The 576,716-nt window shown below is 36.4% G+C and overlaps 17 protein-coding genes and 3 pseudogenes across 25 annotated transcripts; 10 read left to right on the top strand and 10 right to left on the bottom strand.

Annotated features, from left to right (window-relative positions):
• Positions 1-16,417: 16,417 nt before the first annotated feature.
• LOC128215916 (uncharacterized) lies at positions 16,418-19,489 on the bottom strand. The gene is made up of 3 exons (XM_052922521.1): positions 19,105-19,489; positions 16,692-18,859; positions 16,418-16,423 (listed from the first exon to the last, which is right to left on the bottom strand). The coding sequence occupies exons 1-3, from the start codon at positions 19,487-19,489 to the stop codon at positions 16,418-16,420; spliced, it is 2,559 nt and encodes an 852-aa protein (XP_052778481.1).
• An 860-nt stretch (positions 19,490-20,349) lies between these two features.
• On the top strand, positions 20,350-28,350 carry LOC128216612 (uncharacterized). Of its 2 annotated transcripts, XM_052923236.1 has the most exons (4): positions 20,350-20,371; positions 25,669-25,852; positions 26,048-26,403; positions 26,957-28,350. In XM_052923236.1, exons 2-4 carry the CDS (start codon positions 25,687-25,689, stop codon positions 27,584-27,586), a joined length of 1,152 nt encoding a protein of 383 aa, XP_052779196.1. In that variant the 5' UTR covers positions 20,350-20,371; positions 25,669-25,686; the 3' UTR covers positions 27,587-28,350. The 2 variants fall into 2 exon arrangements, with proteins under 2 accessions (XP_052779196.1, XP_052779195.1); XM_052923235.1 differs by lacking the exon at positions 20,350-20,371 and having other exon boundaries at positions 25,281-25,852.
• Positions 28,351-34,926: 6,576 nt separating this feature from the next.
• On the bottom strand, positions 34,927-49,504 carry LOC128216603 (hemicentin-2-like). 2 transcript variants are annotated; one of them, XM_052923223.1, is made up of 10 exons: positions 49,407-49,504; positions 48,827-49,174; positions 41,531-41,833; positions 41,124-41,399; positions 40,700-40,990; positions 40,212-40,592; positions 39,874-39,993; positions 39,623-39,672; positions 39,420-39,450; positions 34,927-35,438 (listed from the first exon to the last, which is right to left on the bottom strand). In XM_052923223.1, exons 1-10 carry the CDS (start codon positions 49,447-49,449, stop codon positions 35,422-35,424), a joined length of 1,860 nt encoding a protein of 619 aa, XP_052779183.1. In that variant the 5' UTR covers positions 49,450-49,504; the 3' UTR covers positions 34,927-35,421. The 2 variants fall into 2 exon arrangements, with proteins under 2 accessions (XP_052779183.1, XP_052779182.1); XM_052923222.1 differs by having other exon boundaries at positions 39,849-39,993.
• Positions 49,505-67,008: 17,504 nt separating this feature from the next.
• On the top strand, positions 67,009-71,657 carry LOC128215917 (receptor-type guanylate cyclase gcy-21-like). Its single transcript, XM_052922522.1, has 6 exons — positions 67,009-67,106; positions 68,277-69,477; positions 69,859-69,999; positions 70,514-70,612; positions 71,030-71,121; positions 71,394-71,657. The coding sequence occupies exons 2-6, from the start codon at positions 68,289-68,291 to the stop codon at positions 71,655-71,657; spliced, it is 1,785 nt and encodes a 594-aa protein (XP_052778482.1). The 5' UTR covers positions 67,009-67,106; positions 68,277-68,288.
• A 42,330-nt stretch (positions 71,658-113,987) lies between these two features.
• On the bottom strand, positions 113,988-129,556 carry LOC128216609 (tubulin beta-4B chain-like). 2 transcript variants are annotated; one of them, XM_052923231.1, is made up of 4 exons: positions 129,397-129,556; positions 128,038-128,146; positions 115,141-115,496; positions 113,988-114,943 (listed from the first exon to the last, which is right to left on the bottom strand). In XM_052923231.1, exons 1-4 carry the CDS (start codon positions 129,451-129,453, stop codon positions 114,122-114,124), a joined length of 1,344 nt encoding a protein of 447 aa, XP_052779191.1. In that variant the 5' UTR covers positions 129,454-129,556; the 3' UTR covers positions 113,988-114,121. The 2 variants fall into 2 exon arrangements, with proteins under 2 accessions (XP_052779191.1, XP_052779190.1); XM_052923230.1 differs by lacking the exons at positions 113,988-114,943; positions 115,141-115,496 and adding exons at positions 122,882-123,837; positions 124,035-124,390.
• Positions 129,557-195,676: 66,120 nt separating this feature from the next.
• LOC128215918 (uncharacterized) lies at positions 195,677-196,302 on the bottom strand. Its single transcript, XM_052922523.1, has one exon. It carries the CDS (start codon positions 196,300-196,302, stop codon positions 195,775-195,777), a length of 528 nt encoding a protein of 175 aa, XP_052778483.1. The 3' UTR covers positions 195,677-195,774.
• A 1,571-nt stretch (positions 196,303-197,873) lies between these two features.
• LOC128215919 (uncharacterized) lies at positions 197,874-198,737 on the top strand. The gene has a single exon (XM_052922524.1). The coding sequence runs from the start codon at positions 197,874-197,876 to the stop codon at positions 198,735-198,737; it is 864 nt and encodes a 287-aa protein (XP_052778484.1).
• A 10,164-nt stretch (positions 198,738-208,901) lies between these two features.
• Positions 208,902-227,330, top strand: LOC128215921 (reelin-like; annotated as a pseudogene).
• A 121-nt stretch (positions 227,331-227,451) lies between these two features.
• Positions 227,452-237,319, bottom strand: LOC128216608 (reelin-like). Its single transcript, XM_052923228.1, has 14 exons — positions 237,213-237,319; positions 236,207-236,427; positions 235,604-235,719; positions 235,296-235,460; positions 234,634-234,787; positions 233,475-233,733; positions 232,316-232,457; positions 231,751-231,858; positions 230,978-231,152; positions 230,173-230,311; positions 229,585-229,756; positions 229,185-229,375; positions 227,950-228,495; positions 227,452-227,636 (listed from the first exon to the last, which is right to left on the bottom strand). The coding sequence occupies exons 1-10, from the start codon at positions 237,231-237,233 to the stop codon at positions 230,242-230,244; spliced, it is 1,431 nt and encodes a 476-aa protein (XP_052779188.1). The 5' UTR covers positions 237,234-237,319; the 3' UTR covers positions 227,452-227,636; positions 227,950-228,495; positions 229,185-229,375; positions 229,585-229,756; positions 230,173-230,241.
• LOC128215922 (reelin-like) lies at positions 237,260-309,147 on the bottom strand (annotated as a pseudogene).
• On the bottom strand, positions 271,271-297,360 carry LOC128216616 (reelin-like). The gene is made up of 30 exons (XM_052923242.1): positions 297,226-297,360; positions 296,209-296,478; positions 295,453-295,593; positions 294,935-295,112; positions 294,198-294,397; positions 293,618-293,694; positions 291,515-291,674; positions 290,390-290,510; positions 289,354-289,574; positions 288,744-288,859; positions 288,436-288,600; positions 287,780-287,933; positions 286,638-286,896; positions 285,481-285,622; positions 284,976-285,083; positions 284,194-284,368; positions 283,386-283,526; positions 282,798-282,969; positions 282,398-282,588; positions 281,415-281,960; positions 280,898-281,102; positions 278,027-278,202; positions 277,461-277,747; positions 277,034-277,248; positions 276,284-276,525; positions 275,132-275,286; positions 274,510-274,723; positions 274,229-274,343; positions 273,740-273,918; positions 271,271-273,264 (listed from the first exon to the last, which is right to left on the bottom strand). Exons 2-30 carry the CDS (start codon positions 296,409-296,411, stop codon positions 273,195-273,197), a joined length of 5,328 nt encoding a protein of 1,775 aa, XP_052779202.1. The 5' UTR covers positions 296,412-296,478; positions 297,226-297,360; the 3' UTR covers positions 271,271-273,194.
• Positions 304,185-308,538, top strand: LOC128216605 (E3 ubiquitin-protein ligase TRIM33-like). Its single transcript, XM_052923225.1, has 2 exons — positions 304,185-304,681; positions 305,939-308,538. Exons 1-2 carry the CDS (start codon positions 304,350-304,352, stop codon positions 307,290-307,292), a joined length of 1,686 nt encoding a protein of 561 aa, XP_052779185.1. The 5' UTR covers positions 304,185-304,349; the 3' UTR covers positions 307,293-308,538.
• A 15,102-nt stretch (positions 309,148-324,249) lies between the features above and the next one.
• On the bottom strand, positions 324,250-389,180 carry LOC128216598 (reelin-like). 2 transcript variants are annotated; one of them, XM_052923213.1, is made up of 61 exons: positions 388,934-389,180; positions 388,367-388,571; positions 386,509-386,737; positions 385,894-385,964; positions 385,267-385,372; positions 384,831-384,927; positions 384,208-384,259; positions 383,235-383,331; positions 382,592-382,746; positions 382,033-382,349; positions 380,334-380,498; positions 378,980-379,128; positions 378,279-378,433; positions 377,846-377,961; positions 375,524-375,744; positions 374,999-375,127; positions 374,162-374,268; positions 373,525-373,588; positions 372,634-372,867; positions 367,164-367,325; positions 366,555-366,794; positions 365,367-365,666; positions 363,277-363,414; positions 362,912-363,098; positions 362,147-362,352; positions 361,795-361,954; positions 353,767-353,937; positions 352,104-352,318; positions 351,151-351,299; positions 350,619-350,826; positions 349,764-350,008; positions 349,307-349,495; positions 348,288-348,558; positions 347,532-347,672; positions 347,014-347,191; positions 346,277-346,476; positions 344,950-345,026; positions 344,075-344,234; positions 343,049-343,169; positions 342,043-342,263; positions 341,431-341,546; positions 341,123-341,287; positions 340,458-340,611; positions 339,298-339,556; positions 338,191-338,332; positions 337,687-337,794; positions 336,905-337,079; positions 336,098-336,238; positions 335,510-335,681; positions 335,111-335,301; positions 334,127-334,672; positions 333,617-333,821; positions 330,791-330,966; positions 330,214-330,500; positions 329,787-330,001; positions 329,026-329,267; positions 328,102-328,256; positions 327,492-327,705; positions 327,211-327,325; positions 326,718-326,896; positions 324,250-326,249 (listed from the first exon to the last, which is right to left on the bottom strand). In XM_052923213.1, the coding sequence occupies exons 1-61, from the start codon at positions 388,940-388,942 to the stop codon at positions 326,180-326,182; spliced, it is 10,644 nt and encodes a 3,547-aa protein (XP_052779173.1). In that variant the 5' UTR covers positions 388,943-389,180; the 3' UTR covers positions 324,250-326,179. The 2 variants fall into 2 exon arrangements, with proteins under 2 accessions (XP_052779173.1, XP_052779172.1); XM_052923212.1 differs by having other exon boundaries at positions 382,033-382,373.
• On the top strand, positions 356,008-361,281 carry LOC128216604 (E3 ubiquitin-protein ligase TRIM33-like). The gene is made up of 2 exons (XM_052923224.1): positions 356,008-356,474; positions 358,682-361,281. Exons 1-2 carry the CDS (start codon positions 356,143-356,145, stop codon positions 360,033-360,035), a joined length of 1,686 nt encoding a protein of 561 aa, XP_052779184.1. The 5' UTR covers positions 356,008-356,142; the 3' UTR covers positions 360,036-361,281.
• Positions 389,181-390,680: 1,500 nt separating the features above from the next.
• Positions 390,681-452,111, bottom strand: LOC128216610 (origin recognition complex subunit 5-like). The gene is made up of 16 exons (XM_052923232.1): positions 451,972-452,111; positions 447,919-448,048; positions 445,584-445,644; positions 444,768-444,825; positions 415,907-416,194; positions 410,812-410,904; positions 409,668-409,868; positions 409,404-409,478; positions 405,991-406,102; positions 405,242-405,372; positions 402,814-402,862; positions 399,772-399,921; positions 398,119-398,288; positions 396,503-396,613; positions 395,754-395,866; positions 390,681-391,442 (listed from the first exon to the last, which is right to left on the bottom strand). The coding sequence occupies exons 5-16, from the start codon at positions 415,964-415,966 to the stop codon at positions 391,397-391,399; spliced, it is 1,311 nt and encodes a 436-aa protein (XP_052779192.1). The 5' UTR covers positions 415,967-416,194; positions 444,768-444,825; positions 445,584-445,644; positions 447,919-448,048; positions 451,972-452,111; the 3' UTR covers positions 390,681-391,396.
• Positions 421,263-453,475, top strand: LOC128216614 (LHFPL tetraspan subfamily member 3 protein-like). 2 transcript variants are annotated; one of them, XM_052923239.1, is made up of 3 exons: positions 421,263-421,885; positions 448,240-448,479; positions 451,992-453,475. In XM_052923239.1, the coding sequence occupies exons 1-3, from the start codon at positions 421,474-421,476 to the stop codon at positions 452,153-452,155; spliced, it is 816 nt and encodes a 271-aa protein (XP_052779199.1). In that variant the 5' UTR covers positions 421,263-421,473; the 3' UTR covers positions 452,156-453,475. The 2 variants fall into 2 exon arrangements, with proteins under 2 accessions (XP_052779199.1, XP_052779200.1); XM_052923240.1 differs by lacking the exon at positions 421,263-421,885 and adding an exon at positions 443,479-444,037.
• Positions 453,476-459,591: 6,116 nt separating this feature from the next.
• LOC128217493 (LHFPL tetraspan subfamily member 3 protein-like) lies at positions 459,592-474,999 on the top strand. 2 transcript variants are annotated; one of them, XM_052924652.1, is made up of 4 exons: positions 459,592-460,151; positions 460,650-460,886; positions 461,502-461,531; positions 473,293-474,999. In XM_052924652.1, the coding sequence occupies exons 1-4, from the start codon at positions 459,752-459,754 to the stop codon at positions 473,787-473,789; spliced, it is 1,164 nt and encodes a 387-aa protein (XP_052780612.1). In that variant the 5' UTR covers positions 459,592-459,751; the 3' UTR covers positions 473,790-474,999. The 2 variants fall into 2 exon arrangements, with proteins under 2 accessions (XP_052780612.1, XP_052780613.1); XM_052924653.1 differs by lacking the exon at positions 461,502-461,531 and having other exon boundaries at positions 459,593-460,151.
• A 26,497-nt stretch (positions 475,000-501,496) lies between these two features.
• On the bottom strand, positions 501,497-530,989 carry LOC128217738 (uncharacterized). 3 transcript variants are annotated; one of them, XM_052925089.1, is made up of 7 exons: positions 530,415-530,430; positions 512,504-512,573; positions 508,722-510,233; positions 508,263-508,396; positions 507,623-507,796; positions 506,270-506,455; positions 501,497-503,877 (listed from the first exon to the last, which is right to left on the bottom strand). In XM_052925089.1, exons 1-7 carry the CDS (start codon positions 530,428-530,430, stop codon positions 503,786-503,788), a joined length of 2,184 nt encoding a protein of 727 aa, XP_052781049.1. In that variant the 3' UTR covers positions 501,497-503,785. The 3 variants fall into 3 exon arrangements, with proteins under 3 accessions (XP_052781049.1, XP_052781051.1, XP_052781050.1); XM_052925091.1 differs by lacking the exon at positions 512,504-512,573 and having other exon boundaries at positions 530,415-530,989; XM_052925090.1 differs by lacking the exons at positions 512,504-512,573; positions 530,415-530,430 and adding an exon at positions 530,484-530,987.
• A 6,250-nt stretch (positions 530,990-537,239) lies between these two features.
• On the top strand, positions 537,240-538,159 carry LOC128215923 (uncharacterized; annotated as a pseudogene).
• A 21,944-nt stretch (positions 538,160-560,103) lies between these two features.
• Positions 560,104-561,039, top strand: LOC128217946 (uncharacterized). The gene has a single exon (XM_052925417.1). The coding sequence runs from the start codon at positions 560,104-560,106 to the stop codon at positions 560,842-560,844; it is 741 nt and encodes a 246-aa protein (XP_052781377.1). The 3' UTR covers positions 560,845-561,039.
• The last annotated feature ends 15,677 nt before the right edge of the window (positions 561,040-576,716 follow it).

Here is a 576,716-nt window from a genome sequence, read left to right on the forward strand (position 1 = left end):
TATACTGAAAGATCATATTCAGGAGGTATGCAGTGAAAAGAACCCTAAACTTTTTTCATCTTTGTTAATTTATTTATTGCCCTTCATGTTCATTTCTGTAACTGTTCCACTTCTGTTTGTCTCCCGTTAGCTGACACATGCAAATCTACAAAACTGATTGAGGACACTTGTTTCTCTGGAATTTATCATGTTTTTCCATGCTTTGGTCTAGTGTTGTACAGACTTGGATGATAAGGGACCCACAGGAATGCTTGTGATTGGTCTGTTCTTACTTGGCAGCGGATATGGCAGTCTGTTACTGCTGTAGGTATTTTAAAAGTGTACAGTCTGTCTGTAAGTGATCCCTCTGTCTGATTTTCTGTGTCAGGGGTGTAACTTTGTCATTCAGGGAGATATTTATGCCCCTCTTCGAAGATTGATTTTGGGGGTCATTTGGTGAAAGGTCACGGTCACAGTGACTTTTAATGGTAAAATAATTTTAAAGCTTGTCCGAGTGATGACTCGACAATGCTTAGACCTATGGTCATCAAATTTGACATGGAGGCTGGGCCTGACCAGTAGATGACCCCTATTGATTTAAGGAGTCATCAGGTTAAAGGTCAAGGTCACATTGTTTCAAAAATGTTGTCTCAACAATGCCTGCACCCATGGCCTTCAAACTTGGGTTGGGCCTGACCTGTAAATGAAGATTGTAGGGGTCATTGGGTCAAAGGTCAATGTCACAGTGACCTTGAGAGCAAAAAGCTTGTCTGTGTGATAACTTGACAATGCCTGCACCCATGACCCTCAAACTTAATAGTTAGGTTAGGCAGACCCCTATGGATTTTGAGGTCAATGGTCATGGTCATAACTTATATTTATATTTACTTTTTCCCTGCTACTCAGAGGATACATTTTTATCTGCAAATATCATCTGAACATGATTAAAAAACTACTATCCTCACACTTTGAATGGTCATTATCTAAAAACTGCCACAAAGGCATCCAATGTCAATGACAAATCAGCTGTCATAGAACATAAAATCACAAACAAGAAATATGGAAGAACAGCGCAAAACTCTACAAGCAGCACAGTGAATACATACTATATATAAAAAACTAGGTATGTTTATCAAGGATTGTCAGGTACCTCCTTGGAGTGGTCAGTACCTCAAAGGACAAGGTCACAGTCATGCTTACAGGTTAATCGTTACAGAATCGTTCTCCCTGTCCAGGCTGTATCTTTGTGGTGCAGAGGTGAGTTTAGAGTCAGTCAGTCATTCATTTCGTCATACTTTGTTTCCGCTCAATAACTTGAGAAGGCTTAGACCTAGGAGCTTATTACTTGGTATTCAGGTTAGCATGATCAGTAGATGGCCCCCATTGATTATGAGATCAGTAGGTTAAAGGTCAAGGTCACATTGACCTTGAGGTGAAAAAAATGGTTAACGCAAAATTACTGAAAATATTTAGGTCCAGGATTTTCATACCTGGTGTGCAAGTAGGTCATGACCAGTATAGGACCCCTATTGATTTTAGGATCAGTTGGTCAAAGGTCAAGGTTGTGGTGACCTTCAGGTAAAAAAACAACATAATTATGTTGGTGGTGCTTTAAAGCCGCAAAATGGTTACTGCTAATAACTAAAGAATGCTAGCACCAAGAGACTTCATACTTAATTTGCCAAATGGTCATGACTAGTAGATGACCCCTATTCATTTTGGGATCAGAAGGTCAGAGGTCAAGGTCGCAGTGACCTTGAGGGGAAAAAACATTTTTGAATAATAACTAAAGAACACTTTTACCCAGCAACTCCATACTTGTTATGCCAGTTGGTCATGAATAGTTGATGACCCCTAATGATTTTGGGATAAGTCAAAGGTCAGGGTCGCTGAATAGTTCACAGTGACCGTGAGCTAAAAAAAATGGTTTCCGCTCAATAACTAAAGAAATGCTTGCACCAAGGACCTTGATACTTGGTATGCCAGTTGGTCATGACCAGTAGTTAACCTGTATAATGGTTTCCGCTGAATATATAAAGAACGCTAAATGCGCCAAGGAATTTCATACTTGGTTTGTTTTGTTGGACTTGATTAGTTGATGACCCCTATTGATTTTGAGGTCAGTAGGTCAAGGTCACAGTAACCTTCAGGTGAAAAAACAATTTGTTGGTCACCAGTCTGTACTTGCACTTCTTTCTGCTCAATAACGTAAGAATGCTCGGACCCAGGAACTTCATACTTGGACCCAGCAACTTCATACTTGGACCAAGGAACTTAATACTTGGTATGCAGGCTAGTCATGGAAGTGGCCCCTATTTTGTTCGTCTCCAGTCCAAAAGCACAAATTTTATGTCCATCATTAACTATTTCTCACCTACGACCACACAATGGGAAAGACAAGCTCTTTTTCTAAAAAGCAATCTCTAGTTTAAAGCTGAACTCTCACAAATTGCTAGTTTTTACCTTTTTTTATTTGTTTGGTCTCAGAATCAGCTGATTTTGGCATCAGTGCCTTCAATTCAGTCATATGAGATAACTCACAATAGAACAGATCTCAATTTTTCTTAAAGTGTTAGTAACGCTTTTTAAGCCACAAGACATCAGTTTTCAAACGTAAATATGAAAGCTGCAATGTGCTCTTTTGCCACAGTCTTACATCACTGATTTCCAGAAATGTATGCAAAAATTGGCTCATACCAAGACAAAAAATAAAAAAAGTTATCAATCTGTAAGAGTGCAGCTGCTTCAAAATTTCTTTGCACATGTGTTGATTGCATAAATATGACATGTCACATGCAAGACCCATGTTCCTACCTTGCCAAAGGTCAAGGTAACATTTTCAGGTTTTTCATTATTGAATGCTTCATATATGCATATACAGTACATATAGTTGGTCTTGACCAGGCTGTCATTATGTCATATATTGACACATGGCAATCATAAGGGTTATATTTTGCATGAACGACCCATGGCCCTTCTTCAAGGATCAAGGTCAAACAAAGAGTTTAATTATTCTTAAATGCTGCATTATAATATGCATATAAATATATTATCTGTGAATGCGCTGTAAATTTTTCATACATTTCAGGATTATAATATTAATTGGCAAATATGGTTGGTACATAAAAGTGAAGTGTCATAAGAAAGACGACCTGTCACCTCAAAGTTTCAGGTTATACTTATTATGGAATGATTGTATAGGCACATAGAGTTTAGTTGGTGTTTTCCGGGCTGTAACTTTGATTTGCATGGAGACATTTTAATATTACTTAATTAGGTACATATGATGTGTCTTGTGCAAGACTCTTGTCCCTACCTCTAATGCATTATCATTTTCTCACCTTTTGCAGGCAAAAAGCTACCACTGTACTGACTTTGATGGCATGGGGCGGATGGTGTGGTAAACAGATCTCTGGGAAGACTGTAGCATGCAGGTATGCACCCTGTTTTCTGTATAGTATTACAGTAATAGATAGTAACATTATGGATCATGTACATGTAACAGGGGAGCTATTGTGATTGGTTGTACAGTCATGCCTTGTCAACATTTAGTTAGGGAATAGTCTCTAGCTGATCCACATGCTTCTCTATCTTCTTGAAACTTGTCACTATTGAAACTAGGTCAAATTTGATAATGGGTTATGTCTGGTAAAAAATTAGGTAACTACATGTAAGTAAACTGTTTGAATAAGCTTGTTTAGACTGTAGAAGAGAGCAGGTAGAAATATCTGGGACCTATATACCAATTGTGCACGGCGTCCTGTCCCGTCATGTCATGTCACAACATATTGTGATGCATTTAGCTCCAAAAGTATTGCATACACAAACTGTGAAGCATTTTACTGTTTTTAACAAGAGTTCTGGCCCTTCATTTAGTTATAAATTATCTGAAATTTCTTGTGTTGCATGTTTCTACTGAAGTATTGCACCTACAATTATGAAACTTCTCAGAAATGTTGGGCGTCATATGTAATTGTGCATCTGCAATTGAAGTGACTTTTAACATTGTCTTAAAAGGGTATAAAGGCCCTTCACTTAGTAAGAAATGATCTGAAAAAATATTGTGATTGATGTAGCTACAGAAGTATTGCACATACACTCATGAAACTTCAGGAATGTTGTTCAGGATGGGAAATTGTGCACCTGGAAATTGTGTGACTTAACTTGGTCTGACAAAAGTCTTGGGATGTTCATACATGTGTAGCTCCATAAGTATTATACATTCATTAAACTTCATAAGAATGTTGATCAGCATGGCAAATTTTGCAACCACAATTTCTGTAAAATTTCACTTGTTAGCTCGACTATTCGAAAAATATGGAGAGCTATACTACTCACCCAAGCGCCAGGGTTGGCGTTGGCATTGGTGACACACCTTGGTTAAGGTTTTGCGTGCAAGCACACATAGGATAATATCTCAGCAACTACTTGAGGTATTGCATTGAGACTTGCAATGGTACTCAACCATCCAACCTACTTAATTAACCAAGTTAGATAACTCTAGTTTGCATTTAATGCAAATAAAAGGCCTTTATTATTCGACTTAGAAATTCCGGCTAAGGGCAAGTGAGCTTTTATTGTGAACGCTTTCCGGTAGTTTTCTTTTTCTTTTTCTTTGGGTTAAAATATTTCCTAACGAGTGAAAGTTAAACTAATTTTGATTGGTTATTGGAGTTTAGAAAGCCAATCAAACGAATTGTAACATATAGCGTTCGTCGGACTTGGCAAGATGGCGGACGGAGATAAACAGGCCGAAACTGAACAATAGCTCAGATGAAATTAACAATGATGAAAACAACAATGATGCTAATAACAATGAGTCAGAGAAGAAAAGTAAATTAGTTGGTGGTGACTCTCCAATACCATGTTATACATGCCAAGGCAGGCAAACTGATGATAATAGTACTGAAGAAATAGTGATGGATGATGATGTATTACAGCAGTGACTGTGACTTTTATGAAGAAGAATCAACAGTGTGAAGAAAACTATTTGAAAAAAGAATTCAGTATGAAGACAGCCTAATATTAGCAAAAAAGGCATAATAATGAATTCCTCATGGTTTTAAACAGTGGGGCTATGGTGTAACTGTTGTTGGATGATGCTCGTTTGAAAATAAAATGTAGCAGTTAAAATCTTTGTGTTTATTAATAAATATCATTGCCTTTAAAACAGATCGACTAAAATGGTATACATAATTTTATAAAAATTATCAAAGTTCGGGCAACCCAATTTCACAGGGGGCAAGTAGATGTTCAAATTGACTTGCCCCCGGGGCAAGTGAAAGTCAAATCGTTAGGAAAACTCCTGTATTGCATTGAAACTTTAAACACAGGCTCCCAACCATTTAACCTTCTTCTTTAATCAAGTAAGATAACTATATCCTTCATATTATATAATTTTTGCCCGTTTATTATGTGACTTAGAAATTCTGGTTAAGGTCTTGCATGTTAGCACACATAGAATAATATCTCAGCAACTACTTGATGTATTGCACTGAGACTTTATGCAATGGGATTCAACCACCCAACGTAATTGAATAACCAAGATAGATAACTGTATTTTGCAAATAATGGCCCTTTATTATTAGACTTAAAAATGTTGGTTAAAATTTTCCATGTTACCACATTTATGTTAATATCTCAGCACATCATGTATTGCATTGAAATCTAATCTAACAGTGATCCTTGCATGTTTCGCCAAAACGTTTCAATCCTTAAACTGAAAAGCGGCGGAATAGTCGAGCGCGCTGTCTCTGTGACAGCTCGTTTTTATGCCCCCGAAGGTGGGCATATTAAAATCCGTCCGGCCGGCCGGCTCTGTAACTTTCCCTTGTATGGACAGATTTTAAAATAACTTGCCACATGTGTTCCACATACCAAGACGACGTGTGGCGTGCAAGACTCGTGTCCCTACCTCAAAGGTCAAGGTCACACTTAGTGTTTATTCACAATGGAGTGCTGCATATAAGGACATAGAGTATAGGTTGTCGTGTCCGGGCTGTAACTTTCTCTTGTATGGACAGATTTTAAAATAAATTGCCACATGTGTTCCACATACCAAGACGACGTGTCGCGTGCAAGACCCGTGTCCCTGCCTCAAAGGTCAAGGTCACACATAGTGTTTATTCACAATGGAATGCTGCATATAAGGACATAGAGTTTAGGTTGTCATGTCCGAGCTGTAACTTTCCCTTGTATGGACAGATTTTAAAATAACTTGCCACATGTGTTCCACATACCAAGCCCACTTGTCGCCTGCAAGACCGTGTCCCTACCTCAAAGGTCAAGGTCACACTTAGTGTTTATTCACAATGGAGTGCTGCATATAAGGACATAGAGTATAGGTTGTCGTGTCCGGGCTGTAACTTTCCCTTGTATGGACAGATTTTAAAATAACTTGCCATATGTGTTCCACATACCAAGACGACGTGTCGCGTGCAAGACCCGTGTCCCTACCACAAAGGTCAAGGTTACACTTAGTGTTTATTCACAATGGAGTGCTGCATATAAGGACATAGAGTATAGGTTGTCGTGTCCGGGCTGTAACTTTCCCTTGTATGGACAGATTTAAAAATAACTTGCCAAATGTGTTCCACATACCAAGACGACGTGTCCCGTGCAAAACCCGTGTCCCTACCTCAAAGGTCAAGGTCACACTTAGTGTTTATTCACAATGGAGTGCTGCATATAAGGACATAGAGTATAGGTTGTCGTGTCCGGGCTGTAACTTTCTCTTGTATGGACAGATTTTAAAATAACTTGCCACATGTGTTCCACATACCAAGACCATGTGTCGCGTGCAAGACCCGTGTCCCTACCTCAAAGGTCAGGGTCACACTTAGTGTTTATTTACAATGGAGTGCTACATATAAGGACATAGAGTATAGGTTGTCGTGTCCGGGCTGTAACTTTCCCTTGTATGGACAGATTTTAAAATAACTTGCCACATGTGTTCCACATACCAAGACGACGTGTCGCCTGCAAGACCCGTGTCCCTACCTCAAAGGTCAAGGTCACACTTAGTGGTTATTCACAATGGAGTGCTGCATATAAGGACATAGAGTATAGGTTGTCGTGTCCGGGCTGTAACTTTCCCTTGTATGGACAGATTTTAAAATAACTTGCCACATGTGTTCCACATACCAAGACGAAGTGTCGCGTGCAAGACCCGTGTCCCTACCACAAAGGTCAAGGTCACACTTAGTGTTTATTCACAATGGAATGCTGCATATAAGGACATAGAGTATAGGTTGTCGTGTCCGGGCTGTAACTTTCCCTTGTATGAACAGATTTAAAAATAACTTGCCACATGTGTTCCACATACCAAGACGACTTGTCGCGTGCAAGACCCGTGTCCCTACCTCAAAGGTCAAGGTCACACTTAGTGTTTATTCACAATGGAGTGCTGCATATAAGGACATAGAGTATAGGTTGTCGTGTCTGGGCTGTAACTTTCCCTAGTATTGACAGATTTTAAAATAACTTGCCAAATGTGTTCCACATACCAAGACGACGTGTCGCGTGCAAAACCCGTGTCCCTACCTCAAAGGTCAAGGTCACACTTAGTGTTTATTCACAATGGAGTGCTGCATATAAGGACATAGAGTATAGGTTGTCGTGTCCGGGCTGTAACTTTCTCTTGTATGGACAGATTTTAAAATAACTTGCCACATGTGTTCCACATACCAAGACGATGTGTCGCGTGCAAGACCCGTGTCCCTACCTCAAAGGTCAAGGTCACACTTAGTGTTTATTCACAATGGAGTGCTGCATACAAGGACATAGAGTATAGGTTGTCGTGTCCCGGCTGTAACTTTCTCTTGTATGGACAGATTTTAAAATAACTTGCTACATGTGTTCCACATACGAAGACGACGTGTCGTGTGCAAGATCCATGTCCCTACCTCTAAGGTGAAAGATACACTAAGTGTTTATTCACAAGGGAATTCTGAATATAAGGACATAACAGTGTAGGTTGTCAAGTATGGGTAGTATTTTTTTATGTTCAGAGGCAATTTAAAATAACTTGCCATATGTATTTGACACGTAAAGGCAAGATCAACTTTTCATGTACTGACCTTGTTCGTAGGTCAATGTCACATTCGGGGGCATTCGTCACATACTGTGACAGCTCTTGTTTAAAATAGTTATGGCCCTTTTCCTGTAAATAATGGTCTAAAAAGTCCAACTTGAACCATTCCTGTGACCATTTGGCTTTTTGGGGTATTCATCAGTTCTGTGATAGCGCTAGTGTTCTCATTCTTCAAGAAACTAAGAATGTGTATCTTTATGAGATTTAGGTCCACCTTGAATTAAACAGCTAGATAGTTAAGTCAAATGTTCCACAAACCTTTTTACACTTAAGAACTTTGAAGGAACAATGTCTATCCTTTTTTCATTGTGTGTATTACAATGAAATCTACATGTAGGCCAATGATGATTATTGGTCTTGTCCATTCAAAAGTTCTTTCTTTAACTTGGTCATAATGTTTATTTTTGTGAAAGCTAGGTCATGTGTGATTTTGTCAAAAAGTAGTTCATCAAGTGACATCCACTCATGCTTGTTTCTTTCTCTGAGTGTACATGGTATTTTCCATTTTGCATGCATTTGACCAACTCTTGCATACTTAAATGACGAGGGGTCCATTAAGGTAGCAGGAATTAATCATGCAGGTAGGCACCTTGTTTGCATACAGATATAACAGCAACAGAGAGTTGAACAATACAAGGTGTTCATGTAGAGGTTACATGGGAGCAATGTAATCAGTTGATAATTATTGTCTAATCGTGTCTGCTCTACATGTCACAGTTAATTTAAACACTGATATCCACATTTTAATTATTTCCAATCCTCAATCCTCTTGAAAGTTTGTGTCGTTGTTGAAGCTGTGTCAAGTCTGCTAACAGGTAATGTTTGGCCAATTAGCATACATGCCATATTTCTGAGAGGCTTCCCAGGGGATTTTGGTCTGAATTTCAGGGGATTTTGATATTACACCAGGGGATTTTTACGCAGCAAAATTTAGCGCAATATCTACATTTATGATGTAAAAATAAATACAGAAACAGTCACTCTTGTTACAATAATTGTTGGACTTAGTCATCATGGTCCTTAATTCTAGGGTAATGAATCTCCTGGTGGGGGTCTAGGGGATGGGTCGGAAATACGGGAGATTTTTCCACCTGCCGGGGGAAATGGCTTGTATGCAATTAGTAGAATGTAATTCTCTAGTTAAATTGTTCAGAAAAGCTTGTTAACACTCCAGTAGAGGCTATACTCTCTACTTTCTACCTCAGTCCTCATGAAATTTGTGTTTTATGAGATTTTATGTATGTTTTGCTTTTTATGAGTTTTATGAGTATTTTACTTCAGTTTTAGGTTATATGTCAAGTTGATAATTAAACTCCCCTTTACAAACTGAAATTGGGGCTATTTATAAATCACTCATGTTGTCATGTCTGTCGATCCATCTGTCCATTTTCGTCCACTCCGTATCTTTCTCAATTATGGTCTGATTTTAAAATCATTTTGCAGAAGTGACCACCATATCATGGGGATGTGTCGGGCATAAGACCTTTGTCCCTACATTCAAGGTCAGGGTCACAGCTACCTATTGAACTTAGTATGTTTTGCTGTATAAGCATTACTGGTAATAGTTTGTTTCCTGCCCATATCTTTCTCATTCATGGTCAGATTTTTAAATGATTTGGCAAAAGTGACCAGTATTGCATGAGGATGTATCTAACATAAGACCTGTGTTCCTACCTTCGGGACTAAGTGACAGCAACCTTCTGAACTTAGCATGTTTTGCTTTGTAAGCCTTTTTCATAATAGTTTGTGTCCGGTTCACTTTGTGCTATATAAGCCTTTCTCATAATAGATTGTATCTGCTCCATGTCTTTGCCATATTTTGTCCGATTTTAGCATTAATTGACAGAAGTGACCACCATAGATCACACCATTCTCTAACCTTAATGTGGTCTGTTTGTCCATCCTGTCACACCAACCTTCAGGACTTATTATGTTATGCTATATAAGTCTTTCTGATTCAGAAAGATGATAGTTTGGGTCACATAAATTATCCTTAGGTGACACTCTCTTGAATTCCTTCAGCCAATGTTGATTTGTAAAAAAACCCATGGTAAATGGAAAATTGCAAAAATCTACTCTTCAGAAACTAATAATTTGGCCCGATCTCAAAATAATTACACAGATATGTTTCTATAGGTGATCCTCTTGTCAAATTCCTTTGCCCCATGGTGTCATTCATAGAAAAACATGGTTGCCAGGGGAGGCTGGTTACCATTATTTTTCTATAATTATGTAAAACTTTGAAAATCTTCTCTTCAAAAACCATTTACCTGACTTCAAAATAATTTCACTGAAATGTTTCTTTGGTGATGATATATCAAATTCCTTTATCCCACTGTGATTCACAAAAACATATGACTGCATGGGGCTGGGTTAGTTTTCACTATATAATGTATATATCTATTTGGAAGCATTTCAGAAACCATTGTTTTGCAATCATTGAATATATCAACTTTAAGCTTCATTAACTTAATATTTACACCGCCATTCCTTAAATGAACTCAGCCTTTCGGCAATTGCATTTATCAATCGATGAACGCAACATCTTCGGATATGTTTGGATCGCAGTTCATCGCATAACAATATACATGGAAAATATTGATATTGTTATTGTTTGTATTGTATCAGCAGGTCCCGTACAATATAAATCAACATTTTAGAAAGTGTTAATTTTTTAAATTTTAAATGTATTGTTGCCATAAGTGTTTACATATTTTACGTTTAAAGGTGATTTCAAGTGGTTGATCTTTTCCCGTGTTATTGTGACGTCATTTGAAAAAAATGCTTCCGGTTACAGTTGGGTCGTTCTATTTACATAATGGGTAAAATAGGGTTACTGAAAGATTTTTAGCTCCACTGGCCGAAGGCCATGGAGCTTATGTCGTCACAGATTGTCCGTCGTGAGTGCGTGCGTGCGTGCGTGCGTAAACTTTTACTTTAAACGACATCTCCTCTGAAACTGATAAGCGGATTTTGACAAAACTTCACAGGAATGTTCCTTTGGTGGTCCTTTACCAAAATTGCTCAAATGGTTCCGGTCCATTGCACAATATGGCCGCCAGAGCTAAAAATAGCAAAATCTTTAAACGACATCTCCTCTGAAACGGTTCGGCAGATTTTGATGAAACTTGACAGTAATGTTCATTGGGTGGTCCTTTATTAAAATTGCTCAAATGGTTCTGGTCCATTGCACAATATGGCCGCCACAGCTAAAAATAGCAAAATCTTTAAACGACATCTCCTCTGAAACGGATAGGCAGATTTTGATGAAACTTGACAGAATTGTTCCTTGGGTGGTCCTTAACCAAAATTGCTCAAATGGTTCCGGTCCGCTGCACAACATGGCTGCCAGGGCAAAAAAATAGAAAAACTTTTAAAGAACATCTTCTCAGAAACCGATGATCAGATTTTGATGAAACTTAACAGAAATGTTCCTTGGATGGTCCTTTATCAAATTTGCTTCAATGGTTTCGGTCCACTGCACAAGATGGCCCCCAGAGGGAAAAATAGAAAAACCTTTAAACGACTTCTCCTCAGAAACCGATGATCGTATTGCAATGAAACTTGACAGAAATGTTACTTGGGTAGTCCTTAACCAAAATAGCCCAAACAGTTCTGGTCTGCTGCACAACATGGGCACCAGAGCTAAGAATAGAAAAAAACGTTAAACTACATCTTCTCAGAAACCGATTATCAGATTTTGATGAAACTTTACATAAATGTTCATCGGGATGCCCTTTAACCAAAATTGCCCAAATGGTTCCGGTCCGCTGCACAACATGGCTGCGAGAGTTAAAAATAGAAAAACCTTTAAGGACTTCTCGTCCGCAGTCTTCACGAAAAACATTTTAACCTACTAGCCAGTTGGACTAGCATAATGGCATATTTTACTAGTCCGAATGACAATCTAGTAGTCCGACTATTTTGCCACATTATAAAACTGTATGCTTGAGGTAAATACCTATTTCAATTAAGCAGCTTGCAGTTTGAGTAAACATTTCTTTATTATGATGCTCATGCAGTGATAGGGAGTGACATCCTTCTGTTGGGAATAGTGCTCCTTGTTTTTCAGAACCTATGGGTACTATGTAAAAACAAAAGGCATCTTGCTTGAATAGACTGTAATAATATCAACATGGTTAGAAAAGAAATGCCATGCTTTAATAGCTTTGATTACATTTTACTACTGAATTACCTCCCTTTAATAGAAAAAAAAATAATGTCTTAATTTTTCACCTATAGCATCTTTAAATAATTTTTAAACAATAATAATTTATGAGTAAACATATAAGCATAAAGTTCTCACAAAAAGATCAATTTAAAAACCTTACATTTATACATAGGAAAGTATATATAGACTGAACATTAATTTTCGTTTAAGTGACATTCTGAAAGTTTATGAAACAGCTATTTTTAGTAACTTAAATGGCCGAAAAGTGTAAGTGAAACACCAAGTCGATTCTATCTCGTCAGTTCTTGTTCAGGTTAGATATTTGCTTCATAATCTATTCAGATTAAATGTTAACCGATGATCAGATTTTGATGAAACTTGACAGAAATGTTCCTTGGGTGGTCATTAACCAAAATTTGTTAAATGGTTCCAGTCCACTGCACACCATGGCTGCCAGAGCTAAAAAATAAAAAAAACTTTATACGACTTGTCGTCGAAACCGATGACCTTTTTTCGATAAAACTTGACAGAAATGTTTGTTTGGTGCTCCTTTACTCAAATTGCCCAAATCATTTCGGTCCACTACACAACATGGCAGCCAGAGCTATTAAAGTAAAAAATTTTTTTAAATAACTTCTCCTCAAAAATTGATGATTGTATTTCTATGAAACTTGACGAAAATGTTTGTTAGGTGGTCTTTGCTTGAACCTTTTGGCCAGTGGAGCACAGGCACTGATGTGCCTCTTGTTTTAAAATGAAATGAAGTATTTTTTTAACAATTATTGAATGAAAGAATGAACTATTGGTGTAAATATAAGTGATGAATTGCGAGGTTGATGTCATTATTGGGGATATGAACGCAATTGGGCTGGTCAAAGTACGCGTGGAGTCCTTTGAACTCCACACACTTTGACCAGCCCAATTGCGATCATACCCCGATAATGACATCAACCCCACAATACATTCCTTAATTAACAGTAATAATGTGCTATTTCGTGACAAGTTATATAACTCCAACTAAGATATTGTTAGAGTTATGGCCGTTTGTAACATTTTAAACAATAGATATTTTTCATGTTTTAATAAGCCCGTTTAAAAAACTGGACAAATTATAGTTTTACCTGTGGCGTACGGGAGGGAGCAGTCCAATAAATTGTCTGATTAATAACTTTAAAACCTTTTATCCAATCAGTTAAGCAATATAGAGCCATCTTTGCCCTCTTGTAATGAGATTTAGGATATTTTTTTATGTCATTAGGTGGAACAGTAGTTCACCAGATGGCAACTTTTCTTGTTTGTTTCTTACTCTGAATGTACATGCTATTTTCCCATTTATTTCAGGCATTGGTGAAGTGTTGTACAGACTTTGATGATGAGGGACCCACAGAGGCAGAAGTTGATCTCTGGGATGACTGTTGCACGCAGGTAGACAGCTTGTTTACTGCAAAATCTTACAGTAAAAGATGGTTACACAATACATATAGATCCTGTTAATGTAATAGGGGAGCTATTGTGATTGGTGGTTGTTTAGTCATGACAATCAGTTTGTGAAAAGTTGAGAATAACCTATGCAACTGAGGCCACACAAAACCTGCTCCAAATGACTGTCTTCAGGAAATCTAGGTCAAATATGGGGTTCCATGGCATAGGGAGTAAACTCTATCAATTAGATCAACTATAGAAGAATCTTGTGATCTTATATGAAGTTATAATTTCAAAGTTGCATCAGAAATGATTGTCTGAATGAAATCTAGGTTGAGATTGAATATACATTTTGTTAGGTGAAATAGAAGTACACTAGCTAAAATCATTGTAATATCTTATAAGTACAATAGGAACTCCAGAGTTCCATATGTAAGGTGAGCGATACAGGTCCCTATGGGCTCTCTTGTTTATAATTATACCCCCCAAAACAAAGTTTGGGGGGGTATGCTGGAATCGGTTTGTCCGTCTGTCCGTCTGTCTGTCTGTCCGTCTGTCCGTCCGTTTTTTTTTGTCCAGGATTCATCTTTGTCGTTATTGAACAAATCTTTTTCAAACTTTCAGATATTAATGGCCATGATGTAAACTTGCGCCTCTGTGAAATTGGTACGGGTCACATGACCCTGACCAGAGTTATCTCCCCTTGATGTGTTAAAGTAGGCAAAATAAGCCCTGTCCGGGATTCATCTTTGTTATTATTCAACAAATCTTTATCAAACTTTCAGAAATTAATGGCCATGTTGTAAACTTTCGCCTCTGTGAATTTGGTACAGGTCACATGACCCTGACTGGAGTTATCTCCCCTTGATGTGTTAAAGTAGGCAAAATAAGCCCTGTCCGGGATTCATCTTTGTTATTATTCAACAAATCTTTATCAAACTTTCAGAAATTAATGGCCATGTTGTAAACTTTCGCCTCTGTGAATTTGGTACAGGTCACATGACCCTGACTGGAGTTATCTCCCCTTGTAGGCAAAATTAGCTTTGTCCGGCCTAACTCCAGGGCAAACAACCTTAAGACATGGAGGGGTGGGGGGTATTCGTTAGCCTATGGCTTACAGTTCTAGTTAAAAATTGTCCAGAGCACGTATGGCCATTGATTGGCTTAGCAACTTACTAACTTCTATACCCTTCATTCAATTGACTTAATACTTCCCACATTTATTGACAAACATCTTACAATTTAAGGTTACATTATTAAACACCATTTCATTCTAAATACAAATTATGTCTCCTGATTGTCTAAGGAACTTAGGTTAAAGTTATTGGGCACATTGTGTCGGTTTAAAGTTAAAGGGCAAGTTGGGATTTCCACCAAGTACTACTAAAACCTTCATTCATTGGACTTAATACTTCATGCAGATGGTAATACTGTTGCGTGCCCGATCGACAGTGTTCTTGTTAGTCGCTTTCTAAATGTAGGACCGTTTGCTCTGTGCCGTTTTAACTGGTTTTAAAAGAAAACCCGAAACCAAAAAACACTTTACTGTTTATTGCTGCAATCGGTTAAATATAATACCAGTTGAAAGTGTTAAACAACAGCAAATCAAACGACACCCAGAAGCTTAGCAGTTCCAAAAGAAATCGTACTTATTTCGCTTGTCTTCCACAAAAATGAAGCACAATGGTTAGAGATTAACCGAATGATGAGTCACCACCGACATGTACTGTGTTTTCAACGAAGATGAAAGTTTAAGTTTCTTTTCTAATAAAACTACAAAAATCAGTGCTGTATAAGGCAAAAAAAACAACTGGAAATGATTCTTAGCCTTACAGTGTTTAGTAAACCATATATAAAAGTTTGTATTAAACTGTTAAGTGAAAATTTAGATGTTTTTCACTAGAAAAATGTCCGAAAATTTACCATGGACTTTACTGTCAGGAAGATGGAGCTGGAATGAATCTAAAAAGAATCTTCGACCCGCCAACGGACGCTGAGGTCGATCAAACCAAGTTCGGTCTACCAAAGGTCGACCAAAATTCTTAACAAATGATCTTGGAACTCTGTGACCTCGGTCGACCCAAATGACCTTTCTAAGAAAACCAAGATGGCGGCTAGAGTAAATGTAAACAACAAAATAGTTGGAATTTAGCCTAATGGTTTACTGGTATAAAACAATTAAATGTACCAACTTACATTAAATGTTAATGTTAATCAAAATATGAAAATGGTGGTGATCATTTGACAATAATCAATAATTTATAGATGAACTATGACTGAACTCAGAACAGGAGTTCAGGTAAAATAACAACTGCTATGTTTCTTCACAGAATTCTAGCATGCATATAAGTAACAATTAAAAGGAATGGTTAAATGAATACCGGAGTGTCCAGCAAATGAATTTTGCGGCTACAAGACTAGGAAAATGGTGAGGGTTATAAGTTAAATTTTACAGTCTGCTTGTCATTAATAAACCAGATTTGTATCAATTGCTAAATTGCCCACACCAGTTAAAAACACACAAATTAACGAAAAAATCACAACGGATATGGTAAGTATCTATTTTGATGTTTAAAAGTCACAATAATACACTAGAAAAGCTGGGGCGCATCAATACCCCCTCGACAGAGAGGCTTAGCTCCTGCTGCCGTTAAACTTTATAATCACAACTTAGATAAACTTTGAAGAACACAAAAACTTAATAACTGTAGCATACACATTCAATGAGATCAGGTAATAACGTCCAATGTCCATCAACCCTAGTCACACAACCCAAGTACATTGGGTTAAAATGTTAATTCACTGTTAGAACATCAATTAATAAAAGTCCTCTGTTTTGTTTATATATGAATATAACACGTTTTATATTCTTAAAATGTTTTAAACTGTCTTAGCAAAAACGACACTTAAAAAAAATTGTTTCGAGTCCATAAAATTTGTTTGGTTTAGCGTAATCGGTATTCCTGTGCCGGATATGTGGTCCCTGGCCATACCCGCGCAGGTTTCTTTTAGACTAAATAGCCATACCAGTGCCTGGTGGTCAGTCCTCACCACAAAACGCCTACCGAGCAAGTACTGGCGAAAATATTGGATGAAGAAAACCACTGCCAGAAGCTCTTGCTCCGTAATACAGTAATTACGCTCCGCTTTATTTGTGGCGCGACTAGCATACGCAATTACTCGCTCCCTTCCTGACTGTATTTGGGACAACACTGCACCTAGTCCAACACCGGATGCGTCAGTGTCTAGGTAAAAGCTTCCTGCCTCATTCAGAGGGTACCCCATAATATCTGGGCCAATCAGGGCTTGTTTCAGGGCGATAAATGCATCCTCGCAAGCTACTGTCCATTGGAACGGACGGTCCTTCTTCGTTAGGTCGATCAGAGGCCTCGCTAACTTGGCAAAATCTTTCACGAACCTACGGTAGTAAGACCCTGTTGCCACAAACTGCTTCACCTGCTTCTGGTTCTCAGGTCGCGGCCACCCTATGATTTTGGCTATGTTAGAGGGGTCGGGCTTTACCCCTTTTGCACTCACAATGTGGCCCAGGAAGCGAACTTCCGTCTGAAGGAGGTTGCACTTTTCGGGTTTTAACTTTAGGCCGGCCTCCCTGATACGAGAGAGAACCTCTTCTAACCTGCCTAAATGTTGTTCGAGATCACTCCCAAACACGACAATATCGTCAATATAGACGAGACACGTTTCCCATTGGAGCCCCTGGAGGACAAGTTCGATAGTTCTCTGAAACGTACTAGCTGCGTTGTTAAGTCCGAATGGCATTCGGACCATCTCATACTGTCCGAATTTACAGGCGAAGGCGCTCTTTGGGACATCTTCCTTCTTTAGCGGTATCTGAAAATAACCCGAAGTGAGGTCAAGACTACTGAAATACTGTGAGTCTGCCACCGCATCAAGGCAATCTTGTATGCGCGGCAACGGAAACCCATCTGGTTTCACCAGCGCATTAACCCGCCTATAATCCACACATGGCCTAACTGACCCATTTTTCTTGCGTACTAGAACAATTGGACTGGCCCAAGGGGAGGTGCTTTTCTTAATAACCCCCTTATTAAGAAGGTCTTCAATCGCTTGCTTTTCTTCCTCTGCGTAGGCGAGGGGCACCCGTCTGGGTCGCTGCTTTATGGGCACCGCGTCTCCTGTATTAATAGAGTGCTCTGCTAAATGGGTTAGGCCAATGTCCCAATCATCTTTAGAAAATGTATCACCAAATTTGGCCAAAATACTAGCAACAGCCTCCGTTTCTGCAATGCTTTTGCCCTCTGTTGATCTGTTTAGCAGCGAAATTAAGTGGGAGGGGACCTGATTAGATGCTTTAGTGCTATAAGCCCGTGCCTTGGTTTCTTCAACAGTTGAAGCAGTGTTCACTCGGCGTGCAGCAACATAATTTTCAATCTCTTGTTGATGTTCCACCTGAGAAAGTACTGTAACTATTCTCTCAATTTTCTCTGCCACGCCTATCTCAGCATCCTGTTTTAATGTCACTTCCGCCGGAAATGGATTAAGGATGCGGATCTTACATGTAGGAGCATGGTTAAGGTTAACCAACGTTGATGCCATTTGCAGAGGATACCTTTCTTTAAATGCCTCTGTAGGCTCAACTACGTAATCGGCCGCCATGTCTTTATCGTCAGCTTCGTACCTCTCGATATAAACATTGACCACCGCCTCTGCTTGGCCAGGTAAAGTCATATCTTCTGCTACCACAACCCGCCTTGTTTTGTCCTCCTTTCCAATCTGAAACACAGGAATGCTTACACCGTCTAGTACTATCTTGTTACAACTTAATAAGATATCTGCAGGCTGACCGTTACGTCCCTTAAGGATGTCATACCCCAGCAGCGCATCGTCCTCGATGTCTGCAACCATAACGTCCTCCACCAGCTGCATAGGACCTAAACGAAGATTAAGCTTTGCCTGTCCAGCCTCTCTAATTGGCGCTCCTCCAGCACCAACCAGCCTGGCCGTCTTGTCCAGCAACGGGCGGGTCTCCACCTCCAACTGCTCGAACACCCTGGTGGACACTATTGTCCGTGACGCCCCAGTATCTGCCGTAAATGTAACAGAATGTCCATTTACAGAGCCCTTCACATACACTCCCTCCGCAAGGGCTTTGGAACTCTGTCTGCGCACCCACCCATTACTGATACAGGGCTTCCCCTCTGCACTACAAAACACTGGTGTATGGCCGGCAAAACTACTTATTGGGACCTTCCTTTGGCCGCAAGGGCTGGTCCCTGCCCGTTTAAAGGGACATCGCCATCTGCGCTTGATTCCTTCCGTTGACCGTTTAAATGGCTTCGGTTTCGCTGGTTGATGTTATCCGGACATTCACGTGCGTAGTGGCCCTTTTGGTGACACCGGAAGCACTCCACTTCCCGTTTCCTCCCTTTGTTGTCAACAGTCGGCTTTGTCCGCTTACCTTCCAGATCATCTAAACGTCTCAATATCTGGTTGAGAACTTCTTCACTGGCACTAACTTGCTTGTTCGGCCTTTCAACGGCAGTATCGCCCCCTTTAAAACTACTTCCGGTATGCTGCTCTCTTGTGGGTGGCCACTCATCACACGTGGGGTAGCGGTCAGTCGTACGCCGCATCGGTCGCCTTGGTCGTCGGTCATCCTGACTGCCCCTTGTTTGCAGAAAGGTGGCAACATGATAAACAGCATCATCAACAGTGGTGGGCTCCTTATGAAATTCTACCTCAAAGCGCGCATCGTCGTCTAGCAGGCCGTCAAGGAACCGGCGCACCAAATCCTCTTCCCTAGTTTTACGGTCTCGGTGGGGGTGAGCTCGGTCATAGAGCATCTTGAGGTCTGCCGCATATGCCACGCCTTCGGTCTTTTATCAGAGCTTGATTGAGATTTTAGTTTCACAATACGGCCGTCTGACGGAGCACAGTCAAAACATTATTTTGGAAACCGGTTTGTCGAAGTGTTTGACAGTGACTTGGAGGGAATGTGCTGAATTTTGACCTCTACAAAATTTAGTGCCATTTTACCTTAAATAACCTAAAATATATATTTTTTTCTTCAGATTCATCAAAGGGGTCACTCATACCAACTATCTAGCATAAATAACTATGAATTACGGCACTTTTACAAAGTCATCTCGATTTGTCTAAATAGAGTAAAGTGAAACCACTCCAATTTCATCGAAATGTGACAGCTAAGAAAAACATGCCTACTAAAGCACTCAAACGAAAAGTTGCAACAAAAACATGCAGCCAACATGCAGATAAACCTTCAATCTTTCAATTGCAACCACTATTCTCACCTGAACATTCATCTAGCAGGCGCGTAGGAAGGAAATTGATATTGGGGCCGCGGAAGGGGTGGGGTGTCCCCTACCATCGAGATTTTTTTCAATTTTCAAGAAAAGTTATCTTTAATTTAAGTCTTCCATTTTAAGCAAAAAGTTGCCTTTCGACCTAGCATATATGACGTTATTAATCACGTGGTATACACACACTGTAAATAGTAGTCGATTGAAATTTAGATTAGATTATTGTTTCTTGTCTTGCCGACTCTAAATAAGTTTGATCATATCTGTTGATGATTAACATTCCTCGTTTTTATCTATCGTATAAAACCTAGATACGTTAAAGTAGAGCACTGTCGTGAGCTAGGACATTCCATTCGAACACGAATGCTCTGCATGGATGGATTATGCTGATGCATGCATGTTGAGGTTTAATGTGCGTTGAATACTTTGATCAGATTAACCATTCACTACGTTTTGATTTGATTCGGGATTGTTTGGATAAGAGTGAGGTTGTACACACAGTGTTGATAAACAAATATGTAGTTATGCCCCCCTTCGAAGGAGAGGGGTATATTGCTTTGCACAGGCATGTCGGTCGGTCCGTCGGTAGACCAAAGCTTGTCCGAGTGATAACTCAACAATTCCTGGACGTATGGTCATCAAACTTCACATGAAGGTTGGGCCTGACCAGTAGATGACCCCCTATTGATTTTGGGGGTCATCAGGTCAAAGGTCAAGGTCACAGTGACCTTTAATGGTAAAATAATTTTAAAGCTTGTCCGAGTGATAACTCAACAATGCCTGCAACCATGGCCCTCAAACTTGACATGGAGGTTGGGCCTGACCAGTAGATGACCTCTATTGTTTTTGGGGGTCATCAGGCCAAAGGTCAAGGTCACAGTGACCTTGAATGGTAAAAGGTTGTCCGAGTGATAACGTGACAATGCCTGCACCCATGGCCCTCAAACTTGACTTGGAGGTTGGGCCTGACCAGTAGCTGACCCCTATTGTTTTTTGGGCTCAATGGGTCAAAAGTCAAGGTCACAGTGACCTTGAATGGTAAAAGGTTGTTCGAGTGATAACTCAACAATGCCTGCACCCATGGCCCTCAAACTTGACTTGGAGGTTGGGCCTGACCAGTAGATGACCCCTATTGTTTTTTGGGGGTCATTGGGCCAAAGGTCAAGGTCACAGTGACCTTGAATGGTAAAAGGTTGTCCGATTGATAACTCAACAATGTCTGCACCCATGGCCCTCAAACTTGACTTGGAGAATTGGCCTGACCAGGAGATGACCCCTATGGTTTTTGGGGGTTATCTGGCCAAAGGTCAAGGTCACAGTGACCTTGAATGGTAAAAGGTTGTCCGATTGATTACTCAACAATGCCTGCACCCATGGCCCTCAAACTTGACTTGGAGAATTGGCCTGACCAGGAGATGACCCCTTTGGTTTTTGGGGGTCATCTGGCCAAAGGTCAAGGTCACAGTGACCTGGAATGGTAAAAGGTTGTCCGAGTGATAACTCGACAATGCCTGCACCCATGGCCCTCAAACTTGACTTGGAGGTTGGGCCTGGCCAGAAGATGGTCCCTATTGATTTAAGGGGTCATTGGGCCAAAGGTCAAGGTCACAGTGACCTGGAATGGTAAAAGGTTATCCGAGTGATAACTTGACAATGGCCCTCAAACTTGATTTGGAGGTTGAGCCTGGCCAGAAGATTGTCCCTATTAATTTTAGGGGTCATTGGGCCAAAGGTCAAGGTCACAGTGACCTTGAATGATAAAAGGTTGTCCAAGTGATAACTCAACAATGCCTGCACCCATGGCCCTCAAACTTGACATGGAGGTTGGGCCTGACCAGTAGATGACCCCTATTGATTTTAGGGGTCAAAGGTCAAGGTCACAGTGACCTTGAAAGCAAACTCGACAATTCTTGGACCTATTGTCATCAAACTTGACATGAAGGTTGGGCCTGCCAAGTAGATGACCCCTATCGACTTTGGGGGTCATCAGGCCAAGGTCAATGTCACAGTAACCTTTAATGCAAAAAAGTTAACAAATCTTCCCCCAATGATATCTCGACAATGCCTGAACCTATGATCATTAAACTTGACATGGATGTTAAACCTGACCAGTAGATCACCCTTATTGATTTTAGGATTCATAGAGCCAAAGGTCAAGGTCACAGTGATCTTGAATGGTAAAAGGTTGTACGAGTGATAACTCAACAATGCCTGAACCCATGGCCTTCAAACTTGACTTGGAGTTGCATCTGACTTGTAGATGACCCCTTATGATTTAAGGGGTCATCGGGTCAAAGGTCAAGGTCACAGTGACCTGGAACGAAAAAAACTTGTCTTTTGATAACATGACAATGCCTGCACCCATGGCCCTCAAACTTGACTTTAGGTTTCTGGTGACCAGCTAATGACTCTGGATTTTGAGTTCATAGAGTCAAAGGTCAAGACGGTCATAACACACTTTATCCTCACACTTTAATGGTCATAATCTTAAAACAGCAACAAATCGGCTGTCATTTCGGTCCATGCATATTTCATTCAATTGTCCATATAATCTGACAACATGGCGCTCAGGGGGGGGGGGGGGGGGCATAATGTTTGACAAACATCTCTTGTTTAATATTATACTGATCGTTCCAAGGCGGTACCTAAAATTCATTGATAAAAAAAACCTAGTTTAAAATATAATGTATGTAGTGTGTTGTTTGTGGAGTTTTGTGTTGTTGTTCCATGTTTCTGCTTTGTGATTGTGCATTTTTGTGTTCTGTGTCATTGGCGTTGACCCTGTGCCATCGAACGGGGGTTATATTTAAACTTTCGACTACTGGACTTGTTTCTGTTTCTGTAGTTTTCCATATAAATATTGATTTGTTTGTTTATAATGATGAATTGACACCACGCCGATGACGATAAGGCTACGCCTACAGTGTCACCTGACCCTTTAGTAAGGGCCCTCCGACATGAACACAGAAGCAGACGATAATTATACAGACTTTATACTTTAAAATCAAATAAAAAATGCATGGAAAATGGTAAAACATAGCAATAAAAGCTGTATAACAGTAAATTAGTTAATTATTATAATTAATTAAATTCATTGCTTGATTCAGATAGAAATAATTTAATGTCTTAACTTTAAAATAATTAATTTCTAAAAAAACGGAATTTTGTTTCAGTGAAAAGGAAGTCTCTATTGTTAACCTCAAATTTAGGGAAACAAAACCTGTATTAATTTCCTTTACGAAAGTCAACAAAAAATGACTTGTTTAAATAAAATGGATTTTGTTGTTTATCTTTCTTTCTCCATTAAACATCACCTTTTACACAAGTTTAGTGAATTATTATTATTGATAGAACTATCGTTATCGTTCTCTCAATGAATTAATATCCGTATTAAATGAAATGCGAAACTGTTCTTACAAGGAACATACATGTAGGAATTAGAAGTGATCCTAGACATTATAAATGCACAGGGTTATACATTGATTTGCGTTATTTACGAAGATGATTTTGTTTTATCTATACGTATATACGTTTTGTGACCTTTAGCTATATGATATTTGATCTTTTATCTAAATTTAATAAAAAAAAAAACGAAAAAGATACGTATATTAGCATATGTATGGTCACATTAAAAATGCATAATTTGCATAATTTGAGCAGCAATAAGGAAAATGTCAGTATTATAAATTTCCTTGTCTTTACTATCTCTCAGTTAAAAACAACCTATTTTGTGTTTAAAAGATAGAAAACAGAGTTATTACAGTTTTGTTGGTAAGTGCAGATTGTCGGAGGTCATGGCGGATAACAACGAGCAACTGATAAGCTCCGCCTAATCTGGACGCTGATTGGTCAGACGGGTATCGTCCGGCTAGTTTAACTGACAGGCCGCGTCATGTTGATTGTTATCTCATTAGTGGCACCTAATTATGGTTATTTCTATTTAATATAAACATAATTTTAAAAATGCACATTACATAAACGAATCATTGCTTTGTTGTTGTATTTTCTCAATTTTCTTTATTTACTTTTTATTTAAGTATATTATTTTCCTCCAATTGTAAATAACAATGTTTTAAACGTGAAAATATCTCAAAAACGCCCTTTGATGAAATGTTATCATTTTATTATTTCCCAACATAAGTCAATATTTGCAGTTCAATTTAGGGTTCTGTTTACACATACATATTTCGGCCTGTTTAAAATTACATATACAATATTACTGTATGTGATTGAGCTCAGTGGTCAATGCCTAAGTATCGAAATTTGTAAAAGTAACAACATGAGAACGCTGGTCCTCAAGCGTTGCTCTTAGAACGTTTCAGTTATATTTGTATATGCTCGGACCAGTCTGATTTCAAACTGACGAGAATGACAAGGACCAAACATTTCAGTCGGACCGATGTAGACAAAGTCATTTGAAGCCAACAAATCCCGGACCACGCGCACAACCGTAACTGGGCAAAAACATATTTTTCCCGGTTTCCCATCCTTTCCTATGTTTTGCCCCGACCCTTAAACCCTTTTCTTGCCTTTTTATGCCCCCACAAAGTGCCGGCATATAGGGTTGCCCTTGTCCGTACGTACGTCTGTCCGTACGTACGTACGTACGTACGTCCCGAAGATTGTTTCCGATCTAATTCTTGAAAACCGTTTGTCCAATCCTCACCAAACTTTAAACACATGTTTGTGACCATAATATCACTAAGTTCGATAGTCATGGAAATCGCTTTAGTCATTTAGGAGTTACGGCCCTTTTTTGCCAAAAATACTTCAAAAATATATGTTTCCAATCTAATTCTTGAAAAGTATGTGTCCAATCCTCACCAAACTTTACATACATGATTGTGACCATAATATCTTGATCAAGTTCGATAGCCATGGAAATCGCTTTTGTCATTTAGGAGTTACGGCCCTTTATTTGCAAAAAAAACTTGAAAAATACGTCCCGAAGATTGTTTCCGATCTAATTCTTGAAAACTGTTTGTCCAATCCTCACCAAACTTTAAACACATGTTTGTGACCATAATATCTTGATCAAGTTCGATAGTCATGGAAATCGCTTTAGTCAATTAGGAGTTACGGCCCTTTTTGCCAAAAATACTTCAAAAATCATTATGGCTTATTTTCTGTGACAAAAAAACGAAGTGGGGGCATCCGTGTCCTATGGACACATTTCTAGTTATATATTTTTTTGTAATCTGTTTATTTTGTTCATGTAAATGTATTTGGCTTTTAACAATACCAGTGATGCTTATACTGAGTGTTTATATGTTCTCAAACGTACAATTTGTATTTTTGATATAACATAAAACAATCAAGAAACCATTTGCCTAAAAAAGGAGAAATAAAAAAAGGTTTTCTGACCTACTTACCCATTTTTTAGGGACCTGAAACCGGACTATCATTAAACGTATATTTCGTAGTCAGACAGTAACTGTGAAAACAATACACTTAAGTGTGTAACCATACATATACGGTATAATTAGTCATATTTGTAAAGTTGCTACTTTGGATTTGGCAAAACCCATAAGTAGATACGGGTAATAATAAGTGTGGTTCATTATAATTTCACTCAGCCTAACATATATATTAAACTAACTTCAGCATATAAAGTGATATGATCTATCAATGTAAGATTAATTGATGATGACCTGGATAAATATGATACGGACATAATGGGTTAAATTGCAATCCCTTTTCAGGAATAAATTCAAGCTGTGATGGCTTCTGGTGGGAATAAAAGCGACGCAGACTCACGAACGAGAGATGAAATTGCTGCCGTGAAGAACAAGTACAACGATATAGTGAAAGTTATTTCCAACGTTGATGATGTGATTTCCATTAAAACCGCCGAAGTTGATGTCTGTTGCAAATTTCATCTAACGGGTAGGTGCATTTTTTATATTTATTTTAATATTTTACTGTAAAAGTGTCTATACCAATGACTTGAGAAAGTTCGTTACTTTGTTATCATGTTGCGATTTCGAGTCCGCGCTGATTCTGCCCAGCCGCTTGAAGTATTTAGAAGTAAGTCTATATTTTTATTTTGTTATTGTTATAAAATTAAATCAAACGTTACAGCTTCCTATCCTGATGTTGTTCCAATCATCACCACAGAGTCTTCGTATCTTACCTCTGAAAAAACTCTGGAATTGACATCGTGTTTGAGGAACAAGGCGTCTACACTCTCAGGACATAGACGTTTGTATATTTTAATAGAGGAATGTAAACAGTGGATGGACGATGAACTTTGTGAACATTTTGCTCACGATAGCAAACATCAAGATTCCAGTCACAAGGAGAAGAGAAAGAAAGCTAAAAAGAAATCAAAGTCTAAACAAGAAGAAACGGATATGAAGGCAAATATTCAAAATGAAGTTGACGTGAAACGCGAATGCGCCGAGATTCGACCGGTTGAAACTATTAAAAGTGAAGCGGTAAAGTATTTTAGCTCTTAAAATCACCATACAATTTATATGCTTATTCAATATTTTGCAAAGCTATTTTCTATGCGATGAGCAAAAAGTCTGATTTTAATGAATTGCCTTTGACGCCACGACTTTGATGTTTACATATAACGTCAACAAAACACTACATTTTACTGGTTATGTGTTGAATATATACTACGTACTCAGTTCATGCATAAAACCAAATAAGGACTAAGTAAAAATAGAATTACAACAATATGACATCCGAACAATTTGGGGTTTTATCAACTGTCGGTATATTTACATTTAACTAGATATATAGATTTGGTACGTATGTCAGTATAGTTGTAACAACACCACATAACATAGAATTTATTGTAAAGTAAAGCCCCAGCTCATTATAAAGTTATTCAAACAAAGTAATTCTAACAACATTCGCCATTTTTGTAGGTAGAAATACTAATTCTTACTAGATTTCATTATAAAATGGCTTCGATAATTTGTTGTAATATTATTACATTCAAGTCTTGGTCATAAAATACCTTGTCTTATCATGTTTTAGGATGGATCTACAAAATGGACTAAAGGCTTCAACTATTTTATCACCATGCGTATACAGGATGCAGCATTGTTGGATGAGTTGGAAACGACAAAGGATTGGATAGAAACACGCTATCCTCAGTATCAGGGTTATTTGATGCCGAGGAATAGATTACATCTTACTTTTGAAGTACTTCGGTTGGAGTCTGAGTCGGATGAAATAAAATGTGCGCAGGCTTTTGAATGTGTGAAAGACAAGTTAACTCTGCTAATGAGAAATTCTGGTGACCTTTTGTTTGAAGGGCTAACTCATTTTCCTAATTTCAATAAGGTCATTTTTGCGGAGGTTATGTATCCGTCCAGTTTGAATCAGCTTATAAAAGCCATTCGCGACGTCCTTTGGGAGGCGGGAATTAAGATTGAGTCTAAGCGTTTTGTTGCTCATCTTTCATTGTATAGAGTAAGTAAAACGGAGTATCATTCTAAAGATTGGCCAAGAGCTCCTCTTCAATTGTGCAAATACGACGGTGTTATTTTTGGATCACAAAAAGTAGATAACCTTCATGTTTGTGAGATGGGAAGCTGTGCGACAGATGACGAGAACGTCAGTGGTATTCCGTTTTATAGAAGTATATGGAAATTGGAAATATGACAACGTGAGGTGTTTTTCCATTGCAACTACGAAGCAACCGCACATGCAAAAGGAACACTAGTACCTGCAGCGTTATGAAACAAATCTTGACTAAATGCGAATTTGTTAACTCCAATCAATGCATATATGATAAATGATTATTACATGTTTATAGATTGCAAGTTTTTGCAAATATTAATATAGTACGTCATTATTGATGGATTTCAACTTATGACGTAACCGTGCTTTAATGAAAATTGATTTGAAAATTCTACAGAACAAGGGACGTTTTTGTCAAACATTATCCACTCTAAGTGTCGCTTTGACATAAACATGTTGGATAAATAAGCACAAGTGAATAAATGTTTTGTTAATTTAGAAAACAATGCACTGATTATAAATGGTTGCACAAATTGTATGTGAAATTAAAAATGTTCGCATGAGACTGTTGACCTTCAGCTATGTTTTCGTACGACTGTTGTCCGAGATCTTGAACTACGAAACTTGTGACACTAAAAACTAATTGACCATCTTCTGGTCAAATATAACATATCAAGATTTATTGCACTTAGTTAAACTGTTTTCGAGTTATTGTGTGAACATGCCTTGGTCTGCAGACTGACCGACCAAACGACCGTCATTTGCCAACCTATATGCCCCTTTTTTAAAAGGGTGCATATACACTTATTGATAAATCGCACTTTAATAGCTCACGTCTGACAAGACAACAATTCATTTCAGAAATGAATGCATAAATAAAGATATAAGATATATACCAACGGAAATAATTTATAATGCTTTTTATGTATTATTAAAATTATATTGTTTACCCAATTGGTTGGTTTTGCAGAACGTAAGAACAGTCATATCTCACCATTTCCGATATCTCCGGATGTTATACATATATTCGAAAGTTTCATAACGCAAACGTTTTTCTGAAAAAGTTCTGTGCACTGAGAAAAAGTAACATTTCTAATGCTGACTGTATAAATGATAATCTGTGAACTTTTATAACCTCCCCTTTTAATGTAAATTTACACTGTCTAAAAAGTCCCATGCACATGTATGAGGAAGCGATAGTAGCAAGAAAATATAATGTATAGGTAGACACGACAATGAATTAGTAAAAAGTGGAGAGAAAATTGATCAGAAATTCCAACCGATTTGCATTTTTGTTCTTATAGAAATGTATTATGGAAAACTAGATAATGCCTTGTAAACACGTTTATAGAAAATTGAAAACGTTAATTTTTAAAATATCTATAATTTAACTTCTGTTTTACAAGAGATGTCTGTTTGATAGTAGAACATATTATTTGTATAAAACAGGTTCTATTTCGAGCATCTTTGCTCCTTTGACATCGTTTGACAACAGAATGAAGAATTTGCTTTTTAAATTTGAATCTCAAACTCTGAACCTTAGCTTAAAATATTTAAATGTTAAGGTGCACATCATTTTTTCAATAAATCAATCATTCTTCAATACAAATTATTGTAAATTAGGTCAATAATTATGCGTACACAAGCGGACGTAAATCCGTGTGGTGATGACTGGTATTCGCGCTCTCAACTTGTCTTACTCAACCTCTCAAGGGAAACGTCGTTGTTTTATGCGCCTAGCAATACTTATGTGTATGTGTACGCAGAAATTTGGGTTGGTTACGTCGTCCGTTGGGAATTCTGGGCGATTTCTTACACTATATGTTGGCATTTTAGAACTGATAAAAGCATTTACTTCTAAACGATAAAAAATAACATATCGATGTAACAGTTTGTTTTTCCTTTGACCAACTGATACGTACATAAACTTCGAAAATCAAATAACATAAAATGTATATAAACGTAAAGTTTAAGTCATTGTGTTACAAAACTGCTTCCTAGAATGATGTTTTAATATCCTTTTTACCACCCAATGTAAATCATGCTCCTCCACAATGTACCAATTATGATACAATTAGGTCCTTGCATTGCCTTAGCAATTCAAACGAGATTTTATAATCAAAATTACGACTTTCCAGTTATCTCCTCCGGAAACCCGACTCCTGCATTCATTGGATTAAAATGTTCATGTTCACAGCCATCCCATTGAAAAACAACGCGACGTTTCTTGCAACAGCCCCATAATGGACTGTTTGTAGTGTTAGCGATTAACAACAATAAGCTAGTTTTTGCTTAAGTCATCTAATATAAGATACCGATCCCCGCGATCTCTATATGTGTAAATAGCCGTCGTGAAAAAATTAGTCGACCTATGTTATCGATAGTAGCAGTCTTTGGATGTTTCGTAAGTCAGTGGTTAGTCATATCTCCACGATTTCCCTTAAAAATTAAAGCCACCTTCACCCAACAGTGAATCTGTAAAGAGAAGAGAATACACTTGGAAAAAAGGTTGTTATATTCCAACACAATAATTAATCAGAAACGATTACGTATATCAACGCCGGGCTACTTGGTACTTTATTATCAGGATGCATTTTAAGGCAATGTCAATTCGGACAACGGCTAATAGCGTTTTGATAGTTTTGACAGAAGTTGACATTAGAGTAGCAGGCTTCAACATTTTAGGGTAAGTTTTAAGATTAAGTGTTAAAGACAAATAAACGCAGAAACAAAAGAACCGTTGAATTGAGGTATAATTTACATCCCTACCTAACCTGCGTATTTTGCGCGTATAGACGCTACACGCCTGGTGTTCAGGTACTTAATAACTAAATGCTAGGTACATGATGTGGTCCTGGATTCCCCCTCTATATTTAGGATTGAGAATGCTACCTTAGTTTGATATTTTGTTTAAGTCTCAGTGGTGCACATACTTGATGGTTGCTTTTAATTTAGACCAATAACTGCACAGAGAGAGAGAGAAATTTCATAAATATCTCAGAGATTCAGTACTTTTTGATGGACCAGAACTTGGCTGTCTTCCGTCCTGATGAAATATGGATACCTTGAAATACAGACAATGCTAAACTTTAAAGTGAGTGAATCCTCTTAGAAGAAACGAGACATACCTTTTTATTGTTAAAATCAATTGGGGTTGAACTGAATTATAAAGAAATGTATGATGTCATATATTTGAAATGCTAGAAATGACATTTTTTACGAAGTGTTTTCTTTTTTGCATTGAAATGTATAGGGAAATTTAATTAATTGGTAGTGTATAACCTTCATGCGACTTTGTGAGGCTCCTTCGAGATGTTTAGCATCAACACTTAATACGGAAACTGATCTAGCCAACCTGAAAAACAACGAACCCCTGATATCAAATGCCAAGCATAAAAGTATACTGTATAAAGCATGTTGTTTGTACTTGTTTTCTGTAGGCGGAATTATAGTAAAAGGAAATTGATATAATTCGGCAAGATCGTTGAGCATTTAAAATGTGTTTTTGTTTCGATAGAGAAGCCCAAAACCTACCCGTCCGCGGACGCTAAACAAAGAAACGATTTGTTGTCGCCTTTTATTAACCCTAAATTGAAAAAAAAGGATTGTAAACGACAATATGTTTTTATAACTAAAAGATAAGAAATGTAAATACCATTTTCGCAAAAATTTGGAAAAACACTTCTAATTTATATCTGCCGAACTTCCCGGTATGACCTTAGACAACGATAACACGTGCACAGACGGCTTTTATGCAAGCCGCGGATTTTAACACTACCGACTTTTACCTTTTATGGTAATACTCTTGCAACAACGTAATCAACCGAGTTGAAATCAATAGTTGAACGGCTTGTTATCAATGTTTTAGTTCTATAGAAAGATAAACACTAGGGAAGGACACGTACAAGGAAGAGACAGTTATTTCTTAGCTACGTGATCTCTATCAAATCCGCCGATGCTGATATATGTTGCAAGTTTCAGGTAACCGGTACGTTAGAACATTGACTTATAAATTAAATAAATGCTCTGTAAAATTAGTATACCAAAGACGTAGTTTGATACATATATCCTGCGATGTTACTGTTTCGAAGTATTTTTGAAATTACTCTGGGTTCATTGTTATAATGTTTGTGTTGTTACTTTTTTAAATGTTATTAAATACGTTTTTCAGCCTCCTATCTATTGTGTGTCCCAACAATCGCGGTAAGATCTTCTTCGTTTATCTGAGGAAACATTCAAATTGACATCGTTTTTGTTGAACAAGGCATCAAATCTCTCAGATCATCAAAGTTTGGATTTCATTATAGGCAAATACAATAAGTGGATACAAGGAAATTGTATTCAAGTTAGCAAAGAAAAAGGTATATATCAGCAGGTGAGGAAAACGAAAGCTCAACGGAAACATAAAAATACTAAAAGTATACAAGTTTAAAACGAATATAAACACTCGAAAAAGCCATGGCAATGGGACACCGCTTCAGCCATTTTACTGCCATTCGTATAACGAATGAGGACTTGTTAAATGAGTTGGAAAAGTCACAGGATTGGATAGAAACACGCTTTCCTCAGTATATGGAACATCGGACGGCAAGGAATAAAATGCATTTAACTCTTCAAGTATTTCGGTTAGAGTCTAATTCGGATGAATTATATTGTGCACAGGCTTATGAATGTGTTAGAGACCGGTTAACTGCGCTCATGCATAATTCTGGCGACCTTCGGTTTGAAGGGCTAGCTCATTTTCCGGATTCCAATAAAGTCATATTTGCGGATGTTAAGTATCAGCCAAGTCTAAATGAGCTGGTAAAAGCTGTCCAAAGAGTTCTTGAAGATGCTGGAATTAGGATAGACTCCAAACGCTTCGTTGCTCATGTTTCGTTGTTTAATGTAAGCATGAGGGCGTTCCAAAGGAGTGATTGGCCGAGAAATCTCCTTCAACTGGACAACTTTGAAGGTCATTTCTTCGGATCACAAAACGTAGATAACCTCCACGTTTGTCAGATGGGAAGCACCGCGAATGATGGCTTTTATAGAAGAATCTGGCAATTGGAAATATGAAACTTCAGCCTTTGTGACCTTAATGCCCATTGTAAGCGCAGAAACAAAATATTACACTAGTAAGTGTAGTATTATGAAACAAACTAGTAAAATGGACATTCGAAAGAACCAAAATAAAACAAAAACGTAAAGGTTTGATTTGTAATTAGATTATTCCCTAAAAAGACTAAAAAACATAATCTACTGGACTTACTTTAAGGGCCTTCCAATGTGCAAAGGGGGTTTGGAAGACCCAAAATAAAAACGCTTCAAAAGTTCATGTTTATTTAGTTTTGAGGAAAAATATTTTTGAGAGTAAATCATACATCCTTTGTGACATGTTTGGGGGTAATAAGAAGTTGACTAAATTCTAAGAAAGAAAATTTTATCAAATTTTGGACCAAAAAGCATCTGCATTTTTTTCGGAAATGTCTGTCCACAATATAACTGTATTTTGGTGTCACTATGCCCCAGGCTACCTAATTAACAATGTCCTGTATGTTTTTGATGACGTATTTTTACATAAGAAAGATGTCCAATAAATGAATGAAAAATAGTGGATTAAATAAATTTCCTTGTTACAAATATGCAAATATCTTTCTTAAAATAGCTGCAATCACCACACAGTCTCAAGGCATTGTTCAATGAAAAGAACTGATCATTTTGAAACAAAAACATTTCCATTTTGTACAAAGACATTTCCGGAAAAATGCAAATGCTTTTTTATTAGAAATTTGATAAAATCTTTATTCGTAAATTTTGCTCAACTCCTAAATACAGCTAAACATGTTGCAACGGATATGTGTATCACGCTTGCTTAATATTGAACCTAAAAACTTAATTAAAAAACAACTTTTTTTGTAAACATTTTTTGGTTCTTCAAACGACGTTTGCACTGTGGAATACCTTTTTTACGCTCGCTGTTTGTTTGTGTTCTCCAATATGTTATCAATCATCGTTTTTGTTTTAGCTTTTTCAGTAACCATTGAATAAATATATTTCTTTTTGTTTCGGAATAAGCATTACCTGTTCTTAACACAATTTTAAATAAGAAATGAAATCTATTGGAACAAGCCCAGTAGTCAAAATGTAAAGCAAAAAACCCTGTTTAGAGGCAAAAAACATTGAACGAGAGACACACAACTCAGAGAGACCACATATACATCGAAATAGGGGTACCTGGCGTGTTTGAAAGATTGTATTTTCGATTTCGGACCCATCGTCTGTTTAATTTTACAGATTTACCCCCATTACAATCGATAACGGCTGACTGCTGATTTACTAAAATAAACGTTAAGCCAGTTTGAAAAATACTGTGGTTCTTTTACACTAAATATTAGTTGGAATACTACATTAAACGAACGCAAATATCAGCAGCTATTAGTTTCAAACAATATTTGGTTTTAAAAACCTTAACAATTTCTGTTTTGAAGATTTTTTAATGTAAAACTTTTATATTTTTAATGTAAAACTTTTATACATTATATATAAAAATATCATACCTAGGCATGTCACTCATTTTGACATAAACGTACGAATGTATGATTTTGTACTAGCTTTTTAGAGGATTAGTCAATGCCGATCGTTCAGAGCATTGTTTAAGTAAACATGATATAATAAGTCATTTGAAATGATTTTCGACCTTGTGTTTGCTGTGCCATTTAGACTATTTATATGCTTGTATAATGCCTTAATGAGAAACATTTTTTTATAGGAAAATCATATGATTGTACCATGCCACGATGTGAAATTTGTATAGAAAATCATATGCTTGTATAATGCCTTGATGGGAAATAAATTTGTATAGAAAAACCTATGCTTGTATAATGCCTTGATGGGAAATAAATTTGTATAGAAAATCATATGCTTGTACAATGCCTTGATGGGAAATAAATTTGTATAGAAAAATCATATGCTTGTACAATGCCTTGATGGGAAATAAATTTGTATAGAAAAACCTATGCTTGTACAATGCCTTGATGGGAAATAAATTTGTATAGAAAAATCATATGCTTGTACAATGCCTTGATGGGAAATAAATTTGTATAGAAAAATCATATGCTTGTATAATGCCTTGATGAGAAATAAATTTGTATAGAAAAATCATATGCTTGTATAATGCCTTGATGGGAAATAAATTTGTATAGAAAAATCATATGCTTGTATAATGCCTTGATGGGAAATAAATTTGTATAGAAAAATCATATGCTTGTATAATGCCTTGATGAGAAATAAATTTGTATAGAAAAATCATATGCTTGTATAATGCATTGATGAGAAATAAATTTGTATAGAAAAATCATATGCTTGTATAATGCCTTGATGAGAAATAAATTTGCATAGAAAAATCATATGCTTCTACAAGACCTTGATGGGAACAAACTTATTTCGAAAAATCGGATACTTGTAGAATGCCTTGATGGGGAAAAAAATATTTCGAAAAATCAGATACTTGTACAATGTATTGATGAGAAATAAGCGTGAACTACTGACGAGACCCAATTGAATTATAACTTATACATGATATTTTTTTCAAATGTAAATTAGTATTGCCGTAACTTGAGGCAATATCTTATCGGAATTCAACGCTAATACATATGTTAAGAAATTGTAAAATTGCTTTAAAGTGTGTTTTTTCTATGTCAATACACTTGATAACGGGCCAAGTGGGTATGCAATCTCTTTTAGCAATGGGTTTGTAAATAATGTATTCGGTTCAATAGTGCGTTTAAAAGTTGTATTCAGTATTAGATATCAACTCGCCTAGCATTCTTTTACATAATGGAATGTAACATGCAATCGATGACTCAATCATTAATATTAAAATGTGTTTTCATAAGCCACATTGTCATTTTCAAGTTGGTGTACGGTGAGGTCGGTATAGTCGTGTTCACTTGTTGCAAGCTTTATTTCTTCATACGCCACATGTTCGAATTGCCTCAGGCTCCGAGATGATCTGAAATTTAAATGATATAAACCAAAAGTCAATCGTGATGAACCAAATACTATTTCGTCCATCGGTTTACCGTTTCAATGTAATAAAACCCACATTTCTTGATATTAATTCCGATTGCGTTTTTTTTTCTTGTGAATTTCGTATGTATTGTCAGTGTGGCTTTGTTCTTTTATTGTATCCCGTTAGTGTTGTCAATGTAGCCATGACCTTTCATTAGATTTCGTATGTGTTGTCAGTATAGCCATGACCATTTATTGTTTCCCGTATGTGTTGTCACTGTGGCTATGACCTTTTATTGTATCTCGTATGTGTTGTCACTGTGGCTATGACCTTTTATTGTATCTCGTATGTGTTGTCACTGTGGCTATGACCTTTTATTGTATCTCGTATGTGTTGTCACTGTGGCTATGACCTTTTATTGTATCTCGTATGTGTTGTCACTGTGGCTATGACCTTTTATTGTATCTCATATGTGTTGTTACTGTGGCTATGACCTTTTATTGTATCTCATATGTGTTGTTACTGTGGCTATGAACTTTTATTGTATCTCATATGTGTTGTTACTGTGGCTATGACCTTTTATTGTATCTCATATGTGTTGTTACTGTGGCTATGAACTTTTATTGTATCTCATATGTGTTGTTACTGTGGCTATGAACTTTTATTGTATCTCGTATGTGTTGTCACTGTGGCCATGACCTTTTATTGTATCTCGTATGTGTTGTCACTGTGGCTATGACCTTTTATTGTATCTCATATGTGTTGTTACTGTTGCTATGACCTTTTATTGTATCTCATATGTGTTGTTACTGTGGCTATGACCTTTTATTGTATCTCATATGTGTTGTTACTGTGGCTATGACCTTTTATTGTATCTCATATGTGTTGTTACTGTGGCTATGAACTTTTATTGTATCTCATATGTGTTGTTACTGTGGCTATGAACTTTTATTGTATCTCGTATGTGTTGTCACTGTGGCCATGACCTTTTATTGTATCTCGTATGTGTTGTCACTGTGGCTATGAACTTTTATTGTATCTCATATGTGTTGTTACTGTGGCTATGACCTTTTATTGTATCTCATATGTGTTGTTACTGTGGCTATGACCTTTTATTGTATCTCATATGTGTTGTTACTGTGGCTATGACCTTTTATTGTATCTCATATGTGTTGTCACTGTAGCCATGACCTTTTATTGTATCTCGTATGTGTTGTCACTGTGGCTATGAAATTTTATTGTATCTCATATGTGTTGTTACTGTGGCTATGACCTTTTATTGTATCTCATATGTGTTGTTACTGTGGCTATGACCTTTTATTGTATCTCATATGTGTTGTTACTGTGGCTATGACCTTTTATTGTATCTCGTATGTGTTGTCACTGTGGCTATGACCTTTTATTGTATCTCGTATGTGTTGTCACTGTGGCTATGACCTTTTATTGTATCTCGTATGTGTTGTCACTGTGGCCATGACCTTTTATTGTAGCCAGTATGTGTTGTCACTGTGGCTATGACCTTTTATTGTATCTGGTATTTGTTGTCACTGTGGCTATGACCTTTTATTGTATCTCGTATGTGTTGTCACTGTGGCTATGACCTTTTATTGTATCTCGTATGTGTTGTCACTGTGGCTATGACCTTTTATTGTATCTCGTATGTGTTGTCATGGTGGCTATGACCTTTTATTGTATTACGTATGTGTTGTCACTGTGGCTATGACCTTTTATTATTTCCCGTATGTGTTGTCAGTATGTCCATGGCCTTTTATTGTATCTCGTATGTGATGTTAGTATAATTATGATCTTTTATTTTATCTCGTATGTGTTGTCACTGTGCCTAAGACCTTTTATTGTAGCCACTGTGTGTTGTCACTGTGGCTATAACATTTAATTGTATCTGGTATGTGTTGTCACTGTGGCTATAACCTTTAATTGTAGCCAGTATGTGTTGTTACTGAAGCTATGAACGTTTATTGTATCTGGTATTTGTTGTCACTGTGGCTATGACCTTTTATTGTAGCCAGTATGTGTTGTCACTGTGGCTATGACCTTTTATTGTATCTCATATGTGTTGTCACTGTGGCTATGACCTTTTATTGTATCTCGTATGTGTTGTCACTGTGGCTATGACCTTTTATTGTATCTCGTATGTGTTGTCACTGAGGTCATGACCTTTTATTGTAGCCAGTATGTGTTGTCACTGTGGCTATGACCTTTTATTGTATCTCGTTTGTGTTGTGACTGTGACTATGACCTTTCATTGTATCTCGTATTTTTTTGACTGAGGCTATGACCTTTTATTGTATCTCGTTTGTGTTGTCAGTATGGCCATGACCTCTTAATTTAGCCGGTATGTGTTGTCACTGTGGCTATGACCTTTTATTGTATCTGGTATTTGTTGTCACTGTGGCTATGACCTTTTATTGTATCTCGTATGTGTTGTCACCGTGGCTATGACCTTTTATTGTATCTCGTTTGTGTTGTCACTATGGCCATGACCTTGAATTGTATCTCATATGTGTTGTTACTGTGGCTATGACCTTTTATTGTATCCCGTATGTGTTGTCACTCTGGCTATTACCTTTTATTGTAGCTCGAATGTGTTGTCAGTATAATCATGACCTTTTATTGTATCTCGTATGTGTTTTCACTGTGGCCATGAACTTTTATTGTATCTCGTATGTGTTGTCACTGTGGCTATGATCTTTTATTGTATCTCGTATGTGTTGTCACTGTTCCCATGACCTTTGATTGTATCTCGTATGTGTTGTCACTGTGACTAGGACCTTTTATTGTATCTCGTTTGTATTTTGACTGTGACTATGACCTTTTATTGTATCTTGTATGTTTTTTTTACTGAGGCTATGATCTTTTATTGTATCTTGTTTGTGCTGTCACACTGGCAATTGTCCTTTTATTGTTTCCCGTATGTGTTGTCAGTATGTCCATGATCTTTTATTGTATCTCGTATGTATTGTCACTTTGGCTTTGACCTTTTATTGTATCTCGTTTGTGTTTTCAGTATGTCCATGACCTTTTATTGTATCTCATATGTGTTGTCAATGTGACTATGACCTTTTATTGTATCTCGTATGTGTTCTCACTGTGACTATGACCTTTTATTGTATCTCGTATGTTTTTTTACTGAGGCTATGATATTTTATTGTATCTTGTTTGTGTTGTCACTCTGGCCTTGACCTTTTATTGTTTCCCGTATGTGTTGTCAGTATGGCCATGAGCTTTTATTTTATCTCGTATGTGTTGTCAGTATGGCTATAAACTTTTATTGTATCTCATATGTGTTGTCACTGTGGTCATGACCTTTTATTGTATCTCATATGTGTTATCACTGTGGCCATGGCCTTTTTTGTATCCCGTATGTGTTGTCAGTATGTCTATGACCTTTTATTGCATCTCGTATTTGTTGTCAGTATGGCCATGATCTTTTATTTTATCCCGTATGTGTTTTCACTATGGCTATGACCTTTTATTGTATCTCGTATGTATTGTCAGTATGGCTATGGGCTTTTATTGTATCTCGTACGGTTGCCAGTATGGCTATGACCTTTTATTGTATCTCGTATGTGTTGCCACTATGGCTTTGGGCTTTTATTTCATCTCGAATGTTTTGTCAGTATGGCTATGGCCTTTTATTTTATCATCATGCAATCGCACCATTGCCAGCATCCGCTGTACACATTCAATTCACCACAACACAATCCGTTGGTGGTTGATAATAGACATATCGTGTTTTTTTACATTCGCAGGGAAATTGTGAGAGGCAAAAATGCTAAGATGCGAAAAGTAGCGGGGCGAAAACACGAAATAACATAAATCAGCCACTTTACAAGCCATTTGATGAGCGCAGACATACAGAAGAACCAGGGATACCAGCAAAACACGATCGAAACAAGTCTTGGGCTGATAGGCTTGGCCCTGTATTTGCAGTTCTATTATCATAAAACAACATATCCATACCTCTCAACATCAATGCTTCTTGGGCTTTGGTCTGAAACAAAATATGTTACAAAATGTGTATGGAATCGTTCTGAATAGCAAGATCACTGTTTAACAGCGTACGCTTAAGACGAATGTTTATCTTGTAATCACATCAAATCATAAGAGTGATTATAATTGTTAATAAGTGTATTAATAATTGTTTAAAGTGTAAAAGGAAATACCTTGAAGTTCAGTTGTGACAATATCCGGAGAAGCGGTTCCGTTATCTGATCTGAAATTTTAAACGAACGAGAAAAGTTTATTTTTAACTCATAATATGTAATGATTATTTATAAGTTTATAACGTGCAAAATTTACAAATCATTTTTTTTCTTCTTCAGATTTAAAGATGCTAACATTCCTTTGCGCTTTTATTTAAGCTATAAAATAAATGAAAATTTAATTTACCCATCTTTTGGCTTTATATTTACACCTTTTTGACAAATGTTGATCCTCTTCCTTAAAATGTATACTATAATAAAACCAACGAGCAAAACAAGCACAGTCCCGACAACACTTCCAACAATAACACCAATTCCACCCGTCTGCTCGCCTGTAAATTCAATAAATCAAATAAATTAGAAACAACACATATAAACATATAAAGTATTAGCAAGTGGTTTGAGTTTTGAAAAAAGCCCTTGGTGAACACACATGCATTGTAACGTTATTAAGCATTGAAGGCAATGTTTTCATATTTCTCTACACCGATTCAATTTCGAACAAACAATTGTTTAAAATAAACTCAAACTGAACTGATCGGAAGGTCACCTTTTATCTGTTTTTCTACTCCAGAGTCCATGTATTCTATACTCCATCCAATGTTTATAGTCCCATAATTATTTCGTATTAGTATTTCATGAAGTCCAAAATCATTATCCGTTTCTATGGCAACTGATATGACACACAATGATCCATTCACTGCGATTTTTCTTCCGAAGACTGGCAAATTAATAATCTCTGGATAATGCACACGGATGTTGCCTTTGACAGATTTCTTCTCGTTGTCCTGTCCCTTTGTTACCTCGATAGAAATCGGACCGTCATTTGAATAAACGTGCAAGTTGACCATCGCAAAGCCACTGGCCAAATCCGTGATGGTAGTCAGTCCGCTTTCAGCCGCAGACACAGGGAACGTTACTACAGGTTTATCTACAATAAACGTTGATATGATTTCAACCTATCAAATGGTTACAAAGATTTTACTGCAATTATTAAAGCACGACCTAAATGAATCCATTGGTTCTAGGTTACGTTACCTCTAACGACGAAGTATGTCGAACTTTCAACAATTGTCTTTGTATCTCCATAAAGCGATATACCATTGGACGCCGAACAAGAATAAACCCCAGAATACTCATAGCTCAGCTGATTCAAAACAAGATTGTATCCTGCATCTTTCCATACGTTGACCACACCATGGCCGGGCCACTGTTGATTCCATCCCATATACCTGTATTTGTTCGGAACACCATTGGCTTTACATGTTAAATTTGAAGTTAAAGAGTCACTTGAGGTATTAAAAGCTTCAACGACAACTTCTGGTGGATCTAAAACAAATAAATAACAGTATATGTAGTGAATTTAGCTACCACATGTGTTGTAAATGTGTAACGTAAAACAGAGCAAGTAGCGTTTATTTAATGAGTAGCTTCAATACACGTTAGAAGAACAAATACATACACTGAACATCCAACGTTATGACAGCCTCGTCCGCCCCTATTCCGTTATCTGCAATACATCGGTAAATACCGGCATGGTCTCTGTTTAAAGATCGTATGATGTAAAAACTGGTATTTCTCCCTAATGATACCTCGTCTTCAAAAAGCAGTGCATCACTTCCACGTTTGTACCAACGAAGTGTTGATCGCGGATTGCTCTCAAACAAACACTCGAGCGTTACGTTTGGACTACCTTCTATCTGCGTTCGGTTTGTCGTAGGCGATATCACAGGCTGAACTGAAATCAACGTAATGAGTATGAATAAAACAATACCCATCTAAACAAATAGCACAAAAGATAATTGTATCAAGATATTATGCAACAACTCCCGTTAATCTCTAAAAAAACGTACGATTTGAAATACTTACAAAAAACATTTAAAACAAACGTGTTTTTTTCAGATGCTTTTCCACCCTCTTCCTTTGCAACACAGGATGTATTGCTGTTGTGGTCACTTCTTGAAACGTTTATAATTGTGATACTTTTATTAAGTGAGTCGAATGTATATCGGCCGTCGATTGAAATGGGTTGTCCACGTTGGAACCATTGATATCCTAGATGTAAGCTATGGTTGCTTGGAAAAGTAGTTGATCTACTAGAACTGGACAACGTCAGATTCTTCCCAACCTGTGGGTGTTTCTGGTAAGATATTAAAGGTAAAGTTGGAATCCCTGAAATATAGGAATGTTATGGCATACAGGAAAAATCTCTTCAATATTTGATAAACAGAATATCACGAAATTAACAAGAGCGCAAACTGTCACAAAATACGCTCATCCTAATTTTAAAGTTTGGTGATAAGTGTTTGTAAATTAAGCCATCTCTAGAGAACGGACGCTGTTAGCAAAAACGGTTTCTGCCAATTAATGGGTCATAACTCTGGAGTGACTGAGACGACGTAGCTTGTTATCGAACCTGACCAAGATATTCTATACATACATCTCATTCTGTCCAAATTTAGTGATGATTGAACAAAGCTTTCTTAAGTATCGGATAAGAATAAATGAGTGACTGGGGCGCGGGGCTGGTTATCAAAATTGTCCGGGATATTCTACACATACACATTCTGATCCCAAAATTGCTTGCTGATAATTCAACAAAGGATACCTAAGGTAATGATCGGACAAGAACGATTTTTGGTATTTTTTAATATTTTAAGGGCGAGAACTCATGAGTGATTAGATAAATGGCTGGTTATCAGACTTTTCTGAGATATTATGCCCATAAACATTCTGACCAAATTTGGTGATATTAGACAAAGGCTTCTAAAGTCATTGAACGTACAATACCGAGTTTAGCTATTTTCTTAAATAATAATTCGATAACTTTAATACACACTGACCAATTTTGGTGATGATTGGGCAAACTCTTCAAAAGAGGATGAGCGTTCAAAACACTGGACGTTGCCCGCCCGCCCGTGGGTACGTCGCAGATTAATCTATAACACGTCCAGTTTTTTTAAACGGGCGTATAAAAAAACAGAAGCGCAAACTGTCACATAATACGTGCGTCCTGATTTTAGGACACCAAGTTTGGTGATTACCGATTGTACGTTAAGCCAAATGAAGAGATAGGACAATGTAAATACAGTTTTAGCCAATTCAAGAGTCATAACTCTGGCTTAACTGAGTTGATATGGCTGATTATCGTACTTGTCCGAGATACTATGCCAATACACATTCTGACAAAATCTGATGGGCAAAGGCTTCTAAAGTAATTGAGCGTACAAGACCAACTTAGTTTATTTTATTAAAGAGCAATTTCTCTTGAGTAACTGAAGCGATATGGCTGGTTATCGAAGCTGTCCGAAATATAATGCCTATACACATTTTGTTTAAATGTGGTGATGGTTTGACAAAGGTTTCAACAATTATTGATCGGCCAAGACCGTTGGAGGTAATTTCTATTATTAAAGGACGATAACTCTCGAGTGATTACAGTGATAATGTTGCTTATCGAATTTGTACGGGATATTGTGCACACATTTATTGTTACACATTTTGACCAAGTTTAGTGGTAATTGGACAAAGGCTTCTAAAGTTTTTGAGCGGACAATATCAATTATATGTAATTTCTATAATTAAGGGGCGACATCTCTCGAGTGAAGCGATATGGCTGGTTATCGAACTTATACATTCTGATCCAATTTGGTGATGATAAGATAAAGGCTTCTAAAGTTATTCAGCAAACAACATACTGGACGCCGCTCGCCCGTCCGAACGCCGCAGGTAAAAGTATTATTCGTCACGTATTTTAAAAACGGTCATACAAAAACAATAACGGAACATAACGAGTTGGTGTCAAATTATCTGTATCTGTTCGAGTATACAGCACTTTACTAAACTAAACTCCACTTGTACGCATAAGGCTGTTTAGTTGACGTGTAACTATAACCGTATGCACTGGTACACAAGACAAGTGTTAAGTCAACGCGTAAATATTATGGTCGGCACCAAGCCACTTAATCATAATTATAACGCGATTTAAGTCGAAAGGTAAATATAATCGTTGGCATCCAGCGACTCGTACATTAACGCGGGTGAAGTCAACGAGTTAATATTGTTGTCGGCGCCCAACCTCTGGTACACATCACGCGGGTTAACTCGACGTGTAAATATTGTTGTTGGCGCCCAACCTCTGGTACATATAACTCGGCTTAAGTCGACGTGTATACACTGATGTCGGTGCAAAACCTCTGGTACATATAACGCGGCTTAAGTCGACGTATAAACACTGCTGTCGGCGCTAAACCTCTGGTACATATAACGCGGATTAAGTCGACGTGTAAACACTGTTGTCTGTGCCCAACACCTGGTTCATATAACGAGGGTTTAGACGAAGTGTAAATATTGTTGTCGGCGCTCAACCACTAGTACATATAATGAGTGTTTAGTCGACGTGTAATTATTGTTGTCGTCGCCCAACATCTGGGACATACAATTAGGGCTTAGTCGACGTGTAAATATTGTTGTCGGCGCCCAACCACTGGTTCACATAACGCGGGTTAAGTCGACATGTAAAATTTGTTACCGGCACCCAATCTCTGGTACAGATAACGAGGGTTTAGTGGACGTGTAAATATTGTTGTCGTGGCAATCCTCTGGTACATGTAACGCGGGTTTAGTGGACGTGTAAACATTGTTGTCGGTGCCCAAACTCTGGTTTAGATTACTTTGGTTACGTCGATATGTAAAATTTGTTACCGGTACCCAACCTTTGGTTCACATAACGAGGGTTAAGTCGACGAGTTAACATTGTTGTCGGTGCCCAACCTCTGGTACACATTATGCGGAATAAGTCGACGTGTAAACATTGTTGTCGGCGCCCAACTTCTGGTACACATAACGCGGCTAAAGTCGACGAGTAAACATTGTTGTCGTCGCTCAGCCTCTGGTACATATAACGAGGGTTAAGTTGACGAGTAAACATTGTTGTCGTCGCCAAACCTCTGGTACACATAACGCGGAATAAGTCGACGTGTAAACATTGTTCTCGGCGCCCAACTTCTGGTACACATAACGCGGCTAAAGTCGACGTGTAAACCTTGTTGTTGTCGCTCAGCCTCTGGTACCTATACAGAGGTTTAAGTTGACGTGTAAACATTGTTGTCGTCGCCCAACCTCTGGTACACATATCGCGGCTTAAGTCGACGTGTAAACATTGTTGTCGGCGCCCAATCTCTGGTACATAAAACGCGGATTTCGTGAAAGTGAAAGCGGCTTAAGTCGACGTGTAAACATTGTTGTCGGCGCCAAAGCTCTGGTACACATAACGAGGGTTAAGTTGACGTGTAAGAATTGTTGTCGGCACCCTACCTCTTGTACATATAACGCGGGTTAAGTCGACGTGTTAACATTGTTGTCGTCGCTCAGACTCTGTTACACATAACGCGGCTTAAGCCGTCGCGTAAATATTGTTGTCGGCGCCCAACCTCTGGTACTTATAACGCGGCTTAATTCGACTTGTAAACATTGCTGTCGGCGCCCAACCTCTGGTAGATATAACGCGGCTTCAGTCGACGTGTAAACATTGTTGTCGGCGTCCAACCTCTGGTACTTATTACGCGGCTTAAGTCGACGCGTAAACATTGTTGTCGGCGCCCAACCTCTGGTAGATATAACGCGGCTTCAGTCTACGTGTAAACATTGTTGTTGGCACCAAACCTCTGGTACACATAACACGGCTTAAGTCGACGTGTTAACATTGTTGTCGGCACCCAACCTCTGGTAGACATAAAGCGGCTTAAGTCGACGTGTAAACATTGTTGTCGGCGCCCAATATCTGGAACACATACAGCGGCTCCAGTCGACGTGTAAACATTGTTGTCGGCGCCCAACCTCTGGTTCATATAACGTAAGTAAAGTGAACATGTAAATATTGTTGTCGGCGCCCAAACTCTGGTACAAATAACGAGAGTTTAGTCCACGTGTAAACATTGTTGTCGGCGCCCAACCTCTGGTACATATAACGCGAGTTAAGTCGACGTGTAAACACAGTTGTCGGCACCCAACCACAGGTACACGTGTCGGTGCCCAACCTCTGGTACAAATAACGAGGGTTTAGTCTATGTGTAATAATTGTTGTCGGCACCAAAGCTCTGGTACACATTACGAGGGTTTAGTCCACGTGTAAACATTGCTGTCAGTGCCCAACCTCTGGTACACATAACGCGGGTTAAGTCGACGTGTAAACATTGTTGTCTGCACTCAACATCTGGTACACATAACGCGGGTTTAGTCGACCTATAGATATTGTTGACGGCGCCCAACCTCTGGTACATATAACGCGGGTTATGTTGACGTGTTAAAATTGCTGTCGGCACCTAACTCCTGGTACACCTAATGAGGGTTTATTCGACGAGTAAATATTGCTGTCGGCACCCAACCTCTGGTACACAAAACGAGGGTGTAGTCGACAGGTTAAAATTGTTGTCGGCGCCAAACCTCTGGTACAAATAAAGCGGGTTCAGTCGACGTGTAAATATTGCTGTCGGCACCCAACCTCTGGTACATATAACGCGGCTAAAGTCGACGTGTAAGCGATGCTGTCGGCGCCCAACCTCTGAATAACATTATGCGGCTTAAATCGACGTGTAAACATTGTTGTCGGCACCTAACCTCTGGTACACATTACACGGCCCAAACTTTGGTACATATAACGCGGCTTAAATGGACGTGTTTACATTGTTGTCGGCGCCTAACCTCTGGTACATATCACGTGGCTTATATCGACGTGTTAACATTGTTGTCGGCGCCTAACCTCTTGTACATATAACGTGGGTTAAATCGACGTGTTAACATTATTGTCGGCGCCCAACCTCTGGTACATATAACGTGGCTTATATCGACGTGTTAACATTGTTATCGGCGCCCAACCTCTGGTACATATAACGCGGCTTATATCGACGTTTAAACACTGTTGTCGTCGCCCAACCTCTGGTACATATAACGCGGCTTAAGTCGATGTTTAAACACTGTTGTCGGCGCCCAACCTCTGGTACATATAACGCGGCTTAAGTCGACGTGTTAACATTGTTGTCGGCGCCTAAACTCTGGTACATATAACGTGGCTTAAATCGACGTGTTTACATTGTTGTCGGCGCCCAAACTCTGGTACATATAACCTGGCTTATATCGACGTGTTAACATTGTTGTCGTCACCAACCTTTGGTACATATTACGGGGGTTTAGTCTATGTGTCAACATTTTTGTCGTCGCTCAGCCTTTTTTACACATAACACGGCTTAAGTCTACGCGTAAACATTGCTGTCAGCTCCCAGCCTCTGGAACATATATCGAGAGTTTAGTCTACGCGTAAACATTGCTGTCGGCGCCCAACCTCTGGTACATAGAACGCGGCTTACGTCTACGCGTAAACATTGCTGTCAGCGCCAAACCTCTGGTACTCATTAGGCGGCTTAAATCGACGTGTTAACATTGTTGTCGGCGCCTTACCTCTGGTACACATTACACGGCTTGAATCGACGTGTTTACATTGTTGTCGGCGCCCAACCTCTGGTACACATTACGCGGCTTAAATCGACGTGTAGACAGTGTTTTCGGCGCCCAACCTATGATACATATATCGCGGTTTAAATCGACGTGTAAATATTGTTGTCGGCGACTAACCCCTGGTACATATAACGCGGCTTAAATCGGCGTGTTAACATTATTGTCGGCGCTCAACCTCTGGTACATATAACGCGGCTTAAATCGACGTGTTAATATTGTTGTCGGCGCCCAACCTCTGGTACATATAACGAGGGTTTAGTCTATGTGTCAACATTGATGCTGTCGCTCAGCCTTTGTTACGCTTAGGTCTACGCGTAAATGTTTTTGTCGGCGCCCAACCTCTGGTACATATAACGCAGCTTAAGTCTACGCGTAAACGTTTTTGTCGGCGCCCAACCTCTGGTGCATATAACGCGGCTTAAGTCTACGCGTAAACGTTGTTGTCGTCGCCCAACCTCTGGTGCATATAACGCAGCTTAAGTCTACGCGTAAACGTTGTTGTCGTCGCCCAACCTCTGGTACATATAACGCAGCTTAAGTCTACGCGTAAACGTTGTTGTCGGCGCCCAACCTCTGGTACATATAACGCAGCTTAAGTCTACGCGTAAACGTTGTTGTCGGCGCCCAACCTCTGGTGCATATAACGCGGCTTAAGTCTACGCGTAAACGTTGTTGTCGGCGCCCAACCTCTGGTGCATATAACGCGGCTTAAGTCTACGCGTTAATATTGTTGTCGGCGCCCAACCTCTGGTACATATAACGCGGCTTAAGTGTACGCGTAAACATTGTTGTCGGCGCCCAACCTCTGGTATATATAACGCGGCTTAAGTCTACGCGTAAACGTTGTTGTCGGCGCCCAACCTCTGGTACACATAACGCGGCTTAAGTCTACGCGTTAACATTGTTGTCGGCGCCCAACCTCTGGTACACATAACGCGGCTTAAGTCTACGCGTAAACGTTGTTGTCGTCGCCCAATCTCTGGTACACATACCGCGGCTTAAGTCTACGCGTAAACATTGTTGTCGTCGCCCAACCTTTGGTACATGTAACGCTGCTTAAGTCTACGCGTTAACATTGTTGTCGTCGCCCAACCTCTGGTGCACATAATGCGGCTTAAGTCTACGCGTTAACATTGTTGTCGTCGCCCAACCTCTGGTGCACATAATGCGGCTTAAGTCTACGCGTTAACATTGTTGTCGGCGCCCAACCTCTGGTACATATAACGCGGCTTAAGTCTACGCGTAAACATTGCTGTCGGCGCCCAACATCTGTACACATTACGCGGGTTAAGTTGACGTGTAAACATTGTTGTCGGTACCCAACCTCTGGTACTTATAACGAGGGTTTAGTTTATGTGCAAATATTGTTGTCGGCGCCCAAACTCAGGTACACATAACGCCGATTTTCGACGCGTTTACTATTCTCGTCTGCACTCATGGTACACATAAAGCAGTTTTAGTCGACAAGTGATTATCATCGTCGACACCCACAGCTCACTGTTAATATCCCATAAGCAGTGACAATAAAGATTCGAATGAAATCGATTCTCTGAAGGTTACCATTGGTGAGAAAATGTTTGATATTAAAACTAAAATGAAACAACGATATCAATAAGTGATAGTAAATTATTATGACTCACTTAATCAACTTACCTAAAATATACAGTGTTATACATTGAACTGTTTCTATGCCAATGTATTGTTTTATCAGTCTATACGTTCCTCCTTCGGACTGACGTGTGTTAATAAGTTGGATGCTTAAAATGCCATTGTCCAAATCTGCATCTTCTGCTAAAGTGCAATTGTGAAGATATGGAGAACCTGCATATACTCGTCCATACTCATAGTTCACCGTAAGTAGATTTCCAAACCATGTCGTTATTTGAAAAGCGACGAAGTCAAAGGACTCGTAGTTAGTAGCCGTGAACGTTAAAATAGGCAATCCCCCTACATCTGTAAAAACTCGAGAATTACTTGGACATGTCCACGCCTTCAGCGAACCTAATAATAAAATGCATTGTGCATGTATTTATATAAACTTTAATCGAAAACGAAACACCACCTTAATGTTAATACATGTACTTAAGTCTCTTTTCAATTGCAGACGATATAATGAATGCCTAGCTTGATTCACTCAACTCATTACAAATCGTTGAAATATTTTGTTTTAGATAACAGACGAATTGTTAGCGAATACAAACAATGAAATTGTCGAATATGTTTTAAGACTGACCTGTTAAACACAGAATAATAATTGCAATCCATGTGCTGTTCATCTTATTCTCCTCTATTTTATATGTTTAATTAACTTCCTGTCAGAATTTATATACGGCTATTCAGAAAACTAGGTCATGTTGAAATTCAATAGCTTTAGTCGATACTTCATAATTATGTATTTTGTCACGATCGTGATATGTATAACTGATGCTTATACCTCAGTCAAATTTGCTCTACGGCCAGGATACGGCCGCCGTAGGCCCCGAAATCGAGAGAAACGTGCGGCGGCCGCAGAGGATCTGCGTGGACTGCAGGGTTACCGTAGGACGTATCTCTATCTTTTACAGTCCTGCAGGGTTCGCCGAAGGGTTATAATGCGGGTTTATAACATTTTTTTTTTCGTTCGCCGTAGCAATAGACATACCGTAGACATGCCGTACAGAGGTTCCACTGCGATCATACGTCGGACGTACGGTGACCTTGCTTTTGCCGTGCGGCTGGCCTAGGGTCTTATAAATAGCAATTGACTAAAAAAAAAATGAATTCAAAGTAACAAAATTAAAAAAATATATATATTTATAGATAAAAAAGTAAAGTATATTTACCACTTACCCTGAGCCCTCAATTATTTCAGAGATTTCTGAGAGTTTACCACTTGCCATTAATGGGAAACCAAAATTGATTTGTACGCACGGGCGTACTGAATCATGCATAGGGTCGCCCCTGCCTGTTTTATTTCAGTATGTCCATAATATTTCCCTGTCATACCAACACCTTTATATTATATATGGAAATATCACATTCAGCAAGGTAAACCTCCACTTTGTTTCGTATGACAAAATGTATAAAGTGTTAGCATAATTTATGATTTTGAAAACGAACTTTCGGGTAGTAAGTTTCCTAATAAAATTGCCAGGCTGCTGTGTGAGTGCGATTAAATATTAGTATTTGATTTCGAGTTACAATGTTAGATGTTTAATATTAAAGATGCACTCTTATTCCAAAATAAGCAGTACCACAATTAATGCAATTGTTTTAATTTACGGAAAAGGATGAATGCACGAACGAACGGTGCAATTTTTTTCTTTTTTTTTTCTTAGGAGACGATTGTTGATCACTGTACATATTTTAGAACCCATCAGTCATTTAATATTTGTGCTATTAAAAACATGGTTTCAATATCGTTATAAGTAATTAATATGTTCCACAAATGCATTATTTGGTAAGTAGTTAAAGGTTCATCGCTCAAGATTTTTGTTTGTTATGCATGTGTATGTGCTGATTTTAAATACGACAATCATTTTAAGATATTAAATTAAAAAGAGAACGTTGTATTTCATGGGAATTATAAACCCGAAAGTTAAAAATACATTTGATTATCTCCAAATTAATAAGAACTATTAAAAGAGCTGGTCGTTTGTTAGCTTAAGCAATACATGCTTTCGAAGATAACCATGGACACCTCAAACGTCATACTTAATTTAGACAAGTGCACCTAATCGTTGTATATGAAAATGGACCCAAATTTCGACAGGGACACCATCTCGTGGTGTCCGAATATGGAAACTTAATCGTGACAGTGAACCTTGTTGGTATCTCTAAACAGACACTATATCTAGACAGGGCATATCGTGCTATTTGAAATTGGGCACCAATAAATGACATCATCTTCTCTCAGTCTCTCAAAATGAACACCAAAAAAAAAACCAACAACAAAAAACGTCGCAGTTTTATGTGTTATCTCAGAATTGACACCATCAATAGAAAGGAGCGCCTTTTCGTTGTATTTCGAAACAAACACCAAGATTAGACTGCGGCGCCTTCTCGTGGTATCCCAAAATGAACACCAATGCTAGACAGGATCGCCTTCTCGTGGTTTCTCAAAATAAACAACACTTTAAGACAGGGGTGTCTTCTCGTGGTATATCAAAATAGACATCAAGACTTGACAGGGGGTATCTCAAAATGGACATCAAGACTTGACAGGGGCACCTTCTGGTGGTTTCTCAAAATGGACATCAAGACTTGACAGGGGCACCTTCTCTTGGTATCTCAAAATGGACATCAAGACTTGACAGGGGCACCTTCTGGTGGTTTCTCAAAATGGACATCAAGACTTGACAGGGGCGCCTTCTCTTGGTATCTCAAAATGGACATCAAGACTTGACAGGGGCACCTTCTGGTGGTATCTCAAAATGGACATCAAGACTTGACAGGGGCACCTTCTGGTGGTTTCTCAAAATGGACATCAAGACTTGACAGGGGCACCTTCTGGTGGTATCTCAAAATGGATATCAAGACTTGACAGGGGCACCTTCTTGTGGTTTCTCAAAATGGACATCAAGACTTGACAGGGGCACCTTCTCTTGGTATCTCAAAATGGACATCAAGACTTGACAGGGGCACCTTCTCTTGGTATCTCAAAATGGATATCAAGACTTGACAGGGGCACCTTCTGGTGGTATCTCAAAATGGACATCAAGACTTGACAGGGGCACCTTCTGGTGGTATCTCAAAATGGACATCAAGACTTGACAGGGGCACCTTCTCTTGGTATCTCAAAATGGACATCAAGACTTGACAGGGGCACCTTCTCTTGGTATCTCAAAATGGACATCAAGACTTGACAGGGGCACCTTCTCTTGGTATCTCAAAATGGACATCAAGACTTGACAGGGGCACCTTCTGGTGGTATCTCAAAATGGACATCAAGACTTGACAGGGGCACCTTCTGGTGGTTTCTCAAAATGGACATCAAGACTTGACAGGGGCACCTTCTGGTGGTATCTCAAAATGGACATCAAGACTTGACAGGGGCACCTTCTCTTGGTATCTCAAAATGGACATCAAGACTTGACAGGGGCACCTTCTGGCAGTATCTCAAAATGGACATCAAGACTTGACAGGGGCTCCTTCTGGTGGTATCTCAAAATGGACATCAAGACTTGACAGGGGCGCCTTCTCTTGGTATCTCAAAATGGACATCAAGACTTGACAGGGGCACCTTCTCTTGGTATCTCAAAATGGACATCAAGACTTGACAGGGGCGCCTTCTCTTGGTATCTCAAAATGGACATCAAGACTTGACAGGGGCACCTTCTGGTGGTATCTCAAAATGGACATCAAGACTTGACAGGGGCACCTTCTGGTAGTATCTCAAAATGGACATCAAGACTTGACAGGGGCACCTTCTGGTAGTATCTCAAAATGGATATCAAAACTTGACAGGGGCACCTTCTGGTAGTATCTCAAAATGGACATCAAGACTTGACAGGGGCACCTTCTGGTAGTATCTCAAAATGGACATCAAGACTTGACAGGGGCACCTTCTGGTAGTATCTCAAAATGGACATCAAGACTTGACAGGGGCACCTTCTGGTAGTATCTCAAAATGGATATCAAGACTTGACAGGGGCACCTTCTCTTGGTATCTCAAAATGGACATCAAGACTTGACAGGGGCACCTTCTGGTGGTATCTCAAAATGGACATCAAGACTTGACAGGGGCACCTTCTGGTGGTATCTCAAAATGGACATCAAGACTTGACAGGGGCACCTTCTGGTAGTATCTCAAAATGGATATCAAGACTTGACAGGGGCACCTCCTGGTGGTATCTCAAAATGGACATCAAGACTTGACAGGGGCACCTTCTCTTGGTATCTCAAAATGGACATCAAGACTTGACAGGGGCACCTTCTGGTGGTATCTCAAAATGGATATCAAGACTTGACAGGGGCACCTTCTGGTAGTATCTCAAAATGGACATCAAGACTTGACAGGGGCACCTTCTGGTGGTATCTCAAAATGGACATCAAGACTTGACAGGGGCACCTCCTGGTGGTATCTCAAAATGGACATCAAGACTTGATAGGGGCACCTTCTCTTGGTATCTCAAAATGGACATCAAGACTTGACAGGGGCACCTTCTGGTGGTATCTCAAAATGGATATCAAGACTTGACAGGGGCACCTTCTCTTGGTATCTCAAAATGGACATCAAGACTTGACAGGGGCACCTTCTTGTGGTTTCTCAAAATGGACATCAAGACTTGACAGGGGCACCTTCTAGTGGTTTCTCAAAATGGACATCAAGACTTGACAGGGGCGCCTTCTCTTGGTATCTCAAAATGGACATCAAGACTTGACAGGGGCACCTTCTGGTGGTATCTCAAAATGGACATCAAGACTTGACAGGGGCACCTTCTCTTGGTATCTCAAAATGGACATCAAGACTTGACAGGGGCACCTTCTAGTGGTTTCTCAAGATGGACATCAAGACTTGACAGGGGCGCCTTCTCTTGGTATCTCAAAATGGACATCAAGACTTGACAGGGGCACCTTCTTGTGGTTTCTCAAAATGGACATCAAGACTTGACAGGGGCACCTTCTAGTGTTTTCTCAAAATGGACATCAAGACTTGACAGGGGCGCCTTTTCTTGGTATCTCAAAATGGATATCAAGACTTGACAGGGGCGCCTTCTCTTGGTATCTCAAAATGGACATCAAGACTTGACAGGGGCACCTTCTGGTGGTATCTCAAAATGGACATCAAGACTTGACAGGGGCACCTTCTGGTGGTATCTCAAAATGGACATCAAGACTTGACAGGGGCACCTTCTCTTGGTATCTCAAAATGGACATCAAGACTTGACAGGGGCACCTTCTGGTAGTATCTCAAAATGGATATCAAGACTTGACAGGGGCACCTTCTTGTGGTTTCTCAAAATGGACATCAAGACTTGACAGGGGCACCTTCTAGTGGTTTCTCAAAATGGACATCAAGACTTGACAGGGGCGCCTTCTCTTGGTATCTCAAAATGGATATCAAGACTTGACAGGGGCGCCTTCTCTTGGTATCTCAAAATGGACATCAAGACTTGACAGGGGCACCTTCTGGTGGTATCTCAAAATGGACATCAAGACTTGACAGGAGCACCTTCTCTTGGTATCTCAAAATGGACATCAAGACTTGACAGGGGCACCTTCTGGTAGTATCTCAAAATGGACATCAAGACTTGACAGGGGCACCTTCTGGTAGTATCTCAAAATGGACATCAAGACTTGACAGGGGCACCTTCTGGTAGTATCTCAAAATGGACATCAAGACTTGACAGGGGCGCCTTCTCTTGGTATCTCAAAATGGACATCAAGACTTGACAGGGGCACCTTCTGGTGGTATCTCAAAATGGACATCAAGACTTGACAGGGGCACCTTCTGGTAGTATCTCAAAATGGACATCAAGACTTGACAGGGGCACCTTCTGGTAGTATCTCAAAATGGACATCAAGACTTGATAGGGGCACCTTCTGGTGGTATCTCAAAATGGACATCAAGACTTGACAGGGGCACCTTCTGGTGGTATCTCAAAATGGACATCAAGACTTGACAGGGGCACCTTCTTGTGGTTTCTCAAAATGGACATCAAGACTTGACAGGGGCACCTTCTGGTGGTTTCTCAAAATGGACATCAAGACTTGACAGGGGCACCTTCTCTTGGTATCTCAAAATGGACATCAAGACTTGACAGGGGCACCTTCTCTTGGTATCTCAAAATGGACATCAAGACTTGACAGGGGCACCTTCTGGTGGTATCTCAAAATGGATATCAAGACTTGACAGGGGCACCTTCTGGTAGTATCTCAAAATGGACATCAAGACTTGACAGGGGCACCTTCTGGTAGTATCTCAAAATGGACATCAAGACTTGACAGGGGCACCTTCTGGTGGTATCTCAAAATGGATATCAAGACTTGACAGGGGCACCTTCTGGTGGTATCTCAAAATGGACATCAAGACTTGACAGGGGCACCTTCTGGTGGTATCTCAAAATGGATATCAAGACTTGACAGGGGCACCTTATCTTGGTATCTCAAAATGGACATCAATACTTGACAGGGGCACCTTCTGGTGGTTTCTCAAAATGGACATCAAGACTTGACAGGGGCACCTTCTTGTGGTTTCTCAAAATGGACATCAAGACTTGACAGGGGCACCTTCTGGTGGTTTCTCAAAATGGACATCGAGACTTGATAGTGGCACCTTCTCTTGGTATCTCAAAATGGACATCAAGACTTGACAGGGGCACCTTCTGGTGGTATCTCAAAATGGACATCAAGACTTGACAGGGGCACCTTCTGGTGGTATCTCAAAATGGACATCAAGACTTGACAGGGGCACCTTCTTGTGGTTTCTCAAAATGGACATCAAGACTTGACAGGGGCACCTTCTGGCAGTATCTCAAAATGGACATCAAGACTTGACAGGGGCTCCTTCTGGTGGTATCTCAAAATGGACATCAAGACTTGATAGGGGCACCTTCTCTTGGTATCTCAAAATGGACATCAAGACTTGACAGGGGCACCTTCTCTTGGTATCTCAAAATGGATATCAAGACTTGACAGGGGCACCTTCTCTTGGTATCTCAAAATGGACATCAAGACTTGACAGGGGCACCTTCTGGTGGTATCTCAAAATGGACATCAAGACTTGACAGGGGCACCTTCTGGTAGTATCTCAAAATGGATATCAAGACTTGACAGGGGCACCTTCTTTTGGTATCTCAAAATGGACATCAAGACATGACAGGGGCACCTTCTTGTGGTTTCTCAAAATGGACATCAAGACTTGACAGGGGCACCTTCTGGTAGTATCTCAAAATGGACATCAAGACTTGACAGGGGCACCTTCTCTTGGTATCTCAAAATGGACATCAAGACTTAACAGGGGCACCTTCTGGTGGTTTCTCAAAATGGATATCAAGACTTGACAGGGGCACCTTCTCTTGGTATCTCAAAATGGACATCAAGACTTAACAGGGGCACCTTCTGGTGGTTTCTCAAAATGGACATCAAGACTTAACAGGGGCACCTTCTGGTGGTCTCTCAAAATGGACATCAAGACTTGACAGGGGCACCTTCTCTTGGTATCTCAAAATGGACATCAAGACTTGACAGGGGCACCTTCTTGTGGTTTCTCAAAATGGACATCAAGACTTAACAGGGGCACCTTCTGGTAGTATCTCAAAATGGACATCAAGACTTGACAGGGGCACCTTCTCTTGGTATCTCAAAATGGACATCAAGACTTAAAAGGGGCACCTTCTGGTGGTTTCTCAAAATTGTACATCAAGACTTGACAGGGGCACCTTCTGGTGGTTTCTCAAAATGGACATCAAGACTTGACGGGGGCGCCTTCTGGTGGTTTCTCAAAATGGACATCAAGACTTGACAGGGGCACCTTCTCTTGGTATCTCAAAATGGACATCAAGACTTGACAGGGGCACCTTCTCTTGGTATCTCAAAATGGACATCAAGACTTGACAGGGGCACCTTCTGGTGGTTTCTCAAAATGGACATCAAGACTTGACAGGGGCACCTTCTCTTGGTATCTCAAAATGGACATCAAGACTTGACAGGGGCACCTTCTCTTGGTATCTCAAAATGGACATCAAGACTTGACAGGGGCACCTTCTCTTGGTATCTAAAATGGATATCAAGACTTGACAGGGGCACCTTCTCTTGGTATCTCAAAATGGACATCAAGACTTGACAGGGGCACCTTCTCTTGGTATCTCAAAATGGACATCAAGACTTGACAGGGGCACCTTCTGGTGGTATCTCAAAATGGATATCAAGACTTGACAGGGGCACCTTCTGGTGGTATCTCAAAATGGACATCAAGACTTGACAGGGGCACCTTCTGGTAGTATCTCAAAATGGATATCAAGACTTGACAGGGGCACCTTCTGGTAGTATCTCAAAATGGACATCAAGACTTGACAGGGGCACCTTCTGGTAGTATCTCAATATGGACATCAAGACTTGACAGGGGCACCTTCTCTTGGTATCTCAAAATGGACATCAAGACTTGACAGGGGCACCTTCTGGTGGTTTCTCAAAATGGATATCAAGACTTGACAGGGGCACCTTCTTGTGGTTTCTCAAAATGGACATCAAGACTTGACAGGGGCACCTTCTGGTGGTATCTCAAAATGGACATCAAGACTTGACAGGGGCACCTTCTGGTAGTATCTCAAAATGGATATCAAGACTTGACAGGGGCACCTTCTGGTGGTATCTCAAAATGGACATCAAGACTTGACAGGGGCACCTTCTGGTGGTTTCTCAAAATGGACATCAAGACTTGACAGGGGCACCTTCTCTTGGTATCTCAAAATGGACATCAAGACTTGACAGGGGCGCCTTCTCTTGGTATCTCAAAATGGACATCAAGACTTAACAGGGGCACCTTCTGGTGGTATCTCAAAATGGATATCAAGACTTGACAGGGGCACCTTCTGGTGGTATCTCAAAATGGATATCAAGACTTGACAGGGGCACCTTCTCTTGGTATCTCAAAATGGACATCAAGACTTAACAGGGGCACCTTCTTGTGGTATCTCAAAATGGACATCAAGACTTGACAGGGGCACCGCCTGGTGGTTTCTCAAAATGGACATCAAGACTTGATAGGGGCACCTTCTCTTGGTATCTCAAAATGGACATCAAGACTTGACAGGGGCACCTTCTGGTAGAATCTCAAAATGGATATCAAGACTTGACAGGGGCACCTTCTGGTGGTATCTCAAAATGGACATCAAGACTTGACAGGGGCACCTTCTCTTGGTATCTCAAAATGGACATCAAGACTTGACAGGGGCACCTTCTGGTGGTATCTCAAAATGGACATCAAGACTTGACAGGGGCACCTTCTGGTGGTTTCTCAAAATGGACATCAAGACTTGACAGGGGCACCTCCTGGTGATATCTCAAAATGGATATCAAGACTTGACAGGGGCACCTTCTGGTGGTATCTCAAAATGGACATCAAGACTTGACAGGGGCACCTTCTGGTAGTATCTCAAAATGGACATCAAGACTTGACAGGGGCACCTTCTGGTAGTATCTCAAAATGGACATCAAGACTTGACAGGGGCACCTTCTGGTGGTATCTCAAAATGGACATCAAGACTTGACAGGGGCACCTTCTCTTGGTATCTCAAAATGGACATCAAGACTTGACAGGGGTACCTTCTGGTAGTATCTCAAAATGGATATCAAGACTTGACAGGGGCACCTTCTGGTGGTTTCTCAAAATGGACATCAAGACTTGACAGGGGCACCTTCTGGTGGTTTCTCAAAATGGACATCAAGACTTGACAGGGGCACCTTCTCTTGGTATCTCAAAATGGACATCGAGACTTGATAGTGGCACCTTCTCTTGGTATCTCAAAATGGACATCAAGACTTGACAGGGGCACCTTCTGGTGGTATCTCAAAATGGACATCAAGACTTGACAGGGGCACCTTCTGGTGGTATCTCAAAATGGACATCAAGACTTGACAGGGGCACCTTCTAGTGGTTTCTCAAAATGGACATCAAGACTTGACAGGGGCGCCTTCTCTTGGTATCTCAAAATGGACATCAAGACTTGACAGGGGCACCTTCTCTTGGTATCTCAAAATGGACATCAAGACTTGACAGGGGCACCTTCTGGTGGTATCTCAAAATGGACATCAAGACTTGACAGGGGCACCTTCTGGTGGTTTCTCAAAATGGACATCAAGACTTGACTGGGGCACCTCCTGGTGATATCTCAAAATGGATATCAAGACTTGACAGGGGCACCTTCTGGTGGTATCTCAAAATGGACATCAAGACTTGACAGGGGCACCTTCTGGTAGTATCTCAAAATGGACATCAAGACTTGACAGGGGCACCTTCTGGTAGTATCTCAAAATGGACATCAAGACTTGACAGGGGCACCTTCTGGTGGTTTCTCAAAATGGACATCAAGACTTGACAGGGGCACCTTCTGGTGGTATCTCAAAATGGACATCAAGACTTGACAGGGGCACCTTCTGGTAGTATCTCAAAATGGACATCAAGACTTGACAGGGGCACCTTCTGGTGGTTTCTCAAAATGGACATCAAGACTTGACAGGGGCACCTTCTGGTGGTATCTCAAAATGGACATCAAGACTTGACAGGGGCACCTTCTGGTAGTATCTCAAAATGGACATCAAGACTTGACAGGGGCACCTTCTGGTAGTATCTCAAAATGGACATCAAGACTTGACAGGGGCACCTTCTGGTGGTATCTCAAAATGGACATCAAGACTTGACAGGGGCACCTTCTGGTGGTATCTCAAAATGGACATCAAGACTTGACAGGGGCACCTTCTGGTAGTATCTCAAAATGGACATCAAGACTTGACAGGGGCACCTTCTGGTGGTATCTCAAAATGGACATCAAGACTTGACAGGGGCACCTTCTGGTAGTATCTCAAAATGGACATCAAGACTTGACAGGGGCACCTTCTGGTGGTATCTCAAAATGGACATCAAGACTTGATAGGGGCACCTTCTGGTGGTATCTCAAAATGGACATCAAGATTTGACAGGGGCACCTTCTGGTAGTACCTCAAAATGGATATCAAGACTTGACAGGGGCACCTTCTGGTAGTATCTCAAAATGGATATCAAGACTTGACAGGGGCACCTTCTGGTGGTATCTCAAAATGGACATCAAGACTTGACAGGGGCACCTTCTGGTGGTTTCTCAAAATGGACATCAAGACTTGACAGGGGCACCTTCTGGTAGTATCTCAAAATGGACATCAAGACTTGACAGGGGCACCTTCTGGTGGTTTCTCAAAATGGACATCAAGACTTGACAGGGGCACCTTCTGGTGGTATCTCAAAATGGACATCAAGACTTGACAGGGGCACCTTCTGGTAGAATCTCAAAATGGATATCAAGACTTGACAGGGGCACCTTCTGGTGGTATCTCAAAATGGACATCAAGACTTGACAGGGGCACCTTCTCTTGGTATCTCAAAATGGACATCAAGACTTGACAGGGGCACCTTCTGGTGGTATCTCAAAATGGACATCAAGACTTGACAGGGGCACCTTCTGGTGGTTTCTCAAAATGGACATCAAGACTTGATAGGGGCACCTTCTGGTGGTATCTCAAAATGGACATCAAGACTTGACAGGGGCACCTTCTGGTGGTATCTCAAAATGGATATCAAGACTTGACAGGGGCACCTTCTGGTGGTATCTCAAAATGGACATCAAGACTTGACAGGGGCACCTTCTGGTAGTATCTCAAAATGGACATCAAGACTTGACAGGGGCACCTTCTGGTAGTATCTCAAAATGGACATCAAGACTTGACAGGGGCACCTTCTGGTGGTTTCTCAAAATGGACATCAAGACTTGACAGGGGCACCTTCTGGTGGTATCTCAAAATGGACATCAAGACTTGACAGGGGCACCTTCTGGTAGTATCTCAAAATGGACATCAAGACTTGACAGGGGCACCTTCTGGTGGTTTCTCAAAATGGACATCAAGACTTGACAGGGGCACCTTCTGGTGGTATCTCAAAATGGACATCATGACTTGACAGGGGCACCTTCTGGTAGTATCTCAAAATGGACATCAAGACTTGACAGGGGCACCTTCTGGTAGTATCTCAAAATGGACATCAAGACTTGACAGGGGCACCTTCTGGTGGTATCTCAAAATGGACATCAAGACTTGACAGGGGCACCTTCTGGTGGTATCTCAAAATGGACATCAAGACTTGACAGGGGCACCTTCTGGTAGTATCTCAAAATGGACATCAAGACTTGACAGGGGCACCTTCTGGTGGTATCTCAAAATGGACATCAAGACTTGACAGGGGCACCTTCTGGTAGTATCTCAAAATGGACATCAAGACTTGACAGGGGCACCTTCTGGTGGTATCTCAAAATGGACATCAAGACTTGATAGGGGCACCTTCTGGTGGTATCTCAAAATGGACATCAAGATTTGACAGGGGCACCTTCTGGTAGTACCTCAAAATGGATATCAAGACTTGACAGGGGCACCTTCTGGTAGTATCTCAAAATGGATATCAAGACTTGACAGGGGCACCTTCTGGTGGTATCTCAAAATGGACATCAAGACTTGACAGGGGCACCTTCTGGTGGTTTCTCAAAATGGACATCAAGACTTGACAGGGGCACCTTCTCTTGGTATCTCAAAATGGATATCAAGACTTGACAGGGGCGCCTTCTCTTGGTATCTCAAAATGGACATCAAGACTTAACAGGGGCACCTTCTGGTGGTATCTCAAAATGGATATCAAGACTTGACAGGGGCACCTTCTGGTGTTATCTCAAAATGGATATCAAGACTTGACAGGGGCACCTTCTCTTGGTATCTCAAAATGGACATCAAGACTTAACAGGGGCACCTTCTTGTGGTATCTCAAAATGGATATCAAGACTTGACAGGGGCACCTTCTGGTGGTTTCTCAAAATGGACATCAAGACTTGATAGGGGCACCTTCTCTTGGTATCTCAAAATGGACATCAAGACTTGACAGGGGCACCTTCTGGTAGTATCTCAAAATGGATATCAAGACTTGACAGGGGCACCTTCTGGTGGTATCTCAAAATGGACATCAAGACTTGACAGGGGCACCTTCTCTTGGTATCTCAAAATGGACATCAAGACTTGACAGGGGCACCTTCTGGTGGTATCTCAAAATGGACATCAAGACTTGACAGGGGCACCTTCTGGTAGTATCTCAAAATGGACATCAAGACTTGACAGGGGCACCATCTGGTGGTATCTCAAAATGGACATCAAGACTTGACAGGGGCACCTTCTGGTGGTATCTCAAAATGGACATCAAGACTTGACAGGGGCACCTTCTGGTGGTATCTCAAAATGGACATCAAGACTTGACAGGGGCACCTTCTGGTAGTATCTCAAAATGGACATCAAGACTTGACAGGGGCACCTTCTGGTGGTATCTCAAAATGGACATCAAGACTTGACAGGGGCACCTTCTGGTAGTATCTCAAAATGGACATCAAGACTTGACAGGGGCACCTTCTGGTGGTATCTCAAAATGGACATCAAGACTTGATAGGGGCACCTTCTGGTGGTATCTCAAAATGGAAATCAAGATTTGACAGGGGCACCTTCTGGTAGTACCTCAAAATGGATATCAAGACTTGACAGGGGCACCTTCTGGTGGTATCTCAAAATGGACATCAAGACTTGACAGGGGCACCTTCTGGTGGTATCTCAAAATGGATATCAAGACTTGACAGGGGCACCTTCTTGTGGTATCTCAAAATGGACATCAAGACTTGACAGGGGCACCTTCTCTTGGTATCTCAAAATGGACATCAAGACTTGACAGGGGCACCTTCTGGTGGTATCTCAAAATGGACATCAAGACTTGACAGGGGCACCTTCTGGTGGTATCTCAAAATGGACATCAAGACTTGACAGGGGCACCTTCTGGTGGTATCTCAAAATGGACATCAAGACTTGATAGGGGCACCTTCTCTTGGTATCTCAAAATGGACATCAAGACTTGACAGGGGCACCTTCTGGTGGTATCTCAAAATGGATATCAAGACTTGACAGGGGCACCTTCTGGTGGTTTCTCAAAATGGACATCAAGACTTGACAGGGGCACCTTCTCTTGGTATCTCAAAATGGACATCAATACTTAACAGGGGCGCCATCTCGATGTATCTCAAAAACAACACCAAAACTAGACATGGGCGCCTTTTCGTTGTATTTCAAAATGGACACCAATACTATTGACACCAAAACTAGACAGGGGCGCCTTCTTGATGCTACACTAAATGAACACCAAGACTTAACAGGGGCTCCTTCTCGTAGTACCTCAAGATGAACACCAAGTAGAGACAGTGGCATTTCTGGTTGTAACTGTTCTGGTGTTATATTCTCCTGAGTTTTCATCTATATTGAATAAATTTATTGCAGGAATAGCCCTTTGCCCAGTGGAGACATGAATGAAAAGGTGAGTAGGAAAGGATATATGTATTTCTGTAATAACTGAATATACACACTTTAGCTCATTATAAACAACGGCAGTTCAATCACACAATTGACATGACATAATAACTATTTTTGATTACAAGTTACAAAGGAATAGCAATCTATAAAATCGTGAACACAGATACTTATTGAAACTACTATATCAATTATCCCCTGTCATGAATACATAAATAGCCATCTTTTAAAAACACAATAAAATACCATCAACGACAGCAGGAACAACAGTACCAGCAGCATTAAAAAATCACAATCATTACCACACTTTATCACCATCATTGTATGTTGTATTCGAGCGGATGGTTTCATGCGCATGCGCGGATTCATTTCCTGTGCATGCGCAGAAATTAAGCAATACCTTCTTCAGTTGTATGCTGTTTGTTACTTTCTTTTGATTTAACTATCCTATTCATGTTCTCTTCGTATTTCTATCATATCGTAACCTTAATCCTGATGTTTATTCCTGTTTCGTCTTTATCTGGTCCTAAATTAAAACTTATTTGTATTGCTATTATACTATTATACGGTTGGGGGGTGGGGGTCATATTTGATTTTAAATTAATATTATCATATGTGTCCCTAGTGGTGCTTTAGTTAAACGGGTTAAATACAACTATTTGTAATGTGTTGATTTGATGTGTGTGTTTCGCGTGTTGAAGAAAAAATCGCGCGTACAAATCCATTTCCCAAATAAATCATTTTCATTCCGAATCACGTGATCTGTGTGATGATTGGATCCCTGTCAATTACATAATACATACTGTATCTAAAAACGACAAATTTGCTCTGATCCAGAGTGGCAAAATTAATCGCCTTTTCAATAGACGTGACGATGTTTATAGAACCATCTTAAATAATCACAAACTGTTTTGTTAAAGGTTCTATTCATATGCCTTTAAAACAGTATATATATATATATATATATATATATATATATATATATATATATATATATATATATATATATATATATATATATATATATATATATATATAATGCACAATCTCTTCACGCATTTGAAAAAGATTTATTTCTCCAAATAATCTTATGATAAACGTAAAAGTACATTTATTAAGTACATAGTATTCTTCATTTTAAAATGCGATGCTTTTTACTCTTATATATTGCCACTTCCACCAAAAGACAGCAAATTGCGTTATTGTTTCTCATATGTCATAGTATGCATAAATCATGCGGAAAGCGGAAATTTCCATGATACGCATAATACGTTGGCGTTAAATACCATCTAACTGCAGACCAATCAGTTAGCAAGTCGTTGACATCATAACACACTACTTAGTACTAATTTATCTAGTTTTGGTAAATGTCTGATAAGTATACCTGTTTTATAACAATTTATAACTTGGAGAAAATTACCCACAATTAGATCTACGACAAAAAGCAATACATAATAAACATTCGGGAGTTTTATTATTCGTGAACACTGAATGGTGAAATAAAGCTGTGGCCACGTGGATAAACATATATACCAATGCTTCAAACCGTTTATTAGTACATCAACTATTCAGTGACTACAAATATTAGGTGTAACAGTGCCAGATATGAAAAGCTCCGAAGACTCTAAATTGTAAGTACACATTTACATCAATTAACAAATGATTATTGGATCGATTTCAAAATGTTTAAAACACATAACTAGTTTTAAAAAAAATACTTCAACTATCAAGCCCCAATTTCTGAAATTTCTTTAGCTTAACGGGCTTAAGTAGCTTATTTCAATTAGCCAAATTCATTCTGAAATTTGATTTCGATAAATAAAAAATGGTGTTTGTCGAAAAACATTAAGACACCTTAAAAAAAAAGTTTATATCACGCGAATAAAAAAATAAAAAAAGCCTTTCATGTCAAAAGGAACTTGGGGGGGGGGGGAGATTCTCTATTTCCTCCAATATGAAAAAACCCAGTTATAATCAGAACATAATACAAAAAAACCCATATAAAACAAAACCTTACATGTACTTAAATATCGGTCCTAAGAAAGGGCCGAGTAGTCACGATTTGTTTATGTCAGGAAGGAGTAGTCACAATTTGTTTATGTCAGGGCCGAGTAGTCACGATTTGTTCATGTCAGGGCCGAGTAGTCACGATTTGTTTATGTCAGGGCCGAGTAGTCACAATTTGTTTATGTCAGGGCCGAGAAGTCACGATTTGTTTATGTCAGGGCCGAGTAGTCACGATTTGTTTATGTCAGGAAGGAGTAGTCACAATTTGTTTTTGTCAGGGCCGAGTAGTCACGATTTGTTTATGTCAGGGCCGAGTAGTCACGATTTGTTTATGTCAGGGCCGAGTAGTCACGATTTGTTTATGTCAGGGCCGAGTAGTCACGATTTGTTTATGTCAGGGCCGAGTAGTCACGATTTGTTTATGTCAGGGCCGAGTAGTCACAATTTGTTTATGTCAGGGCCGAGTAGTCACGATTTGTTTATGTCAGGAAGGAGTAGTCACGATTTGTTTATGTCAGGGCCGAGTAGTCACAATTTGTTTATGTCAGGGCCGAGCAGTCACGATTTGTTTATGTCAGGGCCGAGTAGTCACGATTTGTTTATGTCAGGGCCGAGTAGTCACAATTTGTTTATGTCAGGGCCGAGTAGTCACGATTTGTTTATGTCAGGAAGGAGTAGTCACGATTTGTTTATGTCAGGGCCGAGTAGTCACGATTTGTTTATGTCAGGGCCGAGAAGTCACGATTTGTTTATGTCAGGGCCGAGTAGTCACGATTTGTTTATGTCAGGGTCGAGTAGTCACGATTTGTTTATTGTTTATGTCAGGGTCAAGTAGTCACGATTTGTTTATGTCAGGGCCGTGTCGTCACGATTTGTTATGTCAGGTCCGAATAGTTACGATTGATTCCATGTGAAGGCCAAAACGTGGAGATTAGTTTTATGTTAGAGTCTAGTACCTAAAATAGTTCTGTGTAAGGGCCGAATAGATTCTTTTGGTTCTATGTGAGAACCGAGTAGTAATGATTGGGTTGTGTTCGGGCCAAGTGTTTACAATTGTTTAATGAAGGGCCGAGTAGTTACGATTGGTTCTAAGTGAGAACCGAGTAATAACGATTTGTTCTTTATGATGCACTAGTAGTTTTGACCTGTGTTCTGTGACATTCATAACACTGGTAGTCTCCGTTATCATTCGCCTTTAGTAAATAAAATGTTTATTCTTAATAATTTATTTAAATATAAATTATTTGCAAAAATAAGTATATCTTTCTTATAGAGATAAGAAAAGGGGAAGTTCCGTGTCGTACATCAGTGCCTTGTTCCCTTTTAATGAGGTTATCACCAATGTTGGATGCGGTAAGTTTTCACGCTTTCTTACATTTTATCTTTTAAGTGGCCGTATTAGTTTAACTTAATACGATTCATTTTAAGAATTTTGCTTTTATTTCCAGCTTTTCTTTCTTCTCTTTTTTCAAAATACTTTGATCTCATTTTCCTGGTTAGTTTTGTCATTTTTCATTGCTAAAATGTAGAAATGATCTTTTTTAATTAAACATGTTTACTCCTGATTTGAACAAACTCTATCGGAGATATACTAACGGTTTTGGCGTGTTTTATTGAAAAAAAGTTGTAAGTTTAAACTTTCCCAATCAATATTCCTGTAAGAATCTTTCTCTCCGACCAGGACATTAATTTATTTTATGTTTTTTTTTTTATTGAAGGTCGATATTTCCGAGTGAACTATCTAAGTCGTTCAGGGAAATGGTTGCATTTTGCAAAGCTCTTGGCAGTGGTATTTATTCCACTTTTCAGCGGATGGGCTTTCACTCTGTACTCGATCACAGACAATGTCATTGAAAAGGATTACACTGTTGATGTGGGTATTATTTTTGCTCGTGACTTCTTTTTTAAACACCTGTATTTCGCTGAATGTCTGTTAAGGTTTGATTATTGTATCACATAACAAGCAAATAGTTAAGGTTAGATATCTACCATAAGGATGTGAAAATGTGTTTGAGTTTATATCTATGTTTAATTCAAATTGATTGACCATCGTATTATTCTTGCATGGATTACAGTTATGAATAAGACCATAATAACACTCGTATTTGATATGTTTAAGGGAAGTAATACGACAAAGAACTACAATGGTAATATAGCAATAGTATTAATATGTTCCTTAAACAACGTCATGTCAGTATAGAAAAGCTCTCTAAAAATTTGTAGCTTCAAAATGAAACTTTACCAGTAGCAGTATTGTATTAATGATGAATAGGTTACTTAAATGTTTGGCAACAGTTTCAATTGTGCTGCGCTTAATCTAAAGAGAATTTCAAGTTGTTGTGTGTAACAAATGATTTCATATTATAACCTTAGGATCCGTTATGCTGGAATATCGCAGCTGTCCCTCTCTAATTTGCTTGGAATCGAATCATTGACCATGGTATATTTCCTAATTCCGGCTTGTTTCTCATTTAGTCGTATAATTATATACATAAACGGGTCGAAATTTATTACGTTTTTAAAACCAAATTTTACTGAGTAAAGTTAATTAAGTCATTACTTTCACAACAATAATTAAATGCCCATAATAAAGAATTATAATTTGTAAAGTACATCACAAAACATTAATGCAAAGAAAATTATAGGGTTAGGGTAAGGTTAAGGGTTGGTCAAAACATTAAAATAATAAGCCTTGCTTAAAGTCATAAGGTAAGGGTCCGAACGGCCGACATGGCTATGATGATTACAATTAAATACTACCGGAAATAGACTGGGAATTATAACAAAATAAAATGTAAATACGGAACGATTCCTAATGGCTTCTACATGACACCCACAAAAAAGCTGTGAATACCAATGGCACAATGTAAACTAAACGAACATACCCAGTAGTCAAAAAATCAATTTCATATAAACCCCATGTAGAGTACAAGTTCAGGGATCAAACGTCGAACATTCATAGGATGGTTTGAAATAAATTCTACTGGACTCAATTTCTCTTTAGCTTATAATTATAACGACAGGGCGTCTTTTATCATTGTAGGCGCAGGGAACGATGCTTAGGGCCTTATATCTAGGACGGCTTATCTTTCACATACAGAAAGAGAGGGATATGTCAACTCTGTACATAAGCAAAATAGGTCCGGGAACCAAATCCTTCCTTATTGAGGAATACGATAAAACTGACAATGCATTTGCGGAGATGTGGGATTGGCCGTTGGAATTTGCGACTAACCCGAGCAAAAACTTCAGGACGAAAAAGAAGCTGCTGAATTACATCAATGCTCACCGTACGGCTCTAGACCCTGCAAACTCCAGTGTTTTTAATGAGATACAATTTTACATGGATATAATTGATTTTCTGATGGAATGGATGGTGGACAACATCAAAGACAGTGGTTTTGGGAATACCTGGAAGACGCTGGTGGTGTTTCAGAAGATCACAAGATGTACGTTAGATTCCGGAGCAGAACGAGCTTATGGAGCCATGTTCTATGCGCATGGCAATTTTCCGAATGATTCTTTCTACGAGTTTTACTCTCGCCGACTTTCGAGGTTTATCTACAACTACAGAAGTGCAACATATTATTCAGATTTGGTTGACCCTCTTCTTGACGAGCGAACTGATCAAAAAGTCTACACAGAGTCTATTAGAAACTTGAGGTATGAAGTGAAAAGAAGTAATTCCAATGCAGATTATACGTCTCTAGAAAAGGCCCAAGCATATTTTGATAATGCTACGTTCAGGATTGACTATCTCTATGCGCTGCAAGAAAAGATTGCTAATAGAGTTGTGCGTCGAATTAACACAACAATTACGAAATATACAACGGATATAGCCATCTACAGCGTTGTTGCGGCTGTAATTGTTGCAGTTTGCCCTGTCATAGTATTTTTTCTCGAAAGTTTGACAAGCAATATGCAGTCGTTCTCTAAAACCTTAGTCAAAGCCTCAACGAACCTCAACGAAGAGAAAAGCAGGACAGATTCGCTCATATACCAAATGTTGCCGAAATCAGTTGCAGATCGGCTTAAACGAAATTCAAAGGTGGATTCCGAATTTTTCAAATCGGCGACTGTCATGTTCACCAGCATTGTTAGTTTCACCCAACTCAGTATAGAATACACGCCGATGGATTTGGTAGAACTCCTGAATGTCTTGTATACGACAATGGACAGCAGATTGGAAAAACACGATGTTTATAAAGTGGAGACCATCAATGATACATACATGGTTGTTTCAGGTATATTTTGGAGAACAACACTTGCGTATTCAATGCTTTCATTAATAAACTATATTAAGTCCAAAAGCACGTTTAATGATATGTTGAGAACGAAAGATTGATGAAATACAGTGTTAAATTATAAGTACAAAGCGCTCAAGCAATGTTATGAGGAATCTGGTATCTTTGATATTTCTTTATGGTTCTTGAAAATGAAAGTAAAGGCTTAAATCATGAATGGATTTAATGTGTTTGATATTGGTATGTTCCAGTTAGTTTAATACTAATTATCCTTTGAAACTTTTATAAATTAGTATAACCGCCGTACTAGTGGTCTAAAGGTGGTAAAGAAATGTTTTCGATACAATGCGTGTTCGGAACCAATGCCCTATTTGTTTTAAGGTGTTCCCCTTCCAAATGGCGCCAGACACGCGACGGAGATAGCTTATCTCGCCCTCGACATTGTCAGCATGCTGAAACAGCAGGCGATTCCCGTGCCGCGTATCAAAGCACCCATCCAGCTCCTTGTAGGAGTAAGCTCAGGTGTGTTATATTAATCATTTAACCAAAGATATCCGTTTGAAATGATAACTAGGTTTTATGTTTGAATTTTTAACAATTGATGTTTTAATTTTGCTTATATACGTGAACATGTTTGATCATTATGAAAATAACTCACTAACTGGTATAGTTTTTGAACGTACTGTTTGCTAATTAAGTATGTAAAGGGAATGACTTGAATATGCAAACTATATTGAGAAATTACACTATATTAACAATACATGTACGTGCTATTTCATATTTCAACTGAAATCGTACAAAAATCTATAGCTGAAATATTACAAAAATATGCAACTTGTTTGTCATAATTATTGATTGTGTATTAAAGTACAATATAACCGCTATATAAAAAAAACCATCAGGTATTTACCCACTTACGCCTCTTTTGTTCTACACATGGTAGGAACCGTCATGCGGTGAATATAGCATCCCGTATGCGCCCCTGCAGACTTTGTAACATAGTAACGCAATTACGCCTCTTGTGTTTTATTTATAGGTTCCGTGTCTGCCGGAGTGGTAGGAACCGTCATGCTACGTTACTGTCTATTTGGCGATACGGTGAATATTGCATCCCGAATGCGGTCATGTGGACTGCGTAAGTGTAACATTACTCCTTCGCTAAATACTGTAAAAGAACCTACAGACAATGACACGTACAGTATCCATAAATGTACAATGATCTTATCTTGTGACGTAAAACGTTTATCACAAGTTGCCAGTTATAAGATATTAAGTTTTGATGCTTCGACAAAGATGTTATTGAAGTTATATAATTACGGAATTTAAGCATAAGAAAAGCTTTCGGAATTAAGTTGTAAATCTTTAGAATATTCATAATAATAAGTTCTAAAACTGATTAATTGCAAAACCGGTGATTAAAGTAATTAAAAAAGTGCAATAATCAAGAAACTAATTTAAGATCATCAACAGTTATTGTTGTCAAATGATGCATTTATTTCATTCCAATGAAATCCGTGATTAGAATACGTCTGTATATATCATTTTTTTTCAGCGAACATGATACATATCAGCGATTCAACATACATAAACCTCAAGAAAACTGGGAACTTTACCATAAAGAGTCGAGGCTGCATAACTGTCAAAGTATGTAATAACAATGACCAATTATGTTATAATACTGTTTTATTTTTAAATTGTGATTCTTCTTAAGAACGATCAAAACTGTAATGTTTTTTTTTGTATGTAGTATTTGTTTATCCATTTGTTGATAAATAAAGTGCACCCCACAATGGAGTAATTATTCATATTAATTTAGTCCTTTGAATTCATAGAATATTCCTTAAGCCAATGCTGCGGTCGTTGACAACATGACGTGACCATTTTTTCATGCAATTCTGCTTTTGATCGTATTTAAGGGTAAAGGGGATATGAATACATATTGGCTCGTTGACGCGCAACAACCCAGAACTGGAGACTCAGCTAGTGATGTATGGCAGCTTCCAGGAGAGGCCGACAGAATGTCACTTGCCAGTCCACCAGATGTGGCTAATGAAACCAGAAGCGAAAATCCAAGGAGGTACGGAAAGAAAGCACATAGGAAATTTTCATCGGTCCGGATGGGGAGCGGGCCCAGGGAGGGCGGCTCTTGGGAGATACGTGAAGAATGGGCATCCAAATGATAGGTCAAGGGGAATATTTCTACGTAGAATTTGATGTTCTGTTGAAGGAACTATCAAACTCTGGTATCAGTTCATCATAATGATGTTAACACAAATATTGCTGTTGTTGTTGTTGTTGTTGTTGTTGTTGCTCTTTGTTGATATTTTTCGTTTTAAAAAAATCTGTTTTATATAAAAAAAGGTTTATATTGGAGACGAAAGGTTGGTTGAAATGAAAATATCTTAAGATTTCTACTAGTAGCTATTTTATACATGCTTGTTCAATGCGTACTAATAAGTGACTTAATATAAAGAGACACCCAAAGCAAATTACTTTTGATCTCTATATTAACTTTTTTAACTTAAGAGATCATGTCTAAACAAATTAAGCAAATTATATACTTAAATATTATAATAATCATTTAACTTAATTATACATCGATGTTTATTCGTTTGAAAATAAAATAAATCGACGGTTTCGTCACGATCGCCTACTTTTGGAGTTGTTTTCTTTTCCTTCTTATAAATCAATCAGTACTACATCCTGATGCATACGATATGAACAAAGAAGAAAGCGATAAACCGCCAATCATCGTCTTAATGCGTATCAAAAGTTTCGAGTCGATGCTAAAATTGTCTTGAAAATATATAAACAAAGAACGAACCGTCGTAATTTGGATCATGTTTTTCTTAATCTGCACTATTCATACTCATAACGATTTGACAAATATCACTTACACTTTTACATGTGTCCTCAATTATATTTGCATGACCACCATTTCAATGTCAGAGCAGTCAATGATAGTTTTGGTTTAATTTGGACAATTTAAGGCCATACCTCAGAGGTTACGTTGGCTGTTTATTTAAACTATCCCAGAATTTATTATCGTAAACATTGAAACCAGGTTTGGTGAAATGGGTAAAATGTAATTCAACGGCGGACAATGTTAATGTGGTCCCCTAAAGGGCTGTAATTAATTATATACTACAGTCTGTTTATCGGTCGTGTACCATTATCATATTACACAAAGTTATGAACAGGTTTATATGAAATAAGATATACGCCGAGATAAGTGTTTTGGAGATTTATGTTTGTTTAAGTTAGCTTGCTTTGTGTTAACAATTTAATACGATACAAGGAGATTACTCAGAACGGAACTACGTGAGCAATGATTGACATCGCTTGTCGCATAAAGATGCGAGTCCGTCCATCCACCTTGTGTGCAATTTCGTAATACGATATTTAAAAAAAAACGTGAGCATGTGTCAACCCTGTTAAGGAAATGCTTATTGGTCATCATTGGATATAAGAAACGTGCAAGCGTGGCAGATAATTTGATCGTACATTTTAGAATAAAAATAACAAGAACCGAGCTGACACCCGTTATCATGCCATGCAAACGAGGAGTAAGTTCCATGGATAAAGGGTGGGGGAAGTGGCTTCATAAATGGCTTTCAAACGGTTGACACAGCGACCACGGCCTATAGACGAACTTGAACAAGGTTTCGTTTAAACAAACATTCTGAACAGGTTCGTAAAACTTGGGTATACAATCATAAGCGTGACCAAGCAGTATCGAAGTGCCATACAGTCAGTGTTGCTAATGTTTATCAAATAAACTTACCTTTAAAGTTGAATTAATTAAAAATTAAATTAGTATTTAACTTAAAGCTATAAATTTCTACATCTTACATTGGAAGTGATTTAATTACATACTCAATGCTTGTCACCGTTAATATGCGCCAGGTGTAGGCTGCATTTTTTCAGAGCTCCTGAATATTAGTAGGTTTGAGTGATTTATACCTGGACTTATATTCTGAAAGTTGGACATAATGGATATTATCTTATTGTGATTGCAGTGGTGTAAAATTCAACTGGATTTTGTAAATGATTTTAGAGTAATTTGGATTTTAAACAAACATTTTGAGACATATTTTGAAAAGTATTTCATGACCTGCAGCAATTATGTGTTTTACTGAGCGAAAATCATCACGGTTGGTGTATACAAGAGCAGAGCTGTACAGTATTGGACAATTATCAGGTGCACAAAGGAGGCTTAATCCTATGACTTACAAATCATTGAAGCAAATTGGCTTAGCACAATACAGAGGGACTAGAGGTGGTAGTTATCAGATTAGGCGACCATGGGACACTAACAACGGTGTAAATAGCAACAATTTAAAGTTACTGCCCCAACAAATTACAAGTATTGTTGGGTCTAATATTGGGACTAAGTCAATTAAAATATGTGAGCACTATGGGGGAAACATAATACGTATTCAGCCCGACAACTGCACACAAACAGCAGGGAAGAAAAACATAAGAATTTGCTCCGTAAATACTCGATCAGTTAAAAATAAAACATTATCAATATGTGATTTTATCCTTACAAAGGACTTTGACATTTGTGCCATAACCGAAACGTGGCTCGGTAGCTCTGTAGATAAGTCATGCACCAGTGAACTAGTACCAGAGGGTTACAAAATGAAGCATGTCCCTCGTAGAGGTAGGCGAGGCGGAGGGGTAGCCATCATTCACAAAGCTTCCATACACATCAACATTATTGCATCAAGCAAAGACCATGATTTTTCTCAGTTTGAGTTCATGGATTGCAATGTGGTTATAGGCAAACATTCAAAACGGCTTGCTGTTATTTACAGACCACCCCCATCAAGAGAAAATGGCCTGAACGCAAACACGTTTTTAGAGCAAGAAAGGCCCCTTTTCTTATCGAAACATGCTACAGAAGGCAACTCTTCAGTAATTGTAGGAGACCTCAACTTTCATCTCGACCAACCTACAAATAGTGACACCAAAAAGTTTAATAGCAATTTAGATGCTTTTGGCATGCATCAACATGTTACAGAACCAACCCATGTTGCTGGACATACACTGGATGTAGTGATAACCAGAGATAATAACAATGCCATTTCAAATGTTGAAGTCATAGATCCTGGTCTGTCAGATTCCAACGGAAGGATCTCACGTGACCACTTCGCAGTTACATTTCATGTGGAAGCTTCCAAGCCACCCCCAATTCGTAAAGCTGTGTCTTACCGAAAGTTGCGTTCGATTGACATTAATTCATTTAGAGACGATATTAGGAAAACAGATCTTTTAACGCTCGAGGAATATCTTCAAATATTGATGACTTCATTGAAGAATACTCAAATGAACTGACGTTAATTTTGGACAAGCACGCTCCATTGACAACCAAAACTATCACGTTAAGACCTTCATGTCCATGGTATTCTGAGCAGCTTCATGATGCAAAACATCAGAAACGCAAATTAGAACGAAAATGGCGTGAGAGTAAACTTTCAATTGATCATGACATTTATAGATCACAATGCGCTGTGGTAAATAGGATGCTGAAACAAGCCCGTGTTGACTTTTACACAAGCAAAATTGAATCTTATGGGAGTGACCAGAAAAGTCTGCATAGAATAACTAAAACTCTTCTTGGAAACACAAATGAGGTAATTTTACCATTGCATTCGTCTCCAAAACAGCTCGCTCAGAATTTCAGCGACTTCTTTATTGGGAAGATCGAAAATATCAGAGACAATATTACCTCACAAAAGCAGTCTTCATCTGGTGTTGGTGATATAGAAGCTGATTATATAGGAGTTGAATATGATAAGTTTACACCAACATCGGGGGATGAAGTGAAATCGATAATCCGTAAGTCAGCCAGTAAATCATGTGAATTGGATCCTATCCCAACATGGTTACTTAAAGAATGTCTTGATGAGCTTACACCTGTGATGACCAAAGTCATAAATGCATCCCTACAATCTGGATATGTGCCACGATCATTCAAACACTCACGAATAAGACCACTTCTAAAAAAGCCAAGTCTGGACGCAAATGTTCTTAAAAATTACAGGCCAGTGTCTAATTTGCCTTTTATATCAAAAATCTTGGAGAAAGTGGTAGATGTCCGAATTGAAAATCATCTAAAAAACAATGAACTTCATAAAGTCAACCAGTCAGCCTATCGGAAATTCCACTCAACCGAAACCGCACTGTTGAAAGTTCAAAATGACATTCTTCAATCACTGGACAGAAATAATGTAACTATTCTAGTAATGTTAGATCTGTCGGCTGCTTTCGATACAATTGACCACGAGACGCTTCTTACTCGCTTAGAACATCACTTCGGTATCACAGGGACACCACTTACATGGATGAGGTCCTACACCAGTGATCGCTATCAAGCAGTAGCCATTAATGGTGAACTCTCGGACCCAGTGCTGATGAAGTACAGCGTACCCCAAGGGTCTGTTCTTGGCCCCAAAAACTATACAATGTACACAAAGCCTGTTGGAGCTATTTGTAGAAACCATGACTTGGACAACCATTTCTATGCGGATGATTCGCAATTATACTTATCGTTCAAACCATTAAACACAATTTCAATTGAAGAATCTGTCAATCGCATTGAACACTGTCTGAATGACATAGTGAAATGGATGAACAACAACATGTTAAAGCTAAATGCGGACAAAACAGAATTAATCATATTCTCATCTGAGCACAACTCAAAAACAGTTTCAAATGTCTCCGTCACCGTCGATGGCTCTGTAATCAAACAATCACCAAGTGTTAGGAATCTGGGCGCTTATCTTGACTCAAACATGAAGCTGGATCAACACGTCAATAGTGTTTGTAGAAATTCTTACGCACAATTGCGACACATTGGCCATATAAGACCTTATCTAACACAGAACGCAACCAAATCTCTGGTAAACTCTCTTGTTACATCTCGCATAGACTACTGCAATGCTCTCCTGTACGGTGTTCCAAAGCAGATATTAAACAAACTACAAACTGTTCAAAATACGGCAGCTAGAATTGTTACGAGGACAGCAAGGTACGACCATATAACCCCCGTGCTACAGGAACTACATTGGCTCCCTGTGCAATGCAGAGTAGAGTACAAAATTCTAACATACACATTTAAAGCGCTCCATGACCAATCGCCTGCGTACATTGTGGACATGTTAGAAATATGCAGAGCATCCAGAAATCTGAGGTCGAAAAATAAGTCACTGACGTTAGTTGTGCCTAAATGTCGGACGGCGCGTTATGGTGACAGAAGTTTCCAGTCAGCATCAGCTAAGTTATGGAATGCCCTACCATCTGACATCAGAGACTGTAACACCTTGCAAAGTTTTAAGAAGGCTCTGAAAACCCACTATTTTAAACAGTATTATGGACGATAAGTGTTTTATTATTTTATTTCCGAGTGCATGGATCTATCCGGGATTTAACAGCTTGTTGTTACTTTATCTTTAAATTTTATTGGTTTTCACTAACTCTGAAATTATTATTCTATTATTTTATAGTTATTTCAAACATTTTATATTATATTAATTTTGTACATATGTACTATGCATAAACACTTTGTTTTAATTGACTAGCGTTAATATTGTTATAAGCATTTTAGTTTGTCTATTGTTTTATATTACATTGTAAAGCACTTTTGAACATACTTTATGTATGAAAAGAGTGCTATAGAAATATGGTATATAATAATAATAATAATAATAATAATAATAATAATAATAATAATAATAATAATAATAATAATGCTTTCCGTTTAGAACATGTTGTCATTTGAAGGGGTAAAAATATCATAACCTGACTCCAAATTTGCATTTGCCAAAAGTGCAGTTCAGATAGACTTTACTCCACCCGGTCATTACGAGCATAAAGTGAACTTTAATATCTTAAACGCTGACTTATAGCTTCCTTCGCTATGCTTGTGTTGTAAATACATTTGTTTCCCTCCCCGCTGGTGCGACAACATATACATTTTATTGCATTTATTCAGCATTAGTTTTCTGTACTCCCCTAATGTCAGACATTTTGTTATTCCGCGCAACTTACACTGTTTTAAGGTCAAATGCAGTCATGTATAAGTTGATTCATCCATTTGAATTGTTTATGTTTACATTCCAAAACTGTTCAGAGCCTTTCTTTGCATTGGTAGCGTACTTTTTCAAGATGGCTGCCATTAAAACGTTCTTAATTGTGGCGGTCAAATGACTGCCAATCATTTTGTTGGAACAGCCTTAATTTTGGTTAGGATCGCCAACGTTTTGCGTGGCGTTGTCATCATCTTTCATGGCAGTTGCGTTCCGCAAACCGACGGTTGCTGTGCTAGTATAAAAGCGACACGATTTTTGTGGGCAGGCAGTCAGAGTCAAGTATTTGTTCATGGCAAAACCACGTATGTTTGATAAAATAATATAAAAAGCCGATTTCAAACGGAAATAATAACGATAGTAACATTATAGTTCTGCTTGACATAACAAATTCTCGTTAATCATATAACTTGTATTATAAATAAAACATGTGCGTATGCTTTTACAAACGTTAATTTTTATTAAAGTGATAAACATATATGTATTGAAGATAACTAGAGAGAAAACAATAATGAGCAAGTAAGCATTCGGAGCTCCTCGGCCATTTTTATCAAAAACAAGCTCGGATGTATATGGAAGGTTTGTATACTCAGAAATCGGTATGTATAAGTCCGCTGCAAGTCGATCGCATAGTCATTTAATTAAGCAGTTAAACTTAATGATTTAACTTTTGGGAATCTCAATTATGTTTGCATTATTACACTTCACTGGCAATCATTGTCAACTTTGATCAATAAATACAAGCTAAAACACTACATTTAATTAATGATATAATTCTTAACTTTACGAACTACGTCTACTGATATGCATACATCCGAGGTTTCCGATAAAAATAGCCAAGGAGTTTCGAAGGACCAAGTAGGGTGACTAGTGTGTATTATATCGCTTAGAATGCCAATGCCAGACCAATATTAAAATCGCGTTATATTGTATGAAATAGCATCGCGAAATTCATGAACAAAAAACAAAAATAATATATTATATATAATATTACACTGTATTTATGAAAAGAGCGCACCAGCGAAGGCTAGTTATTTAAGTGATATTTAATACATAAATTATTATTGTTTAAATGGATATTATGACTGTATTAATAATTATACTCAGTTCGAGTGTTATTTCGCATAATTAAATAAAACTGTAAGACTTACAAGCTGTTTTCATTACTGAATACAGACTATATATTTGTCTAGTTACAATCACAGTTGAGTCGCTTACCTGAGAGTCAAACTGAACTTGTTAGCAGATCTCATACGCAGTGTAAACTGAGCATATTGTTACAGCTGGTATCCACATATGTATTTGTGATAAATACATTGTACTAGTGCGAATCTAGGGTAACCGCCTACAATATTGACTATCTACTACGGATTTCATGTGCTTAACATATGCAATTTTGACGAGGTAAGACATGTGAAGTATATTTTATTGGGTAGGTTTCAGACATTAGCAAATTAGGTCTAGTTAGGCAAATCAAAGGATTGCATATAACCAATTGATAAGACGGTTTCATAATCTATTTAGAGAAAACTAGATAAGTGCCGTGGAGGGAGAATTTCCGTCGACTTGCCAATCGTTTTTCCATTCACGGCACAATCCAGTTACTTTGTTTATCAAAAACGCGAAAAATGAACAAGTACCTTTAAAAAAGGGGAACAACTGTTTTATTCGAAAGAAAAAAGCTTTTAAAAGTACATACACGTGGAAGAGACACCAGACAATTATATTTCATATAACGATTATTCTGCAGGTCTCTGGTTCAAGATCACGAGTGTGTGTGTGTGTTATCACATGCTCGATGGATTAAACTGATGTTGATATGGTGTCGTTCATCTCAGAAATGGAATGAAATGTAGTTGGATGCTGCATCTTTTTCAGCATTTGCCGGCGGGGTATTTGTACATCTAAGTTTTTTTCTGGCCGATTTTCTTTACCAGTGCCATTATCATGCATAGTGATGGATCTTTTTGGACGAGTGATTGTTGAGGTCGATTGTTTTCTGACTATTGCATTGTTTGAGCTTTTCCTTTGACATTTCAGAACAGAAAAATTCCGTTCTCGCGGTCACATGCCCAAATGACTGTAGATAAACATCACGTGGTAAACTAACCGAATAAAGCAAAGTTTACACGACACCTTGTCATTGGATCAATTTGAATTCAAGAATAAAAAACCTATAACATGTTCATGTTTGTAATAGTAATGGTTTGCTTCTCTTTCAATTGAGTACTAGCTCTAGTCCCTTGTGGTCATATATCGAGCTTAGAAACGGATCTAAACACCACTGAATTAACAGTAAAGTTTATTATATATCCAAACAGATCTAATCAGGACTTCATACACTGAAAGTACAAGTATTTCATCAACTAGAACTACCTTATATATACACATCCACTTTAAAAACAAACAAAACATGAATAAATAAACAACTGCAGAAAGCAGCAGCGTCACAGTGTACTTTAATCTAAAACATTAAAATTCTTGTACATCGTACAGTTACTACAAAGAAGATGCTTTACATTTGTTTTCATGGCACTTTCTAAGCACGTTGTGTGTTAACCCTTTGCCACATTTTGTACAAGTACATGGCTTTTCCCCTGTGTGCTGCCGTTCGTGGGCAGTCAAATTCCATCTTAAAGTGAAAGTTTTAGCACAGAACGAACACACATAAGGTTGAAATTCCGTATGGATATTTTCATGTTGTTTTTTCGACTGTTTAAGCATGTAAAATACCTTTGAGCAAACAGAACATGAGTATCTAGGTCCAATGCCATGCTCAGCACTGAAATGTCTTTTCATCGTGGTCTTAGATGCAAAAGTTGCACCACATTTATCACAAACTAAAGGATTATGGGACAAATCATGGCGTCTAAGCGCAGATGGTGTGGTAAAAGATTTTCCACACGTATTACATGGATAGTTTCTTCCCGAACAGATATGTATATGTTCTTGTATTGTGCCTTGCACTGCGTTGAGGCTTTTTCGACATTTTTATGTTTTCTTGAAAACTGATTGCACGGAATCTGAACAGGTCCAAGTGTTGAAATCTGAATCCTCATCTTCTGATTGCTCCATCTTTACCACTTGCATTTCTTCCGTTTGTTTTACCTGTTCCATTCGTTTAATTTGCAATGGCTTTGCCCTCTTCTTATATTCACATTTGCGATATTTGCATTGACCTTTTCTAACTTTTCGAAAGTTTGCTGCAGGATTTCTACATTTATATAAAGTTTTCAAATTTTCATACTTTTTAACTGAGTGACATTTACGTCTCGACAATACAGCTCCGGCATACATCCCAAAATAAGGATACTGTTTTGAAGAGTTACATACTGTATTATTAACAGTCTCCAGTGTATTGTCGCTATCTAAATTTGTTTGTGCATCATTGTCAGCAGGAGGGTCTGTAATGTCTACTCGTTTTCTTAGTCTATCTTTAGCTGTAGTGAGATACATTTTAGTTTATTTTTCACAACTTCCGTTAGGGATTGGTCGCTTTACCTTTTTGCCAGAATGATCAAGTTGTTTAGTTTCATTGATCACATCGTCTTCTGAAATTTTGCCCTTAAACCTAATAATAATATTTTGTTCATGTGTGTTTGTTTGCTCTTCTACTGTATAAACAGAGTTCTCTTTTGAAAGGGTTTCTTTTGAAGTCATGTGTTTTACTTTCTCCTTTTCACGTTCCTTTTCGTAACCATCGATATGCACTGGTTTTCTTTCTCTTTGACTTCTTCTTACAATTGTTAAAGGAGCTTTCTTATTCATTTTAGACAGCACTCTTTTCTTTGAAGAATTGGAACATTTCAATTGACCATTTTTCACAAAGTCATTTGCAAGTAAAAAGCTTCTGAAAACAGTCTCATCTGCCTGAAGATAGTGATTAAAAGGTTTACATGTATGTTGCGTGTTTTTTTAATTTACCATGTTCTTCAGCGAAACCATTTACAATTATGCTATAATCAGTTATTGCTTGACCCGCTACCTCATTTTCATTTTTAATGGTAATTGTTTGATAACCAGGAATACTTAATATGTTTACTTTTCTTATCATTTCGTTTTGAGCCACATGTTGCTTAGCTTGGCATGTACTTGACGGATAAAGATATTCATATACAGGCATAGAAACCATGCATGTGTCTACTTCATTATCTATCAAGGTGTTGTTGACATGTTCGTTTCCCGTTGACTCCAACTGAACGCCATTATGAGCACCATGAAAATGCAAAATATCATTTGCAAACAACTTAACTTCATTGTCAGCGTTGCTAACATCCAGCTCAAAATTTGTCTTAAAAGTTTGAATTCCAGTCTGTTGCACACTATCATTTGTAAAGACTTTAATTTCATCATAAGCATTCCATATAGCACCCTGATCAGAACTTGTCATAAACGTGTCACATTCTGTCTGTTTAATCCGTTCTAGTTTCGTAAGTGATCCTGGTAGTGGTATGTTAAAAAAACTTGATTCAGACGAAGTCCCTGTATCAAAACAGCCTGCTGAACCTGATTGTTCAGTAATGTCTGTCTGTACCTCAACATTCTTCAGCTTGGTTCCATCAGTCTGTGTGCTTGTTGACCTCGAAGTTGGTTTAAGGAATCCCTTCTTGTCAACAGGGTTGTATATACATTCTTGTAATTTTGAATGACTCAGAAGATGATGAAAAAGAACACTCACATCAGCTGGTGAAAAAACAACAAATAACAATAAATGTAATAATATCTTTCATTTCATGACATGATAGCATGAAGAAAACAATACAGAAAAGGGTCCACCTAAAACAGTCTTAGGTTTTAACATAAACTGTTAAGTACTCTGAATATCTAAAAAAGAATTTACATCACATGTTGTATATCATCTAACAGAAACACTGTGAGTGAATCTCAAAGAAAACTGTTGCCTTTGGTTCATGTATTTCATAATTACTTGAAAAGCCCTTTCAGTAGGCGAACAGTTCTTGGAATCGAGTTGTATAAGAGGGATTTGATTCTAGCTTGACAGCAGAAGATTCTAAAATTAAGTACAATATAGGTAATCTTATCCTGAAGCAACATTAAAATTTCATATGGAGTCGAATATTCGAACCAGATTTAAAAGTTTTGAATCAATCATGTCAATTAAAATGACTTGGTTACACAGAGCATACAAATATAGACAGTAGATGTTCCTTAAATTAAGTACCAAACAGGGTGATCCAGGATTTGAGGTTAGAGGGGACGTAACCAAGGGGAGTAACCTTTTGACTTGCGCCCCTCCCTCAGAACCATTATTAATTGAGTCTAAAGAGTTGAAAGGCGGATTTTGGGATACTACCCTTAGAAATAGTTTACATTTTCTTTTCCAAATGATTCATTTTTGGGATATTTGTTTACCCTTTTTTCTCCAATTTAAATAAAAAGTAAACGTTGGCAATTTTTGGAGGGTGCACATCGGGTCCCCCCCGCTCCCCCTGGATCCGCTAGTCCAAAATATGATAATCTTTACTACTTGAGTCCACCTTTCACTTTTTTGAGAGCATGCTGATAGTCACATGATTGTGATTAAGAATCCCAAGGGAAGTTAAATAGCTCTGACGAAATGAGGCAACTAACTATTAAAGTTGTCCAAACACTGTTTGCCTATTGGTTCACTAGAGTTCAATGTGACATACCTTGAAAACTACATTCCCCACAATTCGAACCTTGGAAATGACGATTCAATGTACGTTCGTAGTCGCTTGGTCGCTGTTTTTCCATCCTTTGAATATAAAATCAGGAGCTATATCAATTGCGTTCTCTTTCTTAAGCAGTATGGCATTGATACACTAGGGTGAGACCTAAAGACCATTGCTTCAAATAATGACAACATTAGGAAAAGGGGAAAACACTCGTCCAAAACTTGACAAACGCTTAAAACGGCATTTCAAGAAACGGTGTCTCTATTGATAACATTTTAGAATGTAAGATCGGCTGTAAAACTATGAATATTTATCAAAAAGACATATCTTTCAACTTTTCTTTAAGTATGTTGTAAATAAACCGTTTTGTTGTCCATGAAAAGTTTTAAAAATTTTGTAAACATAACGTAACATAACATAACATACCATAACATAACATAAGGTTTATTTTCGATATAAGGTTAAGGCAAATACAGCTTATTATCGCATACAAAATTTTATTACAAACATGCATAAAAATGGAATGTATAACAATAATTCGATCATAGCATACAAAATTGTAAACCGCAATTATCGCGGGAGTGCGTAAATACATATGTAGCTATACAATATATATCACACAGGAATGTTTATTAAAGAATTTCGTATCTAAGAGGTTTACAAATTTAAACATACTTGGTCATCCCCAATAAAATTTTGATATATAATGTTCCTGTAAAACCCTATTTGAAGGGCAAATTAACACAAAGTGAAACTCGTCTTCTTTGCTATTATTTCCACCAGATTTACTTCTTGGAATGCTCGAGTACCGTCCTTGTTCCGGAAATAGTCTGTGTGATGACAATCTTAGTTTACATATTTCCTGTCTATGTTTGATATTATCAATTGATGTCAAGTAGCTAGACATGTCAAAGTAAGTCTTTAAGGCATTAAACAGTGACAGTGCAGACGATGCCGGAACGCCCTCACGTCATTGTGTAATGTCAAGATCCTTCAACTTAGTTTGAATTGTTCAATGAAATTTTCGCCAAACGTCTCAAATATAAAACAAAACTTAATTCACTTCCTTTTTTATTGATGCGAGCAGGTCAGACGCAGTCGTTATTTTCCTTTGCCAAGTGAAAGCACCGTGCTTTAAAATCTCTACATATATTCATACGCATACATGTCGTAAGTTTAAACAACAAGAAACACAGTACAAATCATGGGCTTACGCAATGATCACATTTCTGCAATAATCAGAAAAAGAATTTGATTACGCACATCGATCGATATCGCGTTTACGTAAATGCAACATGTTTTCACATACCTCCAAAATAATCCCGCATACATTTAATACTTAATGACTCATTGACTATGACTATGCTTTGTGTACAGTTAATAAAGTACTAACCTTTTTCTTAAATGTTTTTTTTTTCAATTAAAAATGTACCATACTAAGCCGAATTATAGGGAGTAATATTCTTCCGAACTGCTTTTAACGGAAATGTTGCTTCGTCACAAGGGCGAAAATAATAGATTGTATGTTCAGACTACTTAACAATAAAAGCCTTATTCGAAAAAAGATTGTTTGAAATACCAATTGTCTACAGTTGTAAAGCGCATGAATTGTACTGATTAGGCGGCATAATATCGTACAAGATGTACCCGACACAGGTAAAACATAGGTGGGCATATGTAGTGTGAGATGTAACTTACACAGGGAACACACAGGTGGGCAGCTACATCTCACACCACTATATATGCCCACCTGGGTGGTCCCTATGTCGGCTACATCTCAAACTATATATGCCCACCTGGGTGTTCCATATGTCGGGTAAATCTCACACTATATATTTTGTACAATGAATGTTCTCAAGACAGCCAAACACGTGCGTATGTAAAAGAAATGATAATGCAATCTGGTTTTCGCGTCGCGAACGCGTGCTGGAAGGGGTATAGTTCGTTAGATCCTACTTATAAATGTTTTCAGTTATTTCTTCACTTAGCTCGTACAATTTTATCTTGTAAGTTTCATTATAAAAACGCCCTCAGCATTTTCCCATTGCAGTTAAAAAATAAAGTCACACGACTTAGTTTGGAAGTTTACATGTTATTCCGATTTTAATAAAAGCTTACAAAAATGAATGAGATCATTTCCATAATAAATTGATCTTTAAACAAGTGTGCAGACAACACATCTCTTATTATTTAAAAATAAATCCGCAATATTCTAATCATTAAAACGAAATTAATTAAAGAAAACAAAAATACAATAACAAGAAAATGAATTCCACATTAAAAGTTTGTAAACACTCATGCAGACATACCACATATTCTCGTATTTGAAAAATCAAGTTCTTGGCAAGAACAGTCGCATGGATCTGTTGGTTTCCAAGTTGTTCTGTTCAAGAGCCAAACACAAGAAATTGAGAACAAGAAAGTAATCTTCAAGTGGATTATCAGTTACAGTCATTAAGTGAGTTAGATGTTATAGATAGCATATGAAACACATTCAGTCCGCATTTACAAATTCACAACAAGAACGAGAGTCAAATGTACAAACTTTTTTCAGTTCGTCTGCACAAATTTTCTCATAATTTCCTTTAAGCGTTGGCATTATAATTCTGTTTTTCAGTGGCGATCCGCGAACTATTGGTAACACACTTTAGTGTAAATCCAGGGGTCACAGATTCGATTCCCCGCCGCAACACTAAACAAATCTTAATCGTCTTCCCGGAGTGACGTTAAATGGGTGTCCCGTGTGACAGTGCTATACACTGGTGCATGTTAAAGAACCAGGGTAACACTAACCAGGGTTACATTCTGTCTGTGCACTATGCTCCAAAAACATCAAATGACTTGCAATCTTATCGGAGCCCTCGCCGAAGGTGCCACGGCTCGAGTGCGAGTATAAATAAGCAAACAAACCATCACCTCTGTTTTACACTGTCTCTTTTTGTCTGGCATCCATCTCTGTAGTGTCCGATTCATGTCGTCGACATGTGAGAATGTATAGTAACTCTCGTCGGAAGCTTTTACCGCTGGCTACATACATGATGAAATTAAAAGTTGGACTACAATACAACGCAGAAAACGGCATGTTTGATATTACAAATAGGATACATAACAGTACAAGAACAATGGTGATGGAACGCATAGCACCGTTTTTGCTGGTCTCGCCTTTTGAAGACACACGTAGCATCTTGCGCTTCTTCATTTTTCGACATAGTAGAAAAACGATCATTCCATTCCCAACAGCAAGAAAAGGAAATGGCATAACACACGCAATGAAAAGATGGATCCATGGCCAGTATTCTTGATACACCTTTTATGATAGTTCTAAGGATTTAAACAAAAGTTTAATTATAGTAGCACATTTTCTGTCTGTGTTTCAATATCTTTTAACTTTGGTTCATTAAGCTGTGTTCTTGTTGATTTTGAAGTTGGACTAAGGCCACACCAAATTGATAACTTGTTCATCGGATTTTTCCAAAAAATAATGGGGCGAGCGAGCGAAATAATAATAAAAATATTTGTTTTGCATAAGCAAAAAAGAGGAGCGAGCGAAGAGCGAACAAATATGTATAGTGATTAAACTCAGTTTTGCTCATATTTTATTCACTTATTAACTAAACAATGATATTGTAAACAGTACAAGGATAAAATCCAGTGAAAGAATGATAACACTAAAAGATAATTCTATACAAATATTAGTTTTGAGATCCAACAAATGCTATTTGAGATCAAGCAAATGTATTTCTTTAAACTATTTCATAAATGAGAGAACTCAAAACTACAGTTTTCCAGTTTTCTAAACCTTTTTGAAAAGTTTTCTTCAAAATACCCTATGCATGGCTAAGTTAAAGCCTGGAAACAAGCGCCAATGGTCACGCCAATGGCATTTGGCATTGGAAAACTTGGTTAAAAATAATTCTCTATAAAATACATCATATATCATGCCATGGAAATGACTAAACAAGGTGACTTGAAAAATAACTCACAAAATGAATATAGGCATTTGCAGTCAAATATAAACTACAGCTATCACTCTTGCTTTGACTACACAATTGGCCTTGGTAGCCATTTAAGTTCTGGAATAGAATTTACAAAAAAACTACACCGTATTGTAAACCATTTCAGCTGAAAATATGTCACAGAAAATTCCAGCCAGCGCCAGTTTGATTTTAGGCTTTCTCAGAATTTAATGCCTATCTTTTTTTAAATTTGCTGATTTTCCTTATTTTTTTTAAATATCTTGTCCAAATTTAGACAAGTAACAGAAAACATAAACATATATACAAAAGACACTTTTACTTCTTTTGTACTGCAAATACTGATTGTGTCAATTTTCATATATATAGCAAAAAAATATTTCAAAAAAATACAAGAATATGCAATATTTTTTCATAGACAAAAACCAATCAGCATAAATATTTAACACTTGAATGTTTTTCATATATAGTTTAAATATACACATGAACATCTAAAAAATCTACAAACATTTATTCGCAACACAAAGTGTGATTAATACCTTTTTCAAATCGCAAAGTCTGACACCAATTTTTTATCCTTTTTCACTAATATTTACAAAATATACACAATCAGGCTTGTTTGATGTTTTTGTGTGAATGGTAAAACTCATGGGATTCCATGGAACACATATGAATGTCAGTCAGGTTAATGTTTAGCGTCATCCTACTGTCCACGAACGTTGACTCATCGGCGACCAAGACCTCCACCACAAGCATGCCCTTGTTGCCTCATCGGGACAGGAATTTCATGATCCGCTGCATCGGAGGAATCTGAAATTTTAATAAGCAATATTATACATAAATGTTCATTGTAGTATAATGTAGTACGCATTACTGAAACAGTTTCATGATAACACAAGAAAGGTGTTGCTCGTTTCTTGGCCAAACTTTATTTTTCTATTACTGTACATGCATTGCATATGAATTAAATAAACACTATACTCTGATCTGTAGCAAAATAAAAACAAACATGCATAAATCATTAAATGTATAATTATTTTTGGAGGAAACAAATAATACAAAAAATACATCATATTTTCTATATTAACAGCAAAACAATAAAGTAGTTAAAATACACACCTGAAGTTTTTAACTGGACATGTGTAGTAGGTAAAGATGAACGACTGGAAACTGTCTTTTCACTGTAACGGTCATCCGAATTCCCGTCAAACATGTCCGAAACAAATTCAAACTTTGGACAATCACTGTCATTCACGATAAAATTCAGCACTTCTTGCCCAGTATATAAACGTTTACTTTTAGCGTTAGCCAAATTAAAACAAACACATTGTCCAAAATTTAATCAAACTTTAAATGGTGGTAGAATTGTCATTTGTTGACGTAATTTTCAAGAATCAGAAAGTGAAATGTTTTCGTTTTGTCAATTTAGTCTCGATCATCTAGGCGCTTGTATCCGGGTCTATATCGTTCATTGACTCTAATTAGAGCGGTTGCATGATTGAGCCGGTGCTATGATAATTGTTACGATCGCAAAACACGGTTATAAGGCTACATTCTACTAAACAAATTAGCGCACGTAAAAAATAACTATTTTTTTAGATGGTACGGGCGCAAGCGATAAAAAAATAAAAAAAAAGTATTTTTGATTTTCTGAAGAAATAGGTGCGGGAAATCCGATGAACAAGTTATTAATTTGGTGTGGCCTAAGGTCTACTTATCCATACGGTTGAACATCAATTCCTAGGGCATTTTGATTGGGTCAGAAGGTGATGAAAAAGGATATTCACATCAGAAGCTGAAACAAGAACAACAGTAATGCAACAAAAGGTATGTATTTTTTGAAAGAAATTTATCGGAAATACCAACGAAATTCCAAGCTGGTCCACTGACTATCTATATGCTAATGAGGCAAACACTTGGACGGAGTATAGCATCAATGTTGTTGAGTTAAAATATCACATATGGGTACTCGCACATGTTTTTTTTTGTAAACTGCGCTTTTTGTGCACGCCGAAATAAAGTGTGGTTAATCATTAAGAGTGTTAAAACTAAGATACGAAAAGCTGGAACCCTTCAACAAATGTTGATATATGCTAAAATATGGAATTTGAAGACCACAATTTCTTGTTGCTGCGTGATTGGTTGATTTACATTATCACGCGACGTTATGAATGTACATTCAAGATGTTAAAATAGCTATCATTTATCGAAGTCCTCGTGGTCTATTTGATCAGTGAATGGCGAAAAAGATTTTCTTCACTTTACCGGCGTGGGTTTGCACCCCTCTTAAACCAAAGTATATTTTACAATATTGCTGTATTTATTTCTGCAATTTCATTTAAGATTAAAATAAAGATGAATAAGCGTTATTATTATATAACCGATAAAACTGTTTAACCCCAAAAACATCTTAAAAATGCATATCATTAGTACTTAAAGCTACATAGAATTGTAGGTATTCAGAAAGTCACGTGATATGCATATTTCGTAATGACATTGTTCGCGCTGAATTTAGATTATACTTTGATTTGACTTTAAACACATTTTATGTGTAAGACAGCAATCATGCAATGCTGTAGTTTACGGTGAATTGGCAAGATTCCCATTAATTTTGTTTAAGAAAATACGAATTATCAAGTACTGGTTCAAGGTTAAACGTTATCCCGAGTCTCTTATGTATAAAGTATTTGATATGAAATTTGTTAATGGCGAATATATAAACACTTGGACAGTTAATTTGAAACAGTTGTTTAATGAGCTTGGATTTTCTTATTTATTTACATGGGTTAAGGGGACTATAAACCAGATTGGCACCATTTTTTTCTGTTACGAATCTCAGGACAATTATTTAATATAATGTTTTATTCTTTGATATCATAATTGTAAAAATATACCAATATGTAAAAACAAATCCGGTCAGAGACCGGATTCGAACCAGTGACGCCAAAATTGCAGATAAGTGTTGTATCCACTGTGCTACAAAGGCTTACATTGGAATGGAATATTTAAGCTATATACCTAACCTGGTAATATCACGTGATATCACGTGATAACATAGACTAGCCAATCACGCATAAGAAATGAATTCTATTAGGTAGACATACCTAGTAATATTTTTTTAATAGAAAAGTACGAAAAAATGCTAATAGTAAATTAATTAAATGTGGTACCTCAGTTAGTAAGTTTCAATGCATTGTACACATCGATACTAAGTTTATGTCAGTTTTCGACAATGTTCTCTTTTTTTTCGCTATTTCATCATACGGAGTACATCCCCTTTAATGTAACGAATATACAGATAGAAGCTGTCGTTAGAAGAATATATGATACTTACTTACAACAATGGTATACAACTGTTAGAAATTCAGACCAACTCCAGTGTTATGTTAATTTTAAACAAGATTTTGCAATTGAAAAAATATTGATTTTGTATTAATAGCAATAAGTAAAGGATACTACTTACTAGATTTAGATGTTCGGCACACAATATTGAAGAAGGAAGATATAGAAATATAAACCGAGAAGGTAGAAAATGTAATAAATGTAATATGAATGTTGTAGAAAACGAATATCACTGTTTGTTAGCGTGTCTTCATTATTTGGACTTACATACATAATATATACCCAGATATTATATTCACTGGTTTAATATGACCAAATTTAACAACTTGATGTCCTGTGATAATGATAAAATATCGAATAATATTGTTACTTATTTATCATTTGCAACGGATAAAAGAAATGCTACCTTGTATAATAACGTGTTTAAATACATTTCATGTACAGTTGTAGTGCATTCTTTTCTCTTTAAGATCAAATGTTGTAAAACTGATCTCATATTCATTTTTATTTCACTCTATTTCGTTGTCATTAATGCCATTTGGTACGTTCTTTTTGTACTGGCAATGTTCTAGTTGAATTTGCTAATACAACTTTGACTTGACTTGACTTGATCATATATTCGGTTTTGTTGCATTTTGTAATTTCATTTGTATATCATTCTTGGTCTTATTAATGTCAAAAAGACGAAGATGAGCCATTTGGATATACATACAAGAAAATGACTTTACATCTCGAAAACCTTATGGGACTTTAAGCATTTTTCAACATTTCCTAAAATAAACGTTATCTCAAAATAAGTTTCTAAATTATTGTTATAAGACTGTTATTTAAAGGTAAGTACCCCTTCAAACTATAACAATAGGTTTATAAAGCATACAAAGAGTAACTATATCAGAAATAGTATGTAATGGATCAAAGGGACTCGTCACATTATTATGTCAGTAACATTTTTTTTTTTAAATTGGGGTGTTTATATGTAAATGAACAAATAACACCCAGCAACTGGTGAATATGTATTTTAGATAAATTGAAGTTTATGAAATATTTGATGACTTTCATATAAAAGTATCAGAATAGCTGTTTTGAAAATTTCTGAAGTGTACATGAGTTTTGAATGTCACAAATGTTTATTTCACAATGATGACATTTAGATTTCATGAAAATTGTTGAGTGGTTGACAATAAAATTATAAATTTTGCATAGTCACTGTTTATAATGTCATTGTATGGCGTGCCGTTTTAAACAACACTCACTAGTTTTGTTTGAAGCTTTACAAAGACATTTTGGTAATGCAAAAACATCAATTAGAAAATATATTGCATAATATCTCTGCATATTCCTGTTATTTTCAAACATCAAAAGTATTAAAAATTACAATACACATGGGGAAACCAGCTAGATCAATAAAACATCCATAAAAGACAAGCATATTATGGCCGTTTAGATAATTAGCACATAAAATATTGTAATTAAAAACTAGCTGCGGAAGCCATCCCCCCTCAGAAATTAAGTAAAAAAATAATAATAGTTGTCCAAGTAAACTTTTATTTCAATATAGGGGAATATATACATTAAACATACCAGCATGATCCATTTAAAATAAAATTAACCAAACTTTTCAACGTTTCAAGTAATCCTTTTCTCGCAACTTACGAACATGCGTTAGACAATAGTACCCATTATGCTTAAAATACCTCTTAAATCGCGAATGTAGGTCGCTGCACAAACTAGTTTAGTTTAAAATTTTGTAATTTACAACGTTTATGGAACATTTAATTGCAACATTATATTAACCACTCTTGTTTGCAAATTGTTACCCGAGTGTGGTGTATTTTGCTGTTGGTGGTGGGGGGGGGGGGGGGGGCGGAGTTGACGGATAAACTCCACTTTCCAGGCTTGTTGCCCAAGGCCAAACTCACATGCGCCAAGTACACGTTGGATAGAAGCGAGTGTATTAACTACTGCGCTACTGGTCAATAAACTCAATGAAAATTACATGGCGCTAATACACCTTAAATATGTACAATTACTTCACAACAATTCATCCTAAGCTGTGAATAAACCCTCCATTACAGACCACCTGTCCAACCGACCAACCAAACGCATGGTGACTCCACATTTTCAAGAATTCATTTCCTTATTATAATTCCTGTATAAAAAGGGAGATGAAAGGAAAAGTCATTATCATTAATTGCCTAATAAAATACGAGAACGTTGAAACATTTCGATCATTAAAGCGTATAATAATTATTCGGAAATGAGAAATAAAATTAAAACCTACACATGTATATATTTATATATATATCGTTAGTTTGTTGCGATTTTCTGTCATTTGAAATCTGGGTTTAAACGGACATCTAACAAATGTTTTTCGATCTTCTCTTTGATAAAATAGTTTGTTTGTCTGTTAATGTGCGAGTACATTTTTGGAGAAAATGAGTTATGTAATGTAATGATATCAAAACGTCGTGTTGAATTGGCAATTTAAATCAAATAAATGATCTCATCCAGTGAAAAAAACTTTTCAAACCTATCGGGAAACACTATCGTAAGTGAAATTACCCCAAAAAATGAGCATAGGACCCAATGACTTTCAATAACAGCATATTCCTCATCAACCGAGATGTTTGGGAGTACTCTGTTGTGGAAACACTTTCGTAAGTAAAATTACCAGAAGCTATGCGCCGGACAAAATGACTTTCAATAGCAGCATTTTTTACATTAACGGAGCTGCTTGGGAGTACTTGGTTTGGGAACCGGGATGTCCGAACGGAACATGGGGTGTGTATTCCATCAGCTGGCCCACTCACCACATCTGGATGAACATAACAGGCTTCCTGTTGTTTATCGGTCTAACCGGAAACGGTCTGACCATTCTTGTACTTCTGCGCTCCTACAAGGCCGCATCGTCGACTGTTCGATTCTTACTGGCCTTAGCGGTGTCTGACTCTGTGTATCTTCTTTGCTCACCTTTGAGAAGCTGGCTCAGATATATGATTGAGGTGGACATTATTGCATGGCCCTTGACCTGCAAGCTTGGTGTATTTTTCGCAAACCTTTCTTACTTTGTATCCAACTGGATACTTGTCGCTGTTACGGTTGAGAGAACGATCGGAGTTGTGAAACCTCACAGCGTTAAAACTATGTGTACTAAGAAGACCTCCTGTTCTGTAGTATGCGGCATTATTGGGGCGCTTGTACTTTTAAACTCGCATATCTTATTTGGACATAAAGTATACATGGACGTATATGGTTATGACGCATGTGTTCCGAACATGGGAGACTATTCTTTGTTCTGGGCAGAATTCTGGCCATGGATTCATCTTTTCATTGCGTGTGTTATGCCATTTCCTTTTCTTGCAGTTGGAAATGGAATGATCGTTGTTCAACTATGTCGAAATATGAAGAAGCGCAAGATGCTACGTATGTCTTCAAAAGGCGAGACCAGCCATAACGGTACTATGCGTTCCATCACCATCGTTCTTGTATTGTTATGTATTGTATTTGTAATATCAAACACACCGTATTCTGTCTATTTAGTACATGGACATTATATTATGGTCAAAATGGTGGCTTTACCATGCGACCAAATCTCTGAATTCGTAGACACTAATCAGTTCTTACTCAGCTTTCAAATGATCGTCAACATTGCGTTGTATTGTAGCCCAACTTTTAATTTCATCATGTATGTAGCCAGTGGTAAAAGATTCCGTCGAGAGTTACTATACATTCTCACATGCCGACGACATGAATCGGACACTACAGAGTTGGATGTCAGACAAAAAGAGACAGTGTAAAAGAGGATCATAATGCCAACGCTTAAAAGGAAATGCTTAGAAAATTTGTGCAGACGGACTGAAAGTTTGTACATTTGACTCTCGTTCTTGTTGTGAATTTGTAAATGCGGACTAAATGTGTTTCATATGCAATCTATAACATCTAACTCACTTAATGACTGTAATTGATAATCCACTTAAATATTACTTTCTTGTTCTCAATTTCTTGTGTTTGGCTCTTGTACCAGAACAACTTGGAAACCATCAGATTCATGCGACTGTTCTCGCCAAGAACACTTGTCAATGATTATTAAAATAAGTGAATATGTGTTATGCATGCATGAGTGTTTACAAAGTTTTATTGTGGAATTCGTTTATTGTTATTGTATTTTTGTTATCTTTAATTAATTTTGGTTTAATGATTGGGATATTTCGTTAGCGGATTTTTTTTTTTAAATATTAGGCGTTGTCTTGTCTGCACACTTTTTAAAATCAAGTTATCATGGAAATAATCTCATTCATTTTTGTAAGCTTTCATTAAAATCGAAAGTACATTCAGATCATCTGTTAACTCCTGGTAATGTCAGAAATAAAGGGTTCATTTTTGTTTTGAAGTGTACTCACGAATTAAATTCAATCCAAGTATCTACTCCTTTCACACACTTTTCTTAAGAAAATCAATCACTTTGTACTTTGTACCAAAATATGGTTTCATAACGTGTAAGAGCTCAGTAACACCAATTTCCTGTACGTTTTTCTGCTTTTGTGTTAATAAAATAAACTTCCAAACTAAGTCGTGTGACTTTATTTTTGCCTGCAATGGGAAAATGCTGAGAGCGTTTGAATAATGAAACTGGCAAGATAAAATTGTACAAGGCTAAGTCAACAAATCACTGAAAACATTTTGAAGACTTCCACCACGTATTCACGACGCGAAAACTAGATTGGTTTCCTACCATAAGAATTATATTCACTTTTACATGCGCACGTTTTGGGCTTTCTTGAGATCATTCATTGTACAAAATATATAGTGGTCAAAAGAATCTCCAGTTGCATAACTTTTTAAGAAAAGATAAAAAAGCTAAAGGCGAGATGCGCCAACATGATTTTTGAATTGTTATAGTATATACAATATCATAAAACATATCAATCATGAAAATATTCATATATAAGCTGAGACAAAAACAACATTTCATGCACTAAAATTATTCAGTTCGATTTAAAAATTGGTTTAAAATTTACGCCATATTATTGAAAAACAATTTATAACCTCGGTGTATCATTTATGAAAGTGTGCAGTTCACTACATTAATAGTATATCGTTGCTGTTATATTTAAAAGTCAGCTTAAACTCAAGAGTTTTGTAATAGACCACACAATTCAATTCATTCGGAACTCCTAGGCCATTTCCATCGAAAAAAACTCGTATGTATGCCGGTACATCAGTAGGTATGGGTAGTCCGTATTTTTTTAAATAATATTTTTAATTAATTGTATTGTATAGAGTGTATGTTTTATAATTATCTAAGTTTAAATGGATTGACAAAAAAAAATGAATTATTGCCTTAAAAAAATGAAATTCCCACGAGTAAAGTCATATAGCTTAGCTGCTAAATTAAAATTATTTCGCAATCTACTTGCAGTGTAGTTAAATGAATAGATTTCTGATATTGTTAGCCGTCCAAATTCATCCGAAGTTGTTTTGCGATAGAAAATGGCCGAGGAGTTCCAAATGCATTTAACGGAGTATGTGTGGAGTTGAAAATCATATTAGTATTCACCACATTTCAATAAAGATCAGTTTGTGAAACATACCTAGAATAATGTTTCATTAACAAAATATTTTCAAGTTTGTACAGAAGTACGAATGTGTAAAGGTTAGCGATTATTAACAGTAAACAGACTCATAAAGACTGATATATCAGATAAAACTGAAAAAATCCTGGAAGCTCTGCTTGAGATCTCATTTGAATTACATTGCATTCTATAAGTAAAATTATACTTGGGAGAAAAGTCAGATATACAATACATAATCAACTCAATGCGGTATTCTCCCTTCTGTACTGTTCTAGCAGTGAAATTAGATAAATGGAAGAAATATACCCGTTAGCATTGTTCTTTACCAGTTATACACGCACCATGTAAGTCTCCAGAGTGTACCACGGCACACCAGTTATACACGCAACATGTGAGACTCCAGAGTGTACCACGGCACACCAGTTATACACGCAACATGTGAGACTCCAGAGTGTACGACGGCACACCAGTTATACACGCATCATGTGAGTCTCCAGAGTGTACGACGGCACACCAGTTATACACGCATCATGTGAGTCTCCAGAGTGTACGACGGCACACCAGTTATACACGCACCATGTGAGTCTCCAGAGTGTACGACGGCACACCAGTAATACACGCACCATGTGAGTCTCCAGAGTATACCACGGCACACCAGTAATAGACGCACCATGTGAGACTCCAGAGTATACCACGGCACACCAGTAATACACGCAACATGTGAGACTCCAGAGTATACCACGGCACACCAGTAATACACGCAACATGTGAGACTCCAGAGTATACCACGGCACACCAGTAATACACGCACCATGAGAGTCTCCAGAGTGTACGACGGCACACCAGTTATACACGCATCATGTGAGTCTCCAGAGTGTACGACGGCACACCAGTTATACACGCAACATGTGAGACTCCAGAGTATACCACGGCACACCAGTTATACACGCAACATGTGAGACTCCAGAGTGTATCACGGCACACCAGTTATACACGCAACATGTGAGACTCCAGAGTGTACCACGGCACACCAGTAATACACGCAACATGTGAGACTCCAGAGTGTACCACGGCACACCAGTTATACACGCACCATGTGAGTCGCCAGAGTGTACCACGGCACACCAGTTATACACGCACCATGTGAGTCGCCAGAGTATACCACGGCACACCAGTAATACACGCACCATGTGAGACTCCAGAGTGTACCACGGCACACCAGTTATACACGCAACATGTGAGACTCCAGAGTGTACCACGGCACACCAGTTATACACGTACCATGTGAGTCTCCAGAGTGTACCACGGCATACCAGTTATACACGTACCATGTGAGTCTCCAGAGTGTACGACGGCATACCAGTTATACACACACCATGTGAGTCTCCAGAGTGTACGACGGCACACCAATTATACACGCACCATGTGAGTCGCCAGAGTGTACCACGGCACACCAGTTATACACACACCATGTAAGTCGCCAGAGTATACCACGGCACACCAGTTATACACGCACCATGTGAGACTCCAGAGTATACCACGGCACACCAGTTATACACGCACCATGTAAGTCTCCAGAGTATACCACGGCACACCAGTTATACACGCACCATGTAAGTCTCCAGAGTGTACGACTGCACACCAGTTATACACGCACCATGTAAGTCTCCAGAGTGTACGACTGCACACCAGTAATACACACACCATGTGAGTCTCCAGAGTATACCACGGCACACCAGTTATACACGCAACATGTGAGACTCCAGAGTATACCACGGCACACCAGTTATACACGCACCATGTGAGACTCCAGAGTGTACCACGGCACACCAGTTATACACGCACCATGTGAGACTCCAGAGTGTACCACGGCACACCAGTTATACACGCACCATGTGAGACTCCAGAGTGTACCACGGCACACCAGTTATACACGCACCATGTGAGTCTCCAGAGTGTACGACGGCACACCAGTTATACACGCATCATGTGAGTCTCCAGAGTGTACGACGGCACACCAGTTATACACGCAACATGTGAGTCTCCAGAGTATACCACGGCACACCAGTAATACACGCACCATGTGAGTCTCCAGAGTATACCACGGCACACCAGTAATACACGCACCATGAGAGTCTCCAGAGTGTACCACGGCACAACAGTTATACACGCACCATGTGAGTCTCCAGAGTGTACCACGGCACACCAGTTATACACGTACCATGTGAGACTCCAGAGTATACCACGGCACACCAGTTATACACGTACCATGTGAGTCTCCAGAGTGTACGACGGCACACCAGTTATACACGTACCATGTGAGTCTCCAGAGTGTACGACGGCACACCAGTTATACACACACCATGTGAGTCGCCAGAGTGTACGACGGCACACCAGTTATACACACACCATGTGAGTCGCCAGAGTGTACGACGGCACACCAATTATACACGCACCATGTGAGTCGCCAGAGTGTACCACGGCACACCAGTTATACACACACCATGTGAGTCGCCAGAGTATACCACGGCACACCAGTTATACACGCAACATGTGAGACTCCAGAGTATACCACGGCACACCAGTTATACACGCACCATGTAAGTCTCCAGAGTGTACCACGGCACACCAGTTATACACGCACCATGTAAGTCTCCAGAGTGTACCACGGCACACCAGTTATACACGCACCATGTAAGTCTCCAGAGTGTACGACTGCACACCAGTAATACACACACCATGTGAGTCGCCAGAGTATACCACGGCACACCAGTTATACACGCATCATGTGAGTCTCCAGAGTATACGACGGCACACCAGTAATACACGCACCATGTGAGTCTCCAGAGTGTACCACGGCACACCAGTTATACACGCACCATGTGAGTCTCCAGAGTGTACCACGGCACACCAGTTATACACGTACCATGTGAGTCTCCAGAGTAAACCACGGCACACCAGTTATACACACACGATGTGAGTCTCCAGAGTGTACCACGGCACACCAGTTATACACACACGATGTGAGTCTCCAGAGTGTACCACGGCACACCAGTTATACACGCACCATGTGAGTCTCCAGAGTATACCACGGCACACCAGTTATACACGTACCATGTGAGTCGCCAGAGTGTACCACGGCACACCAGTTATACACACACCATGTGAGTCGCCAGAGTGTACGACGGCACACCAGTTATACACACACCATGTGAGTCGCCAGAGTGTACGACGGCACACCAGTTATACACACACCATGTGAGTCGCCAGAGTGTACGACGGCACACCAATTATACACGCACCATGTGAGTCGCCAGAGTGTACCACGGCACACCAGTTATACACACACCATGTGAGTCGCCAGAGTATACCACGGCACACCAGTTATACACGCACCATGTGAGACTCCAGAGTATACCACGGCACACCAGTTATACACGCAACATGTGAGACTCCAGAGTATACCACGGCACACCAGTTATACACGCACCATGTAAGTCTCCAGAGTGTACGACGGCACACCAGTTATACACGCACCATGTAAGTCTCCAGAGTGTACGACTGCACACCAGTAATACACGCACCATGTAAGTCTCCATATTATACCACGGCACACCAGTTATACACGCACCATGTAAGTCTCCAGAGTGTACGACGGCACACCAGTTATACACGCACCATGTATGTCGCCAGAGTGTACGACTGCACACCAGAAATACACGCACCATGTAAGTCTCCAGAGTGTACGACTGCACACCAGTAATACACGCACCATGTAAGTCTCCAGAGTGTACGACTGCACACCAGTAATACACGCACCATGTAAGTCTCCAAAGTATACGACGGCACACCAGTAATACACGCACCATGTAAGTCTCCAGAGTATACGACGGCACACCAGTAATACACGCACCATGTAAGTCTCCAGAGTGTACGACGGCACACCAGTAATACACGCACCATGTGAGTCTCCAGAGTATACGACGGCACACCAGTAATACACGCACCATGTGAGTCTCCAGAGTATACGACGGCACACCAGCTATACACGCACCATGTGAGTCTCCAGAGTATACCACGGTAAACCAGCTATACACGCACCATGTGAGTCTCCAGAGTGTACGACGGCACACCAGTTATACACGCACCATGTGAGTCTCCAGAGTGTACGACGGCACACCAGTTATACACGCACCATGTAAGTCTCCAGAGTGTACGACGGCACACCAGTTATACACGCACCATGTAAGTCTCCAGAGTATACGACGGCACACCAGTTATACACGCACCATGTAAGTCTCCAGAGTATACCACGGCACACCAGTTATACACACACCATGTGAGTCTCCAGAGTATACGACGGCACACCAGTTATACAAGCACCATGTAAGTCTCCAGAGTGTACGACGGCACACCAGTAATACACACACCATGTGAGAACCAGAGTAAACCACGGCACACCAGTTATACACGCACCATGTGAGTCTCCAGAGTGTACCACGACACACCAGTTATACACGCACCATGTGAGTCTCCAGAGTAAACCACGGCACACCAATTATACACACACCATATGAGTCGCCAGAGTGTACCACGGCATACCAATTATACACACACCATGTGATTCTCCAGAGTATACCACGGAACACCAGTAATACACACACCATGTGAGTCTCCAGAGTAAACCACGGCACACAAGTTATACACGCACCATGTGAGTCTCCAGAGAGTACGACGGCACACCAATTATACACACACCATGTGAGTCGCCAGAGTAAACCACGGCACACCAGTTATACACACACCATGTAAGTCGCCAGAGTATACCACGGCACACCAGTTATACACACACCATGTAAGTCGCCAGAGTATACCACGGCACACCAGTTATACACGCAACATGTGAGACTCCAGAGTGTACCACGGCACACCAGTTATACACGCACCATGTAAGTCGCCAGAGTATACCACGGCACACCAGTTATACACGCACCATGTAAGTCGCCAGAGTATACCACGGCACACCAGTTATACACACACCATGTAAGTCGCCAGAGTGTACCACGGCACACCAGTTATACACACACCATGTAAGTCGCCAGAGTGTACCACGGCACACCAGTTATACACGCACCATGTGAGTCGCCAGAGTGTACCACGGTACACCAGTTATACACACACCATGTGAGTCGCCAGAGTAAACCACGGCACACCAGTTATACACGCACCATGTAAGTCGCCAGAGTAAACCACGGCACACCAGTTATACACACACGATGTGAGTCGCCAGAGTGTACCACGGCACACCAGTTATACACACACCATGTGAGTCGCCAGAGTGTACCACGGTACACCAGTTATACACACACCATGTGAGTCGCCAGAGTAAACCACGGCACACCAGTTATACACGCACCATGTGAGTCGCCAGAGTAAACCACGGCACACCAGTTATACACACACGATGTGAGTCTCCAGAGTGTACCACGGCACACCAGTTATACACACACGATGTGAGTCTCCAGAGTGTACCACGGCACACCAGTTATACACGCAACATGTGAGACTCCAGAGTATACCACGGCACACCAGTTATACACGCACCATGTGAGTCGCCAGAGTAAATCACGGCACACCAGTTATACACGTACCATGTGAGTCTCCAGAGTGTACCACGGCACACCAATTATACACACACGATGTGAGTCTCCAGAGTGTACCACGGCACACCAGTTATACACACACGATGTGAGTCTCCAGAGTGTACCACGGTACACCAGTTATACACACACCATGTGAGTCTCCAGAGTGTACCACGGCACACCAGTTATACACGCATCATGTGTGTCTCCAGAGTATACCACGGCACACCAGCTATACACGCACCATGTGAGTCGCCAGAGTAAACCACGGCACACCAGTTATACACGCACCATGTGAGTCTCCAGAGTGTACCACGGCACACCAGTTATACACACACGATGTGAGTCTCCAGAGTGTACCACGGCACACCAGTTATACACACACGATGTGAGTCTCCAGAGTGTACCACGGTACACCAGTTATACACGCACCATGTGAGTCTTCAGAGTAAACCACGGCACACCAGCTATACACGCACCATGTGAGTCTCCAGAGTGTACGACGGCACACCAGTTATACACGCACCATGTGAGTCTCCAGAGTATACGACGGCACACCAATTATACACGCACCATGTGAGTCTCCAGAGTATACGACGGCACACCAGTAATACACGCACCATGTGAGTCTCCAGAGTGTACGACGGCACACCAGTAATACACGCACCATGTGAGTCTCCAGAGTATACCACGGCACACCAGTTATACACGCACCATGTGAGTCGCCAGAGTGTACCACGGCACCCCAGTTATACACGCACCATGTGAGTCGCCAGAGTAAACCACGGCACACCAGTTATACACGCACCATGTAAGTCTCCAGAGTATACGACGGCACACCAGTAATACACGCACCATGTGAGTCTCCAGAGTATACGACTGCACACCAGTAATACACGCACCATATAAGTCTCCAGAGTGTACGACGGCACACCAGTAATACACACACCATGTGAGTCTCCATAGTAAACCACGGCACACCAGCTATACACGCACCATGTAAGTCTCCAGAGTATACGACGGCACACCAGTAATACACGCACCATGTGAGTCTCCAGAGTATACGACGGCACATTAGTAATACACGCACCATGTGAGTCTCCAGAGTATACGACGGCATACCAGTTATACACGCACCATGTAAGTCGCCAGAGTATACCACGGCACACCAGTTATACACGCACCATGTGAGTCGCCAGAGTGTACCACGGCACACCAGTAATACACACACCATGTAAGTCGCCAGAGTATACCACGGCACACCAGTTATACACGCACCATGTGAGACTCCAGAGTGTACCACGGCACACCAGTTATACACGCACCATGTGAGACTCCAGAGTGTACCACGGCACACCAGTTATACACACACCATGTGAGTCTCCAGAGTAAACCACGGCACACCAATTATACACACACCACCAGAGTATACGACGGCACACCAGCTATACACGCATCATGTGAGTCTCCAGAGTGTACGACGGCACACCAGCTATACACGCACCATGTGAGTCTCCAGAGTGTACCACGGCACACCAGCTATACACGCACCATGTGAGTCTCCAGAGTGTACGACGGCACACCAGCTATACACGCACCATGTGAGTCTCCAGAGTGTACGACGGCACACCAGCTAAACACACACCATGTGAGTCTCCAGAGTGTACGACGGCACACCAGCTATACACGCACCATGTGAGTCTCCAGAGTATACGACGGCACACCAGTTATACACGCACCATGTGAGTCTCCAGAGTGTAAGACGGCACACCAGTTATACACGCACGATGTGAGTCTCCAGAGTGAACTACGGCACACCAGTTATACACGCACCATGTGAGTCTCCAGAGTGTACCACGGCACACCAGTTATACACGCATAATGTGAGTCTCCAGAGTGTATCACGGCACACCAGTTATGCACACACCATGTATGTCGCCAGAGTGTATCACGGCACACCAGTTATACACGCACCATGTAAGTCGCCAGAGTGTATCACGGCACCCAGCTATACACACACCATGTAAGTCTCCAGAGTGTACAACGGCACCCAGCTATACACACACCATGTGAGTCGCCAGAGTATACGACGGCACTCAGCTATACACGCACCATGTAAGTCGCCAGAGTGTATCACGGCACACCAGTTATACACACACCATGTAAGTCTCCAGAGTGAACCACGGCACCCAGCTATACACAACCCATGTATGTCGCCAGAGTGAACCACGACACACCAGTTATACACACACCATGTATGTCGCCAGAGTGAACCACGGCACACCAGTTATACACACACCATGTATGTCGCCAGAGTGTACCACGGCACACCAGTTATACACTCACCATGTGAGTCGCCAAAGTGTATCACGGCACACCAGATATACACACACCATGTATGTCGCCAGAGTGTACCACGGCACCCAGCTATACACACCCCATGTATGTCGCCAGAGTGAACCACGACACACCAGTTATACACACCCCATGTATGTCGCCAGAGTGAACCACGGCACACCAATTATACACACACCCTGTATGTCGCCAGAGTGTACCACGGCACCCAGCTATACACACCCCATGAATGTCGCCAGAGTGAACCACGACACACCAGTTATACACACACCATGTATGTCGCCAGAGTGTACCACGGCACACCAGTTATACACACACCATGTAAGTCGCCAGAGTGTACCACGGCACACCAGTTATACACGCACCATGTGAGTCGCCAGAGTGTATCACGGCACACCAGTTATACACACACCATGTATGTACCACGGCAAATCACCAGATTTTACCATGGCAAACCAGTTATTCACACATCATGTAAGTCGCCAGAGTATACCACGGCACATCGCCAGATTATTCCACGGCAAACCAGTTATACACACACCGTGTAAGTCACCAGAGTGTACCACGGCACATCGCCAGATTATACCACGGCAAACCAGTTATACACACACCGTGTAAGTCGTCAGATTGTACCACGGCACATCGCCAGATTATACCACGGCAAACCAGTTATACACACATCATGTAAGTCGCCAGAGTGTACCACGGCATATCGCCAGATTACACCATGGCAAACCAGTTATACACACACCATGTAAGTCGCCAGAGTGTACCACGGCAAATCACCAGATTATACCACGGCAAACCAGTTATACACACACCGTGTAAGTCGCCAGAGTGTACCACGGCACATCGCCAGATTATACCATGGCAAACCAGTTATACACACACCGTGTAAGTCGCCAGAGTGTATCAAGGCACATCGCCAGATTATACCATGGCAAACCAGTTATACACACACCGTGTAAGTCGCCAGAGTGTATCAAGGCACATCGCCAGATTATACCACGGCAAACCAGTTATACACACACCGTGTAAGTCGCCAGAGTGTATCAAGGCACATCGCCAGATTATACCATGGCAAACCAGTTATACACACATCATGTAAGTCGCCAGAGTGTATCAAGGCACATCGCCAGATTACACCATGGCAAACCAGTTATACACACACCATGTATGTTGCCAGAGTGTATCAAGGCACATCGCCAGATTATACCATGGCAAACCAGTTATACACACACCGTGTAAATCGCCAGATTATACCATGGCAAACCAGTTATACACACATCATGTAAGTCGCCAGAGTGTACCACGGCAAATCACCAGAGTATACCATGGCAAACCAGTTATACACACATCATGTAAGTCGCCAGAGTGTACAATGGTACATCGCCAGATTACACCATGGCAAACCAGTTATACACACACCATGTAAGTCGCAAGAGTGTACCACGTCACATCGCCAGATTACACCATGGCAAACCAGTTATACACACATCATGTAAGTCGCCAGAGTGTAACACGGCACATCGCCAGATTACACCATGGCAAACCAGTTATACACACACCATGTTAGTCGCCAGAGTGTACCACGGCACATCGCCAGATTATACCACGGCACACCAGTTATACACACATCATGTAAGTCGCCAGAGTGTACCACGGCACATCGCCAGATTACACCATGGCAAACCAGTTATACACACACCATGTTAGTCGCCAGAGTGTACCACGGCACATCGCCAGTTTATACCACGGCACACCACTTATACACACATCATGTAAGTCGCCAGAGTGTACCACGGCAAATCACCAGATTATACCATGGCAAACCAGTTATACACACATCATGTTAGTCGCCAGAGTGTACCACGGCACATCGCCAGATTATACCATGGCAAACCAGTTATACACACATCATGTTAGTCGCCAGAGTGTAACACGGCACATCGCCAGATTATTCCATGGCACACCAGTTATACACACATCATGTTAGTCGTCAGAGTGTACCACGGCACATCGCCAGATTATACCATGGCAAACCAGTTATACACACATCATGTTAGTCGCCAGAGTGTAACACGGCACATCGCCAGATTATACCATGGCAAACCAGCTATACACACACCATGTTAGTCGTCAGAGTGTACCACGGCACATCGCCAGATTATTCCATGGCACACCAGTTATACACACACCATGTTAGTCGTCAGAGTGTACCACGGCACATCGCCAGATTATACCATGGCAAACCAGCTATACACACACCATGTATGTCGCCAGAGTGTAACACGGCACATCGCCAGATTATACCATGGCAAACCAGTTATACACACATCATGTTAGTCGCCAGAGTGTAACACGGCACATCGCCAGATTATACCATGGCACACCAGTTATACACACATCATGTTAGTCGTCAGAGTGTAACATGGCACATCGCCAGATTATACCATGGCAAACCAGTTATACACACATCATGTATGTCGCCAGAGTGTATCAAGGCACATCGCCAGATTACACCATGGCAAACCAGTTATACACACACCATGTATGTTGCCAGAGTGTACCACGGCACATCGCTTGATTACACCATGGCAAACCAGTTATACACACATCATGTATGTCGCCAGAGTGTATCAAGGCACATCGCCAGATTACACCATGGCAAACCAGTTATACACACATCATGTATGTCGCCAGAGTGTACCACGGCATATCGCCAGATTACACCATGGCAAACCAGTTATACACACACCATGTATGTCGCCAGAGTGTATCAAGGCACATCGCCAGATTACACCATGGCAAACCAGTTATACACACACCATGTATGTTGCCAGAGTGTATCAAGGCACATCGCCAGATTATACCATGGCAAACCAGTTATACACACATCATGTAAGTCGCCAGAGTGTATCAAGGCACATCGCCAGATTACACCATGGCAAACCAGTTATACACACACCATGTATGTTGCCAGAGTGTATCAAGGCACATCGCCAGATTATACCATGGCAAACCAGTTATACACACATCATGTAAGTCGCCAGAGTGTACCACGGCACATCGCCAGATTACACCATGGCAAACCAGTTATACACACACCGTGTAAGTCGCCAGAGTGTATCAAGGCACATCGCCAGATTACACCATGGCAAACCAGTTATACACACACCATGTATGTTGCCAGAGTGTATCAAGGCACATCGCCAGATTATACCATGGCAAACCAGTTATACACACATCATGTAAGTCGCCAGAGTGTATCAAGGCACATCGCCAGATTACACCATGGCAAACCAGTTATACACACACCATGTATGTTGCCAGAGTGTATCAAGGCACATCGCCAGATTATACCACGGCAAACCAGTTATACACACACCGTGTAAGTCGCCAGAGTGTACCACGGCACCCAGCTATACACACACCATGTAAGTCGCCAGAGTGTACCACGGCAAATCGCCAGATTACACCATGGCAAACCAGTTATACACACACCGTGTAAATCGCCAGATTATACCATGGCAAACCAGTTATACACACACCGTGTAAATCGCCAGAGTGTACCACGGCAAATCGCCAGATTACACCATGGCAAACCAGTTATACACACACCGTGTAAATCGCCAGATTATACCATGGCAAACCAGTTATACACACACCGTGTAAATCGCCAGAGTGTAACACGGCACATCGCCAGATTACACCATGGCAAACCAGTTATACACACACCATGTATGTTGCCAGAGTGTATCAAGGCACATCGCCAGATTACACCATGGCAAACCAGTTATACACACATCATGTTAGTCGCCAGAGTGTACCACGGCACATCGCCAGATTACACCATGGCAAACCAGTTATACACACATCATGTTAGTCGCCAGAGTGTACCACGGCACATCGCCAGATTATTCCATGGCAAACCAGTTATACACACACCATGTTAGTCGTCAGAGTGTACCACGGCACATCGCCAGATTATACCACGGCAAACCAGTTATACACACACCGTGTAAGTCGCCAGAGTGTACCACGGCACATCGCCAGATTATACCATGGCAAACCAGTTATACACACATCATGTTAGTCGCCAGAGTGAAACACGGCACATCGCCAGATTATACCATGGCAAACCAGTTATACACACATCATGTAAGTCGCCAGAGTGTACCACGGCATATCGCCAGATTACACCATGGCAAACCAGTTATACACACACCGTGTAAGTCGCCAGAGTGTACCACGGCATATCACCAGATTATACCATGGCAAACCAGTTATACACACATCATGTAAGTCGCCAGAGTGTAACACGGCACATCGCCAGATTATACCATGGCACACCAGTTATACACACACCGTGTAAGTCGCCAGAGTGTAACACGGCACATCGCCAGATTACACCATGGCAAACCAGTTATACACACACCATGTATGTCGCCAGAGTGTAACACGGCACATCGCCAGATTATACCATGGCAAACCAGTTATACACACATCATGTAAGTCGCCAGAGTGTACCACGGCACATCGCCAGATTACACCATGGCAAACCAGTTATACACACACCGTGTAAGTCGCCAGAGTGTATCAAGGCACATCGCCAGATTACACCATGGCAAACCAGTAATACACACACCATGTATGTTGCCAGAGTGTATCAAGGCACATCGCCAGATTATACCATGGCAAACCAGTTATACACACATCATGTAAGTCGCCAGAGTGTATCAAGGCACATCGCCAGATTACACCATGGCAAACCAGTTATACACACACCATGTATGTTGCCAGAGTGTATCAAGGCACATCGCCAGATTATACCACGGCAAACCAGTTATACACACACCGTGTAAGTCGCCAGAGTGTACCACGGCACCCAGCTATACACACACCATGTAAGTCGCCAGAGTGTACCACGGCAAATCGCCAGATTACACCATGGCAAACCAGTTATACACACACCGTGTAAATCGCCAGATTATACCATGGCAAACCAGTTATACACACACCGTGTAAATCGCCAGAGTGTACCACGGCAAATCGCCAGATTACACCATTGCAAACCAGTTATACACACACCGTGTAAATCGCCAGATTATACCATAGCAAACCAGTTATACACACACCGTGTAAATCGCCAGATTATACCACGGCAAATCGCCAGATTACACCATGGCAAACCAGTTATACACACATCATGTAAGTCGCAAGAGTGTACCACGGCAAATCACCAGAGTATACCATGGCAAACCAGTTATACACACATCATGTTAGTCGCCAGAGTGTACCACGGCACATCGCCAGATTATACCATGACAAACCAGTTATACACACATCATGTTAGTCGCCAGAGTGTAACACGGCACATCGCCAGATTACACCATGGCAAACCAGTTATACACACACCATGTATGTTGCCAGAGTGTATCAAGGCACATCACCAGATTACACCATGGCAAACCAGTTATACACACATCATGTTAGTCGCCAGAGTGTACCACGGCACATCGCCAGATTACACCATGGCAAACCAGTTATACACACATCATGTTAGTCGCCAGAGTGTACCACGGCACATCGCCAGATTATTCCATGGCAAACCAGTTATACACACACCATGTTAGTCGTCAGAGTGTACCACGGCACATCGCCAGATTATACCACGGCAAACCAGTTATACACACACCGTGTAAGTCGCCAGAGTGTACCAAGGCACATCGCCAGATTATACCATGGCAAACCAGTTATACACACATCATGTTAGTCGCCAGAGTGAAACACGGCACATCGCCAGATTATACCATGGCAAACCAGTTATACACACATCATGTAAGTCGCCAGAGTGTACCACGGCATATCGCCAGATTACACCATGGCAAACCAGTTATACACACATCATGTTAGTCGCCAGAGTGTACCACGGCACATCGCCAGATTACACCATGGCAAACCAGTTATACACACATCATGTTAGTCGCCAGAGTGTACCACGGCACATCGCCAGATTATTCCATGGCAAACCAGTTATACACACACCATGTTAGTCGTCAGAGTGTACCACGGCACATCGCCAGATTATACCACGGCAAACCAGTTATACACACACCGTGTAAGTCGCCAGAGTGTACCAAGGCACATCGCCAGATTATACCATGGCAAACCAGTTATACACACATCATGTTAGTCGCCAGAGTGAAACACGGCACATCGCCAGATTATACCATGGCAAACAAGTTATACACACATCATGTAAGTCGCCAGAGTGTACCACGGCATATCGCCAGATTACACCATGGCAAACCAGTTATACACACACCGTGTAAGTCGCCAGAGTGTACCACGGCATATCACCAGATTATACCATGGCAAACCAGTTATACACACATCATGTAAGTCGCCAGAGTGTAACACGGCACATCGCCAGATTATACCATGGCACACCAGTTATACACACACCGTGTAAGTCGCCAGAGTGTAACACGGCACATCGCCAGATTACACCATGGCAAACCAGTTATACACACACCATGTATGTCGCCAGAGTGTAACTCGGCACATCGCCAGATTATACCATGGCAAACCAGTTATACACACATCATGTAAGTCGCCAGAGTGTACCACGGCATATCGCCAGATTACACCATGGCAAACCAGTTATACACACACCGTGTAAGTCGCCAGAGTGTACCACGGCATATCGCCAGATTACACCATGGCAAACCAGTTATACACACATCATGTAAGTCGCCAGAGTGTACCACGGCATATCGCCAGATTACACCATGGCAAACCAGTTATACACACACCGTGTAAGTCGCCAGAGTGTACCACGGCACATCGCCAGATTATACCATGGCAAACCAGTTATACACACACCATGTAAGTCGCCAGAGTGTACCACGGCACATCGCCAGATTATACCACGGCAAACCAGTTATACACACACCGTGTAAGTCGCCAGAGTGTAACACGGCAAATCGCCAGATTACACCACGGCAAACCAGTTATACACACATCATGTATGTCGCCAGAGTGTAACACGGCACATCGCCAGATTATACCATGGCAAACCAGTTATACACACATCATGTAAGTCGCCAGAGTGTACCACGGCACATCGGCAGATTATACCATGGCAAACCAGTTATACACACACCGTGTAAGTCGCCAGAGTGTAACACTGCACATCGCCAGATTACACCATGGCAAACCAGTTATACACACACCATGTATGTCGCCAGAGTGTAACACGGCACATCGCCAGATTATACCATGGCAAACCAGTTATACACACACCGTGTAAGTCGCCAGAGTGTAACACGGCACATCGCCAGATTACACCACGGCAAACCAGTTATACACACATCATGTATGTCGCCAGAGTGTAACACGGCACATCGCCAGATTATACCATGGCAAACCAGTTATACACACACCGTGTAAGTCGCCAGAGTGTAACACGGCACATCGCCAGATTATACCATGGCAAACCAGTTATACACACATCATGTAAGTCGCCAGAGTGTACCACGGCACATCGCCAGATTATACCATGGCAAACCAGTTATACACACACCGTGTAAGTCGCCAGAGTGTACCACGGCAAATCGCCAGATTACACCACGGCAAACCAGTTATACACACACCGTGTAAGTCGCCAGAGTGTACCACGGCAAATCGCCAGATTACACCACGGCAAACCAGTTATACACACACCGTGTAAGTCGCCAGAGTGTACCACGGCAAATCGCCAGATTACACCACGGCAAACCAGTTATACACACACCGTGTAAGTCGCCAGAGTGTACCACGGCACATCGCCAGATTATACCATGGCAAACCAGTTATACACACACCATGTAAGTCGCCAGAGTGTACCACGGCACATCGCCAGATTATACCACGGCAAACCAGTTATACACACACCATGTTAGTCGCCAGAGTGTACCACGGCACATCGCCAGATTATACCACGGCAAACCAGTTATACACACACCATGTAAGTCGCCAGAGTGTACCACGGCACATCGCCAGATTATACCACGGCAAACCAGTTATACACACATCATGTAAGTCGCCAGAGTGTACCACGGCACATCGCCAGATTATACCACGGAAAACCAGTTATACACACACCGTGTAAGTCGCCAGAGTGTAACACGGCACATCGCCAGATTATACCACGGCAAACCAGTTATACACACACCGTGTAAGTCGCCAGAGTGTACCACGGCACATCGCCAGATTATACCACGGCAAACCAGTTATACACACACCATGTAAGTCGCCAGAGTGTACCACGGCAAATCGCCAGATTATACCATGGCACACCAGTTATACACACACCATGTTAGTCGCCAGAGTGTACCACGGCAAATCGCCAGATTATACCATGGCACACCAGTTATACACACATCATGTTAGTCGCCAGAGTGTACCAAGGCACATCGCCAGATTATACCATGGCAAACCAGTTATACACACACCATGTTAGTCGCCAGAGTGTACCACGGCAAATCGCCAGATTATACCATGGCAAACCAGTTATACACACATCATGTTAGTCGCCAGAGTGTACCACGGCACATCGCCAGATTATACCATGGCACACCAGTTACGTGTACAGTGTGGGTTACTATATTTTGCGGAACGGAGCCGACAAATTGTAGGAAATATTGTGATTGCCAAGAATTTGAGACCTTAGATAAGTGTATAATAACGAAAAAAAAAATATCATGACTACAAAAACGAGATGCGCTATTAGTACTTAATTGTATGTCCACGTCGCTTCTTAGTAACATGGAGTTCATTCCTGCGTGCCTGAAACCTCCTTCTAGATAAGTCTTTTTTTTTTACTTCCTGTTATCATGTTATCTCGACATACCTTATTTTGGAGGCCGCAATAATGACTTAATACTTATACTCCCTTCTTATTTTTTCCCGTATACCAAGTTCAACGATCAATGGTTGACCATTTGCTCGATCTGTGAACAAAGTTATCTTGTACTGGTCGAATTTTTCCAGATGTTATATCCTTTAAGACTGTAACCGAGTGTAGTATAGTTTCTCAAGGTTGATAACTGTCAAAGGTAACTTGGGTCATTTTTTCTAAAAATCAAGGGCTAATACTCCAAGGCCTATATTGTGATATGGCTGTAAATCAAATAGTTTAGATAGTATTACCATAAACCTTGTGGCCAAGTGTGATAAAGATGCTCCAGTTTGGTGGCGGTCAGATTGAATTTGGTCAATTTTAAACAATTCAAGGGCCCAAACTCAAAAGTTATTAATGTCATCTAGTTAGTGATCGAACTTTGTGGAGATTCTATATCCATTGACGTCACTATCAAGTTTTGAGGATATTAAAACAAATTTAAGTTAAAGAGTGGCATGAGGGGATTCGGCCTTTTTTTGTTAATTCAATGACCATTATTACTCTGAAGGATTTAATAGTGTGCTCCGTCTGTTATTCGACATCAGTGGGGAAAATTGTGTCCCGATTCATTGTACCAAATTTGGTAAAGATTGGATGTTTTTTTTTAAATAATAGAGCGGCCAAAAGGAATTTGGTCAAACTTTGACAATTGGAGGGCTATAACTCTATAGTTACTTGTGCGATCTCGTTGTTAATTGAAGTTGGTTGAGATATGATTGCAATAAACATTCTGGTATAAACGTGATAGCAAACGGTCAACTTTAAGAGCGGATATGAAAGTGTGATGCGACAGACGACGAAGTGAACGTGGACGTCGAGACCGGAAAACATGTTCCCTATATGTCTGCCATCCTAAGCAGACGACACACTTCGAGCTAAGTTGACCAATATAAGTATTGCTTGAACACATGTATTAAATAAACCGGATGATGTTATTACAGAATTTATTGTTCATTTAATTTTCAGCGCTTGTTAACAAATGTTGCTTTATATCTCTGTAGATTGTAACACAGGTATTAACAGTTTAGAGTTCGACATCATCATTCTTCGGAAGCCGAAGTTTACTCAATATCAGCCTGTTCCTCGTCTTCTTCGTCGAATTCTCCTTCCTCCTCGGCGGTTGCGTCCTGGTACTGCTGGTATTCGGACACCAGGTCGTTCATGTTCGACTCCGCCTCGGTGAACTCCATTTCGTCCATGCCCTCGCCAGTGTACCAATGGAGGAAAGCCTTACGTCGGAACATAGCCGTGAACTGCTCGGAGATGCGCTTGAACAGCTCCTGAATGGCGGTGCTGTTGCCGATGAAAGTAGCAGACATCTTAAGACCGCGGGGTGGAATGTCGCAGACGGCGGTCTTCACGTTGTTGGGGATCCATTCAACGAAGTAGCTGCTGTTCTTGTTCTGGACGTTCAACATCTGCTCGTCGACCTCCTTCATGGACATGCGTCCACGGAAGATGGCGGCGACCGTCAGGTACCGGCCGTGTCGCGGGTCGCAGGCCGCCATCATGTTTTTGGCGTCGAACATCTGTTGGGTCAGCTCGGGGACGGTGAGCGCCCGGTACTGCTGGCTGCCACGGGAGGTGAGTGGAGCAAACCCGGGCATGAAGAAATGGAGGCGCGGGAATGGCACCATGTTGACGGCCAGTTTACGGAGATCAGCGTTCAACTGACCGGGGAAACGTAGACAGGTAGTGACACCGGACATGGTTGCGGAGACGAGATGGTTCAGGTCACCATACGTTGGAGTGGTCAGTTTCAGGGTCCTGAAGCAGATGTCATAGAGAGCCTCGTTGTCGATACAGAAGGTCTCGTCAGTGTTCTCGACCAGCTGATGGACAGACAATGTTGCGTTGTAGGGTTCCACTACGGTGTCGGATACCTGCAAGAAGAAAACACAGTCTAATATTTAACACCACAGCTGGGTGTGTTTTTATTAAAACTTAATATGGTTGCTAAAAGTTAGATCTCGTAAATAAAGTTTGACATATATATTTTAACTGTGAAAGTGCAATTATTAATGAGCAGCTTTATCACAATTTAACTAGCCAAGTCTGCACATGCTTTAACATCTCTTACTTTAGGTGATGGTACGACGGAGTATGTGTTCATGATTCTGTCGGGGTACTCCTCACGGATCTTGCTGATCAACAGCGTTCCCATACCGGAGCCGGTGCCGCCACCGAGCGAGTGTGTCAACTGGAAACCCTGTAGACAGTCGCAGCTCTCTGCCTCCTTACGTACTACATCAAGCACGGAGTCTACGAGCTCAGCGCCCTCTGTGTAGTGACCTTTAGCCCAGTTGTTGCCGGCGCCGCTCTGACCGAACACAAAGTTGTCTGGTCGGAAGATCTGACCGAACGGCCCGGAGCGCACGGAGTCCATGGTCCCCGGCTCGAGGTCCACGAGCACGGCACGTGGAACATATTTCCCGCCTGAAATGACATCAGGTTGCCACTTTAAAATGACAATACCATCAACAAGTGGGCTGGTGATCATGAAGCATCCTAGTCATTTCCTTTCCTTACTTAAAGATGCACTCTAACTCCCAAATAAGATGTACCACAATTATTATACACGCACCATGTAAGTCGCCAGAGTGTACCACGGTACACCAGTTATACACGCACCATGTAAGTCGCCAGAGTGTACCACGGCACACCAGTTATACACGCAACATGTGAGACTCCAGAGTATATCACGGCACACCAGTTATACACGCAACATGTGAGACTCAAGAATGTACCACGGCACACCAGTAATACACACACCATGTAAGTCGCCAGAGTGTACCACGGCACCCCAGTTATACACATACCATGTGAGACTCCAGAGTATACCACGGCACACCAGTTATACACGCAACATGTGAGACTCAAGAATGTACCACGGCACACCAGTAATACACGCACCATGTGAGTCGCCAGAGTGTATCACGGCACACCAGTTATACACACACCATGTAAGTCGCCAGAGTATACCACGGCACACCAATTATACACGCACCATGTAAGTCGCCAGAGTGTACAACGGCACCCCAGTAATACACGCACCATGTGAGTCTCAAGAATGTACCACGGCACCCCAGTAATACACGCACCATGTGAGTCGCCAGAGTGTATCACGGCACACCAGTTATACACACACCATGTAAGTCTCCAGAGTGTATCACGGCACACCAGTTATACACGCAACATGTAAGTCGCCAGAGTATACCACGGCACACCAGTTATACACGCACCATGTGAGACTCCAGAGTGTACCACGGCACACCAGTTATACACGCAACATGTGAGTCTCCAGAGTGTGCCACGGCACACCAGTTATACACGCAACATGTGAGTCTCCAGAGTGTACAACGGCACACCAGTTATACACGCAACATGTGAGACTCCAGAGTGTACCACGGCACACCAGTTATACACGCACCATGTGAGACTCCAGAGTGTACCACGGCACACCAGTTATACACGCACCATGTGAGACTCCAGAGTGTATCACGGCACACCAGTTATACACGCACCATGTGAGACTCCAGAGTATATCACGGCACACCAGTTATACACGCACCATGTGAGACTCCAGAGTGTACCACGGCACACCAGTTATACACGCACCATGTGAGTCTCCAGAGTGTATCACGGCACACCAGTTATACACGCACCATGTGAGTCGCCAGAGTGAATCAGGGTACACCAGTTATACACGCACCATGTGAGTCGCCAGAGTGTATCAGGGTACATCAGTTATAGACGCACCATGTGAGTCGCCAGAGTGTACCACGGTACACCAGTTATACACGCAACATGTAAATCGCCAGAGTGTACCACGGTACACCAGTTATACACGCACCATGTGAGTCGCCAGAGTGTACCACGGCACACCAGTTATACACACACCATGTAAGTCGCCAGAGTGTACCACGGCACACCAGTTATACACGCACCATGTAAGTCGCCAGAGTGTACCACGGCACACCAGTTATACACATACCATGTAAGTCGCCAGAGTGTACCACGGCACACCAGTTATACACGCACCATGTAACTCGCCAGAGTGTACCACGGCACACCAGTTATACACGCACCATGTAAGTCGCCAGAGTGTACCACGGCACCCCAGTTATACACGCACCATGTGAGTCGCCAGAGTGTATCAGGGTACACCAGTTATACACGCACCATTTGAGACTCCAGAGTGTACCACGGCACACCAGTTATACACGCACCATGTGAGTCTCCAGAGTGTACCACGGCACACCAGTTATACACGCACCATGTAAGTCTCCAGAGTGTACAACGGCACACCAGTTATACACGCACCATGTGAGTCTCCAGAATGTACCACGGTACACCAGTTATACACGCACCATGTGAGTCGCTAGAGTGTATCAGGGTACACCAGTTATACACGCACCATGTGAGTCTCCAGAGTGTACAACGGCACACCAGTTATACACGCACCATGTAAGTCTCCAGAGTGTACAACGGCACACCAGTAATACACGCACCATGTGAGTCTCCAGAGTATACCACGGCACACCAGCTATACACGCACCATGTGAGTCGCCTGGGTGTATCACGGCACACCTGCTATAAACGCACCATGTGAGTCTCCAGCGTATACCACGGCACCCCAGCTATAAACATACCATGTATTTCTCCAGAGTATACCACGGTACACCAGCTATACACGCACCATGTGAGTCGCCTGAGTGTATCACGGTACACCAGTTATACACGCACCATGTATGTCTCCAGAGTATACCACAGCACACCAGCTATAAACATACCATGTATGTCTCCAGAGTATACCACGGCACACCAGTTATACACACACCATGTATGTCTCCAGAGTATACCACGGCACACCAATTAAACACGCACCATCTGAGTGGCCCGAGTGTATCACGGCACACCAGTTATACATACATCATGTGAGTCACCGGAGTGTACCACGGCTCACCAGTTATAAATACATCATGTGAGTCACCGGAGTGTACCACGGTACACCAGTTATACATACATCATGTGAGTCACCGGAGTGTACCACGGCACACCAGTTATACATACACCATGTATGTCGCCAGAGTGTACCACGGCACACCAGTTATACATACATCATGTTTGTAAGTGGCCAGAGTTTACTACGGTACACCAGTTATACACGCACCATGTGAGTCGCCAGAGTGTATCAGGGTACACCAGTTATACACGCACCATGTGAGACTCCAGAGTGTACCACGGCACACCAGTTATACACGCAACATGTGAGACTCCAGAGTGTATCACGGCACACCAGTTATACACACACCATGTAAGTCGCCAGAGTATACCACGGCACACCAGTTATACACACACCATGTAAGTCGCCAGAGTATACCACGGCACATCAGATATACACACTTCATGTGAGTCGCCCGAGTGTACCACGGCACACCAGTTATACACACTTCATGTAAGTCGCCAGAGTGTACAACGGCACACCAGATGTACACACTTCATGTGAGTCGCTAGATTGTAACATGGCACATCCGATATACACACTTCATGTAAGTCGCCAGAGTGTACCACGGCACATCAATTATACCCACACACCATGTAAGTCGCCAGCGTGTACCACGGCACACCAGCTATACACACACCATGTATGTCGCCAGAGTGTACCACGGCACACCAATTATACACACACCATGTATGTCGCTAGAGTGTACCATGGCACACCAATTATACACACACCCTGTATGTCACCAGAGTGTACCACGGCACACCAGCTATACACACACCATGTATGTCGCCAGGGTGTACCACGGCACACAAGTTATACACGCACCATGTGAGTCGCCAGAGTGTACCATGGCACACCAGTTATACACACACCATGTATGTTGCCAGAGTGTACCACGGCACACCAGTTATACACGCACCATGTGAGTCGCAAGAGTGTATCACGGCACACCAGTTATACACACACCATGTATGTCGCCAGAGTGTACCACGGCACACCAGTTATACACGCACCATGTAAGTATCCTGAGTGTACCACGGCACACCAGTTATACACACACCATGTGAGTCGCTAGAGTGTACCACGGCACACCAGTTATACACGCACCATGTGAGTCGCTAGAGTGTACCACGGCACACCAGTTATACACGCACCATGTATGTCGCCAGAGTGTACCACGGCACACCAGTTATACACGCACCATGTATGTCGCCAGAGTGTACCACGGCACACCTGCTATACACACTACATGTATGTCGCCAGCGTGTACCACGGCACACCTGCTATACACACACCATGTATGTCGCCAGAGTGTACCACGGCACACCAGCTATACACACACCATGTATGTCGCCAGAGTGTATCACGGCACAAGCTATACACACACCATGTATGTTGCCAGAGTGTATCAAGGCACATCGCCAGAGTATACCATTGCACACCAGTTATACACACATCATGTAAGTCGCCAGAGTGTACCACGGCATATCGCCAGAGTATACCATGGCACACCAGTTATACACACACCATGTTTGTCGCCAGAGTGTACCACGGCACATCGCCAGAGTATACCATGGCACACCAATTATACACACATCATATAAGTCGCCAGAGTGTACCACGTCTCATCGCCAGAGTATACCATGGCAAACCAGTTATACACACATCATGTAAGTCGCCAGAGTGTACCACGGCACATCGCCAGAGTATACCATGGCAAACCAGTTATCCACACACCATGTAAGTCGCCAGAGTGAAACACGGCAAATCGCCAGATTATACCATGGCAAACCAGTTATACACACATCATGTTAGTCGCCAGAGTGTACCACGGCACATCGCCAGAGTATACCATGGCAAACCAGTTATACACACACCATGTTAGTCGCCAGAGTGTACCACGGCACATCGCCAGATTATACCATGGCAAACCAGTTATACACACACCATGTTAGTCGCCAGAGTGTACCACGGCACATCGCCAGAGTATACCATGGCACACCAGTTATACACACACCATGTAAGTCGCCAGAGTGTACCACGGCACATCGCCAGATTATACCATGGCAAACCAGTTATACACACACCATGTTAGTCGCCAGAGTGTACCACGGCACATCGCCAGAGTATACCATGGCACACCAGTTATACACACATCATATAAGTCGCCAGAGTGTACCACGTCTCATCGCCAGAGTATACCATGGCAAACCAGTTATACACACACCATGTTAGTCGCCAGAGTGTACCACGGCACATCGCCAGAGTATACCATGGCACACCAGTTATACACACACCATGTTAGTCGCCAGAGTGTACCACGGCACATCGCCAGATTATACCATGGCAAACCAGTTATACACACACCATGTTAGTCGCCAGAGTGTACCACGGCACATCGCCAGAGTATACCATGGCACACCAGTTATACACACATCATATAAGTCGCCAGAGTGTACCACGTCTCATCGCCAGATTATACCATGGCAAACCAGTTATACACACATCATGTAAGTCGCCAGAGTGTACCACGGCACATCGCCAGAGTATACCATGGCAAACCAGTTATACACACATCATGTAAGTCGCCAGAATGTACCACGGCACATCGCCAGAGTATACCATGGCAAACCAGTTATACACACACCATGTTAGTCGCCAGAGTGTACCACGGCACATCGCCAGAGTATACCATGGCACACCAGTTATACACACATCATATAAGTCGCCAGAGTGTACCACGTCTCATCGCCAGAGTATACCATGGCACACCAGTTATACACACATCATGTTAGTCGCCAGAGTGTACCACGGCACATCGCCAGATTATACCATGGCAAACCAGTTATACACACATCATGTAAGTCGCCAGAGTGTACCACGGCACATCGCCAGATTATACCATGGCACACCAGTTATACACACACCATGTTAGTCGCCAGAGTGTACCACGGCAAATCGCCAGATTATACCATGGCAAACCAGTTATACACACACCATGTTAGTCGCCAGAGTGTACCACGGCACATCGCCAGAGTATACCATGGCACACCAGTTATACACACACCGTTTAAGTCGCAAGAGTGTACCACGTCACATCGCCAGATTATACCATGGCAAACCAGTTATACACACACCGTGTAGCCGGAGCAAATTTAAGCTTTTTTAGTGTTCTTGGTAAAAAACTCGAGTGATATTGAATTTATGTTTACAAAATTTATGATTGCACCAATGCAAAATAAGTTTCCTTGATGTATGTGATTTGCGGACCGGAACTGAATAAATGTATGGACACCAAACGGGGAATACCGAATATGTTTGTCTGATGGAAAGAAATTCTATAAAACTGTAGATTTCGTTCTGGTCACTCAACTCATGTCTGTGTAAACTCAATACATGTACTTTCTCCTGGAAAATAATCACGTTATATGAATTAGAATTATTTTAATAATTTTATTTCTCTTTTTCTGTTCCGTTTCGCAAAATACACAATGTACAGTCTTTCTCATTCATCAGAGGTTCGATCGTGATAAATGTATGTGGTACGCATAGCATCATCACTCTGGTGAACGAGAACGTGTACAGTGTGGGTAACTATATTTTGCGGAACGGAGCCGACAAATTGTAGGAAATATTGTGATTGCCAAGAATTTGAGACCTTAGATAAGTGTATAATAACGAAAAAAAATATTATGCCTACAAAAACGAGATGCGCTACTAGTACTTAAATGTATGTCCACGTCGCTTCTTCGTAACATGGAGTTCATTCCTGCGTGCCTGAAACCTCCTTCTAGATAAGTCTTTTTTTTACTTCCTGTTATCATATCTCGACATACCTTATTTTGGAGGCCGCAATAATGACCTAATACTTATACTCCCTTCTTATTTTTTCCCGTATACCAAGTTCAACGATCAATGGTTGACCATTTTGCTCGATCTGTGAACAAAGTTATCTTGTACTGATCGAATTTTTCCAGATGTTATATCCTTTAAGACTGTAACCGAGTGCAGTATAGGTTCTCAAGGTTGATAACTGTCAAAGGTAACTTGGTCATTTTTTTCTAAAAAATCAAGGACTAATACTCCAAGGCCTATGTTGTGATATGGCTGTAAATCAAATAGTTTAGATAGTATTACCATAAACCTTGTGACCAAGTTTGATAAAGATGCTCCAGTTTGGTGGCGGTCAGATTGAATTTGGTCAATTTTTTAACAATTCAAGGGCCAAAACTCAAAAGTTATTAATGTCATCTAGTTAGTGATCGAACTTTGTGGAGATTCTATATCTATTGACGTCACTATCAAGTTTTGAGGATATTAAAACAAATTTAAGTTAAAGAGTGGCATGAGGGGATTCGGCCTTTTTTGTTAATTCAATGACCATTACTCTGAAGGATTTAATAGTGTGCTCCGTCTGTTATTCGACATCAGTGGGGAAAAGTGTGTCCCGATTCATTGTACCAAATTTGGTAAAGATTGGATGTTTTTTTTTAAATAATAGAGCGGCCAAAAGGAATTTGGTCAAACTTTGACAATTGGAGGGCTATAACTCTATAGTTACTTGTGCGATCTCGTTGTTAATTGAAGTTGGTTGAGATATGATCGCAATAAACATTCTGGTATAAACGTGATAGCAAACGGTCAACTTTAAGAGCGGATATGAAAGTGTGATGCGACAGACGACGAAGTGAACGTGGACGTCGAGACCGGAAAACATGTTCCCTATATGTCTGCCATCCTAAGCAGACGACACACTACGAGCTAAGTTGACCAATATAAGTATTGCTTGAACACATGTATTAAATAAACCGGATGATGTTATTACAGAATTTATTGTTCATTTAATTTTCAGCGTTTGTTAACAAATGTTGCTTTATATATCTGTAGATTGTAACACAGGTATGAACAGTTTAGAGTTCGACATCATCATTCTTCGGAAGCCGAAGTTTACTCAATATCGGCCTGTTCCTCGTCTTCTTCGTCGAATTCTCCTTCCTCCTCGGCGGTTGCGTCCTGGTACTGCTGGTATTCGGACACCAGGTCGTTCATGTTCGACTCCGCCTCGGTGAACTCCATCTCGTCCATGCCCTCGCCAGTGTACCAATGGAGGAAAGCCTTACGCCGGAACATAGCAGTAAACTGCTCGGAGATGCGCTTGAACAGCTCCTGAATGGCGGTGCTGTTGCCGATGAAAGTAGCAGACATCTTAAGACCGCGGGGTGGAATGTCGCAGACGGCGGTCTTCACGTTGTTTGGGATCCATTCAACGAAGTAGCTGCTGTTCTTATTCTGGACGTTCAACATCTGCTCGTCGACCTCCTTCATGGACATGCGTCCACGGAAGATGGCGGCGACCGTCAGATAACGGCCGTGTCGAGGGTCGCAGGCCGCCATCATGTTTTTGGCGTCGAACATCTGTTGGGTCAGCTCGGGGACGGTGAGCGCCCGGTACTGCTGGCTGCCACGGGAGGTGAGTGGAGCAAACCCGGGCATGAAGAAATGGAGACGCGGGAATGGCACCATGTTGACGGCCAGTTTACGGAGATCAGCGTTCAACTGACCGGGGAAACGTAGACAGGTAGTGACACCGGACATGGTGGCGGAGACGAGATGGTTCAGGTCACCATAGGTAGGGGTGGTCAGTTTCAGGGTCCTGAAGCAGATGTCGTAGAGAGCCTCGTTGTCGATACAGAAGGTCTCGTCAGTGTTCTCGACCAGCTGATGGACAGACAATGTCGCGTTGTAGGGTTCTACTACGGTGTCGGATACCTGCAATAAGAAAACACAGTTTAAAATTTAACACCACACCTGGGTGTGTTTTTATTAATACTTAATATGGTTGCTAAAAGTTCGATCTCGTAAATAAAGTTTGACATATATCTTTTAACTATGAAAGTGCAATTATTAATGAGCAGCTTTATCACAATTTAACTAGCCAAGTTTACACATGCTTTAACATCTCTTACTTTGGGTGATGGTACGACGGAGTATGTGTTCATGATTCTGTCGGGGTACTCCTCACGGATTTTGCTGATCAAAAGCGTTCCCATACCGGAGCCGGTGCCGCCGCCGAGCGAGTGTGTCAACTGGAAACCCTGTAGACAGTCGCAGCTCTCTGCCTCCTTACGTACTACATCAAGCACGGAGTCAACGAGCTCAGCGCCCTCTGTGTAGTGACCTTTAGCCCAGTTGTTGCCGGCGCCGCTTTGTCCGAACACAAAGTTGTCTGGCCGGAAGATCTGACCGAACGGTCCGGAGCGCACGGAGTCCATGGTCCCCGGCTCGAGGTCCACGAGCACGGCACGTGGTACATATTTCCCGCCTGAAATGACATTAATTTGCCACTTTAAAATAACAATACAAACAACAACTGGACTGGTGATCATGAAGCATCCTAGTCATTTCCTTACTTAAAGATGCACTCTAACTCCCAAATAAGATGTACCACAACTTAAACAATTGTTTAAATTTACCCAAAAGGCTGAATAAATATCAAAAACCGAGGTTCTTATGACGGATTCCGTGTTAAATTTGAAAGGAATGTGCAGAAAACACGATTTGTCTACCTTATGAGACTATAGCCGATCACTGTAAATCTTTCAGGACCAACCAGTCATTTAATATTTGTGCGTTTTGAGCTATCAAATACACGGTTACAATATTGTTATCAGTAACTAAATGTTTTCCATGTATACATTATTTAGTAAGTAGTTAAAGGTTTATCACTCAAAATTTATGTTCGTTATACATTTGTATGCATTGATTTTAAGTACGAGTGTCACTTTAAGTCACTTAATTTAAGTATGTAAATGGTCATTTATTATTCAAACTTAATAATTTTTTATATATATTAATTTCATTGAAAAAATAAATACTTAAACGTTAAACAACATTGATACATTTCTTATAATTTGACTATAAAAAAACAGAAATCGACTGGAGTTGACTTTAGATGTTTCATGATTACGGCCCCTGTTCTATACTTTGTGTTTAAAATGCATGTCGAGGAAGAAAGTTTCAATTATACAATTGTTTTTCGTAGGTTCTTTTGGAGGAAATCTTAAACAATATTAATGCATTCATCTGGAATTCCAACAGAAATACACGCGTACCAGTTTACGACCAAATGCACTTATGACGCGGCGAGAGAAAACTTTGAAGTGCTCAAATAATCTTGAGAATGAAAATACCAGCTGGAGGAAATCATCTGAATCCTGAATAAAATGATTGTATTTCCGTACAGACGGCTGCCTATAAAATCTTTTATACAGAGACCTTCAACATCGCCAGCTATTACTAATGTTTCTCTGAAAAAACAAACATCTGCTGGCAGTTGCAGAGTTACACACATAGCGGCTCAATTATTACGTATTTATTAACGCGACTTGATGTTATTTAACAGAACTAATGGACTTAATAATGGTTTCCTCAAAATACATCAATGTACTCAGTACTTACTGCGTCGCAGATCAAACCATATTTTTAGTAAATACATCCTAACAATATTTGAGTTCTTGTAGTGTTCTACATTATATTATGTAAACTACTCACGAACCAGGTCAGTCACTTTTTATATCTTCCGCCTCATCTTAATAAAATCCATAACTAAAATTAATGAATCGGGAAAACGTGATAATTATTGAATATTTATAAGACAAAAATAAAGTTGACCACTAATTGTAAATAATGAGATATTGCTCTTAACATTTTATATAGTACTAACTTTTGGTGCGTTGATAGACTAAACATGTGTCCAAACTAAGACCACATATTTAAAGGGACGTCATTTCTATGGGAAGCACAATGATGTTATTACTCTAGCTCGCTCTAAAAGATTAATTCATCGCACGTGCGATCAGGTTTCAAAAACGATGACTCACTGTTGCCATGGTATTAATGTAGGTTCCCTGATTACCATGGTGACGCATTATTGATCTCAAGACTCGCAACATTTTCAATTAGCTAGAAGTAAGATGGTATCATGTTATGTTCGTTTTGCGAATATTTATCTACCATAAGAGAAAGGTACTGAGGCCCGGTTTGGTCATGGTTCTCCGTCTTAACATCAATAATCTTAAAGCTGCACTCTCACAGGTTGAACGTTTTGACAAATATTCTTTTCGTCTTGGAACGAGCAAATGTTTGCGAAAATCCACGGAAACCAGTTATATAAGACCGCTGACGAAAAATAAGATCGCATATTTTCATATATAAGTTCAAAAATGGATAATTTGTGCATTTTGTCTTAAACCGTTCGTAACGGTTTAAGCGATATAACATTAATTTTCGAACGGAAATATGTAGATCTGCGATCTGATCTCTTGTCAGCAGTCTTATATCAGTGGTTTACAGATATTTACCCAAACATTTGCTTTTTGCAAGACAATAAAGTTGTAAAAATGGTATATCTGTTAGAGTGCAGCTTTAAATCTGTAGAAACGCAACAATATTTGTGAACATTTTATTTAAATCTAATTAAGTTATGTTCATGTTCCATTTTGCCGAGAGTTAAATTTACACAAAAATGCAACAAAATATGACACTTATATAATTTCAACTAAAATCGACTGAAATATTGAAACGGGCCTCAGATATACACTTTGTTTATTTTCGTAGTTTTTAAGTTTAACCATAAAAGGCAATAGTCGGTAGTTAAATAGCAACCAACACTTGTTAGAAGTATATACGCTATGACACATCTTAAACCATGTATACAACTCCAGTACAATATCGGGTTGAACGCATCATGAAACTTTACTCCTACCGACAATGTTTACCATCTCTAAGGACCATTTATCTTCAGTTATTCAACCATATAATTGAATGTATCAATTATTCAAGCAGCTGATGGCGAACATTACTTGCTTACAATCAAATGCATCGCCAAGGGTGTATACCTTAAGAATTTCAGCGGTTCCCCTTGAGGTGTCAACATGTGAGGGGGTTTCTTTATTTTGGTTTTAATATGTTACATGGGGTGGGAGCGGTAGAGGTGTCCCCCTGTCGAAGGATTCTTTTCATTCGGAACACCTCGGCAATTTTCCATCGCAAACAAACTCGGATGTTCGTAAACTAGTTTGTATATCCGAGTTTAAATTGATTGCCGGTGGCGGGGAGGTGAATTTGTACATACGTAATCAAATTAGGATTTTCAAGAGTAGAGTCGTTACGTTTTACTACTATATTGAATTAATTACACGATATACTTAAAGCGTAGATAAATATAAGATTGTTGACATCGTTCACCGCCCATATAAAAGAGGTTGTTTTCGATGGAAAATGGCCGAGGTATTCCGAATGGATTCTTTTAACAATACAATTATACAGGGACAATTTTCAAGTATTCTGAATGCTCACACTCATAGTCATATTACGATACACATTGACCAGTGAAAACTGTAACATGTATATACAGTTAACACCCCTTAACATTCGAGTCCCTGTCGAGTTTAAAACATTTGCTATTTCGCGTTAATTCATTTGTACGTCCGGGCGTTCTGGAGTTTGCCGAAGTACCAATATCTGGGAATATATTGGTGAACCTAACGTATCATTAATGGAAACTCCTAAATTATTCAAATCAATTAAGATCTGACAAGTTGCACCATGTCATGTTCAGACAAAGTTGAATCATAGGAGAGTACCAGCCTGCAAGCTAGAAGTGCACGTGTATTATTCTGCTTTAATAAATTAAATATGACAGGATTTGAAGATCATGCCAAATGTCCTAAGGCAGTCTGAGTACTGCTTTATAGTTTTGGGAAAGGTTAGCAGTGTTTTCCATTGGCTGTTTATTATGAAGGTCATATTTTTGTGTGGAAAATTCATGTCTTTCCGCCAATATAAAATGTCATTATTTATTTTCTCTTTGCATTATTATCATCATCATCATCATCATCATCATCAGCATCATCAGCATCATCAGCATCATCATTTATTATTATTATTATTATTATTAAATTATTATACCCGAAGCCTCATTATAGTAGACGTTGATTCTTTCCAACTGGAGGTCGGAGTCCCCGTGGTAGGCGCCCGTGGGGTCGATACCGTGCTCGTCAGAGATCACCTCCCAGAACTGCAAAATACAGGACGAATCATGTGAATGAACTAAGCAGCGATGGGGTCTATACCGTTCACGTTGGCGATCATTTCCCAGAACTGGCGAGAACAGAATTAATCATTAAATTATTAATTATGCTTTTACATCAATATATCGATTTCAAATATGACTGGATGCATTACTGGTTCTGCAAATACCTATATATATACGATCCGGGGCGGGGCGGCTCTTCCGGTGCGCATCCCCCCCCCCCCCGCCTGCACATTAAAAATAAGATAATTATAGCGTCAAAGTGAACATCCTCTGTCTTTGTCAACATGGTAGATAAATTATGCACATATTACGCAACAATGCACTATTTAAGACTAAAATAAGCCATTAGTCAAACCCCTTATTCCCGTGTTGATAGTCTTTTTCTGTGTGTGTGTGTGAATCGGGGGGGGGGGGTATATTAAGTCCCCCCTATAACGCCAAATTCTGGAACCGCCCCTGTTGAATGATATGAAAAAAAAATAATGTTTTTCTTCAAATCATAATCAGGTTGGTTTGGCGAAGACTGCCTAGCCTGTTCCCATGCTTCAACCAGACATGGGAGCCATATAAATCTTTTTTACCGTCCTAGGTCAGACACCTCTAAAACAGTACTAAACCTTCCGATACGCATAATGATTTATCTTTATTTTGACTGGAAACTTCTGCATATTTCCTGTCAAGGCTAGATGCCAGTCAAAGATTTCAAACACACGATGAGGCAGACTAGACGTTCCTGGATCGATTGACTCATCAGCCGGGATTGTCCCCTAAGCACCAAGCTTGCACCAGCCATGCAGCTCATGTACATATCGATTTTGGAGAACATTCGTCTAGAATCTTAGCAATCCCAAGTCGATGTCAATTGAGATACATGTAATGCGGACATTTAAGTTCCGTCCTGGTCCTGTGCACTTGGCCTATTGCCAAACTATTTATCAGCCTCGCCAGTTTTGACAGAATGAGGTTTCCAATTTATAATATATGTTATTTAGAAATGTGAAACATCTGCAGATATCATGGTTTAATCATTTAATTATTGTTAATAAGTCTCCAGCAATGAAATCATTAAACAAATAGTTGACTTGAAAAGTGCACGAAACTGACTGCCTTTGTTCACACAGCATGATGACTAATAGATGAAACCGGTACAGTATGATATGAGGAAGCACAGAAAATAACAGATAAAATATGCCCGCAAAAATGATTATCTAACGCCGAAATAAAGATCTAACCTTAGCTCCGATCTGGTTTCCGCATTGTCCGGCTTGAAGATGAACTATTTCCCTCATATTTGTTTCGAAAAATGAACTGATGCTCTTCAGCTTCTGGTTTAAACTAAATGATATCAGCCGTTCCGATGAGTAATAAATAGCTCGCTCAGCGATTATTGGCTGGCGCAGTCCACGTATCTAGCTGGTTTCCCTCGCGACACGGCTGCCTAGCAACAGTTGCGCGCGAATACGGGAACCAAACGATACAACAGGCGATGAGCAAGCGCTTGTAGGCTAAATTAATTCATTAATTTATTTATTATAGACATGTTGTTTACTTAGCAACAGTTGTTTGTTTGTTTGTTTGTGATGAATTTTTAATTGTCAGCAAGAAAAGATTGATTTTAAACGACAACGCAATAGTAAGGTGAGGAATATACTTTGCCTATGTATGTTATAGACCATTCCGTTTACGAATCAAAATCAATACCTACTGGAATTTTCCTGTTTAGCGATTCTCAAACTCACGATATTATTTCTCATGCGTTATATAGCTACATCGGCAATTATTTGCAATACTTTAATTGTTGCATAAAATAACATAGTTGCGTGAATATTTTGTTATATTAAAATGTTTGGGGTTTTGTATGCGTAAAAAACCTACCACGTAAATGAAAGTGCATGTGTATCGCTTAGAGCGCATTTTGTTTGTCAGTATGTCTTATATCTAATAACGGCGTTCAAGAATGGAGGTATATGTTCTTCTTCTTTTTGAGTGTATAACTTGAGGTCTGACCGCGCCTTGTACTCAGGACTGCATATACTATGGCTGGACCCCGTCACATCATCCAGCGTGACTTAAATAAAATAAAAAATGACGTCAATGGATGAATTTCCCAATCCAGTTGGTAGATTATTCGTAAAAAAGTAAAACTTCGGACCATTTGCGGCGGGTCCGTGGTCTAAAACTGACACTTGACCGGGCTGTGAATCCAGGGGTCGCAGGTTCGATTCCCCGCTGCACCATCTAAAAATTACTATCGTCATCCGGGAGGGGCGTTCAATGGGGTCCCGTGTGACAGTGCAATATACTTGTGCAAGTCAAAGAACCAGGGTAGCTCTAGCCAGGGTTACATGTTGTCTGTGCACTAAGCTCTAAAAACTTAAATGCTGACTAACGATTTTATCGGAGCAGTCGCCGAAGGGACCTTGCTCGAGTGCGGGTATATATAAGCTTACACACACACGCGGCTCACATTCTGGACCCAAAATGCCTAGAGACCTCCGATGAATGGCACCTCGAGAAACCCACAGCTCTGAATATTGTTTCTTGTCTTGTAAGTGTATACGTTGATCTTACTGTTTTGCAATTAATTGTTGTCGACTGAAATACCAACCTATATACACAAAGTCATGTATACCTATATATATATATTGGCGATTTGAAGTTAATATAAGCGCAATAAGGAAACTCTTAAATGTCGTTGCTAATCTATGTGTTAAAATAGTTATAATGCCAACGTGAAAGTTGTTATCATTATCAACAAAAAATATCTTTAAACAAATACTGATATTTTCCTTGGAATCTGTGAAAGTGAACGGCAGATTATTCTAAATACGTTTCACATCACGTCATAAACAGTTAGTCAGTGTCGCCAGTGGCGTAGCTACGCACACCCCAGTACGCTCAGGCGTAAAAGGGAAATTAGGTTTCCTTGAAATGGCAATGCTTAAAACTCGGAATGTCCAGATAAAATAGAATGCTAAGGGGTGTTTACTGTGAATATAATTAGTACACAATCTTTTCACTGGCGGAATAATAATACTAGTATCGGGAAATCTTATTGGGAACTGAATAATTCAATATTATTGGATGAAATATTTGTCAAAAGTTTTATGAGTAGAAAAGACAAAATTACCCTTGAGTTGTGGTATAACATGAAACTATTAATTAAGGAATTTTGTATAGATACTAGTAAATGTAAAAGTACTGAGTATCATAAAGATCTGAGGAATTTAATAAAGCAATATCAAGACACGCTTTCTGTTTCGGAGAAGACTTGTATTAAATTTAAAATAAATTAGCTTTATAAAGAGAAGGAAGCTAATCTAATTTACCAGAATGAGTTTTTTTAATGATGTTGAGTTTTCAAAAGATAAAGATAGATATGAATTAGTTGAATTAATATAGTGAAGAAATCATCTTTAGAAATTTTGAACTCCTTTAGGAATTTTTATAAAACTTAACAGCTTTTTAAACGATATGTTTTTAAAGGCAGTCAATGGATGAATTTTTCCCCTTCAAGTTGGTAGATTATTCACAAAAAGTTAAACTTCGGACCCTTTGTGGCGGGTCCGTGGTCTAAAACTGACACTTGACCGGGCTGTGAATCCAGGGGTCGCAGGTTCGATTCCCCGCTGCACCATCTTAAAAATACTATCGTCATCCGGGATGGATGTTCAATGGGGGTCCCGTGTGACAGTGCTATATACTTGTGCAAGTCAAAGAACCAGGGTAGCTCTAGCCAGGGTTACATGTTGTCTGTGCACTAATCTCTAAAACCTTAAATGACTAACGATTTTATCGGAGCAGTCGCCGAAGGGGCCTTGCTTGCCGTGCGAGTATAAATAACCTTACACACACGCGGCTCATATTATTAGTCCGCCCGTTGAGCTCAATCGGTAGAGCTTTGGATTGTGAATCGTACAACCCGGGTTAGATTCCCGGGCGGAGCAGGTTACTTCTGTTGTATTTAGTTATGAAATCCTTTCAACGACTATTCGCACTGTACCACTGCCCCTGGCATGTACAGAAGTCGTCAGTTCCTTGCAGATGTGAAGGCACCTATTACTGATTAACCGACTGATAGTTTGCCCAGGATTGGTGTGCGGTGGTTAAACTGTCACTCTGTGATCCTTCAATGTGCTCACGCCGGGACTAACACCACCACCGCGGCTCACATTATGGACTCGAAATGCATAGATACCTCCGATGAATGGCACCTTGAGAAACCCACAATTCTGAATATTGTCCCTTGTCTTGACTCGGTATAAGTTGATCCGTGACTGCTTTGCAATTTCAACAAATTAATAGGTTTGTGACGGTCACGTAGTAGATATTGTTGTTGACTGAAATACCAATATATATATATATATATATATATATAATGTATAAATACGGAAAGATTCAAATGAATAAGCGCAATAAGGAAACTCTTCCAAATGTATCGTTGATAATTCATATGTTCAAATAGGAAAACTGTCAACGTGAAAGTTGTAATCATTATCAATAAAAAAAATCTTTAAAAAATACTGATATTTTCCTTGGAATCTGTGAAAGTGAACTGCAGATAATAATACATGACATGTAAAAACTGTTGAACACCGCTATTCCGAACACCGTTTATCCGAAAATATTCAAATTTTAAAGTTTACCTTAAATTGTTTCTGATTTCAGGTTGATGGTTGTACGAGGAAGGCCTGAGAGCTTGGACCGTCAGCCATCTTCCTGCGAGCTGATGATATTCATCGCTTTTTGTACATACTTGTAAATTACTGTTTGTTTGTAACTTTCTTCATGGAAAGTTGTGACCCAGATTCATATCATTTTAAACAAACCCTAATTCCACTCATCCTTCATATGAAAGAGTGTACATGTTTGCTCTCCCTTCATAATACTGTGTTATATTATTAGTTAAAGATGCACTCTTACTCCAAAATAAGATTCACCACAATTAATACAATCCGCGGTTTTATTTTTCCAAAGAAGATGAATAAATGTCGACAACAATGGTTTTTATGAAGGATATCGAGTTTAATTTGAAAGAAATGTGCATGAAACACAGTATTTCTACCTAATGAAACTATAGTTGATCACAGTAAATCTTTTAGCATTCACCAATCATTTAATATTTTTGCGTTTTTAGCTATTAAATACACGGTTTCAATCGTGTTTTCAGTAATTAATATTTTCAATAAATGCATTATACAGTAAGTAGTTTAAGTTATATTAGTCAAAATGTATGTTTGTTTTACATGTGTATGTATTGATTTTGTAAGAGTGTCACTTTAAACATGTGAACAATTTTTCATGAATCAAATTAGCGACTCATTGTGAACTTTCCCGTGACATATCGTGACATATCGTGACATCAGTTTAAATGTGATTTCTAAAACATATTTTCTACCTGTATAATTATATATGTTTCAGTTAGTTTTGTTAATGTTTTCTTGATGCATTTTTGGTGGGGCGCTCTACACCCAACCCTTATGTTTGTTTTATATAAATAAATTTTATGAAAAAGAAAACAAAAAGTTGTGCGCGCTAATTTTATACTATACTTTCGGTTTAATGTCATGTTTCTATACGATAAATGCATTTTTTTAAATCAAACATTCTTAGGAGTTAAGAGAAGTCATTTTGATATACATACATATCGATATGATCCTGGGACTGGGACTTTAAACACTAGTAAAGGATATTTGTGTTCAAACTAAGATAAATATATGACTATTATAAAACTATTATTTTTATACTAAAGCAGTTAAAACATCTTGAAATTCTTATATGACTTTGGATTTTTTTTTTTAATAAATTGAAAATTTACTGATGATTTTTCTGTAATACGGGCCCAGTTATACTTCTAACATTCCTTTTGATACAGTACAGTTTGTTTATTCAGAGCATTGTATTCTTGCTAATTATCGAGTACACAATCATGTGAACTTTTATTTTAAATATCATAATTGCTCATTTTTGATAATAAATACCATTTAACTTGTTAAAATTACTTTCAATTTTTCTCATATATGCCCCTGGGCTGGTAATCATAAAACGTCTTACGTAATTTCCTAACTTATGTCATTTTCGACGGTTAAGTATTTCACTGGTCTTATGATAATTATATATTATAATAAGTTCATAATATCTGAAATACTTTATTTTCATTTATAATATGTAATACACATAATTTCATGTTAAAGGAATTGTAGTTTTTTCTTAATATGACCATGAACATTTTAGGAAATCGACTTAAGTTAAACAATGACTTAAGATCGCTTAGGCCAAGCGTTCTTAAGCTTTGTAGGCAGGTTATTATGGGGGCTATTCGTTGCCAAAAGTCCAGACGTGTATGTGTGTATTTTAGGTTTGTATCATTGATGATTGACCAATTTACATTTTACAACCGCCAACTCATCGGTTTATGTTTACATTTTACACTGCACATTTTCATTTTTCATTGTACCGATTGGAGTTTTATTCTCGTTGCATCTATTCATCAGACGATTCAGTCGTGTTTATAAAGTTGTGTATGTTAAAACACACGTCATTCTGTGAAAGTCACATGCCGGGTTTTACATTGCGGTGTGTAGAAGACAGATTTCAGTTTGTAGTTCTACAAAATACATTGTATGGTGGTAACTTTTCATTCGCATTTGAACACGAGATGAATTTAATTTTATTTATAGATAGCTCCGCCTTAACCATGTCTTAACTCCGCCTTAACCATGTCTTAACTCCTCCTTACGTCTTTCGGAAATTTTCGCTATCACTCGGCTCTATTTAAACCAATTATGGATACTTTGGACCATGGACATTGCGAACCTTATTATGGACATTATGAATCATCTATATTATGACACTATGGACTATGATTTGGAAACAGGATGGATTATAAATTATTTCATGTCGAATAAAATAATATATGATATTACAACATGTTTTTGTCGCTATAATAGTAATTAATACGCACATACGACATGAAATGAGATGTATGCAAAATGATACTTGACTCAAACACAACAAAATATAAGCCATTAGCATTAAATTATACTTCAAAAATGAAAAGTCCCATTGTTTTATTTTTCTTTCAAAGCTGCACCCTCACAGATTGACCGTGTTGACAACTATTTTTATTTTTTGTTTTGGAATTAGCCAATTTTTGCGTAAATGTCTGGATACCAGTGGTATAAGACTGCTGACAAAAGATCAGATACAGTTTTTCAGTTTTACTTTTGATGTTTTATGGCTAAAAGTGATACAACAGTAACGTTTTAAGAAAAATGAAAAATGTCGGCAGTTTTCCAAACAATTTAGATCTGTTTTATTGTGAGTAATCTTATTATTTGTATAGAAAGCATTGCTGCCAAAATCAGCCGAGTCTGGGACAAAAAAAAAGGTTGTCAAAACTGTCAATCTGTGAGAGTGCAGCTTTAAATTACTATAAACACTATTTTAAATTCAACCATTAGAGGACACTTTCTTGCTTTTTTGCAATGTTTAAGATTGCAAGTAATATTAGATAATTTAAAATTTACGAAGAAAAAATCTAAATTTTCATTAAGTGGAAATTATTCACTAAGATGCCTCAGAGGTTTCTTACCTGGTAGCTGGAACTGTATGGATAAAATACACTAAGATTACAACTTCATATAACTTGCACATTATACTGTAACGAATATTATTTTATAGGTAATTAATAAAGTATTTTAATGATGAAGTCAATTTATTGCTAATAAACAATTATTACTTGCTGCTAGCTTTTATACCCCACCCACACTCAACAGTCAGGGCTTTTTTCACATTTAGGTGAAGCGGACCTAGCCCTTTTGGAGGGGAAAAATCGCGCGTTTGTTTTTCTAATCTAAGACTCACGATATCTATTTTTTCATGTTCTTGAAATCCCCCACTTGATTGTTATGGTTCACAATGGCAGATCCCGTAATTCATAACTTGGGGACACAAGTGGGTTGGATGGCTGTTCTTCCATCCACATGGATATTTTGTTTCAATAATGTATTGAAATTACACGTTTACACCATACATGCTTATTAAGATAGTAAATGTATAACATCAGACAAAACTAGGTGGATATCATTATGATGTCCATCAAAAGTTTCGTGGGTTTGCTGGAGCAGGTTTTGAACAGGGACTTGCGTTAGAGGGGCGTTACTTAAGGACACAAATTTTTGGACATGATCCCTCGAGTGGGCATGGCATAAATATGTTTAAAATGTGGGAAATGGGGTTAAGGGGTACTCCCCCTAGAATATATTAAATATTTTTAGTCTGAATTGGTGCATTATGGCGTAATTAAGTACTTTTTTCTGAGAAATATTTACAAAAAAATAACCTTTAAGTTTACTTGCGGGCCAACTGGGGGGGGGGACACAGGCCCTACAGCTCCCCCCCCCCCACACACACACACTGAACGAGCCGCCCATGGTCCACTTGTAAATAAAATAAATGAACAATTTTTGCCTGCTTGGGTATAGAAGTAAAAAAAACTGACAGTGGCAATATAAATCTGGGTCCGTGAGCTCAACTCAGATACACCCAACTGCAATTGACTAAATAATATGGTGATTTAAAACCCATTTAGGAACGTTGTTCGTCAAAATTAAATAAAAGATGAAGTTAATTTTAGTTTTTATTGTGAAATAAGAGAGAGTACTCGGACTTACAACCGGGAATTTACAGGAGGTAGGCGAAGATGTTATCTCCCTTGCTTGATTCGACGGAAATAAACGAAAGAAAATCGTTAGCTCCGCCCATTCACCTTCGTTTCTTTCGGTGACATTTACCATATAAGGTATAGGCGAAATCGTCTATCGTTGTAATTCTGAACTTGTCAATTGACTTTTGTAAACCTGGACTTGTTGGACTGCAAATGTTCATTTTACGAATGCGAATGTCGACTGTAGGATTGCAGTTTTACATATGCATGATTCGGCTTTCTAAATTACATCATCATATTGTTAAAGGCAAGTTATACGATCTATGTTTTAGTGAGTTTATACAGGGTCGATCTGACAAATATACATTTTGACTACTATAATGACAAATGACAAATCAATACGGAACAACTGACGAATAGAAACAACAAATAGCACGTCTACATTGACAAATGTAAGAAATATTTAGTACGATTAAGAAGCACATTGTGGGAATTACACGTCTGGACTTTTGGCAACGAATAGCCTCCATAGGTTATGACCAGCAGATAAAGCCTTTTGATTTTGAAGGCAGTTAGTCAAATGTCAATTCAGTCAATGTCAATGTCAGTGCCGTTGTGACCGTAAGACTATCTTAAGCTGAAAATTGGTTTCCGATCAGTAAATGAAAAAAAAAACTAAGCCCCAAGGACCTCAAACATCGTAGGCAGGTTGATCATAACCGGTAGATGTACCCTATGTCTTAAGAGGTCAATGGGTCAAAGTTCAAGTTCGTTGTGACCGTAGGACTATCTTCAGCTGAAAATCGGTTTCCGATCAGTAAATGAAAAAAACAACAAACACACTAAGCCCCAAGGACCTCAAACATCGTAGGCAGGTTGGTCATAACCGGTAGATGTACCCTATTTCATAAGAGGTCAGAGGGTCAAAGTTCAAGTTCGTTGTGCCCGTAGGACTATCTTCAGCTGAAAATCGGTTTCCGATCAGTAAATGAAAAAAAAACACTAAGCCCCAAGGACCTCAAACATCGTAGGCAGGTTGGTCATAACCAGTAGATGTACCCTATTTCTTAAGAGGTCAGTGGGTCAAAGTTCAAGGTCGTTGTGACCGTAAGCTGAAAATAGGCAGTTTCCTATAAATAATTGAAAATGCTTAGGCCTAGAGACGTTAAGCTTGCAAGAGGTCGCTTCAACCTGACCAGCACCCTAACTAATTGTCATCAGTTGGTCAGGAGCCAAGGTCGTAGTGACCTTGAGCTGAAAGTCCATATTCATTAACTGAAGAATGCGTGTATCCAGGTACCTCACACTTGGCATGTTTGTAAACTGCGTCTGCTTCCTTTTAGTCATGTATCAAAAAAAATGAATTAATTTTCGAACGGAAATATGAAAATCTACGGTCTGATTTTGTGTCAGCAATTTTATATCATTGGTTTGAAGATATTTACGCTAAAATTTGCTCTTTACAAGACAAAAACTAAAAAAGTTGTAAAAATGGTATACTTGTGAGAGTGCAGCTTTAAATTATTATAATATATTTTTAAACAAGATGCTAAAATTTAATCATAATAAAATGGTCCGAACGTTATTTTTTCGATTGTGCTCAACTTCAAAGACGGAGTATTGAAATACGACTAAACACAATTCCCAGCAACATCGTTTTGAAATAATATCTCGTAACAATATCCTGTTATTTTCAAACATGAAAGGGTATAAGATTAATATTGCGCATGAAAAATGGATTTAAATCTCTCTCTCTCTCTCTCTCTCTCTCTCTCTCTCTCTCTCTCTCTCTCTATATATATATATATATATATATATATATATATATTGTAATTTTGTACACCATCTGTAGTATATTTTGTAGTTTTGAAGACTTCATTTAAAATGTTGGTAAACACGGACATCTAACAAATGGTTACCATATCTTTAATAAACTGATGTGTGTGTCTGCCACTTTACAGAAACGTAATGGCATCATTGAATGACAGCGTAGTGGTCATAAACGGAGCTGTTTGGGAGAACCTTGTCTGGAAACCGGGATGTGCGAACGGAACATGGGGTGTGTTATCATCCTACATAGCCGTTCCCTTCATTTGGATGACCGTACCTGGTTTCCTATTGGTCATTGGTCTAACCGGAAATGGACTGACGATTCTTGTACTTCTGCGCTCCTACAAGACCGCGGCATCGACTGTTCAATACTTGTTGGTATTAGCAGTCTCTGATTCTGTATATCTTCTTTGCGGACCTCTGAGACGCTGGCTCGTATATATGATCGCAGTGGACATTTCATTATTGCCATTGACCTGCAAACTGAGTGTGTTTTTCTTAAATCTTTCGCGCTATGTGTCCAACTGGATACTTGTCGCTGTCACGGTTGAGAGAACGATCGGGGTTGTGAAACCTCACAGCGTTAAAACTAACTGTACCAGGCGGACCTCTTTTCTTGTTATTTGCGGCATTATAGGGACTCTAGTACTTGTTACCTCTCACATTTTATTTGGATATAACGTTGGAAAAGACGAGTATAATATAACCACATGCTTTATGGTCAGGGAAGACTTTTTAATGTTCTGGAAAAACTACTGGCCATGGATCAGTTTCTTCATTTCGACTGTATTGCCGTTTCCTTTTCTTGTTGTAGGTAATGGAATGATCATTGTTCAACTCTGTCAAACGATAAGGAGGCGAAAAGCACTACGGATGCCGGCGAAAATGGAAACTAGACAAAACAAGGCTATTCGTTCCATCACCGTAACCCTTGTCTTGTTAAGCGTCGTGTTTATTATCACGAACATACCGCATTCTATTTTTATTCTGTATGGATTTCCATGGATGGAGAAAACATTTACTTTACCATGCGACCAATTATCAACTTTTGTTGAAAATAGTAAGTTATTCTCCGCCGTACATGTAGCCGTATATATGATGACGTACTGTAATCCAACGTTTAATTTCATCATGTATGTAGCCAGCGGTAAAAGCTTTCGAAAGGAGTTGCTTAACATTCTCACATGTCAACAACAGGAATCGGATTCTACAGAGTTAATGCAAACAACGAAAACGCCATTTGGCGTCAAACAAAGAGAAACAGTGTAAAACAGAATCATCAAGGCAACTCTTAAATGAAATATTTGTTTGTGGTAAAACACGTTTCCACATTGAACTTCTTTTTCTTATTAATTAAATCGAATTTAAGTGATATTTTACTGCAATACATTTGCACAGTCTACGATGAAAAAACAATAGATCTAGAGAAACGGAATTAATGCAGTGTAACAAACCTTATGTTTATATGAAAAAGTGTGACATGCAAAGGGATTGGGCCACGAGCTTTTCCAATATAAGTAACGGCCCTTTCCTAGGAGTTGAGTTTTCGAGTTTGTTCCTACACTGAATGTACTGCTAATGTGAACTTTTGCACATTGTAACCACTTGTATGTACTGGCATGATGACCATTAGTTATTACTTATGTTTGGCTTTTGGACAGAAGTATTTGGAATCCAGCATTGTCATGATATCAGAATTGCCAAGAATGTGATTTAATGAAATAAGAGGAGATGTCATCTAGAATTTAATTGATGATTGGAATAGTTCATCAGGGGGAACATTTCATGACTGGAATATTCCATGAGGTGGAACTATATTTCATGACTGGAACATGACTGGAATATTCCATGAGGTGGGACTATATTTCATGACTGGAATATGACTGGAATATTCCATGAGGTGGAACTATATTTCACGATTGGATATTCCATGAGGTGGAACTGGATTGGATATTCCATGAGGTGGAACTATATTTCACGATTGGATATTCCATGAGGTGGAGCTATATTTCACGATTGGATATTCCATGAGGTGGAACTATATTTCACGATTGGATATTCCATGAGGTGGAACTATATTTCACGATTGGATATTCCATGAGGTGGAACTATATTTCACGATTGGATATAACTTGAGCTGGAAGAAGAATTCTCCGTATGAGAGACGATAAAGCATCAACTACGCTTTATTCGGGTCATAGAAAGGATACACATTTGTTTTAGATATTGTCAAAAATGTGATTATCCTAAATATACCTACACAAGTCGTACTAAGTTCATTACTTTCTGTTATTCAGATTTTTAGGGTTTTTTAAACAAAGAAGTCTTTGTATGTCCAATGAAATGAAAAGCATTGACTGTCGTGTAATGAAAAGATACGAGTGAAATCAGGTCTCATAGCTATAGGTAACTTACCTACGGGTTTGTGATCTACGGCATTACATGGACACTGATAATCCCATATCGGATCACCTACTCACCCCGTAACGAATATATCACGTCGGCAACCTGTTTAAATGTTTCATTTATTCATCGGAATCGGAAAATAGACGCCATTCAAAAGTTTACTGTGATATATCAATATTGGAGAAAAAAGTAATAAAATACACTCAAAAAGCACCATTTCCGACTTCAAATTGCTAAATATTCTTCAAAGAAACCCCTTAATCCACATGCAGAATATGCCATGTACGTTAAGTTCTGCAGGAGGGACACATGTTAAAAGGTTGCACCCCTAAGTTGCGCCTCCCTTGAACGTCAATTCATGGAGCTGCCCCTGGACACAAGCACCTTGACAAATGGCATACACATATTAGAGTTTTAATTTCATGAATTTATTTCATTAATATTTTTATTACAAACATTCAGAATGCTTAAACATTCTTAACTGAAGTGAATCACTTCCCAAGTAAACCACCGGACATCCGACTCATCTTTTAGCTCCATCTTTCAGCCCGTAAATACAGCTAACATGTGACTGTCTGAGATGTACACCGTCCTAGTTCCTAAAATATGGTCAAAGATGATATGTGTTACAACTATAAACATAATTACTAACCTGCAGTTTTTGGAAAATATTCATAAGCAACTCATCTTCAGTCGACAGCTATTTCAAGTATACGCTGTCAGACAATTTTCGCGGGTTTGTAGTGCGCAGAACCCGTGCTTTGTAAAGGGAAATGCCGGAAGAAAAAGAATAACAAGAAGGGTATTTAGAAATGAATAACCGAAATACACTTATACACATATAGTTGCATATTTTTTATATAACTAAAAAAAAATTCGAGGAAAAGGGGAGAGCCAAGAAGGTAGGTATCTTAAATTTGTTGGTTGTTCTCGGTCCCTTTTCCATGCAGTCACTACATGGACGAAAGTATCTACAATATTGCCATGAAAATAACCGAAACAACACCATAATAATGCTACATTCGAACTTTTAACACAAAAGATAGATTGTGAAATATGACATATATTCAGTATTCGTCCAGTCTATCAATCACTGTTTCATTCATTGAACAAATGAACCAAAACATCCACTGTGCTGTTCATAGAAGTGAACCAAAAATGCCTTGATAATACTTAATTTTGGCTTTTTGTACTAAACATTAAACAGAAATGTTACATTTTTATACGGAAAATAAGAATGTTTAACCGGAATGTGCACTATTCAATCGATTGATAAAGTAAGGCAACCCGCTTGGGAGTACAAACAAAGCCTTATAAATAAACAATTATAAGTAGATCAATTACATGCAGATCCAGAATGCTCCGTCAGTTATTTTTAAACCACACACCATACAGCTTCAAAACCATCAAAGATGAAAAAACAGCCAATAATCTGATAATGTATAACCATTTAATATTTGATTCACACTGTGTTGTGTTTATAAAAAAGTGTGTGCGGTGGGGGGGGGATCTGTGCAGCTCGCCTGAAAACCTGTTGTTTGCTTCCGTGGGGTTTGAAAATGTAAATTCGACTATGGTTTACACTTTTTGAGTTGACAATGGCCACTGAACAAGATCCAGGCATGCATGCATTGTTGACATCATTCGTCAACGATTTGGTTGACCAGGCTGCCTAGTAATGTCACGGACCTATAAACACGTATAGGTCCGTCGTAATGTTTATAAAAAACTTGAGTTTTTGAATTTATTTTTCACCTTTATTCTATTTCTTTGCCGCCAGCAATGGATTTATTTCCAGCATTATTGTAAAACTACAGCCTGGTGGAAGTTGCAAATGTGACTATTTGTTCAGGTTGATTGCAGCTCCAAGGAGTTCGGATACCACGACGCCCTTTATCGAAAATAATGCTGCCTCCCGCCTTATTACATTTCTTAAAGCTATTCGGTCATTCCGTTTTTCGGTAATTCCGTGCATGTGGATGAAGTAGTCAAAACGTCATAGTATGAAACGGTCAAATCTTCAATCCCAGGAATTACCAATGACCAACAATCTGTGAACATATTCAAATCTTTTTTTTGTAAAAAGCTGTAAGGTAATTGAAGAATGAGATATTTCGATGCTTATAGATATAAACTTATGGTTTAATGAATATGGTTTCATTGCGTTTTAATTACTGTTATCCATCACTTATCAAAGTCTCCGCTCCAATTATAGAGAGTGTCACCCCATTTTGGTACGCCGGGCCATTTTGGGCGGTATTACAATTGCCGAGGTCGGGTATGCCGGGCCATTTTGGGCGGTTTTACAAATGTTGAGGTCAGGTACGCCGGGCCATTTTGGGCGGTTTTACAAATGTTGAGGTCGAGTACGCCGGGCCATTTTGGGCGGTATTACAAATGCCGAGGTCGGGTACGCCGGGACTTTGGGTGGTATTAAAAATGCCGAGGTCGGGTACACCGTGCCATTTTGGGCGGTATTACAAATGCCGAAATCAAGTACGCCGGTCCATTTTGGGCGGTATTACAAATGCCGAAGTCGGGTACCCCGGGCCATTTTGGGCGGTATTACAAATGCCGAGGTCGGGTACGCCGGGCGATTTTGCTCGGTTTTACAAATGGTGAGCGTGGGTACGCCGGGCCATTTTGGACGGTTTTACAAAAGCCGAGGTCGGGCGCCTGGCCATTTTGGGCGGTATTACAAATGTAGAGGTCGGGTACGCCGGGCCAATTTGGGCGGTTTTTCAAATGACGAAGTCGGGTATGCCGGGCCATTTTGGGCGGTATTACAAATGCCGAAGTCGGGTACGCCGGGCCATTTTGGGTGGTATTACAAATGCCGTGGTCGGGTACGCCGGGCCATTTTAGGCGGTATTACAAATGCCGAAGTCGGGTACGCCGGGTCATTTTGGGCGGTATTACAAATGCCGAGGTCGGGTACGTATAGTACAATCTAGATTTGGATTCCATAAGAAAACGAGCAAACATACATAACAGTTATAAACCGACTTTCATTTACAAATAAATCGTCAATTTGGCATCATTATCTAAGAGAATATGTATACAAATATATGCGTACAACCGCTACCACTGGTGAAGCGAGAACATTGTTCTGCAAAGTTCCGGTGACGTTACTGTCAACGTTTATTTTAATCAGGAATGCTAGGCGGTTCGCTTTGACTCATTTCTTATTAACATTTCAAGCATTTCTTTTAGAAACGGGGAATGTGATTCGATGCGGTATAATATGAGACCAATATATCAAAACATCGTTGACTGAGTTAAGACAAACATTCCGACATTGGGCTGTGTGAAATTCAACGACAGTTTTCATGCAGTATTTAGTTGTCTTCTCGTCTTATATCACTGCAGCAACAAAGTATTCGTTCCGTTGTTTATTCCCAGTGAATGTACGCTGTTTTGGCCAAAAAATTACGGTAGTGGTGTGAAGGTTGGGCGATAGATCATTAATAGATAGAACGGTTATTTGCATTTTAAGTACACATTATTATTCTTGGGCTATTTTACCTTACTAAATTCCGTTCCCTAAATAATAATTTTGACCAAAAAACTATGAAATTGTTGAACATGATTTTTGAGAGCATATGGTTCTAACTTTAAGATGTTAATTGCCATTTAAATGGTAAAGTAAATTTACGTAGTTATTGTGTAATTCATTAAATACTTTTGAGACTCATGGGCTAGTCCACCAGTACCCTATGATGTAAAATCTCTTTTTTTTTCAAAAGTGGAAGTCCTTTTCGCTCTAAGTATGACAATATAAACAGATCTCATATGAAACATCCTAGAGTCAGGTTTAAAAATTAGAGTGGAGGTAAGTCTTGAACAATAGACATCTTGGGTGAGAGGTTGACACCCTACAGCAGCTTGATGCTAATGAATTTAGCATGTTTGCATACATGTAACACTTTTTAGTGTAAACATGATGGCCAAATTCATGTATAAGCAACTAATAAAGAATACAACAAAAGCTTACAAGTCATATGTTTATTTTCATAAAACTTCCTAATGTAAACTTTCCATAAACATGATGAACAACAATTGTAGATATATAACTTATATATCACAAAATCATGACAATTGCCCCCATTTGTTCAAATTGGCAAGTGCATGAGCTCAAACATGGGTAATCTGACTTGCTATGATAGTGTTTTAATCACGTTTAATAAACGTTTTTGTATGTTTATCAGGAAGTAAAATTAACAAATATACTAGCCAGAGTGACTGGACTTACTTAACATATGCATGGTTTACTTTATGTTAAAATGTAATATACATGTATATACCAAGTTTCATGTGAATACAAGTATCTATAAGGGTTCCTATGTTATTGTTTTGGTATGACTGTCACTTACGACATCTAAGAATATCTTGACCTCATTTTATTTCAAAACCTAACAAGCTAACAATGGCAAGATGATCAATGCTATAACCATTCCAAAATAAGTAAGCAAAATGTGCTTTTCATCCAGAGTTAAACATTGTGGTATTTGCACAAGGTTAAAGTGAGTCTTTTTGTTGAGACTTTTTCTCGACTAAATGCACATTTTTGATGAAATAAAAACCTTGTATCACACATTTATAGCAAAAAGCGCGTTTATACCCAGAAGAAAATCCCACTTTACCCAACATTTAAGTGTTATAAGTGTAAAAAAGGGTTTCACAAGAAAGTACCTTATTACAAAAACCCACTAACCAACTTTTTTTGTGAGTTACATGTACAGTTTTATAACCCACTTTTACACACATATTGGCAAGTTGTTTTTTTGTTGGCTAAAATGAGCCAAAAATGATTTAAGCATAAAAGCATACTTTTCTTAAATAAGTGTGTTTTTAAGTTAGTTTTGTAAGGTTTGAGCCAAACAAGAGCTGTCACAGCATGTGACGAATGCCTCCGAATGTGACATTGACCTATGAACAAGGTCAGTACATGAAAAGTTAAAGATCAACACTTACCATTGATGTATGCATGTGGATCTTGCATACGACACACAATCTTTATATGCCAAACACATGTGCCAAGTTATTTTAACATCTGTCCATACAAGAGAAAGTTACAGCCCGGACACGAGTTATTGAGCCAGACACACGGACGGACGGTGCGAATATAATATTGCCTTTACGTGTCAAATACATATGGCAAGTTATTTTAAATTGCATTTGAACATAAAAAAAATACAAGCCATACTTGACAATTGACACTATTATGTCCTTAATTCAGCATTCCATTGTGAATAAACACTAAGTGTATCTTTCACCTTAGGGGTATGGACATGGGTCTTGCACGCGACACGTCACCTTGGTACGTCGAACACATGTAGCAAGTTATTTTAAAATATGTCCATACAATAAAAAGTTACAGCCCGGACACAACCTATACTCTATGTCCTTATAGGCAGCATTCCATTGTGAATAAACACTAAGTGTTACATTGACCTTAGAGGTAGGGAACACGGGTCTTGTACGCGACACGTCGTCTTGGTATGTCAAACACATGTGGCAAGTTATTTTAAAATCTGTCCATACAAGAAAAAGTTACAGCCCGGACTCGACAACCTATACTCTATGTCCTTATATGCAGCATTCCATTGTGAATAGACACCTAAGTGTGACCTTGACCTTAAAGATAGGGAAACGGGTCTTGCACGCGACATGTCGTCTTGGTATGTCGAACACATGTGGCAAGTTTTTTTTTTTAAATCTGTCCATACAAGAGAAAGTTACAGCCCGGACACCAGTTATTGGGCCGGACAGACGGACGGTGCGATTTTAATATGCCCATCTTCGGGGGCATAAAAATAGTTTCTGGGCATATAAAACAACAACATTTTCTTCGGTATGTGAACTTTTAAAAACAGCAGAAAGTTGGAGTTTGTTGGCTTTAAGTTGAGCTTTCAGGTTCAAAAGAACATACATTTCTTAATAAAGCCTGTTTTTAAATAATTGGTGTTTGTTGGTTTGAAATGAGTCTTTGAAAAAAATTCTTTGGTTATGACCTTAAAAACATACCAATACCCATGCCTCAAATATATATTTATTACAAAGTTTGATCAGTTGAAACCTATAGAATTAACATATCATATGAAAGACACCACATGAATGACACAATTGTAATATCAAACCTAAAATGAACATTTAAAACATGAGCATCAGAGCTAGTCTGTTTTCTTCAGTTGGTCGAGGGCATACATTTATATGAGTTCAGGCAAAAGGTACAGGCGTCGCCACACATAATATTAGTATTTTCGCAAGTAACTTAAGACATACTTAAGTTAATGAGAATATCTCGAGCGAATTATGAGAATGTAATTTTTTTTTTCGAAAACAGACAAGCTGACAAAAACACACATGCATAAGTATATGAAAGACAAGATAAAATACTTTAAATATGTTCTCAGAGAAACAAATATTACAGCTAAATATTTATTATTTACAGCAGAATGATGATGTAATAGTGAGTAATAGTGATGTAATAGTGAGTAAAAAAAGCTGTTGTAAGACAGTACACTCGACTATACTCTGCTTGGTCTTAGAATTGAATACAACAATGATGTAGTATGTGCCTGTCGAAAGCAATTGAAAAAAGTCAAATTGAAAAGTAAACAAGAAACGCCGCAATGAGACAAAACCGTGCTTTTAATGATTGACAGAAGAACGTCAGCCTTTGTTGTAATTCAGTTTCAACTGTTTTTTTCCATCTTTAGTAACAGTGACCTTGATTCTAGGGGCGCCAAACCCAAGCCATGGAAGTCCTCCATAAACTCTTCCTACATACCAAGTTTGGTCACAATTTGTCAACCCTAACTAAAGTTATTCAGTATCAAACGGTTATCTGTTTTAGTAACAGTGACCTTGACACTAGGGGCCCCAATCGCAATCCCATGAAAGGTATCCATAAACTCTTCCTATAAACCAAGTTTGGTCACAATAAGTCAACCCTAACTTAAGTTATTCGGAACCAACCATTTTTCTATTTTTAGCAACAGTGACTTTGACCATGACCATGAATCTCGGGGCCCCAAACACAATCCCAAGAAAGGTCTCTATAAACTCTTCATATATATCAAGATTGGTCACAATATGTCAACCCTAACTGAAGTAATTCAGTACCATTCTTTTATTTATAGTAACAGTGACCTTGACCTTGATCCTATGGGTCCCAAACGCAATCTCGTGATAGGTCTCCATAAACTCTTCCTATATACCAAGTTTGGTCACAATATATATAAATCCTAACTAAAATTATTCGATATCATAGGTGAGTTTGACGCCGTCATCATGCTGACACTGACAAGGCGGTTAGAAGGGAAAGGGGTAAGATTAGGGTGAGTGCCCTCACATTTTCATCGGGCATCGCTGTCCTAGCAAACACGTCAAACGCTATCAAAACAACCACAAGAATAACTGACTAACACAACCACTTTGTCAGCCACTATAATTTTACACTATTGTTGATAGTCTTAAGTACCCGAAAATATGAAAGACGGAGTATGATTTAAAAAAACTTCTTCTCATCAGCTTTTACAAGGATTTGGACCTTCATTCTTTGCCAAAGATATGTACAGAAGCACTTACAGCAAATAAAAGTAGCGGTTTAAGAATATTCTTTTATTTTCAAACAATTTTGAAAAAAATAGTGAGCCAAAGTAAAAGATAAATAAAGATATGTTAAAAATATTTCTTTAAGTAAAAAAATAGTTAATTTTCAAAATAAAACCAAATTAAGTTACTATTAAAAAATTACTGAAATAATGTTGATAAAATTAAATGAAAATAGAAATAATTGAAAAGGATAAAATATCCCACAGACTGTTTAAATATGTCAAATTTTAAGTTTAGAATGTTGCAAAAGTAGCAAAAATGGATAACAAGCCAATACAAATTACAACATTACAGAAATGAATTTGCAGTTAGATTCAAGCTAAGTGTCAAGCCTGGTGTTATATATCAATATTAGGAAAAATATTAATAGAACGCCAATATCGGGGGCAACATGGTCACATTTGGGGTTTTACACTTTCACTTTTAGTGGAGGCACTGTCACTATCAGTAAAGGCACTTTCACTATCAATACACTTTTAGTTGTTTAAGCATTGCCTTGATTACGGGGTTGTTCTCCGTCTGTCTATTTTTGCTTCTTTGCTTGTCTTTGGGTTACCTTTGAGGACCGTCACTCCTCGAATGTCCTTGAAGCTTTCTTTGCGGAGTATCAACTGTCTTAATGATGTGTATGCGCTGGGGCGGTCCTCAGTTGACCACACTTATGGCAAGAACATGTCTGTTGGGCTGACTGTCTGGTGTGCTCCTTCACATACTTTCTCTCAGCCTCCTTTTTTGAACTATTTGGTTGCGGTATCACTTGGTCGTCATTACAATAGAAGGTCCGGAGACTGCACTGGCATTAAATGATACAGGCTGGGGTAGTGGCTGGCGGTCATACACAGACTCCGGGTTTGGCAGTGTCTCATACGATGCACATGGGGCTCGCAACAGCAGTCTCCTCCGCACAGTTGCCGCTCCCACAAAATTAGGCATGGCCAAGAAACTGTGTTCCTGACCGGGGGGAGCTGCTTGCTTACAGGTATGCTCTCCATATAAGCAGGAAAGTGACTGGTGGAAGTAGCCATAGGTGGCTCTTTCTGAGTCAGGCTTGTTCCAAGATAGCTTACTCCTTAGCCTGAAAGTACACAAGGAAAATATTGTTAGGCATACGTGTTAAAAGACAATTAACACAATACAAATTCACAATGCATCACACACTTAAACCCCCAACTTGACTATTTAAGCCACAAGATAGCGCTGGGGCAGGTTTTCATTGTATTTTTAACATGTTTCACATCTCTTTTTTCGAATAGTGAAATAACAAAGAAGTATTTTGCCTTAAAACGTTTAATCTTTGCAACATTTCAAATGAAATGGCAGAAAAAAAATCATGAAAAAATGCACTTTATTGTACTTTGTGAAAAATATATCTGTTGACTGTCAAAGATTTATAAATCCCGGGGAGTAGTTTATGGGGTCATGAACTGCATATTGGGAACAAATACACTTGTAAATAAGCTGGTAAATACCACAATCCTCTTATGTCAAGCATTGTCCCCATGACAATTGCTTGTCAACATCACGATGCAAAACAAAGCGCCAAGTGTCCTCTACCGGTTTTTAAAAGCCTAGTGAATGTCCCAAATTTCTGCTGAAAAGTGACAGTGCTGTTGAAATTTTGACTGATATTTTGTAACGACTGCCAGTTTATAAAGAAGCATAAAAATATAAGTAATGTATGGACACTCATTATGTAGAGTCTTTCAACAATGCTCTCCAGTTTGTTGACAAGATAATTTCATTTGGTTCTTCCACTTACAAATTAAAGATTGATTTGGCATTACTAGACTTGAATGAAACATAAATAGGGATTGACCATCTAAAAGAATTGTTAGCTACAAAAGAAATCCAGAAATGACATACAATATACCTGTTGAAAAAGCAAAAACATTTCATTACAAAAAAAAAAACAATTTGGAAAAATTGGATTGAAAGGTTGAACAATGCATAACAGAGTGAGTAAATTTTATTGTCTGCCCTGGTGTCTGTTTACTTCAGCTATATTTAGCACAGATACAGCGTCCCATTGCATGAGTCATAAGTTGTTCAATACCAACCATTTAAAAAAAATATTAACTTTGACCGTGACCTTGATGTTAGGGGCCTCAAACGCAATCATATGAAAGGTTTCCATAAACTCTTCATATATACCAAGTTTAGTCACTTTATATCAAACCTAGCTAAAATTATTCTATACATAAGGTGACTTTTTTCGCTGTCCTCTCACCAGCCCGCACAAACAGTGACGCAAGTCATTCTAATAACTTGTTTTCCCCTTGTGAAAACCTGGTTAAGCATATAACAATGTGCATGTAAAAAGAAATAAAAAGAAAATTTAAAAAAATCAATCAAGGGCCATAATTTGCATTAAGGGTTTAAATGGAGGTATTTAACCTCATTGTAAGAAGGTCGTCATTAATTGTGCTAGTATCAAGTCAATTGAATGAAGGGTGTAGCATTTTTTAAATAAAATCCAAACTTGCCCTACAACTTCAACCTGCCCTTAAACTTTAACCTAAGTTCCTAAGTCAATCAGGAGCCATAACTTGTATTAATGATAGTATGGAGTTATGTAACCTCATTGTGTGATGGCCCTCAACAACTGTGTGAAGTATTAAGTGAATTTAAGGAAGGGTATTGGGACTTTTAAGAAAAAATCCCAACTTGCCCCAAAAAATTAACCGGACGCCGACGCCGACGCCGGGGCGAGTAGTAGAGCCCTTCTTATTTTTCGAATTGTCGAGCTAAAAACAGACATATCTCTAAAGGCGATGGCACCATAAATAAATAAGGTACCTTGAATAAGGAGGTTCCTGTGAATGGCCCATTGCAGTTGTAATTCTGGCAATGTCACCGACTGGTTGTTGAATATAATTCTGTTGAAACACACTTCCAAGATGACACAGTTCAATCCGTCTGCAAGGAAAATATATCAATCATATTGGATATGCAATATTCTAAAAAATGAAAAACAATGTAGGGTATTATTTATAAACTAGAAATGCCACAATGTGACGAAACCAGGTTGTAATGATAAGCTTTTAGAACTCTTCTAAATAGAAAGTTCGTGTCCAAAATACTTGACATTTGTATTACTAGTAAAAGCATCAGTTTCACTATTCATGTACACTGCTGTGCAAACGACATCTTTGCACAAAATTTAAGATATTTTCCAGCACATGCATGCAGACAATGAAAACATCTTTGAAAACAAGAAGTGATAAAAATCAGTATGGTTAAATTTGCAGTACAAATGTCATGCTTGTTTTTGCAGAAATGTTGTTTCTGAGATTGTTTGGGTACAATTCTTACCGGCTATTAATGTATAAGTCAGTAGGGCCGCTGCTGCAGGTATGTAGAAGTTGTCATGACTGGACCTGAGATCATTCACTCCACCAATTAAATACAGCGCCACCCTACCTGTGGTCCTATAAATAAAAATACAAATTCACCAAAATAATGAGAAACCGTTTCCCATATAACCTCCACCTTATAAAATCCTGGCTGGAGCTCTGAATTGAATAAGTGACAAATGTCTAAAGTTGCATCCAAAATCAGTTAAAGTGCGCCAACTAGGATTTTAATTGTCACAATATAAATTAAGCTATAGAACAAGTACTGGAAACAAGATATTGTTTTATCTCGTTAAATTTTACCAATATGCTTCCAAATAACCTTATTTGCAGTTATGAGTTGGTGATTTAGTCCGATTTTTAATATTGATAATTGTGCATCATAACTGAATATAAGGTGTCACAAACAAGGGTGATCATTTTCTATCGACTAAACATGCAACAGAAATAAAGGAAGGCTTAGAAAATGTTATTTATTTAATCAAAAGAACGCTAGAAAATAAGGAATAAGGGAAAAGTAAAAAAAAAGATTTTTGAAAAACAATCTCTCAAAATATTTTTTTCTAATGTCACAAAAATGTGTGTGAATTACGTTACAAAATGTAACATAGATATCAAACTGTTAATGATTACAATTTGCATCCTATATAATGGCTTTCAAAGCTGTTGAAGATCTATAAAATGAAATAGAGGGGGGAAAATCAGCATTTGTTTTATTTGATTCAATTCAACATATGTTTCTATTAAAACTAGATTTCATTCAGTTGTGAGTGAATTACGTTACGGCCTGTGCCACCATATACATCCGCTATGATGTATCGGTATTAGTATTGCATACAATTAACACAACTTTGCTAGTTGTCATGAAACAAAAAGCAAGGCAAAAACCATACCATTCAAACATATTAAGTCCTGAAATGATAGGTGAATTACGTTACAGTGAATTACGTTACAGGGTAAGGGAAATAAACTGCAGCAATGAAACAATTCAGTTTCTTAAAACTATAAAACCTGCTGTGTGTTTCTTATGTGACGTCATATTGCAATACATTCGTCATTTTCTGTACTAAGAAGAAATATCAAGAAAATATTAATCTAGATAATTACACTGGTGACAATGTATGTTGATAATTCTTATATTTTTGTATTTTCCTAAATCATATTTTGACCATTGTATACTGATTTGAAGTTAGGTTTCTCTTGGACATAATATTGTAGCGAGATATGATACAACATTTCAACTGTGTATTCAACAAAGTTTTTTTTTTAAATTTGTGTAAAGTTATTCACATCAAGTGTAATGTAATTCACATTTATACAAACTATCATTTATATTTGAGGTTATGGCTCGAATGTCAAACGCCGAAAGACAGAAGTTTAGGGAGAAGAAGAAACTAAATGAGGGCAAAAACTACCTTAAAAATGAAACAGAAAGGGTCAAGAAGTATTATGTCCCCACAACAGAAATGTCCATCAGAAAGTTAGCAAAGAGACGTGTTAAGATTCGTGAATGCATGAACAAATCTAGACAACGTGTAAAATCATGTAACATAATTGTAATAGGTTATGTTCATGGAGAGTCGGGTCTATGCGATTCAACTGTTACAATTACAGACTGCGGATTTACGATCAATGAATCTGCTACGTCTGTATCCGGTAATTGCCGATACACGCGATCAAAGTACAAATGAACTCAGGCACAAGTCCCTAGTAGTCGTTTCAAATACATGCACACACTTCGTCTACAGTATTTGCCAAAATAAAGTCTGTTGTTAAAGAGGTTAAAGCCATACTGCCAAATTGTAAAATGATCCACTACATGACATACTCACCGACCTCACAATACAGAAACCGTCAGATATTCTCTGTCATTGCTTAACATGACCATTTGTTCCCAGAAATACACGCTTGGCTGTACTTCGAGGTAGGTCATGGAAAAGGCGCCTGTGATGGTATAGGTGGCACAGAAAAGCTTCTTGCTGACATGGCAGTAATTTAAAGCGTCATAAAGCAATTATACATTATGCAGAGGACTTCTTCAGATAGGGGCTGAGCCTAGAAAACAGTAACTTGAAATATATATTTGTTGAAAAAAGTGCATGTGAGGAAGCTCAAAGAAAACTGGTTGAAATGGCCATCAAACCAGTAAAGAGGACGATGCAACTACGCGAGGTAGTGACGATTGGAGAAGGGAAACTTGCTGTGAGACCAACCTCTTGCTATTGCCAGCATTGCTTTAAAGATGGCAAATTCATTGCCGAATGCCCGGATTGGAATAAGATAGACCTAGTTCCTGACAAAAATCAAATGCCTGCAGAAACAGACACTACACTAATTACCAAGGAGATAGAAAACAGCCAGATATTTCATGAAAACACATTTGTAGCAGCTGTATATGAGAAACAACCCTTCATGGGCAAGGTCTTGGAATATGACAGTGCTGATGGGGAATACTTCAATACATTCATGGTAGCAGGAATTGGGAAGAATTCTTACAAATGACCATCGAAGGAGGACACAGTTTTGAAGTGGACATAATATGTGCAGTGTGTAATCCAACTAAAGTTGCCAACTTGGGAAAACCAAAGATGTTTTCAAATTTCAAGACAATGACATTGAAAACATTAACGATCTCTATAAATAATGATGTTAGTCAATTATAGAAAACTTGAAATGTTTGTTACATAATATACACACATTGCTCAAACAGTTGTAGACTTTGAAAAGATAAATAGTTTTTGTGTTACTTTAAATATGACACCAATCGTTCAATTTAATGTTGTGATCAAACAGAGACCGAAGTTGTCGAATAAGTATGAATGGACAAATTTTCGTGAACTTGTGAATTACGTTACACTGATCTAATGATCATAAAATCGTTGTTCAACTGTACTCCCATTTGTGTAATGAGAAAACATTATCATTCGTATATGCTGCTGTTATATTACACACTTATCTATTAGTTTTTATGTTGATGTCAACAGTGACCAAAACGATATATATTTTGCTTGCAGAGCTCTTACTCATCTTTAGAAGGGATTTGTAAATCACAAATACTTGATACATACAATTATTTCGATAATAGGTGTATTTATGTATGATTGTTGTTATATTGTACGACAGTTAATTTAAAATAAAAATGTCCTTTTAAAGTGTTAGAAGTTACCTTCTAATTTATATAGGTATTGTGTGTTACGTTACATTTGTGTTCTGATACAATTTGGCAAAGTAAAACTTGGAAAACAAAAATTATAAGAATATCCTATTGTTATTGATAAACATGATTGTCTTTGCTTTGCAAAAACGTAGAAAATGCAATAACATGTATAAAAACATATACCCAAAGTATTTTAAAGTTTATCTTATTTTGAGCATACAGAAATTTCCCCTTAATCTAATTTAAAATGAATTAAAATGACTTCCAAAGCACCAAACTTGCATAGAAAATCATTTATTTTTCGGAATCATATGCTACAGGAGTATATCACCAACGATGTGCATGTGTTAAAAAACATATATTTACGTGAACAGTTATATAAAGTTTAAGTAATCATGTGAAATGAATATATGTAACGTAATTCACAAACTAATGTCAGTAAGGAATTTTGGCACCGAAGTAGCCAACTTTAAAGATGTTTAAATAGTTTTTCTAAACAGATAACATATAAAACTATTTGAATTAATCCATTTTATTTCAATCAAAATAAAACAAAAACATAGAGGCCGTTTTTAATTCACAATTGGCGCACAACTGATTTTGGACGTTTGACTTTTCCCGCCGTCTTTTCCAAAGACCTTAAACAGGTGTAATACAAAGAAGTTTAATGCAAAAAATTCCTGAAGCATATAGGCGAATCCACAAAGAAACAAACCAAAGCAATACTAACCATTGACAAAGCTCTGAATAGTAATGAAAAGTTAAATGTAAGAAATTTATCAAGGAACATTTTTTTTCAAAAATTCCGATGTCATCATCATTCTCAACAACTCGGCCATCTCCGGCAAGCTTCGAGATAGATGATTCCTGTTAGATACTGGCCCAGGTGTTCCGATTGTGTCATCATGTGACCTAGCAGTCAAAACGCCTGTAACAGAAACGGTCAAAATCAACCTAGTCTTGATTCCCTGAACTTACCATATCACGACAACATTACCACTTTCCAAAACTTGAGTGAACGGTTGCAAATGTGTATTTAAAGCTGCACTCTCACAGATTGAACGTTTTGACAACTTTTTTATTTTTTGTCTTGAAACGAGCCAATTTTTGCGAAAAGTCATGGAAACCAGTTAAATAAGACTGTTGACAAAAAATTAGATCGCAGAGTTTTATGTTTAAGAACAAAAATTTATGTTTTATGCATTTTCCTTAAACCGTAAGTCCACCAAACATAAATTTTCGAACAGAAATATGATAATCTGCGATCTGATCTTCTGTCAGCAATCTTTTTTCAAAGGTTTGCATATATTTTTTCGCAAAATTTGCTCTTTCCAAGAAACAAAAGGTGTAAAAACGGTGTATCTGTGGGAGTGCAGCTTTAACAATGGGATACTACTATGAGCGTATGTAATACGATATTTGCATATATATGTTTTGTGTGTGTGTGTTGTAGAAAATATACAATTAACGTCTTTTGTAAATATGAAATAGGCCATCATGGTCAGATTTTTAAAAGTAAAACAAGTGTTACCATACGTCTAGTATTCATTATAGTCTTAAAACAAAATCAGTGAGCTGTTTGGTAAAATTAATGTTGTTCTCTCTTTTTGAATATCAAAAGGTCAATCGTAAAGTGGTATTCAGCCAGTTGCATGTTTACTTATTGAACGAGTCACCATACAAAAACCTATATAATACTCATCATATCCTATACAATATTTATGCGAAAAGCAAATACAGATTATAAAAAATATAGGGAAGTTGAAATATCATAAGCATAAGCAGTAACGTATATACGATGGTGATTTTATCATAAAGGGTTAATGTTTACCATGTGTAATATGAAGCATACTAGTGGGCCTTTGAGTTAAAATCAGGGTAAGAACCTTAATATTTTATGTTACGGATATGGACCCAATGTCTATCTCGCTCCCGCTGATTCAGAGTTCTTGCTCATAATCTGTGTTTGAAACAGGGGAACATTTATGAGAGATCGCCACAGTACTAATAATACTCAATGTTGGTCTTATTTAGATCTGAAAACGATGAAGCTAATCGGATTTCTTGCTATTTATAACTGACTAATAGAGTGCATTAAGTCATTGATTTATGAACCTTAGATACACTTAAGTTGCATATTGAATACCACACCAAAACAGGAATTGTAGAGGATAATCTAAAATAGAGATGATCAGACCACGTTCTTATTACACAAAACAGAACCTTTTTTCACAAATTTGAAATGTTCCGCTTAGCTGGACCTATGTTTATTTAAACTTTGCTTACGGTTCTATTTCTACATGATCCAATGTCCACTGATCCGAACCTTCGCCACCATGTACAAGCTGCCACAATCGAAACTGGACGCCCTCAACCTGAGCATGATGAGGGAGGTCGTAGGCAAGCCTCTTTGGAGAAAGGTAATCAGCTGGCTCCAATTTCTCGAAACTTCTTAAGCTTAACAGGCTTAAGTAGCTTATCTGAATAATCCAAATTACATAGTTAAATTGAATTTTGATAATTGAAAAGTGGTTTATTGTGATAATCATAAAGATAATTCCTATCTTAAGTATAAACATTCTTAAAGAAGTAAATATTACGCATATTATTTAAAAACAAAAATAGTGAGCTTAGCTTAATCCTGTTATAAGGGACTTAAGAAGTTTCGAAAAATTGGGACCTGGATCATAACGGACAATTAATCGCCAGTCTGCACCCTAAAGGTAGGAATTTGTCAAAATAATATTTCTGTATTTTACTTTAACGTAATTAGGAGGTGACCTTTTAGACGGCGTAGTTTGGCAACAGGTAAAGGCCTGTTTTAAACGCTTTAAAATCTAAAATGTGTTGTTTTTATAATGCAATACAATACAACAGTTGTTATTTTTTTTATAAATACTTACGTGAAAAACTACAGAAACAAGCTCAGTAGCAAAATGTTTTAACATAAACCCGGTTTAATGGCACTGGGTAATCGCCAAAAACATAGAACACAAAAACAAAAATCACAAACAAGAAACATTGAAGAACAGCACAAAACTCCATAAACAGCACAGTGCATAAAACTTACAAAGTTAATAACGAGTAACAAACCAAATGGTAATGTAATGTACATGTACAAGAGATTCAGAAGAAAACTAGTCTATATTTTCTTTTAACATGATATTGTTATAGGGGCTTTATTTTCGTAAACCCGAAAATGGTATTATGCGTTCCAATGAATTTCTACTGGCATACCTTATTGTAGAATATTGCAAAATATGCCTCTGTACTCTCAGTAATCGTCTATTTATACATTGCAATCAGGTGTTTGAGCCCTGCATCCAATTTGCATCACAAACATCGTTTTACTGAGAAAAAACACAGTCGAACATACTTGTATTGACCAATTCATATAAGAAAGAAATGTAAACTCACCCTGCCTTTTTAAAAACCTTTACTGTAAATTTTAAATAGACAATAAAAACATGCAATTCTGTAGTTAATTCAAATACCGTCTGCGACTTAAATATTTAAATACTTATACAGGATTAACTATTTCGTACGTATTATATCATTTTTGACCAGTTGTTAACAATTTTAATCATTATTAATTGATAGTATAATTTAAACGAGTGGTTGCGGGAAAATTACAAGAACTACTATTTCCTTATTATAATACATTTTCAAACAAGATGTTAAAAAGTTAATCATCATAAAATGGAACATTATTTTCTGTTTATGCTCAACTTCAAAGACGGAGTGTTGAATTACGAATAAACACAAATCCCTGCAACGTCGTGTTGAAATAATATCTTATTACAATTTCCTGTTATTTTCAAACATGAAAGGGATTGAGATTAATATTGCACAAGAGAAATGGATTTAAACCTATATAGTCTGTAATTTTGTACCCGTTCTGCAGTATATTTGGTAGTTTCGAGGACTTCATTTATGTTTTAAAGCTGATTGTGTGTCTGCCGTTTGTGAGAAAGGTTAACTCTCCACTATTTTTCAGTAAAACCACATATAACACCGTTATACCAAAACTGAACTAATATAACTTTCCATATCCAGTAAAAACAAGCCAACTGTTTTGACTGAATGGGAACCACAATTGTTTGTGAGGTTAAATAGTTACCAAAATAAACGAAATGGCATTAAATGACAGCTTAGCGGACACAAACGGGCGTATATGGGTTGCCTGGGAACCGGGATGTGCGAACGGAACATGGATTGAATTATCATATAACGTTGCCGTTACCTTCATTTGGATGACCGTACCTGGTTTCCTATTGGTCATTGGTCTAACCGGAAACGGACTGACAATTGCTGTACTTTTGCGCTCCTACAAGGCCGCGTCATCGACTGTTCAATACTTGTTGGCATTATCAGTCTCTGATTCTGTATATCTTGTTTGCACCCCTTTGACGAGCTGGCTCACATTAATGGTTGCACTGGACGTTAAAACATTGCCCTTGACCTGCAAACTTACTAGTTTTTTGTCAAATTTAACGTACCATGCCTCAAACTGGCTACTTGTCGCTGTCACGGCTGAGAGAACGATCGGGGTAGTGATGCCTCATAGCGTTAAAAGTAAGTGTACCAGGAAGACCTCTTTTCTTGTAATTTGCGGCATTATAGGGGCTCTAGTACTTGTTAACTCTCACATTTTAATTGGATTTAACGTTTTCGTAAACAAATATAATGAAACCGAATGCCTAGCGGACAGCGGAGATTATACCATGTTTTGGACAAAATATTGGCCATGGATCAATTTATTTATTGCGTTTGTTTTGCCGTTTCCTTTTCTTGCTGTAGGGAATGGAATAATCGTTGTTGAACTCTGTGGATCGATAAAGAGGCGAAAAGCGCTTCGGATGCCGCATCAAATGGAGAAAAGCCAAAACCAGGCTATGCGTTCCATCACCGTTACCCTTGTCTTGTTAAGTATCGTATTTGTTATAACGAACATACCGCATTCTTTCTTCTTACTATATAGAGTTCGTTTAAGAGAGAAAGCCAATGTTTTACCATGCGACCAATTGTCACTATATGTTAGAAATAATGATTTATTTATGGCTGTTAAAACAGCCGTAGATATGGCGTTGTATTGTAATCCAACGTTTAATTTTATCATGTATGTAGCCAGCGGTAAAAGTTTTCGAAAGGAGTTGCTTTACATCCTCACATGTCGAAAGCATGAGTCGGAATCTACAGAATTAATGCAAACAACAAAAACAACATTGAGTGTCAACACACAGAGAAACAGTGTAAAATAGAATCATCACGGCAACTCTTAAATGTAACATTTGTGTAGTGGTGTAAAAACACTGTTTCACACATTTAACATCTTTTTCTTATCAATTTAATCTAAGTTTAATCGTATTTATTTCATAACCATTCATTTACAAAGTCAGTGATGAAAAACAACAGAGAAACAGTAAAGTGCAATGTAACATTCTTTTTTTATTATTAAATATTCGACATTACACAGCACAATTGATCACATACATACGTAATGTATAACATATGGTGTTAATTAGGTAATGCTTATTTAAGAAGTGTGAGTGGTGTCGATACAGAAAAGATTAGGCATTATTATATTGTTAAACAAAATGATAAAAAAAAATAAAAGAAAAAAATATATACAGAGATCAATTTTTAACTTAAAAAAAATATATTAAAAAGTACATAAAGATTTTAGTAATTACTCAAAAGTAGAAAGAAAAAAAAAGACTGTACTAGAGGGTTTGGTTAAATGTTATTTTTCTTTAAATACAAGTCATTTTTGCTCGTGGAATGCTAGTTTGTCATTCATGAATGCAGTTTCATGTTCGATTTTGTATTGCAAACCTATATATTTTTTTGAAAGCTGTAAAAGTTGGAGTAATATCTCTAAGCTTCATAAAGTATATAAAATATTGCAACAACACAATCAAGAAATTAATGAGACGACTAAAATTCGATTTATGAAAATCCAAAACTGATGTTGTTTTTTTAAACTAATTGGGATATTCTTTGACAAGAATAGGTTACTTAGATTGTTCCACAAAGTTTGTACAAGTCTACATTCCCCAAAACGATGTTCCATCGTCTCTATATATTCTGAACAGAATTGGCATAAGCTGGAGTTTGTGAGCTTGCATTAATATAGGTATCTGTTTGTTACAGTTTACCATTTATTTAAGTTTAGCAAACATTTCGTATTTTTCCATTAAAAATGATTACTGGGTATGTCTACCTAGTACAATTCATTCCTGATGCGTGTTTAGCTAGTCGGTGTTATCACGTGATATTACCGAGTAAGGTGTATAGCTTAATTATGTTAATTATGTCACCAAATTAGAGAAAGCCGTCGTAACTCAGTGGAAACGACGCTGGACTGCAATTTTTAGTGACACGGTCTCCGACACATTTTTTTTTACATTTTAGTACTTTTTTTACAATAATGATATCAAAGCGTTACAGATTCTATTAAATAATTGTCCTGAGATTTGTTACAGAAAAAAACTGTTTTTGGTGCCAGTCTGGTGTACAGTGCCTTTAAACTTGATGAAACGTATTGTTGAGTTTCATATGTTTCCTTTTAATATCTCACAAAATGTTATGGGGTTTGTTTCCTTATTGATTTCAGCAGTGTTTGTTATTGTATCTTTTATAAGCTGTTGGTATTCGCTAATTAAGTATACTTTTATTTGTGTTATTGTTTTGTTGTTATTTGTTTTCACTTGGAACTGTATTTCATGATTGATATATTCCACGAGAACGAACTATAAAACTATATTTCGTTATTGAAATAGTCCATCAGGAGGGACAACTTTTCGTGATTGGAATAATCCGTCAGGAGGAAAAACCTTTAATGATTGGAATATGCCATCAAGAGGAACTATATTTCATGATTTGAATATTCTGTAAGAAGGAACATTTCATTATTGGAATATTCCATGAGGAGTTGCTACATTTTACGACTTGAAAATTCCATGAGGAGGAACTATATTCCACGATTGGAACAGTCCATGAGGAGGAACAACATTTCATGATTGGACTATTCCATGAGGAGGAACTTTATCACACGATAGGAATATTCCATGAGCAAAAAAAAGACTGAACACTCTGAGTGACGTTAAAGGATACACATTTGTGATGGATATTGTACATAAATTTAATCCTATCCGGTTTTAGGATAGTTTTAATCGCATATCGTATTAAGTTCATAACTTTCTGATTATCAGTTTTAAAGTAAATACTGTTTATTTTAAACAAGAACAATCAACTACTGTGCTTTGTAGTATTCTATATATACAATTAATGAAAAAATCAGCGTTTCCATGGAATTAAAGAGCATTGAGTCTCGTGTTATTGAGCTGATGCGAGTGAAATCGCTTGTTGTAGTCAGGTCTCACAGCGAAAACTAAGTGTACCAGAACGAACTTCGGGTTTGTGATCTACGATGTTACATAAACAAGTGTTTTGTGTAAAAATGCGAGCTGAAACATTTCCTTATCCCACTTAAATTTAGTGCTTTAATGATGACAATTGTTTCGATCTGGTTTTAAAACAAATTATGAATGAATCGATCTTTAAAAAAACCCATACAGAACTGTATGTTTATAGGTTATTTTTGTCTTAACATGTGTTGTTTTGTTTTTGTTATAAATAGCAAATAAAATACACATAAAATTGCTTTATTATTACCTAAAATGTATATGCCCCTGTACACACGAATCATTGTTGTAAACTCCTGTTGGCCATGCCCCCGAACCCACATAAAAATCCACATCATTATAAGCAAAAAAATAAGCAAGACGATATGAACGACGCCTCGACAAGTTATTTTATACCTAGATGGTTTCTATGTCTTATACAATATCCACGTTTATAACCATTATCACACACACGTCGAGTCGCCAGTATCAATATAATTGCCAAAACTATACGTTCAAGGAAAATAACTCTAAGACAAAATAATATGCCTTACGAAGGAGGAATCCGTCAAGTACCAATTCACTTCATAGTGACACTATACAAAGAGCACTTAACACTAAGGGCGTTTCAGTTTTGGTATCAAGGGTTTCGGTGGTTTGGAAACCTGTATCAAAAGTTTTGCTTGAAGTAACAAATTCATGGTTTCATGTAAAGTTTCAACATCATGGCAGAGTATTTGGATGTGGCCATTATTTCTCAATTTCTTCAAAACAATGATACCTCAGATGGTCATTTGCCTGTTTTATCTAAATGGTGTTTCAACACACGTGTTGGATCACTTTCCGCCATGTTGTTTCTAAAACCACTACTTTTCGGATGGAACGAACTGACGAAACAACCTCTGGAGGGAAAGTTTTCGTAAAACAAACTATCAAAATGGTTTTCATTTTATTTAAACCTGTTACAACATATACACAGTTCGTGAAACCGATATAACACCAAAACTAGTTTATTACCAACAAAATCGCTCTAAGACTTTAGAGGTATACGTCAGGTACCAGTGCACTTAATAGTGACACTATACACATACTCTCAAAATAAATTCTCTTTTACGGTGGAAGTTATTCGAATCACAAATGTCTATAGCTATTAAGTTTAATTAAATTCAAGGATACGTAGCTGTAGAACGAAAAAAACTGAAGAAAAGTACGAACAATTTGTACCATGTATTGTGTAAAGTTTTAGTACAATTCCTATTAAATGTTGAAATAAATTACACCAATTATGAGGAGTATCTTTAAAGTATAACAACAAGAATAATTTAGATGCAAAGCATCAAAGACGTCGCGAATGTTGTTGAAACATGACTAAAAGGGAAAAGATGCAGTTTTTTCGAATACCATTACTTTCAAGTGAGACCGGGATATTATCAGATGACAAATCTTGGTACCAAATCATCGCTTTTTATTGCCTTTCGAAGGTATGATTAACGGATAAAGATCTCTTTTTGCAGTTTTTGTATTGCAACAACATTATTTTAGTGTCACCTCTTAATAGCCATGGGCCATATAATCACAATTTCAAAAAATGGAGGGTACGAAATGGCTAGGGTACGGAATAATTTAGGTCCCATCCAATTCACAATACGCAAATTCTACATCAAACGTGAAAGAAATATATATCAAGAAACCTGTATATACCTATGTGTTACCCTTTTTAGTGTACGTCATAATCACCACAAAAGATAAAATCCGGCGAATGTTTATGACATTAATTTATCGTATTTTTAATTATTAAAACACATTTTCAGTGTATTAATTGAAACATTGAGTTTTATAAAAAACTTTTGTTCAAAGATATTCCCCAACTATCACATTAAAACAAAAATATATAAAAAAAATAATTAAAAGTTTTTACAGTATGTCAAAAATGTGTAATTTTAACCAGACTGTTTACCTATTGATACATTCTTATTTTTTTACCATATTCAAAGTAGTAGATTATTGTGGACATTGATACCGGGACTATCGTTACCGGGATTTCTTAAGAGAGTATTTTATTACCCGGTGCCTACTGTGACGAAAAACCCGGTATCAGCATAATCCAATACCATAAACTGTGATTACGGCTTCTTCGAATATCGATACAATGTATCGGGTTTAAGCACTACCCCGGAAGTAGCTTAACTGAAATTCCTGCGATTTGATTGGCTGACGGGTTATCGTGTGAGCCTACATGTATGTAATTGTGAGGTTACGTACAGTTCCTACATTTTGTCATTGATACTGTTATAAGTAATGAGATTTGTTCTTGACTTTTCAAGTTTAACAATATATTAAAAAATATTTTTTTTTTAAGTAAGCAAAACATCATCCGAAACTTTTTTCTGAGTTTTGATAGATTTTAAGGTTCGTTAACCAAGCTGTAAATAAAACCGTAGCCTTCAATTTTGGGGACGAGCTATTAAATACCCATTAATTGTGCCCAAAGGTTTGCAAAACGGTATAAAACATACGTGTTTTTGTATCGTGGTGTTTCCTTTTTCTTTAATCAGTTTATACAATTGTTTGTTGGTAAAGGGTGTTTTTTTTATCAAACACATTTTATAGTTTTATTTAACACTAAAATATTTGCTGGTCCATTTTGATCACGTGATCCTCCATGGTAAAACATTGAGACATAGGCCAAACCGACGTCAAAAATGTATAAACAGCATGTTATTGAAAAGGAGTCATTGCGTATTGCTTACAATACACTACATTAGGTTCCAATGAGTTTTAATGCTAGGTAAAAATATTCTAAAAATATGAACATATCTTTGTTGTTGCTAATTTAAGCACCCACACCTATTTTCTCAGCACAAAAACAAACTTTCTGGTTCGTTTGGAAATGCATAAAACGATGTGCATAGTCTCATTATTGCAATCATACCAAATAATTATATCTGCTTAGTTTCATAAAACTATCCTACAGAAGAATTCTTTAGATATCTCAAGACATTCATCCTCGTACTGTCGCGTTTTCACCAACGTAGTTTCGTGATTTCGCGTTTTCATCATCGTACTATCGAGTACCGCGTTTCAGATCAACACATTCATAGGCGATGACCCTAACGGCATTCCGTAAGCGTTACATGTTGTCTGTGCACTAAGCCTCAAAATACTTAAATGACTAACGATTTTATCGGAGCAGTCGCCGAAGGGGCCTTGCTCGCCGTGCGAGTATAAATAACCTTACAAACACACGCGGCTCACGCCCGGTTAGCTCAATCGGTCGAACGTTGGACTCTGAATCGGACAACCCGGGTTCGATTCCCGGGCGGACCAGGTCACTTCTGTTGTGATTGGTTATGAAATCCTTTCTACGACCATTCGCACTGTACCACTGCCCCTGGCATGTACAGAAGTTGTCAGTTCCTTGCAGAGGTGAAGGCACCCAGTACTGGTTCTGCCCAGGATAGGTGTGCGGTGGTTGAACTGTCACTCTGGGACCCTTCAATGTGCTCACGCCGGGACCCGGAGTATAAACTACTAACACCACCACCGGGGCTCACATAGTCCACCCGGTTAGCTCAGTCAGTAGAGCGTTGGACTGAGAAACGGACAACCCGGGTTCGATTCCCGGGCGGGCCAGGTCGCTTCTGTTGTGATTGGTTATGAAATCCTTTCTACGACCATTCGCACTATACCACTGCCCCTGGCATGTACAGAAGTTGTCAGTTCCTTGAAGAGGTGAAGGCACCTAGTACTGGTTAACCGCCCAGGATTTATGGAGGCTATTCGTTGCCAAAAGTCCAGACGTGTAATTCCCACAATGTGCTTCTTAATCGTACTAAATATCTCATACATTTGTCAATGTAGACGTGCTATTTGTTGTTTCTATTCGTCAGTTTTTCCGTATTGGTTTGTCATTTGTCATTATAGTTGTCAAAATGTATATTTGTCAGATCGACCCTGTATAAACTCACTAAAACATAGATCGTATAACTTGCCTTTAACAATATGATGATGTAATTTAGAAAGCCGAATCATGCATATGTAAAACTGCAATCCTACAGTCGACACTCGCATTCGTAAAATGAACATTTGCAGTCCAACAAGTCCAGGTTTACAAAAGTCAATTGACAAGTTCAGAATTACAAGGATAGACGATTTCGCCTATACCTTATATGGTAAATGTCACCGGAAGAAACGAAGGTGAATGGGCGGAGCTAACGAATCAGATTTTCTTTTGTTTATTTCCGTCGAATCAAGCAAGGGAGATAACATGTAAGTCCGAGTACTCTCTCTTTATTTCACAATAAAAACTAAAATTAACTTCATCTCTTATTTTATTTCGACGATCAATGTTCCTAAATGGGTTATAAATCACCATATTATTTAGTCAATTGCAGTTGGGTGTATCTGAGCTGGGCTCACGGACCCAGATTTATACTGTCAGTTGTTTTTTTACTTATATACCCAAGCAAGCAAAAATTGTTCATTTATTTTATTTACAAGTGGACCATGGGCGGGTCGTTCAGTGACGGGGGGGGGGGAGCTGTATGGCCTGTGTCCCCCCCCCAGTTGGCCCGCAAGTAAACTTAAAGGTTAATTTTTTTGTCAATATTTCTCAGAACAAAATACTTAATTACGCCATAATGCACCAATTCAGACTAAAAATATTTAAAATATTCTAGGGGGAGTACCCCTAAACCCCACTTCCCACATTTTAAACATATTAATGTCATGCCCACTCGAGGAATCATGTCCAAAAAGTTGTGCCCCTAAGTAACGCCCCTCTAACGCAAGTCCCTGTTCAAAACCTGCTCCAGCAAACCCACGAAACTTTTGATGGACATCATAATGATATCCACCTAGTTTTGTCTGATGTTATACATTTACTATCTTAATAAGCATGTATGGTGTAAACGTGTAATTTCAATACATTATTGAAACAAAATATCCATGTGGATGGAAGAACAGCCCACCAACCCACTTGTGTCCCCAAGTTATGAATTACGGGATCTGCCACTGTGAACCATAACAATCAAGTGGGGGATTTCAAGAACATGAAAAAATAGATATCGTGAGTCTTAGATTAGAAAAACAAACGCGCGATTTTTCCCCTCCAAAAGGGCTAGGTCCGCTTCACCTAAATGTGAAAAAAGCCCTGACTGTTGAGTATGGGTGGGGTATAAAAGCTAGCAGCAAGTAATAATTGTTTATTAGCAATAAATTGACTTCATCATTAAAATACTTTATTAATTACCTATAAAATAATATTCGTTACAGTATAATGTGCAAGTTATATGAAGTTGTAATCTTAGTGTATTTTATCCATACAGTTCCAGCTACCAGGTAAGAAACCTCTGGGGCATCTTAGTGAATAATTTCCACTTAATGAAAATTTAGATTTTTTCTTCGTAAATTTTAAATTATCTAATATTACTTGCAATCTTAAACATTGCAAAAAGGCAAGGAAGTGTCCTCTAATGGTAGAATTTAAAATAGTGTTTATAGTAATTTAAAGCTGCACTCTCACAGATTGACAGTTTTCACAACCTTTTTTTTGTCCTAGACTCGGCTGATTTGGGCAGCAATGCTTTCTATACAAATAATAAGATTACTCACACTAAAACAGATCTAAATTGTTTGGAAAACTGCCGACATTTCTCATTTTTCTTAAAACGTTACTGTACTATCACTTTTAGCCATAAAACAATTTGCGAACGTAAAACTGAAAAACTGTATCTGATATACCACTGGTATCCAGACATTTACGCAAAAATTGGCTAATTCCAAAACAAAAAATAAAAATAGTTGTCAACACGGTCAATCTGTGAGAGTGCAGCTTTAAAAGAACAATAAGACAATAGGACTTTTCATTCTTGAAGTATAATTTAATGCTAATGACTTACTTTTTGTTGTGTTTGAGTCAAGTATCATTTTGCATACATCTCATTTCATGTCATATGTGCGTATTAATTACTATGATATAGACAAAAACATGTTGTAATATCATATATTATTTTATTCGACATGAAATAATTTATAATCCATCCTCTTTCCAAATCAAAGTCCATAATGTCATAATATAGATGATTTGTAATGTCCATAATAACGTTCGCAATGTCCATGGTCCAAAGAATCCATAATTGGTTTAAATAGAGCCGAGTGATAGTGGAAATTTCCAAAAGACGTAATGAGGAGTTAAGACATGGTTAAGGCGGAGTTAAGACATGGTTAAGGCGGAGCTATCTATAAATAAAATTAAATTCATCTCGTAAACATGTTCAACTGCGAATGAAAAGTCACCACCATACAATGTACTTTGTAGAACTACGAACTGAAATCTGTCTTCTACACACCGCAATGTAAAACCCGGCATGTGACTTTCACAGAATGACGTGTGTTTAACATACACAACTTTATAAACACGACTGAATCGTCTGTTGAATAGATGCAACGAGAATAAAACTCCAATTGGTACAATGAAAAATGAAAATGTGCAGTGTAAAATGTAAACATACAACCGCCAACTCATCGGTTGTATGTTTACATTTTACACTGCACATTTTCATTTTTCATTGTACCAATTGGAGGTTTTTTCTCGTTGCATCTAAAATGTTAATTGGTAAATCATCAATGTTACAAACCTAAAATACACACATACACGTCTGGACTTTTGGCAACGAATAGCCTCCATACAGGATAGGTGTGCGGTGGTTGAACTGTCACTCTGGGACCGTTCAATGTGCTCACGCCGGGACCCGGAGTATAAACTACTAACACCACCACCGCGACTCACATTATGGACCCGAAATGCATAGATACCTCCGATGAATGGCACCTTGAGAAACCCACAATTCTGAATAGTGTCCCTTGTCTTGACTCGGTATAAGTTGATCCGTGACTGCTTTGCAATTTCAACAAATAAATAGGTTTATGACGGTCACGTAGTAGATATTGTTGTCGACTGAAATACCAATATATATAATGTATAAATACGGGGGATTCAAATTAATAAGCGCAGTAAGGAAACTCTTTCAAATTTATCATTGATAATTTATATGTTCAAATAGTAAGAATACTGATATTTTCCTTGGACTCTGTGAAAGTGAACTGCAGATAACTATACATGTAAAAACTGTTGAACACCGCTATTCCAAACACCGTTTATCCGAAATTATTCAAATTTTAAAGTTTACCTAAAAGAGTATGTAATCATTCTAAACCGTGGTTGTTCGCGTGCTGTCGTGTGTTTTTTTTGTTTCTGCTTTCAGGTTGATGGTTGTACGAGGAAGGCCGGCCTGAAAGCCTGGACCGTCAGCCATCTTCCTGCGAGCTGATGATATTCATCGCTTTTTGTACATACTTACGTAAATTACTGTTCGTTTGTAACTTTCTTCATTGAAAGTTGTGACCCAGATTCATATCATTTTAAACAAACCCTAATTCCACTCATCCTTCATTTGAAATAGTGCTCGCCCTTCATAATAATATGTTAGATTATTAGTTAAAGATGCACTCTTACTCCCAAATAAGATTTACCACAATTAATACATTCGTTTTATTTTTCCAAAGAATATGAATTACTGTCGACAACAATGGTGTTTATGAAGGATACCGAGTTTAATTTGAAAGAAATGTGCATAAACATAGTATTTCTACCTAATGAAACTATAGTAGATCACAGTAAATCTTTTAGCATTCACCAATCATTTAATATTTTTGCGTTTTTAGCTACTAAATACACGGTCTCAATCGTGTTTTCAGTGATTAATATTTTCCATAAATGTATTATACAGTAAGTAGTTCAAGATATATTAGTCAAAATGTATGTTTGTTTTACATGTGTATGTATGGATTTTGAGTAATAGTGTCACTTTAATGATATGAACAATTTTTCATGAATCATTAAATGAGCGACTCGTTGTGAACTCTCCCGAGACAAATCGTGACATCAGTTTAAATGTGATTTCTAAAACATATTTTCTACCTGTATAATTATATATGTTTCAGTTAGTTTTGTTAATGTTTTCTTGATGCATTTTTGGTGGGGCGCTCTACACCCAACCCTTATGATTGTTTTACATAAATAAATTTTATGAAAAAGAAAACAAAAAGTTGTGCGCGCTAATTTTATACTATACTTACTTATGTCATGTTTCTATACGATAAATGCATTTAAGGAGTTAAGAGAAGTCATTTTGATATACATACATATCGATATGATCCTTGGCCTGGACTTTAAACACTAGTAAAGGATATTTGTGTTAAAACTTAGATAAATATATGACTATTATATAACTATTATTTTTATACTAAAGCAGTTAAAACATCTTGAAATTCTTATATGACTTTGGATTTTTTTTAATAAATTGAAAATTTATTGATGATTTTTCTGTAATACGGGCCCAGTTATACTTCTAACATTCCTTTTGATAAAGTACAGTTTGTTTATTCAGAGCATTGTATTCTTGCTAATTATCGAGTACACAATCATGTGAACTTTTATTTTAAATATCATAATTGCTCATTTTTGATAATAAATACCATTTAACTAGTCAAAATTACTTTCAATTTTTCTGGGCTGGTAATCATAAAACGTCTTACGTAATTTCCTAACTCAAGTCATTTTCGACGGTTAAGTATTTCACTGGTCTTATGATAATTATATATTATAATAAGTTCATAATATCTGAAATACTTTATTTTCATTTATAATATGTAATACACATAATTTCATGTTAAAGGAATTGTAGTTTTTTCTTAATATGACCATGAACATTTTAGGAAATCGACTTAAGTTAAACAATGACTTAAGATCGCTTAGGCCAAGCGTTCTTAAGCTTTGTAGGCAGGTTATGACCAGCAGATAAAGCCTTTTGATTTTGAAGGCAGTTAGTCAAATGTCAATTCAGTCAATGTCAATGTCAATGCCGTTGTGACCGTAAGACTATCTTCAGCTGAAAATTGGTTTCCGATCAGTAAATGAAAAAACACACTAAGCCCCAAGGACCTCAAACATCGAAGGCAGGTTGGTCATAACCAGTAGATGTACCCTATTTCTTGAGAGGTCAGTGGGTCAAAGTTCAAGGTCGTTGTGACCGTAAGCTGAACATAGGCAGTTTCCTATAAATAATTGAACATGCTTAGGCCTAGATACGCTAAGCTTGCAAGAGGTCGCTTCAACCTGACCAGCACCCTAACTATTTGGTCATCAGTTGGTCAAGAGCCAAGGTCGTAGTGATCTTGAGCTGAAAGACCGTATTCATTAACTGAATAATGCTTGTATCCAGGTACCTCACACGTGGCATGTTTGGGAACTGCATCTGTTTCCTTTTAATCATGTTTCAAAAAAATCGCGGTGTCTCTTGCATCGAATTTATTCTTGTTAAATGATAGTATTATTTAAACGAGTGGTTGCGGGCAAAATACAAAAAGAACTCATATTAAAGCTGCACTCTCGCAGATTGAACGTTTTGACAACTTTTTTATTTTTTGTCTTGGAACGAGCCAATTTTTGCAAAAATCCATGGAAACCAGTTATATAAGACTGCTGACAAAAACTAGATCGCGGATTTTTATAATTAAGTTCAAAAATTGATGTTTATGCATTTTTCTTAAACCGTTAGTTACGGTTTAAGCCATTAATTATTAATTTTCGAACAGAAATATGAAAATCTACGGTCTGATCTTATGTCAGCAATTTTATATCATTGGTTTGAAGATATTTACGCTAAAATTTGCTCTTTTCAAGACAAAAACTAAAAAAGTTGTAAAAATGGTATACTTGTGAGAGTCCACTTTTAAATTATTATAATATATTTTCAAACAAGATGCCAAAATTTAATCATAATAAAATGGAACGTTATTGTTTCGATTATGCTCAACTTCAAAGACGGAGTATTGAAATACGACTAAACACAATTCCCAGCAACATCGTTTTGAAATAGTATCTCGTAACAATTTCCTGTTATATTCAAACATGAAAGGGTATGAGATTAATATTACACATGAGAAATGGATTTAAACCTATATATATTGTAATTTTGTACACTTTCTGTAGTATATTTTGTAGTTTTGAAGACTTCATTCAAAATGTTGGTAAACACGGACTTCTAACAAATGGTTACCATATCTTCAATAAACTGATGTGTGTGTCTGCCACTTTTCAGAAACGTAATGGCATCATTGAATGGCAGCGTAGTGATCATAAACGGAGTTTTTTGGCAGTACCTTGTCTGGAAACCGGGATGTGCGAACGGAACATGGGCTGTGTTACCATCCTCCATAGCCGTTCCCTTCATTTGGATGACCGTACCTGGTTTCCTATTGGTCATTGGTCTAACCGGAAATGGACTGACGATTCTTGTACTCATGCGCTCCTACAAGGCCGCGGCATCGACTGTTCAATACTTGTTGGCATTAGCAGTCTCTGATTCTGTATATCTTGTTTGCACCCTTTTGCCGAACTGGCTCAAATTAATGATTGCACTGGACGTTCAACTATTGCCCTTGATCTGCAAGCTTACTACTGTTTTGTCAAGTATAACGTACCATGCCTCAAACTGGCTACTTGTCGCTGTCACGGCTGAGAGAACGATCGGGGTAGTAATGCCTCATAGCGTTAAAAGTAAGTGTACCAGGAAGATCTCTTTTCTTGTAATTTGCGGCATTATAGGGACTCTAGTTCTTGTTAACTTGCACATTTTAATTAGATTTAACGTTTCGGTAAACGATTATAATGAAACCGAATGCCTAGCAGACAGCGGAGACTATGGCATGTTTTGGTCAAAATACTGGCCATGGATCAATTTGTTTATTGCGTTGGTTTTGCCGTTTTTTTTTCTTGTTGTTGGGAATGGAATAATCGTTGTTCAACTCTGTCAAACGATCAAGAGGCGAAAAGCGCTTCGGATGCCGTATCAAACGGAGAAAAGCCAAAACAAGGATATGCGTTCCATCACCGTTACCCTTGTCTTGTTAAGTATCGTATTTGTTATAACGAACATACCGCATTCTTTCTTCTTTATATATAGAGCTCGTTTACTCCAGAAAGTTAATAATTTACCATGCGAACAATTGTCACTATATGTTAGAAATGGTGATTTACTTATGGCTGTACATACAGCCGTAAATATGGTGTTTTATTTTAATCCAACGTTTAATTTTATCATGTATGTAGCCAGCGGTAAAACCTTTCGAAAGGAGTTGCTTTACATCCTCACATGTCGAAAGCATGAGTCGGAATCTACAGAATTAATGCAAACAACAAAAACAACATTGAGTGTCAACACACAGAGAAACAGTGTAAAATAGAATCATTACGGCAACTCTTAAATGTAACATTTGTGTAGTGGTGTAAAAACACTGTTTCGCACATTGAACATTGTTTTTTTATTAATTTAATCTAAGTTTAATCGTATTTATTTCATAACGATTCATTAACACAGTCAATGATGAAAAACAACAGAGAAACAGTAAAGTGCAATGTAACATTCTTTTTTATTATTAAATATTCGACATTACACAGCACAATAGATCACATACATACGTAATGTACAACATATGGTGTTAATGAGGTAATGCTTATTTAAGAAGTTTGAGTGGTGTCGATACAGAAAAGATTGGACATTTTTATATTGTCAAACAAAATGATAAAAAAGAAAAGAAAAGACAACAATAATACAGAGATCAATTTTTAACTAAAAAAATAAAAATAAATATAAACAAGTAAATAAAGAATTTATAAACTACGAAAAAGTAGAAAGAAAAAAAAGACTGTACTAGAGGGTGTTGCTTAAATGTAATTTTCTTTTAATTCAAGTCATTTTTGCTCGTGGACTGCTAGTTTGTCATTCATGAATGCAGTTTCATGGTCGATTTTGTATCGCAAACCTATGTAGTTTTTGAAAGCTGTAAAAGTTAGAGTAATATCTCTAAGATTAATGAAGTATATAAAATATTTCAACAACACAATCAAGAAATTAATGAGACGACTAAAATTCGAAAACTCCAAAACTTATGGTTTTAATATTCATTGACAAGAATAGGTTACTTAGATTGTTCCCCAAAGTCTGTACAAGTCTACATTCCCAAAAAAAGATGTTCCATCGTCTCTATATATTCTGAACAAAATTGGCATAAGCCGGAGTTTGTGAGCTTGCATTGATATAGGTATCTGTTTGTTACAGTTTACAGTTTTTTAAGGTTTAGCAGCTATTTCGTATTTTTCCATTTAAAATGATTTCTGGGTATGTCTACCTAATAGAATTAATTCCTTATGCGTGGTTGGCTAGTCGGTGTTATCACGTGATATTACCGAGTAAGGTGTATAGCTTAATTATGTTAATTTTGTCATCAAATTAGAGAAAGCCGTCGTAGCTCAGTGGATACGACGCTGGACTGTAATTTTTAGCGACACGGGTTCGAACCCGGTCTCCGACACATTTGTTTTACATTTTAGTACTTTGTTTTTACAATAATGATATCAAAGCGTTACAGATTCTATTAAATAATTGTCCTGAGATTCGTTACAGAAAAACAACAACTTTTTTTGGTGCCAGTCTGATAAAATTGATGAAAACGTATTGTTGATCTTCATATGTTTTCTTTAAATATCTCATGGGGATGTTATGGGGTTTGTTTCCTTATTGATTTCAGCAGTTTGTTATTGTATCTTTTATAAGCTGTTGATATTCGCTAATGAAGTATACTATTATTTGTGTTATTGTTTTGTTGTTATTTGTTTTCACTTGAAACTGTATTTCGTGATTGATATATACCACGAGAACGAACTATAAAACTATATTTCGTTATTGAACTTTTCGTGATTGGAATAATCCGTCAGGAGGAAAAACCTTTAATGATTGGAATATGCCATCAGGATGAACTATATTCCACGATTGGAACAGTCCATGAGGAGGAACAACATTTCATGATTGTACTATTCCATCAGGAGGAACTATATCACACGATAGAAATATTCCATGAGCAGAAAAAAGACTGAACATTATGAGTGACGTTAGAGCCTCAATTGCGCTTTGTGCGGATTGAAGGATACACATTTGTGATGGATATTGTACATAAATTTAATCCTATCCGGTTTTAGGATAGTTTTAATCGCATATCGTATTAAGTTCATAACTTTCTGATTATCAGTTTTAAAGTAAATACTGTTTATTTTAAACAAGAACAATCAACTACTGTGCTTTGTAGTATTCTATATATACAATTAATGAAAAAATCAGCGTTTCCATGGAATTAAAGAGCATTGAGTCTCGTGTTATTGAGCTGATGCGAGTGAAATCGCTTGTTGTAGTCAGGTCTCACAGCGAAAACTAAGTGTACCAGAACGAACTTCGGGTTTGTGATCTACGATGTTACATAAACAAGTGTTTTGTGTAAAAATGCGAGCTGAAACATTTCCTTATCCCACTTAAATTTAGTGCTTTAATGATGACAATTGTTTCGATCTGGTTTTAAAACAAATTATGAATGAATCGATCTTTAAAAAAACCCATACAGAACTGTATGTTTATAGGTTATTTTTGTCTTAACATGTGTTGTTTTGTTTTTGTTATAAATAGCAAATAAAATACACATAAAATTGCTTTATTATTACCTAAAATGTATATGCCCCTGTACACACGAATCATTGTTGTAAACTCCTGTTGGCCATGCCCCCGAACCCACATAAAAATCCACATCATTATAAGCAAAAAAATAAGCAAGACGATATGAACGACGCCTCGACAAGTTATTTTATACCTAGATGGTTTCTATGTCTTATACAATATCCACGTTTATAACCATTATCACACACACGTCGAGTCGCCAGTATCAATATAATTGCCAAAACTATACGTTCAAGGAAAATAACTCTAAGACAAAATAATATGCCTTACGAAGGAGGAATCCGTCAAGTACCAATTCACTTCATAGTGACACTATACAAAGAGCACTTAACACTAAGGGCGTTTCAGTTTTGGTATCAAGGGTTTCGGTGGTTTGGAAACCTGTATCAAAAGTTTTGCTTGAAGTAACAAATTCATGGTTTCATGTAAAGTTTCAACATCATGGCAGAGTATTTGGATGTGGCCATTATTTCTCAATTTCTTCAAAACAATGATACCTCAGATGGTCATTTGCCTGTTTTATCTAAATGGTGTTTCAACACACGTGTTGGATCACTTTCCGCCATGTTGTTTCTAAAACCACTACTTTTCGGATGGAACGAACTGACGAAACAACCTCTGGAGGGAAAGTTTTCGTAAAACAAACTATCAAAATGGTTTTCATTTTATTTAAACCTGTTACAACATATACACAGTTCGTGAAACCGATATAACACCAAAACTAGTTTATTACCAACAAAATCGCTCTAAGACTTTAGAGGTATACGTCAGGTACCAGTGCACTTAATAGTGACACTATACACATACTCTCAAAATAAATTCTCTTTTACGGTGGAAGTTATTCGAATCACAAATGTCTATAGCTATTAAGTTTAATTAAATTCAAGGATACGTAGCTGTAGAACGAAAAAAACTGAAGAAAAGTACGAACAATTTGTACCATGTATTGTGTAAAGTTTTAGTACAATTCCTATTAAATGTTGAAATAAATTACACCAATTATGAGGAGTATCTTTAAAGTATAACAACAAGAATAATTTAGATGCAAAGCATCAAAGACGTCGCGAATGTTGTTGAAACATGACTAAAAGGGAAAAGATGCAGTTTTTTCGAATACCATTACTTTCAAGTGAGACCGGGATATTATCAGATGACAAATCTTGGTACCAAATCATCGCTTTTTATTGCCTTTCGAAGGTATGATTAACGGATAAAGATCTCTTTTTGCAGTTTTTGTATTGCAACAACATTATTTTAGTGTCACCTCTTAATAGCCATGGGCCATATAATCACAATTTCAAAAAATGGAGGGTACGAAATGGCTAGGGTACGGAATAATTTAGGTCCCATCCAATTCACAATACGCAAATTCTACATCAAACGTGAAAGAATATATATCAAGAAACCTGTTTATACCTATGTGTTACCCTTTTTAGTGTACGTCATAATCACCACAAAAGATAAAATCCGGCGAATGTTTATGACATTAATTTATCGTATTTTTAATTATTAAAAACACATTTTCAGTCTATTAATTTAAACATTGAGTTTTATAAAAAAAACTTTTGTTCAAAGATATTCCCCAACTATCACATTAAAAAAACAAAAAAACAAAAACAAAATTAAAAGCTTTTACAGTATGTCAAAAATGTGTAATTTTAACCAGACTGTTTACCTATTGATACATGCTTATTTTTTTACCATATTCAAAGTAGTAGATTATTGTGGACATTGATACCGGGCCTATGTTACCGGGATTTCTTAAGAGAGTATTTTATTACCCGGTGCCTACTGTGACGAAAAACCCGGAATCAGCATAATCAGATACCATAAACTGTGATTACGGCTTCTTCGAATATCGATACAATGTATCGGGTTTAAGCACTACCCCGGAAGTAGCTTAACTGAAATTCCTGCGATTTGATTGGCTGACGGGTTATCGTGTGAGCCTACATGTATGTAATTGTGAGGTTACGTACAGTTCCTACATTTTGTCATTGATACTGTTATAAGTAATGAGATTTGTTCTTGACTTTTCAAGTTTAACAATTTATTAAAAAATATTTTTTTAAGTAAGCAAAACATCATCCTAAACTTTTTTCTGAGTTTTGATAGATTTTAAGGTTTGTTAACCAAGCTGTAAATAAAACCGTAGCCTTCAATTTTGGGACGAGCTATTAAATACCCATTAATTGTGCCCAAAGGTTTGCAAAACGGTATAAAACATACGTGTTTTTGTATCGTGGTGTTTCCTTTTTCTTTAATCAGTTTATACAATTGTTTGTTGGTAAAGGGTGTTTTTTTTATCAAACACATTTTATAGTTTTATTTAACACTAAAATATTTGCTGGTCCATTTTGATCACGTGATCCTCCATGGTAAAACATTGAGACATAGGCCAAACCGACGTCAAAAATGTATAAACAACATGTTATTGAAAAGAAGTCATTGCGTATTGCTTACAATACACTACATTAGGTTCCAATGAGTTTTAATGCTAGGTAAAAATATTCTAAAAATATGAACATATCTTTGTCGTTGCTAATTTAAGCAACCACACCTATTTTCTCAGCACAAAAACAAACTTTCTGGTTCGTTTGGAAATGCATAACTTGTACTTTTAAGACATCTTGATTCATCTATAATACTATCTCCTCACATACTCAGTTAAATTTATAAACCTTTCTGTACTTATCACTTAGTGCGTTATATTTATTACTTGCCATGGCAACACTAATGTACGTCCAACATAAACGATGTGCATAGTTTCATTATTGCAATCATACCAAATAATTATATCTGCTTAGTTTCATAAAACTATCCTACAGAAGAATTCTTTAGATATCTCAAGACACGCGTTTTCCTATGTTTGGACGTTGCAATGTAGTAGGCATTAAAATCAAATTGCATTGTCAAGTATTACTATATAACTAATATCTGAATTCAGTGTTAATCATTTTCTATATAACACTAAACATGCTTTGTAGACAGAGTTTTTTCGTTTTGCCGTCAATAACTGTGGTCATTATCAGTATTTTATAGATCAGGTAAAAATACGTCAATCTACCTGCAAATGTTTGAGAACGAATGAAGCTATATATTTAAATGTTAAATACTCTTTTTAGAAGTTTTAAATTAAATTAAAATTGCAATTTGATACTTTATTACTCCAAATATGGGCCAATTATGAGATTGCTACTTCTAAAACTTTTTTTATCTTAATACTATTATTTAAGTAAATACATTTGAATAGCAATATTGACTTATGATAGACTTCGAGATTTACAAATTTGATTTTAAAATTGCAAACTGTTGTATATGATATTATTTCCAACATATTTTTTTTAAAGTATCCTCACATATCAGAAATAATGGATTAACAAATGTACTATATCATTCATCAGAGATTTAAAAATGAAAAATCTAGCGAGTGTGGTACGCAAAGCATCATCACTCTGGTGATCTGGAATGCAAATGTACTGCCGAAGACATTTTCTCCATCTACTGTAATTGTCAACGATGGAATATATAATGCAACATTTATGGTCCTACAGTCTTATAAGTTGCTAAACCGAAACTCCATAACCATATATTGTATAAAAATGTATTTCAAGAAAATATATTTATGCACATATATTTGTTCAATGACATGTTATAACAAATTTTAAAATTTACATCAAATGCACCTACATGTATTTACAACAGCAAAATAAATTTCAATAAATCATATTTGTTTATTCATGTTACACTAATTAATTAAATGTACATGAATTACTTCATCATTTGTTAAAATGATATTACACAAATTCTTGCGTTCAAAACTCATTGTAGTACACCGGTTTAATTCACTTGGAGCTAGGTCACAAAGCTTCATCGAGTCGACATCATACCCGCTTGGCGTCTTCTTCTTCGTCTGTAAAATTTCATATTCGTTCGACTCCTAAAAAATAAACGGAATAGGGGAAGATTTTAAACAAACCAAAAGTATTAAATGTAGAGGATAGCTGAAACATAGCTAGTCATTTTACGTATTTATTACAGCAAAGAGTATAAACATTTAAAAACTACAACTTTAAAATGGACGAAGTTTAACCAGACCAGGGCTGGTATTACATGTTGGTCTTATTTGGATCTGAATACGAGGAAGCTAATCGGATTACTTGCTATTAATATCTTACTAATACAGTGCAATAAGTCATTTATGTAGGAGACTTAAGTTGCATATTGAATACCACTCCAAAACACGAAGTGTATACGATAATCTAAAAAGAGATGATCAGACAACGTTCTTATAACATGAAATAGATTGATATTTTACAAATTTGAAATGATCCGCTAAGATGGACCTTCGTTTATTTAAACTTTGCTTACGGCACGATTTCTACATGATCCAGTGCCCACTGATCCGAGCCTTCGCCACCATGTACAGGCTGCCACCATCGAAACTGGACTCCCTCAACCTGAGCATGATGAGGGATGTCGTAGGCAAGCCTCTTTGAAGAAAGGTAATCAGCTGGATCATGACGCGCAATTAATCGCCAATATGCACCCTAAAAGTAAGAATTTGTCATAATATCCTTGCTGTTTTTTTTCTCTAACGTATATAGAAGGTGAACCTTTTGACGGTGTTGTTTTGCGACAGGTTAACACCTGTTTTAAACGCTTTATACATGTAAGATGTAATGCATTTATTATACAATACATTACAACAGTTACCCACACAATGGTAATGTAGAGTATAACAGTTTCAGAGGAAAACTATATTTTCTTTCAACTTAAAAACAATTATATCGTTAAAATGCTTTACTTTTATGAGCACAGATTTGTATCATCTAATACAATGCATTTTACTGGCATACCTTATTTGTAGAATATTGCAAGAGAATGCCTCTGTATTGTGAGTGATCGTCCATTTTAACATTGCAATCCGGTGTTTGAGCCCTGCATCCAATTTGCATCACAAACATTATTTTACTGAAAAGACATAAGAAAGAATTGTAAAAACATCCTGCATATTTAAAATCCTCTACTTTAAATTGTAAACAATTTAAAAAATGGCATTCTGTACTTGATTCAAATACCATGTGCGACTTAAACATTTATTCCCATATATAACCTTCGTAATTCTTAAATTGCAAACCTTGGTCTATTCAAATCCATTTCAACTGTACGGGCCTCTCTGTGCCCACATCCATTAAAGTATAAAGTCTTTCCATGGGCGTAAGGTATCAGGGCCCCGCAACCAAACCCGATACCTCCCCCTGACACCCACTACCATCGTGTTGAATAAATACCGTCCTCGAAAGAGTCGAACATTCGAGATAACTGCTTTCTTGCTGGCATGCAAGTAGTACCTGAAAATAGTTAATTTCAATAAATTTTAAACATCCTTTGGGAGCACAGTCATTTCAAGTCTTTCTGTAACAAACATTAAAGCCTGGCTTCGTTTTTAACACAAATATATGTATGTAGTATGGCGGTCAAAAACCTTGAGGACGAAATGTCTTCAATACATCCAGAATGACGATCTCTAACTTGGGCCATTTTGACGAATGTACACATTCAATTTTATATGGTAATTACATGGCATTGATTCATTACTGCACACGAACCTTCTAACTTTTAGGCGAATTATAAAATAAACAATAAATTTAAACACAACATATGAATACAATTCGAGTAGGTCTACACTGAACATCTTCAAAATCAAAACCTTAGAATAGTAAACTTTTGAAACGTATACTCTCATTCAACCATGCTCACCTTTATAATCATTATCACACACACACTTTCCTTGTACACACTCGCCTCTACCGTGACACTTGTCGAGGCAGCTTTCTCCGATGTAAATGTCATCCAGGGCCCAGCCTGGTGAAATATCACTAACCGATTCTTGTATCCATCTAAATCTCGTGGTGCTAAAGCAAGAATTGTAAGAAATATAAATTAATTAACTTGATAGAAGTTGCAAAACTGCAAGGTTAGGCGCCAGCAAATCGGTTTAAACCCCCAAGTGATTCCTTCCGTAGTTTTCACTGACCGTGAAGGCAGTTACGTCAACCGTTACCAATGATTTACACTAGATATATGCATAAGTATAATTTAAATGCATTTTTTAATTTGTACACAAATCATGTTGTTCTTTTTTAATCATTAAGTTTAAATAAGTTAAACATAATAATGCATTTAAATAGAAAATTCTAGTTTGCGTATATGAAGTGTATTCTCGGAGCGTGGTGTTTCTTGTTTGATATTTGTTTGGCCATTTCATTTTTTTTTTAAATAACTTCGAACGTCCTTTACCTTGTAGATAGCGGTTGGTTGCAGTAAAACGTTTAACATCTGCGAAAGTCATGCACCAGTTCGTCTTGTGTTTAACAAAGATCCAAGTCTAGGCACGAAGTTGTATCTCTCTGTCTCCCTGACGTCAACCAGCGAATGGATTGTCGCCCAAATAGCTACCATTTGGCCAGCTAATATACTGCAGATAGGTACCCAAATTGGGCCAGAGTGACCATCAGCCTTCCAGTAAAAACATTTTCAAGGTATCAGTTTCATTTCTAAAGCCTACGATTTTGCATGAGTGTTACAACGACATCTTTGTGTTCAAGCAGTAGTCTGCATTTCGAATATCTAGTGTATTTATGAACGTTTGTTGAATTAATTGTTTGACAACGTAGATGACAGATTAAGTGATTTAAGTATATTTTCAGTGTCATATATTTACTGCTGAACAAAGCATGTTAGAAGGTCATGTGATCAGTGTTGGTAAAATCCAATTTGAGAAGATGACAGTTTATACTTGCATGCCGGACATGTATAGAAGGATATGTGATCAGTGTTGGTAAAATATGTCTTTAGAAGATGACAGTTTATACTTGCATGCCGGACATGTATAGGTTATGTGATCAGTGTTGGTAAAATATGTCTTTAGAAGATGACAGTTTATACTTGCATGTCGGACATGTATAGAAGGTCATGTGATCAGTGTTGGTAAAATCTATCTTTAGAAGATGACAGTTTTTACTTGCATGCCGGACACGTTTAAAAGGTCATGATACCAGAGTCTTAAAATTCATCTTGAGAAGATGTGATACGTGCAGCTATGCGCCAATTGACAAAATATGTAATTTCAGATTTAAACAAATTAAATTTTGACACTGCAAATGGAAAAAAAGCACAATCAAATAAACAATTAGTTGAAAACACTGAAATTGCATGTATATCAAAACCGTATAAATGCGATGTTGTAAGGAACCTTTGACGGCATCTGTGATTTCAAACTAATTCGTGTCTTGACGTAAGTAGACAACGACACATACGTGTGTTGGTGAAATGTACAAACACTGTATCGAACGTTTGCTCAAATGATTTAAGACACGCATATCCGCCACAAAAACGGCATTTAATATATATTTCTTACAATTCCTGCTTTAGCACCACAAGATTTAGATGGATACAAGAATCGGTTAGTGATATTTCACCAGGCTGGGCCCTGGATGACATTTACATCGGAGAAAGCTGCCTCGACAAGTGTCACTTTAGAGGCGAGTGTGTACAAGGAAAGTGTGTGTGTGTGATAATGATAATAAAGGTGAGCATGGTTGAATGAGAGTATACGTTTCAAAAGTTTACTATTCTAAGGTTTTTATTTTGAAGATTCTCAGTGAAGACATACTCGAATTGTATTTTTATGTTGTGTTTAAATTTATTGTTTATTTTATAATTCTCCTAAAAGTTAGAAGGTTCGTGTGCAGTAATGAATCAATGCCATGTAATTACCATATAAAATTGAATGTGTACATTCGTCAAATTGGCCCAAGTTAGAGATCGTCATTCTGGTTGTATTGAAGACATTTCGTCCTCAAGGTTTTTGACCGTCATACTACATACATATATTTGTGTTAAAACGAAGCCAGGCTTTAAAGTTTGTAACAGAAAGACTTGAAATGACTGTGCTCCCAAAGGATGTTTAAAATTTATTGAAATTAACTATTTTCAGGTACTACTTGCATGCCAGCAAGAAAGCAGTTATCTCGAATGTTCGACTCTTTCGAGGACGGTATTTATTCAACACGATGGGAGTGGGTGTCAGGGGGAGGTATCGGGTTTGGTTGCGGGGCCCTTATACCTTACGCCCATGGAAAGACTTTATACTTTAATGGATGTGGGCACAGAGAGGCCCGTACAGTTGAAATGGATTTGAATAGACCAAGGTTTGCAATTTAAGAATTACGAAGGTTATATATGGGATTAAATGTTAAAGTCGCACATGGTATTTGAATCAAGTACAGAATTACATTTTTTAAATTGTTTACAATTTAAAGTAGAGGATTTTAAATATGCAGGACGTGTTTACAATTCTTTCTTATGTCTTTTCAGTAAAATAATGTTTGTGATGCAAATTGGATGCAGGGCTCAAACACCGGATTGCAATGTTAAAATGGACGATCACTCACAATACAGAGGCATTCTCTTGCAATATTCTACAAATAAGGTATGCCAGTTAAATGCATTGGATTAGATGATACAAACCTGTGCTTATAAAAGTAAAGCATTTTAACGATATAATTGTTTTCAAGTTTAAAGAAAATATAGTTTTCCTCTGAAACTGTTATACTTAACATTACCATTGTCTGGGTAACTGTTGTAATGTATTGTATTGAATAATAAATGCATTACATCTTACATGTATAAAACGTTTAAAACAGGGGTTAACCTGTCGCAAAACTACACCGTCAAAAGGTTCACCTCCTTTACGTTAGAGAAAAAAAAACAGCAAGGATATTATGACAAATTCTTACTTTTAGGGTGCAGATTGGCGATTAATTGCGCGTCATGACCCAGCTGATTACCTTTCTCCAAAGAGGCTTGCCTACGACATCCCTCATCATGCTCAGGTTTAGGGAGTCCAGTTTCGATGGTGGCAGCCTGTACATGGTGGCGAAGGCTCGGATCAGTGGGCACTGGATCATGTAGAAATCGTCCCGTAAGCAAAGTTTAAATAAACAAAGGTCCAGCTTAGCGGATCATTTCAAATTTGTAAAATATTAATCTATTTGATGTTATAAGAACGTTGTCTGATCATCTCTATTTTAGATTATCGTCTACACTTCGTGTTTTGGAGTGGTATTCAATATGCAACTTAAGTTTATCTAAGGCTCATACATAAATGACTTATTGCACTGTATTAGTAAGTTATTAATAGCAAGTAATCCGATTAGCTTCCTCGTATTCAGATCCAAATAAGACCAACATGTAATACCAGCCATGGTCTGGTTAAACTTCGTCCATTTTCGTTCCTTTTAATGAGTATTTTAAAGTTGTAGTTTTTAAATGTTTATACTCTTTGCTGTAATAAATACGTAAAATGACTAGCTATGTTTCAGCTATCCTCTACATTTAATACTTTTGTTTTGTTTAAAATCTTCCCGTATTCCGTTTATTTTTTAGGAGTCGAACGAATATGAAATTTTACAGACGAAGAAGACGCCAAGCGGATTTGATGTCGATTCGATAAAGCTTTGTGACCTAGCTCCAAGGGAATTAAACCGGTGTACTGCAATGAATGTTGAACGCAATAATTTGTGTAATATCATTTCAACAAATGATGAAGTAATTCATGTACATTTAATTAATTAGTGTAACATGAATAAACAAATATGATATATTGAAATTTATTTTACTGTTGTAAATACATGTAGGTGCATTTGATGTAAATTTTAAATTTGTTATAACATGTCATTGAACAAAAATATGTGCATAAATATATTTTCTTGAAATACATTTTTATACAATATGTGGTTATGGAGTTTCGGTTTTGAAAATAGGCTACTTGATCTTAGACTGATGTAACAGGAAGCATTGGATAAGTTCGTGAATATGTATATTGCCCTATGATTAACAAGACTGTAGGACCATAAATGTTGCATTATATATTCCATCGTTGACAATTACAGTAAATGAAGAAAATGTCTTCGGCAGTACATTTGCATTCCCGTTCACCAGAGTGATGATGCTTTGCGTACCACACTCTTTAGATTTTTCATTATCAAACCACTGATGAATGATGCAGTACATTTGTTAATCCATCATTTCTGACATTTAAGGATACTGTAAAAAATATGTTAGAAATGATATATCATACAACAATTTGCAATTTTATATCAACAATCAAAATCATATTTGTAAATCTCGAAGTCTACCATATGAGGGCGATTAGGTTGTGTTAAAAAATATTATTCAATACAAAAACAATAGTTTTTACTTCAATATTGCTATTCAAATATATTATTAAGATAAAAAAGTTTTAGTAGAAGTAATCTCATAACTGGCCCATATTTGGAGTAATAAAGAATCAAACTGCATTGTCAATATAATTTAAACGTCAATGAAGAGTATTTAACATTTAAATATATAGCTTTATTCGTTCTCAAACATTTGCAGCTAGATTGACGTATTTTACCTGATCTATAAAATGCTAAAACTGACCACAGTAATTTACGCAAAACGGCAAATCTCTGTCTTCAAAGCATGTTTACTGCCATAAAGAAAATGATGAACACTGAATTGAGGTATTAGTTATATAGTAAAACTTGACAATGCAATTTGATTTTAATGCCTACTCCATTGCAACGTCCACACAAAGGAAAACTCGTTCTTGAGATTTCTGAAGAAGTCTGTAAGACAGTTTTATAAAACTAAGCATGTATGTGGTATGATAGCAATAATGAAACTATGCACATCTTTTTTGTTGGACATACATTAGTGTTGCCATGGCAAGTAATGAATATAACGTACTAAGTGATAAGTACAGAAAGGTTCATAAATTAAACTGAATATGTGAGGAGATTGTAATATAGATGAATCCAGATTTCTTAAAAGTACAAGTAATGCATTTCCAAACAAACCAGAAAGTTTGTTTTTGTGCTGAGAAAACAGGTATGGTTGCTTAAATTAGCAACAACAAAATTATGTTTACATTTTTAGATTATTTTACGTGGCATTAAGACTCATTGGGAACTATTGTATTGCTAGCAATGCCAAATGACTCCTTTTTGATAACATGCTGTTGGTATCGTTGTTTTACTCTTAAGTGTGTGTGATTTACTTCCACATTTAATAAAAACTGTCCTAAAACTTGACACAATGTAGGTACACATTTTGTCGTATTTTCCTTCCACTGTTTTTGTCCTACAGCTACGTGTCTCTAAACTTAATTACAGTTTATAGCTGTAAACATTTGTAAATCGAATAACTTCTACAGTATAAGAGGATTTGTTTTGAGAGTATGTGTATAATGTCACTAAGAAGTGTACTGGTGCATGGCGTATACATCTTTAGTCTTAGGGCGCTTTGTGTGTTATAAACTAGTTTTGGTGTTATATCGGTTTCACGAACTGTGTATTTGTTGTAACAGTTTTAAATAAAAGGAAAACCAGTTTAACAGTTAGTTTTACGAAAACTAGTTTTTGAAACTATCGAAACCCCTTCCAGAGGCGGTTTCGTCGGTTCGTTCCATCCGAAATCTGGTGTTTTAAGAAAAGAAATGGCGGACAGTCATCAAACACGTGTGTTGAAACACCAATTAGTTAAAACCGGCAAACGACGATCTGCGTTATCATTGTTTTAAAGAAATTGAGAAATTATGGCTACATGCAAGACCATGAATTTGTTACTTCAAGCACAACTTTCGAAACAGGTTTCCAAACCGCCTAAACCCTTTTGACTGAAACTAGTTTGGTATCAACGATAACGTCCTAAGGGTTAAGTGCTCTCTGTATAGTTTCACTCTAGAGTAAACAGACACCTAACGGGTTCCTATTTCGTAAGACATATCCTTTCGTCTAGAGGAGTTATTTCTCCTGAACGTAGATATAGTTTTGGCATTTACATTGATACTGGCGACTAAACATTACAAACATGTGTTTTATTTTGGTCCTAAACGTGAATAGTGTAAAACATTTATCACAAAGAAAGCATCTAGGCTTAATAATAACTTGTGAAGGCGTCGTTCATATCGTCTTACTAAATTTTAATGAAGGCCATGATAACCGCAAAAGATATGAGCTTAAAACTACCGGCACGTGCTCACGACGTTCTTTTAAGGCGCTGGTTCTAATGTGTGTGTTGAGAAATACCGATTGACCAACCGCATTAAAGGAGATGCATCTTAAAAACTATATCATTTTTATCTGCAGTATCCGACTCTCGACATTTATTAACAAAACACATGCTCTTTAATACGTTGGATCGCTTATTTTTACATTTATTGAATATAGAGTTTCTATATATAAATAAAAAGCACAGTAGTCAATCATGAAATGTTGTTCCACCTCATGGACTATTCCAATCGTGAAATATAGTTCCTCCTGATGGCTTATTCCAATTATTGCATATTTCAATCATGAAATGTAGTTTCTCCTGATGGCATACTCCAATCATGAAATGAAGTACCTCCAGACTGAGTATTCCAATCATGAAATGCTGTCCCTCCTGATGGAAAATTCCAATCATGAATGAAATACAGTTCTTTCTCATTGACTATTCCAATCATAAAATACAGTTCCAAGTGAATACAAATAACAACAAAACAAACACAATTACTTTTTCCTTATTAAAATTCTAAATGACTCTTCTTATTTCATTAATCACGTTCTTTGCAATTCTGATATCAGGAATATGCTTGATTCCAAATACTTCTGTCCAAGAGCCAAACGCAAGTAATAACAAAATGTCATCATACCGGTATATTCATGTGGCTTTCACTGACAGTTTGGTGTAATAGTTTGCACTAGCAATATATTCAGTACAAAAACAAACTCGCAAACTCCATTTCTGGGAAAGGGCCATCACTGATATTGGAAAACCTCGTGGCCTAATCCCTTCGCATGTAATCCTTTTTGTGAACGTAAAGAAGGTTACATTGCACTTCTGCTGTTTCTCTGCTGTTGTTTTTTTTCATCAAGATTGTGCAAATGGATCGTTATGCAATAAAATAGGATTGAACTTAGATTATATTAATAAGAAAAATGTGTTCAATGTGGAAAACAATGTTTTTATACCTCAGAACAAATGTTACATTTAAAAGCTGCCATGATGATTCTATTTTACACTGTTTCTCTGTGTTGACACTCAATGTTGTTTTTGTTGTTTGCATTAACTCTGTAGATTCCGACTCCGGTGGTTGACATGTGAGGATGTAAAGCAACTCCCTTCGAAAGCTTTTACCGTTGCCTACATACATGATGAAATTTAAACGTTTGATTACAATACAACGTTATATTTACGGCTAAATATACGACGGAAAGAACATTATTATTTTAACGAATATTGACAATTGGTCGCATATAAAAAAAAAGATAGAACGCGGTATGTTCGTTATAACAAATACGATACTTAACATGACAAGGGTAACGATGATGTAACGAATAGCCTTGTTTTGACTAGTCTCCATTTTTGCCGGCATCCATAGCGCTTTTCGCCTCTTTATCGTTCGACAGAGATAAACAACGATCATTCCATTCCCTAAAGCAAGAAAAGGAAACAGCAAAACAGAGGAAATGAATAAATTGATCCATGGCCAGTATTTTGTTCAGAACATGATATAGTCTCCGCTGGCCGCCAGGCATTTGGTTGCATTATATTCGTTTACGACAACGTTAAATCCAAATAGAATGTGAGAGTTAATTAGTCCTAGGGTCGCGATTATGCCGCAGATTACAAGAAAAGAGGTCTTCCTGGTACACTTACTTTTAACGCTGTGATACATCACTACCCCGATCATTCTCTCAGCTGTGACAGCGACAAGTAGCCAGTTGTTAGAAGTAAACCAACATATCAATGAAGTCCTCGAAACTACAAAAAATACTACAGAACAGGTCAAATTTACAAACTATATAGGTTAAATTACATTTCTCTTGTGCAATATAAATCTCATACCCTTTCATGTTTGAAATTTACAGGAAATTATATTAAGATATTATTTCAATACGATATTGCAGGCAATTATGACTCCTTTAGTGATTATGATGATGATGATGATGATGATCGTGATTAGTCTTCACGAATTGTAATCAATTCTTATGTGAAAAACTACAGAAACAAGCTCAGTAGCCAAAAGTTTAAAAATAAACCCGGTTTAATGGCACTGGTTAAACGCCAAAGACATAGAAAACAAAAATAAAGACTCACAAACAAAAACATGAGATTAAATTATCTTGATTACATATAATAGTGCTCAATTAAAATATCAATTTAATTGGGAAATAGTAAATGATCCGTATAACCTGTGATATATACTATCATACGTTTATAGGTCCGAAAAACTAGTAACCTGTTCAAGTTTTCAAAGAAAATATAATGACATGCAATAGTGCTAAATTGGAATGGTATATGATTTAAAAGTACGTATGGGCAATGCAATGAAATCGTGCTTTAGCAATTAAATATAACATGTAATTGGACTGTACTTGAAAAAATATACAACATGTTATAGTAAAATAATATCACATGTAATAGTGAAATGATATATGTTATAGTGATATGATATAACATATAGTTGTGAATTAGGTCACATGCAATAGTTAAATAATTTATCTAGGGTCATCTAAATTACTACAGACTAATCAGAGTGATTTGTATTGACGACAAACGTTTTTAAGTACATTGAGAAAAGACCTTTCAAAAATGAATGTAATTCCTTTAAACGTACTCCTATGATCAAAAGCCATCACCATGTAAAAACATTCACATGATTATCTCATTTTACTTAATCAGTCTTTATACTCATTTCTCCCACCTCAGATAAGTAGATCCAACAAAATAACCACACTAGAAATTCTTATCTCGCCAACGTGCACAGATAAATTAAGTACCCGTATGGAACTCCTTTTTAATGGTCATCACATTGTAATTACCTCCCTTGTTGGAAGACTGCAGTCTGTAGCATCATAGAAACCTTGTATTGTGGCAATATTTAGAATGCTAATTAATTATTTATCGCTTCAAATGTCACCATAAAAAAGTTTTCACGCACCTTTCAAGAAATAATGCTTCACTCCCATCAAAACTATTTAAAGAACTATTTGACTATTAACATAATCTGAATCACTGCGCGCATGTCCATGACTATAGCGAAATATCAAATATCTATACGCATTTATTTTCACTACGCACAAAAGAGTTCCAGCGAAAAATACATTTTTTATATTTTGTTTAACTGAGGTGGGGGAGAAAAGCATCTACCATAGCCGCTCGTGTAAGATAGGTCCATCGCAACACTCGCACAGAGTGTTTTGCGGAAACTTGGTAAACCTTGATTCCGCAAAACACTTTACGCTTGGATTTAGATGAACCTATTTTACACTCTCGGCCATGGAAGATACTTATAGTCATTCTGTTTTATGTTCAGTCAATGTGTTACTATCAGGTCTATAAACCATGCATACTATTACGTTATTATCTCATATGCAGCATAATATTCATGGCTTACAAATATCGTCAATTCAGTTGATTGACATGATACCTCACAAGGATAAGTGTTTTGACAGGCACATATTTACGGGCACATATTCACCCTTAATGCGTTCATTTCCAAGACGACGCTGCGTATAGTCGAGCGCGCCGTCATACGAGTGATTATATTTTAGGAAGTCATGGCCATCTATTCTAACTGTGAAATGTTTCGTCTATTAAATTGAGGGAAATAAATTGCGAGGAGCAAAATAACTTTCTCCAATTAAGAACATGGATATAAATATCACATTCATCTAGTTTAGCATTTTTACGATAAGGTAATAAATAAACCTTATTTTAAATGTTATATGTGCGTCTGCTAACAACAGCGTCGATGCATATTGGCGCAGTTGTATGCAGTTTGAGCTTGTCATGGGTTGTGGCCTACCATGACCATGGAATTCATTGGAACCCCCACACCCTGTGAGTCGGTCCATCAGGGACGATTGATTTGACGCAGTATCGAGAATGGATAAGAAGAACGATACCGCTTTCTATAGCCACTTGTATATTCTTTTTTTTTAATTTGTCACCATAGCTTACTTAAACAAAATATGCAGAACAGATCGAAATCAAGCTAGTCAAAAAAATGTCTTTAATCTGCATTGTTATAGCAGAGGCGTACACCAATACGCCCTGGCGTAAAAATCAAGTTTAGATCTTCCGAAATGACAAGTGCTTCATTCTAAAAAGCACCAATTCAAATTGAAGGATAATGGGTAGTAAATACATGTTTCGTTATACAAGTTAAAGGCTGTCATGATCCACTCAATGTTGGCATTCAAAATGCATGAAATGGTTCTTTCAAAATCTTCTTCTTGAAACACGATATTTGCGGGAGATGACACCCTTCCCTTTCCCACCACGTAAAACACATTGGGATTAAACCACAGAAAGACCTTCAAATATTGACATTTGGTTTTAAGTACAGGTGTACAATTCAAACTAATGACCCATGGTACGAGCAAACGCAGGGGTCATTATTGCTTAAAGCTGCAATCTCACAGATCGACATTTTTAAGTTTTTGTCTCAGAATCAGCTGATTTTGGTGTCAATGCCATCAAAACAGTCATATAAGTTATATCACAAAAGAACAGATAACAATTATTTGGAAAACTGCCGAAAAGTTCATTTATCTGAACGCGTTCATTCATTCATTTATTTCAATATATGCTCCGCAAGGGAGATTTGAACACAATGTAGTATATATGAGCATGAATAAATATGTAAGAAGAAAATGTTATTTCATGCATGAAGTAGCATGAGAATAATAGATACACGTATACAATGGGTTCGCGTCAAACGCAATATTATTGACACAGCAATTTATGACCATATGATATAAACATTATCATCTATCGCAATATATGCACAAATCCCAATGTTTCAGTATTATTTAAACACTTCCGAAGGTATTGTATACATTGATATTTTTTAGCTAAGTCAGATCTGACATGTTGACCAAATAACATGTTTTGATCACAATAAAATCTTTCGCGTACAACTGCTGTATACGGACAAGCAAAACGATATGCTCGGTGAAGTCAAAGAACACGCGTTTGCAAATTAAACACATGGAGTGCAGTAAAGAGGGCTTAGCTAGCCACGAGTTAGCAATAAAGTGCGCAAGTTTTAATTCCGAGCGATTATTTGCGGACTGCCACACAACACATTGCTTAATTTGAATATGGAGAGTTTTCGCGCCATAGAGTTAGTTCTGTCTGTTTTACAGTTTTATGGATAGAGCTTTTCCAGCTCGACTTAGAACGTGCTACATTATGCAATATGAGGTCGTTAAGGTTGTCTTGTAGGCGATATTTGTTTACCAAAATTGTTATTTATTTCCTTATAAAAAGTTGTAGCGATATACTATCGGAAGGCAACGTCAATATATTTTGCAGAAAAGATAATGTGCGGATCTCACTAAGCTTACTAGACGATATTGTCCCAACATTGACACACACATATCGGAACGAGTGTATTTATTAAAGTCTTGAATCAATTTAACAACAAAGTGTTGAGTTCTATTGAAGATATCGAGATCTGATTACTTGAGGTTATTCCACAATACGCTTCCATACAAAATAGTTGTTATACATGCTTGATGCAGGTAATGGACTAATACCCTCGCCATATAGCCAATATGAGGGTAATGATTCTTCTTGGTCTTTTGACCATTGCATTGCGCCTGCTCCCTTTTCCAGAAATTTGCAGTGCTGCCAAGCCTAAAGCTCCCAATCAAAGTTTATCAAAAACAACAACCCATTTTTAGCAGTCCTATGTGTTACTTACTGGGTCACTAAGGCTTGTAGAAGATGACATGTGAGATGCGTCAAGCAAAGAGCAAACAGTGTTGCATCACAGCCGTGCCGTTTTTAGAAAACACATACTTTGTCATTGGGTGAATGGGTGAAGGTTCTTAATGACCTTCTGTGTAACAGATGGAATGTTTTCCCTTTTATCCCTTGATAGTTTAGTTTATACTTATTTATATTAACTCAAATCATAATAGCTTTTAAAATCACACTTGAGTATGCTTCTTGGAAGAAATCAGTACATTGTCCTTCATGAGACGGCACGAGCTAATACCCCTTGGTGGGGATCAAACCCACAATCTCTGGGGTGTGAGACATACACATACCACTACACCACTCTCACCCTGATAAGGATCGAACCCATAACGTCTTCAGTGAAAGGCAGACCACAAGACCAATCACACCTAGTGATGATCAAACCAACAACCTCTTGAGTGAAAGGCAGTCATTTATACCACAAGACAAATCCCACCCTGGTGGGGACCAAAACCCATGATCATCTTAGTGAAAGGCAGTCATCTATACCACTTGATCACTCTCAAACATGTAGGAGATTCAACCCATGATCTCCTGATTGGAAGGCAGTCACCTATACCACTAAATCACTCTCACCTTGGTGGGGATTACACCCATGATCTCCTGAGTGAAAGGCAGTCACCTATACCACTGAATCACTCTCACCCTGGTGGAGAATTAAACCCATGATCTGTGTAAAAGGCAGTCACCTGTACCACAAAACCAATCCCAGCCTGGTGGGGATCAAACCCATGATCTCCTGAGTGAACGGCAGTCATCTATACGACAAGACCAATTCCACCCTGGTCGGGATCAAACCCATGATCTCCTGAGTGAAAGACAGTCACCTATACCACTGGATCACTCTCGCCCTGATGGGGATCAATCACACAACCTCTTGAGTGAAAGGTAAATTATCTATACCACAAGACCAACCACACCCACCTACTACCTTCAGTAAAGATGTTTGCGGCGAACATTTGCTGTTTGGTTTTCCGCTTACAGTTTATGTGGTGCGTTACTGAACGCATTGCTTAACTTAACACCGTAGTCCAGATAATGCTTGATATTTCGTGTACATTTATATACAATTATTGCGCTCAGGAAAAACAAAGACAAATGTAAAATATAAATTTAATTTGGCCGAAATAATGGGCTGCTAGATTGTAAATGAAATTAACATAGATATAAAGTTTTGTCAAAAGCAGCCAAAAATCCTCAATGCAAGGATACACTACATCTGAAATCATAATAAAGTGAAAAAAAACATAATATAATATTCAATATCCTTAAATAAAAGAGGGAAGAAAAGGGGTAACTATGTAAGCAAAGATAAAATTGAGAACTTGTTCGACAAAAAGAAATAAAAGAATCGGGCGGGAGGGAGGGAGAAAACACACGTCCGAACCGGATTAAAACTAGAGAACAAGTGAGAAAGGCGCCAAAAATAAAGAAGGGCGGACAATTAAACATTCGGCGCTAAGAAAGAGTTCCCTCCCTTGATAATTATTAAATTTTCTCAAAATTAGTTTAATTATTGCGCTCAGGAAAAACAAAGACAAATGTAAAATAATTTGGCCGAAATAATGGGCTGCTAGATTGTAAATGAAATTAACATAGATATAAAGTTTTGTCAAAAGCAGCCAAAAAGCCTCCCAAAAAACGGCCAAAACCTGAACTTAAATACCAGAATCTAAGTTAGGAAGCAAAAGCGACAAGCCGTGCCGCGTCAGTCATGCTAGAAAATGAAAATCTAAGGTAGCGTAGGTAACAGTCGGATTTCCAGTTACCAAACAATTGAATAAGTTCCCCCGGCACACCGCATTTAAAATAGAAGGAAGCTCCTCCGCGTCTGAAGGAGTGCATGGTGTATTCATGAGCGTGAGCAATCGGAAGTTGCGTCATAATACGTCGAAACATACGATCAACGCAGCTCGCGTCAAGCGGGATCACCTCCCCAACGGAAATTGTACCAAACAACGGTTCTGAGGGTGCCAAGGGAACTAACCTACACATGTTTTGAAACGCTTTTACTGGACATAAAGAAGAAGAGTCATTTTTACACAACGGAATGACTACGTTGTTGTCCCCGAATTGATTAGTTTTAGCATACTTAAGTAAAACAACAATGCCAAAATCTGTCACTGACACATCGTTTCTACACAGGTATTTAGACTTATCAAACGTAACACTAGAATCAGGAACTATGCTTGATTTCCTGCACATCATGTAAAATGCAAACAAAAATAAGCACCATATCGTAGCATGAAATGGAATAGCAAAATCTAGAACATCATAAATTTGCTTCAAAATATCTGGCGTTATCGGCGGAGCCTGCTTTGGGGAATGAAATAGTAACTTTCCTAGCCCTCTGTAAGTGAGTTTCAAAGAAATGTTGGAAATATCAGGGAAAACTTCTCCTCGCAAGACATGGTAAATACGAGCCCCGTTAATATAGTTTTTAATACTTTGGAGAGATTTCATGCTACGGCTTTAAAATTGGGCATATAAACAAAGTGTTTCAATATTTACAGGACAGTCTTGCAATGAATAAAACACACGTCCGAACCGGATTAAAACTAGTCTAAGAGAACAAGTGAGAAAGGCGCCAAAATAAAGAAGGGCGGACAATTAAACATTCGGCGCTAAGAAAGAGTTCCCTCCCTTGATAATTATTAAATTTTCTCAAAATTAGTTAAATGTACATAACTTCCTTTGAACATAAACTTGCAAAGCCTGCAAGTAAATCTAATCAAACATACATTCCAAAACAGCCGTATTTTATACAGTTATGTAATTCAATTTGTGCAATGTGTTCTTATTTCCTCATAAAAACGCCCCTACCTCCAAACAAATAGACTAAAACCAGGGGATGAACTCATAGATACCATGAACGTGATGTCATGCTCAGATCTTTTATAAAGTTGACAATCTTATTAAGTTTAAAAGTGTTAGTGCATTGGACGGTTAATAAATACACTTTTGATCTACAATATTTCTAGCAAGATTTAAGACAATGTTCAGCTGTATTTTTATGCAAACATACAAGTACATCATTAAATATTTAACCTTTAAAAGTCAAATACGATGCCGTTAACAAGTTGTTCTGAACAATCGGCCTCTGTGTTATATTTACAGTGTACATTGGAGATTGCCCAGAGGGAAGTAACGGACATGGAAATTTTTTCGACGGTACTTGTAGGGTAGTGCATGATTGGTCAAACATTCATTTTCAGAAATGTCTGTATTTCAAGTTCACCTTTTATCCAGCCTGTCTGGGTTTTTTTGAAAGAAAAGCGTTGAAGGTAGTGCCATAATATTGGAGACGTTGTTATATTAGGGGTACGTAAACTGATAGACCTTGGCCAAACATTTGGTTTATGATGCATGAAGGCAGTAGGAAAAATGAGTAAATTTCTAGGAAGCTCCAGTGTGTTTCATGGAATTTGATCGCGTGCACTACTGCGTTCATACAGCGTTAAGGTAAGAAGAAATGTGATTAATCCTAAAAGGAAGTCATTCTATACATAATATTTGCCATTTTGAATCTTGAAATGTAAAAGAATTTCTTTGTTAGTATTTTGAAAAAGACCTTTGTTGTAATATGATATCGGCTACCTGCGAGTGGCCGGGCTTATCGGCAGTCTGTAGTTAGCTAGCGTCGAATAAACATCGTAAACTACATAGCAGTCTTTATCTATCATCCCTATATAGTTAATAAGTAATACGACATGGTGGCAGCGCGGGATTAAACTCAACAATGATATTAACTATTTGCACTAGTGTTAATAAACAAAATGGCAAATTTTAATTTCCAACATCCGGATAAATTTGACTTCCAAAAGCAGGAACAGTGGGAAAAGTGGTTAAAACGGTTTGAGAGATTTAGGCTTGCGTCAGGATTAGGAGAAAAAGACGAAGAAGTGCAAGTTAACACTTTAATTTATTCAATGGGACCAGAAGCAGAAGAAATTATGTCATCGTTCAATCTTTCGAATGAAAACAGCAAGAAATATGACACTGTAGTGGAAAAACTCAATCAGCATTTCATTCCAAAAAAGAACGTTATTTTCGAAAGAGCCAAATTCAATCAACGATCACAAATGGCTGGTGAAAGCGTGGACAGCTTCATCACAGAACTGTACCATTTGGCAGAAAATTGTGAGCTTAGGGACTTACATGATAGTTTAATTCGCGACAGGATTGTGGTCGGTATCCGAGACCACAAATTGTCCGAAAGACTACAGCTTGACCCAACACTGTCGCTAGAAAAGGCGGTGACTGAGGCCAAACAACGAGAGTCGGTTCGAGCCCAACAAGCGGTAGTAAGAGGCGAACCGTCATCTACAGTTGAGGTAGTAACAAGACGGCAACACAAGACTCAGGGGCACCGGAACTGGAAGCCAGAGAAAACACCGGTCCCATCTACGCCAGCAAGCAGGGATTGTCAGCGTTGTGGCAACACGCCGGGGCACCCTCGAAACAAGTGCCCGGCAAAAGATGCGAAGTGCCGTAAATGTCAAAAAGTAGGACACTTCCAAAAGAAATGCCGCTCAACCGTTGGAGCCGTGAACGAGGCTAGCAACACCGAGCATTCCGACGAAGACGAGTCCTTCCTTAGTACAGTACGGGATCAACGACCACGGACCCGTGGAAAGTGACACTAACCGTAAATGTTGAAGCGGACGTGACGTTCAAAATCGACACCGGGGCAGACGTAACAGTTAAATTCCAAACAACAATTGAATCTTCATCAAAAATGTGTGTTACAGAAGTGTTTAAAAAGTTTGGAATTTCCCCTCCTTGGCCGACCTGCTATTGAGGCTTTACAAATTGTTCAGGTAAATGATTTTAAATACATTTCATCTGTCAAAGCATCGTATGAACAAGTATATGAGAAATTCCCCATTGTCTTTAGCGACAAATTAGGTAAAACTGATTTGGAATACAAAATCACATTAAGTGAAAACTCAAAGCCGTACTCATTGTCTACACCGCGTCGAGTACCATTGCCTCTAATGAAAAAAGTCAAAGCCGAGCTAGAGCAAATGGAGAGATCAGGGGTTATTTCAAAAGTATCAGAGCCGACCGAGTACTGTTCGCCAATGGTAGTAGCTCCAAAACCAAATGGTCAAATTAGGATATGTGTAGATCTGTCAAAATTGAATCAGTCAGTAAAACGAGAGCGTTATCAATTACCATCCGTAGACGAGTCACTTGCAAAGCTCGCTGGAGGACGTTTCTTTTCGAAAATTGATGCACGCCACGGTTTCTGGCAAGTAAGATTAGCACGCGAATCGCGACATTTAACTACATTCATAACCCCATTCGGTAGGTTTTGCTTTAATGTCTCGCCATACGGTATAAATGCTATGCCAGAATTCTTTCAGAGAAAAATGTCAGCATTGTTAGAAGGAGTACCGGGCGTAGTTTGCAAAATGGACGACGTCCTCATATTCGGTGAGAATAAAGATGAACATGATCAGCGTTTATTTCGCGTGTTAGGGCTCATTTCTGAGGCTGGCATCACACTGAACAAAGAAAAATGCCAGTTTGGTAAACACAGTTTGACATTGCTAGGTCATATTGTAGGCCAGGGCACAATTGGGGCCGACCCAGCCAAAGTGAAAGCAATTATTGACATGCCAAACCCGCAGAATATTTCAGATATCCGGAGATTTCTTGGAATGTGCAATCAATTAGCAAAGTTCACGCCAAACTTAGCACAAATGTCTAAACCGTTGCGAGACCTTTTAAAGGACAAAAACTCGTGGTTCTGGGGTCCAGATCAAGAATCGTCCTTCCAGAAATTGAAAGAGGAGTTAAGTTCTCCCAAGGTTTTGGCTCAGTATGATCCTAATAAGGAAACGATGGTCTCAGCAGACTCTTCTTCATTTGGCATGGGGGGAGTTGTTAGGCAAAAGCAGGGAAGTACATGGAAACCAATAGCGTTTGCTTCTCGTTCGCTTACTGAAGCAGAACAAAGGTATGCTCAAATAGAGAAAGAATGCCTTGCATTAACATGGGTTTGCGAAAAGTTTCAAAACTTTTTAATAGGATCCAAGTTTGTCTTAGAAACGGATCATAAACCGTTAGTTCCTTTATTAAGAACGAAAGACTTGACCGATTTACCTGCTAGAATCCAGAGGTTTCGCATGCGCCTTATGCGTTACGATTTTAGCATGGTTTACATAAGCGGATGTAAACTGGTTACAGCCGACTGTCTATCAAGGGCACCTCTGTGTACGTTAATTGATAAAGAATCCGAAAGTCTGCAGTCCGCGAGTGACGCATATGTTCAAATGATTTTCAAAGACATCCCAGCGACCGCTAATCGACTGGAACAAATTAAGTCCCTTTACAAAGAGGATAATATCTGTACACAGCTTTTGTTGTATTGTCAACAAGGGTGGCCAGATAAGTCAGCACTTCCTGAATACATGAAACCATACTGGTGTTATAGGGGTGAGATAACTGTTCAAAGAGGTCAATTGTTCAAAGGAACGCGACTAGTAATACCAAACACATTACAGTCAGAAATGATTGATAGACTTCATGGTGAAGCGCATCAGGGAATTTCGAAATGTAGGGAGCGGGCAAACCAATCTGTTGGTGGATTGGTTTGAGCTCGGCTCTAGAAAAGGTTGTAAAGTCATGCCATAAATGCATTGAAAACGGTTGCGATAGAGCAGAACCGCTTATGCCGTTCGAATTTCCAGAACGCCCTTGGCAACGCGTAGCAACAGACTTATTTGAACTAAAAGGTCACACATATTTGTTAGTAGTGGACTATTTCTCGCGTTATATTGAGCTGGCCAAACTTTCAAATGCTACAGCAGCGTGCGTAGTAAATCACATGAAGTCCATTTTCGCGCGACACGGTATACCAGAAATAGTATTTAGTGACAACGGGCCGTGTTACAACGCAGCGACTTTTAAAAAGTTTGCACGTGAGTATGGATTTGCACACCATACTTCTAGCCCAAAAATGCCTCAAAGTAATGGTCTTGCGGAAAGGTCTGTAAGAACTATTAAAGAGATGCTAAAGAAATCAGACGACCCGTATTTAGCACTGTTGTCATATCGTGCAACGCCATTGCACAATGGATTCAGTCCGTCAGAATTATTAATGGGCAGAAAATTAAATACGTCAATACCGGTTAAACCCGAAACTTTAAATCCAAAGTGGCCAAATTTAAAAATTGTCCGAAATCGGGAAAATAAGATTAAAGGTCAACAAAAAGAAATTTCGATACAAGACACAAGGCAAAAACTTTGCCTTGCCTAAAAAATCGCGACCGAGTTCTTGTAAAAGATCAAAACAAGTATGGGGTAATTAAATCACAATCTGTATTCCCACGTTCATACAATGTTGAGACGGATGAAGGTATTATCCGCCGGAATAGGCGCCATCTTATAGAAACTCCCAGGCGGCCTAATGGTCAGCAGGATGGTCAAGGAGAACAGATGGTTCAGATTAACGATAGTGATAGTGAAAATTCTTTATCTTCATGGGAAAGTGAGGAGGAGACCGTGGAACCAGGGAATGGTTACGTAACAAGATCAGGAAGATTGTCAAGAAACCCAGAAAGACTAATCGAATCGTGTTAGTTAAAATATATTATATGTTTCATATAAAAATGTTATATTTGTTTCAGAAGTAAACACCTCTAAATAATACACTTATTAACTTGAAAGGGAGGTGTTGTAATATGATATCGGCTACCTGCGAGTGGCCGGGCTTATCGGCAGTCTGTAGTTAGCTAGCGTCGAATAAACATCGTAAACTACATAGCAGTCTTTATCTATCATCCCTATATAGTTAATAAGTAATACGACAACCTTGAGACCTGACGTCAGTAAAGTTAAAAGTTAAATAAAGCATTCAATATTAAAATGTTGTTATTGTTAGACTTGAACAAAAGTTTGGTACAATAATTTACTGTAAGTATAATTTACTGTTATTTCATACTTTTTACCCTGTAAGTATCAATTTATTTGGAACATACATTTGACTCTAAGTGACACAAAAAAGTATAAAATCATTAATGTAAAATTTCTAAAAAGAATGTAGTATTGTTAAATATTTCAGATATGACTTCGGATACACTTAATAATTATGCCGGAAACCAGTTGCGCAAAACCCTGCTATTTTGCTTGAAACATTACAGAAGCCTCCTTGGGTGACCCTCTACAAAAAAACAACAAGGGGTCACGATTGATCAACATCAACAAAAACAGTAACAACAACAAACTGGGTGACTTCCTGTTTTGCTTTAAAAATCATCTCTTCTGAAACTACCCCTCCAAATTCAATGAAACTTTACAGGAAGCTTCCTTGGGTGACCCTCTATAAAAATACAACAAGGGGTCACGATTGATCAACAACAACAACAGCTAAATGGTTGACTTCCTGTTTTACTCTAAAATCATTTTCTCTAAAACTACCAGTCGAAATTCAATTAAACTTTACAGGAAGCTTCCTTGGGTGACCCTCTTCAATAATACATCAAGGGGTCACGATTGATCAACAACAACAACAACAACAACATCAGCAACAACAACAGCAACAACAACAGAATGGTTGACTTCCTGTTTTTCTTTAAAAAAACCCATCTCCTCTGAAACTACTACTCCAAATTCAATAAAAAATTTACAGGAAGCTGTCTTGGGTGACCCTCTACAAAAATAAAACAAGGGGCCACGATTGCTCAACAGCAACAACGACAATAACAACAAAATGGCCAACTCCTGTTTTGCTTTAAAAAAACATCTCCTCTAAAACTACCAGTCCAAATTCAATGCAACCTTACAGGAAGCTTCCTTTGGTGACCTTCTTCAAAAACAACAACAAAGGGTCGCGATTTATAACAACAACAATCTGGCCGACTTACTGTTTTGCTTTAAAAATATCTCTGAAACTACAAGGCCAAATTCAATGAAACTTTACAGGTAGCTTCATTGCATGACCCTTTACAAATATAAAAGGCATCGTCATCAGTAAAGATATGTTTAAATTGTAATATTTTTATTAATGTATATATATGTTACAGTAGTTATTAACAACTAATATTTGGTAATTTTGAATTAAATTTAGAAGTACTTATACATTGATGATAACCATATTAAATACATGTTTCCTGAACAGTTTAATCTAGATTAGGCGTTTCCATTATGTCATACTGCCTGCCTGTCTGTCTCACTGTCTGTGTGGTGTTTGTATGGTTTCTGTCTCTGTTAATGTATGCTGTCTTCTGTTTATCTATATGCAGCCTGTCTTAGTCTATGCTTGTCCTGGGTGTGTGATCATGGCCTGGTGCTTGGCGATTCAGACAAACAAGGCTGAGAATCAAAACAAACTAATTTTTCTTTGTCATACTTACAGGGCTCAGTGGAACCTCTTGATTCTGGTGTGTGGCAGACGGCTACAGGAGGGGTGATCGGAAAGTACTGCAACTCTAGAAACCCTGTTCTCATATTGGCCAACCAGGAGTCCGACAAGAGAGTCGTTACGAAAGATCTCAATCTAAAAGTTGGGGACGTCATTCAGTTTAAGGTCTGAACTTTTATATGGTCCATATTTAAAAAAAGTCTAGTTAATATCATAGTCTTGAAGTCAGCGTGTGAATTACTTTCAAAATATTTAGTAAACATAATACCAATCACAATATGCCTTTGGGGAAATGAAGCAAACGGGCATTAGATGGCATCAACCTGCAATGCACTTGTTTTCAGTTGGTACAAAATGAATATTTTATTTGTTCTTTAGATAAAGCTCATCTTTATATCTGTCTTTGTACCGTTGTCAGTATCTCTGTTATTATTGTTGTTGTTGTTGTTGTTGTTGTTGATGTGCAAAATTCAATCTTGTCCTAACTCAGAAACAGAAGATATTCGAATAAAACTCAGTACAATTGTTGCCAAAGACAATTCTTACATGTAAAGCAAGCCTCATGACTTTAGATTTAATAGTTGTAGAATTATGCCTCTTTTAAATGCTTGTTCATATAATGAGACTTTTTGACGTTTTACTTGTGGCGTACGGGTGGACGATATCCAGTATGATGTCCGATCAATAACTTGTCTGAGGAACAATTGTCCAATCACAACAAATTTGGTCAGAATGTGTATGGACATAATATCTCAGATAAGTTTCATTACCAGCACAGGTCATTTGAGAGTAATTACCCTTTAATAATTATTGATCTTGTCTGATCTATAACTAAAGAAGCCTTTGTCCAATCACCACCAAATTTGGTCAGAATGTATATGGGTATATCCTGGACAAGTTTAATAATGTGTGCAAGCGTAATTTCTTGGATAAGTTTGATAACCAGCCATACAAGTCACTAGAGAGTTATTACCATGTAATAATGGAAATTACCTAAAATCGGTCTTGTCAGATCACTGATTACCAAGTTTGGACACTATGTTTATGGATAGAATATTTCGGTCAGGTGCAATAACAAGCAAGGCCATATTAGTCGCTCTAGTGTTATGACAAAACTGTATCTACAATGTCTTTTAATTTAAATCAATTATCACCAAACTTAATGCCCTAAAATTAGGAGGGGTGTTTTTTGTGACAGTTAGCGCTCTTGTTTGGTATTAAAATAACAGACAAGTATTGACATTCACTCCACATCACTCTTGCTGATGTATGAACTGATTGAAATGAACAAAGTTCAGCATATCCAAGTCATATTTTATAACACTGAACCTCAGAGATAAATATTTCTATCAGATACATTATTTATGAATATCTTGATAGTGTATGGTAGTACACTGGTACCTCCAGGTACAGCAACTTAGCAGTATCAATATCAAAAGAATTGCAGGTATTAATGGTATATGGGCAGATAAATTCATTGACACAAACTATCAGGACTTGGCATGCTAAAATTGATATGACACAATGCATTGGGTACAAGTTAGATAAATTTATGAAATATATAAAGTTAAACCATAGATTAAAATTTTGTTTTGCCTTTCAGATCAATGTCGGCTGTACCAACCAGTTTCGATGGGATCATCCAGTTATACTTCAGTACTGGCCTCGAGGGGGAAATGGATTCAAATTGGTTCGACAACCCTGCTATCCAGAAATGTCTTGCCATGGCAACCATTCAGAAGGGAGCATCTATTATGCTGGTCCTCATGGTCACTGGGAGCTTGTTATCATCCCTGTAACAGAGGAGCTTGCAAAATAGTGGGTTTATATTCTTAGGCTTTTCTTCGGGTTTTGACTTTTATGGCAGAGGGATATCTAAGAAGGCTAAAATGTTTATTGCTGGCCCTCATCAGGTCATTGGAGGCTTGTCATGATCCCAGTTATAGTGAAGCTTGCAAAACAGTGGGCTAATTTCATTCAGCTTTCCGTTGGGTAAAGGCTATCATATATATAACTATTAAAAGGATTTCGTTTATTGATGGTCCTCAACATGTAACAGGGAGCGTATGTGTCATGATCCCTGTTATACTGAAACTTGCAAAAGTGTTTAATTTGATATTCAAGGCTTGTCCTTGGGGTATTTCGCAATCAGGATAGAAAGGATACTTTACTGAGGAAGAATCTTATTAGCTACTCCAAATGATCTTTCATTATTTGCGATCTTGTTGTGATATTGCATCGCTAAACAGTGTGTTATGTTTAATTGGTTTGACTTCATTTATTGTGCCTGGCTAGAACATACTTTCACTGCCGAAATTTTGCAGACACCAGTTTTCAACAACTTTTATCATTTAGGCTAAATGTCACATAAAAATGCTGGCCAGCCAAAAGAGCTTTGTATAAGAGCTCTGTTACTTTGGGGAAACAAATTAAGTTTAATCTGATAGTGAAAAGCTGATATCAGAATCTGTTAAATATACATGAAATCTAATGATATTAATAATCTATACTTTCCCCCCTAGTCCTTTGATTCTCCGATGGTGGCAACCAGGTGGTTATCCATACAACTTTGCCCATGATGATGTTTACATTGGTCCACCATGTGTTCACAGTTGCCATAGAAATGGGGCATGCAAAAATGGCGCCTGTGATTGCTATGGACGCTTTGATGGTAAGGTTATTTTGTCCGCTTGTTTCATAAGATCGCTATATGTAGATCTTACTGGAATGGTTAAACAACACCCTTTCTGTTTTTTTTTTTGTTTTTTTTTTAGTACTCAAGTAGAGAACTACTCCTCTAGTACTAAATACTCATTACCATCCGTTAAAAATATAAGTTTGAAACTTGCTACCCATGCTAACTATGACCAAGTTTATGATGTGAAGTAAGGTCAACGGCTGTTTCTAATTCATTAAGTCTTTAAATACACCCATTAATTGACCATGAAAGATAAATGAGCTTTTGCATTTGCTGAAGTACTTCTTTATAAATACAGACCCCGACTGCCAATCAGATGACCCAACGCCATACGGCATGGTGGATAGCTTCATCGCCCAGCTGATTTCTGGAGAAGGATTCTGGGCGGCCATCTTGGTATTGGGTGCGGAACGGTTGATGCCGGGAATGCCTTGTTTTTGGATGGGGAAGGATCACGTGAGGCTGTTACTGTGCCTTTAAATACAACATACCTGAGGTATTGAAAAAGTGGTTTAATTTTTGTCCTCACCAAGTATTTAAACATTTTAAAATTAGTTAAAGCCTGAGTCAGAGCTGGTATTGAATATCACAGCTTCATTTTTATCTTCAATTTTTAACTTAAAGTAAAGTTGTTCCTTTTCAGCTATTTTCACTATATTATGTAATTACAACTCTAGAATAAGGAAAATGCTTTACATTAATCTGAATCTAAAGTTAAAGAATATTTTGTTTTGTAAGTTTTTTAAATTGCTGAATTGTATGCTAAAGTGAATTTAATTTGCTCTGTAATGGAATATGTATTTCTCTTTTATGCAAATGTCTTAAATTTTCATCTATAGTATGTTAGTGTAGTCCAGTTGGTTGAGGTTGTCACGTGGTAAAGGTTACCGCCTCTCACCAAAAAGGTTATGGGTTCAATCCTTGACAAGGGATTTTCCTCTTGGCCTCTCAAAAATGGACATCTGTTTCCTGGTTTCTACCCAGGAAACAGATTCAAACTTGATAATATAAGTTATTGGCTTCCTTGACAATCAAGCTTAAAGAATTTGATATAAACTTAGCTCATAATATTCTTAGCTTTTTTGCAAAATATAAATTTCTTTTCAGAATGTTGGAGTTTGTCCTCAAAATTGGGAGTAATGAACTGACCCATCGCTGTACCCAACCTTCCTCCCCCAATGAGGGAATCATTTTGGACTATTCCACTGATAATGAGATCACATGGAGTCTTCTGAAAGTGGTTGAGCCCAAGTTGTACAATGGGTCAAAGGAGAGGATAGTCATTGAACTCCCCCATGAAGCAAAATCCGACAGAACCATTTTCAGATGGTGGCAACCATTGGGTTATGGAGGTAGATTGATCCCGACATATTATTTTTATTTGGTAGTGTGATACCTTTTTTTTACAGTGAACAACATATTCTTGTCAATGTTTGTCATTTTAAATCTTGTTTTTAAATGACAGAAAGGTATATAGCAAGGCCTAAAACAATAGTGAACTAGACGACAGTTACATTTTGAGCTTTAAATTCTTTACCGATATACCATTAATAGTTAATAAAATTTAGAAAAAACTCATTTTGAACCCTTGATTTTGTATGTTCATACCTTAAACTTCCAGGTATGACAAAGGCAGAATGGGGTCTTGACAGTGTTACTATCGGCGTCAATGAAACCAACTTGGATGGTTTCCAGGACGATTTTGCTGGCATGATGCCAGACATGTTCACATGGTTCCAGACAGAAAGCGCTGTACCGAGGATTACATGTAACTCCAAAGGAAATGCCCTGGAGTTCAGCAGAAATGGAGGTAAAACATTGTGAGGAACTGTTTGGCCTTGATCTCAGTGCAGGGGATCTATATGGGTTGATGCAGATTTTTTTTTTAATTTGAATGCATTATTATGTTGAAATCATTTGTATTTAATGATCTAAACAATAAAAAATATTTTTCGTCAGAAAAAAATAACCTGTAATATTGAAGATTTTATTAAAATGTCTTACTTTAATTTATAAAACTTTCACAAAAAAAAAAGATTTGTAAATAACAAACGATACCAAAAAAGGTTTCAAACACAGAATGCATTGACCCAGGATCCCCTGTATTTGCAGGTAATACCTGACCCACTACACCACAGAAACAGATTATTGAGGTTTTATGAAGTATATAAACCATTAAAAACAACTTGTAATTTTGAGAGAGTTTGTAATATTTAAAGCAAAAGTATTAACATTCACCAATTTTGTGGTAGACAGTGACCTCCCTTGTTAAAATGAACTCAACGAGAATTTACCGGAAAGAGAAATTGACATTTACGCTACCCTTACAGCATAACAAAACATACGTAGTTACCGGAAGTAACATTATCGACATTGATTTTGGCCAAGCACTATCAATTGTCGCCGATATAGCATTGTCAGTGACGATTTATCGATTGTACTCGATAATCGTTGATCACTTATGTTAATCTCCATAATCCACCAAAAAGGATACTATATAAAAACTGAAATTTTTACACAACTTGTTTTGATTTTTTAGAAAAGAGGTTTGCAGAAACGTGGGACTACCAAGTGACGCCATCAACGTTCCTGCAATTTGACATAGCCATGGGCTGTGACTCACTTTACAACACAGTGTACGGAGTGATGCTCGAATACTCCACCAACATGGGTAAGGATTGAGACACGGTCGTATCGGAATGTGCACCCCCCAATTTTGAATGCAATGGATACCATTCAAAGAGTGACTACATGTCAGACCAGCACAGAAACTGGACCAGGATTTCACTGTATTTACCCCAGGGTGCTGTGTAGGTACTCTTGCAATATTTATTTTGTTTATATTGTAATGAAATAACTTTTGTGACTTTATTAACTTTTGTTTATGTTGGAAATTTGTATTGGCAATGCAACCAATGGACAGTGATCATATTTACATTAATATTACTATTACTGGAGCAATTATCAAATAACCAGCCTTCGACGATTGGCTTAGTTTACACAAAAGAGCACTTACTTGATTTTAGCTCTACTGGCCAAAGGCCAGAAGAGCTTATGCGATGATAATGTGTACGTAGTATGTGCATCCGTGTGTTCGTGCGTCTGTAAACAATTGCTTGTGAACCCGATACAGTCTTCAGTTTTGATTGTATCTCGATGAAACTTGTACAGTATCTAGATATCCATTAGAGCTTGGTTCCTTCCGAAAACCAGCCAGATCCGCCCATGCATGCCTAGATTATGGCCCTTGATAGTATAAAAAATGCTATTGTGTAAACACTAGCTTGTGAACACGATACAGTCTTCAGTTTTGATTGTATCTCCATGAAACTTGTACAGTATTTAGATATCCATTAGAGCTCAGTTCCTTCCGAAAACCAGCCAGATCCGACCATGCATGCCTAGATTATGGGCCTTGAAAGTATTAAAAAATCAGTTCATCTGTAAACACTAGCTTGTGAACATGGTACAGTCTTCAGTTTTGATTGTATCTCGATGAAACTTGTACAGTATTTAGATATCCATTAGAACTCGGTTCCTTTTGAAAACCAGCCAGATCTTGAAAGTATAAAAAATGCTATTTAAAGCTAAGTCTATTTTTAGCCAAGTCTACATAAGCGAAGTTTACATGTAAAGTCACAATTGCTTGTGAAGGTTTGTTCAAATCATGCCCCTGGGGTCATTACTGGCCCCCCACGGAGATTGTCCCAAAAGGGACCAGTGCGGCAAATACAAACGACCTTGGCGAAGAGTTCTCTTTTCTTTGTAAGGGACGGACTCCCCCCCCCTTAAATTGGGAAATGTTAAAAACTTTTTGTCTGAAACCACTATGCAAATCCTTGCTATTTTGAAAAAGGCTTTATTTAGTGGTCCACTACCATGGTTGTTCAAATTAATTGGGTCAAAACTGGCACTGCCCTGGGTGTCACAATTTTTCTAGAGACTTATTTAAGAAATATACCTTTGATATTTGTTGTGGAGCACCATATGATGCAATTGAAAACATTTGAAATAATACCCCTTGGGCAAAAGCTGGCCCCACCCCTTTTGACTTACTCATTAATTTTTAAAGCTACAGTAATGAAATTTTGACCATGTGAACAGTTTTGCAAACAAGCATTAATGTTGTCCTCGGATGTCCTTGACTTTGACCTTTTACCGACTTTTTATTTTTTAAGCTACAGAAATGAAATTTTGAAGATGAGTACAGTTTTGAAAGCAAATATGTTTTACTCTCAGATTACCTTTACTTGGCACATATTAAAATAGTTCATGCAACTAATATGCTTACAACACTTTCTGTCCTCAGATGTAGAACGTGCAGCATTTTCAGCTAATCCAAACACTAAAAGTGAACTATATATTTGTTGCCTATTACTCAAAACGTACATGCTCTGCATTGAAAAGGACCACAAGAGCCATGCCAGTAGAGCATAGGCCCTTTTGGGCCTCTTGTTTTATGTAGTAATGAGGAGAAACTAGTCCCGGAACTATATGATAGGGTGTGACATTAAAAGTGGACTCAAAAACTTGAAGTGCCCATACTGTGTATGAATATAAGAAAATACGACTATTTGCCTGGTTGCAATCTTTAAAATAATTGGAAATGGGATTTTATCTAGTCTTAGTGATTAATGTACTAGGGGATAAATGACCTTTGGGATGAATGGTTTGCCATGGGGATAAATACTCCCTACACTAAACTTGAAGCTACAAGAATTAGATGGCAAGAACACAGTAAACTCCCTAGGAGCAATCTATTGACTGTCGCTATTGTAAACCTAGAAATGTTCTGTAAATAATTCTAAGATCTAAGTATATATTTAGTATTTTTACTACTTTTCAGATCTCCAGCTACTAGATTTAGATGGCAACAACACAGCCAAACCCATAGTGGCAATGTTTGGGCCCTTGACAACGTGTATCTAGGGAATGGGTGTCCATGGCTCTGTTCTGGCCATGGGTATTGTAAAAAGGGAACTTGTGTGTAAGTAAAATTATTGTCCATTTTTGTTTGGCTCAACTCAAATGTTATGTTAATTTGAATTTACTTCCAAAGGGAGATGTTTTAGTGCATGTTATCACGACCTATAAACCAGTTCAAATTAGATTTGCTGCAAAACTTTCTGTCACTTAAGTTGATGGTCATAATACAGTCCAATATTTAGAGTCCCTGGTATGATAGAAAATAGGCTTCCTAGAACTTTTTATCAACATTTACTTTCAATACTAAAATTGTGAAATTAAGTCAAATATTAGGTTATCTTGCGCATATATTTACACAGTCATAGAGTGACATAACACCTTTAAATAAAAATATGTTACAGTTGTGATGATGGATACGATGGGGAGTTCTGTGTTCTATCGCGCCCCCTTCCCATGATGCTTCGGGACGATTTTAACCGGGACAAGCCCCAAAATGATAACTGGATTGAGATACATGGTGGGGACACCACCAAAATGTGTGGCACTCTTGTCAGTGGAAATGCTCTCACCTTTAGTGATGTAAGTACAGAAAGAAAGAAGTTTAGTTTATTTTAGAATTTTACAATGATTTATTACAGCAATGTAGTAATCGCTTTCTTAGGTATTATGTTATGGGAGAGTGCAGATTAATGCTGTTGGGGAAAATGTACATGAAAGAATTCACTGTCTGGTTTGGCTACACCGAGCAAACTCAAACGAGTTCCAGTGGAATTTTTACAGGATTCACATGTAAAAAAGTGTGACTGATTTTAAAAATAAATGATGTGTTAACTTCTCAAGTGTCGCCATAGACAAGCGAGTGGGGAAAATCCTGTAATAAAGGCATAAACAATACAGTCCTTGCAGTGTGTGTGTAGTGCAACCATGGCCATAACTAAAAAAAGGTTCAAGATATTAAAATGAAACTTGGAGCACAGGTTGCCAGCAGAAATAGGCAAATATTTACTGTGTAAGATTGTTGAGTTATGATACCAGCAAGTTATACAAATCATCATTTGTTCTGATTCTTTCAGGATCAACTCAGAATGGCTGTCACTCGTGACCTTGTCACAACCATGCTGAACACAATTGAATTCTACTTTCTGTTTGGATGTAATGGGAAAAAGATGGATTGGCCTCGTAAAGAGAGCGTGCTGCTCCAGTATTCTACCAATGGTGGAATCACATGGAAGCTCATCAAAGAGATGCATTATAGGAATGATTCAAAACCAAGGTAAGACATTTAAAATCCTGTTCTGATTGCTAGAATATATCTGTTCATAGAAATGTTTTGGCATAGTTATACTATTTCTGGTCTGTTGTGGTCTGTTGCCATTTAAGCTGTCTCTTTTCAAAGCAAATGGTCCAGTTATCTTGTTGAGTTATCTTGGTGTCATTGATGATGTTTTATACAACTGTTAAGTATTGCCTATAGATTGGCTGAAAATATCCAAGTATGTGTCTCTGAAAGCATACCTGCTGTTTTTCCAAGGAAACTGACTCTAGAGTGCTTCTTTCTCTAAAGCTGTTGTCACAATTTAGCTTAATAAATAAAATAAATACAAACTAACAGTAGTATGTCCAAACAGCGTTATTCTTAAACGAATGATTTTGTATTGCCGATTTTTCAGTCTTGAGCTGCCCATGGATGCAAGAAATAACTCTACACGGCTGAGATTCTGGCAACCTTACAATGCAGGTAAAGAGAGATAAATACTACCATGGTGCCATAATGCTTTTGATGCCCCCTTATCTGTGGGACATATCATGTCAGATGACTATTAGAATTTGTACAATATGCATTAAGGTTATTTTCACAAATATAAGTAAGAGAGACAACTGCCAGCAGTCATGCAATGGAGATGACAGGAACAAGGACAGAGTTTGTATTCACTGATGTCTTGTGTCTGAAATTCATACTGGGGCTCAGAAAACTTAATTCTTAAATGTTTCAGAATTATCAAATAATGTTACTTATTTTGACAAGAGAAGTGTGCCTGATTGTAGAACATATTTTTGTTACAGATACAGCAACACTTTTTGTAATAGGAGTTTTACAACAGACTAAAGATGTTCCTTTCTGAGTCAGAGTTTCAAACTAATTAGCTTCTAGATGTTTGTGAATATGGCCCCAGTAGCTAACAATGTAGCTATATTTTAACTTGTTTAAAGGTGTGAGGACCAAAGCCTAGCAGACACCCATGTTTATGTTTAACATATTCACATGCTGGTTTGTAGGCAAGATGTTGTCAACATGGGCTGTAGACAACCTGTTTATTGGTGGAATGGTCATGAATCCTTCTTCTCTGGCTGATGATTTTGAGTCTGGCGTACCTGCCGATTCCTGGCTGTTTGTCAATGATGGGGAGGTGGCAGGCTACTGTGAACAAAATGTCAGGTATGTTGATATTCATGGAGTTATAAGTGTTTGTGTAAAATCAAATACCCAAGCTATATGTATGTCTGGCTTCTACTTATGTAGATTGTAGAATAGGGTAGAAGATCTGTTATTACTGTTTAATATGTCTAGGTGTGTATCTTAGCTATGGAACTTGCAATGATATGTAATAAACACAACTCTCATTTCACTTTATAATCTGTATTGTCTGTTATAACACATGCTGTCGCAGGTCTGTATATACAGACATTCTGCAATCTGCAATTAACAAATCAAATAACATACTATTACAATACATATTAATATTAAAACAAACCAGTTTAAAACGCATAAAACATATTCTTATTCACAATTAATCATATATTCAATAACCTTTATCCATGGCTGTCAATGGTATTGCTCTTGTTTTGGGTAAAGGGGACGTTTTAGTCATCAAGGAGATGTTCATTCAATAATTGTCAATGCTACCTTTAGTGTAAACACAAGTTTCTGCAGACAAAAAAATATGTTAAATGCAAAGAATTTCAACCCAACACAACTTGGGCATAATTTGGCCATAGGACATAGAAAAAAACACAATAATGCTTTGAAATGGATTAAAACAGAAATGATGAAATAAGTGTCTATATATATGCTTTGAAACAGATTGAAATGTTTCAATCCCAATAATTTTACTTAAACTAAATTCAGTAATGATTTTGCAATGAGTAATAACTGCAAAAAAACCTGACGTTTTTTATGTAAATAGGCAACAAAAATCAATATACATCAAGCCTATTATATTTATCTTCATAGCCATTAGAATGATCAGTTATTATGAAAATCATTGCTATTTTAGGTCAGACACAGTCGGTGCAGGGGAGACAGCCCTGGTTTTCCGTCAGGGCTCTGACAAGGGAGAGCACTCAGTAGTTACCCGTGATCTCAATGTTGGACCAATGTCAGTGCTGCAGTTTGATGTAAGAATAACATTGAAATTTTATCTGTAATTATTAAAAGAATAAAAAAATAAATACTGAATTTATTAAAATAATCAACTTTCGGGAATTCTTTTATATGCTGGTTTCTCGCATTCGAAGACATTATATAAAAATCTGTTGTTATAATCAATAAACTAAGTATTACGAAAGTGTCAGTAGACTTGGATTATTGGCCGTGCCTGCCGTGATGTTTTGTAAAATATAAAATTATTCAGTACTTTAAACCATATGATCTCTGTGGAAACAAAGAAGTTTTAAATATATTTACATGATTAAAGTCTAAACAGACTTTTACAGGTGGCTAATGTTACAAGCAGGTGATTAAAAATCTTCTTTCAGGTCAAAGCAAAGTTTGCTAATCAGATTAATCCTCAGAACAAAATTCGTCTTTCATATAAACAGTAATTTCCTTTAAGATAAATGATAGCATAACCTCATAACATTAGTGCCTTTCAGATAATTGTTTATCTTGACTGCCCCTCAGAACATTATTGTAAAATGCTGACTACTACTCAGAACATAATTGTTAAATTTGACTGTTCCTCATGTTTTGCCTTTCAGACACTTGTGAACAATAAGTCCTCCTCAGAATGTAATTTTTAATGTTGACTACTTAGAACATTAATTTGCCATTCAGGAATTGGTTAAATTTGACTGCTCCTCATAACATTTTTTGCCTTTCAGACATTTGTTAATGTTGACTGCTCCTCGGAATGTAATTGTACATGTTGACTGCTTTTCAGAACATTTTTGCCTTCCTTCTGATTGTTATTTGCCTTTCAGATAAATGTTGGGTGCTCCTCAGAAAGTACCCACAAGTACCCAGTGAAGCTGGAATACTCTCCAGATGGAGGCAAAACATGGAAACTTGTTGTACCTAATTGTGCAGATGTCTCTACAGCTCATTGTCATGACAGTATGATGCAAACGAGCCTTCATTACGGAGGAACTTCGAAATATTGGCGAAGAGTTGTTATCCCTCTTGATGATCTCTATGTTTGTGGGTTTGTGAAAAGTTTTGTACAGTTCTATTGGAAAGAAATAATAATCTTTAAATTGTTAATATCTGGTAGATGTTGTAGTGCATTTTTGTGAAACCTACGAAACATGTCAAACAAATAGAAATTACTTTGTCCTGCCTCGTCATCTTTTTGTTCGTCTGAGCGGCATCACAGTTTTGTTGGCAATCAAACTTTTTAATGGTTCATTGAAGTGACTTTTAACTTGGTATGCACATTGGTTATTAGAGGTCCCGAGTGATTTAGGCGTCAAAGGGACCTTTAATGCTACTAACAAGGCGACATTTAATGCTCTTGAATTAAATTGGGAAATATTTATAATGGGATTTTGGAACTATTCTTATTTAAAAATAAAAAAGGTAATTTTTTGTATGAATATGACTTTGGTCTGCGGAAGACCATTATCATTGTTTTTGTATGGAATTGTATACTTTTTGTCTTTATCATAGAAAATTATTAAAATATTTTTCAAAAACAGAACGTTGAGATTTCGCTGGTACCAGGGTGTTATACCAGAAGATGATTATGGACCAGAGTGGGCCATTGACAATGTTTTCATCGGAATGGCCTGTATGCAGCACTGCCTCGGACATGGTGAGGATTTTGTTATCAAACAGTTGTTGTACAGTTAGCCGACTGGCTTCTCACTATGGTCTAAACTTCTGCTTCTTCCAATGATTTCAGCTTTTTTTTTACTGATCTTTCTTTTTAAATCAATCTAAAATTAATTATGTTCCAGGTAAATGTGGCAGCACCATGATGTGCACATGTGACCATGGTTTCCTTGGTGACTCCTGCTTGTCTAACCAGTCCCTACCCATCTACATGAAAGAAGGCTTCCCATTGGCTAATGGCCTTGACGATCTACCAGAGGTGTTGCCCTTGCTGGATTCCTTCAGTAGCTGTAGGTATACATTATAATATTGAAATTAAAGTAATATACTTCAGAACAAGAAATTATGTACCCAATTTCATTTTATGATTCATTCTGAATTATGTGTGTGCATGCAACATGATGTTCACAGAGATTGATGATGCTGATTATGATGGTGGTGCTGGTGATGATGCTGATCATAATCATGATCATGATGCTGTAATGATGATGATCATGATGGTGGGGTTGGTAGTGCTGCTGCTGCTGCAGATGATGGTGATGATTATGATGACGAGGAGAAGGAGGATGACAGCCATGATGATGATGATGATAATGATGATTTGGTAGAATTTTCAAATAGAAAATTGTGCCTAGAAACAGAAGGTCATTTATATGATTAGGTATTATTTGAACTATTAGTATTAAGATTTAAACATGAAAATAAGACCATTTTGATACTAAGCCAGAATTTAAAAAAAGGTTTACTTTATAGCTCTGAACTTAAAGCCATCAATAATCTATTGCCTTGGTTTTTTCCAGCCAGCAAACTCTTAGATGAAAAGAAGTGGGATATCTGGAGTGGTGGACTGGTTTCTAAGGCTTGTGGCCTTTTGCTGGATGGATATGGACTGGTTTTCCAAAATTCCGGTCCACGTGTACTACAGACAATAAAACTGGACCTCTCCAAGGCAACGTAGGTTCAGTTATCAAAACTGGTTATGTGGGTTGTGCAAATCTGTTGATTAAAGGAGTTACTTTATGATATTAACATTAGGTCTAACATTAACCTTACTTTCAGCATGATGCATATACATTTAAGAACACTCGTTGTCGAGTTAGCACAGTGGTAATAGTACAATAGTACAAGGCGCCCTGGGTTCAATTCCTTGCCTGGGCATATGTGAGTTTCTTTTGTGGTCAACAAGGGAGAGGTTTTCTCCAAGTACACTGATATCCCCAAACCACAAGGCCAGACTGTCGTGCAACATCAGAGTGACTTAGTTTAGGTTAATGTACTAGGTATGACATTGTAGACATTTGAAGCAGCAACTGGATTTTTTTCGCAGTCATACAGAATTGTTGTTTGTTGTACGGAGTACAGGATCTGGTAGTTTATAATTGACATATTTTGGTGGGCATGTGGTATGTTTGTGGTGTTTGTATGTTTGTGCCTTTCGGTCAATGTTGTTTGGGCCTTACCTTAAACCTTTAAAAAATTTGCATATTTAAATATTTCACCACTTGGTTGTAGGTTTAATTGCTCAATATTGGTGTTTATTTTGTTATACTTGTATCCACCAAATATTCAAAGGATTTTAAATCATTTTGATATTAAAGGTAATTCTTTCTATATAAACTTAATATATTTCAATGTTCATTTGATTTCTAATTAATGGAGAATTTATGGTTTTGATTAACTGTTATACATTTGTATGTTTCACCCCAACAAAAAAGACAGTCCAGTTTTACCTCTCTCTTGGCTGTTTCTCTGGCCTGTGTGATATGGCCACTCTCAGTGTGTACATCCAACATTCATTTTAGATAAATAAACCATGGCATATATTGTTTCACCCAAACAGGACAGTCCAGTTCTATATTCGCCTTGGCTGTGACTCCACTCCTCCTGACCCAGCCACGCCCCCAGTTTACGCACAATTCACCACAAACGGAGGAATCAACTGGCACACCATTGAGCAGTTTGATTTCAACGAGCATAGTTACAAGCCATCTTATGTGATACTAAATTTGCCTAAAAACGCAAGGTCCAGCGCTTCTCAGATTCACTGGTGGCAGCCATCAAAAAATGGAACATTTATGGAGCCCTGGGCAATTGATGAGGTATTCAATAGAGAATAATTGTTTGTTTCAGTGTAAGATTAGTATATATATCACTGAGTCTTTGAGCACCAAAAGCTTTATTTCAAGAGTGGCTTAGCAATGAGTGAAATATTAACTTTTGGTGTTCGTGAGGAGAAATGTTTTGCAATCTTGCACTTAAACCAATATTTAATCGGTTGTCCGGTTAGCGCAGTGGTTAGCACACTCGCATCTCACCTAGGCGACCCGGGTTCTATTCCTGGCTTGGGCGCATGTGAGTTTGGTTTGTGGTTTGTGGTATGTGGTCACCAAGCCAGGCAAGTGTGTTTTCTCCGGTTTCACCCACAACACAAGACCACACTCTTGCGTAAAATCGTGCCAACGAGAGTGATTAATATAATGTTGTAATAACTTGTTTCAAAATCATTGTAAAATAAATATGTTTAAATTAAACCAATATTTTTTTTCTTCTGCTAAAAACGATTTTTCAGAAAAGCGCGAATAATTGTAAGTGAACGTACCGTCCTTTCGGAAATGATGTTGTTGAAATTTTATCCCAGCCCTCTGCACTCTGACATTTGATTTTTAAGTGAGAGCTGGTAGTGAAAATTAACATAATTTTATTTCACTGTACATATATCATTTTTATTTAAATGATAAAACACTGTAAATCACCAAAAAGCATATAATAATTCCCGTTTCTTGCAATTCATTAGCCTTCAGCCTTGTTAAGAATTGTTTTGCCAGGATCATTGTCTTCTCAGGATCATTATAATGTGACTGCAAGAATATACAAATCTTAACCACAGTACTCTTTCTGTGGCTTTTAGAAATAATTTAGACAGGTTGACAGCAATGCTATAAAAATCCCATTCACCTATTTCAATAGTTGTTGTTTTCATTCAACTTTTGGAATTATAATTCTGTAAGTATTATCCAAAGGGAATTTGAATTTTAAAATGTCTGAATATTTGTCAACAAATCATTGAAAACTCACCGATAAAACCTGTCTATACTCTTTCATCAATCAGGTTTACATTGGTGGTGACTATGACGGTGTTGAGATGTTGGCAGACGACCCTGGTGCTCCTAGGGACTCTACCTGGACCCTGACCCCAGGAGCAGTTATAGAGCCCGTATGTGGGTCACTGTTTAATACCCTCCACTTTACTGGTAAGATTTTAGGGCTGATGGTGAGGCGGGGAGGGAGTGGTTGAGATTGTGACAAGGAAATAACAAAACTAAAATAACAAAATGCTGGTAACTCATGAAAAGCGGTTAAAATCGGATTTAGTCTTTATAACAAAAATGTGACTGAAACATTTAAATGAACGCAAAATTAAAAACTGGTGAAGTCCCCTTAATGATAGAAGTACTGTTTTAACACAACAATATCTATGAAATAAGAAACATTATACAATAAACACTGATAAAATGGTCAAGGTATTGTGATTGTCTTTGCATATGAAAACTTGTTGTCTATGTTGCTCTGTGTAGATGCATTAGCACATGTAAATTTAAGCCCGTAGCTCTTGTTGTAAACATTGTTGAGATATGTTCCATGTTTTAGGAGAGGAGCAACACAGGTTTGCAGTGACAGCTGATGTGGTAGTGGAAGCGGGATCTGTACTACAGTTTGACATCTCCCTTGGCTGTACTGACATAAAGCACTGCTTCAGTAAGTGTAAAACGTCTGTTGTACAACTGTTTGTATAGCTTAAACTATGCCAAACCTGGCGTGTATGTGTTAAGTCTTCGAAATGTTAAACAGTTTTTAGTAAGTAGTTAATGTAACATTTTGTATATTAATTTCGGTTTAAGTTTTACTCTTTCTGCACACAAAACCCTTTCAATTGCAAGCAATGTTCACCAGTGTTCTAAAAGTCACATTTTTGTGTGTTATATTGCTTTAAAATCATTGAGATATTTTTAGTGTACCCTAAGAACTAAAAAAGAAATAACTACACCATACACGAAGTTGTTGGACTACTTTTGATTAAGAAATACTACTTAAAACATTTGTGTGCATTTCTTTGAGGATTACAAATCTTGATCTCCCTCAACAAACAGTTTCCTCTGATGGTATGTTTCAAGTCTATAATCCTGTCTGACCTCATACCTATAGATAAATTGACTATCACAGAGTTGAATAAATGTTATAAATCCCTTTTTGCATTTTGAGGTGCATCTTTTATCCTTCCATGTCATTTTGGACATCGATATAGTGATTAAATGATGATGAATGTCGGAAATTCATAAAAACACTAACATGGTTTCATTTTTAGAGGTACAGCTATTGTATTCCCATGACAAGGGTGTGACCTGGCAGCCTGTGACGAGGTCATGTTTGCCTTCCCACCTCAACTGCGAGAAGTACACATTCCCTAGAGATAGCGAGTTTCTCTCAGATATGACAAGTGGATGGAACAGATACAATGTTCCGCTGCCGTTCCATACAAGGTAAGGTACATCATTACATTGCCTTTAATTACAACATTCCAATGCCTTCCCATACAAGGTAAGATACAACATTATAATGCCTTTTCATGCAAGGCAAATGCAGCATTCCATTGCTTTTCCATAAATGTCAAGATAGATAATTCAATTGCGTTTCCAAGATGATTTTTCCATGTTTTTGTGAATGTGTGGTCATTATTTGAAGTTGCTTTTAATCTAGACATTATAAAGAATATTAGAATTTGGGTTTCCCTATTGTTCCAACTTAATTATAATATATGTATTAGAATGCTTTCTAAAATATTTTTATTGTTATTATTCAGCTCATAAACTGCATCATGTATCTTTGTCATTCAAACAAATTAATGACATTTGACTTCTTATGGCCTTTTAACTTTCAATGATGAAACATATTTCTTTCAATTGATCGAATAAATAGAGGATATTTGTTCAATTCAGTGTAGGTGATATTTTTTGCACAAGTGTCATTTGAAACAAATGTTCATAAGTGGCGAATAAGTAGATGATATTTTACTCATTGCATGCAGTGAAAATTTCAAATGGTAGTTCCACTGCTGTTATTTCACTGATAAAACTCCTTATTACGCCCAAAAGCATGAACAAAGCAATAAACATCTTTTTTTTCCCATTAAAGGTCACGGTCAACTAGGTTTCAATTTGTTCAGCCCGAAGGTTTCAACAGGAAGGACACTTGGGCCATCGCTAACTTGTACATAGGGACAGATTGTCCAGATTCCTGTAATGGTCATGGAAAATGCACTGAACAGGGTTGTGTGTAAGTAAAATATTTGTTGTTGATAATCCTTCTTTTTGTGATATTATTTTGCTCTCAAAAATAAAATTAAAAAGGGCAAATTGTTGAAAAAAGTTAAATTTATATTATATAGATCTATTACATGTGGAAATCGAGGTATTGTCATAGTGTTATTGTGCACTTTAACATTTGCCATAACGCCTTAGATCGTTAAAGATATTTAAATGAAAGTTATTACACATGCTGCCAGATATAACACGCACTTGCATAACAAGGCCCATACACCTGTCTTGATAACTGTTGTTATGCCCCTTTTTCCACAGGAAAAGAACAGAAGAGTGTTTGCAGTTGCTCTCTGGTGCTCCTGTTCAATTGTATTACTTGGTTTGTCCCTTGTGCTTTCACCAGTATTTTTAATATTTTTTATTTTATTTCAGATGTGACCCGAGATGGGGAGGTTTCGACTGCAGTGCTCCCACCATTGATTTGCCTGTATATCTTATGATATGTTCACTGGAGAATCCTATAACTGGTACAAAGTTGTTGGGGGAAAGAGAACTAAACCATGTAAACCTATGGCATCTGGATCGGCTTTACATTTTACAGGGGTAGGTCAGACTTGACTTTTTATATGCCAAATTTATGGAACCAGACGATTTGTAGTTTTACCTGTGGTGTACGGGTTTCGATTGTTCTAAGGTTATCTGTTGGTACATTATCATGATTTTATTCATTCATAAAATTGATTTTCTTTATTAGTTACGAGCCATTGAGTTCCAAATTATTTAGTCTTACTTTAAATATTTTAAACATTTCTCGATTCTTTGATTTTTCAAATGCTGAGTATGTGCAGTTTAACTTTATGTATGGATGTGGCACACCGCCGGATAATATTGATGAGAGTGTTTTGATTTGATACTCCACTAATGCCGTTGATTGGACAACGTTTGGAATTTGCATTACTTGAACTACCGCTCACCATCGTATGTTTAACTTGTAATATATGTGTACTGTAGAATTCAAATAGTATAGTATTTCATCACCATGATGCCAATGCATTATATCAGTTGGACGAACATTATTGAAATATTTGAAGTGTTTTATGCGTAAAAACTGCCTTTTGTACCTGTTCGGTATTGACAGAAAATATTTAAGTTAATAAATATGCAATAACTTATTGTATTAGTAATTAACCTTCATTTATGATTTATATTTTGAGGGCATTTCTTTCCCTGTTGGATTTGAAACAAAAATACATTTATTTGGTCTCCATTTATGACTAATCATTTTTCAGTCTGTTTAGTTTGATGAGTGCTTGGCAGGGCCCCTGGGGTGTTTCTGTATGTTATGTTTATACCTTGTTCCCAAGTGTTCATTGTCGTTGTAGTTTCATTGTATTACATTATTTATGTTGCTTTTTAAGGTTTGTGACAATAATGCTACCAGATGATGCAAAAAGAAATGGAACGGCAATAAATTTTGCCCAGTTTAAAAACAGTGGCCAAAATGAAGATGATTGGCTTATAGACAATTTAAGAATTGGAGGTCGAAATGTTAACCCTGATATGATGATGAGCGACTTCACTTATGGAATCGATCCAGCTGAATGGAAGACTTTTGATAACATTAAAACAGGAGTGCATTGTGAAAGATCTGAAGTAGCATCTGGAGAGATCGTCGACGACGAGAGTGCAACAATAACAACGCAAGATTTGAACATACACGAAGGTCACATGTTACAATTCTGGTATAACATTGGTTGCATGAGGCCATGGAATGCATCGGTGGCACCTGTACATTTGCAATATTACAGATTACGAGGGATGACTTGGGCCTATGTTACTCCACAATGTTTGTCAAATGACCCAGACTGTCTTGTTGGACCATCCATGGCTAGCGTTTATTATGGTGATCCTATGGGAATGTGGCAGCGAGTGATTATTCCACTTGAAGGAATGACACAGTCAAAGTATGGACTTGGAAGATCATTTTAATTGTAAAGACTTATTGATTTACAGTCTTTAAAACATTACTATGCAATAACACGTCCATATAACTATTAGTAAGTAAAAGTAGAAAACAGTATCGGCTTACCTCCTTAAAATGGTAGTGTGCAGTTCACTCTTGTAACTATATAGATAAGACCTTAAAAAGTATGTTCAACTTAATTTGCCTTTAAAATGAACTGATTTGGAAAGATGGATCGATCGTGAAACTGCAAGCCTTAAAATAACACTCATAGTTCTCACCTTTTCTATTAAATGTACTTGTTTTCTTGCAGAGCAACACGTTTCAGATGGCAACAGCGCCCTGTTAACGACGACGAAGCCATTACGAATTTTGGCTTGACTGATGTTTACATTGGACCATCTTGTCAGGACATGTGTGGTGGCCATGACAACTGTCACACACAGACCTTCCCATCATGCATTTGTGATCCTGGTCACCATGGTGATAATTGCTACCCTTGGGATGCTGAAAATAAGGTTGGTATTTCCAGGGCTTACTTCCAGTCATCATAGTGAAATGACGCCGGGACATTTCTAAATGGGAATATAAAATTTATTAAAACGACCGCAAATCTCAAAGGACTTAAACTTAAAACGTATTGTGCATTTAGTCACACTCCTTTAATTGAGTTTTGAAAGCTTCTGCAAAAGAAAAAAATCCACTTTTGGTTAATAGTTATAAAAGTCTGCCTTGTAAGTATGCAAAATTAATACATTTTAAAAAGGGATCACTAATTTTATTATATGATTGTACATGACTTTATAGTATGAACGCATTCAGTGTCTGGTCTCTAGTAAGTTCTTTTTATGCCCCCGAAGGGCGGCATATTAAAATCGCACAGTCCGTCCGTCCGTCCGTCCGTCCGTGTGTCCGGCTCAATAACTCGTGTCCGGGCTGTAACTTTCCCTTGTATGGACAGATTTTATAATAATTTGACACATGTGTTCCACATACCAAGACGATGTGTCTCGTCCAAGACCTGTGTCCCTACCTCTAAGGTCAAGGTCACACTTAGTGTTTATTCACAATGGAGTGCTGCATATAAGGGCATAGAGTGTAGGTGTGGTGTAAGGGCTGTAAATTTCCCTTGCATGGACAGATTTTAAAATAACTTGCTACATGTGTTCCACATACCAAGACGACGTGTCGCGTGAAAGACCCGTGTTCCTACCTCTAAGGTCAAGGTCACACTTAGGTGTTTATTCACAATGGACTGCTGCATATAAGGATATGGAGTATAAGTTGTCGCGTCCGGGCTGTAACTTTCTCTTGTATGGATATATTCTAAAATAACTTGCCACATGTGTTTGACATACCAAGATGACGCGTCGCATGCAAGACCTGTGTCCCTCCCTCTAAGGTCAAGGTCAGACCTAGGTGTTTATTCACAATGAAATGCTGGGTATATGGACATAGAGTATAGGTTGTCGTGTCCGGGCTGTAACTTTCTCTTGTATGGACATATTTTAAAATAACCTGCCTCAGTGTTCAACATACAAGACGATGTGTCTCGTGCAAGACCTGTGTCCCTACCTCTAGGTCAAGGTCACACTTAGTGTTTATTCACAATGGAGTGCTGCATATAAGGACATAGAGTATAGGTGTCGTGTCCGGGCTGTAACTTTCCTTGTATGGACAGATTTTAAAATAACTTGCTACATGTGTTCACATACCAAGACGACGTGTCGCGTGAAAGACCCGTGTTCCTACCTCTAAGGTCAAGGTCACACTTAGGTGTTTATTCACAATGGACTGCTGCATATAAGGATATGGAGTATAGGTTGTCGCGTCCGGGCTGTAACTTTCTCTGTATGGACATATTTTAAAATAACTTGCCACATGTGTTTGACATACCAAGATGACGTGTCGCGTGCAAGACCTGTGTCCCTCCCTCTAAGGTCAAGGTCACACCTAGGTGTTTATTCACAATGAAATGCTGGGTATATGGACATAGAGTATAGGTTGTCGTGTCCGGGCTGTAACTTTCTCTTGTATGGACATATTTTAAAATAACTTGCCTCATGTGTTCAACATATCAAGAGGACGTGTCACGTGGAAGACCCGTGTCCTTACCTCTAAGGTCACACTTTGTGTTATTCACAATGGAATACTGCATATATAAGGACATATAGTATAAGTTGTCGTGTCAGGGCTGTTACTTTCTCTTGTATGGGCAGATGATTGCCACATGTGTTCGACATACCAAGAGGACGTGTCGCATGCAAGACCCGTGTCCTTACCTCTAAGGTTAAGGTCACACTTAGGTGTTTATTCACAATGCTGCATGTAAGCACATAGAGTATAGGTTGTCTTGTCCGGGCTGTAACTTTCCCTTGTATGAACAGATTTTAAAATAACTTGCCACATGTGTTCCACATACCAAGACGACGTGTCGCGTGCAAGACCCTTGTCCCTTACTATAAGGTCAAGGTCACACTTAGTGTTTATTCACAATGGAGTGCTGCATATAAGGACATGGAGTTTAGGTTGTCAAATGTGGATGGTATTTTTATGTTCAGAGGCAATTTAAAATGACATGCCATATGCATTTGATATGTAAAGGCAAGATCAACTTCATGTACTGACCTTGTTCATAGGTCAATGTCACATTCGGGGGCATTCGTCACATACTGTGACAGCTCTTGTTCTGTTTGTTTGTTGTTGTTTTTAAGCATCTGACACACTTGCTCAGTACTTACACAATCTATAACGATTACTTATGATTGTCAAATCTGATACACTGGATTAGAACTGGCACAACCTGACACGATTGCTTAGGATCGGCAAAATCTGATACACTTGCTTAGAACTGACACAACCTGACACGATTGCTAAGATCGCCAAAAATCTGATACACTTGTTGAGCAGATACACTTGTTGAGTATTGCAATAGGCTTGCAAATGCTACATCGTTTCACTTTGTTTAACCTTATTATTTTATTTAATTACCATTACATCATTATGTAAACAGGTTTGCGGGTTAATAATGCTTAGAATGCAATTATTGTCATTTCAGCGTGAATTAAAAGACACATTTAATAATGGCGAAGTGGATAAGTCCAAGTGGTTGTTGGTTCAAGGTGGAACAGTCCAGGATTCATGCACTCCTTTGGTTGAACTGACCTCACAATTAATGGACTAGGCCTAAGGCAAATTGTTACGGAGGACTTGGACCTCCGAGACGCAAAGTAAGAATATATATATTATATATATATATATATAAATATATATATATATATATATATAAGAACTTGGTGCGTATAAATCAAGGCCATGTATGTTAGATGACCGATGTCTGCCTTTTCGTATTTTTGGCATGTAATCTGACATATGGCGGGGCAAAACGATGTAATAGGTTAAACAAAGTGAAACGATATAGCATTTGCAAGCCTATGGCAATGCTCAACAAGTGTATCAGATTTTTGGCGATCTTAGCAATCGTGTCAGGTTGTGTTAGTTCTAAGCAAGTGTATCAGATTTTGGCGATCCTAAGCAAACGTGTCAGGTTGTGCCAGTTCTAAGCAAGTGTATCAGATTTTGCCGATCCTAAGCAAACGTGTCAGGTTGTGTTAGTTCTAAGCAAGTGTATCAGATTTGACAATCATAAGCAATCGTTATAGATTGTGTAAGTGAAAGTGTGTCAGATGCTTAAAAACATCAACAGACAAACAGAAAAAGAACTTACTAGAGACCAGACACTGAATGCGTTCATACTTCGAAGTCATGTACAATCATATAATAAAATAAGTGATCCCTTTTTAAAATGTATGTATTTTGCATACTTACCAGGCACACTTTTAAAACTATTAATCAAAAGTGGATTTTTTTTCTTTTGCAGAAACTTTCAAAACTCAAGTAAAGGAGTGTGACTAACTGCACAATACGTTTTTTTAAATTTTATATTCATATTTAGAAACTCCCCGGCGTCATTTCACTTTGATGACTGGAAGTAAGCCCTGGAAATACCAACCTTATTTTCAGCATCCCAAGGGTAGCAATTATCACCATGGTGACCAGGATCACAAATGCATGATGGGAAGGTCTGTGGGTGACAGTTGCCATGGCCACCACACATGTCCTGACAAGATGGTCCAATGTAAACATCAGTCAAGCCAAAATTCGTAATGGCTTCGTCGTCGTTAACAGGGCGCTGTTGCCATCTGAAACGTGTTGCTCTGCAAGAAAACAAGTACATTTAATAGAAAATGTGAGAACTAAGAGTGTTATTTTAAGCCTTGCAGTTTCACGATCGACCCATCTTTCTAAATAAGTTCATTTTAACAGCAAACTAAGATGAACAATCATTTTAAGGTTTTATCTATATAGTTACAATAGTGAACTGCACACTACCCTTTTAAGGAGGTAAACCGATACTGTTTTCTAATTTTACTTGCTGATAGATATATGTACATGTCATTGCATAGTAATGCTTTAAAGAGTGAAAATCAATAAGTCTTTACAATATAAAATGATCTTCCAAGTCCATACTTTGACTGTGTCATTCCTTCAAGTGGAATAATCACTCGCTGCCACCTTCCCATAGGATCACCATAATAAACGCTAGCCATGGATGGTCCAACAAGACAGTCTGGGTCATTTGACAAACATTGTGGGGTAACATAGGCCCAGGTCATCCCGTAATCTGTAGAATATTGCAAATGTACAGGTGCCACCGATGCATTCCATGGCCTCATGCAACCAATGTTATACCAGAATTGTAACATGTGACCTTCATGTATGTTCAAATCTTGCGTTGTTATTGTTGCACTCTCGTCGTCGACGATCTCTCCAGATGCTACTTCAGATCTTTCACAATACACTCCTGTTTTAATGTTATCAAAAGTCTTCCATTCAGCTGCATCGATTCCATAAGTGAAGTCGCTCATCATCATATCAGGGTTTACATTTCGACCTCCGATTCTTAAATTGTCTATAAGCCAATCATCTTCATTTTGGCCACTGTTTTTGAACTGGGCAAAATTTATTGCCGTTCCATTTCTTTTCGCATCATCTGGTAGCATTATTGTCACAAACCTTAAAAAGCAACATAAATAATGTAATACAATGAAACTACAACGACAATGAATACTTGGGAACAAGGTATAAACATTACATACAGAAACACCACAGGGGGGCCAAGCACTCATCAAACTAAACAGACTGATAAATAATTAGTCATAAATAAAGACCATATTAATGTATTTTTGTTTCAAATCCAACAGGGAAAGAAATGCCCTCAAAAATAAATAATAAATGAAGTTTAATTACTAATACAATAAGATAGATTTCAAATAATACAATGAAAACTACAGAGACAAGCTCATATGAAGATAATCAAGTATAAACCATCTTTAGAGGCAAAAGATTATCAGAATAAGAGACACAAATGCACAACCAATGCATCAAAATAGCTTAATTTATTAAAAATGGAGTTATCCAACTTTGGAAGTCCCCACAATATGAACATAAAACTACTGAACTAAAGCAAAAATACAAAATAACACAATGATAAACAGCACAAAATTGCATATTTATGAACTTAAATGTTTTCGTTCAATACCGAACAGGTACAAACGGCAGTTTTTATGCATAGAACACTTCAAATATTTTAATAATTTTCGTCCAACTGATATAATGCATTGGCATCATGGTGATGAAATACTTATAACAATTACCATATTATTTGAATTCTACAGTACACATATATTACAAGTTAAACATACGATGGTGAGCGGTAGTTCAAGTAATGCAAATTCCCAAACGTTGTCCAATCAACAGCATTAGTGGAGTACCCAATCAAAACACTCTCATCAATATTATCCGGCGGTGTGCCACACCCATACATAAAGTTAAACTGCACATACTCAGCATTTGAAAGATCAAAGAATCGAGAAATGAGTCCTCTGGAGCAGTTCTGAAATGTTTCAAATATATAAAGTAAGACTAAATAATTTGGAACTCATGGCTCGTAACTAATAAAGAAAATCAATTGTATGAATGAATAAAATTATTTTAATGTACCAACAGATAACCTAAGAACAATCAAAACCCGTACACCACAGGTAAATCTACAAATCGTCTGGTTCCATACATTTGGCATATAAAAAGTCAAGTCTGACCTACCCCTGTAAAATGCAAAGCCGATCCAGATGCTATAGGTTTACATGGTTTAGTTCTCTTTCCCCCAACAACTTTGTACCAGTTATAGGATTCTCCAGTGAACATATCATAAGAATAGACAGGCAAATCAATCGTGGAAGCACTGCAGTCAAAACCTCCCCATCCCGGGTCACATCTGAAATAAAATAAAAATATTAAAAATACTGGTGAAAGCACAAGGGACAACCCAAGTAATAAAATTGAACAGGAGCACCAGAGAGCAACTGCAAACACTCTTCTGTTCTTTTCCTGTGGAAAAAGGGGCATAACAACAGTTATAAAGACAGGTGTATGGGCCTTGTTATGCAAGTGCGTATTATACCTGGCAGCATGTGTAATAACTTTCATTTAAATATCTTTAACGATCTAAGGAGTTATGGCAAATGTTAAAGTGCACAATAACACTATGACAATACCTCGATTTCTTCTTGTAATAGATCTATATAATATAAATTTAACTTTTTTACAACAATTTGCCCTTTTTAATTTTATTTTTGAGAGCAAAATAATATCACAAAAAGAAGGATTATCAACAAAAAATATTTTACTTACACACAACCCTGTTCAGTGCATTTTCCATGACCATTACAGGAATCTGGACAATCTGTCCCTATGTACAAGCTAGCGATGGCCCGTGTCCTTCCTGTTGAAACCTTCGGGCTGAACAAATTGAAACCTAGTTGACCGTGACCTTTAATGGGAAAATAAAGATGTTTATTGCTTTGTTCATGCTTTTGGGCGTAATATGGAGTTTTATCAGTGAAATAACAGCAGTGGAAACTACCATTTGAAATTTTCACTGCATGCAATGAGTAAAATATCATCTACTTATTCGCCACTTATGAACATTTGTTTCAAATGACACTTGTGCAAAAAATATCATCCTACACTGAATTGAACAAATATCCTTTATTTATTCAATCAATTGAAAGAAATATGTTTCATTGTTTAAAGCTCAAAGGCCATAAGAAGTCAAATATCATTAATTTGTTTGAATGACAAAGATACATGATGCAGTTTATGAGCTGAATAATAACAATAAAAATATTTTAGAAAACATTCTAATACATATATTATAATTAAGTTGGAACAATAGGGAAACCCAAATTCTAATATTCTTTATAATGTCTAGATTAAAAGCAACTTCAAATAATGACCACACATTTACAAAAACATGGAAAAATCATCTTGAAAACGCAATTGAATTATCTATCTTGCCATTTATGGAAAAGCAATGGAATGCTGCATTTGCCTTGCATGAAAAGGCAATGTAATGTTGTATCTTACCTTGTATGGGAAGGCATTGGAATGTTGTAATGTGCTTTATGTTTAAAGGCAATGTAATGCTGTACCTTACCTTGTATGGAACGGCAGCGGAACATTGTATCTATTCCATCCACTTGTCATATCTGAGAGAAACTCGCTATCTCTAGGGAATGTGTACTTCTCGCAGTTGAGGTGGGAAGGCAAACATGACCTCGTCACAGGCTGCCAGGTCACACCCTTGTCATGGGAATACAATAGCTGTACCTCTAAAAATGAAACCATGTTAGTGTTTTTATGAATTACCGACATTCATCATCATTTAATCACTATATCGATGTCCAAAATGACATGGAAGGATAAAACATGCACCTCAAAATGCAAAAAGGGATTTATAACATTTATTCAACTCTGTGATAGTCAATTTATCATGTATGAGGTCAGACAGGATTATAGACTTGAAACATGCCATCAGAGGAAACTGTTTGTTGAGGGAGATCAAGTTTTGTAATCCTCAAAGAAATGCACACAAATGTTTTAAGTAGTATTTTTTAATCGAAAGTAGTCCAACAACTTCGTGTATGGTGTAGTTATTTCTTTTCTAGTTCTTAGGGTACACTAAAAATATCTCAATGATTTTAAAGCAATATAACACACAAAAATGTGAATTTTAGAACACTGGTGAACATTGCTTGCAATTGAAAGGGTTTTGTGTGCAGAAAGAGTAAAACCGAAATTAATATACAAAATGCTACATTAACTACTTACTAAAAACTGTTTTACATTTTGAAGACTTAACACATACACGCCAGGTTTGGCATAGTTTAAGCTACACAAACAACTGTACAACAGACGTTTTACACTTACTGAAGCAGTGCTTTGTGTCAGTACAGCCAAGGGAGATGTCAAACTGTAGTACAGATCCCGCTTCCACTACCACATCAGCTGTCACTGCAAACCTGTGCTGCTCCTCTCCTTAAACATGGGACATATCTCAACAATGTTTACAACAAGAGCTACGGGCTTACATATACATGTGCTAATGTATCTACACAGAGCAACATAGACAACAAGTTTTCATATGCAAAGACAATCACAATACCTTGACGTTTTTATCAGTGTTTATTGTATAATGTTTCTTATTTCATAGATATTGTTGTGTTAAAACAGTACTTCTATCATTAAGGGGACTTCACCAGTTTTAAAACATAGATATTGTTGTGTTAAAACAGTACTTCTATCATTAAGGGGACTTCACCAGTTTTTAATTTTGCGTTCATTTAAATGTTTCATTAACACATTTTTTTATAAAGACTAAATCCGATTTTAACCGCTTTTCATGAGTTACCAGCATTTTGTTATTTTAGTTGTTATTTCCTTGTCACAATCTCAACCACTCCTCCCCGCCTCACCATCAGCCCTAAAATCTTACCAGTAAAGTGGAGGGCATTAAACAGTGACCCACATACGGGCTCTATAACTGCTCCTGGGGTCAGGGTCCAGGTAGAGTCTCTAGGAGCACCAGGGTCGTCTGCCAACATCTCGACACCGTCATAGTCACCACCAATGTAAACCTGATTGATGAAAGAGTATAGACAGGTTTTATCGATGAGTTTTCAATGATTTGTTGACAAATATTCAGACATTTTAAAATTCAAATTCCCTTTGGATAATACTTACAGAATTATAATTCCAAAAGTTGAATGAAAACAACAACTATTGAAATAGGTGAATGGGATTTTTATAGCATTGCTGTCAATCTGCCAAAATTATTTCTAAAAGCCACAGAAAGAGTACTGTGGTTAAGATTTGTATATTCTTGCAGTCACATTATAATGATCCTGAGAAGACAATGATCCTGCCATGACAATTCTTAACAAGGCTGAAGGCTAATGAATTGCAAGAAATGGGAATTATTATATGCTTTTTGGTGATTTACAGTGTTTTATCAGTTAAATAAAAATGATATATGTACAGTGAAATAAAATTATGTTAATTTTCACTACCAGCTCTCACTTAAAAATCAAATGTCAGAGTGCAGAGGGCTGGGATAAAATTTCAACAACATCATTTCCGAAAGGACGGTACGTTCACTTACAATTTTCGCGCTTTTCTGAAAAATCGTTTTTAGCAGAAGAAAAAAAAATATTGGTTTAGTTTAAACATATTTATTTTACAATGATTTTGAAACAAGTTATTACAACATTATATTAATCACTCTCGTTGGCACGATATTACGCAAGAGTGTGGTCTTGTGTTGTGGGGGAAACCGGAGAACCCGGAGAAAACCCACTTGCCCGGCTTGGTGACCACATACCACAAACCACAAAAAAATCACATGCGCCCAAGCCAGGAATAGAACCCGGGTCGCCTAGGTGAGATGCGAGTGCGCTAACCACTGCGCTAACCAGACAACCGATTAAATATTGGTTTAAGTGCAAGATTGCAAAACATTTCTCCTCACGAACACCAAAAGTTAATATATCACTCATTGCTAAGCCACTCTTGAAATATAGCTTTTGGTGCTCAAAGACTCAGTGATATATATACTAATCTTACACTGAAACAAACAATTATTCTCTATTGAATACCTCATCAATTGCCCAGGGCTCCATAAATGTTCCATTTTTTGATGGCTGCCACCAGCGAATCTGAGAAGCGCTGGACCTTGCGTTTTTAGGCAAATTTAGTATCACATAAGACGGCTTGTTACTATGCTCGTTGAAATCAAACTGCTCAATGGTGTGCCAGTTGATTCCTCCGTTTGTGGTGAATTGTGCGTAAACTGGGGGCGTAGCTGGGTCAGGAGGAGTGGAGTCACAGCCAAGGCGAATATAGAACTGGACTGTCCTGTTTGGGTGAAACAATATATGCCATGGTTTATTTATCTAAAATGAATGTTGGATGTACACACTGAGAGTGGCCATATCACACAGGCCAGAGAAACAGCCAAGAGAGAGGTAAAACTGGACTGTCTTTTTTGTTGGGGTGAAAATACAAATGTATAACAGTTAATCAAAACCATAAATTCTCCATTAATTAGAAATCAAATGAACATTGAAATATATTAAGTTTATATAGAAAGAATTATCTTTAATATCAAAATGAATTAAAATCCTTTGAATATTTGGTGATACAAGTATAACAAAATAAACACCAATATTGAGCAATTAAACCTACAACCAAGTGGTGAAATATTTAAATATGCAAATTTTTTAAAGGTTTAAGGTAAGGCCCAAACAACATTGACCGAAAGGCACAAACATACAAACACCACAAACGGACCACATGCCCACCAAAATATGTCAATTATAAACTACCAGACCCAGTACTCCGTACAACAAACAACAATTCTGTATGACTGCGAAAAAAAATCCAGTTGCTGCTTCAAATGCCTACAATGTCATACGTCTTGTAGGCAGTAGATAGAGTACATTAACCTATACTAAGTCACTCTGATGTTGCACCACAGTCTGGTCTTGTATCAGTGTACATGGAGAAAACCTCTCCCTTGTTGACCAAAAAGAAACTCACATACATGTATGCCCAGGCAAGGAATTGAACCCAGGGCGCCTTGTACTATTGTACTATAACCACTGTGCTAACTCGACAACAACGAGTGTTCTTAAATGTATATGCATCATGCTGAAAGTAAGGTTAATGTTAGACCTAATGTTATTATCATAAAGTAACTCCTTTAATCAACAGATTTGCACAACCCACATAACCAGTTTTGATAACTGAACCTACGTTGCCTTGGAGAGGTCCAGTTTTATTGTCTGTAGTACACGTTCACCGGAATTTTGGAAAACCAGTCCATATCCATCCAGCAAAAGGCCACAAGCCTTAGAAACCAGTCCACCACTCCAGATATCCCACTTCTTTTCATCTAAGAGTTTGCTGGCTGGAAAAAACCAAGGCAATAGATTATTGATGGCTTTAAGTTCAGAGCTATAAAGTAAACCTTTTTTAAATTCTGGCTTAGTATCAAAATGGTCTTATTTTCATGTTTAAATCTAAATACTAATAGTTCAAATAATACCTAATCATATAAATGACCTTCTGTTTCTAGGCACAATTTTCTATTTGAAAATTCTACCAAATCATCATCATCATCATCATGGCTGTCATCCTCCTTCTCCTCGTCATCATCATCATCATCATCATCATTATCATCATCATCATCTGCAGCAGCAGCAGCACTACCACCCCCACCATCATGATCATCATCATTACAGCATCATGATCATGATTATGATCAGCATCATCACCAGCACCACCATCATAATCAGCATCATCAATCTCTGTGAACATCATGTTGCATGCACACACATAGTTCAGAATGAATTAGATACATCATTTCTTGTTCTGAAGTATATTACTTTAATTTCAATATTATAATGTATACCTACAGCTACTGAAGGAATCCAGCAAGGGCAACACCTCTGGTAGATCGTCAAGGCCATTAGCCAATGGGAAGCCTTCTTTCATGTAGATGGGTAGGGACTGGTTAGACAAGCAGGTGTCACCAAGGAAACCATGGTCACATGTGCACATCATGGTGCTGCCACATTTACCTGGAACATCATTCATTTCAGATTGATTTAAAAAGAAAGATCAGTAAAAAAAGCTGAAATCATTGGAAGAAGCAGAAGTTTAAACCATGGTGAGAAGCAAGTCGGCTAACTGTACAACAACTGTTTGATAACAAGATCCTCACCATGTCCGAGGCAGTGCTGCATACAGGCCATTCCGATGAAAACATTGTCAATGGCCCACTCTGGTCCGTAATCATCTTCTGGTATAACACCCTGGTACCAGCGAAATCTCAACGTTCTGTTTTTGAAAAAAATATTTCAATAATTTTCTATGATAAAAAGTATACAATTCCATACAAAAACAATGATAATGGTCTTCCGCAGACCAAAGTCATATTCATACAAAAAATTACCTTTCTTATTTTTAAATAAGAATAGTTCCAAAATCCCATTATAAATATTTCCCAATTTAATTCAAGAGCATTAAAAGTCGCCTGTTAGTAGCATTAAAGGTCCCTTTGACGCCTAAATCACTCGGGACCTCTAATAACCAATGTGCATACCAAGTTAAAAGTCACTTCAACGAACCATTAAAAAGTTTGATTGCCAACAAAACTGTGATGCCGCTCAGACGAACAAAAAGATTTGAGGCAGGACAAAGTAATTTCTATTTGTTTGACATGTTTCGTAGGTTTCACAAAAATGCACTACAGCATCTACCAGATATTAACAATTTAAAGATTATTATTTCTTTCCAATAGAACTGTACAAAACTTTTCACAAACCCACAAACATAGAGATCATCAAGAGGGATAACAACTCTTCGCCAATATTTCGAAGTTCCTCCGTAATGAAGGCTCGTCTGCATCACACTGTCATGACAATGAGCTGTAGAGACATCTGCACAATTAGGTACAACAAGTTTCCATGTTTTGCCTCCATCTGGAGAGTATTCCAGCTTCACTGGGTACTTGTGGGTACTTTCTGAGGAGCACCCAACATTTATCTGAAAGGCAAATAACAATCAGAAGGAAGGCAAAAATGTTCTGAAAAGCAGTCCGAGGAGCAGTCAAAATTAACAAATGTCTGAAAGGCGAAAAATGTTATGAGGAGCAGTCAAATTTAACCAATTCCTGAATGGCAAATTAATGTTCTAAGTAGTCAACATTAACAATTACATTCTGAGGAGGACTTAATGTTCACAAGTGTCTGAAAGGCAAAACATGAGGAACAGTCAAATTTAACAATTATGTTCTGAGTAGTAGTCAGCATTTTACAATAATGTTCTGAGGGGCAGTCAAGATAAACAATTATCTGAAAGGCACTAATGTTATGAGGTTATGCTATCATTTATCTTAAAGGAAATTACTGTTTATATGAAAGACGAATTTTGTTCTGAGGATTAATCTGATTAGCAAACTTTGCTTTGACCTGAAAGAAGATTTTTAATCACCTGCTTGTAACATTAGCCACCTGTAAAAGTCTGTTTAGACTTTAATCATGTAAATATATTTGAAACTTCTTTGTTTCCACAGAGATCATATGGTTTAAAGTACTGAATAATTTTATATTTTACAAAACATCACGGCAGGCACGGCCAATAATCCAAGTCTACTGACACTTTCCTAATACTTAGTTTATTGATTATAACAACAGATTTTTATATAATGTCTTTGAATGTGACAAACCAGCATATAAAAGAATTCCCGAAAGTTGATTATTTTAATAAATTCAGTATTTATTTTTTTATTCTTTTAATAATTACAGATAAAATTTCAATGTTAGTCTTACATCAAACTGCAGCACTGACATTGGTCCAACATTGAGATCACGGGTAACTACTGAGTGCTCTCCCTTGTCAGAGCCCTGACGGAAAACCAGGCTGTCTCCCCTGCACCGACTGTGTCTGACCTAAAATAGCAATGATTTTCAAAATAACTGATCGTTCTAATGGCTATGAAGATAAATAATTAATAGGCTTGATGTATATTGATTTTTGTTGCCTATTTACATAAAAAAGTTGTTGTCAGTTTTTTTGCAGTTATTACTCATTGCAAAATCATTACTGAATTTAGTGTAAGTAAAATTATTGGGATTGAAACATTTCAATCTGTTTCAAAGCATATATATATATATATATATATATATATATATATATATATATATATATTATATATATATATATAGACACTTATTTCATCATTTCTGTTTTAATCCATTTCAAAGCATTATTGTGTTTTTTTCTATGTCCTATGGCCAAATTATGCCCGAGTTGTGTTGGGTTGAAATTCTTTGCATTTAACATATTTTTTTGTCTGCAGAAACTTGTGTTTACACTAAAGGTAGCATTGACAATTATTGAATGAACATCTCCTTGATGACTAAAACGTCCTCTTTACCCAAAACAAGAGCTATACCATTGACAGCCATGGATAAAGGTTATTGAATATATGATTAATTGTGAATAAGAATATGTTTTATGCGTTTTAAACTGGTTTGTTTTAATATTAATATGTATTGTAATAGTATGTTATTTGATTTGTTAATTGCAGATTGCAGAATGTCTGTATATACAGACCTGCGACAGCATGTATTATAACAGACAATACAGATTATAAAGTGAAATGAGAGTTGTGTTTATTACATATCAATGCAAGTTCCATAGCTAAGATACACACCTAGACATATTAAACAGTAATAACAGATCTTCTACCCTATTCTACAATCTACATAAGTAGAAGCCAGACATACACATGGCTTGGGTATTTGATTTTACACAAACACTTATAACTCCATGAATATCAACATACCTGACATTTTGTTCACAGTAGCCTGCCACCTCCCCATCATTGACAAACAGCCAGGAATCGGCAGGTACGCCAGACTCAAATCATCAGCCAGAGAAGAAGGATTCATGACCATTCCACCAATAAACAGGTTGTCTACAGCCCATGTTGACAACATTTTGCCTACAAACCAGCATGTGAATATGTTAAACATAAACATGGGTGTCTGCTAGGCTTTGGTCCTCACACCTTTAAACAAGTTAAAATATAGCTACATTGTTAGCTACTGGGGCCATATTCACAAACATCTAGAGGCTAATTAGTTTGAAACTCTGACTCAGAAAGGAACATCTTTAGTCTGTTGTAAAACTCCTATTACAAAAAGTGTTGCTGTATCTGTAACAAAAATATGTTCTACAATCAGGCACACTTCTCTTGTCAAAATAAGTAACATTATTTGATAATTTTGAAACATTTAAGAATTAAGTTTTCTGAGCCCCAGTATGAATTTCAGACACAAGACATCAGTGAATACAAACTCTGTCCTTGTTCCTGTCATCTCCATTGCATGACTGCTGGCAGTTGTCTCTCTTACTTATATTTGTGAAAATAACCTTAATGCATATTGTACAAATTCTAATAGTCATCTGACATGATATGTCCCACAGATAAGGGGACATCAAAAGCATTATGGCACCATGGTAGTATTTATCTCTCTTTACCTGCATTGTAAGGTTGCCAGAATCTCAGCCGTGTAGAGTTATGTCTTGCATCCATGGGCAGCTCAAGACTGAAAAATCTGCAATACAAAATCATTCGTTTAAGAATAATGTTGTTTGGACATACTACTGTTAGTTTGTATTTATTTTATTTATTAAGCTAAATTGTGACAACAGCTTTAGAGAAAGAAGCACTCTAGAGTCAGTTTCCTTGGAAAAACAGCAGGTATGCTTTCAGAGACACATACTTGGATATTTTCAGCCAATCTATAGGCAATACTTAACAGTTGTATAAACCATCATCAATGACACCAAGGCTTTAAGATAACTCAACAAGATAACTGGGCCATTTGCTTTGAAAAGAGACAGCTTAAATGGCAACAGACCACAACCCAGAAATTAGTATAACTATGCCAAAACATTTCTATGAACAGATATATTCTAGCAATCAGAACAGGATTTTAAATGTCTTACCTTGGTTTTAAATCATTCCTATAATGCATCTCTTTGATGAGCTTCCATGTGATTCCACCATTGGTAGAATACTGGAGCAGCACGCTCTCTTTACGAGGCCAATCCATCTTTTTCCCATTACATCCAAACAGAAAGTAGAATTCAATTGTGTTCAGCATGGTTGTGTCAAGGTCACGAGTGACAGCCATTCTGAGTTGATCCTGAAAGAATCAGAACAAATGATGATTTGTATAACTTGCTGGTATCATAACTCAACAATCTTACACAGTAAATATTTACCTATTTCTGCTGGCAACCTGTGCTCCAAGTTTCATTTTAATATCTTGAACCTTTTTTTAGTTATGGCCATGGTTGCACTACACCCAAACTGCAAGGACTGTATTGTTTTTGCCTTCATTACAGGATTTTCCCCACTCGCTTGTCTATGGCGACACTTGAGAAGTTAACACATCATTTATTTTTAAAATCAGTCACACTGTTTTACATGTGAATCCTGTAAAAATAAATTCCACTGGAACTCGTTTGAGTTTGCTTGGTGGTAGCCAAACCAGACAGTGAATTCTTCCATGTACATTTACCCCAACAGCATTAATCTGCACTCTCCCATAACATAATACCTAAGAAAGCGATTACTACATTCCTGTAATAAATCATTGTAAAATCCTAAAATAAAAATAGTTTAAGCTAAACTTCTTTCTTTCTGTACTTACATCACTAAAGGTGAGAGCATTTCCACTGACAAGAGTGCCACACATTTTGGTGGTGTCCCCACCATGTATCTCAATCCAGTTATCATTTTGGGGCTTGTCCCGGTTAAAATCATCCCGAAGCATCATGGGAAGGGGGCGCGATGGAACACAGAACTCCCCATCGTATCCATCATCACAACTGTAACATATTTTTATTTAAAGATGTTATGTCACTCTATGACTGTGTAAATATGCGCAAGATAACCTAATATTTGACTTAATTTCACATTTTTAGTATTGAAAGTAAATGTTGATAAAAAGTTTCTAAGAAGCCTATTTTCTATCATACCAGGGACTCTAAATATTGGACTGTATTATGACCACCAACTTAAGTGACAGAAAGTTTTGCAGCAAATCTAATTTGAACTGGTTTATAGGTCGTGATAACATGCACTAAAACATCTCCCTTGGGAAGTAAATTCAAATTAACATAACATTTGAGTTGAGCCAAACAAAAATGGACAATTATTTTACTTACACACAAGTTCCATTTTTACAATACCCATGGCCAGAACAGAGCCATGGACACCCATTCCCTAGATACACGTTGTCAAGGGCCCAAACATTGCCACTAGGGCTTTGGCTGTGTTGTTGCCATCTAAATCTAGTAGCTGGAGATCTGAAAAGTAGTAAAAATACTAAATATATACTTAGATCTTAGAATTATTTACAGAACATTTCTAGGTTTACAATAGCGACAGTCAATAGATTGCTCCTAGGGAGTTTACTGTGTTCTTGCCATCTAATTCTTGTAGCTTCAAGTTTAGTGTAGGGAGTATTTATCCCCATGGCAAACCATTCATCCCAAAGGTCATTTATCCCCTAGTACATTAATCACTAAGACTAGATAAAATCCCATTTCCAATTATTTTAAAGAATGCAACCAGGCAAATAGTCGTATTTTCTTATATTCATACACAATATGGGCACTTCAAGTTTTTGAGTCCACTTTTAATGTCACACCCTATCATATAGTTTCGGGACTAGTTTCTCCTCATTACTACATAAAACAAGAGGCCCAAAAGGGCCTATGCTCCACTGGCATGGCTCTTGTGGTCATTTTCAATCCAGAGCATGTACGTTTGAGTAATAGGCAACAAATATATAGTTCACTTTTAGTGTTTGGATTAGCTGAAAATGCTGCACGTTCTACATCTGAGGACAGGAAGTGTTGTAAGCATATTAGTTGCATGAACTATTTTAATATGTGCCAAGTAAAGGTAATCTGAGGGTAAAAAATATTTGCTTTCAAAACTGTACTCATCTTCAAAATTTCATTTCTGTAGCTTAAAAAATAAAAAAGTCGGTAAAAGGTCAAAGTCAAGGACATCCGAGGACAACATTAAGTCAAAAGGGGTGGGGCCAGCTTTTGCCCAAGGGGCATTATTTCAAATGTTTTCAATTGCATCATATGGTGCTCCACAACAAATATCAAAGGTATATTTCTTAAATAAGTCTCTAGGAAAATAGTGACACCCAGGGCAGTGCCAGTTTTGACCCAAGGGGCATAATTTGAACAACCATGGTAGTGACCACTAAATAAAGCCTTGTTCAAAATAGCAAGGATTTGCATAGTGGTTCAGACAAAAAGTTTTTAACATTTCCCAATTTAAGGGGGGGGGGGAGTCCGTCCCTTACAAAGAAAAGAGAACTCTTGCCTGGGCCTCCACCAACGTCGCCAAGGTCGTTTGTATGTGCCGCACTGGTCCCTTTTGGGACAATCTCCGTGGGGGGGGGCAGTAATGACCCAGGGGCATGATTTGAACAAACCTTCACAAGCAATTGTGACTTTACATGTAAACTTCGCTTATGTAGACTTGGCTAAAAAGCATTTTTTATACTTTCAAGATCTGGCTGGTTTTCAAAAGGAACCGAGTTCTAATGGATATCTAAATACTGTACCAGTTTCATCGAGATACAATCAAAACTAAAGACTGTACCATGTTCACAAGCTAGTGTTTACAGATGAACTGATTTTTTAATACTTTCAAGGCCCATAATCTAGGCATGCATGGTCGGATCTGGCTGGTTTTCGGAAGGAACCAAGCTCTAATGGATATCTAGATACTGTACAAGTTTCATCGAGATACAATGAAGACTGTATCGTGTTCACAAGCAATTGTTTACAGACGCACGAACGCACGGATGCACATACTACGTACACATTATCATCGCATAAGCTCTTCTGGCCTTTGGCCAATAGCTAAAAACAAGCAAGTGCTCTTTTGTGTAAACTAAGCCAATCGTCGAAGGCTGGTTATTTGATAATTGCTCCAGTAATAGTAATATTAATGTAAATATGACCACTGTCCATTGGTTGCATTGCCAATACATATTTCCAACATAAACAAAAGTTAATAAAGTCACAAAAGTTATTTCATTACAATATAAACAAAATAAATATTGCAAGAGTACCTACACAGCACCCTGGGGTAAATACAGTGAAATCCTGGTCCAGTTTCTGTGCTGGTCTGACATGTAGTCACTCTCGAATGGTATCCATTGCATTCAAAATTGGGGGTGCACATTCCGATACGACCGTGTCCCAATCCTTACCCATGTTGGTGGAATATTCTAGCATCACTCCGTACACTGTGTTGTAAAGTGAGTCACAGCCCATGGCTATGTCAAATTGCAGGAACGTTGATGGCGTACTTGGTAGTCCCACGTTTCTGCAAACCTCTTTTCTGAAAAATCAAAACAAGTTGTGTAAAAATTTCAGTTTTTATAGTATCCTTTTTGGTGGATTATGGAGATTAACATAAGTGATCAACGATTATCGAGTACAATCGATAAATCGTCACTGACAATGCTATATCGGCGACAATTGATAGTGCTTGGCCAAAATCAATGTCGATAATGTTACTTCCGGTAACTACGTATGTTTTGTTATGCTGTAAGGGTAGCGTAAATGTCAATTTCTCTTTCCGGTAAATTCTCGTTGAGTTCATTTTAACAAGGGAGGTCACTGTCTACCACAAAATTGGTGAATGTTAACACTTTTGCTTTAAATATTACAAACTCTCTCAAATTACAAGTTGTTTTTAATGGTCTATATACTTCATTAAACCTCAATAATCTGTTTCTGTGGTGTAGTGGGTCTGGTATTATCTGCAAATACAGGGGATCCTGGGTCAATGCATTCTGTGTTTGAAACCTTTTTGGTATCGTTTGTTATTTACAAATCTTTTTTTTTGTGAAAGTTTTATAAATTAAACTAAGACATTTTAATAAATCTTCAATATTACAGGTTATTTTTTTCTTACGAAAAATATTTTCTATTGTTTATATCATTAAATACAAATGATTTCAACATAATAATGCATTCAATTAAAAAAAAATCTGCATCAACCCATATAGATCCCCTGCACTGAGATCAAGGCCAAACAGTTCCTCACAATGTTTTACCTCCATTTCTGCTGAACTCCAGGGCATTTCCTTTGGAGTTACATGTAATCCTCGGTACAGCGCTTTCTGTCTGGAACCATGTGAACATGTCTGGCATCATGCCAGCAAAATCGTCCTGGAAACCATCCAAGTTGGTCTCATTGACGCCGATAGTAACACTGTCAAGACCCCATTCTGCCTTTGTCATACCTGGAAGTTTAAGGTATGAACATACAAAATCAAGGGTTCAAAATGAGTTTTTTTTCTAAATTTTATTAACTATTAATGGTATATCGGTAAAGAATTAAAAGCTCAAAATGTAACTGTCGTCTAGTTCACTATTGTTTTAGGCCTTGCTATATACCTTTCTGTCATTTAAAAACAAGATTTAAAATGACAAACATTGACAAGAATATGTTGTTCACTGTAAAAAAGGTATCACACTACCAAATAAAAATAATATGTCGGGATCAATCTACCTCCATAACCCAATGGTTGCCACCATCTGAAAATGGTTCTGTCGGATTTTGCTTCATGGGGAAGTTGAATGACTATCCTCTCCTTTGACCCATTGTACAACTTGGGCTCAACCACTTTAAGAAGACTCCATGTCATCTCATTATCAGTGGAATAGTCCAAAATGATTCCCTCATTGGGGGAGGAAGGTTGGGTACAGCGATGGGTCAGTTCATTACTCCCAATTTTGAGGACAAACTCCAACATTCTGAAAAGAAATTTATATTTTGCAAAAAAAAGCTAAGAATATTATGAGTTAAGTTTATATCAAATTCTTTAAGCTCGATTGTCAAGGAAGCCAATAACTTATATTATCAAGTTTGAATCTGTTTCCTGGGTAGAAACCAGGAAACAGATGTCCATTTTTGAGAGGCCAAGAGGAAAATCCCTTGTCAAGGATTGAACCAATAACCTTTTTGGTGAGAGGCGGTCACCTTTACCACTTGACAACCTCAACCACCTGGACTACACTAATATACTATAGATGAAAATTTAAGACATTTGCATAAAAGAGAAATACATATTCCATTACAGAGCAAATTAAATTCACTTTAGCATACAATTCAGCAATTTAAAAAACTTACAAAACAAAATATTCTTTAACTTTAGATTCAGATTAATGTAAAGCATTTTCCTTATTCTAGAGTTGTAATTACATAATATAGTGAAAATAGCTGAAAAAAGAACAACTTTACTTTAAGTTAAAAATTGAAGATAAAAATGAAGCTGTGATATTCAATACCAGCTCTGACTCAGGCTTTAACTAATTTTAAAATGTTTAAATACTTGGTGAGGACAAAAATTAAACCCCTTTTTCAATACCTCAGGTATGTTGTATTCAAAGGCACAGTAACAGCCTCACGTGATCCTTCCCCATCCAAAAACAAGGCATTCCCGGCATCAACCGTTCCGCACCCAATACCAAGATGGCCGCCCAGAATCCTTCTCCAGAAATCAGCTGGGCGATGAAGCTGTTCAAATCTATCCACCATGCCGTATGGCGTTGGGTCATCTGATTGGCAGTCGGGGTCTGTATTTATAAAGAAGCACTTCAGCAAATGCAAAAGCTCATATATCTTTCATGGTCAATTAATGGGTGTATTTAAAGACTTAATGAATTAGAAACAGCCGTTGACCTTACTTCACATCATAAACTTGGTCATAGTTAGCATGGGTAGCAAGTTTCATACTTATATTTTTAACGGATGGTAATGAGTATTTAGTACTAGAGGAGTAGTTCTCTACTTGAGTACTTGGAAAAAAAAACAAAAACAAAAAACAGAAAGGGTGTTGTTTAACCATTCCAGTAAGATCTACATATAGCGATCTTATGAAACAAGCAGACAAAATAACCTTACCATCAAAGCGTCCATAGCAATCACAGGCGCCATTTTTGCATGCCCCATTTCTATGGCAACTGTGATCACATGGTGGACCAATGTAAACATCATCAAGGGCAAAGTAGTTGTACGGATAACCACCTGGTTGCCACCATCGGAGAATCAAAGGACTAGGGGGGAAAGTATAGATTATTAATATCATTAGATTTCATGTATATTTAACAGATTCTGATATCAGCTTTTCACTATCAGATTAAACTTAATTTGTTTCCCCAAAGTAACAGATACATGTATTAAATAAGAATTGATGAATTATTGAAAGCTCATGTATGTATCCCTTTTCGTATTAAAAAAGTACATGTAGAAAGCTATACACTTGTTGAAAGCTCTTATACAAAGCTCTTTTGGCTGGCCAACATTTTTATGTGACATTTAGCCTTAATGATAAAAGTTGTTGAAAACTGGTGTCTGCAAAATTTCTGCAGTGAAAGTATGTTCTAGCCAGGCACAATAAATTTAGTCAAACCAATTAAACATAACACACTGTTTAGCGATGCAATATCACAACAAGATCGCAAATAATGAAAGATCATTTGGAGTAGCTAATAAGATTCTTCCTCAGTAAAGTATCCTTTCTATCCTGATTGCGAAATACCCCAAGGACAAGCCTTGAATATCAAATTAAACACTTTTGCAAGTTTCAGTATAACAGGGATCATGACACATACGCTCCCTGTTACATGTTGAGGACCATCAATAAACGAAATCCTTTTAATAGTTATATATATGATAGCCTTAACCCAACGGAAAGCTGAATGAAATTAGCCCACTGTTTTGCAATCTTCACTATAACTGGGATCATGACAAGCCTCCAATAACCTGATGAGGGCCAGCAATAAACATTTTAGCCTTCTTAGATATCCCTCTGCCATAAAAGTCAAAACCCGAAGAAAAGCCTAAGAAGATAAACCCACTATTTTGCAAGCTCCTCTGTTACAGGGATGATAACAAGCTCCCAGTGACCATGAGGACCAGCATAATAGATGCTCCCTTCTGAATGGTTGCCATGGCAAGACATTTCTGGATAGCAGGGTTGTCGAACCAATTTGAATCCATTTCCCCCTCGAGGCCAGTACTGAAGCATAACTGGATGGTCCCATCGAAACTGGTTGGTACAGCCGACATTTATCTGAAAGGCAAAACAAAATTTTAATCTATGGTTTAACGTTATATATTTCATAAATTTATCTAACTTGTACCCAATGCATTGTGTCATATCAATTTTAGCATGCCAAGTCCTGATAGTTTGTGTCAATGAATTTATCTTACCATATAACATTACTACCTGCAATTCTTTTGATATTGATACTGCTAAGTTGCTGTACCTGGAGGTACCAGTGTACTACCATACACTATCAAGATATTCATAAATGATGTATCTGAAATAAATATTTATCTCTGAGGTTCAGTGTTATAAAATATGACTTGGATATGCTGAACTTTGTTCATTTCAATCAGTTCATACATCAACAAGAGTGATGTGGAGTGAATGTCAATACTTGTCTGTTATTTTAATACCAAACAAGAGCGCTAACTGTCACAAAAACACCCCTCCTAATTTTAGGGCATTAAGTTTGGTGATAATTGATTAAAATTAAAAGACATTGTAGATACAGTTTTGTCATAACACTAGAGCGACTAATATGGCCTGGCTCGTTATTGCACCTGACCGAGATATTCTGTCCATAAACATAGTTTCCAAACTTGGTAATCAGTGATCTGACAGGACCGATTTTAGGTAATTTCCATTATTACATGGTGTTAACTCTCAAGTGACTTGTATGGCTGGTTTTCAAACTTGTCCAAGAAATTACGCTTGCACACATTATTAAACTTGTCCAGGATATACCCATATACATTCTGACCAAATTTGGTGGTGATTGGACAAAGGCTTCTTTAGTTATAGATCAGACAAGATCAATAATTATTAAAGGGTAATTACTCTCAAATGACCTGTGCTGGTAATGAAACTTATCTGAGATATTATGTCCATACACATTCTGACCAAATTTGTTGTGATTGGACAACTGTTCCTCAGATCAGTTATTGATCGGACATCATACTGGATATCGTCGTCCCGTACGCCACAAGTAAAATGTCAAAAAGTCTCATTATATGAACAAGCATTTAAAAGAGGTATAATTCTACAACTATTAAATCTAAAGTCATGAGGCTTGCTTTACATGTAAGAATTGTCTTTGGCAACAATTGTACTGAGTTTTATTCGAATATCTTCAGTTTCTGAGTTAGGACAAGATTGAATTTTGCACATCAACAACAACAACAACAAAAATAACAGAGATACTGACAACGGTACAAAGACAGATATAAAGATGAGCTTTATCTAAAGAACAAATAAAATATTCATTTTGTACCAACTGAAAACAAGTGCATTGCAGGTTGATGCCATCTAATGCCCGTTTGCTTCATTTCCCCAAAGGCATATTGTCATTGGTATTATGTGTACTAAATATTTTGAAAACTATCTGAAAGTAATTCACACGCTGACTTCAAGACTATGACATTAACTAGACTTTTTTTTAAATATGGACCATATAAAAATTCAGACCTTAAACTGAATGACGTCCTCAACTTTTAGATTGAGATCTTTCGTAACGACCCTCTTGTCAGACTCCTGGTTGGCCAATACGAGAACAGGGTTTCTGGAGTTGCAGTACTTTCCGATCACCCCTCCTGTAGCCGTCTGCCACACACCAGAATCAACAGGTTCCACTGAGCCCTGTAAGTATGACAAAGAAAAATTAGTTTTTGCTGATTCTAAGCCTTCTATGTTTAAATCTCCCAGCACCAGGCCATGATCACACACCCAGGACAAGCATAGACTAAGACAGGCTGCATATAGATAAACAGAAGGCAGCATACATTTACAGAGGCAGAAACCATACAGACTACATATGTATATACAATTTTTAAACTGTGCTATCATGCTCCTGTAAAACTGCTGACATGGCTGGTAATACTAAAAAAAAAATTCAGTGACAGATAATTTAGGATAATTTATTGTAGGTTATCTATAACTCATCAGGTGATGACTATGTTATCTAATTGGTTTGTTCATCATATGACTAGTACATGTAGTTACGAGTTATATATTAGAACACAGAAATATAATTTACCATGTACGATCATATTTTAGGTTTATCATGTCTGACTAAAAATGGCTTCCAATTTCAGTTCCTCTGTTCATCTGACTTCTGATTTGATTCATGACTTTGCATGCTCTCCATGTAAAGATGATGGATTAAATAATGAGGCACATTTCTTCTGTGATGAGTGCAAGAAATATTACTGCAACAACTGTGTACAGTTACACAACAAACTGTTCAGGACACATTCAGTGCTTGGAAGACAAGATGTGAGCAAGTGGGTGGGGTATGCAGGACTGAGCCCCATAGAGATATGTGACAAACATGGTGACAAGAAGCTTGAGCTGCTCTGCGAGGATCATGACAAGCTTTGTTGCCCCATTTGTGTCTCCCTTACACACAGGTAAGTTTAAACCAATCAGTAGTGGGGTATGAATGACTGTTCCCCATTGAGATGTGACAAACATGGTGACAAGAAGCTTGAACTTCTCTGTGAGGGCCAGTATGTGCTTTGTTGTTATATTTGTGTCTGTCTTACTCACAAATTAAACTGTTTTATAATATATTTAATAATTCTACATTAAAAACTGTCATAGACTCAGTTTATAGATTTGTTAGCATTTCATCAGAATAAACAAATATCACAATATGATCATTCAGAACTTGTATTACTTGCTAGATCTTGATAAAGTAAAGTGTTTGTTTGTGTTAGTGTCACCCCTCTCAGTTGAGGGCCAGCCCGTCGGTGTGAGAAATATATGCAGAACGTTTTACATTTAACACAAAACATAGTCAATCTAAGGTTGAACTCCATTCCCCTCTGAAAATAAACAAGAGATGTTTGTCAAAAATTATGCCCTCCACTGAGCGCCATGTTGTCAGGATTATATGGACAATTGAATGAAATATGCATTGACCGAAATGACAGCTGAATTGTCACTGGCATTGGATGCCATTGAGGCAGTTTTAAGATTATGATCATTCAAAGTGTGAGGATAGAGTGTGTTATGACCATAACCTTTAACATCAAAATCCATAGGAGTCATCAGCTGGTCACCAAAATCTAAATTTCGATTTTGGGGCCATGGGTGCAGGCATTGACAAGTTATCACACAGACAAGCTTTTTTCGTTCAAGGTCACTGTGACCTGACCTTTGACCCAATGTCTCCAAAAATCAATAAGGGCCATCTCCTGGTCAGGCCCAACTTCCATGTCAAGTTTGATTATCATAGGTTCAGGCATTGTTGAGATATCACTGGGAGAAGATTTGTTAACTTTTTTGAGTTAAAGGTTACTGTGACCTTGACCCAATGACCCCCCAAAGTCAAGAGGGGTCATCTACTCGTCAGGCCCAACCTTCATGTCAAGTTTGATGACCATAGGTCGAGTTTGCTTTCAAGATCAATGTGACCTTGACCTTTGACCCCTAAAATCAATAGGGGTCATCTACTGGTCAGGCCCAACCTCCAAGTCAAGGTTTAAGGCCATGGGTGCAGGCATTTTTGAGTTATCACTCAGACAACCTTTTATCATTCAAGGTCACTGTGACCTTGACCTTTGGCCCAATGACCCTTAAAATCAATAGGGGCCATCCACTGGTCAGGCCTAACCTCCAAGTCATGTTTGAGGGCCATGGGTGCAGGCATTGTCTAATTATCACTCAGACAACCTTTTACCATTCAAGGTCACTGTGACCTTGATGTTTGGCCCAATGACCCCCCAAAACAATAGGGGTCATCTACTGGTCAGGCACCTCCAAGTCAGGATTGAGGGCCATGGGTGCAGGCATTGTCAAGTTATCACATGGACAACCTTTTACCATTCAAGGTCACTGTGACCTTGGCCTTTGGCCCCTTAAATAAATAGGGGCCATCTACTGGTCAGGCCTAACCTCTAAGTCATGTTTGAGGGCCATGGGTGCAGGCATAGTCTAATTATCTCTCAGACAACCTTTTACCATTCAAGGTCACTGTGACCTCGACCTTTGGCCCGTTGACCCCAAAAACAATAGGGGTCACCTACTGGTCAGGCCCAACCTCCAAGTCAAGTTTGAGGGCCATGGGTGCAGATATTGTCGAGTTATCACACGGACAACCTTTTACAATTCAAGGTCACTGTGACCTTGACCTTTGGCCCGATGACCCCCAAAAATAATAGTGGTCATCTACTGGTAAGGCCCAACCTCCAAGTCAAGTTTGAGGGCCATGGGTGCATGCATTGTTGAGTTTTGACTGGGACATCCTTTAACCATTCAAGGTCACTCTGACCTTGACCTTTGGCCCAATGACCCCTAAAAACAATAGGGGTCATCTACTGGTCAGGCCCAACCTCCAAGTCAAGTATGAGGGCCATGGGTGCATGCATTGTCGAGTTATCACTCGGACAAGCTTGAAATTATTTTTCCATTAAAGGTCACTGTGACCTTGACCTTTGAACCGTTGAGCCCTTAAATCAATAGGGGTCATCTACTGGTCGGGCCCAACCTTCATGTCAAGTTTGATGACCATACGTCCAGGAATTGTTGAGTTATCACTCGGACAAGCTTTGGTCCACCGACGGACCGACCTACCAACCTACCGACCGACATGTGCAAAGCAATATACCCCTCTTCTTCGAAGGGGGGCATAAAAATAAGAGACCATACTCACAAATTACTTCCATTTACTACTCATTGGCACTACAAAAAAAGACGCATTGAAGCATTTTCAACGCAAAACAAAGTATTGTGGCTCCAATGATTGCCCACTGTGTTGGTTAAAATTAAAAAAATGAAATAAGTACGAAAGTAATATAGTAATTAATAACATAACATAACATAACATAACATAACATAACATAATTTTATTAAGAATTAAGCATATACAGCTTATCATCATTTACATGTTAATAGATCACAAATGTACACATACACAAAGAATGGCACACAATACTATTACCAAAACATGCATTTCATCTCATATAATTACACGAGAGAAGGAAATGATACAATATTCTATTGCACAATATTAATAATAGTATCTCTTAATTTAGAGGCTTTAATAATATATACAGCTATTTTATGCAGGAGCTGTTTACTCTTTACATTTAGTAGTTTAACAAATTTGAACATGCTAGGCCTGTTTGTATAATACGGAGGGATATAGTCTCTCCTTAAGTCACTATATACATCACATACAATCATAAAATGATATTCATCTTCAATATCGTTCCTGTTACATAGTTCACATTTTCTATCTTGTCTTGGTATTCGTGTGTATCTGCCCCTTTCAATATTTAGCTTATGTGAGCTCAATCTCATTTTTGAAATAGCTTGTCTGTGCTTAAAGTTGTCTAACACTGCTAAATAATCACTTATTTCAAAGACAGTCTTTATTTCACGATATAACGATAATCCGCTTGAAGTGTTCACTGTTTCCCTCCATTGGGTAGTATAAATGTCTTTAAGCCTTAATCTAAATTGAGCAATAAAGCATTTAACATTTATTACCGAGTCCCTAAATAACCACACATCATTAAAACCAGTTTGCCGAAGCATTTCTTTAATATTTGAAAGCCAATTACTTTCGTTATTATCACATTTTCGTAACATATTAACATATATAGCATACAAAATACAATTGTTATCATTGCATCTTATAAGCTTAAACCAATTAATACTGCTTTTAACTTTCAGAATGTGCCAGAGCATCAAACACATTCCAGACCTGGCTAAAGGACTAAAGACACAAATAGACTTCAAGAAACTGCCTGCTGATGTTGATACTATCACTACCAGACTTCAAGGAATCACCAAGAAAAGAACACACAACAAACAGTCTCTGAAATATTCTGGAAAGAAAATACTTGCCGAAATACAATCACTGAGGAAGAATGTGATTGACAAGTTTGATGATATAGAGAAAAAGACAAAAGACATCTTAGAAAACCAGCTCCATGAGGCAGATGATTTCCTTCAGGACGACATTGACAAATGCACAAAGCTCACAGACAAACTCAAAACTTACCTAAACACCATCCAATCCCAGCAAGATGACAACATCTCCTACATAGCATACAAGAAATGCAAGGACAAGATGAGTGATGCAGAGAGCCTGCTACAAGAACTTTCAATCAAGCCTGACACAACCCTCACATTCCAGGCTGATCCCAGGATTGAACAGTTCCTTTCAAGGTTTTAGGCAAAATCATAACATTCTCAAGCAAAGACCTGCTTAATGAATGTGACATATCGCATGTGTTTAAGATAAAAGCCAGATCACAATACACTGTTAAAATGCCAAGTGATAAAAACACCTGTTACATAAATGATATGTGTAAGCTGCCTGGAGGAGAGATCCTCATCACAGACAGCAGAAACAACAACTTGAAGCTACTGAACTCCCAGTATCAGGGGATAGCCACATATGACCTCCCTGCTAATCTTTACTATCTATGTCACATTGCAGGATATGAGGCAGCTGTAACTCTCAATGACAAAAGTGTCCATTACATCACAGTGGCAGGTAGTACACTGACTGTTTCAAGGAAGATGACATTTCCACATGATTGTATAGGTATTTCTCACCACAATGGTAACCTCTATGTAGGATCCTGGACAGCAATTTACCAGTACACAATGTCAGGTCAGCTGGTGAAAAAGATATACGAAGACAAAAGTGCCAGGGTCACAGTGAACAGATTCACAGTGAGCAGTGATGAAACCAAAATCTACATTCCTGCTTCAGCTCATCACAAGCTGATCACCATTGACACAAGTGGGAACATTCTGTCAACTCTTCAGGACCCGGACTTTAAATGCCCATATTCAGTTTTTGTTAGTGGTAGAGGACATGTGTTTGTCTGTTCTAATACTTCCAAGAAAGTGACCCAGGTGGACAAGGACGGCAAACACAAACTTACCACAGTGGCCACAGAGAAAAATGGACTCAGCAGTACATTGTCAGTATGTTTCGACAGTCAAACAAGCAATTTAATTGTTGGAGGAAATCAAAATGAACTTTCAGTGTTTGCGCTAGAATAACTTTCCAGAAATTATGAGAAAAAAGAATCCCCTATGTAGTAAAAGATGTTAACACAATTTCTAGAAGGGATTAAAAGAAAAATGCATTACATCATGCACACCATCAATGAAACATGAAATGTATTTATTTAAGTTTTTAATTTTATTTTTTCTGCAAATCAAATTTATTTCGATTAAGGTTTGTTAATATATTTTTATAAATAAGGATATTGACATTGTGACAATGAAAATAATTTTACTTACTTAAATTTCACAATAACCCGTCACTAGGTGAAAGAGAATTCAACATTAAATGAAATCTGACTATCAAACAATTTTATGATCTATGTTCATTTTCAAATCTTCCGTGTGTATGTTTGATATATGTGTAAAACTTTTAACTTCAATGTATATAGCTCTGTATCAAGGGTTTGGACAGCTTCCTGATACCCATGGGCCTTGTAGGTTTTGGCTGGAATTCGTGAACAATTTTAGTGCCCCGTACCCAATAACAAATAGAAATGAACTACACATTACAGCCAAAAAAAAATGTTTTTTTTTAATTGATGTCATATTATCAGATTACGTGAACAAAGACAGTATTTCATCTTTTCTTTTGACAAACGATAATTTTTTTAACAACATGGTTTCTTAGCTAAAAGACAGTACTTATTATTCTAATTTCATATTTATTATGCAGCTTGATATTCGGTTTTCATATAAAGAAACCTGCTGATAATCTGGTACCAAGGTCCAAAGTTTCTACCGTCCATTCCCTATCTGTATCATGTTGATAATTATCACAGTACTATTTCTTTACTAGTTTACCATAGTGTTGATGCAACTGTTAATGAAAGAAGTTTTTAAATCTTTGTTATTGTTCATCTATAAAACAAAGTTTTTTCTCTCAAAATGTTGTTTTCCATTCCACAGAACATATACAAAGAATATTACAGAGACAGATCCAGGAATTGAAGTTACAGGGGGAATAACTTAGGGGCACAATCTTTAAAATGCATTCCTCCCTTGATACCGAAATTGATATGGTTTTAAATGTTGGCAAGTGGTTTGGGGGTACTACCTGAAGACAATTTGGTCCATTTGCGAAGTATTTTATTACTTTTGTTCTCTGACATTGACACAATATAAAATTTTATATGATTGCAGGAAATGCATATGATTAGGTTCTCCCCCCCCCCCCCCTTAATGCTTATGATGAGGTTACTAACTGAAAGACACATCATATCATTTATATAATAACATATAAAATATACATGTATATATAATAATTATCAAAAACAACATAACCAGAAACTGTTGCTGTTGTTGTTATTTCACACTATACACTTACATTGAAACAAACAATTATTCTCTATTTATGGCCAAGGGATACGTTTGTACATCATGATGCAGACAGGACTACAACATTTAGGCTATCACAATATCTCTTTAACTTAGAGCTGTCAAAGGAGTGATGAATACTCCCGAATGCTGCCTGGATACAGGAATGGCAAAGAATTTATTTGAGAAGAGGCCATAACTCTGGGGATATGGTAAACTGTATTTGCACTTATCATGCTTAAAGGAAGTGTGTTGTAAAATTAAAATCCATTGAGTAATTAAGAAGCTATGGTTCTTGTACACAACACTTGTTCCTCTCATTGTGCTTTACCATTGTATGATGTTTAATTAAATTCCATCAAATAGTTTTCAAGTTATGCACTGGATAAAAAAGTAAGAATGGCAATTACTCTATGATAGGCTGAAATAGAGTTATGGCTCGTATCCACTGCACTTTATCTCATTGTGTTTCACCATGGTATGAAGTTTTATTAAATTACATCCTGTAGTTATCAAGTTATCCTCTGGACAAGGAAAATTGCAACTGACCAACCGAGCGAACAACCGTAGCGTGACTCCAATGTACGTACCCCTGCAAACTTCATTTGTTGGGGGTATAAAAACACAACAGCTAAAAATAAAACAGGCTTCTTACATTGAAGTCATCTTCTAGCAGTCTTAGATTTTCGTACTGTCCAAGGTGTATCTCGTCTACTGCCCATTGGTCGTGCCCTTTGCCTGCATGTTGGGGCTGCCACTACCGGAATCCCGTGCTTGGTGTACGAGCCTCGGTAGGGAGGTCATTGGACACGAGTCTGTGTTGATATGAATTAGTAAGTTAAGAAATAATGGATACATTGCGATCTGCAGTATTTCTAACAAGATTGTGGTCAACTGTTTTAGCCAAACTTATCTTATAGTTTCAATAACTCGGGCTGTGTGTGCATCACTATAACATACATATGTCTGCAAACACTTTATTTTCACATTTTGTTAACTTCTACCAGTACCTTGGTTTACCATACATAGTTCCTTCCAGCTCATCTAAAAGTGTCCAAGTCACCCCGCCATTGTTTGAGTACTGTACAATAACACCATGGGATCGATGTTCACCCCCGTTGCAGTCAGCCCCACCCCCGCCCACACGAAGATAAAACTGAAGGTAGTCGGAACGGCGCGTGTCCATGTCTTTGGTGATGAGCTCTCGCACACCATTCTGATAAACACAATATTAAATTAATATGTTTTTATTATGATTTTGTGTTCATTGGTATAAGACTACAAAAGATAAAAATACCATTTAAAACTTCCAAGCCATATTTTTTATATTAAGATTATAGTATAAATAAGGGCATTGCAAAGAAATGTTGGGTTGTATTCAACAAGGGCATTGCATAGAAATGTTGCGTTGTATTCAACAAGGGCATTGCAAAGAAATTTTGGGTCGTATTCAACAAGGGCATTGCAAAGAAATTTTGGGTTGTATTCAACAAGGGCTTTGCAAAGAAATTTTGGGTTGTATTCAACAAGGGCATTGCAAAGAAATTTTGGGTTGTATTCAACAAGGGCATTGCAAAGAAATTTTGGGTTGTATTCAACAAGGGCATTGCAAAGAAATTTTGGGTTGTATTCAACAAGAGCATTGCAAAGAAATTTTGCGTTGTATTCAACTAGGGCATTGCAAAGAAATTTTGGGTTGTATTCAACAAGGGCATTGCAAAGAAATTTTGCGTTGCATTCATCAACCATTTTAAGTCTTTTGCTAACTTATGTCCATTTCTTAATATATTTTTTCAATAGTCAACTTTAAAGAAATGTTTAAGAGCTTTTAACATTAAATTCTTTTGTTTTTTTCAATAATGTAAATGAGAATAATGTATTTCAAAAATTATAATGTTATTACATCCCATGACCAAAGAAATTATTTAATTATGAAAATGACTTACCTATTTAGTTTTACATCATATGACCAATGCAATAACTACGTTAAAATGTGACTTAAGTTAGGAAATGACTTAAGATGCTTTATAAATACCAGCTCAGGATTAGAATTTTTTATTTAACTTTGACCTAAGACTTACATCAAAGCAGTACATTGATTCATCAGAATGTATTGTTCCGCACCCCTGGTTGCTATGGACAACTTTCCCACCTCGAACATGCTCAAAATCATGATCGGGCTCGTATCGAATCCCAAAATCGGCAAGCATTTTGTCGTTCAAGTGGGTTGCAGGTTGACAATCTGTCCCTTCATAGCCTTCATCACATCTAAATATGAATAGTGTTAATTTGGATTTTTTTTAGGGACTCGCTCATGTTTTGACACCATTTTTATGGAAATGTATATGAAACACAATGAATTGTACACATCTAAGGTTGATACAACTAACTGGCACACATACACTGTATGTAAAATTATATGATTGTAACAAACAACTTACATACAGGTACCCTCATTACATTGGCCATGTTCATGACACATGTTGGGGCACTGCTGTCCAATGTAGAGTCTAGCCACACCCCAGGTGTCAGTGTTCGTCCAATATGACTGACGTAGTTGAAATCTTGTTGAGGGACCCCTAGAAATATTAATTCAAATGAGAGTAATAAGATATGGGTTATTAGAATTGAAGTATTGTTGTTCAATGCCAAGTCATGCCACATCCCATGTGTCAGTGATATTTCATTATCAGTGGCATGGTTGAAATCTTGATGATAAACCTCTCAAAAAATACAACTAAAGGGGTTATGATTTAGGTGACCCGATATGGGAAGGAAACAATATTATAAAGGAATTTGGTTTTCAGCGCCTAATATATATATCACATTGACAGCCTGTCAAACAAAAAAATCAACAAATCCCGAGCTTTGGATATCCGTACATGATTTTCACAGGAAAGCAAAGCAAATTCTGAACATTTGGTCTTACCTCATTCTGAATGTAATCAATAAATATTATGAAGTCGGGACCTTGTTTAGGAAACTTAAAGAGCCAGTTAATCTTAATAATTTTAGAATTAAATAATTCCTTGTTAAATTATTGCCTTCGAAAGGTCCCTGGTAAATTTGAATATTCATTTTTATTTATTATTTATTTAGTTCCCCAGTAAATTTAAGCATTTGAAGTTTCTTGATTACTTTATGCATTCAAAATTTCTTGTAAATTTTAGCATTTGAAAGTTCCCCAGTATTTTTTTGCATTCAAAAGTACCGTGGTAAAGTCAAGCAAACATTGAAGTACTGTTGTCAAATATGAGAATAGGGAAAGGCCAAGTGTCGGGTTCATTGTATTTAAACCTTGTTCAAAGTTTCTTGAAAGGGAAGACAATGGAGTTACAATCAGGCCTAAGCTTTGTATATATGTTTTATGAATAAGGTCAATGAAAATAATGTATTTCATAAATCATGAAGTTTTTATATCATATAACTAATGAGATTTTTAAATTAGGAAAGTGACTTAAGTTTGGAAATGACTTACGATGCTTTATAAATAACATTCTGGGACTGTAGGCACAAGAAAACAGTAATTGTTACAATAAATGTCTATTTCAGGATACATTAGTATTTTAGTCAGCTTCCGAGAAAGCTTTAAAAGTAATACTTTTCATTTCTCTTTGAAAATTGGACTTTAACTCAAAACAAATAACTCGTTCATTTGGACTCATTACGTAAGTAAGTAGATGGTTCAGCAGATTCGTATGGAAAACAGTTCCTGTGTACAGGGACGTACCAGAAGCATTTTGAATTGATCACCTGTACACATAAACCAGATGCCAATAATTATGTGAAGATCACACAGGGCTTTTATTACAATGTATTTTATGTGTACAGAGAAAGAAGAGTGTCTTCTCCCACACATTTTGTTTCAAGAATAAAATTATGAAAGCACGATTGTCAAGCACTTTGATACAATGCCTACATTGAGTGAAATTATGACAAACTATAACTTCGGTAAAATACAACATGTATATACCACCGCTTAGGCTTCAGTATGTATTGGTGATTTAAAGGAAATCGCCCATCAAGTCATGCTTTGTAAAATATTTATGACAAATTGTAGTGTGGCAAACAATTAGGAGTGTTAAAACTAAGATACGGGCAGCTGGAACCCTTCAGCAAATGTTGATATATGCTCAAATATCACAATTTTGAGTAGCATAAATAACAGGATTCAGTTATTCCTTGTAGCCTTATTTATTAATTGACATTATCATGTGATGTTATCAATGAACTCTTAAAAGGTCAAAATATTCATCAACTTTTAAAAATATCCTGAAGGCCTTGTGGTTAAGATGTTAAATTTCTATTTTTCTTGACATGACAGGCATGGGCTGACAGACCCACTAAAACCACAATATGTTTTATACTATGATTGAATTTTTTTTCTGGTATCAAAGGGGAAAATAGTTACAATATAAGTGTTTGAGATGCATATCTGTGATATTTTTTAGTCCAAAAATATGAGCAAGTCCCTGAAAGTACTTTGGGGTAACCAAATTTGATTTGTATGCCTAGGTACGCCGCTGGTCCAACACTGCAGAATAAAGGCAGTATTTTCTGACATGCTTCTTTTCTATCTGTTTTGCATATTGAGTCAGTGCATGCCATGATGATAATTTGAAAAATAAGAGCTATCAAATTACCAGGTGGCAACAGGAAGTGCTATTGTTATTCTTGTCCATTCTCGAAACTGGGTCCAATCGTACATCGTCCCCTGATGCACCGACTCGCAGGGTGCCGGGGGTAGGCACGGCTCGATCACAAGGTTCCAATGGATTCCATGATCCGTCGAGTACTCAAGGTAAACTCTATTATCAACAGTCTCAGAATATGGTAGGCCACAACCCATGACAAACTGAAACTGCATTATATAGCCTGTGCCAATGTGCATCGACTCTGTTGTTAGCAGACGCTCATCGTCATTCGATGGTTTTCCTATGAAGCTGGATTTGAAAATAACTTATATTACCTCATTACAGATTTAACCAACAAAAAAGACTTGTTTATCTAATGATTTTTAAGTAAATCATGACAAACTTGAATAATAACATATTTTATCCTTTTCTTTCAATTCAAGCTTCCTGTACATTGGGAAATAAAAAGTCAAATGCATACCTTTTAACAAAAACTATTGTAAGATGTAGAAAACATAACAAGACATGATGTTTAATAAATAGCGATGTTTAAGTTTATCATCTCTTTTTCAGAATGAGAAACAGAAATTTGTAAATTTAAGCCTAAACTAATGCTTTACATTAAAAGGGCATTTACAATCAAATTCATAAAGAATTCCTTACAATAGAACTTGAATTAAAACTTTTTGTTGATCAGTTTTATCATCGAAATAAGCTTTTGCATTTACATTTAACATTCACATTTATGGTTTAAGAAAATTGTTAGTTTGTATTTGCAAAAATAAATGGTTTGATGCGACGCAGTGGCATAACCATTTATTTTGTTTAAGAACATTCCAACAAAGTTTTGAGTCGTATACATTATATTGATTAAACTTCCCAATAACTGGACCAGCCACTATTCATATCTACCGCTTCACCTGATAAAAATCAATAATGGCTGACTGTTGATTTCCTGAAATAAATGAATAGGTAAACTTGAAAAAAATAACTGCCTTCACATCAGACAAAATATAATGTTGACCATTATATGGAATATAAGCGAGATTCTTTAAAACCCAAAAAGCAACAACTAAACGAACCTTATAGTTTTCATCTTTCTGCAATAGCTATCAGACAACCGGCACTGGGTAACCGACAGATGATCGCCATCATCGACCAATTCATTCATATCAAGACGTTGTGTATTAAACAATTAGTCATTAAGACTGATGTCATCATGTGCCCAGACGTCTTGATGGTAGCCAGAGTGTTCCGGTTGCCACCAGCGGAATTTACAACCCTCGTTTTGGGCAGATTGTGGTTAGTCTACTGAGTCTGCCCTGTGGCAAAAATATTAAGTAGTGAGGAAATCATTATTCTACAGAGTTCTACAATAAAACAATACTGTCATGTTTTTAGAGCATGATTTAAGCATCCCTCTCACCTCTGGTCCGCCTAACATGCTTTTATAAGTAAACTTCATCTTTAACAATTCCGGCAATAATTCATCAAGCCTCTGATAATTTTTTTCATTTCATTAAATAACTGTTATTTTTCCAAATTCTTAGGGAGAAGAAGTGAATATTCAGGGAAATGTACTGTTTCAAAATTTTAAGGTTCATCAGCTCTTTTAATCAGATTTTTTTTTTAAATCCCAATAGGAATATTAGTTATTTGCTATAATTGGCTGGCTTACATGGCTGTTCGATAATCAAAGATGTTCAGGAGATGCCAGGAAATCCCGCCATTGCAGCTTTAGTCCAGCAGCACAAGTTCTTAAGCCTTTTCTGGAGCAGGGCATGCTGACACTGGGGAGTTGCTGCCAACCCGAATGTTAAACTGGAGATACCTGGAAAGTTTGAGTGAACATTGAAATACACAGTGATAAGGATTATTTTAAGCGTTCAATACTACGAAGGCAGGAGTGTGCAGTCATACAGGGGCCGTATTCATACAGCATCTTAAGTCATTTCCTTACCTTTGGTGATTTCTTAAATATTTCATAATCAAACATAAAGTAATGGATAAGTGTTTTTACCATTTAAGTATAGGCTTTTTCAGTAAGGTCAGCAGTGGTAAAAATTAGCACAAGCCCTCAAGCCCTACACTGGTAAAATGTTTTTCAGGCTTGTATAAATTCTGAATTTTATATAGCAGGGCTTGTTCAAAAACTTGATGCCAAGCAAAAGTTTAAGAATTCGGGCTTGTTCATAAAAAAGTATAATATCGATGACTGAGGTCAATAAGAAAAATGCCTTTTGAAAATGTTTTATTTTCTATTTCATATGACTAAAACGATACTTAAATAAGAAAAAAATACTTAAGTTAGGAAATGAAAGTTTTATGAATATCGCCCCAGGTCTCCATAGAAGGTAAAAGCTTGCTACAAAGAAAGGACAGAATGCAGCAATACATAACCAAATATTAGTTGTTCATAACTACATGTAGTATTTTAAAAAAAGTATGAAATTATTGAAATGCCCAAATAATGATAACAAAATCAAAAATCCTTTGTTTTTACATTGTGCTAGTTGTGTTCAAATCGGCCGTGACAAACTTTCGACGGCCATCTTGATTAAACACAGCGGCTTTCCCAGTTGACACGACATCGCAGTCATAACTTAGACTGGCACCAACAATGTGTTCCACCCCAGTGCTGGGTTCCCTCAAAGAATAGCAGGGTTTTGCGCCGCCACTTGTTTCCGGCATAATTTTTCAGTGTATCCGATGTCACATCTGATATATTTTACGATACTTTATTCTTTTAAGAAATTTTACATTAATGGTTTTATACATCTGTGTGGCACTTAGAGTCAACTTCCGAATAAATTCAGTACTTACAGGGTAAAAAATATGAAATAAATTCAATACTAACAGTAAATTATAATAACAGTAAATTATTGTAAATTTTAATTATCATAAACATTTTTAGGTTGATCCCTTAATTTAACATTTTACTTTACTGACGTTCAGGATCAATGCCTTTTTCAAAATACATACAAAGAAACTCTTAGTACATTTCAATATTCAACATGGCAAATATAATGTATAGAAGGACTTCATTTAATGATTAATCACATGTTTTTCTTGTTTTACATTGCATGAACGCAGAAGGAAAGGAGATCAAATTTCATTAAGCACGCTAGCACTTCTTGGTTATTTGCTCACTTTCCCTTCTGCCATCGTGCAACGTAAACCTAATGTTTAGTTCGGCTAAGGTTTGTCATTTTATATGAACCTAATGTAACAACTTCACAAGATTGTGGCAATACCTTCAACTCTTTTCGTTGAAAAACAGACAGGCTGGATAAACAGGTAAGCCTGTTATGCATGCATTATAACAATGGAACATTATGTTTTCAAGAACTAACCTACAAATACCGTTCAAACATTTTCCATGACCATAACATTCCTTATGGCAATGTCCAATGTACACTGAAAATATAACACAGAGGCCCGAGCCGATTGTTCAGAACAACTGGTTAACGGCATCGTTGTTTACCTTTAAAGGTTACATATATAATGATGTACTTTGCCTAACAAATACAGCTGAAACATGTGTCTTAAATCTTGTTAGAAATATTGTAGATCAAAAGTGTATCCATAAACCGTCCAATGCACTAACGATTTTAAAGTTAACAACAAAGATGTCAACATTGTCAGCTTTAAAAAAGATCTGAGCATGACATCACGTTCATGGTATCTATGAATTCATCCTCTTTCAGTTAAGTGCCAGTCTATGGGTTTGTGTTTGTTTTTGTTTTTTCTTGTGTGTGTGTGTTTTTTTTTTTGTTTTGTGTTTTTTTTTTGGGGGGGGGGGGGGCGTTTTTATTAGGAAATAAGAACACATTGCACAAATTGAATTACACAACTGTATAAAATACGGCTGTTTTGGAATGTATGTTTGATTAGATTTGCTTGCAGGATTCGCCAGTCTATGTTGAAAGAAAGTTATGTAAATTGTATATAAATGTACATAAAAATCCAAGCAAACGCTGTTTATAATGCCATTTGGAACTATGCCGTTAAGTTAGTGGGTGGGATTGGTCTTGTGGTATAGATGATTGCCTTTCACGCACCAGGTAGAAAGTGATCCAGTGGTACCGGTGACTGCCTTTCACTCGGGAGATCATGGGTTTGATCCCCACCAGGGTGAGAGTGATCCAATGCTATAGGTGACTGCCTTTCACTCAGGAGATCATGGGTTTGATCCACACCAGGGTGAGAGTGATCCAGTGTTATCGGTGACTGCCTTTCACTCAGTAGATCATGGGTTTAATCCCCCACCAGGGTGAGAGTGATTCAATGGTATAGACGACTGCCTTTCACTCAGGAGATCATGAGTTTTATCCCCACCAGGGTGAGAGTGATCCAGTGGTATCGGTGACTGCCTTTCACTCAGGAGATCATGGGTTTGATCCCCACCAGGGTGAGAGTGATCCAGTGGTATAGATGACTGCCTTTCACTAAGTAGATCATGGGTTTAATCCCCCACCAGTGTGAGAGTGATCCAGTGGTATAGATTACTGCCTTTCACTAAGAAGATTATGGGTTTAATCCCAACCAGGGTGAGAGTTATCCAGTGGTATAGATGACTGCCTTTCACTAAGAAGATTATGGGGTTGATCCCAACCAGGGTGAGAGTGATTCAATGGTATAGACGACTGCCTTTCATTCAGAAGATCATGGGTTTGATCCCAACCAGGGTGAGAGTGATTCAATGGTATAGATTACTGCCTTTCACTAAGAAGATCATGGGTTTGATCCCAACCAGAGTGAGAGTTATCCAGTGGTATAGATGACTGCCTTTCACTAAGAAGATCATGGGTTTAATCCCCCACAAGGGTGAGAGTGATCCAATGGTATAGACGACTGCCTTTCACTAAGAAGATCTTGGGTTTAATCCCAACAAGAGTGAGAGTTATCAAGTGGTATAGACGACTGCCTTTCACTAAGAAGATCATGGGTTTGATCCCAACCAGGGTGAGAGTTATCCAGTGGTATAGACGACTGCCTTTCACTCAGGAGATCATGGGTTTGATCCCAACCAGGGTGAGAGTTATCCAGTGGTATAGATTACTGCCTTTCACTCAGGAGATCATGGGTTTGATCCCAACCAGGGTGAGAGTTATCCAGTGGTATAGATTACTGCCTTTCACTAAGAAAATCATGGGTTTAATCCCAACCAGGGTGAGAGTTATCCAGTGGTAAAGATTACTGCCTTTCACTAAGAAGATCATGGGTTTAATCCCAACCAGGGTGAGAGTTATCCAGTGGTATAGACGACTGCCTTTCACTAAGAAGATCATGGGTTTAATCCCAACAAGGGTGAGAGTTATCCAGTGGTATAGATTACTGCCTTTCACTAAGAAAATCATGGGTTTAATCCCAACCAGGGTGAGAGTTATCCAGTGGTAAAGATTACTGCCTTTCACTAAGAAGATCATGGGTTTAATCCCAACCAGGGTGAGAGTTATCCAGTGGTATAGATTACTGCCTTTCACTAAGAAGATCATGGGTTTAATCCCAACAAGGGTGAGAGTTATCCAGTGGTATAGATTACTGCCTTTCACTAAGAAAATCATGGGTTTAATCCCAACCAGGGTCAGAGTTATCCAGTGGTATAGATTACTGCCTTTCACTAAAAAGATCATGGGTTTGATCCCAACCAGGGTGAGAGTTATCCAGTGGTATAGATTACTGCCTTTCACTAAGAAGATCATGGGTTTAATCCCAACAAGGGTGAGAGTTATCCAGTGGTATAGATTACTGCCTTTCACTTAGAAGATCATGGGTTTAATCCCAACCAGGGTGAGAGTTATCCAGTGGTATAGATTACTGCCTTTCACTCAGGAGATCATGGGTTTGATCCCAACCAGGGTGAGAGTTATCCAGTGGTATAGATTACTGCCTTTCACTAAGAATATCATGGGTTTGATCCCAACCAGGGTGAGAGTTATCCAGTGGTATAGACGACTGCCTTTCACTAAGGAGATCATGGGTTTGATCCCCACCAGGGTGAGAGTTAGTTATCCAGTGGTATAGACAACTGCCTTTCACTAAGAAGATCATGGGTTTAATCCCCACCAGGGTGAGAGTGATCCAATGGTATAGATTACTGCCTTTCACTAAGAAGATCATGGGTTTGATCCCAACCAGGGTGAGAGTTATCCAGTGGTATAGATGACTGCCTTTCACTAAGAAGATCATGGGTTTAATCCCCCACAAGGGTGAGAGTGATCCAATGGTATAGACGACTGCCTTTCACTAAGAAGATCTTGGGTTTAATCCCAACCAGGGTGAGAGTTATCCAGTGGTATAGACGACTGCCTTTCACTAAGAAGATCATGGGTTTGATCCCAACCAGGGTGAGAGTTATCCAGTGGTATAGACGACTGCTTTTCACTCAGAAGATCATGGGTTTAATCCCAACCAGGGTGAGAGTTATCCAGTGGTATAGATTACTGCCTTTCACTCAGGAGATCATGGGTTTGATCCCAACCAGGGTGAGAGTTATCCAGTGGTATAGATTACTGCCTTTCACTAAGAAAATCATGGGTTTAATCCCAACCAGGGTCAGAGTTATCCAGTGGTAAAGATTACTGCCTTTCACTAAGAAGATCATGGGTTTAATCCCAACCAGGGTCAGAGTTATCCAGTGGTATAGATTACTGCCTTTCACTAAAAGGATCATGGGTTTGATCCCAACCAGGGTGAGAGTTATCCAGTGGTATAGATTACTGCCTTTCACTAAGAAGATCATGGGTTTAATCCCAACCAGGGTGAGAGTTATCCAGTGGTATAGATTACTGCCTTTCACTCAGGAGATCATGGGTTTGATCCCAACCAGGGTGAGAGTTATCCAGTGGTATAGATTACTGCCTTTCACTAAGGAGATCATGGGTTTAATCCCAACAAGAGTGAGAGTTATCAAGTGGTATAGACGACTGCCTTTCACTAAGAAGATCATGGGTTTGATCCCAACCAGGGTGAGAGTTATCCAGTGGTATAGACGACTGCCTTTCACTCAGAAGATCATGGGTTTAATCCCAACCAGGGTGAGAGTTATCCAGTGGTATAGATTACTGCCTTTCACTCAGGAGATCATGAGTTTGATCCCAACCAGGGTGAGAGTTATCCAGTGGTATAGATTACTGCCTTTCACTAAGAAAATCATGGGTTTAATCCCAACCAGGGTCAGAGTTATCCAGTGGTAAAGATTACTGCCTTTCACTAAGAAGATCATGGGTTTAATCCCAACCAGGGTCAGAGTTATCCAGTGGTATAGATTACTGCCTTTCACTAAAAAGATCATGGGTTTGATCCCAACCAGGGTGAGAGTTATCCAGTGGTATAGATTACTGCCTTTCACTAAGAAGATCATGGGTTTAATCCCAACAAGGGTGAGAGTTATCCAGTGGTATAGATTACTGCCTTTCACTTAGAAGATCATGGGTTTAATCCCAACCAGGGTGAGAGTTATCCAGTGGTATAGATTACTGCCTTTCACTCAGGAGATCATGGGTTTGATCCCAACCAGGGTGAGAGTTATCCAGTGGTATAGACGACTGCCTTTCACTAAGAAGATCATGGGTTTGATCCCCACCAGGGTGAGAGTTATCCAGTGGTATAGACGACTGCCTTTCACTAAGAAGATCATGGGTTTAATCCCCACCAGGGTGAGAGTGATCCAATGGTATAGATTACTGCCTTTCACTAAGAAGATCATGGGTTTGATCCCAACCAGGGTGAGAGTTATCCAGTGGTATAGATGACTGCCTTTCACTAAGAAGAACATGGGTTTAATCCCCCACAAGGGTGAGAGTGATCCAATGGTATAGACGACTGCCTTTCACTAAGAAGATCTTGGGTTTAATCCCAACCAGGGTGAGAGTTATCCAGTGGTATAGACGACTGCCTTTCACTAAGAAGATCATGGGTTTGATCCCAACCAGGGTGAGAGTTATCCAGTGGTATAGACGACTGCCTTTCACTCATAAGATCATGGGTTTAATCCCAACCAGGGTGAGAGTTATCCAGTGGTATAGATTACTGCCTTTCACTCAGGAGATCATGGGTTTGATCCCAACCAGGGTGAGAGTTATCCAGTGGTATAGATTACTGCCTTTCACTAAGAAAATCATGGGTTTAATCCCAACCAGGGTCAGAGTTATCCAGTGGTAAAGATTACTGCCTTTCACTAAGAAAATCATGGGTTTAATCCCAACCAGGGTGAGAGTTATCCAGTGGTATAGATTACTGCCTTTCACTCAGGAGATCATGGGTTTGATCCCAACCAGGGTGAGAGTTATCCAGTGGTATAGATTACTGCCTTTCACTAAGAAGATCATGGGTTTAATCCCAACCAGGGTCAGAGTTATCCAGTGGTATAGATTACTGCCTTTCACTAAAAAGATCATGGGTTTGATCCCAACCAGGGTGAGAGTTATCCAGTGGTATAGATTACTGCCTTTCACTAAGAAGATCATGGGTTTGATCCCAACCAGGGTGAGAGTTATCCAGTGGTATAGACGACTGCCTTTCACTAAGGAGATCATGGGTTTGATCCCCACCAGGGTGAGGATGATCCAGTGGTATAGATGACTGCCTTTCACTCAGGTGATCATGGGTTTGATCCCCACCAGGGTGAGAGTGATCCAGTGGTATAGATGACTGCCTTTCACTAAGGAGATCATGGGTTTGATCACCACCAGGGTGGGATTGGTCTTGTGTTATAAATGACTGCCTTTCACTCAACAGGTTGTGGGTTTGATCACCACTAGGTGGGAGTGGTATAGATGACTGCCTTTCACTCAAGAGATTATGAGCTCGATCTTTATCAGGGTGAGAGTGGTGTAGTGGTATGTGTCTGTCTCACACCCCAGAGATTGTGGGTTCGATCCCAACCAGGTGTATCCGCTCGTGCCGTCTCATGAAAGACAATGTACTGATTTCTTCCAAGAAGCATACACAAGTGTGATTTTATCAGCTATTATGAATTGAGCTAATATAAATAAATATAAACTAAACTATCAATGGATAAAAGGGAAAACATTACATCTGTTACTCGTAACCAATGGTCATTAAAAACCTTCACCCAATGACAAAGTATGTGTTTCCTAAAAAAGGGCACGGCTGTGATGCAACACTGTTTGCACTTTGCCTGGCGCATCTCACATGTCATCTTCTACAAGCTTTAGTATCCCAGTTACACATAGGACTTCTTAAAATGGTTTGTTGTTTTTGATAAACTTTGATTGGGGGCTTTATGCTTGGCACATTTCTAGAAGTCCAAAAGGGCAGCAGGCGCAATGCCATAGTCAAAAGGCCAAATAGAATCATAAACCTCATATTGACTACATGGCGAGGGTATTACTCCATTACCTGCAACAAGCATGTATAACAACCATTATCCCAACTATTTTGTATGGAAGCGTATTGTGGAATTACCTCAAGTAATCGGATCTCGATATCATCAATAGAATTCAACACTTTGTTGTTGAAATGATTCAAGGCTTTAATAAATACACTCGTTCCGATATGTGTGAGTCAATGGTGGGACTATATCGTCTAATAAGCTTAGTAGGGATCCGCACATTATCTTTTCTGCAAAAGATATTGACGTTGCCTTCCGATAGTATATCGCGACAACCTTTATACGGAAATAAATCATCTGATTCTGAGACAAAAACTTCAAATATCAAAACTGTCAATCTGTGAGATTGCAGCTTTAAGCAATAATGACCCCTGCGTTTGCTCGTACCATGGGTCATTAGTTTGAATTGTACACCTGTACTTAAAAACAAATGTCAATATTCGAAGGTCTTTCTGTGGTTTAATCCCAATGTGTTTTACGTGGTGGGAAGGGAAGGGTGTCATCTCCAGCACATATTGTTTTTCAAGAAGAAGATTTTGAAAGAAACATTTTCATGTATTTTGAATGCCAACATTGAGTGGATCATGACAAACTTTAACTTGTATAGCAAAACATGTATTTATTACCCCTTATCCGTTTTTTTAGAATAAAGCACTTGTCATTTCGGAAGAACCAAACTTGTTTTATACGCCAGGGCATATTGGTGTACGCCTCTGGTATAACACTGCATTCAAAGACATTCTTTTGACTACCTTAATTTCGATCTGTTCTGCATATTTTGTTCAAGTAAGCTATTATGACAATTTGAATTTTTTTTTGTAAAATTACCAAGTGGCAACGGAAAGAGGTATCGTTCGTCTTGTCCATTCTCGATACTGCGTCAAATCAATCGTCCCTGATGGACCGACTCGCAGGATGTGGGGGTTCCAATGAATTCCATGGTCCTTCGAGTACTCGAGGTAAACCTTATTGCCAACAGTCTATGAATATGGTAGGCCACAACCCATGACAAGCCCAAACCGCATATAACTGCGCCAATATGCATCGACGTTGTTGTTAGCAGACGCACATAACATATACAATTAGGTTTATTTATTACCTTATGGTGATAATGCTATACTAGATGAATGTGATATTTATATAAAAGATTCTGATCCATGTTCTTAATTAATAGAGAAAGTTATTTCGTATCTTTGCAATTTATTTCCTTCAATTTACGAAAACATACGAAACATTTCACGGTAAGAATAGATGACCATGACTTCCTAAAATATAATCGGTCGTATGACGGCGCGCTCGACTAAACGCAGCGTCGTCTTGGAAATGAACGCATTAATGATGCATATGTGCCTGTCAAAACACTTATCCTTCTGAGGTATCATGTCAGTCAACTGAATTGATGATATTTGTAAGCCATAAATATAATGCTGCAGCATATGAGATAAATAACGTAATAGTATGCATGATTTATAAACATGATAGTAACGCATTGACTGAACATAAAACAGAAATGAAATGAAAAATGGCATTACATATTTGGAGAGTTTACCAACAAAATTACTTTCTTGGATAAAAAAAAAAACAGTGAGAAATAGGAAAATGCACTGCACTTTACCCTGTCAAATCGTAACCATTTCACGTCGATTCAATTTACCATGCACCTGTAACTTCTGATCTAAAATGAGTTTCTACTCGACGTAGGTATCAAAAGATGTGGAAAAGTGAGGGACAGGTTCATAACTTTATTTCTGCTTCAAGTTTATTCTTAAAAAACGGAGAAATAGTTAAAAACATACCTTTTCACATCAAAGATGGCCGGTTTTTGTTTACATTTGTAATGGTACAGTGCAGGTCGATTACCCGCCCTGTTTCTATGTGATATATGTTTAACAATATTTACGTTTAGGACCATAATCAAACACATGATCAATGTAAATGCCAAAACTATATCTACATTCAGGAGAAATAACTCCTCTAGACGAAAGGATATGTCTTACGAAATAGTAATCCGTTAGATATATGTTTACTCTAGAGTGAAACTATACAGAGAGCACTTTTCTCTTAGGACGTTATCGTTGATACCAAATTAGTTTCAGTCAAAAGGGTTTAGGCGGTTTGGAAACCTGTTCCGAAAGTTGTGCTTGAAGTATCAAATTCATGGTCTTGCATGTAGCCATAATTTCTCAATTTCTTCAAAACAATGATACCGCAGATCATCGTTTGCCGGTTTTAACTAATTGGTGTTTCAACACACGTGTTTGATGACTGTCTGCCATTTGTTTTATTAAAACACCCGATTTCGGATGGAACGAACCGACGAAACCGCATCTGGAAGGGGTTTCGATAGTTTCAAAAACTAGTTTTCGTAAAACTAACTATTAAACTGGTTTTCCTTTTATTTAAAACTGTTACAACAAATACACAGTTCGTGAAACCGATATAACACCAGAACTAGTTTATAACACACAAAGCGCCCTAAGACTAAAGATGTATACGCCATGTACCAGTACACTTCTTCAAAACAAATCCTCATATACTGTGGAAGTTATTCGATTTACAAATGTTTACAGCTATAAACTTTAATTATGTTTAGGGACACGTAGCTGTATGACAAAACAGCTGAAGAATAATACAACAAAATTTGTACCTACATTGTGTCAAGTTTAAGGACAGTTCCTATTAAATGTGGAAGTAAATTACACGAATTATGAGGAGTAACTTAAGAGAAAAACAACGATATCAACAGCATGTTATTAGAAAGGAGTCATTCGGCATTGCTACCACTACAATAATTTCCAATGAGTCTTAATGCCACGTAAAAAACTACAAAAATGTAAACATAATTTTGTTGTTGCTTATTTAAACAACCACACCCGTTTTCTCAGCACCAAAACAAACTTTCTGGTTTGTTTGGAAATGCATTATTTATACTATTTATACTAAGAAATCACGATTCATTTTTATAACTTTTCCCTCACATACTTAATTAGATTTACGAACCTTTCTGTACTTATTACTTAGTGTGTTATATTCATAACATGTCATGGCAACACTAATGTATGTCCAACAAAAAAGATGTGCATAGTCTCATTATTGCAATCATACCACATACATGCTTAGTTTTATAAAACTATCCTACAGAAGAATTCTTCAGATATCTCAAGAACGAGTTTTCCTTTGTTTGGACGTTGCAATGGAGTAGGCATTAAAATCAAATTGCATTGTCAAGTTTTAATATATAATTAATACCTAAATTCAGTGTTCATCATTTTCTTTATGGCAGTAAAGATGCTTTGAAGACAGAGATTTGCCGTTTTGCGTAAATTACTGTGGTCATTTTTAGCATTTTATAGATCAGGTAAAATACGTCAATCTACCTGCAGATGTTTGAGAACGAATAAAGCTATATATTTAAATGTTAAATACTCTTCAAAGACGTTTAAATTATATTGACAATGCAGTTTGATTCTTTATTACTCCAAATATGGGCCAGTTATGAGATTACTTCTACTAAAACTTTTTTATCTTAATAATATATTTGAATAGCAATATTGAAGTAAAAACTATTGTTTTTGTATTGAATAATATTTTTTAACACAACCTAATCGCCCTCATATGGTAGACTTCGAGATTTACAAATATGATTTTGATTGTTGATATAACATTGCAAATTGTTGTATGATATATCATTTCTAACATATTTTTTAAGTATCCTTAAATGTCAGAAATGATGGATTAACAAATGTACTGCATCATTCATCAGTGGTTTGATAATGAAAAATCTAAAGAGTGTGGTACGCAAAGCATCATCACTCTGGTGAACGGGAATGCAAATGTACTGCCGAAGACATTTTCTTCATTTACTGTAATTGTCAACGATGGAATATATAATGCAAAATTTATGGTCCTACAGTCTTGTTAATCATAGGGCAATATACATATTCACGAACTTATCCAATGCTTCCTGTTACATCAGTCTAAGATCAAGTATCCTATTTTCAAAACCGAAACTCCATAACCACATATTGTATAAAAATGTATTTCAAGAAAATATATTTATGCACATATTTTTGTTCAGTGACATGTTATAACAAATTTAAAATTTACATCAAATGCACCTACATGTATTTACAACAGTAAAATAAATTTCAATTTATCATATTTGTTTATTCATGTTACACTAATTAATTAAATGTACATGAATTACTTCATCATTTGTTGAAATGATATTACACAAATTATTGCGTTCAACATTCATTGCAGTACACCGGTTTAATTCCCTTGGAGCTAGGTCACAAAGCTTCATCGAATCGACATCATACCCGCTTGGCGTCTTCTTCTTCGTCTGTAAAATTTCATATTCGTTCGACTCCTAAAAAATAAACGGAATGTGGGAAGATTTTAAACAAACCAAAAGTATTAATTGTTGAGGATAGCTGAAACATAGCTAGTCATTTAACGTATTTATTACAGCAAAGAGTATAAACATTTAAAAACTACAACTTTAAAATACTCATTAAAAGGAACGAAAAAGGAACGAAAATGAACGAAGTTTAACCAGACCATGGCTGGTATTACATGTTGGTCTTATTTGGATCTGAATACGAGGAAGCTAATCGGATAAATTGCTATTAATAACTTACTAATACAGTGCAATAAGTCATTTATGTATGAGCCTTAGATAAACTTAAGTTGCATATTGAATACCACTCCAAAACACGAAGTGTAGACGATAATCTAAAATAGAGATGATCAGACAACGTTCTTACAACATCAAATAGATTAATATTTTACAAATTTGAAATGATCCGCTAAGCTGGACCTTTGTTTATTTAAACTTTGCTTACGGGACGATTTCTACATGATCCAGTGCCCACTGATCCGAGCCTTCGCCACCATGTACAGGCTGCCACCATCGAAACTGGACTCCCTCAACCTGAGCATGATGAGGGATGTCGTAGGCAAGCCTCTTTGGAGAAAGGTAATCAGCTGGGTCATGACGCGCAATTAATCGCCAATCTGCACCCTAAAAGTAAGAATTTGTCATAATATCCTTGCTGTTTTTTCTCTAACGTGAAGGAGGTGAACCTTTTGACGGTGTAGTTTTGCGACAAGTTAACCCCTGTTTTAAACGTTTTATACATGTAAGATGTAATGCATTTATTATACAATACAATACATTACAACAGTTACCCAGACAATGGTAATGTTAAGTATAACAGTTTCAGAGGAAAACTATATTTTCTTTAAACTTGAAAACAATTATATCGTTAAAATGCTTTACTTTTATGAGCACAGGTTTGTATCATCTAATCCAATGCATTTAACTGGCATACCTTATTTGTAGAATATTGCAAGAGAATGCCTCTGTATTGTGAGTGATCGTCCATTTTAACATTGCAATCCGGTGTTTGAGCCCTGCATCCAATTTGCATCACAAACATTATTTTACTGAAAAGACATAAGAAAGAATTGTAAACACGTCCTGCATATTTTAAATCTTCTACTTTAAATTGTAAACAATTTAAAAAATGTAATTCTGTACTTGATTCAAATACCATGTGCGACTTTAACATTTAATCCCATATATAACCTTCGTAATTCTTAAATTGCAAACCTTGGTCTATTCAAATCCATTTCAACTGTACGGGCCTCTCTGTGCCCACATCCATTAAAGTATAAAGTCTTTCCATGGGCGTAAGGTATAAGGGCCCCGCAACCAAACCCGATACCTCCCCCTGACACCCACTCCCATCGTGTTGAATAAATACCGTCCTCGAAAGAGTCGAACATTCGAGATAACTGCTTTCTTGCTGGCATGCAAGTAGTACCTGAAAATAGTTAATTTCAATAAATTTTAAACATCCTTTGGGAGCACAGTCATTTCAAGTCTTTCTGTTACAAACTTTAAAGCCTGGCTTCGTTTTAACACAAATATATGTATGTAGTATGACGGTCAAAAGCCTTGAGGACGAAATGTCTTCAATACAACCAGAATGACGATCTCTAACTTGGGCCAATTTGACGAATGTACACATTCAATTTTATATGGTAATTACATGGCATTGATTCATTACTGCACACGAACCTTCTAACTTTTAGGCGAATTATAAAATAAACAATAAATTTAAACACAACATAAAAATACAATTCGAGTATGTCTTCACTGAGCATCTTCAAAATCAAAACCTTAGAATAGTAAACTTTTGAAACGTATACTCTCATTCAACCATGCTCACCTTTATAATCATTATCACACACACACTTTCCTTGTACACACTCGCCTCTACCGTGACACTTGTTGAGGCAGCTTTCTCCGATGTAAATGTCATCCAGGGCCCAGCCTGGTGAAATATCACTACCCGATTCTTGTATCCATCTAAATCTTGTGGTGCTAAAGCAGGAATTGTAAGAAATATATTAAATTAAATGCCGTTTTTGTGGCGGATATGCGTGTCTTAAATCATTTGAGCAAACGTTCGATACAGTGTTTGTACATTTCACCAACACACGTATGTGTCGTTGTCTACTTACGTCAAGACACGAATTAATTTGAAATCACAGATGCCGTCAAAGGTTCCTTACAACATCGCATTTATACGGTTTTGATATATATGCAATTTCAGTGTTTTCAACTAATTGTTTATTTGATTGTGCTTTTTTCCATTTGCAGTGTCAAAATTTAATTTGTTTAAATCTGAACATTACATATTTTGGCAATTGGCGCATAGCTGCACGTATCACATCTTCTTAAGATGAATTTTAAGACTCTGGTATCATGACCTTTTAAACGTGTCCGGCATGCAAGTAAAAACTGTCATCTTCTAAAGATAGATTTTACCAACACTGATCACATGACCTTCTATACATGTCCGGCATGCAAGTATAAACTGTCATCTTCTAAAGACATATTTTACCAACACTGATCACATAACCTTCTATACATGTCCGGCATGCAAGTATAAACTGTCATCTTCTAAAGACATATTTTACCAACACTGATCACATAACCTTCTATACATGTCCGGCATGCAAGTATAAACTGTCATCTTCTCAAATTGGATTTTACCAACACTGATCACATGACCTTCTATACATGTCCGGTATGCAAAAATATACTGTCATCTTATTCAAGACATTTGGGTCAAATCCTAAAATACTAACAACGAGAGACATACAACACAAACATCTTACATGCTTTGTTCAGCAGTAAATATATGACACTGAAAATATACTTAAATCACTTAATTTGTCATCTACATTGTCAAACAATTAATTCAACAAACGTTCATATATACACTAGATATTCGAAATGCAGACTACTGCTTGAACACAAAGATGTCGTTGTAACACTCATGCAAAATCGTAGGCTTTAGAAATGAAACTGATACCTTGAAAATGTTTTTACTGGAAGGCTGATGGTCACTCTGGTCCAATTCGGGTACCTATCTGCAGTATATTCGCTGGCCAAATGGTAGCTATTTGGTCGACAATCCATTCGCTGGTTGACGTCAGGGAGACAGAGAGATACAACTTCGTGCCAGGAGTCTAGACTTGGATCTTTGTTAAACACAAGACGAACTGGTGCATGACTTTCGCAGATGTTAAACGTTTTACTGCAACCAACCGCTATCTACAAGGTAAAGGACGTTCGAAGTTATTTAAAAAAAATGAAATGGCCGAACAAGAAACACCACGCTCCAAGATTACACTTCATATACGCAAACTAGAATTTTCTATTTAAATGCATTATTATGTTTAACTTATTTAAACTTAATGATTAAAAAAGAACAACATGATTTGTGTACAAATTAAAAAATGCATTTAAATTACACTTATGCATATACCTAGTGTAAATCATTGGTAACGGTTGACGTAACTGCCTTCACGGTCAGTGAAAACTACGAAAGGAATCACTTGTGGTTTAAACCGATTTGCTGGCGCCTAACCTTACAGTTTTGCAACTTCTATCAAGTCATGTAAGTGCAAAACAACATTAATTGTTTTGCAATATGTTTTAATCATAACACAACGGACCTAGAAACCATTTTTAAAGGTCCGTAATAAAACTTACATTGCATTATATATAATGATTGATCAACTGATGCCATTTGTTTGTTATATATATTCTATTAATGCACCTTAAATTGCAGAATATAATCATGTTGTATGATAGTCTGTTTTGTTGTAAAGTGTTTCTCTCCCTTTCCTTCCTCCCAAACAATAACACCGTCATCCTTCTTACAAACTTCTGTCTGGATGTGACCTTGAGGGTTAAACTCCCAGGGCTGGTCATTAAGTACCAGAGATTCATTAAAATTGATACGAAAATTCGCTGGATTAATCTCATGACCACCTGAAAGATAAAGCATTAGGTCAAATCCTTTATCAAATTGATATTACGCACAAAACACATACCAAGGTGTACGTATACTAAAACTCTAATAGGTTCAACACAGAGTTTTTAACAATTATATGCCAGTATGAATACAAAAAATAACACTGTCAAATAAAAAAAGGCAAAAGACACATAAACCATAAAATTCTTTATATAAAAACAAGCCATACCAATGTACACATTATCAATGGCCCAAGCAGGCTGCCTCCTAAAAGGGTCCTCAGCAAGAGGTTGCCACCACCTAATCCTTGTACTAATCGTTCTTGCTTCCTGTGGTAGCTTAATATAGTCTTGTCTAGGTTCCAAATATCGTGTATAATCAAGAGTGTGTAATGTATGCCAGTTAATACCCCCGTCAGTTGAATACTGCAATATTACACTGTGATCAGGGCTATACGGTTTAAAGCAGTCATGTTCTTCCGTCGTTCCTCCTATGCTTGCAGTGTACTGAACAAACCTAGAATATAGACACTGGAAATAAAGTATACAAACATATTCACTGTATAATATGACAAATCGAAAATGCGCCAAGTAGTGGTTCAATAATACGCCACAAGGCGGGCCAAAAATACGAAATAAATATCCGACGTACTATCAGCTCGACACGTTTTTTTGCCCAGCCATATGTCACATTTCATGCCGAAAAAAAAAGGCAGACATCGGTCGTCTAACATACATGGCCTTGATTTATATGCACCAAGTTCTTATATATACATATATATCTATAAATTTTTACTTTGCGTCTCGGAGGTCCAAGTCCTCCGTAACAATTTGCCTTAGGCCTAGTCCATTCATTGTAAGTGAGGTCAGTTCATCCAAAGGAGTGCATGAATCCTGGACTGTTCCACCTTGAACCAACAACCACTTGGACTTATCCACTTCGCCATTATTAAATGTGTCTTTTAATTCACGCTGAAATGACAATAATTGCATTCTAAGCATTATTAACCCGCAAACCTGTTGACATAATGATGTAATAGTAATTAAATAAAATAATAAGGTTAAACAAAGTGAAACGATGTAGCATTTGCAAGTCTATTGCAATGCTCAACAAGTGTATCTGCTCAACAAGTGTATCAGATTTTTGGCGATCTTAGCAATGGTGTCAGGTTGTGTCAGTTCTAAGCAAGTGTATCAGATTTTGGCGATCCTAAGCAAACGTGTCAGGTTGTGCCAGTTCTAAGCAAGTGTATCAGATTTGACAATCATAAGTAATCGTTATAGATTGTGTAAGTACTGAGCAAGTGTGTCAGATGCTTAAAAACAACAACAAACAAACAGAACAAGAGCTGTCACAGTATGTGACGAATGCCCCCGAATGTGACATTGACCTATGAACAAGGTCAGTACATGAAGTTGATCTTGCCTTTACATATCAAATACATATGGCAAGTCATTTTAAATTGCCTCTGAACATAAAAATACCACCCATATTTGACAACTCCATGTCCTTATATGCAGCACTCCATTGTGAATAAACACTAAGTGTGACCTTGACCTTATAGTAAGGGACAAGGGTCTTGCACGCGACACGTTGTCTTGGTATGTGGAACACATGTGGCAAGTTATTTTAAAATCTGTTCATACAAGGGAAAGTTACAGCCCGGACAAGACAACCTATACTCTATGTGCTTACATGCAGCATTGTGAATAAACACCTAAGTGTGACCTTAACCTTAGAGGCAAGGACACAGGTCTTGCATGCGACACGTCGTCTTGGTATGTCGAACACATGTGGCAATCATCTGTCCATACAAGAGAAAGTAACAGCCCTGACACGACAACTTATACTATATGTCCTTATATATGCAGTATTCCATTGTGAATAACACAAAGTGTGACCTTAGAGGTAAGGACACGGGTCTTGCACGCGACACGTCCTCTTGATATGTTGAACACATGAGGCAAGTTATTTTAAAATATGTCCATACAAGAGAAAGTTACAGCCCGGACACGACAACCTATACTCTATGTCCATATACCCAGCATTTCATTGTGAATAAACACCTAGGTGTGACCTTGACCTTAGAGGGAGGGACACAGGTCTTGCACGCGACACGTCATCTTGGTATGTCAAACACATGTGGCAAGTTATTTTAAAATATGTCCATACAAGAGAAAGTTACAGCCCGGACGCGACAACCTATACTCCATATCCTTATATCCAGCAGTCCATTGTGAATAAACACCTAAGTGTGACCTTGACCTTAGAGGTAGGAACACGGGTCTTTCACGCGACACGTCGTCTTGGTATGTGGAAAACATGTAGCAAGTTATTTTAAAATCTGTCCATACAAGGGAAAGTTACAGCCCGGACACGACAACCTATACTCTATGTCCTTATATGCAGCACTCCATTGTGAATAAACACTAAGTGTGACCTTGACCTTAGAGGTAGGGACACAGGTCTTGCACGAGACACATCGTCTTGGTATGTTGAACACATGAGGCAGGTTATTTTAAAATATGTCCATACAAGAGAAAGTTACAGCCCGGACACGACAACCTATACTTTATGTCCATATATCCAGCATTTCATTGTGAATAAACACCTAGGTGTGACCTTGACCTTAGAGGGAGAGACACAGGTCTTGCATGCGACACGTCATCTTGGTATGTCAAACACATGTGGCAAGTTATTTTAGAATATGTCCATACCAGAGAAAGTTACAGTCCGGACGCGACAACCTATACTCCATATCCTTATATGCAGCAGTCCATTGTGAATAAACACCTAAGTGTGACCATGACCTTAGAGGTAGGAACACGGGTCTTTCACGCGACACGTTGTCTTGGTATGTGGAACAAATGTAGCAAGTTATTTTAAAATATGTCCATGCAAGGGAAAGTTACAGCCCGGACACCACACCTATACTCTATGTCCTTATATGCAGCACTCCATTGTGAATAAACACTAAGTGTGACCTTGACCTTAGAGGTAGGGACACAGGTCTTGCACGAGACACATCGTCTTGGTATGTGGAACACATGTGTCAAGTTATTATAAAATCTGTCCATACAAGGGAAAGTTACAGCCCGGACACGACAACCTATGCTCAATTGTGAATAAACACTAAGTGTGACCTTGACCTTAGAGGTATGAACATGGGTCTTGCATGCGACACGTCGTCATGGTATGTGGAACACATGTGGCAAGTTATTTTAAAATCTGTCCATACAAGGGAAAGTTACAACCCGGACACGAGTTATTGAGCCGGACACACGGACGGACAGACGGACGGACTGTGCGATTTTAATATGCCACCCTTCGGGGGCATAAAAAGAACTTACTAGAGACCAGACACTGAATGCGTTCATACTATAAAGTCATGTACAATCATATAATAAAATTAGTGATCCCTTTTTAAAATGTATTTATTTTGCATACTCACAAGGCAGACTTTTATAACTATAAACCAAAAGTGGATTTTTTCTTTTGCAGAAGCTTTCAAAACTCAATTAAAGGAGTGTGACTAAATGCACAATACGTTTTAAGTTTAAGTCCTTTGAGATTTGTGGTCGTTTTAATAAATTTTATATTCCCATTTAGAAATGTCCCGGCGTCATTTCACTATGATGACTGGAAGTAAGCCCTGGAAATACCAACCTTATTTTCAGCATCCCAAGGGTAGCAATTATCACCATGGTGACCAGGATCACAAATGCATGATGGGAAGGTCTGTGTGTGACAGTTGCCATGGCCACCACACATGTCCTGACAAGATGGTCCAATGTAAACATCAGTCAAGCCAAAATTCGTAATGGCTTCGTCGTCGTTAACAGGGCGCTGTTGCCATCTGAAACGTGTTGCTCTGCAAGAAAACAAGTACATTTAATAGAAAAGATGAGAACTATGAGTGATATTTTAAGGCTTGCAGTTTCACGATCGATCCATCTTTCCAAATCAGTTCATTTTAAAGGCAAATTAAGTTAAACATACTTTTTAAGGTCTTATCTATATAGTTACAAGAGTGAACTGCACACTACCCTTTTAAGGAGGTAAGCTGATACTGTTTTCTACTTTTACTTACTAATAGTTATATGTAGTGTTATTGCATAGTAATGTTTTAAAGACTGTAAATCAATAAGTCTTTACAATATAAAATGATCTTCCAAGTCCATACTTTGACTGTGTCATTCCTTCAAGTGGAATAATCACTCGCTGCCACCTTCCCATAGGATCACCATAATAAACGCTAGCCATGGATGGTCCAACAAGACAGTCTGGGTCATTTGACAAACATTGTGGAGTAACATAGGCCCAAGTCATCCCGTAATCTGTAGAATATTGCAAATGTACAGGTGCCACCGATGCATTCCATGGCCTCATGCAACCAATGTTATACCAGAATTGTAACATGTGACCTTCGTGTATGTTCAAATCTTGCGTTGTTATTGTTGCACTCTCGTCGTCGACGATCTCTCCAGATGCTACTTCAGATCTTTCACAATACACTCCTGTTTTAATGTTATCAAAAGTCTTCCATTCAGCTGGATCGATTCCATAAGTGAAGTCGCTCATCATCATATCAAGGCTAACATTTCGACCTCCAATTCTTAAATTGTCTATAAGCCAATCATCTTCATTTTGGCCACTGTTTTTAAACTGGGCAAAATTTATTGCCGTTCCATTTCTTTTTGCATCATCTGGTAGCATTATTGTCACAAACCTTAAAAAGCAACATAAATAATGTAATACAATGAAACTACAACGACAATGAACACTTGGGAACAAGGTATAAACATAACATACAGAAACACCACAGGGTGACCAAGCACTCATCAAACATAACCGACTGAAAAATGATTAGTCATAAATGAAGACCAAATTAATGTATTTTTGTTTCAAATCCAACAGGGAAAGAAATGCCCTCAAAAAATAAATCATAAATGAAGGTTAATTACTAACACAATAAGTTATTGCATATTTATTAACTTAAATATTTTCTGTCAATACCGAACAGGTACAAAAGGCAGTTTTTACGCATAAAACACTTCAAATATTTCAATAATGTTCGTCCAACTGATATAATGCATTGGCATCATGGTGATGAAATACTATACTATTTGAATTCTACAGTACAAATATATTACAAGTTAAACATACGATGGTGAGCGGTAGTTCAAGTAATGCAAATTCCCAAACGTTGTCCAATCAACGGCATTAGTGGAGTATCCAATCAAAACACTCTCATCAATATTATCCGGCGGTGTGCCACACCCATACATAAAGTTAAACTGCACATACTCAGCATTTGAAAGATCAAAGAATCGAGAAATTAGTCCTCTGGAGCAGTTCTGAAATGTTTAAAATATTTAAAGTAAGACTAAATAATTTGGAACTCAATGGCTCGTAACTAATAAAGAAAATCAATTTTATGAATGAATAAAATCATGATAATGTACCAACAGATAACCTTAGAACAATCGAAACCCGTACACACAGGTAAATCTACAAATCGTCTGGTTCCATAAATTTGGCATACAAAAAGTCAAGTCTGACCTACCCCTGTAAAATGTAAAGCCGATCCAGATGCCATAGGTTTACATGGTTTAGTTCTCTTTCCCCCAACAACTTTGTACCAGTTATAGGATTCTCCAGTGAACATATCATAAGAATATACAGGCAAATCAATGGTGGGAGCACTGCAGTCGAAACCTCCCCATCCCGGGTCACATCTGAAATAAAATAAAAAATATTAAAAATACTGGTGAAAGCACAAGGGACAAACAAAGTAATACAATTGAACAGGAGCACCAGAGAGCAACTGCAATCACTCTTCTGTTCTTTTCCTGTGTAAAAAGGGGCATAACAACAGTTATCAAGACAGGTGTATGGGCCTTGTTATGCAAGTGCGTATTATACCTGGCAGCATGTAAAATAACTTTCATTTAAATATCTTTAACGATCTAAGGAGTTATGGCAAATGTTAAAGTGCACAATAACACTATGACAATACCTCGATTTCCCCTTGTAATAGATCTATATAACATAAAATTAACTTTTTTCAACAATTTGCCCTTTTTAATTTTATTTTTGAGAGCAAAATAATATCACAAAAAGAAGGATTATCAACAAAAACTATTTTACTTACACGCAACCCTGTTCAGTGCATTTTCCATGACCATTACAGGAATCTGGACAATCTGTCCCTATGTACAAGTTAGCGATGGCCCAAGTGTCCTTCCTGTTGAAACCTTCGGGCTGAACAAATTGAAACCTAGTTGACCGTGACCTTTAATGGGAAAATAAAGATGTTTATTGCTGTGTTCATGCTTTTTGTTGTAATATGGAGTTTTATCAGTGAAATATCAGCAGTGGAAACTACCATTTGAAATTTTCACTGCATGCAATGAGTAAAATATCATCTACTTATTCGCCACTTATGAACATTTGTTTCAAATGACACTTGTGCAAAAAAATATCATCCTACACTGAATTGAACAAATATCCTCTATTTATTCAATCGATTGAAAGAAATATGTTTCATCATTGAAAGCTAAAAGGCCATAAGAAGTCAAATGTCATTAATTTGTTTGAATGACAAAGATACATGATGCAGTTTATGAGCTGAATAATAACAATAAAAATATTTTAGAAAACATTCTAATACATATATTATAATTAAGTTGGAACAATAGGGAAACCCAAATTCTAATATTCTTTATAATGTCTAGATTAAAAGCAACTTCAAATAATGACCACACATTTACAAAAACATGGAAAAATCATCTTGAAAACGCAATTGAATTATCCATCTTGCCATTTATGGAAAAGCAATGGAATGCTGCATTTGCCTTGCATGAAAAGGCAATGTAATGTTGTATCTTACCTTGTATGGGAAGGCATTTGAATGTTGTAATGTGCTTTATGTTTAAAGGCAATGTAATGCTGTACCTTACCTTGTATGGAACGGCAGCGGAACATTGTATCTGTTCCATCCACTTGTCATATCTGAGAGAAACTCGCTATCTCTAGGGAATGTGTACTTCTCGCAGTTGAGGTGGGAAGGCAAACATGACCTCGTCACAGGCTGCCAGGTCACACCCTTGTCATGGGAATACAATAGCTGTACCTCTAAAAATGAAACCATGTTAGTGTTTTTATGAATTTCCGACATTCATCATCATTTAATCACTATATCGATGTCCAAAATGACATGGAAGGATAAAAGATGCACCTCAAAATGCAAAAAGGGATTTATAACATTTATTCAACTCTGTGATAGTCAATTTATCTATATGTATGAGGTCAGACAGGATTATAGACTTGAAACATGCCATCAGAGGAAACTGTTTGTTGAGGGAGATCAAGATTTGTAATCCTCAAAGAAATGCACACAAATGTTTTAAGTAGTATTTTTTAATCGAAAGTAGTCCAACAACTTCGTGTATGGTGTATTTATTTCTTTTCTAGTTCTTAGGGTACACTTAAAATATCTCAATGATTTTAAAGCAATATAACACACAAAAATGTGAATTTTAGAACACTGGTGAACATTGCTTGCAATTGAAAGGGTTTTGTGTGCAGAAAGAGTAAAACTTAAACCGAAATTAATATACAAAATGCTACATTAACTACTTACTAAAAACTGTTTTACATTTTGAAGACTTAACACATACACGCCAGGTTTGGCATAGTTTAAGCTACACAAACAGCTATACAACAGACGTTTTACACTTACTGAAGCAGTGCTTTGTGTCAGTACAGCCAAGGGAGATGTCAAACTGTAGTACAGATCCCGCTTCCACTACCACATCAGCTGTCACTGCAAACCTGTGCTGCTCCTCTCCTTAAACATGGGACATATCTCAACAATGTTTACAACAAGAGCTACGGGCTTAAATATACATGTGCTAATGCATCTACACAGAGCAACATAGACAACAAGTTTTCATATGCAAACACAATCACAATACCTTGACGTTTTTATCAGTGTTTATTGTGTAATGTTTCTTATTTCATAGATATTGTTGTGTTAAAACAGTACTTCTATCATTAAGGGGACTTCACCAGTTTTTAATTTTGCGTTCATTTAAATGTTTCATTAACACATTTTTGTTATAAAGACTAAATCCGATTTTAACCGCTTTTCATGAGTTACCAGCATTTTGTTATTTTAGTTGTTATTTCCTTGTCACAATCTCAACCACTCCCTCCCCGCCTCACCATCAGCCCTAAAATCTTACCAGTAAAGTGGAGGGCATTAAACAGTGACCCACATACGGGCTCTATAACTGCTCCTGGGGTCAGGGTCCAGGTAGAGTCCCTAGGAGCACCAGGGTGGTCTGCCAACATCTCGACACCGTCAAAGTCACCACCAATGTAAACCTGATTGATGAAAGAGTATAGACAGGTTTTATCGGTGAGTTTTCAATGATTTGTTGACAAATATTCAGACATTTTAAAATTCAAATTCCCTTTGGATAATACTTACAGAATTATAATTCCAAAAGTTGAATGAAAACAACAACTATTGAAATAGGTGAATGGGATTTTTATAGCATTGCTGTCAATCTGTCTAAATTATTTCTAAAAGCCACAGAAAGAGTACTGTGGTTAAGATTTGTATATTCTTGCAGTCACATTATAATGATCCTGAGAAGACAATGATCCTGCCAAGACAATTCTTAACAAGGCTGAAGGCTAATGAATTGCAAGAAACGGGAATTATTATATGCTTTTTGGTGATTTACAGTGTTTTATCAGTTAAATAAAAATGATATATGTACAGTGAAATAAAATTATGTTAATTTTCACTACCAGCTCTCACTTAAAAATCAAATGTCAGAGTGCAGAGGGCTGGGATAAAATTTCAACAACATCATTTCCGAAAGGACGGTACGTTCAATTACAATTATTCGCGCTTTTCTGAAAAATCGTTTTTAGCAGAAGAAAAAAATAAATATTGGTTTAGTTTAAACATATTTATTTTACAATGATTTTGAAACAAGTTATTACAACATTATATTAATCACTCTCGTTGGCACGATTTTACGCAAGAGTGTGGTCTTGTGTTGTGGGGGAAACCGGGGAACCCGGAGAAAACCCACTTGCCTGGCTTGGTGACCACATACCACAAACCAAACTCACATGCGCCCATGCCAGGAATAGAACCCGGGTCGCCTAGGTGAAATGCGAGTGCGCTAACCACTGCGCTAACCGGACAACCGATTAAATATTGGTTTAAGTGCAAGATTGCAAAACATTTCTCCTCACGAACACCAAAAGTTAATATTTCACTCATTGCTAAGCCGCTCTTGAAATATAACTTTTGGTGCTCAAAGACTCAGTGATATATATACTAATCTTACACTGAAACAAACAATTATTCTCTATTGAATACCTCATCAATTGCCCAGGGCTCCATAAATGTTCCATTTTTTGATGGCTGCCACCAGCGAATCTGAGAAGCGCTGGACCTTGCGTTTTTAGGCAAATTTAGTATCACATAAGACGGCTTGTTACTATGCTCGTTGAAATCAAACTGCTCAATGGTGTGCCAGTTGATTCCTCCGTTGGTGGTGAATTGTGCGTAAACTGGGGGCGTGGCTGGGTCAGGAGGAGTGGAGTCACAGCCAAGGCGAATATAGAACTGGACTGTCCTGTTTGGGTGAAACAATATATGCCATGGTTTATTTATCTAAAATGAATGTTGGATGTACACACTGAGAGTGGCCATATCACACAGGCCAGAGAAACAGCCAAGAGAGAGGTAAAACTGGACTGTCTTTTTTGTTGGGGTGAAACATACAAATGTATAACAGTTAATCAAAACCATAAATTCTCCATTAATTAGAAATCAAATGAACATTGAAATATATTAAGTTTATATAGAAAGAATTATCTTTAATATCAAAATGAATTAAAGTCCTTTGAATATTTGGTGGATACAAGTATAACAAAATAAACACCAATATTGAGCAATTAAACCTACAACCAAGTGGTGAAATATTTAAATATGCAAATTTTTTAAAGGTTTAAGGTAAGGCCCAAACAACATTGACCGAAAGGCACAAACATAAAAACACCACAAACATACCACATGCCCACCAAAATATGTCAACTATAAACTACCAGACCCAGTACTCCGTACAACAAACAACAATTCTGTATGACTGCGAAAAAAAAATCCAGTTGCTGCTTCAAATGCCTACAATGTCATACGTAGTACATTAACCTAAACTAAGTCACTCTGATGTTGTACAACAGTCTGGCCTTGTGGTTTGGGGATATCAGTGTACATGGAGAAAACCTCCCCCTTGTTGACCACAAAAGAAACTCACATATGCCCAGGCAAGGAATTGAACCAAGGGCGCCTTGTACTATTACCACTGTGCTAACTCGACAACAACGAGTGTTCTTAAATGTATATGCATCATGCTGAAAGTAAGGTTAATGTTAGACCTAATGTTATTATCATAAAGTAACTCCTTTAATCAACAGATTTGCACAACCCACATAACCAGTTTTGATAACTGAACCTACGTTGCCTTGGAGAGGTCCAGTTTTATTGTCTGTAGAACACGTTCACCGGAATTTTGGAAAACCAGTCCATATCCATCCAGCAAAAGGCCACAAGCCTTAGAAACCAGTCCACCACTCCAGATATCCCAATTCTTTTCATCTAAGAGTTTGCTGGCTGGAAAAAACCAAGGCAATAGATTATTGATGGCTTTAAGTTCAGAGCTATAAAGTAAACCTTTTTTAAATTCTGGCTTAGTATCAAAATGGTCTTATTTTCATGTTTAAATCTAAATACTAATAGTTCAAATAATACCTAATCATATAAATGACCTTCTGTTTCTAGGCACAATTTTCTATTTGAAAATTCTACCAAATCATCATCATCATCATCATGGCTGTCATCCTCCTTCTCCTCGTCATCATAATCATCACCATCATCTGCAGCAGCAGCAGCACTACCACCCCACCATCATGATCATCATCATTACAGCATCATGATCATGATTATGATCAGCATCATCACCAGCACCACCATCATAATCAGCATCATCAATCTCTGTGAACATCATGTTGCATGCACACACATAATTCAGAATGAATCATAAAATGAAATTGGGTACATCATTTCTTGTTCTGAAGTATATTACTTTAATTTCAATATTATAATGTATACATACAGCTACTGAAGGAATCCAGCAAGGGCAACACCTCTGGTAGATCGTCAAGGCCATTAGCCAATGGGAAGCCTTCTTTCATGTAGATCGGTAGGGACTGGTAAGACAAGCAGGTGTCACCAAGGAAACCATGGTCACATGTGCACATCATGGTGCCGCCACATTTACCTGGAACATAATTAATTTCAGATTGATTTAAAAAGAAAGATCAGTAAAAAAAGCTGAAATCATTGGAAGAAGCAGAAGTTTAAACCATGGTGAGAAGCCAGTCGGCTAACTGTACAACAACTGTTTGATAACAAAATCCTCACCATGTCCGAGGCAGTGCTGCATACAGGCCATTCCGATGAAAACATTGTCAATGGCCCACTCTGGTCCATAATCATCTTCTGGTATAACACCCTGGTACCAGCGAAATCTCAACGTTCTGTTTTTGAAAAAAATATTTCAATAATTTTCTATGATAAAGACAAAAAGTATACAATTCCATACAAAAACAATGATAATGGTCTTCCGCAGACCAAAGTCATATTCATACAAAAAATTACCTTTTTTATTTTTAAATAAGAATAGTTCCAAAATCCCATTATAAATATTTCCCAATTTAATTCAAGAGCATTAAATGTCGCCTGTTAGTAGCATTAAAGGTCTCTTTGACGCCTAAATCACTCGGGACCTCTAATAACCAATGTGCATACCAAGTTAAAAGTCACTTCAATGAACCATTAAAAAGTTTGATTGCCAACAAAACTGTGATGCCGTTCAGACGAACAAAAAGATAACGAGGCAGGACAAAGTAATTTCTATTTGTTTGACATGTTCCGTAGGTTTCACAAAAATGCACTACAGCATCTACCAGATATTAATAATTTAAAGATTATTATTTCTTTCCAATAGAACTGTACAAAACTTTTCACAAACCCACAAACATAGAGATCATCAAGAGGGATAACAACTCTTCGCCAATATTTCGAAGTTCCTCCGTAATGAAGGCTCGTTTGCATCACACTGTCATGACAATGAGCTGTAGAGACATCTGCACAATTAGGTACAACAAGTTTCCATGTTTTGCCTCCATCTGGAGAGTATTCCAGCTTCACTGGGTACTTGTGGGTACTTTCTGAGGAGCACCCAACATTTATCTGAAAGGCCAATAACAATCAGAAGGAAGGCAAAAATGTTCTGAAAAGCAGTCAACATGTACAATTACATTCCGAGGAGCAGTCAACATTAACAAATGTCTGAAAGGCAAAAAATGTTATGAGGAGCAGTCAAATTTAACCAATTCCTGAATGGCAAATTAATGTTCTAAGAAGTCAACATTTACAATTACATTCTGAGCAGGACTTAATGTTCACAAGTGTCTGAAAGGCAAAACATGAGGAACAGTCAAATTAAACAATTATGATCTGAGGAGTAGTCAGCATTTTACAATAATGTTCTGAGGGGCAGTCAAGATAAACAATTATCTGAAAGGCACTAATGTTATGAGGTTATGCTATCATTTATCTTAAAGGAAATTACTGTTTATATGAAAGACAAATTTTGTTCTGAGGATTAATCTGATAAGCAAACTTTGCTTTGACCTTAAAGAAGATTTTTAATCACCTGCTTGTAACATTAGGCACCTGTAAAAGTCTGTTTAGACTTTAATCATGTAAATATATTTAAAACTTCTTTGTTTCCACAGAGATCATATGGTTTAAAGTACTGAATAATTTTATATTTTACAAAACATCATGGCAGGCACGGCCAATAATCCAAGTCTACTGACACTTTCCTAATACTTAGTTTATTGATTATAACAACAGATTTTTATATAATGTCTTCGAATGCGACAAACCAGCATATAAAAGAATTCCCGAAAGTTGATTATTTTAATAAATTCAGTATTTATTTTTTTATTTTCTTTTAATTCTTTTAATAATTACAGACAAAATTCCAATGTTAGTCTTACATCAAACTGCAGCACTGACATTGGTCCAACATTGAGATCACGGGTAACTACTGAGTGCTCTCCCTTGTCAGAGCCCTGACGGAAAACCAGGGCTGTCTCCCCTGCACCGACTGTGTCTGACCTAAAATAGCAATGATTTTCATAATAACTGATCGACCTAATGGCTATGAAGATAAATATTTAATAGGCTTGATGCATATTGATTTTTGTTGCCGATTTACATAAAAAACGTTGTTGTCATTTTTTTGGCAGTTATTACTCATCGCAAAATCATTACTGAATTTAGTGTAAGTAAAATTATTGGGATTGAAACATTTATATATATATAGACACTTATTTCGTCATTTCTGTTTTAATCCATTTCAAAGCATTATGCATAGAACAGTATGACATTTTAAAAATGTTAAAATCTGATGTTTGAGAGATTAATATGTTGAATAAAAAACGTTTGGACTTTTTGACTATTGTATAAATGTACATCCGGGAAACTTGAAACATATAATAGCCTTTTTATTTGATGAAAACTTTACATTTTATGCTTTATATCTTCTTCAAGCATTTGTCAATGGTCAGTATTGTGTTTTTTCCTATGCCCATATGCCCAAGTTGTGTTGGGTTGAAATTCTTTGCATTTAACATATTTTTTGTCTGCAGAAACTTGTGTTAAAGGTAGCATTGACAATTATTGCATGAACATCTCCTTGATGACTAAAACGTCCCTTTTACCCAAAACAAGAGCTATACCATTGACAGCCATGGATAAAGGTTATTGAATATATGATTAATTGTGAATAAGAATATGTTTTATGGTTTGTTATAATATTGATATGTATTGTAATAGTATGTTATTTGATTTGTTAATTGCAGATTGCAGAACGTCTGTATATACAGACCTGCGACAGCATATGCTATAACAGACAATACAGATTATAAAGTGAAATGAGAGTTGTGTTTATTACATATCATTGCAAGTTCCATAGCTAAGATACACACCTAGACATATTAAACAGTAATAACAGATCTTCTACCCTATTCTACAATCTACATAAGTAGAAGCCAGACATACATATAGCTTGGGTATTTGATTTTACACAAACACTTATAACTCCATGAATATCAACATACCTGACATTTTGTTCACAGTAGCCTGCCACCTCCCCATCATTGACAAACAGCCAGGAATCGGCAGGTACGCCAGACTCAAAATCATCAGCCAGAGAAGAAGGATTCATGACCATTCCACCAATAAACAGGTTGTCTACAGCCCATGTTGACAACAGCTTGCCTACAAACCAGCATGTGAATATGTTAAACATAAACCTGGGTGTCTGCTAGGCTTTGGTCCTCACACCTTTAAACAAGTTAAAATATAGCTACATTGTTAGCTACTGGGGCCATATTCACAAACATCTAGAGGCTAATTAGTTTGAAACTCTGACTTAGAAAGGAACTAGGGATGGAAGCGAATATCCGAGTATCCGGATATCCGGATATCACGCAAGTATTCGGATACCAAAATGGGTATTCGAATATTCGTTAAGAATTAAATTTCAATGAAATAGCTAGGCAGAGACATAGCATTTGTTATAAAACTTTTCAGATGAAATATTTCAGGTGATCAACAGTGTCTGTCGCGAAGTGGGTATGTGTCACAAATCGTCTGCTAATTTGGTGTTTGCACAAGGCGTGATATTGTGTCCTTGTGCAGCACCCTGTGAAGTTCTATGACCTTGTTTACAATGACAAGTGTTGTTTTATGATATCAGACGTGCTTAATTGACACTAATTGGCACTAGTTGATATTAAACGGATTGATCATTAATCCGCAGGAATTGATCGTCCAATCACAAGATAAGGGTCGTGCAATCAAAGCTATTAATGACCAATCATATTTTTGATGAATATGCATGAAGAAATTATTGCTATCTGAACAATAAATATAAAAACAAATTTATTTATCTTTTCACTTTTCAATCAAATTTCCATCATTTTGCATCTTGTAATTGTGTTTTGAATTATTAATCGTTATTCCTGTATCACAATAACGGAAATATGCCTCCAACATTGACTTCAAGTTTTTGGAAGTATTTCACAAAATCCGAGGATGGTAAAAGTGTGTCAACTGTGTAAGGTTAAACTAGTATATTGTGGTGGAACTTCAAATTTTAGAAATCACATGAAAAAACACCCCGTATGCAATCCACCGACTACGCCTTCAAAGTCCACCATGAGGCAGACAACTCTTGACGTCACCATGTCCACTATTTTATTTTTATACGATATGCAAACATGTTTAGTTTATTGATAAATAAAAAAAAAGTACACGTATGTAAAAAGAATAATCAGATCGTCTTTTTGTCTTCTTATCTTTTCCGCAATTATATCCTTGATCAAAAAACACCGCAGAAATTGTAGGTATTGCATTAAATCAAACAATATAATGAAATAAAATTACAATCGACTATCAAATAATCAAAGCGTCATTTAACATGAAACCTGCTGATAAATAACAAACTCGAAAGCACGTGGCAGTAACCAAGCAACCAGCTCGGTCGAAGTGACTATCAAATTCGCGAGGTGTTTATGTGGTATTCATCATGAGTTTTATGACGTAAAATGAGTTGTTTAGCTTTGATTAATGCATTATAAATTATTAACACTGAGAAAGAATGAATGAAAAAGTGAAATTGCCATATGACTAATTATAAATTAAGTGAACACTTATGTCAAATAAAAGAAGGTGAGTGACATATAATAGGAAATTTACTTATTATGAAAACAATTTGATACGAGTATCCGGATAGTATTCGAATACTTGATACGAATATCCGGTATCCGGTTTCCATCCCTAAAAGGAACATCTTTAGTCTGTTGTAAAACTCCTATTACAAAAAGTGTTGCTGTATCTGTAACAAAAATATGACAATCAGGCACACTTCTCTTGTCAAAATAAGTAACATTATTTGATAATTTTGAAACATTTAAGAATTAAGTTTTCTGAGCCCCAGTATGAATTTCAGACACAACACATCAGTGAATACAAACTCTGTCCTTGTTCCTGTCATCTCCATTGCATGACTGCTGGCAGTTGTCTCTCTTACTTATATTTGTGAAAATAACCTTTATGCATATTGTACAAATTCTAATAGTCATCTGACATGATATGTCCCACAGATAAGGGGACATCAAAAGCACTATGGCACCATGGTAGTATTTATCTCTCTTTACCTGCATTGTAAGGCTGCCAGAATCTCAGCCGTGTAGAGTTATGTCTTGCATCCATGGGCAGCTCAAGACTGAAAAATCTGCAATACAAAATCATTCGTTTAAGAATAACACTGTTTGGACATACTAATGTTTGTACCTATTTATTAAGCTAAATTGTGACAAAAGCTTTAGAGAAAGAAGCACTCTAGAGTCAGTTTCCTTGGAAAAACAGCAGGTATGCTTTCAGAGGGGTCAAGAAAAACTAACCCTTGTAGAGAATGAACCAATAACTTCCAGGGTGAGATCAATATTCTTCTCAAATATAATGAAATATAAAACTATAGCTAAAACATGACAATGGAAGACAAATACTTGGATATTTTCAGTTAATCTATAGGCAATACTTAACAGTTGTATAAACCATCATCAATGACACCAAGGCTTTAAGATAACTCAACAAGATAACTGGACCATTTGCTTTGAAAACAGACAGCTTAAATGGCAACAGACCACAACAGACCAGAAATTAGTGTAACTATGCCAAAACATTTCTATGAACAGATATATTCTAGCAATCAGAACAGGATTTTAAATGTCTAACCTTGGTTTTGAATCATTCCTATAATGCATCTCTTTGACGAGCTTCCATGTGATTCCACCATTGGTAGAATACTGGAGCAGCACGCTCTCTTTACGAGGCCAATCCATCTTTTTTCCATTACATCCAAACAAAAAGTAGAATTCAATTGTGTTCAGCATGGTTGTGTCAAGGTCACGAGTGACAGCCATTCTGAGTTGATCCTGAAAGAATCAGAACAAATGGTGATTTGTATAACTTACTGGTATCTTAACTCAACAATTTTACACAGTAAATATTTGCCTATTTCTGCTGGCAACCTATGCTCCAAGTTTCATTTTAATATCTTTAACGTTTTTAGTTATGGCCATGGTCTAAGTGGTTGCAATACACGGACATTGCAAGGACTGTATCGTTTTGCCTTCATTGCAGGATTTTCCCCACTCGCTTGTCTATGGCGACACTTAAGAAGTTAGCACATCGTTTATTTTTCTTCTACTCATAATAAATGCAAAATCAGTCACACTTTTTTACATGTGAATCCTGTAAAAGTAAATTCCACTGGAACCCGTTTGAATTTGCTTGGTGGTAGCCAAACCAGACAGTGAATTCTTCCATGTACATTTTCCCAACAGCATTTAAGTCCACACTATCCCATAACATAATGCCTAAGAGAGTGATTACTACATTGCTGTAATAAATCATCATAAAATCCTAAAATAAAAATTGTTTAAACTAAACTTCATCATTTCTGTACTTACATCACTAAAGGTCAGAGCGTTTCCACTGACAAGAGTGCCACACATTTTGGTGGTGTCCCCACCATGTATCTCAATCCAGTTATCATTTTGGGGCTTGTCCCGGTTAAAATCGTCCCGAAGCATCATGGGAAGGGGGCGTGATGGAACACAGAATTCCCCATCGTAACCATCGTCACAACTGTAACATATTTTTATTGAAAGGTGTTATGTTACTCTATGACTGTATAAATATTTGCGCAAAATAACCTTATATTTGACTTAATTTCACATTTTAAGTATTGAAAGTAAATGGTGATGAAAAGTTCTAGGAAGCCTATTTTCTATTATACCAGGTACTCTAAATATTGGACTGTACTATGACCACCAACTTTAGTGACAGAAAGTTTTGCAGCAAATCTAATTTGAACTTGTTTATAAGTCATGATACCATGCACTAAAACCTCTCCTTTGGAAGTAAATTCAAATTAACATAAAATTTGAGTTGAGCAAAAAAAAAAATGGACAATTATTTGACTTACATACAAGTTCCCTTTTTACAATACCCATGGCCAGAACAGAGCCATGGACACCCATTCCCTAGATACACGTTGTCAAGGGCCCAAACATTGCCACTAGGGGTTTGACTGTGTTGTTGCCATCTAAATCTAGTAGCTGGAGATCTGAAAAGTAGTAAAAATACTTCTAATTGTATACTTGATTCGTAGAATTATACACAGAACATTTCTAGGTTTACACTTTCGACAGTCAATAGATTGCTACTAGGGAGTTCACTGTGTTGTTGCCATCTAAATCTTGTAGCTTCAAGTTTATTTTAGGTAGCATTGATCCCCATGGCAAGACCATTCATGCCCTAGTACATTAATCACTGATCCCATTAACCCCCAAGACTGGATAAAACCCCAATTTCCAACCATTTTTAAGACCACAACAAAACAAATAGTACATTTGTGTATTGTTTATGAACATTTATGTTCTACACACTATGGACAGTTCAAGTTCACTTTTAAAGTCAAACCCGCGCTTCTTTTTCAGGGATTATTTTCTCTTCATCAACTGTTCAAAATCAAAAGCATGTGCTCTATTTTGTAAACAAAGTCTATCAATCAAGAGTATTTATTGGATAATTGAGCCAGTAATAGTAACATAAATGGAAATATGGAAACCGTCCATTGGTTGCAAAGTCAAAACAAATACCAAAGTTAACAACAGTAAATATAGTTACAAAAGTAATTTCATTACAAGATAAACAAAATAAATATTGCAAGTGTACCTACACAGCACCCTGGGGTAAATACAGTGAAATCCTGGTCCAATTTCTGTGCTGGTCAGACATGTAGTCACTCTTTGAATGGTACTCATTGCATTCAAAATTGGGGGGTGCACATTCCGATACGACCGTGTCCCAATCCTTACCCATGTTGGTGGAATATTCAAGCATCACTCCGTACACTGTGTTGTAAAGTGAGTCACAGCCCATGGCTATGTCAAATGCAGGAACGTTGATGGCGTTACTTGGTAGTCCCACGTTTCTGCAAACCTCTTTTCTGAAAAATAAAAACAAGTTGTGTAAATATTTCAGTTTTTTTTATTATATGCTTTTTGATGGATCATGAAGATTAATATAAGTGAAATTTCACTTTTTCACAAAAAAAATATGATTTGTGTACAAATAAAAACACTTAAGTGATATTTTGGCACTTTTAACTGGGGAATTTGTGGCGACAATTAATTAAAACAAATAATTTATAAAGGCTAATATTTTTTTACTTAACAAATAAACTTTTCTATTGTTAAGATCATTAAATTCAACTGATTTAAACATAATAATGCATTAAAATAAAAAAAAAACTGCATTAACCCATATTGTTCCCCTTTGAAGATGCACTCTTACTCCCAGATAAGATTTACCACACTTAATACAATTGTTTAAATATTTTAAAAAGGATGAATACATGTCGAAAACAATGGTTCTTATGAAGGATACCAAGTTTGATTTGAAAGAAATGAGCATAAAACTCGGTATTTCTACCTTCTGAGACTATAGTAGACCACCATAAATCTTTTGCATTCACCAATCATTTAATATTTTTGCGCCTTCGGCTTTAAAATACAGGGTTTCAATCTTGTTATCAGTAATTAATATTTTCCATAAATGCATTATTTAGTAAATAGTTAAAGGCTTATCAGTCAATAACGATGTTTGTCATACATGTGTATGTATTGATTTTGAAAAAGAGTGTCACTTTAAAGACACTGAGATCAAGGCCAATCAGTTCCTCACAAAGTTTTACCTCCATTTCTGCTGAACTCCAGGGCATTCCCTTTCGAGTTACATGTAATCCTCGGTACAGCGCTTTCTGTCTGGAACCATGTGAACATGTCTGGCATCATGCCAGCAAAATCGTCCTGGAAACCATCCAAGTTGGTTTCATTGACACCGATAGTAACACTGTCCAGACCCCATTCTGCCTTTGTCATACCTGGAAGTTTAAGATATTACTAGTAACATACAAAATCAAGGGTTCAATAGGAGTTTTGGTTTTTTTCTAAATTGTATTAACTATTAATGGTATATCATTTAAAAACAAGATTTAAAATGACAAACATTGACAAAAATATGTTTTTCACTGTAAATAAGGTATCACACTACCAAAGTAAAATAATATGATGGGATCAATTTACCTCCATAACCCAATGGTTGCCACCATCTGAAAATGGTTCTGTCTGATTTTGCTTCAGGGGGGAGTTCAATGACTATCCTCTCCTTTGACCCATTGTACAACTGGGGCTCAACCACTTTCAGAAGACTCCATGTGATCTCATTATCAGTGGAATAGTCCAAAATGATTCCCTCATTGGGGGAGGAAGGTTGAGTACAGCGATGGGTAAGTTCATTGCTGCCAATTTTGAGGACAAATTCTAACATTCTGAAAAGAAATTTATAAACAAAGCTAAAAATATTATCGGTTTAATTTATATCAAATTCTTTAATCTTGATTGTCAGTGAAACCAATAACTTAACTAATCAAGTTTTAATCTGTTTCCTGGGTAGAAACCAGTATTGATGTCCATTTCTGTGAGGCTAAGAGGAAGTTCCCATGTCAAGGATTGAACCCAAAACTACACCTACACCTATACCACAAGACAACTCCCGTTCTCACTACACTTACATACTATTGATGAAAATTTAATACATTTGCATAAGATAGAAATATATGTTGATTATTCAACAACAAAGCAATGTCACTTGAAACATACAATTCAGCAACTTTATTAACTTACGCAATAAAATATACTTTTCAGGTTAACATTAATGAATTATAATAAGAGAATATAGTGAAAGTATTTTGAATAAAACCACCCTTTTTTATTTTGAACAGATAAAAATTTGATTATTCAATATCAACTCTGACTCAGGCTTTTACAATTCATAAACTGTTGAACAAAAAATACTCATGCAATACCTCAGGTAGGTTGTATTCAAAGGCACGGTAACAGCCTCACGTGATCCTTCCCCATCCAAAAACAAGGCATTCCCGGCGTCAACCGTCCCGCACCCAATACCAAGATGGCCGCCCAGAATCCTTCTCCAGAAATCAGCAGGGCGATGAAGCTGTTCAAATCTATCAACCATGCCGTATGGCGTTGGGTCATCTGATTGGCAATCTGGGTCTGTGGTTAAAAGGAGCACTTTAGCAAATGCAAATGTGCGTATATGTTTCTTGTTTATTCAATGTTCTAGAACTTAATTACTTAGCAAGATTTGTTGGACTTAACTACACACCATGCACTTCAGTTATAATGTGCATGTGGTCCAAGCTTCATGCTTATATTTTTAGGGATGGCAACGAGTATTTGATCGATCATTGAATACACGGAAAACACAAACATAACAGAAATGGTGTTGTTCAAACCATTCCAGTAAAATGTACATATATATAGTGATCTTATGACACAAGACGACAAAATAACCTTACCATCAAAGCGTCCATAGCAATCACAGGCGCCATTTTTGCATGCCCCATTTCTATGGCAACTTTGATCACATGGTGGACCAATGTAAACATCATCAAGGGCAAAGTTGTATGGATAACCACCTGGTTGCCACCATCGGAGAATCAAAGGACTGGGGGGAAAAGTATAGTTTATTAATATCATTGGATTTCATGTATATTTATCAGATTCTGATATCAGCTTTTAACTATCAGATTAAACTTGATTTGTTTCCCCAAAGTAACAGATACATGTATTAAATAAGAATTGATGAAATAGCCATGACATTTTACAAATTATAACACAGTATTATTGAAAGCTCATGTACACATCCCTTTTCAAATTAATAAACTACATGTAGAAAGTTATACACTTGTTGAAAGCTCTTATACAAAGCTCTTCTTGGCTGGCAAACATTTTTGTGACATTTAGCCTTAAAGACAAAAGTTGTTGAAAACTGGTGTGTTGCAAAATTTCTGCAGTGAAAGTATGTTCTAGCCACAATAAATTAAGTCAAACCAATTAAACATAACACACTGTTTTGCAATGCAAGATCACAACAAGATCGCAATGATCATTTGAAGCAGAGTATGAGATTCTCCCTCAGTTAAGTATCCTTTCTATCCTGATTGCGAAATACCCCAAGGAAAAGCCTTGAATATCAAATTATGATGAGGACCAGCAATAAACGAATCCTTGTTATAATGATATATATGATAGCCATAACCCAAAGGAAAGCTGAATGAAATAAACCCACTGTTTTGCAATCATCACTATAACTGGGATTATGACAAGCCTCCAATGACCTGATGAGGGCCAGCAATAAACAAAGCCTTCTTAAATATTCCTTTGCCATAAAAGTCAAAACCCGAAGAGAAGCCTAAGAAGATTAACCCACTATTTTGCAAGCTCCTCTGTTACAGGGATGATAACAAGCTCCCAGTGACCATGATGGCCAGCATAATAGATGCTCCCTTCTGAGTGATTGCCATGGCAAGACATTTCTGGATAGCAGGGTTGTCGAACAAGTTTGAATCCATTTCCCCCTCGAGGCCAGTACTGAAGCATAACTGGATGGTCCCATCGAAACTGGTTTGTACAGCCGACATTGATCTGAAAGGCAAAACAAAATTTTAATCTATGTTTTAAAGTTATGTATCATAAATTTATCTAAATTGTACCCAATGCATTGTGTCATATTGATTTATGCTTGCCAAGTCCAGATAGTTTGTGTCAATGAATTCATCTAACCATATTACTATCTGCAATTCTTTTGATATTGATACTGCTGGGTTGTTATACCTGTAGGTACACTGTAGTACACTATCAAGATATTCATAATTGATGTATCTGATATCATAAATATTTATCTCTGAGGTTCAGAGTTAAAAAGTATGACTTGGATATGCTGAACTTAAATCTTGTGTCTTTCATTCAGTACATACATCAACAAGAATGATGTAGAGCTTATGTCTGGATTTTAAATGTCAAACAAGAGCACCAACTGTCACAAAATACACCCCTCCTATTTTTAGGACATTGAGTTTAGGGATAATTGATTGTATGCTGTCCAAATTTAGAGACATTTTTTTATACAGTTTTGTCAAAATACAAGACTGACAAACAAGGCATTTCTCATTTTCCCACCTGACCGAGATATTCTAGCACACCTAACAGGCATTTCTGGTGAATGCATCCGTGCTGAAAAACTCCATCTGGCATCCCCCCATGCCAGATGAGTCACGCGCTGTGCGTGATACTTTCAATTTCTTTTATAATACACATCATAATTATGAGATTTCAATAGATGAGTGCCATTTAAACATTAACTTTACAAAAATATACTTGAAGAAAAACAAAACAAATAACCCTTCAAAGACATGTTATCGAAGGAACTTATTGAAAAATGCAGTGAATAGAAATAACTGCACATCATGACGTCAGTAATCATCATCGCACGCGCTTTTTGGTAATATGTACAAAATTGCGATTGTTTTTCTTCACAAAAAATGATATTTAATGTATGCTAGAAAAATATCTATCGTCTGTGTCCGTTCCGGATAGAAAAATCCGATCCTCGGGCACGCTGCATAGCAAGCCTCATTCCCTGGCAATGCAGGTGCCCTCGGGTCGGATTTTTAATCTGGAACAGAAACACATGACAGATATTATTAATCTGTCCATAAACTTTTTTTCCAAACTTGATAATGATCAGGCAAAGGTTCTACAGTTATGGATCTGACAAGACAGATTTTAGGTAATTTCTATAATCACATGGTGATAACTCTCTAGTGACTTGAGTTGTATGGCTGGTTATCAGACTTGTCCAGGATATTCCAGTACACAGACTGACAAAATTTGGTGATGATTGGACAAAGGCTTCTTAATTTATAGACCTGACAAGCCCAATTTTTATTTAAGGGTGAAAAATCTCAAGTGACCTGTGCTGGTTATTAAACTTCTCTGAGATATTATGCTCATACACATTCTTGACGATTAGACAAAGGCTTCTTAAAATCAAGATCAGACAAGACCAATGTTAATTAAAGGATGATTTCTCTCAAGTGATCAGTGCTGGTTATGAAACTTATCTGGAATATAATGCCCGTACACCTTCTGGCCAAATTTGTTATGACTGAATAAATGTTTCTAAAGTTATTGATCGTACATCATACTGGATGTAATGGAACCATACGCCACAGGTGAAACGTCAAAACGTCTCGTTCTATGAACAGGCATATAAAAAGGGCAGAATTTTTCAACTAATAAAGCTAAAGTTAAGGGCCTTGCTTTTAATGTTAATTTTGTCTTTGGCATTAATTGTACACATTTTTATTTGAATATCTTGAACAGTTTCTGAGTTAGGACAAAGATTGAAGCTATTGCACGTCAACAACAACAACAAATGCGGAAAATGACACCTAGACAGATAAAAAAGATGAGCTTACTCTTAAGGAACAAGTAAAATATATATTATTCATTTTGTACCTTCTAAAAACAAGTGCATTGCAGGTTGATGCCACCTAATGTCTGTTTGCTGTTTTCCACTAAGGCATATTGTCATTGGTAATATATGTACTAAATATATTGAATACTTTTTAAGATGTGATACTAATACACATTTACAAGCCTTTATTTTGTATCATCAGCATGCATTGCATGTTGATCACACTTAATGCCCATCTGCTTCTTCTTCACATTTTGTCATTGGGTTATTATATGTTAAATTAATATATTGAAAACTATCTAAGGTGTGAAAGCAATCCACACGCTGACATCAAGACTATGACATCAACTAGACTTTTCTTTGAAATATGAGCCATATAAAAATTCTGACCTTAAACTGAATGACGTCCCCAACTTTTAGATTGAGATCTTTCGTAACGACTCTCTTGTCGGACTCCTGGTTGGCCAATATGAGAACAGGGTTTCTGGAGTTGCAGTACTTTCCGATCACCCCTCCTGTAGCCGTCTGCCACACACCAGAATCAAGAGGTTCCACTGAGCCCTGTAAGTATGACAAAGAAAAATTAGTTTTTGCTGATTCTAAGCCTTCTATGTTTAAATCTCCCAGCACCAGGCCATGACCACACACCCAGGACAAGCATAGACTAAGACAGGCTGCATATAGATAAACAGAAGACAGCATACATTAACAGAGACAGAAACCATACAAACACCACACAGACAGTGAGACAGACAGGCAGGCAGTATGACATAATGGAATCGCCTAATCTAGATTAAACTGTTCAGGAAACATGATTTCATTGGGAAACAAGATGTGCGCAACTGGGTGGGGTATGCAGGACTGAGCACCATAGATATCTGTGACATACATGGTGACAAGAAGCTTGAAGTGCTCTGCGAGGACCATGCATGACGAACTTTGTTGTCACATGTGTGTCTATCTCACTCACAGGTCAGTAATTAAATAACATCTGTATAACAATCTATAATTCTATAAGAAAAACATTCAGTTTATAGTTAAGATTTCACCAGATACAATCATTTTCAAAATCTTTTTAGCCAATTCTCTGAATATAATATATAAATGAAGTTTAAGGTAGAAAAGAAGTATAAAATAAGATTGCCATCCACATTCAGAATGTGCAAAAGAATCAAACTCATTACTGACCTGGCTAAGGGACTAAAGACACAAACAGACTTCAAGAAACTATATACTGATGTTGATTTGATCATAAGCAGACTTCAAGAAATCAAGAAGAAAGAAACGCACAACAAACAGTCCCTAAGAGATTCTGGAAAGAAAATACTTGCTGAAATCAAATCACTGAGAAAGAAAGTGAATGACATGTTTGATGAAATAGAGAAAAAAGGCTAATGAGATATTACAAGACCAGCTCCATGAGGCAGATGCTTTCCTACTGGAGAACATTGACAAATGCACAAAGCTCAATGCCAAACTAAAAACTTATATACAAACCATCCAAACCCAGCAAGATGACAACATCTCTTACATAGCATTTAAGAAATGCAAGGACAAGATGGGAGAAGCACATAGTCTGCTACAGGAACTGTCAATCAAACCTGACATACCTCTCACCTTCCAGGCTGATCCCAGAATTGAACAGTTCCTTTCTGGATTGAACTCTTTAGGCGAAATCATAACATTCTCAAGCAAAGACCTGCTTAATAAATTTGACATATTGCATGTGTTTAAGGTAAAAGCCAGATCACAATACTATGTTAAAATGCCAAGAGGTGAAAGAGAGGAGCACCAAAATTTCATGAGTGGCATAGCCACGAGTGAATTATTCATTTTTGTGTTCACAAGATAAAATTTATTGTGATCTTACACTGAAAATGCAATTGCACCTAACGTCATTTCTGAAATGACAGCCTTGAAATTGTGCCCAAGCCCTGTGCATGCTGACATTAGATTTGCAGCATAAGGCAGGCTTATATTCTAAAACAGTAATATAGCTTTTAAAGTTATATAGTCAAGTTCCATGGTCATAATTATGGCACACTTCATTAGGCCCTAATAACATCTATTTGTAGATTAACTTGTTTGAGAGTCATTGGCTGCGTGCAAACATTGATTATTTAAAATATATCTGGATTATGATAAGGACATGAAATAACTTTTAAAATTAAACATAAACAGACTTGAAAAGAGTATACAAAATCAATGAGGCAATGCAATGTGTATTTAGTGCTATCAATGAATATTATTGCTTTAATAACTAAATAAATCTAGATAACAGAGCAGAACTTTACTTCCGCTTTGTAATATAATCAGAATGAATTTATAGGGTTAGTAGATTTATAGCAAACAATGGATCTAAATAATATTATAAAATGATACAGTGTTAAGATTATTGATGAAACTAATATTCAACTACTAAACACATATCAATAAGTACTTGAACAGTGTTATTTCAAAAGGAAAACAACTATAATGGCATATAACCTTGAATCATCTTTTCAACAAGCGTCTGACCTTATTCATGACTTTACCTGCTCTCCATGTAAAGATGATGGATTAAATAATGAGGCACATTTCTTTTGTGATGAGTGCAAGAAATATTACTGCAACAACTGTGTACAGTTACACAACAAACTGTTCAGGACACATTCAGTGCTTGGAAGACAAGATGTGAGCAAGTGGGTGGGGTATGCAGGACTGAGCCCCATAGAGAAATGTGACAAACATGGTGACAAGAAGCTTGAGCTGCTCTGCGAGGACCATGACGAGCTTTGTTGCCCCATTTGTGTCTCCCTTACACACAGGTAAGTTTAAACCAATCAGTAGTGGGGTATGAATGAATGTTCCCCATTGAGATGTGACAAACATGGTGACAAGAAGCTTGAACTTCTCTGTGAGGGCCAATATGTGCTTTGTTGTTATATTTGTGTCTGTCTTACTCACAAATTAAACTGTTTTATAATATATTTAATAATTCTACATTAAAAACTGTCATAGACTCAGTTTATAGATTTGTTAGCATTTCATCAGAATAAACAAATATCACAATATGATCATCCAGAACTTGTATTACTTGCTAGATCTTGATAAAGTAAAGTGTTTGTTTGTGTTAGTGTCACCCCTCTCAGTTGAGGGCAAGCCTGTCGGTGTGAGAAATATATGCAGAGCGTTTTACATTTAACACAAAACATAGTCAATCTAAGGTTGAACTCCATTCCCCTCTGAAAATAAACAAGAGATGTTTGTCAAAAATAGGGGTCATCTACTGGTCAGGCCCAACCTCCAAGTCAAGTTTTAGGGCCATGGGTGCAGGCATTTTTGAGTTATCACTCAGACAACCTTTTATCATTCAAGGTCACTGTGACCTTGACCTTTGGCCCAATGACACTTAAAATCAATAGGGGCCATCCACTGGTCAGGCCTAACCTCCAAGTCAAGTTTGAGGGCCATGGGTGCAGGCATTGTTGAGTTTTCACTGGGACATCCTTTAACCATTCAAGGTCACTCTGACCTTGACCTTTGGCCCAATGACCACTAAAAATAATAGGGGTCATCTACTGGTCAGGCCCAACCTCCCAGTCAAGTATGAGGGCCATGGGTGCATGCATTGTCGAGTTATCACTCAGACAAGCTTGGAATTATTTTTCCATTTAAGGTCACTGTGACCTTGACCTTTGACCCGTTGAGCCCTAAAATCAATAGGGGCCATCTACTGGTCGGGCCCAACCTTCATGTCAAGTTTGATGACCATAAGTCCAGGAATTGTTGAATTATCACTCGGACAAGCTTTGGTCCACCGACGGACCAACCTACCAACCTACCGACATGTGCAAAGCAATATACCCCTCTTCTTCGAAGGGGGGCATAAAAATAAGAGACCATACTCACAAATTATTTCCATTTACTACTTATTGGCACTACAAAAAAAGACGCATTGAAGCATTTTCAACGCATAACAAAGTATTGTGGCTCCAATGATTGCCCACTGTGTTGGTTAAAATTTAAAAAAATGAAATAAGTACGAAAGTAATATAGTAATTAATACTGCTTTTAACTTTCAGAATGTGCCAGAGCATCAAACACATTCCAGACCTGTCTAAAGGACTAAAGACACAAATAGACTTCAAGAAACTGCCAGCTGATGTTGATACTATCACTACCAGACTTCAAGGAATCACCAAGAAAAGAACACACAACAAACAGTCTCTAAAAGATTCTGGAAAGAAAATACTTGCCGAAATAAAATCACTGAGGAAGAAAGTGATTGAAAAGTTTGATGATATAGAGAAAAAGACAAAAGACATCTTAGAAAACCAGCTCCATGAGGCAGATGATTTCCTTCAGGACGACATTGACAAATGCACAAAGCTCACAGACAAACTCAAAACTTACCTTAACACCATCCAATCCCAGCAAGATGACAACATCTCCTACATAGCATACAAGAAATGCAAGGACAAGATGAGTGACGCAGAGAGCCTGCTACAAGAACTCTCAACCAAGCCTGACACAAGCCTCACATTCCAGGCTGATCCCAGGTTTGAACAGTGCCTTTCAGGGTTAAATGCTTTAGGGAAAATCATAACATTCCCAAGCAAAGACATGCTTAATAAATTTGACATATCGCATGTGTTTAAGATAAAAGCCAGATCACAATACATTGTTAAAATGCCAAGTGATAAAAAGATGTGTGGAATAAATGGTATATGTAAGCTGCCTGGAGGAGAGATTCTCATCACAGACTACAACAACACCAACTTGAAGCTACTGAACTCCCAGTATCAGGTGACAGCCACATGTGACCTCCCTGCTAAACCTAACCATCTATGCCACATTGCAGGATATGAGGCAGCTGTAACTCTCGATGACAAAAGTGTCCATTACATCACAGTTGCAGGTAGTACACTGACTGTTTCAAGGAAGATGACATTTCCACATGATTGTATAGGTATTTCTCACCACAATGGTAACCTCTATGTAGGATCCTGGACAGCAATTTACCAGTACACAATGTCAGGTCAGCTGGTGAAAAAGATATACGAAGACAATAGTGCCAGTGGCACAGTGAATGCATTCACAGTGAGCAGAGATGGAACCAAAATCTACATTCCTGCTTCATCTCACAACAAGCTGATCACCATTGACACAAGTGGGAACATTCTGTCAACTCTACTGGACCCTGACATTAACTGGCCTTATTCAGTGTGTGTGAGTGATAGAGGACATACGTTTGTCTGCTCTAATTGTTCCAAGACAGTGACCCAGGTGGACAAGGATGGCAAACACAAACTTGCCACAGTGGCCATATGGAAAGGTGGACTCCGCAATCCATCGTCAATATGGTTCGACAATCCAACAAGCAATCTGATTGTTGGAGGATGTCAAAATGAACTTTCAGTGTTTGCGCTAGAATAACTTTCCAGAAATTATGAGAAAAAAGAATCACCTATATAGTAAAAGATGTTAACACAATTTCTAGAAGGGATTAAAAGAAAAATGCATTACATCATGCACACCATCAATGAAACATGAAATGTATTTATTTAAGTTTTTAATTTTATTTTTTCTGCAAATCAAATTTATTTCGATTAAGGTTTGTTAATATATTTTTATAAATAAGGATATTGACATTGTGACAATGAAAATAATTTTACTTACTTAAATTTCACAATAACCTGTCACTAGCTGAAAGGGATTTCAACATCAAATGAAATCTGACTTTCAAATAATTATATGATCTATGTTCATTTTCAAATCTTCCGTATGTTTGTTTGATATATGTGTAAAACTTTTAACTTTAATGTATATAGCTCTTTATCAAAGGTTTGGACAGCTTCCTGGTACCCACGGGCCTTGTACGTTTCAGCGGGAATCCGTGAACAATTTTAGTGCCCCGTACCCAATAATAAATAGAAATGAACTACACATTACAGCAAAAAAAAAATGTTTTTTTTTAACTGATGTCATATTTTCAGATTACATGAACAAAGACAGTATTTCATCTTTTCTTTTGACAAACAATAATTTTTTTAACAACATGGTTTCTTAGCTAAAAGACCGTACTTATTATTCTAATTTCATATTTATTATGCAGCTTGATATTCAGTTTTCATATAAAGAAACCTGCTGATAATCTGGTACCCAGGTCCAAAGTTTTTCTACCGTCCAATCCCTATCTGTATCATGTTGATCATTATCACAATACTATTTCTTTACTAGTTTACCATAGTGATGATGCAACTTTTCATGAAAGAAGTTTTTAAATCTATGTTATTGTTCATCTATAAAACATAGTTTTTCCTCTCAAAATGTTGTTTTCTATTCCACAGAACATATACCAAGAATATTCCAGGGGCAGATCCAGGAATTGAAGTTACAGGGGGAATAACTTAGGGGCACAATCTTTAAAATGCATTCCTCCCTTGATACCGAAATTTATATGGTTTTAAATGTTGGCAAGTGGTTTGGGGGTACTACCAAAAGACAATTTGGTCCATTTGCAAACTATTTTATTACTTTTGTTCTCTGACATTGACAAAATAAGATCTCCCTCCCCCTTAATGCTTGTGATAAGGTTACTAACTGAAAGACACATCATATCATTTATATAATAACATATAAAATATACATGTATATATAATAATTATTAAAACCAACATAACCAGAAACTGTTGCTGTTGTTGTTATTTCTCACTTTAAACTTACACTGAAACAAACAATTATTCTCTATTTATGGCCAAGGGTTAACTTTGTACACCATGATGCAGACAGGACTACAACATTTAATCTATCACAATATCTCTTAAACTTAGAGCTGTCACGGGAGTGATGAATACCCCCGAATGCTGCCCGGACACAGGAATGGCAAAGATTTATATTTGAGAAGAGGCCATAACTCTAAGGATATTGTAAACTGTATTTGCACTTATCATGCTTAACAAGTGTGTTGTTAAATTAAAGTCCATTGGGCAATTCAGAAGTTATGATTCTTGTACACCACACTTCCTCGTTGTGCTTTACCATTGTATGATGTTTTATTGAATTCCATCAAATAGTTTTCAAGTTATGCTCTGGACAAAAAAAAGTAAGTAGGGCAATAACTCTATGATAAGCTGAAATACTTCATTTGTTGGGGGTATATAAACAGAACAGCTAAAAATCAAATAGGCTTCTTACATTGAAGTCATCTTCTAGCAGTTTTAGATTTTCGTACTGTCCAAGGTGTATCTCGTCTACTGCCCATTGGTCGTGCCCTTTGCCTGCGTGTTGGGGCTGCTTGGTGTACGAGCCTCGGGAGGAAGGTCATTGGACACAAGTCTGTGTTGATATGAATTAGTAAGTTAAGAAATAATGGATACAATTGTGATATGCATTATTTCTAATAAAATTGTAGTCAACTGTTTTAGCCAAACTTATTTTATAGTTTCAATAACTAAAGCTGTGGGTGCATCACTATAACATACATATATCAGCAATTCAAACACTATATTTCCACATTTCTATCAGTACCTTGGTTTACCATACATAGTTCCTTCCAGCTCATCTAAAAGTGTCCAAGTCACCCCACCATTGTTTGAGTACTGTACAATAACGCCATGGGATCGATGTTTACCCCCATTGCAGTCAGCCCCACCCCCGCCCACACGAAGATGAAACTGGAGGTAGTCGGAACGGCGTGTGTCCATGTCTTTGGTGATGAGCTCTCGCACACCATTCTGATAAACACAATATTAAATTAATATGTTTTTATTATGAATTTGTGTTCATTGGTATAAGACTACAAAAGATAAAAATACCATTTAAAACTACCAAGCCAAAATTGATACAACATATTTTTTATATTAAGATTACAGTATAAACAAGGGCATTGCAAAGAAATGTTGGGTTGTATTCAACAAGGGCGTTGCAAAGAAATTTTGGGTTGTATTCAACAAGGGCATTGCAAAGAAATTTTGGGTTGTATTCAACAAGGGCATTGCAAAGAAATTTTGGGTTGTATTCAACAAGGGCATTGCAAAGGAATGTTACAGAAATGTTTAAGTGCTTAAAACAGTAAAGTGTTGTTTTAATAAGGTAAATGAGAATAAAGTATTTCAATATTATTATGTTTTTACATCCTATGACCAAAGAAATTATTTAATTGGAAAAATGACTTACCTACTTAGTTACTTACTTAGTTTTTACATCATATGACCAATGCAATAACTAAGTTAAAAAGTGGCTCAAGTTAGGAAATAACTTAAGACGCTTTAAATATCAGCTCAGGACTAATTTTTATTTTATTTTACCCTGAACTAAGACTTACGTCAAAGAAGTACATTGATTCATCAGAATGTATTGTTCCGCACCCCTGGTTGCTATGGACAACTTTCCCACCTCGAACATGCTCAAAATCGTGATCGGGCTCGTATCGAATCCCAAAATCGGCAAGCATTTTGTCGTTCAGGTGGGTTGCAGGTTGACAATCTGTCCCTTCATAGTCTTCATCACATCTAAATATGAATAGTGTTAATGAAAAAGGTTTTTTTAGGGACTCGCTCATGTTTTGACACAATTTTTTTTTATGGAAATGTATATGAAACACAATGAATTGTACACATCTTAGGTTGATACAACTAACTGGCACTCTTACACTGTATGTAAAATTATATGATTGTAACAAACAACTTACATACAGGTACCCTCATTACATTGGCCATGTCCATGACACATGTTGGGGCACTGCTGTCCAATGTAGAGTCTAGCCACACCCCAGGTGTCAGTGTTCGTCCAATATGACTGACGTAGTTGAAATCTTGTTGAGGGACCCCTAGAAATATAAATTCAAATGCGAGTAATAAGATATGGGTTATTAGAATTGAAGTATTGTTGTTCAATGCCAAGTCAAGCCACATCCCATGTGTCAGTGATATTTCATTATCAGTGGCATAATTAAAATCTTGATTATAAACCTCTCAAAAAATTACAACTAAGGGGGTTATGATTTAGGTGACCCGATATGGAAAGGAAACAATATTATAAAGGAATATGGTTTTCAACGCCCGCAATATATATCACATTGACAACCTGTCAAACAAAAACCTCAACAAATCCCGAGCCCTTTGGATATCCGTATATGATTTCCATAGGAAAGCAAAGCAAATTCTGAACATCTGGTCAGTATTCGTTAAAAAATCTTTCCTCATTCTGAATGTAATCAATAAATATTAATGAAGTCGGGACCTTGTTTAGGAAACTTAAAGAGCCAGTTTATCTTAATAATTTTTTATTTACTTTATGCATTTGAAAGTTCCCCAGTAATTTTTTGCATTCAAAAGTACCCTGGTAAAGTCTAGCAAACATTGAAGTACTGTTGTAAATAATAAGAATAGGGAAAGGCCTAGTGTCTGGTTCATAGTATTTAAACCTTGTTCAAAGTTTCTTGAAAGGGAAGACAATGGAGTTACAATCAGGCCTAAGCTGTGTATATATGTTTTTGAATAAGGTCAACGAAAATAATGTATTTCATAAATCATGAAGTTTTTATATCATATATCTTATGAGATTTTTAAGGAAAGTGACTTAAGTTAGGAAATGACTAAAGATGCTTTATAAATAACATTCTGGGACTGTTTAGGCACAAGAAAACAGTAACAATGAATGCCTTTTTGGACACATTAGTATTCTCGTAAATCTTTAAAAGTAATAATTCTCTTTTCTCTTTGAAAATTGCAATTAAGCTCAAAACAAATAACTCATTCATTTGGACTCAGACTCATTACGTAAGTAAGTAGATGGTTTGGCAGACTCTTATGGAAAACAGTTCCTGTGTACAGGGACATACTAGAAGCATTTTGAATTGTTCACCTGTACACTTAAACCAGATGCCAATATGTGAAGGTCCTTCAGGGGTTTTATTACAATGTATTTTATGTGTACAGAGAAGGAAGGGTGTCTTCTCCCACACATTTTGTTTCAAGAATAAAATAATGAAAGAACGATTGTCAAGCACTTTGATATAATGCCTACATTGAGTGAAATTATGACAAACTATAACTTTGGTAAAACAAAACATGTATATACCACCGCTTAAGCTTTAGTATGTATTGGTGTTTTTCAGTTTTAAAGGGACTCACCCATCATGTCATACTTTGTAAAAAAAATATGACAAACTATAGTAGAGCAAACAATTAAGAGTGTTAAAACTAAGATACTGACAGCTGAAACCCTTCAACAAATGTGGTTATTTGCTCAAATATCACAATTTTGAATAGCCGTTACTAACAGGATTCAGTTATTCCTTGTAGCCTGATTTATTAATTGACATTATGATGTAATGTTATCAATGTAATCTTAAAAGGTCAAAATATCCATCAACTTTTATATGAATCCTTGAGACCTAGTGGTTCAGATGTTAAGTTTCTATTTTTTCTTGACTTAATGGGGATGGGCTCACACCCACTAAAACCAAAATATTTTTTTTATACTTTGATTGAATTTTTTCTGGTATCAAAGAGAAAAATAATTATTATATTAGTGTTTGAGATGCATGTCTGTGATATTTTTTAGTCCAAAAACATGAGCAAGTCCCTGGAAGTACTTTGGGGAAACCAAAATTGACTTGTATGCCTAGGTACGCCCCCAGTCTAACACTGTAGAATAAAGGCAGTTTTTTTCTGACAAGCTTATTTTCTATCTGTTTATCATATTGAGTCATTGCATGCCATGATGACAATTTGCAAAATAAGAATATCAAATTACCAGGTGGCAACAGGAAGTGGTATAGTAATTCTTGTCCATTCTCGAAACTGGGTCCAATCGTAAATCGTCCCCTGATGGACCGACTCACAAGGTGCAGGGGGTAGGCAAGGCTCGATCACGAGGTTCCAATGGATTCCATGATCTGTCGAGTACTTGAGGTAAACTCTATTATCAACAGTCTCAGAATATGGTAGGCCACACCCATGACAAGCTCAAACTGCATTATATAGCCTGCGCTAATGTGCATCGACTCTGTTGTTAGCAGACGCACATCGTCATTCGATGGTCTTCCGATGAAGCTGTATTAGAAAATAACATATATAATCTCATAACAAACATTTCTTGTTTAAACCAACAAAAAAGACTGGTTTATATAATAAAATTTTAAGTTTATCTTAACACACATTAATAACAACATATTATTTATACTTTTCGTGTAAATTGAGATATAAAAAATCAATAACATACCTTCTTGCAAAATTTATTGGTAGGTGAAGGAAACAAAACAGGACATGTCATGGATAATAAATAGCAATGTTTAAGCTAATCATCTCAATTACAAGAATAACTTGAAAGCTATCTAAATTGATTCACTTACAGACTTCATGTTGACAACAAGTTTTTAAAAACTTAGTTTAAATTGAGTCGTTTGCTTCATTTAATGAAAAATTACCAAACGGCAACTGTCATATAATCCTTTAAACAGAAATTTGTAAATTTAACCCTAAAATAATGCTTTACATCAAAACAGTGTTTACAATCGAAATTCATGAAGAATTCCTTACAATAACACTTATAATAAAATCTTTTGTTGATCAGTTTTATCATCGAAACAAGCTTTTTCATTTACATTTAACATTCACATTTATAGTTCAAGAAAGTTGTTAGTTTGTATTTGCAAAAATAAATGGTTTGATGCGATGCAGTGGCATAACCATTTATTTCGTTTAAGAACATTCTAACAAAGTTTTTGAGTCGTATACATTATATTGATTAAACTTCACACTAACTGGACCAGCCACTATTCATATCTACCACTTCACCTGAGAAAAAATCAATAATGGCTGACTGTTGATTTCCTGAAATAAATGTATAGGAAAACTTGAAAAAAACTGCCTTCACATTAGACAAAATATAATGGTGACCACTATATAGCATATTAGCTAGATCTTTTAAAACCCAAAAAGCAACAATTTAACAAACCTTATACTTTTCATCTTTCTGCAATAGCTATCAGACAACCGGCCCTGCGTAACGGACAGATGATCACCATCATCGACCAAGTTATTCATATCAAGACGTATTAAACAAATGGTCATTAAGACTGATGTCATCAAGTGCCCACACATCTTGATGGTATCCAGAGTGTTCCGGTTGCCACCAGCGGAATTTACAACCCTCGTCTTGGGCAGATTGTGGTAGCTGTACTTAGTCTGCCCTGTGGCAAAAATAAATATATGAAAATATTAATTGATAATGACATCATTAGTCTACAGAGGTTTACAATAAAACAATACTGTCATGTTTTTGGAGCCTGATTTGAGCATCCCTCTCACCTCTGGTCAGCCTTACATGCTTTAATATGTAAACTTCAACTTTAACAATTCCGGCAATAATTCAATTCTGGCAATAATTCAATTCTGGCAATAATTCATCAAGCCTCTGACAATATTCTTTTATTTCATTAAATAACTGGGTTTTTTTTTCAAATTCTTAGGGAATTCTTATTCAGGGAAATGTACTGCTTCAAAATTTTAAGGTTGATCAGCTCTTTTAATCAGATTTTTTTTAAAAATCCTAACGAGAATATTAGTCATTTGTTATCATTCCAGTCAGATGCCAGGAAATCCCGCCATCGCAGATAGAGTCCAGCAGCACAAGTTCTTTAGTGTTTTCTGGAGCATGGCAGGCTGACACTGGGGAGTTACTGCCCGTCCGAGTGTTGACTGGAGATACCTTGAAAGTTTATGTGTTCATTGCAAAACACAGCGATAAGGATTATCTCAAGTGTTTAATACTACGAAGGCAGGAGTGTGCAGTCATACAGGGTCTGTATTCATATAGCATCTTAAGTCATTTCCTTACTTTAGTTGATTTCTTAAAATAAAGAAATGATGTTTTTACCATTAAAGTATGGGATGGGGTTTTTCCGTAAGGTCAATAAGAAAAAAAAACATTTTGAAAATTCTCCATGAGGGCAGAAGGATGCTACAAAGAAAGGAAAGAATGCAGCACCCTGCCATAACTCTTCAACTTCAGCCCTATAAAATGTATAAAATATGGTTATCATCAATGTATAAGTACTTCTAAATTTAATTCGAAATTACCACATATTAGTTGTTAATAACTACTGTAACATATATATATATATATATTGGAAAGATATGTTTAAATTGCAATATTTTTATTAATGTATATATATATATATATATATATATATATATATATATATATATATATATATATATATATATATATACATTAATAAAAATATTGCAATTTAAACATATCTTTACTGATGACGATGCCTTTTATATTTGTAAAGGGTCATGCAATGAAGCTACCTGTAAAGTTTCATTGAATTTGGCCTGGTAGTTTCAGAGATATTTTTAAAGCAAAACAGTAAGTCGGCCAGATTGTTGTTGTTATAAATCGCGACCCTTTGTTGTTTTTTTGAAGAGGGTCACCAAAGGAAGCTTCCTGTAAGGTTGCATTGAATTTGGACTGGTAGTTTTAGAGGAGATGTTTTTTTAAAGCAAAACAGGAGTTGGCCATTTTGTTGTTATTGTCGTTGTTGCTGTTGAGCAATCGTGGCCCCTTGTTTTATTTTTGTAGAGGGTCACCCACAGCTTCCTGTAATTTTTTTATTGAATTTGGAGTAGTAGTTTCAGAGGAGATGTTTTTTTCTAAAGAATAACAGGAAGTCAACCATTCTGTTGTTGTTGCTGCTGTTGTTGTTGTTGTTGTTGATCAATCGTGACCCCTTGATGTATTATTGAAGAGGGTCACCCAAGGAAGCTTCCTGTAAAGTTTAATTGAATTTCGACTGGTAGTTTCAGAGAAAATGTTTTTAGAGTAAAACAGGAAGTCAACCATTTTGCTGTTGTTGTTGTTGATCAATCGTGACCCCTTGTTGTATTTTTATAGAGGGTCACCCAAGGAAGCTTCCTGTAAAGTTTCATTGATTTGGAGGGGTAGTTTCAGAAGAGATGATTTTTAAAGCAAAACAGGAAGTCAGCCAGTTTGTCGTTGTTACTGTTGTTGTTGATGTTGATCAATCGTGACCCCTTGTTATTTTTTGGGGGTCACCCAAGGAGGCTTCTGCAATGTTTCGAGCAAAATAGCAGGGTTTTGCGCCACTGGTTTCCGGCATAATTATTAAGTGTATCCGAAGTCACATCTGAAATATTTTACAATACTATATTCTTTTTAGAAATTTTACATTAATGATTTAATACTTTTTTGTGTCACTTAGAGTCAAATGTATGTTCCAAATAAATTGATACTTACAGGGTAAAAAGTATGAAATAACAGAAATTATACTAACAGTAAATTATTGTACCAAACTTTTGTTCAAGTCTAACAATAACAACATTTTAATAATCAGTAACATTTTTAGATTGAATGCTTTATTTAACTTTTAACATTACTGACGTTAGGTCTCAAGGTCTTTTTCAAAATACTAACAAAGAAATTCTTTTACATTTCAAGATTCAAAATGGCAAATATTATGTATAGAATGACTTCCTTTTAGGATTAATCACATTTCTTCTTACCTTAACGCTGTATGATTGCAGTAGTGCACGCGATCAAATTCCATGAAACACACTAGAGCTTCTTAGAAATTTACTCACTTTCCCTACTGCCTTCATGCTCATAAACCAAATGTTTGGCCAAGGTCTATCATTTTACATACCCCTAATATAACAAAGTCACCAATATTATGGCACTACCTTCAACGCTTTTCTTGCAAAAAATCCCAGACAGGCTGGATAAAAAGGTGAACTTGAAATACAGACATTCCTGAAAATGAATGTTTGACCAATCATGCAGTACCCTACAAGTACCGTCGAAAAAATCCCGTAGTTTTAGTCCATTTGTTTGGAGATAGGGGCGTTTTTATGAGGAAATAAGAACACATTGCACAAATTGAATTACATAACTGTATAAAATACGGCTGTTTTGGAATGTATGTTTTATTACATTTACTTGCAGGCTTTGCAAGTTTATGTTCAAAGGAAGTTATGTACATTGTATATGAGTGTACACCAAACATCAAGCATCATCTGGCACTATGCTGTTAAGTTAAGCAGTGCGTTCAGTAACGCACCACATAAACTGTAAGCGGAAAACCAAACAGCAAATGTTCGCCGCAAACATCTTTACTGAAGGTAGTAGGTGGGTGTGGTTGGACTTGTGGTATAGATAATTTACCTTTCACTCAAGAGGTTGTAGGTTTGATCCCCATCAGGGTCAAAGTGATCCAGTAGTATAGGTGACTGCCTTTCACTCAGGAGCTCATGGGTCTGATCTCGACCAGGGTTGAATTGGTCTTGTCGTATAGATGACTGCCGTTTACTCAGGAGATCATGGGTTTGATCCCCACCAGGCTGGGATTGGTTTTGTGGCACAGGTGACTGTCTTTTACACAGATCATGGGTTTAATTCCCCACAAGGGTGAGAGTGATTCAGTGGTATAGGTGACTGCCTTTCACCCAGGAGATCATGGGTTTAATCCCCACCAGGGTGAGAGTGATTTAGTGGTATAGGTGACTGCCTTCCAATCAGGAGATCATGGGTTGAATCTCCCACATGTTTGAGAGTGATCCAGTGGTATAGATGACTGCCTTTCACTAAGATGAGCATGTGTTTTGGTCCCCACCAGGGTGGGATTTGTATTGTGGTATAAATGACTGCCTTTCACTCAAGAGGTTTTTGGTTTGATCACCACTAGGTGGTATTGGTCTTGTGGTCTGCGTTATGGGTTCGATCCTTATCAGGGGTAGTAGCTCGTGCCGTCTCATGAAGGACAATGTACTGATTTCTTCCAAGAAGCGTACTCAAGTGTGATTTTATAAGCTATTATGATTTGAGCTAATATAAATACGTATAAACTAAACTATCAAGGGATAAAAGGGAAAACATTCCATCTGTATGTGGTATGTGTTTTCTAAAAACGGCACGGCTGTGATGCAACAATGTTTGCTCTTTGCCAGGCGCATCTCACATGTCATCTTCTACAAGCCTTAGTGACCCAGTAAGTAGCACATAGGACTTCTTAAAATGGGTTGTTGTTTTTGATAAACTTTGATTGGGAGCTTTAGGCTTGGCAAGCACTGCACATTTCTGGAAAAGGGAGCAGGCGCAATGCCATGGTCAAAAGGCCAAGAAGAATCATTACCCTCATATTGGCTATATGGCGAGTGTCTTAGTCCATTACCGGCAACAAGCATGTATAACAACCATTATCCCAACTATTTTGTATGGAAGCGTATTGTGGAATAACCTCAAGTAATAAGATCTCGATATCTTCAATAGAACTCAACACTTTGTTGTTAAATTGATTCAAGACTTTAATAAATACACTCGTTCCGATATGTGTGTGTCAATGTTGGGACAATATCGTCTAGTAAGCTTAGTAGAGATCCGCACATTATCTTTTCTGCAAAATATATTGACGTTGCCTTCCGATAGTATATCGCTACAACTTTTTATAAGGAAATAAATAACAATTTTGGTAAACAAATATCGCCTACAAGACAACCTTAACGACCTCATATTGCATAATGTAGCACGTTCTAAGTCGAGCTGGAAAAGCTCTATCCATAAAACTGTAAAACAGACAGAACTATGGCGCGAAAACTCTCCATATTCAAATTAAGCAATGTGTTGTGTGGCAGTCCGCAAATAATCGCTCGGAATTAAAACTTGCGCACTTTATTGCTAACTCGTGGCTAGCTAAGCCCTCTTTACTGCACTCCATGTGTTTAATTTGCAAACGCGTGTTCTTTGACTTCACCGAGCATATCGTTTTGCTTGTCCGTATACAGCAGTTGTACGCGAAAGATTTTATTTTGATCAAAACATGTTATTTGGTCAACATGTCAGATCTGACTTAGCAAAAAAAATCAATGTATACAATACCTTCGGAAGTGTTTAAATAATACTGAAACATTGGGATTTGTGCATATATTGCGTTAGATGATAATGTTTATATTATATGGTCATAAATTGCTGTGTCAATAATATTGCGTTTGACGCGAACCCATTGTATACGTGTATCTATTATTCTCATGCTACTTCATGCATGAAATAACATTTTCTTCTTACATATTTATTCATGCTCATATATACTACATTGTGTTCAAATCTCCCTTGCGGAGCATATATTGAAATAAATGAATGAATGAACGCGTTCAGATAAATGAACTTTTCGGCAGTTTTCCAAATAATTGTTATCTGTTCTATTGTGATATAACTTATATGACTGTTTTGATGGCATTGACACCAAAATCAGCTGATTCTGAGACAAAAACTTAAAAATGTCGATCTGTGAGATTGCAGCTTTAAGCAATAATGACCCATGCGTTTGCTCGTACCATGGGTCATTAGTTTGAATTGTACACCTGTACTTAAAACCAAATGTCAATATTTGAAGGTCTTTCTGTGGTTTAATCCCAATGTGTTTTACGTGGTGGGAAAAGGAAGGGTGTCATCTCCAGCACATTTTTCAAGAAGAGTTTGAAAGAATCGTTTCATGCATTTTGAATGCCAACATTGAGTGGATCATGACAAACTTTAACTTGTATAACGAAACATGTATTTACTACCCATTATCCTTCAATTTGAATTGGTGCTTTTTAGAATGAAGCACTTGTCATTTCGGAAGATCTAAACTTTTTACGCCAGGGCGTATTGGTGTACGCCTCTGCTATAACAATGCAGATTAAAGACATTTTTTTGACTAGCTTAATTTTGATCAATCTGTTCTGCATATTTTGTTTATTAAGTATATTAAGCTATGATGACAATTTGAAAGAAATAAGAATATCAAATTACCAAGTGGCAACGGAAAGTGGTATCGTTCTTCTTATCCATTCTCGATACTGCGTCAAATCAATCGTCCCTGATGGACCGACTCACAGGGTGTGGGGGTTCCAATGAATTCCATGGTCATGGTAGGCCACAACCCATGACAAGCTCAAACTGCATACAACTGCGCCAATATGCATCGACGCTGTTGTTAGCAGACGCACATATAACATATAAAATTAGGTTTATTTATTACCTTATCGTGAAAATGCTAAACTAGATGAATGTGATATTTATATCCATGTTCTTAATTGGAGAAAGTTATTTTGCTCCTCGCAATTTATTTCCCTCAATTTAATAGACGAAACATTTCACGGTTAGAATAGATGGCCATGACTTCCTAAAATATAATCACTCGTATGACGGCGCGCTCGACTATACTCAGCGTCGTCTTGGAAATGGTGAATATGTGCCCGTAAATATGTGCCTGTCAAAACACTTATCCTTGTGAGGTATCATGTCAATCAACTGAATTGACGATATTTGTAAGCCATGAATATTATGCTGCATATGAGATAATAACGTAATAGTATGCATGGTTTATAGACCTGATAGTAACACATTGACTGAACATAAAACAGAATGACTATAAGTATCTTCCATGGCCGAGAGTGTAAAATAGGTTCATCTAAATCCAAGCGTAAAGTGTTTTGCGGAATCAAGGTTTACCAAATTTCCGCAAAACACTCTGTGCGAGTGTTGCGATGGACCTATCTTACACGAGCGGCTATGGTAGATGCTTTTCTCCCCCACCTCAGTTAAACAAAATATAAAAAATGTATTTTTCGCTGGAACTCTTTTGTGCGTAGTGAAAATAAATGCGTATAGATATTTGATATTTCGCTATAGTCATGGACATGCGCGCAGTGATTCAGATTATGTTAATAGTCAAATAGTTCTTTAAATAGTTTTGATGGGAGTGAAGCATTATTTCTTGAAAGGTGCGTGAAAACTTTTTTATGGTGACATTTGAAGCGATAAATAATTAATTAGCATTCTAAATATTGCCACAATACAAGGTTTCTATGATGCTACAGACTGCAGTCTTCCAACAAGGGAGGTAATTACAATGTGATGACCATTAAAAAGGAGTTCCATACGGGTACTTAATTTATCTGTGCACGTTGGCGAGATAAGAATTTCTAGTGTGGTTATTTTGTTGGATCTACTTATCTGAGGTGGGAGAAATGAGTATAAAGACTGATTAAGTAAAATGAGATAATCATGTGAATGTTATTACATGGTGATGGCTTTTGATCATAGGAGTACGTTTAAAGGAATTACATTCATTTTTAAAAGGTCTTTTCTCAATGTACTTAAAAACGTTTGTCGTCAATACAAATCACTCTGATTAGTCTGTAGTAATTTAGATGGCCCTAGATAAATTATTTAACTATTGCATGTGACCTAATTCACAACTATATGTTATATCATATCACTATAACATATTATATCATTTCACTAATACATGTGATATTATTTTACTATAACATGTTGTATATTTTTTCAAGTACAGTCCAATTACATGTTATAATTAATTACTAAAGCACTATTTCATTGCATTGCCCATACGTACTTTTAAATCATATACCATTCCAATTTAGCACTATTGCATGTCATTATATTTTCTTTGAAAACTTTAACAGGTTACTAGTTTTTCGGACCTATAAACGTATGATAGTATATATCACAAGTTATACGGATTATTTACTATTTCCCAATTAAATTGATATTTTAATTGAGCACTATTATATGTAATCAAGATAATTTAATCTCATGTTTTTGTTTGTGAGTCTTTATTTTTGTTTTCTATGTCTTTGGCGTTTAACCAGTGCCATTAAACCGGGTTTATTTTTAAACTTTTGGCTACTGAGCTTGTTTCTGTAGTTTTTCACATAAGAATTGATTACAATTCGTGAAGACTAATCACGATCATCATCATCATCATCATCATCATCATCACTAAAGGAGTCATAATTGCCTGCAATATCGTATTGAAATAATATCTTAATATAATTTCCTGCAATTTTCAAACATGAAAGGGTATGAGATTTATATTGCACAAGAGAAATGTAATTTAACCTATATAGTTTGTAAATTTGACCTGTTCTGTAGTATTTTTTGTAGTTTCGAGGACTTCATTGATATGTTGGTTTACTTCTTACAACTGGCTACTTATCGCTGTCACAGCTGAGAGAACGATCGGGGTAGTGATGTATCACAGCGTTAAAAGTAAGTGTACCAGGAAGACCTCTTTTTTGTAATCTGCGGCATAATCGCGACTCTAGGACTAATTAACTCTCACATTCTATTTGGATTTAACGTTGTCGTAAACGAATATAATGCAACCAAATGCCTGGCGGCCAGCGGAGACTATATCATGTTCTGAACAAAATACTGGCCATGGATCAATTTATTCATTTCGTCTGTTTTGCTGTTTCCTTTTCTTGCTTTAGGGAATGGAATGATCGTTGTTTATCTCTGTCGAACGATAAAGAGGCGAAAAGCGCTATGGATGCCGGCAAAAATGGAGACTAGTCAAAACAAGGCTATTCGTTACATCATCGTTGCCCTTGTCTTGTTAAGGGTCGTATTTGTTATAACGAACATACCGCGTTCTATCTTTTTTTTATATGATGCGACCAATTGTCAATATTCGTTAAAATAATAATGTTCTTTCCGCCGTATATTTAGCCGTAAATATAACGTTGTATTGTAATCAAACGTTTAATTTCATCATGTATGTAGGCAACGGTAAAAGCTTTCGAAGGGAGTTGCTTTACATCCTCACATGTCAACCACCGGAGTCGGAATCTACAGAGTTAATGCAAACAACAAAAACAACATTGAGTGTCAACACACAGAGAAACAGTGTAAAATAGAATCATCATGACAGCTTTTAAATGTAACATTTGTTCTGAGGTATAAAAACATTGTTTTCCACATTGAACACATTTTTCTTATTAATATAATCTAAGTTCAATCCTATTTTATTGCATAACGATCCATTTGCACAACCTATGATGAAAAAACAACAACAGCAGAGAAACAGCAGAAGTGCAATGTAACCTTCTTTACGTTCACAAAAAGGATTACATGCGAAGGGATTAGGCCACGAGGTTTTCCAATATCAGTGATGGCCCTTTCCCAGAAATGGAGTTTGCGAGTTTTTTTTTTGAACTGAATATATTGCTAGTGCAAACTATTACACCAAACTGTCAGTGAAAGCCACATGAATATACCGGTATGATGACATTTTGTTATTACTTGCGTTTGGCTCTTGGACAGAAGTATTTGGAATCCAGCATATTCCTGATATCAGAATTGCAAAGAACGTGATTAATGAAATAAGAAGAGTCATTTAGAATTTTAATAAGGAAAAAGTAATTGTGTAATTGTTTTGTTGTTATTTGTATTCACTTGGAACTGTATTTTATGATTGGAATAGTCAATGAGAAAGAACTGTATTTCATTCATGATTGGAATTTTCCATCAGGAGGGACAGCATTTCATGATTGGAATACTCAGTCTGGAGGTACTTCGTTTCATGATTGGAGTATGCCATCAGGAGAAACTACATTTCATGATTGAAATATGCAATAATTGGAATAAGCCATCAGGAGGAACTATATTTCACGATTGGAATAGTCCATGAGGTGGAACAACATTTCATGATTGACTACTGTGATTTTTATTTATATATAGAAACTCTATATTCAATAAATGTAAAAATAAGCGATCCAACGTATTAAAGAGCATGTGTTTTGTTAATAAATGTCGAGAGTCGGATACTGCAGATAAAAATGATACAGTTTTTAAAATGCATCTCCTTTTATGCGGTTGGTCAATCGGTATTTCTCAACACACACATTAGAACCAGCGCCTTAAAAGAACGTCGTGAGCACGTGCCGGAAGTTTTAAGCTCATATCTTTTGCGGTTATCATGGCCTTCATTAAAATTTAGCAAGACGATATGAACGACGCCTTCACAAGTTATTATTAAGCCTAGATGCTTTCTTTGTGATAAATGTTTTACACTATTCACGTTTAGGACCAAAATAAAACACATGTTTGTAATGTTTAGTCGCCAGTATCAATGTAAATGCCAAAACTATATCTACGTTCAGGAGATATAACTCTTCTAGACGAAAGGATATGTCTTACGAAATAGGAATCCGTTAGGTATCTGTTCACTCTATAGTGAATAATACAAAGAGCACTTTACTCATAGGACGTTATCGTAAATACCAAATTAGTTTCGGTCAAAAGGGTTTAGGCGGTTTGGAAACCTGTTTCGAACGTTTTGCTTGAACTAAAAAATTCATGGTCTTGCATGTAGCCATAATTTCTCAATTTCTTTAAAACAATGATAACGCAGATTATACTACGTTTTAACTAATTGGTGTTTCAACACACGTGTTTGATGACTGTCCGCCATTTCCTTTCTTAAAACACCAGATTTCGGATGGAACGAACCGACGAAACCGCATCTGGAAGGGGTTTCGATAGTTTCAAAAACTAGTTTTCGTAAAACTAACTGTTAAACTGGTTTTCCTTTTATTTAAAACTGTTACAACAAATACACAGTTCGTGAAACCGATATAACACCAGAACTAGTTTATAACACACAAAGCGCCCTAAGACTAAAGATGTATACGCCAGGTACCAGTACACTTCTTCAAAACAAATCCTCATATACTGTGGAAGTTATTCGATTTACAAATGTTTACAGCTATAAACTTTAATTATGTTTAGGGACACGTAGCTGTATGACAAAACAGCTGAAGAATAATACAACAAAATTTGTACCTACATTGTGTCAAGTTTAAGGACAGTTCCTATTAAATGTGGAAGTAAATTACACGAATTATGAGGAGTAACTTAAGAGAAAAACAACGATATCAACAGCATGTTATTAGAAAGGAGTCATTCGGCATTGCTACCAATACAATAGTTTCCAATGAGTCTTAATGCCACGTAAAAAACTATAAAAATGTAAACATAATTTTGTTGTTGCTTATTTAAACAACCACACCCGTTTTCTCAGCACCAAAACAAACTTTCTGGTTTGTTTGGAAATGCATTATTTATACTATTTATACTAAGAAATCACGATAATGATTCATTTTTATAACTTTTCCCTCACATACTTAATTAGATTTACGAACCTTTCTGTACTTATTACTGAGTGTGTTATATTCATAACATGTCATGGCAACACTAATGTATGTCCAACAAAAAAGATGTGCATAGTCTCATTATTGCAATCATACCACATACATGCTTAGTTTTATAAAACTATCCTACAGAAGAATTCTTCAGATATCTCAAGAACGAGTTTTCCTTTGTTTGGACGTTGCAATGGAGTAGGCATTAAAATCAAATTGCATTGTAAAGTTTTAATATATAACTAATACCTAAATTCAGTGTTCATCATTTTCTTTATGGCAGTAAACATGCTTTGAAGACAGAGATTTGCCGTTTTGCGTAAATTACTGTGGTCATTTTTAGCATTTTATAGATCAGGTAAAATACGTCAATCTACCTGCAAATGTTTGAGAACGAATAAAGCTATATATTTAAATGTTAAATACTCTTCAAAGACGTTTAAATTATATTGACAATGCAGTTTGATTCTTTATTACTCCAAATATGGGCCAGTTATGAGATTACTTCTACTAAAACTTTTTTATCTTAATAATATATTTGAATAGCAATATTGAAGTAAAAACTATTGTTTTTGTATTGAATAATATTTTTAACACAACCTAATTGCCCTCATATGGTAGACTTCGAGATTTACAAATATGATTTTGATTGTTGATATAAAATTGCAAATTGTTGTATGATATATCATTTCTAACATATTTTTTACAGTATCCTTAAATGTCAGAAATGATGGATTAACAAATGTACTGCATCATTCATCAGTGGATTGATAATGAAAAATCTTAAGAGAGTGGTACGCAAAGCATCATCACTCTGGTGAACGGGAATGCAAATGTACTGCCGAAGACATTTTCTTCGTTTACTGTAATTGTCAACGATGGAATATATAATGCAACATTTATGGTCCTACAGTCTTGTTAATCATAGGGCAATATACATATTCACGAACTTATCCAATGCTTCCTGTTACATCAGTCTAAGATCAAGTAGCCTATTTTCAAAACCGAAACTCCATAACCACATATTGTATAAAAATGAATTTCAAGAAAATATATTTATGCACATATTTTTGTTCAATGACATGTTATAACAAATTTAAAATTTACATCAAATGCACCTACATGTATTTACAACAGTAAAATAAATTTCAATATATCATATTTGTTTATTCATGTTACACTAATTAATTAAATGTACATGAATTACTTCATCATTTGTTGAAATGATATTACACAAATTATTGCGTTCAACATTCATTGCAGTACACCGGTTTAATTCCCTTGGAGCTAGGTCACAAAGCTTCATCGAATCGACATCATACCCGCTTGGCGTCTTCTTCTTCGTCTGTAAAATTTCATATTCGTTCGACTCCTAAAAAATAAACGGAATGCGGGAAGATTTTAAACAAACCAAAAGTATTAAATGTAGAGGATAGCTGAAACATAGCTAGTCAATTCATGTATTTGTTACAGCAAAGAGTATAAACATTTAAAAACTACAAGTTTAAAATACTCATTAAAAGGAACGAAAATGGACGAAGTTTAACTAGACCATGGCTGGTATTACATGTTGGTCTTATTTGGATCTGAATACGAGGAAGCTAATCGGATTACTTGCTATGAATAACTTACTAATACAGTGCAATAAGTCATTTATGTATGAGCCTTAGATAAACTTAAGTTGCATATTGAATACCACTCCAAAACACGTAAAAAGTGTAGACGATAATCTAAAATAGAGATGATCAGACAACGTTCTTATAACATCAAATAGATTAATATTTTACAAATTTGAAATGATCCGCTAAGCTGGACCTTTGTTTATTTAAACTTTGCTTACGGGACGATTTCTACATGATCCAGTGCCCACTGATCCGAGCCTTCGCCACCATGTACAGGCTGCCACCATCGAAACTGGACTCCCTCAACCTGAGCATGATGAGGGATGTCGTAGGCAAGCCTCTTTGGAGAAAGGTAATCAGCTGGGTCATGACGCGCAATTAATCGCCAATCTGCACCCTAAAAGTAAGAATTTGTAATACTATCCTTGCTGTTTTTTTTCTCTAACGTATATAGGAGGTGAACCTTTTGACGGTGTTGTTTTGCGACAGGTTAACCCCTGTTTTAAACGCTTTATACATGTAAGATGTAATGCATTTATTATACAATACAATACATTACAACAGTAACCCACACAATGGTAATGTAAAGTATAACAGTTTCAGAGGATAACTATATTTTCTTTAAACTTAAAAACAATTATATCGTTAAAATGCTTTACTTTTATGAGCACAGATTTGTATCATCTAATACAATGCATTTTACTGGCATACTTTATTTGTAGAATATTGCAAGAGAATGCCTCTGTATTGTGAGTGATCGTCCATTTTAACATTGCAATCCTTTGTTTGAGCCCTGCATCCAATTTGCATCACAAACATTATTTTACTGAAAAGACATAAGAAAGAATTGTAAACACATCCTGCATATTTAAAATCCTCTACTTTAAATTGTAAACAATTTAAAAAATGCAATTCTGTACTTGATTCAAATACCATGTGCGACTTAAACATTTATTCCCATATATAACCTTCGTAATTCTTAAATTGCAAACCTTGGTCTATTCAAATCCATTTCAACTGTACGGGCCTCTCTGTGCCCACATCCATTAAAGTATAAAGTCTTTCCATGGGCGTAAGGTATAAGGGCCCCGCAACCAAACCCGATACCTCCCCCTGACACCCACTCCCATCGTGTTGAATAAATACCGTCCTCGAAAGAGTCGAACATTCGAGATAACTGCTTTCTTGCTGGCATGCAAGTAGTACCTGAAAATAGTTAATTTCAATAAATTTTAAACATCCAGTCATTTCAAGTCTTTCTGTTACAAACTTTAAAGCCTGGCTTCGTTTTAACACAAATATATGTATGTAGTATGACGGTCAAAAACCTTGAGGACGAAATGTCTTCAATACAACCAGAATGACGATCTCTAACTTGGGCCAATTTGACGAATGTACACATTCCATTTTATATGGTAATTACATGGCATTGATTCATAACTGCACACGAACTTCTAACTTTTAGGCGAATTATAAAATAAACAATAAATTTAAACACAACATAAAAATACAATTCGAGTATGTCTTCACTGAACATCTTGAAAATCAAAACCTTAGAATAGTAAACTTTTGAAGCGTATACTCTCATTCAACCATGCTCACCTTTATAATCATTATCACACACACACTTTCCTTGTACACACTCGCCTCTACCGTGACACTTGTCGAGGCAGCTTTCTCCGATGTAAATGTCATCCAGGGCCCAGCCTGGTGAAATATCTCTACCCGATTCTTGTATCCATCTAAATCTTGTGGTGCTAAAGCAGGAATTGTAAGAAATATATATTAAATGCCGTTTTTTGTGGCGGATATGCGTGTCTTAAATCATTTGAGCAAACGTTCGATACAGTGTTTGTACATTTCACCAAAACACGTATGTGTCGTTGTCTACTTACGTCAAGACACGAATTAATTTGAAATCACAGATGCCGTCAAAGGTTCCTTACAACATCGCATTTATACGGTTTTGATATATATATGCAATTTCAGTGTTTTCAACTAATTGTTTATTTGATTGTGCTTTTTTCCATTTGCAGTGTCAAAATTTAATTTGTTTAAATCTGAACATTACATATTTTGTCAATTGGCGCATAGCTGCACGTATCACATCTTCTCAAGATGAATTTTAAGACTCTGGTATCATGACCTTTTAAACGTGTCTGGCATGCAAGTATAAACTGTCATCTTCTAAAGATAGATTTTACCAACACTGATCACATGACCTTCTATACATGTCCGGTATGCAAAAATATACTGTCATCTTATTCAAGACATTTGGGTCAAATCCTAAAATACTAACAACGAGAGACATACAACACAAACATCTAACATGCTTTGTTCAGCAGTAAATATATGACACTAAAAATATACTTAAATCACTTAATTTGTCATCTACATTGTCAAACAATTAATTCAACAAACGTTCATATATACACTAGATATTCGAAATGCAGACTACTGCTTGAACACAAAGATGTCGTTGTAACACTCATGCAAAATCGTAGGCTTTAGAAATGAAACTGATACCTTGAAAATGTTTTTACTGGAAGGCTGATGGTCACTCTGGTCCAATTCGGGTACCTATCTGCAGTATATTCGCTGGCCAAATGGTAGCTATTTGGTCGACAATCCATTCGCTGGTTGACGTCAGGGAGACAGAGAGATACAACTTCGTGCCAGGAGTCTAGACTTGGATCTTTGTTAAACACAAGACGAACTGGTGCATGACTTTCGCAGATGTTAAACGTTTTACTGCAACCAACCGCTATCTACAAGGTAAAGGACGTTCGAAGTTATTGCAAAAAAATGAAATGGCCAAACAAATATCAAACAAGAAACACCACGCTCCAAGATTACACTTCATATACGCAAACTCAAATTTTCTATTTAAATGCATTATTATGTTTAACTTATTTAAACTTGATGATTAAAAAAGAACAACATGATTTGTGTACAAATTAAAAAATGCATTTAAATTACACTTATGCATATATCTAGTGTAAATCATTGGTAACGGTTGACGTAACTGCCTTAACGGTCAGTGAAAACTACGAAAGGAATCACTTGTGGTTTAAACCGATTTGCTGGCGCCTAACCTTACAGTTTTGCAACTTCTATCAAGTCATGTAAGTGCAAAACAACATTAATTGTTTTGCAATATGTTTTAATCATAACACAACGGACCTAGAAACCATTTTTAAAGGTCCGTAATAAAACTTACATTGCATTATATATAATGATTGATCAACTGATGCCATATGTTTGTTATATATATTCTATTAATGCACCTTAAATTGCAGAATATAATCATGTTGTATGATAGTCTGTTTTGTTGTAAAGTGTTTCTCTCCCTTTCCTTCCTCCCAAACAATAACACCGTCATCCTTCTTACAAACTTCTGTCTGGATGTGACCTTGAGGGTTAAATTCCCAGGGCTGGTCATTAAGTACCAGAGATTCATTAAAATTGATACGAAAATTCGCTGGATTAATCTCATGACCACCTGAAAGATAAAGCATTAGGTCAAATCCTTTATCAAATTGATATTACGCACAAAACACATACCTAGGTGTACGTATACTAAAGCTCTAATATGTTCAACACAGAGTTTTTAACAATTATATGCCAGTATGAATACAAAAAATAACACTGTCAAATAAAAAAAGGCAAAAGACACATAAACCATAAAATTCTTTATATAAAAACAAGCCATACCAATGTACACATTATCAATGGCCCAAGCAGGCTGCCTCCTAAAAGGGTCCTCAGCAAGAGGTTGCCACCACCTAATCCTTGTACTAATCGTTCTTGCTTCCTGTGGTAGCTTAATATAGTCTTGTCTAGGTTCCAAATATCGTGTATAATCAAGAGTGTGTAATGTATGCCAGTTAATACCCCCGTCAGTTGAATACTGCAATATTACACTGTGATCAGGGCTATACGGCTTAAAGCAGTCATGTGCTTCCGTCGTTCCTCCTATGCTTGCAGTGTACTGAACAAACCTAGAATATAGACACTGGAAATAAAGTATACAAACATATTCACTGTAGAATATGACAAATCGAAAATGCGCCAAGTAGTGGTTCAATAATACGCCACAAGGCGGGTCAAAAATACGAAATAAATATCCGACGTACTATCAGCTCGACACGGTTTTTTTGCCCAGCCATATGTCACATTTCATGCCGAAAAAAAGGCAGACATCGGTCGTCTAACATACATGGCCTTGATTTATATGCACCAAGTTCTTATATATATACATATATATACATTTGTATATATATATTCTTACTTTGCGTCTCGGAGGTCCAAGTCCTCCGTAACAATTTGCCTTAGGCCTAGTCCATTCATTGTAAGTGAGGTCAGTTCAACCAAAGGAGTGCATGAATCCTGGACTGTTCCACCTTGAACCAACAACCACTTGGACTTATCCACTTCGCCATTATTAAATGTGTCTTTTAATTCACGCTGAAATGACAATAATTGCATTCTAAGCATTATTAACCCGCAAACCTGTTTACATAATGATGTAATAGTAATTAAATAAAATAATAAGGTTAAACAATGTGAAACGATGTAGCATTTGCAAGCCTATTGCAATGCTCAACAAGTGTATCTGCTCAACAAGTGTATCAGATTTTTGGCGATCTTAACAATCGTGTCAGGTTGTGCCAGTTCTAAGCAAGTGTATCAGATTTGACAATCATAAGTAATCGTTATAGATTGTGTAAGTACTGAGCAAGTGTGTCAGATGCTTAAAAACAACAACAAACAAACAGAACAAGAGCTGTCACAGTATGTGACGAATGCCCCCGAATGTGACATTGACCTATGAACAATGTCAGTACATGAAGTTGATATTGCCTTTACGTATCAAATACATATGGCAAGTCATTTTAAATTGCCCCTGAACATAAAAATACCACCCATATTTGACAACCTAAACTCCATGTCCTTATATACAGCACTCCACTGTGAATAAACACTAAGTGTGACCTTGACCTTATAGTAAGGGACAAGGGTCTTGCACGCGACACGTCGTCTTGGTATGTGGAACACATGTGGCAAGTTATTTTAAAATCTGTTCATACAAGGGAAAGTTACAGCCCGGACAAGACAACCTATACTCTATGTGCTTACATGCAGCATTGTTAATAAACACCTAAGTGTGACCTTAACCTTAGAGGTAAGGACACGGGTCTTGCATGCGACACGTCGTCTTGGTATGTCGAACACATGTGGCAATCATCTGTCCATACAAGAGAAAGTAACAGCCCTGACACGACAACTCATACTATATGTCCTTATATATGCAGTATTCCATTGTGAATAACACAAAGTGTGACCTTAGAGGTAAGGACACGGGTCTTGCACGCGACACGTCCTCTTGATATGTTGAACACATGAGGCAAGTTATTTTAAAATATGTCCATACAAGAGAAAGTTACAGCCCGGACACGACAACCTATACTCTATGTCCATATACCCAGCATTTCATTGTGAATAAACACCTAGGTGTGACCTTGACCTTAGAGGGAGGGACACAGGTCTTGCACGCGACACGTCATCTTGGTATGTCAAACACATGTGACAAGTTATTTTAGACTATGTCCATACCAGAGAAAGTTACAGCCCGGACGCGACAACCTATACTCCATATCCTTATATGCAGCAGTCCATTGTGAATAAACACCTAAGTGTGACCTTGACCTTAGAGGTAGGAACACGGGTCTTTCACGCGACACGTCGTCTTGGTATGTGGAACAAATGTAGCAAGTTATTTTAAAACCTGTCCATACCAGGGAAAGTTACAGCCCGGACACGACACCTATACTCTATGTCCTTATATGCAGCACTCCATTGTGAATAAACACTAAGTGTGACCTTGACCTTAGAGGTAGGGACACAGGTTGTACGAGACACATCGTCTTGGTATGTTGAACACATGAGGCAAGTTATTTAAAAATATGTCCATACAAGAGAAAGTTACAGCCCGGACACGACAACCTATACTCTATGTCCATATACCCAGCATTTCATTGTGAATAAACACCTAGGTGTGACCTTGACCTTAGAGGGAGGGACACAGGTCTTGCACGCGACACGTCATCTTGGTATGTCAAACACATGTGGCAAGTTATTTTAGAATATGTCCATACAATAGAAAGTTACAGCCCGGACGCGACAACCTATACTCCATATCCTTATATGCAGCAGTCCATTGTGAATAAACACCTAAGTGTGACCTTGACCTTAGGGGTAGGAACACGGGTCTTTCACGCGACACGTCGTCTTGGTATGTGGAACACATGTAGCAAAACATTTTAAAATCTGTCCATGCAAGGGAAAGTTACAGCCCGCGCACGACACCTATACTCTATGTCCTTATATGCAGCACTCCATTGTGAATAAACACTAAGTGTGACCTTGACCTTAGAGGTAGGGACACAGGTCTTGCACGAGACACATCGTCTTGGTATGTGGAACACATGTGTCAAGTTATTATAAAATCTGTCCATACAAGGGAAAGTTACAGCCCGGACACGACAAACTATGCTCCATTGTGAATAAACACTAAGTGTGACCTTGACTTTAGAGGTATGAACATGGGTCTTGCATGCGACACGTCGTCTTGATATGTGGAACACATGTGGCAAGTTATTTTAAAATATGTCCATACAAGGGAAAGTTACAGCCCGGACACGAGTTATTGAGCCGGACACACGGACGGACGGACGGACAGACGGACGGACTGTGCGATTTTAATATGCCACCCTTCGGGGGCATAAAAAGAACTTACTAGAGACCAGACACTGAATGCGTTCATACTATAAAGTCATGTACAATCATATAATAAAATTAGTGATCCCTTTTTAAAATGTATTTATTTTGCATACTTACAAGGCAGACTTTTATAACTATTAACCAAAAGTGGATTTTTTTTCTTTTGCAGAAGCTTTCAAAACTCAATTAAAGGAGTGTGACTAAATGCACAATACGTTTTAAGTTTAAGTCCTTTGAGATTTGTGGTCGTTTTAATAAATTGTATATTCCCATTTAGAAATGTCCCGGCGTCATTTCACTATGATGACTGGAAGTAAGCCCTGGAAATACCAACCTTATTTTCAGCATCCCAAGGGTAGCAATTATCACCATGGTGACCAGGATCACAAATGCATGATGGGAAGGTCTGTGTGTGACAGTTGCCATGGCCACCACACATGTCCTGACAAGATGGTCCAATGTAAACATCAGTCAAGCCAAAATTCGTAATGGCTTCGTCGTCGTTAACAGGGCGCTGTTGCCATCTGAAACGTGTTGCTCTGCAAGAAAACAAGTACATTTAATAGAAAATGTGAGAACTATGAGTGTTATTTTAAGGCTTGCAGTTTTACGATCGATCCATCTTTCCAAATCAGTTCATTTTAAAGGCAAATTAAGTTGAACATACTTTTTAAGGTCTTATCTATATAGTTACAAAAGTGAACTGCCTTTTAAGGAGGTAAGCCGATACTGTTTTCTACTTTTACTTACTAATAGTTATATTTACTTGTTATTGCATAGTAATGTTTTAAAGACTGTAAATCAATAAGTCTTTACAATATAAAATGATCTTCCAAGTCCATACTTTGACTGTGTCATTCCTTCAAGTGGAATAATCACTCGCTGCCACCTTCCCATAGGATCACCATAATAAACGCTAGCCATGGATGGTCCAACAAGACAGTCTGGGTCATTTGACAAACATTGTGGAGTAACATAGGCCCAAGTCATCCCATAATCTGTAGAATATTGCAAATGTACAGGTGCCACCGATGCATTCCATGGCCTCATGCAACCAATGTTATACCAGAATTGTAACATGTGACCTTCGTGTATGTTCAAATCTTGCGTTGTTATTGTTGCACTCTCGTCGTCGACGATCTCTCCAGATGCTACTTCAGATCTTTCACAATACACTCCTGTTTTAATGTTATCAAAAGTCTTCCATTCAGCTGGATCGATTCCATAAGTGAAGTCGCTCATCATCATCTCAGGGTTAACATTTCGACCTCCAATTCTTAAATTGTCTATAAGCCAATCATCTTCATTTTGGCCACTGTTTTTAAACTGGGCAAAATTTATTGCCGTTCCATTTCTTTTTGCATCATCTGGTAGCATTATTGTCACAAACCTTAAAAAGCAACATAAATACAATGTAATACAATGAAACTACAACGACAATGAATACTTGGGAACAAGGTATAAACATTACATACAGAAACACCCCAGGGGGGCCAAGCACTCATCAAACTAAACAGACTGAAAATGATTAGTCATAAATGAAGACCAAATAAATGTATTTTTGTTTCAAATCCAACAGGGAAAGAAATGCCCTCAAAATGTAAATCATAAATGAAGGTTAATTACTAACACAATAAGTTTTTGCATATTTATTAACTTAAATATTTTCGTTCAATACCGAACAGGTACAAAAGGCAGTATTTACGCATAAAACAGTTCAAATATTTCAATAATGTTCGTCCAACTGATATAATGCACTGGCATCATGGTGATGAAATACTATACTATTTGAATTCTACAGTACAAATATATTACAAGTTAAACATACGATGGTGAGCGGTAGTTCAAGTAATGCAAATTCCCAAACGTTGTCCAATCAACAGCATTAGTGGAGTACCCAATCAAAACACTCTCATCAATATTATCCGGCGGTGTGCCACATCCATACATAAAGTTAAACTGCACATACTCAGCATTTGAAAGATCAAAGAATCGAGAAATGAGTCCTCTGGAGCAGTTCTGAAATGTTTCAAATATATAAAGTAAGACTAAATAATTTTGAACTCATGGCTCGTAACTAATAACGAAAATCAATTTTATGAATGTATAACATCATTTTAACGTACCAACAGATAACCTTAGAACAATCGAACCCGTACACCACAGGTAAAACTACAAATCGTCTTGTTCCATAAATTTGGCATATAAAAAGTCAAGTCTGACCTACCCCAGTAAAATGTAAAGCCGATCCAGATGCCATAGGTTTACATGGTTTAGTTCTCTTTCCCCCAACAACTTTGTACCAGTTATAGGATTCTCCAGTAAACATATCATAAGAATATACAGGCAAATCAATGGTGGGAGCACTGCAGTCGAAACCTCCCCATCCCGGGTCACATCTGAAATAAAGTAAAAAATATTAAAAATACTGGTGAAAGCACAAGGGACAAACCAAGTAATAAAATTGAACAGGAGCCCCAGAGAGCAACTGCAAACACTCTTCTGTTCTTTTCCTGTGGAAAAAGGGGCATAACAACAGTTATCAAGACAGGTGTATGGGCCTTGTTATGCAAGTGCGTGTTATACCTGGCAGCATGTGTAATAACTTTCATTTAAATATCTTTAACGATCTAAGGAGTTATGGCAAATGTTAAAGTGCACAATAACACTATGACAATACCTCGATTTCCCCTTGTAATAGATCTATATAATATAAATTTAACTTTTTTCAACAATTTGCCCTTTTTAATTTTATTTTTGAGAGCAAAATAATACCACAAAAAGAAGGATTATCAACAAAAAATATTTTACTTACACACAACCCTGTTCAGTGCATTTTCCATGACCATTACAGGAATCTGGACAATCTGTCCCTATGTACAAGTTAGCGATGGCCCAAGTGTCCTTCCTGTTGAAACCTTCGGGCTGAACAAATTGAAACCTAGTTGACCGTGACCTTTAATGGGAAAATAAAGATGTTTATTGCTTTGTTCATGCTTTTGGGCGTAATATGGAGTTTTATCAGTGAAATAACAGCAGTGGACACTACCATTTGAAATTTTCACTGCATGCAATGAGTAAAATATCATCTACTTATTCGCCACTTATGAACATTTGTTTCAAATGACACTTGTGCAAAAAATATCACCCTACACTGAATTGAACAAATATCCTCTATTTATTCGATCAATTGAAAGAAATATGTTTCATCATTGAAAGCTAAAAGGCCATAAGAAGTCAAATGTCATTAATTTGTTTGAATGACAAAGATACATGATGCAGTTTATGAGCTGAATAATAACAATAAAAATATCGTAGAAAGCATTCTAATACATATATTATAATTAAGTTGGAACAATAGGGAAACCCAAATTCTAATAATCTTTATAATGTATAGATTAAAAGCAACTTCAAATAATGACCACACATTCACAAAAACATGGAAAAATCATCTTGGAAACGCAATTGAATTATCTATCTTGCCATTTATGGAAAAGCAATGGAATGATGCATTTGCCTTGCATGAAAAGGCAATGTAATGTTGTATCTTACCTTGTATGGGAAGGCATTGGAATGTTGTAATGTGCTTTATGATTAAAGTCAATGTAATGCTGTACCTTACCTTGTATGGAACGGCAGCGGAACATTGTATCTGTTCCATCCACTTGTCATATCTGAGAGAAACTCGCTATCTCTAGGGAATGTGTACTTCTCGCAGTTGAGGTGGGAAGGCAAACATGACCTCGTCACAGGCTGCCAGGTCACACCCTTGTCATGGGAATACAATAGCTGTACCTCTAAAAATGAAACCATGTTAGTGTTTTTATGAATTTCCGACATTCATCATCATTTAATCACTATATCGATGTCCAAAATGACATGGAAGGATAAAAGATGCACCTCAAAATGCAAAAAGGGATTTATAACATTTATTCAACTCTGTGATAGTCAATTTATCTATATGTATGAGGTCAGACAGGATTATAGACTTGAAACATACCATCAGAGGAAACTGTTTGTTGAGGGAGATCAAGATTTGTAATCCTCAAAGAAATGCACACAAATGTGTTAAGTAGTATTTTTTAATCGAAAGTAGTCCAACAACTTCGTGTATGGTGTAGTTATTTCTTTTCTAGTTCTTAGGGTACACTAAAAATATCTCAATAATCTTAAAGCAATATAACACACAAAAATGTGACTTTTAGAACACTGGTGAACATTGCTTGCAATTGAAAGGGTTTTGTGTGCAGAAAGAGTAAAACATAAACCAAAATTAATATACAAAATGCTACATTAACTACTTACTAAAAACTGTTTTACATTTCGAAGACTTAACACATACACGCCAGGTTTGGCATAGTTTAAGCTATACAAACAGCTGTACAACAGACGTTTTACACTTACTGAAGTAGTGCTTTGTGTCAGTACAGCCAAGGGAGATGTCAAACTGTAGTACAGATCCCGCTTCCACTACCACATCAGCTGTCACTGCAAACCTGTGCTGCTCCTCTCCTAAAACATGGGACATATCTCAACAATGTTTACAACAAGAGCTACGGGCTTAAATATACATGTGCTAATGCATCTACACAGAGCAACATAGACAACAAGTTTTCATATGCAAAGACAATCACAATACCTTGACGTTTTTATCAGTGTTTATTGTATTATGTTTCTTATTTCATAGATATTGTTGTGTTAAAACAGTACTTCTATCATTAAGAGGACTTCACCAGTTTTTAATTTTGCGTTCATTTAAATGTTTCATTAACACATTTTTTTATAAAGACTAAATCCGATTTTAACCGCTTTTCATGAGTTACCAGCATTTTGTTATTTTAGTTGTTATTTCCTTGTCACAATCTCAACCACTCCCTCCCCGCCTCACCATCAGCCCTAAAATCTTACCAGTAAAGTGGAGGGTATTAAACAGTGACCCACATACGGGCTCTATAACTGCTCCTGGGGTCAGGGTCCAGGTAGAGTCCCTAGGAGCACCAGGGTCGTCTGCCAACATCTCGACACCGTCATAGTCACCACCAATGTAAACCTGATTGATGAAAGAGTATAGACAGGTTTTATCGGTGAGTTTTCAATGATTTGTTGACAAATATTCAGACATTTTAAAATTCAAATTCCCTTTGGATAATACTTACAGAATTATAATTCCAAAAGTTGAATGAAAACAACAACTATTGAAATAGGTGAATGGGAATTTTATAGCATTGCTGTCAATCTGCCTAAATTATTTCTAAAAGCCACAGAAAGAGTACTGTGGTTAAGATTTGTATATTCTTGCAGTCACATTATAATGATCCTGAGAAGACAATGATCCTGCCATGACAATTCTTAACAAGGCTGAAGGCTAATGAATTGCAAGAAACGGGAATTATTATATGCTTTTTGGTGATTTACAGTGTTTTATCATTTAAATAAAAATGATATATGTACCGTGAAATAAAATTATGTTAATTTTCACTACCAGCTCTCACTTAAAAATCAAATGTCAGAGTGCAGAGGGCTGGGATAACATTTCAACAACATCATTTTCGAAAGGACGGTACGTTCACTTACAATTATTCGCGCTTTTCTGAAAAATCGTTTTTAGCAGAAGAAAAAAAAAATATTGAAACAAGTTATTACAACATTATATTAATCACTCTCGTTGGCACGATTTTACGCAAGAGTGTGGTCTTGTGTTGTGGGGGAAACCGGAGAAAACCCACTTGCCTGGCTTGGTGACCACATACCACAAACCAAACTCAAATGCGCCCAAGCCAGGAATAGAACCCGGGTCGCCTAGGTGAGATGCGAGTGCGCTAACCACTGCGCTAACCGGACAACCGATTAAATATTGGTTTAAGTGCAAGATTGCAAAACATTTCTCCTCACGAACACCAAAAGTTAATATTTCACTCATTGCTAAGCCACTCTTGAAATATAGCTTTTGGTGCTCAAAGACTCAGTGATATATATACTAATCTTACACTGAAACAATTATTCTCTATTGAATACCTCATCAATTGCCCAGGGCTCCATAAATGTTCCATTTTTTGATGGCTGCCACCAGCGAATCTGAGAAGCGCTGGACCTTGCGTTTTTAGGCAAATTTAGTATCACATAAGATGGCTTGTTACTATGCTCGTTGAAATCAAACTGCTCAATGGTGTGCCAGTTGATTCCTCCGTTTGTGGTGAATTGTGCGTAAACTGGGGGCGTGGCTGGGTCAGGAGGAGTGGAGTCACAGCCAAGGCGAATATAGAACTGGACTGTCCTGTTTGGGTGAAACAATATATGCCATGGTTTATTTATCTAAAATGAATGTTGGATGTACACACTGAGAGTGGCCATATCACACAGGCCAGAGAAACAACCAAGAGAGAGGTAAAACTGGACTGTCTTTTTTGTTGGGGTGAAACATACAAATGTATAACAGTTAATCAAAACCATAAATTCTCCATTAATTAGAAATCAAATGAACATTGAAATATATTAAGTTTATATAGAAAGAATTATCTTTAATATCAAAATGAATTAAAGTCCTTTGAATATTTGGTGGATACAAGTATAACAAAATAAACACCAATATTGAACAATTAAACCTACAACCAAGTGGTGAAATATTTAAATATGCAAATTTTTTAAAGGTTTAAGGTAAGGCCCAAACAACATTGACCGAAAGGCACAAACATAAAAACACCACAAACATACCACATGCCCACCAAAATATGTCAATTATAAACTACCAGACCCAGTACTCCGTACAACAAACAACAATTCTGTATGACTGCGAAAAAATAATCCAGTTGCTGCTTCAAATGCCTACAATGTCATATGTCTTGTAGGCAGTAGATGGAGTACATTAACCTATACTAAGTCACTCTGATGTTGCACGACAGTCTGGTCTTGTATCAGTGTACATGGAGTACAAAACCTCTCCCTTGTTGACAACAAAAGAAACTTGCATATGCCCAGGCAAGGAATTGAACCCAGGGCGCCTTGTACTATTGTACTATTACCACTGTGCTAACTCGACAACAACGAGTGTTCTTAAATGTAAATGCATCATGCTGAAAGTAAGGTTAATGTTAGACCTAATGTTATTATCATAAAGTAACTCCTTTAATCAACAGATTTGCACAACCCACATAACCAGTTTTGATAACTGAACCTACGTTGCCTTGGAGAGGTCCAGTTTTATTGTCTGTAGTACACGTTCACCGGAATTTTGGAAAACCAGTCCATATCCATCCAGCAAAAGGCCACAAGCCTTAGAAACCAGTCCACCACTCCAGATATCCCACTTCTTTTCATCTAAGAGTTTGCTGGCTGGAAAAAACCAAGGCAATAGATTATTGATGGCTTTAAGTTCAGAGCTATAAAGTAAACCTTTTTAAATTCTGGCTTAGTATCAAAACGGTCTTATTTTCATGTTTAAATCTAAATACTAATAGTTCAAATAATACCTAATCATATAAATGACCTTCTGTTTCTAGGCACAATTTTCTATTTGAAAATTCTACCAAATCATCATCATCATCATCATGGCTGTCATCCTCCTTCTCCTCGTCATCATCATAATCATCACCATCATCTGCAGCAGCAGCAGCAGCAGCACTACCACCCCCACCATCATGATCATCATCATTACAGCATCATGCTCATGATTATGATCAGCATCATCACCAGCACCACCATCATAATCAGCATCATCAATCTCTGTGAACATCATGTTGCATGCACACACATAATTCAGAATGAATCATAAAATGAAATTGGGTACATCATTTCTTGTTCTGAAGTATATTACTTTAATTTCAATATTATAATGTATACCTACAGCTACTGAAGGAATCCAGCAAGGGCAACACCTCTGGTAGATCGTCAAGGCCATTAGCCAATGGGAAGCCTTCTTTCATGTAGATGGGTAGGGACTGGTTAGACAAGCAGGTGTCACCAAGGAAACCATGGTCACATGTGCACATCATGGTGCTGCCACATTTACCTGGAACATAATTAATTTCAGATTGATTTAAAAAGAAAGATCAGTAAAAAAAGCTGAAATCATTGGAAGAAGCAGAAGTTCAAACCATGGTGAGAAGCCAGTCGGCTAACTGTACAACAACTGTTTGATAACAAAATCCTCACCATGTCCGAGGCAGTGCTGCATACAGGCCATTCCTATGAAAACATTGTCAATGGCCCACTCTGGTCCGTAATCATCTTCTGGTATAACACCCTGGTACCAGCGAAATCTCAACGTTCTGTTTTTGAAAAAAAATATTTCAATAATTTTCTATGATAAAGACAAAAAGTATACAATTCCATACAAAAATAATGATAATGGTCTTCCGCAGACCAAAGTCATATTCATACAAAAAATTACCTTTTTTATTTTTAAATAAGAATAGTTCCAAAATCCCATTATAAATATTTCCCAATTTAATTCAAGAGCATTAAATGTCGCCTGTTAGTAGCATTAAAGGTCCCTTTTGATGCCTGAATCACTCGGGACCTCTAATAACCAATGTGCATACCAAGTTAAAAGTCACTTCAACGAACCATTAAAAAGTTTGATTGCCAACAAAACTGTGATGCCGCTCAGACGAACAAAAAGATGACGAGGCAGGACAAAGTAATTTCTATTTGTTTGACATGTTTCGTAGGTTTCACAAAAATGCACTACAGCATCTACCAGATATTAACAATTTAAAGATTATTATTTCTTTCCAATAGAACTGTACAAAACTTTTCACAAACCCACAAACATAGAGATCATCAAGAGGGATAACAACTCTTCGCCAATATTTCGAAGTTCCTCCGTAATGAAGGCTCGTTTGCATCACACTGTCATGACAATGAGCTGTAGAGACATCTGCACAATTAGGTACAACAAGTTTCCATGTTTTGCCTCCATCTGGAGAGTATTCCAGCTTCACTGGGTACTTGTGGGTACTTTCTGAGGAGCACCCAACATTTATCTGAAAGGCAAATAACAATCAGAAGGAAGGCAAAAATGTTCTGAAAAGCAGTCAACATGTACAATTACATTCCGAGGAGCAGTCAACATTAACAAATGTCTGAAAGGCAAAAAATGTTATGAGGAGCAGTCAAATTTAACCAATTCCTGAATGGCAAATTAATGTTCTAAGTAGTCAACATTAACAATTACATTCTGAGGAGGACTTAATGTTCACAAGTGTCTGAAAGGCAAAACATGAGGAACAGTCAAATTTAACAATTATGTTCTGAGTAGTAGTCAGCATTTTACAATAATGTTCTGAGGGGCAGTCAAGATAAACAATTATCTGAAAGACACTAATGTTATGAGGTTATGCTATCAAATTACTGTTTATATGAAAGACGAATTTTGTTCTGAGGATTAATCTGATTAGCAAACTTTGCTTTGACCTGAAAGAAGATTTTTAATCACCTGCTTGTAACATTAGCCACCTGTAAAAGTCTGTTTAGACTTTAATCATGTAAATATATTTGAAATTTCTTTGTTTCCACAGAGATCATATGGTTTAAAGTACAGAATAATTTTATATTTTACAAAACATCACGGCAGGCACGGCCAATAATCCAAGTCTACTGACACTTTCCTAATACTTATTGATTATAACAACAGATTTTTATATAATGTCTTCGAATGCGACAAACCAGCATATAAAAGAATTCCCGAAAGTTGATTATTTTAATAAATTCATTATTTATTTTTTTATTCTTTTAATAATTACAGACAAAATTTCAATGTTAGTCTTACATCAAACTGCAGCACTGACATTGGTCCAACATTGAGATCACGGGTAACTACTGAGTGCTCTCCCTTGTCAGAGCCCTGACGGAAAACCAGGGCTGTTTCCCCTGCACCGACTGTGTCTGACCTAAAATAGCAATGATTTTCATAATAACTGATCGTTCTAATGGCTATGAAGATAAATAATTAATAGGCTTGATGTATATTGATTTTTGTTGCCTATTTACATAAAAAAAACGTTGTTGTCAGTTTTTTTGCAGTTATTACTCATTGCAAAATCATTACTGAATTTAGTGTAAGTAAAATTATTGGGATTGAAACATTTCAATCTGTTTCAAAGCATATATATATATATATATATATATATATATATATATATATATATATATATATATATATATATATATAGACACTTATTTCATCATTTCTGTTTTTATCCATTTCAAAGCATTATTGTTTTTTTTTCTATGTCCTATGGCCAAATTATGCCCAAGTTGTGTTGGGTTGAAATTCTTTGCATTTAACATATTTTTTTGTCTGCAGAAACTTGTGTTTACACTAAAGGTAGCATTGACAATTATTGAATGAACATCTCCTTGATGACTAAAACGTCCCCTTTACCCAAAACAAGAGCTATACCATTAACAGCCATGGATAAAGGTTATTGAATATATGATTAATTGTGAATAAGAATATGTTTTATGCGTTTTAAACTGGTTTGTTTTAATATTAATATGTATTGTAATAGTATGTTATTTAATTTGTTAATTGCAGATTGCAGAACGTCTGTATATACAGACCTGCGACAGCATATGCTATAACAGACAATACAGATTATAAAGTGAAATGAGAGTTGTGTTTATTACATATCATTGCAAGTTCCATAGCTAAGATACACACCTAGACATATTAAACAGTAATAACAGATCTTCTACCCTATTCTACAATCTACATAAGTAGAAGCCAGACATACATATAGCTTGGGTATTTGATTTTACACAAACACTTATAACTCCATGAATATCAACATACCTGACATTTTGTTCACAGTAGCCTGCCACCTCCCCATCATTGACAAACAGCCAGGAATCGGCAGGTACGCCAGACTCAAAATCATCAGCCAGAGAAGAGGGATTCATTACCATTCCACCAATAAACAGGTTGTCTACAGCCCATGTTGACAACATCTTGCCTACAAACCAGCATGTGAATATGTTTAACATAAACATGGGTGTCTGCTAGGCTTTGGTCCTCACACCTTTAAACAAGTTAAAATATAGCTACATTGTTAGCTACTGGGGCCATATTCACAAACATCTAGAGGCTATTTAGTTTGAGACTCTGACTCAGAAAGCAACATCTTCATTCTGTTGTAAAACTCCTATTACAAAGTGTATCTGTAACAAAAATATGTTCTACAATCAGACACACTTCTCCTGTCAAAATAAGTAACATCATTGATAATTATGAAACAATTAAGAAGTTTTCTGAGCCCCAGTCTGAATTTCAGACACAAGATGTCAGTGAACAAAAATATGTTCTACAATCAGACACACTTCTCTTGTCAAAATAAGTAACATCATTGATAATTATGAAACAATTAAGAATTAAGTTTTCTGAGCCCCAGTCTGAATTTCAGACACAAGATGTCAGTGAATACAAACTCTGACCTTGTTCCTGTCATCTCCATTGCATGACTGCTGGCAGTTGTCTCTCTTACTTATATTTGTGAAAATAACCTTAATGCATATTGTACAAATTCTCCACAAGAACCTATTAATTAGGAATAAAAAACACACAATTATATGCTCAAGTTTGGCCATAATTTTCATCTGACATGATATGTCCCACAAATAAGGGGACATCAAAAGCATTATGGCACCATGGTAGTATTTATCTCTCTTTACCTGCGTTGTAAGGTTGCCAGAATCTCAGCCGTGTAGAGTTATGTCTGGCATCCATGGGCAGCTCAAGACTGAAAAATCTGCAATACAAAATCATTCGTTTAAGAATAACACTGTTTGGACATACTAATGTTTGTACCTATTTATTAAGCTAAATTTTGACAAAAGCTTTAGAGAAAGAAGCACTCTAGAGTCAGTTTCCTTGGAAAAACAGCAGGTATGCTTTCAGAGGGGCCAAGAGAACCTAACCCTTGTAGAGAATGAACCAATAACTTCCAGGGTGAGATCAATATTCTTCTCAAATATAATCAAATACTAGAACTCCGCGAGTCGGATGTGTCGCCTGACGAATTATTTACTGTCGACATTATAGCTGTTAGATTGGCATTTTATTCATTTATAGACAATGATGTTGCCATTTAACTTTCAAGTGTAGGTGGCATTTGAACCCTCAATCAGATATACCTACGGAATAAGTTTCAGGTTGAAACCTCCTATAGTTTATGAGATATGCCACGGACAAAACCTAAGCAAGAAAATTAACAAAGGGCAATAACTCTAAATATATGGCAGCAAGAGTAACGGTTCTTGTGCACTGCACTTGCCCTCAATGAGATCTATCTAGCTATGAAGTTTCAAGTTGATACCTCTTATATTCTTCAAGATATGCCCAGGACAAAACTTTAAGCATGAAAATTAACAAAGGGCAATAACTTTAAAACTAAGAAAGCAAGAGTTACTGTTATTGTGCACTGCACTTGCCCTCAATGAGATCTGTCTAGCTATGAAGTTTCAAGTTGATACCTCTTATATTCTACAAGATATGCCCCGGACAAAACTTTAAGCATGAAAAATAACAAAGGGCAAAACTCTAAAAATATGGAAGCAAGAGTAACAGTTCTTGTGCACTGCACTTGCCCTCAATTAGATATATGTACATATGAAGTTTCAAGTTGATACCACTAATAGTTTAGGAGATATACCCCGGACAAGCGAAAATGGGACGCGGACGCCGCCGCCGACAAAAGTAACCCCTATATGTCGTCTTTTAAGGCGACACAATAAAACTATAGCTAAAACATGACAATGGAAGACACATACTTGGATATTTTCAGTCAATCTATAGGCAATACTTAACAGTTGTATAAACCATCATCAATGACACCAAGGCTTTAAGATAACTCAACAAGATAACTGGACCATTTGCTTTGAAAACAGACAGCTTAAATGGCAACAGACCACAACAGACCAGAAATTAGTATAACTATGCCAAAACATTTCTATGAACAGATATATTCTAGCAATCAGAACAGGATTTTAAATGTCTAACCTTGGTTTTGAATCATTCCTATAATGCATCTCTTTGATGAGCTTCCATGTGATTCCACCATTGGTAGAATACTGGAGCAGCACGCTCTCTTTACGAGGCCAATCCATCTTTTTTCCATTACATCCAAACAAAAAGTAGAATTCAATTGTGTTCAGCATGGTTGTGTCAAGGTCACGAGTGACAGCCATTCTGAGTTGATCCTGAAAGAATCAGAACAAATGGTGATTTGTATAACTTACTGGTATCTTAACTCAACAATTTTACACAGTAAAAATTTGCCTATTTCTGCTGGCAACCTATGCTCCAAGTTTCATTTTAATATCTTTAACGTTTTTAGTTATGGCCATGGTCTAAGTGGTTGCAATACACGGACATTGCAAGGACTGTATCGTTTTGCCTTCATTGCAGGATTTTCCCCACTCGCTTGTCTATGGCGACACTTGAGAAGTTAGCACATCGTTTATTTTTCTTCTACTCATAATAAATGCAAAATCAGTCACACTTTTTTACATGTGAATCCTGTAAAAGTAAATTCCACTGGAACCCGTTTGAATTTGCTTGGTGGTAGCCAAACCAGACAGTGAATTCTTCCATGTACATTTTCCCAACAGCATTTAAGTCCACACTATCCCATAACATAATGCCTAAGAGAGTGATTACTACATTGCTGTAATAAATCATCATAAAATCCTAAAATAAAAATTGTTTAAACTAAACTTCATCATTTCTGTACTTACATCACTAAAGGTCAGAGCGTTTCCACTGACAAGAGTGCCACACATTTTGGTGGTGTCCCCACCATGTATCTCAATCCAGTTATCATTTTGGGGCTTGTCCCGGTTAAAATCGTCCCGAAGCATCATGGGAAGGGGGCGTGATGGAACACAGAATTCCCCATCGTAACCATCGTCACAACTGTAACATATTTTATTGAAAGGTGTTATGTTACTCTATGACTGTATAAATATTTGCGCAAAATAACCTTATATTTGACTTAATTTCACATTTTAAGTATTGAAAGTAAATGGTGATGAAAATTTCTAGGAAGCCTATTTTCTATTATACCAGGTACTCTAAATATTGGACTGTACTATGACCACCAACTTTAGTGACAGAAAGTTTTGCAGCAAATCTAATTTGAACTGGTTTATAAGTCATGATACCATGCACTAAAACCTCTCCTTTGGAAGTAAATTCAAATTAACATAAAATTTGAGTTGAACAAAAAAAAAAAATGGACAATTATTTGACTTACACACAAGTTCCCTTTTTACAATACCCATGGCCAGAACAGAGCCATGGACACCCATTCCCTAGATACACGTTGTCAAGGGCCCAAACATTGCCACTAGGGGTTTGACTGTGTTGTTGCCATCTAAATCTAGTAGCTGGAGATCTGAAAAGTAGTAAAAATACTTCTAATTGTATACTTGATTCGTAGAATTATACACAGAACATTTCTAGGTTTACACTTTCGACAGTCAATAGATTGCTACTAGGGAGTTCACTGTGTTGTTGCCATCTAAATCTTGTAGCTTCAAGTTTATTTTAGGTAGCATTGATCCCCATGGCAAGACCATTCATGCCCTAGTACATTAATCACTGATCCCATTAACCCCCAAGACTGGATAAAACCCCAATTTCCAACCATTTTTAAGACCACAACCAAACAAATAGTACATTTGTGTATTGTTTATGAACATTTATGTTCTACACACTATGGACAGTTCAAGTTCACTTTTAAAGTCAAACCCGCGCTTCTTTTTCAGGGATTATTTTCTCTTCATCAACTGTTCAAAATCAAAAGCATGTGTTCTATTTTGTAAACAAAGTCTATCAATCAAGAGTATTTATTGGATAATTGAGCCAGTAATAGTAACATAAATGGAAATATGGAAACCGTCCACTGGTTGCAAAGTCAAAACAAATACCAAAGTTAACAACAGTAAATATAGTTACAAAAGTAATTTTATTACAAGATAAACAAAATAAATATTGCAAGTGTACCTACACAGCACCCTGGGGTAAATACAGTGAAATCCTGGTCCAATTTCTGTGCTGGTCAGACATGTAGTCACTCTTTGAATGGTATCCATTGCATTCAAAATTGGGGGGTGCACATTCCGATACGACCGTGTCCCAATCCTTACCCATGTTGGTGGAATATTCAAGCATCACTCCGTACACTGTGTTGTAAAGTGAGTCACAGCCCATGGCTATGTCAAATTGCAGGAACGTTGATGGCGTTACTTGGTAGTCCCACGTTTCTGCAAACCTCTTTTCTGAAAAATAAAAACAAGTTGTGTAAATATTTCAGTTTTTTTTATTATATGCTTTTTGATGGATCATGAAGATTAATATAAGTGAAATTTCACTTTTTCACAAAAAAATATGATTTGTGTACAAATAAAAACACTTAAGTGATATTTTGGCACTTTTAACTGGGGAATTTGTGGTGACAATTAATTAAAACAAATAATTTATAAAGGCTAATATTTTTTTACTTAACAAATAAACTTTTCTATTGTTAAGATCATTAAATTCAACTGATTTAAACATAATAATGCATTAAAATTAAAAAAAAAAACTGCATTAACCCATATTGTTCCCCTTTGAAGATGCACTCTTACTCCCAGATAAGATTTACCACACTTAATACAATTGTTTAAATATTTTAAAAAGGATGAATACATGTCGAAAACAATGGTTCTTATGAAGGATACCAAGTTTGATTTGAAAGAAATGAGCATAAAACTCGGTATTTCTACCTTCTGAGACTATAGTAGACCACCATAAATCTTTTGCATTCACCAATCATTTAATATTTTTGCGCCTTCGGCTTTAAAATACAGGGTTTCAATCTTGTTATCAGTAATTAATATTTTCCATAAATGCATTATTTAGTAAATAGTTAAAGGCTTATCAGTCAATAACGATGTTTGTCATACATGTGTATGTATTGATTTTGAAAACGAGTGTCACTTTAAAGACACTGAGATCAAGGCCAAACAGTTCCTCACAAAGTTTTACCTCCATTTCTGCTGAACTCCAGGGCATTCCCTTTCGAGTTACATGTAATCCTCGGTACAGCGCTTTCTGTCTGGAACCATGTGAACATGTCTGGCATCATGCCAGCAAAATCGTCCTGGAAACCATCCAAGTTGGTCTCATTGACACCGATAGTAACACTGTCAAGACCCCATTCTGCCTTTGTCATACCTGGAAGTTTAAGGTATGAACATACAAAATCAAGGGTTCAATAGGAGTATTTTTCTAAATTTTATTAACTATAAATGGTATATCGGTAAAGAATTTAAAGCTCAAAATGCAACTGTCGTCTAGTTTACTATTGTTTTAGGCATTGCTATATACCTTTCTGTCATTTAAAAACAAGATTTAAAATGACAAACATTGACAAGAATATGTTGTTCACTGTAAAAAAGGTATCACACTACCAAATAAAAATAATATGTCGGGATCAATCTACCTCCATAACCCAATGGTTGCCACCATCTGAAAATGGTTCTGTCTGATTTTGCTTCAGGGGGGAGTTCAATGACTATCCTCTCCTTTGACCCATTGTACAACTTGGGCTCAACCACTTTCAGAAGACTCCATGTGATCTCATTATCAGTGGAATAGTCCAAAATGATTCCCTCATTGGGGGAGGAAGGTTGGGTACAGCGATGGGTCAGTTCATTACTCCCAATTTTGAGGACAAACTCCAACATTCTGAAAAGAAATTTATATTTTGCAAAAAAAAGCTAAGAATATTATGAGTTAAGTTTATATCAAATTCTTTAAGCTTGTCAAGGAAGCCAATAACTTATATTATCAAGTTTGAATCTGTTTCCTGGGTAGAAACCAGGAAACAGATGTCCATTTTTGAGAGGCCAAGAGGAAAATCCCTTGTCAAGGATTGAACCCATAACCTTTTTGGTGAGAGGCGGTCACCTTTACCACTTGACAACCTCAACCACCTGGACTACACTAACATACTATAGATGAAAATTTAAGACATTTGCATAAAAGAGAAATATGTATTCCATTACAGAGCAAATTAAATTCACTTTAGCATACAATTCAGCAATTTAAAAAACTTACAAAGCAAAATATTCTTTAACTTTAGATTCAGATTAATGTAAAGCATTTTCCTTATTCTAGAGTTGTAATTACATAATATAGTGAAAATAGCTGAAAAAAGAACAACTTTACTTTAAGTTAAAAATTGAAGATAAAAATGAAGCTGTGATATTCAATACCAGCTCTGACTCAGGCTTTAACTAATTTTAAAATGTTTAAATACTTGGTGAGGACAAAAATTAAACCACTTTTTCAATACCTCAGGTATGTTGTATTTAAAGGCACAGTAACAGCCTCACGTGATCCTTCCCCATCCAAAAACAAGGCATTCCCGGCATCAACCGTTCCGCACCCAATACCAAGATGGCCGCCCAGAATCCTTCTCCAGAAATCAGCTGGGCGATGAAGCTGTTCAAATCTATCCACCATGCCGTATGGCGTTGGGTCATCTGATTGGCAGTCGGGATCTGTATTTATAAAGAAGCACTTCAGCAAATGCAAAAGCTCATATATCTTTCATGGTCAATTAATGGGTGTATTTAAAGACTTAATGAATTAGAAACAGCCGTTGACCTTACTTCACATCATAAACTTGGTCATAGTTAGCATGGGTAGCAAGTTTCATACTTATATTTTTAACGGATGGTAATGAGTATTTAGTACTAGAGGAGTAGTTCTCTACTTGAGTACTTGGAAAAAACCCAAAAAAAAACAGAAAGGGTGTTGTTTAACCATTCCAGTAAGATCTACATATAGCGATCTTATGAAACAAGCAGACAAAATAACCTTACCATCAAAGCGTCCATAGCAATCACAGGCGCCATTTTTGCATGCCCCATTTCTATGGCAACTGTGATCACATGGTGGACCAATGTAAACATCATCAAGGGCAAAGTTGTACGGATAACCACCTGGTTGCCACCATCGGAGAATCAAAGGACTAGGGGGTAAAGTATAGATTATTAATATCATTAGATTTCATGTATATTTAACAGATTCTGATATCAGCTTTTCACTATCAGATTAAACTTAATTTGTTTCCCCAAAATAACAGATACATGTATTAAATAAGAATTGATGAATTATTGAAAGCTCATGTATGTATCCCTTTTCATATTAAAAAAGTACATGTAGAAAGCTATACACTTGTTGAAAGGTCTTATACAAAGCTCTTTTGGCTGGCCAACATTTTTATGTGATATTTAGCCTTAATGATAAAAGTTGTTGAAAACTGGTGTCTGCAAAATTTCGGCAGTGAAAGTATGTTCTAGCCAGGCACAATAAATTAAGTCAAACCAATTAAACATAACACACTGTTTAGCGATGCAATATCACAACAAGATCGCAAATAATGAAAGATCATTTGGAGTAGCTAATAAGATTCTTCCTCAGTAAAGTATCCTTTCTATCCTGATTGCGAAATACCCCAAGGACAAGCCTTGAATATCAAATTAAACACTTTTGCATGTTTCAGTATAACAGGGATCTTGACACATACGCTCCCTGTTACATGTTGAGGACCATCAATAAACGAAATCCTTTTAATAGTTATATATATGATAGCCTTAACCCAACGGAAAGCTGAATGAAATTAGCCCACTGTTTTGCAATCTTCACTATAACTGGGATCATGACAAGCCTCCAATAACCTGATGAGGGCCAGCAATAAACATTTTAGCCTTCTTAGATATCCCTCTGCCATAAAAGTCAAAACCCGAAGAAAAGCCTAAGAAGATAAACCCACTATTTTGCAAGCTCCTCTATTACAGGGATGATAACAAGCTCCCAGTGACCATGAGGACCAGCATAATAGATGCTCCCTTCTGAATGGTTGCCATGGCAAGACATTTCTGGATAGCAGGGTTGTCGAACCAATTTGAATCCATTTCCCCCTCGAGGCCAGTACTGAAGCATAACTGGATGGTCCCATCGAAACTGGTTGGTACAGCCGACATTTATCTGAAAGGCAAAACAAAATTTTAATCTATGGTTTAACGTTATATATTTCATAAATTTATCTAACTTGTACCCAATGCATTGTGTCATATCAATTTTAGCATGCCAAGTCCTGATAGTTTGTGTCAATGAATTTATCTTACCATATCACATTACTACCTGCAATTCTTTTGATATTGATACTGCTAAGTTGCTGTACCTGGAGGTACCAGTGTACTACCATACACTATCAAGATATTCATAAATGATGTATCTGATATAAATATTTATCTCTGAGGTTCAGTGTTATAAAATATGACTTGGATATGCTGAACTTTGTTCATTTCAATCAGTTCATACATCAACAAGAGTGATGTGGAGTGAATGTCAATACTTGTCTGTTATTTTAATACCAAACAAGAGCGCTAACTGTCACAAAAACACCCCTCCTAATTTTAGGGCATTAAGTTTGGTGATAATTGATTAAAATTAAAAGACATTGTAAATACAGTTTTGTCATAACACTAGAGCGACTAATATGGCCTGGCTCGTTATTGCACCTGACCGAGATATTCTGTCCATAAACATAGTTTCCAAACTTGGTAATCAGTGATCTGACAGGACCGATTTTAGGTAATTTCCATTATTACATGGTGATAACTCTCAAGTGACTTGTATGGCTGGTTTTCAAACTTGTCCAAGAAATTACGCTTGCACACATTATTAAACTTGTCCAGGATATACCCATATACATTCTGACCAAATTTGGTGGTGATTGGACAAAGGCTTCTTTAGTTATAGATCAGACAAGATCAATAATTATTAAAGGGTAATTACTCTCAAATGACCTGTACTGGTAATGAAACTTATCTGAGATATTATGTCCATACACATTCTGACCAAATTTGTTGTGATTGGACAACTGTTCCTCAGACAAGTTATTGATCGGGCATCATACTGGATATCGTCCACCCATACGCCACAAGTAAAACGTCAAAAAGTCTCATTATATGAACAAGCATTTAAAAGAGGCATCATAAATTCTACAACTATTAAATCTAAAGTCATGAGGCTTGCTTTACATGTAAGAATTGTCTTTGGCAACAATTGCACTGAGTTTTATTCGAATATCTTCAGTTTCTGAGTTAGGACAAGATTGAATTTTGCACATCAACAACAACAACAACAACAAAAATAACGGAGATACTGACAACGGTACAAAGACAGATATAAAGATGAGCTTTATCTAAAGAACAAATAAAATATTCCTTTTGTACCAACTGAAAACAAGTGCATTGCAGGTTGATGCCATCTAATGCCTGTTTGCTTCATTTCCCCAAAGGCATATTGTCATTGGTATTATGTTTACTAAATATTTTGAAAACTATCTGAAAGTAATCCACACAGTGACATCAAGACTATGACATTAACTAGACTTTTCTTTTAAATATGGACCATATAAAAATTCAGACCTTAAACTGAATGACGTCCCCAACTTTTAGATTGAGATCTTTCGTAACGACCCTCTTGTCGGACTCCTGGTTGGCCAATATGAGGACAGGGTTTCTAGAGTTGCAGTACTTTCCGATCACCCCTCCTGTAGCCGTCTGCCACACACCAGAATCAAGAGGTTCCACTGAGCCCTGTAAGTATGACAAAGAAAAATTAGTTTTTGCTGATTCTAAGCCTTTTATGTTTAAATCTCCCAGCACCAGGCCATGATCACACACCCAGGACAAGCATAGACTAAGACAGGCTGCATATAGATAAACAGAAGACAGCATACATTAACAGAGACATAAACCATACAAACACCACACAGACAGTGAGACAGACAGGCAGGCAGTATGACATAATGGAATTGCCTAATCTAGATTAAACTGTTCAGGAAACATATTTTCATTGGGAAACAAGATGTGAGCAACTGGGTGGGGTATGTAGGACTAAGCCCCATAGAGATATGTGTCATACATGGTCACAAGAAGCTTGAAGTGCTCTGCGAGGACCATGCATGACGAACTTTGTTGTCACATGTGTGTCTATCTCACTCACAGGTCAGTAATTAAATAACATCTGTATCTATCATTCTATAAGAAAAACATTCAGTTTATGTATGTATGTATTTCTTTAGACCTTGCGGTCAAGGATAACCCGTGAAAGTGCAAGCACTTATTTCCAACGAGGTCCAGTTGTTGTTTTTTTGCTGAAGGGACAGCACGCTGAATAGGGAGTTTATGGATACAAGGAAGTCCGGATGCGATACCCTAGCTCTTTTCGAAGAGACCCCTTGGTTTTTTTACGTGCTCGGTGTAAAGCACCGATACACGGGGTAAAACTTTCCTGGGTTAAACCAGTACTGAGTACACCACTTTCCCAAGCACTACCCTTTAAATGCCGAGCGAAGATTATAGTTAAGATTTCATCAGATATAATCATTTTCAAAACCTTTTTAGCCAATTCTCTGAAAATAATATAGAAATGAAGTTTAAGGTAGAAAAGAATTATAAAATAAGATTGCCATCCACAATCAGAATGTGCAAAAGCATCAAACTCATTACTGACCTGGCTAAGGGACTAAAGACACAAATAGACTTCAAGAAACTATATACTGATGTTGATTTGATCATAAGCAGACTTCAAGAAATCAAGAAGAAAGAAACGCACAACAAACAGTCCCTGAGAGATTCTGGAAGAAAATACTTGCTGCAATCAAATCACTGAGGAAGAAAGTGAATGACATGTTTGATGAAATAGAGAAAAAAGGCTAATGAGATATTACAAGACCAGCTCCATGAGGCAGATGCTTTCCTACTGGAGAACATTGACAAATGCACAAAGCTCAATGCCAAACTACAAACTTATATACAAACCATCCAAACCCAGCAAGTTGACAACATCTCTTACATAGCATTTCAGAAATGCAAGGACAAGATGGGAGAAGCACATAGTCTGCTACAGGAACTGTCAATCAAACCTGACATACCTCTCACCTTCCAGGCTGATCCCAGAATTGAACAGTTCCTTTCTGGATTGAACACTTTAGGCGAAATCATAACATTCTCAAGCAAAGATCTGCTTAATAAATTTGACATATTGCATGTGTTTAAGATAAAAGCCAGATCACAATACTCTGTTAAAATGCCAAGAGGCGAAAGAGAGGAGCACCAAAATTTCATGAGTGGCATAGCCACGAGTGAATTATTCATTTTTGTGTTCACAAGATAAAATTTATTGTGATCTTACACTGAAAATGCAATTGCACCTAACGTCATTTCTGAAATGACAGCGTTGAAATTGTGCCCAAGCCCTGTGCATGCTGACATTAGATTTGCAGCAAAAGGCGGGCTTAAATTCTAAAACAGTAATATAGCTTTTAAAGTTATATAGTCAAGTTCTATGGTCATAATTATGGCACACTTCATCAGGCCCTAATAACATCTATTTGTAGATTAACTTGTTTGAGAGTCATTGGCTGCGTGCAAACATTGATTATTTAAAATATATCTGGATTATGATAAGGATATGGATTAACTTTTAAAATTAAGCATAAACAGACTTGAAAAGAGTATACAAAATCAATGAGGCAATGCAATGTGTATTTAGTGCTATCAATGAATATTATTGCTTTAATAACTAAATAAACCTAGATAACAGAGCAGAACTTTACTTCCGCTTTGTAATATAATCAGAATGAATTTATAGGGTTAGTAGATTTATAGCAAACAATGGATATAAATGGTATTATAAAATGATACAGTGTTAAGATTATTGATGAAACTAATATTCAACTACTAAACACATATCAATAAGTACTTAAACAGTGTTATTTCAAAAGGAAAACAACTATAATGGCATATAACCTTGAATCATCTTTTCAACAAGCGTCTGACCTTATTCATGACTTTACCTGCTCTCCATGTAAAGATGATGGATTAAATAATGAGGCACATTTCTTCTGTGATGAGTGCAAGAAACATTACTGCAACAACTGTGTACAGTTACACAACAAACTGTTCAGGACACATTCAGTGCTTGGAAGACAAGATGTGAGCAAGTGGGTGGGGTATTCTGGACTAAGCCCAATAGAGATATGTGACAAACATGGTGACAAGAAGCTTGAGCTGCTCTGCGAGGATCATGACAAGCTTTGTTGCCCCATTTGTGTCTCCCTTACACACAGGTAAGTTTAAACCAATCAGTAGTGGGGTATGAATGAATGTTCCCCATTGATATGTGACAAACATGGTGACAAGAAGCTTGAACTTCTCTGTGAGGGCCAGTATGTGCTTTGTTGTTATATTTGTGTCTGTCTTACTCACAAATTAAACTGTTTTATAATATATTTAATAATTCTACATTAAAAACTGTCATAGACTCAGTTTATAGATTTGTTAGCATTTCATCAGAATAAACAAATATCACAATATGATCATTCAGAACTTGTATTACTTGCTAGATCTTGATAAAGTAAAGTGTTTGTTTGTGTTAGTGTCACCCCTCTCAGTTGAGGGCAAGCCCGTCGGTGTGAGAAATATATGCAGAACGTTTTACATTTAACACAAAACATAGTCAATCTAAGGTTGAACTCCATTCCCCTCTGAAAATAAACAAGAGATGTTTGTCAAAAATTATGCCCCCCCCCCCCCCCACTGAGCGCATGTTGTCAGGATTATATGGACAATTGAATGAAATATGCATTGACCGAAATGACAGCTGAATTGTCACTTAGGCCGATTTTGGGCGCTAATTGCCAAAATCTAAATTTCGATTTTGAGGGCCATGGGTGCAGGCATTGACAAGTTATCACACAGACAAGCTTTTTTCGTTCAAGGTCACTGTAAACCTGACCTTTGACCCAATGTCTTCTAAAATCAATAAGGGCCATCTCCTGATCAGGCCCAACTTCCACTTCAAGTTTGATGATCATAGGTTCAGGCATTGTTGAGATATCACTGGGAGAAGATTTGTTAACTTTTTTGAGTTAAAGGTTACTGTGACCTTAACCTTAGCCCAATGACCCCCCAAAGTCAAGAGGGGTCATCTACTGGTCAGGTCCAACCTTCATGTCAAGTTTGATGACCATAGGTCCAGGAATTGTCGAGTTTGCTTTCAAGATAACTGTGACCTTGACCTTTGACCCCTAAAATCAATAGGGGTCATCTACTGGTCAGGCCCAACCTCCAAGTCAAGGTTTAAGGCCATGGGTGCAGGCATTTTTGAGTTATCACTCAGACAACCTTTTATCATTCAAGGTCACTTTGACCTTGACCTTTGGCCCAATGACCCTTAAAATCAATAGGGGCCATCCACTGGTCAGGCCTAACCTCCAAGTCATGTTTGAGGGCCATGGGTGCAGGCATTGTCTAATTATCACTCAGACAACCTTTTACCATTCAAGGTCACTGTGACCTTGATGTTTGGCCCAATGACCCCCCAAAACAATAGGGGTCATCTACTGGTCAGGCACCTCCAAGTCAAGATTTAGGGCCATGGGTGCAGGCATTGTCAAGTTATCACATGGACAACCTTTTACCATTCAAGGTCACTGTGACCTTGGCCTTTGGCCCAATGGCCCCTTAAATAAATAGGGGCCATCTACTGGTCAGGCCTAACCTCTAAGTCATGTTTGAGGGCCATGGGTGCAGGCATTGTCTAATTATCACTCAGACAACCTTTTACCATTTAAGGTCACTGTGACCTTGACCTTTGACCTGATGACCCCCAAAAATAATAGGGGTCATCTACTGGTAAGGCCCAACCTCCAAGTCAAGTTTGAGGGCCATGGGTGCAGGCATTGTTGAGTTTTCACTGGGACATCCTTTAACCATTCAAGGTCACTCTGACCTTGACCTTTGGCCCAATGACCCCTAAAACAATAGGGGTCATCTACTGGTCAGGCCCAACCTCCAAGTCAAGTATGAGGGCCATGGGTGCATGCATTGTCGAGTTATCACTCGGACAAGCTTGAAATTATTTTTCCATTAAAGGTCACTGTGACCTTGACCTTTGACCCGTTGAGCCCTAAAATCAATAGGGGTCATCTACTGGTCGGGCCCAACCTTCATGTCAAGTTTGATGACCATACGTCCAGGAATTGTTGAATTATCACTCGGACAAGCTTTGGTCCACCGACGGACCGACCTACCAACCTACCGACCGACATGTGCAAAGCAATATACCCCTCTTCTTCGAAGGGGGGGATAAAAATAAGAGACCATACTCACAAATTACTTCCATTTACTACTCATTGGCACTACAAAAAAGACGCATTGAAGCATTTTCAACGCATAACAAAGTATTGTGGCTCCAATGATTGCCCACTGTTTAAAAAAAAAATGAAATAAGTACGAAAGTAATATAGTAATTAATACTGCTTTTAACTTTCAGAATGTGCCAGAGCATCAAACACATTCCAGACCTGGCTAAAGGACTAAAGACACAAATAGACTTCAAGAAACTGCCTGCTGATGTTGATACTATCACTACCAGACTTCAAGGAATCACCAAGAAAAGAACACACAACAAACAGTCTCTGAAAGATTCTGGAAAGAAAATACTTGCCGAAATAAAATCACTGAGGAAGAAAGTGATTGACAAGTTTGATGATATAGAGAAAAAGACAAAAGACATCTTAGAAAACCAGCTCCATGAGGCAGATGATTTCCTTCAGGACGACATTGACAAATGCACAAAGCTCACAGACAAACTCAAAACTTACCTAAACACCATCCAATCCCAGCAAGATGACAACATCTCCTACATAGCATACAAAAAATGCAAGGACAAGATGAGTGACGCAGAGAGCCTGCTACAAGAACTCTCAACCAAGCCTGACACAACCCTCACATTCCAGGCTGATCCCAGGTTTGAACAGTGCCTTTCAGGGTTAAACGCTTTAGGGGAAATCATAACATTCCAAAGCAAAGACATGCTTAATAAATTTGACATATTGCATGTGTTTAAGATAAAAGCCAGATCACAATACACTGTTAAAATGCCAAGTGATAAAAACACCAGTTCTATACATGGTATATGTAAGCTGCCTGGAGGAGAGATTCTCATCACAGACTACAACAACACCAACTTGAAGCTACTGAACTCCCAGTATCAGGTGACAGCCTCACGTGACCTCCCTGCTAAACCTCTACATCTATGTCACATTGCAGGATATGAGGCAGCTGTAACTCTCCAAGACAATAGTGTACATTTCATCAGAGTGGCAGGTAGTACACTGACTGTTTCAAGGAAGATGACATTTCCACATGATTGTATAGGTATTTCTCACCACAATGGTAACCTCTATGTAGGATCCCTTACAGCAATTTACCAGTACACAATGTCAGGTCAGCTGGTGAAAAAGATATACGAAGACAATAGTGCCAAATTCACAGTGAACAGATTCACAGTGAGCAGAGATGGAACCAAAATCTACATTCCAGCTTCATCTCACAACAAGCTGATCACCATTGACACAAGTGGGAACATTCTGTCAACTCTACTGGACCCGGACTTTAACTGGCCTTATTCAGTGTGTGTTAATGATAGAGGACATACGTTTGTCTGCTCTCTTAATTCCAAGACAGTGACCCAGGTAGACAAGGATGGCAAACACAAACTTGCCACATTGGCGACACAGAAAGATGGACTCCGCAATCCATCGTCAATATGGTTCGACAATCCAACAAGCAATCTGATTGTTGGAGGATGTCAAAATGAACTTTCAGTGTTTGCGCTAGAATAACTTTCCAGAAATTATGAGAAAAAAGAATCACCTATATAGTAAAAGATGTTAACACAATTTCTAGAAGGGATTAAAAGAAAAATGCATTACATCATGCACACCATCAATGAAACATGAAATGTATTTATTTAAGTTTTTAATTTTATTTTTTCTGCAAATCAAATTTATTTCGATTAAGGTTTGTTAATATATTTTTATAAATAAGGATATTGACATTGTGACAATGAAAATAATTTTACTTACTTAAATTTCACAATAACCTGTCACTAGGTGAAAGGGATTTCAACATCAAATGAAATCTGACTTTCAAATAATTATATGATCTATGTTCATTTTCAAATCTTCCGTATGTTTGTTTGATATATGTGTAAAACTTTTAACTTTAATGTATATAGCTCTTTATCAAAGGTTTGGACAGCTTCCTGGTACCCACGGGCCTTGTACGTTTCAGCGGGAATCCGTGAACAATTTTAGTGCCCCGTACCCAATAATAAATAGAAATGAACTACACATTACAGCAAAAAAAAAATGTTTTTTTTAACTGATGTCATATTTTCAGATAACATGAACAAAGACAGTATTTCATCTTTTCTTTTGACAAACAATAATTTTTTTAACAACATGGTTTCTTAGCTAAAAGACCGTACTTACTATTCTAATTTCATATTTATTATGCAGCTTGATATTCGGTTTTCATATAAAGAAACCTGCTGATAATCTGGTACCCAGGTCCAAAGTTTCTACCGTCCATTCCCTATCTGTATCATGTTGATAATTATCACAATACTATTTCTTTACTAGTTTACCGTAGTGTTGATGCAACTTTTCATGAAAGAAGTTTTTAAATCTATGTTATTGTTCATCTATAAAACATAGTTTTTTTTCTCTCAAAATGTTGTTTTCCATTCCACAGAACATATACCAAGAATATTACAGAGGCAGATCCAGGAATTGAAGTTACAGGGGGAATACCTTAGGGGCACAATCTTTAAAATGCATTCCTCCCTTGATACCGAAATTTATATGGTTTTAAATGTTGGCAAGTGGTTTGGGGGTACTACCAAAAGACAATTTGGTCCATATGCAAACTATTTTATTACTTTTGTTCTCTGACATTGACAAAATAAGATCTCCCTCCCCCTTAATGCTTGTGATGAGGTTACTAACTGAAAGACACATCATATCATTTATATAATAACATATAAAATATACATGTATATATAATAATTATTAAAACCAACATAACCAGAAACTGTTGCTGTTGTTGTTATTTCTCACTTTAAACTTACACTGAAACAAACAATTATTCTCTATTTATGGCCAAGGGTTAACTTTGTACACCATGATGCAGACAGGACTACAACATTTAATCTATCACAATATCTCTTAAACTTAGAGCTGTCACGGGAGTGATGAATACCCCCGAATTCTGCACGGACACAGGAATGGCAAAGATTTATATTTGAGAAGAGGCCATAACTCTAAGGATATTGTAAACTGTATTTGCACTTATCATGCTTAACAAGTGTGTTGTTAAATTAAAGTCCATTGGGCAATTCAGAAGTTATGATTCTTGTACACCACACTTCCTCGTTGTGCTTTACCATTGTATGATGTTTTATTGAATTCCATCAAATAGTTTTCAAGTTATGCTCTGGACAAAAAAAGTAAGTAGGGCAATAACTCTATGATAAGCTGAAATACTTCATTTGTTGGGGGTATATAAACAGAACAGCTAAAAATCAAATAGGCTTCTTACATTGAAGTCATCTTCTAGCAGTCTTAGATTTTCGTACTGTCCAAGGTGTATCTCGTCTACTGCCCATTGGTCGTGCCCTTTGCCTGCGTGTTGGGGCTGCCACCACCGGAATCTCGTGCTTGGTGTACGAGCCTCGGGAGGAAGGTCATTGGACACAAGTCTGTGTTGATATGAATTAGTAAGTTAAAAAATAATGGATACAATTGTGATATGCATTATTTCTAATAAAATTGTAGTCAACTGTTTTAGCCAAACTTATTTTATAGTTTCAATAACTGAAGCTGTGGGTGCATCACTATAACATACATATATCAGCAATTCAAACACTATATTTTCACATTTCTATCAGTACCTTGGTTTACCATACATAGTTCCTTCCAGCTCATCTAAAAGTGTCCAAGTCACCCCACCATTGTTTGAGTACTGTACAATAACGCCATGGGATCGATGTTCACCCCCATTGCAGTCAGCCCCACCCCCGCCCACACGAAGATAAAACTGGAGGTAGTCGGAACGGCGTGTGTCCATGTCTTTGGTGATGAGCTCTCGCACACCATTCTGATAAACACAATATTAAATTAATATGTTTTTATTATGAATTTGTGTTCATTGGTATAAGACTACAAAAGATAAAAATACCATTTAAAACTACCAAGCCAAAATTGATACAACATATTTTTTATATTAAGATTACAGTATAAACAAGGGCATTGCAAAGAAATGTTGGGTTGTATTCCAAAAGGGCGTTGCAAAGAAATTTTGGGTTGTATTCAACAAGGGCATTGCAAAGAAATTTTGGGTTGTATTCAACAAGGGCATTGCAAAGGAATGTTACAGAAATGTTTAAGTGCTTAAAACAGTAAAGTGTTGTTTTAATAAGGTAAATGAGAATAATGTATTTCAATATTATTATGTTTTTACATCCTATGACCAAATAAATTATTTAATTGGAAAAATGACTTACCTACTTAGTTACTTTCTTACTTAATTTTTACATCATATGACCAATGCAATAACTAAGTTAAAAAGTGGCTCAAGTTAGGGAATAACTTAAAGACGCTTTATAAATATCAGCTCAGGACTAATTTTTTTTATTTTACCCTGAACTAAGACTTACATCAAAGAAGTACATTGATTCATCAGAATGTATTGTTCCGCACCCCTGGTTGCTATGGACAACTTTCCCACCTCGAACATGCTCAAAATCGTGATCGGGCTCGTATCGAATCCCAAAATCGGCAAGCATTTTGTCGTTCAGGTGGGTTGCAGGTTGACAATCTGTCCCTTCATAGCCTTCATCACATCTAAATATGAATAGTGTTAATGAAAAAGGTTTTTTTAGGGACTCGCTCATGTTTTGACACAATTTTTTTTATGGAAATGTATATGAAACACAATGAATTGTACACATCTTAGGTTGATACAACTAACTGGCACTCTTACACTGTATGTAAAATTATATGATTGTAACAAACAACTTACATACAGGTACCCTCATTACATTGGCCATGTCCATGACACATGTTGGGGCACTGCTGTCCAATGTAGAGTCTAGCCACACCCCAGGTGTCAGTGTTCGTCCAATATGACTGACGTAGTTGAAATCTTGTTGAGGGACCCCTAGAAATATAAATTCAAATGCGAGTAATAAGATATGGGTTATTAGAATTGTTGTTCAGTACCAAATCAAGCCACATCCCATGTGTCAGTGATATTTCAATATCATTGGCATAATTAAAATCTTGATTATAAACCTCTCAAAAAATTACAACTAAAGGGGTTATGATTTAGGTGAACCGATATGGGAAGGAAACAATATTATAAAGGAATATGGTTTTCAGGGCCCTGAATATATATCACATTGACAACATGACAAACAAAATTCAACACATCCCTATAGCCCTTTGGATATCCGTATATGACTTCCATAGGAAAGCAAAGCAAATTCTGAACATCTGGTCAGTATATTCGTAAAAAATCTTTCCTCATTCTGAATGTAATCAATAAAAATTAATGAAGTTGGGACCTTGTTTAGGAAACTTAAAGAGCCAGTTTATCTTAATAATTTTTTATTTACTTTATGCATTTAAAAGTTCCTCTGTAAATTTTAGCATTTGAAAGTTACCGGGTATTTTTTTGCATTCAAAAGTACCCTGGTAAAGCCTAGCAAGCATTGAAGTACTGTTGTCAAATATAAGAATAGGGAAAGGCCTAGTGTCGGGTTCATAGTATTTAAACCTTGTTCAAAGTTTCTTGAAAGGGAAGACAATGGAGTTACAATCAGGCCTAAGCTGTGTATATATGTATTTTGAATAAGGTCAATGAAAATAATGCATTAATAAATCATGAAGTTTTTATATCATATAACTAATGAGATTTTTAAGGAAAGTGACTTAAGTTAGGAAATGACTTAAGATGCTTTATAAATAACATTCTGGGACTGTTTAGGAACAAGAAAACAGTAACAATGAATGCCTTTTTGGACACATTAGTATTCTCGTAAATCTTTAAAAGTAATAATTCTCTTTTCTCTTTGAAAATTGCAATTCAACTCAAAACAAATAACTCATTCATTTGGACTCAGACTCATTACGTAAGTAAGTAGATGGTTCGGCAGACTCATACGGAAAACAGTTCCTGTGTACAGGGACGTACCAGAAGCATTTTGAATTGTTCACCTGTACACTTAAACCAGATGCCAATATGTGAAGGTCCTTCAGGGGTTTTATTACAATGTATTTTATGTGTACAGAGAAGGAAGGGTGTCTTCTCCCACACATTTTGTTTCAAGAATAAAATAATGAAAGAACGATTGTCAAGCACTTTGATATAATGCCTACATTGAGTGAAATTATGACAAACTATAACTTTGGTAAAACAAAACATGTATATACTACCGCTTAAGCTTCAGTATGTATTGGTGTTTTTCAGTTTTAAAGGGAATCACCCATCATGTCATACTTTGTAAAAAAATTATGACAAAATATAGTAGAGCAAACAATTAAGAGTGTTAAAACTAAGATACTGACAGCTGAAACCCTTTAACAAATGTGGTTATTTGCTCAAATATCACAATTTTGAATAGCCGTTACTAACAGGATTCAGTTATTCCTTGTAGCCTGATTTATTAATTGACATTATCATGTGATGTTATCAATGTAATCTTAAAAGGTCAAAATATCCATCAACTTTTATATGAATCCTTGAGGCCTAGTGGTTCAGATGTTAAGTTTCTATTTTTTCTTGACTTAATGGGGATGGGCTCACACCCACTAAAACCAAAATATTTTTTTATACTTTGATTGAAATTTTTTCTGGTATCAAAGAGAAAAATAATTATTATATTAGTGTTTGAGATGCATGTCTGTGATATTTTTTGGTCCAAAAACATGAGCAAGTCCCTGGAAGTACTTTGGGGAAACCAAAATTGAATTGTATGCCTAGGTACGCCCCCAATCTAACACTGTAGAATAAAGGCAGTTTTTTTCTGACAAGCTTATTTTCTATCTGTTTTGCATATTGAGTCATTGCATGCCATGATGACAATTTGCAAAATAAGAATATCAAATTACCAGGTGGCAACAGGAAGTGGTATAGTAATTCTTGTCCATTCTCGAAACTGGGTCCAATCGTAAATCGTCCCCTGATGGACCGACTCACAAGGTGCAGGGGGTAGGCAAGGCTCGATCACGAGGTTCCAATGGATTCCATGATCTGTCGAGTACTCAAGGTAAACTCTATTATCAACAGTCTCGGAATATGGTAGGCCACAACCCATGACAAGCTCAAACTGCATTATATAGCCTGCGCCAATGTGCATCGACTCTGTTGTTAGCAGACGCACATCGTCATTCGATGGTCTTCCGATGAAGCTGTATTTGAAAATAACTTATATAATCTCATAACAAATGTTTCTTGTTTAAACCAACAAAAAAGACTGGTTTATATAATGAAATTTTAAGTTTATCTTAACACACATTAATAACAACATATTATTTATACTTTTCGTGTAAATTGAGATATAAAAAATCAATAACATACCTTCTTGCAAAATTTATTGTTAGGTGAAGGAAACAAAACAGGACATGATGGATAATAAATAGCACTGTTTAAGCTTATCATCTCAATTACAAGAATAACTTGAAAGCTATCTAAATTGATTCATGTTGACAACAATTTTTTAAAAACTTAGTTTAAATTGAGTCGTTTGCTTCATTTAATGAAAAATTACCAAACAGCACCTGTCATATAATCCTTTAAACAGAAATTTGTAAATTTAACCCTAAAATAATGCTTTACATCAAAAGAGTGTTTACAATCGAAATTCATGAAGAATTCCTTACAATAACACTTATAATAAAACCTTTTGTTGATCAGTTTTATCATCGAGACAAGCTTTTTCATTTACATTTAACATTCACATTTATAGTTCAAGAAAGTTGTTAGTTTGCATTTGCAAAAATAAATGGTTTGATGCGATGCAGTGGCATAACCATTTATTTCGTTTAAGAACATTCTAACAAAGTTTTTGAGTCGTATACATTATATTGATTAAACTTCACACTAACTGGACCAGCCACTATTCATATCTACCACTTCACCTGATAAAAATCAATAATGGCTGACTGTTGATTTCCTGAAATAAATGTATAGGAAAACTTGAAAAAAACTGCCTTCACATTAGACAGAATATAATGGTGACCACTATATAGCATATTAGCTAGATCTTTTAAAACCCAAAAAGCAACAATTAAACAAACCTTATACTTTTCATCTTTCTGCAATAGCTATCAGACAACCGGCCCTGCGTAACGGACAGATGATCGCCATCATCGACCAAGTTATTCATATCAAGACGAAGTGTATTAAACAAATGGTCATTAAGACTGATGTCATCAAGTGCCCACACATCTTGATGGTATCCAGAGTGTTCCGGTTGCCACCAGCGGAATTTACAACCCTCGTCTTGGGCAGATTGTGGTAGCTGTACTGAGTCTGCCCTGTGGGAAAATATTAAGTGATAATGACATCATTATTCTACAGAGTTTTACAATAAAACAATACTATCATGTTTCTGGAGCATGATTTGAGCATCCCTCTCACCTCTGGTCCACCTCACATGCTTTAATTAGTAAACTTCAACTTTAAAAATTCCAGAAATAATTCATTAAGCCTCTGACTAATTTGTTGTCATTTCATTAAATAACTGTGGGTTTTTTTCAAATTCTTAGGGAGAAGAAGTAAATATTCAGGGAAACGTACTGCTTCAAAATTTAATGGTTCATCAGCTCTTTTTATCAGATATTAATCAGATATTTTTTGAAATCTCAACAAGAACATTAGTCATTTGTTATCATTGGCTGGCTTACATGGCTGTTCGATAATCAAAGATGTTAAACATTTTCAGGAGATGCCAGGAAATCCCCCCATCGCAGCTATAGTCCAGAAGCACAAGTTCTTTAGTCTTTTCTGGAGCAGGGCAGGCTGACACTGGGGAGTTACTTCCCACCCTAATGTTGAACTGGAGATACCTGGAAAAGTTGAGTGCACATTGAAATACAGTGATAAGGATTATCTTAAGCTTGTAATACTGTGAAGGCAGGAGTGTGCAATCATACAGGGACCGTATTCATATAGCATCTTAAGTCATTTCCTTACTTTAGTTGATTTCTCAAAATTTCCATAGTCAAACTTAAAGAAATGAATATTAAGTGTTTAAACCATTAAAGTTTGGGGGGTTTTTTTCAGTAAGGTCAAGAAGAAAAATGCATTCGAAAATTCTTTATTTTCTATGACTGAAAAGATACTAAAATTAGGAAAATTACTTAAGTTAGGAATTGACTTGAGAAGTTTTATGAATATCGCCCCAGGTCTCCATGAGGGCACAAGGATGCTAAAAAGAAAGGACAGAATGCAACACACCTCCATAACTCTTTAGCTTTAGCCCTATAAAATGCATTTTATATGGTTATCATCAATATTTAAGTACTTCTTAATTTGATTCGAAATTACCAAATATTAGTTGTAAGTAACTACATATATATAGTATTTTAAGGCCTCCTCACACATAAGCAAACACCCCCCGATGTCAACATGCATGTACTGGCGAATAGGACTTGAGTTTATTTCGTTCCCATTAGTATATGTACGTTGAAGATCGTTGATGGTGTTCGTATGAATGCATTTGTGAGCTTCAGCTTCGGTTGCGATAAGTCTTGTTTGTCGGAAATTTTTGAACATGTTGAAAAACTTGTGGCGAATAAAAGGTTTGTCTATCATTCCTTAAACTTCTTTTAATACGTTGACCATTCGGAATGTCTTCACATAGCGTTCGTCAACTGTCGTTGGAGTTCGTTCGTTGTCAGGTCTTCATCAGCTAATTTGCATATCAAGCGATCGAGGATGATCCCATGACAAATCTTTGCGATAGTTTGCGAATTTGTATGAAATGTAGCGAATAATTATGTAATGTAGCTAACTGAATCCGAAATTTCATTACAAATTGAAGCGAATTGTGACGATTGGTTGACGTTCAGAAAACGAACGGCAGACACTTGCATACGAATCATTACGATGGGTAACTACGACATACGAATCAACGTGAATCATTACGCATCTACATTTCTTGGGTATTTTGAGTATCTCAACAGTTTTGTGCATTCCTGAATTTCATATATAAAAGGATGAGGCTAAATATCAAGATTATTTGTTATTCCTTCGTCAAAAATGGAAGATCTACAACGCCTGACGCTGCAGTATGTGGCTGCTATGGCCCACCAAGAAGTCTTCCAGCAACAACTTAACATCCACCAGTTCATCAGAGGCCGATTTAGGGGGAGAAGAGGAGCCAGAGCACGTCACATCTGGAGTAGACCATGGCTGTATCCCAACAGACGGCGCCAATTTGGCATCTACGATCAGCTCATGGTTGAGCTCAAAAGAAAAGATCCTGGAACCTTCAAGAAATTCCTCTGCATGCCAACTGAAATGTATGATGAAATATTCGAGAGGGTCCGCCATCGGCTCTCGAAACAGCACACCTGGCAGAGGTTTCAATAAGCAGACATAGACGTTTTATACGTCCGGAAAATCGCCCAAAACGTCCCAGAATTTGACCCCAGGCGTTTTGAAAATTCCTTTTAATAGCCTTGTACACCTCTTTTAATGAGACCAGACTTTTTCATATGCTGTGCACCATTGACTGCTTAAAATATGCCGTACTGCCCTTTCATCTTCCCATATGCTTTGTACGTGTCATAATTTATGACAGCTTATTGTTTGTAATGAGCAAACGACCTGTGTATTCATAAACGGCCATCTTCTAATCCGATAATTAGGAAGAGCCAATTAGTGAAACATCGCCAGGAGGCGGGAGCTATTGAATGTCAGCCAATCAGAATATACAATGAGAACTCGTTCTAAAGGTTTTGAAAGTGTATTTGTAAAATACTCATGATGAACAATTCTTTATAACCCCCCCCAAAAATATTTGATGCTTATGTCGCTTTTATCATCACGTCTACGGTGCATGTGAGTTTGGTTCATGGTCACCAAGCCGGACAAGTGGGTTTTCTCCGGGTTCTCCAGTTTCACCCACAACACAAGACCACACTCTCGCTTAAAATCGGGCCAACGAGAGTGATTAATATAATGTTGTTATAACTTCTTTCACAATCGTTGTAAAATAAATATGTTTAAACAAAAACTAAACTAAACTACGATCTTGTCAAAATTTGCCGAAACCGCCATTTTGTTGGAACGATTTTTGGATTTATTTTATCAATGTTCTATGCTGTATAAGTGTTTCTTTAAGCAAGGGCAGTGATTTTTATTGTCATTTTATTCTAAAACATCAACATATTAAGCATAACTTTACCAAAGACAATTGAATAAAAGCCAGGCTGAATGTAACATTTGTACCCAATCCCGATCGTACCAAATAAAATTCGTCCCCTACATATTTTTTTTGTGTATTTAGGCCCGTATAATTGTTTCAGATGCTTAACTGTCTGGAGTTTTTTTTATTTTACATGAATTTTAGGAGAAAAATGAGACATTGCACTAAAGAAGAATCCAGACAAGTACAGTCATATTACCACAGACAAAAAGACGAATTCTAATTTTGATATTTAAACACACCCTTCTAAATTTTGTGAAAAAGCAACAACATTTTGTACAAGTCTGAAAATCATGGAAAATGGTTTAAATTGAGTATGAAAACAAACCATTCTACGAGAACCCCCCCCCCCCCCCTTGTGATAGGGGTGGACCCCTCCCACTCGCATCCCCATGCGCCCCTTTACTAGACTCGTGTTATGGTTGAATATAAACAAAAAACATGTAAAAAAACATTTTGATTTGTGCATCAAACGCGCTACTTTGCCTACAAATTCTATGAAAATACCTAAAAATTCCTGAAAATCAGACATGGAATTTTAAAAAATTCCTGATTTTGGGTCTTATTGAAACCCCTGACCTGGTACAGGAAGCCCTTGGATCCAGGCCTCAAGTTAGCTCAAGTTAGCGGCCACTCTACGCCACCTGGTTTCTGGTGCCAAGTACTCAGACATGCAGTACTCCTGGAGGGTCGCTGAGAATACCCTCTCTGAAGTAGTTAGAGAAGTCTGTCATGCTATATGTGAGGAATATGTTGATGAGGTTATGTCCCCTCCACACCTGAAGAATGGAAACAACTGGCTGATGAGTTCCTTAAGAAGGAACTTTCCAAATTGTGTTGCTGCCATTGATGGCAAACACATAGCCATCAGAAAGTCTGCCATCTCTGGTTCCTTATATTATAAGGGTTTCTACAGCATTATCTTACTGGCCATTGTCGACTCAGACTGCAAGTTCGTGTGGTGTGACGTCGGTGGTGAGTATAAGACCACATAAATTTTACTACATTTGTAATAATATAAATTATATATTAATTATATATTATAAGTATTGCTATTTTCAATGTATACTGACACTTTCTTATCATTCTGTATTTTCAGAATATGGTTCAAGTGGATATGCCAGGATCTATAATGCATCAGAATTGCTGGAGATGGTGCAGGATGGTTCCATTTGATTTCCAGACCCACAGCCCTTCCCCAATGACACCGTCGACATGCCCTTTTTTCTTGGTGGTGGTGGTGGTGAGGGGGGATGTCTTAAGCCTCAGTGAGCACATGCAGAAACCCTATAAACAGAGAGCCCTAACCGGAGAGGAAAAAATTCTAAACTACCGATCATCCAGGGCTAGGAGGCTATCAGTAAACGCCTTTGGCATTTTGGCAGCCCGATTCCAGGTACTTATCTCTTTTTTGCCAAACATACAGTCAAACTGCTTACACAACAAAAACCTTTATGTTTTGGTCTATAAATAATTTGTTCGATAAGCATAAATTCAAACCAACCGAAGTTATCAAACCTATCGAAGTTCGAATGGAATTCCATTTATAGACAATCTTTTTCACGTTAAATTTTTACGCATGGCAATATTTGTCTTCGGTCGTTTCAGATACTCATCTCAAAGATGAACCACAGTCAATCCACAGTGAGGCTGATTTTCAAGACATGCTGCATTCTCCACAACTTGATGAGGATGAGGTAACCCACTATGCAGAATGAAGAGGACAGAAGAGGCGACCTGGTTCTTGGGGGAATGGAGCATACTATGAAACATTGGATCATCTCTTCAGCGGGGAGTGTGCCATGGCAAGACAGGAGGGTGCCAAATTATAGGTTAAAATTGAGTGTTTTCGAAAATATAATTGTGAACTCAAAGTCTAATTAATAATTAAAAAAAAAGAAATGTATCAAAATATTAATTTCAAAATATTGATGAAGAAAGGAAAATAAATATTTAACTTAAAAATGGTATGGAAGTCAATTGTAAATAACATCAAAACTTTGCAATATTAATTAAATTGGGCCATATCAAGGGGAAATGGGTCTTATGGTGTTGCAAAAGTGTAGACCCAGATCAGCCGCCGCGCCTTCGACAATTCCTAATAAAGTGATTGAAGACACTACAATAGTATACCCGAAGTATTGGGACAAAAGTACAAGAGAAGTAATTATACTAAGACAAGAAATTCTAAAAAGGACTTCAGATGTAATCAACATACATACAATGATACAAAAGCAGCAAATACAGTGATCATATACATCACTGACAAAGTCTCACAAAGGTGCTTCACCGACTACGTGGTGTGATGGCCCGTGAACTGGATGAAGCATCCGGAGCAGACAACAGAACTGGAGCAGATAGGGGACGGGTGGTACCACGAAGACTACTATCCATGCACTTACAAGACTTCAAAAAAGTTGAAAATCAAACAGCAGTCAAACAGCAATACGACGTGGTGTCGAGTTGGACAAAGTTAGAAGGCAAATTGACCCCACCTGGTTTTCGCCAGTCGTGTACTGCGTCCGGTAACGGCCAGATGCAGAAATACGCTTTTGGAAAGATTCGGACGGCTTCGGAAGCATGCACAAAGTTGCGCTTTGGTTCGCATGTTTACTTTCGTAATCGTTAAAGGTGAGAACAAAATTTGTTCTTGCGATTCATTTTTCATCTTGCATTTTAGCGAATAACAGTAACCGTTCGTCACACTTCCTAAATCATTCGCAACAAATAGTTCCCCTACGTTTACCTTTCGTTATAGTTCAAATTGTGTAACAAATTTTAAAACAGTTTCGGTCAAAATTCGCCAGAATTGAAAAAATTACCAAATTCGCCAGGCTGCGTTTGATGGATTCACCTATGTGTGAAGGGGCCTTTAAATAAAGGTATGGAAATATTAAAATGTCCAAATAATGATAACAAAATCAGAAATCCTTTGTTTCTACATTGTGTTAGTTGTGTTCAACTCGGCTGTGACAAACTCTCGACGGCCATCTTGATTAAACACAGCGGCTTTCCCAGTTGACACAACATCGCAGTCATAACTAAGACTGGCACCAAGAATGTGTTCCACCCCAGTGCTTGGTACAAGACTGGTTCCCTCAAAGTTTTCAAGCAAAATAGCAGGGTTTTGCGCCACTGGTTTCCGGCATAATTCTCCAGTGTATCCAAAGTCACACCTGAAATATTTTATGATACTATATTCTTTTCAGAAATTTTACATTCATGATTTTATACTTTTTTGTATCACTTAGAATCAAACACAACTACCAAATAAATTTAATACTTACAGGGTTAAAAAATATGAAATAAATTAAGAACATACAGTAAATTATTGCAGCACACTTCGTTCGAGTCTAACAATAACAAAATTTTAATTTTCATAAACATTTTTAGTCTGAATCCTTTATTTATCTACTGAGGTTCAGAGGTTCAGCCTCAAGGCCCTTTTCAAAATGCATACAAAGAAACTCGCTTTACATTTCAATATTCAACATGGCAAATGTAATGCAAAGAAAGACTTCATTTTAGGATTAATCACATTTCTTCTTGCATTAACACTGTATGAATGCAGTAGGGCACACGATCAAATTCCATGAAGCATGCTAGTGCTTCTTGGTTACTTACTCACTTTCCCTATTTTCTTCATGCAACATAAACCAAATGTTTAGCTTGGCCAAGGTTTATCATTTTACATGCCCCTAATGTAACAACACCACCAAGATTATGGCACTACCTTCAACTCTTTTCTTTGAAAAACAGACAGGATGGATAAACAGGTGAGCTTGAAATACAGACATTTCTAAAAATGAAAGTTTGACCAATCATGTACTAACCTACAAGTACCCTCCAAACATTTTCCATGACCGTTACATCCCTCAGGGCAATCTCCAATGTACACTGAAAATATAACAGAGGGCTGATTGTTCAGAACAACTTGTTACCGGCATCGTTATTTACTTTTAAATATTTGATGATGAGCTTGTATGTTTGCATAAAAAGGAACACGTGTAATTTGCTAAGCTATGATGAATTCAGCTAAAATAAATAAGTATAAACTAAACTATCCAGGGCTAAAAGGAAAAACGTTCCATCCGTTTTCTCACATAGAAGGTCATTAAGAACCTTTACCCATTCACCCAATAACAAATTATGTTTTTCTAAAAAGGGTATGACTGTGATGCAACACCCTTTGCACTCTTGTTAAAGAAATTCCTGGTGCATCTCACATGTCATCTTCTATAAGCCTTAGTGACCCTGGATTCCAGTAAGTGACACATAGGACTTCTTAAACTGGGTTGTTGTTTTTGATTAATTTTGTTTTGGAACTTTAGGTTTGGCAGCACTGCACATTTCTGAAAGTCCAAAAGTGTAGCAGACCCAATGCTATGGTCAAAAGGCCAAGAAGAAACACAGCCCTCAATATCGTATACCCATACTTCATTAATAATATTTATTTATGAGAGTACCAACCATTATCTAAGGCCCAGTTAGGTTCGTTGCTCGATGTTTCATGCCAGCGAAACCTTACGTGAGGCACCATGACAGCATAGGGCACAGGCGTTGTGTAACGATACCATCTGAAATTATCAATATAAGTTCCATGGCCTTCTCACAGATTACATGTTGGAAACAATTTTTTCCAACAGTGTTCAAATCGAGTTATTTTATTCATAATTATGAACACCACTGAAATAAACCATGGGCCTCTATCAATAACTATTTCAGTCGTAATGTGAAATTTTCATAAGGTCTTTGGTTATATTTGTATTTTATATACTTATAATCTTTTAATAGCATTTAAGTTGGGAACAACAAGAATAATAATGTAATAGTTTCAAATAATTTAAGAACAAACAATCATTTGTTCAATCTTCCAATAATGACTTATCTTGCATTTTTTCTTGTGCATGAAACCTACCTTCCAACTTTCAAAACTGGTAGAACTTATTGAACTAAATATTTGCTGTTAAGTACTTTCTGTCAAACTGGTTGGTCAGGCACTGGTGTAGTAAATAACTGGTCGAAAAAGAGCACTTCATGCAGGTGGTATAATACTCCTCTGTTTTTCTCAGTTGAAAAATCAGCAAAAATGGACTTTTTCTAAAGCCAGCCTTACTACACACACGCCTATCAAGATGGACAAAATCTATACCAAGTTCCAGGTGAGTATCTTGAACACATTCTTAAGTTATGGCTGAAGTAACCATTTTTGCATAAGAAGAATGCATTGCTGACAAAACAAGGCTAGGATATTTTTTCTCTTGAAAACAGATTACCTTCTTCCGATAACATTACAAAGATAATAACCTTTTATACTGGTCTGACTTGAAGTGTGTATTTGTAGGGAAGTATTTTCCGTCACATTGGTTAGGCAGGCAAGGTTGATGGAGGGAAAACCAGCTCTCACCATAGTTTGTCGAATACTTTAGTTCTACCCTAAAATGTGAAAAGATATTTCCTATAAATGTTAGGGTTGCTGAAAAATCTACAAGGTTTAATAATATCTGAAAATATTACAATGTTTTTTTTATTAGGGAAATGACCTCACTTGGTTAAATATTCATAAATTAGATATTCACATATAAAACATACAATTTGTAAATAAATCAACGACTTGTTTTCATTAAACTTTGATAAAATGTTTTTGATTGCAGAAAGCTTAAAGCTTCAAAAGCCAAGTATCACATTTCTGTGAGTTCTTAGTTTCAATTTCCTAAGCCAATACTTAGCTTTTAAATATTGAAATATTTTCTATTTTTCTGTTGTTCATCATTCTTCAATGGTTCACATAACACAGTTTGACAAACAATTTCAACACAAAACTCAACTTACTCATTGTTATGTGGATTATTTCCACACTCCAAATTCAGACTGAACTGAGCCACCTTATCCTTAGCAGTTGATGATTTTTCCGGCATAAATGGTAAAACCTGTACGTTATCAATTGCCCAAACATTCTTATCCTGTCCGCCACTGTATTTCTGTAGCCAGCATATTCTTGCTTCTTCATACCTTTCTACTGGCTTCAGCGGAACGGACACAAGTGAAGGTTCCTGGAAAATGGACATTCAAGGCTATAGGTGTAATCTTTAAATTTGTCAAAAGCCTTTTATTTTATTTTTTTAAAAGTGTTCATTGTTCCAAAAACACGAACATTACATTTGCAGTGATTTCAAAAGAGCAGATTAATCTCTCAAATTTTTTGTTTGTCTGTAGTTAATTTCACTTTTGAACCTTGCTTTTTGAATAGCTCTAGTCCGGATGGAAACATGTAAAGTACCAAAAAAATGTTCCTAAAGAGTTATTGTGAAAATTGTAAGATCAAAGGAGCACTCTGTCGATTTGGTCACCGCCTCCATTTTTTAGCTACCTTTAACCTTTCTATAAGCTGAAGTAGAATCAACACTAAAGAGATGGTTTCTTAAATGTTAGCATTTTATTTGGTATTCAATTTATGGAAGTCTTTCAGGTATAGTACTGCTTGTAGTGGTCTTCCTTTGTAACACTTTTCTGATTGCTTTAGAAGAACAGGCACAAGCAATGGTTCCCCTAAATGTTTAAGTGGCATTAAATCAGCTTGATAAGCCTAATTTATGGCTGATGTTTTTATTAGTAATAAGTAAAAAACAACAATAAAAGACTTAGTGATGATTCCTGAGTTACCTGTTTAAAGGGTGTTTGGTTAACAAAAGCAACTGCTCTGTGGCTCAGACTTGTCATCAGCCTGGGGTAGTATTCAATATATAGCTTTAGTTTATCTTATGGTCACATATCAGCATTGATTTCACTTACTCTATTGGTCAGTTATAAAAAGCAAGCTATCCGATTAGCTACATCATTCTTATACCCACAGGGTTCGAATTTAACTTTGAGGAGCACTCGCAAAATTTTGCGAGTGCATTTTGAGGCAACTCGCAAAATGACAAATCAACTTGCAATTTTATTATTTGCTTTATTCCCTTATAATATTGTATAATTAAAGTAGAAATTAAAACCTAAGACATATTATGAATATTAAAAAGTATCAATCTTGAGTGACTCGACTACTAGAACTTGTTGATGGCTTATTCTATTTGGGGGGTATGGAAAGACTCGTCTGATGCTGGCAGCTTTTTGATAACAAAGCTGTCCAATAATTTGACATTGTTCACTTTGTATATTTACCCTCGCCATCGGGTTATTTAATACCCCTTCGACAAGCACGCTACAGATTTCATTAAGTCTATAAGTATTAAAAACAATAAAATAATAAATTTAAAATAAAAGAGCAACAGTAAATGTAGCGTGGATACTTTGGACCATGAAATATATCGATCAACGAAGTCTATTCATTTTGACAGGATGATGGGGTTTACATATAGTGCGCAAAAGCGCTAAATTTAGCCAATGATTGAGCTAGGTGATTACGTCATTCGTATTTACTTTGTATTATGCACGCCTCGGAGCATCCCGGAAAGATTCGAGATAAAACTCGGCCTTTTCCGTATTTGTTCTATTTTTGAAAACCTACTAGAGCGTGACTCCGTTCTGTCTTCTTTATACCGGTAGTGTAAACATGCCACTTATAGGCTGTTTACACTCGACTACATAGCGGAATTAAGTTCATGTTTATTCTACTTTCCCTTTAACATTTTGTGGTCTAGAAAAAGCCACTCGCAGAATTTTGCGAGCTTGAATAAAAGTCACTCGCAATTTCCAAATGTTGCTCGCATTTTGCGAGTATGCGAGTCTAAATTCGAACCCTGACCCAATTAAGACCAATATTGAATACCAGCCCTGGAGGACTAATACATTGTATATTTAGTAAAGGTCACAATAACCTTGACAGTTAACCTACTGTCACTCCAAAACCACAAAGGTAATCTACTGACCATAAATGTGTATACCAAGTTTAAAGACTCAATAACAAGTTGTTAAAAAAAATGGAAATGAAAGTGTGACAACAGCACAGGACATAGTTATCCCTATGTGTCAGCCATTCTTCCATGGTACAATAAAAAACCCAAAATCCTTCTGTTCTGTTTTGGGTTTTGGGTTCAGAAATATTGTCACAAATGAAGTTTCTTGAAAACATATGCATTTTGCTAGCTACATTTTCAAATCTAAATGTTGGATGATAGATGGAAACTTTGTGGCAGAAAATCATAAATTTACCACATAGGACTTGACAGAGAGTGTCTCTATAATGTAGATGGTGTGTTCACTTTTGTCCTCCATAAAAACTATCACTTCAGCTTTAATGTTCCCATCAGTATGACAACCACCGGAACCTAGAAAATATATTTTTTTATTTAAATCACTATACTATAAATGGTCCTACAAAAAATAATTACTAACTCCCTGTGGGATTCATTTCTTTTTAATGCATACTTTATAATTTAACACATTTTTACAATAAGACAAGGCTTACCCTATGCATTATACCGCTGCCAAATAAAATTGCCATTTTTCATCATAATATTCTCAAAATTCAATGTGAATTTATTTCTCCTTTTTTATGAAATGGTAAAAAATCAAGAGCTTTTATCTTTAATTCAATTAGAATTTTGGCTATTATCAGTATGCCACAAAAATACACAAAGCATACCTAATCCAAAGTTGAACCGGACGTTCCCGGCCTTGCGTGGGTCGATGAATGGAGAACAAATCTTCCTACTCTTTCCTGGACCAGTGAAAACCATAGAGTTGTCAGAATGAATAATTCCACACAGCACATCAATGTGGCCTCCCGATACCTGCCAACTTATAGAGGGAAAATGTCACTTATTAATTGTAATAAATGGAACTTGCTTATTTATTTTTATAGTCGGTTCAAAAGCTCAAATGAGCTTATGTTGTGTAATTATGTTGTATTGCCCACTCAAAAATATTATCTTATAGTCTCTTATCTTATATGTTGTTTATACCTTGTTTAATGATTTAAATAGTTAGAAACAGATCTAATTGAGATTTTAAAACATAGAAATATTGGATATTTTGCAAGGAAAATTATTTTAAGGAAATTTAAGTTACAAGTGTATTTTTCTTTCAGTGGTCTGTATCCCAAATTATTCCTTTAGCTTATACTAAAATATTTCAGCAGGTTTGTGAAGGAAGCTACAAACTGAAAAAATACTTCAAAAATTTGTTTCCTAGGTAGAAACAGTACAAAGGCCATGGGAATGTTACTCAGGTTGGGCATAAACCCATGAACCCTTAGACGACAGGCTGACACCTTTGTTACCAAACACTAGAACATTTTAATCCTTATCAATTCCGCTAACTTAAATTTAATAGACAACTACATACCCAGGTAGTGACTTTGATTCAAACTCCTCTTCAAGTATAAGGTCATCCCTGTAGTCTTTTACAGAAAGGTCAAGGTCACGACTAGATACCGCCGTCATTGGTGACTCATGATTGAAAACCATAGCTGTGTCTTCAGAATGACATTGTTGCTGAAAAGAAAAGGTTTCCTCCTGTATAATTTTTACGAGTTTCTAACACTTATAAGTTCACTAAGTCTGAATTAGAGATCAGAGGTCATAAGATCACGAGTGTAGTACAGAAAAGTCAAGGTTACAGCTTTATATCTTCTTACCAATATCTTGTGGCTGGAGACAAACACTGTGTTTTCTTTGTGTTATTGATGCTAGAAATGATCTGATCTATAACACTCTTTTTAAGTATAAGTTCATCCCCAAGTCCATTAAAGAAATGTCAAGGTCACAACTAAATACTCAGACCCTGTTTGACTCATTACTTTATCTTCAGTGTGACACTGTTGCTACAAAGAATATGGTTAAAATTCATGTTTAAAAGCAATTTTTATAATTGAGCAGTAGCAATTCATGATTCTTTAAAGAAGGGAAAAATTTCTACCTCATAACCCAAAACCCAATTTATCTTTTAACAAACATGGCTTCCTACTGTTACTAATAGATTAGGTTGATTGAAATTTAGTTTATTTGGCCTAACCCAACAGACACCTGCTTACCAAATTGTGTACTAATCCTTCCAGTTGTTACATTGTTGTTGTTGTTTTTTTGGTTGTTTTGTTTTATTCTGAATTGAGAAGCTCAGTGTTCGTATACACAAAATGATAAACATCCTTAATGCTACAATGGAAGGCAGCATTTTGCTTGGCATTTGAGTCTTAAAATTTATATAAAATGTGACCTTCTTTTTACAGACGGCGTTTGATTAGGTGATAAGTTTTCTCAAACACTCTGACAGACCTGTTTCCAAAATAATGCTTAGACAGTGCTCCGGCAGGCAGTGTTTTTTGAAAAAGTTTGTCAAAGTGTTTAAAGAAACAAATCTCTCATCCAAACTTATGTGTAAGACCAAAGGCATGGCTCTGTTAGTGGTGTATACTGCACTATGTTTCATTCAATGTTTAAGAAAAAGTAAACTGTTATCATTCTAGGCAAAATGTTGCCTTCTGTTGTAGCCATTAAGTCATAATTTATCACGCGGTATAGACACACTGAAGTTAGAATGTGTAAAAAAAAACAAAAACACTTAGCCTCATGTATATATTCACCTTAAGATATGATTTTGGTATGTCCAAACAAATTATTTTTGAATGGCTCAAAACTACAATCACTATGTATACCAGTATAAGGCCGATTGTACCAATATACCGTAACTCAATTCTAACCTTAAAATAAGCCCCAGGCAGTGAGAGCCAGTCACTTGGGTTAACAGGGTTGAACGCGTCTTGCAGTGTTGAGGGAACGTGTGCCATGTTGACTATCAAAACATGATCGATGGCCCAGCAGCCCTGGTAGCTTCCTGAGGCCTCTTGTCCAACTTCACCTATCACCTAAAATTATTATAAAATATTTAAGGCCAGATAAAAAAAAATCAAACTATCCTTTTCCATGTGTTTTTCCCTAAGGCCAAGGTTGTTGTTTCTGAAAAAATTCCATTTCAATGAGATAAGGTAAAATTGGTGTGTGAAATCTACCTCACTTCCTAGAACCTAAATTGATAAAGACTATGATTAGAAATGTACAATTTCTGTGGTCCTGTGGTCAATGGTCTAACAGCCCTTGTATGTTCCCTTGGTCTCTTGTTACACTTAACCGCCTATAACCTTAAATCATAGGAGATTATACCAATGATTGACCCATCTGAAGTATGGGAGGAACCTGCTTCATGGTCACAACAACAATGGTAAGGGAATGTGTGCCATCATATACCATCAAGACAATTTAATGGTTCCGAGGCCTCTTGTCTGATCGACTTCAACAATCATCTTTACTTATAAAGAAGAATATTCTGAAGTTTTGAGGGGCCACATTGACAGTCAAAAATAATCAATGTCGCAGCCTCGTGACCAACTTCACCTAATACCTGAAAGTATAAGTATTTATATTTAAGTTGTGATGTCTAATAGCGTTAAGAAGTGCCATATTTTTGAATAACAATACAGGCAATGGCTCAGCAGCTGCCCTAGTAGATTCCTGTCATGGCTTGTCTAACTTCATTGCCTTAAATCTTAATAGTGAATCTTCGTGACCCAACTTCTCAAAGAAGTTTAAGCATAACAAGCTTAAGTCTCTTATTTCATTTAGTCAAAACAAATTTTTAAGTTGTATTTTAAAATATAAAAAAAATACTGACAAATAGGAATGGCAAACTATTTCTTTTTCAAAGAGGCATAAAATCTGAGGTTATTGTACACTGGATTTCCTTTCATTTTGCTTGACCAAAGAATGTTGTTTAATCAAAATCCATTGAGTAATTTAGAAGTAAAACTATGCTGCTGACAAAAAAAAGTCACAATGGGCAATAACTCAGTCATTAGCTAAAATACATACTGCATTTCTTCTCATGCTATATCATTGAATTAAGTTTGATTAAATTCCATCCAGTGTTTTATTTTATTCCAAACATTTCATATTACCTTTCAATATTTTAAAGACAAATATTTGCCGCTGTGAAAATTGCAAAGCTGTATGCATGTTTTATGGCCTAAAATATGAAATGAACCACTGATTAAATAAAACAAGATTTTTATTAAGATACATGGAGCAAGAAAGGACAAACTTATTTAAGGTTTAATAAACAGTAGTAGTTTAAGAAAATCAAAAGATTCAGTCCTGAGAATGCATCTATATATTTTCAAACACTGCATTTATATTCAAATATCTGAGTCCTAAATTTTGCTTCACAGGATTTAACCTAGTATGTACATGTAGTTTAAAATCGAACCTAAATTATGAAGATATTTACCCTCCTGGGGTCCAAACTGCGAAAAAGACACCCATTAATAAACTATGAAAAATATACTATGAAAATAAATGCCCTCCCCCTGTGGGATATGTTTTATATATAACTGGAAAAGCCCTTACCTTATTATTAACTTTATACACCAGTTTTCTTTTTCCCCCACCAGTCTTTGAACTCTTTTTACTTGGAGATGCCAACACATCTGGATCATCATGTACTTCCACTGCATGAATATCGTATGAATAACTAGTGGTTCTTGGGTAGTAGGGCGGAGTAGTATAGTCTGGGTCATCAAATTCATCAGGAGCATAATTTGTGGTTGTTTCACGTGTTGTTTTGGGGGGTTTTGTGGTGTCATGATATTCGTTGTCAGAATGGCCTTCTCCGAGTATATCAAATTCCGATGGGGAATAAGAGTCATCATCATCCTCTGTGTGGTCTGAAAAGTTTGGTAGACCAACTCCTGAGAAATGGATTGAAAATTGATTCCAATGTATCCCAGAACAAGATTTCCTTTAGTAAGTAGTTATTGAATACACAAACCAGCAGGACAGTATGTCTAATTTCTTTACAAGAAGTTGTATAAAAATATTGAGATAAATCGTATGAAGAAACTCAATGTCAGGATACTCTGACCCCAAACATTCCTTGCACAAAACATCTATTCCTCTCCCCACTTACCAAAATCAGCTGGAGTAGTTGTACCATAGGGCATCACATTTGGAGGTCTAGGTACAGTTGGGGCCTGTGACCACTTGAAACAGATGCCCTGGCCTCTGGCTTTCGGGGGGAGACGTATCAACACTGTCTTTAAAGCATTGGCATCTGTTGGAGGTCTGGTAAAAAGGGAAAAAGGAGTTGTTACTGAAGGTAATACAAGTCCCAAAAGTCCAGCTTCTTTCCTCCCTCATACAGATGCGAAATAATTGAAGAAAACAGTAAACATTTCCAGATGTATACATCCTCACTCATTCATCTGCGTTTCATGTGCATATTGTCTCTGGCAGTATGTGTTCCAAGCTTCATTCTATTATCTAGAATATATTTTGAGTAATGGCCATTAAGGCCAACACTTTTCTACAAAGACACTGACACTGAGGCAGATGACACACTAGGCCTTTGACAATAACTGGACACTTTATTTTTCAAAATAACGGACAAGATAAAAAAGTGGTATTTATGTTAAGGTAGACTTCTTAATTATCATGTTCAAAATGTTGAGTTAAAACTTAGAAAAGGAGAGAGTAATTTAAATTATGTTAAACAGTCTAATAAAGAGTTGAATAAACTTTCTAACAATCATCTTCATGATTACACTGTATACCTGATTGAGTCGAGAACGAGCCAGTTTTGACAGCCATTTAGACCAAAGGAAACCACAATATCTTCATCCTGGTCACTGGTTCCACATCGACCTGGGCCTAAAGTTACAGGTTTGAATCTAAATTAGACTTCCAGGCCCAAATTTCTCAAAACATCATAAATGTAATTGGTTTAGGTATACCTCACTTTAATTAGTCAGAATACTCACTTCAACTTTATTTCACAAAACAAATAAAAAGATTTTTATGATTATCTTAAAAATAAAATTCAAAATAAGAGATTATTAATGCACCAGTCAATTGTACCCACGGCCCCTCTGGTCTGGAGCTATACCACGGAAATGGGCCGTGTTTTTACCTTCCTGGTGGCACCGCAGTGCCGAGGAACTGCAGTGGTTTTGTCTTCGCGCCAAAAATAGCGAGGAATGGGCCTTACCTAGAGTCCCTGGGGTGCAGGGTCATTTGGCGGGGATTTTACCAGCAGTTAGTACCTGCAGTGCGGGGATTTTACCCAGGCTTGGCTGTCGGAAAGTCAAAGTCCCTGCTATTCCCCGGACATGGGGGGGGGGGGGCCATGGTTACAATTGACTAGTGCATAATAGATTCAGAAATAAAAATAGTGTGCAGAGATTAATTGATTCTGTTATATATGACCTATTTGTATTTTCTGATAAAAAGTTGATTATGACTATCTTAAAAATAAAATTCAAAATAAGAGATTATTAATATAAACCAAAATAAAAATAGTGTGCAGAGCTTAATTGATTCTGTCATAAAGGATTTGAGATTGTTTGAGAAATTAAGGCCTCATGACCCATAAGGATTATAATAGTTTATAAGTCTATATCGTGAAATCAATGTCAATAGGTATGGTATGTTTAGAGAAAGACAAAATATTTGTAATCAAGATATATTAATCTATAAATAGTTTAAAAATAATGCGACATATTTAGGACAAATAGAAATGGACATTACCTAGAAAGAACTGTATAACCGCTGCAGATGTGGTATTCAACGGCCGTGTTACCTGTAAAAAGGTAACATTGCAATTATTAACATTCTGGCAATTAGATAACAATCCTTGAAAGGTTCTTGGACAGTTTACCACAGTATATAACAAATGTAAAGCATGTCACAAATTGCTATGTGCATCTTGGGGCAATATTCTTCTCAGGCAGTTCTACATTAGTTGTGAAAGCAAACTCAATTTAGTAAGATAGTAAAAGAATTGCTTCATTTATAGATTGCATCTTTAAACAAACATTTGAATTGCATATTTATTGATAATTGGTGTTTATGCTCATGTCTCAATAAATGGGATCACCATACCAATTCTGATTTTGTTTTCTTTAAAGCCTCTGATTAAAATGGCTGCAACAATTTAACTTATAGTCATTAATTGGTTGTATTAAGTTGGTAATGTAATTGTTAACACAATGTTCAAAGGCTAGATAAGGAGACATTCACGCAAACACTAAAAGTAAGAAAGCTGGTTTCCACTTTTGCTTTACACCTGACCACCTGCCTTAATTGTTTAGCAATTCTTAAAATAAACACCAAAATTTACTTAATATAACATACATTAACAAATATCCTACCAATGTCCTGTGACCTGATTTCTCGCAAAAGACAGCCGCATCTCCGTAGAAGATGGATCCGCATGATGTTCCAAGTTTAGCTCCTTTAGTCTCTTGCCTGGAGGTAGAACAATGGCAGTAATTGTATAGTATTCATATAACTATCATATTTAATTTGCATTAATTCTGTAATTTCACATTTTTTTCAAAACATTAAACATTCTTTTCATAAATCAGTAATTGATTGACTTTGCTTCATTTTCATGATTTCTCACATAAGATCAAATTGGCAACTAATTGTTACTAATTTGCAGAACGTTAACATTTCCATTTATAGTTGAAAAGTGAACAGCCTCTATATGACACAGTTAAACTCTACCATATTTTGTCACAACTCCATTTTTTCATTTTCTTTCTCAGATTGTAAGCAGTGCATTCTTAGTCAGTTAACTCATACCAATGGTCAGGACTAAAACCGTCAAAGGAATCAAAGTCGTCCCGGAAGATGATGGAGTCAGAATGAATTTCTGCGAGGGCTGGTCGCAGGGGTGAGGTTGTTGGAGCTGGAAAAAATATACCGGTATAGAAAAGAATACATCTCATTAGAACATGTTCCATTTTGATATGAATGATGCTAACAAACAGAAGACCTGTTTTAAGATATAACTATAAACTTCTCACTTACTCATTTGAAGGTTTATTTATAAATGAAGAGTTTTATAATGATTATTCAAATAAATGCCCATTTTTCATTCAAAGCTATGTGTTTGCTTTCTCTTGACCCATACAAGTTCAACATGGCCTATGACTGCAAATTATCTTGTACAAAACATGAAGTATAAATACGGTACTATTTGTCAAGGTCACTTAGCCCAGTTGATTCCAATTAAAGTGTTCAGTCCAATTTAAGTGTTCAGTAACAATTGGTTTAAAGAATCAATTGTCAATACTGTTATTCTTTTTGTTTTATTTGTTAATATTGGGCGATATTCACTACCCACTGAGGACCGGAGTAAAAATCCAGAGGACTATTGTTCCAGATGGGGATATGGCATATATGGTAGATAAGAGTACTTGGACATACCTCCTTCCTCACAAAGCTGGAGAACTGTGGTATCTTTAAACAAGAGTTGTTGTCCCAGCATGGCAGTAGCGCTGAAATAGGTGTCTTAAAACTTACTTTCAAGCATAACATTGAAATAAAGTTTAATATGTGTTTCTTCATTTTAAATGACATAAACAAATTTAAGACTAAGGGCTATTCCATTTAAACATATAACCCCTAGGAGGAAGGCACTTTTAAATTATGCAAACCCCCTACAAAAGCAAATTTACATTTTTGGGATCCAAACTAGCAAAAAGACACCAACCCATTAAAATAATTGCCTTCCATCTGTGGATTATATGTTTAACTGGAATTGCCCAAAGATAAACATTAAAACATTGCATCTGAACTTGTGCTTTGGTTCAGCGTATATATGGCTGTGAGCTATGGAACATTTGAAAACAATTAACACTTAACACCAACAGTGCAATACATAACAACTTAAGGATAGCTGACACAGCCAGTTCCTGATGGTGTTGCAATCCACCTGAATCTAAACTCATGAACTGGGTCAAGGAATATATGGCTGTGAACTTTGGAGCATGAGAAAACAATAAACACTAAACACCAATAAGGCAATACATATAAACTTACAGAAAGCTGACACAGCCAGTTCCTGACGGTGGTGCAATCCACATGAATCTAAACTCATGAACTGGGTCAGGGGATATATGGGTGTGAACTATGGAGCACATGAGATTCTGACCCACTGGTTGTCCTCCTTGAATTGCCAGGGCCTGCATTTGCTGCAGGGCTGGGCTGGATATTGTGTAGAGGCCAGTGAGAATGAAGCCATCAAAGTTTAGGCTGGATCTTACAGCCACTGAAAATGAATGCAAATAATATTATTTCTTGATAATTCAGTTTATACGCAAGTTTTTTTGTATTTAGGCAAGTTATAAAATGCAAAAGTTTTACAAGTAAAAGACATTCAGTGCAATGACTTTTTTCGTATATGAAAATTACTTATTTGATATTTATTTATTAAAATGTAATAAAATCTTTACCAGATGTTGTTTTATATGAGATATGAAAGCCATCTATTAATAAGAAATTTAATGATGATTACTATCTTGACTTTGTTAATGAACCACTCCTTGTAATATTAAAATAATTAGTCTATTTAAGACTAATGTAGTAAAAATCCATACAGATTTTTTTCCAATAACACATGCTATATTCATAAAGCATCTTCGTAAAAAAAAAAAAAAACTCGAATATTTTTATGCATGTTTATTATCTGTCACAGTCAAGTGACAAATACTGCTAACTTGGCATTACTGGATGGATATACATATAAGAGCACAAGATATCTTTGTTAAACATCTATGCTCACCTAATGGCAGCCAATTAAGTATTTTGCATTAAATGTATCAAATTTAATCAAACAAGCTTTTTTCGTCTAAGGTCACCATAACAGTGACCGTGATCTACTGACTTCAAATTCAATAGGGGTCGTCTACTGGTCATGACCAACCTCCCTACCAAGTTTGAGGACTGTAGGACCAAGCATACGTTTATTAACAATCAAACAAGGTATTTGTGTTCAAAGTCACCATGACTATACCTTTTACCAACTGACTGCAACATTAAAAGGGGTCATCTGTTGGTCAAGACCAACCTCCCTAACAGGTTTGAGGACCATAGGACCAAGCATATTCTAGTTATCAATGGAACAAGGTTTTTGTGTTCAAGGTCTCAATGACCTTTGACCTCAAAAGCAATAGGGGTCATCTGCTGGTCACAACCAACCTCCTACGGGTCATCTGCTGGTCATGACCAATCTCCTACCAGGTTTGAGGACCATAGGACCAAGCATTCTTTAGTTATCAATGGACATGCCTTTTGTGTTCAAGGTCACAATGACCTTTGACCTCAAAATCAATAGGGGTCATCTGCTGGTCATGACTACCTCCCTACTACGTTTGAGGACCTAGGGCCGAAGTGTACTCTAGTTATTAATTGGACAAGCTGTGCATGTGCAAAGCAGTAAACCCCCTTTTCAATAAGTGTATTTATATGAATTTGTAAGTGAGACAAATGGCCTGATTTACATTTGTGTTAGCTTATATCAAAATCAGCTTTGATCAGTGGCATTATCAGTGGTAAGTTCAACCAAAGTTGCTTCAACAAAACAGCCCCAAAACCCTTAAACATTCTACAACAGCATCAAAGCGGATACTAACATGTTTTTTTATATCAAATCAATGGGCATAACTCAGCAAATATGTCACCCAGAGTTATGGAACTTGCTACACTGCTGCAAATTAGCATTGTGAACATGAGTGCCAAGTTTCATGTTTATATCTCTAAAATGTCATTAATTTAAGTTACAACCAACTCTTAAGGTTTTTACACACTGAAGAAAGACCAATAATAAAACATTAACAACATGGCTATGACATTTGTATAATCAACAATTTTTCTCCTAAAAACTGACAAGAACTCTGACCTTGATACAGTCGCCCAGGAATATAATTATCCGGATTGCCGTCAATTGACACACTCAATTTCACTTCCCCCGTCTGGCCTCCGATTTCCTGACCATTGCCATGGTAATTGCACAGGAAGAAGAAAGGTGACACAGGAGGCTGACCTTGACCCTTCACTGGTGAAAAGGTCACAGGGCCAAAGTAAAACAAGAGATACAGAATTACCTGGAAATAACAAAAAAGAAAATATTTTCATGTACTGAAAATGATGTTCAATGCTCAACACAAAAATATGTTCAAAATATATATTTATTTTTTTTGTTCCAAATCATAACACTATCTTTTTTTTCAAAAGAATGAGATCATTGTATACTCAAAAGATATATTTCTCCAGAAACTCCAAGCAAGTATAAATATGTTTAATGAGCTTTTGCGTTTTTTAAACTAGTTAAAAATTACCTACCTATCATGGGTATCAGACTTTAATATTCACACACTTTTATGTCATTTTATACACTAACTGATTTTGATTAAACTATTATAATGCTGATTTAAATGTAAGAAAAAACAAAACATTATTTAATTACCTTAAACATGGTTGTTCTCCTTGAAAAAATAGTTAAACACAATGCAATTACATATTTCCATCAAACAAAAAATATATTAAACACAATGCTTAAGTAACACTTTTTACCAAGAACAATGTTATTGTTAACAAAGATATTAACAGTTCCACTCAATAGTTCAATGATCCTATGTTTTTACCCTTATGATAATGAGTAAAACATTAAATGGAACTATTTTGTTGGCCAAATGTTGCCATATGGTAGAAAAACCACAGTGATTAAAGATTATATATTTCAACATAGATGTCTAAAATGACGTCAAAACAGGGTCACTCTGTGGTTCTTTCTCGCTTTTTAGCCTTATCTTGAAATACTCCAGATATACAGACATCTTTCAAAAAAAGTCTCTAAGCTTTTAAACAAAACAGGATAACAAATTTCTTGTAAAATTCAAAACATGTTTTTGATTATGAAATTTCAGAAAATCTCGATGCTGGTGAAAGTCAAGATAAAATATTTCTGTTTCTGTACGCAATTTCTCAAATTCGAAGAAAAGTGGGTTTCATACTTTGAAATGTAGGTTAATTCGAGATATTCATCAGTGAAAATTTACAAAAACACATATTTAATACTAAAAAGTAAATTGGAAAAATCATAAAATCTGTCGTTTTATTCCCACTCACAGCAGCATCACTTCATTTACCCGATTGTCTCATTTGAAAACCAGTACAAGCAATTCAAAATTTGGCCTAGTACATGTAATTAACACTTCAAAAAGATTGTCAATAATTAAGGAAGAAGATCTGCTTACATTTTTTAGTAGTTTCAATTCCCCAGTAAAAAGTGCAAAAATATCGCAATATTTTTAGTACCCTAATTAGGGTTTTTTTTGGTTTCATTTTTTTATCATTAAAATAAGCCAAATGAGATAAAATAATAATGCATTGAAATTAAAATTTAATTATTTTTTTTGCACTAACTTTTATTGTGGCCCTTTAACATGTCAGCACCGACATAAATAAATCAAGTTGCTTCAGGTCATTGGCACTGCACAAGTTCGTGCGAATTTACGGAAGCATGTGCAGGATCATAAAAACGTGCATACTTGACTCAAATTTCAAATCGTTTCCGACACATGACTTGTACTTATAACCAATTTTCCGATTCACTTAAAGCCATGTTGTTGATTGCTATTTGGAACAATTATTCAAGAGCTGTTGTGATGCAGGGTTCCAATTACCATAAGAGTCAAGTGCCAAAATTCATTGGTTCAAGAGGGTTGATTGACTCCAAAGTCGACAAGTACTTTCGATGCGGTTTCAGTGGTTTTCAATACATGTGCCTTGACCTGACCAAGTTGAAGTACTGTAAAAAATATAGCAAATGACTCTGATTGCCTCAATGGTTCAAAGAGATATTTGGCGAAAAATGGCTTTTCGCATAATTATTCTTTGTATTTTATTTATCTGTTTCAGTCAAACAAGAGGATAACTCAAGTCATTATTATAACCAGAGTGATGGGCCTTGCTGTAATTGTGCATTTTGTCACTGGTATCATGTTTACCAAGTTTTGAATATCTTTAACTTTTCTTTTTTAAGAGTAAGGCAATGCTTAATTAAACCTTATGTGCTACGACACCATGCCAACGACAACAAGGCTATGACAATACCTCAACAGTCATGCTTATAAAAGTTTTTGCTCTCTGCAAAGTAAACATGCACTTCTCGGTTAACCTTTCGGGAAAAACCCCTTTTCAACAAAACCATGACCTGTTCGATTATTTATTTAAGAATAATTGTCAATGAACACATAATGGTGGTATTAACCAAGCATATAGTATATAGCATACAACAGTTCCTGTGCTTTTCAAGTTCACTCTTTAGTTTTCTATACTTTATGAAAGAAAAGTTATTGAGTCCATCACATAAAATACAAGTTTCCCTTATTTCTCATGTAAACAGTGAGGTAAAATACTTCAGTTCTGTAACTTGAACTTCTTTGTTTTTTAAATTCTCATGCACATATTCTAAATCAAACAATGAATTAAAACAATACAGTGCATGTAAATCAACCCTCATAATCCTGATTTCACAACATTTTCCCCAAATCCACACTTGAGGCAATGAATCTTTATCTAAATATCAGTCCTGTATTCTGTATTCACTCTTCAAGTCACAGAGTATCGCAATTTTCGGCACAAAAACATTCAATTTTTACAGTATCATGATATTGGTACAACTAATAATTTGAATTATTCCAAGGATGTCATAAAAACAAAATTATTTTTTGAACACAAGTATCCCAGTTTGTCATAAAGCACATCTTCAATAATCACATTATAATTCCAAATGACAACACTCTGTCAAATTGTTGGTACCATCAAAACTTCCACTGAATTTTAATGTCTGATTGTTATTAACACAAATATGATTTTTACGCCAAGTTTTTCAGTCTTTTTACATTTTGTTCGTCCCTTGTCCGTCTCATGCAAAATCATACAGGTATCTTGACACTTCAAAATTCACCGTCCTGCAATGAAAAACGAGTAAATAAGTTCATAATGTAAGAATTATAAAGATATTTTAGCCATAATACTTTACTATCATGATTAACCGAACATGTTTCCCAAATTCTGGTCAAGAATAATCATTGATGACAAACATAATTATTAAAGTCATTTTTTAAACCAAAAACATTGAAAAACAAGAGCCCAATTAGGCATAATGCCAACTTTCGTCTCTTCTTGTCGTTTTCCAACTAAAAAAAGAGTATAACTCAATAATTTGTTTAAGCAGAGTTATGCCCCTTGCTAGTGACATGTGAATTGTCTCTCGCAACATGTGTACCAAGTTTCATTTAATTATCTTGAAAAGCTTTTGAGTTTATAGATGATGGCCAAGTTTAAATATTTCAACACAGCCGACAAGAACAATGACACCAGGGCTATCACAAGTTTAAATATTTCACACATCACAGCCAACAAGAACGATGACACCAGGGATATCACAAAAGCCTAAATTGTTTTCCTTGAAAAACAGACAAAATAAAACATTTATGAAAAACCATCAAAACAACATTAATAACACCCAACAGTTCATACAATACTATGACTGTGTAATCTTTAAAGGTGCACTTTTACTCCCAAATAAGATTTATCACAATTAATACTATTGTTTTAATATTCCAAAAAAAGATGAATAAATGTCGAAAACAATGGTCCTTATGAAGGATACAAAGTTTAATTTGGAAGAAATGAGCATTAACACAGTTTTTCTACCTGATGAGACTATAGAAGACCACAGTAAATCTTTTAGCATTCACCAATCATTTAATGTTTGTTGGTTTTCAGCTATTGAATACTCAGCTACGATCGTGTTATCAGTATTTAAAATTTTCCATGAATGCATTATTAAGAAAGTAGTTAAAGGTTTATCAGTCAAAATATATGTTTGTTATACATGTGTATGTATTAATTTTGAATAAGAGTGTCACTTTAACAGATACCCAGAAGGCTGTGGTTGACCGACCATTCTTTTACTAGTCTTATTTAAGAAACATCAAATAATTAACCTGCCCACCTGAACTCTGCCCACCTGAACTCTATAATATAGTAGTTCTCCAAAATCCATTTTAAATTGTCTGATGTGAAGTATTTGATTTCACAAACCACACAAAACAGAGTTTTGCAGAATACAAACATCAAAAACCAATGAGCAACCAATGAAAACGCCAGATTTTTGGGTGTTACCAAGTTACCATTATTAGAACGAGGTCAAAGATAACAGAAAATGACCACACCCTAGATAAATTGTAAAGATTTTCTCAAGAAAAATGGCTCCAGATTTAAGGAGTTTTTAGCGATCTTCTATTTGATATGTTCTTTGGTTCCAGACATTTTGGGACTGTTTGGCAAAGGGTTATTATAGTTTTAGCATCAAATATTTAATTAATAATGAAATTGAATGTTGGTGAAGCTAGTCTTTATGCTTTCATTTGGAACAATAAATAGAATAATTAAAAAAAAAGACTTCAGAAACCAAATTTGATGTTCTGCAATAACTACAGGAATAATAACTATGTAAATAATTAATTAATTAATATAACTAATTAATTAATAACTAAATTATGTACCTTTTATAAAATATCATTTAATCAATTATTTTTTGTTACATTTTTAAAATAAAATTACATAACATGTTGAAATGCATTCTTTTAATTTGTTTTTTTTTATCCTTGAAATTCAAAATAAATAAGGTTTATAAAACATCTTTTTTCTCATGCGGAAAACAGCAACTCTAGCCAAAATATTTATTCTTAGAGTTCTATGTCAGGAACTGATAAACATTAAAACTTTTATCTCAGAGAATATCAGTTTCAGGGAAAACACTTTAAGTTCATTAAACATCGTTTAACATGATGATAAGAATAAGATAAGAAACTTAAAAACATTCTTGTTTATCAACATACGCAATACTTTGAAGTCTGTTTTCTCTCAAACTGATATTGATATACAAAATGTGAAAAAAGTCAAACATGATGTGTGAGCCTTTGCTGTAAATAGTTCCGGCCTAAAATGAATAAATTGTTTGTTATGCGTTTCTCAACAAAAATAACCGCAGCCCAAATTGAACAATTTTGATAGTAATCTTTTTGTTGTTTTTCAAAATGCTAAATTTACTTGTTTGGAAGTCAAAGAAAACAAGAGGCCTGCAAAGGTCCATGGTCTACTGGCATGACATTCTAGATATTTTTTAAACCAAAGCAGGCACACACTACACTGTTTCTTTTTCACTTTTAAATGAAATGGTGGCGGGCCTCTTTGACATGGGAAAACTAAGATAGTATTTGGCAAAAAGGGAAGTAATTTTTAAATGATTCATATAATGTTAAACTTGTTTTCTAACCTTTTATTCAACAAAACTATCGACATTTTCATGAATGGCACTTTATTGCTAAATGTCAATGCTCCTAAAAAAATCCTTTCTTAATGGATTTTTTTTTTTACCTGGAAATATATACTTTTTCAGGAAGGGAATGGGGCCGAAATTCATGGGGCCTATAATTCCAGCACCCCCCCCCCCCCCCACCCGGCCCCCAAATAACTGTACTAGTAATAGGCAATATACTTAACCATATGCAATCCTGTTAATTTGTAACAAAGGCAAAGGGAGATAAACACTACAATAATACACTCTCTATACAAGTGCTCTCCCTTAGAGAACACCTGATAAAGCTAGAACATTTCAAGGGTCAAAATCCAGCCATGCATGAGAATATCAGCCCAGTTTAAATAGAACCAAGCTCTCATGGGTATCTAACTACTGAATACGTTTGAATGAGATACAATAAAAACTGAAGACTTTATTGCATTCACAAGCAATTGTTTACAGACACATGGATGGACACACAGATGACCACCCTACCATGACATAAGCTCTTGGCCAGTAGAGCTAAAAAAGTCCTAGCTGTACCAATACCTGAAACTGTGAGTTGAGAAACACCAAACAAACAATTCTTTAATTACGGCTTAATGAAATATTCTTTCTGCGCACAATAAACCAAATATCATAAGAAAACACAGTTAGGAGAAACATAAAGGGCCTATCCTTCAGAGCATTGTTTCAGTTAACAGCATTGTTAACAACATCGTTTTTAGCTTTCAAATCTTCCCATCTTAGCGAGTAATGGATACTCTAGTGATCATCAGCATTCCTCATAAGATTTAGGAAAAATGTTTCAGTTGTACTCAATTTATTTAAATATATGAGCACATTTTCAAATATTTCATGCTTAAAAGGTGACATCAATCTTGATAATCATGTTGAGAAATTTAACAATGTTCTGAACAATCAGCCCAAAGTGAACTTTATTTTGTCAATGACAACATTTTCAGCAGCAAATCTTCATAAATTTTATATAATAAAAAAAATCTGATTTAATTTCTTCTTTTGTTTAATGAATTTAAATCATCAAAAATTTAGATTGAGTGATGGAGCTTATTTACACTCATGCCATGTTAAAACATATTTCACAAGTTTTATTTGAATATCATTAGTGGTTACCAGACTATGGTTAAGATTTTTAATACCATTGCTAAAAACAAAGGACACTCATTATCAATCTCAATAGTATGGCTTTTTTCTTCAAAAATCAATTAAGCTTAACAACAGCACCTGCCAATAGCACAGTCATTGAAATTAGACTTTTGGATGAAAAAGCCCGAATTCTTATACTTTTGCTTGGCATCAAATTTTTTAACAAGCCCTGCTATATAAAATTCAGAATTTGAGCAAGCCCGAAACGTATTTTACCAGTGCAGGGCTAGTGGGCTTGTGTTAATTTAGACTACTGATAGCAGCTGCCAATACTTTCACTCAATCATGGTGTAAATCTAAGAAAGAGTAAGGGGACTTACTACGGATAATGTTAAATGCTTACTGTCATAGTGTGCATGTGTACCTTGCAAGTTTCGCAAATTTCAAAGAATTGCCGCATTTGAAGATTTTGCATCACAGACAAAAACAGACACCTCCCCCCGCCATACTTGTCATATTGGCATATATGGAGTGGATTGTGGATGACGTGTTGATGAGGTCAACATTTTACCCAAGTTTCATGCAAAACTTTCAAGGGGGTTAGAAGAAAAGGAGCAAACAAAAGTGTGAGAGACAGGGGGACGGACAGACATCTGGCTTAGAATAACGTGCTCTCCCCTGCATAGAATGGGAGGAATCATAATGAAAAAAGTGTACATGACATCAATGAGAATACAAGACATATGACAATAACTTGACATTCTTTCTTTCGGAAATCATTATATTAAAAACCACAACCACCCACCTAGAAACGGCCTTGATGAAGTCTAGGGACACTAGACACTTGTATTTCGGCTGCTCTATTTGGTCCTCTCCAGTCGCGTGACCCAGGAAATGGAGACTGACCAATGAGGTGATCTAAAATTGTCAAAAAATTGCAAAATTATAAAGGTATCGAATGTTCAAATAAGATTTTTGTTTTATCGTCCTGTTGTTTGTAATGTTAAAATTTGATGCTTGGTGATTCCTTATAATTTGGGCATCATTTAAAAGGGTATTGCTTACTGACTACTTATATGTAAAACAAATGACTGGAAAAAAAAAATACAAATAAAGTTATGGCGGAAATCGAAGGTGAAATGACCAATTTTTGGATCTTTCTAGGCAGGGCTTCTAATATTCCTTAATTATTTCATTCATCAAGATTTATTTTTTTATAGAAATCTAACATTTTCTGCAAGTCGAGTCATCAGTACAACTTGGGAGTAAACTAAACCAAAATTAGGAAAGTATGTGGAAAATATTCCTTTGAAAAAAAATCATCGATAATTTAAGATCTCCAATGAAACTCGAGATTGAGATTTTTTAGTCTGTTTTGTTCTCATTGATCATTTTTTTGGCATTTTTGAACAACCTTTTAAACTTTAAGTCCTATTAATGCATTTAAATTTGGTGTTAAATTAACCAAAAAACAAAGGCTTAGAAATCTAGGAATTCCAATACACAAAGGGAGGCTATTCATGCTCTTTGAATTAATCAAGGAAGACAACTCACCTGCATGAAAATATTTGCAGTAGGCGCTACTCTCCCTTCAACAATGGAGTAGAAAATGGCCATCAAGCGGTCGAGGGGAAATGGTTTCGGGCCTAGCATGTGGTTGCTTGTCTGAAAGAAAACACTAATTATTATAGATATACATTTAATTATGATCAAAACTATCAGTATCTCATATCAGCACCATGATTTTAAGTATATCACTTTCAGCATTTCATATTATGGTACAATGATTTTAAGTATTTCATTTTATCACAAACTGAAATTTCCCAAAAGTCAGAAATACATAAGTTCATGACAAAGATTTTGAGGATGGTGAGATCATCAGCTGATTTAAAGTAAGCGTATTGCTTGGTAGAGCTTATGTATCTAAAGGAGTAAAATGTAGGTGTTTTTAAAATAAAGTATAAAATTTAAAATAAAGTATAAATCAATTGTCTTCATGAAAAGCCACCCATGATTATCCTGGACAGACAACAGCTTATGGACAATCGGATTCAATAAATGGTCGTAATCTGGTTTAAGCAACTGAATGAAATTATTGGGGCCTTTCTTCTGTAACAAATATGATCAAAGTATTGAGGATACTAGCAAATAAACAGATTTAACATGATCAGGTTGTGTATTTACAGCTGATAATTTTCAACTGACAAAAAGGTGAAGGTCTGTGATGGCTTTATATAAACAGACTCCTTTAGAAAGTGTTTCCAAAGTCTTCCAAAGTACTTCCTACTGTTTTTGATGCATTAACTCATTTACACCTTGGCATTTTGTTTGTCAGGTGACTTAAAACAGGGTTTATTCCTTGGCATGGACCTTTCTGTTTGTCAGGTGACTTAAAACAGGGTTTGTTCCTTGGCATGGACCTTTCTGTTTGTCAGGTGACTTCATTTAACCTGGACTTTATTTGTTGCCTCTCAATATGGACATCAATAATCAACTGCAGTTTTGACTGAACCTAAGTAACGAGTTAACTATAAGTGTTTTTAACAAACTATACAGTCAGTTGTCATGATGAAGAACCATCCTGTTATGGATATTCAATCTTTACAAATGTACAATAGTCTTAAGTTAAAAACTGTCATTCCTGATTATTCCTGAAGTTTAAAATCCCTGTATGATTAATGTAATCTTAACGCCCCCTGCTACAATCATGCTAAACATAACAGGTAATAAATGTAAACTAAATATTGCATGTGATGCAATTTTGCGAGGGTTATTATTTGAGTTTTTCCTTTGCTAATCAGGTTGTGAAATGAAAACCAAGCGACATATTTCATTCACTGGCTATTTTAGAGGCTTTATCTAATTGTGTCACAAATTTTACACCATGTGAAGTTTGCCAAACCCAAACCTGGCGCTGTGGGGTGAATGCAAAGGCTTGTCCATTGTTGCTTTTAGATGAACAAGGGGTTTAACCCAACATTTATTAAAAGTAGAGTTATGTTTTATTCGAATATCTGTAATGCTTTTGGAGACATGGCCAAAGTCAGTATATGCATTTCAACAATGACATTGATGTTGCTGACGTCACTAAGGCTATCACAATACCTTAACTTTTTTCTTTGAAACACAGAAGAGCTCAAAATGACTTCATCTAGGTTAGATTGTCATACCCTTTCCTTCCTCTTTGCCTGGTTAAGCTTCAACCTCTTGTTAATTTTGCCGGAATTTTTGGCGAAGAATTTCTTGTCTGATTTTGCCGGATTATATGAGGCTAGATAGGCCGCAATGAGAAGATACTTGGAGTAGAAGGGCAGGTCTACGTGGGACCGGTGTGATATCCCTGAAATAAAGTGAGGAGTTTTATAACATTTTCAGGGATGTGATTTACCTGGCAGTATAAGGGCTGAAACCAGTTTTGTGAAGGGTTTTGGTGCCACTTTAGGCCCCCCAAAAAGGTTAAAGGGGACAAAGCATCCTGCTGCAGAAGCAAAACAGGCTTTTTAGAAGCCCTTTTGTGTGCTTTACTGGCTTCAAATTTGAAGAAAACTGGAGAGTCAATACTAAAAACTAGGGATGGCAACGAGTAGTAAAATTAATACTCGAGTACTCGGACGATCGTTCGATCGAGTACTCGATTACTCGGAAAAATTGAATATGTGTTTGCGAAGACAAGATTGTGTTTACATGTATCGTTAATGGCGTATATTGTGCGTTGGTCATATTATTGATCATTTTCACCTTTAAAGTAAACTTCCATTACGTAATTTAACAAAAAATGATATAAAAAGAAAGAAAACAAATGTTGTTTCAGGCTTTTAATTTGTTTTATTCGTTTCATTTTATACAAGAATGCAACAACAATTAGAATTACAATGAACGAAAATTAATAGCATACATAAAAAAGTGAACGAAATTCAATACGAAGTTAAGTTTTTTAGTTGTTTACAAATTATTTTTTGAAATGATAGTTTTTCGTACTGTGTAATTGTTGTTTACCTCATTAATATTTATAATTCTTGATTTAAAATATCAACCAATCAATTGTGATAATCATTGCAAAATTAGTTAAAATACGCCCATTAAGAAATCAATTCTCGTAACGGTCGATACTTTTTCGCTCGTTAGCGTCCATTGTTGGGTGAAAGGTCTCTAATTGGTATACAATAGAATTGTGTAGGGGAAAGTACCGCTATCAAAACTTCGCTAATTGGCATCAGTGCTAATTTGAAATAGGGGTCCTTTGTTGACAGTTTGCAACTATCACAACAACTGTCAACTAATTGATTGAGGCCGATTGTATACACAGCGGGGATTAGAGGGACCGTAAATTGTCCTATTGGCAACTAACCAGATCTGATCTTTTGTCTGTAAATCATGTATTTGGTGATTTTTAAACAAATTTTTTCCGAGTACTCGAGTAGTGATTTGGTACTCGAGTACTCGGACGTTCGATCGAGTACTCGGGTACTCGTTGCCATCCCTACTGAAATCAAATTAAGTAACAACAAAAAGCAACCAGTTAACTTTTTCAACCAATAAAAAATGTTTTTAAATAAAACAAAAACATTATTGACTCACTGAAATCGGTGAATCTGCAGGCAAATTACATCCCTGATTTCATACTTATATGACACCATTCGACATTACCCACTCTTTCTGATAAGGCTAGTTCATTGTAATTCACCTTTACCCACTGTTTATCCAATAAGGCTAATTCATTATAAAACACCATTACCCACCCTTTTTCTGATGAGGCCAATATATTTTCAGACACCAGTACTCACTCACCCACCATTTATTCATTGTAAGACACAATTACCCACCCTGCAGGGCGACATTCTCTGATGTTTCCATTTCTTCTTGGTATCTCTCCCATTGAGTGCTGGAAACCTCCCGCAGATAAAGCGTGTGTAACGCCTTCTTCAGATGGGGTTCAATATGCTTCCATAGCTTTTTTGTGTCACCAATGGTCGCTGAAAATGGAAATATGATTTAGTTCATATTCATTTTAGCTTAATTGTGAAGACAGCTTTTAATTCATGTGTCTAAAAACAAGAATTGTCTGATACTAAATTTAAACAGGTTTTTTTCAATTTCAGATCTTTAATAGCATTAAGGATGCTATAGTTTTTTTTAATTAAGAATTCTCTGCCATGTCTTCAAATAATTATGAACAGTAACTGTTATAACAGCTCTTTTGCTGATAAGTTACTGTTGATCAGTTAACATTACAAATAAGTCAAGGTTCTAAAAATTAGACGGTCTACCCTACCCTTAAAATACTCCCAATTTCAGGAGTCTCAGACACTTCCATAGCTGAAATCAACTGTTCATTGACTTCCCTTCCCTTAAAATGCTCCCAATTTCAGGAGTCTCGGACACTTCCATAGCTGTAATCAACTGTTCATTGACTTCCCTTCCCTTAAAATGCTCCCAATTTCAGGAGTCTCGGACACTTCCATAGCTGAAATCAACTGTTCATTGACTTCCCTTCCCTTAAAATGCTCCCAATTTCAGGAGTCTCGGACACTTCCATAGCTGAAATCAACTGTTCATTGACTTCCCTTCCCTTAAAATGCTCCCAATTTCAGGAGTCTCGGACACTTCCATAGCTGAAATCAACTGTTCATTGACTTCCCTTCGCTTAAAATGCTCCCAATTTCAGGAGTCTCGGACACTTCCATAGCTGAAATCAACTGTTCATTGACTTCCCTTCCCTTAAAATGCTCCCAATTTCAGGAGTCTCGGACACTTCCATAGCTGAAATCAACTGTTCATTGACTTCCCTTCCCTTAAAATGCTCCCAATTTCAGGAGTCTCGGACACTTCCATAGTTGTAATCAACTGTTCATTGACTTCCCTTCCATTAAAATGCTCCCAATTTCAGGAGTCTCGGACACTTCCATAGCTGAAATCAACTGTTCATTGACTTCCCTACCCTTAAAATGCTCCCAATTTCAGGAGTCTCGGACACTTCCATAGCTGAAATCAACTGTTCATTGACTTCCCTTCCCTTAAAATGCTCCCAATTTCAGGAGTCTCAGACAATTCCATAGCTGAAATCAACTGTTCATTGACTTCCCTTCCCTTAAAATGCTCCCAATTTCAGGTGACTCAGACAATTCCATAGCTGAAATCAACTGTTCATTGACTTCCCTAACACTTAAAATGCTCCCAATTTCAGGAGTCTCAGACAAGTCCATAGCTGAAAGCTCTTTGACTTCCCTTCCCTTAAAATGCTCCCAATTTAAGAAGTCTCAGACACTTCCATAGCAATGCTCCCAATTTCAGGAGTCTCAGACAATTCCATAACAAAACTAAAAAATCCATAGACTTCATTTCACTTAAAAGGATCTCAATTTAAGGAGTCTTAGACACTTCCATAGCTGAAAACAACAGCTCTTTGACTTCCCTTCACTTAAAATGCTCCCAATTTCAGGAGTCTCAGACAATTCCATAGCTGAAAAGAACAGCTCATCAACTTTCTTTCATTTAAAAAGCTCCCAAATTCAGGAGTCTCAGACAATTCCATAATAAAACTCAACAGCTCATTTTCTAAGGCAACTCCATAGTGAAACTTTTTAATATCATGGAACTTGTACATCTTACAGTGAAAACTATGTATACACTGTTTTCATGTGACAAAGAGAAATCCACTTTAGTGTGATTGCATCTTAAGAGCCTGAATAATAGATATATGGAAACCACTGACTAAATTTCACCCTGCCATAACTGTGAGCACTGAAGCACATGCTTTAAATAATGTTTTAGTTAAAGAGAAACAAAATAATGCTGTGGCTACGGACTGACCTAATGTTTACAGTCGAGACTCTAATTATTATTTTTCTGAAAAAATTATAAAATCTGTTTGAACATTGCTCCTGAAGAATACAAAATGTAATATTAAAAGCAAAATAAAATTGTTTTCCAAAATGTCATGTTTTTCCAACCCTACCGGAAAAACATTAATTTTTTTTGGCATTCCGTAAGATGAAGATAATGTTCTAATGTTCATAAATAAACTCCTTGTAATTAATTTTCAAAACAGCCAACGCAATTTTTCAAATAAATATCCAAAATGGCAGACATAATTGCTTTTACACAGTTTTTTTTGCTGCTTAATCCTTTTGATAAGAATTCACCCCGACCCTTTCTCACATAAATTCAGATTCAGTCATTTATAATGCATTTTTAGTATAATGCATACTGTAATAAAGCACCCCTTTAAATAACACACATTATAACCTGAAATAGTAAGATGAATATCAATACTACAAGACCTTAGTGCAATAACTCAACATCTGCTTCTATTCATACATGCATCTATTGAGTTGTTGCTCTGAGGTGATAGACACACTCACTTTTAAAAATTTTACAATATTTCATTGCAGTTTGACATACATGCCATATCCCAAGGCAGGGGGGGGGGGGGGGGTGGGGGGGGGGGGGGGGGGGGGGGGGGGGGAGCAATCCCCTTGAATTTCAACCCATCCCCAGTACCTCATTGTGGGATACGTAATTATTCCCTGGAACTAATTTTCTTCAAAAAACTAGCTAAAGGTTGACAAAGTAAAGCATCCATAATAATTTGAGTGTGAAATCAAAGTCCAAAAGTTTTTGTAATTAGAGTGTGTTTCTGTATTTAGTCTTTGATTATAAATGTTATTATTGCGCTTATTTTCGCTGCGTAAAAATTACCTGAAGTAATATCAAAATCCCCTGGGAAGCCTCTCCGAAATATGGCATGTATGGTTTGAAAAACATTTCTTCATATTTGTGCTACTATTTCTGTATAATTATTATACACAATGTGTTAAAAGTTCGTTAATTTGCTCAAATTAACATGAAAAATGTGGAATTCATACCATCACCGCTGGTTATGGGTTGTACATACGTCTTGAAATTTAGGATAACCTGTGAAAATGAAAAGAAAACCGGACTTACATCATACCGAGTGCGAAAAAAATCACAAGAGCTAACACAATCATCATGTCGTGTTGAGCATTTGCGTTTTTATCATTGTGTATATGAATGCATTTCAAAAAGTTTTGTCATATTTCACTATGTCAAGGGACATTACTTATGTTCGCCTGAGTGAAATGCGACAGATATAGCAGGTGTACCGCAGCTGATGTTAATTACATACCGATCATGTTTCTTGAATGTAGAAACAACACTTTGGGTGTAATACAAAGTTTTTCATATAAATTTCTACTTCTCTTGTAAGTCACCCAGTGAAATGAGAGAAAAATAGCAGGTGCACAACAACCCATGCTGACCAACATTCCTATTAAGTTTCATGAATGAAGGTGAATACCATTGGTGCTACATGGAACACAATAGTTTTCAGACCATGTTTTACTAAGTCAAGGGTCAATACTCTTGTAAGCCTGAGTGAAATAAGACTAGAATAGCAGCAGCACAACAATTCATGCTGACCTACATATCTATAGAGTTTCATGTGTGCAGATGAAAGCTAGTAGCTATACATACGACACAAGATCATTGTGATCTTGTGCGCGACACATCCTCATTCTATGCAATTCACTTGTGCCAAATAATTTTCAAATCGGACCATGAATAAGAAATATTTGGACCGGACAAAATCGGATTGGATGGATCAAGGAAGAGGATAATGTGCTTGAATCCTCTTCGTGAAGTGGAGGTACAATATTTTTCTCCAGACTCCATACACTATAAAAATTACATCTTCATAACAAACTTTCAAAAACTGCAAGCAATTGGTAGCCCTAGCCTAATTTGTTTGTGTTTGAATACTTTCAAAGTCTTACATCATCATGTTTTTTTTATATTTATTGTTAGTACTTTTTCTAGTAATTTAAACACATGAGCCAAGTTTTATGAGATAATGATAAATAACTATCAAGCTATGGGTTTAAACAAAACTTTTTACAGTCATCAAGATGTGTGAACCTCTAACAGTGCCAGAGAGGTAGATTTGGAGATGAAAGAGGTAGATTTAGGTTACAAGAGTGATAGATTTTAGGTCCAGAGAGGTAGATTTTGGCTTGAAAGAGGTAGATTTAGGTTACAAGAGTGATAGATTTTAGGTCCAGAGAGGTAGATTTGAGGCCAAAAGAGGTAGATTTAGGTTACTAGAAGTGGTAGATTTTAGGTCCAGAGAGGTAGATTTTGGCTTGAAACAGGTAGATTTAGGTTACAAGAGTGATAAATTTTAGGTCCAGAGAGGTAGATTTGAGGCCAAAAGAGGTAGATTTAGGTTACTAGAAGTGGTAGATTTTAGGTCCAGAGAGGTAGATTTTGGCTTGAAACAGGTAGATTTAGGTTGTAAGAATGGTATATCTTAGGTCTAGAGAGGGAGATTTTGGGTCAGAAATGTAGACTTAGGTAACAAGAGTGCTATATTTAAGGTCCAGAGTGGGAGATTTTGGGTCAAAAAGGTAGATGTAGGTTACAAGAGTGCTAGATTTTAGGCCCAAAGGTAGATTTGGGGCCAAAAGAAGTAGTTTTAGTTTACAAGAGTGGTGGATTTAAGGTCCACAATTGTCATTTTTGGTCAAAGAGGTAGATTTAGGGCTCAAGAGTGGTAGATTATAGGTCAAAAAGGTTGTTATGGTGCCAAAAGAAGTAGTTCCAGGTTACAAGAGTTCTGATTTGAGGTCAACAAAAGTAGATTTTGGTCCAAGAGGTAGATTTAGGTTACAAGAGCGGTAGATTCTAGGTCCAAAAGGTAGATTTTGGGGCAATAGAGGTAGATTAAGGTTACATTAGAGTGGAAAATTTGAGGTCCAGAGAGGTAGATTTAACGTCCAGAGAGGAAGATTTTACAGAATATGCAGACCAATAATTTCTTTGTTTTTGTTTCTTTTTGTGTGTATTATGTTAACATTTGATGTCATTTAGCTCCTGGTTGTAGTAATATATCTCTCCTAAACAATCCAGGTATTTTTTAAAATTAATGAAGAATAACATGTAATTCAACTCCATCTAGATTTCAGTATTAGTTCTTAATTTTGCGCATATGCATAAATATTGTCACTGGTTACATGATTTATAAATTCAATGTCAATATTCTGAATTGATTTCGAGTTTTTGCCACCATATAATAAATTTCATGTGAATGTCTTGAACAGATTTTGAATTATGGCCAGCATTTAAGATTTTGCACAGTGACAACTACACCATCAACAACGCCAAGGCTATGACACTACCTGGACTTGTTTTCTTCTTAAGAATTGATCAGCTAAATTTCCTCAAAAAAAGAAAATAGAATAAGTCCTTAATAATCCGACTAAATTTCAAAAAACTTACCAAATGCTTCAACTCCTTCAAGTTTCTGCAGGCATAATGGAAGATGCTTAGTACGAGATTCACGTACATGTTATAAAAGCCTTCAGGGTAGCCTTCAGGTACTTCACTGCATATTATCTGTACCAGCTCATCTTGATGAAAACAAAATGGTAGAATTATATATGTGTTCTACAGTCTAACCCCGTTGGCTCGAACTCCCAGGGACTGGAGAAAACACCTTGATCCTCGTAGAGTTCGAACCAAGCGGAAATGCTAACTTTCAGTATAAAGAATCAGTCTTTTTCATCCAGTTCAAGTCTACTAGAATCGAGCCAAGCAAGTTTGAGGCAATATGGTTCGGCTGTATATAAAAAATTGTCATGAATTATCATGAAAATTCAAAGCATAAGACAGATGTATATAAAATAAAAGCCTTCATGGTAGCTTTCTGGTACTAGGCTCTATTATTTGCAACAGCTATAATCTGGTGGAAATATAACTGACGGGTATTTATATAACCTCTGAAGTCATTTCCTCAGTTAAACTAAAAAGCGATTTAAGCCAGAGTTACTGGCCAAGCTGTTCATGTAATTATTGACTCTGGAAACATGTAACCAAGTTTCAAGTTTATGTATTGGAACAGTTTTAGAGTAATGGCCAAAGTTCAAGTTTTTGCACCATAACGTAGATGCCATCAACAACAATGACATCAAGGAAATAACACTTCCTTGAATTATTTCTTCAAAACACAGATGAGCTTACAAACCTACCTTTAGAGTAATCTGGGAAATGAATGACAAGCGGATCACAGAAGCCCGTCCCAAATCTGTACTTCTCCCACACAATCTCTGACATGAGGATCATGCAGATATTCAAACCAGTCTGGAATATATGGTGAAGAGAAATGAAGTGTAATATATACAAACCAGTCTGAAATGTATGGTGAAGAGAAATGAAGTGTAAAATATACAAACCAGTCTGAAATGTATGGTGAAGAGAAATGTAGTGTTAAATATACAAACCAGTCTGAAATATATGGTGAAGGGAAATGTAGTGTAAAAAATATACAAACCAGTCTGAAATATATGGCTAAATTACTTGCTAAAATTGATTTAAAAAAAAAGAAAAAAAGTTTACTATGCTCTTCAAAATATGTTCCTGTGCAACCCTATAAACACTTTCAAAGGAGAAAACAACATAGTCTGAAGTTAAAAGCTCTCATTCTAACTTGGAATAAATCCTGAACATCAGAACCACTGATATAGACTGAATACCTCCTGATATAGACTCTAGAAACCTATATAATAGACATAACCAGGGCTTCTAAAAGTTTGGAACCTCAATCGATCCGGACCCGGCGACAACCCCCCCCCCCCAAAAAAAAAAGATAGACCTGTTCAAAAGTATGATAATATAGAAATGTCACACATTTTCGCGACGTGTATTCTGTCAATATTTTTTCGCGATGTGGCAATTCATAAGAGGGCTCTAGAGCCATCATAACCGATTTAGATATCCATTGATACAAGCTTGCTTCAATCTCATCGAGTTCTGCAGTGTTTTTAACAACTGTGATCGTAATTAAATGCGGCCGGCGGGAAGCGTTCAGACAACAAAAAGTGAAACAGTATTATGATTTATTTGCTTAATGCTTCTACAGTGGGTCAATATTCAACTGATTATCTTAAAAAAGTACTATATATCTAGATTTATAATCTGGGCTTCAAGCTATAATTTTGATATAGACGACGAATATTTCATTACTGCGAATTAAAATGACGCAAGCGGCGCGCTTAGCTCTCAGACTCTGTAGTTAATCAAGCGTGTGCTGTTGATATCCGCTATATGACTAGGCTAATTAATTCGGAATTTAAATGCTTTCGCGGATTAACAATGACAATTGCATTTATCTTTAAAACCTTTTTTAACAAGCAATGCTTCTTTATTACAATTTAAATTTAACAGTTTGGTTATCAACAAATGGATATATCATGTAATGATCCACAGCGACATAGCATATTGCCATGTGAAAATATGGACCGATTTTAACACTCAATCAAGATAACTTCAAGCACATTATTAACACATAGTTTGTTTAATTGTGTTTTCTGCGACCAACCAATACACGTGATTGGACCGATTCCAAGCGTCTGCTAATTAACAGATAGGCTGTAGAGTGTTCAGCGTAGCGGAAAAGGCAGCTGGTCGCATTGGTCTGATGGTAACTAGGACACTTTTATAGGGGGTAATTTTGAATGTGTGCATGACCCAAGAATGTTTGTGTATTACAATTTTTACTGACTTAGTCGGTTTGGACTGAAATTATAAAAAATGAGAACATTTCAGACCAATTTTTTTACACTTTTTGAAACTGAAATCGGTCTGGCTTGGTCAAAATCGGTCCAGACTGGCAAATTGCCGGTTTTTAGAAGCCCTGGACATAACCATATAATAGACATCAGATACCCGTATAATAGACTCTAGAAACCCATATAATAGACTCTAGAAACACATAATATTTATAATAGACTCTAGAAACCCATATAATAGACATTAGAACCCCACATAATAGACTCTAGAAACACATGTAATATACTCTATAAACCAATATAACAGACTGTAGAACACCATATAATAGACTTTAGAACTCCTGATATAGACTTTAAAACTCTTAATATACAGTAGAACTCCTAATATGGATTTAAAACCCCTGATATACTTTAGAACTCCTGATATAAAGACTTTAGGACCCCTGATATTGACTTCAGAATTCCACAATAAACATAAAAACTATGATATGTAGACTTTAGAACCCCTATATAGACTTTAGAACTCCTGATATAGACTTTAGAACTCCTATATAGACTTTAGAACCCCTATATAGACTTTAGAACTCCTGATATAGACTTTAGAACCCCCAATATGGACTTTAGACCCCCAAATATAGACTTAAGAACCCCTGATATAGACTTTAGACCCCCAAATATAGACTTTAGAACCCCTGATATAGACTTTAGAACCCCTGATATAGACTTTAGAACCCCCAATATGGACTTTAGACCCCCAAATATAGACTTAAGAACCCCTAATATAGACTTTAGAACCCCAAATATAGACTTTAGAACCCCTGATATAGAGAAGATTAACATGATTAACAAAGAAATACAGATCGTAAGGTCAAAAAAATTACCAAAGGGGTGCCCTTAAGTTCAGTTAAGGCTAACGGACACTCATGTTAGCTAAATTAGTAAACTGTTTTGTTTTGTATCCCTGTTGCATAGCCGAGCATACAAGGTGCAAGCAGGGAGCTGAATCACGAATGTTAAGTGCAATCATCTTTACTGAAACCAGGCATTTTTGATTGAAAGTCCTTTTTGGTCAGTTACTGAAATGTAGATTTTCTTTAACACTACTGTTTAATAATGTTCATATTATTATAGCATTATAACTTGAAGCCATAATTTCTCTAAAACACCAGTTTTTTTAACAAGCCCTGTCTTAACTGAGTCTTTCTGATTTGTACTTATTCAACAGTATAATTTTTATAATATATATATATATCATTTTTATTACCATCACAAATTAAACTAGACTGTCCTTTTTTTAAATCAAAAACGATGTCTTCCCCTGTGTTTGTCTGAGTTTCATGACATTTGACATTGGGAAATAGAAAAGAAAATATGTATGGAAGAGTATAAAATGCTTAAAACAGACACACATGACCTTTCATCTCAAATTGTGACCTTGACACAAGCTGGCTCTAACATTTGCTCTGCACATCATCTCAGTATGGTCAACATTTGTGGCAAGTTATTTTAAAATCCTTTAAGGGATTCAAGAATTATGGAGCGGGCATGATTTGTGACAGACAGACATGCTAACATTTCATGTTGATGTGGTTTTTCCTTCTACAAAAAAGCCCCTTAAACATTTATTTTTATGCTTTGTTTTTTTTTCAATAGAACACATAGACAAATAAACTCCTCGCCCTAATGAACTCACCCCCTAAACACCCCTACAATTTGCCCGGACTGATGGACAGACAGATGAACAGAAGGACAACTCAAGAAAAAAAATATATATATTTCCCCATTTGGAGGGAGACATACTGAAATCTGCAGATCAAATTACATGATATTCCTAAGTGCATTATAACAGGATATTAATGTATCATTTATTTTACCAATTCCTGAAGCCTGAGGAATGCTGGGAGAATGTTCTGCTCCATGTCACGGAGACGCTCAGCTTTGTCAAGCACCTGAACAAAATGGAGCAGAATTATTTTTTGTAATCATATAAATACAAGGAAACAAAAGTGTTTTTTATTAGAAATGTTATAATGCTGCTGACCCATATTCAAACTGCTTTGCCCTAGTTTTTGACCTGAGATGACCTAGAGAACTGTTATTTAATAAGATTAAAAATTTGGCTAATGAAAAATTCTTACAATATACAGTGTCTGCTTCTCCAATCCTTTTGAGATCATTTCCTGTTTTAACAGTCGCACAAAATCATTCATGTTGTCGCATTTTATCAGCTGTGAAGTCTCAAGAACTGTCTCCGAACCACTATGGAGGACATTCAAGATGTGTTCATAAAGAAATCGTTGACTGTAGCACTCAACACAGTTGACAAGAACATGTGGCAGCTGAAACAAATAGGACATCATAGTAATATAATCTCTATATGTTTTTACAAATTAAGATTAATTAGTATTTAAAGTAGACTGAGGTACCCAACATATAATATGTGAATTTTGGATGCCTGATGACCCCATATTATTTTGGTATCATTTGAAAGGCAATTGTTGGCCAAAAATAGAAAATTGGAACATTTACCGAAATGATACCTCATTATACTGTGTATAGGGCACACCTTTTTACCCCAGAATTAAATGTAAACAAATGCCTGTGTCCTGTCTTAAGTATAAGGCTTCTGACATATTTATGCAGAGTTTTTTTGCCATATTTGCTTTTATAGAGAAATAAATTGAAAAAAGGTGTTTTTTTTACATTTTTTTTACTTCAAAGTGATGTTTATTATCACTCATCAGTCAGTCTTTTGGCCATGGAAGATTGCAAAATTCGTAAATTTACACCTGAATTTTATTGAAATAAAGAGCAAATAAACAAACTGGTATAACTTTACACATACCAGGTAATAATTTTGGTCATTAAATTAACAAACCAGAAAACAGCAAGCAAACATCTTTCAAATAATACCAAATAATACCAAACATAATGGTTCACCAAGCTATCAGAGAACATGCCATTTGTGGGTGGAATGCCTTTATACATTTCTATTAAGGACTTGACAATGCCTTTTTAGGCTGTAGTAAAATACCCTTCAAAGAGTAAACTATGATCTTGTTTAATGAACAGTTTCTTATTATCGTCTGTTCCACAAATTAAAGAAATCTGGAATACTATAATAATACAATGTATATCATCCTAAACTGATAACTAAATTCAACAATCAAACCACCAATCCGTACATTGACTTTTAGGCCTTCATTTCTCATTTTTTTTCATGGCAGGGACACTGAAATTGTTCTTCAACTTTAAAATACTAAAGCAGCATCCATAACATACCTTGGCATTGGCTAGCAATGAGTTCAGGACAAGGGACTTTCCTGTAGCTGTGTGTCCGTACAGAAATATTGCTGGAACTGTCAGCTGATTGGGCTGAAAAGATGTTTAATTTTCATTTATACTTTTTTAGCTTGATTGTGACAAAGCTTTTAGAATCACCCTTGAGTTAGTTTTCGTGGTAGAAACCAGTACAGGTGTCTGTTCTGAGAGGCCATGAGAAGGTACACCTGGTGGGGACTGAACCCGCAAAATCTTGGGTAAGAGGCGGACATCTTTATCACTTTAAGACCAGTCTCACAATCAAAGATGAAAATAGTTTAGAAGAAATACAGTCATGGTAATGGTTTTAGGCAGGTTTTACAAGGGACAGGGTGCTCTGCAGAAGAGTTACAGGGTGCTAAGGGAGATAAGGGCACGATGTTTCTGAGTCTGTGAAGAACTTATTATGAATTTGACAGAAAATGTTAGAGATGTTTAATGAAGTAATATAAGGTTTCAACTTCCAAATAAGTAATGTTTGTATGTATTTATAATCATAAAGTTTTAATCGAAACCTAATAGAAAAAAAATATTTGATACTCTTAAAGGGACTGTATCACAGATTTGCACCAAAAAAAGTTTTTTTCTGTAACGAATCTCAGGACAATTATCTAATAGAATGTGTTACGCTTTGATATCATAATTGTAAAAAAAATTACCAAAATGTAGAAAAAAAATTGTGTCGGAGACCGGGTTCGAACCCGCGTTGCCAAAATTGCAGTCCAACGTCTTACTCACTGAGCTACAAAGGCTTATTCTAATCAGGTGACATAATTAAGCTATACACCTACCTCAGTAATATCACGTGATAACACTGACTAGCCAATCACGCATAAGGAATGAGTTTTACCTGATATACATACCCTGTAATCTTTTTTAATGGAAAAATACGAAATAACTGCTCAACTTAAATAAATTGTAAACTATGTGGTACTTCAGTTAGTAAGTTTCAATGCATTGTACACATCGATGCCAAGTTTATGTCAGTTTTCGACATTTTTCTCTTTTTTTCGCTATTTTATCATACGTGAGACAGCCCCTTTAAGCATTTAATTCTATGGCGGCAAAAGGATGCACAAATTGCTGGCCTCTGTAATTGCTGAGGGTTGCTACCAAATAAGGACAGGGTGCAGCACCTTTCCAGAACATCTTAAGCTTAAACCTTAAATGTGTTTCGAAGCATTTAGGGTACAAGTATGTGCTCCTAGTATATCTGGGAATATTTCTCGCTAAAATTCTTAAATTGGGAATGAAGTTTTAATTCCCAATTTTCAGCAGCCAGACATATCTGCAGTTGGAATTCTGCATGAAAGTTAAAAGGTTTTACCTGACATTTTCAGACTATCAAGGGGCATAATTCATCAAATATTAAATCCAGAGTTATGGGCCTTGCTACACATGAGCATAGTAACACTGGTTACATGTGTACACAGTTTAATATGTGAACATCTTGAACAGTTATTGATATAGGGAAAAGTGACCTTAAATACTATCAACTCAACATCTGCAAATGCGACAGTTATGGGCCTTGCTACACATGTGCATACTGTCTTTGGTAAGATGTGGACAAAGTTGCATGTGAATATGTTGAACGGATATTGAGATAGGGAAAAGTTTTAACATTTTTGTAAGACTATAATGACTATCAACTCAACATTTATAAATGCCACAGTTATGGGCCAAGCTACAGTTGTCAATAATGTCTTCGGTAACATGTGTACAAAGTTGCATGTGAATATCTTCAACAATTTTGAGTAATGGGCTAGGTTTAAGGTTTTGCACTCCCCAGACCATTTTATACTATGCTGATGACATCAAAGACCCACAGGCAACGGCAATAATTATAACTATGTTCTTTGAAAAACAGACAAGCTTATAAATGCACAGAATGTGCATTGTGTAAACACTAGTTTGCTGAAGCCATTGGAAATTGAAAAAGAAATCTCCATAGAAGCTTGCGTGCAGTGGCAAGCAATCATTAATAATTGTATATCTTTACCAATTATTAACCCCCACACTTTTTTTGGTCTAAAATTGTTATTCGAACGGAATCATCCAATGACACCGAGACAAAGTTTTACAAACCATAACGGATGTGTTTTAAGTTTTACCATCAAACAAAACTGTGTAGATAGACATACATCAAAATAAGCACATTCCATTTGTAATTATTTGAAGTCCTTCAACGTTATATTTATTTATTTTATCAAACATCAGCAGCCAAAATATTCATAAGCCCACAAGGCCTGTGTTGGTAAAATGCTTTTGGACTTGTTCAAATTCTGGTTTTTATATAGCAGGGCTTGTTCAAAATTTTGATGCCAAGCACTTCTGTAAGAATTTGTGCTCATTATTCCAAAGGTCCATATTGAATGATTGTATAGAGCTTATTAGTTACGACGTTCGACCAAAAACTATTTGCTGAACTTCATTATGGACAAATATTGGAAGACATCAAACAAACAGTTACAGGATCAAGTACCGAGGCAAAACAGATCATAAATCATAGATAAAATTGGAGCAAACTATTTTAAGAATGGACTTAAAGTTATTTGTCAGCACTAATGCACCAGTCAATTGTAACCACAGATCCCCCAGGTCCGGGGGTATTATAACCGGGAATAGCCGGGGAAATGGGCCGTGTTTTTATCTTCCAGGTTGCCCCACAGTGCAGGGTGAATGCGGTGGTTTTGTCTTTGCGCCAAAAGTAGCGGGGAATGGGCCTTACCTAGGGTCCCTGGGGTGCGGGGGGATTTTACCAGCAGTTCATCCCCACAGCACGGGGATTTTACCCAGGCTTGGCTGGGCCAAAAGTCAAAGTCCCCACTATTCCCCAGACCTGGGGGGGGGCAGTGGTTACAATTGACTGGTGCATAATATAGCAGTTGTGCAATACAATTGTGTGCATTCATGTTAAGTGATGAAGGCAAGGCTAAAGGTAAATATCTACCACCCTCATTTTAAATTAACAAGAAATGTAAACCAAATTATAATGACACTGTTTTCTCTGATTATAACCGTTTTTTAAACAAAATATTCTTACATAAACGCTTCAGTACAACAGCACAATCAAAATGCAAACAAGAGATGTTTGTCAAACATTATGCCCTCCCTGAGCGCCATGTTGTCAGGATTATATGGACAATTGAATGAAATATGCATGGACCTTCAAGTCAAGTTTTAGGACCATGGGTGCAGGCAGTGTCATGTTATCACACAGACAAGCTTTTTTGCTTTCAAGGTCCCTGTGACCTTATCCCGATGACCCCTTCAATTAAAAGGGGTCATCTACAGGTCAGGCCCAACCCCCTAGTCAAGTTTGATGATCATAGGTTCAGGCTTTGTTGAGATATCACTGGGAGAAGCTTTGTTAACTTTTTCATGTTAAACGTCACTGTGACCTTGACCTTTGACACAATGAAACCCAAAATCAAAAGGGGTCATCTACTGGTCAGGCCCTACCTTCCAGTCAAGTTTGATGACCATAAGTCCAGGAATTGTCGAGTTTGCCTTCAAGGTCACTGTGAGCTTGACCTTTGAACTGATGACCCTAAAATCAATAGGGGTCATCTACTGGTCAGGCCCAACCTACAAGTAAAGTTTGAGGGCCATGGGTGCAGGCATTGTTGAGTTATCACTCGGACAACCTTTTATCATTCAAGGTCAATGTGACCTTGACCTTTGGCCCGATGACCCCGAAAATCAATAGGGGTCATCTACTGGTCAGGCCAAACCTCCAAGTCAAGTTTGAGGGCCATGGGTGAAGGCATTGTTGAGATATCACTTGGACAACTTTTAATCATTCAAGGTCAATATGACCTTGACCTTTGACCCGATGAACCCCAAAATCGGGGTCATCTACTGGTCAGACCCAACCTCCAAGTCAAGATTGAGGGCCATGGGTGCAGGCATTGTCAAATTACCAATCGGACAACCTTTTATCATTCAAGGTCACTGTGACCTTGACCTTTGACCCGATGACCCCTAAAATAAATAGGGTTCATCTACTGGTCAGGCTCAGCCTCCAGGTCAAGATTGATAACCATAGGTCTAGGCATTGTTGAGGTATCACTCGGACAAGCTTTAAAATCCTTTCACAATTAAAGGTCACTGTGACCTTGACCTTTGACCCGATGAGCCCTAAAATCAATAGGGGTAATCTACTGGTCAGGCCCAACCTTCATGTCAAGTTTGATGACCATACGTCCTGGAATTGTTAAGTTATCACTCGGACAAGCTTTGGTCTACCGACTGACCGACCCACCGACCGACAAGTGCAAAGGAATATACCCCTCATCTTCGAAGGGGGGCATAATTAAAGGTGACACCTGCTCCGACGAAAAAATAAAATGCTGTTTTAAAATTTTAAATTTAATTTTTTCTCCCCTTCTTCTCCTATATCAGTTGTGGATCCTGGTGGTTCATAAAACATAGAATAAACAAATAAAGGCCTAAAGGCTAATTAAAAAAAGAAGATAAAGAATCCTTCTTGTAGACCCTGCCTGTTTTTGGACAAGATGTACACAATATTTATTTTTTTGGCCTAATGAGAAATATAAACATTTATTTGTTAATTTAATTTTGGCTAAGGAAAGCTCCCCCCCCCCCCCCCCCCCCCCGCACTCGACCATATTAACTGTAATTATTTATGACAATAATCAGATTCTGAGGCTCATATTACAAAAGCACCTTGAAACATCAATTCATAACATACCACAGGACCAAGTCTCATTTCAAAATACAACTTTACCGAAATGTAAGACATTTTCATTTCTTTACAACATAATGACAACATTTATAAGAGAAACCATACAATGAATAATTCTACAGGAGATAAACCGTAAACCCTACACGATCATACTTCATGTCCCCACTCTTTTATTAAGTAAATACAGAATCATTTCATGATACTTTTAAAGTGGGCGAAAAGCTGATCAATTTCTCTTCATAGTACTATAATATTTCCAACACAAATTTTTCGCCAACAACTAAAATGCCTTAAGGTTCTCTACTCTCCATTTATCTTGCTAATATTGAAGTACAAATAGAAACTAACCTGCCCGAACAGATTACTAAGCAGGGTGATCTGTTTGTCTCGACACTGGATGCGGTCCATAGTTCTGTTTGCAGGAACGATCTTGATTTATTCTTTGTTGAATCACTTTTTTGCCTCCAGCCTCAACTTTTCAAGATGTATGATAATTGAGCTTCAAACACTAATCTGTGAAATCTTTTCAAAGATAACAAACGGCCCTGAGAATCAACGGGGCTTGCAGGTAACCAACGAAATTTCCTGATGGTCGACTGAATTCTCCGTTTAACTACACAGTATGGTCAGGGTCACCTGTAAAAAAGTAAAGTTGAATAACCAAAATATTAGTATCCTTCATGAGATTTAAGTAAGGATAGGATTTAATACGCCAAAACAGCATTTGAGGCTACAGTGTTTATTTTCTGATCATTTAGGGGCCAAAATTCAGTCTAAATTTCAATACTGAAACATACAAATTCTTTTCCTAATTTGAAAATTAAGTTTCCAATTTATTGTTGTTGTTTAATTGCTGTTTTGATTCCCGTTAGGGGGAGCCAGATGTTACCTTGTGGGCTTTATCTCAGTCAAAGCCTTTACAGGTTTTTTTTTCTTCTTTAAAAAAGACCTCAAACTGTGTTTGAATGGGTTCAGATTTGTACCGTTGTACTTTTTTCAGGACCAGTGACATGACTAGAAAACTTGTCAAGTATCCAAAAACACTTTTTCCAGCACTCAGGTCACATGACCTGTGACAAAACTTGACCGGTATGCAAAAACACTTTCCAGCACTCAGGCACATGACACACAATGAAAGCCTCTCATCAAGGATTGTGTTTTATGATCACTTTTTAAAGGGCCTGTACTCCGTAGGCTAAAACAGTGGGAAAAAAAAGAAAATTATTGAAAACTGACATTAACTTGGTATCGATGTGTACAATGCATTTGAACTTACTAACTGAAGTACCAAATAGTTTACAATTAATTTATTTTTCGCAGTTTTTTCGTATTTTTCCATTAAAAAATATTACTAGGTATGTCTGCCTAGTAGAATTCGTTCCTTATGCTAGTCGATGCTATCACGTGATATGACCATGTTAGGTATATAGCTTAAATTTTCCAACTGTGTAGAGTAAAGAGCCTTCGTAGCACAGCGGATACAGCACTGGACTGCAATTTTGGCGACACCGGTTCGAACCCGGTCTCTGACTCGATTTTTTTTTACATTTAGGTATTGTTTTTTTACAATTATGATATCAAAGAGTAAAACATTTCATTTAATAATTGTCCCGAGGTTTCGTTACAGAAAAAAACTTTTTTTGGTGCCAATCTGGTGTACAGTCCTTTTAATATTAGTAATTTAAGGTGGTAATATTTCTTATAGCTAGTTTAGTTTAGTTTAAACTTATTTTTTTCAATGATTGTGAAACAAATTATTACAATATGATATCAATCACTCTCGTTTGCACGATTTTATGCGAGAGTGTGGTCTTGTATATGGGGGAACTGAAGTGTCTGGAAAAAAAACACTTGTATGGCTTGGAGGCCACCACCCAAACTAACATGCACCCAGGCCGAGAAGTGAGTGCGCTAACCACTGCGCTAACCGGACAGTCTTCCATAACTTACTTACTAGTTGATCAGTTGATTACGTAACACAAATCACTGAAATCCGCAAACAGCATATTCAATTCAATAAGTTTTCTTATCCTTGTCTTCAACTCTATTTCTTGATCTTGCGACAATTTGTCACTGAAAGATTAGTCACCACCAATGTCCGAAACATTACAGAAAGCAATAAAGTTCTATGTCAATGCCATTGATTGCATGCTCAGTTACTCCATCTATTATTCAATGCACTTTGCAAATATAACCCATATGTCTAAGCTCAAAGAATGCTGATGATTTGCATGTAACTCATGGTAGAAAATTACACAAGGTTGACATTTCACCTTTGAACTTTTTTTGACAATCAAGAGGTATAGGTCACCAATCATTAAAGAGATAGGATCCCATACAAATGTTTTCTTACAGTCACTGGTTACATGTGTGCTAAGTTCCATGTAAATATATAATATTGAGTAAAAGCTAAGGTTTAAGTTTTGCACATTTTTTTTTAAACAACCAAGAAGCACAAGTCATTTATTATTAAAGTCAGAGCTATAGGCCATTCAAGTCATGTGCTTGTGTTTACTGGTTTATATCGTGTATTAAGTTCCTGCGAATGTCTTTATGGCAAAGGTTAAAGATTTTACACAACATATTCAAACTGTCAAGGGGCATAACTCATTATTACTAAAACAAAAGTTGTAAGCTTTGTAAATGGTCTGCACTAACACCCCCCCCCCAATCGTCCAAGTTTACTTGTTATTTCAATAAAGCAAAAAAAGTAATAAATTATGCCCAAAATGCACCATTTAGAACTAAAAATTGTAAAATTTTCCCCCCTGCCAACACTTTAAACCAAATAAATTTCGTTTCTAAGGGCAGGGCACAAGAAAAATGGGTATGCAGTTACGCTCTCTCTAACTTGGAATCCTGGAATCGCCCCTGGCCTGCCTGTTGTCATTGGTAACATGCATACTTTATTCAGTTCCATGTGAATTAAATGTCTTTAAGGTAAAAGATTTTACCCGAAATCTTAAAAATATTCAGGAATATAACTCAATTTTTAATTACTAAAGCAAGGGTTACAGGCCTTGCTAAGCATGTGTGCATTGTCACTGATAACACACACACAAAGATTCATGTGCAGATGTATAACAGATTACCATTTATTGCCCAGTAAGAAGTGCTGACAATGCTGATGATCGACACCTGAAGGCCAGAACATTATAACCTTTGACTTTTTTTTGGAAAAAAATGGAAGAGCTAAAAATGTGTATGATTAGGATAATGATTATGTAAAATTCTATAGACACATTGGATTTTTATATTTTATAATATATTCTTTAATACCTAGATTTCATTTTTCAAATTATTTTCTGTGTTTTCTGAATTAAACATTCTTATCTCAAACATCAAAATTTTGTCAAGTGATCAGCTGATCTGACCCGACACTTTCAACATTTCTCACCATGGTTAAACATCTAGATCTATCTATCCTCTCAGCCATATCAGGTATTCGAAATATCTATAAAGATATTGAATAAAATATACCATTATCCACCATGATCTGCAAAGGTTAAGAAGTAACTCATGCTTAATGTTAATAATACTAAAGTAATTTTGCTTTTATTACCTCCCCTTGTTCATACAAAACATGTTTGAAATGGTCACTGGTCAACTGGAGTCGCAATGACATAAGAATACAGGCTTTATGAATCGCCTACACAATTTATAGGTTTACAGGTTTACGATTTACATATGGTCAGTACAACATCAATGTCTATATTTAGAACTGGTCAAGCAAGATTTCTGCTGTTTTCCAATGTCTGTTTGTACATGAACAAATGACCAATACTAATCCATACTCCAGAATTCAATGCACTGACCACAATGTACAGGCTAGTTCAAAATTATTCATCACACTATTCTCAAGCTTATTCAATTTATTATTGCATGTTGAACATAAAGAAAAGAACAGGCCCCAATTTCTCAAAAGTTCTTAAGCGTAAACTCACTTAAGTATCTTATTTCATTAATCAAATTTACCTACTTAAATTTATCAAAACTGTAAAGTGTCTTGTGCAGTTGTGCAAAATGTAATGAAGATTGGTGCAACCATTAGGCAGATAGAAATGGATATAAACGCCCATTTTTAACTGATCACTGCCATTCATTTATTCACCATCATTATAATGCATTAACAAGAGCACCATAAAGCAAGCACCACAGGGACACAACAAGGGACATATTTTATTATGTTATTTTAAGTTAAAAACAGGATCAATAATGTTAAGCAAATAAAATATTCTGGAAATACCTTTTTTCTATTTTAAAAATACCAGTAAGATTTTAACTGGGTTAATGGAAATGAAAAGCAACAAACAATGTATAACAATGTCAAGTCCCACAATGTCAAGTCCCACAATGTCAAGTCCAACAATGTGAAACAATGTAAAGTCCAACAATGTCAAGTCCAACAATGTCAAGTCCAACAATGTCAACAATGTCAAGTCCAACAATGTCAAGTCCCACAATGTCAAGTCCAACAATGTCAACAATGGCAAGTCCAACAATGTCAAGTCCCACAATGTCAAGTCCAACAATGTCAGGTCCCACAATGTCAAGTCCAACAATGTCAAGTCCAACAATGTCAACAATGTCAAGTACAGCAATGCCAAGTCCAACAATGTCAAGTCCAACAATGCCAAGTCCCACAATGTCAGGTCCAACAATGTCAAGTCCAACAATGTCGAGTCCCACAATGTCAAGTCCAACAATGCCAAGTCCAACAATGTCAAGTCCAACAAAGTCAAGTTCAACAATGTCAAGTCTCACAATGTCAAGTCCAACAATGCCAAGTCCAACAATGTCAAGTCCCACAATGTCAAGTCCAACAATTTCAAGCATCTTCAAGTACAACAATGTCAACAATGTCAAGTCCAATAATGTCAAGCAAGTTCAAGTCCAACAATGTCCAAGCAATGTCAAATTAAACATTGTTAAACAATGTACAAAAATGTCAAGTCAAACATCGTCAAACAATGTACAACGATATCATGTCGAACATTGTCAAACAATTAACAACAATGTAAAGTTGAAGATCGCCAAACAATGTACAATAATGTCAAGTCAAACATCGTCAAACAATGTACAACAACGTCAAGGCAAATGTTGTTTGCAGCTGCTTCTTTGTACTGAATTTATTTTTTTGTACATCTATATCAAATGTTTTTGGTGCTTGCTACTTCAAGGGAATGTTTTTTTTACATAAAACTGCAAAATACGCACATAATACAGCTAGAGAATGGTTTGAAAAAAATAGCTATTCATCTACATTTGCTTTCCTTTTCTTCTCTTAAAATGGAAAGTTATGGTTTTGATTTATAAGATAATTATCTGAATTCAATGAAACATTTTAATCCTAGATATAAAATTCAACACGGTTGAAAAACAGCATCCTTACTTTACAATTTGACGCAAATCTGTTCAAGCATATGAAAGTCATATCCTTGTACACCTTAAATGATGCAAATAGAAGAATAAAAGCAAATTATAAAGCTGTTCTAAAAGTAAGCAAGTATGAGAACTTAAAAAATGACATTTTAAAATTAGAACAACCTACGCAAAACTTTTGGAACCACACTGTATATTTGTACTTCATATTACCTGAACTAACAATAGCCAGTAAACTCCATGAGATTTTCATGCTCTGGTGGATTTTTCTCCACTGGGTAGGTTTAAAGCAGTGAGGTGTGGCCGGAGGGTGTATTTGGACATATTTGGCAGCTACCACTCATTGTACCAGGTGACAGACGGTTATTATCATCAGAGCAGAAATTTATTGACTGAGCCAGAGTGTGTGGAGTGGGAAATTCAAGTATTGCTGTCACCAGTTTTTCGCTTTCATTGTAAAAAGTCATTTGTCATAAACTGACGTTATTTGTCCGTTTATTGCTGCCAATAAGTAAGCAAACACAGTTGGAAATATGGCTATGCAAAGGTACGATCGTGAAACTCTCTTCTTTTTCGCCTACCATTTCAACAAGAATCACCGTGCTATTGCTGTAGCATGGGCTGTGTTGTCCATTGTCTTCTGCGTCCTCGTATGCTTGGCCTTCACCCAGCCACAATGGATCGGTGATACTGAAGACAGCCCAGGCTTCGGGCACATGGGAGTCTACCAGTATTGCCTCCCTGATGACATTGATGCGTCGTACAACTGCGAGGGCTCATTCACGTCCTTCGAAACAATCCTGACTGACGAGTTCAAGGCGACGACAGTGTTCGTAGGAGTGTCGGCTCTCTTCATGTTGATCGTTGTTGGTGCTCTGGTCATGTTCTTCTGTTTCAAGAAGGGTTACGTCTTTGTCATCTGTGGAGTCTTGGAATTGATGACAGGTTAGTGTTTATGCGTACATTCTTTATCTAAATCTTAAAAGGCACATTCTAGTTAATCATTTTTCAGGTTAGTATACAAGTGGAACTTTCTCCCCATATATTGTGCTGGCGGTAGTGAAACACTAAAAATCTGTGTTATTAAGCTTGCAAAGAATATATAGGAATTTATCATTAGTAGTTTTTTTTCCTGAACTTTTTTCTTTTAACTTGTCTGGGTTATTTTTGAAGAAAAATAGTAGAAAAATTGTCGTCAACTGCCTCTTGTTGTGGTGCAGAAACATGCAGTTCTAAAATTATCCTATATCTGGAGACAATATGTTAAATTGCTAACTTATTTGACCATGAAACAGTTTTTTTTTTGTTTTGTCAGGCTTTAAACCAAATAGTTTCTTCATTCCCGAATTCATTTGCAAAAAAACCTTGTATTATAAAGTGATCTATGTCTTTTCATATTTTAATATATGACCTAAACATTTATTACAGAGACCTTTAATAATTTACCTTTATATACGAGGTTTTTATTTCAGGATCACCATTTAAGTGATAATTAATTGCATTATAGAACTGTTAAAGTATTCAAATTCAGAGCTATAAAGACATGCAACTTGATAAGGCTGCAAGGTATTGCATATCATTATTTAGAAATTCCCATTTCAAAAGACATAATATGAAAAGAATAGGAGGGTGGGGTGAAGTCTGGGTCTGTGTCATAGCTTTGAATGTATTTAACTAAGTGCACGTGCACAGTAAGGCCTATATGCGCAAGGAAAGGGTCAAAGACTTTAAGTATCTTCCATTGTTCAGAGTGGTGTAAGATGGGTTCATCCGAACCCGGGCGAAGGGTGCTAATTATGAGGAAAAATGAGATATGAGTTTCTGCAGAACTGTGCGCCTACGCACTGGGGTTTTGATGAACCTATCTTACACAAGCAGTCATGGTAGATGTTTTATTCCCACCTCTTTCAAAACAAAATGTATTTTGATTTATTTTTTTACATACTGATCCTTTTTTATTTGATCCACGTATCTGGGGTGGGACAAAGAATTTTCTTTTTAGACTTTGTTACATACCTTCCAACTTGTGTTAAGCTGAGGACTAAATAGTTCAAATTACATTTTGTCCAATTTGTTGTACTCCCCAAATGTTGATATATTTTTGGCATACAAGAACACTTTAAGGCTCTCATAATATGACCACTGTAAAAACAATCTACATTATAAGTGCATTTGCACATCGAAGCACTTGTGGAGTTCAGCCAGTCAGAATACATCTTATATAATAACCTACATTTCCTGCCAATGAAATCGCATATCAGCCATCATTCCCTAGCACACTTAATTTAAAAGACTTGCAGTTTTACAGCTTAATAGAAAAATTATCGTAGTACGTTTCTCCACCTCAAGACAACATGTAATAATCTTAGAAGTGATGTTCCAATGATCGATTAAAATCTAAAAATGATTGGTTTGGCCTGAAATCAGCGACGATTGTATTTGGTCATAATCGATTTTCAATTTAATCGGCAAGTTGTTTTTCTCTATCCTCTTGTTATTTGCGTTTGGTTACATTACAATGAAAACTACAGGGACAAGCCCAGAAATTGGAAATTAAAAAATAGTTCCTGTTTAGAGGCACACAACATGATGCGGCCTTTATAAGTCTGAAATCTTCAATAGAGCTTTTTGTCACATTTTTTATAAATTGATTTCTACATTTGATCACTTTTTTTAACAAGCATTTATTTAAATTACTAATGAAATATTGTTTTGATGTCTTAGACCATAAAAAATGTGAGTGAGTCCCTTTCAGGCCATGTGAATTATAAATTCATGTTAAACCCTACTTTTACAAATATTAGCTTTCTATCTGAAGTTTGATCTTGATTTAATGATTAGAATTATGCCATGTATAATCAATTTAATAGATACAATTTTTTTATGGTACAAGTCCTTAAAAAGTTAAATCGAATTTGAATGTTTTCATGAGTGTGGCAATTGAACCAGTTTTCATATATCTTTATTTAAACATGTACTGGATAAAGACTGCCCTGATGTGGAACAGATGAGTATGGAGAAGTAAAATTAATAAATCGCTTTTTTCATGGGTATAGTAAATCAGTGTTTTGACAAGTGAAGGGTTAAAAGGTAAAAACATTTTGTTGAATTACATTTGCTATAAGGCCAAAAAAATAATAATGTTGCAACAGTTACCTGACAGACCCCGTTTTTAATATTGATCCTAATTATTTTTTCGTTACCATTTTATTATTTACAAGTTTTAAAGCTGCACTCTCACAGATTGAAAATCCATGGAAACCAGTTATATAAGACTGCTGACAAAAAATCAGATCGCAGATTTTTATATATAAGTTCAAAAATTGAAATTTTATGCATTTTTCTTTAACTGTTAATAACACATAAAACATTAATTTTCAAACGGAAAGATGAAAATCTACGATCTGATTTTTTGTCAGCAATCTTATATTATTGGTTTGCAGATAAGTACGCAAAAATTTGCTCTTTCCAAGACAAAAAATAAAAAAGTTGTTAAAATGGTAAAGCTGTGAGAGTGCAGCTTTTGCCAATTTTGTGACTTATTATTTATACAAAGTGATACAGTTTACTTGTTTTGTTACTGTTACTTTCTGGGCATCAACATAAATGTCAGAATACAACGATATACATACTTTATACAGAATTAAATAGTTTTCCAAAATAAAATGTTTTGCTTAAAAAAGGAACTTTTGTAAAGCAACTTTTTTATTACGAAACAAGCTGTGGCAAATCATTACAGGTGTTAAAACTAAGATACTGATGGCGGGAACCCTTCAACAAAATTAATGTTGATATATGCTCAAATATTGTCTTTGAAGTCCACAATTTTAAAATATGTTATTAGCACTATTAAACAAAAGACTGTAGTGTGATTGGTTAATTGACTTTACCATGTGGTGCTTCCAATGTTGTCAATAAAGGTTTCAATATGCATAGGTTATGTATGAGTCCCTGCAGCGAGTGGATAAAGAATAGTTTTTCTAATTTTTTCTTGACTAAAAAATAACCCACTACAACCAGGTTTTTTTGTTTTTTTAATTGTATTTTTTTCTGCAATCTCCGTATCAATGAGTTCAAAAATCAAAACATAAATGTGGAATGTTCCACTGTAGGTGGTCTGTGTTGTGTAACGTTCCGCTGTAGGCAGAAGATGTATGTTCATAGAACGTTTATGTACTTGATATAATACAAATTGGCATAACCAGTTTTCCGTGTGAACGGAGAATATACTGTGTATAAGACCTGAATGACCCCATCAGGGATGAGCATGATTTTCTCCGAAGGGATCTGTTGCGTCTTTAGCCGCACACATTAAAAATGTTTTCAGATGCATTACCGGGAAAATTGTTTTCAGTGCCAAAACATGAGCGAGTCCTTTTAATACCTACCTAGCCTATAACACAACATCATTTTTATTTGGTCTAAATGACATTATTACCAACCAAATTTATTTGTAAAGAATCAGAAAACTAGCTGGACTAGTTCAAAGCATTGTCACTTATCTAGATATAAAAAACATGGATCAAATATTCCATAGGTCGTATTGAACGTTTAACATAGTTATTAATATAATAAAAGTATCAAAAAAGTATTTTAAAATCTCCTACATGAATCTTGACTATTCATTAAGTAAAACTTGCAACATCTTACTCAGTATGTAAAATCTTATTGATTGTGAAGGGCGCAGCAAGCTAAGCGAGAGGACCCTTCTTAGCCATCAGCGACCTCTGGGCTGGGTCTATAGGGATACATGTTTACAATTTTCAATGGGCAAGAGTCTATAGATCTACTTTTAGATTTTAAGAAAAGAAAATACATATCAAAAACACATTGCTTTCAACTTTCCCTTGTCTATATTTTAAACGAACTGTTTTGATGTCCGTGATCAGTATATAACATGGTTATTTTTTTTAAGAAACAGCCAAACATATTCAATGCCTTTTGATTTAGACTAATTGCTGGAGGAATGCAGTGGTTATTTCCCTTTATCAAGGGGACGCTCTGTGTTTGAAAATTGCTCAAGATTCACTCGCATATCTGTCAGAAATTTTAACAGTTTGAAGCACAGGGTCCAAGTCTGTTCTAATTGACTTATTCCTGGAAACTACCCACAATGGTTTAATATATTTTATATCAATTCATGTCATCCCTGCTTATTTAAATCACTTATAAGAATGTGTAAACTTGTGTTCACCCTCATTGGAATGATGAAAAATATATATTCACACTTAAACCTATTCAGTCCCCTCTTTTTAATGTCTTGCATCAAAATTTGTCTGCTTAAGAATTTACATAATGCATTGTTATTGATTCTGTTTCCAGCAGGCGGTAAGTCAAAATATCATAAATCATATCTGTTAAGTTGTTAAACTGCACATCCTTACCATTAAGTGGTGCACTTGTACTATTATTGGAAGCTAATAGGCGCCCTCATTTGCTGGAAATGTAGGTTATAACATGAAGTTAGAATTTATGAATTCATATAGTGTTTGTCTCTGGATTGCCCAAAATTAGGGTCTATGACTTTTGCAATCAAACACTCCCCTAGGCTCTTATTTCCAACAAAAAACCCTATCATGATTGATTCTATTCATTCCACTTAAGATATCTTGATAATGGAGACAGTACTGAACTGTTGGGATACAAGGCAACAACCTTCAATAAGTCATGAAAGAGATCTACATTGTATATACAGTTCAAGCTACAGCATTATAACATTTGGTTCAAGATGCAAAACAAAATAAGGTTTTCATTATGTGTTTTTATAAAGTGTTTGTCAGATTTGTTTTCAAATAGAAAGATTTTCGAAATCGCATTTTCAATGTTAATGTTCGCGTTCGATTTCTGATTTTGCAAATAAGAGGTTACAAATGTTTTACATAATTCAAGAGATGTTTTATCCCTCAGGAACATCTCAAACTCCAGAGATAATGGCAAACCCTCGCATATGTGTGCTACCATTAAAAGGACAGGGTGCAGCACCCTCCCATAACTCTTTAGCTAAGACCCTCGCATATGTGTGCTACCATTAAAAGGACAGGGTGCAGCACCCTCCCATAACTCTTTAGCTAAGACCCTCGCATATGTGTGCTACCATTAAAAGGAGAGGGTGCAGCACCCTCCCATAACTCTTTAGCTAAGACCCTCGCATATGTGTGCTACCATTAAAAGGAGAGGGTGCAGCACCCTCCCATAACTCTTTAGCTAAGACCCTCGCATATGTGTGCTACCATTAAAAGGAGAGGGTGCAGCACCCTCCCATAACTCTTTAGCTAAGACCCTCGCATATGTGTGCTACCATTAAAAGGAGAGGGTGCAGCACCCTCCCATAACTCTTTAGCTAAGACCCTCGCATATGTGTGCTACCATTAAAAGGAGAGGGTGCAGCACCCTCCCATAACTCTTTAGCTAAGACCCAAGCATATATGTGCTACCATTAAAAGGAGAGGGTGCAGCACCCTCCCATTACTCTTTAGCTAAGACCCAAGCATATGTGTGCTACCATTAAAAGTGCAGCACCCTCCCATAACTCTTTAGCTAAGACCCTCGCATATGTGTGCTACCATTAAAAGGAGAGGGTGCAGCAAGACCCTAGCAGCTGGGTGCTTCAATTAAGTGACTGGGTATATATAATGTTGCAAAGTTGCAAAGGTCTATTTGAATCCTGCAACATTGTTAAAAAATACTTCTATATTATTGCGAAAGACTTAAAAATCGTGTAAATGCCTTTTAATTTAATCACAATGTCAACAGCACTCCGCTCTGCCTACAGACAAATCCACTGAACAAACATGACATACGTCCTTCTGAATACAAACAGTGACAATTGATCCGTATAAAACCGGTTCTGAATAGTTCTAAATAATTGTGTGTCTATTATAGTAGAAATAGCTGAAATGTGGGTGAAAATTGTGACATTAATATGTCAGACAGTAGGAATAAAAATTAATATCATTAAGGCCAAATATAAAAAAATGTTGTTTCTCAGGCCCCGCCTCGCTTAATTCTTTTATTCCAAAAAAAATAAATGTTGCTCCTTTTAAGGCCAAAATAGGATGATTCTTGAGAAGGAAAAAAAGAAGAAATTATTTAAAATCAATTCCATAAACCCCTTTTGAATAATGACCAATATAACATGTTATATCTTGTTTAACAGCTCTGGGAGTCATTTTCCTACATATCTTATGCACATAAATGGCTAAAGAGAACATCTTTTGAAATAAATCAAATTTTGCGGTCACCTCCCCCCTTTTTTTTAAATTTGCTTTGAAACTTTCGATTAATTTGTCGTGGCCGAACAAAGATATGATCATTCACCAGCGTGAGTGCATGCTAACTAGAACTTAATTCCACAGATTGGAATTTAATTCAGTAAAGCATTGAAATTGCATGATAAATTACAGTACTTATGAAGGTAAAAATTTGTGCTATGAAAGAATTTACAGTTCCATTATTGCATGATATCCTTTTTCAAATGTTTATACCATTTTTTGCTGCACATTTCTAATAATGCGTCTGCACTGTACTTATGCCCCTCTGCATTGTAATAATGCCTGTCTGCATTTTATGTTCGTCTGCATTCTATAAATGATCTTCTGTATTGTAATAAAACACTCTGTGTATTGAAAGTATAGGACACCCTATCAGATAAAAAGACTGAAAAAAATGATATAATTATCAAAATTTCAATTCAAAAATGTTTTCTGTATGTTAAATATTTGGTTGGGACATCTTTCAAAAACTGTTCCAGATAACAAAATGTTAGGTACTAAAGCATTAGCACAGAGAATTAAACACATTTCATGATTATACAGGTTTATAATCATTATAGGACCACAGTTTGAAAGAAATTATCTTACTTTGTTCTATATCTCGAATTAATTAATCTTAATGTGATTTCAATGTGAAAATCATGTTCTTTTGGCATTTAAATGGTAATGGCAAACACAACGGGATCAGGCTGTAATGCAATGAATGAGCATCGGTAGACCTTTATAAACTCTAAAACAGCAAGAAAAGATATCACATTGTTGTGCACGGTTCTTTAAAGTTGAAAAGGATGAGTTCAGACATTGTTATTCTTCCTTTTCCTTTTATACCTACAAAATTTCAATATCTTTATAAGGCTAATAGAATAATAATAACTATCGTGTGTTTCTGGTCCAGATCAAAATATCAGCCCCGACGGCATGTATGGAAGCAATCAATTCTGACCAGGAACACACAGTCTATCGTTGTTTACTGGCTTCATAATCATGGCGAACTAATTTTAGTTCGATGTTTACATCAACTATTTATTTCCTCAGAAACTCAGCTTGTTTAAAGATCATTTATTTTCATTTAGTGAATAAATTTCAAATTGAAAAAATATTCAATTATGCTCTATTGAAATATCGTAAGTGACTTTCCAAATGCTAAGTAGTTAAAGAAATAAGATGTGGTGCATTGTTGTACTTGAGGAGGGAGTCCAGACAGAAATATTTGTCCGGTGTGCAAGCAAAATATGTTTATTCTAGCCCTAAACTACAGATTTTGAGACAATTTCAAAATTTCTTTTCTATATCAAACAAATCAATCAAACCGGTTTGACAGTTAAAATATTTATTCAGTACTTCGATGATTGATTATATATATAGCCAGGGCATGATAGTATGGTATGTCAGCAAACATGAAATGACTGAACAACATCAATTTAATTTAGGCAAGTCCATAAGTTGGGTCATTTAAATCATATATGCCTGAATACATAAGCATACCCGTCTTAATAAAGGTGATCAACAGAATAAACTGAAAGTAGTGAGATCTTAAAACCCTACAATATGGACACTGACAGTCCATTAGGATGGTCAAAAAAAAAATCAACGTTATTTATTTTACAACGCTTGTGAAGAAAGTTATATCAACAATGTTACCCGAGTGTGGTCTTGGGTGTTGTTGGGGGAAACAAGAGAACCCGGAGAAAAATCATCTTTTCTGGCTTGGTGTCAAACAGACCACCAATCAAACTCACTTGCACCCTGAAGCCTTGAATTGAACCAGGGTCACCTTGATGAGTAACGTCAGTGCAAAACCACCGCGCTCAACCAACAACCTGAAGCCCCTTTAAATTACCATTTTTGTACTGGTATAACTTTTGTAAAAGTTAAATTCGTTAAGAGTATTTGGACTTTTAAAGAAAATTATCTTTATGATAATCATGACAAAATAATGTTGATTTAGAGAAATCAAGATTAATAAGTCATTCAGCTTAATGGAATTAATTTCTTCAACTGTTACACTTAAGAACTTAACATCCATTGCTACATAAAAAAAATCCACATAATCAATAAAATGTGCAAAACCCTTTAATTCATATATCAATTACTTTTCCATGCAGCTATTTGAAATTTAAATTTTTGCTAATATTTGCTTTAGTGTATTCTAAACACTAAATAGTTCAAGACGATCAACCTTTCATTGACAGAAGTTCCCAAAAGCAAACAAAGGCATGATTTTATATCAATACAATTAACAAAAGTTAGTTCATAGATCAAGAAATTTTCCATGTTTAACCAAGAAATATTTACTATGATATTTATCTCTGACAAAAATTTGATCAAGACTGCATAGTCACAGTTTCTTCATTTCACATGAAATATCACTATATTACTGACTTTTTATTACTGGATAGAAAAGTGTACAATGCCAGTAAGGGCAGTTAACATTGCAAGATCAACAAGACTGTCCGAGTAAGGGCAGTTAATGTTGAAAGATGAACAAGACTATCAAATAATAGCAGAACACAACAATTTGGCATTTTTAATTGCTTCTAAAGAGAATATCAAAGACAGCATGGTAAACCATGTATCAGGTCAATAAACAGAATAACACAGTCATAACAGTTGGCATTACAAGGTCTAAACAGAATTTCAAAGCCAGCTACTAACCTATTAAAAGTACAAAAATACCATACAATTCGAAGGATTAACAACGCAAGGTCTAAACCAGAATAGCACATTTGGACAGTTAATGCTGCAAGCTACCAAGGCCAAATTAACCTTTCAGACCATAGAAAGTACATTAATTCAGTTTTACAAGCTGTTTTATCTTTCAAAACCTACTATTTTCTTTCATCAGAGACTAATCCTTAGCAACATCTTTAAATACTGTACTGTAGTATGCTTCTGTTGTGTTTAATCCTATTGGTATTATATTTCATGCTGTGTGATTTGTACAATACCACAGGTCAGACATCTTCTGAATGTACAAAGGCATTCACATTGACCCATCATTCTACAAACAACTTACTTTTTTGTTCATCGCTTTTCAAATAAAATGTTCAAACTGTTGATAATTGGCACAGCTCACTCTAGGGATTTTGACAAAATTGAATGTCCAAGTTTGTTGTCTGAATCTGTAACCCTTTTCAAAATCCAGTGGGAATTTTTTTTTGCACACTTTCATATAGATGCTTGATAAGTACTTCCAGCCATAACTATACCTTTGGACCAGAAGGTATCTTGTTCGATCCCCAGTTGGAGCTTTGTTAATGATAGTACTGGTTATCACCCAGAAAGGGCAACAGTTCTTAGTCATGTCCAGGCAGATTTTAAAACTGTACATTCTCTTGTCACTGAAAAGGTCTAAATGGCTTTGTTACATGTTAATGTATGATTCATGTGACGTTTGGCTGACGTTTACCCATAACAATTGTCTAACCCAATGTCTTTTACATGCTTACCACCACCAAATCATGAAATATGGTGAAAAACTTGATATTTTAATGCATCATTTTGATAAAAAAAATTAATGTCTTAGTCAAGGGAAAAAACTCTTACAAGAATTTTGGTAATGGTCATTGTTGAAATTGACACTCAAGTTTGCTTCAAATTTTAAGTCAGAAGAGCCTTTAAAGGGCTTCTAAAAAGCAAGTTTTGCTTCTGTGGCAGTGGTCTACAGCACCCCCTGATTTTTAAGCCTTGCAGCTGCCAGTTTTATCACATGATCCCTGCTCTTAATCAAACACTGGAATCACTTTGGTGCAGGATTAATGTTGTGTAACGTTCTGCTTTAGACAGAAGTGCATTCATAGTTTAACATTTCACTGTAGGAGGAAGTGGTTCATAGTACATTGATGTACTTGTTAATATGCAATTTGGCATAACCAGTTCTCTGTGTGGATGGAGAATATACTGTATATAAGACCAGTCGACCCCTTCAGGGTTGAGCATGCATTTCTCTCAGGGACCTGTTGTGTCTTTGGCCTCACACGTTACAGTTGTTTAACTCTTACAATATGTTTCGGTAGAGCTGAAATACAAAAATCATGAAAAACAAATTGACCAGTTTTGTCATGTCTATAGACTTGCTCCCTTTGCATGGAAATTGTATAAAAGTCTGTCAATATTGGAGCAGTGAAATATTGACCTGAAGATTGATTTTACTGGATTTTCTTCTAAAAGGAAACCAAGACGCAATTGCTGGCTAAAGCTGCATTAAGACTGGATTTTTTTTATTTGAAGAATGATGCAAATTTGCAAAATTAAGTTTTGAGCAAGTGTTAACCAAGAAGACCCATATTTATCCTTATCATTGATATTGTTAATTCAAATAACCATATTAAATTTCATGAAGATCAACAGAAACTGTGGGAGGATAAATGAACATTTTATAAAAACATCAGCTTTTCCTAAAAAGTAAGTCCCAGATACTTAGTTTTTGACTCCAGATGGCACACTTTATCAAATAAGAACAGGGAGAGAATTTTCCAAACATTTGATGTAATGATTTAGTTTTTCCCCCCAAGATGAATCATACTTACAATAGCCTAAGATACAATGCAGACAAATTTTTGGTACAAGTTTTATGAAGATTTGATAAAAAAATCATTGGAACATGTGACAGGGGGGGAAATTGTTTCCATAATTTGACCTAGTGACCTAATTTTTGACCTGAGAACCCCTATTCACAAGTGTTCAAGACAGCAAGTAGACAAGCATTCTGCCAAAGTTTCATATCAATTGGAAAAAACTTTTGACTTGATGAAACCAAAATGGAAATTAAGACATGGGGAAAATATTGCCTATCATTTGACCTAGTGAACTAGTTTTTAACCTGGGGTGGCCCATATTCACAATATCCAAGACAACATGTGGGCAACTTTTGTGACAATCAGAAATGTAACGCAGAATATTACACAATGAGTCGAACCCTTGAAGGCAGTCTTCGCGTTAATACATTTAATCTTGGTGCCCTTTTGAGCTGACGGTTCCCAATGAACTTCAAGTAGCCACTCTCACTAAGTCTTGCATGATTGTTAAAATGGCTTTTTTTTATAAAAATGTTTTTTTCAACAAGACTGTTTTTCTATAGGCATTGTTGTTTTGTTTAGTTTTAACGAGGAAAAATTCCTGAAGTTATAAAAGGTTGGAATGACCATTGAGATTGCTAATAAAAATTGTATAAATTTGTTTTAATTTTGGTACAAAGCCCTGTTCCCTTTTCTTGTTATTATATCAATGGTTTTATTTCTGCCAGCGCCCAAGCTTTAAACTGAATGGCCATAAGGGCAAACTCAGTGAATTTTTCACTTGCCCTTTGGCAATACTGTCCCAGGCTTGAGGCAAGTTGGTTATCCTAAAGACTGCACAGGGTTGAATACAAAGGCTCATATGCAGTAACATGTCTTTTATTGTGGACTATTTCCACCCTGTCAACTATGATAATTCATTGTATATCATATACTTAATCCTTTGGGAAAACTAATTTGTAAAGCATTAAAATCCAGCCTCTTGTAAAGTAAGATATAGTTTACAAATTTGGAAATGTTTTCTGCCCTTTCACTTCACTGTGAAGAGTCAAATTTTAAGGATAGAAACTAATCTTGAACATGTTGATTTTGGATAACAATGCTTTAAATGAATGAAATTGTGAATACAAATGTGTGTAGTTAAATTTGTTGACATAACCCCAATGAAAATAAATGCTACAAACTTTGTAAAATGAAGGTAGCGTAATTATTCACTTTACAAAACCGCCTCGTTGCTCTGACCATTGAAAAACTTTTATCAACTGTCGAAAACTTTCTTAATCATTGGGATCTAAAATTGCCTTAAGTGATTTTTGCCGAGTTTGCTAATCCTTTATAATATCAACCAAATCAAAATGGACGGCCTGTAACATTTTAAGAGTAGAAGAGCAGCTTGTTGTTTGTAGTCAAAGCACCCAGCCATACTTCACAGTATTGTAGGTAAATTTGAAAATGTTCAACAATTACCATTATTTGTGTTTACAAAAAGCATAAACCATTATGTGTTTTGAAGTTGAATGAGGTATTTCATGCATGATTTTATAAATGAGTGTTTAAACATAAATGGCTAGATAATGAATGTCGGTGCATCAAAAATGGTTCCAGATTTTGGTTACCCAGGAAAGCAAGTGAAGTGGGTGTGATTCTAGCTAAAAAACAGAATCATTGTGGCATGTGCTAGAGACATATTTGCATGTGTTAGAGACTTTGTATAGCTTTTAAGAGACACTTTATATGTGTTAGAGACATTGTAGTATGCATTTATTACAGAGTTGTAGAAGTAAGCGACAGTGTAGAGTTTGTTAGAGACAGTGCAGCTTCTGTTAAAGACAATGTAGCATAAGTAGGAGACAGTGCAGTTTCTGTTAAAACAGTGATGCATATGTAGGAGATAGTGCAGCTTCTGTTCAAGACAGTGTAGTTTTTGTAAGAGACAGTGCAGCTTCTGTTCAAGACAGTGTAGTTTTTGTAAGAGACAGTGCAGCTTCTGTTGAAAACTGTAGCATTTGTAAGAGACAGTGCAGCTTCTTTTGAAGACAGTGTAGCTTTTGTAAGAGACAGTGCAGCTTCTGTTGAGGACAGTGTAGCTTTTGTAAGAGACAGTGCAGCTTCTGTTGAAGACAGTGTAGCTTTTGTAAGCGACAGTGCAGCTTCTGTTGAGGACAGTGTAGCATTTGTAAGAGTCAGTACAGCTTCTGTTGAAGACAGTGTAGCTTTTGTAAGAGACAGTGCAGCTTCTGTTGAGGACAGTGTAGCTTTTGCAAGAGACAGTGCAGCTTCTGTTGAAGACAGTGTAGCTTTTGTAAGAGACAGTGCAGCTTCTGTTGAAGACAGTGTAGCTTTTGTAAGAGACAGTGCAGCTTCTGTTGAAGACAGTGTAGCTTTTGTAAGAGACAGTGCAGCTTCTGTTGAAGACAAGTGTATCATATGTTAGAGACAGTGTAGCATATGTCAGAGCCGGTGTAGCTTCTGTTGAAGACAGTGTAGCACATGTAGGAGACAGTGCAGCTTTTGTTAAATTATGCAATCATATGCTTTAATTGCTTATTCTATAAGTTCCCTAATTATTGTCTGATTGAAATCTGTTCAACTAAAAGGACTGAAGTAATATGTATTAACTTTTCAGCATAAAACATTGCACTGCAGTGCAATATTTGAAATTGCAACAAAATTACCTCCATTCTTTGCAACACTGATTAAAGTATATGATCATGTTTGATCTCTTTAACTACAACAAATGTTACTATGATAGAATTGGAAAGCATGAAATGTGGGAAAAAAAATACACATAAGGTATTTGCAACACATTTCAAACCAACTTGATACAAGCATTCTTTGTTAACCTTTTATCAAGATTACTGAAAATTGACTGGTAAATTCAAGTATTATTAAGTATGTTAAAAGAATGCAAATGCAATTATAAGAATGATGACCACAAAGGCATGAACTTTTAATTTGCTGAATGGATTATAATTATAGTACATTCCAAAACCACCTACATGAAATACTATGGCATAAAAATGACTGTGAAATCATAAATGCAAAAAGATCATGTATACTTAATAGTTTAAAATTGTGTACAATACAAATAAATGCCTATTCAATTGAAGGGCAAGTGTTTAAAAATGAATTCATAAGCCCTGGCCACTTATTTTGGTCTGTTGAACATAAAATCTTTCAGCTTAATTCATCTACTTATGAAAGCCTGCCTGAGTAAATATTTTGTCTGATGAAAGGACCCCCGAAAATTTGAAAAAAAAAATGTGTAGGCACAAGTCTCATGTCAAGCACAATGACTATTTTTCATTTGTTTGGCAATGCAATGCTGCTTATGCCAATATTAATTAATTGCTAGATTTTCATCCCATATCTTTAAAATGGGGGTGAGGGGTTACATTTTTTTCCCTCATTTTTCTTACATGACTCACAGTTTCACCGTTAAATGTGTTCATGCTTTTTCTTCTAGCATAAGGGACCATTAACATGTGTTTCTAGACAAACCACAAAAACCATCGTAATTATTTCCCTTTTTTACATCAACACCAGCTGGTATGAATAAACGCTGTTTCCCTGATAGTATCAGACCCGTTCACAAATAGAGACCCTAGTTCAACAAGTCCATGTAATTTAAGGGGCTACTGAAAAAGGAGGGGGCAGAGGGGGAATAAAGATATAGCAAATAATTTATAGTCGCCTTTCATACACATCAAGACATTCAGGTTACATTATTCTATTACCTGAGGCATCATGTAAGCCAGTATTTATCCTATCAGCATAGTTTAATGTGCCCTCCTGCACAGCTACATTAAGGAGTCTGTGCATTCCACCATCAATGTGTTACTTGACCCTAAGAACTCCATAAAATTCACTGTTCTAGTTGAGTATGTTACTGGTTAAATGGCTGATCAGACAGGTCCTTTTAATTGGTGTATGTAATGCAAACATAGAAAATTCTGTTGTAAATTTAGTCACAACCCATCTTTTATGTTTTTCAGGTGTATTTGTGGAGTTTATATTGATTACAATATCAATGGTAAGGAAAGCATTAACAATGAGGGCTTTGGTAACATTCATAAATAGAGCATTGATAAAGATGGCCTAGAGTATAAGAGAATTTGTTTTCAGGTATTATTGTTAATGAGTTTGTTGGTAAAGGTTGTTTTTTTTGGAAATGGGAGCATTTATATCGAAAGCAATTGAAAATGGCAGCATTTGTATCAATTTGCAATGGTAACATTTATATACAGAGCAATTGGCAATGGTAGCATTTATATTGAGAGCATTTGGTAATGGTAACATTTACATTGAGAGCATTTGGTAATTGTATCATTTATATAGAGAGCAATTGGCAATGGTAGCATTTATATCAAAAGCAATTAGTAATGGTAGCATTTATATCGAGAGCAATTGGCAATGGTAGCATTTATATCGAGAGCATTTGGTAATGGTAGCATTTATATCGAGAGCAATAGGCAATGGTAGCATTTATATCGAGAGCAATTGGTAATGGTAGCATTTATATCGAGAGCAATTGGTAATGGTAGCATTTATATCGAGAGCAATTGGTAATGGTAGCATTTATATCGAGAGCAATTGGCAATGGTAGCATTTATATCGAGAGCAATTGGCAATGGTAGCATTTATATCGAGAGCAATTGGCAATGGTAGCATTTATATCGAGAGCAATTGGCAATGGTAGCATTTATATCGAGAGCAAATGGCAATGGTAGCATTTATATCGAGAGCAATTGGTAATGGTAGCATTTATATCGAGAGCAATTGGCAATGGTAGCATTTATATCGAGAGCAATTGGTAATGGAAGCATTTATATCGAGAGCAATTGGCAATGGTAGCATTTATATAAAATGCAAATGACATTAGTAGGATCTATATATAGATTGCATATTGGTCAGGATATTATTGATAATGGTAAAGATAGCATAAACGATGAGGTATTGGTAAAGGTTTTCTTGATATGAGAGCTTTGTCAATGGTAGCATTGATACCGAGGGCATTAGTGACAGAAGCAACAATCTGGGAGCATTGATATATGTAGCATTGAAAACATGTTTCTCATTCACTGAGTTCAAATTAATTGTTGGCCGTGTACTCAAAATGCAGACTATAAACTGCGTTACTAGATTTTGCGATAGTAAATATTTTATTTTCATACCATATCATTATCAAATTCAATTATGATTATGTCGCATGCAAGCATAGCTTATTCATGCATGTAGTGGATATTCATGCAGATGATTTGCACTAACTTATCAGACGCTTTTATTAGCTATCACAACAGGACCTCATATTTTTGTACACAATGCAAATATGTTACTTAGATTTTCATTGTTTATGGATCTTTTCCCCGGTACTTTAACACTGTCATATTGACCACATCTTTGACTGTTTCAAATAATCATATGTCATCAAGCGCGTAGCTAGGGCCAATTTGTGAGTTAGCAGATCGATTGATGGGCAGCATATTTACCCCTTCACTCCCTACCCACCTTTGGTTTTTATTTCAAATTCTGGGTATGACAAAAACTTCCACCTGTCGAAATTGCATTACCCAACTGTGTATTTGCATACAGTCAGCTACGCTCCTGGTCATACATATTTATCATATAGTATATATATTTATAACATACCCATCATAAATCCACACGCAATACATATCGCAAAATACGATAGTCCGTATTCCACCCTTGTGACGTCACGTCATAACAAGTATCGTTGCGCAATGTTAAAATGACGTCATAAAACAAAATAGTGCGTCGTTAAAATGACATTTATTATGAAAACATATGGCTTTTAAGTGATCGTGACTTTAAGATAGCCAACATGCCCAAACAGAACGATATAATAGGGTTATTAGTACTGCGTTTTGATTCGGAATGTCGTATTCGACTGTCATGGATTTTGGCAGATTTTGAAATCCGAATCTGCAAAATTCCACTCGAGTCGAATACAACCTCCTGGATCAAAACCCAGTACTAATAACCCTATTATATCGTTCTGTTTGGGCATGTTGGCTATCTTAAAGACTGCAATGGCTTGAATGCAAAGTCGCTCCAATGCTGTAACATATCTTTTATTGTGGACTTTTTCCACTCTTGTCAACTATAATTCATTAAAATGCATATATTAAACCTTTTGGAACAATTTGAATTAAAATATCAAAATTATATCAAGCCATTCCATTTCCCTTTCAATAACTTCATAAAATAATGCACTTTAATTAGTTTTTACAGCAAGGATTTAGTAGTTAACTTTGTTTATAAAACCCTAGAAATTATGTCAATAATACGGAACCTTGAAGCAGAAAAGGCAAAACAACAAAACACTGTCCTATATCTTATGCAACAACTTTATAAAGACCTTGAATATGCTGCTTAGTCAGAGCTTTGAAGAGCTATAAATTTAATCTGTTATAAGACACACCTTACAAAAAAGTGTGGGAGAAATTGCTTTTCTTTATCAAAATAAAAGTAACATAAGGTCCAGAATGTCCTTGAACCATTGTGTCACCTCTGAAGTAAGATGGTCTTCTTTGACCAAACAGTGCATGATTTTGAACAGTAAGAATTATAAATTTGATCAACTTTTTTTATGCAAATAACATGGATTGCATTTTTCACATGTAAGGAGCTTGAAGAAATTTACCCAATTTGTTCGTATAGTCATGAGCTTAACATTGGCATTGGGTTAACCATAGTTTGTTCTTATATCAGGGATGATAACAGGGCCAAGTTGCCAATCCTGAAAATGTATGCGTGGGGTTCAGGGAGCCACTAAAGGCCCCCGATGGGTCCAGGGCATAGCCCTGGTGGGGGGACAAGGGGGCAAAGCACCCCCCCCAAAAGCATTCAGTATTTCAGGGTTTCTAATACCCTTTTCTGCCTTAGAATAGTGTTCAAGGAGTACACCTTTCGGTTTGGTAGATATAATTATGTTCAACATGAGACATCCTCAATCAGAACAATTATCAGGAATCTTAGCAGTGAAGTTAAACACCTTAATTTGTCTTTAAACAAAGTTAAATTTACTTTTTTACCTTAAGTCACAGGCATAAGACATGTACCTGACATTTTGGTTCAGTTGTCCACTTCCCATAAAAGTCAACTGGCTATGATCAAATGCCTGTGTATGAATAGTCTATACTGTGGGATGTTTGATAAATAATAATGAACAACATATCAATTATCATGCTTGCAAATATATATTGTAAAAGTGTTATTTATTCAATTTTTATGTATCATAAGAGTATTTATTCCATTTTCTGCACATTTGATGAGAATATAATGTATTTAATTATTATACATATTATTCCAAGTAATATCTAAACGGGACTTAAATGCTTTGGCAGCGTAGCCGTTGTGGACATGGTGGATATTGACGTATTTTGGTCCCAAAGCCAGATTTTTTCCCCTCATGGTGTTACATGAGTCCAGTAGCGCACAGACTAGATTGTCCCACGGCAGTTCAAGTCTCTCAAACAGGCTTTCAAATTCTATAAAAATTGATTCAGAATCAGCCCTTGTGTTTTTTAAGGAGGCCAAATATCTCAACACTATTTCTTTCTCTATAGCAGAAAAATAGCTGCAACAGTTTTCTCATTGTTTGTGTTTGTTGATTTGTCTTAGTTGAAACAAAATCGAGATCCATTAACTCCTCCACATGTTCATCATTAATATGGCTAGCCAGTTTGTAAGTCATCTTGTATGATGCTGTACACCTTTGAAGTTTTAATTTGCTGAGAGCTTTTGTATCTTTGGCAAGTGTCTTAAGTAAGACACACTACTGTGGTGCCAGGGAGCATGTTCAGCCATAAATCCAAGAATCATGGCCTCTCGATTGAATTGTCAGTCATTGACAGGAACAACTGGATGCACTGGCTGAGGTGTCTGTTCATCCCTGACTTTTTTAACCATCAACATACCTGGAAATACAAATTACAACTATAGAATTTAAATCTCACTCAAACTGGGTCCTCAAGAGGTTTTATTGAACTGTCTCAAATAGAAAATAAAATGACTGCCTCTATGTAATAAATATTACTACTACAAAATATTTATTCATTTTTTTTTTCAATTTGAACCAAACCAATTTTCATTTGAACCTCCCATTAAGGTCAACAGCCACTTCTTATTGAGAACAAAGCTTCAAAAATTATGAGAATAATAAAGGAACGGTTTACAGCGTAAATTTCAATCGGCCAATTAAAATTTGTAAAATAAAAATCGATTATTATGACACAATCCGAATCGGGATGTCCGAAATAATGCTACATGCGCAAAATTCATTCTCAGTTTGATCACTTTCTATTGTATGTATGTATTTCTTCAGACCTTGCGGTCAAGGATAACCCATGAAAGTGCAAGCACTTATTTCCAATGGGGTCCTTTGTTTTTGCTGAAGGGACAGCACGCTGAAGAGACAGTGGTGTGTAAAGCACCGATACACGGGTACAACTTTCCTGGGTTAAACCAGTACTGAGTACACCACTTTTCCAAGCACTACCCTTTAAATGCCAAGCGCCAGGCAAGGGAGCTACTTGTACCAATTTTTAACGTCTTTTGGTATGACGCGGCCAGGGATCGAACCCACGACCTCCCGCTCCGTAGGCGGACGCTTAACCACTAGGCCACGGAGACGGGACATTTCTTAACTTAACTTAAAAAGAAACGTTTCGGGAATTTCTCTAAAAAATAAATGGCATATGTACCCTAAAAACCGACGACTCGATGTTTTTAGAAGTTGGTGGTGGTCGTTTTTTTCCAATTTTCCAATACCCGTTTATTCGCCTTCGTCGTCTGTCATATCCGGATACAACCATCCAGATACTGTCTTCTAGTCCCATCGGTAATTTCCGTAATCACCGGATGCTATCTTAACCAATCATATTGCTCAATTGCCAAGACGTAAATAGTTTCGTTAATTTCCGGCTGTACACTTCCGGAAAACTCACCTTTTGTACCCATATTGTTCGAACTGAGCTCGAATCGCTCCCTGTACCCCTCCCCCCCTAGAAAAAAAAACTCAACGGATTTACATTAATCTCAAAATCGATATGTGAGGCCTTAAATCCGGAATTCCGGATTAATCCGGAATTTTATCATCCCTGTTATATGTACTTTGTGTCAGTTTGGGCTTAAAAACAGGGGTTCCAGCAGTCAATAATTGTCAATTCAAAAATGCCAATCCTAAAATGTGAGATTGGTTGGTGGTCACCAAGCCGGAGAAGTTGTTTTTCTCCAGGTTTCCTCACATCACAAGACCACACTCTCACGTAACATCATGCTGACAAGAGTGACTTAGCATACCTTTCTTCACAAATGTTGTAAATAACAAATGTTTAAACTAATTATCAACCCTGAATAAAGCGCGGGCTTTGTACAAGGGATTCATGCCGAAATAAGGGTAAAGGGACTAGACCCCTTAAAATATGTTCCAAATGTCATTTATGTATTCAAATTTAAAATATGCATTTATAAAGTGTATTGTGCCCCTATAAGTATTCTTTTTGAAGACCATGGTTCAATTAAAATTTACAATAAAATGTCCCTGCATACACTTAATCTTGTTTCTTTAAAAGACAATATGAACCATAATTATTTTTCAGTATTAATCATTAAAGACTCCTTATTCTTTTTTTGTAAGGATCTCAAGTCTCTAAATGTTACATTTGTTTTCAAAATAAGCGCAAGCCCATAAGCTGGCAGTGCTGGTGAACTGCTTTCCTAGCTTGCTCTGATTCTGGATTTCATACAGCAGGGCATGTTGATTTTATGGATGCCATGCACAAGTGTAAGAATCCAGACTTGCTCATTCAAAAGTCTGATTTCTTAAACATATTTTATTTTGATATTTTATACTGTTATGTTATGGCATTTCTTTATATATATATATATATATTTAAATTGACATTCCACAAAAAATGCACATTTCTTTAAATTATGCAATATTTCATCAAATTTGAAATGTTGTCTTATTTTCAATACAACAATGAAAAGTACATGTACAAGCGAAGTCAAGTCAAATATTTAAACAAGATTCTGTTAAAAATTCTTGCTTGAATTTGATGTTTCCACCCAAATTAGTCTGAATATGAAGGGAGGTAACTAAATCAGGACTTGTTAATACATTTTTAAATTATCTCCCTTGCATAGTAAATCTTAAATATTATACATTTAATATAAATTAGATTATTTCCAAAACAATATTGTACCTAATAATCTGTCACATTTGCTATTAACAATACTATCACCAAAATCAATCATTTTTTATCCCCCCCAAAAACACTTTGATTAAATATAACAATTAATATTTTATGCATAATTTTTTAATTGAAGAGTATTCTTTGTTTTAAACAATGACTTTTAAACCTTAAGCAGAGACTGGCTGAAAGGATACATGTAGCTTAAATCTTTTAACAAATTGCTTCCCCAGTTTGTACAAAATACTGTAGAAATTAACAACACAATCCACCATGCACCAATTACAATAATTATACAAAATGACCTGAGGCGAGTAAGAACATACCTATATCATATTTCCCGCTCTTTTTCTGGTCCACTGTATTCTACATGGAAATCCCATATCTATATTTAGCATGAAAAACTTGTCAACCAGTCTATTTTTGGCCTAACTCACCTGTGATCCACTTCAGTGACCACCACAGCCAGAAACTTGTTCTACCAGTTTTGTATAGGTGTACTACTGAGCTATTTATAGGCCGTCTTTCAAGCATAGCAGTTCTCTATACATGTCAACTGGTAGTGTGTAGAGTCGACCTCACCCTTGTGTTTAGTGTTGTTTAAGGGACAGTTTAGCCCCTATTCAGTGGACTTACTGGTTTAATCAAGAACCCTAAAAGGGTATAAGGGGCTAAATATAAATATGGAGCAACAATACAACCCAGACACTGCAAGAATCTACCATTTTCGATATATGAGAGAATACAGAGCAGTCTGTGTACTTTGGGCTGTTCTCACGATAATTTGGGCAACTTTCAATGTTGTTGTGTTCGTACAACCTCAGTGGATTGGCGACAGCCCCGAGAGCCCGGGCTATGGACACCATGGTGTATATAAATACTGCTATCCGGACAATTTAGCTCTGCGTTACCAGTGTGATGGATCCTTCACAGACTTTAACTCCATTCTAAACGACCAGTACAAGGCAACGACATTTTTCGTTGGTGTTTCAGCGTTACTCATGTTAATTTCTGTTGCTGCTCTGCTACTGTTCTTCTGTTTCAAGAAAACTGCAGTCTTCATTTTGGTTGGCATTTTGGAACTGGTAACCGGTGAGTGTTTCTGCACATTTCCCTCCATTTGTCATTTGATACCATGTAAACAAATGGCTTCCATGAATGGATTTCCATACCACACCATACAAATAAAGCATTATTTGGGCAAATATTTGATCATTTCAACAATATCTTATCTCAAAACATGGATAATAATGTAAATTTAATAAAACTTAAATTGAGACTGATAAAATGCATTTCAAGGTGTGAATACCACCACATGCAGTGACTCATGCTTTGAAAACAATCTACCTTGTGATAAAGTTCCAAACAATTTGATGACCCTGATTTAAATGCCAAAATATGATTGCTTGTGCAATGCTATGTGCAGTGTATAAAAATATAAAAACTGGTTTTAGGGTGAAGTGTAAAAACTGGTTTTTGAGAGAAGTATTGTGTGTAGGTTAGAACTGGCCTAGATTTCTCGGCGTACATTGGTTTTATGTAAATATTTGACTAGTTAAAATGAACTAGATGAATAAAGGATTTGAAAATGAAAGATTTTTCCTACACACAATGTGAGTGTGGGTGGGAGCATCAGCCGGCATATAGCAGACTTGAGACAGCAGGTGGGTTTCTGACAGGCCCGCTGAGACCGGGAAATAGACTTGGCCACAACACCTCCAAACGAAAAACAATGGACAAATTTCCCTGTTCCACTCGTTAGATTTACAAAACATGATTTGCAGCATGTCTGAATTCCCTGGGTGCTTTTTTGTGACCTTACCTCAATATTGTTCCAACAGCATGAGGATTGGTTGTGGATCAGTCTTCAATGTCAACTTCTGAAATAACGATAAATTTAAAAGAAATCACAAATACCACTGTATAATTGTAACACCATTAGACTTATACAAATGTTTAAAAAAGTAATTTGTCATAGTTAACTGAATTGGGGATGAGCCACTACAAAATGAATACAATTATTTATCAAAATTCATGCTCCAATCATTCTAACCGTAAATCTCATGTTCCTCTGGGTGTTTTTTTAGCTGAAAAGGGCAAAAACTCAACCATTATTACTGTCACAGTTGTTGGCCCTGCTACACATGTGCATATTGTCTCACACAAATGATACTTGTAAGTACCAAGTATCATTTGTATTTTATATAGCTTTTTAGTTATAATGGCCAAGGTTCAAGTTTTTGCACTGTGTCGACTCAAAGAATGGCCCCAAAGCAATGACAAAACCTCAACTTCTTTTCATGAATAAGGACAGGCTAAAGCAGAATCACACAATACACTTATTAATAAGAAGAGGCCATTATTCTTTAAGAATATGTGCCATGTGAATTTTTTTTGTCCATAAATTAACTCCCATATCCCAATTGTTACAAGTAGGCGGGGCTTAAATATTCAATAACAAGCATACAGATAAAACTACAACACTAATCTCTTATATCTCATGCTAGTTATTGGACTTTATGGTACAAAATAGTTACGTTTCCAACTACTATTAAACGTGTGTGTAAAATTTCACAAGTGCCGAAGAGCTGGTATAATTTTCATAACTCTGGTTGTCGGTGCAATAACTATTATTTACCTTATTCCTTCACCATGATGCCAAGGCACTTTCCAAGTCTCCTCATGTCACAAGGGCGACCCTGAACAAAATAAAGAAAAGAAAAAAAAAAATATATATGGTTAAGTGTTAGTTATAAATAATCATTCCAGTGCTTATAACATGTTTTCGATCAATGTTTCCTTTTGGATTTATTTTACAATAAAAGGAAAGCTTCAAATGACGGATTTAGTTGAACCCATTTGTTTTACAGCCATAACAGTACAAGATATTACACTATAGAGGTTGCGAAATACTACATGTACGTGTATTTGTAGCTACACATTTATGTGTAAGTTGTAGTGTTGAGTTGTTTCGCCCAGCTTTCTTAATTAGTCAATACTCAAACTTTTATCTATAGTTTGATTTTAAAAGAAGTTGACCAACAAAGAAAACTCATCAGGGCCTCAAAATGTGTGCCGCAAACTTAATCAATAGTAGAAGTTCACCAACAAAGATGTTTCATTAGGGCCTCACAAAGTGTGTAGCAATTGGGATTATGGACCTTGTACAACTGTAAAAACAATGTATACACTGTTTTCATTTGATATAGAAGAAAAACCAATCTCTGATTAATTGCTTTCAAAGGTGCACTCTCACAGATTGACAGATTGAAATTTTCATTTTTCGTAAAGCCTTAGTAACGCTTTTAGCCATAAAACATCAATTTTCGAACGTAAATGTGAAAAGCTGCGATCTGATCTTTTGTCAGCAGTATTGTTTCATTTGTTTCAAGACAGTTATGAAAAAATTGGCTCATTCCAAAAAAAATAAATAAAGTTGTCAAAATGGTATATCTGTGAGAGTGCAGCTATAAATTATCATTTTTGAATAACACTCCATGCGAGTTAAAATGGCTTTAGCAGCATAACAATAAACTTGGTAAGATTGCTTTATGAAACCGTCTTTATGTAAAGCAAGGTTCTAAATTTGATGCAAATACTTTAAACAATAAGGCATTATGTTTTTTTGGAGTGAGGTAATGCATTAAAATCGTAAAATTGAAATAAAACTGGTGAGCAAGTTCATTCAGTTTAAATGTTTCTGGTCGGACATTAGCAACTAAGGCAACATTCGTTTTGCATTGCATTAAGGTCAAGTGAGTTTCTAGCGAAAGGAACTGATTTATTTGAATGTATGCAGAAATCAAAACCATTTTTTACTGCATTGTAATGAGATTAACATTAGGAATGAACAATCGCCCTGTATTTTATAATCCCAGGTAATAACATTAGTTCAATGTATGTGTAACTGGTACTTTTAAACAATATCTTTAAATGAGCAGTGATTTTAATTTAGCGCTTTCAAATCTTTAGCTTGTCTGATTTTTGCATCAAACAAGTTAAGGGACTGTCATAACCTGTGTGTCGTTGTTGTTGAGGAAACATTGGCCATAATTAAAAAAAACCTAAAAAGACATTACAATGAAACTTTGTACACATGTTGCCAGAGGGAATACACACATGTACAGCAAGGCCCATTACTCTGGCTTTAACAATAGTGGAGTTATGCACTTTGTTGGACTAAAAAACAGACGAGTGGTTGTGTTCTCAAGGCAAGTCTCTTGTTATTCTTTAGCTTAACTTTGATATTTGCAAGAAAAATAATGCTGTATTGTCTGCACAACACCCTTGTTGTTGTTGTTGTTGTTGTTGTAGTAGTTGCTAGTACCAGCATCATGCTAAACATTAAATATAAGCTACAACTCAAAAACATACTTAAACATGGAACACATGCACATGATAGCAATAAAATAATGTACATTTGAAGTTCCATAGGTTAGGTTTTTCTTAAGTAATGCCTCTTGAATAACTGGTTGAAATCCATCAAGTGTTGACATTCATTTCCGGTGTTCTTGTTTTCCTTGCATTTTTTTCCAATTATGCATTTTTTTGTGATACGAAATTAGCATTACAAACTAAATAATCACAGCTTTGTTGGTCATGCGCAGAACACTTGAATTATACCCCATCTCCAACAATCTACAATTTTTTGGCAATCAACCAAAGAATTTGACACTTGTAATTGACTGATTATTTATTGTTTTACTCATGATTTTATTGACTGATTTTTCACACGATACTTGAATAAATGGGTGGATTATTGTGAACTGAACATGATAAAATCTTTGACAATTTAACAGACAATGATTATTCATTTGTTTCAACAGGGCATAATCCTATATGGTCTGAATACCGAAGATGTCACTAGTGCTTGGAGTGACATTTTTGTATCGAAGAGTTATAAAGACCAAAAAGGGATTGGTTAACTTGTACAAATAGCATTAACTGGTTGAAATAAAAGTTCCACCTCTAACCTTAGTTGTAATTTTCTTTCAATTTCTCATTCCATCAAAAGTTATGCTATGCCACCTTGTGTCATCTACCGGGCAGCGTAGGATAATACGTCACTTTTCAACCAATGGGGAGTTGAACATCTTTATCTTTCTGAAACAGATTGGATTCACTCTAAGTCATAGTCCTTAGGTCTACTACTTCATTTCTAAAATGTTGCCATTCTCTCCTTTCAGTCAAATGTTGGATCTACAAAGCGGGTTACTGTACAACAAATACCTGCTCCCTAATAAATACTCTTGAAAAGTCAATTATCTTAACGAGCCTTCTTATTCTCGTTTCAGCAATATTTATGTTCCTGGCATGTGTCATCTATCCAGCTGGATGGGACAACAAACAGCTGATGGAGATCTGCGGCGAGAGCTCCGGCCCATATAATATGGGCAAGTGTAACATCCGCTGGGCGTATATCCTGGCTATCCTCGGAATTTTCGACGCCGCAATCTTGGCTGTACTTGCGTTCTTCCTCGCATCGAAACGGGCAAAGATTGAGATGTACTCATCATCCGGTGCTGTTACCAAGTGTAAGTTTTTTTTAAAGACAATTATTATAGGGAAATTCTTTCAAGTAGTTACTTGGGTCACATAGATGCAATTAAGTCCTAGTCCCAAATTTAAGAGCAAATATCAGAAAAAGGACTTGTCCAAAAAGCAAATATCAGAAAAAGGGCTTTCTTCGAAAAGCAAATATCAGAAAAAGGGCTTTCTTCGAAAAGCAAATATCAGAAAAAGGGCTTGTCCGAATAGAAAATATCAGAAAAAGGGCTTGTCTGAAAAGCAAATATCAGAAAAAGTGCTTGTCCGAATAGAAAATATCAGAAAAAGGGCTTGTCTGAAAAGCAAATATCAGAAAAAGGGCTTGTCCGCAAAGCAAATATCAGAAAAAGGGCTTGTCCGAAAAGCATATCAGAAAAAGGACTTGGCCAAAAAAAAGCATATCAGAAAAGGACTTGGCCAAAAAAACATATCAGAAAAATGGTTTGTCCAAAAAGAAAATATCAGAAAAAGTGCAAGTCTGTCACACATGCAAGCCCCAAAATCTAGTCTTAGTCCATACTTTTGTAAATTATATAAAATTTATAAAACTTGTAGAAGAGAATCCAGGGAATGCAAATTGTCAGCTACTGAAACCACTGAATCTTTTTTTTCTTAATTTCAAACACTATGTATTATCTAAGTGCTGAATTTTCATAGAATTAACTTGCCCTGTTAACCAATCTAATATACCTATATATTTATTGGTGAGTCTTTCAGCTAACCTTATCTATGTTTTAAAAAAGTAATAGATGATAATAGTGATATTCAAATTGCATGGCCAAATTTAAGATAATTTTAATGTTTGAATATCTTTGTACGATGTTTGTGGATACAGAATATTCAGATTATTTAAAAAAATAATGAAAAAACTGAACACTCTCATAATGGGATCTTAATATGAAATCAAATTAATACAGAGCACAATTCATATAAATTAAATCGAACAATAATCAAATTTCAAAACCGAATCCGTTCTCTGAAACATTGGGAGAATAATGAAATTCGTTCAGTGACGGATGAGTCATTTACACCTTAACAACTTGTATGCCTCCTACACACATAACTGAATTACAAACTTGACGGACTACCTTTAGATACAAATAAACTCTTTATTAACATTCTAATTTTGCACTTCAATGCATTTTCGTATCAGTGTAAAATAAAAGGCAATTAATATGAAGACGAAAACTTATCCCCAAAGATTAAGTGATCTTTTAGCAGTTTCCAACAGCAAATATTTTTTGTTAAAATAAATACTGCCAATGAAATTGATGATAGGTCTGAGCCCATTCAAGACCAGTTTTCCCAATTATAGCAAAAACAAATTCTTTTATGCTCCTATGTATGTGTCTATATCATATTTCTGTTTCTATTTCAACATCATTTGTTTTCCTGCTAAACGATGTGTTGTTATTTAACAGTGTATGGCATTGACATCAGTTCTTCTCTTACGATTTTTTTACCTACTAATGAATGAATAAAACCGAAACTTTTAGATATAAAAAATTTAAAAAAAATGTTTGATTCATTTTTTTTACATATCTTTTATATATAAATTTATAGCAGTGAACAAAATTCCCTCGATTTTTCCAGCCGAGGGTTCTAATTGACCCTGTGGATAACTGGGTATTATACTGGGTCCTAATAAAGCGGTCCGACACTTAAATGAAATCACACTATTAAAGTTTAAAATGGGAGCCTTAGCTTAAATTTTTTGTCGGGGACTCTGGGGTTTCTGCGTCCTGAAACTCCCTGTCCCTTTTTGCAATCAATGAAAAGTAATTCTTAATTGACCTCTACAGAGTGACAGTGCAATTTAATGTTGTTTACAAAGCCAATATCACATGTAAAATCAAGGTCAAATCTTAGGCTCATTGTTTGACGGTTCGAAATGGACCCCCAGGTTATATGTAAAACCAGTCGAAATAAAGTAAATGTTTTGAATATCTCTCTGAAAAAGGTATTATTCTTTCATATTCTAAAACTTTGATGGTTTGAAATTTAATTGATGACATAAAAAAAACATAAAAAACAACCCTACTTCAATGTTTATTGTGAAAAAGTATGATCTTAAAAATGCAATTTTGCAGCAAATAGTTCTGCTTGTCTTCAAAGAATTTCACTGTCTCAAAATTGCTTCAAATTGTTCTGAATAAAACACTAGAACAGGTTTGATTTTAATTTCCAATTTCGAATATTTTTGAACATATTTGTCTTTTCTTTACTTCCTTATTCCAGAATTAAATTACATAGAATATATCAACATGCAGCTTTTTAGAGGCTGGTGATCATGATTTGTTGGCTCTGCATCAACTCTGGCTCGCACCACTGAATATAAATCAAAATCACCGCCCGGGTTGTCTCAATAGAATGTTCTCTTTAGAACTTGGAACATAAAATGCACGACTGAGGTATTTTAAGAAAATGACTCAAAAAATGTTGTTTACGAAATTTATATAGACATTAAAAATAAGCTGCAAGCATCTAAATGCAGTTGGTGGTCAACAATCTATATCCGTCAAATGAGAAGGCAGTATTTCTCAAGTTTTAAAATACATTTATTTAAGTAAATCAGCAGTTGGTCATTATTAATTTTAATCAGTGAAGCGATATATATAATCAGTGGCTGGCCCAGTAAGTGGCTAGTTTACACAATATAATGTAGGCCACTAAACACTTTGATAGTTAGTACAATCTTTAACCATTACTGGAGAATAACCATATCACAAAGTTCTTCCTTGAGGCATAATTACAAATCGATGCCACTAATGATTCAGATGAACTCCTGGTTTCCTATGTAAACCTTTACCCTCAATTCATTATTCACATAAATTTCATTTCCAGAAATATCTTGGTTTTACACTTTGGCACCATCTCAAAATAAAGAGGACCAAATTAAACTTAAATTAAAAAAGTAAGGGTCCGTTATTTTGTCCCAACGTATCTTGACTCATCCTCGGCACCCCACTGTATCATAACCTATATGATACTCTGGGCAAATTAGCAGTAAAAATCTCGTACTCATGAATAATTTATAGGGTAAAATCAAGCTGCTTGATTGGTCACATGAGACACACCTCATGCGGTGCAGAAATGGCCGAGAAGTTACAGATGTAATCTTGGTTCGAAATAACCCAATGAGATCACAACTTACAAATCGTTTTAGGCAGGATATTGTGAAATATGCTGATAGCTCTTCACCAAGGAGATTTCTTCCTTTTTGTAATTGGCTATTTCATTGGTCTGAAAATGGTTATGCTTATATTCAAGATTTACGAAGTTTCCCTAGCCAATTTGCCCAGGGTATCATATAGATTATGATACGCTGGGGTGCCGAGGATGATCTTGACTATAATTGTAAAACAAGTTATTACAACATGATATTATTTACTAGTTGGCAAGTTGTTGTCATAAATTTCTCATTCTTTGGTGTATTGATAAGATGGGACATTTCAAATATCAACCATTAGAATAAACACCTTTTTCTGCTATTTTACAGCGGAGCTGAACGGGTTTGGAGCTGAGACGATGTCGAAGAGGTCAATGCCGATCCAACCGGCCGTCCTTGCTGTGCCCTCGGTCCACCACGATCCACGTGAGAGCTACTCTGAATACTCTCAAGTCCAGAAACGTCCTGGCTCACAGTCCAACTTCAACCTCTAAAGCAACGCAGCAGCTGAAAATCAGAGAGAAGAAAACAAAAAGTGAAAACATTTTAAGCTCGACCAACATAGTGTAGCAAAATTATAATCCAATATTTTTCTCATTATTTTTCTACTACACTAATAAATTTGATTTTTTTTACTGATTGTTCTAAGATAACAATAAATAAATCAATTATTTGCTACTTGCAGAAATGCAAAAATCAAACTTGTTTCATGCTTTTCGAACATCGTATCTTACCGAAAATGAAAGGAACTATTTTACTGAGTAATGCTCTTTTGCTTCAGTTGATATAACATACAAATTCTGAGACATTTCTTATTGAAGTGTGTTCATTTTGTGATGATATCAGAATATTGTTTGAATAATACAGTTTTGTATTGCAGTCTATTGCATATATATTATACTCACACATTTGTCTCTGTATTTAAATCTATGTCCCTATTGTGAAGAGGAAAAAACAGCCAACGTTATGGCTTGTATTAAGACATCTTAAACATTCTTTAAGGTAATTCCATGCAGAGAACTTTAATGTATTTACCGTAATACTCATTTTAATTCATAGTTATTGCAAATCAATTCGAGCTGTGATTTTGAGAATGTTTGTTAATGAGTGTTCAGAATGTATCTATCATTTATATATTTCCAGTATACGAGAGAATGTGGGACCAATAGCATTTAGATTTATGTGAATTAAAGATCTGGGCAAGAAAAGTGATTTTAAATCAGATCAAAGAAAACAAAGTATTTTAGATATAATAAAGCGATTTTATCATATGATAAGTGAGATACTAAAGAAAATGGCTTAAGTAAGGCAATGACTTTAAGTTTTATGAAAACCAGCCCAGACATAAAATTCACATTTACATTTCATGCTACAACCTAAGGAAATACTTTTTAAAAAAAAACTTTTTTTCAGAAACCAAACAAAGATAATTGTGCTAGAATAAAAGTGCGCTATTTTACTTTCATTTTGAGAAATTGTAAATATTCTTATTTTGTACCCACATTTATTACATGAGAGCTTTATGTATATAGACAAAAATTTTGTAAAAAAAATTCTGGCCTTAATCATTTTCAAGTTTATCATCTCTTAAAACCAAGGAAAATGAATTTCAAAATATCAAAATGTCAAAAAAGTAAACAATACTGTCTCATAAAAACATTTATCTTTTTATTACAGCTGGGTCATAATATTTACTAATAACATTCCCATGACATTGTTTCCTTATATTTCAAGAACTGTTGTTTGTTGAGCTGCAAAATATATTGTCATAGCAATTTACTATTTTTGTATAAAATAAAATACTTTAGGCCTTACTTTTTGTTTTTACACATTTATCAGAGGCCGATCCAGGAATTGACGTTAATGGGGCGTAAACAAGAGGGTGCATCCTTTTGACATGCGCCCCTCCCTTAGACCCATGGTTTAAAATGTTGACAGTGAGGTTAGGGGATACTCCCCCAAGAAATTTTAAATAATTCAAGTCCAAAATGGTGAATTATGAGTATTATTTTTATTACTTTTTGACATATATATATATTATTAGTGAACTTGTGACGCGCCAGTTGCACTATTTGGTACAAAAACGGTACATGTGTAAATATACATGTAAGAAGAATCGTACATTGAATAGCAATATGAAAACTTTGTTGTACATCTGCTCTTAAATTCTAAATACTGGTCAACAAGAAGCAGACACCAAAATAATTGCTGAATACTCTGTATGTAAAAGATGGATTCAGACAACTTTAGGTCAATTTGTAGCATGGAGGTTGCAAAACTTGAAGTGTTTTGTATGTGCACATAAATGTTTAAGTTATATTAGTCAATAATTACGAAATTTTACATTAAACTTGGTTTGCTGATAATTGTATATATTGCATGAATGTGCCATCAGGAATGTCATTTGAAACAAATGTATAATGTACACATACCTGGATGACGTAGTAATAAAAAAAGGAGCCCACACATTTAATATATATGAAATAAATTGACTTCATTGTGATTGATCAGTTAAGGCAAATTTCAGTATTATAACTAAAATTGAATTAATTTTGAAAAAATTAAAATAAATGGACTTCATGTTTATGAACCAAAAAATATTTGTCCAGGTAATGGATGTGAAAACGCTTATTTCAATTGTTTTACTCTTTGATGCCGAAAAATAAATCTGGTTTTAGACAACATCAAACTTTTCTTAATGCACCAGTCAATTGTAACCACGCCCCCCCCCCCCCCCGCCCCAGGTCCGGGGATAGCCGGGGAAATGGGCTGTGTTTTTACCTTCCAGGTACCACACAGTGCTGGGTGAATGCGGTGGTTTTGTTTTGCAAAAATATAACGTAAAATGGGCCTAACCTCCTTGGGGTGCGGGGGCATTTGGCGGGGATTTTACCATCTGTTCGTCTCCGCAGGGCCGGGATTTTAGCCAGGGTTGGCTGGACCGAAAGTCAAAGTCCCCAATATTCCCCGGACCTGGGGGTGCCGTAGTTACAATTGACTAGTGCATAAACAAGAGAAGTAACTATTTTTAGAAAATATAGCTTATCCACTCAGCTACAGTGGACATATTGCGCTGGATATACTAAATTTATAAAATACATTGAAAGCATCATGTGATGTCAATCAATGGAACCTGTCATGCTACAACCTTTGGCTGAATTGCGTTTATAATGATACTAAAAGGACATGAGAAGGCAAAATATGTAATAACCTGATATCATCAATTAGAAACTGGCAGTCTACATAGATATTTACGCTAGTTTACCAATTTTAATGCGGACATACATAAAACGTTACAATTTTGTTTTGAAACGGACTAAATCCGAGTTAGACTCAATTGTAATTATTTTAATTGTACGTGTCGCGAAAAAAGGTGATGTGAAAATTTTCCCGCAATTTGAGCTTACTGGAAGTGTAAAATGCGGGTTACACGGGCTGCTGTCTAAAAGTACCTTGCGCACTAGCTACGCCACCAGATCCATCCATTGTTTAACGTAGGTTTTTTAACTAAAGATAATTAAAACTGATGTAATTATATCTCGTCATAATCCCAGGTGTATTTCTTTCATGTCTCTGGTACACGTACAAAACATATTTACGCTCCAGTTCACATTGATGATCAATCGAGTCATTAGTGAGTTAGCGAATGTTTTGCACATGCTACTTATTCAACTACACCATGCAGTTTTTAATCTCTAAAATATCACATGTACAGTACACCCGGACAATGATTTACAGAACAATTTTGGGACAAAAGTCTTGCTTCTTTCATTAATTTATGATACATACTAATACGACTGAGTAATGAAATTGGGTTAAGATTTTGGCAATGCTATAGTGTTGACGTACACCAGAGTACGTTTTAACGTATCTTATACGACAATTTCACGCTTAGTACAGCGGATAAACGGAACGGGGATGTGTAAGACAGGCTATAATCAGGTGCGCCACGCGTGACATCAGCACGTCAGGACAATATCATACGTACACGTCATCTCCGTGTTCGGTTTGTTACAGCGCGTTTAACTTCGAACCATATAAAGGCTATAGAGGAAGGATTATCAACCGCATCGAAGTGAGAAATCGGCTTCTAGAGCGGGGCAAACGCTGCAGGAGACCGTATCGCGGCATGATTTTCAGGTGGCGTCACCGTCCAGTTTGACATCAGTGGGCGGTGGACAATCGTCCACGTCGATGGCGTTTCGTGATATTAAGTGATGAATCACAATTTAATATCTCCAATGCTGACAAGAGACAGCGTGTATTAGGCGGCGCCATAAAGGCAATGCACGTAACTGCATACTGCAATATAACAATTTCGGTGACGGCAATTAATAAAAAATATAATTCACCTAACAGCAAAATGATTAATTTGTTACTTTTTGCATAATTTGATAACCAAAGGATTGTTGCTTCATATATTAGTTAAATAAGTAAAAAAAATGTTGTGTTGGTTATAACATACAGTCTAAATAAAACCGTTGTAGCGTTTATATGTACATCAGTTTATTAATAACGGTAATACAACCCATGTTCGCTTCATAGTATTGTGTTTTATATGATAACATTTACCAGGCAAATTTATTTTCGGATTAATGTCAGGGTTATAGTGACCTCTAGATTTGAAAAAATATGGGATGTCCTGAAAGGCGACAAATCCAATTTGCAGATTGCTAGTTGAAAACAATATCTTTAAGAAATGCATAATTTAAAAAGTATTCAAACCATGGTTACATTGCATATATATTTTTTAAATAACAAGATGAATATTATAATTATAATAAATTAAAGATATACAAGTTTTATGCAACTGGCTGCTGAAGGTTAAAATGTTGGCATAATCTTGGTGAAACACTGTGATATAGAAAAGAATTTCAACTCTTGATTACCTGTGAAGAAAAAACTGCATTTACCCTGGGTAATATAAACAAAAAAAAACACGTTCTAGAGGTAATAGTTTGCCCACTCTTGATGATGTTTTTTGAGAATACTTGCATTCTATGGGGAATAACTGCGTTTCTGGACCATCTTGGTAAAACACAAACATTGCACTTAGTGAAATCGAAACAACAACAATATATTATTTTCTATCCCACAAAGGCAAAGTTATAACCGAATTCTTAATAAGATTTGTCATAATTTAAGCATCTAAAAATAAACAAGGTCACATCGTTTGCATTTGGTTGGGTTATGTCGCAATACAAGTGTGCTTTATTCTCAAAGGGGTTTGGCCTTTATTTTGTCTTTCCATACCTCCTATAAATACGTTCATAGTATATTGATGGAACTTGTGTCACACGGTCTTCTAATCAAACCAACGTGCAAAACTCATATCTAGGTCATGGTCAAGGTTAAATGTGGTCATGTGTTTGGGCTTTTCATTTCGTAGTCGCTACATATATGATTCACATGATCTATACTCAAGTCAACATTTGAGTTCGGTGTGTATTTTTAATAATAATGCGTGCATTGCCAACGCTGAGGTAACAGCCGAATGTACCACTGCCGGCAACATGGACAATGCGGCATACATGCAGGAAGAGTATCATTTGAAGTACACATGTGTAATTCTTATACAATAGCCATATTGCATGCAATGCTATTTCGGGTCACTAAGGAACATTTTGAATCGTTGTGGATTTGAGATCACCCATACTTGTTATGACTTTTATTACGTGATGTGGTTGATTTCAAAGTAAAATAGTAAGGAAATGACTATTTTGAAACATCGTATGTCTCTTTCTTTATGAGTTCAATTTGTCTCTTGTGTATCATGTGTGTTAATATTCTAAACAGCATCGATGTCATCTTCTATATACCTTAACATACATGCATACGTTGGGTATTATTTATCATTAATTCATGATAGAAATAATAATAATAATAATCATAGTAAGAGTTAATATCACTTTTTAACCAAAGCAATGAGAGGACACGTGTATAATTGGAACAGCAAGGGTTGGTGGCCAATGTCGCAATATAACGTCAACGGCTCACTCTTTTTAATATCATTTTCACATGAGTGTCGTTGAAAATTTAGTATTATGTTTAACTTATCAAGGTAATGTGAAACAAACATATTGAACGACGTAATATCATGGTCAAAGGGATACTACTTGGTTAACGGATTTGTCCTTGCATATCGCGTTCGTAGTATACCTCCAGCATCTGTTGAAAACCAAGCCCTTGATTTACAGAAGAGTTTTAAAACACAATGAAAACTTAACAATTATAAATCTAAAAACAAAGTGCATAGCTGGATCATGTTGGAACTGTGAACAAGACTGGCCTATCACGGGTCAACAATTTCCTACACAGTATTCTCCTGCAGCATTGACAACCTTTTCGGCAAGATTTTGACGAAAGTTTCTTGTCCTCATCTTTCTCAAAACTAGTATTTGTGTTAAATTTTCACTCCTTGGTCAAGGTAGCAAACGCCGCCTTTGTAGTTTTCGATACACAAAAAAATATATTTTTATTGATTGAGCTAGACAAAAACATTTATCTGTATCTATGCATGAAACCTATTAAACCCCGACATGTCCATTTATGATGAATAAAGTGAAATAACGTAGAAATGTCACTGCCAACGCTTGATATGCTTTACGGGCATATGAAACCGGGCGAACGTGTACATTTGTTGAAATCCGTAGGTAGGGTGGGAAACAGAACTGCATTGACTTGCGTAAATATAGAAACTAATAAGGATTACTCGAAGTTGGCGTTTTATAACGTTAAACACCCTTAATTATGGTGTTAAAACTGTTTCATGGTAGAAAAAAAAAAACACATGAATTGAAATAAAAAGTCTTGGAAAATTACAGTACAAAATTAAACGGCATTATGATTCAAATGATAACGCCAAAGAGACTCACTTCAAAATAGGACAGTTACCAGGAATTACCACTGCCAAAGAAGCCCATTCTCATTCATCAGAGGTTTGACAATGATACGATTTGCATCATCACTCTGGTGTACGAAAATGAAGATGCCCTGTTTCGACATGTATTATTGTTTTATGTTTGTGAAATATTTATGTGCATATATGTATTAATGTAAATACATCAATAGTAAATGCATGTTGAAAAAACTAAACATTATATATTTTTACTAATTTAAAGAGCACCACATCGTGTTTTGTGTTAGAACTATGGAAGTTAAAATGGAATAAATGCTTTTATTATTGTTGCTATTAAAGATTTTTTGGCGAAAATGGTTTAGTGTGAGCAAATTATGCATTTTTGGAGGCCTACTTTTAGGCTGGATCTTTCAGGACCGGGCCCTTTAGACACACTAAATGGTGTGTGTGTGTTTGTGTGTGTGTTTTGTCACAATGCGGCAGAGACGGTTAATTCATTACATTTATTTTTATAACCATTTGATGAAATAATCATTGGATCGCTATTATCACCATTGTTACTATTAGACTGATTTGTTTGTATTGCAAACATGCCACATCAAATATTAATCCGCCATAAACTACGTAGAAAGAATGGACTCGCTTTTTATTGTGTAATAATTGTTCTTTTCCCCGTATATACGAGTATCGTTGAAATCATTACCTTCATGATAAGGTGAAATTGCATAGTTAAGCTGAATAACAAGTATAAATAAGGAGAATAGGAACAAATTTGACTTTAAGTCAATAAGCTGATTTTATTTGTAATCATACTATGATCATTACTAGTGTTTGTCATTTTCACATCTGTACCGATGGAACCGAGTAGCACACTTTTTGTTGTGGCATGACGGGAAGGTAGCCGTACATTCGAAGAACTAATTTAGAAGAAAACGATATGAGTATTTCATTTTACATATGGAGCATTTTTTTTAAATTATCTTATTATATGAAAGTAAATAAATAATTATTTTTTTTCCAAATAACTCTATGAATTTCCATGGTTTCGAATCTAGGGGAGTGCATTCTTGCAAGACGCAAAACCAGTTTGACAAGTCTAAAAATAGACTTACCTGTGAAATTTTCTGTTTACAACAGTTGAGGTGTACAAAGGTGTCAGCCTCACCCGTCTGGACTTCGTTTTTCTTTATTTTCGTTTTCGTTTCTAACTGTTATTGTAATTACAGTCAAAATGGAGTGGAATACTGAACTGACAAAAATCCATCACACAAATTACGTGCGAAATTCACGCGCAATCACAGTCGCTTGGTTTATTTTTTCCGCTTGTTACACGATTCTCAATGTCGTTGCTTTCCTGCAACCCTTCTGGTTCGGTGATACAGTGGAGAGTCCGGGGGTAGGTTATTTTGGGCTGTATGAGTGGTGCGAGAGAGCGCAAGGATCGGACTACACGTGTAGAGGGGACTTTCTCGATTTTAACACGATCCAAAACAACTATTTCCGGGCTGCAAGTTTCCTGGTTGGAGGAGCTGCACTGTTGTTCATTATCACAATCATTCTGATGGGCCTGTTCCTGTTTCTTAAAGCCAGAATCGTCTTGCGAATTTGTGGAACATTGCAAATGATTGCAGGTATCGTATAAAGTACTAACACATATAATAAGGATGAACTCTTCATGGCTTATGTTAAAATTAAGATTATATATGTAATTCTTATTCATTGCAAATTTCATATCTTCTTATCTTTTTTCCATTGAACTTATGTCATGTTTATCCATTGGATACTGAATGTAGAATAAAGTAAAACAGTCTCAGGTAGATGTATACCTAGGCCTTAGGTGTAGGGCTTGAACCAACAACTGTTGGAAAAATGCATTGCGAGCTGTAGCGACTGAACTGACTGAGAAGCTTCTTTTATGTTCCCAACGCACACTACAAGACTAAGAATTGAAGTGTTGTCAATCAAAGAATACATTCTTTTCTCACCTTAAATGCCATTCAATGAGATACATATGTTTGTTATATTCATCATACAGTCAAACATGTATATACATCTAATAAGTTAACTCTTACCAATATACATGTAGTTCCTATCTTGTAATAAAGAGATATGTATTGCTTATTATTCAGCTGTGTTCATGGCAGTTGGCTGCATAATCTACCCAAACTCTTTTGACGATGAAAATGTACGACGTATCTGCGGCCAGAGTGCTAAGCCCTACATGATGGACAAGTGCCAGATTCGATGGGCATACATTCTTGCGATCGTGTTGATATTTGATGCCTTGATCCTGGCCATACTAGCCTTTGTGATTGCAGCACGTCAGGCGAGAAGCTTGTCCAACGAGTTTCAAAAACTGAAGGAGGGTGAGTATTGTACAAAGAAATTTGGCAAATTATAAGTCAGTATTGTGAGTTTTCAGCTGTAGATGTGATTTGTTAGGTATAGAAGCAGGCTTTTTCTAGAGGCTTCCCACTAGTGAGATACATGTATTCTAACCAGCTCATTGAATTCACAATAGCCAGAATGTTTATACACACACACACATGTGAGGGAGTGCCTGGATCATAGCTTTCCTAGTGTTTTTTAGCTTTTCTTATAAACACATTTTTTTTTAATATAAATCACTTATATTAAACAGGTAAATTCAAGTTATATAACAACAAATGGATGATTGCTCAGAACTTTGTTAAAGAAAACAATGTTGTTAACATCATCACAGTTAATGCTTTAAAATCTTTACTGCTCTGGAAATTGAATGGACACTCTTTTGATCTGCAGTATTTCTAACAAGCTTTGAGAGAACTGTTTCAGCTATACTTGACTTACTTATATTAATGACTATATTATCAAATATTTCACATTTAAATGTTAACACTAATCACATTGTTAACTTCAACAAGGTTCTGAACGATAGGCTCCATATTTATGATATCACTTCATTTATTTTCCTACCATGCATCATCATTCTTGTATTTTAGATCGTTTGAGCTATATTCGAGATTGGCGAGGTAAAAGTTGTTCCATCTTGAAATCCTTATCGTGTACTAAAAATGTTTGTTTCCTGTTTGCAGAGCTACTCTGTTTTTTGCCCCGTCCCTCAACCTTTTTTATTGCCTTGAGAAATATTTTCATTAATTGTTTGATTTTCATTTAAAAGTTAAAAATGATGTGTTTTGGGCTCTTATTAAAACCAGTGATTGCTTAAATACCGATTGTGCACATGTTCTTAAGCATTTAATGTATGGTTTTTGGTAACAGAAAAATCTCAAGAAAAAAAATGCTCCAAAAAACTTAAACGTTCCTACCTTAATTTTGGGGCGCATGAACTGGAAACAAACATACTATTTTTGTAATGCCTATCTCATATTTCATCTATCGACTGAACTGTGCATGTTATCTATGTCGCTGAAGTTTATTATCATTCTATCATAACTATCTCCTAATATAATGTTGTGTTTTGGTATTTTTTTCTGTTTTTTTTTTCTGCAGTAATTATTTCTATAAATTTAACTCTATAAACCTGTCAAAGAAGTTTTTAAGACAATTACAGTTACATTTATCTTTTCTCCCTTGAAAACGAGCTAAGTATTATCTAAGTGAATTATACCCTTGCTCTTTTGAACTAATAAATTTAACTCCCCCTCAACATGCACTACCATTGTGATTTTTTTTTTTAAAGATTTATTTTACCTCACAGTGATAAACAAGTAATAAATGCTCTGAAGAGCTTTTAAAGCCACGAACAAATGTACAGATTTAAAAACCTGCATTTAACATCCCTGGGTGATAACCTGAGTACTCATTGTTGCCGAAGCTCGAATCACAGACCCCCTGATCCAGAGTATGACATGCTTAACTTCCTGGTCACTGCCACGCTCTCTCTTTTAAATGAAGCAAGAATTATAACTGAAATAAGGCTTATCTCTTCATTGGAGGAAAACATTTGTAACTGTACAAATATTTGTAAAATGGCCTTTTTTGTAAAGAGACTTTAAAACAAAGATTTTATCTACAAAATCTTCTTAGACAGATACTTTTTGACAACTAATGTATTAAATTGTTCATCTCATACTAACATTTCTTAATAGCGAGATTGAGATTTTTGTTTGTTTATTAATTAATAATTGTTCATATGCTCTTGTCGGGACACAATAATTTGATTCAATATTTTTTGTTATGTATGTTGCAATGGTTCAAATTTTTGTTGAGTTTTGAGAACAAAACTTTTACTCAATCATTTTCGCTTATTGTCATTTTTTGTAACGACTATTCTTAGACTATCTAAACCATTACTATCCACATCCACTCCAGAAAGGCTGTTGAGAATACAATTTGCATTTACAGCCAATGAAATTGCAGAGAGGCAATCATTCAGTACCTAAGGCTTCAGATTAAGAATTTCACCTTTCACTGGTGTTTAGAGGTCCGCCTACTCAGTACTGCCACTCATCCGATAAACAATCCCTCTGTCAGATTGGCAATGTGTCAGCCAATGCGATTGTATTTTAAGACAGAGATGACCTGAAGCAGTATTTAAATCATTAAGGAAGGCTCAAATGCCAAAATCTGACTCCAACAAATCATAATCTTTAAAATATTACTTCAGATCATCTTACTATTACATCAAATTAGACTTGAGAAGTTTTTTTACTTGTTGAGCATAAACAAATAGGAGCCTTCCTTATAGATGTAGTTTATTCTAATGATATACATCTTATAAGGGTACTAAAAATATATTTGTTTTCAATTTTTATGTTTCTCATAGAGTTAGCTTTAGCTTAAAAAAATTAACAAGTTCTTTCTACAGAGAACTGGTATGGGGTCATAAGCTGTAAAATTTATGATCACAACAAATCATCTATCAAAAGTAAAAAGTATTTAAAGAAAAGAAACCCTAAATACATCAATATTTTTTAGCATTGCAATTATTAAAGTTGTTTATTTTGCATGAACTAGTACTTATCTGTCAACAAAAAAGTTTGCATGGTTTCTTTCTTCTTAAATGATGTATATATGAAACCAATTTCTTTTTCATATAGCATGTATTCTATATTCTATATTGACTCATTTGTAAACTTGTATTAAATGAGTTTATAAGTTATTGAATTTTAAATTTTCAATTGAAAAACAACTCAATGATTCATAAAAAGAATTAAAAATAATAATTATTACAGTGTCTGTTCTTCTTAATACAAAAATGAAATAGTATATATATGTACTGTAAATATAATTGTTGAAAACATTATTTAATAATGTAAAAACAATGACTATATTTATACAATATTTTAGCTTATTTCTGCATAAGTTTTTAGTTATTGAGTGAGAATACTGGTAAATTTTCACGAAATCATACATATCATGTGTTGTCAAAATACAGAACATTGTGTGATTAGATGAAGAGAAGCATCATTCATGTCAGAGGAATGTTAACCATTGACATTGCCAATAATAACAGGGCCTTTTTACCAGTATTGAGAAAGACACCCAAGGCCTAGCCCTTTTTTGTTGGGATATAAGGGCGTTTTTTTCAGTTTTGGGGGAAATTTCTCAGAAACTTTTTTGAACAATTTGAACTTTTTTGTTTTATGTAGAGAGTAAGATATTAACAACGCAGTAAATATATCTCTTAGAAACATCATTCAATGTATCTTGAGATTATCATTATGCAAATTTGAAAATAAAAATACATTTATTTATTTTTATTTAAAAATGAGAAATTTGAGATGCTATTTTGGGGAAGAAAAAGGCTCTGGCTTTTAATTTAGTAAAGTAGCCGGCTAAAAGCTTTGGCAAAGAAGGGTAAAAAGGCTCTGAATAATGACAAAATATATTCTCGAGCATGAGTGACCGAGTGGTAAATGTGTCTGCCTCTCATCCCAGAGGTTGTGGGTTTAAATTCTACCAAGGAACTTTCTCTTGGCTTACCAAGATGGCTATCAGTAGTGGTTTCCGCCCAGGAAATAGACTCAACCTTGATTCTTTAACTTGGCAGTGAAAGAGCCAAAAAAAATAGTATAAACTAACCTCGACTTTGGTTAGAACTTTTAGGGGAAATTTTGTGTTTAAATCTATCATCATTGAGACATTTTTATTTCATGCTTTTTGGAGGTTTATGAATAAGTGTTATGGATTATATCCTGATTAACACAGTTTAGATAATCTGAGTTTGGTAAAACTACAGGCCCCAATTTCTTGAAACTTCTTAAGCATAACAGGCTTAAATTGCTTATTTCAATTAGCCTAACTGCATACTTAGAGGGATCTTTTATAAATTAGAAATGGTTTATTGTGATAAAAGTACTATAATTCCTATCTCAAGTATTACAACTTTTAAAGGAGTATATAAAAGGCAAAATATTGAAAGACAAAAATAGTGGGTTTAGCTTAATCCTGTTATAAGGGACTTAAGAAGTTTTGAGAAATTGGGCCCAGACCCATAAACCATGGTTAAATTAGGTCGGTAGTTAAACTCACCTTTGAACCAAAAATATAATTTCACTTTGGCACAATTTTTTAATAAATACACATTAATCATTGATTGTAAGGTATATTAAGCATGAAATAAAAAGAATATGTTTCTTTCAGTGTAAGAATGCAATATATTTCACTTAATGAACACCAAAAGTAAATATTTCACCTGGGACAATCCACTCATGAAATATTGAATACTTCTGGTGCTCACTAGGTTAAATATTATTGCTATCTTTATCTGAAATGAGCAATTATCCTCCTTATGTAACTAATTATGTGTATGAAGTTAAGTGAGTGTTTAAACATTGTCTTTTCATCTTGGGTATAGTTGTTCATTCTTTAACATTTTTGTTTTCAGACAAGTAGAGAGTGTGTTTTGGGTAAGAGACCAATAATATTCTGACACGGTGTAACCCCTTAACAATGTGTTAGTGAATGTTTTATACTGACTTCTAGTAGGTTTTAGAGTTTGGCAGGGTTTATCTTGTGGAAGCATAGTTTTTAGTCCATTTTTGGTCTCTATATATATATGGAAGAAACAAAGTTTTATGTTATGGTCCATTTCTCTGCATCTGAGTTGTGGCATTTTACCCGCTTGTAATATAATGTTAATGATAGTATGGCAAAAAGCTACTTTTAATATATGTTAGATATATGAAAGCTGTCATTTCTGTGATCCCCTTGACGCAGAAAACTTAGTCCTAGACACAATTTTCTGACTGTGGACCCCATCATCCAACACTTTGCATTCGTGGGACCCTTAAAATTTACAAAATAATATATTTCGTGTTATGTTTATTTTATTGGGGACCACAGACTTGAAAACTATGCTTCTAATTTAGAGAAACTCATTTCAGTTTTTCGGTAGTTTGTTCTCTATGTCACAAAATAAGACTAGGGGGCTATCTTATAAATGAACGTACGGCAAAATGTCGTAAGATCATGAACTTAAGTTAAAAAATTGAACAAGACATTATAGTCTCAGAGCTAAGGTTAATTTTAACTTAATGTGTTTTGTTCATCTTTTATTCAATTAAGTGTAACGACAATCATTCAAGTCTACTGAAATACTAATGTCAAGAGAAATTATTGCATATGAGGTTCTGTACCTTATCTGTAGCTCTGTCGTCAAATTTCTATTTTAAATAATGGAAAATCAAATCAGCATTCAATTCTTCCCACTTTCCTATTCAAGATGTCTCCAATGAGTGACAAATAAGTATAATTTATTCAAAAAATCATTTGTACGAAAGAATTTATAAGATGGCTCCTTAGTATGAGAATTAAAAGTCTCACTTACTAATAATTAAACCTTAATTTAAGGCTAAAATGTATATTTAATTGAAATGAGTATTCTTGTATTATTAACTCTTTGTTAGGCTAGATGAAATTGTGATGGTTTATGGATATTATTAAGTTGTCATTATTATATAACTCAATCATTGTTATGTACAATATACAATAGCTTTTCTGCATTGCATTGCATGAATACTAAATGTGTTATTATCCAGTTAAAGCTGCAGTGTAGGCAATTAATGTGTCAAACTGTTTCAATAATCAATGATTGTGAATTAATTGACAACAGTTTAAACACTGTGTCTCCTACTTTCAGTGTAAGGTCAGGACAATATTGTGAATATTTAGGTTTTGAAAAAAGGAAATATAAAAAGTTGAGGTATTGTCATAGCTGTGGCAGCTAAAACACACGTTGGCATTCTCCCTTTAATTTAATAAGGCATGTGTTGCAAATCTTAAACTCCGGTTTAATTGTTTCATACCATATTTTACGATAGAGAGTATGTGGTTATTCTACTAAGAATACCATTAAAAGTAAAAAAACACATAATTATTGGTCATAACTAAAAGATATATAGCTGAAACTTTGTACATGTGTTGCCAGAATATCCACATGTAAAGCAATGTGCATAACTCTCACTTGAATTTATATTCAGCTGAAACTGGGTACATATGTTGCCAGATACACGCATGTAAAACAATGCCTATACCGATAACTCTCACTTAAATAATTATTGAGTTATTGCCCTTTTTAAAAGGGAAAACCAAACAGACAAGCATTGCCGTTTACTCTGTAGCACTCCTGTTTGTTCTAATATAAGTCTGTTTTTGAGATTCTGTATAAAACATGTTGTTACTAACATTCTGATTAACTTTGTGTATTGCATGTTATATAAGTACAATTTGTGTAGTCTTTTTTGTGGATACACAGCATCATTTTGCCTGGGTAGTTCAGCTCCAGATTTAAAAAAAATGAAATCGTGATTTGAACTGGAAAGTGTTTGTAGCAATTTTTGCTGCAACTGTGGCAAAAAGGTACCTGCAAAAAGTTCTACATATATTGTACTATACATATCATAACCAATTACATAATTCATATGTAGCATGTTGTCACTATATGTTTATAAATACTATACATTTACTTGAACATGTCAATATATTTGGCAAACAAAATATATATCAGAAGTAGCTTTTCTGAGTTTCAGAAGTGATATACAAACCTGTGCAAAAAATGGCATAGAAAAAAAAATGTATATTTATTATATACCCATCATATATCCAAACGCAAAACATATCCCAGAAATGGGTTGTCCTATTCAACTCCAATGCAATACGGCCGATATACCACTCTGCTGATGTCACGCCATAACAAATAACAAGTATTATTGCATGTTTTGAAAATGATGTCATACAACAAAATAGTGTATCATAAAAATTACATTTATTGTTATATCAAGTGTCTTTTTAGGGATTTCAACCAGAAATGTATATAATTAAACGATTACTATAACAGCGTTTTGACCTGGGTGTCATATTCAATATCATAGATTTTTGCAGATTTGGATTTCCCTCGGTTAACTCCTGGTGAATCCAAATAATAGAAATCCACTTGAGTCAAATACAAGCCCCTTGATCAAGAAATTGCCCTATAATATCAATGTTAAATACTTAACAATATACTTACAAATTCAATGCATTGGTCATTTCCTCTGCCAGCTGGATTATTAAATTAAGGTAGAAAAGTTTGATCTAAAGATATTTTTTATTTGTATTTTTTTCTGAATTGAAATGTTTTCTCTTTTTAATATTTAAATAATCTGATTTTATAATCGAAATTATGGCAAAGAGTTTCACTATCTAAGTATTTTTGTGAAAGTTTGCGAAATTAACTCATTTCAGATCCAGTTCACTTGTATGAAAATACAAATAAAAGCATACACATATTCTAACATTGACGATTACAGATGTTGCGTGATTCTAACCACATTAGTTTTTCAGTAGTATTGTCATAGTTTGTGGTGTCGTCAGTGTCGTTGTTGTGACAAACCTTCTTCCTTGGCCATAACTCGAAAATGTTAAATAATTTAATTAAATATTATCAAAGACACTATGCACATCTTAAGTCACTCACTTCAGTTGAATTCCTAAAATGTTCATAGTGAAATTTGAAAAAGGTGCACATTGTTCCGAGTGTTTTTAACACAAGTATGTATATATTACAGTCATACATATAATGAAAATAAAGTATGAAAGATATTCCTAAGTTATTATATTCTATGACTGCAGTAAATAACTTAACTTGAGAAAATGACTTCTGGTTAGGAAATGACTTTAAATGTTTTATGAATACCACCCCTGTTAAATGTGTTGAATTATCCTCCTTGTTTTACTGACGGGAGAATTATCATCCATGTTTGACTGAGGGGAGAATTATCCTCTGTGTTTGACTGAGGAGAGAATTATCCTCATTGTTGGACTGAGGGGAGAATTATCCTCCGTGTTTGACTGAGGGGAGATTTATCCTCCTTGTTTGACTGTGGGGAGATTTATCCTCCTTGTTTGACTGTGGGGAGAATTATCCTCCTTGTTTGACTGTGGGGAGAATTATCCTCCTTGTTTGACTGTGGGGAGAATTATCCTCCTTGTTTGACTGAGGGGAGAATTATTCTCCTTGTTTGACTGAGGGGAAAATACAGACATGTGTTGGCCTAAGTCTTTCCCTGGCGCTATTGATGTAGTAAAATTTCTAATTGTTTTCCGAAACTCTTTTTTGTTACTAGGTGTAGGATATAATGAGATAGGTTGAAGCTCAATGTACCCTATATCTTGAATTTTATTTGGTAGCATTTATCTCATCTTATATCTACTTCAATATTAAATAAAATCTTTATAAATTGTTTTCCTGTTCACATGAAATATTTGCTTTCATACAAAGTAAACATTTATGGTAGGAGTAGTGTTTAAATGTCCAATATATGTCATTCATATTAAATGCTTGATAGTATATTGTATTCAGGTTAACACACCTTCTGTTTAGTGATAACAATTTGTTGATAACATTCCATTTCGATTTCGCTTGATCTTTGATATCAAGGAAGTTCATTTAAGTAAATTTTCGAAATACTTGGTATTCATAAACATCTTAAAGGGACTGTACACCAGATTGGCACCAAAAAAAGCTTTTTTCTGTAACAAATCTCAGGACAATTATCTAATAGAATGTGTTACGCTTTGATATTATAATTGTAAAAAAAGTACCAAAATGTAAAAAAAATTGTGTCGGAGACCGGGTTTGAACCTGTGTCTTCAAAATTGCAGTCCAGCATCGTATCTACTGAGCTACGAAGGCTTACTCTAATTGGGTGACATAATTAAGCTTTACACCTACCTCGGTAATATCACATGATAACACCGACTAGCCAATCACGCATAAGAAATGAATTCTACCTGGTAGACATACCCAGTAATCTTTTTTAATGGAAAAATACAAAATAACTGCTAAACTTAAATAAATTGTAAACTATGTGGTACTTCAGTTAGTAAGTTTCAATGCATTGTACACATCGATTCCAAGTTTATGACAGTTTTCGCCAATTTTCTTCTTTTTTTTTTGCTATTTTATCATACGGAGTACAGCCCCTTTAAGTCATTTCTTAACTTATTTATTAAGACGATTTCCTAAAATTTTCAAAATCATATTTAAAGAAAAGTATACGTTTTTGGAACAATAAGAGTATGTTTTTTCAATAAAGGCAATGAAAAATATAGTATTTCAGAAACTATTAAGTTAAATCATAATGATAAGTGTGATACTTAACTTGAGAAAATGATGTATATGTAACGGATTGACTGAAGAGGTATTATAAAAACCAGCAGGTTATTAACATTTTTCGAAGAAAAATGACAAGCTAATGTCATCGTCCTGTGGCCATGATTACAGTCTCAGGTCTTAGTTCAGCCTTCAGAGGCAAAACTGCAAATCTTCATTTCATTGTAACATTCCATCTAGTTGAGTTTTGATTATGAAATTTGCTCATTTTTTAATTCTAAGTGAAAATGAATAAGGATGATTCTTTGGATTTTAGAAAAAGTGTTTTCTAAGTTTGAGTCCAGACTCAAACTTGAGACTGTTCATAGTCATTGCCCCTGGCCTGAATATCAGTAAAAATATTTGAACCTTAATCTCATCACTTTATACAGCATAAAAGAATAGTTGATAATGATTCAAGATCTTGTGTGTTTTTACTCTTTTTTTATGCCCCCGAAGGTGAGCATATTAAAATCGCACCTTCCATCCGTCCGTCCGGCTCAGTAACTTGTGTCCGGGCTGTAACTTTCCCTTGTATGGACAGATTTTAAAATAACTTGCCACATGTGTTGGGCATACCAAGATGACATGTCGCGGGCAAGACCCGTGTCCCTACCTCTTAGGTCAAGATCACACTTAGTGTTTATTCACAATGGAATGCTGCATATAAGGACATAGAGTATAGGTTGTCGTGTCCGGGCTGTAACTTTCCCTTGTATGGACAGATTTTAAAATAACTTGCCACATGTGTTCGACATACCAACATGACGTGTCGCGTGCAAGAACCGTGTCCCTACCTCTAAGGTCAAGGTCACACTTGGTGTTTATTCACAATGGAGTGCTGCATATAAGGACATAGAGTATAGGTTGTCACGTCTGGGCTGTAACTTTCCCTTGTATGAACAGATTTTAAAATAACTTGCCACATGTGTTTGACATACCAAGACGACGTGTCGCATGCAAGAACCGTATCCCTGCCTCTAAGGTCAAGGTCACACTTAGTGTTTATTCACAATGGAATGCTGCATATAAGGACATAGAGTATAGGTTGTCGTGTCCGGGCTGTAATTTTCTCTTGTATGGACAGATTTTAAAATAACTTGCCACATGTGTTCGACATACCAAGATGACATGTTGCGTGCAAGAACCGTGTCCCTACTTCTAAGGCCAAGGTCACACTTAGTGTTTATTCACAATGGAATGCTGCATATAAGGACATAGAGTATAGGTTGTCATGTCCGGGCTGTAATTTTCTCTTGTATGGACAGATTTTAAAATAACTTGCCACATGTGTTCGGCATACCAAAATGACGTGTTGTGTGCAAGACCCTTGTTCCTATTTCTTAGGTCAAGGTCACACTTAGTGTTTATTCACAATGGAATGCTGCATATAAGGACATAGAGTATAGGTTGTCGTGTCCAGGCTGTAACTTTCTCTTGTATTGACATATTTTAAAATAACTTGCCACATGTGTTTGACATACCAAGACGACGTGTGGCGTGCAAGAACCATATCCCTACCTCTAAGGTCAAGGTCACACTTAGGTGTTTATTCACAATGGAGTGCTGCATATAAGAATACAGAGTATTGGTTGTTATGTCCGGGCTGTAACCTTTCCTTGTATGGACAGATTTTAAAATAACTTGCCACATTTGTTCGACATACCAAGACGGCGTGCCACATGCAAGACCCATGTCCCTACCTCTAAGGTGAAAGATACACTTAGTGTTTATTCACAATGGAATGCTGAATATAAGGACATAAGAATGTAGGTTGTCAAGTATGGGTGGTATTTTTTATGTTCAGAGGCAATTTAAAATAACTTGCCATATGTATTTGTTTGATCTTTAACTTTTCATGAACTGACCTTGTTCATAGGTCAATGTCACATTGGGGGGCATTCGTCACATACTGTGACAGCTCTTGTTATAATGTATTTTTTCATAGAATGTGTTGATAAAACTCTTTGTCAATATTTTAAACAAAATTTATTCTCGAGCAAAAAGTATGTTTGAATAATTATTAAAAAAACAATGAGTGCAGGTACCGTACTCAATTACATTTTTTACTTTAATTTTTTGAAGTTTTTAATCAACAGATTCTATAGCTGAATGCAGTTTTAAAAAGATTGAAAACTACTAATAACCTTATATTATGTGGTAAAATAAGATTGAGACTGAGATTTGACTGAAGTTTTTTCGTGATATTTGGGCCAGGCATCTTCATAGCTGGGAGCTACGTTGTATTGGCCGTTTGCATCATTTAAAACCTCAGTGTTGACAACACCTGACAGAATCAACATGAAACTTGGTGCAGATGTCTACCATGTCAATGTGGAGATTTGAACCAAGTCCCATCACTCTGTCTAAAATTAACCTTGTGTTTTGCCCCTTTACAAGATGAAAAAAACAAAACATAATGGGTCGGCATCCACTTTAATTGCACAAATCTAACAGAACAGGTCTCAATTGTTTCAAAAACTGCCATAAATTTTCCTTAGAGCATTAGTAAAGCTTTTAGCCATAAAACATAAATTTTTGAACGTAGCTATTTAAAAATGTGATTTAATCTTTTGTCAGCAGTCTAATATCACAGGTTATCAGAAATAAGAAATTATCTCATTCAACATAAAAAATAAAAACGGGTCAATCTGCAAGAGTGGAGCCTTAAAAGTGAAACACAGAATGTTTTTAATAACTTATTGAAATAACCCTGAATTGATTAGTGTTGAATTAGTCAAAACTAGTACTGAAAGGTTTATAATAAAAAGATTCATTATCATTTATTACCATTAGACACTTGTAATCAAAATTACAAAGAATTGAAAATCATTTTGAAAGAATTAACAGTCAATTTCCTCCTCAAAATAACTTTTATCTAATCTACTATTTTCAAAAGCATCTTGTTGCTTCATATTCTCAAAGTATAATAATTATGATATGAATGAATATCATGATTGAGAAAGATATTATCATGAAACTCACTGTCATAATTAATCTGCACATGCTGTGGACTAAGATTGGTCCCATATGCAATCTTCATTAATATATGTAATGTATGTAATACATGTTCATGTATTCACATTGTTTATACTGTAATACATTCTATTGTCTGTGTAAAATCATTAGAAAGATAAATTATAGCCTGCTTGCTAGGTAATCTTTTATAAATTTACACGATTGTATCTTTTCAGATGAGTCTCATATCAACAATGGCTTTAGTGGTACCCTGACTCGATCCAACCTTTCAACTCTTCCTAAGCAACCAACAATGTTTGCAGTTCGACAACGCCATTCCTACACAAAACAGGAAACAACAAACACAGCAGCCAGCCACTCTTTCACACCATTAGACAACCAAAATGGAGCTTCATTTGAACCTCTTGTAATCCCTGTTGTCAATTTCGCAGAGTCTCCATCCAGTTCAAAGAAATCGAGCCCGAGGGAGGAAAGGATTTCACACTCAATGTCACAAAAATCAAATGAAGGTCAAAGGTCACTAAGTTCTGAAGGTCAAACGTCGCCAAGATCAGAAGACGAATCTACACCAAGGCAAAATGAGTTTGAGGTTCAGGATCGGTTTGCAACCGTTCATTCGGACTCTGATAGCGATATTTCCTTCGAAAACATTGGTGACTTTGACGCTCATGATGCAAAACATCTAGATGATGAGGGCAACATTCAACTTTGAACTATGCAGGTTCTGCAATGCAAATGGAAAGTAAAACTAAAACAGTGACTGGAGCTTTTAACCCATTATATGCTTAAACCTGAACATTTTTTATCACTTTATGCTTCACATCATTTATATCAAACAAGTTAACAAAACTTTTAGATGTTGGGATATAATGAACTCCAAGTAAAACATTAAATTTCCCAAGAAATTGTTAGAAGCAGATTTTACTGTAGCAGTTGCATGAACAAAATAATTTATATCTTAGGGGGTTGCTGTTTTGTATTTTCAATAAAAGAAATAATAATCTAGCCTCTACTGTGGTACATGGACATATTCACAATTCTGCTGGCCTGCTTTGACTCGGACAAAAAATGTTCTCATATATATTTTAACAAACTACTCGTACAAATGTATGCTCATGGATTTTTGCTATCATTCGTTATAATTGCTGTACCATACATGAACACTTTGTAATACTACTGTTTGCAAATGAAGTTAAGCGTTTGAAAGTTTTGGAGCATTGATTGATCATACCTGTCTAACCTTTTGCTCCACCGCAACCACCACACTTTTAAAGCCCGTCATTCAACTGCCAACATTAGCTATTGAACGTATTCTTTTACGTATCAAAAACTGATATACCCGCAAAACATCCATACATGGAGGGTTTACATTGGTTTCACATCAACTTGCCAATCAAATCAGTGCCTAAAATTACCTTTTGAAGATCTGAAAACTTACTGTTCAAGGTTTCTTTAAAGGCAGAACAAATTGACTTTCCTCCCATGGCAAAAAGGTTTTATGACTGTGCTTTAATTATGATTGACAGACATTTTATTCCGTTTATTTGCAAACAGTAGTAAATGGGGCCAATAGGCAAGTGCTTATAATATTCACTTTCACAACTTTAATATGAAGTCTGAGAATATGAGGGTTCATAGGGACGTAAGTTTCTTCAACACATACCTTATGATTGTATACTTTAACAAAATGATGTATTAAGCTGTAGTGCTTTTTTGTAGACACTTATTTTTATAAAATAATTTTTTGAGTAATATCTTTAGAGTGATGGTTGTGCAGATGTTTGTTTTCATTCTGACTTGTTCCAGTTGTTTTTTTTTGTTAGTTGAGCAGGTATATATACTGAAATAGTTATACATGTATTTAAATGTACATTCTCTTGTGCTTTATATTTTTCCATGTAAATAAAGTTTGCTTGAACAGATGGTGACTTTTTTCTCTGTGCTTGGAACAAGTACAACAGAGCTAGGAACAAGAACAAATCTATATCGGAGCTGTCGTCAGCAACCACGGTACTTTCTTTCGTTACACTCCATACATACTGTGGGACAATTGACTGACAAAATCTTGTTTTAATGAATATGCATGAGGAAGGAGAGACAACTCTTTTTCCAATGATTTGCATTTTACACTCAAGTATTATTCATTAACTTAATAGTGTCAGTAGCCTCCTTGGCCATGTGGCCTTAACTACTGCCAAGTATTATTGTACTGAGAAGTCGGACCTGGTTCAACTCCAGCAATGGGCAGATCAAGGTTTTTTCAACCGTAAAGCATCTGTTTTTTTGCAGAACCAATGAAACTGCCTCATTAATTATTCATGATTACTAGATTTTCTTAGCCAAATTGCCAACGGTACACAACGAAGCATAGCGTAGTGTGTATTGATGTCTCGGAGCAAGCAACAAGAACAAATCTAAATCAGAACTTGGAAAACAATAACAAATCTATATCAGAACTTGGAAAACAAGAACAAATCTACATCCGATCTAGGAAAAAAAACAAATGTATATCAGAGCATGAAACAAGGATATATATATAAAGATCAAATCAATTTTGGAGCTAGGAACAAGAACAAATTTTAGTCTGAGCTATGAAGAAGAAAATTCTATGTTGGAGCTTAAGGAACAAAATCTATATTCGAGATAGGGACAAGAACATCTACCTTATATCAGAGCTAGGAACAAAATATATAGAAACAAATCTATATTGGAGCTAATAAGGAACAAAACAAAATCTATATCCAAGATAAAAACAAGTTTATATCTACTTTATTACAGAGCTAGGAACAAAAAAAAAGAAACAAATTTATATTGGAGCTAGGGTATTCAAATCTATATCAGAGCTTGGAACATGAACAAATCTATACTAGACCAGTATAAAACCCATAAACACATGCATAATGTAAAACATTTTGCTCCTAGATCAAGGTCACTTTAAATCATCGACCAAAGGTCAGAGTAACTAACTGTTCATCACGAGAACACTGTAAATCAGGGTTAAGTATTGGACGATGTACCTATAAAAGACACAAAGAACACGAGTTAAAGATATACGTTCTTGACAGAGCAACTGCAAGTTTTGTGACTTTATGATCAACACAATCAGAAGCTTTCTTAAAGTTTAGATAGACTACATTTAGTACAAAATTAATGTAAGTTTCTGTTTTAAAGACAAGCATACTCCACTAGAGTTGGGCCTTTTAGATCTCATGACCTGATACTTTTAATGAATATTGCATAATAGAAGACTTGAAAATATTTGCACTTTTTGATCATAATCATTGGGTAAGAACAATCTGTTAAAAAATAACTGGATAAAAATGGGATAAAATTTTGGAGTTCTCAATTTTTTTATATATTTAAACACGGTTTTTGCAAAAGTATTGATGCATCCAAGCTCTTCAAAGCAAATTCATTTATTGTCCATTTTGTTTTATTTATTGAAAAATCATGTGTATTGGGCAGGGGACAATATTTTCGGAGCACACACACTGACAGGCATGCAGAGACTGAATGAACTCCAAAACTTTCTCCAATGTAGAAAAGTTTGTAAATATTTTGAAATACTTATATTATAAAAGGCATAGGTAATCAATGGCTAGTATTTCAAATTTTGTAGAGCCCAAGTGCGGTGAGCAGGAAATAATAGTCACTTTCCGTGTATATGCATGCGTGTGTCCTTCCAGACTGAATCTTATCCAGGCTGTATCTTGACCATGCATTATATGATTTTCAAAACACTTGCCAAAATGGTTCACCATGATGTGGTGGCATGTTGCTCACAAGTCCCAGGTCTGGACATCATAGGTCAAAGTCACGCTTAGAATTCAAAGGTTGAAATGATCCTTGTCTGGGCTCTAGCTATAAACAATACATTTTAGGATTTTCAAAAACTTGTCATGTAGGTTCACCATGATGAGGTGATGTATCGTTTACAAGTCCTTGGTCTGAACTTCAAAAGTCAAGGTCACGCTTAGAGGTCAAATGTTGAAATGATCCTTGTCTGGGCTGACTATTCATCAAAGTGAATAATGTTTCAAAGGGCAAAGGGAGGTAAACACTACAATATTACACAACCATTTTTAAAAGTTGTCTCCCTTAGAGGGTACTTTGATCAGGCTACACTATTTCAAGGGCCTTAATCAACTCATACATGAGCGGATCTGGCTGATTTTCAACAGGAACCAAGATGTCATGGATATCAACCTGCTGTGTATATTTGATTGAGATACAATAACAATAGGGCCATGATGGTCCTGAATCGCCCATCTAAGTTTTAAACGTTTGTTACCACTAGGCAATGATACACACCAAAAATCTTATCTCTATGCCTATCGGTTTAAGACAAGAAGATTCTAATTTGTCTTTCCTTTAACACTTTTGGTAGAGGACTGTTAGACAATGCTACATGCTAAATATCTAAGCTTGATATTAGTTTGGCGGAAATGTCTACCAAGACAATTCAGTGTGACGTGTGTAAGATGCATGTTCGTAGATCAAATGTTAAGGTAATGAACTCTGATAATACGTCAGATTTTGCTTTAATTTTGGTCGTCCAGGCTGGAGCAAGTTCATGCTCATTGAAAGGTCAAAGGAGTGTTTGTATTTTTGGACTAGGGCACTTGTGGCCTAGTTCATAGCCATAAACGCGATACCTGCATTCTCAAGCCGCATCTGGGGGTTCACTGACGTAATGTATTCTTACGCTGTATTTTGATTGGATTGCGGTTAGCGAATTTGAATAATCAAAGTAGTACCAGAACTGATTACAATGAAAACATCCAATAAAAATAGTTCTCCTAACAATTCAAGCTAACTGTATGTTCTTTTAATGAAGCACAAGAAATGCATACGTAGCGAGTGAGTTAATTGGGTTAAGTACATACATGTTCTTGCATACGGTCAGATTATATGCAATAAGAATATGAACATATTGGAAAAGTACGCATCGAATTTTTTCTGTTCAATGCTCTGTATTGATAGACTGGTACCCTCTTTCTCTTTTATCCGAAATGAAACCAGTATCAGCTAACCGCAGTGCCCGTCGCGCATTCGAAATGTCTTGTGAATTCATACGTAAAGGGAATAAAGCGTGCGTACAACCAGGAAAGTTGGTTTAAAAAAGTATTGTTATCCTTTGTATAGAATGTTGGTATTCCGAAGTCGGTCCCTGTTGTTTTTTTCGACATAATTTGCATGTTTCCGTGATATTTTCTTTTCGATACAATTTTTTTTTAACTAATCATGGCATGGCATACAACATGATTTTTGGTATTTATTGTTCAAATACTATTAATGTTAACTAAAAAACCATATGCCGCGTACCTGTATACCTTTATATTTTTTAGGAAAAGTAAATCAGGGTACCAGTCTACTTATTGACCTCAAAATGAACTCTGATCAGAGCGTCCGAATGATTCAGACATGTATGTTATCACTACTTCCGGATGCTGATGATGTGAATTTCATAGTGTTTTATTTAGGAAATAAAGCCGACATTGATTGATTACCACCATCAAACGGATTTATTTTCATCTTACCGTGGGTAGCATTTTTAATTTGACACGTAAATTTTCAAGCAATACAAGTTCGTTTGAAAAAATCATGTAATTTCAATTTCGCAAAATGGAGATAAAAAATATCAAATATGCGCATACTTATTTATGAAGTTTCATTCTAAATGAGGCCAAATGTATGAATATGTGCACAGCATCTGTAAATAAGATGATTGTTTACCTATGTGCATAGAAAGGTCATGGAGCCACTCTCAGTGTAAGTACATAATTACTTTATACATTTGGTTCAATGATATGGTGATAAGCCATCGCCATTGATAAAACAATCTTGCATGCTCAATTTTGATTTCCTCTCTTACATAATGCACCAGTCAGGTGTCCTCGTAGCTATTATATAAAAGAACTTCAGCGAACACATTATATATTACCTTCTTGGACGTGTTGTAAACATCAAAAAAATAAATATCAACATTAAAGTTATGGAAGCCAGAACTAGTGTCCTCGCAATGCCGGGTGATTGCGGTGGTTTTGTCTTCCCTCAAAATATATCAGGGAATTGCTCTTACCTTAGATCCCCTGGGTGCGGGGACGTTATTCACGGGATTTTACCACCAGTTCGTTCTCCCAGGGCAGGGATTTTACCGGGGATTGGCTGGACCAAAAGTCAAAGTACCTGCTATTCCCTTGGGGGGGGGGGCGTGGTTACAATTGACTGGTGCATACTTTACAAGTTCTTTTTCTGAAGACGCTTTGTGCTCACTTTTTGTTTTCTAGCCAAGAATGAAAATCAAAAATCAGTCAGAGATACAGTATGGTGATGCATTGTTGTTGATAGATCAATATAAATTTGTGAAATATTTGAGGGAAAGGTATTTAGTTAAATAATTTACAAGTGTAACTTTTGAGTTTTATTTTACAATGCAGTGCCGAATATTGTGAAGATAGAATTGAATTTGTATTAATTAATCAGTTGACTTGTGGCGTTTAGGGAACAAAATTAAAATCAAAATATTCAATAAAGTTCCCTTATCACCCAATGTTGTGGATTTTAGCTGGGGTTGGCTGGACCGAAAGTAAAAGTCCCCGCTATTCCGGGACCAGGGGGGGGGGGGGGGGGGGCATGGTTACAATTGACTGATGCATTAGCTTGTGTATTCAGATAAAGTTAAGAATATATATTTATTTATATAAGTTATATTTTGCAATCTAAATCAAAGATTTGAAAAAGGTATCCTGTATCAATAAATGCAAGTATACATAAATGACTGAGCAAATCTTTATGTATCATCCAAATATGAGTACCTTGCAGGGTGAATGTTATTTGTTAAAATTATACTAAGTGAGCTTTCAAGATTACCTTTCCAATCCCATACACAATGCAGTTTGAAACCTGGATATTTAAAACAAATCTTGGTTGTAGACCATAACTTTTAAATATTTGATAAGTCACAGACATTATAAGGTACAGTTTAAAGGGGCTGTACTCAGTTAATGATGAAAAAGCAAAAATTAAAAAAAAATTGTAGAAAATTGACATAAACTTGGTATCGATGTGTACAATTAATGCTTTGAAACTTACTAACTGATGATCCCCATAGTTTACAAATGATTTATTAATAGCAGTTATTTCATGTTTTTCCATTAAAAAGGTTACTAGGTATGTCTACCGAGTAGAATTCATTCCTTATGCGTGATCTGCCGTTGATGTTATTACATGATATTAGCGTGTTAGGTATACATCTGGAAAATTCCATCCAGTAAAAGTAAGTCTTCATAGGATAGTAGATACGACACTTCACTGCAATTTTTTTTTCATTTTGGTATTTTATTTACAATAACGATGTCAAAGAGTAAAATATTTTATTAAAAATGTGTCCTTAGATTCGTTACAGGAAAAAAAACTTTTTTGGTGCCAATCTGGTGTACAGTCCCTTGCATAAACAACAAGTGAAGCCAATGCTGTATTAATTTGAGACAAACAAAAAGAAGACAGCACAAAGTTCAAAAAGTGTGACTAATGTGAGAATACCTTACATAATTTATAAATTTGCATGCGATTTAGACAATTTTAATGCTAGAAATCACAAAAAAAAAATCATTCCCTTGAATTATTCCTGTCATAGTTTAAAGCTGCACTCTCACAGATTTACCGTTTTTACAACTTTTTTTTGTCTTGGAAAGAGCAAATTTTTGCGTTAACATCTTCAAATAATGGTATCAGATTGCTGACAAACAATCAGCTCGTAGTTTGTCATATTTCCTTTCGAAAATTAATGTTTTATGGCTTAAACCGTTACTAACAGTTTAAGAATAATGCTTAAAACATCATTTTTTTTAACTTTAAAATAAAAATCTGCCATCTAAATTTTGGTCAGCAGTCTTATATAACTGGTTTCCATGGATTTTCGCAAAAATTGGCTCGTTCCAAGACAAAAACTAAAAAAGTTGTCAAAACGTTCAATGTGTGAGAGTGCAGCTTTAAACTCATAATAAATTTCAATGAACTGCATTTGACATAATTCTAAACAGATGAAAAAATGTTATTTTTAAAAAGCACAATATATCCTTTATGTGACCTTACATTATAATGAATTTATTCTGATCATAATTAAGTGACTTTTCTTGCACTTAAATGTGAACAAGTCAAAACTTGGGATTGAACACTTAATGAAACAAGAATGAAATTAAATGAATCACAAAATATCATCAAAATTATACACACAAATGTTCTTTGATATACAAAAAAATGAAACTTTTTAGACTTTCAAAAATTTAACATTTACTAAATACGGTTATATAAAATGATGAATACATTTGTAGGATTTGATATCCTACTAGATGTAACTCGGCTTCGTTCATTTTTCTAAGCTTTCTCTCAGTGATGAGGAATAAATTTTATTCACTGCAGTTGTTTTCTAAGTTTATGAAAATAAGAACAACTGAAACAATTCATTAACTACTGTTGATCAGTGCAGATTGTGGTAGGTCATGGTTGATTTCAATGAACCACCAATAAGCCCTGCCAAAATTGGATACTGATTGGTCAGTCAGGTGCTTTTGGTAGGCATTATTAGCATGAATGTTCATTTTAACCATCATTTATGAATTTATACAAAATCATTGAATATTGAAATAACAAGCAAAATGTTAGTTTGAATGATGAAAGCCATGAAATATGTGAAGTATTCCAAAAGAGACCAGTTTTTCAGCTTGTGTAAATAATGAGAAAATTGTTAAGTAAAATTATTTATTGTTTATCAGGAAAATGTTGAAATCTCATGTTTAGGCCTATAGTGGTCATACTTAATTGCTATGTTATTGGCACTTATTGCAATATGTTTTATTTATTGCAATATTTATGTAAAATATTAATTAGGTATTATGTTGACTTAAGTTTGAAGATAAGAACTAATGGTATAGGTGATGTGAGAATGATCTCGTAAGTCTTTAAAACCACTTTTGGTATTGTGAGTTTTTTTTGCTCCAGTCTTTTGAAGATTTTCAAAGTAACTGCAAAACAAGTCCAGCTGTCTAGAAAGACTATGTCAAACCCTGACCAGATATAATTTCTTGTCTTTTCAAATTGCCAACTTGGCAATGGTTTTATCATAACATAGGATATTGGTTTTAAAGAACATGTTAGTGTTTTTGTATGTGGAATGAAATATCATAAGTGGCACTAAATTGAACATAATTTATATAGTTCTCATTGATATTACACATAGCCCCAAGTACATGTTGATCTAAGATTTAAGGCTTGGATGGAGTCAGGGCAAGAAAAATGCATGTTAATACATTGTACTTTCCAATGCAAGAATTGTTTGTTTATTCAAGTAAATAAAGCAATCCCCACACCAAGGAACTGCAGTATTGCTTAACCAGCTTAATTGACATTATGAGTTAAAGTTCAAATTGCTGCAATTAAAGGCTCATCTAGTTTACAGAATTATTCAAACTCTGATTTAGCAACCTTAATCTAGTTATATGAACTACTTTTGCGAAATGAAAGCTTTTTTAGATTTACAAGGACGGGTGAAAAGTATTTGCCAAATGTACTGCAACACCTGATCCAACAAATTCTTGGCACTTCAAATGTTACAGTACTATTCAATTTGGAGTGCCTGAAAAGAAAGCTTTTTGATTCTACATTCAACATCTTCTTTCTGTATGACATATTGGACCAGGAGAATCATGAACCTACAACCTTTTGCATCTAGATAGGGAGCGTTCAGGACAGTGACAGAGGACAATACAAGAATGGCCAACTGCTGCATTTATTGAGTTATCTAATGCATACAAATTAAGACGGAGAAAATAATTCTTAATTTTTCCAAACTGCTTCCTTAAGCATCTTGTATGTAGTTGTCTTTTACAATGATTGTTCAAAGTTACAATGGCCCTGTGGGTTAAAGATGATCTGTCCACGGGGTAACATGTTTTGTACATAATAGGGTTATAAGACAAGTACTGCATTTTGATCCAGGAGGTTGTATTCAACTCAAGCAAATTTTTGCAGATTTGGATTTCACAAGGCACAAGCCGAGTAAAATCAAAATCTACAAAAAAACTACCAGAATCAAATATGACATTTGGCCATATCCGGATCAAAACGCAGTACTAATAACCCTTTTATTATATACATTACTGATTAGATCACTTAGAAGCCACATCTTTGCCTAATAAATTTCATTTAAAGGATGCACTCATTGCTTTAATGACGACAATTTTAATATTGCGCAACATACTTGTTATGACGTGACAAGAGTGGTATATATGGCCGTATTGCATTGGAGCGGAATATGGGTTAAAGTATTTTGTGATATGTATTGCATGTGGATTAATGATGGGTATATAATAAAGAATAAAATTATGTTTGGTATTCCATTCTCACTAGCAGTGTGATTAAATGCTGACACCATGTTATGAAATTTGATGGTCAAAGAATTTAAAAGACATTTCAATATTTCATACTTTAAAATCGATATTCATCTCATCTTAGTCTACTCAACTTGCTTTGCTATGTACAAAAGTCTGCAGCAGTAATATGAATAGCATTAGACAGAAGGCAGTGCTTAGTATTCATCAACAGCACTAAGTTATCATGGTAACATGTTATATGAATTGAATACCAAGCACAAATTAAGAGGGAGAAAATAATTCTTCACTTTTTAAATAAAAACTACTTCCTAATAGCATTGTGTAGTGTGACATAGATGTACAATGTAGATGTATTTTACAAAGATTGTTCAAAGTACGGCCCTGTTGTTTAAAGCTCCCCTGAAAATGAGGTGACAGGTTTTCTATATAGTATATAATTACATCATTGAAAATCTTCTCTGAAACTGCAAATAACAGACCTTTGATATAAAAGGATTTGATCAAATTAAAGAGGTATGTGTGCCAACCACGTAAATTAATTTGTACAAGTCTGATTTAATGACTTTGAGAAATTCAAAAGAACTATGACTTTATCTAATTTAACGCTTTAGCCCCCCCCCCCCCCACACACACACCCCTCACTCTACGCACACTTAACTAGATTTTTCAAATTTCCTTTGCAGCTTGCAAGCAGTTTTAGTCTAAAGTTTAAGCTAGCCCATCAAACAGTGACCCCTTGTGATGTGACCGATTTGTCAATGCTTAGAACATGGTTGTCAACATTCCCCTAAATGAAGCCCTAGTCCATCAGTGCTTTCAGCACTTTGATTAAAGAGTCAAAGGACACGTTTCCATGATGTGCTGATTGCCCATGTTTAAAGCCTGGTTGCGTTGCATTGCGACGTTTCTAGTTTATCATTGAACACGCCATAACTTCTCAACCCCTATCAAAATAAGGAACTTTTATATGATACACACATTAAAGACCTGTAGATTATTTGGAAATACATTTGACAAGAAAGGTAGTTTGGTCATGGGCAGCATACGATCTTTATCGATTGTGAGGTCATTGTGCCGAAGGTCAAGGTCACGGTGACATGTAGAGTAAAACTGATTTCCTATCAATAACTGTAGAAAGCTTGTACTCAATACCCTTATATGTGGTAGTTAGGTTGTCCTTGAGCAGCAAGTGATCGTATTGATGTTGGCAAAAGAAATAAAATATCATTCACAACAAATAAATAACTGAGTCACATTTAATAAGCTAACTTACATGTGTTTCAAGATTACCAACGCAAAGAAAATGTTGAGCAGGCAGAGGCCAGTAAACACCAACAGCAACAGCACTTCCATAAATCAGATGACGAACCCGTGAACATTAGTGATGGTCAGTGGTGTTTAGTTTAACCAGCATGCTAGGCATGATTATGACACCGAACCTCTGATATAATACTAAAGAAAGGTTATGCCAAAAACATTAGTAGAGTGCTGTGTTAAACCTTATTTCCCAAGATCATATTCCTCACACCTGTAGGATCCTATTAATCACAGGTGTAAAAAAAGATCTCATTTGTCATCCAATTCAAACACATGCATGTGGAGTATATCCGAGAACGTTAAAGAACCAAGGGGTCTCGTCTCCTCGCACAGAGCTGGTGTAACGCATCCGGATCTCTTGTATCACCCACTGTTTCTTCCAATCATCTAGTATCTGGATTGTACTGTGAATAGCAGTCACTTCTATTAGTTCCCATATCAGGCATTTAAACACAAATTAAGTCTTGATGGCGTCACTGCCTGCCAGGTCAAGCCATAATGCAGCCAATAAGCGCGGGAAGACCTTGATGTACTAAATTATTTGGCTTTAAGAAGCTTGCATCGACTGAAGTATGACTTTCTTTTGACATTGAAACATCAACGTTTATACTGCAACGTTGTTTTAACGAATAAATCGCAACCTAAATCCAACTTTCAAATTCAACCATTATTCAACGTTGTTTTAACGTTTAAGTAAGATGTTGTTTCAACGTTGTAATGCCTGCTTGGTCAAGCCTTTTAATATTACATTGTATATGTAATATATGCATAAAGGAAAATATGTGGAAGAAATAATCATGATCTTAATACTATGCGACTTTCAACCGTCTCTTTGTTACAAATTATGTCCGCTCAATAACTGAAACCGTTTTTTTTTTTGTATCAAAATAATAAACTAGTTTTTAACTGACAAAGACTTTTTGTAGTTGTATAAACATGGATTAAAACACTCTTTAGTTTCATTCAGTTTGTATCGATATACGCTCGTGACAAACCATTAATCTATTTTCTTACTCACAAGTATATGATTCTTAATTTCCGGTATGCTCCACGTTTTCCAGTTAACTGTACACTGTACACTGTTATGTCACACTAACATTCTTATTACTTATTTTCAGGACCGTAAGTTCATAGTAACAAATTCAAAAATCGTTTTCTGAAGACAAATGGAAGAGTGTCATAGTTGTTGGAGTCCGTAGACAAAGACAGAACGGACACAAAAAGTATTGAATGCAAAACTGACGGAAAACAACCGTCATAATGTTTTGGTGTTCAATGAAATCGAGCAAAAAAGACAGAAGCAGGAAGCGACTTATTCAATCGGGAGTGCTGTATGATAATTTGGTATTTGTCTTCGTTATAACTTTGTTATAAAAAAACCAAACCATATTCTAACAGAAGCCCCAAAGTGACTGTTGTAATAACTGGTAACATTTGCCATAGGAAACGTTCATACAACAACATGGGAAGACACACGACTGGTTCTGGCCGCATGAACATGGCTGCAAAGGTGAGAGTGCATGGCGTATCGTCAACCTTTTATGACAATTTAGGCAATGCAGACACCACTAGCTTAGAAAGTGGCAGTTATAACAATGTCAATGTGCCTTCTAAACCAGCGTTGAGACAAATTTTGCACAGGTGATGAACAAGGAGTTATTGGACAGAGACGTGTTCAGAGAAATTGATATTCTGAAAGACTTTTTTCAGGTTGATATATTAGATACATGTCCAAGAACCCGTTTTCACTAGTTTTATTTAGTGACACACAAATGAAACTGGCGAAGGATGAATTTTGCAATGGCAAAGGCAAATTCTTTCTGGACGCAACTGGTTTTGTAGTTTTTGAAAGTTCAAGAGCAATCTCAAATGGTATTGTTTTACGTATTGGCTGGAAAGGGGCGACGGTCCGGCGATCCTCGATTGCCGGTGGCGGAACAACGTTTAATGTTTAACAAGTGCTCACGCAGTGCCTGATATTACAAATTTTCCGTCTCCCAACAAAACGCTTTCCCCGACTAGACTTGGATAAGAGTGAGGTTGTGCACACAAACTAGTTTGAACACCAAGTAAATTAACATTTTACTGACCGTTCCAAGGCGTTATACCTTGTTTTTTAAATTTAGTATGTATGCACTGTGTTGTTTGTGGAGTTAATGCTGTTCTTCAATGTTTCTTGTTTGTGATTTTTTGTTTTTATGTTCTTTGTCTTTGGCGTTTACCCAGTGCCATTAAACCGGGTTTGTTTAAACTTTTTGCTACTGAGCTTTTTTTCTGTAGTTGTACGCACAAATATTAAAGTGGACAACAGTTTAACTATGATCCATAGCGCGAATCTGTCATATAATCAAATGTCCACTGGAGCATATTTAGACCACATGTGGAAAGGAATGATGCCCGAATGCAAAATTCACATTTGCAGCGCCCATGTTTTGCACATCGTTCAGATATTTGCAAGAGACTCAACAAGGATACACACTTTTTGATTTCAATCATTTCTAAAATGATCGGCACTGCCTGGAAATGTTTACACAATATTCCAATTTTGTGCAGGATTTTAATGCAGAAAGGTGAATTGTCACATGCACTGATTGATGTTTTGTTTTGTTTATTTGAGTTTATCAAGGTCTGCCCGCGCCCATTGGCTGCATTATGGCTTGACCCCGCCGAGACGCCATCACGACTTAAATTGTGTTTTAAATGCCATAAGTGACATGAGATAGAAGTGACAGCAATTCGCAGTCAAATCCAGACATTGGAAGACTTGAAGAAACAGAGTGAGATACAAGAAATCCGGGTGCGATACCCTAGCTCTTTGCGAAGAGACCTCTTGGTTCTTTAACGTGCTCGGTGTAAAGCACCGATACACGGGATACAACTTTCCTGGGTAGAACCAGTACTGAGTACACCACTTTCCCAAGCACTACCCTTTAAATGCCAAGCGCCAGGCAAGGGAGCTACTTGTACCAGCTTTTAACGTCTTTCGGTATGACGCGGCCCGGGATCGAACCCACGACCTCCCGCTCCGTAGACGGACGCCTAACCACAAGGCCACGGAGACGGTTATGCACTGATTGAACGGGTGAAAACTGCTTAAATTGGCAAAACATTGGCTTTCAGTATCTAAGAAGAATGCAAAAACATTGAGGAGGAAAAGGGCACAAAGGCACGTTAGAAATAATGGGTTGTAAACTCGCCCTATTTTGATCACTTCACCAACAGTTACGAAATTCTTCTTAAATTAGTTGCCGGGAGATCTTACTTTTCCCCTAAAGTAGACAAACTGTTTTTGAGAAGGTTAATGGCGATAGTTCCTTTATGGACTAGAATAGAATTTGCAGCGGAGCATCATACCAACAGCATCGTGAACAAGAGCACCGCGAAACGGAGCATTATACGCCCGAAGAAGATTCGGCTTGAGGTCCTTTTAATGTAGTGATGATTTGTATAAAGTTATTTGAAAATCGCTTTATTAGTTACCAAGTTATGGCCCGGACACGGAATTGCTAACGGACGAGTTACAAAGATGTGGCCCGGACACAAAATTGCTAACGCCCCCCCCCCATGGTGATTCTAGTCTTTGAGGTATGGACCTGGAAATTGCGCGCGACACATCCTTTTAATGTAGTGATGATTTGTATAAAGTTATTTGAAAATCGCTTTATTAGTTACCAAGTTATGGCCCGGACACAGAATTGCTAACGCCCCCCGATGGTGATTCTAGTCTTTGAGTTATGGCCGGGACATGGAATTGCTAACGTCCCCCCATGGTGATTCTAGACTTTGAGGTATGGACCTGGAAATTGCATGTGACACATCCTTTTAATGTAGTGATGATTTGTATAAAGTTATTTGAAAATCACTTTATTAGTAACAAAGATGTGGCCCGGAAACAGAATTGCTAACGCCCCCCCCATGGTGATTCTAGTCTTTGAGGTATGGACCTGGAAACTGCGCGCGACGCATCCTTTTAATGTAATGATGCTTTGTATAAAGTTATTTGAAAGTGACTTTATTAGTGACCAAGTTGTGGCCCGGACACGGATTTGCTAACGCACCCCCATGGTGATTCTAGTCTTTGAGGTATGGACCTGGAAATTGCGCGCGACACATCCTTTTAATGTAGTGATGATTTGTATAAAGTTATTTGAAAATCGCTTTATTAGTTACCAAGTTATGGCCCGGACACGGAATTGCTAACGGACGAGTTACAAAGATGTGGCCCGGACACAGAATTGCTAACGCCCCCCATGGTGATTCTAGTCTTTGAGGGATGGACCTGGAAAATGCGCGCGACACATCCTTTTAATGTAGTGATGATTTGTATAAAGTTATTTGAAAATCGCTTTATTAGTTACCAAGTTATGGCCCGGACACGGAATTGCTAACGGACGAGTAACATAGATGTGGCCCGGACACAGAATTGCTAACGCCCCCCATGGTGATTCTAGTCTTTGAGGGATGGACCTGGAAAATGCGCGCGACACATCCTTTTAATGTAGTGATGATTTGTATAAAGTTATTTGAAAATCGCTTTATTAGTTACCAAGTTATGGCCCGGACACGGAATTGCTAACGGACGAGTAACAAAGATGTGGCCCGGACACAGAATTGCTAACGCCCCTCATTGGTGATTCCAGTCTTTGAGTTATGGCCTGGACATGGAATTGCTGACGTCCCCCCATGGTGATTCTAGACTTTGAGGTATGGACCTGGAAATTGCATGTGACACATCCTTTTAATGTAGTGATGATTTGTATTAAGTTATTTGAAAATCGCTTTATTAGTAACTAAGATGTGGCCCGGACACGGATTTGCTAACGCACCCCCATGGTGATTCTAGTCTTTGAGGTATGGACCTGGAAATTGCGCGCGACACATCCTTTTAATGTAATGATACTTTGTATAAAGTTATTTGAAAATCACTTTATTAGTGACCAAGTTGTGGCCCGGAAACAGAATTGCTAACGCCCCCCATGGTGATTCTAGTCTTCGAGGTATGGACCTGGAAATTGCGCGCGACACATCCTTTTAATGTAATGATGCTTTGTATAAAGTTATTTGAAAATGACTTTATTAGTGACAAAGTTGTAACGCCCCCCCCCCCCCATGGTGATTCTAGTCTTTGAGGTATGGACCTGGAAATTGCGCGCGACACATCCTTTTAATGTAATGATGCTTTGTATAAAGTTATTTGAAAATGACTTTATTAGTGACAAATTTGTGGCCCGGACACGGAATTGCTGACGCACCCCCATGGTGATTCTAGTCTTTGAGGTATGGACCTGGAAATTGCGCGCGACACATCCTTTTAATGTAGTGATGATTTGTATAAAGTTATTTGAAAATCGCTTTATTAGTTACCAAGTTATGGCAGACACGGAAATGCTAACGGACGGACAGACGATGGAGGCCATAACATAATACGACCCTTCGGGCGTATAAAAACTGAATTTGCATTATAAAACAATACATCTATATAACTGCTACTGAATTTATAAGAAAATACAATAACACTTAAGCCTTAAGGCTATAAGCCCTTATTCAGCTAGGCCATCTGTCCCTTAAAACAAGTGAAATAATCTTTTTTGATGTTCACGAGGTAAAGTGTATGCGATCTTACAATGAATGTTTTTAAATTCTTTTAAACAGTGAAATAACATTTATAATTCACGGATAAATCTCTTTAAAATCACCTAAAAGCATGTAATAAGTGGTTAGGTGCTTTTAACTGGGACATATTTGCTCATGACAGAGTTAAAACCAGAAAGCGTAGATGGTTTAGGTTAATCCGGTAGATGAAGATCCTTTGTATGCAAAAGAAGTATGGTCAAAGAAAAGACAAACCCAAAAGCGTAAATGATGGGATTCTTATTTTGTTTAGGTATATTGGAGAGAGAGCGGGTCGGTCGGTCAGTATGTCTGTTGGATTTTCGACGTCCGAATATCTTGACTTTTGTGGATAGGTTTTACATCTTAAAGTACTGGTCATGTTCGGGAAACAGGTCACTTTTCTTTGTAAAAATATGGTGTCCAGACACTAACTCTTGAAGGTGTGAGGGGGTTTTGTCACTCCTGTGACTTCTCTTGTTTCAACGATTTGATGGTTTAAAACATATGTATTTATATATATTTCGCACTTAACATAATAACAATCTAGTTCATAAGCAAATAAGTTAGTTACAATTAATCTTTGGAAATGAAATTGACTAATTCGATGTTTAAATGATATACACAGTCACTGTCCAGCCAAATAACTATTGCACAACCCGCACTCGAGTGTTTAATTAAAAAGTATACATTTTAGATAACAATTGGTTGAAGAGAGATGAATCGCGGAGTCAAACGTTTTGTCCATTGTATCGTGTGACCGAAAGTGTAAGAGTGGACAATACCTGAACGACTGACAACTTGCTCTACATAATCCATGTGCTGATTCCATTATCTGAACAAATTAAACAAATAGACAAATAAAGCAGTGGTTACATGAATATGGGAAATCCTTAATTTTGCATTCGGGCATCATTCCTTTCCACATGTGGTCTAAATATGCTCTAGTGGACATTTGATTATATGACAGATTCGCGCTATGGATCATAGTCAAACTGTTGTCCACTTTAATATTTGTGCGTAAAACTACAGAAACAAGCTCAGTTGCAAAAAGTTTAATGGCACTGGGTAAACACCAAAGACAAAGAACATAAAAACAAAAAATCACAGAAAAGAAACATGGAAGAACAGCACAAAACTCCACAAACAGCACAGTGCATACATACTACAAATTTAAATTTACTGGGGTTTAAACCAGTTTGTGTGCACAAACCCCACTCTAATCCCAACAATCCTTAATAAAGAAAACACAAAAGGTAAATCTTATCGAAGTATGCATTAACTTGAGGAACCTTAACAATAAAACAAATAATAATAAACTTATAGGTAAACCCCAAGTACTTCTATGATTAGAGATCCCAACTCTATCTTCAGACTTAGAAATACAATTCAGAGCACCCAATGCAAAAACTTTTCGAAGATACGATGCAGTCATTGTTTGAAACTATGAGCATCATACACAGTCTGCCTTATAAAATAAAAGGTTTAAAACTGTGAGATAATAGAGTTTCATAATAAAAAGCATAATTGTACTAAAACTGGGAACAAATAAAGAAAACATTATTAAAAATAATAGAGAGATATATTAGCTAATATTTTCTTCCTAATGATTACCTATGTAAAATATTTGAAGAAAATTACGTCACATGCCAAAACACTCCGAGTCAGCCAAAAAGGTTTTAAGATAACATGAATTAGCTCGATAAAATCAAAGGACTGAAACCTTAGTTATGTAAGGATGCTATATTCAAAGCAATGCCAGAACGGCAACAGGGCATAGGGTCAATTGTACTAGAAAGCCACACTTGATGTCATAGGAGAAAATATAGCAATATCTATGGAACGGAAAACAATTTGTTAGTAAAGCACTGCAAGATCAGGTATCTGCAAGCTTTGCTGTAATGAGGAATGCCCAGAGTCTAGAAGCAAGTAAACTGTTTACCACTTTTTCCATAGTGATCTGCAGTACGACACAAATGCAAGTTAATGTTTATTGTTAGTAATATGTTTATGAAAAAATACAGAAATTAGTTCAGTAGCCGAAAGTTTAAACATAAACCCCGTTTAATGGCACAGGATAAACGCCAATGACATAGAAATCACGAACCAGAAACATGGGAAGACAGCACAAAACGCCACAAACAACACAGTACATATATAGTATATAAAAAAGGTGGAATTATCAAGGAGTGCTATATACTGCCTTTGAAAGGTCAGTAAAATGTAATTTACTGGGGGTTTAAACCAGTTTGTTGGCACAACCTCACTCTTATCCGAACAATCCCGAACACAGTTACTTGGTATTTGGACAGCATTTTTGGCCAGTCGAGCTACCTGATTCGAGCGATTTAGTCCCTAGGGTGATCAATCATAAAAATGTGTTTTAGTACTCTATGATACACATAATAAACAAATAATCCACTTTTGGTCGTTTATTTTTACATATTAAATATCTTAAAATTTCATACAATCTTATCATTCACAAGTTATGAAGGTTAGCGGATTTCGGATTGAGACATATGTATGGAAACGAGCTCAGATCTACAAGATTTTTTCAATAAAACAAATGTATACGTCGCATGCATGTTCAGAAGAAAGTTATCTCCAAGGTGCAATCGTTCAACAAGCACAAACTAAACGCGTGTTCGGAATTTTCTTTAATAGCTCTGCCAAGAATACTGATTATATACCGACTCACAGATCTTCGCCAGTACTTTTGAGTATGCACAATGGCCGAACCCGGCATGCGCTTTTTGGCTCTACGCGCGGACGGGTACCAGTCACGAGGTAAACATATCCCCGGTTCCCGTTCGCGCGAAAGGTTGAAAAGCGCATGCCGGGTCCGGCCGGTGTGCATGGTCAAAATTACTGGCGAAGATCTGTGAGTCGGTAAATAAACAGTATTCTTGGGAGAGTTATCAAAGAAATTCGCGAAAACGCTATAAGTTTGTGCTTGTAGAGCGATTGCACCATGGAGATACCTTCCTTCTGAACATGCATGCAACGTATACATTTGTTTTATTGAAAAAATCTTGTAGATCTGAGCTCGTTTCCATACATATGTCTCAATCTGAAATCCGCTAACCTTCATAACTTGTGAATGATAAAGATTGTATGAAATTTTAAGATATTTAATATGTAAAAATAAACGACCAAAAGTGAATTATTTGTTTATTATGTGTATCATAAGAGTACTTGAACACGTTTTTTATGATTCTCAGTCCAAGAGATCACCCTAGGGACCAATCGCTCGAATAAGGTAGCTCGACTGGCCAAAAATGCAGTCCAAATACCAAGTAACTGTGATCCCGAATAAAGTAAGAACGTAAATGGTAAATCTCATCAAAGTGTGCATTACCTTGACAAAATTTAATAATAAAACAAACAATGCTAAGTTTATAGGTAAACACCAAGTGCTTCTATAATTGGGGATGACGAAGCAATACACTTCAGAGTACGTAATGCAAACACTTTTCAAACAAATGATTCAGTTATTGCTTGAAACTATGAAAATCTCACACAGTCTGCCTTATCAAAGAAAAGGTTTAAAACTGTGTGATCATTGAGATTCATAATGAAAAGCATCATTATACTAAAACTGGGAACAAACAAAGAAAGCATTATTTAAATTAAAACACAACTTATCTTTACCAATACCTTCTTCGAAATGATAAATCTAAGTAAAATTTTGAAAGAGACGCCACACGCTAAAACATTCCTAGCGAGCCAAAACAGGTTTTAAAGATAACACGCATATGCAGTTTTAATAAAATCAAAGGACTGAAAGCTTAAGTTATGTAAGAACGCCATAATCAACTATATACTTTTTATGAGAGATTCATCATCAAAAACCAGAAGGCAAGAATTATTCAAAGTATTGTCGTTATATTCACGGTTTAAAAAAGATCCAAGCAATTCATTGAGTCTTTCTGCCCAACTAGCTGCTGAAAACATTTTAATTTTACGAATATTCTTTAAAAAAAAATCACCATAAATGTCGGGATGAGCAATACTGTTAGCAATCAGCGATCACTATTGTCCTTTGATAAAATACTTTGATAAATACTGTATTAATACTGTAAAAGTTTTAGGTGAAAAGAGACGAGAATGCTGCACATCGCTTGACGAGTTGTTTGAAAACCGTACATCCGAACCCTTTCGGAATATAAATGAAGAAGGGCAAGTGTTTTCCTCTTTGATGCCATTTGGAACATTATACTTAATCTCGTTTATATTACGCAGAAGAAAATTATGTTTGTCTATTATTTAACGTCTTGCCATGTGTTGGTTTGGTGTCTATATGTGATATTTTCTGCGAGTTGCTGTTGTTGTTTTTTTCAAATGAAAACAGTATTTTTATATTAATTAAACTACTTTTTTGATCAGTAAGTCACGTTGAGAAATATTCATAATTTATAACTTGCAACTTTGTTTCATGTGATTAATATCATGGAAGTTTGAAACGCAAGTATCGTAGCAAACTAAGTGCAATTCAAAGGGTTTAAAAGGAAAAATGAGCAAGTTCCAGTACTCGGAAGTTCAAAAGCTGCGAAACTGAAGTAACTCGCCCCATAACAAGCGACCATTGTTCGAAAAAAAAATCGCTTTTGCGCATACAAACAGCGAAGTAATCCGTTATACAGCACGTAGATCCCATAAATTTAGACGAAATATTTTTTCAAAACCTAGATATAATGAAAACCTTATGAAACAGCACAGAGAATTAAGTAGTTTTGTTACATGTCTTTGGCGTTTACCCAGTGCCACTAAACCGGGTTTATGTTTAAACTTACTGAGCTTGTTTCTATAGCTGTTTGCATAAATATTGATCGAAAACTGGTATGTGTAGAACTACAAAGGTGAAAGCTAGTATGAAAAACGTTCGTTTTGGAAAAAAGAACTCCTTCAAGGAGACTTAATTTTCGGAACATTACTGGAAAGAAAAGCTCTAAGAAACATCCAACAGATTTCGTTTCATCGAAGTACCAAATTCTCAGTGAAAACCCTGGCATTATATTGCTGTTTACATCTTTTTGCAGAATCGCCCACAGTTTAAAGCTTTAACAACCTTTATCACAAGTTACACATGGTCGAGCACCAGACATCAGAACTTGTATCTGACGCTTAACGCAGTCAAACAGCAATGCCACGCCGGTGAATGGCGAAGGATGCTTGGTCGTACGGTTTGGGAAAAATAAGGATAGTGAGAAAAATATTGCATCATACAAAATCGTTGTGGGCGTACGCTAACACCTATCAGTTTAACTGTGAATGTCAGGTTGCGCATACCCATTAGCACAATTCGCGTTATATGGTAAGTGATTGAAAGTCTAATTAATACACGATTGCTATTCAATGGATGCTTGCATATTATTGCACGTTGTCGACAGATTGTTTTTTATTTAAACGTTAACGAATGCAATTATGTAAATCAGTGCTTGGTTTTGATTAACTTCTATTATTTAAGATCTTTTTGCAATATTGTTTAATGCAATGTGTTCTACGCAAACGTTTAAATTGATGGTAATTTCAGTACAAATACTATTAGACGGTGCACACAGCGTTGCATCGTTCAACAAAATTATGTCGTTGTGACCCATGTGAGAACCCCGATGAAGTCACGTGTTTTAACACTTTTCTCAAGCCGTTACATTAAAGAAGCTTTCAGATTGATTTTTAAGAGGAAATTAAGTAGAAAAAATGCGCATCTTTGTATTTAACATATTTACTGCTGCTACATATGCAAATAGTAAAATCACACCAATCAATCATACTCTTGTAATTGTTTGAACGATAGAGCAAATTTGAATAGCTTGTTTGGTTTTGTATGCATATTAATTGTATAATTCGTATTGCACATTTTCCAGAATATTTTACATGCGATCTTTACCCCGTTGATGTAAGTGGCGTTTATCGTGTTCATGAAAATGACATATTCTGGGATGATTGTAATGACATGGCATGACAACAAACGAAAACATCGTGGTAAAACCTCAAATGCAAATTTAAAACCAAACACATTTATGCATGTTTAGTAACTATGCTCCGGTCTTCGCCAATGGGAGCGCTGAACGGACTCTGATTAAATCGTTTAAATGCTAGTTCACAGGTTCAGCTACCGGCGAAAATGACTGCCTAACGCACATTTAGCCATTAACTCTGTGTGTGAGGTAGGTCGACAGGGTTGAGGAAACCCCGTAAATATATATAAAGGTATATGAAATAAAAAAATATAAAGTCATTTTCTTGTGAAAAAACTTTGTCAATATATCGATAAGTATCTGATAATGTTTTCCACAAAACAGCGCCATTCCACCATTAACCAACGTTACGTACATTATTTTACATTGTAACAACTTTACGAGGTAGTCTATGTATGCTGGTAGAAGTTTGGCGTAAAATGGTGCAACAATGCATTTGAGTTCGTGTTGATTTCGGAATGTGAGAAAGAAGTGGACCTAACAACACAAGCTCAAGTGTCACATTATTCTTAAAACATATTGATGAATGAAAGTTTATCTGAAATCATTGAAAAACGAAAGTGTGTGTATTGTCGAACATAAATTGATCGGCTGAAAATCTTCTTATGTTTGAATAGATTCATCTGAGGCAGTATAAAGTGTTGTCATTATGACGGGCATTTCCTTTGCGATAAACCCGTTTTGTGGACATTTATTTCCATTGAATATAAATCAAAACAATGTTACTGTTGTTCGAGTCTCTGTGTATTTGTATATTTAATGGTTCATGGTGTCGTGCTAAACAATTAATTTAACAATTTAACGACATATTTTTTTTTGTATTTTGCACATTCACGAGGTGCACCTGTAATGATAGTTGGTGCATAACTATGTCCATACAAGTAACCAATTGGTTTAGATACAACGTTTAAATAGCCTAGTCTTTATGCAAAAGGCAGTATTAATTTACTTTTGACATGCGAAAGTTAAATATTTCTGTAGGATTTTTATTAGACCTGGAATTCAAAAAAAATTTGTTCCTGTGTGTTTCGTTTTGAGCTAATAAAATAAATTTACTTATTTTACTCATTTCTTAATACTTACATTTTTTACGTAAATTTAAAACGTGAACAGTAAGATAAATGAGCATGTCTTGGAAAATATTCATTGCCATCTGTTTTGTGATATGTTCATCAATTGGTGCCAAGGTCGGCCAAAACAATACCAGCAGAAAAGCGCCTGTGGACCTTGCTCGGTGTAGACCGGATATCGCGCCGAAAGGGTGCCAATCAGTTCCTCGCGATAGTGATGTCATCATCTTACAGGCGTTTGAAAAATCTGTAAGTAGTACGACGGCCGTTCCATTTCAATATGGTTATGTAATGTTGATCTAATTTTCCTCGAGTCACCTAAATTTTATCATTGTAAAAAAAACAGTTTGTGTAAGAAAACGTTCGAAAAGAGTTTGATGACCCGTTGATCTCAAACTAAATTAAGAAATAGCAAATGCACACAAAGTGCTAGCGGTGCTGGGGCGAATCACTCTTAAAGTATCCTAGTGTATACTGTAGTTATGTCAATATCGGAGAAAAGTATCAATATATTACACCAGAAGGGGAATTTCAGACCAAAGTTAGCCCCGAACATCTAACCGCATTTAAACTATATTATCATGCTCCGACTTTGGGGATGTCGCAAATCAAAACCATTTTGAACAGAACTCAATACGATTTTTGTTTACCACCGATTTAGCACGTGCGTGTCTTGCAGATAAAAGGCCAAACATATTCAGTCGTGTGGAGGATTGACGGAGCAGACTTCGCCATTCACATTCCTACGTTAGTCATGCAGATGGGATTTGACATCGAAGTTGGTCAAACTATTACAAGGCTCGGAAGGAAATTTAGGTACTAAAGAAAAAACAAAATCGTCTTGATCTTTCGTTCATATAACCAGTTATAATACAGGGCATCTTCGAAAATAAAATGGTCATGTGATAATTAAAAAAATATCTCAATTTGAAAAACACACACACACACACACACACACACATCCAAATATTTCAATTGTCCGAATTGATCCTAAATAATCTCCCACCATTGCAGGAGTCAATGTTTTCATTTCTAAAATTTCACAGAGCAATGTAACAAGGCTTTAAAGCTTATGAATACTTTCTTACAAGACTGAAAACACTGTTTAATTTTTAATGTATTATACAACAATGTAGCCACATTTTCAACAGGTAATTATGTTAAGAAATATACCAACAACGGAAGTAGAATTATATTGATGACTTTCATTCCTTTAGGAAACCTTATCAATGTATTTTTTATGCAAAAACATTGGATTTATTCCCAAACCATGAATACACCCAAAACTAGCTCACTTACATAATGATAAAACAATAAACACACCCAAAACTAGGACACTTACATAATGATAAAACCATAAACACACCCAAAACTAGCTCACTTACATGATGATAAAACCATAAATACACCCAAAACTAGCTCACTTACATGATGATAAAACCATAAATACACCCAAAACTAGCTCACTTACATAATGATAAAACCATAAACACACCCAAAACTAGCTCACTTACATAATGATAAAACCATAAACACACCCAAAACTAGCTCACTTACATAATGATAAAACCATAAACACACCCAAAACTAGCTCACTTACATAATGATAAAACCTAAATACACCCAAAACTAGCTCACTTACATAATGATAAAACCATAAACACACCCAAAACTAGCTCACTTACATAATGATAAAACCATAAACACACCCAAAACTAGCTCACTTACATAATGATAAAACCATGAACACACCCAAAACTAGCTCACTTACATAATGATAAAACCATAAACACACCCAAAACTAGCTCACTTACATAATGATAAAACCATAAACACACCCAAAACTAGCTCACTTACATAATGATAAAACCATAAACACACCCAAAACTAGCTCACTTACATAATGATAAAACCATAAATACACCCAAAACTAGCTCACTTACATAATGATAAAACCTAAATACACCCAAAACTAGCTCACTTACATAATGATAAAACCTAAATACACCCCAAACTAGCTCACTTACATAATGATAAAATCTAAAAACACCCAAAACTAGCTCACTTACATAATGATAAAACCTAAATACACCCAAAACTAGCTCACTTACATGATGATAAAACCTAAATACACCCAAAACTAGCTCACTTACATGATGATAAAACCTAAATATTAACACCACAACTTCCATTCCTTTAACGAACTGTCTTTTGGCAATTGCGGTTATCATCCGATGATCGTTGAAAATTTACGTTTTAAGATGATTTGAGCGGTTAATCATCCCCGCGTAATAGTAACGTCATTTGATAAAATGTTTCCTGATACAGTCGGGTCGTTCTATTTTCAGAATGGGTGAGAATGGATTACTGCTAGGTTTTATTATATGAAGTATTTTTTAACAAATCTAAAATGAAATAATGAACTATTGGTATAAATATAAGTAATGGATTGCGGAATAAGTGTCATTCTTGGGGATTTGAACGCAATTGGGCTGGTCAAAGTACACGTGATGTCCACCCAAACTGCCTTAATACCCCGATAATGACATCAATTCCGCATTTAATTCCTCATGTAGATATGAAATGTCAAGAAATGTTCGAGTATTGTAACTCAAACATTCTTCCTTTTGTGTGTGCACGTGTTGTTGTTGTTATTGTTATTTGTCTGGGTATTTAGTTTAGGGTAAACCGTCTCTGCACTTGGTAGCGACCTGAAAAGGGTGTACTTTTGTTATAAATGCATAAAGTAAACTATACAAAACCTCTTCCATGTCAACATAATTTGTAACGGCGATCGTAGAACGACGCATGTTTACGAAATTGAACCGGACGCTTCGAGGGGGGGGGGGGGGGGGGGAGAGTACGGACGCCTTTTAATAAAAATGAATGCAGCGAAGGAGACGATACGGCGGATTACTATGAGGTCGAGCAAGATGACCCGTGCGAGCTCAATATAAATTCTGCTTTTAAAAAGTATCAAACGGAATGCAGAGACCTTGTGTAAGAATATCTGGAGACGAGGGTGTTCAGTTAGATGATGCTAGTAAACGCGCTTTCAACGATATGAAAAGTAAATACCGAAAACATCGTGACGCGAGCCTTTACCGACACCATCCTTGGTTCAAATCTTTTCAAACGGATCCCATTTATTTGCTTGAAGACTATGACAGTGACTGAAATCCCATTTATTTGCTTGGAGACTATGACAGTGACTGAAAATATGCAACTAAGAAGATACAGTACATATATGACAAGGTTTTGAGATTACCGCTCCGCTGGCACAGCGAGGAGAGGACAAGCTATCCAACCCTCGCGCAGTTATTTTGCGGATACTTTGTTATCCTCTTTTCCGCAAAACACCCTGCTCTCCGGTTGGGATGAACCTATCTTACACGACCGGCCATGTAAGATAATTAAAGCATTAGAAATAATCAATGAGTTTGTAAAACTACAATACATTAAGGCCTCTTGTTAGATCAACAGGACTTCATTATCATATAATTAAGTGTGTTACTAACATTTCACGATGACTACAGAAAATACAGGGTTAATGGGCATGTAATGTTGACACGCTTTCAGAAAAATTGCGCTTTTTAGAGAATGGATCACCGCCAAAAGAAATTCATAAAAACCGCTCACTATACTTCTTATCAATGAATATTATTACTATTATTTTGCCTTTGCTGGTTGTTTAGTTTAATACGTATTTAATAAGCACTTCAAACAGGGCCTAAATCTCTTTAATGTTCTAGATCACAGGCAAAGTTGCCAAGAGGAATCACTTCAAAATGCCGTGGTAGGGCCTCGTTCTGATTGGGGCCAATCAAAATAATTATAGTCCCCGGTTCTCAATATTACTGTTTCCAAATACACTAAGCATAACATGCTCGTCAATCAAACACAGCACGATTGCAATGCCACTTTGCACCGAAGAGATTCTGCTGCCCCTACGACGACTTCGGACAATCAGTTACAACTCTTCCATCGGCTTCTTTTCGGTTTTACGCTATTATGGAGCCCCAGGGTAAATGAAAACCAAACAAAATCTATATTAATATTGTACTTTACTTTTATATTTCCCTGTCGGACACAGTTCATATCGTAATACTACAGCTTTCGTTTATAAAGAATTGCAATAAAAGGCTCGGGTAAAGGTTACTCTTAAAAAGCTTGTTTACTTCTGGTCGAGCAACTGTGATTAATATCGTTTTGCTTGAACAATCAATCAGAATTACTTTTTGAAATACAATTCAGGCAATTATCATTCTTAGGGGGAAATTCCGACATCGAAAACATAAAAATAAACTGTTGATCATACATTAGCCATATGGTTGCTTATTCAATCGTTTTCAATTTGTTATTTGCGTACCTTTAAAACATAAAACAATACAAAGTCTGAATCTCCAACTACCAACTGGTTTGTAGTTGGATATTCGCGAATAACCAACTGTTAGTGGTTGAACAACCAACAGGCTAATATACGAAGAAAACTGTGAACTAAAAAGTGTGAGTAACGAGATATATGTATACATGGATAAAAAGACAAAATATTTTTTACATCAACATCTAGAAAACAAGGTATAACCTAAATCCGCTACCATCGACTTTTGCGAAACTGGTCGAATAATCAACTGGCGAATGTTCAAATGAAAGTGCTTTTAAACAGAGTTTTTCGAAGATACATACGAGTACATGATTTAAAATACAATAATTGTTTGATTTCTTTACATGTGTAATTTTTAAAAATAACATACTGGTGAATGCATGGATATTAACCAAGTTAAAAACAGTGTTTGTCACGAAAATACATATGTGTACAAGCATAAAGCATAAAGGGCGTGGCTTCTTCACATGCATACCTTTTAACTATATAAAAAGACAAACACTTGATCCCCAACTGCCAACTGGTTGGTAGTTATATAGCTATAGGCGAATAACCAACTTGCAATGTTTGAATATCCAACTGGCGAATGTAGAAAATAATGATTAAAACAGTGTCATGAAAATACATGAATTGGTTGGAAGTTTGATATTCGCAAATAGCATCTTCATTTAAACATCAGCATCTAACCACAAAGTACATGCAATTGATTTTTTTTTTCAAATCCAAAACTAGCAAGTAGCAGGTAGTTGAATATTCGAATAACATACTTCAAACTAGTATTTAGTTGAATATTCGAATCCTCAACTACCAACTTCCAACTACCTCCCAACTTCATAACAATATCAAAATAGGTTAATATAACCTAGGATTATGTCCATCATAACAACATCTAAGGTTATATCCATAGGAATGTTGCCCGTGTCACATGAATACCGCTTCTAAAGCAAGATGTTGGCCATGGTCAGTGCAACGGAAACTGGAACAGCATTTGACACACCTACTGTTCACAATAATATATGAACACACACACATATAGAATCACCTCTTGCCATTTAAAACCGTAAAAATATCTTCATTAGTCCTTCGTTAATACTTATTTATTAACAATAGCTATTGAAAAATGACAAATGAATATTATACAGACATTTTGCTTTTTCCTAATATATTAACAAATAACCTTTAGTGATCTTATGCTAATGAGTAATTCTACATTAAGTGTTCACTACAAACGTACGAAAATGTATATTTAGAAAAAAAGAAACAAGCAACATCTAAGTATATTTTGAAATGAACTAGTCCGTAAACATCTGTCAGAACTTTACAGGTTGTGTCATGGTCACTGAATCGAACATTCGGAACTCCACGGCCACTTTTAATCGAAAACAACATCGGATGTATGCCTGTACATCAATAGAAGTAGTCCGTACAATAATATTTTATGATATCTGACATTATAATATAAAATGGTTATAAGTATATAACTCATATATGCTACGTCGGAAGGCAACATTTTGCTTAAAATGAAGATTTAAAGATTACCTTTAATTTTTTCCCCATTTTAAATGAAACAAAGGGCAGTCTATACCGCTTACAGAGACATCCGCCTTCGTTTTATTACCGGAGTTGAATAGGTGATTAGTTCCCTCAAACACTTCTATGAACCTGTTTTCAAACTAATGTTTTGAAAGTGATCCATCAGGCGGCGATTTTGTGAAAGGGTTTGTCAAAGTGTTTTCAGAAACTAAACTCTCAATCAAACGCTGGTTAAAGATCGAATGCGGGGCTTAATAAGCGGCGTAGACTGCGCTATGTTTCATTTTAAATGGTGAGGAAATAGTAAATTTATCTCTGTTTAAAGTATTCATTTAAAGCAAAATATTGCCTACCGACGAAGCATTTATGTCGCAATTTATCACGTGGTTTACACACTCTGGGAATGCAATGTAGGCCTCTTAAGTAGCACATCCGATCAGCGCGAAGCAAAGAACTCCGAGAAAACTCACAATATCTACAGACAATCTAGGGTGATCCGATGTACTCAGTGCTGAAATAAAGGTAAAAGACCATTAAATAAATTTAAAAGAGTTTCAGCATTAGTGATTTTCGATTTTGATTTCTCTTTAATCGTCTATGATATTTTGTTGCTTGGTTTGTCTACTCGATAAGTCTAGTTTAATTACATTATATTGGTGTTTTTTTGTGAACATCAAGGCATACAAATTATACATACATGTACATTTACAAACAGATCGTACAACAGAACAAATGGGTTGGGTTATGAGTTTTGACAATTAATGCGTTAAAACTTTGGTTACGTATATTAATACGGATAAATAATTTTTATTATGTGTTTATATAGATATAGAGGATAATTGAAATAAAAGGGTAAGAACTATGACAATATTAGTTTCAGCCCTTCCCAGACTTGTAGAGTTGTTAAACAATAAAATCAATTTGCCATCCCTTGCACGTCGTTAAGAAATCAACCAAATCTGATTGATGCGTTAGTACGTTGGTTACGTTTATTTATACTTTTGATTATTTTTTATGATGTGCATTATGTTATTATACGTCTGCAATAAAGAGAAAAATTGCCTGTTACAGTGTAATATTGCAATATATATCATACACTGAAACAAACAATTATCAATATTAGAAACAGGCATCTTTTCTCTGTACCGCATGCGTATAATTTATCTAGAATAATCAATAAAATCGCGGCAAACTAAAGTCAAAAACGTAGCAACGGAAATGACGTCATTGATTTTCATTCCAGGCACTGTGTGTGATTGCGTTGTTCGTGTTTTTGAAGAGAAATCTAGCAAAAAATAGTGAAGCAGTAAAAATATATTTCGATAAGCCTAATGGTTTAAACTGTGAGTTTTTCAGGATAAATAGGGAATATTATGTTAGTCGATTGATCCGTGGTGTTGTATCACTTCCAGCTGCTTGTGGAGGAATCCGTATCACACGAGACCGAAGGTCGAGTGTGATACGGATTCTTTTACAAGTAGTTCCGGTCTAGTGTATGCTTCGAAAACAAAAAAAAAACACAGTGTGTGATACGGGATTTTTTGTCCGATAATTTGTGTTTTTCAGTAAACAAATGCAGTATTTTTGAAGGAATATTGTAGGTATATAATAAATCGTTATATTTCAGTGATAAGCATTTAATAAATATTATTAAATTCCTATCGATTTCATTTTCCATATTCAACAGTGAAAAAAGCAGCATGCCGCATTGAAACATCCGTATCACTAACATATTGTCGTATTCTGATTTTGTATCATGCTAGTATAGTGTGTAGTGTAGGAACTACTTTCGTGTCGCTAAAATAGCATGACAAAACTATCTGGTAAAACCATTCAAAATTCATACACACCAGTACCATAATATTGTTTTACTCACGCCACCAGTATCATGTGTATATTCAGCAACAATGTGTTCAAAGAAACATGAGTATAAGCACAAAGCAAGGAGCAGTGATGTTAACTTTTAATTCCACAAGCTTTTCCTCAACGACTCATGTATAGTTGACCAACTTCGAGACTACTTAATTTAAGGCATGAAGTTTATTTGGAAGAAGAAGGAGAGAACACTTTTCTAGATAACTAGTTGTTTCCCAATTCGAAGATCATAAATTGAAACATTATCATAAACATAAGCAACTCGCATATACCAAAATAAGGCCATTCACCAATAGAAATAGCTATGGACTCATTAATTTTCGTGAGTTCAGCGTATAATGATCGTTAAAATACCCTACGAACATTTACTTTTGTTAAAATGGCCGCGTTACGTCTTCATGAATGACGATTTGTTTATAGTCGTAACATAAATACCGTTTGAGTTATGTTTGTCCTGTTACATTTAATAGTTGTTTTCGTATTAACAATTTGTTTAGTTTGCTGAGATATAAAACATTTTCATCTTATTTTGTTGAATAAAGTGAATTCTGTAAACTTATGACTTGTTTCGCTGGAGTAGCCTCCATTGACTTCAATACACAAAAGTACGTAACGTATAAATACAAGCAAGCCATTTCATTTTTGACATTTGACAGATAGCGGTAAATTCATATAAAATTAAGACCCAAAAATAAAGAAAGGAATATATAGTCAAGTGTGAACTTAATGGAATAATATAATAAGACTCAATTCTGATGACCCCGCGGCATCACGTCTCGTTCGGTGAGTTAAAACACGGATAGGTGTTAACAACGGATCTATAAACTATTTTTAAGGCCGTGGTGTTATCACACACTCTTCGACGTGATACAGGTCAGCAGTAAAGGGTCATATATTAATATTCCCTAGGTATATGCATCTTTGTATGGAAGCACCTCATACATTCATACGTTATGCGTATCAGAAAAGAAACGAGAATATTGGCGGCAACATACAACATGTTTTCTTTAAATACGAGTATGTCTCACCATCATCCGATGTTCCATCGTTCAGAAAGTTGCCACATCTCGGAAATCCTACAGGTGTTGCTGGATGCGACCCTTGTCCAGAATTGATAATCATAGCCATTCCATTAGTGTTGTGAAGGTCGATGTGACAATGGAGGAACCACATACCAGGGTTGTTTGTTACTATGCGGACAACAACGTAACCGCCTAAAGAAAAGGTAAAATTAATGGCGTTTATTATGCAATAATGAATATTTTTAGCGTTCGTGAGGGCGCAGTCCGAAGTTCATATCATTATTATCATAAAATAAATACGCCTTCCCGGAGATCCGTTTGTTTCGAGAGGCTAAGCCTTGAAAGTTATTGGATGTTTAAGCTTTAAGACTGTCTGTTTCTGATTCTGCTTAACAAAAACTGCATTAATCTTCCACGGCAAACATTTAAGGTTTTTGTAATGTACCAATGCTACGTGCACAAGCTGTCGTTAAGAAATAGATGCAATATCCTCATAATGATTTAGCTAAAATAAGTCCAAAAAGGGTTTATTTTGACTAAAACAGTGTTTCAATTTCCTATTTTCACTTTGTAAACAATCTTTTAGCTTATACATTCAGTAAACATTTAGTTAAGGCCTCAAAAACATAAAAAATATATTAAAACCCGAGAGGAGCTTACATGGCGGGCATCCGGGTAGGTGTTATTATATAACGATAACAGTGATATCGTCCTACTTACCAGGTCGAAATATCCTTCGAAAATACAAAAATACCCCAAATATCCGCCATTTTGTACCGAAGTAAACATGTCCCTCACTAAATATTCCACAGAAATAATTTACTTCGAGTACCCCTTTATATTATCATGTTAAGTAGATTATCTGTAGACCATTACATTTTACACCGCTAATGATTTGGAATATTGGCAGTGCATGGTTGACCTACTGCGAATAGCATTCGCATGTCTAATAACAACACCCAAAATCTTCCTTAAGCTGCAGATGTTATACATTCGACAATTGATATCATGTGAATTCAGACCGATAAAAGTCTTTTCTGAATGAAATGCATGTGCCTGAAATTTACATTATGTGCTCAATCAATGGCAAACACACAATTAGAATTTATTTAATTGCTTTTCACTTTTCCACAAAGGAAATAAGTATTAAAGAAATCAGATGAATATTACTGATTAATTTGTTTCTCTTGAACCAAATATTAAAACTATTTTAACAAGGCAGCCACATTTTTAATTTAACACAATGAGTACCTGACAGACTTTTCCACTAACCGAAATTCACGACAAACTCAATCTGAATAAGCATAATCCATCAAATATGCTCTTATTGTATCGGTGAAAATATAGCAATTATCTTACCGGTCGGCACGACAATGGTATCCTTTTGGGGAGGATCGTTACTAAGGCCAGGAATGTTTCCACCTATCCAAGAAGAATCGGTCCATCGCATATCCGTGCAAAAATTGTTCAGATCTGTACACATGATGTCTGTAGTGTCGTTTATGAGACGCCCGTTCGTTTCATCGTATGCACCTGTAGAGAACACATTTTTTTATTGTTCGTTGCTAATGACCATTTTGCTGAATAGGTTGAAATATCGACTCAATTACTTTAAAGGAAGAAGGCATATTATGATGCACTCCAAGAAGTGTATGATGGACATTAATTTTACGATTTCCTATAAAGTATAGTGATTTGTCAGTTAAATATAAAATTGAAATTTGAGTTTGATATTTAAGCCCTCTTTCTTCCAAATCAAATTTAGGCTCGCACATATCTTTTCAGGCATATTACGAAAAGAAAACAAATGTTTGTTTCAGTGTAAGATCGTTGTGTATTACACCTCTACGCCACTCGTGAAATATACTATGATCTTACACTTAAACAATAAATTATCCTCTATTAAACCTTGAGATATGAGAGTCAGTTAATCAATCACATGGCAAAACTAACGATAGCAGCTTTTTGTTAATCTGTAGATAAATCAAAAGGTGCTTACCGAACCCCATTTTCATTACAAAGAAAGTGTGGCCATGCAAATGAACAGGATGGGACCAACCCGATCCAGTGCCAAGGTTAGTAAAGATCAGCTGAATGACCTTGTCCTTTGGTAGGTCAACAATATATGTGCACCTAGAAAAATAAATATGTATGTGTCAATTGCTGATTTATTAACTTAAATACTATTAATTTTGTGAATACATGTTTTAATCAGTTGTCTTTAGGAAAAAAAAACAAATCTAGTTGTATCAGTCAGTTAAGTTTAGTTGTTATTTAACCGAAAAAAAAATGGAATGCTTGAAAATTACATTTTTAATTATGAGATGGTCATTTGGAAATTTTAGACGGAGGTTATAAATTATTGCGAACATTATTTAAAGCTCACACTCTGTTATAATCTCTATAGTATATATGTAATACTATTTGTGAATGAAATTCCAAGTACTATGAAACTTACTTGCAAATGTCATTGGTACAGTCGTTTTCACCGCATTTTGTCTTCAGTGAACCAGGCTGTGTTAAAACTGGTGATACAGGGGACACAAATTCTCGACCATTTACTGACCCTGGTGTATAGCTCTTCCCGGGAAAACCAAAGTTGAAGAAGTATTCTTCGTCAATGTTCATAATAATAGAAGAATCTCTGTTTGGCTCTGTGTTGGTTACGTTGTTAAAGTTTAGACAGTTTTGAAAATTTGTACCCGGACTTCCGTATGGGCAATTAAAAACAGCGCATTTTGCACCAACACTGCACACCTCCGTCTGGTCGTTCTCGGGGTTATCGTTGCGTGCTCCTTCATAATCCTCAATTTCAATTGCTGCTTCAGCCGCATGGTAGCTATTGTGACTATCACGAGTTTCAATAGTTTCTGCAATCAACAGGTATTCTTTTTTAGAAGCACTGCTAAAACTAAACGTGAAATCGTACCGTTCACCCGGATGTACAATTATTGACTGAACTTCTATTGGCTTAAGGTTATAGCAGTCTGATGTCCTGAGTGAAAGAGTTTGTCCTTGTATGAACACTCTCATTGGATATAGTGTTTGAGCGCCAATAATTCTGTACCTAAACTTTTGTCCTTTTCGAACAATAAACCTTTCAAGGGGCGCTCCGTTGTGTGAATATTTTGTCGGCCAATACCTTCCTTTACCATTTACAAGACCAGAGTGAAATGCAAACCTGCTAAATTCAGCATTGTCTACTGAAAACGTTGGAGGGAGCACGTTTCCTACGCTGTCAAACTGTTCGGTTATCATTCGTTGATACGCTGTTTCCGAATCCATGTCATGATTCCAGTCTTGCAGAGTTATGATTATATCTCCAAAGAATTGATCAGCGCTTTGGGGTTTCCTTATGACAATAGGTCCATACAGGCCCATGCTTCTCTGGTCTCCTATATGAGCGTGATAATAACTTGTTCCAGGAGGGCTTGCTCTGATCTTGTACACAAAAGTTTGTCCGGGAAGAATGGGGCATTGGGAGACGAAAGCTACTCCGTCCATCGATGGCCGTCCGACTTGATGGAGACCGTGGAAATGAATCGTTACACTGTCCGTATGGAATTGGTTGACAACAGTTATCTCTATTTCTTGATTCTCATACGCATCAATCAGCGGGCCAGGAAACTTCCCATTGATTCCAATAACTAGTCTTGAACCTTCTCCGTCTGCTGTAATCACTTGTTCAGCCTGACTTGCATTCAGAATGGTTTTGTTGGTCTTTAAACGCAGTTGTCCGTCAAAAGGTTCAACAAGGTATGTCTTACCACCCTCCTGGTATATCATGGTCAAAAGATGTTCAACTTTAAACTCGCAGCGACAAGGGTTAGCTTTGTAGTCACAAATACAATCAATTTTGGGAACCGGGGCTGGTAAGATAACGGGGCGTTCGTCAACTTGTGCATTGCAAGGGGGTAAAGCTGCTGCTATTATAAACAGAGTCCCTAGCTGCATTGGACTCATCATTTTTCTGCAAAATAAAATAAAAGATAAAAAGATTGTTAATATGCAGCTGCATCATTTCGCATAATGGTGACAACCGTAAAAATTAACCATAAACCTGATATTCATTTTTTTCTTCAAAAATATAACAAATCGAGTGTTTGGTGCAACTCTTTCTTTTTTGTTTACGACCGTATTGCACTTAGCTCTTGAGACGGGGAGGAAGAAAATCAAAACCATTAAACTTAAACTCACTTCCTTTTGAAGTGAAATTGAAGAGTTTCAACGTATATTCGACTGGCTTAAGCTGCATATTGAATTTCACCAAGAATGTTTCAAATACCTATTTCTTATTTTAAAATAAAAGCATTTTTGATATTAATCAAGAAAAGTTACAATTCATCATTCTCCAAATAGCCGAAAGCCGTGTTTGAACTTAAATTTAGAAAGTACCGAAAGCCATGTTTAAATCCAAGTTTAGAAATTATATGGTCACTTTATATCAATGTCTTTGAATAATCAAGTTTCATTTAAAACATTTGGCACGTATTTAATACATGCATTTCGGTCACATTCTAAGCGGCTTCCAAAGTTGAACAAAATCCCAATAATATTTAGCGTACAAAGCATTTTGTATATTTATATTTCGGTAAAATGAAACATTTACAATCTCAATCATGATTTCACGGTTGAAGAACATCTGTTTTAGTGCATAGAGGCTCGTCTTCGTAAGCTTACTCAACTCTTAAACGCACCGAAACATTCGTCAATCTTATTGACTTACTTATTGTGCATGATTAGATTTAAACGGTTCGCATATCATAAATAACTATCTATAAATTTCCAATAAATTATAATAAAGTTTATGAGATGTATTCAAAAAGATAAATAAAACCATAAATTGTCTTAGACATTGATTTTGCAATACCTTATATTGTATCCAACCCACAGAACTTTAGATAACAGATTTTCTGGAAATCATGATGGGTTAGAGAAGGTATTTAGATTAAATAATTGCTCAACGTAATTAAGAACATTTCTCGTCATAATTAATCACGGCAACGTAATACTTGACAACATTTCCTATTTTCTATCGAAAAAAAAAACCCAAACAGGATGAAATTATTCTTCAATACAAATTTTATTTGAACTTAAAACTGCATTTTTCATATAACCAATCAATACTCATATTTACATTTTTCCATGTTTAATTTTAAAACACAACAACAGCAACAACATAAACTCCAATATTAGGTAACTAAATCTGTTATTGGAAATCGGTGTCTGTATAAAGAGATAGCGGACATCCGAAATGTCGTTTATCATTGATCAAACGACGTCGCGCATGTCCAGGAAGACCGCAACAATGAAGGTGCATATATTTTCTGTACAGATACACAGACATTGTATAGTGATATCAATGGAAACAACAAAAAGCGATGAATTAAAATTTTATGAAGTCAATAAAAAATTAACATTTTACAATTCGGAGGAATCGTGCAATATTATTTTAAGTTTGTTCATCTGGAAACTGTTTAAACCCAAAAAGTCTAAGTTGAAACAATGAAATTGAACACCGATAAATCCAACGAGCTAAATTCCTCATATAATAATGTTAACGTGTGCTTGCAAGAGTGTGAATGCTATATTTATACAAAACTTTGCATCGGAACAAATGCGGCAACCTCTGTGCAAACCGTTTTGCACACCCGACTGGTTACGTCCTTGAAAATAGGCTTCCGGGTTACTCGTTGTCGATGGGATACAAGCCCATTAAGTCGAAAATAGTGCGGTTTGTGAGTTCATAAATCTTAACTTTAACGAATGTTTACTTTAGGCAATGCCATGTCATCGTAATAAGGTAACATGTTGATGCCTGATGACCGTATAAAATAATATATCATTAAATCGGAATCGCATACAGATTTACACTAAATATCTGAGTTTTGTTTTACAGAAATCCGACAAGAATGGCTTGTTTTGCAATCTCCTAGAATACGACAATCAAGTTTCCAATACAAACTAAAAATAGATCAGTATATTTTCTTATATATATATAAGATGCATATAGATGCATGGTGACCGTATATTACGTTGGTATGAAATGAAAGGGTGTTATGAGTGGAATATATATATATATATATATATAACGTAATATACGGTCACCATGCATCTAAAATTAATAAAATTGTAATTCAAAGCTTATTGTAAATTAATGCGATAGGACGCGTTTTTGACAAGTTGGTTAACAAGAGTGAGTTTGAAAGTCAACTGAGAAAATAAAGTCATCACAACTACCTTAATGCATTTCTTTTTGTATATATGCACGAGCATGGTGATCTCGAGGTAATCTTAGACACCATATCATCTTAAAATATATGAATTAAAGTTCTGTTAAATCTTTACATAATAAACTAAAAAAAAACGGTATCGAGCAATATTATTTTAAGTTTGTTCATATGCAAACTGTTAAAACATAAAACATACAATTTAACGTTGGTATGAAATGAAAGGGTGTTATGAGTGGAATATATATATATATATATATATATATATATATATATATATATATATATATATATATATATATATATATCCATATTGGTATCTACAAGATTTTTCCCAGGCTGTTTGAAATAGTTATAAATTGAAGGTTTGTTTATGCAATCAGAAAACATCATGTAAATGTATTTCATTTGAATTCATATAACGAAATATATAAAAGCTAAAAATATTATGAAATATATAAAATACCACAATTATAAAGCGTTTAGCATAATATAAAGTCAAGTTGTTTTGTAATGGTATTCCCTTATATCTCACATTCACCCTTGAACTATCCATTTTCTGACCACAAACTTGTTTAACATTTATGCGAAAAGCTACAGAAACAAGCTCAGTCGCAAAAAAGTTTAAACATAAACCCGGTTTAATGGCACTGGATAAACGCCAAAGACATAGAACATTAAAGCACAAACAAGAAACCTGGAAGAACAGCACAAAACTCCACAAGCAACAAAGTGCATACATACTATATTTAAAAAAAAAACCTAGGTATGTTTACCAAGGATTGTTAGTTACCGCCTTGGAACGGTCAGTAAAATGTAAATTTACTGGGGGTTTAAACCAGATTAAATGCACAAACCTCACTCTTATCCCAACAATCCTATGTATGATCGGGATTCATGTGTATTGTATGAGGATGAGATGTATGAGTAGGAAGAATGTAAATTGTATGAAGGTGAGATGTATGATCGGGATGCATATAAATTGTATGAGGATGAGAAGTATGATTAGGATGCATGTAAATTGTATTAAGATGAGATGTATGATCATGATGCATATAAATTGAATAAGGATTGGATGTATGAGTAGTATGCATATAAATTGTATGAGGGTGAGATGTATGATCAGGATGCATATAAATTGAATAAGGATTGGATGTATGAGTAGTATGCATATAAATTGTATGAGGATTGGATGTATGAGTAGTATGCATATAAATTGTATGAGGGTGAGATGTATGAGTAGTATGCATATAAATTGTATGAGGATTGGATGTATGAGTAGTATGCATATAAATTGTATGAGGGTGAGATGTATGAGTAGTATGCATATAAATTGTATGAGGGTGAGATGTATGAGTAGTATGCATATAAATTGAATAAGGATGGGATGTATGAGTAGTATGCATATAAATTGTATGAGGATGAGATGTATGATCAGGATGCATATAAATTGTATGAGGATGAGATGTATGATCATGATGCATATAAATTGTATAAGGGTGAGATGTATGATCAGGATGCATATAAATTGAATCAGGATTGGATGTATGAGTAGTATGCATATAAATTGTATGAGGGTGAGATGTATGATCAGGATGCATATAAATTGAATAAGGATTGGATGTATGAGTAGTATGCATATAAATTGTATAAGGGTGAGATGTATGATCAGGATGCATATCAATTGTATAAGGATGGGATGTATGAGTAGTATGCATATAAATTGTATGAGGATGAGATGTATGATCAGGATGCATATAAATTGTATGAGGGTGAGATGTATGATCATGATGCATATAAATTGTATGAGGGTGAGATGTATGATCATGATGCATATAAATTGTATGAGGGTGAGATGTATGAGTAGTATGCATATAAATTGTATAAGGGTGAGATGTATGATCAGGATGCATATAAATTGAATCAGGATGGGATGTATGAGTAGTATGCATATAAATTGTATGAGGGTGAGATGTATGATCAGGATGCATATAAATTGAATAAGGATTGGATGTATGAGTAGTATGCATATAAATTGTATAAGGGTGAGATGTATGATCAGGATGCATATAAATTGAATCAGGATGGGATGTATGAGTAGTATGCATATAAATTGTATGAGGGTGAGATGTATGATCAGGATGCATATAAATTGAATAAGGATTGGATGTATGAGTAGTATGCATATAAATTGTATGAGGGTGAGATGTATGATCAGGATGCATATAAATTGTATAAGGATGGGATGTATGAGTAGTATGCATATAAATTGTATGAGGGTGAGATGTATGATCATGATGCATATAAATTGTATGAGGGTGAGATGTATGATCATGATGCATATAAATTGTATGAGGGTGAGATGTATGATCAGGATGCATATAAATTGAATGAGGATTGGATGTATGAGTAGTATGCATATAAATTGTATGAGGGTGAGATGTATGATCAGGATGCATATAAATTGTATGAGGGTGAGATGTATGATCAGGATGCATATAAATTGAATGAGGATTTGATGTATGAGTAGTATGCATATAAATTGTATGAGGGTGAGATGTATGATCAGGATGCATATAAATTGAATAAGGATTGGATGTATGAGTAGTATGCATATAAATTGTATGAGGGTGAGATGTATGATCAGGATGCATATAAATTGTATGAGGATGAGATGTATGATCATGATGCATATAAATTGTATAAGGGTGAGATGTATGATCAGGATGCATATAAATTGAATCAGGATGGGATGTATGAGTAGTATGCATATAAATTGTATGAGGGTGAGATGTATGATCAGGATGCATATAAATTGAATAAGGATTGGATGTATGAGTAGTATGCATATAAATTGTATGAGGGTGAGATGTATGATCAGGATGCATATAAATTGTATAAGGATGGGATGTATGAGTAGTATGCATATAAATTGTATGAGGATGAGATGTATGATCAGGATGCATATAAATTGTATGAGGGTGAGATGTATGATCATGATGCATATAAATTGTATGAGGGTGAGATGTATGATCATGATGCATATAAATTGTATGAGGGTGAGATGTATGATCAGGATGCATATAAATTGTATGAGGGTGAGATGTATGATCAGGATGCATATAAATTGAATCAGGATGGGATGTATGAGTAGTATGCATATAAATTGTATGAGGGTGAGATGTATGATCAGGATGCATATAAATTGAATAAGGATTGGATGTATGAGTAGTATGCATATAAATTGTATGAGGGTGAGATGTATGATCAGGATGCATATAAATTGTATAAGGATGGGATGTATGAGTAGTATGCATATAAATTGTATGAGGGTGAGATGTATGATCATGATGCATATAAATTGTATGAGGGTGAGATGTATGATCAGGATGCATATAAATTGTATGAGGGTGGGATGTATGAGTAGTATGCATATAAATTGAAAAAGGATTGGATGTATGAGTAGTATGCATATAAATTGTATGAGGGTGAGATGTATGAGTAGTATGCATATAAATTGAATAAGGATTGGATGTATGAGTAGTATGCATATAAATTGTATGAGGGTGAGATGTATGATCAGGATGCATATAAATTGTATAAGGATGGGATGTATGAGTAGTATGCATATAAATTGTATGAGGGTGAGATGTATGATCAGGATGCATATAAATTGTATAAGGGTGAGATGTATGATCAGGATGCATATAAATTGTATGAGGGTGAGATGTATGAGTAGTATGCATATAAATTGTATGAGGGTGAGATGTATGATCAGTATGCATATAAATTGTATGAGGGTGAGATGTATGAGTAGTATGCATATAAATTGTATGAGGGTGAGATGTATGAGTAGTATGCATATAAATTGTATGAGGGTGAGATGTATGATCAGGATGCATATAAATTGTATGAGGGTGAGATGTATGATCAGGATGCATATAAATTGTATGAGGGTGAGATGTATGATCAGGATGCATATAAATTGTATGAGGATTGGATGTATGAGTAGTATGCATATAAATTGTATGAGGGTGAGATGTATGATCAGGATGCATATAAATTGTATGAGGGTGAGATGTATGATCAGGATGCATATAAATTGAATAAGGATGGGATGTATGAGTAGTATGCATGTAAATTGTATGAGGGTGAGATGTATGAGTAGGATGCATATAAATTGAATAAGGATTGGATGTATGAGTAGTATGCATATAAATTGTATGAGGGTGAGATGTATGATCAGGATGCATATAAATTGTATGAGGGTGAGATGTATGAGTAGTATGCATATAAATTGAATAAGGATGGGATGTATGATCAGGATGCATATGAATTGTATGAGGGTGAGATGTATGATCAGGATGCATATAAATTGTATGAGGATTGGATGTATGAGTAGTATGCATATAAATTGTATGAGGGTGAGATGTATGATCAGGATGCATATAAATTGAATAAGGATTGGATGTATGAGTAGTATGCATATAAATTGTATGAGGGTGAGATGTATGATCAGGATGCATATAAATTGTATGAGGGTGAGATGTATGAGTAGTATGCATATAAATTGAATAAGGATGGGATGTATGATCAGGATGCATATACATTGTATGAGGGTGAGATGTATGATCAGGATGCATATAAATTGTATGAGGATTGGATGTATGAGTAGTATGCATATAAATTGTATGAGGGTGAGATGTATGATCATGATGCATATAAATTGAATAAGGATGGGATGTATGAGTAGTATGCATATAAATTGTATGAGGGTGAGATGTATGATCAGGATGCATATAAATTGAATAAGGATGGGATGTATGAGTAGTATGCATATAAATTGTATGAGGGTGAGATGTATGATCATGATGCATATAAATTGTATAAGGGTGAGATGTATGATCATGATGCATATAAATTGAATAAGGATTGGATGTATGAGTAGTATGCATGTAAATTGTATGAGGGTGAGATGTATGATCAGGATGCATATAAATTGTATGAGGGTGAGATGTATGATCAGGATGCATATAAATTGAATGAGGGTGAGATGTATGATCAGGATGCATATAAATTGTATGAGGGTGAGATGTATGATCATGATGCATATAAATTGAATAAGGATTGGATGTATGAGTAGTATGCATATAAATTGTATGAGGGTGAGATGTATGATCAGGATGCATATAAATTGTATAAGGATGGGATGTATGAGTAGTATGCATATAAATTGTATGAGGGTGAGATGTATGAGTAGTATGCATATAAATTGTATGAGGGTGAGATGTATGATCAGGATGCATATAAATTGTATGAGGATGGGATGTATGAGTAGTATGCATATAAATTGTATGAGGGTGAGATGTATGATCAGGATGCATATAAATTGTATGAGGATTGGATGTATGAGTAGTATGCATATAAATTGTATGAGGGTGAGATGTATGATCAGGATGCATATAAATTGTATGAGGGTGAGATGTATGATCAGGATGCATATAAATTGTATGAGGATTGGATGTATGAGTAGTATGCATATAAATTGTATGAGGGTGAGATGTATGATCAGGATGCATATAAATTGTATGAGGATTGGATGTATGAGTAGTATGCATATAAATTGTATGAGGGTGAGATGTATGATCATGATGCATATAAATTGAATAAGGATTGGATGTATGAGTAGTATGCATATAAATTGTATGAGGGTGAGATGTATGATCAGGATGCATATAAATTGTATAAGGGTGAGATGTATGATCAGGATGCATATAAATTGTATGAGGGTGAGATGTATGATCAGGATGCATATAAATTGTATGAGGGTGAGATGTATGATCAGGATGCATATAAATTGTATGAGGGTGAGATGTATGATCAGGATGCATATAAATTGAATAAGGATGGGATGTATGAGTAGTATGCATATAAATTGTATGAGGGTGAGATGTATGATCATGATGCATATAAATTGTATGAGGGTGAGATGTATGATCAGGATGCATATAAATTGTATGAGGATTGGATGTATGAGTAGTATGCATATAAATTGTATGAGGGTGAGATGTATGATCAGGATGCATATAAATTGTATGAGGGTGAGATGTATGATCATGATGCATATAAATTGAATAAGGATGGGATGTATGAGTAGTATGCATGTAAATTGTATGAGGGTGAGATGTATGAGTAGGATGCATATAAATTGAATAAGGATTGGATGTATGAGTAGTATGCATATAAATTGTATGAGGGTGAGATGTATGATCAGGATGCATATAAATTGTATGAGGGTGAGATGTATGAGTAGTATGCATATAAATTGAATAAGGATGGGATGTATGATCAGGATGCATATAAATTGTATGAGGGTGAGATGTATGATCAGGATGCATATAAATTGTATGAGGATTGGATGTATGAGTAGTATGCATGTAAATTGTATGAGGGTGAGATGTATGATCAGGATGCATATAAATTGAATAAGGATGGGATGTATGAGTAGTATGCATATAAATTGTATGAGGGTGAGATGTATGATCAGGATGCATATAAATTGTATGAGGGTGAGATGTATGAGTAGTATGCATATAAATTGAATAAGGATGGGATGTATGATCAGGATGCATATAAATTGTATGAGGGTGAGATGTATGATCAGGATGCATATAAATTGTATGAGGGTGAGATGTATGAGTAGTATGCATATAAATTGTATGAGGGTGAGATGTATGATCAGTATGCATATAAATTGTATGAGGGTGAGATGTATGAGTAGTATGCATATAAATTGTATGAGGGTGAGATGTATGAGTAGTATGCATATAAATTGTATGAGGGTGAGATGTATGATCAGGATGCATATAAATTGTATGAGGGTGAGATGTATGATCAGGATGCATATAAATTGTATGAGGGTGAGATGTATGATCAGGATGCATATAAATTGTATGAGGATTGGATGTATGAGTAGTATGCATATAAATTGTATGAGGGTGAGATGTATGATCAGGATGCATATAAATTGAATAAGGATGGGATGTATGAGTAGTATGCATGTAAATTGTATGAGGGTGAGATGTATGATCAGGATGCATATAAATTGTATGAGGGTGAGATGTATGATCAGGATGCATATAAATTGTATGAGGGTGAGATGTATGATCAGGATGCATATAAATTGTATGAGGGTGAGATGTATGATCAGGATGCATATAAATTGAATAAGGATGGGATGTATGAGTAGTATGCATGTAAATTGTATGAGGGTGAGATGTATGAGTAGGATGCATATAAATTGAATAAGGATTGGATGTATGAGTAGTATGCATATAAATTGTATGAGGGTGAGATGTATGATCAGGATGCATATAAATTGTATGAGGGTGAGATGTATGAGTAGTATGCATATAAATTGAATAAGGATGGGATGTATGATCAGGATGCATATAAATTGTATGAGGGTGAGATGTATGATCAGGATGCATATAAATTGTATGAGGATTGGATGTATGAGTAGTATGCATATAAATTGTATGAGGGTGAGATGTATGATCAGGATGCATATAAATTGAATAAGGATTGGATGTATGAGTAGTATGCATATAAATTGTATGAGGGTGAGATGTATGATCAGGATGCATATAAATTGTATGAGGGTGAGATGTATGAGTAGTATGCATATAAATTGAATAAGGATGGGATGTATGATCAGGATGCATATACATTGTATGAGGGTGAGATGTATGATCAGGATGCATATAAATTGTATGAGGATGGGATGTATGAGTAGTATGCATATAAATTGTATGAGGGTGAGATGTATGATCATGATGCATATAAATTGAATAAGGATGGGATGTATGAGTAGTATGCATATAAATTGTATGAGGGTGAGATGTATGATCAGGATGCATATAAATTGAATAAGGATGGGATGTATGAGTAGTATGCATATAAATTGTATGAGGGTGAGATGTATGATCATGATGCATATAAATTGTATAAGGGTGAGATGTATGATCATGATGCATATAAATTGAATAAGGATTGGATGTATGAGTAGTATGCATGTAAATTGTATGAGGGTGAGATGTATGATCAGGATGCATATAAATTGTATAAGGGTGAGATGTATGATCAGGATGCATATAAATTGAATGAGGGTGAGATGTATGATCAGGATGCATATAAATTGTATGAGGGTGAGATGTATGATCATGATGCATATAAATTGAATAAGGATTGGATGTATGAGTAGTATGCATATAAATTGTATGAGGGTGAGATGTATGATCAGGATGCATATAAATTGTATAAGGATGGGATGTATGAGTAGTATGCATATAAATTGTATGAGGGTGAGATGTATGAGTAGTATGCATATAAATTGTATGAGGGTGAGATGTATGATCAGGATGCATATAAATTGTATGAGGATGGGATGTATGAGTAGTATGCATATAAATTGTATGAGGGTGAGATGTATGAGTAGTATGCATATAAATTGTATGAGGATTGGATGTATGAGTAGTATGCATATAAATTGTATGAGGGTGAGATGTATGATCAGGATGCATATAAATTGTATGAGGGTGAGATGTATGATCAGGATGCATATAAATTGTATGAGGATTGGATGTATGAGTAGTATGCATATAAATTGTATGAGGGTGAGATGTATGATCAGGATGCATATAAATTGTATGAGGATTGGATGTATGAGTAGTATGCATATAAATTGTATGAGGGTGAGATGTAAGATCATGATGCATATAAATTGAATAAGGATTGGATGTATGAGTAGTATGCATATAAATTGTATGAGGGTGAGATGTATGATCAGGATGCATATAAATTGTATGAGGGTGAGATGTATGATCAGGATGCATATAAATTGTATGAGGGTGAGATGTATGATCAGGATGCATATAAATTGTATGAGGGTGAGATGTATGATCAGGATGCATATAAATTGTATGAGGGTGAGATGTATGATCAGGATGCATATAAATTGTATAAGGATGGGATGTATGAGTAGTATGCATATAAATTGTATGAGGGTGAGATGTATGATCATGATGCATATAAATTGTATGAGGGTGAGATGTATGATCAGGATGCATATAAATTGTATGAGGATTGGATGTATGAGTAGTATGCATATAAATTGTATGAGGGTGAGATGTATGATCAGGATGCATATAAATTGTATGAGGGTGAGATGTATGATCATGATGCATATAAATTGAATCAGGATGGGATGTATGAGTAGTATGCATGTAAATTGTATGAGGGTGAGATGTATGAGTAGGATGCATATAAATTGAATAAGGATTGGATGTATGAGTAGTATGCATATAAATTGTATGAGGGTGAGATGTATGATCAGGATGCATATAAATTGTATGAGGGTGAGATGTATGAGTAGGATGCATATAAATTGAATAAGGATGGGATGTATGATCAGGATGCATATAAATTGTATGAGGGTGAGATGTATGATCAGGATGCATATAAATTGTATGAGGATTGGATGTATGAGTAGTATGCATGTAAATTGTATGAGGGTGAGATGTATGATCAGGATGCATATAAATTGAATAAGGATGGGATGTATGAGTAGTATGCATATAAATTGTATGAGGGTGAGATGTATGATCAGGATGCATATAAATTGTATGAGGGTGAGATGTATGAGTAGTATGCATATAAATTGAATAAGGATGGGATGTATGATCAGGATGCATATAAATTGTATGAGGGTGAGATGTATGATCAGGATGCATATAAATTGTATGAGGATTGGATGTATGAGTAGTATGCATATAAATTGTATGAGGGTGAGATGTATGATCATGATGCATATAAATTGAATAAGGATGTGATGTATGAGTAGTATGCATATAAATTGTATGAGGGTGAGATGTATGATCATGATGCATATAAATTGTATAAGGGTGAGATGTATGATCATGATGCATATAAATTGAATAAGGATTGGATGTATGAGTAGTATGCATGTAAATTGTATGAGGGTGAGATGTATGATCAGGATGCATATAAATTGTATAAGGGTGAGATGTATGATCATGATGCATATAAGTTGAATGAGGGTGAGATGTATGATCAGGATGCATATAAATTGTATGAGGGTGAGATGTATGATCATGATGCATATAAATTGAATAAGGATTGGATGTATGAGTAGTATGCATATAAATTGTATGAGGGTGAGATGTATGATCAGGATGCATATAAATTGTATAAGGATGGGATGTATGAGTAGTATGCATATAAATTGTATGAGGGTGAGATGTATGAGTAGTATGCATATAAATTGTATGAGGGTGAGATGTATGATCAGGATGCATATAAATTGTATGAGGATGGGATGTATGAGTAGTATGCATATAAATTGTATGAGGGTGAGATGTATGATCAGGATGCATATAAATTGTATGAGGGTGAGATGTATGATCAGGATGCATATAAATTGTATGAGGATGAGATGTATGATCAGGATGCATATAAATTGTATGAGGATGAGATGTATGATCATGATGCATATAAATTGTATGAGGATGAGATGTATGAGTAGTATGCATATAAATTGTATGAGGGTGAGATGTATGATCAGGATGCATATAAATTGAATGAGGATTGGATGTATGAGTAGTATGCATATAAATTGTATGAGGATGGGTGTATGAGTAGGATGCATATAAATTGTATGAGGGTGAGATGTATGAGTAGGATGCATATAAATTGTATGAGGATGGGATGTATGAGTAGTATGCATGTAAATTGTATGAGGGTGAGATGTATGAGTAGTATGCATATAAATTGTATGAGGGTGAGATGTATGAGTAGTATGCATATAAATTGAATGAGGATTGGATGTATGAGTAGTATGCATATAAATTGTATGAGGATGGGTGTATGAGTAGGATGCATATAAATTGTATGAGGGTGAGATGTATGAGTAGTATGCATATAAATTGTATGAGGGTGAGATGTATGAGTAGTATGCATATAAATTGTATGAGGATGGGATGTATGAGTAGTATGCATATAAATTGTATGAGGGTGAGATGTATGAGTAGTATGCATATAAATTGTATGAGGATGGGATGTATGAGTAGTATGCATATAAATTGTATGAGGGTGAGATGTATGAGTAGTATGCATATAAATTGTATGAGGATGGGATGTATGAGTAGTATGCATATAAATTGTATGAGGGTGAGATGTATGAGTAGGATGCATATAAATTGTATGAGGGTGAGATGTATGAGTAGGATGCATATAAATTGTATGAGGGTGAGATGTATGAGTAGGATGCATATAAATTGTATGAGGGTGCGATGTATGAGTAGGATGCATATAAATTGTATGAGGATGGGATGTATGAGTAGGATGCATATAAATTGTATGAGGGTGAGATGTATGAGTAGGATGCATATAAATTGTATGAGGATGGGATGTATGAGTAGTATGCATATAAATTGTATGAGGGTGAGATGTATGAGTAGGATGCATATAAATTGTATGAGGGTGAGATGTATGAGTAGGATGCATATAAATTGTATGAGGGTGAGATGTATGATCATGATGCATATAAATTGAATAAGGATGGGATGTATGAGTAGGATGCATATAAATTGTATGAGGGTGAGATGTATGAGTAGGATGCATATAAATTGTATGAGGGTGAGATGTATGATCATGATGCATATAAATTGAATAAGGATGGGATGTATGAGTAGGATGCATATAAATTGTATGAGGGTGAGATGTATGAGTAGTATGCATATAAATTGTATGAGGGTGAGATGTATGATCAGGATGCATATAAATTGTATGAGGATGAGATGTATGATCATGATGCATATAAATTGAATAAGGATGGGATGTATGAGTAGGATGCATATAAATTGTATGAGGGTGAGATGTATGAGTAGGATGCATATAAATTGTATGAGGGTGAGATGTATGATCATGATGCATATAAATTGAATAAGGATGGGATGTATGAGTAGGATGCATATAAATTGTATGAGGGTGAGATGTATGAGTAGTATGCATATAAATTGTATGAGGGTGAGATGTATGAGTAGTATGCATATAAATTGTATGAGGGTGAGATGTATGATCATGATGCATATAAATTGAATAAGGATGGGATGTATGAGTAGTATGCATATAAATTGAATAAGGGTGAGATGTATGATCATGATGCATATAAATTGAATAAGGATTGGATGTATGAGTAGTATGCATGTAAATTGTATGAGGGTGAGATGTATGAGTAGTATGCATATAAATTGTATGAGGGTGAGATGTATGATCATGATGCATATAAATTGAATAAGGATTGGATGTATGAGTAGTATGCATATAAATTGTATGAGGGTGAGATGTATGAGTAGGATGCATATAAATTGTATGAGGGTGAGATGTATGATCATGATGCATATAAATTGAATAAGGATTGGATGTATGAGTAGTATGCATGTAAATTGTATGAGGGTGAGATGTATGAGTAGTATGCATATAAATTGTATGAGGGTGAGATGTATGATCAGGATGCATATAAATTGTATGAGGGTGAGATGTATGAGTAGGATGCATATAAATTGTATGAGGGTGAGATGTATGATCAGGATGCATATAAATTGTATGAGGGTGAGATGTATGATCATGATGCATATAAATTGAATAAGGATGGGATGTATGAGTAGTATGCATATAAATTGTATGAGGGTGAGATGTATGAGTAGGATGCATATAAATTGTATGAGGGTGAGATGTATGAGTAGGATGCATATAAATTGTATGAGGGTGAGATGTATGAGTAGGATGCATATAAATTGAATAAGGATGGGATGTATGATCAGGATGCATATAAATTGTATAAGGATGGGATGTATGAGTAGTATGCATATAAATTGAATAAGGATGGGATGTATGAGTAGTATGCATATAAATTGTATGAGGGTGAGATGTATGAGTAGTATGCATATAAATTGTATGAGGATGGGATGTATGAGTAGTATGCATATAAATTGTATGAGGGTGAGATGTATGAGTAGTATGCATATAAATTGTATGAGGATGGGATGTATGAGTAGTATGCATATAAATTGTATAAGGGTGAGATGTATGATCAGGATGCATATAAATTGTATGAGGGTGAGATGTATGAGTAGTATGCATATAAATTGAATGAGGATTGGATGTATGAGTAGTATGCATATAAATTGTATGAGGATGGGTGTATGAGTAGGATGCATATAAATTGTATGAGGATGAGATGTATGATCATGATGCATATAAATTGTATGAGGATGAGATGTATGAGTAGTATGCATATAAATTGTATGAGGGTGAGATGTATGAGTAGTATGCATATAAATTGTATGAGGGTGAGATGTATGAGTAGTATGCATATAAATTGAATGAGGATTGGATGTATGAGTAGTATGCATATAAATTGTATGAGGATGGGATGTATGAGTAGGATGCATATAAATTGTATGAGGGTGAGATGTATGAGTAGTATGCATGTAAATTGTATGAGGGTGAGATGTATGAGTAGTATGCATATAAATTGTATGAGGATGGGATGTATGAGTAGTATGCATATAAATTGTATGAGGGTGAGATGTATGAGTAGTATGCATATAAATTGTATGAGGATGGGATGTATGAGTAGTATGCATATAAATTGTATGAGGGTGAGATGTATGAGTAGTATGCATATAAATTGTATGAGGATGGGATGTATGAGTAGTATGCATATAAATTGTATGAGGGTGAGATGTATGAGTAGGATGCATATAAATTGTATGAGGGTGAGATGTATGAGTAGGATGCATATAAATTGTATGAGGGTGAGATGTATGAGTAGGATGCATATAAATTGTATGAGGGTGAGATGTATGAGTAGGATGCATATAAATTGTATGAGGATGGGATGTATGAGTAGTATGCATATAAATTGTATGAGGGTGAGATGTATGAGTAGGATGCATATAAATTGTATGAGGATGGGATGTATGAGTAGTATGCATATAAATTGTATGAGGGTGAGATGTATGAGTAGGATGCATATAAATTGTATGAGGGTGAGATGTATGAGTAGGATGCATATAAATTGTATGAGGGTGAGATGTATGATCATGATGCATATAAATTGAATAAGGATGGGATGTATGAGTAGGATGCATATAAATTGTATGAGGGTGAGATGTATGAGTAGGATGCATATAAATTGTATGAGGGTGAGATGTATGATCATGATGCATATAAATTGAATAAGGATGGGATGTATGAGTAGGATGCATATAAATTGTATGAGGGTGAGATGTATGAGTAGTATGCATATAAATTGTATGAGGGTGAGATGTATGATCAGGATGCATATAAATTGAATAAGGATGGGATGTATGAGTAGTATGCATATAAATTGAATAAGGGTGAGATGTATGATCATGATGCATATAAATTGAATAAGGATTGGATGTATGAGTAGTATGCATATAAATTGTATGAGGGTGAGATGTATGAGTAGTATGCATATAAATTGTATGAGGGTGAGATGTATGATCATGATGCATATAAATTGAATAAGGATTGGATGTATGAGTAGTATGCATATAAATTGTATGAGGGTGAGATGTATGAGTAGGATGCATATAAATTGTATGAGGGTAAGATGTATGATCATGATGCATATAAATTGAATAAGGATTGGATGTATGAGTAGTATGCATGTAAATTGTATGAGGGTGAGATGTATGAGTAGTATGCATATAAATTGTATGAGGGTGAGATGTATGATCAGGATGCATATAAATTGTATGAGGGTGAGATGTATGAGTAGGATGCATATAAATTGTATGAGGGTGAGATGTATGATCAGGATGCATATAAATTGTATGAGGGTGAGATGTATGATCATGATGCATATAAATTGAATAAGGATGGGATGTATGAGTAGTATGCATATAAATTGTATGAGGGTGAGATGTATGAGTAGGATGCATATAAATTGTATGAGGGTGAGATGTATGAGTAGGATGCATATAAATTGTATGAGGGTGAGATGTATGAGTAGGATGCATATAAATTGAATAAGGATGGGATGTATGAGTAGTATGCATATAAATTGTATGAGGGTGAGATGTATGATCATGATGCATATAAATTGTATGAGGGTGAGATGTATGATCATGATGCATATAAATTGAATAAGGATGGGATGTATGAGTAGTATGCATATAAATTGTATGAGGGTGAGATGTATGAGTAGGATGCATATAAATTGTATGAGGGTGAGATGTATGATCATGATGCATATAAATTGTATGAGGGTGAGATGTATGATCAGGATGCATATAAATTGAATAAGGATGGGATGTATGAGTAGTATGCATATAAATTGTATGAGGGTGAGATGTATGAGTAGTATGCATATAAATTGTATGAGGGTGAGATGTATGATCATGATGCATATAAATTGTATGAGGGTGAGATGTATGATCAGTATGCATATAAATTGAATAAGGATGGGATGTATGAGTAGTATGCATATAAATTGTATGAGGGTGAGATGTATGAGTAGGATGCATATAAATTGTATGAGGGTGAGATGTATGATCAGGATGCATATAAATTGTATGAGGGTGAGATGTATGATCAGGATGCATATAAATTGAATAAGGATGGGATGTATGAGTAGTATGCATATAAATTGTATGAGGGTGAGATGTATGATCATGATGCATATAAATTGAATAAGGATGGGATGTATGAGTAGTATGCATATAAATTGTATGAGGGTGAGATGTATGAGTAGTATGCATATAAATTGTATGAGGATGGGATGTATGAGTAGTATGCATATAAATTGTATAAGGGTGAGATGTATGAGTAGTATGCATATAAATTGTATGAGGATTGGATGTATGAGTAGTATGCATATAAATTGTATAAGGGTGAGATGTATGATCAGGATGCATATAAATTGAATAAGGGTGAGATGTATGATCATGATGCATATAAATTGAATAAGGATTGGATGTATGAGTAGTATGCATGTAAATTGTATGAGGGTGAGATGTATGAGTAGTATGCATGTAAATTGTATGAGGATGGGATGTATGAGTAGTATGCATGTAAATTGTATGAGGGTGAGATGTATGAGTAGGATGCATATAAATTGTATGAGGGTGAGATGTATGAGTAGTATGCATATAAATTGTATGAGGATGGGATGTATGAGTAGTATGCATGTAAATTGTATGAGGGTGAGATGTATGAGTAGGATGCATATAAATTGAATGAGGATGGGATGTATGAGTAGTATGCATATAAATTGTATGAGGGTGAGATGTATGAGTAGGATGCATATAAATTGTATGAGGGTGAGATGTATGAGTAGTATGCATATAAATTGTATGAGGGTGAGATGTATGAGTAGTATGCATGTAAATTGTATGAGGGTGAGATGTATGAGTAGGATGCATATAAATTGTATGAGGATGGGATGTATGAGTAGTATGCATATAAATTGTATGAGGGTGAGATGTATGAGTAGTATGCATATAAATTGTATGAGGATGAGATGTATGAGTAGTATGCATATAAATTGTATGAGGGTGAGATGTATGAGTAGTATGCATATAAATTGAATGAGGATGGGATGTATGAGTAGTATGCATATAAATTGTATGAGGATGGGATGTATGAGTAGTATGCATATAAATTGTATGAGGATGGGATGTATGAGTAGTATGCATATAAATTGTATGAGGGTGAGATGTATGAGTAGTATGCATATAAATTGTATGAGGATGGGATGTATGAGTAGTATGCATATAAATTGAATGAGGATGGGATGTATGAGTAGTATGCATATAAATTGTATGAGGATGGGATGTATGAGTAGTATGCATATAAATTGTATGAGGGTGAGATGTATGATCATGATGCATATAAATTGAATAAGGATGGGTGTATGAGTAGGATGAATGTGACTTGTTTGAGGAGGAGATGTATGAGTAGGATGCATATAAATTAAATGAGGATGAGATGTATAAGTAGTATGCATGTAAATTGTATGAGGATGAGATTTATGAGTAAGATTCATGTAAATTTTATGAGGATGAGATGTATGATTAGGATGCATATAAATTGTATGAGGGTGAGATGAATGAATATGATGAATGTTGCTTGTATCAGGTTAATGTTAGGTGTTTACATAAACTGTATAAATATCTGGCTATGAAATTGAAATAGATATAGAACCTTATGCTCCCCTTGAATGCAAAGCTGCCTGTGAACGGTTTTCTAACTATTAACTGAAATAGTGTTTTCATGTTTTTATCTTTAGGTAAATAATTTTGATGATCATACTTGCGGCACAATTAGTACGGAACTGAAACAATATGTTTGTAGATAAACCCATTTGAAAATCATTAGCAACGGGCAGTAAAATGTAATATTACTGGGGATTTAAACCAGTTTAAGTGCACAAACCTCTCTCTTATCCCAACAATCCTAAATGAAGATAAAACGCAAAAGGTAAATCTTATCAAAGTATGCTTTAACTTAAGGAATCTTAAACCACTTAAGTTTGTTTGTAAGGCATGAGCAAATTCGTGCTTATTGTAATGCGCATTTCCACTGTATTACTGTATGACCAGATCACCATGGTGCAAATAATTATAGCAAATGAAACATAATAACACGTTGTATATATATATAATGTTAAACATAATATACATTTAATCAAATGAATATAGACACTATTCCAAAATATTAGTTCGAAAAAATGGAGGAGGATAATTTGCGCCGCTAGAAACATGTAAGTATATAAAGTATTATTCAACGTTAAAACATTATGGTGTTACCTATTGACGAAATCATTTCCATTTGAACTGAATAAAAATATCCCTCGTAGCAGAATGTAAATTGCTTACCTTAAAAACTCTTTTTATCCCAAATTTTGCACTAGATCGAATATTAAATCTTTTTTCTGAAGCCGCGCACAAACACACACTGTGAATGGTCGTCAAGGGTTGTCCTTATATATTTATTGAACGTCACAAGTCTTTATAAATATGCGATATCATATTTCATTCCCAACAAAAGCTGAGGTATACTCTTCTTTCAATCTACCTTCAAAAACATAATTTAGGAATGGTTTTATTCACATTGAAAATCAGTCTTTTGTTAGTTTGTATCTTAAAATTACTGGCTCAATTCACACTCAAATTACTGCTTTCTGGCTGCCTTTTTAATTCTTATTATACAATTCTGACAGTTTATATAATGCCTATGAGCGAACTAAACTTATAAGATAAATCCAATGCATTAAATATAATATTATAATAAGATTAAGACATCCACCAGTCGGTATAACTTATGTACTAGTTTAACAAATTTTTGTTTTTTCGCAATATAAATGGTCTTGACGAAACAATACTTCTAGTTACCCAAACGAGGGCTTAATGTCGTTTAATAGTTCAATTTAAAATATCTAAATATTGAAGGCGCAGGCGTCGATAGAAACGCTATCAATTACAATGTATTTCAAAATCCCTTCATGTTGTGAGTGTGGATACCAGTTGCGTATTTGATAAATGGTATAGCTTTATTATCCTGGCTGAGTTCGACCTCTAACCAATTAAAAGAAAAGAAAAGAAAGAAAAACAGCGAATCTTTGTGTATGGGAGTAAAACATTAATTTGATATAAGTTTATAGCTATTTATTGCTAAAAAGATTTATCCAATGCCTTTGATTTTTTAAATATGTTTTGAAGCGTTTCTTTGATGAGGCGATATTATTACCAACGGCAATAGATAAGCTATTTAATAGAAGGCATTGGTTTCTCCCCAGTCCTTAACCTACATTTTGTCTGACCTTATCAAAAACTAAATACTGTTTAATTCAAATTTCGAACGAACGTGTTAATGTTGATTATTTTCCTTACTATTTCTGGCCTATTTAGGGTATATGGAAAGGAAAAGTGTTGATATCTTCTTTATTTCTTGATATATTGTGAAAATCTCGAATGTTGAACATTAAAAGATCGTGTGTAGGAATCAATCGTCCTGTGGTATTAAAGGCGTTCATCCAAACGTCTAGCGAAGGAAACAATTGCCTTGCGTTATATCCACTTTAAAAATCGTGTATAAGAAACAATCATCCTGCATCTTCTCCATAGACGTCACGATTTATGGTTATGGCAGGAAACAATTTATCTGCGATATCGTCATAGACGTCACTTTTAAAAGTCGTGAGAAGAAAACAATTGTTATATTTATAGATTTCACTCTTAATGTCGTGCGTAGGACACAGCGCCCCAAATATGTTCTTGTGGATGTTTCCTTAGGTTACAGCGTAAGCCCAAAACCGATCTTATGGCTTGTCCAGCAGGGAACAGATGAAGCCCAAAAAATTTTTTTGGTACTATAGGGTAACGCTTAAGCCCGCACCCATCTTAGGGCTGGTACCAACGGGTAAATATTAACCACAAAACCCATCTTTGGGCTAGTATTGCAGGTTACAGCTTAAGCCCAAAACCCATCTTAGGGCTGTCACTACATGGTACGGTCTTAGCTCTTAAACACATTTTAGGGCTTTCACTACAGGGTGTAACCTAAGATCTAAGGTCCTTCTTAGGACTGTCAATACAGGGTTCAACCCTAAAATTTAAAACCCAGGTCTGTCACAATTGGGTGCAGTTCAAGCACTTAAGCGCATCTTCGGGATGTCACTAGAGGGAACAGCCTACGCTATAAAACCTATCCTATGGCTGTCACTACAGAGTACACCTTATGCTATAACACCTATCTTAGGGCTGTTTTACAGGATACAACTTATGCTATAAACCTTGTGTTAGGGATTTCACTAAAGGATACAGACCATGCTATAAAACCTATCATAGGTCTGTCACTACAGATTACAGCCCACGTTATACAACCTATGTTATGGCTGTCACTACAAGATGTACCCCATGATATAAAATATATCTTAGGGTTGTCACTTCAGGATACAGCTTATGCTATAATACCTATCTCAGGGCTGTAAATACAGGGTACAGCCAATGTTATAAACCAATCAAAGGGCTGTTACTACAGAGTACAGATTATGCTATAAAACCTATCTTAGGGCTGTCACTACAAAGTACAGCTTATGCTATAAAACCTATCTTAGGGTTATCACTACAGGATACAGCCCATGCTATTAAACCTATCCTAGGGCTGTCACTACAGGATGCAGCCTATGCTATAAAACCTATATTAAGGCTATCACTACAGGATGCAACCCATGCTATAAAGCCCACGTTAGGGTTGTCACTACAGGATACAACCCATGCTATAATGCCCACCTTAGGGTTCTCTACAGATTACAGCCCATGCAATAAAGCCTATGTAAGGGCTGTCACTACATATTACAGCATATGCTATAAAACCTATGTTAGGGCTGCTACTAAAGGATGCAGCCCATAATATGAAATCTATCTTAGGGCTGACACTAAAAGATTCAACGTATGCTATAAACCCTATCTTAGGGCTGTATCCTCACTGGTACAGCCAATGCTATCAAAGCTATGTTAAGGCTGTCACTACAGAGTAAAGCATATGCTATAACACCTTTCTTAGGGCTGTCACAATAGGATGCAGTCTATGCTATAAAACCTATCTTTGGATTGTCAATACAGAGTAAAGCTTATGCTAAAAATCCTATCTTAGGGCTGTCACTACAGGATACAGCCAATGCTATCAAACCTATCTTAGGATTGTCACTACAGAGTACCGCTTATGCTATAAAACCTATAATAGGGCTGTCACTTCAGGATGCAGCCCATGCTATCAAACCTATATTAGGGCTGTCACTGCTGGATACAGCCCATGCTATAAAACCTCTGTTAGGGCTATCAATACAGGATACAGCCCTTGCTATAAAACCTATTTTAGGGCTGTCACTACTGGATACAGCCCATGCTATAAAACCTATCTTAGGGCTGTCACTACAAGATACAGCCCATGCTATACAACCTATATTAAGGCTATCACGACAGGATACAGCCGATGCTATAAAACCTATATTAGGGCTGTCACTACAAGATGCAGCTCATGCTATCAAACCTATGATAGGGCTGTCACTACAGGTTACAGCCTATGCTATAAAGCCCATCTTAGGGCTGTCACTTCAGGGTACAGCCAATGCTTTAAAGCCCATCTAAGGATTGTCGATACAGGGTACACAATAAGCCCTAAAGCCAATCAAAGGGCTGCCACAACAGAGTAAAAAAATAAACTATTAAGCCAATCTAATGGCTGTCACAACAGGATACAGAAAAAGGTATTAAGCAAATCTTAGGCTTGGCACTACAGGGTACAACCTAAGTTCTTAAGCCAATTTAAGGGCTGTCTCAACAGGGTAGAGAATAAGCTCTTAAGCCTATCTTAGGGCTGTCACAACAGGTACAGAATGAGCACTTAAGTCAATTATAGGGTTGTCACTACAGGCTACAGCCAATGCTATAAAGCTCATCTTAGGGTTATCACTACAGGGTACAGCCTATGGTATAAAGCCCATCTATGGGTTGTCAATACAGGTTACAGCCTATGATATAAGCCTATTTTTGGGCTGCCACTACAGGGTACAGCATATGCTATACAGCCCATCTGAGGGTTGTTAATACAAGGTACAGCCTATGCTATTAAGCCCATCTAAGGGATTGCACTACAACATACGCTATTAAGCCTATCTTAGGGATGACACTACAGGGAACAGCCTATGCTAATCTTAGGTATGCCACTTAAGGGCCCAGTTTAAGCCCCAAGCCCGTCTGATGACTACTGAGGAAGAACGTCTTAAGACCCACATTGAGATGTTGAGAATATAAAGCGCTGAGTGTAGGTGTTCTTTTTAAAAGCCTGCGTTGATATTGAGAGCAGATAGTCATATCTGAAAAACAGTACTTTGACCCGAAATCTACTTAAATCGGTTATGTTAATATCAATACGTATTAAGTTTCGTTATATAGAGTAACAAACCTTTTGTCGCGGGAGACCCAATTCCTTTTTAGTTTACGAGACATTAGTTATAACCTGAACACATGTTAAAATTTATTTATCCAGATAACAACCGGAATTCAAAATACAGTTAAAAATATCACAAACGTGCACAGCCGCACATTAAATAAGATATTCATTTGACATGCAATTATTAGCCTTTAAGCCTTTTTTACGTTTTGATAATTTAATAGCCGTTTACAACTCATCAATGCTTATCGGCTTATATTTATATTATTATTATTATTATTACGCTGGTTATCACAAAATAATACATTGGAGCAATAAACAAAGTTTTTGCTAAGATTTTTGAAATAAAATAGAAAAGAAAAAACTTTCAGTTCTTATAACAAAATGTTGTTCTAGTGCATTTTGTTTTTGATTTTAAATCAGTGATTTTGTTTTCGTGCAATTAACTAAAGACAGTTTCCGCCTGAGACTGTTGGTAATCATGGCACATGGCTGTTTTTATTGTGACAGTTCATGATCATAGCCCCTTGTTGTTTCCCCTTTAGACTGATCGTAATCATGGTTCCTGGCTGTTTCCCTTGAGACCTTTCGTACTCATGGACCTTGGCTGTTTTCCATTAAGATTGTTCGTAATCATGGTTCCTGGCTGTTTCCCTTGAAACCTTTCGTACTCATGGACCTTGGCTGTTTTCCATTAAGATTGTTCGTAATCATGGTTCCTGGCTGTTTTCCTTGAGACCTTTCGTACTCATGGACCTTGGCTGTTTTCCATTAAGATTGTTCGTAATCATGGTTCCTGGCTGTTTCCCTTGAAACCTTTCGTACTCATGAACCTTGGCTGTTTTCCATTAAGATTGTTCGTAATCATGGTTCCTGGCTGTTTCCCTTGAAACCTTTCGTACTCATGGACCTTGGCTATTTTCCATTAAGATTGTTCGTAATCATGGTTCCTGGCTGTTTCCCTTGAAACCTTTCGTACTCATGGACCTTGGCTGTTTTCCATTAAGATTGTTCGTAATCATGGTTCCTGGCTGTTTCCCTTGAAACCTTTCGTACTCATGGACCTTGGCTGTTTTCCATTAAGATTGTTCGTAATCATGGTTCCTGGCTGTTTCCCTTGAGACCTTTCGTACTCATGAACCTTGGCTGTTTTCCATTAAGATTGTTCGTAATCATGGTTCCTGGCTGTTTCCCTTGAGACCTTTCGTACTCATGAACCTTGGCTGTTTTCCATTAAGATTGTTCGTAATCATGGTTGTTTTCTGTTTCCCGCTGCGACTGATCGTAATCAAGGCCCCTGGCTGTTTCCTCTTAAGGCTGATTTTTACCAAGGTCCCTGGTGTTTTCCGTTGGGCTTGATCGCAAAAAGCCCTTGTTTCCTCCTAAGACTGAACTAAATAAAGGCCACTGGTTGTTTCCCCTTAATTTAATTCGTTATCATGGCCCCCGACTGTTGTAAATATTGCCCCCATGACTGTTGTTAATATAGGTCCCTGACTGTTGTTTATATTGGTCGCTGACTGTTGTTAATATTGGTCACTGACTGTTGTTAATATTTGCCCCTAACTGTTGTTAATATTGGCCCCTGACTGCTGTTAATATTGGCCCCTGACTGTTGGTAATATAAGCCCCTGACTGTTGTTAATATTGGTCATTGAATGTTGTTAATATTAGCCCCTGACTGTTGTTAATATTGGCTCCTGACTGATGGTAATATAAGCCCCTGACTGTTGTTAATATTGGCCCCTGACTGTTGTTAATATTGGCTCCTGACTGTTGTTAATATTGGCCCATGACTGTTGTTAATATTAGCCCCTGACTGTTGTTAATATTGGCCCCTGACTGTTGTTAATATTGGCCCCTGACTGTAGTTAATGTTGGCCCCTGGCTGTTTCCCTTCTTAAATTTCGTGATCATGGCCCCTGACTGTTGGCCTCTGACTGTGTCATTGAGACTGATCGTAATCATTGGCCTTGGCTGTTTCCCTTTGAACCCGTTCATTTTAATCTGTCCTGGCTGTTTTCCCTTGCATATGTTCGATAGCATGTCGCCTGGCTGTAATTCCCTTTATTGTGTTAAGAGTAAATTCAGACCAAGATTTAAATACCATACATGGTTCCCGTTTACTGAGTAGGAAGTTTTTATATTCCAATTTCCAATTCCCATGGCTAACACGTATTCACTAGAGGTGTAAATAAATTTTCTAATTTTGTTTAAAAAATTAAATCATAAAAAAATGGACATCAAAACGGTGTTGTACGGAAAAAAAATAAAAATGTTCACATTAATTTGTCTGTTCTGTCTGATTTTAAAATAATTATATTCTGCATTCATCGGCCTTTTGTCCGAGTGGGCGACCTAGAGAGCGTGCCTGGTGACGTGTGGTGATAGAATGGAGTCACGTGATCACTCGTGCGTGTTCCTCGTCCCCCTGGCGGCTCACGAGACCCGGGCCTGCCAAAATGTCACAAAGTACTCAGGTATGAAGGTTGTCGCACAGTGTACAGTTATGAAGAATATCATACATTGTACAGGTATGAAGAATGTCGCACAGTGTACATGCTTGAAGAATGTCACACAGTGTTCAGGTATGAAGAATGTCACACAGTGTTCAGGTATGAAGAATGTCGCACAGTGTACATGCTTGAACAATGTCGCACAGTGTACATGCTTGAAGAATGTCACACAGTGTTCAGGTATGAAGAATGTCAGACAGTGTACAGGTATGAAGAATGTCAGACAGTGTACAGGTATGAAGAATGTCGCACAGTGTGCATGCATGAAGAATGTCACACAGTGTTCAGGTATGAAGAATGTCACACAGTGTTCAGGTATAAAGAATATCACACAGTGTACAGGTATGAAGAATGTCGCACATTGTACAGGTATGAAGAATATCGCACAGAGTACAGGTATGAAGAATATCACACATTGTACAGGTATGTAGAATATCACACAGTGAATAGGTATGAAGAATAATGTCTCACAGTGTACAGGTATGAAGAATATCACACATTGTACAGGTATGAAAAATAATGTCGCACAGTGTACAGGTATGAAGAATATTACACAGCGTATAAATATGAAGAATGCGCACAGTGCTCAGGTATGTAGAATATCATACAGTGTATAGGTATGAAGAATATCATACAGTGTATAGGTATGAAGAATATAATACAGTGAATAGGTATGAAGAATATCATACAGTGTATAGGTATGAAAAATGTCACTCAGTGTACAGGTATGAAGAATGTCACTCAGTGTACAGGTAAGAAGAATGTTACTCAGTGTACAGGTATGAAGAATGTCACTCAGTGTACAGGTATGAAGAATGTCACTCAGTGTTCAGGTATGAAGAAAATCACACAGTGTACAGGAAAGAAGAATGTTACTCAGTGTTCAGGTATGAAGAATAGCATACAGTGTTCAGGTATGAAGAATGTCACACAGTGTTCAGGTATGTAGAATATCACACAGTGTATAGGTATGAAGAATGTCGCACAGTGTACAGGTATGAAGAATATCACACAGTGTACAGGTATGAAGAATGTCGCACAGTGTACAGGTATGAAGAATATCACACAGTGTACAGGTATGAAGAATATCACACAGTGTACAGGTATGAAGAATATCACACAGTGTACAGGTATGAAGAATGTCGCACAGTGTACAGGTATGAAGAATATCACACATTGTACAGGTATGAAGAATATCACACATTGTACAGGTATGAAGAATATCACACATTGTATAGTTATTAAGAATGTCGCACAGTGTACAGGTATTTAGAATATCACACAGTGTAAACTATGAAGAATATCACACAGTGTACAGCTATGAAGAATATCAAACAGTGTACAGGTATGAAGAATGGTACACTGAATGATGATGTTGAAGTTCTGTATTTATAAATACAGAACTTCAACTATTCCAAATATGTTGAGTTGAGTGCATTATTTACCGGGCATATTTGCTCAGCCTCCACGCTATTGCTCAAGCTCCCTGGCTTTTGGCTCCAGCTCAACCCAGATAAAGTGTATAAACATGCTTATTCCAGTAAACAGGCTGTCATTTTTATTCCCAATAAAATAAAAGCACTAGATTATACTGGTTTTATCTTAAATGTTAGCTTCTTGAGCGAAATTCAGCTAAAATTGGTGAAAATGTTCTTCTTTCGTTTGTAAACATGCAAGTGTTTGATGGGAGAATCGGTCTTATAACTCCATAAACAATATGTTTACAGAAGAACCGAAAAACGTGTGAAGACCAAACATATTCATATGGCACTGCATTTTCCTATTTTTCAAATAAGCCCTCATAATTGTGATATTAGATAAAATAGCGAGTCATACTTACGTTTTATGATGATGTCCGTTCTTTTGCCCTGGCTCGGAAGTGTCTTTGGCTCTTTTCTATTTACAAATCCTAAAAGAGCTGGAAGCACTGTTTCGCACCCGTGTTAAAGCTACTTGCGGGTATGAAATGTATCGTTTCGAAAAAAATCTACACAGCTTTATAAAACCTGATTTATTTAGAAGATTTGTTATTCAAAATAGAGTTCTTGCATTCATTCGTATATTCATCTTTGTGTTGACACAAAGTGAAGTGAGATAAAATTGTGATATGTTTTAGAAATGAATGATGTAAGAGTTATTCAAAAGTTTAGATTTTGTTAATGCTTAAATAAATTTGTTTAAAGGTTGTTAAAATTTGAATAAAATTTGTATATTTTTTCTATAGTTTTGATTCTTTGATTCTTCAGGGAAAAGTAATTTTGCACCCAAAATAACTAAACTGTACTTATTTGTAATGTTTATCATTGAATTTTATGTTATGATCGCGCGATTATTTTGCAAAGTCGTTTTGTGGTTATTTGATATATTGAAATGATTAAATGCAATACAATATATAGCAATTGCATACCATTTGAAAACTATTCAATTGAGCAAACTATTAGCCGATCCTGTTTCATAGAAAAGGACAGGCTTCTTTCAGGTGCCATAGAGGTTGATTACATTTAATGTTAAACCGAGCAGGTTTATGTAAACCGAGGCTCTAGCGAAATGTGACCGTTTCAATGGTAAACATTAAATGCTTGGCATCTTATACGTAGAAACTGGTATTTATTTTGCTAATCCGCCCAAATTGCTTTAAAGGGGCTAGACACCAGATGGTCCCGAAAATCACATCAACACATGCATAGGATTGTCAATACGAGCTAGTATAAGGCTGATAATACAGCAGTTTACATGGTTAAATCAAAGCGCTGATAGCGCTGCATGAACAGGGTTTTATTCGGGTTTGCACCATTATGATTCAAGAAGGAGAATGTAACCAATCCCAGCATAAGACTCCATCATATGGTGTTTCAATATGAATTAGGCTTGCCAGGGATTTATTTACCAGAGAAACAAATAGAAATTGGTCGATCATCCAGGGTGAATTTAAAAGATACACTAGAACCGTTTCCGGTTGGTAATTAGATGTTGGCATAAACAAAGACTATACTAATTATTAAATTGAAAACGATCTTTTCCAGGGATCCGGTTAATGGATTCTCACCCAGAAGGAAAGATACATAGATAATATGCAACGTCTAGTGAATTATTGAAACAGCATAGAAACAAACTCTACGAAGCCATCCTCCCCGTAAATGTGTGGGGTTAAATAATATAAAAATAAAAAATAAAAAGGGTGATTGCTTGTACTATTCTCAACCAAGAAAATGAAATATATATTAATCAAACTTTACTCATTAGCAAAAGTTTGTCTATGTTTGCCTTGTTATTCACAAAACATCTTCGAAAATACAACAGATTAAAGAGAAATAGTTTCTTAATTAAAATGAGCAAAATTAAAATAATTGCTTTCAAACAATTGTAAATGAATGTTATCAAATCCGTGATATTTTCTCATATTTACACCAAACCAACAAAAATTATATAACTCAATTCATTTCAATGAAATGCCATTTTCAAAAAAATACACAAACAATCGTCTATACGTACACTTTTAAAGTATGAACCTGATTTCTATCAAATTTAAGACTTTAATCAAATATCACATCAGAGAGCTGATTAAGCAATATTTTATATTTGAATATGAATTTTACGTTTAAGGCAGTAAGTAACAAATCTTATGTAAACTATGCATGTTAATAAAGCAAGCACTATTTTACTATGACTATGTTTTGATGTTAACCAATTAAATATATATAAACGTATACTTTTAATGATAACAATAATACAATTAGCAACAAAGAGGCCGACTAAATATGTATATATTATAATTTGATGTATTACACCAATTGTCTTGCCACTATTGGTTTGCTTGTTCTCCTCAAAAGACAACACAGTGATTGATAAACAGTGTACCCCCAAGATGTTAGCAATTTGCCATCATAAACACAAAAATGTAAATGAAGTAGTAAAAATAGTGAAAACCTAATTCATGAACCGTCACGAAAACGAATTCAGGCCCATACTATGCATACATTTATATAAAGTTTACTTAAAATGAACAATTTATAGTGTTTGTTTCAAACAAATATGCGCATGTTCATATGACATCATTACAGATAAAATAAATGTGGTATGTCCTTGCATGAAATCTTCATGCATCATTTTAACTCAGATAGCATTTGTATCACATTGACCTAACCAACTCTTGATGAAAACCATTGTCAAAAGTTGCCTAAACTCTTTGGTTGACTTTGGTTGTAAAAAGTCTACAACATAGCCATCCTTGGCCGCATCTGTATTCCAACGACCAATTCTGTTCAGCCATATTTCAGACACATAAGCTGAATTTTCATCAAACGTTGCACCGCGTGCACGCAGTGAATGGGCGCACAAGTTTAAATCTGGACCTACTTTCAAATTGCGAACAATATTTTATTTTGTATATGTATCTGTATCCGTTCAAATAACACTTCTTGAATATATCTACATGTATATTTCTGATCTTGTGAATAAGAGATCAAACATGTTTGCAGCGAAATGCTGGTTTAAACAACAAGTCATCAGATCGATCAGTCCAACTAACTGCTTTCATATACTTATGTAAAACCACGAATGGACTTACAATATTTGTAACTTTACCTACAATAAGTTCAGAACCTTTTCTTTACAGGTCAGGTCATTTAAAAGATTTCACAATGTCATCAGATTTAACATCCAAGGCATCTCCTATTTATACAGGCCAGAACCTCTCAAAATTATACAAGTTACGTTCATCTACCCAATAGTTCTTCACCTAATGCAAGTTACATTCATCTTGCCAATACATCGTCATTTATACAAGTTACATTCAACTTGCCAATACTTCACCGCCTTATACAAGTAGCATTTATCTTGCCAATATTTTCCACCTAATAAAAATAGCATTCATTTTGTCAATACCTCTCCACCTAATACAAGTAACATTCATCTTGCAAATTCTTCTCCACCTTATACAAGTAACATTCATTTTGCCAATACTTCTCCACCTAATTCAAAAAACATTTATCTTGACAAAACTTCTCTATCCCAAACAAGTAACATTCATCTTGCCAATACTTCTCATACCTCATACAAGTAACATTCATCTTGCCAATGCTTATCAACCGTATACAAGTAACATTCGTCTTGCCAATACATCTCGATCTTTTACAAGTTACATTCATCTTGCCAATACTTCTCCACCTTATACAAGTGACATTTATCTTCCCAATACTTCTCCACCTTAAGGAAGTTACATTCATCTACCCAATACTTCTCCACCTTAAATAAGTTACATTCATCTTGCCATTACTTCTCCACCTATTACAAGTTATATTCATCTTGCCAATACTTCTCCACTTTATACAAGTTAAATTCGTCTTGCCAATCCTTTTGCACCTAATATAAGTAACATTCATCTTCCCAATACTTCTCCATTTTATACAAGTCATATTCATCTTGTTAATACTTTTCCATCTTTTACAAGTTACATTCATCTGGCCAATACTTCTCCACCTTATACAAGTTACATTCATCTTCCCAATACTTCTCCACCTTAGACAAGTAACGTTCATCTTGCCAATACTTCTCCACCTTAAAAGAGTTACATTCGTCTTGCCAATACTTCTCCATCTTTTACAATTTACATTCATCTTGCAAAAACCTGTCCACCTTATACAAGTTACATTCACATTTCCAATACTTCTCCACCTTATACAAGTTACATTCATCTTGCCAATACTTCTCCACCTTATACAAGTTACATTCATCTTTCCGATACGTCTCCACCTTATACAAGTCACATTCGCCTTGCCAATACTCCTCCACCTTATACAAGTTACATTCATCTTGCCAATAATTCTCCATCTTAAACAGGTAACGTTCATCTTGCCACAACTTATTCACATTAAACAGGTAGCGTTCATCTTGCCAATACTTCTCCACTTTATACAAGTTACATTCATCTTGCCAATACTTCTCCACCTTATACAAGTTACATTCATCTTGCCAATACTTCTCTACCTTAAACAAGTTGCAGTCATCTTGCCAATACTTTTCTACCTTTTACAAGTTGCATTCATCTTGCCAATACATTTCCACCTTATACAAGTAAAATTCATCTTGACAATACTTCTCATTCCTCAAACAAATAACATTCATCTTGCTATACTTCTCAACATCGAACAAATAACTTTTATCTTGCCAATACATCTCAATCTTATACAAGTTACATTCACCATGCTAATACATTTCCACCTTATACAAGTAACATTCATCTTGCCAATACTTCTCTACCTTATACATGTAACATTCATCTTGCTAATACATTTCCACCTTATACAAGTAACATTCATCTTGCCAATACATTTCCACCTTATACAAGTAACATTCATCTTGCCAATACATTTCCACCTTATACAAGTAACATTCATTTTGCCAATTCTTCTCATACCTCATACAAAAAACATTCATCTTGCCAATATTTCTCCACCTTGAACAAGTAACATTCGTCTTGCTAATACTTCTCCACCTTATACAAGTAACATTCATCTTGCCAATACTTCTCCACCTTATACAAGTAGCATTCATCTTGCCAATACTTCTCATACCTTACACAAGTAACGTTCATCTTGCCAATACTTCTCATACCTTACACAAGTAACGTTCATCTTGCCAATACTTCTCCACCTTAAAAAAGTCACATTCATCTTGCCAATACTTCTCCACCTTATACAAGTAACATTCATCTTCCCAATACTTCTCCATTTTATACAAGTCATATTCATCTTGATAATACTTTTCCATCTTTTACAAGTTACATTCATCTTGCCAATACTTCTCCACCTTATACAAGTTACATTCATCTTCCCAATACTTCTCCACCTTAAACAAGTTACATTCATCTACCCAATACTTATCTACCTTAAATAAGTTACATTCATCTTGACAATACTTCTCCACCTATTACAAGTTATATTCATCTTGCCAATACTTCTCCACCTGATACAAGTTACATTCGTCTTGCCAATCCTTTTCCACCTAATACAAGTTACATTCATCTTGCCAATACTTCTCCATCTTACACAAGTCATATTCATCTTGTTAATACTTTTCCACCTTTTAAAAGTTACATTCATCTTGCCAGTACTTCTAAACCTTTTACAAGTTAAATTCATCTTCCCAATACTTCTCCACTTTATACAAGTAACGTTCATCTTGCCAATACTTCTCCACCTTAAAAGAGTTACATTCGTCTTGCCAATACTTCTCCATCTTTTACAATTTACATTCATCTTGCAAAAACCTGTCCACCTTATACAAGTTACATTCACATTTCCAATACCTCTCCACCTTATACAAGTTACATTCATCTTGCCAATACTTCTCCACCTTATACAAGTTACATTCATCTTGCCGATACGTCTCCACCTTACACAAGTCACATTCGTCTTGCCAATACTTCTCCACCTTATACAAGTTACATTCATCTTGCAAATAATTCTCCACCTTAAACAGGTAACGTTCATCTTGCCACAACTTATTCACATTAAACAGGTAGCGTTCATCTTGCCAATTCTTCTCCACTTTATACAAGTTACATTCATCTTGCCAATACTTCTCCACCTTATACAAGTTGCATTCATCTTGCCAATACTTCTCTACCTTAAACAAGTTGCAGTCATCTTGCCAATACCTTTCTACCTTTTACAAGTTGCATTCATCTTGCCAATACATTCCACCTTATACAAGTAAAATTCATCTTGACAATACTTCTCATTCCTCAAACAAATAACATTCATCTTGCTATACTTCTCCACATCGAACAAATAACTTTTATCTTGCCAATACATCTCAATCTTATACAAGTTACATTCACCATGCTAATACAATTCCACCTTATACAAGTAACATTCATCTTGCCAATACTTCTCTACCTTATACATGTAACATTCATCTTGCTAATACATTTGCACCTTATACAAGTAACATTCATCTTGCCAATACATTTCCACCTTATACAAGTAACATTCATTTTGCCAATTCTTCTCATACCTCATACAAATAACATTCATCTTGCCAATACTTCTCCACCTCCAACAAGTAACATTCGTCTTGCTAATACTTCTCCACCTTATACAAGTAACATTCATCTTGCCAATACTTCTCCACCTTATACAAGTAGCATTCATCTTGCCAATACTTCTCATACCTTACACAAGTAACGTTCATCTTGCCAATACTTCTCATACCTTACACAAGTAACGTTCATCTTGCCAATACTTCTCCACCTTAAAAAAGTCACATTCATCTTGCCAATACTTCTCCACCTTTTACAAGATACATTCATCTTTCCAATACTTCTCCACTTTAAACAAGTTACATTCATCTTCCCAATACATCTCCCCCTTAAACAAGTTACATTCATCTTGCCAATACTTCTCCACCTTATACAAGTTACATTCAACTTGCCAATACTTCTCCAGCTTATACAAGTTACATTCGTATTGCCAATACTTCTCCAACTTATGCAAGTTACATTCATCTTGCCAATACTTCTCCACCTTTTACAAGTTATATTCATCTACCCAATACTTCTCCACCTTAAACAAGTTACATTCATCTTGCCAATACTTCTCCACCTTTTACAAGTTACATTCATCTTGCCAATAATTCTCCACCTTATACAAGTAACGTTCATCTTGCCAATACATTTCCACCTTATACAAGTAACGTTCATCTTGCCAATATTTCTCCACCTTATACAAGCTACATTCATCTTGCCAATACTTCTTTACCTCATACAAGAAACATTCGTCTTGTCAATACTTCTCATACCTCATACAAGTAACGTTCATCTTGCCAACACTTTTCCACCTGATACAAGCTACATTCGTCTTGTCAATACTTCTCATACCTCATACAAGTAACGTTCATTTTGTCGATACGTCTCCACCTTATACAAGTTACATTCGTCTTGCCAATACTTCTCCACCTTATACAGGTAACGTTCATCTTGCCAAAACTTATTCACATTAAACAGGTAGCGTTCATCTTGCCAATACTTCTCCACTTTATACAAGTTACATTCATCTTGCCAATACTTCTCTACCTTATACAAGTTACAGTCATCTTGCCAATACTTTTCTACCTTTTACAAGTTACATTCATCTTGCCAATACATTTCCACCTTATACAAGTAAAATTCATCTTGACAATACTTCTCATACCTCAAACAATTAACATTCATCTTGCTAATACTTCTTCACATCGAACACATAACTTTTATCTTGCCAATACATCTCAATCTTATACAAGTTACATTCACCATGCTAATACAATTCCTCCTTATACAAGTAACATTCATCTTGCCAATACTTCTTTACCTTATACATGTAACATTCATCTTGCTAACACATTTCCACCATATACAAGTAACATTCATCTTGCCAATACATTTCCACCTTATACAAGTAACATTCATTTTGCCAATACTTCTCATACCTCATACAAATAACATTCATCTTGCCAATGCTTCTCCACCTCGAAGAAGTAACTTTCGTCTTGCCAATACTTCTCCACCTTATACAAGTAACATTCATCTTGCCAATACTTCTTATACCTTACACAAGTATCGTTCATCTTGCCAATACTTCTCATATGTTATACAAGTAACAATCATCTTGCCAATACTTCACCGCCTTATACAGGTAACATTTATCTTGCCAATACTTCTCCACCTCGAACAAGTAGAATTCATCTTGCCAATACCTCACCGCCTTATACAAGTATCATTAATCTTGCCAATACTTCTCCACCTTATACAAGTAACATTCATCTTGCCAATACTTCTCCACCTTATACAAGTCACATTCATCTTGCCAATACTTCTCCACCTCCAAAAGGTCACATTCATCTTGCCAATACTTCTCCACCTTTTGCAAGTTACATTTATCTTCATAATACTTCTCCACCTTATACAAGTAACATTCGTCTTGCCAATACTTCTCCACCTTATACAAGTAACGTTCATCTTGCCAATACTTTTCATACCTCATACAAGTAAAATTCATCTTGCTAATAATTATCAACCGTATAGAAGAAACATTCATCTTCCCAATACATATCTACCTTATACATATTACGTTCATCTTGCCAATATTTTTCCACCTTATACAAGTCACATTCATTTTGCCAATACTCCTCCACCTTATACAAGTTACATTCATCTTCATAATACTTCTCCACCTTATACAAGTAACATTCGTCTTGCCAATACTTCTCCACTTGATACAAGTTACATTTATCTTGCCAATACTTCTCCACCTTATACAAGTTACATTCATCTTCATAATACATCTCAACCTTATACAAGTAACATTCATCTTACCAATACTTCTCCACCTGATACAAGTAACGTTCATCTTGCCAATACATCTCTACCTTATACAAGGAACGTTCATCTTGCCAATACATCTCCACCTTATACAAGTAACGTTCATCTTGCCAATTTATCTCCACCTTAAACAAGTTACATTCATCTTTGCCAATACTTCTTCACGTTATACAAGTAACGTTCATCTTGCCAATACTTCTCCACCTTAAACAAGTTACATTCATCTTGCCAATACTTCCCCACCTTAAACAAGTGACGTTCATCTTTGCTAATACATCTCCATCATAAACAAGTTAATTTCATCTTGCCAATACTTCTCCACCTTAAACAAGTGACGTTCATCTTTGCTAAAACATCTCCACCATAAACAAGTTACATTCATCTTGCCAATACTTCTCCACCTTAAACGTTTAAGTTACATTCATCTTGCCAATACTTCTCCACCTTATACAAGTAACATTCACCATTGCTTATACATCTCCACCTTAAACATGTACCGTTCATCCTGCGAATACATCTCCACCTTTAACAAGTTACATTCATCCTGCGAATTCTTCTCTACCTAATACAAGTAATATTTATCTTGCTTATAATCCTCCACCGAATACAAGTTGCATTCATCTTGCCAATACATCTCCACCTTCGACAAGTAACATTGCTGCTTAGCAATAAGAAGTTAGAAAAAAAGTCACAGACAATGCCATCCACATACTTTTTTAAAAAAGTGAGTTAAAACTTCAAATCTAAAACAAGTAGTCCAAAGCCACAATGCCAATATATATGTCATAAGAAAGAATGAATTAAAAAAAAGTATGTGTGGTCCGAATTCTAATTTTGTAGCTTCAAAATAGAAAATCATAATTTATAATCAATAGCTTGCATGCTCTGTTGATATGCCTACAAAGATTTTAGGATACTTCTTCAAATAAAAAGTGCCTTAAATACCTAACCTCATTATGTTTTCTGAAATTCCATGTAATAGCCACCAGACGTCAATTCAATACTTAAATTACAATATTTGGATTCACCTTCTATATCTTAGCCGCTGTAATAAATATGTACTTCTGCGTAAATCTACTTAAAAATCACATTTTTCTTATCTTTATTTACAAAAAAAAACACATTTATCTATAAGGTTAAGTGATATTTAAAATGATTAAATTATGTTTTATTTCGTCACTTCTTAGCAAAGAAATAGAGGAAATTTGTTTATTTCAGTGTAAGATCGTATATTATTTCACGAGTGTCAAAGACAAACATATTCACGAGTGGCGAAGCTAAAAATATAGTTTTTTCTATTATCACGAGTGGAATAAAATACGACCTTACACATAAATAAACAAAATTTTATGTTTCTTTATTGCTTATTTTCGGAGTGTATTAGTATTTAATTTATTTTCCTAATTACCCCCTTTTTTGAAAGGGTGTTTTTACCCGCTACCCCTGAGACGCCCCTCACGCAAAATTATATCTGATGACGTAGCTGTCAATTTTCTATTTCTGGTTTGTTGAGAAAAAATATCTGATATTCTTTTTATGGTTTATTATTCGCTCGTTTTTCAGTGCAATGATATTATGAACAGTAATCAATGAAGTTTTTTTATACCACTAAGTCCCAAAAAATAACGAAAACACTTTTATATTAAACGGGGCATGAATACATAACCAAATTACTACGACGCCATTTATTGAATGAAAATTTGAAAGGTCGAACGTAATAGTAAAAACATTGCGGATAATCATTGGATATAAAACATTTCTCTTAGTTTTAGAGTGTGTTTCATGGGGTATTCAGTCATTTCACAGTCAGAGACTGTTTCGCTTAACGACAGGTCGTTTTCCAGGTAAAGTAGAGTTAAGACAACGCTAGGTAATTGACAAAATTTGAGGCGTGGAGATTTGTGCTATTGTTCCATGTTTCTTGTTTGTGATTTTTTTTTGTGTTGTATGTCTTTGGCGTTTTCCCTGTGCCATTAAACGGGGTTTGTGTTTAAACTTTTGGCTACTGAGCTTCCTTCTGTAGTTTTTCACATAAGTATTGGTTGGGGTAAAAAGTATAAGTTAATCTAAAAATTGTTGTGTGAATTTTCCGGGAAGTTCGTTTAACGTATAACATGGAGAAACAGTTCAAAATACTTTTTGAACGATGTTATAACATTCTATTTATGTTTGAGCAGTTCATTTTGTCTGTATTCTGTTTGGATTGAAACTAAAAGCAAATGTTCGAACATCCAGCTTCAAGATCAAGAAAACGTTTGCAAAACGGGAAAACCATTTTTCTAATAAACGGTAAGTTGTAAATTTCCAAGTATATCTTTATTTCAACTTAAATAACCTTCTTTAAAATTAAAAAAAAAAATCCAACATTTTCTGGTTCAAAGTGAGACATTTTGTTTTGATCAAGGAGAGGTTTTTTCAATGGATTTTAAAAGTTGTTCTAACAGCTGATCTTTTCACTCCTTATTTTGCAGTGAAAATAAAGTCATTTCCCTTGACGAACACAAGAATTTCACCAGCTTCCCCAAAAAGCTTTAACTTTTGTCTTGACAATGGTGTATATACCATTTTTTATATTAATATAATACAACCCCACAAACAGCACAGTGAATACATACTATATATATATATATATATATATATATATATATATATATATAAACTAGGTATGTTTACCAAGGATTGTTAGGTACCGCCTTGGAACGGTCAGCAAAATGTAAATTTACTGGGTTTTTAAACCAGTTTAAGTGCACAAACCTCACTCTTATCCCAAAAATCCTTAATAAAAAAACGCAAAAGGTAAATCTTATCAAAGTATGCATTGACTTGAGGAAACTTAACAATAAAACAAATAATAATAAACTTATAGGTAAACCCCAAGTACTTCTATGATTAGAGATCCCAACTCTATCTGCTGACGAAAGAATACAATTCAGAGCACCTAATGCAAACACTTTTCAAAGATACGATGCATTCATTGTTTGAAACTATAAACATCCCACACAGTCTGCCTTATAAAATAAAAAGGTTTTAAAATGTGTGATGATAGAGTTTCATAATAAAAAGCATCATTGTACTAAAACTGGGAACAAATAAGGAAAACATTATTAAAAATAAAAGCGACATTTATTGGCTAATCTTTCCTCCCAAATGATTTGAAAAAGTAAAATATTTGAAGAAAATGAAATCACGTGCAAAAACACTCCGAGTCAGCCAAAAAACTGTTCGCCAAAAACGATTTTAAAGATAACATGAATTAGCAAAATCTTAATAAAATCAAAGGACTGAAAGCTTAGTTATGTAAGGATGCTATATTCAACCCAATATTTTGTTTCAGGTATTCATCTTCAAAAACCAGACGGCATGTGCTCTAAAATATTGCCTTTATATCAACGGTTTAAATAAAATTCAAGTAATTCATTAAGTCTATCTGCCCAACTACCTGCTGGAAACATTTTAATTTTACGAATTTTCTTTAAAAAATCACCATTTAAATCGGGATGAGCAATACTATTAGCAATCAGCGATTTAAAACTACTATTGTACTTTGATATGAGATTATAATGACCATTAACAAATTTTGAGAAAGTTTTCCTTAATTTATAATATCTGGAACCCTGTTTTAGAAGTTTTTTCCGTCATAAGTTTACTGCGAGAGCTGAAATTTCTTACATCTGTACATATTCTAGCAAATCTTATTAACTGTGCAATAAAAACACCATATGATGGTGAACTAGGAACATCTCCATCTAAAGAAGGATGAATAATTATTTTAAAATTAAAATCATCACGTTTATCATAAAGATTGATACTCAATATCTTCCTTTACTTCGAGTTGCAGATCTAAATAGGATGCTTTTAAAACGGATGTATTAGTTTATTAAGTTGTAATTGTGAAGGGTATATCGAATGAATATTATCTGTAAACACAGGATTATCTAAACTTAGAATATCATCAATATATCTAAAAGTGCTATTGAATTTGTCAACAATAGCCAGATCTCCAGACTTAGATAATTTCAACATATATTCACTTTCATAGCAGTATAAAAAGAGGTCTGCAATAAAACTTTTATAACATCTGTGTATGTCCAATAAGTAGTTTTCTCTCTCGCAAAAGTTTTTTCTATAAGAGGAGTCAATTTGCTTGTAACTAAAGATTGTGGAATAGATGTATAGAGCGTTGAAAAGTCATAAGTATTAAGCATTGAGACATTATACCGTCTATTTTCAAAATCATTAACTTAATCTAAAGAATTATTGATAGACCAAAAGAGATAAATTCTAGAATTCTCATAAACTTTACTACAGTATTTTTTTCACATGAATCTTAATACCTAACCCTAACGTTAACCCTTAAACCTTTAATTCCTTTTTTTAATTTATACCATATAATACGTCTAACTAGATATTAAAGGCATTATAAAATCGACAAATACACCACACAACTGTTCATTTTTATTTTGTTCATCAAACTATTTTAAGTAATCTATTGGCAGTAGTTCCCATTATAGAACGAAAGCCAGCATGAGATTCAATGAATTTGTAATCATTTTAGAACAAGCTGCTGAACGATTGTTTATACATCTCGTAAATTATTTTCCGAATATACCTAATAAGGTACTTCCTCTGAAACTATTATCATTTGAAAGACTACCTTTCATGTGAATAAAGGGCTAAGTAGCTTTTGAGACAACGATTATTATTCAGGTGAATATGTATCATTTCCATAATACAAAAAATATTGTATACTTAATTGTATCTGGTTCTGCACTTCGAAATAGAGTTGAATATTAAGTTCTTCTACTGACATCACAACAGTGAAAGGTATATCTAATTCAGAAAGCATTTTCATTATGTCTCTATATAACAAGTTATTTTTATTCAAATATATAACGTCTTCGTCCGCTTAAAAGAATCTTCAGGATTATAGATTGCTTAATAATATTCAGCAAGAAAATCAAAGAATAGTTTTTGTGGTGATTTATCCCAAAAGATTCTTTTTTTAATACATATGTTACTATATATAGTAACACATTTGTACAGGGAATCCGCAATTTTTGCATGACTCAGCGATTATCAGCTTTGCAGCCCGGGCCGATTATCGGTTATCATTTTGCGGCCCGTACAACGTCCGCACGTGAATTCATTTGTTTGTCTTTAAATCATATTTGGCGACTGTAAAATAATGTTTTACTTAAAAAATCACTATTTATCGATCTGCTTGAACATATTAATTATTTAATACCTAAAGGGAGGCAAACGCGACCGCAGTTTAGGAAAATATGATAGTGATTGATAACCATTGTGGACTATTAGGGTGGCATTTTTTATTTAGCGTTGACATTCTGAAAACAAAAGAAAGGGAGACAAAAAAGTTTTTACTTGAAAACAACAACTGTACATACATGTTGACATCAATAATACGTGGTATTTGTTTATTTAAGTACAAACAGTCGTACTACTTGCTTCATGTTAATGTTTATTGAAATTTATTCAATTGAATTGTAACATTCATGACATGAAGAGACAGAAGTCATTGATTCGTACCGAAAAAAATCGGATAGGCGTGTTGTGGAATTTTCAAGGTGATCAATTGAAATTGGAATGGGAACATAAAAATGACAACAAAATGTTGTGTAACGTGCGACGTCAACAAACACCAACAGATCCCTTCAGAGAAAAGCATGCTCGACCCTGAAGGGGTCCGCTGGTCTTTATATACAGTAAATTCTCAATCCACACAGAGCCTGGGATTTGCAGATTTGCATATTAACAACCAAGAAAACCGACGTACTATGAAGGTACTCCAGTCTATAACGGAATGGTATACAATGAACGCACATCCGCCGCCTATAACGGACCGTTACATTATTATGAACGCACATCCGCCGCCTACAGCGGACTGTTACAGTTGTACTATGAACTCACACCCGCCGCCTACAGCGGAACGTTACATTATTATGAACGCACATCCGCAGCCTAGAGCGGACCGTTACAGTTGTTTGCCTTTTCGGCCCACTCTCAAAAAATAAATTTAATTTGAGAGTGAGTTTACACATCGTAGTCGAGCCAAAACGAAATAAAAATGCAAAACTGGATTGCAGGTAAACTTTAAAAAGAAGACTAAATTTACAAAATAGGAAAAACAAACATATGTTGCCGTTGTGTATAATTGGCCCTCATGCTCGTAATGGCCCTCGATTACGTCTCACTTAACGGTGCGGCTACGCCGTGTATTAACCTCTACATAATCGCTTTTATAAACGTGGCTTTTCCTCCAACGTTACATTACTTCATGTTGTCCTAATGGTTACCAGAAACTAATTTACTTTCTTAATAAACTGGCCATAGATATATCCTTAGCAGTCAATGCCCAAGAATTGAGTGAATGACTTATGAAACATAATTTGTAACAGTGTTAGAGATGTAAGAAAATTAACCCTAACGCTTCAAGTAAATATTTAAAAGTTTGCAAAAGTTAGTAATCAATCATTTGGTGTACAGTTTTTGACGACATTTCACAACGAATGCATTCTCATATTTTATCGAGTTGATCCAATAAATACTTACGCTTTAATCTTGCAACATATAACAAAACAAGTGCTGTTGAGGGACAGTGCGCTCAACTATACGCCTTAAGATTAGGAAATAACATACAGTTTATCAGACTGTCTATCAACGTTTTAGCTTTTTGTTCGTTCATCAAGAGCCACTATCTAAGAGTTAACGTCTAGACATTTTGGTTAAACACTCATGATATATCCGTCCATCTTCATCCTTAACAGGTCCTTGCCATTTAAGCTATCTAAGAGAATGAAACCATCAGTATCCATGCACAGACCATATGGACAATTCAACTGGTTTGACTTAAAAATTAAGCTAACCTTGCTGTCACGTGTTATTTCTGCTATTAAATGATTCTGATTGCATGACACATACATCGATCCCGTAGCTGTATCTTGCGTTGACCAAAACAGATTAGTGACACACTGTTATCCATTATTTGTGGTTTCTATACTTAATCCATTGTTGATAACTCTGATTTGTTTTCCATCTCTATATTCTTCAATAATTATATGCGGAGACATTATCACTGAACTTTCAGGGTTTTGTTGAAACATTCTACGGCACACAATAACCGCCTACGTTTATCTCCCGGAACGTGGTTAGGTCTGTTGCGGGAGATTTCAAGGGGAGTTTGAGTTTTACTAAAAGTGCAACGTAAGCCTCACCTTTCTCAGTAGCTGACATATGCCATAGCTTTTATGGAAGTTTGAAGCTGGGAACAAGGGCATCTGTAACTTAATAAAATATCTTCGGACTTGAATTATGATACGCTTAAACTGTCATCAGTTTTTTTCAACATCCCTATATCTGCAGTACCTCAAGTTGTTGCATCACCTGCATGTTTAATGAGATATGGAACATCAAAAACACGACCCAGGGAAGATGTGTTGAAATCTATATCGTACAATACTGTCATCGCTATGTAGTGTGTGAACGTCTGAATATTGTCAAGGTTATGTTGAAAACAAAACTGTACATAAAAAGTGTAATATTATATTATACTTTTTGTCATCTACGAACATCTGAAAAAGTACCTGTATAATTATTATCATCACTTGTGATAAATAAAGTAAAATTAACGGTTATCAAAGGGACACGTGTACTTGAAAAGATTCGTAAACAAGTTTTTATTTAAAGTCCATGACCCACAGAACTCGCTCCATGAATAAACAATCATTTAAGTGGACGAAATCTGCATGTTTGTTTGACAAATTTATGATAAAAAAGATAACGACTTTTTGTGCAACCTTCGCCATTAAAATCGGCGCATGTAAATGCATACGCTATGTTTTGGTTTATAAAATCAAGTTTCAAGAAGTGATGTGGCTAAATAAAATATGATACTTCAACATGTTACGCTTTAGATATATCGAGAAACATGGGCCTAATATTTGATATGTATATTATCACTAATTGCCGAAATAATAAGAGTTTTAGCATATGTTTTAAGTTTTGATAAATTGTACAATTTAGTCTCTCAATTATCCTTATATGGTTTTATACATTTCACATGCGAGTGTTGTCGGTATATCTTGAATGAATGTGTAAAAGTGAGATTGTTATAACTATTCTGGCTGGCTACCTGTCGCTCTGTCTGTTGCTGTCCATGAGCAAGGTGAATTATTTCGCTAGATGCATACACAAGGCTACAATGCAATGTGACAATCTTCATACTGTTTCTCCGGGTGATCCCGTCTATCTTAACAAGCCGAATTATTTCAGTTTATTTATAATTATTTATCGTTTATTGATAAAATGTTTCACGCATGATACCAAGTATAAAATATACGATATACTTGTATACGAAATGGACCTGTAAGTATATAATGTAAATGGAAATTTCGGTCCTCTCACTTTGCAAGACAACACAAAACACCAGGTCATCCATACTTGGTATTTTGATATATTAATCTAACAACATGCGTCTTTTTTGCAAATCCACTAACATAATACAGCTGTATCTTTTCTAACAAAAAAATATCGACTTTGATAACACAGCCCCTAGTGATCCCACACTTAGTCTAATTCCCAATGAAACCGTTGCAAAATTAAGAACAGTAATCACGCAGCTTGATACAATAAACCCACAATGTCCCTTTGACTGTTTTTTTTTCTAAACAAACTGTCTACATGTCGACAAGCTTCTTGGCTTCGCCAACAGCGTCCTAAAGCAAATAATAGGCAGGATCCGAATTGTAGGATTATTTTTAATATCGGACATTTTGTTAAAATGATATACATTTCAGAACGCACATGTGCTGAAATCTACCTGGTGCGTGTATGCCTGGTCCGCGGTGAAATGTGTTCGGGTGTTCTGTAAAAAGCCCTTAAATATCCAATACATACATGAGCTTGCCATTCCATCGAACTATTGGTAATAATGTTAATTTATTATGTCTAATAATACTTTTATTTAATTTTTAATTTAACTAGAAGGGTGAGTTGCTTCGAAAAAGATTATAAATCAATAAAAAATAATTAAGCTAGGAAACACGTTAATTGACTTCTTCACGGTTGCTCGTGTATGGTTCCAAAAGTTACAAAGTGGTATTTGTAAATATGTTTTATAACAATGAAATCGGACACGATACATTGACGCCGTGTTTAATTACTCGTTAAACAAAGTTTTGAAAGCTCGTATGTCACGGCGTTTGGTCGATAGTGTAACGGGGTTCAGAAGATTTAATTTAAAACAACGTCTTACTTGACATACAAATCTAAGAAAGAAAGTTAAAGCGCCCATTGAATTGGTCTTTATACAGCTCATCCGTTCAAGTTACATGTAGTAGTGTCCTGCAATAAGCGGGATGCATTAACTGTATTATTTGTGTTGTGTGTTTGTTTGGCGTATTTGAATCTGCGGACGATTGATACAGAACCACTCGAGGGTTTATTCGCGAATGTAGTTGTATTTGGTTATAATTAAAAGGATTCTACTATATTGTAAAGATTATACTTTCGCATGTATCATGCAAAGCATATGATAACAACCATAAGGAAAATATACACCAGTCAGTGGTAATTGAGCATGTTGGTAAACGGTTATTACATGAGGCTACACCAATTATCAAACCATGAGGAAAATATATGGATTTAAATACATTAAGGAAAAGTATATCTCAAACAAAGATCGCTATTGCACTTCCGTAACGCAAAAGTAAATATAGCTTTTGGTGCGGACACTCAGTAAAATATTTATAGTGCAGTCTTTCACTGAAACAAACAATTATCATAAATGTTATGACTTTCTATACATGCACCTTGACCATGCATAATTATATATACGCATTCAACGATTTCCAACAATCTGGTGCAGCGACGTCAATTAGACCAAAAATAAGAATTCTGATTAAATGCGACCCAAGCTCGATTCCGTATCTAAGAAGATTATCATGTTGGTTAGGTTTGTGGTCACCAAGCCAGACTAGTGGGTTTTTGTATGAGCTTTCTAGTTTTGCCCACAAATCAAGAGTATAATCTTGCGGAACATCATGCATACAGTAATATATTAAATAAAGTTTAAAAGTTTTGTCCTTAGTTAGTCTGAATTGAGTATGATTCTAGTGAAAGTAAAAAATATAATGTCATCGAAACGTGACTGGTTGTTATGTGAAGCTAGCATGAGCACTGCGGCACTCGGTGGCTTTGTCCTCAATAAGGCGGAATCGTGAAGTATGTTTCAAGTAAAAGACAGAAATTTAGTGACCTCACATCTGCTTTACTTTCATCAGGCCTTGTTGCTGTGCGTGGCAACAGGAATACTGTGGCACTAGGTACTTCTGTCCTCACTACAGTAATCTGAATTGCGAAGTTTGTTTCTAGTAAAAGTAAGAAATTTAGTGACCTCACATCTGCTTTACTTTCACTAGGCCTTGTTGCTGTGTATGGCTAGCATGAGCACTATGACACTCGGTAGTTTTGTCCTCAGTACAGTAGGTTTGAATTGTGAAGTTTGTTTCTCTTAAAAGTAAAAAAAATAGTGACCTCACATCTGCTTTACTTTCACGAGGCCTTGTTGCTGTGTGTGGCTAGCATGAGTACTGTGGCACTAAGCAGTTTTGCCCACAGTACAGTTGTGAAGTTTGTTGTTAGTAAACTAGAAATGTGTCCATAGGACACGGATGCCCCCACTTCGATTTTTTGTCACAGAAAATAAGCCATAATGATTATTCAGGATAATCTGCACATATAGGATAAGTTGAGTTGAGTTGGGTTTTACGGCATCGCAAGACTGTATAGGTTATATGGCGCCATTCAGGCAGGAAAAAACTTGTTGGATCCACATTGGACACATACTTTTCAAGAATTAGATTGGAAACATATATTTTTGAAGTATTTTTGGCAAAAAAGGGCCGTAACTCCTAAATGACTAAAGCGATTTCCATGACTATCGAACTTGATCAAGATATTATGGTCACAAACATGTGTTTAAAGTTTGGTGAGGATTGGACAAACAGTTTTCAAGAATTAGATTGGAAACATTTATTTTCGAAGAATTTTTGGCAAAAAATGGCCGTAACTCCTAAATGACTAAAGCGATTTCCATGACTATCGAACTTGATCAAGATATTATGGTCACAAACATGTGTTTAAAGTTTGGTGAGGATTGGACAAACGGTTTTCAAGAATTAGATCGGAAACAATCTTCGGGACGTACGTACGTACAGACAGACAGACAGACGTACGTACGGACAAGGGCAACCCTATATGCCGCCACTTTGTGGGGGCATAATAAAAGACAATTAGTGACCTCACTCCTGTTCTACACACCGTGCCTTGTTGTTGTGTGAGGCTAGCATAAGTACTGCTGCACTCACAAATTTTGTACTTGGTTAGTAAAAATTGTGAAGTGTTTATCTTGTAAAGTGTCTTCGCAGGTCATTACAGACCTTTTTTTACATCGGCTGATTTTGTTATTTTCAATAGATGAGCACAGCTAGGGTCGGTCAAGCCTAGGAGCAGTTTCATAAGAATCTCGGCTTGAATGACCCTAGCCATTTCGCTGGAATAATTAACATTTCTCAGAGAATAAAGTAAAACAAAAGGTTTTTACAAAACATTTCATTGTCTCACTGCTTTATGACCTTTACCGAATGTAACTAGAACTGTAAGCCATAGGCTAACGAATACCCCCCACCCCTCCATGTCTAGGTTGTTTGCCCTGGAGTTAGGCCGGACAAAGCTAATTTTGCCTACAAGGGGAGATAACTCCAGTCAGGGTCATGTGACCTGTACCAAATTCACAGAGGCGAAAGTTTACAACATGGCCATTAATTTCTGAAAGTTTGATAAAGATTTGTTGAATAATAACAAAGATGAATCCCGGACAGGGCTTATTTTGCCTACTTTAACACATCAAGGGGAGATAACTCCAGTCAGGGTCATGTGACCTGTACCAAATTCACAGAGGCGAAAGTTTACAACATGGCCATTAATTTCTGAAAGTTTGATTAAGATTTGTTGAATAATAACAAAGATGAATCCCGGACAGGGCTTATTTTGCCTACTTTAACACATCAAGGGGAGATAACTCTGGTCAGGGTCATGTGACCTGTACCAATTTCACAGAGGCGCAAGTTTACATCATGGCCATTAATATCTGAAAGTTTGAAAAAGATTTGTTCAATAACGACAAAGATGAATCCCGGACAAAAAAAAACGGACGGACAGACGGACAGACAGACAGACGGACAACCCGATTCCAGTATACCCCCCCCCCAAAAAAAACTTTGTTTTGGGGGGTATAAAAACTTTGTTTTGGGGGGTATAATCATCCGGTACGGTTTCGGGTAGTTGTTACTGAAACACGGAAGGTGTCATTATTGGTAAAACTAGTTTCACTATTATTGCACCGATAGTTCCATTTTTATTTCTTTAAAACATTTAATGTTTAAATGTTTGCCTACCAGGTATACGGCGGCCATTTTTATTTTCGTGAAAATGACGTCAGTGTGCACGTTCTCGTCTTCGTCACTTTCAGTGAGTGAAGTATTGGGAAGGGCTAGTGCTGTACTATTTCAAGATACTAACGAATCTGCATACGACGATACAACTGAAGTTTTTGCTACATCTACAAAAATCGAATCTGATAGTTCATTCAAAATGGCGGAAGGCGGCAGTGAGCCGACTAACAAGGACCTACTGGACTGTATGAAGAAAATGGGTGAGAAGCTTTGTGTAATGGAAAAGAAACTCAATTCAATCGAGGCCCTCGAGCGCAAGGTAACAGACTTTGAGAAAGATTTACGTAAATTGTGGATTGCTCTAGAGGACCGTGTTAAACGTACCGACGATCGGGTTAATAAACTTGAGGACAAGGTGGAATCGGCGGATGTTGATGCAAGTGTGATGGCTGAGAGGGTGACTATGCTAGAAAGACAGCGGGAGGAGCTACGGGATGACATAGCGTACCTCAAATCTCAGTCAATGAGGAACAATTTAGTTTTCACTAACATCCCTGAAGACAACGCGACTGGAAGCGAACCTGCCGATGTCACCGAAGCAAAGCTACGGAACCATCTTCATGAGACGCTCAAAATCGCAAAGGAGACGGCCAACGCTATGCGCTTTGAGCGCGTGCATCGTTCCCCGGGGCAACCAGTGGTTGGCAAGATCCGTAATATTGTGGCAAAGTTCACTTTTTTCAAGGACAGAGAGGTCGTGCGACGTCAGTGGAAACACCTGGCAGGAACGGGCTGCCAAATGTTTGAACAATTCCCTCCGGAAGTGCTCGACAAGCGGCGCCGACTCGTCCCGAAGATGAAGGAAGCCCGGAAGGACGGTCACCGCTCGTGGATCGTGTATGACACGTTGTACGTGGACGGGAAGCCAGTGAAGCTGTAGGGACACGAGGAAGGTGAACTTCGAATTTTATCGTGGAACGTTCACGGACTATCCCGACAGAAGAAGGAAAGTTCTGGATTTGTTAATATTTTAGAACAATATGATATTTGTTTTTTATATGAATCTTGGTGTGATTCCGATAGTAAGATCGATTTAAATGGTTTTAAATCACATAATTTCTATCGCAAATTTCAAAATAGATATGCTAAACGTAATAGTGGGGGATTGGTTTTGTATTATAGGGATTATCTAAGTGAAGGAATTGAAATTATTAAGAATCATTATGATACGATTTTATGGCTAAAATTAGATCATGCTTTTTTTAACACCGCTGCAGATATTTATTTATGCGGAGCTTACATTTGGGGAGAAGATTCACCTATATATAATGTAGTCAATGTTGATTTATTTGACATATTAGAAAATGATATATCTTTATATGATGATAAGGGCTGTGTTTTTGTTTGTGGTGACCTTAATAGTAGAGTTGGTAACAAAAAGGATTATGTTATACATGATAAGTTTAATTGCTGTATTGACAGCCAAGATGACAATTTTGATTGTACTCCAGATAGGGCCTCCATCGACAGGTCAAGTAATAGTCACGGAACAAAGTTGTTAGATATTTGTAAGGGGTCAAGCCTTCGCATTGCTAACGGTCGTTTAGGTAATACAGATCAGTACACTTTTTTGTCTCATAACGGCTGTTCTGTGATTGACTATTTATTAACAAGTAAGCGTAATTTTACTAAGATAAATCAGTTTACTATCGAATCATTTAATGAATGGAGTGATCATGCCCCTTTAAATATTTCATTTTTATGCAACAATAAGATACCTGACGCCGAATTTCATTCAGAGATTAAATATAAATGGAATGTATCATTTCGGGAACAATTTCGTTCAGGGATTATAGCAAAATTGTCAGTGTTTAATAATATTGTTAATAATGAAGATTGCTCGCACAGGGATTCGGTGAATACTATGTTAACTATGTTTACAAACACAATACGAGATGTAGCCGACCCATTGTTTGCTAAAGACTGTTGTTATAAGGATAATGTATTTTTTGACAATGGTACAGTTAATGATAAAAATTGGTTTGATCAAGAATGTTCAAATGCCCAAAGCTTGTATTTAGAGGCACTTCGAACTTTTAATAATTGCAAATCTGATGAAAACCGACTGATACTTTGTGACCTTAAATCGATTTACAAAGCAATTATAAAAAGAAAAAAAATGTTGATTATAGAAAAAGAATGAACGACATCGAAAATCTGAGAAAATGTAAACCTAGAGATTTTTGGAAGCATTTTAAAACAAAAAGTTCCAACAAATCCAATAAAATTCCTCTTGACGAATTCCATAAATACTTTGAAAATATAAGTAACAATGATTTTGGTAATCATAACTTAGAAGCGGAGGATTTTAATGGACAATTTGATTTTAATCAACCAAATACAGTTTTCCCAGAACTTGATGAAACTATTTCTGTTGAAGAAATTAAAGTTGCTGTTAAATCATTGAAAAGATGTAAAGCATTTGGGAATGACTTTTTACTAAATGAATACTTTATTGAAACCGTAGACATTTTATCATCGCATATTTGTGACCTGTTTAACAATATATTAGATTCGGGGTTTTTCCCAGAGCAATGGACGGAAGGTATTATTATCCCCCTGCACAAAAAAGGTTCTGAATCAGATGTTAATAACTATAGGGGAATAACATAAGTTAGTTGTTTATCAAAAATATTTACTTCTGTCATTAATAAACGTATAGATAAATTATGTGACGATCATAACATTATTTCGGATGCTCAATTCGGATTTCGAAAAGGGCGATCTACAACGGATGTGTCGCAGGGTCATTTGTTTATGTGTTTGTCATTGTTTGTTTGTCTATATGTGTCTAATATTATTCATCATAGTAATAGTAGAACTTAACCCCTGTCACTCACTTTCACTTTCAGTCTGGTCTTCATTATTCGTTCACTTTCAATTTCACTTTATTTTTCTATATCCGTTAACCTTAACCTTTCACTCGTGCACGAGGAATCCGCGCACTCGTATATTAGATTTTGGACATCACAGACGTGTTTTGTTTATGTCTTATAATTATACTTTGCGTGGCTATTTCTTCAGGTAAATTCCATTTATATTTCATTCTGTATTCATTTTATGTCTTACATGCTGTATTTGTATTTAAGCACTCGTATATTAGATTTTGGACATCACAGACGTGTTTTGTTTATGTCTTATAATTATACTTTGCGTGGCTATTTCTTCAGCACGCCTGGGTTTTGAACCCTCGTACTCCGAGTATCGCGACATTTGGTGGCCAGTGTGGTCTCGGGCTTGTTTTGCTGTTGGGCTTCGCAACGTATATATCTGCAGTTTTGGGCTTGGCGGTCTGTGTCGAACGTCGTGAGGGCGAATCTTCACCAGCCAATCGCTGTGGCGGGATCCATCATCACGTGATCTGCCATGTGACACCGCTCTGTAAAGCATTCTACCGGAAGTGGTATTTGTAAACATTCAAAGCCGACATGGCTTTAATATTTTTACAGTTACAAGTGAATTAAAACATTGTCATGGACTACCATTGCTGATATTGTGATCTATTTATCGTGAGTGATTGATTTAACTCGCATTTACATATTTGCATTGGAATTTCGACCATATTTTGACTTCATCTTTCGTCAGCGATAGTGACCTTCACCTTTTGACAGCTCTCTATCTGTCATTTATTATAACAACTTGGACTTCATTTTAATGAAGGAATCTACAGTGATTATTTAACATTTAGTTTCTACATTCATCCAGTGAATCTATAAACATTACATGATACTTTCGTAATTAATTGTGACTCTTTGATAATTTTTAGTGAATATATACTAATATAGTGTTTTGATTTTTCATTCACTGATTTAATGTTACATTGTTATGTGATTTATTTGTGCATTCTTGTTGAATATTTTATTTAAATTTTTGCAGACTGTCGTGCGGTTCCTTGCGTTTCACGATCATGGGTTCACAGTCTTCATAACAGCATCTTAATACTGTAGTAACAGGCTTTTGCAATTAACAAATACTGGTGAGCACTTCATTTTCATTGACTAACATCTGGTATTGGTGATCATTTCTTATTTAACAATATCGATACATTATATTCATATCATATAATCTCATGTCGTGTTTTCTGTAAAAAAAAAAAAAAAAAAAAAAAGCCCTCTGGTCAATATTTATTTAGTTTCTCATTATTAAATTAGTTCTTTCCATGATAGTTTTAGAACTTGATTAGTGATTAGAATTTAATTATTAAAAAGTAGTTTGTGTATTTTACTTTCATATAAAGTGTGACTGGTGACATACTTGTGGTGAATTGCTTCATGTTAATTTAATTCTGGCACTTCAGTTGATATTAGTCTGCAGTTTATTTTTCATTCAATTTATTAAATGAAAAATAGTGAGTCTTATCAATGTAAATGGTCTTCAAATTATTTGATTTGAAGTGCATGACATTGAATTGTTAGTTTCAGCTTTATTCCTGGTGTTCTATCTACATTTTTGCTGTAATGATGCACATGTTAGATGTTGGATAGGTAAGTGTGGTGTATTTAGCATTGCAAAATTTGGGATAAAGTGAAAAACAATTGTTCTTGTATTTGTGTTTCTTTTCTATTGCATTTGTTTTTTCAGGGACCTGTTTGTGTCAGATAATTTTTTATGATCCTTTCCAGTGTTCCTGAATTGTTGTTGTGGTTTTCATTATATTTTGTCCATTTTTTTCATCTTCTAGTTTTTGCTATTGACATTTATTTTTTATTCACAATGGCAAATTACACTGATGAAACACCTGAGCTGTCTGGATTGTAGGAGATAGAGTTAGCATACTATGCAGAGCAACTTAGGAAATCAGGCAAATACACTGTTTTGGCTTCAACTATTACAAGCACGCCAGCTGTATCAAAGGTTGAAAACCTCACATTGTCCACACCGACACCCGTTAGGGAATACAGGATTTTGCATGACAAACCTAAACCTGTTCCCCGAGCACGTTCTTTCACATCACAGTTTGGTAGTCCCATTCATGGTGGTTCCCCAGTTCATTTGAAGTCTCCTGGTGATGATATTAAACAGTTAAGTGGTGCTACTGGATTTTCTGCATTTAGAGGTGCTTCTACTGGCGCTGTTGGTTTCAAACCTGAGGTTGTTAGAGTGAAACCACCTGTTACATCGAGATATTCAGTCTTGCCACATGCTTCTCTTTCAGGAATGAACAGTTCAGCTGCTACTTCTGTCCCAGTTTCTTCAGTTAAGGTGCCTAAACTTCCAGAGTTTGCAGGTGAGGCAGTTGTTGGTGGTGTTGAGTTTGATGTGTGGAAGTATGACCTTAAGTGTCTACTTAGAAGTCAGGTTTACCCTGCCCACACTATACTTGAGGCAATTAGACGGAGTTTGAAGGGCAAGGCTAGATTGGTGCTGTTGCATTTGGGTGAGTTAGCTACAGTTGGTGATATTTTGAGTGAGTTGGAAGGCATTTATGGTAATGTGCACTCTACGGAGAAGTTGAAGGAGCAGTTTTACAGTGCCAAGCAGGAGGTAAATGAGAGTGTTGCTGATTATAGTCTTCGTTTGGAGCAGCTCCTCAGTACTTCCAATTTACAGCTTGATCCTCATAGCAAGAATGACATGCTTCGTAATCGTCTGTGGTCTGGTCTTCGTAGTCCAGAATTACGTAATGTGTCACGTTACAAATTTGAAAGTGTTTCTGATTTCAATACTCTACGGAAAGAGTTGCGGGTCATTGAACAGGAATTGGGTTCAGTTGTTTCTGTTAAGCCGGTTGGGAACAAGCAGCCTACTGAGACTGTAGGTCAACATATGAGTGTTGTTGAACATAAGATGCTTCAGCAGTTACAGGAGCTGAGCACGCAGATGAAGCAGCTTAGTACCAGGATGGGGAAGCTGGAGGAGATGTCTAGTAAGCCAGGACAAGGTAGAGGTGGTCCTAAGTCAGGTTCATACTCTGGTAACTCTAGTAATAGTAAACCGGGTGATTTAAACAAGAAGGGGCCCCAATCAAACGGGAGCCAGTAGGTGGCCCTTCTTGTCGTGTGACGGCTCCCCTTGTAGGTCAATCTAGTGAAACAAAGATTCTGGTAAATGGTGTCTCTTGTAATGCTTTGTTGGATACTGGTTCCATGGTAACCACTATAGGTGAGAAGTTGTTTAACTCATTTGAACCTCATCCAGCGTTGCAGAGTTTGTCCGATTTCACACTCAACATTACAGGTGCTGCTGGTGCGAAGGTGCCATTTTTATACTCTAGTCATTAATTCAGAATTATTTGTTTGAGAAAAAAAGATTATACGTTATTTTTGTCGGTATGATGAAGTGTTTTGATACTATTTATAGAAATGCACTATGGTTAAAGATGTACAAATGTGGAATACAAGGGAAAATACTTAGAATTGTTCGCGACATGTACAAAAAAGTCAAATCTTGTGTAAAATCAATGTCTTCATATTCTGATTTCTTTTCTTACGCTGTTGGCTTACGCCAAGGAGAAGTTATGTCTCCTTTATTATTTTCTTTATTTGTAGATGATCTAGAGTTGTATTTACAGAATGATGTTAACTCTGGTCTTCACTTAGATGATATTATTTTAATATTGTTATTATTTGCTGATGACATGGCCATTGTAGGCAAATCTCCTGAAGATATTCAAATTCAATTAAACAATTTATCAAGTTATTGTAATGCATGGGGATTAAAGGTAAATACTGATAAAACAAAAATTATGGTTTTTCGAAAAAGAGGCGGGCTTTTGCCTAACGAACGATGGACTTATAATGGTCAGGATATACAAGTGGTTAACGATATTTAATTATTTAGGTGTTGTATTTAATTATACTGGTAATTTTAGTTTGAACCAAGAACATTTGATTGGAAAAGCCCTTAAGGCAATGAATGTTTTATTTCATAAGTGTAATGATTTTGATTTTAAACCCAAGATTATGTGTCAACTTTTTGACGCCTTTGTTGGTTCCATATTAAATTACTCAGCAGAGGTCTGGGGATTTACTAAATCTAAAGAAATAGAGAGAATTCACTTAAAATTTTGTAAAAGACTATTGAGAGTTAGAACTAATACTTGCAATGCGTGTGTTTATGGCGAATTAGGCAGATACCCTTTGTATTTGCATAGATACATTCATATATTAAAATATTGGTTCAAGATTGTTACCACTGACAATATTATTATCAAAACAGTATATAACCGAGCTGTGTACTATTGCACTAAAGGTTGTCGCAATTGGGTTTATAATGTTAAAAAAACGTTAAATGATTTTGGCTTTAGCCACGTCTTTGATAATGTTCTAAATATTGATGTAGCTGTGTTTATTGAATCTTTCAAGTGTAGATTATACGATACTTTCAAACAAGATTGGTTCAGAACAGTTGAAAATAGTAGCGTATTGGATATATATAGAACAGTTAAATCATGTTTTGCATATGAAACTTACTTAGATATTTTACCAGGAAATTTAAGATTTTACTTTAGTCGATTACGTCTATCTGTTCATCCGCTTCGTATTCAAACTGGTAGATATGCCAGAAATAACATACCTAGAGCTGAAAGATATTGTCAATGCTGTAATTCTTTGGATATCGAAGATGAATTTCACTTTATATGCATCTGTTCTCATTTTGATGCTCTTAGAAGAAAATATTTAAAGAAATACTATTTTGTAAAGCCGTCAGTATTTAAATATATCCAGTTAATAAATTCAACTAACAGAACGGAACTTATAAAACTTTGTATCTTTGTTAAAGAATCTCTTAAAATAAGATCAAACTTACTAAATGTCAATACTTAATTTCATTTATAAACCATGTTCACCTTCTCATTTATTATTTATTGTCTTTTTTCTTTTTTCTTTTTTTCTACATATTTGTTTGTTATAATGTGTATTAATTATTGTTTATTATCATTGCCAATACACGTTGACAAATTGTATTATAATATGTATGTGTTGTGACGATGTACTATGTGCAAGTCAATAAACTGTCTGTCTGTTTGTCTGTCTGTCTTCGTCAGGCAATTATGCCATAATCGCCTTGACGTGCCGCGATAATATCACGGGCGGAGACGATAATCATTATTGCGGGAACGAATTTCTATAGTAAAATGTTACTATTTATAGTAACATGTGTACTATTCATTAGTTATTCACAGTCATGTGCGAATTGCTTTATTATTGTAAGGATCACAAGATGAGCGTCCACACAAATAAGTTAAATTATATTGCATGTCTGGATGTCTCGAATAAGTGACATACTAAGTGTTACATTGAAATATCGCGCGCAACAATTGTCCTTGAGATGAAATATTCTCTGCCATTACAAAAACTGAAGCGCCGACCGGAAATGACCTATCATCATAACACGTTATTTGTCAATAATATGATTAATTTTAGATTTCGAATTAATCGATTGCACTAATGTATTAATACTGAGCTAGTTAAATGGTGTCTTCAGCACCACTATTGAGGGTGAATTTTAATTTGTCGACTGTAAATGTACCAAATAGTTCAAATGTGTTCTCGATAGCTTTACACCGAAATCCCCTTAACACAAACAATTTGCTATAATCGTTATCTTTCAAAACTAATTGTGCCAATATTATTTTGATGATAATATTAGAATACAACCAACATGTTCAGCCAATATTGTTGTAGATAGGCAATCATTACGTGCCAAGCTTAATCGTTCAGAATTTCAACGTTCGCCGCTGTTGTTAAAGATCCGCCTACTGCCATACATCCGATACATACACCGCTACATTCAGTCCGCCCATTAAAATGTTACTACAAATTCAATGAAACTTTACAGGAAGCTTCCATGGGTGTCCTTCTACAAAAATACAACAATGGGTCACGATTGATCAACAGCAACAATAACAACAACAAAATGGCTAACTTCCTGTTTTACTTTAAAAAAATGTCTCTTCTAAAACTACGATTCCAAATTCAATGAAACTTTTTTGGAAGCTTCCTTGGGTGATCCTCTACAAAAATACAACAAGGGGTCACGATTGATTAACAGCAACAGCAACAAAATGTCCGACTTTCTGTTTTGCTTTAAAAAAAACATCTCTGAAACTACTAGTCCAAATTCAATGAAACTTCATTGGGTAACCCTCTATAAAAATACAACAAGGGGTAACAATTTATCATCAACAACAACAACAACAACAACAACCAAATGGCTGACTTCCTGTTTTGCTTTTAAAAAACATCTCCTCTGAAACTACCAGTCTAAATTCAATGAAACTTTACAGGAAGGTTCGGTGGGTGACCCTCTATAAAAATTCAACAAGGGGTAACGATTGATCCACAACAACAACAATCTGGCCACCTTCCTGTTTTGCTTTAAAAAAAACATCTCCTCTGAAACTACCAGGCCAAATACACTGAAACTTTACAAGAATCTTCATTGCATGACCCTCTACAAAAATACAAGGCATTGCGATTGATCAACAACAACAACAACAACAACAACAAAATGGCGGACTTACTGTTTTTCTTTAAAAAAACTCTCTGAAACTACCAGGCCAAATTCAATAAAACTTTACAGGTAGCTTCATTGCATGACCTTTACACATATAAAACAAGGCATCGTCATCAGTAAAGATATGTTTAAATTGCAACATTTTTATTAATGCTTTATCACAGAGTTGTGGCCCTTTGCTAAGGTGAGCTTTTTAGGGCCATCAAGGCCCTCTTGTTATGTAGACCACTTCTGCATAATTATTTGATAAAAAAATGTCTTACTTAAAAAGTTGAAAATTTACCGTTTCTGTTATTTATTCGAGTTAGAATAAGGAATAGGGAACTAGTTCAATATTCATATAAGATCAATGTTGAATTGACGTTTCGTCAAAAAATGAACAAATTAAGCACTTTGAAATTGTGTATTTTTTCGTAAATTATGTTCTTTATTCGGATTTTGAAGCGTTTTTAAAGCACTTTAAGCACTAAAACTCTCTTGAATAGACAATGGATTTCTTTAACCTTTTTTATAGACCACTTCTGCATAGTATTTTTGTCGAAAAGTTATCAATCGATTAAGTTAAATTTTTGACGTTTTCTAGATTTTTGTTCCTTATTCGAAGTATGGTACGCCTTTAAAGCACTTTAAGTACTAAAACTCTCTTCAATAGACAATGCATTTCTGAAAACTTTCTATGTAGACCACTTCTGCATAGGTATTGGAAAAAAATGTATTACTTAAAAAGTTTCTATTCATTCGAGTTTGAATAAGGAAAAGGGAACTAGTTCCTTATTCGATTTTTTTTCTATTTTCGTGCATTATTTTATTCACAAGTTGTTTAATTGTTATGAAAATACGAAACACATTACAAAAAGTGATTTTATGCATATCTACAATAACTCATTTTGAATAAGGAACAAGGAACTAGTTCCCTAATCCTACACAAGCAAACACAGTGACCAATAAACACAGTGAGACGCTCATGAATAATGTGCCACAGGGAGACGCATATGAATATCGTGCCACAACGATGCGCTCATGAATGTCGTGCCACAGCGAGGCGCTCATAAATATTGTGCCACAACGATGCGCTCATGAATGTCTTGCCACAGCGAGGCACTCATAAATATCGTGCCGCAGTGAGGCGCTCATGAATATCGTCCCACAGAGAGGCGCTCATGAATGTCGTGCCACACCGAGATGCTCATGAATATCGTGCCACAACGATGCGCTCATGAATGTCATGCAACAGTGAGGCACTAATAAAAATCATGCCACAGCCAGACACTCAAGAGTACAGTGCCGCAGTGAGGCACTCATGAATATCGTGCCACAGCGAGACGCTCATGAATATCGTGCCACAGCGAGACGCTCATGGGTACAGTGCCGCAGTGAGGCGCTCATGAATATCGTGTCACAGCGAGGAGCTCATGAATATAGTGCCACAACGATGCACTCATGAATGTTGTGCCACAGCGAGGCGCTCATAAATATTGTGCCACAGCTAGGCGCTCATGAATATAGTGCCACAACGATGCACTACATTCAGACCACTCTACCGACTGAGTTAAGTAGTCAAATTATATTATATATAATATTGAACCTTTCGGCGACATATACAGTACAACATTTGGGGTACTTCTCCGAAAGGTTGTACTTTTTCATGAACATCCGGCGCTTTACCTTTAGGCGACAGTCAAAAATTGTATATTCTCGATGGCTAGTATTTTGGGAAAAAAACATCATTAATTATGCTTTACTACATTTATTTATGCATATTTTATGAAGGAATATGCAAAGGATATATTATTATAGGATATATAGCATGTAATGATAATGTCTTCCAAAGGTTGTTCAAATAGGCAAAATGTCCCAAAGGTTGAATTTGTATATATATATATATATATATATATATATATATATATATATATATATATATAACGTAATATACGGTCACCATGCATCTAAAATTAATAAAATTGTAATTCAAAGCTTATTGTAAATTAATGCGATAGGACGCGTTTTTGACAAGTTGGTTAACAAGAGTGAGTTTGAAAGTCAACTGAGAAAATAAAGTCATCACAACTACCTTAATGCATTTCTTTTTGTATATATGCACGAGCATGGTGATCTCGAGGTAATCTTAGACACCATATCATCTTAAAATATATGAATTAAAGTTCTGTTAAATCTTTACATAATAAACTAAAAAAAAACGGTATCGAGCAATATTATTTTAAGTTTGTTCATATGCAAACTGTTAAAACATAAAACATACAATTTAACGTTGGTATGAAATGAAAGGGTGTTATGAGTGGAATATATATATATATATATATATATATATATATATATATATATATATATATATATATATATATATATATATATATATATATATATATATATATATATATATAACGTAATATACGGTCACCATGCATCTAAAATTAATAAAATTGTAATTCAAAGCTTATTGTAAATTAATGCGATAGGACGCGTTTTTGACAAGTTGGTTAACAAGAGTGAGTTTGAAAGTCAACTGAGAAAATAAAGTCATCACAACTACCTTAATGCATTTCTTTTTGTATATATGCACGAGCATGGTGATCTCGAGGTAATCTTAGACACCATATCATCTTAAAATATATGAATTAAAGTTCTGTTAAATCTTTACATAATAAACTAAAAAAAAAACGGTATCGAGCAATATTAAGTTTGTTCATATGCAAACTGTTAAAACATAAAACATACAATTTAACACCTACCGGTATGTCCAACAAAATTTATGTTGATGTGTGCCTGCCAGGTTACGACAAAATGGAATGCAGCAAAATGATTTTGTGCAAATTCAGTGTAAACAGCGTTGCACGTCCGAGTGGTTACTTCCTTGTCTCTAGCCCATTTCGGCGAAAATAGTGCAGTTTTTTAACCTGAACGATGGGATAATAGTACAGTTTACTTAAGGTACCCTATACACTTAAAGATGCACTCTTATTCCCAAATAAGATTACCAAAATTAATAAAGTTGTTTTAATTTATCAAAAAGGATGAATAAATGTCTAAAACAATGGTTTTTATGAAGGATACCGAGTTTAATTTGAAAGAAATGAGCATAAAACACGGTATTTCTACCTTATGAGACTATAGTAGACCGCAGTAAATCTTTTAGCATTCACCAATCATTTAATATGATTGCACTTTCTGCTATTAAAAACAAGGCTACAATCGTGTTATCAGTAATTAATATTTTCCATAAATGCATTATTTAGTAAGTAGTTAAAGGTATATAAGTCAAAATTGATATTTGTTTTACATATGTTTGCATTGATTTTGAATAAGAGTGTCACTTTAAGCTTGTGATTACATTGAGCGACTGTAAATAATAGTAAATTTTGATACCTGAGCACCCGATATAATTTTGGTATCATTTGGAAGGAAAGTGCATATTATTACTAACAGCATATACATATAGAAATTAAATGTCTTTTTCTTTTCTGATATAGTCATTGCAGTTTGTATTTTGCTCTTTATTCAGATTGTATTAGAGATATAGTTTGTTTAAGATCTCGGCTTAAATACATTTCTATCACAGGCTGATTCAACAGTCTACTGAGAACAAAAGCACTGCCGCCAAAAACATTATGAACATTATTTTGGTTGGCCGAATTACAGTAAATGGCAGTACAAGCTAGTGTTATTGAGACAAGGAGGTGGAAGAAGTGTGCCAAGTTATCCCATTGATGTAAACCAAACCTTTCTGTATTTAATTGAGTAAGGCAGAACGTTTTACCATCAGGAAGCAGGCAATAAGAACAGTTAGATGAAACAGAAGTTCGATGGAAATGTCAATCTTCAAATAATAGAAATTATCTACAATTTATCTTGCTGTACTAAAGTTGTTATTGAAAAAATCATACAAAACGCATAATCGGAGCCCCCCCCCCCTCCCAACCCCGTGATTTGGATTTTAACTATAACCGTTAGATTAGTTAAAATATCGTTTTATAGCGCTTTTCGACAATATAGTGCATATTTTATATAATATATTATTCAGGTTTTAGGCCAATGAGACGTATTGTGAAACAATGTTTCATTTTTAAAACATGCCTTTGCTTCAGTTATCACATTGAATAAAGATGCATTCAGGTTACAAATAACCATTGTATTAGCATTTTCTATACCACAATCACGGCTATATATGTTTTGCTATTATCAATTTACATCAATGAATACTAAAATTAGAAGATAAGGTGCAAAGCACATCAGTGTTACTATTGTAATGTGAGCAAAGGCTTTACATAAATACAATACTTAATGGTTACAGCGATACTAACAAACGAGTGGTAACATAATTATATATTCTGTTTTAAATCTTGGTCTATTCTTGCCATTTCACCGTTTAACTCTAAGAATAATCCGAATGCGGCATCAGCAGCTAGTGCAATTCGAAGGTCGGGCTTTAAAAGATGGGCCAACTCATTGAATTCACCAAAGTTTCTCTTTTGAATAGAAGACATGTCCTTGCAACATCTAAAATTAAGCTATTTTTATCGTTTTTAAAATCACAAACCATTCAGCTTCAAAACCTATTGATATGAAAGGTAGTCTGAGGAAGTATGCATGCTTTTATTCACGGTCATGTGTTATTAAAAACGATAACACACGTAACAATGAGTCAGCGGATTTGTGTAATTTGCCTGATTCGCTGAAGCATGGCCGAGGTTTGTCGTAATGCATGCACACCTTGACTGCAATTTTAAATGTATGCACGTGTTTTTATGTGATAAAATACTCTGAAGTTTTAACAATTATTTTAATGACTATACGTAACTTGTTCATGTTCGTTGTTTTGTTGTTGATTCTGTTTTTATGCTTCAAGATGATGCAAATGTGTATCGGAAATTATCATAATATTGCTTCTTTGTGTCCATGTTTCATTGTACCTTGTTACTTACCTTGATGCCCAAATGGGCCTTGGTCTTGTATACAACTAAACTCACTAGCGAAACCAGAGTTCTTTCTTGAGTGATTACTTCCAGACCTAACCCCCCCACCCCCACCCCTGACAACCCTTTAAATGCGCAAGTCAATATTGTAGCCCCATAAGTTACGCACCCTCTAACGTAAAATACAGGATTAAATAAATTAAATTAAATAACAGGCTTATCATTTGTACCAAGATGGTGACTGTAGGTTCCGTTTGTAAATGTACATTTTTTTCTGAAGCTGAATAGATTAAACAAATGCATGTACTCGAATTTCTCTTTGCTAGTATAAATCTGAAACATGGTCGCTGTGCATAACCATAGGCTATTATTCGGTTCAAAACGGTGATAGAACTTGTACACAAAGGCATTAGTATCTTACAAAAAGTTAATTTTTTTTGGTATGCAATAATATGAAATAAGACACTGCCTTAGACGGGCTCTAGGTATGTTATCAACTGCAGAAACTGCTAATGCAGTACATTTTTTCTTAGGTAAACAAGTGTCAAAGGCAAATTCATTTTATATGACATACTATGACTTTGACTACACCAATTAGATTATTAAGGTGCATAACAAGTAAGGTTAAGGCAATGCAAAGCAAATTTAACATTTTAATGTTTGAAAAAACTCATAATAACAAACACAAGTATACTAATTTACCTAATACTGAATATCATACAAGCATTTACAGTACAATTAAATGATTCTTACTTTAAACATAAGAAGGTAAACGAAACAGATTGAGTTTACTTAAAACTAATTATTACAGTTATCTGACAATTAACCTGTACTTAACTAGTACAATATGTAAAACAGCATTGTGTATATTTTAGATTTTTAAGGTTCTGCAAATAACCTGGAAAAATGGTTTGACCACCTCAGCAGTTTGAAATGAAATATAATTTCCTACGTTTGAGTAAAACGAATTAGAAGGAAATTAATTTCCCTTGTTTATAATGTAATAACCGCCAGGTGGCGATTGATAAGCACGAGGAATTCGTGCGAATATGAATGTAAAGGCATTCAGCTTTGGGGAACCGATCCGTTCACATCGATTCAATTGATTGTTAAATTTGAGGTCGTACCGGGCAGTATGCAGCAGTCCGTGTTTACTGAATAGGCCGTATAAAGCATGGTTTAAATCCTCGTGCAGAGGGTAAGTCGTATTGAAAATATGTTTGTTGGATTTATATGATATTACGAATTACATGTATGATCATAATTATTCAATATACGTAGTAGAAAAGTGAAAAAATCAGAAATGATGAGTTTATTCAGTTCATATGTACTGTGTTACTAGTGAGAAAATGTCCTTGTTTTTAAAAGCATCGATAAATTTGTTCTAGAGAAAATATTTCCGCTATTTTCATATTTAGTGCTTCGAGTTTTACTTATAAAGAGTGTTTTTCGTTGACATATTATTAAAGAATATTTAGGTGACATTTTATTTCTGTTTTGCGAGCTACACGTTGGAGAAAGATGCAAAACAAAGAAGTCGGGGCTACAGGATTTCGCGGTTCAACCACGTGGGTGTGAACGCATGAGCTGGTCAAGCTGGTCATCTCGTGACAACTTTTTGGGGTTTATGTCATCGCCTGTTCACGTGCCACGCCTCCGGTGTATTTCCCTCGACTGTTGGGGTTTTCTGTTATAATATCACCAGACAGCGTCACCCATAGTTGTGGCCATACAAGCAACATAAAAGATAAGTATTATAAATAAAATTCAATCAGCTCTGAATTGAAAGAGAAAGATTTTAAGCAATGCTGTTAAATCTGCAAAGCATTACAAATTATGATAATTATGGCAGAGCCATTGGCTTTAAGTTCAATGATGAGGCGTATGGAGCGTTATGGAGTCTGTCCGTGTGTATGTCAGTAAAATGTGTTCGATATAAAAGGAATTCATATACTTATTATTCAATATTCAGTTTGTAAATGGTGTGATACTACCGACATATTCAAGTACTTACTGTATATAAAAGTGTATATACATTAATTTTCACAATATTTCAAATTCGGTAGGAAAGGCATTTCTATGTTATACGCAAGGATTATCAAAAGTAGTAAGTTTTTAAATAAAACTGCTCGCAAAATGTCATGAAAGATTGCTGGGCTAATTTGGGTTGGTCTATTTGTGCCCCATCACAATGATTACACATGTATTCAAGAAAATGTCATTTGATAGAGCATCAGGAGTTCTGATTGTTCCATGCTGGAAATCGGCATTGTTTTGGCCGTTTATTTGTCCGAATGGATCATTTGTAAGGGAGGTAACCGATTGGTTTGATTTGCCTACTAGGAGACAGTATTGTGTCCCT

Source organism: Mya arenaria, chromosome 14 (genome assembly GCF_026914265.1).
Source record: "Mya arenaria isolate MELC-2E11 chromosome 14, ASM2691426v1".
Lineage (NCBI taxonomy): Eukaryota > Metazoa > Mollusca > Bivalvia > Myida > Myidae > Mya > Mya arenaria.

Bases quoted from the DNA above. Each gene is read 5' to 3' on its own strand.
- LOC128215916 (XM_052922521.1), bottom strand. From the start codon at position 19,489: ATGCTCTATGACCGAGCTCACCCCCACCGAGACCGTAAAACTAGGGAA. The intron at 18,860-19,104 runs GTAAGCGGACAA...GCCATACACCAG, and splicing joins ACGTTTAGATGATCTGGAAG to TGTTTTGTAGTGCAGAGGGG.
- LOC128216612 (XM_052923236.1), top strand. From the start codon at position 25,687: ATGGCTTCTGGTGGGAATAAAAGCGACGCAGACTCACGAACGAGAGAT. The intron at 25,853-26,047 runs GTAGGTGCATTT...CAAACGTTACAG, and splicing joins TTGCAAATTTCATCTAACGG to CTTCCTATCCTGATGTTGTT. The intron at 26,404-26,956 runs GTAAAGTATTTT...ATCATGTTTTAG, and splicing joins AAACTATTAAAAGTGAAGCG to GATGGATCTACAAAATGGAC.
- LOC128216603 (XM_052923222.1), bottom strand. From the start codon at position 49,449: ATGAACAGCACATGGATTGCAATTATTATTCTGTGTTTAACAG. The intron at 41,834-48,826 runs GTAAGTTGATTA...CCTATATTTCAG, and splicing joins TATAACACTGTATATTTTAG to GGATTCCAACTTTACCTTTA. The intron at 39,673-39,848 runs GTAAATTAAATT...TTAAAATTTCAG, and splicing joins AATATAAAGCCAAAAGATGG to ATCAGATAACGGAACCGCTT.
- LOC128215917 (XM_052922522.1), top strand. From the start codon at position 68,289: ATGCTTAGGGCCTTATATCTAGGACGGCTTATCTTTCACATACAGAAA. The intron at 69,478-69,858 runs GTATATTTTGGA...ATTTGTTTTAAG, and splicing joins TACATACATGGTTGTTTCAG to GTGTTCCCCTTCCAAATGGC. The intron at 70,613-71,029 runs GTAAGTGTAACA...ATTTTTTTTCAG, and splicing joins AATGCGGTCATGTGGACTGC to CGAACATGATACATATCAGC.
- LOC128216609 (XM_052923231.1), bottom strand. From the start codon at position 129,453: ATGAGGGAAATAGTTCATCTTCAAGCCGGACAATGCGGAAACCAGATC. The intron at 115,497-128,037 runs GTATAATAATTT...ATGTCATTTCAG, and splicing joins CTACTATAATGAGGCTTCGG to GCGGGAAATATGTTCCACGT. The intron at 114,944-115,140 runs GTAAGAGATGTT...TTCTTCTTGCAG, and splicing joins CCGTCGTACCATCACCTAAA to GTATCCGACACCGTAGTGGA.
- LOC128215918 (XM_052922523.1), bottom strand. From the start codon at position 196,302: ATGTGCAGGAAATCAAGCATAGTTCCTGATTCTAGTGTTACGTTTGAT.
- LOC128215919 (XM_052922524.1), top strand. From the start codon at position 197,874: ATGGCAAATTTTAATTTCCAACATCCGGATAAATTTGACTTCCAAAAG.
- LOC128216608 (XM_052923228.1), bottom strand. From the start codon at position 237,233: ATGTCAGTGCTGCAGTTTGAT. The intron at 236,428-237,212 runs GTAAGACTAACA...TTTGCCTTTCAG, and splicing joins TGTCAGTGCTGCAGTTTGAT to ATAAATGTTGGGTGCTCCTC. The intron at 235,461-235,603 runs GTGAGGATCTTG...ATGATGTTCCAG, and splicing joins GCAGCACTGCCTCGGACATG to GTAAATGTGGCAGCACCATG.
- LOC128216616 (XM_052923242.1), bottom strand. From the start codon at position 296,411: ATGGGCTGTGACTCACTTTACAACACAGTGTACGGAGTGATGCTTGAA. The intron at 283,527-284,193 runs GTAAGGTACAGC...TTCCCATTAAAG, and splicing joins CCGCTGCCGTTCCATACAAG to GTCACGGTCAACTAGGTTTC. The intron at 281,961-282,397 runs GTATGTTTAACT...TTGCTTTTTAAG, and splicing joins TTGAACTACCGCTCACCATC to GTTTGTGACAATAATGCTAC.
- LOC128216605 (XM_052923225.1), top strand. From the start codon at position 304,350: ATGGCATATAACCTTGAATCATCTTTTCAACAAGCGTCTGACCTTATT. The intron at 304,682-305,938 runs GTAAGTTTAAAC...TTTAACTTTCAG, and splicing joins TGTGTCTCCCTTACACACAG to AATGTGCCAGAGCATCAAAC.
- LOC128216604 (XM_052923224.1), top strand. From the start codon at position 356,143: ATGGCATATAACCTTGAATCATCTTTTCAACAAGCGTCTGACCTTATT. The intron at 356,475-358,681 runs GTAAGTTTAAAC...TTTAACTTTCAG, and splicing joins TGTGTCTCCCTTACACACAG to AATGTGCCAGAGCATCAAAC.
- LOC128216598 (XM_052923212.1), bottom strand. The intron at 382,747-383,234 runs GTATACAGTGTA...CCTTTTTACCAG, and splicing joins CTCGTTCTCGACTCAATCAG to ACCTCCAACAGATGCCAATG. The intron at 380,499-382,032 runs GTAAGGGCTTTT...TAATAATTTTAG, and splicing joins TGTATAAAGTTAATAATAAG to GTGATAGGTGAAGTTGGACA.
- LOC128216610 (XM_052923232.1), bottom strand. From the start codon at position 415,966: ATGGACCGCATCCAGTGTCGAGACAAACAGATCACCCTGCTTAGTAAT. The intron at 409,869-410,811 runs GTATGTTATGGA...TATTTGTTTCAG, and splicing joins CATTGCTAGCCAATGCCAAG to CTGCCACATGTTCTTGTCAA. The intron at 409,479-409,667 runs GTAAGAATTTTT...CATTTTGTTCAG, and splicing joins AGAAGCAGACACTGTATATT to GTGCTTGACAAAGCTGAGCG.
- LOC128216614 (XM_052923239.1), top strand. From the start codon at position 421,474: ATGGCTATGCAAAGGTACGATCGTGAAACTCTCTTCTTTTTCGCCTAC. The intron at 421,886-448,239 runs GTTAGTGTTTAT...TTCTCGTTTCAG, and splicing joins AGTCTTGGAATTGATGACAG to CAATATTTATGTTCCTGGCA. The intron at 448,480-451,991 runs GTAAGTTTTTTT...GCTATTTTACAG, and splicing joins ATCCGGTGCTGTTACCAAGT to CGGAGCTGAACGGGTTTGGA.
- LOC128217493 (XM_052924652.1), top strand. From the start codon at position 459,752: ATGGAGTGGAATACTGAACTGACAAAAATCCATCACACAAATTACGTG. The intron at 460,152-460,649 runs GTATCGTATAAA...CTTATTATTCAG, and splicing joins AACATTGCAAATGATTGCAG to CTGTGTTCATGGCAGTTGGC. The intron at 460,887-461,501 runs GTGAGTATTGTA...CTTGTATTTTAG, and splicing joins GTTTCAAAAACTGAAGGAGG to ATCGTTTGAGCTATATTCGA.
- LOC128217738 (XM_052925089.1), bottom strand. The intron at 507,797-508,262 runs GTAAGCACCTTT...TGTTCTCTACAG, and splicing joins TGTAATGAAAATGGGGTTCG to GTGCATACGATGAAACGAAC. The intron at 506,456-507,622 runs GTAAGATAATTG...CCTTTTCTTTAG, and splicing joins TACCATTGTCGTGCCGACCG to GCGGTTACGTTGTTGTCCGC.
- LOC128217946 (XM_052925417.1), top strand. From the start codon at position 560,104: ATGGCGGAAGGCGGCAGTGAGCCGACTAACAAGGACCTACTGGACTGT.